The 469,525-nt window shown below is 40.5% G+C and overlaps 17 protein-coding genes and 1 long non-coding RNA gene across 68 annotated transcripts; 7 read left to right on the forward strand and 11 right to left on the reverse strand.

Moving 5' to 3' along the window:
• Positions 1 to 2,070: 2,070 nt before the first annotated feature.
• Positions 2,071 to 70,223, forward strand: nav1b (neuron navigator 1b). 5 transcript variants are annotated; one of them, XM_069532975.1, is made up of 33 exons: positions 2,071 to 2,333; positions 17,717 to 18,531; positions 18,759 to 18,847; positions 25,095 to 25,832; positions 31,210 to 31,312; positions 33,031 to 33,384; positions 49,134 to 49,278; positions 50,384 to 50,684; positions 52,233 to 52,992; positions 53,524 to 53,934; positions 54,695 to 54,736; positions 54,822 to 54,982; positions 55,475 to 55,648; positions 56,079 to 56,131; positions 56,290 to 56,313; positions 56,836 to 56,913; positions 57,655 to 57,663; positions 58,624 to 58,707; positions 59,077 to 59,188; positions 59,283 to 59,404; positions 60,627 to 60,805; positions 61,021 to 61,180; positions 61,476 to 61,671; positions 62,057 to 62,154; positions 62,241 to 62,336; positions 62,879 to 63,047; positions 64,540 to 64,775; positions 64,876 to 65,030; positions 65,132 to 65,203; positions 66,196 to 66,392; positions 66,518 to 66,636; positions 66,765 to 66,962; positions 67,067 to 70,223. In XM_069532975.1, exons 2-33 carry the CDS (start codon positions 17,744 to 17,746, stop codon positions 67,148 to 67,150), a joined length of 6,507 nt encoding a protein of 2,168 aa, XP_069389076.1. In that variant the 5' UTR covers positions 2,071 to 2,333; positions 17,717 to 17,743; the 3' UTR covers positions 67,151 to 70,223. The 5 variants fall into 5 exon arrangements, with proteins under 5 accessions (XP_069389076.1, XP_069389085.1, XP_069389081.1 ...); XM_069532984.1 differs by lacking the exon at positions 56,290 to 56,313; XM_069532980.1 differs by lacking the exon at positions 57,655 to 57,663 and having other exon boundaries at positions 2,072 to 2,333.
• A 1,240-nt stretch (positions 70,224 to 71,463) lies between these two features.
• Positions 71,464 to 82,012, forward strand: mybphb (myosin binding protein Hb). 16 transcript variants are annotated; one of them, XM_069533045.1, is made up of 20 exons: positions 71,464 to 71,757; positions 72,344 to 72,400; positions 72,598 to 72,636; positions 73,211 to 73,249; positions 73,439 to 73,477; positions 73,707 to 73,745; positions 73,954 to 74,016; positions 74,221 to 74,277; positions 74,481 to 74,549; positions 74,751 to 74,885; positions 75,490 to 75,657; positions 77,488 to 77,576; positions 77,670 to 77,865; positions 77,949 to 78,088; positions 78,236 to 78,395; positions 79,086 to 79,222; positions 80,601 to 80,787; positions 80,888 to 80,941; positions 81,567 to 81,598; positions 81,683 to 82,012. In XM_069533045.1, the coding sequence occupies exons 1-18, from the start codon at positions 71,538 to 71,540 to the stop codon at positions 80,917 to 80,919; spliced, it is 1,866 nt and encodes a 621-aa protein (XP_069389146.1). In that variant the 5' UTR covers positions 71,464 to 71,537; the 3' UTR covers positions 80,920 to 80,941; positions 81,567 to 81,598; positions 81,683 to 82,012. The 16 variants fall into 16 exon arrangements, with proteins under 16 accessions (XP_069389146.1, XP_069389159.1, XP_069389152.1 ...); XM_069533058.1 differs by lacking the exon at positions 73,211 to 73,249; XM_069533051.1 differs by lacking the exon at positions 72,598 to 72,636.
• Positions 82,013 to 86,164: 4,152 nt separating this feature from the next.
• On the forward strand, positions 86,165 to 113,231 carry LOC109635608 (synaptotagmin-2-like). Of its 4 annotated transcripts, none has more exons than XM_020096911.2 (9): positions 86,165 to 86,501; positions 103,242 to 103,473; positions 103,595 to 103,755; positions 105,821 to 105,952; positions 106,629 to 106,796; positions 107,503 to 107,670; positions 108,040 to 108,157; positions 108,906 to 109,039; positions 109,207 to 113,231. In XM_020096911.2, the coding sequence occupies exons 2-9, from the start codon at positions 103,266 to 103,268 to the stop codon at positions 109,420 to 109,422; spliced, it is 1,305 nt and encodes a 434-aa protein (XP_019952470.1). In that variant the 5' UTR covers positions 86,165 to 86,501; positions 103,242 to 103,265; the 3' UTR covers positions 109,423 to 113,231. The 4 variants fall into 4 exon arrangements, with proteins under 4 accessions (XP_019952470.1, XP_069389233.1, XP_019952469.1 ...); XM_069533132.1 differs by lacking the exon at positions 86,165 to 86,501 and adding an exon at positions 86,649 to 86,785; XM_020096910.2 differs by lacking the exon at positions 86,165 to 86,501 and adding an exon at positions 99,046 to 99,203.
• Positions 113,232 to 114,631: 1,400 nt separating this feature from the next.
• Positions 114,632 to 125,893, reverse strand: LOC109635531 (protein phosphatase 1 regulatory subunit 12B-like). The gene is made up of 7 exons (XM_020096760.2): positions 125,510 to 125,893; positions 117,697 to 117,713; positions 117,456 to 117,594; positions 116,808 to 116,909; positions 116,351 to 116,401; positions 116,182 to 116,232; positions 114,632 to 114,946 (listed from the first exon to the last, which is right to left on the reverse strand). Exons 1-7 carry the CDS (start codon positions 125,609 to 125,611, stop codon positions 114,860 to 114,862), a joined length of 549 nt encoding a protein of 182 aa, XP_019952319.1. The 5' UTR covers positions 125,612 to 125,893; the 3' UTR covers positions 114,632 to 114,859.
• LOC138411867 (calphotin-like) lies at positions 118,586 to 122,557 on the reverse strand. Of its 2 annotated transcripts, XM_069533153.1 has the most exons (3): positions 120,586 to 122,556; positions 120,490 to 120,543; positions 118,586 to 120,345 (listed from the first exon to the last, which is right to left on the reverse strand). In XM_069533153.1, exons 1-3 carry the CDS (start codon positions 122,447 to 122,449, stop codon positions 119,033 to 119,035), a joined length of 3,231 nt encoding a protein of 1,076 aa, XP_069389254.1. In that variant the 5' UTR covers positions 122,450 to 122,556; the 3' UTR covers positions 118,586 to 119,032. The 2 variants fall into 2 exon arrangements, with proteins under 2 accessions (XP_069389254.1, XP_069389250.1); XM_069533149.1 differs by having other exon boundaries at positions 120,490 to 122,557.
• Positions 125,894 to 128,669: 2,776 nt separating the features above from the next.
• Positions 128,670 to 145,156, reverse strand: LOC109635399 (immunoglobulin-like and fibronectin type III domain-containing protein 1). Of its 2 annotated transcripts, XM_069533265.1 has the most exons (24): positions 145,065 to 145,156; positions 141,057 to 141,139; positions 138,032 to 138,154; positions 137,808 to 137,947; positions 137,538 to 137,637; positions 137,420 to 137,446; positions 137,232 to 137,277; positions 136,573 to 136,768; positions 136,024 to 136,137; positions 135,771 to 135,933; positions 135,422 to 135,694; positions 134,951 to 135,262; positions 134,226 to 134,350; positions 133,926 to 134,067; positions 133,525 to 133,818; positions 133,140 to 133,439; positions 132,604 to 132,780; positions 132,200 to 132,328; positions 131,758 to 132,066; positions 130,998 to 131,083; positions 130,683 to 130,875; positions 129,827 to 130,123; positions 129,343 to 129,669; positions 128,670 to 129,263 (listed from the first exon to the last, which is right to left on the reverse strand). In XM_069533265.1, the coding sequence occupies exons 2-24, from the start codon at positions 141,088 to 141,090 to the stop codon at positions 129,259 to 129,261; spliced, it is 3,912 nt and encodes a 1,303-aa protein (XP_069389366.1). In that variant the 5' UTR covers positions 141,091 to 141,139; positions 145,065 to 145,156; the 3' UTR covers positions 128,670 to 129,258. The 2 variants fall into 2 exon arrangements, with proteins under 2 accessions (XP_069389366.1, XP_069389375.1); XM_069533274.1 differs by lacking the exons at positions 130,683 to 130,875; positions 130,998 to 131,083; positions 131,758 to 132,066 and having other exon boundaries at positions 145,065 to 145,141.
• Positions 145,157 to 146,500: 1,344 nt separating this feature from the next.
• Positions 146,501 to 158,843, reverse strand: LOC109635398 (immunoglobulin-like and fibronectin type III domain-containing protein 1). 11 transcript variants are annotated; one of them, XM_069533182.1, is made up of 27 exons: positions 158,693 to 158,791; positions 157,348 to 157,399; positions 156,423 to 156,525; positions 155,627 to 155,650; positions 155,050 to 155,172; positions 154,494 to 154,633; positions 154,069 to 154,168; positions 153,787 to 153,868; positions 153,509 to 153,701; positions 153,255 to 153,368; positions 152,946 to 153,114; positions 152,558 to 152,830; positions 152,162 to 152,413; positions 151,659 to 151,721; positions 150,924 to 150,968; positions 150,780 to 150,827; positions 150,289 to 150,404; positions 149,905 to 150,046; positions 149,522 to 149,815; positions 149,125 to 149,427; positions 148,633 to 148,812; positions 148,416 to 148,544; positions 148,218 to 148,297; positions 147,826 to 148,018; positions 147,271 to 147,567; positions 146,843 to 147,169; positions 146,501 to 146,753 (listed from the first exon to the last, which is right to left on the reverse strand). In XM_069533182.1, the coding sequence occupies exons 3-27, from the start codon at positions 156,466 to 156,468 to the stop codon at positions 146,749 to 146,751; spliced, it is 3,738 nt and encodes a 1,245-aa protein (XP_069389283.1). In that variant the 5' UTR covers positions 156,469 to 156,525; positions 157,348 to 157,399; positions 158,693 to 158,791; the 3' UTR covers positions 146,501 to 146,748. The 11 variants fall into 11 exon arrangements, with proteins under 11 accessions (XP_069389283.1, XP_069389275.1, XP_069389269.1 ...); XM_069533174.1 differs by having other exon boundaries at positions 157,324 to 157,399; positions 158,693 to 158,768; XM_069533168.1 differs by lacking the exon at positions 157,348 to 157,399 and having other exon boundaries at positions 158,693 to 158,843.
• Positions 158,844 to 161,671: 2,828 nt separating this feature from the next.
• Positions 161,672 to 171,996, reverse strand: igfn1.3 (immunoglobulin like and fibronectin type III domain containing 1, tandem duplicate 3). Its single transcript, XM_069533258.1, has 24 exons — positions 171,769 to 171,996; positions 169,611 to 169,678; positions 169,341 to 169,463; positions 169,118 to 169,251; positions 168,927 to 169,026; positions 168,788 to 168,829; positions 168,668 to 168,713; positions 168,383 to 168,563; positions 168,162 to 168,263; positions 167,862 to 168,024; positions 167,470 to 167,742; positions 166,670 to 167,371; positions 166,460 to 166,584; positions 166,224 to 166,365; positions 165,837 to 166,130; positions 165,437 to 165,733; positions 165,166 to 165,345; positions 164,890 to 165,018; positions 164,505 to 164,813; positions 164,306 to 164,391; positions 163,962 to 164,154; positions 163,185 to 163,481; positions 162,271 to 162,597; positions 161,672 to 162,183 (listed from the first exon to the last, which is right to left on the reverse strand). The coding sequence occupies exons 2-24, from the start codon at positions 169,660 to 169,662 to the stop codon at positions 162,179 to 162,181; spliced, it is 4,302 nt and encodes a 1,433-aa protein (XP_069389359.1). The 5' UTR covers positions 169,663 to 169,678; positions 171,769 to 171,996; the 3' UTR covers positions 161,672 to 162,178.
• A 35-nt stretch (positions 171,997 to 172,031) lies between these two features.
• LOC138411878 (uncharacterized) lies at positions 172,032 to 226,935 on the forward strand. Of its 2 annotated transcripts, XR_011244373.1 has the most exons (4): positions 172,032 to 172,156; positions 189,308 to 189,390; positions 224,066 to 224,164; positions 226,497 to 226,935. It is a non-coding gene; the product is annotated as an uncharacterized lncRNA (long non-coding RNA). The 2 variants fall into 2 exon arrangements; XR_011244372.1 differs by lacking the exons at positions 224,066 to 224,164; positions 226,497 to 226,935 and having other exon boundaries at positions 189,308 to 189,579.
• On the reverse strand, positions 172,746 to 194,338 carry igfn1.1 (immunoglobulin like and fibronectin type III domain containing 1, tandem duplicate 1). 5 transcript variants are annotated; one of them, XM_069533232.1, is made up of 26 exons: positions 194,180 to 194,338; positions 190,609 to 190,694; positions 189,317 to 189,352; positions 186,440 to 186,559; positions 185,630 to 185,772; positions 185,456 to 185,555; positions 185,295 to 185,339; positions 184,172 to 184,205; positions 183,840 to 184,023; positions 183,618 to 183,731; positions 183,376 to 183,544; positions 182,966 to 183,238; positions 181,645 to 182,784; positions 181,166 to 181,270; positions 178,085 to 178,209; positions 177,823 to 177,964; positions 177,345 to 177,638; positions 176,912 to 177,208; positions 176,368 to 176,547; positions 176,099 to 176,227; positions 175,690 to 175,998; positions 175,083 to 175,168; positions 174,788 to 174,980; positions 174,405 to 174,701; positions 173,326 to 173,652; positions 172,746 to 173,219 (listed from the first exon to the last, which is right to left on the reverse strand). In XM_069533232.1, the coding sequence occupies exons 2-26, from the start codon at positions 190,655 to 190,657 to the stop codon at positions 173,215 to 173,217; spliced, it is 4,896 nt and encodes a 1,631-aa protein (XP_069389333.1). In that variant the 5' UTR covers positions 190,658 to 190,694; positions 194,180 to 194,338; the 3' UTR covers positions 172,746 to 173,214. The 5 variants fall into 5 exon arrangements, with proteins under 5 accessions (XP_069389333.1, XP_069389340.1, XP_069389342.1 ...); XM_069533239.1 differs by lacking the exon at positions 189,317 to 189,352; XM_069533241.1 differs by lacking the exon at positions 181,166 to 181,270.
• grm4 (glutamate receptor, metabotropic 4) lies at positions 222,716 to 369,702 on the reverse strand. Of its 2 annotated transcripts, XM_069533282.1 has the most exons (12): positions 368,954 to 369,702; positions 353,611 to 353,664; positions 336,051 to 337,094; positions 285,911 to 286,127; positions 255,696 to 255,831; positions 255,345 to 255,499; positions 254,537 to 254,677; positions 246,763 to 246,963; positions 236,813 to 236,949; positions 234,552 to 235,487; positions 226,484 to 226,730; positions 222,716 to 224,496 (listed from the first exon to the last, which is right to left on the reverse strand). In XM_069533282.1, the coding sequence occupies exons 3-12, from the start codon at positions 336,591 to 336,593 to the stop codon at positions 224,447 to 224,449; spliced, it is 2,763 nt and encodes a 920-aa protein (XP_069389383.1). In that variant the 5' UTR covers positions 336,594 to 337,094; positions 353,611 to 353,664; positions 368,954 to 369,702; the 3' UTR covers positions 222,716 to 224,446. The 2 variants fall into 2 exon arrangements, with proteins under 2 accessions (XP_069389383.1, XP_069389382.1); XM_069533281.1 differs by lacking the exon at positions 353,611 to 353,664.
• Positions 369,703 to 379,280: 9,578 nt separating this feature from the next.
• Positions 379,281 to 388,071, forward strand: nudt3b (nudix (nucleoside diphosphate linked moiety X)-type motif 3b). Its single transcript, XM_020096693.2, has 5 exons — positions 379,281 to 379,807; positions 381,187 to 381,297; positions 383,704 to 383,748; positions 383,839 to 383,923; positions 384,171 to 388,071. Exons 1-5 carry the CDS (start codon positions 379,709 to 379,711, stop codon positions 384,365 to 384,367), a joined length of 537 nt encoding a protein of 178 aa, XP_019952252.1. The 5' UTR covers positions 379,281 to 379,708; the 3' UTR covers positions 384,368 to 388,071.
• Positions 388,072 to 389,444: 1,373 nt separating this feature from the next.
• rps10 (ribosomal protein S10) lies at positions 389,445 to 393,849 on the reverse strand. The gene is made up of 6 exons (XM_020096830.2): positions 393,752 to 393,849; positions 393,172 to 393,321; positions 391,282 to 391,456; positions 390,304 to 390,381; positions 389,756 to 389,811; positions 389,445 to 389,531 (listed from the first exon to the last, which is right to left on the reverse strand). Exons 2-6 carry the CDS (start codon positions 393,319 to 393,321, stop codon positions 389,490 to 389,492), a joined length of 501 nt encoding a protein of 166 aa, XP_019952389.1. The 5' UTR covers positions 393,752 to 393,849; the 3' UTR covers positions 389,445 to 389,489.
• Positions 393,850 to 394,740: 891 nt separating this feature from the next.
• pacsin1b (protein kinase C and casein kinase substrate in neurons 1b) lies at positions 394,741 to 416,314 on the forward strand. Of its 2 annotated transcripts, none has more exons than XM_020096828.2 (10): positions 394,741 to 394,882; positions 408,671 to 408,786; positions 411,132 to 411,288; positions 411,375 to 411,610; positions 412,220 to 412,375; positions 412,931 to 413,106; positions 413,192 to 413,312; positions 413,618 to 413,742; positions 414,134 to 414,330; positions 414,672 to 416,314. In XM_020096828.2, exons 2-10 carry the CDS (start codon positions 408,736 to 408,738, stop codon positions 414,779 to 414,781), a joined length of 1,329 nt encoding a protein of 442 aa, XP_019952387.1. In that variant the 5' UTR covers positions 394,741 to 394,882; positions 408,671 to 408,735; the 3' UTR covers positions 414,782 to 416,314. The 2 variants fall into 2 exon arrangements, with proteins under 2 accessions (XP_019952387.1, XP_069389460.1); XM_069533359.1 differs by lacking the exon at positions 394,741 to 394,882 and adding an exon at positions 406,286 to 406,428.
• A 3,457-nt stretch (positions 416,315 to 419,771) lies between these two features.
• Positions 419,772 to 430,465, reverse strand: pfkfb2b (6-phosphofructo-2-kinase/fructose-2,6-biphosphatase 2b). Of its 7 annotated transcripts, none has more exons than XM_069533322.1 (17): positions 430,312 to 430,451; positions 429,930 to 430,022; positions 429,333 to 429,458; positions 428,563 to 428,659; positions 427,254 to 427,320; positions 427,031 to 427,105; positions 426,655 to 426,711; positions 426,422 to 426,546; positions 426,051 to 426,258; positions 425,763 to 425,909; positions 425,163 to 425,267; positions 424,939 to 425,068; positions 424,793 to 424,855; positions 424,650 to 424,714; positions 422,858 to 423,025; positions 421,636 to 421,658; positions 420,781 to 420,989 (listed from the first exon to the last, which is right to left on the reverse strand). In XM_069533322.1, exons 2-17 carry the CDS (start codon positions 429,997 to 429,999, stop codon positions 420,920 to 420,922), a joined length of 1,596 nt encoding a protein of 531 aa, XP_069389423.1. In that variant the 5' UTR covers positions 430,000 to 430,022; positions 430,312 to 430,451; the 3' UTR covers positions 420,781 to 420,919. The 7 variants fall into 7 exon arrangements, with proteins under 7 accessions (XP_019952366.1, XP_019952369.1, XP_069389423.1 ...); XM_069533315.1 differs by having other exon boundaries at positions 422,858 to 423,043; XM_020096807.2 differs by lacking the exon at positions 421,636 to 421,658 and having other exon boundaries at positions 419,772 to 420,989; positions 430,312 to 430,465.
• Positions 430,466 to 431,061: 596 nt separating this feature from the next.
• phtf1 (putative homeodomain transcription factor 1) lies at positions 431,062 to 439,173 on the reverse strand. Of its 4 annotated transcripts, none has more exons than XM_069533306.1 (17): positions 438,823 to 439,173; positions 438,525 to 438,681; positions 437,934 to 437,990; positions 437,771 to 437,840; positions 437,441 to 437,599; positions 436,750 to 436,930; positions 436,446 to 436,563; positions 435,427 to 435,600; positions 435,051 to 435,296; positions 434,688 to 434,816; positions 434,286 to 434,555; positions 433,375 to 433,506; positions 433,181 to 433,267; positions 432,869 to 433,024; positions 432,591 to 432,686; positions 432,090 to 432,215; positions 431,062 to 431,760 (listed from the first exon to the last, which is right to left on the reverse strand). In XM_069533306.1, exons 2-17 carry the CDS (start codon positions 438,552 to 438,554, stop codon positions 431,740 to 431,742), a joined length of 2,052 nt encoding a protein of 683 aa, XP_069389407.1. In that variant the 5' UTR covers positions 438,555 to 438,681; positions 438,823 to 439,173; the 3' UTR covers positions 431,062 to 431,739. The 4 variants fall into 4 exon arrangements, with proteins under 4 accessions (XP_069389407.1, XP_069389397.1, XP_069389410.1 ...); XM_069533296.1 differs by having other exon boundaries at positions 435,051 to 435,299; XM_069533309.1 differs by having other exon boundaries at positions 438,525 to 438,748; positions 438,823 to 439,141.
• Positions 439,174 to 440,404: 1,231 nt separating this feature from the next.
• On the reverse strand, positions 440,405 to 441,452 carry LOC109635457 (olfactory receptor class A-like protein 1). Its single transcript, XM_020096621.2, has one exon. The coding sequence runs from the start codon at positions 441,450 to 441,452 to the stop codon at positions 440,511 to 440,513; it is 942 nt and encodes a 313-aa protein (XP_019952180.1). The 3' UTR covers positions 440,405 to 440,510.
• Positions 441,453 to 444,746: 3,294 nt separating this feature from the next.
• On the forward strand, positions 444,747 to 449,179 carry ora2 (olfactory receptor class A related 2). Its single transcript, XM_069533342.1, has one exon. The coding sequence runs from the start codon at positions 446,405 to 446,407 to the stop codon at positions 447,368 to 447,370; it is 966 nt and encodes a 321-aa protein (XP_069389443.1). The 5' UTR covers positions 444,747 to 446,404; the 3' UTR covers positions 447,371 to 449,179.
• Positions 449,180 to 469,525: the final 20,346 nt, after the last annotated feature.

The following is a 469,525-nucleotide window of genomic DNA, read 5'->3' on the forward strand; positions in this document are numbered from 1 at the left end:
AAAAAGTAGAGTCAATATTGGACTTAAAGGTTTAGTGTGTAGAATTTAGTGATATCTTGTGTTGAAATTGCATGTTGCAGCTGAACACCCCTCACCTCACCCTCCACGTCCAAACATGAAAAAGAACCTGTGGTAGCTTCAGTTGTCATAAAAACTCAAAAGGTGTTTAGTTTGTCCAGTCTGGACTAATGTAAAAAACATGGCGGCCTCCATAGAGAGGGTCCCCTCCATGTAAATATAAAGTATTTAAATATAAAGGCTTTTCTGGGGTAAAGAAAACTACAATTCATACAATTTAGATGAAACAAACTAGTGAAAACATCATGAGGATTATTCTACATTCAATTTCACCCAAATCTTACACACTGGACCTTTAAATCCATCAAGTGGCCAAAATATGTTTAATATTTGTTTGTGCTGCACCCATGTGGCCAAAAACATCACTTCAGGTTTTAATTTGCAGTCTTTGACCAACAGCTCCTCCATCAACAGGCCCCTGGTGATGTTTTTCCTACTTGCTTCTTGCTTCAGGGATTTTTTTTTCTTTTTTTTCTATCCGTCTGGTATTTAGCAAGTTAAACACATGATCTGTTGGAATTGAGGTCAGATGACTGATTTGGCAAGTCAAGAGTGCTTCGCTGTTTGGCACCACAAACCTCCTCGTCCTGCTGTGTTGTGTTAAATATTTGTGACTATGTCGGAAAAAGAACCAGAATTTGTGGTGTTCACCAAATATGGTTGTAAACGACCTCAAACAACCCTAAAGCTGAAATGTGACACCTCGTAGTCATCGAGGGCTGGAGTAAAAACTATGTTTTGTTCAGCGAGAAGCCAGTCAGCTTGATAACAGTATTTGTAAGTGATGTCTGCCTTTAACCACACACGACATTTTCTCATGATATTTCCTGCAGTTGTGTATTTTCTGTTTGTCTGTGGGGTAATACGAAGGTTACGTCCTCATGAAATCACTCTGGGATGTTGTGTGAAGATGTACAGTATGTATTCTGTCCTGATGCTCCTCCGTGTATAAATAAAGGAGAAAGTACGAGCAGCAGTGATATCTAGGATTTACCGCCTGTAAATCTGTCCGAAAGGAAAATAGATAAAAACGATCTTGGGTCGCTGCCTTACAAGGTAATTTTATGTCTTTACGCACTCGGTGAGAAACTGTGTCAAGACAGCCCATTCCAGATTGGTGTTGGGTTTCAGCGAGGTCAGGTCAAACAGAAACTGTTTACTTGACGCATATTTTACATGTTTTTGTCTGACGTAGCCGTAATGAGCTGTCGGTCTTCACCAACACTGAGGTCAACGTTTGAGTTAAACTGAAGTTTCCCTAAACCGCCCCACAATAAACCGTTACCAACACTTTTAACTGAGTATGTATCTTCATATGTTTTATTGAGGTATTTCATAAAATCTCTTTTTGGTTTTGAATTTCTGGGGTCTGGTGCGTGCGTGTAGATGTGGAATACTACAGCGACTCTCACTGAGGGCATTGTTGGCATTTTTCTGCTGATCTTTTACTCTGTGACATTCAACAATCGCACAGGTTCAGGCTCCCTGTCTTTCACACTTTCATCACGCATGTGACCTTTCTGTGATTCTAGACGGATGGGTGGTCACTGCTGCTCCAGAATAAGCCAGAGTCTCATGCGATTCGGAGCCTTTACCGGGTTTAATCATTCAGTCAAAAAAAATGCGTGGACGTTTGAACTTCCAGCTTGGTTCAGTTATCTCCCCACATTAGAGTGAAATCAGGAAAGGTGAAACTGATAGGGAGTGTGTGGTCGATAGCAGGCAGGAAGTCAACGCCATCAGAGAGTGATGCTGCTCGGTCCGCCTGCCTCCCTCTCTCGAAGCCCTCCAGGCTCTTCACCATCATAGGAAGAGACAATGATGAACTCAAGAAGCCTATTTATAGCCCAGCGTTTGGCCAACAGTAGCCCTCTGTCTCTGCTCTGTGGACATCCGCCTTGGCTAGTTGTGTAGTATATGTGCACATGTGATTATGCTCATGAGAGAGAGAGAGAGAGGGAGAGAGAGGGAGGGAGAGAGCAGTGACGGAGACTCAGTGGATTTAATCCAGAGGAGAGGATAAGAGGCAAAGCCTGATAAGAGGCAGGGGCTGGGCTGGGCTGTAGTCCATCCATCAGTGTACGCAGGAGTGCTGGAGGCTGGTGGGAGTCTCATGAAGGAATTCAGCACCGTCTCTTTTTGTATTTTGACCTGACTCGAAGCCAGGACTCCTCCCGCGGCGATGTTCTCCTCTTGGCAGTGTTTTCCACAGAAGCTTTGCCAAGTTGTCAGGTGAGGAGGAAGAGCTGGGAGAGGTGAGACGACTTCACACTGAGGATATGTTTTCAACTCAGCTGTCAGCGTGTGAGCTGGTGTTCAGTCTTAAATCCACTGTGGCTGATGTCTGTGCCTTTTGCCTTGGTTCATGCTATTCATGCACAAAAAAACCTCACGTAGCCTCATTTAGCAGTTTGAGAGCCCATGCTGTGTTTTTTAACTTTACTGTGAAGCTGGAAAAATCTGTTCATTAACTATTAATTACTCAGCAGCTATTTTGGTAACTGCTGAATCATTTAAATCATTTTTTAAGTTAAAAATTCCAACTTCTCTAAAATAAATTTGGGTTTATTTTCTCAGTCAACACTGATATTGAATCACATTGAAACAGTTACCTGGTTTTGACGACGTGCATGTTTAGGTTTTGCACTCAGACAAAACATGACATTTTAATATGTCAGCTTGAATTATGACAAACGTTGGGCAAATGTTTTATCAGTTTATTTCAGAAAATAATCTATAAATTCAGTGACAATTAAAACAATAATTGTTAGCAGCAGCCCTAAAAATGTTCACTATGTATGTATTTGTAGACTAAATGGGTTTTTACACCACAGTTTAAAGGAATTACAAAATAAAAATCAACATTTTATCAAAGAAGGGCTTGTTACCTCTAACAAGGAGATGGTGTTTTTATCTGAGTTTGTTAGTTAGGACGATTACACAATAACAGCACATTACCACAAAACCTGGAGGAAGCATGCAGTGTGGGTCAGGGAAGAACCCATCGAGTGCGTTTACAGGAATCTTTTACACTTTCCTTGACATCATGAGACATTTTTTGTGATTGATTGAATTGGTTTGTAGAAGTTTGCCATTCTAGTTCTGTATCGAGTCCTATCCAAGCCAAAAGCAAGCTTCCCTTACACAAGTGGCCAAAATGAATTGTTATATTTCATCTAATGTAATTAACTGGGTTGATGATATAAAAATAACCTTCGATAAACAGGATTTGGTCAGTTTCAGAGGGTCAATGGTATAATCGTGTTTTACGGCAGAGGGAGTTTGGCTGCATGTCCGAGCTGAATGACCCTGATTCATCAAGCAGCAGTTAGACGGAGGTTAATGTGCTTCCTGCTGACTCCTGCATGGCAGCACACACTGCACTGTGGCCACGAGAGGTGAAGACTTGCAGTTTCATGAATTAGTCAGTAGAGGTCACAGCCAGGCAAACATTACAGCAGAGCGAGGACGAGACACACCCTGGTTTCTCTGCCTTGCTGTGCTTTGGTGTGTATTACTTGCTGTGAGCCGCGCTGATGCAAAGCGGGTGAAGAGGTTTATTAGCTGAAGCAGGACGTGCAGGCGTCAGAGTGTGAAGTGCATGTTTAATCAGCTGTGAGAACAGGGCGAGGGATGAAGGTCTTTGCTATCAACTCATTTCACTCGGGCTGTTTGTACCTGTGAAGCTGATGCTTTATCTCAGCACCTTTTAATTAAGATGTGATTATGTTCAGCCTGTGCTTTGGGATCTAACTCTGCAGATAGAAATTTGTATCTGTCAAGGTCAGACAGTGTGTGTGTGTGCACGTGTGTCTCCGTGCGTATGCAGATGAATTACACATTTCGGAGTATTTCTACGTCCGGCCCTGTCCACATCTCTGACTGTAATCCTCACTTATCTCCTGTCTGCGCCTCAACTCGCAGGATGGAGGGCTCCAATTTCCAAACTGCCTCGGTCTTTAATCTCTCCTCATCAACTTCAGTCCTCCTGCAGAGAGCTTTAACTTCTACAAGAAGCAATTTGCTCAAATGTGCAAGAGGGGATAGAACATAGCCCTTCATCAAACCACCGGCCTCGTATCCTCACACCAATGCGCGTGTTGTTGCATTGCTCTTGGCACATGCTAAATTTGGTCATGATCTGCCACATGTCCTTGGCCTGCACTGATCCTGCCTTGTATGTTGATTGTCTGAGTCATTTTCATGATATTTGGCCCCACATCACCAAGCAGGGTTGTTTTAGTCACGGTTAGTTATCCCCAAACTCAAAGATTATATGAGGAAAAAGTGTGTGTGTTTGTGTGCGTGTCTGTGTCTCTGTGTGTGTGTGAGCCCATGCTGTCACCACATCCTCGCGCCTGTCACTCTTTTTCCTTGTGCTGACACCTTTTGAGTTTCGCTCGCTTTGGCCCAGATTTACAATGAGGGCCATGCTGTGCGAGCCCGCTCCCTGTGGGCAGCCAATGATAAACATGCAGTGACAATTCAAATCAGTCCAGTTCACTGGCTCTCGCTGTGACTAAGGACATTTTGAGCGCCGGGCAGAAAAGATGCAAAGCTGGAACTGTGACGAGCAAAGAGAGAGATGGGGACGAGGAGAGAGAGAGAGCGGAGTGTGATGCGGTTTATGAGCATTTCACTGGGTTTATGGTCCAGTTTTAGCTCAGCACTTTTGTTCAGACACACTCGGCCTAGCTGGAATGGTCCATTTGCAAGACAGAGGCAGCGAGCGCCTGCCGGCTAAGTAGTCTGTTCCACAGGCAGCAACTGCAGCAGAGGATCTGTCTAGAGTATTGTTATGCAAGCAGGAAGGGAGCAGTTCCTCTTTGAACCAGGCGTTGGACAGAGGCAGGGATGCTCCAGTCCTCGGTGCTGCCTGAGCTGGAGGCTGCTGCTTATTGTCCCATCTCTGCGTTTGCATATTGCACAGTAGAAACACACACGTCTTGGAGCCGCTGCAGAGTTGGGACGGACTGATGGACACTTGAAGATATTGCTCATCATTCAGCCTGGCCCTTATCACTTAAGTGTCCCAGGGTCAATTGCACTTACTAAGTTTTCCCGAGCTTCTTCTGGGTAAGTTTGAGTTTCTTACCTAATACTGTGTATAAATAATGTTCACGTTAAAGGCATTGTTTAAACATGTGCCTGCTGCAGTTTGTTTTAGAACTGTAAAAAAATGGATTTTAAATAGTTTTTTATTGATCTTAACTTTCTGCTCTCCACAAGTGACCTTGTTTTCACAAACAGCTAAACCACAACAAGTGCATCACACTGTAGTATTTGTTAAGTTTGTGAGCTGTCAGGCGACACAGTCCAAACGCTGTGTCTAGCGGTCGACTGAGTATTTCTATCATGTGAATGACTGCAGGCTGAGAGAAAAGGCCTGAGAGAAGCTGGACACAGTCGAGCTGCTGAACTAATTCCTGCAGAGACTTTTATTGTCCTGCCTGGGACGGGGAGTCATGTGCCTACTAATTGTCTTGGATATGCTGCTGACTCACACCAGAGGCTGCCGCTGCACCAGGCTCACACTCACACACTCACACATTCAGACTGAGTCGACTGTGATCATTCCTGTGTTTGATGTTCTCATCAAAGCCTGAATCAACACGAGTAGTTCACTCACTGCTGGAAGCATTTCATTCCTCTTGAAATATTAAGTTTCAGTGATGTTTGTTTTTGAAGAAATGTTTGGGTGATCATCTTTTCACAGCACATCTGTGTTTAACCCGGGTGCATAATGGGACGTGGATGGAATCATTTGAAATGTTTCAGTAGTAACATTTTTTAATCCGTCCAATATGCGTCAATGGGACAGATCAATATCTCAGGGAAGGCCAAAGGGAATCTCCTCAAATTTGACATAAATGTTCAGTTGGACTCCAGAAAAAACTTTGGAGACTTTGAAGGTCAAAGGTCAAGGTCACTGTCACCTCACAAATCACGTCTTTGGCCATATCTCCATCCAACACAATATGACACAGATCTCATTTTTATGTCCAGATATTTAAAGGTCAATTATTTAAAACTGTTACCAGAACAGACGGGGACATTAGGCTCATATTTCCTGCTGCTTGACTTGTTGGCTGATGCCTATAACTGCAAGGTGGTAATACTGGTAGTAATACTAACTTTCAACGAATTAAAACTTTTATTTTACATTATACACAATACAGAAATTATGTAAATCTATTATATTATATTTTACAGTTCTATATATTTGGCTGTATTTGTGTATTATTTGTATTTATCATTACTGATAATTGACTGGTTGACTGCTGCTGCTGCTGCATGTTCTCCCATCATGTGTGGGTTTTCTGGTTTTCTGTGCGTACTCCAACTTCCTCCCACAGTCCGAAGACGTGCAGACTGGGGTTAGGTTGGAGACTCTAAACTGACAGGAGGATTGAGTGTGAGAGTGAACGGTTGTTTTCTCTTTATGATTGGCTCCAGCTCCCCCCTGCAACCTTTAAAAGACATGGGGTATAGATAATGGATGGATGGATGGAAGGCTGCATTAATTGATTCCTTGGCCTCTTATAAACCGGAGTGCTTCATGAATTAAAGTTTTGAACTGATGGTGGCAGTCGATGAAACGTTTGTGGATTACCAAAGCTGGTGTAGTGTCATAGATATTGAGATAATCATGATATTTCACTGGATTAATGAGGAAAGATAAGTTTTCAACCAGGCGTTCGCTGTCATTTAGTCGGGGCTTTGCTACTGATGCCTTCATTTCAGTTCCACGTATCCTAAAGCTCAACCATCACATGCACTAATGCACACAACACAGACCATCAAGTAATTCAATTCTACATAGAGAGACCATGCATGGCTCTGGGAATACCACTAATGGTGGGTGATGTCACTGCCTATAAAACACATCTATCCTGCATCTGCAACTTGCTGCACTTTTGAACTGAACTCACCAACACCGAGTCACTGTCCTGTGGTGAGACAACATTTACCAAAGTGGTGAAAAATGCTGCTGAGGACATCGTGTAGTCTTTTCCCACAACACTGTCGGAGCTGCTTCAATTCTTTGTTGCTGCTTTTTTTTATCAAGCGCTGCGGTATTAAACATATTAAACATAACTGATTTCAAATTGCACCTATAATCAGAGTAATTACGATGAGTGTGTTATTGTAGTGTGTGCATGCACTGCGACTTTATAATAGGATGTTTCAAATAACTGGAGGGCATCATGTTCAAAGAGTGAGTTGTTGTTTTTTTCCACGCAAATGCCACGTCTCAGTGTGTCCTGAATTCCACTGCGTGTGTTATTTTGTGTGTGTGTGTGTGTGTGTGTGTGTGTGTGTGTGTGTGTGTGTGTGTGTGTGTGTGTGTGTGTGTGTGTGTGTGTGTGTGTGTGTGTGTGTGTGTGTGTGTGTGTGTGTGTGGTTTGGAAAGTTTAGTCCAAGTTGCAGACATGTTCCACCTTGGCTAACCCAAAATGACATGTGTGCCGTCCTTGGAAAACCTAATACATATTTAATTCATTCCATTTTAAGCTGTTTCTACATTATTGAATGTTCAGATGAAAACTTTGCCAGAGGTCAGATTTAAGATCTCTTCAAATATGCGGCGTACAATCGTATTTTCCATATTTCTAAGAGGAAAAAGTCTGAGTTGATTCTGTCAGGCACCTCTCTGTCTGGAGATGAGCTGTCAGTGACGTCAGCAGCAGGGAGAAGAAGAGCAGAAGCATTTTGACTCTGGAAACTCAGCAAACGACTTCAATAAAATGTTCCCACCCTGCAGACTGTGACAGGCCTGAGGGGTCTGACACATGCTGCTGGGAAACGGTAAAATAGGTGAAATCTTCTGACTAGAATGCAAATGTTATGATTCGTCATGAGAGCTCAACAGACTCGAGCTGCTCGTAGTAGTGACAGCAGATTGGGACCCTGTGGTTCTGTCAGTATAAGAAATAGTGAACATGTGCATGACTGTCCATATAATCACTTCACAAAGATGGACAACAAGGCAGCTGCCGAAAGTGAACCCAGATCATCTTGATCACTCCCTGGTGGCCGGCTGCAGTATAGCTCATAAACCTCAGGGAGAAACATCTCGATTCACAGCTAATACTTAAGGATTAAATGAGTGTTTCCGTTATTTTACTTTCTCCCATATGTCATTGTTCCTATTTTTTGAGTTTAGATCTAGACAACAAACACGCACACACACACACACTGCAGTCTTTTCCTGAGAGCCTGAGAGTGAAAAATCATGTTTATTTGTTTATGCATGAACTAAGTCACTTCTACTATTTTCGTTGTTGCTGCCGTTTGGAGGCTTTTCAAGAGTATTTCCATTTTCCGATGCACTTTTCTTCTCCCACTTGTTCTAATGACCCACCTCTACATACAGACTGATGGTCCATCAGACAACTGCCCACACTTTGGCCTCTTATAAACCGGAGTGCTTCATGAATTAAAGTTTTGAACTGATGGTGGCAGTCGATGAAACGTTTGTGGATTACCAAAGCTGGTGTAGTGTCATAGATATTGAGATAATCATGATATTTCACTGGATTAATGAGGAAAGATAAGTTTTCAACCAGGCGTTCGCTGTCATTTAGTCGGGGCTTTGCTACTGATGCCTTCATTTCAGTTCCACGTATCCTAAAGCTCAACCATCACATGCACTAATGCACACAACACAGACCATCAAGTAATTCAATTCTACATAGAGAGACCATGCATGGCTCTGGGAATACCACTAATGGTGGGTGATGTCACTGCCTATAAAACACATCTATCCTGCATCTGCAACTTGCTGCACTTTTGAACTGAACTCACCAACACCGAGTCACTGTCCTGTGGTGAGACAACATTTACCAAAGTGGTGAAAAATGCTGCTGAGGACATCGTGTAGTCTTTTCCCACAACACTGTCGGAGCTGCTTCAATTCTTTGTTGCTGCTTTTTTTTATCAAGCGCTGCGGTATTAAACATATTAAACATAACTGATTTCAAATTGCACCTATAATCAGAGTAATTACGATGAGTGTGTTATTGTAGTGTGTGCATGCACTGCGACTTTATAATAGGATGTTTCAAATAACTGGAGGGCATCATGTTCAAAGAGTGAGTTGTTGTTTTTTTCCACGCAAATGCCACGTCTCAGTGTGTCCTGAATTCCACTGCGTGTGTTATTTTGTGTGTGTGTGTGTGTGTGTGTGTGTGTGTGTGTGTGTGTGTGTGTGTGTGTGTGTGTGTGTGTGTGTGTGTGTGTGTGTGTGTGTGTGTGTGTGTGTGTGTGTGTGTGTGTGTGTGGTTTGGAAAGTTTAGTCCAAGTTGCAGACATGTTCCACCTTGGCTAACCCAAAATGACATGTGTGCCGTCCTTGGAAAACCTAATACATATTTAATTCATTCCATTTTAAGCTGTTTCTACATTATTGAATGTTCAGATGAAAACTTTGCCAGAGGTCAGATTTAAGATGAGACACGAAGGGAGAATCTCAGGGTTGATCTTTTTTGATTTTGTTTCTGAGCAGTTCACCGGTTTAGATACTATGACCGAGCATCAGGGTAAAGTTGTGATATTACGCAAATAACTTTGAAATAAAGTTGTAAAACTATAAGAATAAAGTCATAATATTACATGATTAAAGTCATAAGATGCGTAAAGATGAGGAAAGTGGAGCATCTTCTTTATTCTCTTAAAATGATTCTCACTTTCCTATAAATCACAGCTTAATCTCCGAATATTACAACATTATTCTTTAAATGGTATAAAATACTTTGTCATAAGATACAAATGAAGAGTTTTTGTGAGTGGCTCCTTTTAATAAATATATAAAGCTTTGTATTTGTTTTTGCTCGGAGTGCAGTCTGATTAAAAAAATATAAATCATTTAAATTGAACTCAGTCTTCGGGTTATAATTTATGTCACAGTGAACATCTTGTCAGTTTTTGAGTGACATGGTGAAGTTGCTGCTTCCCCGCCCCCGGAGAACTGACATTTCAGCTCAGCTTCTCCCCCAGTGAACAGAACCACATAACGAAAATGTATTTCAACTCCTGACAGCCACAGTGGAGGCTCTCTGCTGCTGGAATGTGCCTGAAACACTTGACTGTGTGTTGAGTTAAACAGTGTCACGGGTTTCCAGGAGATGAAGACATACTCTGACTCCCAGATGTGAACGGTATAGAGATGACAGACGACATAAAAGCAAAACAAAGAGATAATTGTAGATGTGACAAGAGCACAACTATTTCATTTTGTTGTGTGTTGTGGAATATTTGGTTGCAGATGAGAATGTACACTCTTGTTTTTGTAATTTTGGGCATGATGGCAATACTTGTGTTTTTCTCTCTATAGCATTTCACCTTGTTCCAAGTTCCTGAAGCACTTTATAGATCTGATTTGAGCTCCGCTGAATTTGATCCCACATTCTTGTGAAAACCAGATACGCTCACTCACTCAATTTAAGTCCTTAAGTCAGGGAAAATGCTGAATAATGGATTTTTTTTGGTGATTCTTATCCACAATAACAGAACAGCTGTTACCCGCAGTGTGACAGAATCTGCCAAAATGTAGATTTCCCAAAGCTGCAGTTCTTTTCTTTACCACACAAATATTATTTTCTATGTGTTCTGCTGCTGGTGTTGGGATCCCCATGGATTACTTCTTGTTTGTCTTCATGACCTCACTGACATTAATGATGGAAGAGAAAACGATGCTGGAGAAAGTGTTGATTAGTCAGATTACGTTGGTTAAAGGCAACGAAACAGTTTTGTTTTTGTTTTTTGTAGTTATCAGCATTTGATGGGTCGGACATGAAGAGGAAGAGCCCAGTAAAGTTTGAAGAGACCCTAGATACACAAGTGGATTCATTCATAGTTTTTTTTTTGTGTGTCTGTGTGTGTCTGTGTGTGAGATGACAGATGGAACATTTCAGTTGATCACTTTGGATTCTGTGGTGTTAAACTGAGCTCAGTGTGTAACTATGAACCATATGGAGCCATATGGTTCCAGATTTTCACTTTCAACTGCTAATTAGTTTCTAGCTGAAGGTGTGTGTGTGTGTGTGTGTGTGTGTGTGAATGAAAAGTTACACATGTTATAGCACGCTGCTTCAGATCTCTTCAAATATGCGGCGTACAATCGTATTTTCCATATTTCTAAGAGGAAAAAGTCTGAGTTGATTCTGTCAGGCACCTCTCTGTCTGGAGATGAGCTGTCAGTGACGTCAGCAGCAGGGAGAAGAAGAGCAGAAGCATTTTGACTCTGGAAACTCAGCAAACGACTTCAATAAAATGTTCCCACCCTGCAGACTGTGACAGGCCTGAGGGGTCTGACACATGCTGCTGGGAAACGGTAAAATAGGTGAAATCTTCTGACTAGAATGCAAATGTTATGATTCGTCATGAGAGCTCAACAGACTCGAGCTGCTCGTAGTAGTGACAGCAGATTGGGACCCTGTGGTTCTGTCAGTATAAGAAATAGTGAACATGTGCATGACTGTCCATATAATCACTTCACAAAGATGGACAACAAGGCAGCTGCCGAAAGTGAACCCAGATCATCTTGATCACTCCCTGGTGGCCGGCTGCAGTATAGCTCATAAACCTCAGGGAGAAACATCTCGATTCACAGCTAATACTTAAGGATTAAATGAGTGTTTCCGTTATTTTACTTTCTCCCATATGTCATTGTTCCTATTTTTTGAGTTTAGATCTAGACAACAAACACGCACACACACACACACTGCAGTCTTTTCCTGAGAGCCTGAGAGTGAAAAATCATGTTTATTTGTTTATGCATGAACTAAGTCACTTCTACTATTTTCGTTGTTGCTGCCGTTTGGAGGCTTTTCAAGAGTATTTCCATTTTCCGATGCACTTTTCTTCTCCCACTTGTTCTAATGACCCACCTCTACATACAGACTGATGGTCCATCAGACAACTGCCCACACTTTGACTCATCACAGCGCTGCAGCATGCTGTGCAACATGCCTGCCCATTCCCACACCAGCCTTCACGTCTGAGAACTGTGTCAGTTGCATAAGAGCAGCAGAACTGCAGCGGCAGGTTGTTTCAGTGTGCATGAGGGATTTTACAATACAACATCCTGCTAAGCTTCTCATCCTTTTTCTGATCCTTCAGGGAAAATGTCTAATTTTGTTTCAGGTTGAAAGAAATTATTTATGTCAAAGCTGCAATGTAACCTGGGATATATATATTTTTAATATGAGAAAAAGGCCTCGTTGACCCTGTTTGGCTGTAAACCAGACACTGCAAGTTTTTAAATGGTTCATTTTAATGGAACTGTGAATATTAAGAAGTAAATTGGTGATTTTACAAAAAAAAAGCAAAGCAGCACTTTGAGGCTTATGGTTCTTTTAAAGAAAATCAAGTCACTGCAGATTGAAATGTTTAAGTGTCACAGCTTAAAGCAAAGTGATGAAGCTGAATGGCTGTAAATATCCATGTGCAGTTTATGTTTATGACTAAATGTTGCAGCTCAGAAGATGTTGCATCAACACATATTGTGCCTCAATTGCGTAGTTCCCTTTTGGTGTGTTTTTATAGGCTGTGGTTGTAAAACCTGATCTCCAGGCTGCACCTGGTTTATTACACTTTTTGTTTTGTCTCTGGTGATCAGATGTAAGGAAGCATATTAATTATTAAAACCAGCATGTGTCCAGGTCCAGAGGGTAGGAAATCACTTCTAACATGGTGAATCCACAAAGAATGACGAGATATAAGTGCTGCAGTAATCTTCATCTTCTGAGGGCAGCACAGTGAGCACAGTAAGACGGTTCGAATCCCAGTCCTGCCTTTCTGTGTGGAGTTTGTTCGCCCTGTGACTTTGGGAACTGCAGCTTCCTCCTACAGTCCAAAGATGTGCAGACTGGGTTTAGGTGAATTGGAGACTTCACACTCACCCCTCATGACAGGATAAGGGCACGGTCACAGATTTGCTAATGCACATGACTGTTAATCGCTTGTCGAGGTCATACACGTATCATCAGGTTGCTGAATGCTGTGCAGTCTTTAAGTTTGTGGTGGTTGGACGAGCATTTTTTGGGTTGTGAGAAAATACAGTGAACAGAGGAGGCACAATTTTACCACTGCTATACATTTGCGACCAAACCATTGATAATGGAGAGATATTCTCTTCTGGTTCAGAATATTGAAAAGCCTGTTTAACGGAGCCACATGTTTGCACATCACTTTATTGGTCATTGTTATAATCCATTTTAAAATCAATAAAATCTATTTGCAAGCACAATCTTGATTCTCAGGTCTTCGATCATTAGTGAACTAAATTTCTAACCTGCATCAAATTATCTCGGAGAGAATGGAGAACTGACCATTGATCTTTTTTTAGTTTAGTGTTTTCATACTGGATCATTCGGTCACAGGTTCCTGAACCTGTCTCTCCTGCCACAGCATTACTGGCCACAGTTAATCACATAAAGTGACTCATAAGGTTTAAATCCCTGTAATGAGCCGACAGATTAACTCACTACACTAAATGCTCACTCTAATCTTTGGTGCCACACAAAGTACAATAGGCTTTAATTAAAACTACAATGTGTTAGTGTTTAATGGTTTAATAGTGATCTCTCAAATATTGTTGATCAGCAGAAACTAGAAATGAATGATGGGTCATGAGGGAAGGTGATAACAAGATAGATGAATATGGTTTAAGCCTGTACACACACACACACACACACACACACACACACACACACACACACACACACACACAGAGGAGTGGTGCGGCTGAGTGCTGTAATTACATCAGAATGTCTGATGGATTGAACATGTTCCGTCTGACTATTATCGACGTTGGAGAGACGTTTAACGTGATTATGAAAAATCTTTCATTCTAAACTGGAATCATCCAACATGTTTCTGTTCAAACAGCAGACGTGTTACAGCTCCAGAATATCAATCATTTAAAAAAGCAGCTTTCAGTGTTTGTGTGTCAGGGAAGGATGCAGCTCCATGATTCACTTTAGATTGGCTGTAATTTAATCTGTAGCCAGGTGGGCGGGAGAATAAAAACATTACAGTAATCAGATTACAACAAAAATAGATGTGTATTTACATTAGGGGTTCTATTAGGAGCAGAAAATGAGTTTTAAATCAGTTTGTTGAAAAGAAGTTATTTTGAAGAAAAAGTTTACAAATCACGGTCATAAAAAGAATTAATTTATTTTCAGCCCTAATGAAACCACATAATTTACTTCAATAGATCTTGATTTTAATTTGGATCTGCACATATTCATATATATATATATATATCATCACACCCCCGGAGCATGCCTCATTCGTTTTTATCAAGATCCATTAATATTCCCCTGCCACTTTAAAAGAGTTTAAAAAACGCGAGATGGTTCAGAATTGGAGAATAAAAATCCTGGATCTGCCTCCTGATGCTAAATTCCAATGGGTTGTGCCAAGTTTCATTGTTATCCTGACAGTATTTTTTGAATTGTGTTGCTTAAAAAAAACCATATAAACAAACTAATAAGCCAATAAACACGGGTGAGGACGTGTCAAAAGATGTGTTGCTTTGAGTTTCCAGCTGTTGTGTGTTGCGTGTTACCCACATAGCTGAAAACCAATGTTGCTTGAAGAATAACTGACACAAACTCCGTCACAAACAAAAAGTAACACAAAGCCTGAACTGGTGTCACCTAACAGGAAATGTGCCTTCAGCCAAATGTAAGAGGAGCCAAGCTTTACTTGTGTCCACATCATCTGTTGACATGAATGTGTCTTTTGTCCGTGTACGTGTGTGTGTGTGTGTCTTTAACACATTGTACAACGCCCTTAGTTAATATTTGTCCTCAACAGAAATCCTCTGCAGTGAAGCTGGGACACGGGAGGAAGGAGTGAAAATGAGGAATCTGGGACTTGGTGCTATATATAAAAATGAGATCAGGTCTCTTGTAAAACTAGAAAGTCTGACGCTCTTGAGAAAATCGAGTTATGTAGATGACGATGCACTTGTTCACCTCCGTTATCTAGTGGTGCTCGGCTTGGATTGCGAGAAAGTGGAGCACAGGGAGAGTCAGAATTCAGATTTGTGTCTGCAAGTGAAATTAAGTTTTTACCATTTCTTCTGTAGGTGACGCTTCACCAGACAAAACAATTACAGGGACTGAAAACCGACTTCATGATGATGATTTCCAGATTTCGAATGTCGTTTTTTTTTTTTCTTTTAAAGTGGTTTTATAGCGTTTATGAAACTGGCTCTTCTGCTGTCAAACGAGTGCATTATCAGACCATTTGTCTCGGCAGAGTGGAGACTTCTCCAGACTAAATTGATCCTGCGTTTACAGGCTGTTGGTCTGAATGAGCATCCTCAGGCTCATTATGGGTTTCGCAGGACAGGGGTCAGTCTTAGCTCCTCGTAACACTGACGGGAGGCTTTGATGATGGCGTGTTACAAAAGAGGCTCAAAGTCACTTTCACACTGTGACGGAAAAATTAGCCTCGGGGGGGCAAAGCAAGCATGATGTCACCAGAGAAACACGGACGCTCCAGTCACTGATATGTCTCTTTGTGGGTGTAAATCACTGTGAACTGCAGCACAGTGTTGTAGCTCATTTCAGTGTTAGACATTAGTCTGCAGTGTTTCTCCTCCTGACTGTGGTGAAGATGACTAATGTAGGATGATTTATTTATTGAGGTAAGACAAAATAACATCTTAAATCAGCCTGGCAGTTCAGATACACAGAAATATACTTTTGTTTTTATTTTACGTTTTTGTTTGTCGGGCTTACATGATGATCCTGTTGCTACTTTTTAAAAAAAAATCATCCAAAGTTCTGTTCTCTCTAATAATGGCTCCATCAAAAGTTTCATTAAAAACAGATTAACTGTCTTTTATTGCACTGAATATTAATTTCATTACTTCCTGTGCAATTGCACATGTTTTCCTCATAGATATGCATACAGATAAATGTGACAAATAATATAACATTTGAAATTAATTTATTAAATATGTTTATTAATGCGTGTGAATATAATGTACATCTATATATCTATATACAGTATAATATGTGTGTGTATAGGCCTTCAATATTAAATTCAGGACTATGTATAAAAAGTATGTTTAGAGTGTAGATTCATTTTACAAAATACGTTCAATGTAGAATTGGATTTAGAATAAGACTGAATACTTTCGGTCGTGATCAGCTCGTAGCTTGTTCAGGGATATGGGTTTATTAATGGATGGAGGTGTCATTGGGGTTGCGGAGCTCTGTCCCATCATCAGTCTGGACGTGTGTCTGGCGGTGAGGTGCCGTGTGCAGGGCCGTGGTGGGGACAGCCGGTGTTGGCAGAGCCTGAAAGGAGCCTTTCTCCTGCTGCCTGTGCCAAGTGGTGTCAGTCTGTCGCTAGCTTTCACAGCACGTTTCACACTGGAGGTTGTGGCTAAAGGACCAGGGACAGATTAGGCAAAGCTGTTGAAGCATATGCTGTGTTTTTAGATGCTGCTGATGCTTTCATTGATTTTCTGCAACGCCGTTTGATTTCTAATCTCACTCACAAGATACAAGATTTAGATTCATTTCTCTTGAGAAACTTTTATGTCCTTATTTAACCTTTGAAAGTTAGTTTTTTTTTTCTTATTGACTCAAATTCCCTGCTCAAGGTGACTTAAACAATGTTTGACAGGAAAGTTTCACTCACTTTTCTTACCTCAGCGATGGTGCCAGTGGAGAAACTTGAACCGATGAAAACTCTGGTTCTCAGACTTTAAGGCTACTTTGATGATGATGATGATGCATAATAGTATAATGCTCCTTCCCCTCAAACCATCTTCTCCTCTTTCCCACTCACTCATACTCACATTCAGTCAGTAGGTCGTGTGGTTAGAAACCCTCTCTGCGTGGGGCAGACACCCTGGGGTGCACAGCTGTTTCACTGTATTTTATACAATGGAAATCTGGAAATGAAAGCTTGTTATCCATAATGCAATATACAACATGAATAGATGTCTGTAGCCTTTAGTATGTGCTTTATATACAGACAGGGTTACTACATTTTCCAATTAACCGCCACAGATATTTTCATTGTTTTTTATGATTTTTGGATTTAGCAGAAAATCCACTTAGATTCAAGAAATATCTGTAAAAAACGATAAACTCATATTTTATGTCTGTGTTTGGACTTTGAGGAAAAGTAAGTTTTGTTTTTACAAATTAGCTAATTTTTTCTTTCTCGCTAAATGAGAAAATCGATGCCACTCCCATGCCTGTATTAATTAATATGAAGCTACTGCCAGTAAGCACATTGGCATCTTCAAGCCAGTGGAGATAACAAGAAGTTAATGGTCACGACCAAAAATTGTTTTGTATATCATTTCCAGATTAGCCATTAAAAGCTAAAGAAACAAACTTTGCATAATGTTTTGTATGTTACAATAAGTGCACACGTATCTGTCAGTTTTTTCTGCAACCAGTCTTTTCTATTGTTAGCATTAGATGATTATGATATGATAAGGGTTATAAGTTGTGATGGTTAAGGTTGGGTTAAGGGGAATGCATTATGCCAGTGAGTTTCCTCAGTTTAATACAAGTACATGTGTGTACATATGAGAAGTGTGTATTTTAAACCGTTGCAGCACCCTATTTGATTTTCCTGCTCTCTTTTCCAGGCCTCAGTCCAGTGACGCTCACCAACCATGAGCGGTGGAGTGAACATCAAAGTCACATCCCAGAGCCAGAGTGACGCAGATGTCAACTCCAGTCTCCGTTTACCCGGAAGCATGATACCACTCTCCAAGATGGATCCCAAACAGCACAGCAGCGGCCTCCCCAATCCTACCCTGCACTATCAGCACGCCACCAAGAGACGACCTTCCTATTCATCGTCCTCGGTATCTCCAGGTCCGGCAGAACTGCTGAGAGGTGCAGCTTTAAAGAACCATCTGCTGCAGCAAAAGAGCAGCATGTTTTCTCACAGAAGCCCAGCGTCTACAGAGCGGACTGATGGAACGTGCTCGGCATACAGCAGCCCTCAGATACCGAGGAGGGAGGTCCCACGCTCTAAAGACACACTGGACCTCCGCACTAGCACGCTTACCCAGAAGGCAATGCGGGACCTCCAGTTAAGACGAAATGCCAACAAGAATTGGACGTTTGGGAATTATCGTCTAAGGAATGTGGACAACACAGATGTGAGTGATTCCTCCTCGTACCGGCTCTCGGCGAATGTCCAGCAGGGCCAAGGAAGAGGGCGTCAACTTTTCACTAAAGGTGCAAATAGGAATGAGATATCAGGAGTCTCTCCAGGTGGGATGGGATACTGCCAGAAGGACATGAGAAACATTTCCAACCAGGTGGCGGCAGCTTCTGAGGGACACGTGTCAAGTGAGAAATCAAAGTCTTATTATCAGACATGCAACATGCAACGCAGAAGGAGTGAGCCTGGGAAGGTCAACATGGCGGCTGTTGCTCCCTTCAGGTTCAGGTGAGGGCAGTGTTTCGCCTTTTATGACTGGAGGATAAGCTCTGCCGCATAGAGGGCAGTTTTTTTTTTAGGACACACTAAATATGATGCAGCCTCGGGTCACCCATGCTTTCTCTTTTATTTCCCCATCTGTTTTATTTTCCACTTTTACTGCCACTTGATCACAACTCAGTCTGTTTTTTGTTCCTCTATACCCATGAAAGGTTTGTGTTTGTCTGTCCCTGTAGGTTTCAGGTCCATGAGGACACAGACGCCTTCCTGGACAACCTGAGTGACTGCTCCTCTGACTCCATGGAGGTCTGCTGCGAAGATCTTGGTAAGTTTGTTTGAATTTGATACTGCTGATCTTTTCATCTTGGGACAACAGACACACATGGTTCTCTTATCCAGTGGTTCCCAACCGGCTCCATGGGTTCACAAGATGTCTGACAACAAAAAAAATAGTTTCTTTGTCGTCTAGAGTCAGGTTATTGTTGTGTAGTCTTGCCCATGTCTTGCAAAATACAGAATGACTGGTCAAGTCACGGAGAGCTGTTTTCAGATATGAAGTACAGAAAAAGTCCAAACAACTGGGTCTGGACATTCTCCAGACCTTCACCTAGGTGCAGCAGGAGTTTGTCTGAGTGGGACACTTTCTCAAAGGAAAATCTCTGGAGCGTTCAGGCGAGAGATGGCGTCTGGGAAGAGCAGCTGGAGCCAGGACATGACGTGTGGATTCCACTGGTGGAATCATATGTTTTTGTTTTCACATCACATCGACACAGGCATCAGCCCTTATTGTAAAAAACTCTCAAATCGCGTTCTATTTCCAAGTTGACATTTACGTTAGCACTTAGGGGTTGTCAGGAAAATGGTGTAACTGACTTGGACATTTACGTTCTCACGTACAGCCCCTCTGGATAATTTCAGAACACTTAGGTCTGAAAGCAGCAGAGGCGTTAAAGGCCCTGAAAACATTTTTTTGTAAACAACCTCTTAGTGATGGGAACACTTTGTGAGAAAGTAAAATTATTCTATCTGATGGAAGTTAGTTCAAGAGAATAATGAATTCTTAAAGTGAAGTTTTCAGACACCAACCATAAACCGCAACGTCCTTGATCCGTGTCCAGTCTGGGATGTTTAATGTATGTCACTCCCGTACTTCCAATCGTTTCTGTCAGATATCCAATAAAGATATAAAAGTCACCCCCCCAAAATAAAGAAAGTGTTCACAGTTCAGACAGAGCAGATGAAAGGTCACTCACATGCATGACTTCATTCTTTCATTAAAGGTTCACAAACCTGACAGGTTGAGAACCACTGCTGTAAACCGAGAAGTGGGCACTAACTCTGGAACAGGGTGAAACGTAGAGGTGATCATCTAGGATCTTAAATTTAAATAGCGAGCAGTTCATAATGTTTAATCCCTCGTCGACTTACAGTTTTATTTTTTTGCTCTTAAGTCCTTTAAAAGTTCTTGTCCTCCTGCAGTGTCTTTATATCAGAACAAACTTTTTCACACAGTTCACAGAGTTCAACCAGTTGTGCAAAACGCGTTTTTTTTCTTCCAACTGTATTAAATTGCATCCTGTAACACCCGAGCTGTGATACGGCTGAATGTTGACACTGGGCTCTGTTCAGCGTGACAGTTGTTCTCACCAGAGTGGCTGCCAGTTCCCAACCAGAGCTGCGTGCTGTACCTACCACCTGTTATGTGCATCAGGATTTCCTGACGTACTTCGCTTCTTTCTTTATGTACATGTGGGAAAACACAAGATTCTTGGCACGGGGCACGTCTCTCAAATCACACATCCGTGCCGTTAACCCTGCGCTGCCTCCTCATTGTTTCTGTGTCTCGGCTGCAGCATCGTCATTGATTGTCTGAGCTTTGTAAAACATTAAAAGTCCAAAGTTTGGTTTATTTAAATGGCTGCAGCAATCCTGTGCTTCATACATCGTGGTTCTTAAAAACTAATACAAACATGACATGTACAAACCACTGTATATAACAATGGCTATCCAAAGGTGCCTCCATCACCCCCTGGTGGCTGGCTGCTGTAAAAACCTTGCCTTGTCCGTTAGTGGATCAAATTATTAGAGATTTTCTCAAAGATGGTCTAGTTCGCACAGTTCAAGTGTTGACCGTGGGTTTTAATTAGTTGAATCATGTTATAAAAATGGGTTGAAACATCATGATTGGCAGCTGAGACTGACTCATGATTAGTCGAGCTCAGGTAATAGCGAGATCTTACCACCGTGGCTCCATCTCCTCATCGCTCCTGCACAGACTCTGGCTCAAAATTATGTCATGGCTGCAAGATGGCAGTGTTCCTATCGAGGATATTTCAGCTCCATATCAAGTGGAAGAAGAATGCTACTTCTCCATCAGCAGAAGATACAACCACAGCGTCCCAATCACTTAAGTCCAATTAGGGGGCAATTACATAATTAAAGATCTATTGTAAATAAGTAGTATTGATTTAGGTAAGTAAGCACACACTGTTGTCTCAGGGGTAAAAGCTGTGACCACAAAACCAAATTAATACTTAAACATGTAAGTTCACTTCAAGAGATAAGTAGAAATTCATCCAGAGGCTTTAGCTTGATTTGATGTTTAAACTTGCTGTTGTAGGAAGAACATTTTTATTTCAGACGTCACTGGATTTGATGTGTTTGACATAAGTTCAGCAGCATTAAAACACTACATCTCAGAAATTAGGGCGTATTTATTATCCCTAATTTAAAAAAATTTGCTCATATAAATGCACTAGGCGGTTATAAAACCCTCTAACTGGCTTCTTAATAATCTTAATGACTGTGAGGGGCGAGCGCCTCCAGCCAGCCTCCTCAGGGAGAGAAGGAGACCAGAGACTGAGTGGTCCTTGGCGGAGGGATGACAGATGCAGGGGCTGAGAGACTGAGTGGTTTGATGGGAGGATCGGCTTTCACCTCCTGTCTGGGAGTTCCCCTCGTTCCTGCCGGACGGACCTCAGGGGCGCTTAAATTCAGGTTTTGACAACAGGGTGGGGAGATGTGTCTTGGTAAGCTGTCATCCTGCTTCAACAACAAGTTAGCTGGAAAATTATAGGTTGTTCAAATGACAGTTCCACTTAGTGGAAACATCTGCACAAACAGCGGTTCAGAGAAACCCTGCTTTAAAAAAGTTGTTTTTCGTAAATAAGGGAATAATTTGCCAGGATTAATGCAAGAGAGCAAATCAATCATTGAAGCAGTTATAGTCAGAGACTCAGAGAAGATGGGTTTACCTTGTGGTTTTGTGCAGCTTGATTTAAAAAAATTAATAAATCAAAAACCGACTATTGCTTTGTACATCAGAGGGATTTGAATGAAATAAAAACTCTGTCTTCATCCCTCGAGCTGCTCACATTCCAGGCAGCACATTGATCCGATTAGATCTTGATTCAGAGGCTTTTGATTACCACATGAATTGAACAGCATGCAAAAACTTTAAATGTGCTTTTAATACTTTGCACGACTCTCAGTACATGTGTTGGTTTACAGTGTTGTTCTCCCTGTGTTTCTGCTCTGAGCACACGTGGAGGTCGTTGTGATGTTTTCAAAACGATTGCATCATTTGCAGCTGAGCAGCTCCAAAATGATTACATGTGCTGTCCAGGGAAAATTCATAACACACAGCTGTGCAACACCCACAAACACACAGTCAGGTCTCCATGACTTCAGAGGACATTACATTGACTTGCTTTGATTTCCTGGAGACTTACTCTAACCTGAACATAGATACGACTTACCTAACTCTAACCTTTACCCTAACCTAAACCTTGACCTAACCTGAACCTAATCTCAATCTCACATGGCATCACTTTAAAATTGACTAATGTTACAAAAGAAAAAGCAGACCCGAAACACACACACACACACTCCAAAACCTAAGTCTTGATCCTCATGCCTCTGAGGTTTTGAGATCCGTCTAAAATCTCTTCACAACAAAGGTTTTCAATTAAACATAGGAAGACATGTCACACACGCATACACACAAAAATATATGATTACTCAGATGACCGGTTGGAGTGTGGATCAGCCCCAGATGTGAAAGTAACCAAATGAAAGATGCAGCTCCACCCTCGTCTCTCCTGAGAACTGAAAACAGTCGATTTAGATAAAACTCATTCTTTGGATTAAAATATGGAAAAATACTGAGGAGCAGATCTTTAGGTTTGTTTAGCACGTTCACTATCTTAGTTTGAGGTGTTGTCCCGCTAACATTAAATTACCAGATGAATGTGCTTGTTGAAGTCATGTCACAGAGGTTATTACATTTCATCTGGCATGAATGTCTGGAGCAAAATGAGTCGTGATTCATCCAATAGTTTGTCAACTCTTTTTACAAAAAAACAAGAAAAAACCCCACTTCATCCTGTTGTCAATGCCTGAACAAATGTTTCCTCTGTTCAGTCAAGTTTGAGGTGTTAGCATGCTAACACTTATTTCCATACTTGGAATTAATTTGGCAGATATTTGTATTTTTAAAAACTAACTTCTATAAAGAAGTGAATGGCAACCCATCTAATAGTAGTTGAGAACTTTAACAAAAAAATCAGATTGTAGAGCCCCCAAAATGTCAATGCTGTAATATCAACCTAACTAAAGAAGAGATGCTTGTTTCATTTATTTATGATCTTAACTTGATGTATAGATGTAATTATAAAAGTATTTAAAGCATGCAGGAAATTTGGCATGTCTGGATTTGTTACCATGTGACTCTTTAAGAAATTCTTACTTCCCAAAACAAGTGAGCTATTCAGTGCCTCATAGGGGTAAGGTCAGCGATCTGGAGTCAGCAGGGGAGCCTTGGACCTCGTGATGAGGAGAAACAAGACATGACATTGTTACTAGAAAACAAATTGCCATATCAAACAACTCACTGGTCCATGAGCCACCCCAGGTGCCTTTAAACCCAAATAAAAAAGGCAGCGGAGTGTGATGCACAACCCATCAGGGGAGTGTGGGAATGCTACCCTGCCGGCTTTGTTGCCAACAGGTCAATCCTATCCAGTGGATTTGAACCATCCACCGTGCCCCTATTTAATCAGGCAACTTTAGCTTCATAAAGATAATAGAGAAACATACTCAGACATTGGTGTTGGCATATTTAACAAAAGAAATTATTTTTGATGCATACATGATAACATGTGGGCTTTATCTCAATAGTTTATGGAAAAGGCTCAATGGTCTGTGGCAGCTGTGTTTTTGCAGAGCAGTGAGCTCTGCTGCAGAAGATATGCAGCCGATGAGAGAGGGTGGTTTCCATGGAGCGCCGCTGCATGCGAGCGCTGCAGAGCCTCTTCGATCGTCCTGAGAGACGACTGCATGGAACAGCTTAAAAAGATGATTACACTCATATGTCTGCAAAAGACCCTGAACAAAACAATCTGACCGGATTCTTAATTTAACACAGTCACATGTGCGTCTCTCTCTGTCTGTGTCTGTGTATGTGTCTCTCTCTGACTTGAAGATATTTCCAACGTGTGGTTTTGGGCGTGTTACACTGGCACATCTTGTCGCTCGCTCAGTCTGCTGGAGTGAAGTCACCCACTTGGCCACTACTCTTGCCAAGTTTTCTCTCTTTCCTTTTTCAAGCTACAGACAAAAGTCCTCAATTGTGTTCATTATGCATTAGTTTTCATTAATGTCACATTATACACATGAATATTTATGTCATCATTGCTGGTATTATACAAGGAGAATACGGTTATTTGTTCATAGCAGGGCAGCACACTGCTAATGTTTTAGTGTATGATTTATCCAGCTGTAAATCTGGAATTGATATGGTAAGAAAGCTCAGACAGGATCAAGAGATAATCTGGATGCTCTAGTGGCTGCAGTGACACTAACAATAGTACATGCTATGGTCTGTCATTACATGTCTGAATGTCTATCCATTCGCACATTAATAACTCCTCCACATCACAAATCATGCATCATGTTGAGCATATTGAACGGGGAGGACTGGAGGTGAGGGAGGGGGAGGGGAAGAACAAAGGAATCGGAGATGGTGGGAAAACATGGTGTGTTAGAGGAGGAATGGTGGCTGGTTTTAAAAGCCACAGATTGATCCATTTTCTGATCGCCCTAGTGCACTTCATATATTCAGCTGAGATGCAGCAAAGCATCTCTAAGAGAAGGAGGAACAAAATGAGGGAAGGAGGAGGGAGGATGGGAGGGGAAGTCAGAGGCGAGGGAGAGGCAGCAGAGAGCACAGGGAGGAGGGAGCGTTGTCGCGTCTGCCGCTGCTGTCATTCTGCTGCTGCGCGGTTCAACGGCAGGAGGGTGTGCTGAAGGGAGGAGTGTGGAAAAAACTGAGGAAAGGAGGACAGGAGAGAAGGAGAGAAAGGGAGCGCCTGGGCAGCACTGCAACAGCTGCAGCAGCAGCAGCCTGTCAGAAGGACGGAGGGAAAGGAGACAGAGGGAAGAAAGAGAAGGCTGCAGGATTGCCTTAAAGGAAACATATTGTGTGGGTTTTTTCTTTTTTGCATAGGAAGAAGGGTTTGGGTAAGGAAGCCTTATTTCTCCCCACTCATGCTTTTCTATATGGTCTCATGCAGGGGGCATGCTTGGAAATAGTGTGAAAGGCAGAGAAGGAGATTTGAAAATGGAAAGGACGGATAGCACAAAGGCATACGGCCAAGCAGATGGCAAAGGAGTTGGTATGGCAGCGAAGAGGGCAAAGTCTGGAGTGCCCCAGAGCACACAGCGGGGTGAACTGAAGGTTTACCGGGTGGGTAGCTCTGAGGGCAGGATACCGGTGCCATCCAACCTCCGCAAGCAGAGGTCTATGACAAACCTGGCTGTGCTGACCGATGCTGAGAAGAAGTTGCATCTCTATGAGCCAAAGTGGTGCGATGACATGGCCAAACCTGGAGCAGGGCAGACGAAGATGGGCAAGCCAAAGACAGCAGGAGGTGGCCCTGGTGTTGGAGGGGGTTCCCCTCTCTCTCGAAACCTATCCAAGTCGGAACATTCACTGTTCCAGGGCAAACCCAAGCCCTTCAGCCCACTGGCTGCTCCCACTGCCCTGAGCAAGCAGAGCCGCATACCTCGTGGTCCTTATGCCGAGGTGAAGCCCCTGAGCAAAGCACCTGAGGATGGAAAGTCAGATGATGAGATCCTCTCCAGCAAAGCAAAGGCCAACGCCAAGAAACAGGGAGCTGTTGCTGGAGGGGAGTCTGGTTCCAAAGGCCAGGGGGAGGAAGGGGGAGACAAACCCTTCCTAAAGGTGGACCCAGAGCTGGTGGTGACAGTGCTGGGCGACCTGGAACAGCTGCTCTTCAGTCAAATGTTAGGTGAGTACAGCACAGCAGTCTTGATACTACCACCGTTATAGTATGTATGGCCGCCATGTGCTACAAAGCAAATGCCCTGCTTGCACAATTTTCTAGTGCTTCTCAAAGTCGGCATCACGCCCCCTTTAATACAACCATCACGGCACCTGCTTGCTGCTGCAGACCCACGTTTCCCAAGGAGCGGATTTTATGCAGCTGAACGACCGTGGGGGGAAAAAAACAGGAAGACGTCCTCATTGTGCTTGCAAAGCATGCTTTTCCTCTTATTATTTGATCGAATGCTGCCTCAGCTTGGCCTTTTCTATGAATACTCAATGGTTAGCTGAATACCAAAGCTACAATAATGCTCCATTGTTCTTATTCCTGCAGGATGTCACTCAGGTGTGGTGGAATGGAATAGGTTAAATGTGCTTCCTGTCATAACTGATGTCTGATTGCATGAAAGAAATCCTGAAGGGTAGTGAATAATCACCAGCGACTGATCTTTTCAAAGCACTCGTTTGTTGCAACATGTGCCGATGCACTCAAGGGTCCATCCGCTCCTCCACGCACGCTTCTAAAAAACCAGAGATGAGGAAACACAGCATGCCATATTGAATTCATTTCTGGCACACATACACATATTTAGCCTCCTCCCAGCTCAATTCATCTGTAGAGCTTGGTCATATGGTTTACACCCTATGTACTACAATGGTGCAAATGGCGGAGAAAATGGTTTTCTCTGTGATAAACCTGAACTAGAACCCCAATAATTCGTAATGAGTATGACATTATTTTTATCAGTTTTTTGTTTTATTTATTTTTTTGCATATCAAAGCATTTTATGTGCACTATAGGATCTCTACTTTGTCTTGGAAACTTTTAAATTCAGTATTACCACAATGACAATAAACGGCCAATATTTTGATATCGCCAGTCCAATAGTCCACCTGTTCACCATACACTGTTTACAGACGTAAACACAGACACAGTTTATTTTCTTTCATCATATGAGTCGAATGTTCCTCCACACAAAACCCAAACAGTGTTTTAGGTTCAGACAACATTTTGTATTTTGATGATGTATATTAACAGCTGTCTTCTTATGAATGAAGATAAGCTGATAGCAGACGCATTTACGTAACCAAAGTCTGCTCAGGCTATTTAAATAGGAGGGCTGAAATATATAAACTTCATGCTCTGGTTTCTAAATACACTTTTGACGGGCACTTTTCAAACATAAAGAACTGGAATGTTAGAGTGCAATATAAAATCACTTTGCATTAATTCATGTTCCTAACTCTATTCACAATTATGCTTCAAACATGTCATATAACAACAAGAAGCATTTCATGAAACGTTAAAAAATGTGTCATTCCATTGCTTCAGTATCATCAGGAGTGCATGTTCCCTGTTGCATTATAATGAACACATCTGTGATCTAATCCGTTATCCATGCTTCATTAGCCTATATGGATGTCTGTCACTCATTTTAGTCACAGCCAAGCTAAACGAGCTGTTTAACCGATACAGGACACCATGGGTAGCAGCATGGAATCATTGGTCATGTTTGTGTGATTGAGTTTAGAACCACAAACCAAAATTTCCAGGAGCCCTGCAGATTTCTGTGCCACACCCACGTCTGCTTTATTCACCTATAATTGCATAAAATTTGCAGCAGATGCCTCGGGCCGTTACATCTATTCTGCTCAATGTATTGCACTGAGCTCCATGATGTTTCCCAAATCAATTGAAAGCCATTATTTCTCGAAAAGCAAGTTCATCATCCTACTGAATAATTTATCATCATTTACGATGATAATCCCACGTGGGCCTTTGACACAAGTCAAGTGCTTTGTGCCCATGAAAGGAAAAAGACTATGGAAAGAGACCATTTTTAGGGAAAGGGAATGGCAGCACTGATATTGACAGTTAATTAGCAAGGGATGGAGACCAGTTTATTTATTTTAATAATAGCTATGTTATGTATTCAGTGCAGCCTGTAGTACAGAGATGAAAGCTGTTATTATATTAGAGCAGACTTCTCTATGCATGTCCTGACTGTACTCGTACAGTGGGCATGCTTGTCACTGTAAATAGATCTTTTTATTCATGCTCTGCTGTATATTTAAGGCCAAGTTAAAGCTGAATGTCGACCTCTGCTCCTTCAGTACATCTCATTATGAGCTTACTGAAAGGATCCCTTTATATCTATAAATAGAGGCTATGTTGGTTTACCGATATGACATCAAGAATGGTCAATGTTCTTAACAGGCTCATTTATTAAACTTTGTCATGGTTTGTGCACCATGGCCGTCATACAACACCGGAACTCTGCATACCTCTTCCTCATCACAAGACTCGCCTGCAGATCCACAACAGAATGCAAAACCACTACCAATACAAAGTTGTCATGCTTTATTATGCAGCAACTTCTGTTTAACTCTTCCCCTTCAAGTGGAGCAGTTGAGTTTTCATTGGGAATAAATTAAATACATTTCCATATTTTTTGAATGTAGATGAATGTACTATAACAAAGATACTTCAGGTTATTAGGACGGCAGATTCATGTCCACTGAGACAGCAGAGGATGAAAGTAGTGCAGGCAGCCCTACTTGAGCTTTTCTTTCTAGACAATGAGGAAATGAGCAAACCTCATTTCACTGTAATTGTATGTGATCTGTCATGCAAGATGTCTACAAGCAAAGAACTGGCCCTCAGCGACTGTATATAGACTCACAGTGGAAAAACATTTTGTCACAGAGCTCTGCAGGCATGCAAGGTCACAATGTTGCGAAATGTCATTGTTAAGCATTTTGCGTTATGTATTAATTGGATAAGATGGAGAAAATGTCGTGCAGCCTCAGTTCTGAATTGTTAACTCCGCTCTCTCTCTCTGCTTCTTATTGCTTAGAACGCTTTTTATGCAAGAAAGAGAAGTTGAGGTTAGATTGAACAGGAGCATGCAGATTATAGTTTTTTTTAGGATCACCTCCAGGAATAGAAACACAAACATTTAGATAAAGAGGTTAAATGCTGGCTGAAACCAAACCAAACCTGTAGTCACTGATCATGCAGCAGTACTCTGTTTTATAATTTTATGTGATTACTATGCTCGTTTGGTAACGTCTGTGTGTGTGTGTGTGTGTGTGTGTGTGTGTGTGTGTGTGTGTGTGTGTGTGTGTCTGTGTCTGTGTTGGGTTAAGTTATATTTTAATTGTAACAAAGTATTGTGACCATTTTTAGATTAGAAAAGCCTAACTAGGGACAGGGATTGCAAATTAGCCTGGGCTAGATACCCTACATTCAGCACGTGTAATATGTCTCTCAACCTCTTTCTACCAAAATAAAAACAGATAAGTACAAAATATGAAACTATTAGATGCTATTAAGAAAACTATAACACGTCATTAAGAGCTGAAACATTCAAATTTATTATAAATACTTTTTGGAATATGGACTGTATGAGAGGTGAATTTAAAAAAGTAACCGCCCACCTTTTGCTCCTCTTTAAACCTCTGAATGCTTCTTCTCATCGCAGCCTACACACTACTTTTCACTGTCACCTGCTATTGTGAAGAACTCTTGGTACACTTTAGCTACAAACACTTCATCCTCCTGTTTCAGTTCTTCGGTGAAACAAGCTTTACAACAAACTATTGATAAAGTCTTTCGGTCTTTCCCCCGATCATCTTGTTTATTCATGTAAAATTATGCTAATGTATAGATTTAATTGGCCCAAGAACATTTAATGTGTTTTTAAGGTTAATTACTGACGACTTCTGAAAATATTCTAGAATTAATGTTGCTCGACTTTCTTCTGCCTCTGCACTGTGTTAATATGGAGCACTTCCTGTTGTGTTGCATCATTCATGGGTCTTTCCAGCTTTAGATCTGCTTCAGTATTCTCTCCAGGTTTTTTCTGTCTCTGTATTTGAAGCATCACTGCAATGCAGGGTGCCAGAGGACTGTCATTCACTGCACAGGAAGAATAGTGTATAAAGGATATATATAACTAAATATAGTCAATACAGATGTAGCTATTCTACCCTGAATGAATAAGCAGTATTACAGAATAAGAATGTTTTCTCCCAATACCTATAAACACCATAAACTAATGTCTCTGTTGTGAGGAGTAGTGAACGAGGAGAGTGAGGGATTTTGGACACAGCCACTGATAATTCGATTGTTGGATCTCTTTCATGATAATATCCAGATTTTTGAACCTGACCTGTTCTTGTTCACTTGTGAACCAATTTGCGAAGATTTCTGTCTCATAAAACAATGAAAACATGGGGAGAGAGCACAGGTTCAATAATCCCAGACTCATAGTTTAGTGTTTACTTTGCTCCAGTTTTCAATAAAAAATCTTACTCTGTCCAGCTCAGACTCATAAATCATAAATGACTGTGCTTGTCAATATTGTACATGTACAATACACACATATATATTGTTTTATACTAAGCTGCACTTGCTTCCAGAAGATTTTGTTGATAGTTTCTTCTCTATCTGACACCGTAAATTTAAAGTCTTTGGACTTTATACTATTAAAATCAATTTATATAAAGTTCTGCGATGAGAAGCTCCAGTTTCTTTGCACCCTTTGGCTGTAAATGTCTACTTCTAGTTTGCATAAGGGGCTCAGGCATGTGGTTTGAATCTGTTTATTGTGTGTGTGGCACTTACAGTTCACACCCTCTAATTATTCCAGCGGCCTCTTATGATAACAGAACATTATTTGAAATACACTCCCCTGACATCCTTGCCTCTTCTGCAGCCTTTTCAGTTTAATGCACCAAATTTAATTTCTCTGCCTAAAGGGATTTTGTCTCCACACAAAAAAAGGCTCCTCCTCTCTGATTCTCTCACTATCTGCAGCGAACGCAACAACACTAATTGTTCTGTGGTATTGAGGTGATATGGTCACGACCCACTGACTGGACACTTTACATTGCACACAACTGAGATGTTGTGAAATGGCTCTTTGCTCTGAGATCATACTCTACACATCAGAAAAACAAAGCACCTTATGGGAAATAAAAATACCTCAAAAGAAATCCTGGTGTGGCATGAATACATCCCCCTGGTGGTCGAGTAGGTCACAGTCCACCTTTCAATATTTCATTTTCAGGATGTACCATGTCAGTGCCGAGGGGGTACAGCTGGAATGAATCGGCCCATGGAGTGGGATTTGTCTGCCTAATGATGTGAATGTACTTTGGCTGCGTGTTTACAAGGAAGACACTTGTCACATTAGTCCAGACACAAATAATACGAGCATGTGCAGCCAATAAACCTGTGTTTCCGCATGACCTCTTTCAAACCAGACACACACAACCATAAAACTAAGCAACGCTGAATCTTTTATAAACGTTTTCTCTGCATGACTAACCCACAGACCCCGAGTCTCAGAGGAAACGGACGGTGCAGAATGTCCTTGACCTCCGCCAGAATTTGGAGGACACCATGTCGAGTCTGCGGGGGTCCCAGCTCAGCCACAGGTAACTGCGCTTGTATTGTTCATGTTCTGCTGATGAGATCTTAGGTTAAAACAATAAACCAAATGCTGTGTGTGACTCAACCTGAGAGGAAACAAACTCAAACGTGAGCTGGACCGTTGGATTGATACACATATCACAGTCGTGTGTAAACAGACGCTTGGAGAGAAGCCACCTGTTGCCATCTGGCTTCCATCCTTCTCAAACAGCCTCTTTTTCTTGGTCATGACCTCATTCCAAAGCATTTATCTGTTTGGCTCTCACAGGCAAAAAAGGCCCCATGTGTTGCAATGACCACAACGTAATAAGACCCTGGCAGAGAACACGTCTTTATTTCATTTGGACATTAACCTTGGAATGAAACATCCTGTGTTTAAACAAAATAAAAATAAAATAAATATTCCGTAATGTTAGATCAAATCAATATATGATATTAACACCAAATCAGTTATATCTTTAATTTGAATCAGACTATGTTCATGGTCCAAATCAGATATTCTGGTATTAGCAAATTAGCTGATCAAAAAACAAAGATTTGACTGTCACCGTTATATATCTTTCCCTTAGAGAGCACAGACTTTATCCTGCTAAATCAAATATAAGAGATTCTTAGAAATATTTTTGGATTATTGATTCAATTTATACCTTTTTTTTTAAATATTGGTAAAATCTAGCTTTAATGCATCGTAACTTCTACAATGAATAAATTGTAACAATAAATGACCAACTAGAACTTTTTATATGTATAATATCTGTAACCATAGGATTGTCTCTTGGCTGGGCAATGTTAATAAATGCTTGAGAAGACTTCTTGTCATTCTCAGAAGCACAGCGGTCTTCTAATCATTTTAGTCAACGACTCATCGACAAAAGTAAAATTCTCACCCTGTCACTTTCAGTACTGGCACCACTTTGCCTCCATATGGATGAATTATCCATCAACAATGGATAAAAATACCCACATGGTCGTAGCTCTTGCAATATTTATTTGGGTGAGTTGGTACATTATGCAATCAGCCGACACAGAAGACGCTTCCAGCCATTTGGAGGACGTTTCTAACCCTGACCCACTTAGTGGAGAGAATTGGAAAACTGTGATGCACCTTAATGACTGATAGTAATAATGATAATAGTGGTATTGGTATTGGCAGCATCTATAAGTACTGCGGACACGTAAAGTAAAGGTCCCTGGTGGGAGAAAGATGTCTGCTGTTGAGTGTGAACACATCGCTGGGAGACAAAGATGCCACGTGAAGACAGATATCAGGTCATTCTTGTCTTTGGGTTCTGAGATGCCACATTTCAGGCTTCAGGCCCTGAAGACAATATGGCAACTGCTGTGACTGACTCTGAAGAAACTCAATGCCACCAAAGGTTTCTGACAAAGAAAGAGAAATGTTTTTTCTCTGGTCTCATCCTGTTACAGTATTAATTCTGCCAAGAAGTTTTCCTCTGTGGTTTTTTGTTTGTCTGCTAGTCTGCAGAATTTACACAAAATCCACTGGGTGGATGAAACATGGTGGAAGGATGTGATGTAAGAACCCAGAAATGTTGGTGCAGACCCAGATCAGGGGGCGGATTGTGAGATGGATGATTTAGTGACATTTTCTTTAATTTCTTAGAAAATAATTCATGGACATTCATGATAGAATCAGACATGTTGTCTTAATGCCTCAAACATGCAAAGGTAACATTGATCCTCCCTCCGTGTCTCTCTCCAGCTGCCTGGAAAGCAGTAATGTGGGATATGACAGTGACGAGACCAACGCCCGCAGCATATCCAGCATGTCCAACCGCTCCTCACCTCTCTCCTGGCGCCACGGCCAGTCCAGCCCCCGTCTCCAGGCGGGTGACGCCCCGTCTGCCACAGGTGGAGGGTACCAGGGGAGTAAAGCTGCCTCCCAGTACACAGCCCACACGATGCCAGCTCGCACCTCGGGCCGCCTCAGCAGCGCGTCTCGCATCGAGCTCATCGAAGGCCTGAGTGACGCCGACCTCAAGTCCGGTTATCTGAGCGACAGTGACCTTCTGGGAAAGAGCTTGCCGGATGACGATGATGACAACCTGGCTAACGGGTAAGACTGCGTGGGGATAAGCATGGGTTTGAGCCTTTTGTTACCATGACAACACGAACCAAGCAGGGACTGCAGGGCGGCTGGATGCTGGTTGGTCCCCTCAGCCTCTACCTCAGCCTCTACTTTGAAAAGGTCAGCGGGCAGTTTCTGTCGAATTGCATTTCGCTCTCGGGAGTCGGGCTGATTGACCTCCTGCTGTTATTGCTGGATATTGTTTCATGCCACATTTCTCATTCTCATTTTCTCATTCAACTGTTGCCAAAAACTTTTGTGAAGGAATTATATTATTCTATCATGGTGGATTTGTGCTCTGTCTTTGACATCTGACTTGTTGCACTTGGCAAACTCATCAAAGAGCTTTCATCTACAGTCTGGCTCTTTAAGGATTTTCAAAGTGCTCATGACAGGGGCTGTTTTTCTCTTTCTGCTGACTCTGACTTAAGTTTTTTACTGGGAAGGAGTATTCGGACCATATGTAGAAAAAGAAAGTCTTAGATTTCAATATTGTCTTACCATTGCGACAAGAAAGTTACAAAAATTACAAAGTCATAATTGATGACAAAGTCAAAATATCATGTGAATAAAGTCATACTATTACGTGAATAAAGTTGTTATATGGAGTTTTGCTCCTTCTTACTGCTGGATCCATAATCAAAGATTATCAATTTCACTGATTGATTAATTTGAGAGAGAAACTACAAATCTCCTTTGAATAACCTCACAGTCGAACACTACCAAACATTTCTCAGACACAAAAGAGATAAATTCCTGTGTCTGTGCGTGTGGTTTTTTCTTCAGAATCAAACTTCTTGCACAATCTTTTCAAACTTCTGGTTAGAGGATGACCTGCTCTATCGCATGAGCCATGGCTACTTCCAGTTATATAGAGAAGAATGACTTCATATACAGGCTGATCCTCTGATACTCCTCCTCTAACATGACATGACTTTGTTCTAACTTTTTCTTGTAATGATACGACTTCATGCTTTTTCCTTGAAGTGGCCATAATACTCTTGGTGGCACAAAAACCGCCCTCTTGCCTCTTGACTGTGTCTGAATCTTGATAAGAATTTGTCAACAGGTACGGCAGCAACAAATAGTTTAGATCATACGTTTGACATTATTTTTCATTTTCACTGGAGTGCCACATCGTACAGCTGCTCTCTGTTGCACCTCTCCTTCCCTGCTCTTTGACTTCACTCTTTCTACCCTCCTCTTACAATCTTTTGTGCGTCTTTATCTAATTCCCTCTCTGAAGTTGGCAACTGACAGCGAACGCCAGAGAGAGAGAGAGAAAGAATCCAGGACAGTTCTCTGGTGTGGTTTAGCAGCTTTATCGCTGTTGCACATGCAGTGGGATTTAGGCTCAGCCTCTGGAGCGCTCGCTGTGCCCTGCAAGCCAGGTCACGTTCTTACTACAGAGTGAAGTAATTAGAAAAAAAAAAAGATGACACATTTCACATGAGAGGAATTTAGAGCAAAGAAGAAAAAGTGTTGAAATTAGGTTTCAGTGAAGGGCTTTGAAAACTGGGAGGTGAAGATAAATGAAGGAATTAATTAGAAACATCTACATATCTAATGATTTTCAGAAATCTCTGTATGTGTCTCACAGATCTGCATCACACTTGGTATGTGTTTTGTCAAAGATCCAAGGAAGAGTTGAATTTGGCGCAGTTTGGAAATGCAATATGTTCTATATTGATTAGCTTTGGATAAGAAGGTGAGCAGCGCTCTGCAGCAGGGGCGGCTTGGACTCATCAACACATTGACATTGTTCATGACGGGTTCTGTGTGCCGAGTCAAGCTTCACTGAACTTTGAATAAACAGGCAAACAGCTCTTTGTTCAGCAGCCGTGGCTTCAGGGTTCTGTGAACTGAGTCCTGCAGCAGGTCTTTTCTTGCCACAGCTCAGATGCTGCAGGTCACCTTCAAAGTTTCAGAAAGAAAGCTGCAACAGACATTACCACAGGTCAAACATAAACAGGCTTTACAATGGACACTGCACTGGTTTGGAAGAATAGAGAGAAGTATCAAATAAAATTGGACGATTACCTCCATGTGTACAGGTTTAGCTTTTTGGGAGGAGAGAAGTGAAAAGGATCAACCCTGGTGAGGTCGGGATTAAACAGGGATTTTGTCATTTTGGGTTCATTCCTGCACAGTAACATCCACGCACCCGAAATCCACTTAGATCTGACCTGTATTTTGTCCTGTCCCTCGCCGCTCTGCTCTGATTCAAATTCATGTGAGAGGGGAACTTTGACTCACCCCCCTGCTTTACAACACCACGGGCACCAGAGATGCTAATGATTTTTACGTAACCATTTTGACTATTTATTTGTATAAATGCCTTGTCATGCTCAGAGCTTGCCGCCAATGTCAGCAGTCCCCAGTCTCCCCGATTGTTACAGCTGATCCCTACATTAGATTACCACCATTTGCAACAAGAGGATTGGTGTCTGGATACATGTGCCATAGAAATATCTAGGCTTAAGTGAAGGCCAGCGACAGAGATATAGAAATCCAGCTATTTTCTCTTTGACCTTGTGCAGGCTGCTTGCTTTTTCTTCAAAGATAAAACAGATTTTTTGCTTTACTATTCCCTATATGAATGAGTTATAGTGGAAGGTATTCCTCATCATCTTGCAAGAATGCTGGAATCCTCTATATCAGGAGTTAATCCCACCTCATAAATCCTTTTGGTGTTGATGATGAGCTAATCTATTTTCTTTTTTCAAGCTGAACCAACATCACATGCTCCTGCAAAGTCTGGGATACATTTGCATTCCTACTGTACATCCCCTGTCACACACTCACAGTTCAGCTCATTGAGAACCATTAGTTACGAGCTCTTGAAAATAGATCAGGCTCCTCCTGCGTAACCATGGAAACTAGCCGGAAATAGGCTGTTAGGGAGAGGTGCGATATCGGGTCCTTTTTACTACAGCCCCACTTTTACATTCTCATACATTTCATTGTATTTAATTATCTCTAATTAGCCCCTAATATAATGAATATCTGTAAAGAAGAGAGGGATTGTTTTCAGTCTATTACGCTTGGATAGTGTACAACCACTGTACTGTGTGATGCCTCAAACCGTCTGGAAAGGGACTTTGAAATAATAACATGTTGTTGATTGTCTCTTTTTATATGAGACAGTCTAATGGATATTGATTAACCCACAGCAGACGGCGCTCGCTATAGCTAAGGATAAATGTACGCTCGCTGACAGTAATCACTGCTGCTGTGTGTCTGCCTCATCAATAACCTGAGGCCACATACATCCCATCTTTCCATCGGAGAACAATCGTCACATCTCCACAGCAACACAGTTTATTGATGATCTGGTTTGTCCCAGTTAAAGAAGAAATTATTTACGAGGCTGTATATACATATAGCCATGCTACAATTTATCTGTTGCAATTGTAAATATGTTGTAACATAATAAACCATATATAGCTGAGATAAATAAACCTTATTTAAGCATTGTCAGTATTCAATAATCAGATAATATGACACATGGTTGTTAGCATAGGAAACATTTTCTCCTTTACGGATATTGAACTTGAACACTATTACTGGATTTTTCACCAATAGGGGCCTGATACTCTTAGTGGCCACCATATCAGATACAACTGTAAAATCTAATGTAATCCAAAATGTTAAGTAGCCTCAAATTACTGCCTCTGTAGAGATTTCTTTTGATAAGTGCAGCTTATTCTGGTTCTTCAGTGACTCCTGGGTCTGTATTGTCTTCATTTTGAGCATTATAGTGCAAGAAAAGTTTTTTTTTAAATAATATTTTGTCCACCTCACTGATGCATCCTCCAATGTAATAAAATCCATTATATTAATCTGGAGTCCTCTCTAACTCTTTTAAATTTTTAAAAGTATTTATCGTTACAGGGCGGTCGGTTGCTATTTTTATGTCAATTAGCAGTTTATGACGTGGAGACCTCTTTACTGTCTGTAACAATTGACATTTACAGTATTTTATTACAATTATTCATTATTCTGCATTTCCCTCATTAGACTGTCTGTTTGAATTATTGACTGGCATTTAATGAACTAGAGATTTTTTTTTAATGTAACTCATTTTTATGTGACCACTACCTTTCAGCGAGTGAGTTCCACGTGTCAGGAATGTCGAGATTGGCTTCTCATTTAGCCTCGAACACGTCTGACCACGCCAAGAACCATAACCGTTTCCTCTGGCTACATTCATCATACCGTACTGGCAAAGGTCAACCATCAGTCTATGATATCATCCGACTGCGAGCCATCCTTAAAGTACTAGTTTATGAGTGGAGCAGTCATCGCATTTCATTATTGGTGTATGGTTGGCTTTTTCCATCTCTGGCGTACAAATTATGACTCCTATTCAGCATTCAGTGTCATTTCTGCGGTGCTCAGTCAATCATGGTTGATGTTTTACAGGCACTCTGCTGTAGTATAAGTAAGAAATTTGGTTCCGGCTGATTTTCTATGTCTAATACAGATGTTCCCTGGCAACATTACTTGTTTTTTTCCATAGAGTCATGTAGTTGGTGGGATGAACGCAAGCCTAATGTTTGTAACAGAACACAATAATTTCACAGGAGGACCATACAACACAATATGATTACTGCATCTGACAGATTTATGTTTTATTTTGGCAAGTGAGAAAGTGTGAAAATCTGATATGAATGAAAACAGGCAGATACCTGTTAGTGTTTGGTTTAGCTCCCAACTCCTGACTGAGGATGGAAGCAGCTAAAGGGGTTTTCCTGCACCAGAGAGCTATTGATGAGTGCAGCGCCTCTTAAAAACCTCAAGAGCTGCTTAACTTTCACAAAATGTTTGTATTTCATCAATCACTCTCAGTACCTGAAACACTAGAATACTAACACTCAGTATCCTTACAGCAGAATAATCCATAAAGGGTCAGTGCTGTTAAATCAAAACAATTCACGAAAAGGAGCTGAAACGGGGGGGGGGGTAACTTCAGCTGATTATCACTGTAGATAATATTCCTATAACATGCTTCTGTATAAAAACATGGATGACATCAGCATCCTGAATGTGAAGCCTAATTGTCTTATGCTCGTTGGCATTATAAAGGTCAATAAACCCTGACACCTCTATGTTAGTGAATGGTCGTGTGAATTAAACATTCGATGGCTCCGTCCTCTGATCGCTTCGTACCTCAGATATTTTAGCTTCATTAATGGAGAGTGGGAGGAAGTGAAGAGGCATCCTCCATCTTTACATACAGTCTCTACATTTAAACATTTAATTTCACAGTGCCTGGCCATTGTGTCTTCTCTCTAATGTATATGTTGCTATTGTAAGGATATCTTTTTTTAATAATATAAGATATGAATATAGAATATTTGGCTCCAGCCCTCAACAGATAAGGAGTATGGATGATGGATGGATGAATCAATGGATGAATATTGAATACGCTATAGATATGATGGAGGATATATATTTTTTACGAGACCCAAATTAAATGGTTTTATTGGTATTATGTTTTTCATCTGTCAAATCCTCTCGATCCCTTAACGCCACCATATGCTGCTCGTAGCCTACACATGACATCGAACAAAGCCCAGTTCCATCGTAGCTGCTGCATACAGATTAGATGCTGTGGGAATAGAAATGGTGAAGGTGAAACAAAATGGCTCGTTTACTGTCCTGTTCTCCTCTGGGTAACTGAGTTGTTTGAGGTGGAGGACTTGCACGTATCAGGGGCTGTGGACTGTACCGGCTCCTGTTTCTGTATTGCAGCACACAGGCAGCAATGCAGTGCAGAGAGAGGAGCCGCGTTCAGCAGCATCACACCTCTGATCATGCGGCAACATGGCTCGGGATGTGCTGCCATGGCAACCGTCTTCCACTGACCCAGTGATGGGCTGCCTTGTGTGTTACTGTGATAGCTTCTGAACCGGTGCATGTGGAGGATGTGTGTGTGTGTTTGTTTGTGTTTGTGTGTGTGTGTGTATATATGTATACATCGTTCGCTGAGAAAAAATAGAAAGAAAACAAATAGAAAATGAGAGGGAGAAAGAGTGACACTGATGGATTGATGCAGAGAGAGACTGGTGTGAAGACGGCATGCTAACCACCTAATTAGATCGTTGTGTAATTGTCATTGTGGGGGTGAACCGTCTGCCTGACAAGCTATTGTTTTAATTTCCATTTGTGTCTTGGTATTTCCAGGATTAACAGTCGCCCTGGTTGTGGAAAATGATTTAGATCAACCAATTTCTGAAATCTCTTATGAAATACTGTCCTCACGAGCACTGCATTGCTCTCTTTCCCTACATTACTGTATATTGTGGATAAGCCTCTGGCTTAGTTTTCTCTTCTGGCAATGTCATTTCCATGGTAACAACAACAAAGCTTTATAGTGAATGGATGTGTTAAAGTGCTCAGCGTGTACAGTGTGAACGTGTGAATGTTTTAAAAAAAATATTGGAATACTTTACAGCCTCAATAATGGAAACTGTCCTTATCGACAAACGCGTTCAACAAAGCACAGATATGGTTCGGTGCAGTCATCTGATCTTGGATCTGTGCCTCTGGCTGTCTGTGTGTAATTTCCCCTTCCTGCCTGGGTTAGACCTTTGTTCAGTCACTGAGAGCTGTCATGACTGATGAAACCCCACACGTGTTCTGACCCACTTACACTCATCTGTACAGGAACCAGGCTTCGGCCTCCCTGGTCTGGTTTACTGAGAGTTGGGCTCCGTCCTTTATGGGCTGTGGCTCAGTTAGAAGGGGATGTGGTTTTCATGCCTCTGAATTCTATGCACACTCACAGGAGGGGACACACATTATTACCTCAGACACTGTGTTTCTGTCTTCATTTGACTGTTTGTGAGGTTTACACAAAAACTACTGAGCTGATTTCTAAAAAAAACATTTTTTACCCTTGCAAGATTTTTCAACATAGTTTATCTCCCAGGGACTAATTCATAGATCTTCATGAAAAAGGTATATTTAGGAAACTGATATCTACGGTTTAATTTCATTTTTAGAATCGGTATCGGTCAGAAATGAATCCAATACATTTTGGTGCAGATCTAGGATCTTTCTTTCACTTTCTTTTTCAACATCTTCATTTATTTCTCAGAGAATAATTCATGAAAATAGCATATTTAGAGAAGTTATTTTTTATTATTGTGTACAATTGGTTGCAGATCCAAACAGAAAATCTTGTCTAGTGAATTTAAACGTGCAATCATAACAGGATTGTTGGGTCTTTGCAGAGGTATGTGCTCAATTCTATTTTTTGAAATGTTTCCTGGGAGCTGACGTTTCAACGTGGTTGAAACAATAAAAAGCTTTTGCACTTGATCCAGCTGTGAGTTACTGTTACACACGGACTCCCAGGGTCATCAGCTCCAGCACATCTGGGGTCAACATTGAGCTCTCATTCCCAAACAAAATACTGGATCCTCACGGCCCCTCACCGTTACCCAACCCCCTCCAAACCAAACCAACCCCCACCTCCACTTGCATCCTCCACCACGTGAATAACGGACCATTACAGCTGCTCCCCAGGGTTAGTGAATCATGCCTGTATCATGTCTGCGTGTGGTCATCAGGGTGTGCAGTCTGGATTCCACCAGTGTATAATACTCAGCCCCGGGTGGAAAATATGACACAGCTGCTGTTTTTTTTTCACAATGTTATGTTTTAAAATGTAAATCATATGGTACCTGCTAATCCAGAGTTACTCATATCATATCTGTGTTTGTTGGAGTTGGTACAGGAATGTCAGATTATCTTCTTAAAGTGTGACCGAACAGGTCAGTGTTTTTCAGATCAGTTGTTTCTTTGTGTTGAACTTGGCTCTGCATCAACCCTGCGTTATATGAAACTGCACGACTCAGACAGCGAACGGTTCAAATCCAATATTTAAGTCCAATATCAATCAAGTTATGAATTTGTCTGAGAGGAGCTGAGTTGAAAAAATGAAATAATACACCATTATGCAAGAACAGCACTATATTCCAGACTATCGGGCTGTAAATGTGGCACCGCGTCTGACTGTTGGTCTCAGGAGGAATTTTGCATCAGCTGTTTTGTGGGTTACATCTGTGTTGGGGGGGGAGTTTCCTGTCTGAGGTCGAAAGAGACTGCTTGTGCATTTATTTTTTCCAGTTCGATAATCAGACGACGACTCCATTTTCCGGGCCTTTGCGGAGATGGATTGGGTGGTCGGTCCCAGACACGGCCGCTGATGCATCTTAGAGCTGTTTACTGGAATGATTTAACTCTGCTCCCCGGTTCTATTCACCTGGGTATGGTTGTGCACGGTTCAGTGACATTAGGCTCAGAGAAGATCGGATTCTCTGGAAGACATAAAACACCGAACAGGGTTTTTTTCCTGGTTTTCTGGAACAGTTTCCCACCTTGTAACACTGAACTGGATGCAGCAAGTAGAGCATGTCTCCTTCTGAGTATCAATGGGTTGAGAAGGGCCATTTTCTTCCAGAGCATATAGAGGCCCAACTTTAACTCACAGAGCCTCCTGCTGGAAATCTGATGTCATGACACCACATAGGAACAACACAACAGATCAAATCCAGATTCACCACCTTATTTTAACCTCCTTTAAGATTTACACTTTTGTATTTGGATACTGAATTCATATTTTATGACTGATAATGAAACTATCATCAAAAGCTATGCAGACCCCCCCCCCTCAACTTTCTGGCCTTGGGCTGTTTTCACAGTGCAAGTTAATCCCCTGTGATCATATCAAGATAAATCCTAATGCTGCAGTGAATTTCAGAAAATACAGTAACATCCCCAAACATTTGCAGCAACAGTTTGACAAAAGCTTTTCTTTTTTTACATGACATTGCTCCCAATACATGCACATCCAAGTTTATGTTCATGTTTCATGCTTTATATACAGTCTATGGTTTCATGTTAACAGCACATAAATATCCATGATACTCGTATCGGTGGTTTTAAACATTCAAATGTAGGCCTCATTGTTCACATGGCAACATACCTAAGGCCTCAACAATTCATCCTGCTCAAATTGACTCTCGTCTCAGGCTTTATTAAGGTTCAAGCTGTGATTCACTACCAAATGCCAAATTAAAAATTTGGACCAAATAGTTCAAATACATATATTTGTAAAGGACCTTAAGAGAACTTGGGATTTCATGTCTGCTTATATTTTAAAATCAATTTTAGACTCTTGTATTGCATCATAGTTTACAGCACCAGAGGGAGACGGCAGCACTGATGGATCAAAAGCCACAACAGTAAAGGTCAGATCATGAAAATGATTTCCTGTCCTCAGTTAAAACAGTGAGGTCCTCATGGTGTTGTAACTCCTCACAGATGGGATGAAATCACTGTTTTAACACTGTGTAGATACTGAGACCTGGTGATTCGTGGTCACATAAGTCAATGACCTGAGCAAACATACTTGGGATGTTTCTGACACCAGCCATGTGTTATCAGTGCAGCACAGCTGTTATTCTACAGTACAAACATAACTTCAAGCCTTTTTAGATAAAAGTGTGTTTAGCAGCTCCGGGGCTCGGCTGAGATAAACAGGAGACAGGAAGAACGGGGTTCCTTTTTTTTCGTACTGTAAACTATTTATTTCAGTCATTTCTATTGGCAAATAAATGAGCATCCAAGTTTATGTTTTGCTTTTAGAAAATACAGATCTGAAGTGACCAGGTGGTGTTAAAGCAGAAACAAGGAGAGAGAAGCAGAGCTCCATCTCGGATTTGATCAGAAGAAAGAAATAGAGGCAGACACAACAAGCTGGTATCAAACTATCGTCTCGGTCTGTTGAAGAATGTTTGTGTGTGAATCTCGTACACACACCAACTGCAAAACAGCTGTTTGATTTTCACAAAAAGTAAAACCACAGTCATCTGAAATTCCATTTAAGCTGACTCTGCAATTTTATTACAAACTGTGGCTTGATGTGGAAAAGCAGAGAGAAAACTGTAGTCTGAAACACCACAGAGGAAAATAAGTTTGTTCTGTTCAAATGTGCTTTTGTTATTGCCTCCACCAAGGACGTTGTTTTCAGCCCTGTCCCTTTGTCCGTATGATTGTAAGCAAGCAACAAAAAAACCCTCAATGGATTTCAACTGAACTTGTGGAAGAATTCTGGATGAGTCTCGATGAGCATTTTTCAACATTTTTGTTGATTTTCCGGTGAATAATTCATGAATCTTGATGGAAAACAACATGTTGAGGCAACTGATAACTATGAATGTGCAACATTTGGTTCAACTTGATTGAATTTGAAGGGTTCTGTTGGGCCTTGGCCGAGGTATCCAGTGCCATGCTAGTTTGTTTGATTGGAAACACGATTGCGAAAGAACTACTGGACAGATTCCCACAAAACTTCTCAGAGATAAGAGAACCCTTCTAGATTTCAGTGTCTTTGATTTTTTTCGGGTTGGATCTGAATGAAACGAGGATTGGGTTACGTATGATCTTTTGATCCTACATTTTGAACCAAAATAATTCCAACTTGACTCACACTGAGCTGACTTTGATTGAGGACGTGTGCTGGGTGTGTGGGATCTCTTTTGGCCCACGGAGACTTTTACCTCCCGGAGTGGTTAGTTTACAGAGCAGAGACTCCGGTGAGGTCATCACTGTGGGTCTGTTCCACTGCTAATGAGAAGGGGAGGGAGGTTTTCCAAGGATACTCATGCCTCACTGGAGGTCCTCGTGTCACGTGTGGTTTTGTGGTTGCCCTTGCAGTGATTCAGCCTTCACCTTAAACTAAGTTTCTCCAGCCTGGCCGCAGAAGGTACTGTGGGAAGAAAGAGCACATTTTTATTTTTAGGAACATCCATTATGGTAATCGTCTCTTAAATGTAAAAGGGATTCTGATGCTATCAAGGTCTGTTTATGAGCTTTTGAATTTGTCTTCTTACAGTTTAAATCCTTGAAAATGACAGAAAAGTCCTCACTTGAGAAACGACCAAGACTATTTTAAGATTTATTTCATGGCATTTGTTCAGCTTGAGATGGAAGTAACACTGTTTACTTTGGATTCAGTGAGTTTTAGTGACTCATACTTAAAAACAACAAGCATCATTCATCAATATTTGAACACCACATGAGACACGGCAAAACAACCTGCAATAAAGTTGGTGATATCCTTTAATATCTGCCCAGGGCTTAAGGCTGAAGTGGAAAAGTTTACAACTTAATGCTGCTGCTCACAAGAGGATAATCAGTCCGATTCAGACCCGGTTTGCCCCTTCTGACAATCTAGGGGCCAGTTGGTGCCGATTAACTGCCCAAGTAATCCTGAAGTGTGAGGGGTTTACAAAATAATCTAGATGCTACCAATTGAGTCAATACCAAAATAGAGCGAGGTGAGCAAGAAGCGTCACCAACCGGATGTTGCTACGCTGTAGGTACGCACGTATCGAAACACTAGTGGCGGTCTCCCGGTTTCTGGTCCGCTTATTTACAAGTTTATATGCCGTCTCTGTTTACTTCAGAACAATGGTTAGTGCAGCTCACAGGATTGTGTTGGAGCTGGAGCTGATGGATGTTGAACAGCGAATAGTTTTTCTGAAAGAACTGCAACGAAGAAATTAAAGACGTCATCCTTATTCGTTCCTTCGACTCAATTAAAAAATGGCGGCGATTCTGCCGCAACTGCGTGATTTGGGTTTAAAAGGAAGAGGAGTGGTGTTGATTTATTTATTTGTTGGTGAATCATTTCTGCAAAGTCAACATAAACTTGATGGAGTAACTGTTGTAATCAGATTACTTGGAGATCACCATGGATGATCCTGACAGCTTTTGGGAGTATTGAGGTCACTTCAGTCCAGTCATCTTAATCTTCATCTTCTTCTATTTCTTCTTCTTCTTCATCCTCTTCATCTTCTTCTTCATCCTCTTCTTCTTCATCATCCTCTTCTTTTTCTTCATCTTCTTCTTCACCCTCTTCTTCTTCTTCCCCTTTTCTTCCCTCGCCTGTAACGGGAGGGGCGTGTTGTCTGTCCAGTGGCCGGCTGCCTCTCTCTGCTCTCCGGGTGAAAGCACTGAGGGTCTCGGTCTCTGGCAGCGGAGGATGTGAATTTAAATGTCCGCTCGCTGATGATTCAGGGGGGGTTAAAATCTCTCTAATGAGCGGTCGTGTTTTCCGGGTGAAGGCGTCGGGAACGAGAAGGACTTTGCTCTTTAAGTCAAGGTAACGATGATGTTTTACAGCTGCGGGTCGATATGATTCAGCGTCTTTTTCATAACCTATCCGACGGTAGATGGCGGCGAGTAATAGATTTATCCGCTGTCTCTCAAACAACACGTTGCTTTTAACGCTACAGTCAAATAAGATTAGCCGATTAATTAAACACGAGTAGAAGATTAATTCGGCTTTTTTTAACAAGATTTTTAGTGTTTGAATAACCACATTGCACTGTAATCCTTGGATTTTACAGTGGAGTTTTGTTGCTTTTAACGCTATTGCTAAGTAATAACTGCCGATTAGTAGCCCACGAGAAGAAGATTAATTCGGCAGGTTTGGCAACATGCGTGGTGTTTAAATAACTTCATTACAATACAATACCTTTAAAAACAATGGAGATGTGTGGCTCTTTACGTTATAGTCAAGTAACACTGGCAGATTAATTAAGCATGATTGTTAATGTGACTTTTAATTTGAGCAACATGTGAATTATGTTGTCATGAAGTTGAAGTAGATTTATATGTTGACACTGATTTGGAACTAAAGACATGGTGATATGTGTATATATGATGTATATATATATATGTGTGTGTGTGTGGGTGTGTGTGTGACACATTTTATTCTTGGATCTGTATAATAGCGGATGTCTCCACCACTCAATCAGCCATAGACATGACTTTGCAGGAGCCTTGTCATTATGGTCCTGATACCACAGAGCCAGAATCCTTCATTAATTATTTCATCTGGTTTTATAGACGATACTGAGCTGGTTTCAACTTGTCTTTATTGCTATACTGACAGATCTGTGGAGCACTTTTCATACAATAACCCCCGAACCCTTCCACATACCTCCATTGACCAAGACAATGTTAATAGGAACTATTAATAGAAACTGTCAAAATGAGAATATAGCCAGACGGTTGTTGGCTCAATCCCCAGCTCCGAAATGTCTTTGGGCTGGATACTGACCACTGTACTGGTGGTATAGGGTGTGAGTGATACATGATATAGAGAAAGTGCTCCACGTAAATGCATGAAAGGTAAAACTCTTGGATAAAGAAATACTAAAAGAGATAAGAAATGGATAAAGCTAAGATGAAATAATGAAATACTATAAGTGAGTGAAACCAGAGATAAAAAAAGGGGGATATTAAAGTGCAAATAATTCTAAGTGAGTTGATGATTCACTAAGTAAATCAAATAGAATACAAGGATAACCCTGTAAAACAACAATGCAGGGATTCTTGCCATAGTGGCAGCCAGCTTGTTTGGTTTGGTGTGAGTGTGTGTTGGTGTGAGTGTGTGTGTGTGTGTGTGCTTTCAGTGATTCTGATTGTAATGTCTCCGACCTGCTCCACCCCACCAATCATCCCCAGATTCTTCTTAAATCAAAACATTTTTACTGCAGCCCAACTCATATAACAACATGGACGCACAAATCAGAGAGACGTTGGAGTAACGCCACCGAAAACAAAAATGTTAATTTCCATCCTATACATGAAGTATGCACTTTGCTGGTGTACTCCCACCCTCTCGCTGTCTGGATTTCCCCCCTGAGAGCTGACAGTTTGGCTCGCAGCGTCGACAGCCCGCAGGCCCTCCTGCCTCCTCTCGGGCTGACATCCCTGTGGGGTTATTCATGGCCGCTCTGTAGCTCCTGACAGAGGTGGTATTGTTCAAACATACCACGAACATCTGCACTCAATGTAAATCCAAACTTGTTCTCGTTATTGATGGTATGTGAAAATATAAAAAAAAGATGTCAAATCAAACATTTATTTTAGGTTTTCTTTTTCCACTTCTCATGTTAAACTTTCCCACTGAGCTCACGTATCTGTGGCTGCAAATCTTTAGTATATATCAGTTTTCAAAGCCAGTATGAAGTGTCAGCGTCTAAGCAACTACAACTCAAATCCAGCCGTGTGATTAAATCCAGTTCTGAATGTGGACGGGCCATTTTTGTCTCCCTGTATTTTTCTGTGTAGCTCCGTGTTCCGTGCCTCTGCTAATTACAGCCTGCACAGCCACAAAGAGCATTTTCATTTCAGTGGGGAAAGTGAGGAAAAGGGAAAAGTCCTGATCCAGCTCAAGCAGCGACTTCTTGTTTAAAGGGTCTTATTAATGTACCTTTTTCCACTGTGCCGCATTTTTGTGCGCCAACACAAATTTGATTACCACCTGTGGTTGCCAGAAGAAATAATGGGGGACATAGTTACACAAAACCCAAACTGGACGTGCATTTATCTCAGGAGATATAATTTTTAAACCCAACAAGGCATTATTGCTCTTCTAAAGCACATAAAAATGTTTTACTGTTTCATTTCAAACTCCCCTTGGACTCTGAACTGTAATGTTTTGGTTGACTTAGAGGCTGCAGCTCCGAGTCTGCATTCTAATTATCTTCCAATATGAGTGCATGGAGCTATCTGATGCCCAGTGACCAGTTTTCTGTCCACTGTGCCAGGGCGATCCATCCTTGCTTTCCTTGTGTAGCAGGCCACTCATTGCAGCATCTGTTTCAAGGCGATGTCGGGCGATTCAGGATGGATTGAAGGGTCAGGGAGTGTACAAGAGCCTGTCACTCTGATTTCTCTGGGTCTTTAAAGCACAGCAGACTGCTTTCTAAACCGACTGAACTGTCAGACCACATACTTTTTCACTCTGCATGATTTATTTGCACATCCTGTAAAGATTCTCTTGAAGCTACAGTTAAAGGTTGGTGTGCATTGGACTCATTGGACTGTTTTAACGCTGCTGGATTGAGGAAGAATTCTCTCAACAATCTTTGGTGAAAATGTGAAAACACTTTGGGGGCAGATACAGATTTTTCGATACAGATATATAATAACAATTGGAGATATCCTTAATTAAAGCTTTGACAAAGACCCTTGACACTTTCCAGTAAATTGGACAAGAGGTGGGGTTATATAGAACTTGAATGAAGAAAATAAAAAGTTTTATTACATAATGCAAACAAAAATGCATCTTTTCTGCATTGTTTATTCTGTTTAATACAAGTTTTCATATCGGCAAACAAATGCAGATACCAATGTATCTGTTATAGGCTCATATCACACAATTTTACTATCCTATCGATAAATCGTTATGGCTCTAGACAATACGGAAAGAAAATGAAATCTTCTTCCTCCCATAATGCACATTGCTCATTAATGATTGAAACAGGATGTTTAGACAAATGGTCATCAATTAAAATGACTTTTTGCTCATCAGCTGTTATGATGTCGACAGTTGGATGATAAATGACAGACTTGTGGTTTATTTCAGTCAGCTGAAGTGTCCACTCCTGAGGATTGTTCACCACATGTCCTCGAACTCTGATGTATGAGTTGAATCAAATCAAAGCAGCTGCAGCCATGTTGGAATTACCTGCTTGTTGGAGCTTGTGGCCTCCTCCAGAGACAACTTATTGCAGACAGATGGATGTATCACTGCTGTAACCAGCTTTATCTTATCCCTCCAAACACATTTCCACAGCTTCACCTACTGGACATTCATCTATTTGTCAATAATTTTAACTCATTTCATCCATTTCTGGTTTCAGTTGGGATGAGAGCAGCTCCATAAGCAGCGGCCTCAGCGACGGCGATGGTTCGGATAACCTCAGCTCAGAGGAGTTCAACGCCAGCTCCTCTCTCAACTCCCTCCCGAGCACACCCCTGGGCTCCAGACGCAACTCTTCTGTCATGGTGAGCTGAAATACTGTCGCTCTAACACCGTGTGGTGGCATTTCCTTTTCCTTCGTGTTGTTTTGTTTGGAAAAGCGGTGCTAAAGAAAGTGATGTGCATTGTACTGTGTGTTAAATGTGAGTTGACACAGGGCCACAAAAAGAAGCCACAGACCTCACCTCTGTCATTACGCCGGAACGACACAATCTGTCACAGTACCAACCCTCCACTGCACAAACACTGAAAACGGAAGTAGGAGACATTTTAAGTGCAGTAGATTTACTTTAAAAGAGCAATAGTTTCTTTTTTTTATGGCTCCACGAGGGCGACACCCAGTGGCAGGAAGTATTTTGTTTTCGGGGTTGTTTGTCCGTCTGTCAAATCTGAGCAGTTGTCATTTGGACTCAAAGGTGAACTGAGAAGATTTCAGAGGTCAAAGGTCAAAGGTCACGGTGACCTCATTTGAGTTTGGGGGAAAACAATCATGTTGATTGAAACATCACCGGCTGACGCATTCATCCGCGGGGTGGAAACTCTAGTTATAGATTGTTTTTTTTAATAAGGAAGAAAAAGTAGATGTAATCAGAAATGGCTCCTACCTTTCTCCCAGGTTATAACAGGAATCTGCTGACTTGCAGATTGCACTTGGAAGAAATTACCATTAGTGGGAGTCAGTGAGCCATCTGTCGCTCTGCATCACATTCATATTGTGCCAAGAAGCAGCATGACCAGTTTTGTCCCCGATGCTACCTCTTCAATGCACCACAGGATCTTTCTCTTAGTGCAGCCGTCTTTTTTTTGGTCCTCTGCACAGAAACACATAAAAAAAAAAAAAAAACCTTGACTTTTACTCTATTTTTACATTTTCTGTTTCATCCCCCAACACATTGATTTATGATTTAAGTTTTGAATCAATAAAAAAAAAATAGTTTTCATTTTATTGCTTTCCATCCTTTGTCTTTGTTTTTCTTCAATCTGCTCTGGGTGTGTGAATCTTTCTCACCTCTTCCCGCTGGAATGCAGCTTAGATGAAACAAATATTACAGAGCACAGCCAATTCCACAGATAACACAGACCATAACTGAAGGTTGCCCACACTCTTCCCCTCCTCTCCTCTCTGTGCAGCTCCGCACTGATGCAGAGAAGCGCTCCCTGGTGGAAAGCGGACTGTCTTGGTACAGCGAGGATGGCAAAGCCAGCCACAAGCTGGATAGCTGCAGCTATGAGACAGGGAGTCTCAAGACAGAGGCCCCGAGCAAGTGGAGGAAGAAGCCTCCAGGCCTCTGTGAAGATCCAGGGAGTAAAGGTGAACTGAAGAAGCCGCAGAGTTTGGGTCAACCAGGGAGTTTCAGGAAGGGTCGTAATCCTCCTGTGGGCGTCACCTCCCCCATCACCCACACATCTCAGAGCATGCTCAAAGTTGCAGGTGAGATCTCATGAAAACATGTTCTCCTCTTTCATTTCTCTGCTTATTTCTTTGTCTCTTTGTCTGATGTTCCTCTCATATTCAAATTCCTGATGGATCACTGCCACTGTTAGCTTGTTTTAACTATAAAATCGATGTCATCCATTATGTCTTTGTGTAATGAATCCAAATGTGAAACAGAGTCTGTTTGTAGAGCAGCCAAAGCGGATGTCTGCTTGGTGTCAAGATGAAAAGAGAAGTGAACCCCTGAGCTCAAGCCAGGTTTTCATTTGTAACGCGCCGCAGTATACTGATGAAAAAATTCACCATGAAAAACCATTTTATTGAGGAAAAAAAAACAGCGTGGCCCAAAGCCACGTTTCTTCCAAGACCTGCAAAAGCCAGGGACTGTACATGTGTACTGAGACACTGTGTCTCCTGTCCACATCAACTGCATTTATTTTTATGTCCTCTAATCCTCAAGAAAACAGTCCTTGATTAAATAAAGGGTTTAAATTGAGATCCAATATCAACATTTCTTGACCTTCATGTTGATGTGCTCAGCTTAATTTCAGCTTTAAAAACAAGTGATTATAAAATTAGTTCTGATTGTATGTCTTTTGGAAGCAGCATAAAGGGAAAAACATACTCAGTGGACAGAATTTTTAGGCAAATGCTTGGTTAACAAATTCACATAAGATGTGTTTATTTTTAACTTTAACAAGTTCCCTCTTTCACTCATATTTTAATGTCTTATCCAGCTTTGACTTTAATGATCCAGCAGTTTGATTTTATCACTGTAAAATATTTTATGGTATGGGTTAAAATGTTTAATTTTGCATTAGACCCTTTAAGACAGTCTGTTGCTGAGTCAGACTTGACATCATGAGCACAAAATGAAAAGTAAATACAGATGTTTCTATTTCTCTGGGTAGAGAGAAATGATGTATGACTGCGTGGTTGTCGTTTACCTGGTTCGCACATCAAGTAAACACATCAGATCAATCCACACAATCATGTTCTTCATTGTGTGGCTAATGATGCATTCATGTGGCGTGAGAACAATCGGAAAAATTGATTTGTGACTGAGAAGATTCATGGGAACACAACGTTAAATCAAAACAACAACATAGAAAGTTGGCAGAAAAATGTGGTGTGGCTGACGTCATCACTTATAAACCAATTTCTACAATTTTACAGCTTTAAATTGTAGCTTTTAAATTAAAGTTGTCAAATGTTACAGTATTTTTACTCGCTAGCACTGAGTACCAGAGTTTTTAGCCAATACAGACGTTTTTATGATTAACTTGTATACATTTTTTATATGCGAGTCACAGCTGAAGTGAGTTCTTTTGTTTGGTCTTTGTTAATATGCAAACAATAATTTCAAAGGTGTCCTGGAGATGTTTAAATGCGCTAAACACATTAAACCAGCGTATTTTGTTTACAGTGTGTTAATCCACATTCACAAATCAAACAGCTTGTTGCAACTTATCCTTGTTTAAATTCTATTAGTTGTAAATAAAATGTTGTTACTCAACCAGTCAGCTTTGTTCTTTCTTTATGCAGCACCTAAAAGTGAGAGGCCCCTGGACAAATCCAAGATGTCCATTAAAACTGCTGGTCTGCAACGGTCTCGCTCTGACGCTGGCCGGGATCATCATGGAGAGCACCGCAAGCCTCCATCAGGTTTAGTTAAACCCACTGCTGGAGCGTCCTTTGGGTATAAGAAGCCACCAATCGCCACTGGCACCGCCACTGTTATGACAGCAGGGGGCACCACCATCTCCAGCGGCTCTGCTACTGTGGGGAAAATCCCCAAGTCATCTGGCATCCCTGTGAAGCCTGTGGGTGGAGGGATACCAACAGGTCGAAAGAACAGTTTTGATGCCAGCAACGAGCAGAGCTTCTTGGGACCAAACGCCCGAAACAGCATTCAATACCGCAGCCTGCCTCGACCGGCCAAATCCAGCACGCTCAGTGTGATCGGTCGCCCCGCAGTTCGTCCTGTCAGCGGCACCATTGATCCCGGCCTGTTGAGTTTGAAGCCTTTGCCCATGGCCTCCGCAGGCCCCAGGGTCAAAGAGCTGAGTAGCTGCGGCAGTAAGATGACGGCTCGAACCAGCACAGGCCCAGTGAACCAGACAGACCGAGAGAAGGAAAAGGAGAGAGCCAAGGCGAAGGCTGTGGGCGCCGACATGGACTGTGGCTCTCTGAAGGGAGACGACACTCGGTCCGGGACAGCAGGAGAGTCCACCTTGAAACTGCACGGCCTGAGACGGACCAGCAGCGGCAAATACCCTGAACTGTCATCACCCACCACGCCAAGGTCTCTCATTCACATACTGCTTTAAAGGGCCATTTCACCTAAATCGCATGAAAAGCACATTTTCTCACTGACCTCTCGTGGTGTCTTGCCTTGTGGGAAGTTCTTAGTTTTATTATATACATTTGATATTCTCAGTACCTCTGCAGCCAACAATGGTTTAGGAATTTCAGTTATGGCGCCCACAGGATTGAAAGATTGCACCTACAATATTCAACAGCAATATCTCTTCCAAGAGACAGTCTAAACAATCTAGAGGACTTGCTGTCTGTATATTGTTTGATTTTGCTGTTTGATTTACAGGCAGACATCTTGGATTCAGATGTCAAATACAAACACAACTAGATAATTTGATTTCTGTGATTTGAAAAGACACTATAAAAGTGAAAGACACCATGAAATGAACAATAAAAGAAATTAATAACACACGTCATACACACACATGAGTCAAGTGATGATTTTGTTTTGAACATGACCCAGGACATCCTCCTAGTTTCTGTTTTTGACCTCTTGTTTCTTCTGTCTGATTCCTAGGATGCTGAACACAAAGTCTCTGGGTCGTCCGCCCAGCCTGGCTCACCTGGACAAGGTTAACTCGAACAGTCTTGACTCCTGCGTGACCATTCATGACCTCCCACCCAAAGTCCCCCCGTACTCGAAGCTTCAGGACTTGGCTGGTTCCCACACCGCTGGCCGCCTCACCCCTAGCCCAGCGCCCATCCTCCACATCGATTCCCCCAGCTCCTACACCAGTGACAGCCTGAGCCTGAGTGGATCACCACTGCTGTATCCCAAGCTGATGCACCGCAGCATGGAGTCCCTGCCCCTGCAGATGAGCGTCCCCTCCAGTGCGAGGTTTGTCACAGCTGAGAGGCACGATAAGCAGGAGAGGGCCACAGGGACCTGGGGGGCCGGGAGCAGAACGTCCCTCAACCTCACTGATAGGCAAGTCTCAGAAGAAAGAAGATGTGATTCTGTCAATTCTTTTTCATTTTTTAAAATTTTTATTGTACTTTTTATATGAGGTGAGATCACAAATAAGCATTTTAGGCCTAATGCAAGAACACATTTGTATTCTTCACCTAAATGTACCCATTTGTTTGTATGGTCAGTTTGGTTGAAAACTCAAACTAAGAGAAAATGATGGAATGTAACACCTGCACAAAGAAAAAAAATGTTTTCCTGTGATTCAGAGTTCAATCATTTTGTTGCACAAACAAGCAACTCAAGAAGAAGAGTCCACTCTGTCCAGGAACTCTTAATCTTAATCCCCCAGAAATGAAACGTGAATAAATAAACCATGGATCTGTCGTCCTCACTTCAATGGACAACAGCCAGTGTTTCAACATCAAGCTTTAAGTTTCTTGGCAGTTCACATACATCCACCCATATTTTATGTGCCTTTTCTGGGAAAGGAAAGTCTGAGCTGTCATTTAGAGGATGAAGGTTTGGATCCACTGACAGACTGAGTTTGTCAAGATGGCCCAAATGATTTCCTGCCAAAGAAGGGTACCCACGCAGACTGTGTACAAGTGCCCAGTGTGCTACATGGACTAGATTTACAAAAAGGATTAAAAAGCCATGAGATGTCTTAGATGTAATGCAGGTCTTATGACAAATGAACATGATAGTGATTTTGTATATTTTTATTATGATTTTAACACTTTTTCTCTCTGTCAATTATGTTTTTTATTTTGTTTTACAGCTTGCAAGCGGACAGAAACACCTTGCCGAAGAAAGGCTTAGAGTACGTCCAAACTCTTCTTTCTAATATCTCACACTGTGATGTGTCTTCAAATGGTTTAAAGTTAAAGTCACCTCTCTCCTCTCAGACGTTACGGCTCAAGCCTGTCGGACAGTGATGGAAGCAAACCAGGCAGGCGCCACTCCCACACCATAGTCGGCATGACAGAGAGTGACAGCCCCCCCCAGCTGCCTTCTCCCACCCGCATGCTCCACCCCTCATCCGGCAAGGCTCCTCTCACCAACGTGGGTGAGTCTGCCTCTTCACTTTGGCTGCCAAGTTCTAAAAACACTCAAGCTCTGAAACTAATGAGACCTGAGATCTTTGATAAGCCATCCGTCTTATCGTTGATAATTACCCAGCAGAGAGGTATTGAGTTCACACTCGGAGCCGTCCAGATAAGTTTTCTGAAGTTAAGAAATGTTGACACAACTATCTGTCATATCCAAGTGGTGAAGTGGTGACCAAATACTTTAATATCAGATTTAACCTTGTGAAGATGATGATCCTGTAACTGGACTTAACCTAAAGTCTGAATTATGCAGGAGATAGAGGCAATACGGGGTGAAGTCGGTCTATATTAAGCTCTTTGACTGTTGTGGAACCAAGGTTTTGCCTTTCGTTGAGTCATCAGAATGAGGGGCCGTACCTAGGTGTAGACCTTCTTGTGTGTGTTTCTCTGCAGCGCTGCATCCTCCACTTTTATTTTTTTCTTACCGAATGTGTCTCTTTTGTTGATAGTTGCCCCAATTTCCAGCGGCACTCCGAGGATCTCGCGCTCGAACAGCATTGGCCCCCCCGGTGACTCAGCCTGTGATCTCTATGGAACCTCCCCCCTGGGCAGCAGTATGTCACTGGCTGACCGGCCAAAAAGCATGATGCGGTCGGGGTCTTTCCGTGAACCAGGGGATGATGGTGAGCCTCAAGTGGCCTCCCTGCAGGGGAGTCGCCAAACATGGCCTCACATGAAACAAAGCTGGGCACTCATAAGCCAAACATCAGAATATAATTTATTTTAAGTGGAGAGGAGTCTGTGTGTCTTCATTTTAGATTAAAAGGGAGTAACTCAATGACTCAAAAGTATAATTCACATGTAACCATAACAACAAACCACTCACCAGCAACTTAAACCAGTGAAAGAAAGTTAGAGTGACCGTATTTAAAGTATTCAAAGAAATTTAATGAAGTAAATATTAAAAGTATTTTTTACTAACACAAAGTTTAAGATAATATACCAAAGGTGTGTTCACATTGTGTAATGTCCTTAAAAAGAAACGTCTTTGTTATTTGAAACCATAATGAAATGAAATCATGATATCGATGTTTATCTTTAACTTTCTTACAGTACATGGCTCTGTACTGTCTTTGGCGTCCAATGCTTCATCGAACTATTCCTCGGTAAGACGATACTTACCAAATGTTTTTATATTACTTATATCAAGCTTGTGTTTCACTCTTCTCATATCTATGACACTTCAGTATTGTCCCTCTCACAGTGGATGAGTAGTAAAAGTACTAAAATGAGATCTCTTCATTGTTTACCATGCCTTCGTTAGAATGAGGAGAGGATACAAGGGGAGGTAAGGCCGACGAGCCGCAACTCTTTAAACCACACTACTCTTCCTCATCTGTCAGTCATTTCCTGTTGAAGCAGGTCCATCCATCAGATGATGTTTTCAGTACTGTGACCACTCATCTTTATCTCTGGAGCTCATAACTCAGTTCATTCTGTTTTATGTCTCATATTCTTTGTCCTTCAGCTCTAGCCGCTAACATTTAATTAAGTCATTTTCAGACCTCATAAAATTCTCAGCGCATGAGGAAAAACCCATTAACCTCCCATGATCATAATATTTTGATTTGGTTTGGAATGTGTTCACCTTGTTTGTGAATCATTCCACTTTTTATTGAGGAGCGAAACCTTTCATGGTTTGTTGTTTGTATATTTGTGTAGTTTTTTATTTGACCAAACAAACCAACACATTCCACTATCACGTTATCGTTGTTAAAACCCATTTTAACTTTTCCAGCACCTCAAGCTCCTGTTTAATATGATTGTAACGCTCATACTGCTCAGACTTACTTTGTAAGTTTGTCTGCAGCAAATCCGGAAGCTGAGGCGTGAGCTGGAGTCCTCCCAGGAAAAGGTTGCCAACTTGACAATGCAGCTTTCTGCCAACGTAAGTAGGACTTTTTTTTTTTTTTTAGTGACTTGGACGCATTATTTATCAGAGTGGTATGAATCCAAAATGTAAATTAAATGTTCTTAAAGTCAGCATTTACCATCAGCAGACATTTGGACCAGTCACCTCACGAAAGGCCAAGGTGTTCTTGGTAACTTCAGGAGTTGTGCAAGTGCACACAGGCAACTGGACTCGCTAGTGTTTCAGGAAACTGGTAGAACCAAAGACGCCTTTTGGATTAGACCGAAAACTTATTCAAGAAACAGACGAAGTCCAGTTGCTTATTAAGTCCTGAGGTTTCCATGACATTGCAAAAATATTTAGGATCCATCATCTCGAGTGTCACAGCAAACATGCCATGCTTCCTGTCGTCTCGCTGCCCCTCACCTCTGATAATTTGATGGATATGCATTTAACCTTAACCCTTAATGTTCACTTTGAACCTTTAATTTCTCTCAGCTTTGCCTCTTTTTTCTATTTTTCTCATCACGCAGCATATTTTACTCTCTGCCTTTGCATAACTTGCAACTAACCTGTGTGTTTTGAACACATTAGTGAAGTCTATCTTTGTGTGTGTGGGTGTGTGTATTTTTGTATGTATTTAATGAGAAGCTTTATCACACCCCTAACGCCCCTGTCCCTCTCTTTCACCCTTGTGGCTGTATTGACTACTGGACTCGCTGCTGTCCCCCGCGCTCCCTCCCGCTGACCCACACCTCTGGATGCTGGGTGAAGCAGCTTGGCCAGGTTTGTTGGACTGCTGCTTTCAGAGCGCTTTCTGTCGCTTCCCACGTGATTCTGATTGGACGCCAAGCTGACAAGTTGCTGTCACACATCTCTGTTGAGGCTGACGGTGTGCCACAGTCGACCCTCATCACCTACCTTGAAGCATGTTGACGAGGGCTAAAGTCAATGATTATTTTTTATCAACCATTAATCTGTCCTCTATTTTGTCTGTTATTTATTTGGCCTGTAAAATGTCATAACACAGTCAAAATACTTTGCACAATTTTTAGATAAATAGGATAAAAAGGAGTGAAAAAGAGAATGACAGGCAGGGTACATTTAAATGTAAAAAGAGGTGAAGACACTCAGACCAACTACACAGGTTTCCTCAAACTACCAAAACAAAAGAAGACACTATACAGATATAAAGCCAAATTAAAGGGACGCTCAGCAGAGCACGCACTTCTCCCAAGGCCCAACAGTCTCCTAACGAAAGCACATTTACATTTGGTAGATTGCGCTCATAAATATCTGTCCCCAAACACTGGGTCTAAACTTGCTCACAAACAAACCGACATACACCTGATAAGCGTGGAAAGGTAAAAAAGAAGACACAGAACCAAAAACCTAAAAACAACACCCACCATCATCATCAGCAATGGTGTGAGACATCTTAGTCCAAAGGTCAAACATGCTCCAGGAGGTTGAGGATTGTCTGACAGTGCCACGTGGTCCCTCCTTCACCACCATAACCCTAACCTCCTCTTTCATCTCTGACATCATCCACAGCTGTCCGCCACTCCATCCCCTCCCTCTCCTCCCTGCAGACGGAGAAAAGCCATTTGTGTGATGTGCTCTTGAGTGCGAGACTGCAGAGCCATTTTATTCAGCCGGTGACTCATACCTGTTTCCTCTCTCAAACCCCCCTATCTGTCTCTCTCTCTCACTGCCTGTCTCTGCTGTCGTCTCTTTCCCTTAAAGGCTAATCTGGTGGCAGCATTTGAGCAGAGCCTGGCGTTGATGACGGCACGACTAGAGACCCTGTCGGTCTCCTCGGATCAAAAGGTATCTCTGTGATATCATGATGTTAATGGACCTGTTACATCCATGACTGTTTCCTTTTACATATAAAAGAAATACATTCCAAACAGAGTCCGTAACTCTTGGAGAAATACACAACATGATAATGTGTATAATTGTTAATTGTGAAAGTGATGTCATCAGTTCACATAGTTGACCTGGAAATAAGATCAAGTGAGATCGAAGGTTTGCAATGTGTGATGTCTTCAATGTTGTCATCAGCCACTCAGCACGACCTGCCATCCTCATCTGAAAGCAGATAGTCATTCCACAGATCCTCGCATCAGAAGCATCTTGGGTCAGTTACGGTTCTACAAGCTGACATGAGGTCATATCGATGTTTCTGCTCTTCAGGACTCGGAGCTCACTGAGCTGAAGGAGACCATCGACATTCTGAAGACTAAAAACACAGAGGCCCAAGAAATCCTCCATGAGGCTCTCAGTGATCCAGAAATCACACCCAAAGGTACATGACATGCAGAGGATGAAGCTTTTGGTTGGACACTTCAAAAACTTCCCTCCCAATATTCAATTTGCTCTTCTCTCTGTTCTGTTTTCAGAGCTGCTGATCAATCGGCAGAACTCGTCAGAGAGCATCTCCAGCCTCACCAGCACCACCAGCCACTCCAGCATGGGGAGTCTGAAAGAGCAGGAGGCCAAGAAGAAGAAGAAGAAGAGCTGGGTGAGGACTCACAGGCAGACACACAAGTGGTGGTCACACTGATTACAGACACTCAAGAGTTTGGTTACGTTCGGTTTGTTATTTGCAAAATATTTGGAGCGCCGGAGGATTTGGGGATCACCACAACAAGCGTCAGCAGAATGTGTGCAGCAAAACTTCTCACAAATACGAGAACAGATACATTTAAGCAACACTTTGCAGTGGTTGATGAATCAAATGTTTTTCTCTTCAGTGTTTAAACACAGTGAGGGTTTAACATTTGATCAGATCTGTTTATCAAGTGTTTCACTCTCTGCTCATAAAACCACAACCTTCACTAGGGAGCAACATTAAGGAAATAATCATCTGACGTCTATCGTGATAATTAATGACATCAACTTAATCTTGATTAAATCTTTGACCATATTACAGAGCCCATGTTTAATTGCTGGGCCTGTGTCCAGTGCCTGTCAAGTAATCTATCCATGTAAAAATCACTTATTGCAAACTACAACGAATGCCGGTGGGAATTTGTTTTGCAAGTTGGTTGCAAAGATTCAACCTGTGGAGTTTGTTGAAGAATTTCATGGCAATCGATTCATATTTGATCAACAAATTAATGATTTATTAAGAGTCAATAAAAAGTTGTAATAGTCTGATTAAACAAGTCACATGATCAATATGTGCACTTTATGAATGCTAATGCGGAATGAAGAATAATTTAGTAATAATTAATATTAGAAAAAACAAATACAAAAGATGAAAATTTAATCTAAATCTGTTAAATGTAAGTAGTAGAATGTTAATACTGATGTAGCATGTAGGTGAGATGTTGGGCTTCTCTCTGACCAGTGTAGCTAAGTGGAGCATTGGATGTGAAACCTTCAGTCAGCTGCTGTCCTACTTTGTGCTCCTGCATGCGCACACGTGTGATTCTCCTCCTATCTTGTTCCCGATCTGTTATTAAGTATGACTCTGGTCTTTCCCTCATGCTGCCCTGCTTTTTATTTTAGGTCTTTGAGGTGAGTGATGCTGCTCCAGTAAATAAAACTGTTAGTCCCAAATCCCTCCCACCACCACCACCACCACCACCCCCATCTCCAGCCTGCACGGACTTTATGAGTCATACAACATGTGGAAACTCTCTATCATACATGTCTTTTTAAATGTGATTCACCATCTTACTTTGTACTATTTTCTGAATTTAGAAATCCTCATTGTAACTTTACTCGTCCCTGAACAGTTGCGTAGCTCTTTCAACAAGGCCTTCAGTAAGAAGGGTTCCAAGCCGTCAGGGCCGTATGCCGACATCGAGGAGATCGCCACCCCAGAATCCTCTGCACCTCCCTCCCCCAAGGTCCACAATATTAGTGATACTCCCTCGTCCACAATTAGATCCTCGACCTCTGCATCATCATCCGGGTAAATCTTTTAACGATAAGGATTTTTTAAAATACTTGATAGAACTGCAGGAGAAAGTAATCTGGTGTTAATGTCAGTAATTGATGTTAATATGTGTTATTGCTTCTTGTGTTCATTTTTTCTGAACTGATCAATGAATGAGATCTGTCAGTCTGCTGATCCTCGCTGCCTCCACAGCTCTCTAATGTGTTCTCGTGTGAACTACATGTGTGCAGACTGTGTGAAGGAGGTGATGAGGAGGCGGATGACAAGGTCGTGACAGAGCTGCGTACAGAGCTGTGGGAGAAGGAGCTAAAACTGACAGACATCCGCCTGGAGGCTCTGAGCTCTGCTCATCAGCTGGAGCAGCTGCAGGAGGCCATGAACGGCATGCAGGCATGTGTGATAGCTCCCTTTATCAATATTTGTATGTCAGTTAATTGATTTTTCACACAAAACATGGTATTGTGCTGAATGCAACAATTTGGAGAAGCAGACTTTAACTCTATTAGATGAAAAACTTTAATGTGTAATCAACCACTTTTCTGCTGCTGTAGTTACATTTCCATGTTTCCCCATGTCATCTAATTTATTTTGTTGTACATGGTTCCTGTAATTTGTTTTAAAAATTTGATTTTATGATGGATTGTATGTATGAACACTGCAGAAACAGTTGTGATTTGTTCTGTAGAAGACAGTGGAGAACCTGAAGGCTGAGAACGACCACCTGAAGACGGGTGGTCCGTCCCCCTGTCCGTCCCCCGGCCCCTCCAGCTCCGTCTCCCAGTCCTCGGGTCTCACCGCGCTGGAAAGTTCATCGCCGCGACAGTCGGTGGCAATGCAAATGCCAAAAAGCTACAGCAGAGGGCTGAGTGAAGGGAGCTCAGGTAAAGTTAAATCCGTGAAAATGTAGACTTGCATTGTTTTCACCAGTGTGGTTAACATGAAGACACTGTGGTAAATGCTATTTACACACACAGAGCAACAAGTAAATAAGTGTTATGTATGTAGATATTTAAAGTTTCTGTCTTCTGGCCTCAAAATCTTGTCCCTTGGTGTTAGATTCTATCTTCCCACCCACAATCTGTTCTAGACAATCTAGAGATAAGTAAAAACAGACATTGGGTCGCATGTTCACAATTTTTCTAATACCAGTTATTAATCTGTTCTTTTTAGGGCGTGACAATCACATAATTTATATTATTGGAAAATTAGGCTTTTATTTTTAAGGTTAGACGTCGTACAAATCCCCTTTTGTTTTCTCCTCTTCAGACGTCCACTCTGCAGAGTCTCTCAGCCTGTCCTCACAGAGGGACGATCACCGTGTCCGGGTGGTGGTTTGTGTTGCGGATTTGCACGTCTTCAAAGATGTAAGTCTTGTTCCTCATCACCCTCATCAGACTAATAATAAATGAATATTACAAACATCTTTTTATTCCCATGTTTGTATCAACAGGAGGTGAAGCAACAGGATTTCTTTGTGGGCACCGTCAGGGTGAACGGGAGGATGGACTGGACCATGCTGGACTCAGCGGTCGGTCAGGCTTTCAAGGTGAGACGTCGTCTTCTGACCACTCAGTTCAGTGACATCTGTCCACGAACTGAATGTTCAGTTTGCGTCAATCTTGTTCACACATGTAATTCAGCTGTCATGTTAATTTTAGCCTGGCCAACAACTGGGCAGTGGTGAAAGCTAAGAAGCTGAAATAGCATCTTCCCCTAACTACTCTGCAGTACCGCTCAACTTCTGGTTGCAATAAAAACAACAAAGACAGTGAAAAAAAGACAGATTTAGATTTACTGTGACCGTAAAGAATTGTATTTACAAGGCTATCCATGTCTTTCCAGTGAGCTGCTGATTCATTTCACAGTGTGTATGGGACCCAATAAACCCAGAGGGCTCAGGAGCAGGAGCTTGTAACCCTCATGTGCAGACCATGTTTCTCCTGGGAGACCGATTAAAGCTCTGAGACGTCACATTTGTTAAAATCTTGTGTTTAATTGTGCATTTATATTCATTCTCATTCTAAAAGCACAACATTCTGCTCATGCAGTTTTACTCAGTTCTCTTTTTTTCTGCCCTTTTCCCTTCAGGTGTACATAACCAAAGTTGATCCCACCTCCAGCCTGGGTCTTTCCACTGACTCCATCTACAGCTACAGTATGGGCCACATCAAGAGAGTGCTGGGAGGAGACGCCCCTGAAACGCAACCCTCTCGCTGCATGTCCCGAGGCCCCAGCAGCATCACCGTGTCTCTGAAAGGTCTGTGATGACATGTGATATGTGCAACTAGACTGGATTTAAGACTGAAGCTTTATTTCATGAAGTCATTGTTCAATAAATAATTCCTAAACATAGACAAGAAAAAATACCCAAACTCAAAACACACAGTCCATCGATACTAAATGTGGAGTGTTCAGTGGACGGGTTTGACGTGTACTTTTCTGTAATCTGGTTTTTCCTTGTCTTCACACTTTTAAGTCTGTTATGAGAGGGGAGGGAAGTGAGGGCCAGTTGAGGGGTCTCACCAGCTAACCGCCTGGTAACGTCCAGTCTCACATCTCTAATAATAGAACAACAAATATTTTCATTACAAGCAGCATCTTCACAGATTCAGTTTTCAGAGATGGTTTTGGTCATTTTAGGGTTTCTTGATTGACAGCTGAGGCTGACTTACGATTGGTTGACGCGTGTATCTCCACGACCTTGCTACCGCGGCTCCATCCACCAAACACTATTGTGCACGGTGTCGCTCCAAATGTTTAAGATGTATCTGGGATATTTTTGGCTTCATTCTTGGATAGTGGGAGGAATCAGACACAAGTCGGCCATCTTTATTTATAGTTTACAGTCAGAACGTCTACATCAGCTGTTTGTGTTAATGCAAATCCTCGTCTGTTTGTTTACCACAGCAACTGCTGCCGTCTGTACGTCATGTTCAGTATTACTTTACATCTCTTTTCTTTTTATGTCTGTATGAGTTTACTTACATTGAGCAATATAATTTAAATATGCAGCAGAAACTCAAATGACCCTCTGGCAGCTGATAAACTCATTAATTCAACAACATTAAAATAGGTTTTAATGTAAATTGTTATGTTAGGTAGGTGTTTTAATTTGGTTATATTATGCATTCTGTTGTAGCACACTACCAGTGCAGCCACAGTAACAGCAGTGTTTTGATTTGTGAGGAGCACATGTGTGGAGCCCATCAGTGATTCTAAACTAGAGCTGTGGTCGGTGAGGAGAGCCGAGGTTGTGGCTCGGCAGTCGACCCCTCTGCACCTTCGCATGAAGGAATGCGAAGGCGAAGTGCTAGGAGAGCTGGGAAAGCAGCGGCAGCCCAGACAGAGCTCTGGGTAACATGATCCCAGCGTAGCCAGGCCCAGCTGGCCGACCAACCCTCAGACACATGGGCCCCATGGATGTTAAGGCAGCGGAGGCTGCACAGACTCACGTCACAACACGCAAAGTTATTTTCAGAGCAGAAGTCTTGAGCTCCATGTTGCTTATGAAGGACATGGGAGGTGATATCAATCCGTTATCACATCATCTTCCTGCCAGAGCTCTTCCTGCTTGTAGTGTATATTCTTTTATATAGATATTAAGATAAATCTGAACAAGCAGTGAAATATCAAGTGTCAAACTGGACTTCATCACCAACTTTAATATGTCCTGGGTAATTAGCAGGTGCTCATCAGCTTCATTGCTTATTACTGCGCAGTTCATTCTCACCTCTCCTCACTATGTCCAGGTTTAAAGGAGAAGTGTGTGGACAGCCTGGTATTTGAAACACTCATCCCCAAACCCATGATGCAACACTACATCAGTCTGCTGCTCAAACACCGCCGCCTCATCCTGTCCGGACCCAGCGGGACGGGGAAGTCCTACCTCGCCTCCCGGCTGGCCGAGTACCTGGTGGACCGCAGCGCCCGCGAAGTCTCCAATGGCATCGTGGTCACTTTCAACATGCACCGTCAGTCGTGCAAGGTAATGGAAACGTATATCTCCAAAGAATCTGTTCACCAGTGGTTTACGCACTCTTATGTCGTCTCACCTCTGTTTGCCATCTCCCGCTTTCTCTCCTCAGGATCTGCAGCTTTATCTTTCCAACCTGGCCAATCAAATTGATCGAGAAACCAGCACCTCCGACATACCGCTGGTGGTCATTCTGGATGATGTTCACAATCCTGCCTCTATCAGCGAACTTGTCAACGGTGCTCTCACCTGCAAATATCACAAATGGTAACATCCACAATCGAAAACAGCTGAAAAAAATATAGATAAATATATATTTATGAGATGATTATTGAGTAATCTAATGTTCTGTGCCTCTCCCCTTTCAGTCCTTACATTATTGGAACAAGCAACCAGCCAGTGAAGATGATTGCAAACCATGGACTTCACCTCAGCTTCAGGTCGGTGAAAGAAAATATTTTCTTCTCCTGTTTTTTTTGTGTGTTATGGTCTGTGGATAAATTCCTCCTGATTAAACTGAGATTAGATTTGAAGCTGACTGTAGAATAAACCGGTCAATACAATAAAAGCATCTTTAGTCTAGACGATAACACAGTGTGCGTTAATGTGTTTATGTTTGAAGAAGTAAAGTTTGAATTCAGTTTTGTGAATATCAGTAATTATTTTACTCTGTTATGACTCAGTAAACAAATTGTATTATTCAATAAGTTAACTTTTTAATAAATCGCTATTTCTCACACTTGAGATTCATTAAAAACATTCACCTAAGTAACGCATATAAATGTGAAAGTCAAAATAATGGGACTTTGTTAGAATAGAACGTTTTTATTGTCATTGTACAAAAGAACATTAATATTAGAGGTGATCTTCTGATGAATACACAACGTATCCAAGCAGCTGCACCCCACCATCAGCACACATGATAGATTGACCTTGACCATTTCATGGAAGACGTGTTAGTAAATAAATATATTTCAGATTATTGATTGTTTAATTGGGTTTCTACTGTCAAAATACTGTTGGTAGCTTTTGTAGTTGTACCAGTCTTTAACCAGTTCCCCCCTACGACTTCAACTTAGAGACAGTGTGAAGCAAAGTCAGTCATTCGTCTCCTAACATGCTTTACATGTGAGGAAGTGATTCTTGAAAACATGTGAAAGGAAAGGGAACTAGAGCTAGAGCACCCTAACAGCAACCCGCTGTAGTTCTGCTGCGTGAAGGAAGCTGTGAGCAGACGACGCTGCACTTGATAACACATTGTTCTGTGGCCTCACAAACTCAGACAGTACATTTTTAATTGCTTCACACGGTCATTAAACTGTGAACTGTTGATGTGAGGGGTAAAAGCGTAACTAATGCTGTTCTACTCGTGTACACTCAGTATTTGTATGGTAACTATGACTGTTTGCATGTTACCTCTCATGCTCTTAAGGATGGTGACCTTCTCCAACAACGTGGAACCAGCCAACGGCTTCCTGGTGCGATATTTGCACAGGAAGATGATGGAGTCGGAGAATGAGAGGAACCTGACCAACGAGGACCTGATCAAGGTGTTAGACTGGGTCCCCAAACTCTGGTATCACCTGCACGCCTTCCTGGAGAAGCACAGCACATCAGACTTCCTCATTGGTATGAAGCTTCAGGGTCTGGACAGAGTCGCTTATTTTAAGGGATACAGAGAACTGTATATCTGTGACGGGTAAGTTTCTCTGTGTCCTCACTTCACCTTTGCCCCCCCCCCCTTGTGTCCTCAGGTCCGTGTTTTTTCCTGTCATGTCCGGTCACAGTGGATGAGTTTCGATCGTGGTTTATTGATCTTTGGAACCACTCTATTATCCCGTACCTGCAGGAGGGGGCCAAGGACGGCATCAAGGTGAGTAACTACAGGTAGCAAATCCAGAAAACTGTCCCCAGGTTGCATCAGACTCTCCTCAGGGAGAGCTGCTGGCTTCCCTTTCACAGGAAATGTTGCGCTCTAATTTTACTGTTGTGACATCCAAGGTGCACGGCCAGAAGGCGGTGTGGGAGGACCCAGTAGAGTGGGTGAGGGGCACTCTGCCTTGGCCCTCTGCCCAGCAGGACCAGGCAAAGCTGTTCCACCTTCCTCCCCCCAGCATCGGCTCCAGCAGCCCCGGTCAACCCTGCGAGGAGAGGCCTCACAAAGAGACCCCGCCCAGCTCCATGGAATCTGATCCGCTGGTAAGAATCTCAGGCGTTCGCTGATAATCTTTAAGAGTCTCGTCAAAACTCAACTGGATCCTTGAGGGTTTCTGATTTCTGCACTCTTCTCTTCTCTGTTGTAGATGGCAATGCTTTTGAAACTTCAAGAGGCTGCCAATTACATTGAATCCCCAGACAAAGAAGATCCTAGTCTGCCCAAACTTTGAACACAAAGCTCAAAATCAAACACTCAGCACTTCAGATCTCACCTATCTGTACGCTGCACGGACACAGTGCACATTCAGGAGCATACGAACCCGCAGAAATGGTTGTCGATTTAAACTCTCATTTCCACGCTAGGTTAACAGTGAAGCTGGGTTATTACGGATCCTTTTAATAAGTGCAGTATTTTCAAAACTGTTCGAGCATTGAATGAAAACTTATATATTCTATTACTTCATTATATATTTAACCCTTTATTAGCCCTCAGTCGTCTCAGATCGGTGCTAATAGATCACCATCATCATCTCAGCACTTAAACTTCAGGTGATTTCTGCAGCAGCACACACCATTCATCCAAGTGCATCATGGGATACGGTGTTCCTGTCAACAAGCGCTGTTCTTATTTAACAGTAATTCATTCAGAAGAAAAAGAGTATGACAGCAGGCCAGGAGCTCCTGTTTATTGCAAAGTGCTCTGGTACATATCTAGTGTTAAAGTCTCTGAAGGTCAAACTTTACATATATATATATGCAATCCTGAACTTCACAGTCTAAGCAGGTGAAACAGATAAAATGCCTTAAAGATAACAGACATCAGCGTCGGCTCAACTTCAGCAGAGTAAACTGGTGCTTTCATCGATATCATCCCGGCTGAGACCCTCAGAAAACAGTGATCTCCTCAACTCTACGATTTATTTATTTCAAATTATCATTTTTATTTTTACGGAAAAAAAAACATACTCAACAATGTTGGGGTTCATTTTCAGTATACAGGTATTTTAACATCTACTTTTCCGGTTTCTAAGTTTGGAAATTAAACTTGCTGTCATACTCTTTTACATACAGAATATTATTTATTTGCGATGTGGGTCCATGGGATTGTCGTACCATTTTTTTCCAAACCACCTAATTTAGTTATTATTTAATTGCTTTATGTTTAAACAAGTCGTCACCAATGTTGCCATATATATCAGGTATTAGATACTTATACACAGGGATAATACATATACATGACATAACAAACACCCGATCGAGAAAATGCAATTTGAATCCGATTCAGATTTCTTCTATACAGAAAGAGTATTGTGTGTTTGATTCAAATCTTTCCCCTCATGTTCAGAGTAGTAACTGTATATAAAATGTACATACAATCAGACATCACAGTTATTTTATCTACCATTAGTTGGCGCAAATATCTAATATACTGAACCAAATACTGTACTTTAATCATGCATATTGATTGTCGAGATAAGGGTTTAAGTTTAACTACAGAATCAGTGTTAATTCTCCAGTAGGTGCTTTTAAAGGAAGCCTTAATACAAAGCTCCGCTGCAAAACGATGGCTGAGTGACTTTTTACGCCCATTTCACGTGCAAGAGTTCACACACTCGTCACTCATGCTTCTATCATCATTTAGGTGCGCATGGTGCTCTTAAACAATGTCCCAGACTGTTTTCATGTCAGATTAAGGTTATGTAGACTTTCAGGGTAGCTTAGCAAAGAGTTTTTGTGTCTTAGATCAGTGAAACACTAGTGAAGTTGATCTGGACCTTGATTTCTGATCATTTTTCTAAGGTGACTAAGTGTTGAAGACATTACGTAGATGCCGTGAAGTCGTGTGACACATTGTGTGGTGTGTACGCCCATGTTGATGTCATGCATATTCTACAACGTTCTGGGAGCGCAGCACAGAAACATAGAAATAAAAAAGTTAAAAGAGTTTAAAAGAGGAAGATTTAAACACTTTGTAGATTTCTGGTGAATCTGGTGAATGACAGATAAAACATATTGTTGTGGCGTCGAAATGGTTCATCTGTTCATCACAAACTACACATCAACCCTGTAAATGAATGTCAGACCACTTCTATGACAGCTCGATGAGAAAGTTTTAAACTGAGCTGCAGATCGCTTTTTGTTTTTTTTAAAATGCGCAGTTAAAATAAAGCTGAAAACTTCACGCTAATCTGCAGCTCTGATTTGTTGCCAAATGAATGAAATGCATTACAGAAAAAAAAGATGCCGGTGAGTCTCTCCTCGGCCATGATGCCGTTTTAGAATCATTTCCGTTACTGTAAATATTCCAGGTCTCAGACAGCATCACCCGCCACGATCTGTTTTCCGCAGGTCAACAAAAGCCATCATCCGCCTGTGCTTCTCATCTCATTCACTGGTTGTTGTGCCTGTTGCTTTGTAGCGGTGTAGCTGTGATTTGTGTTTGCTTACTAGTGCATCGGGACTATGCAGCAACTTCTACTGGTGTTGGCGGTCTGAGCTTGACGAGCAAAAAAAAACCGCGGCGTGTTTCCATCCGGTCTGTCTTCGGGTTCTTGGTTTGGACCAAAGTGCACCATGGGATAGAAGTGGGGAGCGTAATAACGAGCCTTAAAAAAAGGGAGGAGGGTCAAAGAATCAGCTGTTTGGACGCTGTTTTAATGTGTTTCGTCTTTATGAATGGCAACAAAATTCATGCAACTGGTCAAATGACGATAAAGAAATCTAGAAAAATCAAACAATGAGCCTGACGTAGTTGCTCTGCTCTTCACAGTTTTCAAGTAGAACCTGATAATGAGATTAAACAAGTATCTTAGGCCAATACAGGTTGCTGAATAGTCATATTTTTGCAAAGCTTGTTGTGGACTAAACTATGATTCAAAAAAAGATGTTATGCGGTATCTAATGTCACTGACGTACAAATGTTAGGGGTTTCTAAGTGTTGTAAATGCATGTAAACCTGCTGTGTGATGAGGAAACATATTAGAATTGACGTATTGTTTAGGAAAATCACTCTAGATGATGTTTTCCTTTTTAATACTCAGATATTTGATATTTCTTTTTTTCTAAAGAATCCTTTGTAAAACTTAATTTCTCTATTTTGTACAGGGCATCATTGTAAAGATTGTAAATAGGCCAGCGTTCTGGATGCGGCAACAATCATTGAGGAGGAGAAAAAGAATATCACTGACAGAAAGGTTTATTTCTTCAGAGTTGGGTCCAATACATGGATAAGGCGTGTTTGTCTGAAGACTTTCATCCACCTATCACTGTTTGTTGGAATCAATAAAATTCATGTTATATTTATTCTGCGGCTTCTTGTGTGTCGGTTTGAAAATGTTGACGCTGATATTTAAAACACTCGAGTTCACAGCAGCATATAAACAAATATAAATATTTAAAATGACATAATAACAAATAAAAGCATTTTTTAAAGTCAGTAACTCACACTTGTTTAATATATTTATTTGTAGAAATACGCTTTATGTTTGTATATATACATTAGGCTATATAGATCTGTCTATACTACATATCTATATAATATTCACAATATATATTGTATAATCCATATATATATTGTAATGATGTATATTTTGCTTTTTTACATATATATATATATATATGTATTGATGAGTGAGAGTGTCTGTGTCTGTGTGTGTGTGTGTGTGTGTAATGTTTTTTGTATCACAGTTACTAGTATTGCATTATTGTGGGTAACCACAAACCAGAATCGAACCCTGGCCGCTGCAGAGGCGTAGAGCCTCATTATGAGGCTGCAGCTCTATTCCAGCTTTGTTTAATGTTCAAAGCTAATATAGCGCTTAATGCTAACTTAAAGGTACAGTGTGTAGAATTTAGTGATATCTAGTGTTGAAGTTGCATGTTGCAGCTGAACACCCCTCACCTCACCCTCTCCTTCCAAACATGAAAAAGAACCTGTGGTAGACTTTAAATGTCATAAATCTCAGAAGGTGTTTAGTTTGTTCAGTCTGGACTAATGTAAAAAACATGGCGGCCTCCGTAGAGAGGGTCCCCTCAATGTAAATATAAAGTATTTAAATATAAAGGGCCTTTTCTGGGGTAAAGAAAACTACAATTCATTCAATTTAGATGAAACGAACAAGTGAAAACATCATGAGGATTATTCTACATTCAATTTCTGACAATAGTTCCCTTTCACCTGAATCTTACACACTGGACCTTTAAATGAAAAGGATCATGGGTAAAAAAGAAAAAGGCCTGTAATAATATCAGAAAATATTTATCACATTTTTAAAAGTCCAGGAATATTTGATCACCATTAACATAAAAGCAGAAATAAAAAAAAAAGAAAATCATTGTATTACAAATAGACACATATTGTCACATCTATATTTAATGACACCATGAAGTGAGGGTACAGAAGAAGTTAATGATGCACTGAGAGTTGATGAGTGGGAGGAACACACTGAGTCCTACATGGTGTCCTGTGTTCAGAGGACTATCTATTACATGTGCTGCAGCAGAGGCGGTGCTTGAACCGGCCCAGCTCTATAAAAGCGTCCCCCCCCTGCACACACGGTGGCATTGGACTCACTTTTACGGACTTAACGTAGTGGGGAATTAGCTGCAACCTTCATCATGCCGTCAAAGCCTGCCCCCATCAAGAAGGCGGCTAAGAAAGAACCAGCCAAGAAGGAGGAGGAGAAGGCCCCAGAGCCAGCGCCAGCGCCCGCACCGGAGCCCGCGCCCGCCGAGGCAGCCCCAGCCCCCGCTGAGGGCGAGGCCGCACCTGCCGAGGAGGGCCCCGCCGCCCCTCCAGCTGAGGAGCCCAAACCCCCCACCCCTCCACCCGCTGATGGTAAATGAACCAGAGCGAACATGTCTTCCACGCGTATAAACCACATCCACCTTGAAGCTTTGGTTTAGTCTTTAATTAACGCTGGATACGTAGTTTGACGTCTGAGCCTGAGTTGTTGGTTCAGCTCACGGTAAGCACGGTGTCAGGTTATCCATTACGCACACGCGCTCGTGCGTAAAGGCGGTAAGTGCTGTAGCCACAGCCATCGTTATAAAACACAACATAATGCAAAGACAGAGCTGCATGTTCCTGCATTTTCCGCCAGCCTGGACTCTTCAGACTGCATCAAAAGTGGAAGTAACTCAGTCACTGATGCGCTTTTACGCTTCAAGGACGCACAGCCTTCCACAAGTGTGCCGTGAAGTCTGTGCGCCCTGCTCCGTCAGTGATAAAACCTCACAAGTCAAAATTAACAAGCCTGAATTCACAAACGAGCAGTGAAACACTTGTTGTGCTCATGTTCCAAACTGATGTGTGACAACAACTGTTTCACGACAAAACAACCCTCTCCGCTGTTTAACGCTGCTTCTAACATTTCAGTGCACATTGAATCTTTAATGTGTCAAACATCTAACATTTACATCAGCTGCTCCAACTGAAGAGGCTGCTGCTCCTGTGGCTGCAGATGAACCCGCCTCAGATGGTATGTCCAGACCCTCAGAGTCTCCCTCCTCACCCTGACTCGCAGATTTCTAATTCAAAAATTAAGATTTAAAATTAATTTCCAAATTTACTCTTTTTCTTTTGATTCAATTTCTCTTTTAGAGCATCTTGAAATGTCATTTGAACATTTTATACATGTTATATTTTTTACTAACATCTTCTAACCTCTTACATCAGCTGCTGCTCCTGTTGCTGCAGATGAACCCGCCTCAGATGGTATGTTAAGACCCTCAGAGGGTCTCTCCCTCTTCACCCCTCCCTGACTCACATATTTCAAATTTTGAAATATTATTTTTTTATTGAAATGTTAAAATTGCCAATTATACTTTATCTGAAAGATATTTAACCCCCTTTCATAACAACTTGAAATGTCATTTAAACCCTTTCAACATAAATGTGTGCTGACGTCTCCTAACCTCTTATATCAGCTGTTACCCCCCACAGAAGGTACAACATGACCCTCACAGGGCGTCTTAACCCCTGACTCGCATTTCTGCCAATTTTAACTTCTTCTCTCCATTTTTAACATTTAATCCCTTTTATAGCTTTTTTTGAAAATGATATCAAAACCTTTTCAACATGTTACTGTATATCTACTGACATTATCTAACTTCTAACACCAGCTGCTGCTCCTGTCGTCGATGGTATGATGTGACCCTCAGAACTCAATCATTCTGCTCATTCTGATTATTTAAACAGATTTAATTCTATTTATAACATTTTGAAGATGTAATCAAAGCCGTTTCAAAATGTTTTATATCTACTGACATCTTCTAACCTCTTATATCAGCTGCTGCTCCTGCGGCTGCAGAGGAACCTGTCGTAGATGGTATGATGTGACCCTAAGAGGGTCTATCTCTCTCTCTCTCTCTTTCTCTTCACCCCCTGACTCAACCATTCTGTTAAAATTCAATTAGTTAAACAGATTAAATTCTTCTTATAACGTTTTGAAATAACATTAAAACCCTTTTAACATTTTACTGTATATCTACTGACATTCTCTAACGTCTAACACCAGCTGCTGCTCCTGCTGCTGCAGAGGAACCTGCCGTCGATGGTACGATGTGACCCTCAGAGTCTCTCTCTCTCTCTCTCTCTCTCTCTCTCTCTCTCTCTCACTTCTCCCTGACTCACATATTTCCCATTTGAAATTTATAAAATGGCCAATTTTACCCTTTTCTGTGTAATTAAACAGATTCAATTCCCCTTTAGAACAATTTGAAATCTAAATCAAATCCTTTCAAAATGTTTTATATCTACTGACATTCTCTAACTTCTAACACCAGCTGCTGCTCCTGCTGCTGCAGAGGAACCCGCGGCCGATGGTACGATGTGACCCTCAGAGTCTCTCTCTCTCTCTCGCTCCTCACTCCTCCATAACTTACCCCAGTTTTACAATTGAAGTTTTGAAATTGCAAATTTGAACTGAACATAACTTCACATATTTAATCGCTTTTTATAACATTTTGAAATGTCTGTAAACCTTTTCAAAATGTTATATATCTACTGACATCTTCTAACCTCTTATATCAGCTTCTGCACCTGCTGCAGAGATTCCACCAGCTGCCACAGACGCCGCTGAGGCTCCCGCTGATGGTAAAAAAGAAGATCACATGAGCCACAACAGATCTTACACTTTAGAATATTACTAATGTTTGACCCTTCAAACTCTTAGTGCAAATCGAACAACATGTACGGATTCCTTTCTCACACATTGGACTCAGTCACACACTGTCACATTTTTCAACATGTCTTATCTGCTTAATGCACAAATGATTCATATCTAACATTTAATAACAGCTGCTGCCGCTCCAGCCGCAGACGAGGCTGCTCCTGCTGCTGAGGCTCCTGCTGATGGTAAACTTAACTCCGAACGGTTCCTACTCTGTGTTCTCTCAGTGACTCCGGATTCTGGTTCTGCATTTTCACATGAATTAGATTAAAATCCTCTGAGTGATAAGATAAATCCTTGAAGCTGTAAAACATAAATGCTGTTGCTTAGCTTTGCTCATCACATGTTGCCAATAATAACAATAATGCAAATGCTTGTTTAACATTAGCTGAAGCTGCTGAGGCGCCTGCACCAGAGGAGCCTAAAGCCCCCACCCCTCCTCCTCCTCCACCCAAAGGTAACGCTCCATTCAGAGGAGGAACTCCATCACCGTGTGATTTTCCCTTCATCGTTTCTCCCCCCATTTTTTTTATTCCAGTGTTAAGATAAAGAACTGCACCATCACCTCTTCTCGGTTCCTGCTCTGAATTGATTTCTGATTGTTTTAAGACATTTCTGCCACAGCGGAATAATTGTGTGTTTCCACGGTTTCCTGCAGAGCCCACCAGCGCTCCCGTTGAACTGTTCATTGAGGACAAGAATGACACGTCTGTCACCATCATCTGGAGCCAGCCGGAGAACATCGGGCTGTCTGGTCTGGATGGATACACCATTGAAATCTGCAAGGAAGGAAGTAAGTCAAACAGTTGACCAGGTGCACCGAGCACTCAAAGCTGATCCTTTGACTTTTATTTTAAAGCTTTTTTTTCAAGAGCTGATTGTAGGTTTTTACATTATATCATTATACAGTATGAATGCTTGGCACCTTGGTATTTTAAATATACTCTGGAACCTGTTAAATTGCTGGTTTAATGTGGGTCAGCTGTATCGGTTGCAGCTGTCCCTGAAGTGTCACTGGCAGAGTTATATCCTGAGCTACCAAACTTCTCCCTACAAGGAGAGAGGCGTTTCAGGAGCTGCTGTGGTCTTGCTGGAGGTCCTGCTTTTAGACCAGCCCTATGCTAATATCAGCAGCAGTTCAGTGACGGCTGGATTTAGCAGACGGGGGAATGTTTCAACAAACCCACAGAACAGCAATTTCATGCCTAGTGCAAGGAAATTGCTTTATTTCATTACTAGTACAATGTATAATCACTTACAAGTCTCTTAATTTTTTCATTCTCAAACCCTGATCTGCACGAATCAGAATCTTTGCCTGCTCATTCTGCACAATTAAATCAATAAAGAGATAAACTCCAGCTTTGCAAACTTCACTGTATCAACTTTATCCCATTCAGCCGAGGACTGGAAAGCTGTCAACGAGGACTTGCAGAAGTCCTGCCGCTACGTCATCAAGAACCAGACCACCGGTGACCGCCTGAAGATCCGCGTGGTGGCCGTGAACGCCGGGGGCCGCAGCCCCCCCGTCACCCTCCCCGAGGCCGTCCTGGTGAAGGAGATTGCTGGTAAGAAATGATTCAGGGATGCATTTCAACATGTAGAGAAAATTAGATATTCGTGCTATTTGTTATTTAACCACTTACTTTCAGAGAAGATTCTCAAAAATGTCTGTTTAGATTAATTTTGTTGGTCCCACACAATGAAAGCAGCAGCAACATTAGAGATACGAGCAGATGCATCACAAACATAATGAGCATTAACAACATAAGACACAGTAAAGACAGGAAAAAGGTCAGTGACAATATGAATGGAAAAATCTAGGGAGTATCAAGTCGACTATGTTAAATATGTGCACAACTACAACATCAACATGCCTTTCTTCATTATTTACATCATGAAGCACTGAAATACAAAAACAGTGTGTACTGAGACACATACGTGAGAGCGACCACAGGTAGAGGAGGAAAACAAAACTCATAACAAACTGAGGCTCTGAGTGTTGTAATGTGATGATGACCAGTTTAATCCAGCTGTAAAATAAAAGTAAAACAACAACACAACAAATAAGAGACACACCGTTAGACTGAGGCCTAGTTTAAACGTTACGGAGCCGTATATCGCTGGAAATCTGGTTGTAAAGTGCAGGAGTCAAACGGGAACATCTCCGCTATGCTTTCCTCTCAGCTGTCTGTGTCCTGTTGGCACATACCTGCCGTGTTAACGGCATAAAACTGTGGTCTTCTCTCTCGTTTCCACTTTGAGCTGGAGCCCCGATCCACCCGGGGGGGGGGCAGTGTAATAACTCTGCACTTGTTAAGTAGACGGTTTACTTGGGTTCGGCCTTGCAATGTTAATCGTGGACATCATCTGAAGTGATTTGTGGTAAATTGATGATTGGACCCCAAGGACTTTAAAAGGAGGGAGCTGCATTACTTTGGCAAATATCGTGGTTATGCATAACAGAGAGTCGGGGGGGGGAACTCGATCTCCTGCTGTACTGGAAACACTTCAACAGTCAGGTTCATGTTCCAGCTGCAATGTTCACCATCGTCCACATATAGACTTATGAATGGTTTCCAGCAAAATTACTACGAAGATGTGGAAAAATATGCGGGATGACCCTGCTATTAGCACCGGTTTTTCTGCTGAGGCGTTTGGCTTTGTGATCCCTGCCAGGATACATGTTGAGAGGGGGGTGGGGGAGGGCGAGGGAGGGCGGGGGTGTCAGAATCCTGTCCCACAAGTTAGATGGTGGCGAGCAGGTGGGGGGAGTGGAGGGGGTGGATGGTGAATTCCAGTGCATCCTGTCCCTGAGGGGGGGGGGGGGTGTTAGAGGGTCACGTTGGGGGTTGGTGGGTTTGGATCCAACATCTCAGGTGACACTGGATCTAATGACACTTCCAGAGGTTCCCTGTTTATTTTGAAACATGCCACAGACTTTACAGGTGCAGTTTCCTCAGAGACTGATCCACAGTCTGTGCTGGATGTACTGTCATGTAGAGTTGCACTTTACTTTCATACAATTTCTTCTTTCTTTCTTTCTTTTTTAAGGGAAAATAGCAGCAAAGTCTTTTTTATTTACGAATCAGAACCAGAATTCAAGTTTTATTTACAAATACAAGGAATTTGCTGTGGTGTGTTATTGTTAGCATAAAAATAAAAATGTTAAACAACAGAAAGCCCCTGATGACACCAGTGAAAGTTCCCTGATTCAGACAAACTTCTGATCTGAAATCCTTCAGTTTCACTCCACAGATCTTTGAACAGAAGCTAAAGATCCTCTTCAGGCTTCGTGTACAGATGAGAAGTGGAAGCAGAAGATAAAAGAACTTGGAAAAGACTCATTAAATGCTGATTAACTAACTGATTCTTTCACTCTGTGTTTCTCTCTCTAGATCGTCCCAAGGTTCGTCTGCCTCGTTTCCTCAGGCAGAGATACGTCGCCAATGTTGGAGACAAGATCAACCTGACCATCCCCTTCACAGTAAGCAGAAGACGACTGCATCTCCTTGTTCATGCTTGATTAACAAAACCACTCACCTCCTTAAAACACACATGTCCGCACCCTGCCCTCAAGGGTAAACCCAAACCTGTGGTCACCTGGACAAAGGACGGTAAGCCCCTGGACGCCAAGAGGGTGAACATCCGCAGCAGCGATAGAGACAGCATCCTGTTCATCCGTACGTCCGAGAGAGACGACTCCGGCGTGTACGAGATGTGCGTGAAGGTGGACGACTTCGAGGACAAGGCGTCGCTCATCCTTCAGATTGTCGGTGAGGAAAATGTTTCACGTATCACGAGATCATATCCATCTAAACTGCAAGGTTTGATACGAGGATCTGTGCTTTGTCCGCAGAGCTGCCGGGACCTCCTGCCACCATGAAGATTGTTGATACCTGGGGCTTCAACGTGGCTCTGGAGTGGACTCCACCAGTCGACAGTGGAAACACAGACATTAAAGGTTACACGGTGCAGAAAGCCGACAAGAAGACTGGAGTAAGACCTGTTCTGTTGTAATGTCCCGATGAATCACACACTTTAAATCCTCTGCACTTTATTCATCATGTCCTCACTGTGTGTGTGTGTGTGTGTGTGTGTGTGTGTGTGTGTGTGTGTGTGTGTGTGTGTGTGTGTGTGTCACAGGACTGGTTCACTGTGCTGGAACATTACCACAGACTGAATGCCACCATCTCTGACCTCATCATGGGCAACACCTACAAGTTCAGAGTGTTTGCAGAAAACAAGTGTGGACTGAGTGAGACCGCTGCCGTGACAAAGGGGGAGGCCAAGATCCTGAAGACAGGTACGTCTCTCCGTCACCGCTCCTCAGGTAACACATCAGGGCGTCATCCAGTCCTTCATTCAGTCAGCAATAATGTACGGAAGCCCCACCTGAAGTGTTTGTCTCATCAGTCCTTCTTTTTAACTGATTCTTATCCTAAACTAGACAGATGGAAATCCAAATTCTGAAATTCATCCTTGTCCTCCTGATGTATCGTCCTCAGCTCACTTTCAAAATACCACGAAACGCATTTTAAAGCTCCGAAAACTTAAACTGAGCACTTCAGCTCAGTTTATTCTGTCTCAGTTTGAATTTGACAAACCTTATTTGAAAATAATTAGATCATTTAGCTGTTTTCACTGACAGATATAATCCAATATATAAAGTAAAGAAAAGTAAACAATAATGATAATCAGAGTTTCTGAGAACTGATGCACACACAATGTGCACCGGGGCCCGACAGGTCCATGAATTATTACCTGAGGAAAATGGTGAAAAATCTCACAATGTTAAATAAAATGATAAAAAACTTCATTTCATGGAAATCCTTGGGTAGTTTTTGCATCATCCTGCTGTCACACAAACTGACGGGTGAAAACATGACTCTCTTGGTGAAGGAGATAAAAATGTCCTCTGACAAACTAAATACCAGGTGACCTACCGCCCGTCAGCTGAGCCTTGTAGTAGCAGTTGTATGTTTCTGTTCTGCAGGTATCGACTACAAACCTCCCAATTACCAGGAACGTGACTTCACAGAAGCCCCGAAGTTCACCACCCCCCTGAGCGACAGAGCCACCACTGTCGGCTACAGCACCAAGCTGCTCTGCTCCGTCAGGGGAGAACCAAAGGTGCAGCGACGCTTCTCTTTTCATACCTGAACAATGTGACGCTAAATTAACAGTTCACACTAAATATCTTATATTTACTTATGGTCTGACTTGCTTACAGTTACTTAAAGGTCCAGTGTGAAAGATTTAGGTGAAAGGGAACTGTTGGCAGAAATTTAATGTAGAATAATCCTCATGATGTTTTCACTAGTTCATCTCATCTAAATTGTATGAATTGTATTTTTCTTTACCCCAGAAAAGGCCCTTAATATTCAAATACTTTATATTTACATCAAGGGGACCTTCTCTGCGGAGGCCGCCATGTTTTTTACATTAATCCAGACTGGACAAACTAAACACCTTCTGAGTTTTTATGACATTTAAAGTCTACCGCAGGTTCTTTTTCATGTTTGGAAGGAGAGGGTGAGGTGAGGGGTGTTCAGCTGCAACATGCAACTCTAGATATCACACAATTCTACACACTGTACCTTTAAATTCAGTGTGTTTCAACTAACAAATCCAAACCGTGTCACAACTGACACAACAATAGTATAAATATTTGAATTAGAGAAGTTTAATATAATGATATAAATAAGTCTTTTCAAATTGATTTGCATGCGTTTTGCAAACCAATGGCTCCCTGAAAAGCTGAAATAGAGGAGAATAGAATATGTTATCAAAATGTTATCATTGTTCATCATTGTACAAGGCAAAGCATTTCAATAATATTAGAAAAAACAAGTTTAAAATCTGACAAAAGACACAAAACAATAAATACCAGACTAATAAATGCAGTTTTGAAAAGTAGTCAAATCTTAAAGGTTCTGTAACTAATGAAATCTAACAAACCAGCTTCCGTTGACGTGTTCAAACTGTTTAAGTGCTTCACTGTTGGCAGGATCAACAGTAACACCAGTGGTGCCAACAAGCCAATCCTCACTCTCACCTCTTGTCAGCAGCTTAGTGATGGTAATAAGGTTGAGCCTGGACTTATGAAGAGCTTTTAACAACTACTCTCCTCCATCACTGTCAGTGTGATCTTCATCTGACCCTGCGGTCCTCATGTCTGAGCCTCTGGCCTCCTCATCATCCTCATAATCCCACCAGGTCCTCAACAGGACAGTGGGATAGATAGATGGGTGGCTGTGATTAGAAGGCCAGAGTTGGTATTCTGGTCTTTTGAAGCAGGGATGGGAGGAGAGGAGGCCGTGAGGGTCAGCAGATAAGGAGGGTCACATGTCTGACATTCCCCTGGGGGCCCCAGGGGATCCTCACCATGTCAGGGCCATTAAATCTCCCACAGTGAGGCGTACGCTGCGTGTCCTCCTCACCAAGTCGACATAAATAGAAACAATGCTTGTTCATTTGTTAAATGCCTGAAATAAATGTTTTTCTACAGCCCAAGGTTCAATGGATGAAGAACCAGATGATTATTGGAGACGACCCCAAGTTCAGGCAGATCTGCGTCCAGGGTATCTGCTCTCTGGAGATCCGCAAGCCTGGTAACTTTGACGGTGGCGTGTACACCTGCAAAGCCATGAACAAACACGGAGAAGCAACTGTCTGCTGCAAGCTGGAGGTCAAACGTAAGTCAAGACCTTTAAAATCCATACCTACGTCTATTTATGGCTGCGAACATGAGGTTTTTCTTGGTGTCTGAAAACAAATAACTTTTCTGTTAAACAGAGGCGGCGGTTCCGGATGCAGCCAAGAAATAGGTCAACGTTCTCATCATTACAGGTCAGAAATCATTTGGATCATATTTTATCACTATATTTACAAAATAAACCAATAAAAACTGCATCGATGAATCTATAAACCAATCAACCAGTTAATGCATCCACCTTATAAACCTTAATTAACCTTAAAAACATAAAGTTCAATGCTGAGAAGGTACGTCATAAAAGTTTGCATTGCGTTGGTCGGTCTAAATGAGTCCTGAGGTGACATGTGCCGTGTGACTTACTTTCCATACATGGACGGCACTAAACTGGGAAATGTTGGCCTCTGCCTCTGAAAGGGTGCAGGAGGTAACACCCATAAATTACATCTCTGATGGCTCCTCGTGAACTTGGGTCGGAGACTTATTCACATTTCCTCGACTCAGCAGCAGCAACAACCTCCTTTAAGCATTTCATCTGCAGGTTACTCTCTGAGAGAAAACCTCAGAGGTTTAGTCTGTGAAATGTTGGCGGGTTCTGAAAAAATCGAAAAAAGATTATTTCATGTATCATGTTTGCGTTTGCCTAGTTTCAGCTATCTCCTCTCATGTGATTCTGAACTGCTGCCACTTAAGCGACTGCACCTCTGACTGTTTGTAACACCTGTTGCTGTTATTTGTGCATCTGTTGCAATCCCAAATTAGGAGCAGAAGGAATGAGGCCTTTGCAGCATAAGGTGCGTGACACTTTTAGCTTTTCTAAAACCGTCTTCCTCGACGTGATGAATAAAAGAGCCAATGATTTTCCTTATCTCTCACAGGAAGGTGCTGGATTCCTGGCAGAACATGTATATATGGCTGGTGACCACTCTACACGAGGGTTGTTGCCTGTGACCTCTGACAAGTGTCGCCCGATGTTGTGATAAACGTTTGTTGTCGCTTTGTGCCTTTTCACTACATTATCAAGTCCACATCCATGTCCACTATCAGCTTTTTCCCCAACGATTCTGTCTTTGGTCAAACCTCCCTGGTTTTTCACTCCGTCAGTGTGACCAGGGATACAGAAATATCACAGCATGAATTCACTGTTCCTCATTGGAGATCTACATGTAACATCGACGTGTTTATATCAATAAATAATTTAATTTCTGGTTTGTTTCTGTTTTTTTCAACACGGTGTCTTCAATACATTGAAAGCTTTAATCATTATTGTCAATAATTTAATCCATAAGGAAGAGACAGTTAGTCCGCTTGAGTTTATACACATTTTGTATTTAGTAGTTCTGGTTTGATTTAACATATTTTAGGAGGTATATTGAAGAAGGTGACAGAAAAAGCATTTCAGTCTTTATTTTACACGTTTGTAATTTGTGATTTATTTCCTAAAAGTTTCTAATATTTCTTGACAAAATGTAAAAAAATCAATTTTTTAATCAGAGAGCACCTTTTCAGAACCCTTTAAAGCCAAATAAAAGATTAAAAGGAGTAAAAACAAAAGTGGTCAAAGAAATAAAAAGGAGAAATCTAATAATAGATCATTTGAAGGAGTAAAATAATCCGTATAAAATAGTTGGAAATTTGTAAAATAATAAAATACAGTGATTGAATGACCTTAGATTCCGTAAAATAGTTCGGTTAAAGGAACTACAAAGAACTTTTCAGAATAGAATTACCAAGAATTAAAAAATTAAGAAACACGACTTGTTTCAGAGATTCATTTTCTACAGAAGCTTCTGTATCTGCAGATTGATGTAATTATCTTCCACCACAGTTTGACTCTGCGGCTGAATACAGAAGCCCCTCTTGGCAGCGACCCACTGAGAACCTGGTTGACAGCAGCACAATTCATTTGGCTCGAAAGGACCCAGGAGTATACAGCAGTATGCCAGCACTTCCATAATAATAATACCAGTCTATAATACTGATCTTGTAGCTATCTGGTCCCGGAGTTCATGGCATAGTGTTAAGGGGCCAGATGCCAGAGCGATCCAGGTTACACAGACACGGGTTCACATGGAGGCTGATAAAATTAGCTGCGGCGCTCCAACGTACCCGGGTTATTTTAGGAAGTGGTAAAATGTGCTTTAACTTTACCTTAAAAAACGGAATCTGGGGAAATTGAAATCATAAATGAAATGGAGAAACATTTTTATGAGAAGGGAGACAGTGTTAATATTGAAATCTAACTGAAAATCTACCTTTACGTGACCCTGAAGTGTGTTTCGTATGAGAAGAGAAGACAGCGATAGTTTTAATGTGTAGAAGTATCAAGGATTAATGTCGACTGAGTGATTCAACTCTGCAGTTAATGAGGAAGAAAAAGTCATTATCCGTCTCCTTCAGTGTGGCTCCCTCTACTGTTGCAATCAAGCAGCAACATCTGCAGGCTCTAAAGAGGGAGAGAATTAAGAGTCATGTCGCACGTCAACAACATTCAGACGCTGCTGCTTTAAAAATCCAAAACACGAGGACATTCACTTCAGAGATCAACGGCACAGCCACCTGTCCATTTGATTTACAATGTTTTAAATGGATGAACTGTTCCCCACGCTCTGTGTCGTTTGGAGCTGCACAGTGCAGCTTTAACCCTCGGGCTCGGAGCCATACTGGGTCTCAGGCCTACTTCTGCTGGGTCCCTGGATGCTGACACGCTGCATCAAGGTCACAGAGCGAGAGACTTCCTGTCTAATTTAGGTCCTGCTCCGAAAAAGGTTTCAAACCTCCAATGAAAACCACAAAATCCCCTTCACACAGAAAGTAACAGCTCTTTAGTTTATCAACGTACAGAATCAAATATTGAAATTAGGTTTGAATCCTTTAATTCAGTTTGATGTTGGTGTGGAGTCTGTGTTTATATGATTAGTTGTTCTTCTTCACACGGTTGTAATCGTCCGTCATCTTTCAGTGATTCCCCGACTTTTCTTAGAGCGCCCCCTGCAGATCAAACCTTTTACTTTGTCCTGTGAAACATCTGAACATCTGATCGGCTCCAAACTGTTCAGACGTTCATGTTTCCCAGAGGATGAAGCTGTAATGACTTTGGTGATCCCTGACTTCTCCTCTACTGCCACCGTCTGGCTGAAATATGTGGTTTTGAGTGAAAGGTCTCCGAGCTGGTGAGTCCGTTGGTTTGTATTAAATGTTTTGTGCAAATCTGGATAAAGAATTTTGGATCTGGACAAAAAGGCAGATCCAGAAAATTTGATCCCTTTCTTTAACATTTAAAGATCGGGGGTGTCTTTTTTTAAAATACGTTTTGCAGATTTCATGGATTTGTATGATTTTTATAAATCAGGCGTGTTCAGGAGTCCTTCGTTCACTGATTGGTGCTGTTGGACTGGATTTAAGGGGCCATGGTGCAGGTGCTGTTCAGGTTTTCATGTCAACACACCACACTAAGATGGCGAACACGTTCTTCCTGCTCAGAGTATTGGTTCCCCTTCACGTTCAGCGTAACAGAGCTGCAGCCTTTAGCTGTGTTCTTTTGTTTTGTCTCTTCCATCTTCATTTTGTGTTTGAGGCTCATTAAACTCCGAGCTTCACCTTTATGAAACCATACAGCTGCTTCAGGCACATACTCCGCCTCTCTTCCCCATGAATGAATCACCCCGGTGTCTCTGTCCCATCTATTATGATTTATAGCTGTGAAGTCCAGAACAGGGCGATCATCACAAAATATCCTCTGGCTGAATAATTAGATCCTACCAAAAGTTTTCTCTCACCCTCCTCCTGCAAGGGAACAGTCGCAGATAAAACAGGATGGAAAGTTCATTTATAAAAAACCTCAGCGTGCTTTGGTGATGCAGCATCTCTGACTCATATGCTGGTGTTGCTTTAATCGTTGGTAATGCACTGAGTGCGATGTGGTCGCTGCTCCGTCAAGGGTAACGCCAAAGGTAATGAAATGGTGCGTCCTTCTTGAAGGGAGAATGGCTGCTGTGTGCTGCAGAGGTTTTGGCAACGCTCCCTGAAGGTTTAATAAGTGTAATGGTGGAACTGGCACTCACACCACTGCCTTGTTGTTGCTTTTTTATTAATGCAAATGTTGCACTGCTAAATCTGCTGGATAGATTCTCTGAATGCACATTTAAATTTGCTGCAAGTTACGGTGGAGATTCAGGCGTTTTCCCCGTGTTTTGTAACCATTCAGATGCTTTTCATTTTGTTCAATCCCACATCATTTACACATTCACCTTCAAACTAGGATTTTGTGTGTCTCGTGCTGCTCACTGTAGCTGAATGTGAGTCTCACAAACCAGCCCGACCTGTGTGTGGATTTCCCTGGAGGAGCCTGCAGCAGTGTGATGCAGCTCTGCTCAGCTGTCCACTGGAGGAAGTCAGGTCGTCCATTGATTCCAGAAAGAGATGTTGTTAAGTCAATTTAATTAGAATTGAGGGACTGAATTGTTGTGATGGAGGGAAATAAAAAACACAACAGACGTGTGTTAAATCTCTGATCACGTCCTTATTCTTCTGATGCATCATCTGACATGAAGGAAACATGAAGTGTGTACTCACTGAATCTTTTCTCTGCTACATTAAACACATTGCACATTGTACTACTACACACAGTGACTCCTTGACTTTTACACTTTATGGTTAATTAGGTGACTTTATAATCTGCGTGTCCCTGATGATGCAGGAGCAGTGATCTGTGTCGCTCCTGCAGCTCCTCTTTTAAATCATTCACCGCTCACACGTTGATGCACATTAACAGGAAAGAGAGGGACGGGCAATTTTTATGTTGCTACCGTTGACTCTGAAGAAAAACACCAATAACTTCCCATCTGCTTCCTGCCTGCTCCTCTACTGCAGCAAAACCAGCTCGAGCAGACCAGAAACAACCCTCCTCTCCTCTCCTCCTTCTCTCCTCTTCCTCGCCTCCTATCTTCTCTGGTCCTTGCACCTCACTGCACTCAGGTCCCTGCACAGCTCCTGCAGCAGACGAGAGGCACAGGGACCTAAAATCTAAAAATCTGTGAGAGCTACTGCAGCCTGCTTGTTACCATCTGTACCTCTCCTCTCACCACTCATCGATTCCCTCCTTTGCACTTCTCTCCATCCTCCCTCTCTCTTTTTCCTCCCTTTCCTTTCCTCCTGCGTCTCTTTCGCAAAGCTCAGCACTCCCTGCATGTGTGCCGGTGCTGGGGGTGAAAAACTGATGGAGCAAAGAAGAGGAGAGGAGGAGCAGTGTGGTTAGTGCGCCATAGAACCCCCCCTCCCCTTCCTCCTCTGCCCAATTGATGACAAGGAGGGTTTTTATTGAGCTGCTCCTCAGCCAATAAGGAAACAGTGCCGGGAAATACAGCAGTGGAAGTGCCCTGGCTCTGATGCTTGTGCTGATTTCAGTGTCAGAACAATGTTAATCTGTGTGAGTGTGTCTTGATTTCTCGTCTGTACCTGGTGTGAATTCACCTCAGCTGCAGCCTGAGCCCAGAGAAGTCTTGTGTGTGAGTGTCAGAGGAGGGGAGGGGGCTCACGGACAGGAACAGACCCCCCATGAAGGAGTTTTCTATATCTTTTGAGAGTGGGATCAACCAAAGTGCAGCTTGTTGAGATTTTCCTTTGCTCATTCCTCCTTTCAAGAGTCTCTCCAGCCCTGTTCTCTGCTTCCAGGGAGGCAGCACATCTCTGTCTGAGGTAAGATGCATCTTTTTTTTTTTTTTTCTTCTCCTCTCTCCTGCCTCTCTTTTCTTAAACAGCTCCATCAGTAACTCAGGCGTTGCTGTGTGCCAGGTTGTCACAGAGGCACCTAGCCTCATTACACACATGCTGCTCTGCAGAAAGCTCTGCAGAGAGAGAGAGAGAGAGAGAGAGAGAGAGAGAACAATTGGCTCAGGGGTAATTAGAGCAGACGGTGTGTGAGCTTTCTGCCAGTCGCCTTCTAATTTTAATGCAGAGAGTGGAACTTTTACAGCATGCCGGTAAGTCCTCATGCTGCGTAGCATCATGTAGTGCTGCAGTATCATGTTACATAATAAAACAAACGTGTGTGTTTGTGTGTGTGTGTGTGTGAGGGTAGATCTTAAGATGGGAGTTTATTTCTCAGTAGAGCGATAAACCAACTAAAACTGTTTTCATTTGTTTATTATAGACGATAACACATTCAGATCTTACTTTTTTCTTTATTCTAACATTCTAACAACTAAATGTTTTCATGAACAAAAAAAGAGACATAGATGAAGAATAAGCTCCTGTATGTTGGCATGTTATCATTTTTCTCTCAGTCTTTCTTTACAGTTCTTTCGACAGCATGTAGAAGGAGGATGAGAGTCGGCTCACTGCTCCACAGTAAAAGCTCTGAGGGAGTGTGTTGCAAAGTAAAATGTGCTGAGCCAGCAGGAGTGAAGGGCCCACGTAAGAGCCTGCAGAGCGGGCTGCGCTCACATTCGTTGCGTTGTCTCATCAGCAGTCGCTGCATTAATACAATGATGTTGGTTCCTTCTCTCTCAATGCTTTGTTGGCAAATATTCCTTTAGTTCACTGTGATGGAAGATGTTTGCAGAAGGCTTTTATTAATGTGCATTGAAATTTGGCGCATTACGGCCTCTGATGGACACTGATTACCTGCAGCTGAAGCATCTGTACTTTTTTTTGTCATGTTTAAAAAGCACGTCCTCCTCGTGTCCTCTCACAGGCGCCTCTTCTTTTTTTCGTATTGATGAAGAAATGTTATCACAGGTACCGATGTGGGTGTTGGTACTTTATGTTACCAGGCTGATTATAATGCAGTGATGAGGAGAGATCAGGTGATGCAGTGGTTTCCTGTCCCTGGGGACGTTATGAGTACATGGCTGGGATACTCCTGAGTGTGTGCCTGTACGTGTGTGTGTGCGTGTGCATGTGTGCGTGCGCCAAAAGAGGGCTTCCTTTTGGATTCAGCAGAGGTGAAACAAGGCGTGTGTGTGTGTGTGTGTGTGTTGCTGCAATGTGTCTCACACACTCCTCTGTGCTGTAACGTGTGCACTTGCCTTGGTGCATTTTGTGCTGCAGTAGATGTTTTGCAGGTTAAATGTAAAATACCTTCAAATAGCAGATAGTACAGTAAATATAAAGTGAATGTGTGACCTAATGATGCGATACGAGTGCAGGGTTAGGTGCACTATAAATCAATATGCTCTTTAAATGTTAATTATTTAATCAATCACCTTTTTCATTAAGTGTTAAGTCTGGTACTGATGTGGCCAATCAAAAAAGACAAGGCAAGATATTAATCGCAAGAGTTCAAAGCAAAATCAAAAACTGCAAAGAGTCAGAAAATATCCTTTTGCATTTCCTGCTGAATTTGTGCACTCAGGCAAGTTTTACTGCCTGTGCCTGGAGGCACAAAAATATGTGAGCACACATCTTTTAATCCTCGCTAACGGTCTGTCTGTGGAGATGTTGGTTTATTACTAGAGGCTGATATCCCCGTTGGCCTCAGTCTCACTTAGTATTCAACAAAATGGTGGCGAGCTTGTCAGCTAAATTCAAAGTTCCTGGTAACATTACAGAACAATCTCTCTTTCTTTCAATCCCTTTTTTTTCTATTGTTGAACTGGGCGCTATTAGCCCACATGCTAACATCAGCATTTCCATTGTAGGCTACTTACCATCGACTGTAAATAAAGATGGATGACGTTTCTCCATTTCCGGTAATGGAGCAAAGTGACTGCATAAAAAATTGCACGCAGTCACTGGCATCTTGTGCCAGTGACGTCCTGCCAATACACACGCTCTACCAAACCTAGCGTCAGTCTCAGCTGTCAATCATGAAGTTTCACCCCATGTCATAAAAACCAACTAAAACCAAATTTACTAGAAAAACTTGAACATGCATCATTGTTGTAAGAACTAAGTTAAATCACAGAAATCATCCCAGAGAAATTTTGATTTGACGTCTTCTGCTTTGACATTTTAATTTGGCCTGTGTCTCAACCATTAACATAGAGGAGGCTGGGTTTATGACCTGCACTGCTGCCAGCCACCAGGGGGCAATGGAGATGATTTGTCTTCACTTTTGGGGAGCTGTCCTGAGTATTAAGACCCTTTTATACCAAAAAACATGATCTTGTGCATTTTATCCATTTACAGTTAAATCTACAACATGATAAAATGGAAAAGACTTTCTGAAGCCAGTTGGGACTCTCGTGTTGTTTTATGATATTAGTCATTCTGTCAAATGTATTCGTGTCTTGTTGTCAGCAAACAACATCTCCACAGGAAAACAAATATATGTTTACTTGGTAACATCCTAAACCCTCCAGCGGTCCTTACTGGTCCATAGACATGTCCCTGATCATCCCAGTCTGTTCACTGGATCTACATTAATAATGTTTTTCTTGTTGTAGTCGGTTGTTGCAGTCATCAGGACGCATCGCTTCAGCCCTTTGAGTTTCCACCCCCCCGAGCTTCTCTGATGCTCGATGGCTCATGAAATGGGATTCTGCTACTGCAGCCTATAATCCTGTCCTGACTAAACTGAGATCCTCATTCACAGGCTGTCAGGTGCATCAGTGTACATGAAGCATGCTGCAGATGTTTTTCATTTATACTGTACACACGGTGTCTGGATCATTACTACTACAGTCGGTATATACGCAGTAAAGCCAGAACACAAAATGGGATTTGATGTTTTTGTGTTGAGAGATATTGTTGATGGCTGTGATGTTATAGGACAGTGTGTAGACTTTTGATAGACGGTGCAAGTTGCTGAACCGGTTTTGCTAGTGCTGCAGTGCATTCTTCTACCCGTTGAACGCCATTAGCACAACACCTCTCCGCCCGAGGATACGATGGAATGGAATTGATTTGAGGCTCGACCTTCCTTGAAAAGAGAAGCGTATCAACCTCTGTCCCTCTTCATCTAAATTGCTTTCAGACTTGAGAAGAACACAATAAGCTAGTGTCTCAAAAAGCTGAGGAATGAGTGGAGAAGATGCAGCAGGCCACATCCACCAACAGAGGGAGAGAGGGGTGTAACAATGCACAAGATATACAGGTGAAAAAATAAAGTGTTGGAGCACAAGCAGATTTACTGGGACAACATCTGTTTGACTGGTTACTTTGGTTTTAATTAGTTATTTGATGCGATAGAAATGTGTTGAAACGTCATGATTGACAGCTGAGACTGACTTGTGATTCGTCGAGCATGTGTATTGATGGAACTTAGCTACCGCGGCTCCTCCCACTGATTGCTAACGATCAGACTCTGGCTCCAAAGGCTCAAGCTGGCAGCTTCTGTATCTCGAATAGTTTAGCTTCACTTCTGGATTGTGGGAGGAGGTGGAGACTCATCTTTATAAACAGTCTTTATAAAAAGCTCTGATAAATGTACAATCTAAAGTTTGCTTAAACTAGCTAGTGAAAAATTTAACTTTCGATCATATTGAGAATTAGATAAATGATTAATTAAATTTCCACAACGATAAAATCCAATATTATACGACATCTTACTTTTGTACATTGATTTGTCTTGAGCTTTATTTACTTAATGTTTCCTCGGTGGAGAAGATGCTCGTGTCTCTGGTGCCTGTTTCAGTCCAACCACTGCAGTCTCATACAGAGGATGATCAATACTCCTCAGCAGATCAATGCTGAGTGCTTCAGGGGCAGATTAATATTTTTAAGTACTATTTCCGCTAGAGAGTGAGTCTGTATGTGGAAAAAATTGTAAAGGTTGAAACTAAGGCAACAGTGTATTAAGAAAAATATCAATACTACAACAATGTCTGGAGTAATTTATAGAGCGATGTAAGTATATTGTAATTGCCAACAAATCTACTAAAATGAGTCAAAAGTAATAGTACTCATTAAAACGGTCTGTAGGTGATATATTCTTATTGTGTGTTTAGATAAATATAGCGAACCAAAATCTCTGGTATTTCCCAGTGAAGTGTAGTGGTTAGTGTATAAATAGTCAGAAAGAAAAGATAAAATAAGATAAATCAATATATAATAGATTAATTAATCCTGCTTCAAAGATACAATAACAATTTTATTGTACATGAAATTATAAAAGTAATATTGCACATCACTTTTTCTGTGATGTTATATACTGTATGTCTCTGTAAATTAAAGAGTTTATGTACAGTGCTCCCTACTGGTCATTCTGAGTCCTGCAGTCTGAGCTGGCTGAATTCAGAGGTTTGATAACCAGGAATTATAATAACATTAAAGTAAATTATCTCCATCTACTTGTGAAATAAACGCAGTGTTAAACGAAGTTTATCAAAATATACTGACACATCCAGCTCTTGTATTCATGCAAGTTAATGAGAAAATTACGATAACTACTTAATTAACAAAAGTCTTGGATTAAACCTGATGTGAAATGCGTCTAATTTCACAAGTGAAGAGGAGGAAATGTAGGAAGTCAGGACAGAAGGGTCAGATAATTACTGACTGAACTTCCGTCCCCTCTGGCTTTTCTTTACCCAGAACTACTCTGTCATGTTGCCCCAGATCTGTGTCGTTGGGCAACACATCCTCCATTAGTGGGGAGATGTATCCCCTCCCTCTTCTTTACCTCCCTCTCTGTCTCTAAATGTCGCTCTCTCTCTCTCTCCCTCCTGCTCTTCTGCCTAAGTGCACCAAATATCCAGCGCTAGTGAGTCCGGCTATTTTCAGCACCAGCAGAAAACAGAATGTGTGTGGAGACAAACATGTCTCGTGTACTTTGTTAGTTATCAAGACGTCATTGTGTTAATATGACTCATCGACTGTATTTAAAGAACGAGGCGTCTCCTCCCACCGTCCAGAAATGAAGCCAAAACATCTTGCATTTGAACACGTGCTTCACCGATCACGTCAGTCTCAGCTGTCTATCATGACGTTTCACCCTGTTTTTATAGCATATAATGCGCATAAAGCCAAATTTATAAAAACATAAATACCTGAACATAACTCAGTGTGATAAGATTTACTTTAAGTGACAGAAACCATCTTTTTTGTCTTTTTATTTTGGCTCATGTCCCCTCCACTCACATGGAGGAGGTGGGGTTTATACTGCAGCCAGCCACCAGGTGGCATGTGAGACGCTCTGGCTTTGGGAGCTGTCATGTCGTCCATCTTCATTGAAATTAAATGGCTGTGGCGGCTTACAGCTGTTTATGTTGCACAACAAGCAACAATCATTGTGAGTTTTTGTAACTGGACGAGCACAAACACAGTTTGTCGGATTGTTGTTGTTGAACTCTCCGGCCAATGAATCTAACTTCTCGTTTGTGATTGTCTCAGTTAGTTTTCGCCACCAAAGGGAAAATAGCTGTGGGCGTCATAATTTTCTTTTTAGTAAACGGATGTTGATGGACTCGCAGGGGAAATTTAGAGGAAAGACATTATGTGGTTAATTACTGTTGTTAGTTTTACTCCTGTGATCAGAAATGTTTTCCTCTTCTTTCGTCATGAAAATCAGTGGCAATAAACCGGAGAGTTTTATGGTGATGGACCCAGAGTGTTTTAACGCTTTCATCGAAGGGAGCAACATTTAAGTTGCCGGTTTTTAAAGTTGACATGAGGGTGACACATCTCCTGCTGTGCTACGCTTCGTCATCATGGTGGAGTTCAGCTCACATGTCTGACTCAGGGGACTCGTCCGCTGATGTAGCACCTGGTCAGCCTCGGCCCTGAGGATCGACCTTTAGCTCACACAGCATCTTCTCCCACACAGGTCTGGTTCTTCCAATGCTGATGCTGCTGATTCACTCTGAGTTGTTGAGCTTTGTTTAAAGATAAATGTGTGTGTTTGTGTCTCAGTCCCTCAATAACAAGTCATTATCCTGTCTGTGGCATTTTGACACAGACCAATTCACTTTCACAAAAACTGTAAATTATTTCTCGAAAATATTGATTCTTTTTTATAAAATTGTGTTGTTGTTGTTGGAGACTATTTTCAGTCACGTATTGATATATATTTTGTGTTCTAGTGTTTGTCTATGGCACCAGGATTAGTATTTTTTGTATTTTAATCCTTGTTGGAGCAACAGTGGAGCTCCACATTACAAAGGGATGAACCCTGGATAACAAATGAAAACATTCTTGTAAGTAAGAATACGGTTTGTTGTAGGTTTTTTAAATTTGATGTTTTATGAATTTCATCAGCCTCATCCTCCAACTTCAGATTGAATAAATCAACACACTGGCTTTGATAGACTTTATCCATGGCAGACACTCTGTACAGCAGGTTAATCAAGGTGCGATCGATTCCATCAATGATGGCTGCATTTCAAAAGGTCTGTGAATTTCGGGGACCTGGGAGAGTGTATGATTTTATTAGATTTAACCTCTGTTAACCAGGAAGACCCCTGAGATTAAAATCTGTTTTCCAAGTTAGACCTGGCCACCAACATCATTTCAAGGTGACACAATTCTAGAAGCAAAGAATATAAAAACAAGAATGAAAGGAAATAGAGAATGTTAAAAACAGATAAGAGACAACAGACACACGTGGCACAGTGTGGTTTAGGGGTAGCAATGACAATTTTAAGTTACACCTCTTTTTAAATATCACTTTGAATTCACCCAGAGAGATAAAATCCTTGTGAAAATTTCCAATTAACATTTTCTGAAGGTTACTCTATTATGACAAAGTTGTTCTAACAAGTTCCAAGTGAATCCTAGAGAAGACATCTGGTGGAGCAAATATGTATAAAATGTGTATAATCAAGATATGATGGAGGTTTGCTGCCCGATAAGTTTTTATTAATAAAAGTGTATGACGCCGTTTCATTAGGTTTTAATGAAGGACAGGAAACCAGATCATGAAGTAATCAGTGATATTATGGGACAATGAGATGGACGATGGTTCAGTTGATCGGTTATTGATTATATTTCCCCGTCCTTCACTGAGGAGACTGACGCTGTGGTATCATCATGGCAGTAACTTGATTACAGTGAAAAGCAGTTAGATCTGACAGCCATCTCACTCACACTCACTCACATTCACACTCACAAACACACACACACACACACACACACACACACACACACACACACACACACACACACACACACACACACACACTCATACTTCCAAAACACCCAGTCACTGCTGCAACAGAGCCAACACTGACCATATGCTCCTCTCTGTTTACCATTGTTTATGCTGCAGTAATATCTGGCCTGTGTTTGTGTGAGTGTGTGCGTGTGCTTGTGCAGATATCTTTGTGGAGCGTTTTGAGCCTACAGTATATGAGTGAGGACATTTTGGGAAAGTGAGGACATTGTGGCCGGGTCCTCACTTTCTGACCTGCCTTTAATGGCTGTTTCAGGGTTACGACTTGGTTTTAGGGTTCGAGTTAGAGTTAGGCATTTAGTTTTGATGGGAATGCATTATGCCAATGAATGTCCTCATGTATATGTGTGTGTGTGTGTGTGTGTGTGTGTGTGTGTGTGTGTGTGTGTGTGTGTGTGTGTGTGTGTGTATGGATAGAGGGACAGGATGGGAGTCCAGAGAGGGTAGAATAATAAAGAATAATAGAAGAAAAAGAAAAGATGAAAGCATGGCAGAAGAGGAAGGAGTGAGGCATGGCAGGAAACGGAGAAAGAGTGCAAGCGGCTGACTGTTGGACAAACTGCCTTCCAGCTTCGCATTTCTCTGTGACACCCCTGCATTGCAGCACTCCCTGCAGGAGCTCACAGGGTGCAGTCTTTTTCACATCCTCTGTGCTGCCTCACAGGAGACAAATCATTTGGCCGAAGTCGTCCCAGCACAACTTGGCAGCTGCGCACGTCGGACCAGCTGTCGTCTGCGTACGTGTTGTTAATCTGGAGCTTTGATAGTGGTGCTGTTGCTCTGATCGACGTCCCAGTGCAGCACCGTCCTTTGGCCTGACTTGTCCTTTCCGCGAAGAGAATGACTAGTCGAGCGGAAGGGAAAGGTTTATTTATTCAAATGCTCTGGGGGGATGAAAGTGTGAGGGGTGAGCTGAAGTATCCCACGGCGCTCTGGCTGTAACTGCGTGGTGACCTTGCACTAAACTCTTACACACCAAAGCTGCTGAGTCAGGAATCAGGTCGTGAATTCTACCATTTACTGAGCACATACAGAAGAAAGAAATACCATTACAGAAATCAAACTTATTATCCGTCTGCTATTGAATATTGTTTCCAATGATGATGAGTTTGTTTGAAAATTTAGTTTTTTCTCTATACGTTGATCTTGCAATACACTGTCTAGGGTGTATCCCCCTCTCGCCCAACACCAGCTGGGATTGGCTCCACTCCATAATGACCCTCAAAGCAGTATAGATAAAGAATGAATGGATGGATGATTGGTTTCTGACCCCATGGGTCAGAAGTCGTGATGACCACAGACGAACGTCATCACCTTATGAGCTAAATTGTGAACTCATCAGCAAATGTGAGCTTATTCACTCATTCAGTAGTTACCAGCCACATTGTTCACTATAGTTTCTGGCCACCGGGTGAATAAAACTCCTACACTGACTGTGTTTTTGCTCCTTTTTGTTCATATCAACTCCTGAGGGAAATATCTGGCTCTCTGACTGGGTCTGGTTGTGATCAGGTCATACACAGTGGCTTTTTAGAGAGAGAGAGATTTGTCAACAACAACAGCTAATTCCTTTGGATGGCAAAGCCTCTATGATAGCAATGAGTGAAGTAAAACAAGTGTGGACAGACAGTTAAATCCTGTTTGTCATTTGTCACATGTTACAGAAAAGTATCTTAACATTTTTAAGCTATGACACCATCAATTTCACCCAAGTGCGAAAAATTGCATCATTGCACCAGGTAATGACACAGATCAGTAGAATATAAAATCTAACACACTGATGTGAAGGTTATATGAAGAAAAACAACTGACGGTTATTTCATTGGAACATAAAACACAGATTAGTACTGACTGAACATACAATATTGTTGTTTTCTATTTGTTGATATATTTTATGTTGTTGGTGAAAAGTTATGGAAAAGCTCCTGCAGACCCAACTCTGATCCCTCACGAGAGGGTAAAATGTAAACTGCATTAACAACGCAGAAGATACATTTGAATTTATATGAATTAATTTTGGCCCCAAAAATAAATATTCATTGTAAACCATTAGCCTTGGTAAAATTTTATTTCACTGAGAATGACGTGGTTATTAGTCTCATATCTGATATGTATTGGATTTCTGCTGCCATTGGTGAATGGACTGCTCGGTTTGGCCGTCTGCCATTTAGACTTTATCCATTTTCCCTGTTTGCAATTTATTTCTCAATCCACCTTTGAGTGAATTAAGTTATTGCTGTTGCCAAGTAGATTTCTCTGACAATGCACATTTAAAGTGAGTGCTGCTGTGAACATCAGAATTAAATACCACTTTATGATTACTGACTGTAAGTTCCCATTGAGGCAGCACAATGAATCGTGAGCTGGGAGTGTGTCGTTTAACTCGCAGGTAAAGTTTCATCCCACTTAATAGCTCTAACCTCTGCAGGAGTTCGAACCACTTCATCTCTTCTTTTGTTTTAGTGTCTCCCTCTGTTAAATAATTTAGAACCAATTAAAGGAACAACAAGAAGGAAAATCAAAGTAAAATTCTTCAAATTCATCTGGGAAAGGGAATTTGTTTATAAAGCTGCTGTCAGACACGGAGTGCACTTGTCAACACAAAAGTCAGAGTGAGAGGCTTCAGGGTTTTTGCAGACTTTCTCTGTAACGAGAGTGACGAGAGCTGTAGAATTAATATATCGCTTCCTGCCTCTTTCTGCTTCACCTGTCGCCTAAATAACGCAGAGGATTTGTTGCTGTTGACGCATCTGTGCAGATAACGTCCCGCTGTGTTGTGCATGTGCGAAAGGCAAAGTCCGGCTAAAGTCCAGACTCAATTCTCCGAACTTGTCAATCTGAAAACGGCTTAATACAACCTGAGACAGAGCTAAATATACAGAAGAGTGTGTAAAATCCTGAAAAAATAGTTTAACATTACTGGAAATATAATACAGCTGCTTTTTTTACTTCCTTGTCGAGAGTTGGATGAGAAGATTGACACAACTCTCATGTCTGTGAGGTAATGAAAATACAACCAGTCTGTTAGCTTAGCTTAGCATAAAGACTATAGACAGCTGGTTTTGCTCTGTTCGTAGTTCCTGGTTGTTTGATTCATACAAAAAGACAGTTTTCAGCCTCATTCTCAACAAACTATAGACGGGATATGAGGATGGACGAAATAACAACTCCCAAAAGTGAAGCTAATTCATCTCGATCACCCCCTTGTGGCTGGCTGCAGTATAGGTCATAAACCCCACCCCCTCTATCTTCGCAGCCTGTTAGCTTAGCATAGCATACACTCTGTTAACCTTCTAAAGTTCAGTAGTTAGCCTGTTGGATCTTTTGTGCAAATTAAATCACGTTTGGACACAGCCAGTGAAACATTAAAGCTCCCAAAAAGCCAAATCATCTTGGCTGGCAGCAGTACAGTAAACCCCGCCCCTCCATGTTAGCAGAAGGAACATGGACCAAATTTAAAAAGTCATAGTCATGTTTAAATAACTTTTTTCGTAAATAGTTTCTGCCATTTTAGATGTTCATGTTTCTGACAATTGTCATCAAAAGGGCAATATCCAAATATTTAATTTAAATTTTTGTTCAATGGGAGGAAGAAGAGATTTTTTATATATATATATATATATATATATATATATATATATATATATATAATGTTCATTTAAAGCAACCACATGATTTGAATAGGTTTTCAATTCACCACAACAAATCCTGATTCCATCTCACTTTCGTCTTTAACTTCAGGCATCTCTCTCCTGAGGCCATAAATTCTCCTCACCTTGCCACAGTAGTTCTTCCAAACTACCTCCTTATTATTTTTATGTTGTCTCCTCACTCCTACCTCAGCCAACGAATCCCTTTCACTTGTGCTGTTTCATTTTCAAATAGATCAGGAAAGATCATTTGACTCTGTATTCGAAAAAAAATTGTTATAGAAAATGTGATAAAAGGTAAAATCACTTAAAAAGAAAAATGCAGAGAACTGAGTGAAAAGATCCAGCTCAAATAAAGCAAAAGACCTCGGTGATTATTTCTGTAAATAATGAGTCACTTTCATGCATGAGTCACTTTCACTGTTGAAACCAGATTTGTTGAATATATGGAGTATGAATATCTCTGGGCATACCTTTGCAGTACACTGGTGGAAAAGAGAGAGGGAAAGGGTGCTGCTCTGTGATGCAGCAGTTTTGTATGAGATTCCTGCCCCCCTGTGGCCGGAGCAGCTCATTGCATGGTAAAGTGCAGGGAGAGGAGCCACCTCTCACAGCAACTCCTGACAGCTGCTGGCTGAAAACGAGCACACAGAAAGGTATTTCCCCAAGGAGAGTGCAGAGGAAAAGAGGATTTCAAGAGAAAACCAGGGGAAAAGATTGAACGCTGGAATTGAAAAAGGCCTCAAATATGTACAGAACTACCTGAGGGGCATTTTAACGCATTTGCAGATTTTAGACCAGTGTGTCATGCGGAAGTAATGCAAGGCCGAGCTGCAAGGACTTCCATTCTATTACCCACAGTTTAATTTTCAAGCCTTCACAGACACACACACACTGTGTTTGCATTGATTCTTTGTCCATAGATCAGTTGTTTCCATGATGTAATGGTTTTAGGCTCCATGTTGTGGGGTTGCATTTGTTGCTTTGCAATCTGTTCAAATCCAATCATGGTTGACGAGCCTCCTGAGAGATCGGTGAAAGGCAGACAAGTTGACCTAATCATCCCCCGGGTTCAGTTGTTGGTTTTTTGAAAAGGTTTTAACAAGAGAGGATCCCTCTGGAGCATTATATCGCACTTCTGAGATCAATTGTTGAGATCCAATTAATTGCGTGAGCTTGGCGTGATGGCATTTGTGGAGCCAGCGCACCTCGAAGAGTTCTCAGCTGTCGTACAATATCTCTCCTACCTCCGTAATGCATCACACAAACCCACCCCCACCCCAAAGCTTGTGCATATTGATCTTTTACAAATGCCCTCCGATTCTCGACCAAAGAGTGGCATGCTGCAATCAGTTGTGTGAGCAGCATCATAAATGAGGTTTTGGGGGTGGGGTGGAGGTGGTGGGGTGTTTGGAGAGAAATGGGTTGAGAGGCTGCACGCATTACATTGAGGGAGAGAGAGGGGGAGTAGGGAGGTGTGTGACGGGGGAGGGTGGGGGGAGATGGTGTGCGTTGGAGGAGGAGGAGGCGGAGGAGGAGGAGGGGTGTAGTGCTGCAGTGGAGAGAAGTGAGAGGAGACTGCAGTCTCTGTTTATGGGAGAGATCAGACTATGTTGCCACAGCTCTGAGGAGCCGGAGCCCAAACAGTGACTGATATTGGATGGGCCGCCTGGTGAAGGGGAACGCCTTATCTGACTGGTGAGTTTATTGTTTTTGGGGATATTTTTGAAATTGAGGCTCAAATGTGTTTGACATGTAGGGATTCAAAAATGTCCAGCAGATGTAGAACATGGCTATGAGAGATGATCTGTTCTGCACGTTCAAAACTAAGTCGGTGATGATAAACTGTAGCATTGTGACCGCACGCTCTGTATCTGAACATCATGTGGAATCAGGATGTGTCTGGGACTGGGATGAGCTGCAGAAATCAAAGACATATAGGGACAGAGTGCTAATGGCACAGACGAAAACACTAAAACAAATGACTGTGTTTTAGTGTATTTGCATTCAGCCTCTGTCCTCGGCACAGGGAGAACATGCTGAGCTATGGAAGTTAGAGACTTGAGTTATGTCTCTCTGTGTTTCTCACAGCTGCTGACATGTTTCATCTGTGCTGATTGAAGGTGATGATTCTCTAGGTGATGACACAGACACGAAACAACGTCACATTTCTAGGAGGGACCCCTGCTGCAGCTCAAACTTTAATCATAATCATCACGAATCACATCGTGAGTGTATACCCAGCGCGCAGGCAATGACTTGACACTGGCCTTGAGCCAATTGGTTATTTGATTGGCTGGTCACCTCAGCTATAGGCAGGTTGATGCGGGCAGTTCTGTGTAGCTGATAGACACTATCAGGATTGCTTAGCAACAAAGATGTGCTGGCCCGCAGCACACGGGCCTTTACTGTACCAAGAGTGAACAGCAGGCGTCTGACCACAAAATCCAACCTGTTAGAATGAGAGAATCACTGAAATACACATGTTTGAATGAAATGTTTATTGATCGGTGGCCTGTGAGTCGATAGAGATGATGTTAAATTAAAGCTGTTTGGCCACAAAGTCTGAAGTCTGTCGTCTCCCTGTCATGTTATGATACAGACATCCTCTCACACACACACACACACACACACATACACACTGTGAGCGTAGGATACATTTTTTCTCTATAGCTAAAGATTCACCGTGTATTATTCTAATTTAAAGCATAAACCTTTGTGTTGGAATCTGGAATTATTTAGAATTATTTGTTCTCTTTGTTTGTAAATCTGTCTTCGTGAGGACAGAGTGGGAGAAGGGAGGTGATGCTCAAGCCTAACCGAAACCTTATCGTAACCCTAAAACCAAGTCGTGACTCTCAAGCATCTCTCATCAACCATTGAAAGTGGGTCAGAAACCAAAAGGACCAAAATGTCCTCACTTTTCCCAGATTTCCTCTAGTTGATGGTTCAAAATGGTCCTCACTAAGATATCTGTACAAGTAAACACACACACACACACACACACACACACACACACACACAACCTTGTACTATCTTAGTGAGGACACTCATAATGCATCCCCTTATCCTGTATCCTAATCTTAACCGTTACCACTAAATGCCTGACATTAACCTAAACTAATTCTAACCCTAACCTTACAACAAACTCTTAACCCTCAAACAAGCTTTTGTAATTGTGAGGACAAGACAAAATGTCCTCGCAATGTAAAATAACCTCACAACGTCAAAACGTCCCCCAGTGATGGTATTAAACCAAAATTGGCCCTCATAACTATAGATAGACATGCACACACACACACACACACACACACACACACACACACACACACACACACACACACACACACACACACACACTTGTATGCATGTGGGGGGGAGGCATGACAGTCAATCACAATGTTCAGTCAGACTAGAACTTCCCAGAAATGCATCACGCTGCTATAAAAATAGTCTTGTTCATAGACTTAAAACAGATTAATTGTGCTTTGAAATCCCCATGACTTTCTTTTTTCACAGTAATAGAATAACTGAGCACTAGTGGAAAATAATTCTCTCCCTGTGAACCAAAATATAATGATTCTAATTTAATCCAAAGTAAATTGATTTGCAGTTGTCAAGTGCTTCCAGTTATCAGCAGCATATGATTTTTTTATATTTTAAGAGTCAAGAAAAAAAGAAGCAGGCTTTATTTGGACCAGAGTAATGACACTCGCTGCGCTCTGCAGTAAATGCTAATAGTGTGTTGGTGTCACCAGTTGTCATGCAAAGAGCAGACAGGGAGTAAAGTGTAATGCTCACTTGAGGCTGAGAGGTAAATTGATTTTGTCGGCCGTTTGCGGTGGATTAAATTTCCAAAGGATAAAAAAAATACGGAGCGTTGTGAGGAAGCACTTGTTGTATTGGTCTCTGATTTGTGGTGAGATGGATTTACACTGCAGCTTTAATTGCTGAGTGGATTTGAGTTTATTTCACCTCTTCTGCCTCAACTAATGAGTATTTCTATTATCGATTGACCTGCCATTTGTTTTCTCCACTAATTACTTAACTGTCTGGGCTATAAAATGATCAACTATCGCGAAGGTAGAGGAGCATTCCAGTTTCCTATAAAGCGCATGCTAACAACCTCAAAATTGTTTTGTTTTGTCCAAAACATTCACTTTAAATCGAAACAAGAAATAAGACACAAACAACTTATCCTTACAACTGCTAAGATGGCAAAAACTGCATAAAAGACAAATTGATTATGTCTAGTCAGTCAACCAACCAAATTTTCAGCTTCAGGTAGTTAAATATGTTTAGTAAAATCAATGATTTGTTTTCCCAACAGCTATAAAATATGTGTTTTATATCCAAGTTAAGGGAGAATATGTTACCTGCACATTGACTGGAAAAGTTTGACAGTTGTTCCTTCTCGCTGAGAGTTTGATAAGAAAATCTTACCTCTATCATGTCAATATGTCAAATATGGAGCTATAGCTAGGCACCATTTAACTTCGCTTTAAGTCCAAAAGAAACATTTTCCCACCAGAACATCTTAAGCTCGATAATAATCAGGTTAAATCTGTTTAGTTTGATTTATCGGGGGAAAAAAACTAGGGTAAAAAATTACTGGTAACCATCACATGTGCATTTGATTATGCTTTGGAGGGGCTAATCTTTTTCCAGACTAAGCTAAGCTAACAGCTAACTGTCTGCAAGAGAGGGAGTTATGTTATGTTTCCCAAAAGTTCAAACTTTACCTTTAACAGTTGAATTGCAATCAGCCTCTTTCAAAAGGAAGATCTTTAATTCTCTCCAGGTCTCTACCAGTAAATTAACACATCATCTGCATAGTGGATGTGTTTGGTCTCTTTAGGGTTTTATGTCCTGTAAGATTTTCTCAGTTGAGTTGATCTGCGCTCATTTACTTGACTGATGACTTTGCATGTGGCTGAGTGTGTATCATTCTTATCTATTAGTGTCTAACTGAAGGAGCTATGATGTATTAAGAGTGAATGTGAAGAGCTGAGACAACAATTTCACCACAAGAACCATTTAGTTTGTGTTCTGGAGCTTTACGTGATCTTCATTGTTAGTTTGAGTTTGCCGAGTTGTTGGTATTCAGATGTCTTTTTTTCTCAGCAAGGTTTTTCATCCATGGTTTAAAAGCTGCAGGTTTACATCAAAAGCATTTATGTTGGGCTGGAACTGGAGTTTACATCGTTCCTTTCCCTTAATCAGTTGATAAACTAGTCATTTAGTTTAAATCATCTGTAAAATTGATGAAAAGTACAATGGATCTTAAAGTAATATCTTCAAACTACTGTAACTGAGGATTGTGGTAATGCTGGTACAGATGAATATGTGGACCTTGATGGGTACCTTACTTACTTGGTACTGTGGTGAGACATTTTCTCTTGCCTGTCCAGAGGAGATTCAGTTTCCCCTTAATGTTTAGTTAAGTATCTAATCTTATTGTGTCATATCAGAACGTATTGTATTGTATCGCATCTATTGTATTCTAATCTAATCTGATTGTATTGTGTCAGAATGTATAGTAATATCGTAACGTAATGTATTGCATTGTATCTTATATCTTGTATCTAATTATATTGCATTTATCGTAACCTATCGTAATTCCAGTCTTCTCTTGATTTTGGTTTTCTTCTACAAACTAAACCATAACAAACTGTTGTTGAGACTGTGTGGTGACTTTCACTCTCCTTCTCTGTCTGTCTCATCTCTGTGTCTCAGGGACGCTGCACCTAGTCTTTGACAATGAAGTTTAACTTGTTCAGACAGCCACAGGCCGTGGCGGCCGCAGAGCCCACTGGTGCCACCACCACCGTGACCATGGCCCCCAGTCCGGCTGTTATCTCCACCACCGCTCTGGACATGTCTGGCTCCAACAACACAGAGATCAACAAGAATGACATGTTTGAGGAAATCAAGAGTAAATTCTTGAATGAAATTGATAAAATCCCACGTAAGCAATCTTGCCTTAACTTCACAATTCCCTTTCAGATTCAAAGCAGTGTTTTTTGGAAGAGAAATACCATAGATACCATTCAACTGAAACTGTCCCTCTGTTGTTCTGACACCGGCAGTGCCTCCGTGGGCTCTGATTGCCATCGCTGTTGTGGCCGCATTGCTCATCCTCACCTGCTGCTTCTGCATAATCAAAAAATGCTGCTGCAAGAAGAAGAAGAACAAGAAAGGGAAGAAGGGCAAGGATGGCTTCAACATGAAGAACATGCAGGATGGCGAGGTATGACGCCTCGTGCAGAAAAGTCAGCGCAACACGATCATGATTGGATGATGCTTTGCCTCTTCTCTTCCACTGTGCTACCTTCAATTATCTACTCAAATGTTTATTATCGTTTATGACACTTATTGATGAGTTTCATATTCATTAACCAAATTTGATCTTTCACCAGCAGCTCTTTTAGGCCAGGCTGTAGAGGACACAAGGAGAGCTCTCTTCCCCTACTTGATGTTGTTGTGGTCGTTTAATTGTGTGATGTATTCCATTGTGGCCCGTGGTGAAAAATGACACGCTTTGTTATGCGGGGGCAAAGAATAATGAGAACCCTGAGGAGGAAAGTTTCATTTGACCAGTAGCCAAGCATAAAATGTTGCATTTCACAGCTGATGAATGCATGAGACCAGCAACAATGTTGAAAAGTTTTGGAAGCAAAGTGCAGAAAATGTTGGGAAATGAATAAACAATAGAAAATCCAATTATTCATTTGAGGTCTGACAACACTACAGATTGCCTCATGCTCCGGTGACAGTTAATTAAGACGATCGACAACTTGTGAAAACAAGCTGAAGATTCGGGTGTCATTTCTCATCATAGCTGTGTTGGTGGTGTTGTTGACTGCCTCTCTTTTTGTAGTGTGTTTGGTGTCTTGTGAGTTGAATCTCTTCCTTTCTCTGCTCTCCTCCTTTCTTTTTCCGCTTTGTGTCTGTCTTGTGTGTGCCTCGTGTTTCTTGACTGTGGTGGACTCCCGCTCTACGGTAGGTGGATAGCTCACGTTGACGCTCTCTGGCCCCTCCCCCGGGGCGGAGGCGGGTTTCATGGAATGAAAGTCGTAGCTTCCTGTGCTTTTTTATTTTATTTTGACTCCCTCCTGATTTTCACTTTTTTGAATTGAGACAGCTTGAGAATGTAACAATGGAAAGCTATGATGTGCTCCATAAACCCCAAAGAGGAGAGTCTAACTGTCTAACACATTGTTCCTGGGACAATGTAACTGTAACTCACGCCAATATGGAAAGTATTGGACTAAGAGATGATATGCAAGACACTTTTAACACTATTAATCTGTGCATGTGATAAAGGGCATGGTTGGTTGTTTGGGAGACATGGAAACGATGATAAAACTGCATGAAAAGCAAAAAAAATCTGTCCCTTTGACTGTAGAACTCAAGAAGGAGGCAGAACGTGGAGACACTGGATGGCCTGAAAAAAAAGAGGAAAAACACTTAATAGTCAAGGTCGCCTCGGCAGTGACGCTTTTACTGAACTGCAGGAAGAAGAGTGAAACAACAATGAGACTCGACATTATTCAAATAGCTGGCTGTGCCCTTTGATCCTGATCTGACATTTATTGTAATGATGTTGAGCTGAAAAGACATTTCTTTGGTGCCACATAAATTTAGAGGTGAAACAAGGCATGCAGATTAAAAAAGTTCAGGATTATATTCCTGAAATGTGAAAATAATGAGGGTAGGTGTAATAAAACAGCAAATTTCAATCCAGCTAAAAGTTATTCCAAAGTCATCTCCTTTGCCTGAATATTATATTTACCATTCAATATGCATTGGCATTTGCTGTTGTGAGCTGGTTCCTTAGGGGTTTTTAGACAAACATTCATCGCCTTGTTCATTTGGTGAAGTCAAAGCCCTTGAAAATGAGCCGTTTGACAAACAAGCGAGTGATGCTAATTTCAGATATCATGGAAAACCCCCTCTTAGTGGAACTAGCATGCAATGCCTCCACTGACTCTGGCTGTCACCGAACTGCACAAGCATGTCAAAGGAAATGCCCAGTGATCCAAAAAATGCTGAAGACAGAGGTGTGCACAATTATCCCTGTGTATAAACATGTCTTTATGTGTTACCAGTAGCCATTTCTCCCCTTGTAAATGTTATTATCATCAGGTGCTGTGCAGGTAAGCAGTGACCAAAACATGTATCTCCCATGTAAAAACAAAAACTCCTGGACTTCCAGTGTCTGTGGCATGCTGGCTGCTATAGGAAGCCCTGCATTGACTCCTGAGTCCCTGACCTTTAACATTGGGTCTTGTTTTTCTACGTTCAAACCACAGAAACACCAGGATGATGACGATGACGAGGGAGAGACCGGATTGACCGAGGAGGAGAAAGAGGAAGAGGAGAAAGAACAAGAGAAACTGGGGAAGCTGCAGTACTCTATAGATTATGACTTTGAGAACACAAAGGTCTGTGGTTGTCACATGTCAACTCTTTAAAAGAACTATAGACATTTAAAGAGGCGTAGTTGGCACTTTTGTGAGTTTAAAATATGAGATCACTACATATTTTATAGTGTTGCATAAATGTTATCGTAAAAATTGCTTTATCAGGATAACTATAACATCAGAAGGTGAACAGATGGTGTTTTCTTCTTCAGCTCTGTGTTTCCCCGTTTCCAGTCTGTATGCTAAGCTAAGCTAGCCGCCTGCTGGCTCTAGCGTTATATTTAACAGACAGACATTAGAGCTTTATTGATCCTCCCGTCTAACTCACAGCAAAAAAAAGCAAATCGCTGTGTTTCCCAAAATGTCACCCTATTCCTGTAAGAGCTGATCCTGGCAACAGTACAAACAGCTGCTTTGTCAAACCCCAGCAGAGCAAGACAATGATCCTTTTTCACAGAGAGACTGAATTAAACTAAGAGGATTAGCTTTGCAACAGGTACGGAAAAACAGAAAATACAACTGTAATGGTCTCAGCAGCATTTGGGCACAGAGGTAGATATGACATTAGGAAATAATTAAATTCCTAAATTCTTTAAAAACAGAGCAGAGACTAGAGATGAAAGTAAAGAAGTCTGGTCAAATTAACGCCTTTGACGCTTCCCTTTACTCCATATCCCGTTCTCTCCTCTGCATGCAGGTCACGGTCGGCATCCTCCAAGCTGCAGACCTCTTGTCCATGGACTCGGGAGGAACTTCAGATCCTTATGTCCGAGTCCTGCTCTTCCCTGACAAGAAGAAGAAGTTTGACACCAAAGTGCACAAGAAGACCCTGAACCCCGTCTTCAACGAGACGTTCGTATTCAAGGCGAGTTTCTCACGTCCTTACACATTAAATCTACACTCACTTCTTCATTTCACATGAACCAGTGCAGCTGCAAACACAAGAAGAAACATGGAAGAAACATTTATGTGAATGTGAGCACACATCTTAACCCCCTGACTTCTTGTCCCTTATGCTGTGCCAGTGTAATAGCTGTGACACTGTGCCTTGTCAGCTTCATGTGGATGTGAGTATGTTCTCAGTGGCCTGTGCAGCCGACATGCTGCTCTTTCCTGTCCTGGCTAATAAGGTCCGCAGAGACCTTACCAGTGGCTCTGAGCCACGCTGGAAGCTCTGCCTGTCTGCAGAAAAACAAATCCTGTCCCTCCTCTCAGGCACGGAGACGTTCACAGTCACAGTTATTTATTCACTGATTGAATCAGCTAATATCATGTTATTTCATTTGTATTATAAAGTCAGGCAGTTTTTGTTGTTTATGTTAATTGACTCTAAACGCAGTGGGTGTGTTTTTATTTAACCTTTAATTTTCTCTTTTTTTGTTAGTCACTCATTACCAGATTTTCTGTCGTAACTTATAAACACTGCAACTTTTTAATAATATTATGGTCAATTAAACAAGTGGTGAATATATAAAATGCATTTGAAATATTTTAAAAAACTTCAAATCATTCATTGAAAAAATAAGGCATCAAGGTCTGAAACAGTCTATAAATCTTTATTTGTTGATCAGGTGCCCTACGAGGAACTTGGTGGGAAGACACTGGTGATGTCTGTTTACGACTACGACCGATTCTCCAAACATGACGTCATTGGGGAGGTGAAGATTCCCATGAACACCATCGACCTCGGACGGCCGATCGAGGAGTGGAAGGATCTGGAGAGCGCCGACCAGGAGGAGGTGCTGTGAAGAACCACACTGACTGAAAATGAGCTTTGGGTCTCTGTCAACAAATCCTAAGAAAAGACCAACGTGACCAGAACAAATACACGTACACATTGTCGGATTAAGTCTTTTCATGGGATTTGTTGACAAGAAAAATATATGGAGCCTAGTTTATATATGGAGCATAGTTTTCGATAATTGAGTTGATTGATCGACCTTTCTGTAAGATACATGTTCTGTTTCTTACTGATATCGTCTTTCTGATCCTACAAGTATAATCTACAAGTTGAATTTAAGATACAGCAGACCATGATAAAACGAGAAGTCTGTTTTTACTGTCTGATGAACATGTGCTTGTCATTTCTGTCTCTTCTCTCCGCTCAGCCTGAGAAACTCGGAGACATCTGCATCTCCCTCCGTTATGTCCCCACCGCTGGAAAACTCACCGTCTGTATCCTGGAGGCAAAGAATCTAAAGAAGATGGACGCCTGCGGATTATCTGGTAGAGAAATGTCACATTCACTGCAGATGCCGTGAACAGAATTTACATTATGCTAGTGAGAGGAGTTTAGTCTTCAGTTTTTGTTTCTCTAAAGCAGTAGAGTTGAACAAGAGGCCCTGTTCCACTGCACAGTTACATCTCCTGAAAATGATCTTCACAGAGGAAAACTCTTTATTCATCATCAGAGGTTTGCAACGTCTTAACAAGCCTGATGGATTTTAGAAATAAGTCCAACAGAATGATTCAGCTGAAATATAAATTTTCAGCTACAATGAGCAAAGGCATGTGAGTAAAAAAAAAAAAAGGGTGTAGAATTACAATTGCTGAGGTCGATCGATCAAGCTTTGGGTTTCTGTTCCAGCCAGTGGCCATGAGAACACTTCACTGTTAGAGGGAAGAATGGATTTAGATAAATAGTAAGTACTGACCACGCAGGCTGCCTTAACTTCAGATTTTAAACATTAAATGATTGAATACTTGAAATATTAAAGAATGTGTGATCTTTAACTTTATCCCTTTTAGAAGTCAGGTCCTCTTTAACTCATGCAATAAGTAAAATATTAGATCAAATCATAAGCACGCGACTAGCAATCGATAGCAGCAGCTGGGACCTTGTTGATCACGGGTGTGTTCATAGCAACGTGCATGTTTAGAACTGGTGCTGCACTAGTAAGTAATGAAGTCAAAGAAGATTTTCAAATCTTGCCTTGATGGTCTCTGTTGTTGATCATGTTGATGCCCTTTGCAGATCCTTATGTGAAGATCCAGCTGCTTCAGGGGGGTAAGCGTCTGAAGAAGAAGAAGACCACGGTGAAGAAGAACACCTTGAACCCATATTATAATGAATCCTTCAGCTTTGAAATCCCCCTAGAACAGATGCAGGTACAGTACAAGTCAAATCTGATCTTTTGGATTTCACTGATATGTAACAAAATACAGCTGATTCTCTCTCTTCAGAAATATCTTTTCTATCAATCTGTGCTCATATTTTAATAATGTGACGACTCAAAAACAGAGAAATCACAGATTCTCTCTCTTGTCCTACTCAGAAAATCTTGGTGGCGGTCACGGTGTTTGATTATGACAAGATCGGTAAGAACGACGCCATTGGAAAGATCTTCGTGGGCAGCAAGGCGACCGGTTTAGGGCTGAAGCACTGGTCTGACATGCTGGCCAATCCCCGCCGTCCCATCGCCCAGTGGCATCCATTGCAACCTGAGGAGGATATCGATGGCCAGCTGGCATCTCTGGCCGCCAAGAAGTAACGTGCTCCACCGACCAGCTAATGCACTAACTCAGAAATCCAACCCCCGCCCCTATTTTGCATGAAACCCATGACTTAACACACGGTCAGGAAAACTGCTCAGCAAAAAAGAGACGTCGTAGAATACCCCGCTCATTTATGGTTAAGTCGGAAAAATAAAACAGTTTTTAAATGAATCATCACATCTCACACCTTAGCTGAGAAGAGTGCCGTTGAATTATGGGGGGACTGGCTCCTGAACGATCGAAGAAACTTAGAAACTGATTCTTAGGGTGCTGACACTGAATAAAAGTCTCTGTGAAGACAATACTGGAAATAAAGCTTTAGTTTAGTTGAGCATGCTTTACCCGCCCCACCCCCCACTGCTCTGCATACACCACACCCAGTATTGTATCCTGCTAATAAGTGTGCTATAACTTGCAATAGTAAGTACTGTAGTATTGGGCTATCTTCCGCACAGAGTGTGTTTAAGTAATACAAGAAGAGTTAATTGAGAATGAATGAAGTCATTGAATGCATCGATCCCTGTTGCAACATGTTTTAAAAAGAAAGCTGTGATTTATTTTACTGTGAATTCGATACACACGGTAGAGTAGCGTACAGTGTGGCCGGGACGCCGCAGTGTTTTGATCTCTGTCACTCGTTTGTGTCGCCATGGAGGCATCGTCTATGCATTTAGGTCCGACACACGTCTCTGTGTCTTCAGACAGATGTAATGTAGGACAGGAATACAAGGGTGCCTTTCCTGATATGTGACACTCTGAGAAATGCGGCGTTTAGTGGAGAAGGGCAGAACTTTTTACAGAGTGAATATTGTTCAAAGGTCGTCAGGGACACTGTGAATGTGCCATCAGAAATGTGTCTTGAGCTGCGTTGACCACTTGGATGTAAAACCGCACTTACACGCAGGGAAAGTCAGGACACTAGGAGGATTACCCATGAAGTTCAAAACAGTTGTGACTATGCTTCTGAATTCTGCTGATGCTTTTGAAAAACACCTCACGCTTTTTATTTTGACATCCGTTCAACTCTCTGTGAAGGATGTTGTAGTTGACACGAACGCTCTGTCGCTCCCACCTCAGTACGTAAATAATTTGTGATGAACCTAAGTGAGCATTTCCAGATGTTTTTATAGTGAACTGAGTGTGAAGCGTAAGCTGTGACTGCACTTTTTAAGAGAACGGGAATTCAACTGCAAAGCAAATCTCAACACGGCAAAGTGCAGCATCGAACATAATAAACAATAAACATGTGCAGGACCATTCGCTTGAACCAAATAGAGCTGCAGAATCGAGCATGTCTCCCACTTCACAGTAGTCGTTTAAATCCCATTCATCAGACACAAGCTTTATAAACCTGGAGCCAAAGTGCTACACTCACTTTATCAAAGACTTACTATGTTAGTGTGACGTGCAGATGCATGGAGGCAAAAAGTCTTTAGAGCAACTGAACACCTGGTTTCAATAAAAAAAATAAAAACAATAAAATTATTCAAAGTTATTTGGAGTTACACATTTCCAAAAAAGTTGATCTGGGGTAAATTTCAATTTATTATTAAAGAAAAAACCTCAAAACTAAACAACTATATTCAAGTTGATTAAATTGTCACTTCTGGATTAAAAAAATAATACCAAGTTCATTTAGAAACCAAAATGTATCTAAATGAATATAAGTGTATGATTTTGTTTTAAATCAAAGAACTACAATCACCACCCTGCAGTAGTATGCCTCCACTAAGCAGTCACAAGTGACAACTGATCAAATGACGTGAAGAAATTCCCTAAAGTCAAAAACATACATTTTTTCGTTGAGTCCAAGTGAAGCTGGCTTATGTTGTTCCAGTTTTTCTCCTCTGAATGTGTGCGAATGAAAATCAAAATGAGGTGTTCAGCTTCTGTCTTTGCCTCTGTGTCATCACCAGAAACAAAAGTGACAGAAAGGAAACAGCAGCACACTGACCGGTCCACCCACAGTACTTCTGCTATATTATTATCAACACCATGCATCGCTGCAGATTTGTGAATAGGCTACAGCATGAATTTACAAGATGATGTAAATAGCAGCATGTTTTAAAGAGGAACCATTATTATATTGTGTATGTGTGTTTGTGTTCTATGTCATTTTTGATAATAAAACAGAGTAAAAAAAACCTGTATGCACTGACTGCAAAGTGTATGTATTTTTGCTAAATGGGACTGAATGTACATGTCTGGATTATTCATGTTATACGGTTATCGGGCTCCTTTAAAGCCTGGAGTTATAGCAGGGTTGCTTTACGTGTCATATGTGAAGATCTATTTCGTTTTCTCATAAAACTGCACGAGTGTCTTATTTCCTGTCATTGCTTGTATGTGTCCTCTGTGCTAAACCCAGTGTATCCGTGTGCTCGGGCTACAGGTCATGTAATTGTTGTTCATTTCTGCTTGCACTTGTTATATAGTCTGTCTCGGCCGCTGACCAGCAAACTGTATAGATTTGAAAAAAAGAGGAGAATATTTGCTGGCTCCTTGATTTTCTATCTCAGTGTACCGTAAGTGTTTCCTTCATTTACTCCTGCCAGATGAGTGTCAAGTCTTAGTTCATCAAATGTAGATACAGTAACTGACTTGTGGCCCATTTTTCCTTTTATTCACACTTTATTAAATTGTACCTTTTCATTATGTTGCCATTCGAATAAACCTGCTCTCACCTGTCTGATCATACATTAGAAGTGAGTGAAATCAGTAATTTGCTTCTAAAATGAACCAAATCCTTTTTTTTAAAACTTTATTACGCAATATTTTTTATCAATTTGTGTGAAATATCATCACTGGATATTATTGATGTAGCTCTCTCAAGTAGCTCCAGTCTGGTAATTAAGCAATCAATAATCTTTTCATTACCAGTGCCACTGTATGAGTGAACACACAGTTTAGCTAATAGAGTGCAGGGGTGTGGTGTCACCCGTGCATGCTCTGTGAGATATGAATGCGGTATCTATCACGGCATCTCTAATGTGGGGATTTGTTTTCTCCGTCCATCCATGAAGATGAATAATCACAGTCTCCATGACAGTCCATCTCTTAGAGTAGAAGTTATTATGCATCCATGAAGTTTGGAGGAGGAATAAACACATTTTCATTTTGAATATCATTTTCACATTTAAGTTTATCCATAACTTTATATAGCATGTGTAAACCTTTTCTCAGAATCATTCAATATACTCACTCTCATCCAGTCTATCTACACATAATCTATAATCTCCATTTTGTGTATTTTGTGTATTTGCAATAAGACCACTTGAACTTGTATTTGTTGGTTCGGTGTAACTGTTTGGGATTTAGTGATGGAATTGTATGAGTTTATCCATTTTCTGCAATGCAGGCAACAAAATCCCAGTCTTCCCGGTCTCACATGCTCTCTTGAGCACCGAGCCGACCCATTCAGTGCAGAACCACATTCGCAATGCAATACTGCCGACCTGCTGCTTCCTCTTTAGTGAATATCCTCTGAACGTACAGTAGCCATGATGCAGAACATCCAAAGAGACGACTGTCATCACTCACTCACTTACTGAGTAACAGACTCTCAACTCTCGTTTTGTCTTGATGTAGACGTGTGTCAGTAGTTGTACCATTTTTGTGAACTGCATGATTTATTTCCATATAAAATCCATGTTTTCCAGCAAAAGGTGGAAACAAAACGACAAAAAAAAAACTGTACTCATATATCACTCTGTAGAACTGAAGGGAACCAAAACATGGGAAGGGGTCAGGGCTCATCTGTGTTGTAAAAAATGTAATCATAGGAAATAAAGGCATTTTAAGTAGCCTTGTCCTGTGTGGTGTGTAAATGGAATCAGAGGCTGCTTTTCCACTTATGGTCAGTTGGTGGCATCATACACAGCAAATGTGACCACACGAGGAGGATGACAAAGTAAAACAGCACATCTGCAGCGAGAGGAGCTCAGATGTTGAACTGAAGTTTTGTTGAGAGTTATATGTATTTAAATAGGTGTGTCTCCAAAAAATGTCATACAAACACAGTTGAGGCAAATTTTAGGGAGTTCAGGGACATTTTTCATGTTTTATATATATATATATATATATATATATATATATCTATACACACAATATTAGGCTAACTTTAAATAATCCAAATTATATATAGACATAAATCCGGCAGACATCCCATGATCATTTTCAGAGTTTCCACATAAATTTCATGAAACAAAATCAACCTGCACGTTTGTCAAAAATATTAAGTTTAGATTTAAGACTTTTATTCTTGGATCCCTGTCAGCTGATGTTTCCTCGGTTGTCATGGAAATTAGGATATTCAAATTTCCTCTAGTTACGTTTTTATTGATGCTGGTTTAACCTTAGAAGTTGAGCTTCAAACTCTTGGAAAACAGCAGAACAATCTCACCCCCTCCATCTACAGTGTTTAAGATCATGTGATGTGTTTGAAAGCTCCAGAGCAGATACGAAATTGCCCTTAAAGGGACAGATCCCAGAAAAAAGAAAATTTACTCATTATCTACTTACTTCTACTTGAAACAGCTTAATTTACATTTTTTTCTGTTGAAATTTTACGTCTGAAGAATCTTTCACCAGATACTTCAATTGTATTGGATTTGGCTGCGACACTGTTGACCTCTGAGACTCCTAAAGTGTGCTGTGGACTCAAACACTTCACCCGGCCCTCCATCGGCATAATGGTGAGTAGATAATGAGGACATTTTCATATTTCGGTGAACTATCCCTTTAAGGTGAGATTGTTTCAATCAAAAAGTCACAACAAAGATGGAGAGTTCATAACAGATGAATATTTTACATGTTAGTCAGATTTAGCCTTAGTGCTCACAGTGGGTAAAACACAAGGCGTATTTTCCTGTTCTACCATTCTTCATTTTGTTTAACTGATTGTTTTCCATTCCAAGGTAAAGCTGCTAAATCAGAAATGACGCTCCCATGTTTCTGAGAACCACAGCTCATCCATCATTCGCTGCACCTGATAGCATTGAGCTCAGTTTTTAGGTCTGCATATGGAGCGGACCGAATATTGCAGTTTCCATGGCAATACCTACATGGGCATACCTGCAGTATTTTGTCTTTTTAAGTATGCAGGGATATTCTTGATAGGACTGTACAGATTTATCTCTGGTTTTCCTGTGGGTAATTCGTTCCTGTAAACACAGAGGAGTAAAAGACAAAAACCAAAAGACGTGGTCATGCTACATTTGTCTTTATGTAGAAATATTTAAAGAATATACAGTATAAAATGTATTTTAATGTATTTTCCTTCAGGCAGTCTAACTTTTTTAAATACAGTACACTTGTGAAGAATGGACTAACATTTACAAAATGACAATCATTCTTCCTGGGGATACTCCTTATTGATAAACATTTAAATATAGCTTCTGGTGTCCTCTTCTTTTCCTCCTCCTTCTCCTTGTCTCACTTGGACAGTTTGGTGATGACACGGATTAAAGCTCCATTTTCATCCTTCAGTCTCTGGTTCTCCATCTTAAGCTCTGCTTTAACCTGCAGAGAAGAGAATGAGACAACTAAAGTGGACACAGAGTAAAATTATATTTTTGTCATAACCTGGAAGGCCAACTGTTTGGAACATGTCTTGTGTCTTGTGTATGGACGGTATGGTAAATGTGTGCATAATTCATCCATTTGTACAAAAATGAAGCCAAAATATCTCCTGTACGGGTACAGCCATCTTATGCTGGTGACATCATTTGGAGTCTGCAAAGTAGCGATCGGCTACTAATTAAAATCAGACTTAGTGGAAAAATAAACTGTTGAACACACATCAGTGTGATGAGAACTGCCATAAATGACAGAAACCATAGTTCGAAAACATTTATTTGATGTGTACTTTCACTTTCTAATTTGGCCAATGCCCCATCCGCAAACTTAGAGGAGGCAAGGTTTATGACCTGTTCTACAGCCAGCCAGCAGGTGGCGATCACAGTGTTTTGGCTTCACTTTTGGGGAGCTCTCACGTCGTCCATCTTTATGTACAGTCATCAGCAGTTACTTCAAACACTAACTTAGCAGAACACCACATTCCGAAATCTTCATGATATTCATCGTATAAAGATACACTCAAATTTCTTGACGAAAGGGGAAAGTGGAATTCTTTAAAACCTAGATTTGCAAAATGTTTATTAATTCAAAATGAAATAATTTAAACTTTTTAAGGGTTTTGAGGCCTCATCCAAATCATCATCTGCTCCAGCTTAATCTGAGCATTTTATCATAATAAATAAATCAAATAAACAACACACACATCTTGTACACTCGACTTCACAGCCACCATTGGAGCACAGTTGCTGATTTGAATACAGAGTGCAACATCACAGTGCTTCTCTGTTGTCAACGTCCAATTTCCAGACCATGTTTGTTTAAAGCTCTCATCGCAGATAACAAGAGGTTTTTGTTTGCATCGTCTTGGGCATGACACAGCAGACATTTGTGAACACTGCAGATGAATACTGATGACTCGCTCGCCACCGAGTCACAGTGCTCACACATACCACAGCCAACAGGGCATAATGTTGACAATTGAAAACAACTGTAGACCGAGCTGCTAACACCCTGGCACCAAGTCCCACAGACAATGATTTGATTGTTTGCGGTTTCTTTAATTACCAACCAGACTCACTTTCTCTCGGATGAAAAAGTCATACTTAATTCTTAATTGCTACTATTTTTGAATGAAAGTGAAACTGTAAAAATGATTAATTCTGAAAACATTGCTTTACCTTCAACTGTTCTTCCATATCTGTTATTTTCTTTTTAAGACTCCAGCTTTCCTATGAAGAACAACATTTAATAAAGACGATTCAGATGAATAAATGAAGATATGGAAAAACTGACAACATTTTGCTGAGACTACACCAGAAGAGTTTTGGTATAATGCTGAGTTCATACCTTCTTCTCTGCCTCGAGCACAGTGGAGCCACAATCTCCTGCTCTTCCCTTCTGCAGCAATTAAAAATGATTATAAGAAACATTATAGAACGACATGTTAAAGCTAATGTGTCATTTTAAATCGCACGTGTCTGATATAAAATATCCAATATATCTACAGTCACACACAGAGGACCTATTATGAGTGGGGGAATTATTCCCAAACTCAGTCCTGACAGTTATAACACTGCAGCTTCATTGTGTAACTGATTTCTTTCATTCAGTTTCCATTATTATCTGATTTCTTGTGAGAACACGTGGAAGATATTTCTTTAATCACTGATGACTTAATTTATGACTCACAGAAAATTACGTTCTCAGTAATCTCGCTTCAGCAAACTTTCCCTTAAGCTCTTCCCACACACATGAATCTAAAAGGGCCACATGAACTGTTGACAGCAGTAGATATATTCAGTACCTGAGCTCTCTGCAGCTGGTCCTGAATCATGACGAGTTCCTGTTTACTTGTTTCCAACTTGGATTTGAGCCTTTGATTTGTGGCCAGGGCCTTTTCAAACATCTACAAAAGACACACTTGTTAGGAGTTTGATTGTTTTAAGACAAGTTGAGACAAGACAGGACGAGATGAGAGGAGATGAGATAACATGAGATAAGATAAGATGAGATTTATTGATCTCACAATACCAATACATTTCACAGAACATGTATAAAATAAGTATAAGATAGAGAAGAAGATAGATATGTGTACATAAAATACACCTTTCAATGCAGGAGGAAATATTATTGTATTATAATATATGATATTTCCCTACAGCACACAGATTAACAAGCAGGCACATGAACACTGTGACTGTTTGTGTGGGGGGTTGTACTGGTTTAATGGTTATTTTCATCATTCATTAATGAAGTTAACAGTTTTGTTTGCTAATATAACATCTTAACAATAATTTAATGGATTGCCATGAAGTCAGGTACACAGCTAGATTTATATCCATGGTGCCCGTGTGTATCGTACTGGCTTCAGTCATCTTTTTCTTCGAGCACCAGTGTGAGGTTCATGTTTGTGTTTCCGAGTGTCCATCAACATTCCAGCAGCAGCACCTGCCTTTTTATAGTCATTGTTTTCTGTCTCTTCCACTGCCTTTTTCCTCGCAGACAGTCTGTTCTCTCTGCGTAAGAAGTAGGACTCTGCGTGGTTTGTTGTTGTGTCGTTGGAAACATCAGACGATCCAGATGAGCTCAATCTGAAAACACAAGACATGTATAAAGCATTCAACCGCTAACTCAAATGACTATGTTTCTTTGTTAGATGTAATAATTGCTTGAATTGGATTAGAAGATCTTACCTTGACAGTCTTTCATGCTGAAATAGAGGAGACACACATTAAAACTAGGTTTTCTCAAAAATAGAAAATGCAAAAGAGCAATGATAATGTAAGGTTTGGTAATGATATTCCTGATTATCTTAACCAAGGTTTTTTATTTCATTGCCCCATCCTGTATTTCAGCAGATGTCCATTAGTTTGACAACATCATTTGTTTGACAGGCTGTTTGGTTGTAACATGAGATTTATTAAGAACAATGTGAAATCAAATCCACAAATTAGGTTTATTTGTGTCCTGCTGAACAAATACCACAAGCATACACTCACTTGCCCACAGGATGTATTTTAATACATCTACAATATCAGTATTAGATGAGAAAAGTGTCCTCTGCAGTAGGAATTTTCTTTTGAACGGTGTATTTCAAGTTTTCCTAGAAAAGGTTTATGGAGCACACAGAGTCCAGTTATAGGGGAGAGGAAATGATTCCTTAAATAAACCGACAAGCACAGATAACCAAACACATCCAAAAAAGGTAAAAGCTCTGGCAGTGGCATTCACAATTTGTTCATTATTGCCTTTTAAAGTTAAAGGTATGTGTGCTGACAGATATTCAAACATCATTTCAGGTCTCTGAACTCAGCTGGCTGATACTTGCTCCACAGACTTTCTAAGTGCATTTAAATTCAATTAGAAAGAGTGCGGTCCACAGAAGAACAACACTGTCAGTTGTTTTGGCAGCTGCCCCAAAATGACATGTTATTTTAAAGGTATGATGTCTATAATTTCTAAACATTAACCACATACTTATTTTAATCACCATTCCAACTAAAGTCGTCTACCTCACCAAACCTGTCAGGGTTCGAATGGGGGGTGACGTGAGACGGGGAGGACCAAAACGCAGAAACTAAATAAGGTTTAACAAAAAGTGTATTTATTTAACAAGAAGTCTACAGGAAAACAAAAGTCGCACTCAAAAAGCAGAGTGGAACACAGAACAGGGCAGGATATAAACTTACGGGGTAACGTGACGAGAGCTGACGGGACACATGAACAGACAGAACCAGAATCTCGATGACGGACAAGACCAGACCAGAAATGACGATGACGAACCAACAACCACATGGGGGAAACACAAAGACTTATATACAGACTGGAACTAATGAGTAACTGGGGACAGGTGGCACAAGACAAACAGGTGAACCTGATGAGGGCAGGAAGTAAACAGGTGAAAACACACAGGGAGCAAGGACTACAAAATAAAACAGGAAGCACTGAACAAACTTATCAACGAGAACAAAATACAATAACCAAGACAGGGATGAACACAGGAGAGGGACACAGAGCAACACAGGAGAATCACCGGGTGGAACATAGCGAGGGACGAGGGGAACACAGGAGAGGGACAAAGAAAATACAAAACTGTGACAGAACCTCCCCCTTAAGGACCGGATTCCAGACGGTCCAAAACTGAATTAAAACAAGGACTAAACTTGAAACTGAGAGGGGTGGGAGGAGGGTGGGAATCTGGAACAGAGCACGGGGCTCGACCCGGAGGCCAGTCAAAGTCAGAACACGGGGCTCGGGCGGGCGACCCGGAGGCCGGTCAGAAACTGACCCCGGGGGCTCGGGCGGGCGGCCCGGCGGCCGGTCAGAAACAGAGGCCGGGGGCTCGGGCGGGCGGCCCGGAGGCCGGTCAGAAACTGAGCCCGGGGGCTCGGGCGGGCGGCCCGGAGGCCGGTCAGAAACAGAGCCCGGGGGCTCGGGCGGGCGGCCCGGAGGCCGGTCAGAAACAGAGCCCAGGGGCTCAGGGAAAATCAGCTGCTTCTGCAGTCCAGTCAAAGGAAGTTCTGGGGAAGATAGCAGCTGGGGCTGCTGCTGTGACACAGAAGGCTCTGGAGAAGATAGCAGCTGAGGCTGCTGCTGTGACACAGGAGGCACTGGAGAAGATAGCAGCTGAGGCTGCTGCTGTGACACAGGAGGCTCTGGAGAAGATAGCAGCTGAGGCTGCTGCTGTGACACAGGAGGTTCTGGAGAAGATAGCAGCTGGGGCTGCTGCTGTGACACGGGAGGCTCGGGAGAAGATAGCAGCTGAGGCTGCTGCTGTGACACAGGAGGCTCTGGAGAAGATAGCAGCTGAGGCTGCTGCTGTGACACAGGAGGCTCGGGAGAAGATAGCAGCTGAGGCTGCTGCTGTGACACAGGAGGCTCGGGAGAAGATAGCAGGTGACGCTGAGGCTGCTGTTGTGACACAGGAGGCTCTGGAGAAGATAGCAGCTGAGGCTGCTGCTGTGACACAGGAGGCTCTGGAGAAGATAGCAGCTGAGGCTGCTGCTGTGACACAGGAGGCACTGGAGAAGATAGCAGCTGAGGTTGCTGCTGTGACACAGGAGGCTCGGGAGAAGATAGCAGCTGACGCTGAGGTCGACACTCAGGAGGAGATGACCGATGACGCTGCTGTCGCTGTCCCGGAGAAGACGACAGCTGCCGTCGCTGCACCGGAGGAGACGACAGCGACCGCCGCCCCAGCTGTGCCGGCGCCAGCCTAACCCTCGACCGTGGGACAGGAACAGGAACTGAAGCGGAGCCAGGCGAGACTCGCATCCGTGGGACCGGAACCGGAACTGAAGCGGAGCCAGGCGAGACCCGCATCCGTGGGACAGGAACAGGAACTGAAGCGGAGCCAGGCGAGACCCGCGTCCGTGGGACAGGAACAGGAACAGGAACTGAAGCGGAGCCAGGCGAGACCCGCATCCGTGCGACAGGAACAGGAACTGAAACGGAGCCCGGCGAGACCCGCAACCGTGGAACAGGACCAGGAACTGAAGCGGAGCCAGGCGAGACCCGCATCCGTGGGACAGGAACAGGAACTGAAACGGAGCCCGGCGAGACCCGCAACCGTGGAACAGGACCAGGAACTGAAGCGGAGCCAGGCGAGACCCGCATCCGTGGGACAGGAACAGGAGAGCCGCTCGCCGTAACCCTCAGCCGAGGGACAGGAACTGGCGAGACGACTGCTTGAACCCCCGACCGTGGGGCAGGAACTGGAGAGCCGCTCGCCGTAACCCTCAGCCGAGGGACAGGAACAGGAACTGGAGAGCTGCTCGCCGCAACCCTCAGCCGAGGGACAGGAACTGGCGAGACGACTGCTTGAACCCCCAAACGTGGGGCAGGAACAGGAACTGGAGAGCCGCTCGCCGTAACCCTCAGCCGAGGGACAGGAACTGGCGAGACGACTGCTTGAACCCCCGACCGTGGGGCAGGAACAGGAACTGGAGAGCCGCTCGCCGTAACCCTCAGCCGAGGGGCAGGAACTGGCGAGACGACTGCTTGAACCCCCGACCGTGGGGCAGGAACAGGAACTGAAGAGCCGCTCGCCGTAACCCTCAGCCGAGGGACAGGAACTGGCGAGACGACTGCTTGAACCCCCAAACGTGGGGCAGGAACAGGAACTGGAGAGCCGCTCGCCGTAACCCTCAGCCGAGGGACAGGAACTGGCGAGACGACTGCTTGAACCCCCAAACGTGGGGCAGGAACAGGAACTGGAGAGCCGCTCGCCGTAACCCTCAGCCGAGGGACAGGAACTGGCGAGACGACTGCTTGAACCCCCAAACGTGGGGCAGGAACAGGAACTGGAGAGCCGCTCGCCGTAACCCTCAGCCGAGGGACAGGAACTGGCGAGACGACTGCTTGAACCCCCGACCGTGGGGCAGGAACAGGAACTGGAGAGCCGCTCGCCGTATCCCTCAGCCGAGGGACAGGAACTGGCGAGACGACTGCTTGAACCCCCAAACGTGGGGCAGGAACAGGAACTGGAGAGCCGCTCGCCGTAACCCTCAGCCGAGGGACAGGAACTGGCGAGACGACTGCTTGAACCCCCGACCGTGGGGCAGGAACAGGAACTGGAGAGCCGCTCGCCGTAACCCTCAGCCGAGGGGCAGGAACTGGCGAGACGACTGCTTGAACCCCCGACCGTGGGGCAGGAACAGGAACGGCGACCTCCGAAACCGGAACGTGGGTAGCATCTGCCGGGACCCCCGACGCTGGAACGTGGGTAGCATCTGCCGGGATCCCCGACGCCGGAACATGAGTGACGTCAGCCGGGACCCCCGACGCTGGAACGTGGGTAGCATCTGCCGGGATCCCCGACGCCGGAACATGAGTGACGTCAGCCGGAACCCCCGACGCTGGAACGTGGGTAGCATCTGCCAGGATCCCCGACGCCGGAACATGAGTGACGTCAGCCGGGACCCCCGACGCTGGAACGTGGGTAGCATCTGCCGGGATCCCCGACGCCGGAACATGAGTGACGTCAGCCGGGACCCCCGACGCTGGAACGTGGGTAGCATCTGCCGGGATCCCCGACGCCGGAACATGAGTGACGTCAGCCGGAACCCCCGACGCTGGAACGTGGGTAGCATCTGCCAGGATCCCCGACGCCGGAACATGAGTGACGTCAGCCGGGACCCCCGACGCTGGAACGTGGGTTGCTTCTGCCAGAATCCACGATATTCCGAATTGAGGTTGCTGCCTGTTAACTGGTGGAGATGGATGGAAACTGAGTGAGGGGGCTCCCCTCCGGCGCCCGCCTCGCGCCGTAGCGTTTCTACGCAGACTACGGGGGTCACCAAAAGCCAGGCGGGTGCCGAGGGAGGGATCTGCAGGGGGAGTTGGGGATGAGAGGATGTCCTGTAGTCTCCTCTCTACGGTCACCAGGTGCGGGACAAAGTGGCTGACCCAGGGTCTGTCCTTAAGCCAATCCCGCACCGGTGCCATTTTCTCCAGGAGCTCTTCACGCTGCCGGGTGCCTGCGGTGCTCAGCTCCTCCACCAGTGAGTCAAAATAAAAAACCTTCCTATAAAAAACATAAAGCTCTGCTTGGTCCCTTTCTGGTTGGTTCGTACTGTCAGGGTTCGAATGGGGGGTGACGTGAGACGGGGAGGACCAAAACGCAGAAACTAAATAAGGTTTAACAAAAAGTGTATTTATTTAACAAGAAGTCTACAGGAAAACAAAAGTCGCACTCAAAAAGCAGAGTGGAACACAGAACAGGGCAGGATATAAACTTACGGGGTAACGTGACGAGAGCTGACGGGACACATGAACAGACAGAACCAGAATCTCGATGACGGACAAGACCAGACCAGAAATGACGATGACGAACCAACAACCACATGGGGGAAACACAAAGACTTATATACAGACTGGAACTAATGAGTAACTGGGGACAGGTGGCACAAGACAAACAGGTGAACCTGATGAGGGCAGGAAGTAAACAGGTGAAAACACACAGGGAGCAAGGACTACAAAATAAAACAGGAAGCACTGAACAAACTTATCAACGAGAACAAAATACAATAACCAAGACAGGGATGAACACAGGAGAGGGACACAGAGCAACACAGGAGAATCACCGGGTGGAACATAGCGAGGGACGAGGGGAACACAGGAGAGGGACAAAGAAAATACAAAACTGTGACAAAACCTTAACCATAGTGTTGTCAAATTATAAAGCTGTTGTACCTCCACCAGGATGTTTCCATTCCTGTTTGTTAGTTTGTCTGTTAGTTAGCAGGACAAGACAAAAAGTACTTGAGAGATTTCCATTATAGTTTTATTTTCATGGAAAAACTTCTTTTTGCTTCTGTTTTTGAGCTGATAAGATGTTGCTGAGATCAATGTCACACTGAGAAAAAGGTTGCAAACACAGACTGAAGCAGCCTAACAACACATTGAAAGCAACATCACAAGCTTTTCAGATCTCAGCCATTCTAACATGGCTCCGGGATGAAAATGTCAGTCGGTTGGTTTGCCACTTTTTCAAGGTTAAAATGACTTAAATGAACTTAACACCAACTTAAAGCTTGTGAGGCATAAACACATTCTTCAAAGCCATCATCAGCCTGTCGTCTGTTTCAGTAGATGCTCATTACTGCACAAATGTTGACTCCACACAGCTTGGCCTCATCATTTGTTTGACAGGCCGTCTGGGCGTGATGGGAATAATTCTCTGCTACAACGCAAGTGTTTAGATTTCCAGTCATGCTAGCAAAGTGGTGCTGGACTGGATTTGTCAGTCTGTCAGTTCATGTGTCCACCACTTTGGTCCAGATATGAATATATACAAATATATCTATCTATCCATCCATCTACTGATCTTTTCTTCCCTCCTTTCTTCCTTCCCACCTGCCAGTTAGATACTAGGACAGGACAGAGAACATGCTCATTATGATCTGCTTTAACAGCTGTATGCTAGTATTGTCATGGTGATGTTACCTTTAAGCACTGAGCATAAGCACAGCCTCACAGCACCACTAGCATGACTGTGGACAGAATTAATTTCAATAAGTTACAAATAATTTTATTGAAATGTATTTTTGAACTTGCTCAGCACATCATATGTTTCCACGAATTTAATGTATATTCATTTTACCAATCATAAAAGACAAACTAATATGACAATCAACAGTAACCTATAAGAAGTATTTATCTTAACATTATCATCACCAGATTATTTATTTCTGCTGATATAACTTCCAGTTTGCATTGTACAAAGCAGACTGGTGACCACTGCTCTAGTATTTACATGCAGGAAAGAATCTCAGAGACAAGTGGATTCCTGCAAAGAAGAACTAGGGATTAAAGTTTCAGACACAGAGTGTAAACACAGTGATGTGCCTCTGCTCAGACATTTACAGATCTCTGGATCTTCACCAGACTCTGATGTCAGCTTCTTCAAGTTTCTCTCACTTTGGACACTTGGATGTGCTGGATAAACGGTCACTAATGATATACAGCACGCAGACTTTGAAGAAGCTCTGGTTTAGATTAAGGGACATCACATATAAACAGATGCTAATGGAAAAGCAGTTTCTTTTAAACGTTGTCCAATGTATGTGAATGTGTCTCTGTCGCTAAGCTGTCCTCCAGCCTGTCTATATCCCATGGGGAACTTCTAGTCCTCTGACCAGCCATTCCCGAGTGGAAAATTTGAGCTTCCCGTAGGACTAGCAGAGATAAACATCCATAAATACTGCGTCTGAGTTCCCAGCCAGTCCTGAGCACTCTATCCCTCCTCCCCTCTGTTCTATGTCATCCTGTCTTTCACCCCTGCTTTCTTTCTCTCACTCTTTCTTCTCCCACTCTTCCTGTTCTCCCCCTCTCTCACACACTGACGTCGCTGCTTCCCCATTTATCTTTCCCAAGTGGATTCTATAGTTTACATAAACAGATATGGCTAACTGCAACTCTGCCTCGATTCCATTTTCAAGTTGTTCATGCAAAACATCATGCAGTTTAATTTCAGTATGTGAGTATAAACAGGTCTTTAGCAACTTCTGTGATTGTCTCCAGGAATTTGTTTGTAAAGTTTAAAGTTGTTGAAAGCCCTGTTTCTTCTGAACAGCATGTATAGCCCATGATTTGATCAATAATCCACAGATTAAGTTGATGAACAAAATCATCTGCAATTATTATTAATATGATTGTCAATTAAAGCACCAAAGTAACTCCTGCTCTTATACGTTACCTCTAGTACTGATAATATCATAAATATTGTAAAGTGGATTATAAGAGAACATTAGTCGATTAGTCTCTAGAGGTCAGTACTCCACATCTTTTTCCATTGCACCTATAGGCCAAATAATCAGTCGACATGAAGGAAAATAAAAGTAAAATCAAGTAAGACATGACAAGTCTCCTCGGCACAGAAATACCACTGTGGCTTGTTGCGTAGACATTTGTTTGATAGTACTGAAACTTTAATGCCGCTGTTTGCATTATGTCAGCTTTGGCATTTCCTCTCAATAAACAAGATGAAAGACAATCAGGCCTTACCCTCAGGCTCCTGGTGGTGGCAGCGGAAGAAGTCGGAGAAGAGTCAGAGAGCGACTTTCTAATGTGCGGCTGATCTTTGTTGTGAGAAAGTAGAGATGACATCGCTCCGGAGCTGCTGAAGCCACATGCAGCTGTAATGTGATGTGGTCCAAAGTACTGGAACTAGAAAAAAAGTTAAACACTTCTTCTTAAACTAAAAGGAAAAAAAAACTCTAAACAGGAGGCTGATGAATTCATTTATCATCCACGGATATGAGTCAGATGTGACTGTTTCCTTATAGTTAAAGTTAGCAGCCTAAGTGTAATCTTCATGTGATGGTGAGACATTGCATATCTGATGAGAGTGAAAGAGCAGCACAAGTGTGAGAGCTCTGGAGGAAGTGGTGGGACTAGGCAGGAGGCGGGCTGTGGTGCATGTGTGTGCGTGTGTGTGTGTGTGTGTGTGTGTGTGTGTGTGTGTGTGTGAACACATGGATTTGACAGCAGCATTGTTCACATGGGCCCCAAGGGATTCGGTCATTTCACCAAAAATAGAAAAAGAAAAGCATTGTTAAACACATTAATCAAGATGTTTGGCTTTTATACAAGTAAGTATGAAAATGATTGATGTTATTAGTGTATTTACATCTCTTTGTGTGACACAAAGGGAAGTACATTAATTATTTCAATGCTAATGTTATTTCTTGTAATTTAGTTAAAAAAAAATAATCAACAAGGAACAAAGTAATCAAAAAGTTCAAACAGGTGGAACAAACTGCACCTGAAAGTAGAAGTAAAATTAAGAATACAGGCAAATGTGGGTTCATGTTATGGAGAGTGAACAAAACAATGTGCCAATTCTAAACTTTGTTCTATTATTCTATTCAATTCTAAAATAAAGTTAGCTGTATCCTGGTAACTTACCAAGATGAAAAATAAAACAGATCCAACATTTGTTGCTTGTGTTTCATTATTGTGACAGTAAACAGGCACCACCTGCTGGAGGAAGCTAGCATTTTTACCTTTTTACAAAAAAAGGTAATGACAAGAGAACAGTATGTACAAGAACTAGAAACATATATAATATAATATACATGTACTTTTTGAATTATAGCAAGCTTTAAGGATTCATTTCCTCTCACAGCTGGTAATTGATACTGGAGTCTATTATTTATTTATGTCACTTGTAAATCAACGAATAAAATAAATGTTAAATCATGTAGGCCTATAATTCAATTTTTACATAATCTAAATGCCATGGCCGATTCAGGATAATAAAGTAAGTTTGTTGAAATAGATTTCCATTAAATAAAAAAGTTTGTAGAATGAAATGATTATTTATGGGACTCAAATAAAAAAATAGGCCACAAACTGCGAGTGACTGAAAGGGTTTCAATCACTTCACTTTTTAAATGTTTTCTCATTTTTTTGCCGAATCTTATTTTGAAAAAATAAATTACAACGGTCGTGCTGTTATTCTCAAAGGAAATGACGTAACTTCCGTGATTTTACCCGCTTCTTTCCAAGAAAGACCCGCCCACTCTCGGTAAACTGCGCAGAAGTGGCGTCAAACGGAAACTTTGAAGTTTAAACTCGTGTTTTTACAAGAAAGTAAGAAACTAAGTCGAGTTATTTCAAGTTTCTTATCGTTCAGCGACGAGTCTGGTGGAAAACAGCTGATTGTTCATGAGCTAGTTCACCTGTGAGTCACCTGCTGAGGTTTAATGGAGGCTGAGCTGAACAGGACTGTCACTGAGCTGGACAAGCTCCGGAGTTTACATCCCTCTCCTGGACCGTGGGACTGAGGAACCACAACATGGAGGTGTCATGGCAGCAGCAGAGATCTGTCTTCTACTGTGGATCAACTCAGGTGTGTGTCTGCTTTCCTGAACCCTCTGACCCACAGTCACTTAGTGGATCTCTGTGATACTCGAATCAACTGCGTGTGTGGTTGGATAATTCAGGTTACCAAGAAATATGGCAGCAGTTAACTATTATTTTTCTTGAGTGTGTTAAATAGTTTAAATAACCAAAGTATTCGATTCAAATACACTTAATTGTCAGAATGTCTTCTGAAATGTGTCTTGCATCCAAAGACGTCCTTTTCGTCACACAAAGACAAACATGTAATTACAGAACTAAAACGATTTCTGCAAACATTATACACAAACTGATGACATTGCATCAAACATTTAAAAACAAATGGTCGAAGTGCATTTCCTTTAACATTCAGTAACTCGACCACACCTGGATACTGAGCCTACATAGAGCTATTGAGGTTTTGATGAATATTGAAAAACTCAAAGATATTCAGCCCAAAAACAAAAAATACTACAGTCACAAGAGTTAGCTACCTTGTATCTGCATCCTGTATATTATACTTGTTCTGGCAATTTAGCACCATATAGGTCACCTACCTCATGTATATAATGTAACCTGTACGTTAATGATCAATATTTTTTCCTCTAGTTACAATGCCACCATATCCACATAGTAATTCAATGTTTCTTTTGCCCACCTTCGCACACCTTGTCTTCCATTGCACTACTGTATAGTACAGTTTAACTCTATTTTCACATAGTAGTTATTTGTATTTTGCTAGTTTCTTGTATTTCTTGTGTAAGTACACTGAGCACAATTACACTGTTCCTAGTATGTGTACTGTGTACATATACTTGGCAAATAAAGCTGATATTATATCAAGATAAACATTTCAGTTGATTAATAATTATCATTATACATGTACAATTGTTATTATTGTTCGAAGACTAATTTTGCTCCTGAGTGAAGGTTGTGGTTTTAATCTCTTCTTCATGAGCAACAAATGACAATCACTTGATAAACAGCAAAACATTTTACAAATCTGTTTAATTGTGTCTTGTACGTCTTTGCATTTTATTGATAGTCTATTGGACTTTTGTTATATTGCTATTGAAGGCAATGACACTGTGATATTTATTGATATTGTTTTACTGCCCAGCCCTAAATGTCACAATATAGTGCTAATAAAAGCATGAAATATTAAGGCTAGGTAACCTTGAACCATCACATTCAGGACATGTTTCCATGATTTATTTTTTCCCTTGAAAGTTGACTTAAGTTTAAGTCATTGTCACGCTGCAGACATTTTTTATTCCAAGCAGGAACAGGCTCATAATTCATTCACACCACATTCCTCGTCTTTCTCATTTGTTTTCAGCAATTTATTTTAAAGTACCAGCAATTTCACACTCTCTGTATTTGTATGGACACGATGCATTCACAGGATCTCTCTCGTGTAATGCTCCAGGAAAAGTTCTGAGAAAAAGGAGTAGGTCAAACAAGGAGGTGTAGCGGGTACTGCTGCATCACAAAGCCTCCATTTAAACACAAAACCTTACCATTTATGACACAAGCTGATGTTAAGTGTTAATTTCACAGTAACAGTCTCTGTCAAGGTGTAATGTAAGGACATGCATCAAATACAAATAAAGCGGGGGCCCTCTCATGAAAACATAACTCAATAACGTTGCTAGAGGTCATTAACTCCAAATGATACCTTCAAGGATTAATCATTGTCACTTTAAGTATATCTATGCTAAAGAGTTGAGATGTTTTAAGTAGTTTTTTATATACTTTATATCCTTAAATAATGATTAAGTGGAACAGGAAACAAATAAAATAAATAACATGCGTTTTGTTGTTTTTGTTCTACGCTATTAAACATGTATGTCAAGACTATAACAGATGTAATCTAATCAGTTCAAAACACTGTTTGCAGGTTCAGGTCTTCACTCTGTAAAGAAACATATTTTTAGGTCATTTCATCGACACCCTGTTAAAATTACTTGTAATATTAGTAATGAAAATAATACCTCTGACGTTCAGGATCATTGAGCACTCCGCTGACCCCAGTTTGTTCTCAATAACTACTTTGTATTCACCATTGTCTTTGGCTCCGACCCTCAGTATGAGCAAGGAGCAGACACCGCAGACATTAGTGATGTGGTAGTTGGTGTTTGTGTTCAGGTTGATGTTGTTGCGGTACCACGTCACACGAGGAGATGGATCTCCCTTAACTGCACAACTCATGTGACACTCGTAGCCTTGTGGAGCCGTACGCATCTTCAGGGGGACGATAAATGCTGGAGGGGCCTGGAAGTCCACGTTTTTTTTCTTTGGCATGTTCACTTTGAACTTTTCTGAAAGAAATGCATAAAGGTTTACAGAATTGTGATAATTAAATAATGAGTTTAAACATGTGTCCCTGAGACATTTTCTCTAACTAGAAGGATAACTATTTAGTTCTGGCATGATTTGGCTTTGATTTGGCTCTCTGATTGAAATGGTGGCACAAACCTTTTTCCTTTCTGTTTTCAAACACAGGGGATTCAGTAGGTGTTGAAAGGCCCATGTCATTTTTAGCAAACACTCTGAAGTAGTACTCCCGTCCAGGCAAAATATTTACAACTGTGAACTTGTTGTTGAAGAGGTTGTCGGCCATTGTCCTCCAAGTGCGCTTGAAGGAGTCCCGTTGGGAAACCATGTAGTGTAGCCTGTCGTCCCTCTTCTCATCTGGAGAGGGAGACCAGGACAGAGTCACTGTTCCTGGGATGTTTTGATCCAGCTCCACTGATCCTGGAGGCCTGGGATCATCTGCAATCACATGTAGAGACACAGTCATACTGTACTTTCATTACAGTCTCAGTCCATTTCCATGTGAATTCCACCCAACTGCCAATAAGGTTATGGTGGTTACTTTTTATACTGTGGCATTATGATGGAACAAAAACACTGTTGGGTAAGATAAGTATTTTGCTGTCTCTGCTTAGTGTTGAGTGCTAAAAATAAGAGGTGGGAACTTCAAGCAGAGGATTTGAAACAGCCGGTTCAGACAAGAGTGTTGGGCATATTCAAAAATGTTATTATACACACTATGCTTTCGTCTTGGTCTTCTTTGACAAATTCGACTGGCTCGTCTTACTCTACAGACCATATTTGAACCTGGATAATTCTTTGTAATTAGTGTATTTCTATACCAAACAATGATTAACACAAAATGTATTCTGAAAGCAGATCTTGCTTGTTCCTATTCTACTGTAACTCCACATCTATGTACCTAAAATAGATCTAATGTGGATAAAATGGTTGGTTCATAGTCAAGTCACATTAGTACTCTTTATTGGAGTCTGAATTCATTCATTCATCCATTTACCTGTAACTCTTATTTCAACATTGAAGCTCTCCTGGCCGACCAGGTTCTTGACGGTAATGCTGTAGACGCCGCTGTCAGAGCGTTCAGAAGTGGGGATCAACAACTGAGAGCCTTTATCAGAGTTGGTAATTGTCACATGTTTAGCCACTGGAATTCCATCTTTTAACCAACTAATCTCTGGGAGTGGGGAGGCCTGTAGACGATAGGGATCAGATAAATACATTGATAAAGATATACATGATGTTAATTAAACATTCAAACATTAAAATATATTCTCCACTGAACCTGTTCGGTGGGAAAGCTCTTGCAAAGTACCTCAAAGTTGATGTTCAGACGGACTGTGTTTCCAGATCTCACCACCACAAAGGTTTTCATGTTTCTGTCTTTAAATTTTGGCCGTACTGCAACGATAACATTTTAAATTGATTCATATTCATACAATTTAGCAGATAGTATAAATGTAGTTTTTCATTATTTTTAAAATTTTAGGTGAGGGAAGAAGAGTGAAAAGTTATTTCACATAATATTATTACCTTTATAAATCCAGAGCTATTATAGATTATTTGCATGTTATAATGTATTGTGCTCATGAGTATAATAGCTGTTAAAAATTCCCCGTTACTCTCTGTTACTGGAACCTATGTGTATTCCACAGTGATTCTATTTATTTCCCCTCCATTATCATGGCATTTTGATGCTTTATGATGTGTTGAAATTACTACACTACTACTGTTAAAAGCTGCATTTGAATCTGATTGTTGTATTTGTGCTGAAATGTCCAAAGTCCTCTTCTTTCATGTCTTTTCACAATTCCACTGTTTAACTACATCATCCAGAGATGTTGAAGAAGTAAATATTGTATCTTGCTAAAAAATGAAGAATAGCTTTTATATAAACAGTTGTCTTGGTGCAGAGCTATATTGTATTTTTGACAGCACTAGGGCTGTTTTAAAGCAAAGGCAGCTATGTGTAGATGTATTTTGTGCTGAAAACCCATTTTTGGAGACTTCTGAGTATTTCAAACAAAAAACTAAACTCCAAGAAAGTATCGAGGTCATGATTCACATCCTCTTACCGGGAGGGGGCATGGCAATGACGTAATTGTCAAAGACCTGAGGTTCTCCATCACCTCCGTAATTGGTGGCAATTACTCTCACCCAGTATGTGGCCATTGCCTTCAAGCCAAGTACAGTGTAGGAAGTTAAAGTAATTGGGACGGCATTACAGCGGGTCCATTCAAGGCTTTCTATCAGTCTTATCTCCACATAGTATTCTTGGGCTTCATCCTCAACCCCTTTCACTTCTTTAGGTTTAGTCCAAGCCAGGGAAAATGTGGTGTAGTTGGAGGATGTTAATTTCAGGTCTGTGACTTTGCCTGGAGGTTCTGGAATGATTGTAAAGACACAGAGAGCTACAGACACTGTTGCATTGAGCAGCACATAGCTTCTCTTTCAATAATTATATTTTCACTGTTGACAACCACAGTGAAATATAAGAACTCAATATGATTGACTTACTCTTTGGATCTCTTGCAATTACTGTGTCACACGGAATACTAGGATCTCCAGCACCAGACAGGTTGATAGCAGACACTCTAAATTCATACGCTGCCCCTTCAAAGACATCTTTCACTGCATACTTTGTATCTGGAGAAAAAGGAAGATGTTGGTATCCAGTCTCTAGAAATATCAGTTAATTTATGCTGATTCAGAGCAAGCATTGATTCTCACATAGTGAAACCAGTGGGAATCTTTTTATAGAAATTTAAAACCATTAAAGAAATATTTTGAGCAGTATCCTCATGGATGCAGTATTCAGTTGAAGTCTTAGTTTGACGGGGTTGATATCCCCATAAGAGGTTGTATATATTAGTTTTCATTACCCATTAATGTAGATGGTTGCCTCCAACTGATAATCTTACCTGTAATTGGCCCTACTTGGTTTACCAGGCTCCAGTAATTAGTGCCTTTCTTATTCTTTTCCAAATTGTAACCCACTATTTTGGTTCCTCCGGTGTCACATGGAGGACTCCATGCCAGATTGATGCAGTCTTTAAAGGCACTGATTACTTTAGGTGCTGTTGGGGCTCCTGGATATCCTGTGGGGGAAACATAGAATTCTGTCAATGTTTATGAGGGTGGCCAATGCTCTACATGTGACACAATTCTGGTACAGAAGTTGGAGTCACCAGGCAAGATGGAAAAACATTAGGTGCAAGATAAAACATGTTGGCATTACTGACTCACATACTTAAACCTTTTTGTAGTTTTGTTGCATCAACAGACATTTTGCCTTTTTGTTATAGTATTACATATTCTCAAAAGAAGTAAAGATCTGTTTATTGTTTGTTCTGCCTACTTCCTCTACCTACTTCCCAAGAAGTTGCTATGTTTTCATTTGAGAGAAGCTAAAGATGCCCTTTGAATTGCTAAAATTAGGCTCTGAACTAATTCTTACGCAGAACACCAGCAGCTATCGCCTCTGTTTGCAGGTAATCACTGATTCCTTCTGATGTCTTGGCTCGAATCCGATAGCAGTATCTTCTTCCAGGGTCGACATCTGAATCTCTGTAACTTGCATCGCTGCCACTGATCTCACCGAGATTTGTCCATTTACTCCGGCCCACTTGTTGGCGCTCTATGATGTAGCTGGTGATCGGGCACCCACCACTGTCTTTTGGTGGTTTCCATTTGAACTCTACAGATGTCACAGCACTTTCAATAATCTCTGCAGGTCCCTGTGGTGGTGTGGGTTTGTCTAATAAAAAAACAATAAGAAATCATATTGTGCTAAAAGAAAATACTATAAATTATATAATTACAAAGTCTCTTTATCAACTCACCTAGTACAATAAGTCTGGAAGTTGCTTCTGTTGTACCGAATTCGTTTTTTATTTTTATTTTGACCTCTCCACTGTCTTTCCTTTGGCACTTAGTCAGACGTAGTTGGCTCTGAGTAGCTGATGTTTCAGTCTTCACATTGAGCCCCGGCAACAGCTCGTCATCATCCTTGTACCACTGTATATTCATCGGGTCTCCGCCTGAGAATTGCAGCTTCCATTCAGCGTTTTCACCCGCTTTTATAATAACTGGCTTTGTGAATTTTCCCAGAGCATCGCTGTCAATTTTGGGCGGATCTTGTTGGAGAGTAAAAAAGACAATTGTCAAAGCCCTGAACCCCTTTAAACTGAATCAAATTATATTTGATCCATGTATATATTTACAATTGTATTTTGATTCTGACCTTGAATATTAAGTGTTGCTTCTGATTTACGTCCTTCAGCTTCAAAGCGGTACACAGCTGTGTCGTCTTTTTTACAGCAATCAATTTTCAACTTGTGACAGGCTCCATCTTTGATGATTCTTACACCATCCCCATTGGTTAGCTTGTCAGATAAAAAGATTTTATATTCACAAGACAAATGTTTGATTAATTAATTTATGCAATGTAATATAAATGTATTTTTACTGAAGTGGAGCTAGAAAATCCATTGCATTGACGTGGTTCTTTATAAACATAATTCATCTGGAGCAGCTGACTCACCAGCTTCCCATTTTTATACCAGCGTCCCTCTGAGGCATCAGTGCTTAGTTTGCAAGTCAGCTCTGCCCGTTCACCAATATTAGCAACAGTATCTGACAGCCCACTGACAAATTGGACACCTCGATCTGTAACAGTAAGAGCAAAGTCAAATTTATAAATGATAGAAACTAAATTGAAGACAATACAACTATTACATTATCCAATGATATTTCCTTTTATGTGGCTTTTATGTGTCTACTTTCTTTCTTGTTTACAGTATGTCTCTATCTTGTGGTTAACACAAAGCCTGGTTTTTAACATTCAATTAATTAATAAACTAAACTAATTAGATTAAATTATAAAGATTATTGGCTTAAGTCTCATCTGAAAATCCATTGTAAGTGGTTTACAAGATTAATGCCCATGATTCTCACTTCAGATGCATTTTCTGTTCTTGATCTTTTGGTCATAGTGAACAATTAATTGAGAGAAAATCCAAAATTGTTGGTGTTATAAAAAAATAATGAATAAAGATTGGTGCCGAGTGTCTTTCTATTATATCTGAAGGAATAAAGCCAGTGCTGCAGAAATGGGTCCAGAATGGTTTAAGCCTAGCAAACCTCAACCTAGAATTTCTCTGACTCGATGATGACAGGCCATTATAGCAAAGCTGACGATTTATGCAGTAGTAGGACAATTTAAGAGCACTGGAATTAAAACTACCACAATCCAATGGAGGCTCTTACCTATAACAGTGTCAGGAACCAAAGGACCAGTTCGTGATCGCTTCTTTTTCTTATCATCTGTATCTCCCATATTATTTTCATTATCTCCATCATCTCCATCTGTCTTCATCCCAGATCCATCTTTGGATCCATCACTAGACCCGTCACCAGAACCTTCTCCTCCATCCGTCAGAGCAGCCGCAGCTTCTGAATCAGCTGTATCTTTCTTAGGCTGTGCTCGTTTGTCTTTTTCTTGTTCAAATGCTTGTTTAGTCAGATTATCCTGATCCCCAGTTTTGATGCCCTCACGACTTTTACTGCCGTCTGGATCAGCTGAAATACAGACAGACTGAATTCTTTATTTTGTTGAAACAGTTATGAAGCCCTTTAAAAGTATAAGAAGTTATTACAAAAAAGTGCTCATGCGAGTTTCCGACCATTAAGATTAGATTAATATTTGATTGATATAATGAAAAAAGAAAGATTCCCCACCTTCCACTGTGAGAGAGGCACTGTTGGAAGTTATCCCAGCGATGGCATAATATGCTCCATTATCTGCCATTTTACAGTCTCTGACTCTTAATGTGTGAGTGAGTTTGTCTTCTGAGACGGTGATTTCATATTTGTCCCCATGATCGAGTGATGAGTCCTGTTTTGACCATGTGATTCTGTTGAGCGGTGTCGACAAGACACACTGAAAGATTGCATCCTCGCTTTCAACAGCCTTTGCATCCTTGATCTTTGCTACAAAGTTCACAGCAGGCACTAAAAGAAGAGAGAAAGTTCACCACCTGCTAATACAAATATCCTGTTTTATTGAAAGTAGAACATTATGCTTTACCTTGAAAGTCAGTTGTCAGGACATTTGCTTCTTCAACATCAACCTGGTAAAATCCAGCATCTTCTGGTTGAGGGTCTTTGATGCTGAAAACATACTTTGTCCCGGTTTTCTTAAGGCTATGCTTTGAAGTTTCATCATCACCGTATTGTACTGATTTTCCATCCTTTTGAGAGAAAAGAAGTCACAAAGTTAATGTTAGCTGTTATTGATCTTAACAAAGAATACTTTGGAATATTGTGGAAGTTGAACCCACCTTGTATAAATCAATAACACTGTTGGGGTCCCAGAGAGTCATGTTGAGGCTAAATTCAGCTCTCCCATTAGGTTTCACTTCTATTTGTTTCACATTCTCCAGCTTCTCTATAACCTGCAACAAATATAAAGTATGCATCCATCATAGATATCGCTCTGAACTTGCTTAGGCCATAGAATTACAATTCAAGCAGCCTTGAGCAGAGCATTGGATATTTGTTAAGATGCACTAGGCTCTACCCTCAGGCAAAGCTAACATCCATAAAAATTAAAAACATAAAACTTTCAAATATTATATTATATATTATATAATACTCGTCACTTCATGAAAACAAAGTAAAGCTGTGAGTGCAGTGAAATGCTTCTTTACAGACTGGTCTTGAAAGACTCCAGATTTTCTATTCTCTCTTTATCAGATTCTAGGCAAACGTTATAAACCCTCACACCAAAATATGCAAAATAAGTTTTTACACATTGCTCGAAACATCACCAAGATATATGTACGAATACATGTGCAGTTGTTTTAGTTGTTATATTCTTCATGCAGTACCTTTGCCTGTTCATCTTCTCTCTCTTTTTTCATCTGGTTGAGTCTCTTCAGCATCCAACGAAAGTCAGTTACACCAAAGTCCAAACAGATTTTTTCGTAGTCCTTTCTTGGTGCACTGAGAAGCAACTCCCAGAGCTTAGGATCAATTTCTCCCTCTTTCTTTGGTGGCAGTTGTTTTTTTCTGGTGACAACAACACTGGAAGAGTAGAATGTTTTAGTGTGTTTAAAGTAGGCTTGTTTGGTATGGTACTAAATTGGTACCGGGGTACTGATGCATTTAAAATGGTACTATACAGCGCTTGGATAAGATCAGTACTTTTTTAATTTTTTTTATTTATTTATTTTTTTGTAATTTGAGCCGGGGCGAGCAGGCCAGGGCCAGCAGGCCCCAAACCAGGTGCGCGAAGTGCTATATGGAATTGGCTTGAAAACATATGAGCACGGTGAAGCCATTAATACCGATGCGCCACTGTGCAAACAGTGTTACAAAACATGTGTGGCAAAGGGTGGAAACACTTCCAACTTGGCAAAACACTTGAAGGACAAGCATCCAGACCTGCTCAAGGAGTTCAGAGAACCATCCGTATCAATACCAAAATGTTGGTATCGTGACAACACTAGTTTACAGCATTTCATGTTAAACGTTGACTTGAACTCACGTTTTCTTAAGCATTGATCTGAAATCCTGTGGTGCTTGTCCGTCACCTGAAAAATCAAAAATGCAACAGTCAGATTGTTTCCAACTTTTGTTCAGTAGAGTTTCTTTGAAACCTTAAAATGTTGGAAATGCAAACAAGTCATTTTTTTTACTTTTTTAATAATTATTTGAAACTAATAAACGTCTTACCTGCCCGACCTTTCTTCTTTAAGCCAACTAGAGGAAAACAAAACAAAATAAAAGTGAATTGTCATACCCACAGTATCGGATATTGTAATTTAATTTATTGATTAAATCTGTGTTTTACCTTCAGTAACACTGAGTGTTGTGGTGCAGACAGCATTTCCAAACTCATTGGTGGCTAAGCATCTGTAGGTGTCAGCTTGGTCTAGTTTTACATTTGGTATCTGATTAAAAAGAAAAAATAATTTTAAAGAAACGAATTTCCTCAATAATATAGTTGAGTCCTGAACTCAAACAGCATTCCTCGTATTTTGAAAGTAATTGTTACAATATATAAGTTTAAGTTTCTGTTTTATATGATGTGGAGCATTTTATTTGAATACTCTTCTCTCACCTCTAAAATGTGCTCTCGAGCTCTTTCATCATATCGGTTCTTGTACTTTTCTGGGTCATCAACTTCACCATTGTGGCGCTCCCAGGTGACAGTTGGTGCTGGCTCTCCGCTAACCATAGCTTTTAAAACGGCTTTTTTACCTAAAAGAAATAAAAATACAGTGAGCCACAATAGTAATCCAGTTGTAAATTGTGCCTGATAATGTTATTAGAATAGTTTTTTACCCTCTTGTACAGTTGTAGCCAATGGCTTCCGTGTGAAGTCAGGTGTTGACTTTCCAAGAGGCACTCGCTCAACACATTGAGTGATTACAACCCCAGGAACTCTGGACTGTTTCTTGATAGCCACTGTTAAGACCAGACATTGGTAATTTGATAACTTAACTGTCAGGATGTGAAAGTCAAACCAGCCAAGGATCATGTGATGAACAGAAAACATACATGCTTCATGTATTGAAACAGAGTATATAAATTATTTACACTATAAAAACATCCCTGAGCCGAACCATTGGTTTGATTACTTCAAAATGTCTCGAAAGTTATCCCACCAATCAAGTCCACATTTTTTAAATAATTAAAACACATTGTAAAATGTTTGATATACATTATATCAAAGATTTGCAAGAAAAAAGTTACTAAATAAGATTCCATGGTAAGTTCAGATGGGGGCTGGGTAACATCTTCATCATGCAGTTGCAGTTATATCAGTGTCTCACAAGAGGGCAATATTTCCTTTCTCTTCATCTCAACCATCAGCCACAACATCATGAGACCTTTTAATTTTGTGAACCGCTCTGATTAAGTCTTTTATATGAATTTATATGAATGTATTTGTGCAGCTGTAAACAACAATACACATCAAACTCACACTGTAAAATGTATACGCAAAATGCCAAATTTAAGTCACGTTCGACCACAGTTGCACACTCCAGTTCAGTAGATAGTGGTAATACTACTTATTTGCCAACCGCCATAAAATAAGAAAAATAAGAAGATATCACAAGCCACTACAAATTGTGTGTGTGTGGCCTGAGGTTCTAGCCAGGTCGTCCAGTGTGTGTGTTTTGAAGACTATAAGATAAAAATGCTTCTAATCTGTCATTATGTCCGTGGTCTCACATTTTTTAGATTGGTCAAAAGTTGTAAATCCTCTAGTGTGCTGCAGCCATTAGGCTTTAGCTTTTGTAGCCATTAACACTTCTTATCTGTGGTTGTGGAGATGGCAGAATAGAGAAAGGTGTCACATTTTTCAGCCTGTTTCCCCTCTAACGTTTCAACTGTAGGATGAGTCACAACTCAACACCAAGCTCATCCAACAGCTGTTGAAATCACAAAACTCCAACTGACCATCTGTTACTTTTTCTGCTCTGGCATCATACCTCATTATGACTCAGAGCTGCTGTAGTCACCTTGTGGCCTCAACATACTGCTGCAGCTCATAAATAGGTCAAACAAATAATTACCTGGCAGCTATGTGCAGAATCAAATACATCCTGTTATCATGACAGTTTACCATTTTACACCATATGCAGTATTTCATTTATAGAATTAGGATGCTTGTATTACAGCACTTGTTTCCAAAGGTATAGGTCATAATCTGGTGAATCAGTGCAGTGATCCCTTTATATACAGTCTATGGCAGTGACACAACCTCAGTAGTCAAACAACCTCATACAACTCAGCTCAACAAGTTCATCCACATCTGTGATGCCCTAATCAATAATTCATATGCAGCTAATGGGACTTAAAACTGTGAAAGGTTTCAGAGGTTCTTTCAAAAAAAGTGGATGTTCACAATCCTTTAAGGTTTTAAATGAGAACACAAAAATAAACATGGATAAAAAAAAAGAGGAAAAAACAAATGGAAATCAGATCCTCTCTGAAGTGAAAGATTTGCAGAGACAAATATTAAACTCAAGTGTTAGCTTCATATTTCACTTTCTGTGTGAGCAGAATTTAGATAACTCTCCATCACTTCTTTGCAGCAGGATTGAATATTCATCAAATCCCATGTGTCATTTCTCAAGGGGTTGGTTTTACACTCGTATATCATCTGAATTCAGGCAGGATTATCGTAACCTTGTTCCCCAAGCATTGATTCACGCATAATCCAAGTCTGGTAGGACAGAAGTCGGTTGTTTGCTTCTGCATACCAATTGCTTTTGGAAGAAGTGTGTGGATTTGGACAGCCGCAGACTGCAGCACACCTTCAGTGAGATTGTGTTGGCTGTATAAAGCCGATATCCTGTTCATAAACCACTCTGAGCCACCAACCAACACTTGGCCTCTTGAACAAGTGTGAATGATTTCCAGACACTCTGGAATAGGGTTTCTTAGAGGTAGAAAATTAAAGGTGTACACTTCTTGTCCTTCATATGTATCCTCAGGAATACATTAAATTAAGTTGAAAATGTTTTGGCGTTGGTGATTAAGCAAGCATAATTACAGTTAGAGTTAATTTTAATCTTTCTTTGTTGTCTTCATAATTGACCAACTCTTACAAGTGTCTTTACATGTATTAAAGGGTGTTTTCACCCCTGATGGTCTGGACCAAGGTTCATGTCTTTGTTGCATTATTTGATCTGATTAGTAAAGTTTTCACTCAGCAATTTAGAGAGTTTTGCAGAACCCTTCAAACGTTGTGTCGTCAGCACCTACATATGCTGCGTCTGCCTTTCTTGACATCGATTGGTTTTTAGAAGGTTGTGCATTGGACGTGTTCATGTTTTCAATCAGGCTACTGTATTCACTAATGTTTTTGAATAACATGCATAAAAGAAGTAGTCTTTCCTTTTTTTAATTGAGAATGAATGTGTTTACTCTGTTAATTTGTTGCCCCTGTGATATGAGTAAAGTATTACTCCTCATCCTTCAAACTTTGTATCATCAGAGGTGCAGACAACAAGGAATCCTGTGAGCCGCTTCTTCTTCTTCTTCTTCTATTGTTTAATGCTCTCTCAACTTCCTGCAATAGGTCCGTCTGAATAATCTAAAACAGTGTTTACTTACAGCCAACAATCCCAATAGTGTTTCCTTGATCCAGACCGACACCACTGGTTTTTGGTCAGATATAGATTTGGTTTGTTGATTCAGACTGTGGTACCTTTCACACCTGTTTTTTTTCTAATCAGACTAAACTGAAGTTTAACCTGTGTGTAATTGTATGTATATATGAGCAAAGGGCTTTGTCTGAAGTGTTTATGTATTTAAAGATAACAGTACTAACAGTAACATATAAACAGCCACTTACCTACGGCCTTTGGGTCCCGCTTTTTATCCAACATTGCAGCGTTGTCAGTTATTTGTCATATAAAAGCTGTTGTCACTCTTTGGCTAGAACACAAAGAAAAGCTGTCACCGCTCTGTGCGTTGTGGTTGATGCCTGTTTGCACTTCTCTGTGGCAGACATTTGAACAATGAAAGAGTTCCCATGAGTTAGACAAACTTTATCATCAAACCATAATGTACAACAATCTAAATGGCTTTCAAATAAATGTTACGGAGGGAAAGAATCATAAAAATGAACTGCAGCAAATATGCTTCACAGTCCTCATATTTATTTGTGGGCCCTGTTGCAGTGTTTCTCAACCTTTGGGTCAAAGCCTTCAAGGCTCTCTTAATATTAGATGTTGTTATTAATTAATATTGTCTCAGCAGATTAATTTACTTTTTTTAGTACCACTTCTCTGCAAATTGCCCTCAATAGAAAAATACACACGTCAGTAGAAAAGTAATAAGTAAGATAATAATCTTTAAGCAAATATAAAAACATGGAAATAAAAAATATAAAATGTAAACACAATATATATATATATATATATATATATATACACACATATAGAATGAACAGGATTGTACATCAGACATTAGAATTTCAAATACAGGAAAAATAAGGCAATAATAATCACACAATATTACAAAGCATTAAAACATTTAGCTAATTATAAACTTGTGACTAATTGGTGTTCATTATCTCTAAGTATTGTCCTTGGCCTTGCGAGCCATTGGTATCCAAACATTTGAATATTTAACATTTAAAATTTTCCATTGGTCGACACTGCTCTTGAACAACCTCAGTGGACACTAAGCTTGATATATTGATCTTCTGATGGTATACTTTTGTTCTGCCTGATCATGCTTTGCATACAACTGTTCCAGTTCCTGCAAAGTGTTTTTAGAGTTTTAAATCCACTGCCTCACAATCTGAGTCTGAGAAAGCCTCTCTTTGCTCTGAATAACAATTTGATTTCCGACACTTTCACTTAGTTCTGATGCTTTTTTCTTTCTCTCTATCACAACACTACTAAAAGCACATAGGTGAACGCTGGCTGTAGGTTCAGTTACTTGAACAAGCCTCTGATGAGTTAATAAAATCCACGAGTGTCATCTGGGTGCATGCTTCAATAGAGCGGATACAGCTCAAGGAAACTTGACCTTGTTTATCGACCACTGCCTGTCAGGCTCTCATCGCCCATTGAAAAACCTATAATTTGACCACTACACAAACAGTCCATGCAGAAAGTGTCCAGATCCCTTTATGTTTTTCACATTTTGCTAGCCTGCAACCCTAAGCTAGAATTATTTTTTCTTGCTGCTCAACACCCAATAACCCTTAATGGCAAAGGGAAAGTAAATGTTTGCAAATTTATTAAAAATGAAAAGCTAAAATATCTCAAATACAGTTTTATTATTTAGACCCTTTGCTCAGTACTTAGTTGAAGCTCCCTGTGCAGCGATTATAGCCTCAAGTCTTCCTTGATATGACACAACAGGCTTTGCACATCTAGATTTGGGGATTATCTTCTGTCATTCATATTCACTCAAACTCCATCAGCTTGAATAGGGACCGTCAGTGTACAGCCTTTCTCAGCTGTGCGGCCACTCAAGGACATTCACAGGTTGTCCTGTCCCCTAAGCCACTTCTACATTATTTTGTCTGTGTGAAATACTCTCATAGCCTTCCCCAGATCAATGTCTCGAGACAATTCTGCCTCAAAGCTGTGCACACAGTTCCTAAATCCTCACAGCCTCTCCAAGTCATATTGAATCAATTTGACTCCAATCAAGGTATAGAAACATCTGAAAGATAATCAATACAAGGCTCCTGAGCTAAACTTCAAGCAATGGATGTGAATACAAAGAGATATTTCAATATCTAATATATGTTCATATAGGTGACAAAGGAAAATCCAAAATAGATTAATGGGGGGAAAAATGCAAATACAGAGGCCTTTACAAAGAACAGGGATGGTTTGATGAGTATGGAAATAATGTGAATCATATGCTCTGAATTTCAGTCTGTAGATAAGATCAAACTCTTTTATCTTTTAGAAAGACCTTCCAATTGTTCTGTAGCGTCCAACGGACTTGTGGAATCAAGGTCAAGGCACATAAATACTATTCTGATGGCACGTGTTGTCCCAACATGTTACTGTCACCTTATAGTGGTTTTTCTTTAATCTTTCCTTAGTTTTTCTCACCTGTCCATGTGTGTATGCATATTTATGTAATATATATGATAGACATGACTAAATTTGATGTACTTTTGCTTAAAGGTGACACTAATGGATTTTGCACAAATTTTTATTTAACTTTTTATTTTATTTACAAATGTACAGTTTTAGTTAATAGATGAATCAGTTATCTGTTTCTGATCAGATCTTTTATTTATTTTTATATAATTCATTTAGAACATAGCCCCCCCACCACACACACACACACACACACACACACACACACACACACACACACACACACACAGTTGCAAGTATAGTCAAGGTTGCATGACTTAACTTCTGTAATGGAAACTTGACCATTCTTTTGCTGCTTGGGTCATGAGAACCTAGGACACCCAAAAAGGGGTCATGGGCCAGAGATGGGTTGGCTGGATAAGACTTGCCTTGGAGGTTCTCCTCATGTGTCATCCATGTCTCTGTATGACATCAGCCTGTCAAAGTGGAGTGCCTTGACTCCTTGTGTGACCCGCTCAGACAGTTGGAGACACTTTGGGAAACTGTAAATAGGGAATGTGAAATCCCACCTAGTGGCTGACTCTGCCTAAGTGCCTGTGGAGTCAAGTGGCTGTACCAGCAGTTTAACTGCTCATGATCCAAACATAGACAGGAGCAGAATGTCTTTGCATCAGGCAAGTTAAGGCAGTGCAAATATCTGTGTTGTTTATGCCACAAATTTCTAAAAATTGATTTTCATTTGGGTATTGACTGAAACAATTCACTTGAAACTGAACTGCTGATAGAATATGTAACTTCCTCTTGTGTTTAAAAGTGAAAAAAAAACATTGATTGTGCACTCTATTTACTAAAGTGACAAAAACATTCCAGAAAGGGAATTTTGGATACAGAATTTAATTTAACCAAAACTTCAGCTATAGGCAGTAAATTAGAAATGACTTTGACCTGCTTTTGTGTGTCAAGACTTTTAGCTCAATACATTGCAGGGTATTTTTAATCTCTGAGTTAGTTGGATAATTGTTTTAGTATCTTCAAAGCCAAGAGGCTAAGATTAGAGCAAAATGGGCTGCATATCAAGATTATAACCATAAGGATTTTTATGTGGTTATGTGGTTTCATTTTGAGCAACTCAAGAGGAACAGAGCATATGGAAAAATAATATTTGACCCTGAACATTTACAAACCAGCAAAAAAAAAAGAGAAAAAAGGTTTTGATGTGTCACACTTTTGTGAAAACTGATCTTTAGGCTCCTGCTAAATCCTTTGCTAGTCACAATAACCCAGTTGAAACATGGCACACAGTTAATGTCAGAATTGCAGGATGATGTCAAAAGCTTCATTTTACTTTTCTGTTAGTTTAAGAAACCAATTTCAGACTTCACAGCATTAATTTTTTTGTATTTGGCACAAAAAGGTTATTTGGATTGAGATGATCATTTTGACCTAGGTATACAAAAAAACACAATATCTGCTGATCATAAGAATTAAGCATTTCAAAATCTTATGGCATTTTTCTTGTTGAGCTTTTGTCAGTAGTTGAGCAGAGTTAAATACAGTATTTTAACCCTTTAACTCCATTATGCTAGTGAGATCAGTAAATCAAGATTGATTAAACTGAAAAATTAAGTTAAACTTCCCTGTACTGCTCCCTCATTGAAATAATGTTACATTTGAATATCCTGCATGAAGGTTTCAATTACATCTTTAAAATATTCTCCTTGATATGTATTTGCCTGATTTAATTAAATTTATTCATACTGGCTGCTAATTAACAAAATCTGACTTACTTTCCGTTCTTCCGCGTCTACCTTCAGCTGTCCGTCTTAAGCTTGTACTCGCTCTCTCTATCCAGTATTTCAAAGTGGACACCCCTTTTTGTCTGGTGATAAAAATGGTTTTGGGGATGTGCATAGAAAACCCATACATGGCTGAAATGTAATTAGTAAAACCCATATTATGGCAACGATATAAGGTGGAGGTTCATCTTTCTTATCCCAATGAAAGGGATCACTTTGCAGCTGCCCCTGGAAATACATTATGACTGTTCATTCAATCTGTCATTGGACACATCCAGTAGACGTTTTCTACTGTGACTGTTGACAATATAAAAACACCCGCAGCATCATATGTGACTAGTTGTGTATATCAGTATCCACACCTGTCAGAAAGGGATGAAGTCTAGCAAAGTATCATTAATGCCAATCTCATTAGTGATGGATATATCTGCACTTGACCTTCATGGTGTAGACTTCATGAATTGTGGATCCAAAACAACCACAGTAATGTCCCACATGCAAGAGGTAAAGCATCCCACCATAAGCCTTTGACTGGCAGCTTAACAAGGTTTCTAGTAATATGATCAATTCACTGTGGTCTTTATTGGACAGTTAACATTAACACGAGACATTTTATTCGGTAAAATAATCTGTGATTGATATGAATGAATTGGCTGATCCAGTTAGTCTCTGAAAGCATAAACGGAAATTCTCACAGCACCGTATGGTATTTAGTTAGTCACATTGTGGCGGCATTATAAAAAGATGGTTACTCATGATGGTGTTGTTGTTTTGTACTGAGCACTGAGTACCTAGAAATAAGGTCCCCATTGTCAGAGGTTAAACAAGCATAACTTATCTAAACACGTTGAAGAATCACCTCGACTTCATAAAAGAGACATAACTGAAAGAAAAGCCTGATGACACGAGTGGAGAATAAACACGGATGTCACCCCTGACCTGGCCGAGGACATGACGTACGCACTCTTACATAAAGCCACAACTGTGCTAAATATAATCAACATGGCTGCTGAACTCCACTTCTAATTGTGAATATAATGTCATTAGTAGGCATGTTGGCTTTATATATATGTTTAGTGAAAGGTTATTTCTGACCTGTATATATGAATATTTTAGATATATAGAAGCAGTTAAAGAGATTGGTTGGATTTTTTTTTTCTTGTGATCAAACTCTTCCTGTAAAGTTTTTTTGACTGTTAACATTGCAGTCAAGGATCCTCTTATAGATAAGTTTACTGGGCAGCTCAGGGGGATATAAATGGAAAAGCAATGAAAATGTGAACGTGTTTCATAAGTGCTCAATGCACTTACTGCTATGTGCATGGTGTCATGGGCTCAGATGTGTGCTGCTGGAAATGTGTTGCTACTGAATTTAGTAGCCATCGTTTTGAAAGATGTTTGCGAAGTAAAGCACAGGTACACCGATGCCAGTTTGTTGATTTATTATGGTTAAAAGCGTAAAAATGTCAATTTTCACTAAATAATATTTCTGATGACAAATTCTGATAAAAATTATGAAACAGTTGCATTTCAAACAAAAAATGTTTTGCCTCAAAACATTTTGTATGATTTTACTAGCTCATTATGCATCATATCATTTGCAATAAAACATTCAATATTCTTACTTTCCAGAATCTCAGTCGAAGGAAAAGTTGCATAAAACCTTTGTGCCATTTTAGTCTGTGGAGAAAAGGCAGGAATAATAATTAGAACAATAATGATAGCATGAACTTCTGAATAAAGAAATCAACTCTGAAGTTAAACCTTACCTCTAACAACAAGTTTAGTGGAACAGTCTGCCTTGCCAAAAGAGTTGACTGCTACCACCTTATATTCACCGCTGTCCTTTTGCCGCACTCGGAGAATATACATGGAGCACACTCCGAATGAGTTGGTGATGTAGTAGTTGTTGTCTGAGTTGATGCACACATCGTTCAGGTACCAGGATACTGAGGGTGTAGGACATCCCCGGACAGCACATGTCATGTAGAGCTGATAACCTTTAGGTGGAGTGTGGACTTTGAGAGGGACCAGGATGGACGGGGGCCTCTCAAAGGAAATGTCCGTAGAATTAGGTCCATTGGAACTCAGATGAACTTTAAGGGGAAAAAATACAGAACATTTGAATCAAGATCATAGGTTACACAGTAATCATATCTGATGTTTAAGACATTTTTTGAAGAGGGGAACATCCCACCTCTGTTGCTGTTGGCGCCCCATGTTGGTGACTGAGATGGATCTGAGAGGCCCATATCGTTCTTGGCGTAGATCTGGAAATGATACTCTATCCCAGGAAGAATGTTGTTGGCTGTGTATGTGTTAGTTAAGAGACGGTCTGCCACAGTCTTCCACACTCTGCTGTTGGAGTCATGTTGAGCTACCACATAATACAGGCGGTCATCGAGCTCCTGGTCAGGGGAGGGAGCCCATGATACCACCACTTTGCCATGGACAGTCTGCTCCAACTCCACTGGCCCTGGAGTCTTGGGTTCATCTAGCAACAAGTACGATAAGATGCCAGTTATATTACTGAGAGAGGAGAGAATCGTTTGCTAAACCTTTGTCTTATTTTTCCCCGTGTTTGGAGCAATTCTTTCTTCAAACTTAATACATGTCAAACACGTAATACATTTATGTGTTTTTGGCTTTTAATTGACAAAAATTTCCCACCTAATATCTGTTAATATGAGCACAAAATAACTTCCACCAGTAGTTTCAGCACATAACTGTCCCTTCTGTTACTTGTCCTCACCTGTGACTCTAACCTCAATGTCAAACGAAGCCTCGCCCACAGAGTTTTTGGCTTTAACTGTGTAGATGGCTGAATCTGACCTCTTCGATGAGGGAATAACAAGCTGAGACATTCCCTCTGTGTTAATGATATTGATCCAAGGGGATATTGGCTCATCGTCCTTCAGCCAAGTGATCTGAGGCGGAGGTTCAGCCTGGAGATATTAATGTCAGATAAATGAGATAAAGTGTGAGACATAAGCAGTCACATCACAATGTTGTAAACTCATCACTCAAGAGTGACATGGCTGGATTGGGGCATAAAATCCAACACTGGAACCGACTGATAGATTTAAGATTTATACCGAGCAGCAAGGACTCCTTATGCAAACCAGATTTTGGATTTATTAATACCTCATAGCAAATTTTGACCCGAGCAGAATTTCCGGCTCTGACGACAATGAAGTCTTCTGGATCTTTGAAACAAGGTCTCACTGAAAGGAAAACACACAAGCTCACAGATTATGAAATGCAGACAAGGCAGCAAACAATATGTGGTAGGACAACCAGCTTAAAACTTTAATATGCACTGTGAATATGCTTTCTACTTACTGTTGGGATTCTTTGCACACACCATTGCAGACGGAGGGCTTAGATCTCCAGATCCTGACTCATTGATTGCTGCAACCCTGAACTCGTACTCTGCTCCCTCCATAACATCTTTTACTGCAAACTTCACATCTAGAAATAAGATGAGTAGCACAGCAAGGACAAAAGTCATGAAAAAGGAGAATTTTTTTTTATGTCATATGTGTGCTTTCATTCTGACCTTTAATAGGTTCATTGAGTGCATTCAGGGCAATCCACTCATTTGTGTCTTTCTTTTGTTTCTCTACTTGATAACCGATGATCGGTACTCCTCTGTCGTCCTCTGGAGGGGTCCAGGTCAAATTGATACACGTCTTAGAGGCACTCACCACTTTAGGAGCACCAGGTGGACCAGAGAGTACTAGGAAATGACGTAGTCATAGTCAAATGAGAGTAGTCTTATTAATCATGTAAGCGCATGTTTAATGATTAAGAAGTAATTAAAGACATGGAATGAATTAAGGACATTTGCAATTTGTTACTGCAGGATAGCACCTCTTTGAGATAAACCTCTTAATATTTTGGGATTTCAACAACAACTGAATTGTGTGACAGACAATCTGAAGCAATCACAAAACCTATCTAAAGACATTTTTATTTATTACAACCTGAGGGGGACTATCATAGGATTTGCTGAGGAAAGCTAAATGAGACTTCTTTTTTCTGCACTCACTCATTATGCCAGCCATAATGCTGTCAGCTGTCTCCAGGGCATCACTGAGGCCCTCAGGGTTTTCTGCATAGATCCGGTAGTTGTATTTCTTTCCATGAATCACATTCCTGTCTCTGAAGGATGTCCTGTCAGCTAAAACATCCCCAAGTTTCGTCCACAGACTCTGTCCTGTCTGCTGTCGTTCTATAATATAGTTGGTGACAGCCGAGCCACCGTCATCCTTTGGAGGGTTCCATTTAATCTCAATCACAGATGAGGTCGTTTCAACAGTGTCCACTGGACCCTCTGGTGGGCCTGGATGATCTGTTAGAACAACATAGTGTAACATTTTAAATGTAGCTCGCAAAGTGGTTCCTAGTAAAGTACAATATTTTTATTAGATTCCTTGATTTTGTACCAAGCACAATAAGCTGAGATGTAGCCTCCACAACTCCAAATGGGTTTTTGAGCTGTATTTTTATTTCGCCTGCATCTGTCCGCAAACAGTCTCTGAGTAGCAGCCGGCTGTGATTGGGCTCCTTCAAGATCTTAACTCCTCCTCCATCTTTGATCTCAGTGCCATCCTTAAACCAACTGACCACCAAAGATTCCTGAGGAATGAAGGGCATCTTGAAAGCAGCATTCTGCCCCACTCTTATGATCACAGGTTTGGAAAACTTGTGAAGGTCGTCTGGGTCAAACTCAGGTACATCTATAAAGCAGAAAGTAATTAAGTTTAATGCACTCAGCAGCAGCCATTTCCTACATGTTCTGCAATTAAGGGAGGGAAGTAAATCATACCTCCTATAGTAACCTTTCCTTGTGTACTCTGCTCCCCTGACACAAAGCGATAAAGTCCAGAGTCATCATCTGTGCAGCTTTTAATTGTCAGCTTGTGAGAGGTTCCATCTTTGGTTATGTTGATCCTGGCACCTGAGTTTAACTATCAAATTAAAAGGAGAAGGGAGACCTTGAAACTTTTTTGTACTTGTTAACACCATACCAGACACCATTTGTTAATTTGCAGTTTATACTGTTGGATATTGATGATGAATTAGATCGCAGTTTAAAGATTGCCTTATGTTACACTTACTATACATTAAATAGTAAGTGTAACATAAGAGATTGCAAATTGTAAGATAAGAATGATGTAATACGATAATTACAAATATTCATGGACTTAACCTGCTCTCCATCTTTCAACCAGCCACAGTCACGGTCCATGTTCATTGTCACAGTTAATTCCGCTGACTTTCCACGAAGAGCATAGTGATCCGAGAGTCCACGGGTGATAACAGGCTCTGGACAACATAAAAGAAAGTTACTCTTTTCTTGCCGGGACTATCATTCAGAAGCTACGCAATTCAGTTATAAAAATCAAGCTTTTATAGTGATCATTTTAGCCGTGGACTAAAGTGATCACTATAAGTGGTTTCAACTGTATTGGAAAAATTCAATATCAGTCGGGGTCTAAATCTCATTGATGTTTTGCACAAAAAGAATGTTAATGATGTATGCAGTGCATGGCTGTAAAAGGCAAGTTAATGACTTAAAAATCAAGCATAATTATTACAAGCAGCAAATCTTCAGTGGCCTAAAGCAAATCTTTTAGTCTTTGATTAGTCTTTTAATATTGGCGTTCTTGTTTGTTGTTCATTGGTAAATATCGGGCATACCAATTTCTGCAGCTGCACGTGGTTGATCACTACCAATGACTTCCTCAGCTGAGTGGATAACAGCAATAACAAGAGTAAGTCATCTGAACAAGCTTTTTTAAGTAATTTCCTCAGTTTTGTTTGCACCACTGTTGTCTCTCTTACGTTCTCCCGAATCTTCAGCTGCTGTCGGTGGTTCATCTGAAGGACCTATCAGCAGTGACAGACCGTATGAAAACACATCTATTTGTCTTGGTTGTAAGTATTAATACATAATACCTTCTACAAAACATTCACACCTGACATTTTTATGACCATTTTCCAACGTATGCCATTATCTCATACACTTTTGATTTTGTTTTTCAAGGTTGAGAAAGTCCTTGAATATTTGACTTGGTGAAATCAAGGTACAAACAGCACTGCTTGTTATTTTGAAAATCTGAGTTATCTCAGTAGAGGTTTTAGCAAACTGCTAATGTTGGCCTGGCAGTGGGTCGTAACATTGCTTCCAGAATCACGTTTCAGTGCTATGTCCAATAAATATGTTTTGAATGTACAGAGTTATTTTTAGACATCTTAATGTGTCTATAGGGGGAGGGGGGTGTAGAAGTCAGCTGGCAGTGTCCTTAGAGTCTTAAGATACAGGATCCATGTTAAGGTCATTTATGTTTTACAACTGTCCCAACCAGCCTGCACTTACACCGACACTTATGTGATAATGGCATCAACAATAAGACCAGACATGATGTTGATCACACAACAGCATTTTAACCTATTATATATTTAACAATTGAATATTGTGAATTAAACTTAAATAAGAAAATCATAATTGCATGTTTAAATACTGTCATTCATCTTTAAATGCATGCAAAGGTTATTTAAACCATTCAAGATTCTTACCTGTGCTTACTTCCTTCACAACTGGTGGATCTGATGACACTACTGCCGGCTTGCTCACTATTTCTATGAAACATTAAAACTAGTGAGTGGTCACCGTAATCAACAAACCATTATAGTAAGCATTACATGCCTCTTTATTGCTTTTTCTGATTCATTTTCTGGTGATCAACCAAATGATTGTTTTGGGGGGGTTGTAATTGAGTTGCTCCTAAACCTACTTCATAAGATTATTTAGAGAAACTGAAATACAATAATCTTGATGTTCCCTATGGTTTGAAAGGTTAGGAAAAAAATGTGCTTAAAGAAAAAGGCAGGAACTAAAATACATTAAATAGGGTTAAACACAATAAGATTAAATAAACCATAACTTAGTACATGAAAAAAGTATATTCAAAAATTATTATTTTTTATCAGAATATTATCACTATCAGCTGAATTTATTATTATTATTGATGTTACTTCAGCATCCTGTTTAAAAAAAACCTTACGGCCATCATTCTTACCTGGTTCAGGACCTTTTGGTGTCTTAGGTACAGCTTGAGCTGTAGTAGGAGGTGCAGGAGCTGGAGGGGCTTCAGGTGGAGGTGCAGCTGCTGCAGCTTCTTTAGCAGCTTTAATCTGTTCCTTTCTTTCTTCTCTTTCTTTCTCTAGTTTTACTTGTTGTTCTTGGGCAACTTTCTGCAAGTCAATTCCAGATCCTCCAGCCCTCGTAGTTTTCCTTGCTGCTTTTTTCCCCTTTTTGGCTCCTTTGTCAGCTGATTTAAAGATAAAAAAACAAAAAGATTTGCCATGAGTGTACATTTTAATTAATAGTATGACAAGAAAGAAACTCTATTACAAACTGTTATGATTTTATTATTGATTATTATCAGTCAGTCTTTTAATGGAGTAAATCTTACCTTCAACAACAAGCCATGCATTACAAGATTTTATTCCTGCACAGGCAGAGTAAATTCCTTTGTCCACCACTATGCAGTCTTTGACCACCAGTCTGTGAATGAGCTTGTCCTCCGAAACCTCAATATCGTACTTGTCCCCTTGTTCCAGTGGAACATTCTTGCCAAACCACAGAATCTTGGAGAAGGGATTTGACAGGACACACTCAAATACAGCATCTTCACGCTCCTTTGCCTTCACTTCCTGAATTTTCACCAGGAAATCCACCATGGGGACTAAAAAATAACAAGTAATTAGTTTTATATCGATAAAATGTTCAACTTCTGCAACATTGTTTTCCTTTGCTTTAATTAAGGCTAATATTTCACTGTATGCAAGTATAAAACTTACTTTTAAAATCAGTAGAAAACATATTCACATCCTCTACATCCAACTGGTACAGTCCAGCATCTTCGGGCATAAGGTCCCTTATACTGAAAACATACTTTCTCCCCAATTGTTTGAGGCTGTGCTTCATCTTGTCTCCCAACTCCTTTGTATATGGAATCATTTCACCATCCTACAGGGGAAATATACAATAATGGTTTCATGGTTGAAATTGAGGGCGACTGCTACTGATTTCTTTGGGTGACTCCCCAACCTGTTATGCTGTAATATGTAGAAGGGCTGCTAGAGGTATCATTTTGTTTCCACACTAACCTTGTATAGGAAGATTCGGCTGCTTGGGTCAAGAAGATCCATGTCAATCTCAAAGGAGGCAGAACCATCTGCATTGACTTGAATAGCCTTCAGGTTTCGCAGGTCTTTGATGAACTGGCACAGAAACGGATTAAGAAATTAGTATTATGGGGAAAGAAAATTGACTTTACATTCTGTTATCACTGCATGTAAAGTCAACATGAAGTCTCATTGTCAGGAAAAAACATTCAAATCATCATACGAATGTCCCAAACCTGAGCTTGTTGTTCCTCCCTCTCCTTCTTCATTTCATTCAGTTCCTTGAGCATCCATCGAAAGTCAGTGACTCCAAACTCTGCACAGATTCTCTCATAGTCTTTCTTATCAGCACTTAGTAAGAGCTCCCAAAACTTCGGATCAATCTCACCATCTTTTTTCTCATGTTGCTCAGATTTGGGAGGGATCTTACTGGAATTTAATAGGATTAATCACTTAACAGTCTTGTAAATCTGTAGAAGACACCTTTAATATACATGTAGTAGCTCAAACTCACCTTTTCCTTTTTAGAACAGTCCTAAAATTTTCATCAGTAAATTCTGTTGTTTGTTGCTGGGCCTTGTTCATTTTGAAACCAACTAAAGGCAGAAAAGAGGACACTTAACCTTATTATACATTAAACAGCATACAAAGAGCATGCTGAGTGACGAGCATTGGAATGAGTGGACCACACCCAAGCATAGTATAGCAGAATCAAATTTGGATAAATGGGTAAATGACTTTCTATCATATTTCTTACGTTGCTTTTTCTTTTGCATTGCCAGAAAGTAGCCCTTACCTTCAATAACATTCAGAATGACCGTGACTATGGCTTGTCCATATTCATTTTTGGCAAAGCATTTGTAGGTGTCAGCTTGATCTGGCATGACACTTGGCATCTGAAAGAACAAAGACATACAAAATGTAATGGATACAATTGACTGTGTTAGTTGGATTATCACAAAATAATAGTGCTTATTGGTGAAGCTGTAGATTTAGTTTTCATTGCTGTTAGCAGTTAAATGTGTCCAGTGTGTGTTGACTTCCTTCAGAATGTAAAAAAGGCAAAGTGATGGTCTGAAGACAGGATGACCTTGATGTTATCAAATCTCTTCTTATTTTTTTTTCTATTTATCTATAATTTACTCTGTGCCATTTGCTGCTTTTACAGAACGAAATGCTGCTGTGCAGTATCAATGCGATTTGATACTCCATATCACTTGCCTCAAACGTATGCTCATTGGAAGTTGGATCGTATTTGGTCTGGTATCTTGATGTATCAGACACATCTCCATTATTCCTGTCCCATGTGACAGTTGGCTGTGGGTCTCCAGTGACAATGGCTTTAAAAAAGGCAAATTTTCCTGTAAAACAGAAAAAAAGGTCACCTCATGTTCTAAATCACCTGGAAAAACAGATGCATGATTATTTAGTTTGATCATTAATATACACATACATAATATAGCCTACATTTTAATAACATCAACGTCATAAACGTCATAACGTCATTTATGGAATGGTATCACAACATTTAAAGTAGAGACAGTGGAAGGTATTTGTTTGGCAAATCATAACAACAAATTAATTTTTTTTTTTTTGGTTTTTCAAATGGTTTTCAGTCAGGGTGAGTATGTGTTAAACTTTATCGGATTATTCTCTTTTAGGCTGTGCTATTAATGGCCCCCCACACAATTCATTGATTTAATCAATTATGCACAGTCATGTAAATTCAACCTTGGAGTATTTTTTTTAATGATGATTCTGTAACCGTCAGTAGTACCCTCTTGGATGGTCAGAGCAATTGGCTTGCGGGTGAAGTCTGGATGGCTCTTTCCCTCTGGCAGTGTCTCAATAAACTGTGTAATCATCACGCCAGGGACTCGAGATTTCTTCTTGATCCCCACTGTCAGTGGAAGATGAAGCGTTAGTGACACTTAAAACATAGAAAATAATTACCATGATTATATGCAGCCCTCAATCTGTTGTTGTTTTTGTAGTCAAATTATCACTCACATAAACAATGCGCAGACCCATTCTAATACATGACGTATTAGAATGTTCCATGTTACTCAGTTAATCATCACTAGGATCTAAATGGTACGTACATGTATGTGGCTCTGGTATAGATGAGTCTTGAGTCAGTTTACATTTACATTTCTATTTCTATTTCTATAACGTCTATCTTTTATCTTGGGAATCCATGCCTGATATTCAACCTGAGAACAGATATGTAGTGATGCAGCTACATATCTATGTGTATATATTTACTTGTACAGAATACTAATAAATCCACTGCAGATCAGCTTTTCATGCCTTCAGGAACAATATGGAGGGAAAAAAAAACTGCTGTTGATTACCATTGCAATTCTCTGCATCTGGACCTGATAAGGCACATTGGAAAGAGCATGTACAGCACATGTCAACATGGTATTAGCATTAGATTATGGATTGAACTGAATTATTCAACTGAGAGATATAGTACTAAAGAAGAATGTGGCTTAATAAAGATTAAGCAATTTAAGATATGTTAGATGAAACAAGGTAATACATTTTTAAGTCTAATTTCAATATTACTACAAATTTCAAAAGCATTTGCTTTGTGACAGAGGAGGAGCCTTGAAAATGAACCTTAATCAACAATTTGAAGCATTAAACACATATAGAATTCTTCAAATTATGATGATTCAATCTTTCTCATTTTGCTTTTGATTTTTTTCATTAAAGGTTTAGTGTGTAGAATTTAGTGACATCTAATGGTGAAGTTTCATGTTGCAGCTGAATACCCCTCACCTCACCCTCCCCTGTGGTAGCCTTCTATCAATTCTGTATCTACTGAAATATGATTCATAAATATTCAGCATGCACCTAATATGACTTCCCTAACTGCAACTGCATGTTGGAAGTTAGTTGTTGCTTTTGGTTTTGTTGTTGATATTATTATAACAAATGGTTCCTTTTAGATTTAAGGTTGTTGGATTCACTATTTATTTCAAAAGATTCTCTGTTTTCCTTCCAGGTTCAGATTACAGGCTTTATTTGGTTACCTGTCACTTTTGCGTTTACTAATGGATAAAAGAACAAAAATGAACATCTCACAAGCTTGTTGTTTATTAATGACTCCTGCATAAAATAAGATTAGCATTCAATGCTCACCTTGGCCATTTGCAGTCCCATCCGTCAGCTTAGCTTTTCTAAACATCCCTGGACCTTTGATTTCAAGATTGATTTAGAGATTTCTTCGGAGAGATTTCTCCAACTATAAAATAGGATTGATATAAAATATAAGTACAATAATTGCAGCTCAACTGATGAATTCAAATAGCAGGAAACACAACTCAAGAATTTACATTTAAATCACTGTGTAGGTTCAAATGTTATTCTGTGGTGAAGGTGAGTGTGACAACATAAGCAGGGAATCGCCCGGAGCTAGAATGTATTTGTTGGCAGTTCCTTCCCTGTACTGTGTATTCTCCTCAAAACTAAATCTTGTTGACATTGTCTGATCTCTTTGCTCTGAATAAATTCCTCCTCTTACAAGACCAGTTACAACTATAACTGATAGCCAGACTGATAGGTGATAACTGATTGCTGATAGGTGTTTGTGTATGTGGTGGTAATGAATCACTGGATTGTGCATTTTACATGAGCTGCAGAGTTATGCATCTCTGATCGAATAGGAGAGCGGGTGTAAAATCAATACATCTCCCAAACTGGAATATAAGCCGTCAAGGTCAATAAGCAAACAAACAGACACATGATCTCAGAGGCAAGCTGACTGAATGACCAACATACTAACTGGCTTTACTGTCAGTACTGGAGAGGCTGTTGCTGAAAAAGCTTTTGTAGATTGCCAACATGAATTCAAGCTAGAGAACTCTACTCTACGTCTATGTTTAACAAAATAATTATGCCAGGTTGTTGGACCCATTTCATTTTTCAACCATAAACACATTAGATTTATCAGCAAAATTAAATGTTCCACAAACTAGTTGTTACAGTGTTGACAACATTCACACGTTGAAATTCAATTTGTCAGATGTTAAACACCTCTAACCTCTCGTGTAGTGTTTGTACAAACCCTTGCTACCCAGTATAGCGGTGTGATATTCTAGCGTGTCGATGAACCACGGCTGTTGAAAGATGAGAAAAGTGGATTGTCATTTGATAGGCCACATGCCACATAAAACTGTGAGCTTCTCATCTCCAACATCTTAATAGGCTTGTAAATCACTGTTGACATGAGTAAATCATAGAGAGCTCAATCCTGCTCATTAGATCATCTATATCTGTATTCTGAAGCAGGATGAATATACGTAATTGATATTAATTACACCCCAACTCTGGATAAGTCAGTTTTAATTAGCATCTTACTTGGTTTGTCAATACAGCTGAAAGTCAGTGTTTAAATTGTTTTATAATTTCAAGCACTGCAATGTGATGAAAAACGTTTTGTCCCAATAAGGCTGCAACTACACTTAGGGTAGAAATGATGAGCACTTTCCATGACTACAAATTGCATGCCATCAAAAACTTTTTAACAGAGGTTGCACAAAGTTCAAATTCTAGTGCTCATTAAATATTTGAGTTGCACCCTCAAGGTGTAAAACTTGTTCCGTGTACTTGGCTTCTGACATGGTCCTACACAGCCTCCTCGCCGTGAGAGTAGATTTTTATGGGTTTCATGTGACCGATGCTGAATACAGCACAGAGACAGTATTACTCAGTGACTGAGAGCATCATAAAAATGATGAAAAGGAAGACACAGCTAAGGGCATGTTCAGAAAGTGTGTGGCTATGTAGGGAGTTTGCACTGATCATGTTAATTTGGGCTATGTTTAGGACCTCTTTTGCGTTTTTTGCCCTATTTGGTTGTAATATTTTCAGTAATAATACAGAATAGTACATAAACAATTATGTTGTGGTAAATATAAACTGAAAGGTAGGAGTTTGAGAAAAGATGCTTCTAAAAAAGTTAATTTTTTAAAGCTGTTAGGTGATATGAAGTTGCCAAAAGACTGTAGTCATTAAATAGCCTATGTTTGTTAAATAATATCAGTGTTTGACAGAATATGATTTTGAATATTGCAATAATATGAGTTGTCAAATTGTCAAATTAAAGTAGTATTGCTAAGGTAATGTAAATGCAGACTGTAAATGTCCTTTGTGTATTTTAAAATTTTCTACACACTATTGCAAATTACCAAGACGACCTTATCAATTTTTATATACATTAACTCACAACTGTGAATAAGAGCCATTCAATCAGGATGCGATTTCCCTTCATGTAAGGGACAAGATTGGACGAGATAGTATGAGTTAATCAGTCACAAGATTAGTTCTGTGTGAAAGACTGAAGCCAACTTTCAATACTAAAAACCTCCATCTAAGACTGGTGCTGATTGTAAGATGAATGCTGAACTTACCTCAGTTCTCCTGTGATCCTCTTGAGTGGACGGCTTCGCAGTCTGATATTCGAGTGTTGCCAACCTGCTGTGCAAGCTATTAAACCCTTACAGGAATGCCAATGACTCTGCGACAAGCACCCACATCGTCAGACATGGTGCCTGCCAAGAAAGGGGATTGCTTTTTTTTTTTTTTTTGGCACAAATCACAACCTTCAGCAAGGGGGAGGAGGGAAAGCCAAAGCCTTATTCTGGGATGACCATAATCCTTGTTGAAAAATGCAGGATGTTCTTCAGGAAATGTCAAAATAAAATTTTGCTTGAAATATTGAATTAGTCAATGATTATAAACCATAGGCCCCCTGTTATTATTCTGTTAGACTGACTGTTTTTTAATATTCTACCCTCATGATTGGTATCCTGATCCTTTAAACTAATCATTTACAACTTCTGATGATAACTTTCACAACCTAAATCTGGCAAGTCAAGCATTACTAGGATAAATGTTTATGTTGCTTTAGATTTTACTTTTACGCAAACACTTTTGGGTTTTTGTCTTTGTTCTGATTTGTCAGTGTCTGTTATGTAAGTCGGTGTCGTCATAAGACGGAGCTGAGTGTTGACAGCCAAGTATGCTCGTATTGACACTCAAATTACGAGAACAACAAAACTTCATATGACTGTTTCGATGCACTAATGACTCCTGTTGTCTAAAAATACATTGTGTTTATTGCAGCCTTGAATAGCAACAGTGGCAGAGTGAGCAATAAGTGTGATTTCAAATCATCACTTTGCTGCAGACTTGTCGTTGGAGACAAGTTCTTTTAATGTTACAGCATTTCTTAACCTGACACACACCAGATGGTTTGTCACGTAGAACCATCTGGGGAAACTGCATAGGAAACTGTTTGGAAGAAATACAGACCCTTTCAAAAAAGACTGTGATCAACAGATGGTTTCTCCAATAAACTGTCACCGTTGTGGAAGCTAATTGGGATAAGAGTTGGTCTTAACCTTAGTCTATTTAGTTGTTACAGATTGATCCAAATGTTAAAAGCAAACAGGAATAGTGAATTAGATATTACTTGACAAATGTATTTATTTCACCATTTGTGTTCACCAAATCCTCTGACTTCTGCTTCTTCTTCGGGAATGTGCGACTTGCAGTGGAGGAGTACAGGAACCTAGTTCATAGAATGGTATGATAGCAGCCACCTTCAGCTCATCATCTGGTGAACCAAGACCTATATATAAAGATGGATGACGTGTCTCCAAGTCCTCTCACTATCACAAAATGTAGCCAAGATATTGTGGATATTTGCCAATGGTGTCATTTGGAGCTAGGCTGCAGGTTGGATTCGCAGATAACACAATGGACCACATTACCACACTAACTATGACACAGATATTTTTGCACCAGGCTAATGAGAGAAATGCTGTAAAAACAAATTTTAAGAAAGGGGTTAAATAAATAATCCTCAAATTATTGTCCTATCTTTAACACTTCCTTTCACAAGGTGATTTCAGAATTTCACATGTCACAGACAAATCATTTTTCCTGAAGAATAAATTTACTACACACTTTGAGGGCGTGTGCGCGTGCGTGTGTGCGTGCGTGTGTGCGTGCGTGCGTGTGTGTGTGCGTGTGTGTATATTTTAAGTGGTGCAATAAAAGTGAATGTGAGGGACAGGAACTATGACTGTTCTCAGGCATGGGAAGCTGATATGAGGAGCTTGATGTTCTTTGAGGCATTTATTGCTAAAGGTCACTAAAGTCAGGAGCTTTGAATTCTAACATAGAAAACAATGACGTTATACAACCCAACGCTACACTGCAGTAACCTCATCTGTGTCTGTGTTGGCAGACTTACATTTTTCTATCCATATTTATATTTTATTCATCAAATGAAGTTGTATGAATGTAGGTATCATAAATGAACTACACTTAAAGCTCCAGTGTGAAAGATTTAGGTGAAAGGGAACTATTGGCAGAAATTGAATGTAGAATAATCCTCATGATGTTTTCACTAGTTTATTTCATCTAAATTGTATGAATTGTAGTTTTCTTTACCCCAGAAAAGGCCCTTTATGTTTAAATACTTTATATTTACATCAAGGGGACCCTCTCTATGGAGGCCACCATGTTTTTTAACATTAATCCAGACTGGACAAACTAAACACCTTTTGAGTTTTTATGACAACTGAAGCTGGCACAGGTTCTTTTTCATGTTTGGAAGGAGAGGGTGAGGTGAGGGGTGTTCAGCTGCAACATGCAACACTAGATATCACAAAATTCTACACACTGTTCCTTTAAATACCGTCAAGTGAAGAAAGTAATTTTACTTTGTCAAATAAATGAAACCTCTTGTATGACCAGCTACACATCACCACACAGTATTACTACATACTATTGGCATGTGGTTGGTACAGTAAATTCCCAGTGAAGGGCTGTGTCAATAATAACAAGATGCCATGTGGCTACTGTATAATGGATAATATTAGCCTGTCGCCGGACCTCACACAGGAAGATGTGGACTTGTTTGCACGGTTGTACATGCAAGTCATGCGCGGGAAATTTTTATCATTTATGACTTTCTATAATAGACTCTCAATATCCTCTGAAAGCGTGCTGACACGTGTTTACAGTAAAAGAGAAATTTGAAGCCATGTGACAGTTGGCAGAATGAAGGCAGCATTTACCTCACAGTGTCCAACAGTTATGTGCTAAACTGAATGCAACTTTATACAGTGAGCACAGATGAGACCAATGACCATTGACATCGGAATTTTATTTTCTTTAAATTCTTTTCATTTACAGCCTTGAGGCTCCATGGACGGTAACGTCTGTTGGCCCCACTATTTGATTGGCTGAAAATAAATTTGGTACATATTTTTAATTTGCCCAGGGGATTATTATTATTTTCTATACATATACATACTCTTGCTTTACATTAAGTTACAGACTCATGACTGAATTTAGGTTAAAGTAATACACTGCAGTTCACTTTGAACAGGATTGATTTTATTTACATTTTGGAAAAGTCATAAATGATGAAAACATTAAACATGAACACACAGAACCATTAAATCTGTTTGAGCATATTGCCAATTTTCCGTGAGGTGGTAACGTCAGAAGAAAAGAAAATATTTGTATTCAGAAAACACCAGATGTAACCTTGTCATAGCTCAAGAAAAAAAATGACCATAAATAAACATGTTTGGGTGTAAGATTAGCATTTCACTAATGTTGAATCCCAGATGTCACATCTCAATCTCCTCACTGCATGTGGGGAATAAATTAATTGCTTCCAAACAAAGTTATGAAGAATCATTCCTTTCTTTTTGTCTTTTAACCTTTATTCTTCTCACCACAGTTTATTTAAAGGCATTAATACAAGAAATTCACAAAGAAAACAACAAAAAAAGCTGATAACTGCAGGTTTCAGTTGGCAAATCCTTAATTTATTTAAATGGAGCACTCGTCTTCAAGATTTCAGGACCACAGCTTTATTCTGATGAGGAGGGGGAAGAGAGAGGCATTGTTACAACATATTCAGCCAGAGAATCAGAATAATACTGATGTTTTGGATTTGTTTTACCTTTAACAACAAGTTTAGCTGTACACTCCACTCTGCCCAGATTATTTTCAGCTGCGACCGTGTAATCTCCACTGTCCCTTGGCCCAACTTTGAGTATCACCATGGAGCAGACACCACAGGTATTGGTTATGTAGTAGTTAGTGTTGGTGTTGAGGCTGATGTTATTTCTGTACCAGGTGATATAGGGTCTGGGATTTCCCGTCACTGCACAACTCATGTAGCACTCGTACCTCTCTGGACTGTTGTGCATTTTTAGCGGAACGGAGAATGATGGTGGCATCTCGAAGCTGCAGTCCTTCGAGGCAGGAACATTCACAGAAAATGTTTCTGGGATTATAAAAGGGAGACAAAAGTTAAAAAGGTGCAATTCATAATGATCGATGCAGTTTTCATTGCTGTTGTCTGATTCACTTATCTCAAATCAGTGCGTTTATCTGAGGATGAAGAACATTTATATGAAATGCTGTTGGTTTTAACGGTGCTTTGCAATTTGTTGTACAGTATACTCCATGTGGAAAGCGAGCGACGGAGCGTTCTTTTTCTACGATCTAAGTTTTACGGTTAGTTCATTTACTTATTTTGTAATGTGTAGGTATGTTTTATGTTAAAACTGAGATAAAAATACCTATACAAGTAGTTATGTCTCGTTGTATTAGTTTGTCCTCCTGTTATTGACATAAAGCGCATATATTATAGATAGATATTCGAATGGTTCGAACCTGTGTTTTTTTAGAGCGAATATTCGAACGTCATTTTGGAGCAATTTTGACAGCCCTACGGTCCAATACCGAAATATTTTCAATTAATCATTTTGTAAAAAAGCTGAAAATTAAGCAGATAACCAAAATGTTTGAGATCAACCAGTTGAGTAATGTTTTACTCCACAAGTTTTGCAACACTGTCATTAAACCTGCCTTTTGCTCTCTTCACTTCCCAGATTGTTGACTCGGAGGGTGCGGAAAGCCCCATGTCATTCTTGGCATAGACCCGGAACTGATACTGTCTCCCCGGCATGATGTTGACGGCAGTGAACTTGTTATTGAAGAGATGCTCTGCCACAGTTTGCCAGGTACGCTTAACGGAATCACGCTTTGTGATCAAGTAGTGCAGCCTGTCGTCTTTCTTCTCATCTGGAGAGGGGGTCCAGGAGACTGTCACTGTTCCTGACACATTCTCATCCAGCTCCACAGGGCCTGGAGGCTTGGGGTCATCTAGAAATGTGTGGGAATCAAATGTTTAGTATCTTTATGCATTATATCTGTGCTGGCCACAGAGGGGATGCACATACACAATCTTCTTACAGAATTTCGCCAGCATGTTGCTTAAATCCAGAGCAAATTCAGACAGTAAACACCTTTTATTTTTTTATACACTGTTTATAGTCAACCTTAATTACGATAGACTTCTTTTGCATATAAATCCATAGCTTAAATAAACATAGATTTAACATTACAAATCACAATCACTTGTCATTCCTTAAAACTGCCAAATATTTTCTCAATCAGTTGATGAAATAAAGCAAAGGAGCAGAAAATTTTAACATTTGTGAAGCTGGAGGTATGATCTATTCGACTTTGATGGAAGGAAGCATTTTACCTCGTCCTAAAAATGTCAGCTCCACAAAACGTTTGCTATAGATTTCATTTTTATCTGAAGGATATAGGTTGAGGTTTTTTTTTTTTTCAGTGTACCTGTAATTCTTATCTCCACACTGGAGGTGTCTTGACCAACAAGGTTCTTCACAATTATAGTGTAGATTCCGGTGTCATGGCGTTCTGATGAGGAGATCATCAACTGGGATGATGTGTCTGTGTTGCTCACTGTCACATGCTTAGGCACAGGCAGGCCATCCTTGAGCCAATTAATTGTTGGTATTGGAGAGGCCTGTCCACAAGCGGAGATAAACAGCTTGAATCTGGGTTTACACTTTTTCACAACTGTAAAATGTCTAATCTGCATCTTTCGAGGGGACATTGACTTAAACTTCTTGGTCATTTTGTGCTGATGAGGCTTTTGAATCATTATTATACTGAACCTGAAAGTTAAAGTTGACTCGAGCAGAGTTCCCAGCTCTCATTACCATGAAGTTCTTTATTTTTTTGTCAGTGAATTGAGGTCTCACTGTAACAAAGTAAGAAGAGAGAATATTAGAGAAAAAGCGATTTAATGATGGTAAAATATGTCAACGTTTGACTGTAGATCGTTAATTGTTGACTAGGTGTCCACTGACTCACCTGGAGGTGGCATTGAAATGATGTAGTTGTCCAACTCTTGAGGCTCACCTTCTCCACCCTCATTGGTGGCTATAACTCTTACCCAGTACATGCCCATAGACTTCAGACCCATAATAGTGTAAGAGGTCATAATGATTGCACTGGAGTTACAGCTACCCCATTGTGGACTTTCTGCTGGTCTGAGCTCCACAAGGTATCCTTTGGCCTCATCTTGGACGCCTTCTTCCTCTGTGGGTTTCGTCCAGCCCAGAGATAAGGTGGTGTATGTGGAGTCTGTCACCCTCAAGTCAATGACTTTACCAGGGGGCTCTGGAAGAATAAGTTGAGGTGTTAGGAATTAAAGTATTTAGATTCAACACAAAGCAGATTTCGACCTGTTACTTACTTTTCGGATCTCGTGCAAACACAAATTCAGAGGGTGCGCTTGGTTCTCCTACTCCAGAAATGTTGATTGCTGATACACGGAACTCATACTCGATGCCTTCAACAACTTCCTTTACTGCATACTTTTTCTCTGTTGTAATGTAAAACAGTACAAATAAAATATATGTAACGTAAAAATAAAGTCCCATGTTCCCCAAGTTCAGGTCTAAAATCAAGCCTTTAACAAACATAGCACTGTAAATAGAGTCAGTGAATGTGAAAAGTGACTCAAATTTACCTTTAATGGGCTCTTCAGGTGGGTTGACAAGGCCCCACAGATTACTGCCGTTTTTGCGTTTCTCCACGTTGTATCCAAAAATGTTGGTTCCTCCGGTGTTAGCAGGTGCAGACCAAGCAAGATTGATACAGTCTTTGAAAGCACTAACAATCTTTGGCACACAAGGAGGACCAGGGTAAGCTAAAACAATGATGAAATGGAAATAATGGTCACTTTAGCTTTCAGCTTATAAAAAGTACAGACTTTATTTGAGACTTCTAGAAAGACTTACCCTTTGTCCCTGCCTGAATGTCGTCTGTTTCCATCATTTCACTGATGCCATGATCCGTTTCTGCCCTGATATGGTAGCAATACTTTCTGCCATGATCCACATCAGAGTCCCTGTATTTGGGCTCTGGGCCAATCTTGCCGAGTTTTTTCCAGCTGTTTCGGCCAATTTGCTGTCGTTCTATGATGTAGTCAGTGATGGGGCAGCCTCCGTTGTCTTTGGGAGGCCTCCATTTGAAGTCAATGCAACTTGATGAACTTTCAATTATATCCACAGGGCCCAGGGGTGGGGTTGGTTTATCTATAGTAACACAAAACAATAACTGTACTGATGTGCATGAATTACATTATGTAAAATGAATACAAATTAAGAACATGCAGTATCTAAGATGCAGTTTACAAACCTAAGACATAAAGCTGTGTAATGGCCTCAGCTGTTCCACATTCATTTTTAATCTTAATCTTAATTTCTCCTGTGGTTCTGCGTTGGCACTTGGTTAGTACCAGACGACTGTGTGAGGAAGATTTTTCAATCTTGATATGGGTGTCCTCCAACAGCTCTTCGCCTTCGTTGTACCACTGGATCTTCAAGGGCTCCCGGCCAACAAATGACACCTTAAATACTGCCTCTTTGCCAGTTTTGATCGTGACAGGTTTTATGAACACAGCGAGGTCATCTGTGTTTATTCTTGGAGGATCTGGTAGAAAAACATACATCATTTAAAAAAGAGAAGAGTATTGTACACATTTTTGCAGTGGTTGCCATTTTCTATTGCGTCTGATTACAATACCTTCAACATTTAACACGGCTTCTGTTTTACGCCCATCAGCTTCACATCGATACTTTCCAGCATCATCTTCTTTGCAGTTTTTGAAAATTAATTTGCGATAAGTCCCGTCTTTAACAATACAGATATCATCTGTTGCTGTTATCTGTAATGCACACACATGCACATACGTTAACACACCTCCATCTAAGGAAGTCGTAGGTGAAAGCTACAACTCCATCATCTCTTAAATCCCTCACCTCTTTCCCGTCTTTGTACCAGACTCCATCACATTCCTCACTGCTCAGTCTGCAGACCAATTCTGCATCAGTGCCAATGATGGCGTTTACATCAGAAAGTCCACCAGTGAAGTAAACTCCAGGGTCTAAAAGAAATGCAACCTTTTCATTTATAACAGAAAAAGTATTTAAGATTTAAGATGTCATCTACTATGTTCTGATGCCTCTTACCAATGACTGTATCAGGAACAAGTGGGCCTGCCCTCACTCTCTTTTTTTTCTCTTTAATAGGCTGCTCTTCTTCTTCAGTATCAGCAACTTCAGCAGGAGCTTCTCCCTCCCGTGCTTCTACCTTTTTCTTTGGTTTTGATGAAGTAGATAGATCCGCTTCGGACACTTCATCTTCCTCTTCGTCTTCCTCTTCGTCTTCCTCTTCGTCTTCCTCTTCGTCTTCCGCCACATCTCCCTCGTCATCTTCAACATCTTCCTTCTCTTCTTCCTCCTTTTCCTCCCCTACAACTGTTGCTGCACTTTCTCCCCCTTCTGACTTTGCCTTCGCCTTAACCTTTGCCTTAACCTTTGCCTTTGCCTTAACCTTTGCCTTTTCCTTTGCCTTTTCCTTTTCCTTTGCCTTTGCTTTTGGCTCCCCTTTCGCTTCGGAGTTGGCTTTGGCTTTGGCTTTGGCTTTGGCTTCTGCTTTAGCTTCTGCTTTGGCTTTTGCTTTAGCTTCTGCCTTCTCAGCTGCAGTTGCAGCAGCAGCTGCAGCTGCAGCTTCTGCCTCTGCTTTTGCCTTTGCAACCAGCTCATCCCTCTCTTTCTGTATCTTAGCATTTTGTTCTTGAGCAATCATCAACAGATCAGCACCACCACCACCACCTGCCCGGGTTGTTTTGCGAGCTTTCTTCTTTCCTTTCAAGTTTGGATCACTGTCCACTGATTATAAAAAGATAGACAGTACCAGAAACGTGTAAGAGGTATTGACTAGTGTTAAACAATATGTAAAGAAACAATTTGAGAAATATAATCAGTACCTTCCACTACAAGCCAGGCACTGCAGGATGCGAGTCCAGCCACTGCTGCATAAATTCCTTTATCCAGTGGCATGCAGTCCTTTACGACCAACGTGTGAATCAGCATGTCATCTGACACGAGGATGTCATATTTATCCCCTTGCTCCAATGGAGTATTTTTTCCCTTCCAAGTAATCTTTTTCATTGGTTGCGAGATGAGACACTCGAACACAGCGTCCTCTCTTTCCTCTGCTTTCACATCTTGCATTTTAACTAAGAATTCCATAGGGGGAACTGTACAAAACACAAAATTACGGGTTAACCTGAGATCTGCTATTTCCCATGGAGCATTGCTGTAAAACATTTATGTACACTTCAATCATGTACATGATTAATAAAGAGCATTATCTTACGCTTAAAATCAGTAGAGAAGATCTTGATTCCATCAACCTCCACTTGGTACAATCCTGCATCCTCCAGGTCAACACCATTCATGCTAAATACAAACTTCTTTCCCACTTGCTTCAATCCATGTTTTATCTCTGTTTCAGCATCAAAAGGAATCATAATTCCATCCTGTTCAAACATATGAGGTCATACAAATGAGTTAAATATGTAGCATGTATAATAATGTACATTGTTTTTTATATATATATATATATATATATAAATGTATAATCTATTAAAAAAATATTTAAGATGAAACATCTCACCTTATATATAAAGATTTTGCTAACAGGCTCTTCAGCTTCACACTCTGCATCACCAATAGCATTCAATTCAATGGACTTCAGGTTGCAAAGTCTTTCAACAACCTGTTCTCAAATAGAAATCAAAACATGATTTCACGAATGTTGGCGTTATTTTATTTTCTGCCACTTTATTATGAGGCAGTGTATGTTTACATGTAGATGAAATTGAAACCATACAGTACCTTTTCCTGTTCTTGCTCCCTCTCTACCTTCATCTCATTTAGTTTTTTCAGCATCCAACGGAAATCAGTGATACCGTACTGCGAACATATGCTCTCATAGTCTTTCTTGTCTGAACTCAGCAATAGTTCCCAAAACTTGTCATCGATTTCTAGTTTTCCATCTTTGGACTCAGTGTCAACCCTCCAAAAGGAAAAAAACACAAATTACTTTAAGGTAATAATTATACATAGCAAGAAAAAAACAAAGTAAAGTTTGCCCTTGCCCTGAATCACAGCACTACTTACGTTGTTTTTAAGGACTTTTTTAAATCCTCTGGTGTTTCTCGGATAGCTGCAACACAACAAGCATCACGGTTCAATTCAGTGCATGATTCACTGTTATTATAAAGTAATTATAGCGTGTACCTGTTCTTGATTGTTGCAAAGCCTTGTTCTTTTTGAAGCCAACTGAAATGGAAAGAAATGCATTCAAGTGAGACAGATGTCATTTATCATCATAATTATTTGTTTTGAATATATCCTGAAATAGAAGTGAGTTACGCACCTTCAATAACATTAAGGGTTGCTGTGACAATTGCTTTTCCAAATTCATTTACTGCATAGCACTTGTATGTGTCAGCTTGATCCACCGATACACCTGGCAGCTATCATTAAATGCAAGGATTGAACATTTAATTGCAGATTTGTTTAGTAGTTATTATTTGATATATCTTTATCACATTTCCATGACCTCACCTGTAGTTGGTGTTCACCAGAACTTTTATCAAAAATGATTTTGTACCGTTCATCAAGTTCTCCATCATTTCTCAACCACGTCACTGTTGGTGTTGGATTACCAGTAACTACTGCTCTGAAGATCCCCAGTTTTCCTACAGAAACAGCAACGTTATTATCTAAATAATCAGCACAGTCAAGAAATGAAGTTGGATATGTGATCAGAGGTGGTATTTTACTTTACCTTCTTGAATTGTCAGAGCAATTGGTTTCCGAGTGAAATCTGGCGTGCTCATGCCTTCTGGTAGTTCCTCCACATATTGGGTGATCATAACTCCAGGCACCCTTGACTTCTTTTTAATTCTCACTGTCATTAAATGAGACAAATGGCATTATTTAAAATTGAACTTAAAGAATAATTGTATTGAACTACGTTGCTTTAATATAGTTTAAAACTTATTATTAGGCAATAATTGACATGCAAAGTAAAGTTTAAAACTCTTTGGTTACTCACCCTGCCCTGGAGCAGTTGGCTCCTCATCTTTAGATTTGCGTATCTTAAACATCTTGCTAACAGTTTCTCTGTCAATGCAAATGTACAACAAAACACTGTTTAGTGTGCATATGCATCATTTAATGAGTCTTTATTCTGAAAATTGGACGTTTATGCAATAGATGAAATCGCTTCCATGTCAATATAATGGGATTTCAGGGTAATCTTGATAGGATGGAATGTCTTGGCCACTGTTAAAAGTCATATGAATTCCCATCTGTCTGTCTGAATGTCCCACAGATGGTCTGAATCTGCTCTGGCTATCGCTAACCACTGTTTAACTTGTGGTTTAAGGCAGTGTGCTTAAATTAACAACCTGATGCTAATGCATTTGTAAGTAAAGCCTATCCTTGGAGAGCCAGCATAGATGTAATGGGACATGATTTATTAATTATTCCAATAACAAAAAGTGGGTGAAATAATATTTCAGTGTGAGTTTTATTGCGAGATGTCGCTGTTTAAGAGAGTGAAACTCAAATTGCATAAGGATGCATGAGTAAGTAATTCTATCTGTACTATTAATGTAAGAATTCCTGAGATCACAAAATAGTTAACATTCCTGATTGACTGTCCTAGTTTTGCAGGCAGTAGGTCACATACCTCATAAAAGTATCTGTCAAGGCTCAATAACTAGTGTAAACAAAATGTGACATCCATCTTTGTATTAGGTTCAGTTCTCTTTATCCCTCACCTTTCTGAAGGAATTAGTTAATTAATTAGTTAATTTCATGTTGGTGGTTAAAGGTCATAGTTTATAGTTGTCTCATTAAGTCAAAGTTGTAAAGATTCTAAAACATTTTACGACCACTTTCCAAAGTATTGCCAATACGTTGCTTTATGAGCAAGCTTTAATCACTACTTGTTTATGCACTTTACATGACAAATTAAATCATCATAAATCAGAAAGCAAGTAATTATTTGCACTACAAAATATCTTTACATTTTTTAAAATATATTTCTAATAAAGATATCATTTCAGAGGTAGAATTTGACTTAGACAAACAATCACATATTTAAATATTACTACTTCATACAGAATGTTTGATGCAAACATCTTATTGTATCTTGAATATAAAGTAATGAGACCACTCTGTCCACTCATTCGTCCACTGACAGGAGCCTTTTGTTTGTGGATTGTATTCAATGGCCCTTTAAACTATTAACATACATTTTATTTTAATTAAGATAAGATCCAAGGTTCAATGGTTCATTGCCTTATCAACGTGAATATTTGGAATTTGCCTTAGTCTGCTTAATTAAACAAACAAACTAGCAGAACCACCCACTCAATAGCACATAATACATCACACAAGTGTAAAACAGATACAGTGGAAAGGGAGAGATTGAGCTGTTAACATAACTGTAAATTTATTAAACAATGAATGAAGTTAAAATGAAATGTTTAAAATATACTGAGCTCTGTCAAGTTCCGGCATAGTTAACTGACTTGTATATGGTGCACTGCTGTGAACCCATATTTATAGCTTTCCTGAGGGTTTTATGAGTGAACTGATTTATGAATAACCTGTCAGGCCCATGTATTACATTTCTGAGCTCCATTTAATAACGGCACCGTCTTGTCCTTTGCCATTTTTGCGTGGTAAAAACCTACAACTTAATTCTTAAGATTTTCAAAGTACTTTGAGTCTCTGCAGAACAAAAAGCGAAAGAGTGATTTTCAGTTATAACACATTAAAAAATGTAAGAGGTATTTTAAAGGCTCTGCTCTGTAGTTCGATCATCAGCTTCCACCTTTTCCTTACATCTGCACTGACTTATTCTTTCCTTCCCTTTAATGCATTAACTCTGGCTCTGACAGTTTTTAAAAAGCAGATAATACAAGCAACACTATTGCAGTTCAACTTCAGAAGCACTGAAAATGTATAAATTGGTGTCAGTATGCCATTTGTATTAGAATTCTGACTCACGTTAACTCATTAGATCACAATCTAAGATCTAATATAATTTAAACAAATGTGATATTACATGTCAACTGTGTGGACGTCAAATAGGTTCATAGAATATACACCCATATACACATATTAGAATACAATGTTGGGGATTTTCTCATATCTTCATATCGTAATAATATTTTTTGATTATAATGATGTGTACTTACTAGTTTTGCCAAGTAAACTGCTGCTCTGAGTTGTCTGTTGCCAGGTTCCAGCTGATTCCTGAGAGTGGGCTCAGCATCAAAGTATTTCGGAGACACACAGAGCCCCTGCTTTTTCACTGTGGCTCCTGCGTATAGGTTTACTGATATGCACTTTGGCCCTATAGTGCCATAGGTTCTTGAAAATGCAGCACCAGAGGAAATGCAGCAGTGAAGCTTTCTAATCCCTCCCTCAAAACTGGAATTGAAGCTTTAGAACTGCAGCAGGGTGCTTTTGGCTGCTCCTGTTAAAAAGGGAAGTCTCATGGGAAGTGACATAGAAGTGCCATGGGCTGAGCCGCCTCACCATTAGCTTAATTGCACATGTGGGCTGCCTGATCTTCATCTCAGAGTAAGTTAAGTGTCAATTCAATTTAGATTTAGTAGATAATTGCATTCTTGATTTTTGTTTGTTTTTTTGTGAGTTAATGAACAATTTTAAAATGTTGAAAGCCTTTTATAAAAATTTGACACTTTGCAAGAATGTTCTTACTTGTTCCCTGATGCTATTTTGGACATCAGATGAAAAAAACCCAGACATCATTATGATACTCATGAGCTTTAATTATTTTGAGTAAATAAGTTAGCATTTATTTGAGCATTTCAAAAGCACTTCTCTTTGAAACTGAGAAGTGTCATCCTACACTGGTCAGTCATGGTTTAGCCCAGGGTGCAACTGTTGACCCTCTTCTTCAGTGACACTAAACTGGGACTAATGTCTGACCCCACAAAACTGCTCAGAGAGGTAATATAAGAAGACTGAACATAAATTACTTACATAAACCTTCATGGAGGTGAACAGGTGAGATGAATTTTCATATGTAATATTTTTATGCTTAAGCTTGAACCATAGCCACAATATTTGCTAAAACCTTCCTTTTACTTTTAACTGGTTAGTTGTGTTTTTAAGTGAAATGCAGATTTAAAATTCCACATCAAGATTGCAGTACAAAATATTTATTCAGACCAAACCCACACATTATCTTACTGACATAACACTAAGTGCCGTAACAAACATAAGCATCATACAAGATTTTTTTATGTCAGGGGGAGGTTCACATATATGGAAAAATTACAATTGTGGCCAGTATCTAGAAGTGAATTCAAGGACCTAATAGTTGTATTAGCTTTAGGCAAACAGTTAAATAGCACATTTAAAATCAATAAATATATGCTGCACAGTATATACTACATAAAATGTGCAAGATTACACAAGTATTTCTTTCATTCCATTTTATTGAGATTGCATAATTGAAATCAAAACAGGCAACACATTTGTGGTTTTTACTTCAGCAACAATTGTTTGATTCAGACTTTATTCTGAGTTTAACAACCAATATATCCACGTCAGGCTTAACTCATATCATATCTGTGAAATTCCCAAAAACTTGGTTTCTTCAGTGTGTTGTTTTATTCTGAAAGAAAATACAAGAGCAGAGTTATTGGATTCAGATTCCAAAGATCGTCACTGTTAAACATGACAAATAATTTATAACACAAGAACATTTTGTGAAGATTTACCTCTGACTGTCAGTTTAGTGGAGCACTCTGCCCTCCCCAGTGAGTTTTCTGCAACAACCTTGTACTCGCCGGTGTCTTTGGATCCAACCCTCAATATGAGCAGAGAACACACTCCACAGGTGTTGGAGATGTAGTAGTTAGTGTTGGTATTCAGACTGATGTTGTCGCGGAGCCATGTAACATGAGGTGTTGGATCTCCTTTTATAGCACAGCTCATGTAGCACTCATACCCTTGAGGAGCAGTGTGCATTTTCAGTGGGACCATGAACTTCGGAGCACACAGCAGATTACAGGTCTTCGACCCCGGCACGGTCACAGTGAACTTTTCTGTTTGTCAAGAAAATAAAATGCATTGCATCAAATCAGAATTCATCAGCTGTTTCAGGCATGATGGTGGTGCTACAAAGAAATTTACTATTGGAGCACGTACAGGTCCTTTTTTATATCAGAGCATTTTTATAGAAATAGAGCTCACTCCTTGTTCCAGTGCTAACAGAAAATATGATGGTCTCAAGATTAGAATTGAAATTTTATGGATAGCCCTCATCTCACCTGTTTAGTTAAATTTGGTTTAAAATACTTAATTTGGTATCATCTCTTACTAATCAAACCCAAGTCGTTGACCAGATACATTTATTGAATATCAATAAACCCTTTTAATTAAGAATTGACACCAGTGGAAATCTGTTCTTGAATGCAATTGACTAATGAGGCCTAAATAAAACTATATTTCTCCCAGAATGTATCCCTGCATTATTTCTACTGACCTACGCCCCAGTTTTCAAAGGTGGGCTTCCATTTAGAGTCTGAAATTCGTATCGAAACCATAATGTACACTGCCACACTAAGTGGTACACTTATTGTCAGTTAAAGCTAACGCTAATAAAGCTAGACAGTTAATGTACAGCCCCATCGCATCGTTCTTTTCAAACTGAAAATAGTAATTTGGCTCGCATCATCAACCATGTCATGATAGATACATAAAGAAAAAAAAGACACTGACAGCTCAACTTCATTGGTAGCCTAGGTGATTAGACGGGGGAGTTTAAAAACTTAATTTGCGTAGTTGAGGGTCTTACCTTTTTTGGTAGTAATCAGCCACTTTGTTGATTCAGATGGTTTGGACGAGCCCATGTCATTCTTTGCATAGACTCTGTACTGGTATTCCCGACCTGGCATTATGTTGCAGGCCGTGAATTTATTGTTGAAGATGTGATCTGCAATGGTGTGCCATGCTCTTTTGTTTGAATCACGCTTCATCACCATGTAATGCAGCCTGTCATCACGTTTCTCATCTGGAGATGCGGTCCATGAGATAGTCACTGTGCCAGGCACGTTTTCATCAAGCTCCACAGGACCTGGCGGCTTAGGTTCATCTGGAGTTAAAATGCATTTTTAGTTCCTGTGTGTGGAAAAGGAATTATTTACATAGGAAGAATGTACAGCATTTTTCCAATCTCACCCGTGACTCTAATTTCAATGCTGAATGTTTCTTGGCCGACAATGTTCTTGACGAGAATAGTGTAGATTCCAGTGTCTGTGCGCTCGGAGGAGGGAATGAGAAGCTGGGATGTGCCCTCTGCATTGCTGATGGTCACTTTTTTAGACACGGGCGCTCCATCTTTCACCCAGATGACCTCAGGCCAAGGGGAGGCCTACAGAAAAATATATTTTTTCAGATTTATCAGAAGATGAAATTAGTTTATAATATATGCACACTCATGGTTATTAGTCATTTTAATCACTGTCTGGATTACCTCAAAGTTGATGTTGAATCGAGCAGAATTTCCTGCTCTCACCACCATGAAACTCTTGATTTTTGCATCTGTGAATCGTGGCCTCACTGGGTGAGCAGCAGGATGAAAGTAAGGTTATTAGCTGGAATTGTTTTTGATATTGACAAATGCTTTTTTAATGATAAACAGCAAATCAGAAAAATCACAATCTCACTACAAAGCTATTAAAAAGAAATAAAGAGTAGTTGTGTTATTTGAGCTGAAATAGATTTTATTACTAATGTAATTGTAGCCACACCATTATAATCAACCAAAGTGACAAACAAACATAATGGTAAACGTTCGTGTGAACATTTTTTTTTTGGTGTTTAGTTTTCATTTCAGCATTTTAATTAATTGGTACCTAATGATATTTAATGATCATCTAAATGCTCAAATGAAAGTGAAAGTTATGCTCCCTGCACTTGTATTTCATTACTGGTGTTATAGCCAAATAGAGTGTTAAACAATTGTTCTCCACAATCCTAGTTTGTCATTGAAGAGCATCTTAAAATGAGTTACTCTCTTTGCATCAATTTAGCTTGTATGATAAGTGCAGTAATACAATCATTTGAAAGGACTCTCTTACCAGGAGGAGGCATAGCGAGGACATAATTATCGAGTTCCTGATACGGTCCCTCTCCTCCATCGTTAGTAGCATGTACTCTTACCCAGTACATAGCCATTGACTTCATGCCTTTCACTGTATAGCATGTCATGGTTATTGCATTTGAATTGCAGCGATCCCACTCTGTGTTTTCTGCAGGTCTGATCTCCACAAAATATCCCTTGGCTTCATCCTCAACCCCCTCAATTTCCTTGGGTTTGGTCCAAGACAGGGACAGGGTTGTGTAGGTGGAATCTGTCACTTTGAAGTCAATGATTTGACCAGGAGGCTCTGCAACACATGATTCACATTGAGTGTGGGATTTATAGGTTGTAAGAAATATGAAGTATGAGGAAGACAAAATCATGGCTGTCGTAATATATCCACCTACTTTTAGGGTCTCTGGCAAACACAAACTCAGATGGTGAACTGTATTCACCCGCTCCAGAGTCATTAATTGCTGACACGCGGAATTCGTACTCCATGCCCTCAACCACGTCTTTTACACCATATACCTTGGCTGTATAGAAAATAGAAAAATAGTAACTCACACACCATAGACATACAATACTGGAATGACAGCTACAAATCATCAGACATTCATTGGTTTGTTGTAACAGACTGTCTCAACATGAGCAAACTGAAATATTATAGAGCAACCTCTGATCATTTGCTCGGGTGGGTTGACTTGGCCCCAGAGGTTGCTGCCCTTCTTGCGTTTCTCAACGTTGTATCCCAGAATATTAGTTCCTCCAGTGTCAGAAGGAGGAGTCCAGGAGAGGTTGATGCAATTCTTGAAGGCACTGACAATCTTTGGTGCCGATGGAGGTGCAGGGTATGCTGTAAACACAAAAAACTGGGATCTGTGATCATGTCTGAGTCTAAAATAAGTCACGGATTGTTTTCGAACAATGTGGGGAAATTATTTGTGAAGTTGGAGGAATATAGTAATGAATTTATACTATATATCAACTATATGTTGAGACCTTTGTGTCTAACTTACTGGATGTAGGTGATGAGAAACGTGGTGACACAAAGAACCTGTTGGTGAACAATTTGTTGTGGACTAGTGGGTTTCAATAGCTCTCAAAGCTTCTTTTGTGTTTCTTTTTCTTCTTGTGTTTAATGTTGGCTTGACTGTTCCTTTATGTTAAAATTATTATTTTAAAGATGACACAACTTAAATTAAAAAATATTAGTTTACCTTTTGTACCAGCTTGAATGTCTTCTGTTTCCATCAGCTCACTGGTGCCCATTTCAGTCTCCACTCTCATGCGATAGCAGTACCTCCTGCCATGTTCTACATCAGTGTCCTTGTAAATGGCCTCTGGACCAATTGGCCCCAGCTTCTTCCAGGTGTTGCGTCCAACTTGCTGCCTTTCAAGGATATAGTTTCCTATCTTGCAGCCACCACTGTCTTTCGGGGGTCTCCACTTGAATTCAATTGAGGAGGAGCAGGCCTCAGTGATCTCCAGAGGTCCCATTGGAGGAGTAGGTTTATCTTTAAAAAAACATGCATTGCATACACAACATTAATCTTTGCTTAATGCATTACCCAACTATGCGTCTTTTTGTGTTAGTGCATGCAAAACAATGCCTGTAGGTTATAGCTTTCACATTATCTTTCTTATACATACCCAGTACAAGGAGTTGGCTGAAGGCTTCAATAGTGCCAAACTCATTTTTGAGTTTAATCTTGATTTCTCCACTGTCTTTGCGCTGCAGCTTGGTCAGAAGCAGGCGGCTGCAGCCCTCTGTGTGCTCAATCTTGATATTTGATTCTTCTGATAGCTCTTCACCCTCAAGGTACCATTGAACTTTGATAGGATCCCGTCCAATATAAGGTAATTTGAAGGTAGCTTTTTGTCCCTTTTTCACTGTTACAGGAGTTTTAAATGCTTCCAGTTCCTCAGCATCAAATCTTGGTGGATCTAAAAAATCAGAAAGATTGATATTTTAAGCAGTGTCATGTATGCGTACAAGTAATTGATAATATAAACATTAAATTGATATGCAGCACTCTTATATGTCAATTTCCATCATGACATTGACCTGCATGCACACACTAATGATTGATTCAATTCCTGTATGCAAGTAAGGAACAAATATTTTTACCTTCAACAACAATTAAGGCCTCTGTTTTCCGTCCATCTGCTTCAAATTTATATTTTCCAGCAAATTCCTCTGTTACTTTGTGAATTTTCAGCTTGTGGAAACTTCCATCTTTTGAAATGGTTATTCCCTCTGATGATTTAATCTTAAAAAACAACAGACATAAAATCTTGATTTATGCTCTTATATGATAATCATCAATACCTCTTTTGCCATATTTATGTAATAACATGTAGATCATGAATACGTTTGACTCTGGGCTTACCTCCTCTCCATCTTTGTACCAGTTTCCCTGACAGTCCTCACTGCTCACTTTACACTCCAGCTCTGCTGCTTCTCCCATAATGGCTTTGCAGTCCGAGAGCCCAGCATGAAAGTGAACTCCTGGATCTGAGGATTGATCAACCAGGCAAGTTAGCAAATGCAAATATCCTACAGCTGCAGCTTGCATCTGTAAACAAGCTGTTGTTCCTCAGCTGTTTCAGGTTTTTGTAAATGTGTCTTTAGTTACAAGGACTATGTTATGTTGTATATTAATGCATAATCTACTGGATTTAATCCAAGTGTGTACACTTACCTCACTTTGTTTCCATGTCTTTTGATAGCATGTATTTTATACATTTTTATGTTTTAAATGTAGGTTTGATGTCAAAAAACACATTTGAAGAGATTATACCATCCAAGTTTGTAAGGGGTATATAAAGAAGAGTGCATTTTGCATGTAAGAAGATTTCTTCTTTGGTCTGTAGCTTGGTTGTCTTGTTATGGCTTATTTCATCTTGAAAGTTTGCAGAGTTGTAATCCTTGCACAGCTCATAAGAATGTCATCAGCGAGGCGTTCAAATGACTGTTACTCTTTAAAGAAACATACACCCTTTAAGTACAAAATACCTCATTCAGCACTGACAGATCCTTGGTCAGTGGAAGAGAAAAAGCATTTTGTGTATTTAATGTGAATTCAATTTTCAATGTGAAGAAACTGCTTATGAGCATGGTCATCCTCCAAAGTCGGTCAGACTGTCTTCATCTTCAAAATATGCAAGTGTATCAAGAACACGATCGGTTCTGTAAATGTTAAATTGTGAACCTCAATGCACCGACTCATCCTGAATTGAATAAGGCAAGCAAGATTGTTAACACAGAGGCAAACGGAGCACAGATGCATTTAGAGGTTAATCACACAGACTGCAAACACAGCACATAAGAGACAGAAGTGATCACAGAAAATAAACAGCTGATATCCAACCTGTAAGTCATAGAAATAGAATTATATAACCATTGCTGTACTAATCTCTGTAAAACATAAGACTGAAGCATTTTTTATTATGACCATAAACTAGTCATACAATGCGCTATAGACAAAAATTATTCGTGCATTAAATGTAATTAGCATTTGTACAAGCAGTCTCACTGTTAAATCCACTCTTGCTGAATTGTCTGATCACTCTAAGAGGCCATTTAAACAATTAGCATTAAAATGTAGCAATTCTGCTCAGTGGTCACACACTTCTTCTCAGACACCGAAAGCACCGAAAAAGTCATCAGCTCTTCAGATGACTTTGTTCAGTGAGGGTGCTTCCCATGCAGCAGTTAACACAGAGCCCGTAATCTTACCACTAACTTTCTCCTCAATCAATTGGCCTTGTCGTGCACGAACTGAACGCTTGCCAGCTGCAGATGGCTCACCACCGTCTGCACCCTCACCATTTCCAGCAGATGCATCACTGCCTGCCGCTGGCCCAGTGCCATTATCACCACTGGCACGACTCGTTTCTCAGTTTTTTTGCTTTTCAGTTTTAGGGGATATCATCGTAATTACCATCAATCCACATTTTCTCATTTGCTGTTGGATATGCCTTACAAATAACATTAATGAGAACAGTAACAGTAAGAATTTAAGTGAAACATGGAGCATGATAACAACATCAACAACAACAACAGAACAGACATTAACAGAACATTGATTTCAATGCAGAAAAGGAGGGCAGTGGAAATAGTGACATCAAACTGGCTTTTCGAAATCAGCTCTGTGATGGCATCACTTTACTTTCACTTACATGTTACTGGGTGAACTGTAGAGGTTTGTTGATTTTTTTTCTTTTTGCAGTTTTGCAGAAGTATTTTGCAATTATTACTAGTCAAATTGATAAATGGTGTCATAGTTCCTTTTTTTTTTTAAGATATTTTTTGTTCATTTTCCTTTTTAATGACTGGACAGTACTGGCGTGAAATGGGAAGTGGGTGCCACATGATACCTTTAATCATACGATTTTCTCAAAAATACCAAACCTCAGATCCATTATCAACAGACATCTGAAATATTCTCATCTTGAATTCATATGTAGGTGAATCACTTTTTCCACTTTTGTACCCTTTATACAAACTACATCTATTTGAGGTTATACATACAAGACTTTAAACATTAATAAAGCAGCCAGTGACACTTTTCTTTGTCAGATATAGTTGAGCAATGGTGTGCTCTGTGTGTGTTGTTATCTAAGCTTCTCTGTTCTTTGTTTTAGATGGTGGTCATGTTCATGTTAGTGCATGTTAGTGCACATGGGTCCCTTCCTCATTACCTAGTTAAGATTAGCATTGCTTTCAACACCTTATTGAGAACACAATCAGGGGGGGGGTGTGTTGGAGCATTTGCTTTGGTCCAAATGCTGGTGCTAGTGCGATATTTAGTGGCAGTGAATCTTGTATATATAACCTTTAAACAAGGTACGTGACCTCATCGTGTTTGCAAACGGAAGATGTTTTACACACAAATCACAAATATAGACAAATATCTATATTTATCTACTTAAAGGATTAACCAAGGACACTAAAGCTTTGCATATGTAGTGAGCATATAATACTGTGTTTCAAATGTATAAAGAAAAAGACTTAATTTAACTAACTAAATTTGGTTTTATTAATCAATGTTGACTAATTTCGTTTAATTTATGCTAAATGTAGCATATAGTTAATGAGGTAAAGATTTAAGCCCAGGGAGAGAAAAACCATTTGAGTAATTGTCTCAATAGGGAAAAAGAGAAACATAACTTTATCCAACGCTACAGACTTACATATCCTAGATAAAGCAAGTGTAGTCACTGAGGCTTGTTAAAACCTTTCTGGGATATGTTTATAAATTCACCTTGGCCACATGGAGCTTTAAGTGAATTGTATGATCGGCAAAGCGGAGAAGTGTTGAGCTTTGTAGTGTCAGTGGTTCAAATAGTTCAGTTTAAATGGGAAATGCAGCTACATTAGGAAGAGTTTAGAATTTACCACATTTACGACTTTCCCCAGTGACGTTAATGGTAAGTAAATCTAACATGCAACCTCTGACATCTCTTACCAACAACAGGTTCTTCAACTTCCACATTTTTCCTTTTAGAACGTTTTCCTTTCTTCCCAGATTTTTCATCTTCTTGATTTGTGGATTCGTCGTCATTATTATCTCCTATTAGTAATAATAAATAGCAACTTCATACAGCCTGTTATACATGATTACAAATGTAATAATTTAGTGTCGTGGTATATTCTACTCTTAATGAAGTATATTTAAGATAGAGATTTAAGATTGATAGATTAAGAGGAATCTGAAAGGTCACAGAAAAGACAAACAACAATAAATGACATAACATCAAGACAACATTGACAACATTGCAAGACATCAACAACAACAACACAATGCATACACCTTCTACTCTTCCTATTCCTATTAATCTTAATACCTTTAAAATTATAGACACATTTCTCTATGAACACATTATATAGCAATGCATCCAGGTAGACATTTCTCATTATATATCACAGTGTGTATTATTTTCTTACCTATGACTGTTTCTGGAACAAGTGGACCATCTCTCACACGTTTCCTGCGTTTGCCTTTTCCACCTCCTTCTCCTCCCTCGCCTCCTTCTCCTCCCTGTCCTCCCTCTCCTCCTTCTCCTCCTTCCCCTCCTTCTACCATGTCCTCAAATTCGTCATCAGAATCTTCGAATGAATCGTATTCGTCTTCATCCTCAAACTCTTCTTCCCCAACTCCAACTCCTCCTTCAGCCCCACCACCAGCTCCTACACCAGCTTTTCCTCCAGCCCCACCACCAGCTCCTCCTTCAGCCCCACCACCAGCTCCTACACCAGCTTTTCCTCCAGCCCCACCACCAGCTCCTCCTTCAGCCCCACCACCAGCTCCTACACCAGCTCTTCCTCCAGCCCCACCACCAGCTCCTCCTTCAGCCCCACCACCAGCTCCTACACCAGCTCTTCCTCCAGCCCCACCACCAGCTCTTCCTTCAGCCCCACCACCAGCTCCTACACCAGCTCTTCCTCCAGCCCCACCACCAGCTCCTCCTTCAGCCCCACCACCAGCTCCCACACCAGCTCCCACACCAGCTCCCACACCAGCTCCTCCTCCAGCCCCACCACCAGCCCGACCACCAGCTGGACCTCCTTCTCCTCCAGCTCCAGCTTGTCCTCCAATTCCTCCAGCTTGTCCTCCAATTCCTCCAGCCCCACCTCCGACTCCACCTCCTGCACCACCAGCATCGCCAGCACCTCCAGCACCACCAGCAACTCCAGCACCACCAGCACCAACTGTGGCAGAGCCTCCGCCACCAGAACCACTGGCACCTCCGGCACCATCTGCAGCAGAGCCAGCACCACCGACTTTCCTCTTAGTTTTCTTTCCAGCTCCATCCTTTCTGGCTGCTGCCTTCTTTGCCCTTGCAGCAGCCTTGGCCGCAGCTTTCTCCTCAGCTGCCTTTCTAGCTGCTTCCGTCTGGGCGATGACTTCTGCAGCTTCTCTCTCCTCTTGAGCTTTTTTGGCCTTTTCCAGTTTTTCTTCCATTTCTTTCTGATATCTTTCCTGCTGTTCTTTAGCTATTTTCTTCAGTTCTTCTTCGTTGTAGACTCCAGCCATAGTAGCTTTACGAGCTGCCTTCTTACCCTTGTTGGCAGGATCTTTGTCAGCTATAAAAGATAAAACATCAGATGTAGTTAGATCATCAGCTACATGTTGAATTGAGTTGTTTAGTATTAGCTATTTAGGTTCAGGAGAAGTTGTTTACAAAACATTTACAAATTTTGCATCTGCCATACTCTATAATGAGAATTTCCATAGATAGAAAAAGTTGCAAAATAATTTTCTCACCTTCAACCACAAGCCAGGCATTGCATGATTTGATTCCTGCCACAGCAGCATAGATACCAGCATCCAAAGGCAGACAGTCCCGCACAATCAGCTTGTGGATCAGCTTATCTTCTGATACAGTGATTTCATGTTTCTCACTATTTGACAGTGGGGCGCTTTTACCATACCACATGATGTCGTTCATGGGTGCAGTCAGGACACATTGAAAAAGGGCGTCCTCTCGTTCTTCTGCCTTGACCTCTTGTATTTTCACAGCAAAGTCAACTTCAGGTACTGCAGATTAAAAAATGCACAAAAAGAAGCACAGATAGATTATTTAATTTCCTCACTGTCCTATTCATCTTCCAGACAACATTAGATCAGTAATTACTTGAAAGTAACTGAATTTATCCAACCTAACCTTGACTCACCTTTAAAGTCTGTGGAAAATACATTGATGCCCCCCACGTCCACCGAGTAGAGTCCAGCATCTTCTGCACCTAACCCTTTAATTCTGAATACATATTTCTTGCCCACTTGTTTCAAACTGTGCTTCACTTCATCGTTTTCTTCGATGGAGAAAGGAACCATGATGCCATCCTGCAGAATTCAGAGACATGTCATTCTGATCATACTTGATTAAGAAAATACAAAGAAAAAAAAGATGTCTCACCTTATACAGGAACAGTTTGCTGGAAGGATCCTTGAGGTCCATGTCCAACTCAATTGTTGCACAGTCGTTGTCATTGACCTCAATATGTTTGAGTGAACTAATTTGTGTCACAAACTACAATAAATGTAACACAACAAAAAGTTATATGAAGGAGAAACGGGTCTGTCTGTCAAATTTAAGATGGTTATCAAACACTAAGAAAACAGGTGGTGTGTCACATACCGCTGCTATCTCCTCCTCCCTCTCTCGCTTCAATTCATTGAGTTTCTTCAGCATTCCTCGGAAGTCTGTGATGCCGTGGTCGATGCAGATCTGCTCATAGTCTTTCTTGTCTGCACTAAGCAGAATTTCCCAGACCTTCTCCTCTGGTTCCATTTTCTTCATTTCACGTGTTCCGTCAGTATTACTGCAGCGGGGGGGGGGGATTAATTTCTTTCATTACATTCTACTGAAACAATTTGGGGGTGAGATGATGGGTATTCTGCTGCAACATGCAACTTCACCTCTAGATGTCACTAAATTCTACACACTGAACCTTTAATTATTTGACTCACCGTTTTTTAAGGCTTTTTCTCAAGTCGGTTATGTCTGAGGAACCAGAAAAAACAAAAACAGTCCATCACCCAATGAGATCATGAGGCATTAACAACTTCAACCTAAATTTGTGATGTGCAGGGCTTTGTCTATTTCTTTTAAATACATTTGATCTCAAAGCACAAGTTACTCATAATCTACACTTACAGTATGTTAGGTCAGCAAAGCCCAGGGGAGGATCAATGCTAACTGTCTCTCAATACTTCCACAGGTTTCCATTTCTCTTAAAGATACAGTATAAAATGGGTCACAAACATATTCTCATGTTTCACAAAGGCTCAGTATTTTCATTAATGTTTCCCATGAGGCAACTTCCTGCCTCCTGTTATATACTCTTATACCTACTGTTACTGATACATATGTTTTGTAAATACTGCTTTGACAACAACTATACTTTGAATACATAGACTTTAATTTGGTCCACTCTATGTGATTTGTAGACATTTACAAAAATACAGAATATCAACAGACCAATCCTTTGATAAAGGTGTAATTGAGAAACGTGTCCAGAACTCAAACACCTTAAGTGATGGATCAAACTTCAAATTGAACTGTTTCCTTGACTTTGCTCAGAACCAAGAACGCTGGACTAAGTGACTCCCTAATATCCCTCCTATTCTGCTCAGAATAAATGTGATTGATTACCCTATGTAGTTTTTAGTGGTGTCCAAACTTTTCATTCAGTTTCTAAGAGAGACATTAATTTGTGTGACAGGTGAACATGACAGGCAGATTTTTCCAATAAATCCAATTGATGAATAAAACGTCACATTGTTGTGAGACTATATGGGTGAAGTTTTAGCACAACTTCAAGTATTGACATTTTCGTTGAAAACATCAATTTGTCTTTGTCCACAGCTTGTTGCCCTGTTCCTTAAAGTGTCATTTTTAAAAATGTGAGAAATGTCTTATCGTATTTTTATTTGTGTTGCCAGTTTGTCTGCTATTGGGTGTCTGAAGAGGGCAGGGACAGTGAAGCTGTGACCCTGCAACCAACAAATACAACCTGTAACCTTGCAAAAAAGAATACAATATATATGAAAATTTAGAACTCCACTAAAACTAATTTAATTGAAACCTCACCTTTTTCTTGTGTCATTTTAAGTTCCTTGGTCTTGGAGAATCCAACTGTGAACAAACAATAGGTTTTGTCACAATTCAAGTATGCCATATCCTCAAGAGAATGTTTAATGCAAATATTACCGAACACACTAGAGTGATCCTAAGAACAATAAGGAATGTACCTGAAATAACATTTAAGACAACAGTGCAAACAGCTCTTCCATGTTCATTAGTTGCAAAACACTTGTAGGTGTCGGCATCCTCTGCTGCGACTTTTGGAAACTATTAGACAGCAAAGACAGAATTAGTGGTATTCCTTTTTACCTTGCGCTAACAGTGCTGCATGTGAAACTTACCTCAATCGTATGTTCAAGAGATGCCTCATCATACTTTTGCTGGCACACATCAGGGTGATAAGTGATTTCTCCGTTTGCTCTGCTCCATGTCACTTTAGGTGTTGGAGTTCCCACTACTTTGGCTTTAAAGACTGCAAGTTTACCTGGAATAGGACAAAATGAGGATTTCCTTAACAGTGGCAAAGTATTCAAGGCTGTATTTTCAGAAAATAATGGCTCACTTGCAAATTACTTTTTTTCGTCTAAAATGTGGATTGATTTAAAATTTTGGTGGAAATATACATATTGGATTTCATTATTGTACAGCTGAAACCTGAGAAATGATTGTATTGAGGGAAGAGAGAAATGGTGGATCACATTCAATCCCTCTCTGGGCATTAACTGATTGTCTGTGCTTTAACCCACCAAAGGGCTGCTTTGTTCTATTCTTTAAAAGTATCTGCAAAAGCATCAATTGCTGTAACATCTAAAAAAGGAATTGTTAAGTTTTGATAAATACTTTTATCCAAAGAGACTTGTTATACCCCACTTCTACAGCCATTGGGAGCAATTGGGGATTCAGTGTCTTGCTCAAAAAAACTTCAGAGTGAAGTGTGAAGCACTTACCTTTAAAATGAATGGCCGACAGTATATGCTATAACTGAAGAATTTTTCATTACTAAGATGTGTCGTAGTTGTCATAGTTCTCAACTCTTCCTCTCTTAAGTCTACATGTTGATTGTTACCATTTGTGAATGAGGTCAAAGTGTGCTGTTGTAGGAGAGGGATAAATAAATGTTTTCCATTTCTCTCAGTGACATAAATAATTACCCTCTTGAATAGTCAGAGCGATGGGTTTGCGGGTGAAATCTGGAGTTGACATTCCCTCTGGAAGTTCCTCCTTAAACTGAGTTATCATGACGCCGGGCACTTTGGACTTCTTCTTGATGCCTAATCAAATGAAAACATATTAAAAATGAAATAATGTGTGTAAGATAAATGGTAACAAACATGATGCACCATGAGCAATGCAAGAGAACAACACACAAAAATGTAATCATACAGAATATTCACTCTAATATGAAAGTAGTAATGATTTCATAATCCATCACTTTATATCAGTTTGTTTGAAGAAGAAAAGAGGCTGTACTCAGATTTAGTTCAAAAGTGCATGATAAGTACAAATCTAAAACCCAGACAAGTGACGCAGTAAACATTTGACAGTGTCAACTTCACACATAGTCACATTCATTTGTCAAGAGTTCAGTTGGAAGACGGCGACATGTTTGTGAATAAATACAGACAATAATGGGGAGGTGACCTCAGTCCAGAGGTTAATTTGATCATATGCATGATCATTTTCTCTATAAAATAACTGACATGTAAAGAGGAAAATCAGAAGCAAGAGCAAATGTTCAGAATCACATTAACATGACTTGCTGTTGCCTCAAATCTGACCCTACCAGAGGGTGGTTGTGTGGCTGCTCTTGTATTCTGCAAAAACTCTATTGCTATCCTTGCAAAAACACAATACAAATGAGATTACATCCACGCCTACACTGCTTCCTCTGTGTTTTGTCTGTTGCTTTGACTCTGCATCCTTACAACAAAGTTAACATGGAGCTCTCCCACTGGATTAAGAGTGCTCGTAATGAGCAGCACATACTGTTAGAGCAACAGTGGGGTCAAAAGTCTAACAGCTTCCCACAGGGACTTCAACTCTTATTCGTGCTTCAATATGATTTTCCAGATGTGCAAAAACTATTTTTAAACCAGTTTGAAAAGGTCTATTTTGCCAAATGTATTGTTATGATATACTTTAGAGTCTAACGCCTCATGGGCCTTGTTATTAGTCGTGAGTTTAATCCTGATATAAACATGCACGCCAGAGTGACTTTATATATCTAAGTAGTCTGAACACTTTGATTACAAAAAAACAATGTTTTGAAGACATGGACAGAAACTGAGTTATTCATGTGAATATTTTGTCTCTGTTTTGTGAATCTTTGCAAAAAAAAGTGCTTATCTAAGTCAGTGGTTCCCAAACTAGGGGAGTGGGCCCTCCAGTGGGTTGCAAGACACTACGAAGGGGGTCGCAAGATGATTTCCAGGAATCAGACAAATTTTAAAGGTGATTAGCAATTTTAGCCTTAACTGTTACAACAGATAAAAAATAGTTGTTAAATTCAAACATAAAACATTAGCATCCTTCAGTTTTCTTTGTCCCACCATGACTCCTGAAGTGCTTTGGGAAGATGAGCAGCAGCATCAGTTGCAGCGGGGGAATTCACATATAAGCTCCTATTTTAAATGGTAAAATGCATATTCTTATACTTGCATCTTCACATAGCTGAGTCATTTTTTTGAGCGCTCGAAACAAGAAATACCTGTTCAGTGTATAGTTTTATTTCTGAGAAATATGGGTCTAATTTAATTCATACATTGAGGTATTTAAAATGTGTGTGTGGAATTGGGCATTGTTGTAGAAAGTCCCAGAACCCCGAAAGAACCAATATAAACTAACCCACAGAAATCTCGTGGAGGGCATCACCAACTGCTGATCACAGGGGTTCAGCTGGTCCAGGGATCCCTGGTCTTTAATTATTTTCACATGGCCAGAAAGACCTGTAATAGGCAGAATATTAACTATAGAATATGTACTTAATGGAATGAGGAGAATGCCCCAGCGTTTTGCAGTCTGAAGCAGATTGGGGGTAAATTGCTTGCAGCAGTTGCTGAACAGGATGTTCTGATAACATCACATGGATTCTGCCTCTGTTAACAAGCTGAAAGTTGGAATTGCCAGGATGACACAAACATCATTAAAACAATGTGTTTACGTGGAAGTATTGATCAGCCTATTAATGTAGAACAGCAATTAAGACTGCATAAGTAAGCCAGGCATTGATTTCATGGGTCAGTCAGCAGAAAGTTATTTATGGGATGTTATCAGCATAAATTTGGGATGAAAAGACTCACAGGTATCCTGTCATTCCTGAGCAGAGTTAACAGGATGTTTGCTTGATAAATGTAAAGCGGCCATCAGATGAATTATACAATGAATACAAGGTTTTCTCTACAAAACCTTGCAGCTACAATATAATATGCAGTTGGACTATTTTCAATGTCCCTGCTTTATTTTTTTGTGTTTTTGCATCATGTTTATTCAACTAATTATTTGTAGCTGGTTTTCACAACAGAGTAGGTCATTTTGCGGTTTGAGAGTAATTAAAGCAGATTATATAGAATCCTTTCTCTTAATATTCATGTTTGCATTTTTTCTGTTCCCTACGACTTATTCTGCAGTAAATCTACAAATTCTGAATCTTGAATTAACCATATGCGCTTTCTATTTGTGTCACTCGTGTTTGTGTCAAGTGAAGCCATGGAGAGCTCACGCATTAAAAAAAGGGGGTTTTTTTAGTTTTAAATCACAAGATGAAGTAGACACATGACAATCAACTGCAGAGCCCTCTAGCAACAGCCTGCAGCTCGTGTTCATATGGAGGTTGTTTGAAGTGTCACAATGAAGTGCATCTGTTGTGACACTGAAAGCTGAACCATCCATTACAGATGACACCTTTCAAGGAGTGATGAAGACCACATCATACATGCAACTCAACCAACATGGAGTCATGCACTTACAGAAGGGAAATCTTTTGTGTGATTTCATTTCTTTTCTTTTTTTTTTTTTTTTAGCTCGCATACCTTTGTCGTCTGGGTGAACTCCCTCAGAACCGTCGACTTAACGCAACGTGAGAGCAGGAGAGGGAACAGGACAGGTAAATATTAATCCTGACAAAAGCACCATGGCAGGTTGGAACTTCGACAGGATTACGGACACATAATAAACACAAAACACCACAATATACAGTGTATAACCCATGGATGGGAAGCACACACACACACACACACACACACACACACACACACACACACACACACACACACACACACACAGACAGACACAACTTAAGCAGAACAAAATCTAAAGAGACATCACACAAAAAAATGTTAGTCAGGGACAAAATGTAATGTAGCAATACGGTTACCGCAGCTTTGAATAGTGGTGCTGTGCAATCAGCCTTAACTTCAAGCTCGCTCAGGCAACTTCATATCAGGATGATTCCTGCGCAGTGCTTGAGAGAAATTATGTGGAGATACAATTTGTAGAAAGTTAATTTCAAATAAGCCTCCATTTTGTCTTCTGCTGGATAAGGACAGCATTTCATTTTCAATTTCCTCTTCAGTCGCGGCGGCTGCTGGTGATGGTCGTATTTATCCTCCATTATGATTTTTTTATGCGTCTGGTCACCATCAGCTTTGTGTCAGCGTTGTTCTTCACATCCATTCACAAGATTCTTTGTCTCTGCATTTTCTTCATCATCAAGAGTTTTCTTTTCTCCCCGCGTGGTCTCGTTCAGTAATTACAGCCTATTTGCATCTCAATGTGATTATTAATATGACAGATATCGTCACAATCACATCCGTGGTAAGCTGAAATTGATCAATGATATGGTCAGTGCTCATGGATATTCTTTTCTCAGGCAGGTAAAAAAAAAAAAAAAAAAAGTAGAATTTTCTTGACATCATGGAAGACATTATACTTTGTGGTAAATTGATTTGTCCATTATTTGGGCTGCTTCCACTTGACAAAAAGAAATTCTTGCTGCGGAAATGGTCTTCAGTCCACATAATACAGTGATATAAAAATTTCTTGGGGATTCCATATCTTCAAAAAAGATTTTCTGGTGATACATTGACCTCGTGCAATCTTTGATGTCTTTGTTCTCTGTTGTCTCCATCTTCTTTGGTCGTTTCTGACTTGCAGGTGTTTTTTTATTTTTATTTGCAGGTTTTTTTCTCATAGAAAGATCAGTCATCAAATAAATTCTGTTTATCATCATACCTCAGACAAGAGGGAATTCAGATGGAGACAGCTGCAATACCAACTCTGGACTGACCTAACAAAAGGGCGACGTCCATCATTTTGCACTTACCTGCCTGCCCAGCGGCAGTCTGATCGGTCACCTTTGACCTCTTCCACATCTTTCCGTCTTCTGGAGCTCTGTTGATTCACAAGGCTCTGCAGCAACAACAAACAAACAACAGAAGATAAAAGAGTAAATCTTTTAGCAGAGCATACATGTGCGGCTCAAAGGCATTCCACTCAGATTTTGAGGTGTCAGTCTTTTTAAGTGGGTCGTGCTTTTATTTGCTCAAATTCTTTTGAAAATTTAAGCGGATGCCAATCAAAGGGTCGACACTTTATTCAAAAACCTTTGGAGGAAATTCAACATCTCTTTAACACACTGCTCCTCTCCACCAGTGCAGTTGCTCTAACCAGTCAGTGAGCGGCAGCAGCCAGTGTCATATACAGTAACAATCTGAACAGGGGCTTAACATCGACCTTAAGAAACCTTTTCAAGACGTCAACTAAGCAAGGAACTCGTTGAAGCCTTAAATAAACAGGGCTAAGACTAAAATACCCCCCTGGCCTGCACTGATTATTATCAGCCAATTTATTTTCCAGTTTAATTTAAAACACAGGTATAAAGATGGAATAAAACTAAACTACCTATTCACAGGCTTTAGAAAACTAAAAGGTAAAAGATGGAAATGCAGATCTCCACCTCAATATCCACCACCCTCCAATTCCCCATTCTCTTGATTTTAATATTTATGAAGCACATTATCTGAAAATATATATTCTCTTTTAAATGGAGGCATATTTCAGCCCTTGAATGTGAGAGGGAAGCATTTGATCACCACAATCGTTATCTAATTTACCAGAAATTACCAGAAGAGTTTTACATAAAACCATTGAGTGTAATGTTACACTGACGTGGATCATACCTGACTCATGTTGCTCTAGTTTGTAGAGTCACCACGTGAGTCACCTCTCTGATATGAAAGGTCACATGCATCACTTTATTCAGAGAATACTGTTGACATCAAACAGGTGAGTCCTGCTTGAGTTCTATGTTAATGGTGAAGTATGAATAGCAAAATCTATTATTCTATTATTTGAATTAATCAAAAGAAAAATATATATGATAACTAAATTGACAATTGACTACATTTTTCCGCAGCAACTTGAAAATACTTGATAGGATTTTGTATATGATTCTGGGTATTTAAATGTATATTAATATCATAAGATATACCTTCGAAAACTTGATCATACAGAAAGCAACAAAGCCAAAAAAATGCTTGATTTTTTATGTGTGGAACTTGTTTCACATGGAACTTCCCCAATGACTTGAACTAATATTTGTATTTGTACATTCTGCTCACTGTCCAGCATGTGCACTCTGTCCACAAAAGACCATGAACATTTTTAGAAAATTGTATTTGTAGTAAATCTTTCGTGGGACCAGGGGAGAGGTAAATGTTAAAAATGAATCCTTAATCTTTGCTATCAGCTTCATTGTCATTTACAACAAAAACCTTTAAATATGTGGAAGATAGTCAAAAAATAACATATCCAAATTTGTTTCAGTGACATCTTCTCTTTTTAACTCTGACTAGAGTTATACTTAACACTCTTCGTTCAATACTCCACCTTTATTCTCGCCTGATGACCCACTGAAAGTAAAACCTGTCATCTTGTAAAGTAAGGGATTTATTTTTAGTCGTACACATGCTCCAGCATATGTTCAGAAAGGTTTCTGTGCTTCAGCAGCAGCGATCTTGGCTCTCACAGCGTCTTCACACTGAACCTCACAACACATATGGTAACAGCAAAACAGCCTGCAACAGGAGACAGTTTGGCAGCAGGCCCTTTGCATTAGAGGAAACCCACTCCTCTTCCCGCCCACTGGATAGTTTGCCATTTTAGCCGATTACATTTTTAGTTTAATGTTTGGCCGAGGCTCTAAAGCTAACTTGTGTGGGAGGGGACATATTGGACAAAATAACATAGATGCTAAACATCTGTCCCAGCCGTCCCTGAGATCTCAAAGATTTGTGTTGCAGGCTGCATAACAGTACTTATTCTCTGTCACTGCAGGCTGTGTCTCAAATCACTAAGCTTAGATATATAGACTGAAAACCACAGTAACCGAAAGGTTTTTCTGTAGATATGATAAATTATTATTTTTTCTTCCCAGGATGTTGGTATCTTAATGAAAATTATTATTTTTGTTCGTCTTCTATTTTGAGTTTGTCTCATAATTGCTTCCCCATTTATCCTCTGAATGATTTGGTGTGTGATTACTCCTCTCTTGGTCAAACCCTGTAGTGTTTGTGATTTCATTAATTAATGCGTGTGCAGCATCGAATCCATGGACAATATACCTCCTCTAATATTAACAACATGTAGTAAGTTAAGAAGACGCGTGTGGAGTTCGCTGAACTTTGTAAAGAAGAGGCGCCGGACACACTGTGCAGCAGACAAACAAAGTGTACCTGACGTGTCAGTGGTACGTGACATGTCTCTTGTACCACCCCCCACCCCGTGTTCCCACCAACAGATGACTGCACCGCTGACCACATACTCTAGAAACAGCATCTCCTCGCTGCGTTTCCCCACACGTCACAGACTGCAGTTTAGTGGTCGAGACAGAAAGTGGCTTCAACAGCATAAAGCAGAAAACCAGGCGTGACGTCGAGGTCCAATGCTGCTATTTGAACTTCCCAGTGGAACACCACATTTGTTGAATTGCTTTATGAGAGCTGACAGGTTGATGCATTGACTCCTGTATTTTCAGTGCATAAGAAATGCTTCATGTTTAACGTGATTTGTTTTGTTAGGTTCAGCAGTTTGTTTTCATCAAGCCATGTTTAGTCTTTTTGATCAATCATGTCATTTCTGCACAATCGCCTTGAAGATAATTGCTTTCTATGAAAATACATTTTGCATGTGTGCTATGTGAGGAAGAGTTTTAAGGAGAACAGCTACAGTACCAACCATAGTGCTGCATGTTTCTCAAAAGTTGAAAGAAAAACTTTCTTTCTGCCAAAGCACAACCCACTCCCCCCTTTGAAACACTCTGAATCTCAGGCTCCATATTGATTTGAAAGCTCTGTCTGAAGTTAGTCATCAGCCAGCAACCTCGCAGCTCTGACCTCACCGCTGCCATCCAGCTTCCCAGATTTAATACCGTGAAATTCAAACTGAGAAGCCTGCATGCATTACTTGAGTGATTTCATGCACAATACCAAATCTGTGTCCTCTATGTAACAAAATCCTGCAGTGTTTTAATGTTAATCTCAATTATTAATATGGTCACACGCTGTAATTTGAGCAACTGAAATGAGATAGCACATACAATTCTATTTACTGTAAGCCACTTTATTGCTCTCTAAGCACATTCAGCTGCAAAGGAAAATAAAAGGGTGTCTTCATTAAATTGAGCAAGTACAATTTTGTGTTTTTTCTTTGCAGCTACTTGTGCACATGCTCACAAAGTGCTGTTCTCTTTCTGATGCAAATGGCGATGTTGACATAGCGTATTTATTCTGACGTCCATTTGCAGGGGCTGACCTACAAACAATAGGCTTTCTGTAATCCATTCATCTCTGATCACTTCATCTCTTATCCAGCCTTTCGTTTTGAGGGCCACCTACCTGCTCACAGTCCTCAGTGCTCTCAGCTCTGTCCCCTGTCAGGCTGTAGTCTGGTCAAACTTTATTTGCAATGTAATAGATCCTTCCAGCAGTGTGCTAGTGCAGTGCTTGATGCTTCTCTAGTGCCTAGAGCCAGCGACTGCCAAATGCTGTTTAGGCTTTTTTTGTATTTGTGGATACTCCAAAGACATTGGAGGTTGAGTGGGCGGTGAAGCAGGAGGGTGGGGGGGGCACAGTGAAGGCCAGGTCGAAGAGCAGGTTAAATACCTCTCAAAGAATCATTTGTTTCCATAAAACATGTTAAATGTTAGTTAGATAGTTTCTTTACAAGCCTTGAATCTAGATACGAACACACAATTCTAAAACCTTATAGTGTATGATGTTAACATTTAATGTCCTGAGTTGTCCGCGATGAATTCATGAAAAACGAGACACATTTTATAAAGAACAACATACAAGACAGGAGACAAATGATCGATTGGCCACATCACAGTTAATCAACATCAAACTCATAAAAGCTCAAATATACGAAGATCCACATTTGTCAAAGTGATTTTTGACATATGGTGAAAGCAAAAGTTTACATACGCCTTTGAAATATTAATGAGAATCATGTAAACTTAACAAAAACAGGTTTTATACATGGTAAATTTTAATCTGCTTAAATTATTATTAATTAGTGAACCTATAAAGCAGTGATTGTGTTTATTGGATGAAAATTGATGGGCGTTTCCTCTTTGAGGCGGGACTATGAACAACAACAATGCACATTACGTAACGTGCACACACATGTCCAACATGTGCATTTGACATATTTAGCTATTCAGGCTTCGCATCTGCAGTCCATGGGAGGTTGATGGTAAAAAAAAAAACATACAGACAAAAAAAAGAGACGTGTAAAATAACTATAGTAAATAATATGTAAACATTGACAAAGACCTGTAGCACATGGAAGACACAATTACTAATGATTAGAAAAACAGTGAAGACTTATTTGGCGTTTCACATTGGCATCAGGCAGAAATCATAATTCACAAAACACAGACATAGCCTAACCACTACTCCAGATGTGTGATAAATAGAATTTAATTGGTTATTTTTAACAGGATATTTAACCAGAGGTCTCTTCAGAAAGGTTTATTCTTTGTTAGGCTTTGAATAAACTCTAAAGATGGACAGCCACAGAAAGATCCGAGGTCAAGGCTACAGCCACGGAACGCCTTTGTCTCTTGTCTTGTCTTTCGTTCCACTTGCGTGTCTTGTCCAGAGTTGTATTATTTTAAGACACGTTGTAAATGCTGCCAGCAGCCGTCAATAGAGGCTTAAATAAAGAGGTGAGGTGTAGTTGCGCCACATTGTCCACCACATTGTCCGCCCCGCCCCCCCCCCTCCCATCGAGGATTCGTGCCAAACACGAAACAGCTGCTCCATGTTTATGTTCCTGTGAACACACGAAACCTGATCAAGAGTATCTGTTCGAGTTTAAACAACAAAATCATCCTCCCCAGAAATACATTTACAGTAAAACATGCTATTCACAAACAGAGTGAACCGTATTTATTTATTCATTTACAGAAGTATTACAGTATATTTACAGCACTGGTTCAAAATTTTCTCAGTATTTAAAACTTCTTCTAGTGTTATCGACTTGAATTACTGGATTGACATTTACCATTAAATAATGTGATTTTGCCCTTTACATTTTACATGCTTGTTTCGGTTCCTTCATGAAAAAAGACATAATATGAAGAATGATTTGTATCCTAAAGAATGAAGTATGTAGGACCCCCCTCAAATATGTTTTTTCACCACATACCGGTCCTCTCGAGGGCCTAAACCTTTCACGCCCCGGTGCTAAAGACCAGTGAACTTTGCCTCTAGCAAACAACAATCATAAATCTGTCAGACTTGAATAAATGTCTTCAGGTATTATTTTCTAGCACATGGTTGTAAGTCTGGGACTATTTAAGTCACACAATGCATTAACCTTTTTTATTCAGCTTTACTCAGGACTCAATAATATAGTGTTTGTTATTGCAGAATCTAATAGAGATATAGTAACTACAGAGGCTTACATGTGTCTGGATGTCTAGAAGTGTTTAAAGGTTAATAAGAATACATACATGTTCACCAGCTACTAACATGTCTTACTGGTTCACTGACATGGAAAAATGACTCCACAGGCATGTACTGGTTTATTAGTGGGAGCTTTAACAGATGTCATCTTGTCAGGTTGTGTTCTCAGAGGGGTTAAAGTATGACTGCTGCTCCGGGCTATATTTGAACGACTGTGATGACAAATGCTCAAATGATGAAGTACAGAAAAATACAAAGATGTTAATGAATCATAAGATTGACATTTATTTTCTCACAAAAAAACCATGTTATAATTTTTTGATATTGTTACATTGTGAATTTGATAAATTTTATTTGTAAAGTGCCAAATCAAAACATGTATATTACCTGAAGCCATTCAATATCACAATATAATGTAGAAACTCAAGAGCAAAAACTAAATGAGCACTCTGTGTCACTGGAAAGAACCAGACTCGGTTTGTACGATCGTCTGCCTTGATTGTTTGAGTTGAGAAAAGAGGATGATTAATTGTAACTAATAATAATAATAATATTGATCGTTTCTTTTTAATATACAGACATATCGCTTCATCTTAACAGTTGTAATGATGATTGTCAAAATATTTCTTTGCAATTTTTTGAATTTTGAGTGAAGTTTGTGGTTGTAAACAATATTCTTTATGAGCAAAGTGGAAACAAAAACATTGTACAAATCGGAGGTATATCAATTATGTGTTTTACCTCTTTAACACTTTAATATACTTACATATTTTGGGATTTGTTAAGTGGCAATTGTTGAAAATATATTGTGATTATTACTGTTACTGATACATACAGTACATGGCACAATAATAGACAGCTCATTAATTCAAAATACAGAATACACTTTTTAATATTTCCATGTTTATATATCCTTATAAGGAATAAATCAAATCTAAAATAAAAAATATTGAAAAAAGGCAAAAAAAAAGTTGCTATTCAGTTTCAAATCGCTGCATAAAGTGATGTAACTGAAATAACTGTAGCGCAGACTTACCTTGTGATTTCTATCACTTCTCCTGACCTCCTTCTGGAGTCAGAGAATCGTGTGCCCGGTCTGTATCATCACCCTTGATGGAGGCTCTCATCCCACTCACACATCGATTCTGCATTGCACGAAAACATAGACAGTCACAGAAGTAATAGTTGTTGCTGTTACTTGCTATCTATGCTCCTGCCAACTGCTTTGCAGACTAAAGCTTCTAGGTATATTTGTACAGTGAAGTATTCACATGCCAATTGGCTGTTTACAACTGTCTACATCTGTTTCTAATGGTCATTCTCATAATTCACACTCCACCTCCTCTGGCTCCCCGCTGCCCATCTTTCACTTCATTGCATATCCAGCCTTTCTTTGATATTTGAGTCATTCCCCGAAGTCTTCTTCTTCAAACAATGTCTCATCTCACTCTGTCATTTTGATCCGTCTCAAGCTTTGGAGTATTTTACTGCTTTATTACTGCCAGATACTTGTGTTTGATATTTGTTATTAAAAAAATTCACTAGTTTGTAAATATTGTTTTAAACATGTTGTCAGATTAAATTGGTATGTTTTTTTACTTTTTGTAATGATGGTAAAAATTTTTATTTTTTTGTAGTGGAAGAACCTGGATCATGAAATTATTCCCAGGTTAAACATACACGACACAAACTCTCCTCCTCAGGTTTCAGTGCCTGTACCATATTTTCTTATAGTTTCAGTCGTGTGGATAATATCGTGGAGTTATCGGGCTGCACAATGCTATCGGGAAAGGTAATGCTCCCAATCCTTGTGGGAGGCGAGTGGCTGATGAGGTCACACCATGTGTCTGATTTATTGCTCTGCTGGCCTTGTGTTGCTGATGCACTGTGGTCCGAACCCGGCACACAGCTGATTATATAAATCAGGAGATATTTCTGATACTTTTAGTTGTAAAAGCAGTTGTGAAACTGCAGTTTCAATATCCTTCTATCCTGTTCTATTACTTTATATATTGCTATTTTTATATTTCTGTTTATAATTGTCTTATTTTTTTGCATTGCACATTTCCTCATTTATTACTTTTTTAACCGATGCTTCTTATTCATCTCATCTTAAAATGGAAAGTTTTCGCTCTCTTTTCACCGATCACTTCCTCAGTTCAAACTGTCTGGAAGTTTGCCATTTTCTAAACATCGCTTTCTCTATTTCTGGCGCACACACACATTTGTATTCATATTGTGTTTTCAAGTTCTACAGTCACAAAAGAATGAAAAAGGTTTGATCTCAGACTGCAGGTGTCTGTGCTCCTTGTTGAAATTTGGCCTCTGTCTGACCTCTGAACCTGGATGTTCCAGTAAATAAAACCTTTTCACACTTTCCACCTCTTTAAAGCACTCACACAGAAGCGACCAGTGAGCTGGAGGACTCAGCTAAACTTCCTACTTTACCCCCATGATAATTGAATGCTTGCTTTTCACACTTCTCTGACTCTAAAGTGGCATTCATCATGTCCCCGTCATGGACTCAACAGTGTGGAAAACTCAATTTTGGCTGAATTATACTTTCAAAAGGGAACTTTGCTGAAAAAGTGGAAGGAGACATTCACCAGGTTCGTCCTCGCAGCTCATCGCGCCCTGTGAACCTGAGGGCTGATGTGTATCAGGTGAAATCCTTCCTGCCACCTGTCTGTCAAACAGACGCACACGCTCAGCAAGTTAGTGTGGCATGTGTCTGTGGTCATTTTAATATCTTGACTTCGAGAGCAGTCGGCCTTAAATTGTGTTATCGGTCTGAGCAGTGGTGCAGTGAACAACATGCTGTTAAGAGTAAGATACATGAGGAATGACTGGACACAGATAATTCAAATATGAATATGACATAAACAACAATACTGGAGATACTGTTGTTCTATTGATGGAGAAAACAATTAAATTGGGATCACCTCAATATATAAATGCTCATCACAGGTCTTTTGTCAAAACGCTTCACTTCTATCCACAGACTTCCCATTCGGTGAATCAGTCATGTCGTCCACATTGTCATACAAATGTATTTATTGTTGGGAAGATTTAGTTCATCAATTATTCAGAAATTATTTTTGTAGTACCTAGCCACAGTCAGTGTTGTGAGAAGTGTAGTAGCAGTATAATATAAAGTTGCAGAAGTTACTTAAAACCAATTTCTTAAAACTGTAGCACAGTATCTGAGTAAATATACTTAGACTATATTTTTAATTCATTAATAATTTAAAGGAAATTGTATTTTTATTGCTGTGACTCCTTGAATCCTCCGCTGAACGATATGAATCTTCTCTTCTAATGAGGAGGCGAGTGCGAGCCATATAAACTGAATCATCCTCGGCTGTATGGCCCGTACGCGGCTCTGGTGTGGTGCCGTTAACAGATGGTTGAACAGACGTAGGCAGTACTTTGAGAGATGATACTGTCGTCATACATGTTAATTGACAGTTTAGCGGGAATGTGAAATGGTCACATCCTGGCCAGTCGCCATCACGAGACTGGGAGCGAGTGACAACCTGTCAACGTGGCACATTGAGCTAAATTGGTTTTCACATGACTCTTAAGCTCAAAGATGAAGTTTAGCATCGTCAAAACGAGGAACTAATTATGTGGGTGTAAGCAAGGTTATGGTAATTATCTAAAAAGAGCAGTTGCGGTGTTGAACAAACAGAACACAAACAAACCTCGGGATTAATTCAGAGCCAAACAAAGTGCTTTGTCTGCTTTTATGTGATGCCAGTGGGTGTTAATGTATTGTACATGACAGCATTGATTAACCTGGCGACTGTTTCGAACTCAGTGACAGTGGAAATGGATATGAGCGGTCAGGGAGGTCAGATCAGTCTGCGGGAGCAGGGGAAGTTAGATTTGACCTCTTTGGGAAATATTCACGTCAGTGTGGCCGCATCCATCTCAAAAATAGAAACTGTCAAACTGTTAGAATTCATATTGTTCATCCTTAGTATTCGGCCTCAACTCTGCTTCTTTCAATGACATTCATAGGTGCTTAATTTGAGGTATTTTCATTGCAGGCGGTAGGATTTTAGAATTGGTTCAGATTCTTTGGGGTCTGATTTTGTGTCATGATTAGAAGCTGCTTTAGCAGGAGAGAGTTGGGGGGTCGAGGCTCTTGTGGCCTCACTGGAATTCTCTCTCCATCATGTGATTCGGCTGCCGAGGGCAGGGTGTGTGATAACTGAGATGTCTCTATTTTCAGCCGGGGAGCAATCTGCCTCCGTTCTCCACACCACTATCAGAAAAGAGAAATACTGTCTTAAACTCTGGGGATATTTTTCCCTGTCATCCTGTTATGACATTTCTCAGACTTTGTTGTTGGCACTGATCCTTCGACTTTCAACTCCCCCCTTGCGTGTGTGTCTCTCTCCTTGACCGTGGTGATAACCTCATAGCTGTCGCTGTCATGTAACACTCGGGACACTCATAACGACGCCACCTGTTGCTGGTGCATGCTTAACGCTTAACTTGGAATGCTGCAAACTTGGCGCTACTCAGCGGCTTACCCCCCCAGCCCCCAAAGTATAATTTTACTGGTGACGTGTTTACAATGAATGCTGCTCAGTCTGCTGCACAGAAGGTAAAAAATAATTTAGAAAAGAAGCAGGACGGTGGCTGGCTTCTAAGGAATTTTAGGATTAGAGTGCTTGATGCGACAGTGTACAGTTAATCCTGGTGCTGTAGAGATTGTGTTCAAAGCTCAACAACATACACACACACTTTTCTCACTGTACCATCATCCACCAGCAAAATAAATTGTTAAGTATATATTCTACTGCAATTTTATCATAAACTATAGAATATATGTATTTGTTTACAACCATTACCTCAAAATTGTTGACTATTTTAGCAACAACTCACTTTTGTACGTCCAAATTAGACTGTTCTCACAAAATAATGACATTTGTTGCCTGAGATGACTAATACGACCTATGTTTGTCTTTATTCGACACGGACCCCTGGCAGCATGTGATTTGAGGCGGGGGGGAACAAAGGCATAGGCAGCGTGAAGTGGCTTTTATCTCCACAAAATTTCACAGGGTGGCTCCTGGGGGTGTATGGATTGGGCATCAAACTTGTGACTCAAACACCGGTGGTCCACTCTTTGTTTCCTGTTTCATACCAACACAGTGACTTTAACCCTCCATTACCTCAACGTCTGGGTTGACGTCTCTTTAACCCTCCAAATTTCTTTTGTATTAACTGAAACCAAATTGCAGATTTTTAATTCTTCTGTGCCGGAAAAAAAATCATGCGCACATCTGTTTAATCGGCCTGACCCACTGTATGTATCCAGCTCTGTGTACGATGCTGATGCAGTGATTTAATGGTGTAATGTTTTAAATGTTCTGCAGGCTGACATCAACACTCCAGATTAAATTCTGCTAAACTAGCTCACGAAAGAGAAACATGTTTTTCGAAAGTGACTGTGGAGTTCAGTTTTTTCCCAGCAGCTGTTACGACATAATTATAATTATCTCAAGTAATTTCCTGAGCAGAAAATACGTTTGTAAATTAAACAAATTTAAAAAAACCTCTCAGTTTGTCCCCGTGTTCTGTTTCTGTCACGATTGTCGGGTTTGCAAAGTGCAGTTGATCTTAAATACTGTACTAAAGTGTAATTGCGTGTCAAATCTTCCCATTTCCCAGTAGCTTTAATTGTTGGCTCTGTTTCGCAGCCTCTGTGATAATTGTAGTACGTTCGGTTGTAATTATATACCTGGAATCCACTGACACGTTAATCTTAGTCTCTCCAGTGATAAGTTAACATCCAACTGTGTGTTAATGCACAAGTGTTGTTTGATTGTGGCAACTGCAGCCATAACGCAAATAAAACAAGAGGCCACTTGATTTCCAAAAGAAATGATTTAGTAACTTTCAACATTGTTAGCAAATGTATGACAGTATTGAAATGATGAAGGTGCTGTCACGCCTTTATCCTTCCTTGCTTGTATTTTTCTAAAGAGAAGAGTTGAGTTGTCCCATAGACTTCACAGCTGGAAACCATCACACCTCCAGTTAGTAACAGTGCCCCACCAAGAAATAGTCTGATTCATAATCTCACATAGAACAATGTGTTGCTTTTATTTTGCCCAACTTATTCTGCTATTTTAAGCATGCTATTATTAATTACTTTGACTGTCCAAGTCCAAAGATTTTAATCTTATCAAACAATTTCAAAGCTCATGCGTCAACTTTTCCATCTTTCACCAGATCTGAGTATTGATTGGTTTTTGCCCCGCTATTTTTTAAACAATCAATTACAGGGTAATTAATCTTTTGCCATCTTGATGAATTTTTATCATCAGCTGGAAAAGCTTGAGTTTCTCCATTCCCCCAGTCCGACCCCGGCCAGCAGATGATGGATGATTCACTGGTCCAGAGCGTCTGACCCGTTTCAACCTGACTCTTCTGCAACAGTAAACTGACATTTGAGCTTCCAGCACATTCTCGCATGAACGGCCAACATTTTTCTGAAGCTCCAGTATTTCTTTTAGATGCCGTGACAGAGATTCCAGGCTGCATCTGAATTAAAGTGATAATCCTCAAAATGTTTCCGTTGAACCTGCTGCTGTGTTTTTTTCACATCAGTCATATTAGTGATTTGATACCATTTTTTTATATTTTGCCTCAATATCACACTCCCTATTTTCAATCTGTGGTTTCATTGTGCATATCACATTGTTCCTTTTTCTATTTTCTCACAGATTAAACTGACACAGACACTAATGTAAACTTCAATCTAACGTAAAAGTCAACAGATACAGAAAAACACCCAAATGCAGCTGGATTTGATATGATTGATTAATGAAGCAGTGCTGCTGGTTGGATTTTCATGTGTTTTACGAGACATTGCTCATTAACTAGCAAAGTGCTTTTGAACTTGAATCTGTCATTACCAGTGGAAGTGTTGTGGCTGTGGATGTCTGTGTCAGGGGGAACTGAAGATGACCTCTCTGTAACTTGTCAGGACTAACTTTGGGAAACATTGATCTCTGCGTGGCCTCATCCATCACACACTTCCATAAACTATGATCAAAGCTGTTGAAGTGTTAGATCCAAATTGCATTTCATAGATTGATCCCACCCATGGGCATTGCATGAAGGTAAAAAAAAATATTTCAGTCCTGTCGTTGAGAAAAGGGGATTGTTGCTTATATCATGAGCAAACCCGTTCACTCAGTCAGTCAGTTGCAATCTGTCAACACCAGAGGACGGCCAGATGCATGTTCTGGTGTGTGTGTGTGTGTGTGTGTGTGCGTGCATGTGTGCGCGCGTGTGTGCGCGTACGTGTGTGTATGTGTGTGTACGTGCTTGCCTGGGTATGACCAGCAGGGTTTAAAATAGTTCCTGGGAAACTGATCGTTGGTGCTGAGCAGCAGTAAAAAGATTTCTACTCAGTGTTAGACTGAGGACAAGAAATAAAGATCTTTGAAAACAACATTGTGGATCAGCTTCTCCAACGGATTCATTTCTCTTAAGATCTCAGTGAAGCACTATTGACTGGATTCCTCATCATGTACCTCACAGTATTAAATTGTGGTGTGTTGCTGCCACTAGATGTCGTTGTTACACTTCATTGTGTGGCACCACCCGCTGAGGCCTCCCTCATAGCAGGGGATGAGCTCAATACATCAGAAGTATGAAGTCGTGGACTTATCTGGAGCACACTGGTCAGAATTTATAGACCCTGTATTGCAGTGCGGTTTTGAGAGCGTGCTCCCATTGTGTTGATGCATTTGGTGTGACCGTGAAGTATTGATTGCAGTAAGAAATTCACTTAGATGATAAGTGGTGTCCTGGAATATGTATATTCATAAACAGAAAGACCTCCATTTCTTAATGGCAATCCATTTCTTAGCGGCCAGACAGCAGTGTGTTGAGGCCAGAGAAGTAAAATTGGATTGCATTTCCGAAGGGAAAGCATTTTTTATACTGTTCCAGATGTTCACTGAGGGAAACCGGCACATTTGCTTTGCTATTTTCTATCACCTTAACCATTTCTCATGTGCACAGCATTCTGGAGGTGGCTTTGAAAAGCAGTTTAAGAATTGGGTTTATAAAAAAATGAAAATATGGTAATTACAAGCTGTCACACAGCTATTTTCTATTCTTCACGATATAAATTAATTAATGACCACAGGGCTTCTCAGCTGTACTTGACTAGACACAAACAAAACCTTTGATTGCAGGAATAAAAAACTGTTGTTTAAGTTTTTTAATTATCTATCAACAATTCATCAGAACATGATGAAAGGAGGACTTTTATTTTATTTTATATATTTCAGTTATTTTTTATCGAGATTCTTGGGGTATTTCAATGGATAGAAAATCAACATGAGACGATTCCTCTGTTAGAATATTCCAAGAAGTAAAAGTTTTTTTTATTAATTCTAACTGTAGAGCATTCAAATATATAGCAGAAAACCAATGGAGTTTATGGGTTGTTGGGATCGAACCAGTCTTCAATGATTTGTGTGCATGGTCATCGACTAACAATAGAGCAAAATTTAGATAATGATTTTTAAAAGCACTGAACCGCATTTGCATTCACCTCACTGTGAGATCAACAGTACGAGGATTCATGATCACATCTTGAATTACCTCACTTTTAACAAGATTAGCATATTTTCAAAACTACTTCTTCTTTACGGTGAATGATGAATAGAGACTCAAGATGTTTTTCTTCTCACCAGTGGTGTAATGATTAATTTTGTATTATAAAACCAGAGGATGTTCTTCTCTGGCCATCTACGCAGTTTGTTGAATCCTGTTAAATACATTTGAGTATGCTGAAGCAATGCCAGGGGAACAAATATTGTGTGGTTACTGGCAGAAATATCACTTGCATAAAAAACAAGGACAGCAACATTCTGAGAAATGATATCGTATTCAAAACAGGCTTGAATACACATCGAGTATTTTACATGAGGGCACATGTGCATTGCCAAAAATTTGATACATTTACCGTCTCTACGATGTTTGGTCAATAATGTGTCTGTGTACACATGCTTAGTTTGATGACTAACACAAATATGGACCATGTGTTGGTTTTATTGCATCTATTGTCTTGTGATGACATCCTGTTGTGATGACCACGACTCATGAGCAGAAAAGTTTGTCTCGCACTTTTTATTCAAAGAGTTGGACACCGACCACTTCTTTGTAGTTTTCATTCATCTCAATCCCACTAATTACTTGATGAAGAGTGAAACCATCAAGTCTTTCAACCATGTAAGAAGTGAAGCTGGCTTTAGTCCAGGCTGAGCAGAGAAAAAAAAAAACAAGGGCCAACGACTGTCCCCATCAGTCAATGGCTCACATGCTTAAAACAGCTTATGTTCATGTCTTCTCAAGTAGCAGCCTCTTGTAATCATGCAAACATAAAAAGGCAGCAGTAATGTCATATTAAATTCAAGTCTGAAGGTCAAGATGGAGCAATTTGCAACCGGTCTCCCGACAATACTTAATGGTTTATTAAAACCTTGTTCAGATGTAGTGAATATTGTAAATTGTCGTCTGCAAAATTTTGTCATTTAGTTAAAACTTAATTATGCTACATTTGGACAAAGCGTGCCCAGTAGTTGGTTTATTCTGTAACATATATGAGTCAATTTAAGTCTTTACATAAGATGAAAAGCACCAATTTTTATTCTGCTTATTCTGTACAAGAAATTATATGGAAGGGAAAATCCGTTATACTGTATATTTCAGAGGGACACCTTAATAGAATGGGCTCATTGGTTGTGCATGTTCTCCATGTTGTAGTGATGGATGATGGGATAATAAAATAGAGCACACTTTGTATGTTTGAACCCAAAACTAATGTCAACATTATGTTGTTTTTCTCACCTGTATATTCCAGTTTCTCTCAGCTTGTTGGCCTGTCTGACACCCAACTACCCTGACAGACGACCTCAAGCCACCTCTGAATCATGCCACGGCTTTTTGGTATATATCACTGCCGACCCTAAGCACCAACAAATAAGCCCAGGCAAAGTAGTCATTCATCATGTGATGCTCGCCCGTTATTTATCTCTCCGTCCTGGTCACAATAACTCTTCCTTATAGTAGCCGCTTGAACACTGCAGTGTTACCAGGGACAGAAGTGATAACTCTGATGTAATATTGGCCCTGTGTGGAGTCACGGTGATAGACGAGGCCCCCTTGTTGGAATATATTCTTAATACAAGGCACTTCTTTAATAACGGGCTCTACTGTTAGACGTGTCATGTGGGGAAAACTCAGGAGACTGGAACTCCTGCACAACAGCACAAGTCTGAGCTACTCATGGTCACTATGCAGAATAATTTGTCGTCCACTATCCCTGGAGAAAACTGTAAATGTATCTCATTTACCAGGGAGAGGCATTTCTGGGCTGAACAGTGTCAGAGGTCAACTTTATGAATCTCAGCTGTTGTTTTTTTTTTTTATGATGGCAGAGTCGATCTGTCTCTCTGGTCTGTCTGTCTCCAAGAGAACGAGCCCGATGGATTGTGGTGACCCCTGACTTTAAATAGTGCCACCAGCAGGTCTCACATCCTGCATTTTATCTCAACATCCACCTGCTGCAGTGACACAACTGACTTCCTCTTTTGCCACCATGAGGGTGACATTTGCAGTTTGATTAAAATGTCTCAGCTACAGATTCATGGATTGTCATATTATTAATGGTCCCCTAAGGAAAAATGGCAACAACTCTGACTAGACTTTTAATAACATCATCAGGTTTTAACTTGTCTAAAAGTCAAGGACCACATGTAAGTAGATATCATAAAACTCCCATCAGCTTTGGTGCAAATAATAATATGATAAACTTAGATAGGAAATTAAAATGGTAGCATTAAACTCACTAAATATAAGGGTGTAATTGTGAGCTTGTAAAATACTGACGTTTGCATTTAGCTCAAATATGATGTTTAATTAGTCTTTGCAAGTATAAAAACTTCGCCCAGGCATATGTAAGACTAAATAAAAGCAATACTTAAAGCTATTTCCATCATAAGCTTACTGCCTCACTGAGCTCTTAGCATAACTGTGTACTTGTGGGGACCAATCATACAAAATGGTACAAAATGGTACCACACTTACCACACTTGTCATTTTCCTGTTCAGCACCCACGTTGTTTAAAAAGCGATGCACCTGTGCTCGTCTCATGGATGTGCCTCATACCCATTTGTGGTCATCTCTGGTGCACTGCAATCTTAAGAAATAACCTTATTCCATTGTATTTGACTCATCCAAGGACATAATTCCAAGGTAGGAATAGGCATCTGTACAATGTGGGTACACTCAGAATATACGATGATCTACTCACAAGGTTTCACTTGCAAGCACAAAGATCTGTTTCCCGCATCCAGAAGCATTTTCTTCTACTAATTTAAAAGTCTGGTGGATTTCCCAGGTTGTAAGTTATCACATACATGATTAATTAAGATGTATTTTAACCTTTTTGAACAATGAGCCTGGTGCGACAATATTTTCTTCCCTCCCATTTAATTATTACAGATATAATAGATTTTGACATCCCTGAAATGCACCTGCACCACATGCTTCAATCATTCAAATGGACACACAGTCTTTACATCTTATTCTATATAAAGGGAAGTTTGCACAAGTCCTCTTCTGGTTTTTGTATTTTCCAAAATCTTCTTCATTCATTCCTATGTTTTTATTGTTGTTGTGGCCACTATATTGCACCAGTTCTACCAAACAACATTATCCTCTGCATAGGGAAATGGCAGTCATCATTTAGGCTAATATCTTAAGGTCCCCATCTCAGGCTTTGGTTAACGCTGAATACCATTCATCTGCCCTGGGGCTGATGAGCTGTCTGATAAGCCTCATGGTAATGGCTCTGTGAGATACTTCCCCATAGCTGCCTCTTGCTATGGATCAGGTGAAGAAAAGGGCAATTGCAGTCTGAATGACAAATCAGTCTGCCCTTTGTCATTTGACCTGTGATCCCTATCCAGCATGTCAGGCACGTTATCTTTCGATAACAGTTACTAGGAGGCAGCTTGTTGTAATGCAGGAACCATGTACAACAGCTTGTTATGGTTAATTTTCTCTTGAAAATAAAGCCAAGTAGAGGAGAGGTAAGAAGTGTACCTGCCACATATTCGAAATTTAATCTCATCCATATTGGACTGCTGTAAAGGGAGCTATCTTTAAAAAAACAAAGCTAGGTAGTTTTTATACCTTAAAAATAACAGCTTCAGAATCATTTTAATGATATACAATCTATATTAGGAGGAATATGGCATATCTGACATTGCCACAGCGCCCTCTAGACACCTGTGACTGCACTATGTAACTCTGGTGTACCGTGAACATTAGGACCTGCTCTATGGCAGATATCACACAACACCAACAACCAGAACTGAAGCCAACAGCTATTAGAAACAACTAGCTTGGCATCCTCAGTGTGGACAACATGGTAGAGTCACCAAAGAATCAAAAGAGCACATTGTCAGAGGACACTAAGAAGAGGAAAAGAGAAAGTGACAGAATACGAAACAACAGTGAATATCAGAGCAGTTTTCAATACTTGGGCCAGAGCTAAAAGAGGACGAAGGATGCACAACCGATGTCCACCTGGCATGGTTGTCATTGGACAAGTAAGATAACTTGTATGTGTTTGCGGTGTCTTTTGCTACTCTGCTTGCTTTAGTCAATTCGCTAGTTTATCATCAGAAGCCGGTATTTCAGCTAAACTAAAACACTGTCATCCTGTACCTGTAGGGGGAGCACAAGTATAGCCGAGAGCTAATCTTTCATTGTGTTGCTTTAAGTGTGATGGATTCAACGCAAAAATAGTAAGAAAAAAATCATGCACAAAGTGAGTATCATGTGTGGACTGGAATTGCTCATTTAAACTTCCTGCTGTCTGAGCGGTTTCTGACCTTGGACACAACCAGTGAGGAAGAAATAAAATAACTATAATCTTTCACCTTCCATCATAGCAGCCATTCATCCTGTGGTCCGGCTTATTCGACTCCAAACCTTCTCTCAGAGTTTCCAACAATAAATTACTGCAAAAGTAACACAGGAGTTAATTAATTAATAGCAATGCGTCTGAGAATGGAAAGAAACACATTTGCAAAATTAGTCAACCAAGCCTTTCCTCATACAACCACTTTTGAAACATGCATTCACATCCACATCTATTCAGCGTGAGTCGGTGTGAGTGACAGGCGTAGCCCCAAGGTCGGAGGGTAAGACTACGATATTACATTACTGTAGACAGCACTGAAAAAGTAATCTCTCCAGGCTCCCCGTGTGTCACACTGCGCAAACAGCGGGGCTTCGCTTATTCTAAACTCCTCGAGCTGAGCAGAAAAAAAGGAATGAGAAAGTGAAACATTAATAAAGAAACTCCCTTAAATCCAGGGGTTAATTCCCCCTTTACAGAAAGTGACTTTGACTTTGGACCACCATGATATTGACTGTGCTGCTGAGAAGGCTCGTCAGTGTTAAAGCATGAGAAGCCTGATAGACTAACTACCTTCTAACCAGTCTGCGGTGCATGCACTTATCATAAGTGTTTAGTATTTCCTCTTTTATGTTCTCTCAGCCTTGATACTTAGCTCTGACACATTTATGGTGCCCAGATGTACAATGATTTTGTTCCCCCCTCCTTTCTGTGTCATCATTCTTCTCATTCATACAACCAATCAGAGATCACTTCCTGATGAGCTTCCGATGGTAGAGATGGAGGCAAAATCAGCTGATTGAGTTAGAAAAACACTCACACACTTTTTAGTGCAACATGTCCTTTAGGTGCTATTGTGCACAGCAGCTCAGAAAGGAAGCTGTGAAAGGAGAGATTTTGTCCAAAGATAACTTCGGAAAATATGAAAATATAGGGACCTTCAGAGACTCATATAGACTTCAGATAAACTTTCAAAGTCTATTTTTCACAGAAACATAACTGTGAACTTTGTCCCTCATTTTTACCCGAGAGAAATGTGCAGAAAGGATCACTTAAAATAGCCAGTGTGAACAGAATTAATCATAACAAGACAGGCTTGAAAGAATGAACTATATTTATTCATATGTATTATTGTCACGCATGTCCCATATCAAATCAAAGCTATACAACAATGTGTAATATCCAACCTCAGTATGAGACAAAGGTATCTTTCTGTTTCTGAGTCAACATTCACACAGTTCCAAACTACTGTATTGGCTTAATTATTCAACATGATGTGTACAACATGATATAAAAGCAGAATGTAAAGTCCTCATTTATTTAGATTGTCACACAATCTCCTGTCACATTCTTTATATGATTTTCTTTGACACTATTTTTCACAATGTGCCTTTGAGCCTCTCACCTTCCTTGTTTGTTTCTGACCAGGATTTATGCGCACTATGACTGTGTGCAATTACAGTAGGTGCAGATTCAAAAACAAATACAGAGCTAGCACATTTAAATGAGGTTTCACAAGGTGACTGTTGAGCCTGAGAAACATAAGAAACTTTCTATGAGTTACCACCACAGTTATACTAATCACCCATTTTCTTAAATTCATTGTACGGTATAGAATAAATAAATCAGCAGCTACTGTGTGCTCAGCTCTCTGCTAAATATCCTGGACAATTTGACAGTAATATCCAAGGAAGGGGGACGGCATTACTCATTTGCGTCACCCACCTAGTCTGCAGATTATGAGTCATGAGTCCATCTGATGAGGTTCATTCATTCTACTGTACATGCACCTTCCTCTTGTGCTGTTTGTTTCCTTGTCAGTGTCTTCAGTCATTAGAGCAGCTTGAAAGCCATTTGCCAGCTTCAAGGACTTGTGATTGTACTAAAACAAAAGCAGCAGGGAGGCTCTCCATCGAGTGCTGCAAAATACCCGAGCACCTGGAGGCTGTTAAAGTGATATACTCCAGCTAAAACCTGCAGTGACACACGCAAGCTCTGTGGACTTGATAGATGCTTGTAAAAGTTTATTCAGTTTGCTTTTTCATGGAGACTGAGGGCTGCATGTGTCCAGCTTAAAAACTACTTAGAAGACCACAACAGCACCATCTGCTTCCCCAGCCTCCATCTATTGTCTCACTATTTACGAAAAGTTAACATTCACATACCGAAAAAACATCTAAATCCTTCCACGCTGCTCATAAGCAGGCTTGACTGTTGGCTTGTGCATGGCTGCATTGACTCACTACATTGCCCAGGGACAAAAATGAGCTGTGAGAACCCACTGACCTCAAATTTGCCTCCACTCTAAGTGCACTGTGTACATAACCCAGTCACCTTCAAGTGGTCATCAAGTTAAGTGCACACGGCTGACTACACATGGTAGCCGGATAATATTTTGCCCCAGGCCTTTGCCTTGTGTCAAATTGGTTCGCAGTGATTTGGTTAAATGGAGGGAGGGAGGGAGGGATGAATAAAATATGTTAAGAGCCCAGGTAACCTTAAAAATGTTGTCCAAATTAAATGATTCTGGAGCTCATTATTTACAACCAGTGCCAACGTTTTGAACGAGTGCGGCAGACACAATAATTTACGTGAAATAAATACATTTTGTCATTTTATCACTTTAAAACGACAGGAAGGAGTTTGAGTAGTTTCCATTTCAGCTTTTTGTGATTATTGAGGTAAGAAAATGCACATGCTCATCTCCTCTATATTCAACTACGAGAAAAAAGCACAAAAGGTGAATTTAGTCAAGAACAAACACCGCTGATGAACTAATGTGTTTATAGACAGAGCAGCTTCACACGTGGATAATGACTTATTTGTCATCTATAGCCTCTAATTGGACAGCGCCGAAGCTTTCAGGCAAACCGCTGTTTTCCGCGCCTGTTTTTATCGGTTCACCTATCAGCACTAAGCATACACACCGTAGACGGAGCCTGGCACATTGTTTATCACCTGTCCTGCAATTACTGTATCAGTCGGAGGGTTGGACATGTCAGATCCCACCAGATAGAGAGTATGTTGTAGAGGCAGATGGAGACGGGGAGGAGGAGAGAAGAGCTCCAGGAAATCCGGAATGAAAAACATTTATTTTATTCGGCCTCTGAACACGTGTCTCTGCCTTCTTGACACATTCTCCTGGTACTTGCTCTTAAGCAGGTCTATAGGACTTAATATCTATTGGCAGCACAATTTTCCAACTGAGACCAGACAGATAGAGGGCCAGGGAAACACGTGTTGGTTGTCACACCAGATAAGAGTGAATGGAGTGAGCCGCAATGATTTTCTATGCTGTCTAAACGTTCAGACGTAAGCAGAGCAGTTCCCTGGACTCATTTCCTTGAGTGCTCTCCACAAGTTTGTCAGATTTGTTTGGTTTTTAGAAAGCATGATTTGAATCACTTCAGAGTCCTCGTTGGGTTCCTTTGCACTGCTCCAGAATCTGGCTCTGAATCTTTTGAAAGCTAAAGGTGGGTGTTTTTTACTAGACACCAGCCTACCAGCAAAATGCACAAATGCAGAAATGTGTATCTTATCTCAAGTTATATTTATTTGGTTGTATTTTTGTTTTCTGTATTATTTATTGCAAAGTTTACTGTTTAAACATATTAAGCCTTTAATTAAATTTATATTCGCATCTTAAGAATCATTTCCCTTTTTTTTTTTTTTTAATAAATGTATTGGCTGATATATCAGTATCAGAAAATATTTACCTCCTAATATCAGTATCCACATCAGCCCCCCAAAATCCATATTGGTCAGGCTGTATAGTTTGTACATTTCAGTTTGTTGTATATAATGAATAAAAGTCAGTGTTATTCACTGAGCTGCAGAGGTGTTGGGTTATGTGTTTGTTTTACAAGGATACGCTCTTCTCATCTAACATGAAAGAGAGCGAATAAGCAGATTTCATTTCCCAAAATGATAAACTATTCAATTGAAGCTATTTTTAGACACAGTGGCATCGTGACTTTATGGATGTCAGTGTTGGTCGGACCAGTAATGCCAACAAATGTTGTAAACATGAATTCTCCCAAGAAGAGGATTTCTCTGTTGCTAGCACCAGCAGCAGCAGGGTGTCACTTTTTGATCCTCTGGAAACGTCTGGACGACGAGGAGATGAATTTCCATGAAATTTGCTACAGATGTCTGAGATGCACACAATAAAATATATTCTTTGTTTTCTCTGTGCCACTGTTTGTGTGCAGGGGCTCATTGTTTAGGATTCCAAAACAAATCATCATAATCCCTCAGACACTATGCAGATGGTGGTTGATAATTAGGAGGCTGAAATATGTCACTTTTATGAGCATCGCATTTGGCTCTGCTGTACGAGTGTTGAGCACAGAAACCAGACTGCATCCTCTTATTCCTCACTTGTAATTGACACATCAGTGAGGACTGGTGTGGTTAAGATCTTGATGAAAGATGCAGTGTGGTTATTGTGAGTGTTCCCATTACCTCCACAGAGAACTTCTTATTTTGGCTCAGCACCTCGGCTTACAGCCTAATCAGCTGTTTGTAGTGGCTTTTGATCCGTGCAGATTTCCTGTTCCATTAGCCATTATCTGTTACCCACAATTCGTGTTCCTGCGTTCAGTTTTTCTTTTCCTGTGAAAAGAAATACAAATATCCCGTCCTCTCTCTTTTGTCTCTGATTGTGTGAGCAAAGTGTGAAGCCCTGAGGCAAGAAATGATTTGAGAGGGAGGGAGGAACTCTGTGCTCATCAAGAGTTGAAACTCCAAGAGATTAAGTTTCACACTCTTTACATTAGTGGGACTTACTGACTAATAGTATTTGTCTCAGTTGTTGAACATACTTTAAAATAGCCTCAAGGCAAAAAGCAAAAAAAAAAAAACAAAAAGCAGCAAAAGAAAAAAAAAAGGAGCAAAGTCTTGATCATGATCAAAACAAGTGTTGCTGAGTGTCGACCACATTTGCTGAGGTGTGAGTGGTCATATTCGCAGGGCCATGCAGACTAACTGCGTGGAAAGCGGAGCCGCATTAAAAATGAGGAGCAATTTCCTCTTCTGCATCTCATGCTCTCTGTGTATATATTATTGTATCAGCTCCCACCCTCTCCGTGACCAGACAGCCTTCCCTGCTCATAAAAGTACACTGCTTTTTTTTAGCCTATCACATTTACCTCCTGTGTCATCCGCAGTGTGACTGTGGGGGTGGGGGACTTAACTAGCTTGCAATAAATCATGATTTTTAACAGGGATTGCGTTCACCTCTCTCCAGACTTGACCCACTTCTTGGCAAAGTCCACACAAATGTAGTTATTGTACAGTCCCCTGTGCAAAGAGACAAATGAGGATTTCCCCGTCTTTGTCCACCACGATATTTCATTGGTCTTTACACGCAATCGCTGCTTTCATCCAGAACGACTTCTTTACACTTCTTTCAGACTGCACTCAGGATAATCTCCTGAAATTACCTGGAGTGGCTGAATGTGAGAAAGCAAATGTCTGATTCAGTTACTGCTGACGTCCAAATGTGAGAAAGCAGCAGGAGATCATGCAGAGGATTCACTGCAAAATTTAGGAAAACCAAAAGAATACAAATATTTTTTTCAGTATTTAAAAGAGATGCCATACACATAGAATATGAATATCTCAATATTAGACATTGAGATACAAGACTCTTTGGTGATAAGCACTCTGAGCTCAGGCTTGTTGGACGTTTACGGTCGACTGAGTTCTATTCAAATTTGTGTCTGACATTTTTTTAACGACAACAAAATGTTAGTCTGCTACTGTGGAAAAGGAGCTGGATATCTGCACTTATTTGATTTTATTCAAACCCACAATTTATTCTTTTTGACTCAATTCCCAAGGATTCAATTACATCAGATAAGTGACAGTGTTGCATAAAGCCTCTGACTAAATTTCATTTGAATTCAATAAGTGAGCAACAATGTTATTGTTTCTTTGAATATAAGATGTGAAAGTTCATATTTATGAATTGACTGCACTTCTATAGCTCTCCTAACAACTGCTTTACACTATGAGTCACATTCATTTAGCTCCATCACTCATTCCATTTAAATATTGACACCTTGACACATGGACTGCAGAAGCCAGGGATTGAACCCGTGACCCTCTGTTTAATGGACCACCCAGTCTTTCTCTTCAGCCACAGTCGCCCATAGAGCCATTATAGCGTCAAATGTAAACACACTTTGTGGTTATCCAATTCAATTGTATTTGTAAAGCGCTTTATCACAACATACATTATCACAAAGTGAAGTCGAGACCTGACATTTCCTGCCATGAGGAAGTACTTAGTGACAGTGGAGAGAAAAAAGCTCTTATTATTAGAGAGCCAGAAACAAAGCAAGTAGATGCAGCACTAAGTTGTGTATTTCACTATAATATATATTTAAATGTAGGCATTTAAAACCTGCCATACATTTATTTCAAGCAGAATTAATATGATTCTTGATGCCCCACGGCACATACTGGTAGGATTATGATTCAATCCCAATGCTTGAACAAATGTCTTCACCTTGTAGATTCTGATTAACAGCTGCTCTCCCACCACCAGCTGCTGCTATTTCCACTTGTCAAAACAAGAAAGGAGGTCCAACAAAAGAATGAGAGATTTCAGCCACAGAAGCAAAGATTTGACATTTTCATGACAATACAATGTTAATTCACATGTGCTTTTCTAATCACTTGTGTATTTGTGTGTCACTTGGCGTGATACAAAATAATCCGTTGTAATAATTGCAGTACTGGTCATTGCAGGATGCCAAAATCTGTTATTTGCGACCTAAGTTGAGATTCACACCCAACGAGGCTTGTCTGCGTTTTACATCATCTTTATGTAACGTTTTGTACTTTTGTGGTTTCGTATCTTGCCCTTGGTCAAACAGTGGAGTGCAGTAGAGTTGTTAAAATATCATCAGCGAGCAGGAAGATCATGTGTGGATCTGTGGATGAGTGCAATAACAAAATCAGGGAGTGTGCTGTAGCTTGAGGTGGGAGCATAAAGCTTTTAACAACAGCATCTGTCTTATCATGGCCAGTGATGTGTAGCATTGGAACAACTTAATTTGTTTCTAACCGTGTTTTTCTCTTTGGCCGGCAGGAATGGTAAGTCACAGTCTAATGACGACCCAAGGAAGTTAAAAACCACCCTTATAGTTTGGATGATGTTTGGGTAATTGCTACATGTGGCTTTAAAGAAACGTATTAAAATATGCAGGTAGGTCACCTTCTCCTGCCATGTTAGCAGCTCTGTGAGGCTGTGTTTAGGTATAATGGGACTTTTAGACTAAGGTCAGCATGCTAACACCCAGACAGGCTGTGTCCCAATTTAAGGTCCTTGACTCCTCACTGCCAAAGCAAAATCAAAATGTCTATGAAGAACTTTCCTATTTGCATCATCCGCTTGTCCCGCCCTTACTGTTCCATTGTTAGTTAATTTGAGCCGCTACATGGGCATTTACATGTACATGTGCTATTGGTTCTCAGTGTATCTTGGGATAGGTTGGTTCGAGAAGGATCCACCCGCTGGAATATTGCTCAAGAAACAATTGAAGGAGCGTTTGAAATGGCTGAAGCTGCTTAGTTCTTTGTGATGCAATCAGGCTTCAAATGCAGCCTCCAAATGATGCAGCCCCTTAATACGGAGACAAGTTAAGTTGCAAAGGTGGAATGTTCACAAGGTTTACCATCTTATTTTAATGTATTAGCATGCTAACATTTGTTAAGCCCTTAATTGAGCCAGGAACAGCTGAGAGGAATTTCGCTATTTTGGAATTTTGATCTCATAACGGAGACTGCATGAAGAGATCATCAGAGTTTTTCCACTTCGTCCTCTATGGGGACATGGATGTTTTTATCAGATTTTATTCGGAAACACCCGGTGAATGAGACTCTGGAGAGAACAGTCGTCCTCAAAACGTCATGGCACGCAGTTATGTTTCAGTGGACTGACTCATGACACTGTATATTTATCAGTGTACAGTTTCTCTAACCCACACCAGTTATTTATTTATGGAACATGAAAGAAGACAATTAATTTCACTCAGTTCATGAGTGAACATTTTGAATTGAACATGAACAAAATACAGGCTATATATAAATATTAATTATAGTAACATTTAGAAGAACAACATGCTGTTGTAGAATCAGCTTGAACATTAACATTTCTTTTTCATCATCTGATTCATCAGAATCCAGATTTGTGAAGTGAAGCAGCCTCCTGACAGAATTACCGTACAGCATCATCATGTATTAGAGGTCGGCGGAGCTTAAAGAGAAATGGTGCATAGCCAATGAAAGCAATATTGGCAAGTGAGAATGAGAGACCCTGGCTGTGGTGCACTAGGCTCTGTATTCTACTGTCACAGTCTTTTCCAGTCCTTGTTAGGATGGCCTAGTTTCATTGTAAAGACTTTACCCACCTCCTCACACTTGATTTTTCCCCCTCCCTGAGGGAAACATTCTCTCATCTGGTTCCCCTCCTTCCCTGGGGCTCAATTAGAAACATCGTCTTACAGTGGACACCACAGACGTGGCAATCACCGACTGTTACAGACACAGGACAATGTTCTCCTTGAAAACCACAGCCATGGAGAAAAGATGAGAAATGACATCTTTTTCTGCTGTGGATGACAGTTACATGGTGTTTGTGATGATGGAAACAGAAAATGACTTAGGAAAAGTTAATGAAACCAATTAAATCAGGATCTCTTTTATCAGAGGAACGAAGTTAATGATCACACAGGAACACATCATCTAAATGTGATTACTGTTTGTAGTAGACAACACAGAGGTGCAATTAACAAGCATCAAAAGTGATGAGTGTCATACTGTAATAAATGAATTATGATGATGATTAGAATAGTAAAGTAAAACTGTTTTTTTTGTCACACCAAAGAAAGTACTAAAAAATTTTTTTTTAAATTAATTAAAAAAACAAGATATTGTAGTAGTCTATTACGGAAATTCTACAACAAACCTTTTACTCCTGTTGGAGTGATGTTTGCTGAAAGCTACAGTTTCCAGATGTTTAGGGAAATTACACATACACACATTTTTTTATAAATCATCTCTGTAACTTGTTTTTAAAGATGTACATAGTCAGAAGTGCCACAGACATGTCAGGGGAAGTCAGGAAAGTATTGAGACTAATGCATGGTCCATTTTGGTCCTAGCGTAACTTGACAATAAGATAAACATAGAGGCATAATAGCCTCTGAAAGAAAACAATAAAGAAACATGTATTTTTTATGTTATTGATCAACTGAAAATTCTTTACAAAGATTGTATTGACAATAAGGAAATAAATCTTCCATTATCATCCACTATTATATTTTGTAATATTAATAATGTTTGCTGGTCAGGATATGATAGGTAAAAAAAAGTAGAATAAATAGAAGGAGGTGCAACGTTTGCATGAATTCCTTTTGATTGTGCATTTACTGCAAGATATTCATGAGGTTCTGTTTCCTAGCAACATAGTGTATGAGCAGGACGAGCTGCTGCGCCACGTCTCTGATCATTCGTCACTATCACAGACAAAAGGTGAATGAAATTTTAACTGAATATTAGAAGAAGGAAATGTGAAGCTGTGATTCAAAACACACATGAGATTCTTTACGGTTTTTACATAGTTTCCTTCACACGCAGTCCATATTCCTCCTTAGTTCTTTGCTTCATACATTTTTTCTGAGTCGCTTCTTTCCTGCCAGCATTTCTCCTCTTTCTCCGTCCAAAGTGAATTGTTGATGCCTTCGTTTTGGAAAAATCTCGCCCCTAGATCGATTCTCTTCACAGCAAAATAGCCTAGTAGTCTGTGTTGAGTCTGTTTATGATTATGTACAATTTCTGCACAGCTGAGAGAGCTCAGTCAAAGGACCTGGCAGGGAAACATCGCTGTGTTGCCTCTCACAAACCTGCTGTAGATATAGGTGCATAAATGTGCTCATTCTGTCACCTGAGGGCAGTTGTATCATCTTCAGCTTCACAGGGGAAAGGGCTGTGGATAGACATTTTATTTGCTCCGCTGTTCATACTTGAACGAAGATTGTCTCGGCATTATTGCTGCGACTATAGCCCCCGACCACTGCAATCAGATACACTTTAAATGGTTAATGAAATGAAATTGGTTTCCGATGACTAAAACTTAAGGAAATTACTTTCTGAGTGCTTTCTTCTGTTGCATTTTCACTTTTTAGGGACTCTGTGGTGGCTCAATTGTCTTTGGAAACTGCACCAAGACCATTTGGAGAACATGTGAAAGGAGTAATAATTACACTGTGATCCGCGGCTCGTGTGATAGGTTCTGTGTATGCGCTCGGTTTCTCAACTGCTGTGTGAGCAGTATTTGAATTAATTTACTCCTCTAATCTCGAGCAGCTGTCGTTGTCATTGTGATCTTGTAGCTATGAAAAGGAGTCAATGCTCATGAGGAATACTTTTTCTTTTCCTCTGGATTATGTTGTCTACGCTCACATCAAAAGACCCCTTCATCAACAAAGTGGTGGAGTTGTACATGCACAGTGCCATTAGTTCATATAAGTCATTAGCCAGCGTGGATAAACCTCTTAACCTCCATCCGAGCTTTTGTGTCTTTCTCTGTTTGCAATTACACAGCTGAGTAGATTGCACTGAACCTCTCGATGCTCTTATCATTACGATTGCCCACAGAAACTTGTCTCTGAATGTGTTTTTCCATTAGGCTCCTGAACAATATCTCAAGTTGTCTAAAATATTCCTCGAATTTATTGAAAAATGCTGCTTTCAGGCTCAGATGCATTGAAGCAAAGAGAGGACAGCTGCTGGAGAAATAACACAAACAGGGTTTTCTTCTCCACAGTGCGAACTGCAACAATTAGAGTGATTTTTAGTGCATTTTTTTTCTAGATGTCATATTGTTGATTGATAGGTATACACACTCATATTTGCATTCATAACCTCCTACTCAAAAGACATACAAAACTAATTAAAGTATAAGGGCAGATAGAGAGTGCTTTCCTCCACAAAGGCTCAACAACTCCTCTACGGGCACATTTAAATTCACACGCATAAATATCACTCTTCTAAACATGCCTGGTTTATTTCATCAAGATCCATGAATTATTCTCTGAGAGATCAAGAAAATGTGGAAAAATGGATCCGTCCCCTGGTCCGGTTCCACCCAAAAATGAAAAGGGTTCTTCCTTGACTCATATCACTTCATTCCGTCACGTTTCATAGTAATCCATCTAACAGTTTTGCTAACTCATAGGAAGATAAACAAATAAAACACAGACAAAAACTCATGAATTAGAAGCAAATGTATGTCATACACACATGAGCAGATTATAAAAAACCCACCCTTCAATCACAGAAACAAAATCCTCTGTAAATGTTGCTCTGTGGTTATTTCCTCTCTTTATGATCTTTTCTATAGTTTTTGTCTCTGGTCATTTTGCGTCTCTGTTGGGATTGTTTTGCCTCTTATTGTGCTCTCTGACTGTCAAACAAGAAATATTGACTGTCACTTCTTCAGGGGCCCCGTTACTTCCCGGGCTCTCTGCTGTTGATGAAAAATCTACTTCCCTCCTGGCAGCTGATTCACAGTAAACACTTGCCATGCAGCTTTACTGCTTTGGCGGCAAACATATCCATCCCAAATTCCCAAAGCCAGAGGTGACAACTTCAGATGTCTCGTCATGTCAAATAAATATTCCAAAACTCCCATATATGGCATTTACTGACATAAGCCAGAAAACATTTAAACTGAGACCAACACATTTTGACACATTTTCTTAAAGAATTACTCAAGTTATCAAAATATTTGTTGACTATTCTTCAAATCTTATTTTACCACATGATTAATTATGAGGTTCTTGACTGTCCACGGTTGTGACGTTTACTGAATGTCTTAGCTGGTCCGTCTGTGTTTCCTGTTGGTGATAGACTGTAAATAAAGATGCTATGCGACGCTATGTCACCACTATTCTGAAATGAAGCCAATCCTGGAGACCAACGCTGCCATCTGCTGAAGATGACGCCATTTGGAACCACAATCTGTGATCATGGAGTGGAGCCGCGAGGTCCCGCCAATACACACATGAAGAATCTTGAGTCAGTCTCAGCTGTCAATCATTATGTTTCCCTCCTTTTTCATAATGCAGAACCACATCTTTGCTTCCAGCTCACGTTAACACAAGCTACTGCATTTTCGCGCTGTGGTTCATAATGTTTTTACTGTCCACGCAGACAGTCAGAGCTTATAGTTGAAGCTACAGTTGTGGCATGGGGTTAGGTCCATGCGTTGCCACCATCGATTGATTTAATTCAGTGTGAAACACGTATACAAATCTAAATCCTATTGGCTGCTGTGTTTGTAAGAAATGTCCCGAACACGTCTTGCGGATTTTGTTTGTGGACGTCTTCCAGTGAAGGGACTCAGTGAGATCCTGGTGGAGCTGATTATGGCCGTTTGTAGGTCTCAAGAAACAACACTGAAGTCATTTGCAGCTCGTGTTGGTCGGAGGCAACTGTTATTTATCGATAATATATTGACCCACTGATTTATTTTCTTAGCAACTGGCATCACCGTGTCCTTCGGTGTACCACACATATACATTTTCTCTATCCCTTTTCTAAATGCAGTAGTTCTTCCTCTCTAAAGTCTGTTCAGTACTGCAACTGAAAATGAAGATGAAGTGAAAAGCCATGCAGTGAGGTTGTGACTTTATTTTGAATTCTAAATATTTTCAGCAAATAATTCCTGGGAGAGACATGAGCTGTGAGACTATTCAAATAAGATCATTTAAAAGCTTTAGTCTGCATCATTTCACTTAAATTGTAACATGATTTTCTAATGTGCTCTTTATTGTTGTGGCTCAATATGTTGAAACAAAAAAGGAAAAAAGAATGTTTGTGGTGAAAAATCTTGCAGTCTCAGGCCAAACACTGGAGACACCTCATTCTGTCTCCTCCATGTGAAGATGATATATACTCTGCTCTGCATGTTGCAGTAATCTAGTGCTTGTGCGTGCATTTAGCTCCTGCGCTATACAATACCTGTTATTTCTGAGCCTTTTGTGTAGCGGGCTCGATGTATCAGGGAGGCGTGGAGAAGATGACAGATCATGAGACCTTGCAGAGGGCCTTGGATTCAAGTAGCTGCTACCCATTCATTTAAAATAATTTCATGTTTCCCCTTCAACAATTCTCTGTCCTCTCTCCGCTATTGTCAGAGCAATTGTGGCAACATATTATTTAGAGGATGGCCACGGTCTGTCTTTTTCTTTAGGGCCGGCAAACTATAGATATTTTTTTTATCCATATAATTTTCTAGCAACATGAATAAAAACAACACACTTACACTCACACAGAAACGCTGCCAATCATTTCGGTGAGGAGTGTCATTGTGTTTTTCCAGTCAGGCAGCGGACTGTAGAATACATGCATGGATGATAATAACATGTTAAAAGATAATCAGCCCCTGCTCGATTCTCTGAAATCACACAAACACTGAAGTTTTAAAACATTTTTAATAGAAATAAAATTTTTGTATCAAAAAAAAAACTAAACATGCTTCAGACACTTCATTAGTTTTCATGAGGTTTTACAAATACATAGTCAGATAGCCAGGCACTGTATCTTTTTCTACATTTTCCCCAATTTTAGGATGTCAGGACATAAAGCAGACGTCATCAATCAATATTTAATAACATACATTAACTCACCATTTAATTTGGTCAGCACTCACGTTTTATTCTGCAACACAAATGGTGTTGAAAGTAATACAGAGGGAGGCATGAAAAGCAGCATTGAAGTCACAACACAAATGACCCCACAATATTTTCCCCAAGACATTAGAGGGCTTTTATACTGCACAAAGCCAACTATTAATCTTTTCAGCGAGCTGAGGGTGATGGATAGAGATATTGTATACGTTTGCAATTAGATTTTCATTTGTTGAAAAGCCTCACAACTCCCTGACACCTCCTCCCTATCATGAAAGTGCCTGGAGAGGACATGTATAGTAATGAATTTCCTCAGTGGCCGGTCCATTATGGATATCACCTTCGGGGCATATTGCTCCGTCCTCTCAGGGGCATACTTCATCTTAATTCCCCTCCTAATACCCTTACACTACGTGTGGTGGAGAGAGCTGGTGGCAGTGATGGGAGGGTCATCCAGGACGACTGCTCCCGGCTAAAACACTGTTCATTTTAACCAGGAGCCGCTTGTGTCAATGCACATACAGGTATGCTGAGTGGCAGTCTCGGGCTCGCTGGTAATACAAATCATGGCCTCACTTAAGCACAGATAAACAATCACTCACTAGACCGTCACCATTTGAGAACAGGTTTTAACGCACAATAGGCTCAGGCCCAAACAATTGTTAACAACGCTGCAACAGAGTTTAAAACGCATTCCAAAGATATAATTTTTTAATTTTCTTAGTTTTTTTTTTATTGGTACTTTTTCTCTCTTTTATTTTAAACAACACAACACAGGATGTTGAAACTGGCATGCTCAAAATCAGCAGAGATCGTCTTATATGTGTAGCCATTCTTGATAAGTCAGTGGAAACGTGGAAGAAGAAATAAAAATACAGGGTCAGGTACAGGAGATTTGCTGCACTGTTGAGATGATCCCCATCTCCAGTCGTTTGACTCATGGGACCAGAATACACTTAGAGATAAAAAAAATAAGAACAAAACACAAACCCCCTCTTGGAAATCCAAGGACCACGTTTTCATGCCTTTCTGGTGATGATTAATTCCTTGTGATGCCTTGAGAATTTTAAGATTAATTGTAGTTTGCAAAACTGGCAGACATCACTGAGAACACCTGAACATATTCTTTATTTCAGTTCGGGTTCGGTCAGCGCTGCTCAGGACGACGGGAGACGTCTTCAAAAGAGGTCATAGCTGAAACACTCAAAAGGAAAGCACCGTCCTTCAGCCTCCAGGTCTCTGCCATGCAAGTATTTTTCATTTTCATGTTTATTCTTCTGAGGCAGACAAAAGATGGAATCTAGGAAATGTAGTGTTATCAGTCCAGGTCCTGTGTTTGTCCGTCTCTGCACGTCTTTGTGGTCTCTCCTCACCATGTCGTTTCCCAGGGCAAAGCTTCTCTGATCTCCACTTGTTCAATGACACATCCTCTTTTTTTTTTTTTTTTCATTTCCCCCATCTCCTCCGTCCATCATGGTGGAAATCCTGAATTATGATAAGAACCTCTGTCCCTTCAATTAGATTCCATGGTTGCTGTAGCTGATGTAGGTTTGCTTTGTTGGGAATGCTGAAAGACAAAAAAAAAAACGAGAGGTAGGGTTGAGTGTCAAACTCAAAAATTATGATATGTGGCCATTTTTGCTTAAGATGAAAATGTCCAGTTGCTGAACAGTTCTCCTGTGGCGGCGCTGCATAAAAGCCAATAATTCGTAAAGATTATTTTGATCTCCGGCCACATTTCAGCCTAAACACATCCTGCACAAGGGGAGGTTCAGCGAGACCCCCTCCCCCTCTCACCTCCCTTTCCTTTAGCTATCAGGCCTCAACTTGCCGCTTGTCTCCCCAGACCGTGTTAGCCGATTCGCTGAGGTGGAGCAGATAAATCCTGACATATCGCCACCAGAATCTCGGCAGTCGTGGGAGCTGGCCCAGACAGGAATTTTTCAATTTCATCAAGCCATATATCCGCGCTGCCAATGACAGTGACAAATGGTGCTTATTCAAATAGCCATGCCCCTGTAAACGCTAACCCCATCAGGGTAAATTGCTGCTGGCTATCAATTCTGTGTCTTTGCCTTCTCACCACTTATTGTAACAAAAGGCCTTATTAACCCTCCACAAAAAAACTTTGAGTGAGATAGGAATTAATGCTGCACTGTGTAGCTCTGCTGCCGCTCCTCCCAGCATTGTGGCATTGTTACCTCGGAGCAGTTTTATATTGATGTCTGCTGTTTTTGTTAACAGTACAGACAATGTCAGCTCTTTTATTCTCTCGTGAAAGGAAACATTGCTCTCTCCTGTTGATGTAAGAAGTAAATACATTTTCAAAATGTTCAACAAAATGTTTGAGTCCTCGTTAGTACTGTCCACACGGAGGAAATGTATCTCTGCTGACGGACATGACCGATTTCCACCCTTTCACCGTCTGAGGTGAAGCAGAGGAACAACGTTTTGAACGTTACACGGGTAATTTCTGCTGACTCACATGTTGAAGTCATTATTTACTTCACTGGTATAAATCCAGAGTGCGTCACTGGTTCAGTTCCGTCAGGCAATGTTATTGGTAAACACAGAGTCAGCAGCTTTAGAGGAGAACCTGACGTCCTGCGGTTATTTACAATGTGTTTGAAATTTAATTATTAATGATCAATATTATTTTAATTGATTGATTAAACTATAACATGAAGTCAATGTTTTCAAATTGGTGGTTTTGTCCATCTCAAGCTACAGCCAGTGAATGTTTGGCTTCATTAAAAGAAACAGATTGAGTTGTTAAGTCATTAATGAGCACTTCCACAGTTTGGAGTTAGACTGAAATGTCAATAATGATTCAATCGAGATTAAAATTTAAGTAATTTATCCGGCTTCAAAATAAGTTTCTTTCTTTATTTTACATAAAATGTTAAATTTTAGTTTTACTTTTTGTTCTTGAATTAGAATAAAGATGCCTTTTTAATACCACAAAGTTTGTAATGTATTACATGTTGCATCATCATACTGATAGGTAGGTATAAAATATATAAACCCCATTGGGATGATAAGGCTAAAAATTACCCATCAATTATTCAGTAATTGAACAATCATTAAACACATCCTAGATAAGCAGCGGAAATTAGATGAGTTAACTAATTAAAACGTATTTGCTTCATGGAAGTTCTACATTTTATTTTAGGCCAAAGGTAAGGGAAACATTGAAGTCAGTATTTGTGAAAAAAAGCACAACTTTACTACTCGATTACACTTTAAAACTAGTCTTCCCAAGTGAAATCATTTATTTTCTTACAATTTTGAAATTATTTGAAAGTATTTTCAATAACTGCAAATACACAGAAAAATTCAATATATCCCTGTTTCAATATGTGAAAGTATTACTGATGTAGAATTGATGCATTGTTGAACCACAGAACGCTCTCCTCCCCCTCCTCCTCCTCTCCTCCTCTCCTCCTCTAACAACAGTGGCACATTTACTGGACTCATTCAAGTGTTAAATAACACGCTACACAGCTGTTTATAAGTAACACTGGGTTCCTCCTCATCAGTATTCATGTTCTTACTTTGTGTTTCCAGGCTTTCACACAGCTCGGTTTTTGCTTCTCCGTTGGGTCTGAGTCCAGCCTTGGGGTTAAATTTGTTGGACATGGTGGCGGCAGTAACCACGGCCTTGAGGCTGCGTGTGCGCTTGGGCACATTCTGCTCTGGGTGGAAGAGAACCACGTAGACTTTCGGCATGTAGAGCAACCCGAGGGACACCGAGGCGCTCAGGCTCACCGAGATGGTCAGTGTGGTTGTTTGGATGTACATCTGCAAAAGGGAAAACACCAAACAGTGCACAACACAATCAGTTTAGCCTTCTTAACACTGGATGTTACACATTTCTCTATATGAGTATAGCAGCCACAATGACATCTGCTATGTGTCATTCTAATTAGAGCGTCCAATGACCCGTTTGTTGGCCAAGCTGTTGTTGAAGTAGTTTCTACTGCGTCTAATAAAGGCTGCAAAACTATTCCATGCGAGTGACGTGATTAAATTTGTTTTAAATCAGCATCTCATCTGCTTTTACGGCTCATGTGCCGGACCAGCCCAGGCCACCTTGTTTGTTTAATTTTCTGCCATACTAGTTTTAATATGACCATCCCGTCGATGTGGACGCAGATTTGATAACGCCGGCGGATTGGATCCTATTCTGACTCATAACAAGCGAGCCCATAAAAAAGAAACAAGCTCATGAAAATTTTACACACGGTCAAATCCTCTGATTTGCGGAGGAGGGGGGGCGACGCAGGGTATCGCTCTCATCCGTTCCATTTTAATTGTTTGCAAAGCTGCTGCAAATTAATGAGTCATCTTTGGGGGAGCATTAAAGTAGAAGGAAAGCCTGTGTAATTTCTATACATCACACTATATTGTGACTGCTTGACTGGTCAGCTGAGAGAAATTAACTTGTGTTTGAGAAGTTCCTATGTAATGATACTGCAGACTGGAGTTCATCCAACCACCCTGCATCTCTGCAGCAGGAGTCCAAAGCTGCTGGAGAGTGGCAGAGCGCGTTGGTGCAAACACAACTAAAATAAAGTGTAAACATAAGGAACAGATTTCTTGTCTCCACATCAGCTCAGACGATCAAGCTCCGTCAGAGTATCCGAGTTTTCACTTTCTACTGTTTTATTCCATCACAGTCACGTCATTTCTTTCACATCAAATCTCAGATCAGGAATCTATAACAAAAAAAACCCAAACATGGACACAAATGACAATTTGTTTACACTGGCTAGGTTTGTTAACAAACCGTGCGTAAAGGCTGAGCACCACAACAATAAAAGGCTCAATTAGGTGGATTTTCTGGTGTGAATACAAGAGGCTAACCATCTGTGTTAAAGTGGGAATCACAGGAATTTTTTCCTGTTCATACATTTCTGCCGACATCGCATGAAAATCGACAAACAGATGGCTCAGCATTGTGCATGAAAGTAACAGATGAGAGCGAAGCCTTCACTTCCTGTTAAATGTTTCCATTTATGAATTCATTGTCAGTGTAGGGATGAAACATTTGTACTTCAATGTGTGCAGGAGCTGACACTTCGAATGGAGAAACTCCATATTAGGAGAGGTTGCTGTCACTTGGCTTTACAATGCAGGAGAAGGTATTTTATTCTCAGCCCATGGAGTATTGAGCTATATGTAAAAAAAAAAAAAAAAAAGAATAGTTTCTTACACTTTCCTTTCGAAATATTTAACAACTTTCTTCATCTCTATAAAAATATGGTCTGAAAACTGTTTTAATTATAATCTACCTGGTTAATTATCACATCAACTAAGGAGATAATTTTTCCATTTGTTGGTTGGTTGGTTTGTTTGTTTGTTTGTCATCACGATGAATTAAAAGGAAACTTAGTGGAAGAATGAAACATGAAAAACATTTTCATATAACAGCAAATAATCATGGACGTTAATGAAAATTGAGGGGACTGATACTGAAATCTACGAGGGTACAATTTGTTGTGGAACCAAAAAAACTGGGTGAGTCTGTATATCAGCTGCTGAATGACCCTCAGTAGAACCCTGCTGGTTATTTTATCAAAGCTGAGTAACATTTTGCTGATGTGCAGATGTGACCTCTGCTTGAATATCCTGTTTGTTTGTATAACGTGTTGCTCTGCCTCCAGACTGGATGCATCTCATCTCAGTCCGGCCTGGTGCCATGTGGGGCTGCTGGCCTGAGAGAAGAGTGAAGAATTGAGGCAGTATGATGGAGGGACAGCTGCGGTGGTCCTCTCCCAGCTGTAGGGAGCGTTAACCAGTGAACTGCTCTGGGCTCATTCCACTGCCGCCTCAGGGACTGACAGTGAACCCAAGCTGTTACCACATAAATGAAAAAACAATCTGTGTTGCCTTTCACCCAAAAATAGCTTCCTTCTTGGACAAGCTGTTACCTGTTACTTACAGATACTGTGAGTAGAAGTCATGATAATATAACGGAGATGACAAAGCTGAAATAAGTGTTAATATCATATACAAATTTTATTATAAAATCAATATTGTAATGTCCAAGTTCAACTATATTTTCCAATACAATTATGAAACTCTACACATACTTATATCGTTATCATCATCAATACTCTGCTGAATGTTTTGTCAATTTATTTGTCTATTAAATATCATGAAACTATTTTTCTAAAACCAAAAAAGGAAAAGAAAATTGCAAACGATCAAATCAGAAAATGATAATAATAATATTTTCCAATTGATTACTGCTTTTATACATTGTCATGATCATAACAAAAAATAAGAAATGTGTGAATTATGCTAAACTATCAATGCAATTAGATAAATCATCAAGGTAGTGACTTTGCACGAATAACTTTTTTTATCAGAGAAAATGTTCAACAGTAACACAACTAGTGCTTCTCTAATATTGGCTCTTTAAGGTCATTGTGAGTATTGACAATTGTAATTTACAAAAATCCTATAATGATTTATGCATTGATATTAATTATGTACATGTTGCACACACAAGTTCTGATTAGGATCCTTTGATTTAGTTTTTTGAGACAAGTATGACCTCACCTGTTAAAATATCTCCCACTCTCCTGCCTCTGAGAGTCGCACTGTGTTTACTTACAAATCGACTCCTGTTTACTGTGACACATCTACTCCAATATTCAATCCATTCATTGTTCCCTCCTGATTGCACTGCACCGGATCGTGCTCCGATCACATGAAAGAGAGTTTCTGTGTTTCACCACACACCACACAGGCCTTCAGCCGAACGTGCCTGGGGCAAAAGGTAACAAAGAGGAAGTACAGCAGCATAACACGGGAGGAAAACCATGGGGATCTATGAGTCCGTACGGTATCCGACACAAGGAGTTAAAAACATCACTGCCTATAAAGACTCTGAGCTCATCTAAGTGAGAGCGTCTGTAATAACTGATAACATAAGATTAATGTGAGGGTTAATAAATGTAAACAGATAAACTGATTCTATTTTCTACTGGGGACTCTGGAGAGCTTCTGCTTCAGGATGCAAACTATCGAATTCATTTAAACTGCGTAATTCCCTATTCTAAATGAAGCCACTGGGTTATTTCTCAGCATGCAGCACAAATGTTGAGCAGACAGACTTGCTGCATCAGAATTCACTATAATTGCACACTAATTAAGTTTATAAACAAATAGGAGCCTTAGGGGACGCAATTATATACCTTCATGGGAGAATGTCATTTATTAAGATCACAATCCTTTGGCCTTGATTAGGTTCACTGCCTGTTCAGCCATTACTGGAGCACACGGAGGTCAATAGCCAGGACCCAGAGGGCCGCTGTGCTGTAGGCCTAATAAACGCAGCGACTGCTCTCTGAAGATGTTGCTCACTTCTCTCTGTGGCATCAGTCTTCATTATGTATTATTGAGCCTGTGGGACATTAGTGTGAATAATGCTGTTAATCTTCAGACTGAGAAGAGACAAAGAAGAAAATGGAAAGGACCGGGACGAACACTGAGGACACTCCTGTCTAACATCTGGTCTCGTTGAACTCCCTTCAACTCCCGCTCTTTGTCCGACCGGTGCACTAACAGCAGTTTTTTGTCGTTCGGCCGACAGTGCCAATAGTGTGATGGAAACTTCATAGCGAAATAAACACCACCGCTCAATTCATCAGTCCATTCATGCACTGCGCTGGCAGGACCTCTTTGTGTGGGCTGATTGAATTTGAATTGAGCCTATTGTTCCAAAGCCTATTTCTATGCAGGCTATTGTGCGACGCTCCTCCTCTGGCCTCTGTCTTTGAGACAGCCCCTGATTTAGACTGTTTCTCCAGGTAAGCAGGTGTCACATCTATTCCTGAAGGCAGCGCACAGTTCAGTGATCGTGCTGCATAGATAGAGCAGATGTCCCTGTTTGAATGATGGAGAGAGCCTCCTGTGTCGTTCGTTACGTTTATCCCTGCACCAGAGGACAAATAAATGACTGTGCTTGTAATGCTGAGGCAGAGGCCTGTTGTAAACTGGTGATGAGAGCACAGGCGACGAGATAAGGTAAATCAAGACCCAGAGGAAGTGGAGCATTTAATTGCTCTGAAAGACATGTCAACGTGGGTTGTGAGGCTTTGCGTGGGCCTGTCATTTACAGTAGGATGATTACAAGGTGTGTTTGCTTTGACATGTTAATTCCTTAAATAGGAACATTGTTTACGTAACCGCTCAGAAAGTCAGTCACAGGTTTCATTTTCTTTCGTGAACAGTTAACTAAAGCCAATAAATGCTCTTCACAACATACATATGTTCACAAACAGTGCAGGTGTTCTTCTGTCGGGGGATGGTAAAATGAGAGGTTATGTTTTCACCCCTGCACGTTTGTTTGTCAAATTGTTGGTTAGTTGCTTTGTTTGATTGTCATCAGATTATGAACTAAACATATTTCACCAAATGTGGTAAAATGGTGGGACATGGGCCGAGAAAGAGGTCATTCTATTTTGGAAAATTCCAGGTTTGCATCGGCGAACATGCAAATCTATACCGATCCGATACCACATCTTAAAAGTATAGTCCAGAGAAAACTGCAATTTTTCTTTTCACAGAAATCAGGTTTTCTTCACTGCTCCAAAACAGCTATTGCCTTGTTCTGTCACTAGTAAGTACTGTGTTTAGATGAGTGACAAATAAGGGACTTCCGGTCGTGTAGCTTCAGCAGAGCTAGCTAAACTGTCAGCAATTTGACAATAATAAGTCAGTTTCAAGGGATGGCACTAGTATTGACCATAACAACACTTGCAATGTCATGAAGCGGAAAATGCTGAATGCTGAATGTTTCCACCAACTTTGCTTTGGTTTTCTTTTTGTCTGACAGTGTGGAAAGACAATAAACTAAACACACACTGTACGACTGGTCAGTAACAAATGGAGTTGGCAACAGACAACCCCACAAATGTCCAACTGTCATGTTTTCTTGTACCACAACAAACATGGACAGCGTCCAGCAGCTTGCACTGTTTATGTGCCGTGCAATGTGTGCTGAAAGGCCAGAAAAGGAGAAAACAGGGAGGATCTGTCTATTTAACGAAATGCTACATATATTTATACAGCACTTTTCACTAAAGGGCACATTCACCCATTCACACGGTGCTTATACATTTCAACATTTGTTCTATTACATGTCATTCACCTTAGTGGTTAGTGGATAACCTGCACCTTCTGTGCCACAGACTCCATCCGTCCATCCATCCATCCATCCATCCATCCATCCATACATACATAAACAGATTAGTTTGTTTGCTGGACAAAATTAGAAATCTGAAGATGTGACCTTGGACAATTGGAAACTGTGATTGATGTGTTTGAAATAAACACAATATGTTAATTGCACCATTGCACTACTTCCCCCTTTGCTCCTGATGGACCACAGTCATAAACTCCATCACCACAGAGCTTTGTCACTTGTGAAACGACTGATGCTGTATTTCTTTTCTTGGAAGGTCAGTCTGTTAAAAGCAGTTTAACAAGGAAACTTGCACGGTCTTACAACGCTCAACCTGGAGTGTAAAGCTTTTTCTGACACTCAAAGACCCTTTTCATTTTATATTACACGTGATTTTTCTTTCTTAAATGAATAAAAGTGGAACATTTCCCTGAAGCTAAATGTCCATGTTTGAGTTTCATTTTATGTCTTACCTCAACGCCTATGGCTCAGGGCAGTGGTAAACGATAAAAATTGTCTCCCAGCCATTGTGTGTACAGTTTTCGTCAGAATCTAAAAATTAATGAGTGACTCGTAAAATTTGGAGCACGACAATGAGCATCTAAGTCTGAATGAGAGACAAGCTTTTTTTTTTAGTTTGTATATTCATCATCATTTAAATTCAGCTGAGGTACACAAGAAGACGAAACAAAAAGTAGGACTCCACTTAGAGTTTAAAGATTTTTTTCCCCCACTTCTATTCTTCTATTCAGAGCCATGCTGGCTAATGGATTACCTCATCCTCCAAAAAAGCTGCTCAATATCTCTGTGATTGTTTAATTCTCTTTCATCTTCAGAGAGGAGATGGGATGATTAAACAAAGAGCTCGCTAGTATCCATGGCTGCTGTTGACATGTGACTTCGGATGTGCAACGCTCACATTAAAAAATGATGTGGGCTTTGTACTTGGGCAGCTTTTTCTTTACTGTGTATGATAATCAAGAATGTATAGCCACAATAGTTTTACTGGTGCACAGCCTAGATTTTGTGTCTACATCAGAGGATTTATTGGGTACGAGAGAAGTTGAGGCTCTGTTGTGTTAACACAACATGCAACATATGAGAAGACGTCATTAAAGTGCGAGTCCCACACTGCATTATTAATGTGATTGCAGTTGACTGCAGGAATGTGTGTGTTTTCTGTAACGCTGTCGACTGTAGAAATGATTTTAGGATGCTGAGCATGATGCAATGCACACTCTCCATCTGTGTTTCCACACAGGTAACTATCGCAGCCAGTTTTCTGGGCCAGGATTTTGATGCATTGTTTTGTGTAAAGGAGGTTAGGATTAATTTGTTGCATCTGTCAGACCCATGCTGGCACCGCTGATAGTGTCCATGCCAGCATGAGGCTTTTCCCTCTTGGCTTCTCTTGTAGCCACTGAGCCCCTTTCGTTTCACAGCCAAAGACCTCTTTCAACTGGATATACACATTTCTACTGTGTCATTGTTTTACCCTTTTGGCTTCGCTTCATCTGGATGTGTGTTCCAAGCCCCTTCGGATCCCTCTTGACCTGTACCCTCCCACAGCTCCCACTGGATGTGATCCAGGTCCACGGTTCATGAGGTCAGGAACATTGATTTGACATGGGAATATGAGTGTGTGTTTGTGTTTATGTAAACAGCTCATGGGTTTCTAATGCACTGTGGCACACAGCCATCATTATTAAGTGAGTCACAGGTTTGTGTGCTGCCCACAGAGTTATTAGAGAATGAACTCATAAAACTGTATCCACACTTGGAGAGTGTTAGTGTTTTCAAAGTCTGAGACCTCCGCATGACATCCTTCTTTTTAGCTGCTGTTTTGGCAGCTGAGTTCTATTCACTTAATTTCTAAAATTGCTGTTGTTCTAAAAAAACATAGTTGAATATTTTAATATGAAAATGAACATTGTTGTCTATCATGTGGGATGGAGTATTAAGATTGCTGAACTGTACTGTCAGTAGTGGGAAACGTTTTGAGTACTAACTGCACAATTTAAACTTGAAAAGTCAAAGTACTTATGATACAGAATAGTCCGTTATATTATTATTATTTTATATACAATTGTTATGTGATTAGATTATTATTTAACATTAATTGTAGGTTCTAATGTCGATGATCTAAGAAAGGTTTCTTAGTTTCTATATTATGTTTCTCCAAGATAAAAAAGTTTATGAATCACATGTGTTGATCAAATATTTAATCTGTTAAATTATGTGCAAAATAAGTAGCAATTAAATACAAGGACAAATATGTTATAAGATCATTATTTCACCCTGATCAGCAGAAAATATCAAAGCTTCAAGTTAAGTACCTTTAAATGACTATGATTTCAAAGTAATAGTTTCAATCACTTGTGTCTAGTAGGAGAAGTGAAGTTAAATAGAAGTAGTTATAAGCTTACCTTTTCCGTGGACTGCGAAGTGCCAAAGAAGATTGGGATGAACGCTAGCCAAATAATGCAGGTGGTGTACATGGTAAAACCGATGGGTTTTGCCTCATTGAAGGTCTCGGGCACCCCTCTGGTTTTAATGGCATAGACTGTACAGGTGACCATGAGCAGCATGCTGTAGCCCAGCAGGCAGATGAGAGACAGGTCAGAGATGTCACACTTGAGCACACCACGAGCCAGCACAGGGTTAGACGTCCGCTGGTCCTCATAGTCAATTATGGCCTTGGAAGGATCAACGCCAAACCAGATACACACCCCGAGCAGCTGCACTGATGCCAGGGTGAATGTGATAACTAGCTGGGAGGCTGGAGAAATCAACTTGGGTGCACTTACGGACATGGTACCCTGCTCAAAGATGCGGTAAATTCGATTTGTTTTGGTGAGTAGGGCAGCGTAGCTGATGCTCATCCCCAGACCCAAGAAGATCCTCCGCAGGGAGCAGATTCCTACATCAGGGGTTGAAATCATCAGGAAAGTTGTGGCATAACAGAGAAAGATGCCAGTTAGCAGCACATAGCTCAGCTCTCGGCCTGATGCTTTCACAATGGGGGTGTCGTTGTGGCGGATGAACGTGACCACCACAAACAAAGTGGCCATGATGCCAAGTACAGCAATAAGCACGGGGATGACCGCCCAGGGAGAGCTCCACTCCAGCTTAACAATGGGGATCGGAGCACAGCCCGTGTGATTTTCGTTTGGCCGCAAATCAAAGCGACACATCTTACACGTGTAGGTGTCGGCCTGATACTGATAACCATCACAGCGCTCGCAGTGCCAACAGCAAGGGATACCCTTCACGATTTTCTTGCGCTCACCAGGCTGACAGGGCTGGCTGCAGATTGAGGAAGGGATCTGACGGACACCACCCGGCCACTGCATCGAACTAACCTGCGAAGAGATAAAGATATGAAGGGACGTTAAGACAGATGAGAAGAGATTTGTACTAAGCTGCCTGTATCCTTTAAAATGGCAGCATCTAAAGGTAGTGATGCTTTACTGATCCCAGAAGATCCACAGCATCCCTGGAGGTCAAGGAAAGTTTAGACAGTTGTTACTTAATGTTTGGGTATTTGAGCAAGTGCTAAAGTATAATTTCATATGTTCACATCATAACATGCAATATACAATCACAAAACTCTAAAGTTTTTTTAAAACAAAGGGTTCAGGTCAACGAAGGGAGTTTTCTGACCCTTAATTACTGAAAGCTACAAAGTCAGAGTGTCAACGTGACAAAATGCGTTGTGGCTGTTGTGGCTCTAGTTATATAGATTCAGCAAAATTCACCAGTGAGAGGTAAAATTTTCTGAAGACCAATACACAGGAGGAAAAGGGGAAACATTGTTTGCTCTACAGGAAACTGACAGTGTTTCATTCTTCTTATTTGAGTTGTTTGTTTTCAAAAATCAATACTCAGAGAAATGAAAGATGAATTCCATTTCGGCAGACTACTCTCTTTGGTGGACCCCCCGTCCTTTTACAGGCATACTTGTAAGATAAATTAAATTCCTCATTTAAAACGGTGCCGCTCTCTTTAATGTTATCAATTTCTATTCAATTGTGGCTGTTCATCTAAAGCCAGTAAATTTGTCTCTAAATATGTATTTAATTAAGAACTCAAAGAACGCTAATTAAATATAGCCGGCTTTAGAATCAGAGCTGGCACGTTACACAGTAGGTGCCCACCACAAACCTCGCCTTCTTTTCTGCATAGCACATGTTGACGGAAGGGGTACGGCAAACAAAGCTCCTCTCAAGCTGCTTCGTGTGTTCAATTGTGCTCTCCTTCGCCCGCCCAGGGCCTCCTCTTCATTTTGCCAAAACATAATTTGTTTGGTTCCTTTATGTAATTTGCAGTTATAATACTGTTACTCCATCACAGCTCCTGCCCACAGTATTGTTTTTGGGAGTCAGTGATGGCGTCTTGAGAGATGATATTTAATATGTCTGTCCTTAAGCTTTCATAGCTTTCTTTTCATCACAGTCGTGTTAATCATTTAAGCGCCCTCTGGATATTTACACCTTTGAAGATGACACTAGGCACTATCAAATGGTTTGGGATGAGTAAGTGAGCAAACACGCAGCTGCAGAGCTGCTGAAATCAGGTTTCTACAGAGGGATTTTCACTGCGGACACTAAAACACAACACGAATATGCAGAAGAGAGAATATCTGCAGAATGTGTGTGGGCGGTGAATTGAAAAGAGAAATGCTTACGTTAATGTGGAGCTGATCTGTCCAGTGGCCGATGATTTTGTATTCAGCCATTTGGTTTTGGATCTGGTACTGGTAGATCTCATAGCGTCCAGGGGCGTCTCCGTTTTCGTTGAAGAGCACAGGGTTGCCAGCTATGCCTAAACGAGAGACCAATCATCATCATCATTATTTACTGCACAAGTGACTTTCTGTGGTGTGAGCATGAATCCGTGAAGGCAAACCAAAGCGATGCCATTATTAGTACAGTTATTACAGCGATCATGCAGCACATTAGAAACCAATCTGATGTCTCTTGATCTAAAGGATTTTTTCTTTTTCTTTCTAATTCAATGAGAACATCTTTTCAATAACTGGATGTTTCCTTATGAAAACATATAGTTTTATAAGACTCACGGTCATATCTGATTATTCTTGAACGTAAGGTATAACATTCAATGTCAACATTGAGACAGACTTTCTGTGCCACTTTTGTGTTTCAAGATAAAACATATATGAAGTGTGGAAAGTGATGTGAATAGAAATGTGGGGTGTGTCTGGCTTTCATGCTGTAGCACTGGAAACTATTCCTCTCCAACCATGACCTTGATCTTTCTAAAAAACTTAACGATAAACCGCAACACTAATCAAGTTATTAGGACCGGAACAGGGGGGCACGAAATAATCGTTCATTAAATGGAATCGAGGTAAAAGTTTGAAATGATTGTGATATTGATTTAAAGTCGTATCGAACAGGCGTAATATTTGATATGCACTTATGGTACATATGAGACCGTATAGCTGCCTGAGAGCAGTCTTACTACAGTCTGCTAATAATACTTCTCTTCTTGGTCTCTTCTCTCTCTTCAAATCAGTTGAGGGCTAATGGCCGCCCACCCTTTGTCCTGCTCTGCTAGAAATTCCAGGGATTTTTCTTCCCCACTGTCGCCAAGTGTGGCTCGTTGTAGGAACTGTTGGGTGTCTCTCTGTATTCTATTGTAAGGTCATGATGCGTCACTATGCCAGGTACTTGAGATTATTATTATTATGTTAATAATCTAGGGCTATGTAAACTAAAGGGGGACCAGGGCAGCATAAACCTCCTCATGGGCTAATAACCCACCTCGCCATGTTAGAGACAGCGAAAAAGAAATGGCTGGATCCACCCATTCATCCAAATCAGCTCAAAACTAATTTAATGGGTTCTTCCTTGAGTCGGGCCTCAACTCTTCACAAAATCGGTTCAGTAGTTTTTGAGTAGAGTGGATTTATTATTGTACAATCCTTGGTTCGCTGGATGGATCTGGGATTAAGAATGGAGACTCCATCTATATATGTAGCTAACAAGCTATAGATACAGTACATGACAAATACAGACAGAAGAACAAAAGTGACTAAAGTGGTTAAACTGAAAGTGACACTAGTGGGACAGATATGTCGCCCACTAGTCGTCAGATAGGACAAAAGGAAACCAAATAACACACTTCCTGATTTAAATGAGCATGAACACAATGTCAGGCTCGGTGATGGATTGAAAACAAAATCCAATCAGATTATCCAGATACAGTTTACTTTCACCTTCATGTAGTAGTTTATATTTGTATTTTGCTTACCTCAACAATACTATTGAAGAAAGCAACAATTTTAAATTACATTCAGAACAATCGCACTGTGTTTGGTAATGCAAACATGGAGAACATTCGCACACTCTGGAGCTGCCTTTTGCAAACCAGCAAAGTTCATAATGTCCAATAATCTGCTGGGAAAAATTAGTGGAACAAAATTAATTTGAGCAGCTGAAGGTGCAGAGTTTCACAAATGACCCTCACCTGAACCAAACTCACTTTTATCCCCATTCATGGCATCTGTCCGAGGTGTCCCCTGCTGTGATAACTATGTTTAACAATGTGTTCCCGTGTGGCGTTTTAAGTTGGGCTGTAATGATGTGTCACTAAGAAAGCACACCAAAGATTTCTTTGTGAGCTCCCCAATGGAAACTAGATGAGCCTCCATTCCAGTCCAGCAATCTGTTTAATCATGATGGAACGTGGAGTGGTTCTCCTCAGAGGGAGCACGAGGAAACTTCATGTCTAATTGCTTTTCTCATCAGCTTTCACAAACGTCTATACCTTCGAACTGATGAAAGCCGTAAGCCCTTGCATTTTCTTTTTTTTTTTCCACGGCTGGTTTATTATTAAGTCTCCCAAAACACAATGAGCACCCCGGTTAAGAACAAAAGGGTAAACGTGGCCAATTGCTGTTGATGGATTTCTGCTGATGAGTATTTTTTTTCCTCGCTCTTTGTTTCAACCCTGGAGGATGCGAGGCCCTAATCCACATCTCCATGAGTCAGGCCTGCTGGATTACAGCATTACCTTTTCACTCAGCCTCGCCTGTGTGACAATGCTGCCCACATCACAAAGCAGTCAGTGATCATGGGAGGATTACAGTGACTTTATGAAGCAGAGAAGCATTTGTTTGTATAAACATATTAAGCACATCACCAGTGTTAAACTGTAAAGTTTCATATCTTCCATCAAAGATTGTAATCAGGCCATGCTGTTTTCTTCCATTTCCTCTAATTTCCTGAGCCTTTAAAAAAGCTTTGAAACCGTTTCCCTTTTCCAGTCACAGTCGGGGTTATGTGCTTGAGCCTGTAAGTGCTTATATGGACACCGCTGTCACCGAAAGAGGAAAATGGACCCTGAATGCCACACTGTTGGTTTTCGAGAGAATAATACAGCAATGCTGCGAGCATAGCGCTGCTGATGTGATTATATTAAACTGCTTTATGGGTCTTTCAGTCATGCTTGCTTTTCAAATGAAGACCTTATACAGATTGACTCTCTTGGCTTTGAACTACTGTACATTTGTAAGTCTGTATGCACATGTTACACCTGTTAACACTGCTCGTATATACTCACACACAAAGCTAGGGTCAGTAATCCACACATAAACGTGCACATCCAGACAACTGCTGACTTTTCTGTGACTTGCTCGCCAACGTCTGGCAACTGTCTCTGCGTCAGTGGTGTATGACTCTCGAGCACGGGCAGGGTGCACGCAGGCAGGCAGCCAACAGACAGGTACGCCAGCGAGGCATTTCATTTTGTCTGCATGAAGTGGTCGGTCGTGTCTATTACATTCCTGCGAGGGTAATGAACACTGGCTTGTTTTCTTTTCTTTTCAACAACTTTATTTATTGGTGGCTGTCTGGATGTGAAGAGGATTTCAACAAATAAGATTAAGTGTTTCAGAAACGACTTATCAACCCTAACTTGCAGTCTAAAAAAGGCAGAAAACCAGATGCAATAATTTCTTATGATCAAAGTTTTTAGTTTGTAATCAACAAAATGTGTTAATGGTCTCTGTAAACTTGAGTGTAACGTGTTCCTACACTGGTAATAAAAATGATTCCCTTCTGTGTGTCGTTCCTCTTAAGCCAGTGGTGCATCCTCTTTATTAAGGTGCATTTTGGGGCAGTATGGTCGATGAGGAATTAAACCTGTCATCTGGCACAAACTACTTGTCTAAACAGTCGGCTCACTAGTCAGGTTAATAATGAGCCCCTCAGAGGCCTCTGCCACCACTGCATTGTGCCGTGCTCCACCACAGGCCACTCGTTTGCTCCCTGCTTTGTATGCTCTCTAATAAACACTGGGGTTAATGGAGTGCTTGTAATTACATGTAATATTTAATGATTGCGGTATTGCTCCACCTCCCTCCTCCGCTGCACACACACACCTTAATAATTACCCAAGTGTGATCATTAATCCAACATGTGCCTGTTCTGCATGGATTCACAACCAGGACACCTTGGTGAACGGCAGCACAGCTTGCTGCCCTCTACACGGGTCATTAACGTTAATGACCATCGTGCAGGTAAATCATGCAGAATTTATCATGGATGCACTTTCTTTTTGGGAGTGTTTGTGATACTTTCTTGACCATCCTGCCTCGGTCATGACATTTGAAAGATTACTCAGTCACAGCATATATGGTTCTGCTATATCATAATGGTGAAAACATTAAATTAGCTTAAAAAAATCAATTTGTTTATTCAAACATAACACATTTACCACAATGAGTTGAACGTAAAGTACATGCAGATAATGTGTCTCATCACTAAGCTGCATCATTTCTCCTCCTGAGCAGATACACTGCGCATGCTAATTTCTCTGTCCTTGTCCTGCCCTTGCACTTTACTGTCAGGTGACTAATAGTACAACTTAACAGTTAGTACAGATGCTAATGGATGGGAGTTTGCCCTCTGAGCCCCTGAAAGGTGTTTAATGTGAAGCAGCAGTGCAAGACAGATTGAGTGTATTGATGATGACTCAAACCGTGCTGCAAAAATCAGCCGACTGGAAGTGACTTGAACTAATAACTGAACGTTACAGGAGAGTAACTCGGAGCAGCTGTTTGGTGACTAACCTGCAGCTCTATGGGAATGAATATCACTTGAATTTGGCCTCATAACAGGAATAAATCGTTTCTTTTTATGTAATTAAATGTAACATGTGAAAACAGTGTAACAGCAGCAGCAACAGAGCTGTGTCATGAAGTCAGAAAACTGACTCAGTATCGGTGAAGGTATTTTTAGACCTGCAGGTAAAATCTGGAGAATTGATTGGTGAGTTTACCCAGAGTTTGTCTTTCACACATGCACAACACAGCGGGAGGTTCTTTGCACAGACACGTTCCCAACAGCATCAAATCCTCCACGTTATTCAGACGAGAGGTGGAGCAGCCGGGTGCAGCAGACAGAGGCAGGAAGTGACCTATCAAGTCTGTAGAAACTACGGCGCGTCTCACTCAGACATTTCCACACATGCACCTCCTCCAGAGAAAATACAGACAGAAATGCAAAGTCCAGTGCATTTCTGGAAGCAGCTTTACTTAGCATTACCTACAGTTAGCTTAAATTAACCAGAATAAGCAAGTGGTCAGACCAGAACAAATTGGGCTGAAGCGGCACTGGAGTGAGTGCATTAGCACCAGGTCAATAAATCTAACCTCAAATAAGGGCAGCAGCAGATCCAACAATTTAAAGGATCTTAACTTTTTATGTTTAAAAATCAAAGGTCATAAAATTTCATGAAATAGTCTTTACAATTTTCAGTGGTCTTTAAATTTTGAGATGATGACTCACTAGAATAGATATTGGCCCTTGTGTATTTAACTGTACCTATGCCAAGGAGGTTATGTTTTCATCAGCGTCTGTTAACAGGATAATGCAAAAACTACCAGATTACCACGACCATTGGTGAAGGTATGAACTCTGTTGAGTCACATTCTAGTTCATGATTTGATATATTTGTGTTTTCTTAAAGATTTCAAACCAAATCTTATAAAAAAACTACCAAAGTCAGCAATGTAAGGTTTGGTTTCAACCGTGTGAATCATTATTATTTTAATGTAATGCATCACACTGGATATTATTGGAATATCATATTATCCATAGAATAAAATTGTGATTGATTCAAGACATCGTCCTTAAAAAGCATTTCCTTTGGTTTGTGCAGATACCAGGATAATATAAGACACGCTCATAAACACTGGGAAATGACAAATCCTGTCTTTGATGTGAATAATCCTGTTTCAAACAAAGTCATGGTTCTTTACTGTAGCTGAGTCAAGTCAAGGCTCTATCTGAGAGTGTACAGTACATTTCTTTGGTGGGGTCCCTTCAGGTGACCAAAATATAATGTAGACTCTACCAGAATGATCAGGCTTTCATAGACTTATGATGTTAGAAATTTATGAAGAACGGGCCTGGGTTCCATGTCAGTATTGAAGTGAAGACATTTTGCATTATGCGAAAAATATGTCGGCTAGAATCATCTTTTCGAGCTGCACAACAATGAGGACGTTCACATCTTTGACAGGAGAGAGAAAGGTGTGGAAAGAGGGGTGGGTGGGGGGAAATACCCGAGAACTCGCCTTTTATTCTTCACTCGACTTTCCCTGGTGAGAATGACGCTGGAAAGGCCACTGCTTTTAGACAGCAGCGGAGCAAAAACACTTTTCCCTGATGTGATAGCGAGAGACATGAAACACTGATGGGAAGCTTCATTCAACTGAGGCCCACTGAAGTCTGAATGACTCTTAGACACACTGAATTAAGAGGTGGGAACAAGAAGGAAGGGAGCTCTAAAGAGAGTCAAACAGTGCAGAAAGATGGACTGACGCTGTTTGATTCTTCTGCTTTTATCGGCCCCAGCTCTCTGCTGCTGAGTGAACCAAAAAAAAAAAAAAAAAACCATTGAGCTATTGAAAAGGTGATTTCTTATATGAATCACAACTACTTACTTGTGGAGAATGGAGAAAACACACAAATACTCCCAGGCTACCGCAAAATATTCCCACCAAATACTTTTGTCAGGCTGTTCGTCATCTTCTCTAAAGGTTATCGGCCGTCTGCTCCTCACCGTGTCCCCATTGAGACCCTGACAGTCCACAGAGATATCGCAGAAGGATGTTTTTTTTCTCTGCGTCTTTGCTTTTTAAGAAGTCTTTCGACATTTGACCTTTATAAAGTTTCAGCACATATGCAACCTAAGACACAATCCATTTGCAGTGGATCTGGTTTAACTGGACTCCTGCAAGCTCTGCAGAGAAAGACAATACAAATTAATTTTAGCCGATGTCCAGTAAAACTGCTGACAACAGAAACGTGCAATAATAGATTTTTGCTGGCTCTGCCCCAAGAATGATTCATCACAATGAAAGAAAATTATATATTTTCACAAGCATTTCTGACTGCTCCTGTTGTTTACTGGTGCGTAACATACTAATATCACAGCACGAAGAAAATATTGTCTTTGAAAATATAATACACAGGCCTGCGAGTCCGTTCTCAGCACTTAGGTTGTTTTATGTATCTGGACAAGTTCAATATACTGCTGTGTGCTGATGCAATTAGATGGATTATAGCATAACCTCAAGGCAACTCCCTCTGGTCAGATGGTGGTGCAACTTTTATATCGTTCGCCTGGTTCAAAAATATTTAGTTAGGATCAATAGTGCTGCACTGAAGGCCACTTTATGAGGAACAGCACTTAGCACTCACTGTAAAACCAATTGTTGCCGATGCAATTACAAGGGTTAGAGTTATTTATCATTCAATAGGGTTGTGTTCCGGAATCTAACGCCAATCATGCAACAGTTCCTACGTGGCTAGTACATACAGGACCCAACCACCGTGCCGATTTTGGTACCACACGTGCCTAGTTAACATTCCACTTAGCGACGCACTGTCCAACAGCATGTAACCTCATTCTACAGTTAGATTGTAGCTACCTCAAGACCGAGTCAACACAACAACAAAATGCCAAACGCTAAACGGTCGGAATTGTTGCCGTAATTCACGTGAAAGGATTACGACACCAGGACTTGCAGCAAATGTTTGAAAACAATTCAACGTAAAAGGGAGGAACACTACAGACTTAACGAAGCCCCTGCCGGGCAGTGAGGGCGTCCCTGGTGGTGAGGAGACAGTTGACAGTGAGTTTGGAGCTGGAGTGTTTTATTTTATGAAACACTAAAACACTTGTTTAGGGTTAAATTATTGAAGTGGGTTTATATCGTCATGGTTAAAACACTGGAACCATTTTAAAAGGATCGATTTAGAACCTGTATCAGAAAGAATATATAAACGATGCCATTCATTCCACCATTTTAGATCAAATGTGTCTGACATGTATGATTTTTACAGAAAACCTCACAGAACACAAACATCGGTGCCAAAGGGAGGAAAAAAAGCTGCCTTGACTTCCAGCTGCATTTGAAACTCCTTCTCTGAACCCTGTGCCAGACTCAGTCTTGTCTCTTAGGTAAAAGATAATATGCAGAGATGGAATAAAACAGTACATTATATGCAAATAGGAGACAAGCACATTCCTTTGCAGGCAGTTGTATAAATGTCATGAATCCAGACAGACTATCACAGAAAAACATATTTTTTGTCTGAGGAGCAGTGAACACAACATGCATGATGCAAACAGTGATCTGTCAGTGCTTGTCTCCCACATGCTCTTGGATACTCAGCTTGTGCAGTTGGGGATTAAGGCTATTTAAAACATTTTTTTACAGCAAATCATGTGATTTCAAATCAACGTCTTTGTATTTGTGAATTCAAATAAGTAAAAACTGAGCTGATATTGAATATTGTGTACGTTTATCCTACTCTAACACTGACAGTTTTAAAAATACACATATCAAAACCTGGATTTACTTTTCCTCCTTGTTGCTATAACAACATTTACATGGAAACACACTAGTGGTAGGGGACTAATTCACACAGGTTTGTTAATAAACACAATAAACACAAATACATGATTAGCCAGTGACGTATCAAGGACTCCAGTGGACACAGCAGCAGCAGTAGAGTTTGCTTTGAGTAGTTGACTGAATAAATAATTCAGCTTGAGAGGATTTCTTTTCTGCAAGACAACTTGTAACAACCTGGAAAGCTGAATTGATCTCATCCACACTTATTGATTATTTGACATTTCGGCAGGGTAGCTGGTGAGATCCACTTTGAAGCAACACTATGCAACTTTTCTAAACCTTAAAATAGCAGCTTCCACATGAGTTGGAAGATTCACAAACATGATGTCGAGCGAATGGAGCCTCTTCCATTCTCATTCCTGAAAGAACGTTACATAGTGTTGCTTTAATGTCGACTACAAAGCTCCCACTGTTTCTTAAACTTGTAAAAACAGCCGTCAATAAGCAGAAGCCTGCAGTTATTTGAATCATTGAATATTGTAAAAAAGCTTATATTAAACAGTTATATACTCAGTTTCATAATAAACAGCTTCCTGGTCTAAAAGGAAAAGCTTTTCTTCTACATCTCATGTGAATTAAAGAAAAAACAATAATTGATATTCTGCCAATGCAACATTTAGAATGACAAATTAGCTTGATGAGCAGGAGTTAAATGAATAATTAATCTGTTCAAATATTGCGTACTCCAGTCTCTATTAAAGAATTTTAATTGTCTTACATTGCTTTGCATTAAAAAGGCAGTGTCTATATAATGAAACCCACTGCTGGATCACTGCCCTTTGTGTGAGAGCAGTTCATATTAATATGGCTGTGACGTGATCCTGACTAATAGCTGGGTATAATGTGGGGCTACATGGAGGAAATTAAAAACATGGACATAGAAGACAGTGAGTAAGATACAGGTTTCTGACGCACGAGATGATAAAATGTTCCCGTTGCACACAAACTACTTCAGGTTAGTGAATTCATAGACTTCATCACTTGCCAGGTTCAAAGTCATTGTCATTAAAGATTCGTATACATATTTTATCCTTTTTTTTTCATGGCATAGTTTCAGACTTGTCTCAGTTCACTTGTCGGCCATTTTGGTCGAGACTAAATTTCAACAACTCCTGTGACTTTGGTGATTCCATTCATTTTTCCTTTAGCATCACCAACCGTTAAAAGTCTTTGATGATCATGTGATGTAGATTAATTTATAATATATAGAGGATGAATCAAACTGAGGTGACCCATTTTTCTTCTCTTACATTATAGTAAAATAATAAAAACATAATTGTAGCAATCCCTGATTATTTATTGTACACTGACTGTATTAGACATGTATTATATTATATTATAGTGCTGACGACACCTCTCAGCACTCTTCATGAACATTTTGGGTACAAGGTTTGTGGCAGGTTCACATTTTTCTCTGGGCACAAAAATGTTACTGTACATCTGTAACTTGTTGTTTTCATGTAAAAGATCATGTTTCCTGCAGCCTGTGCAAAGATTGAAGGAAACAAAGAATCAGTAGTAGCCAACACTGTGACCTTTAAAGGTACCGCCTCATTTCATGAGGGGATGTGAACATGTTTTGCCTCTGACATGTTCGCAAACTGAGCGTTTTTAAAAAACCCACATTATAATAAACCTCCAAAGCTGAAACAAACTCCCCAGCATCAATAAACATTACTCACCTGCAAAGTTTAGTCGGCGGATGAGCTTCAGCAGATGAGTGCCGTTGATGGGATCCATCCTAGCGCAGAGGCCCACTTTCCCTGGGCAGAGCTCCTGGTGCATGTTGTGCAGGGCATGTGCCATCGCATAAACAGCATCTATAACAAACTGCACCTTCCCTTCCTGCTCATAATTCGAATCCTTTCCTATCCGCTCCTGATCTGTAAGACACAGACATGTATATAAATTAGACTCATTGCATTTGTAAACTGTGAAACTCAGATCGGTGGGAGGTGATGCTGATATTAAAATAAGGGAGGATAAATGTTCTGATACCAATATATTTATATATCAATGTATATTAAAAAAAAACTGTCAAAGATTCTTGTGTCAGAAAAACTTAGATTTTTCCAATTTAATTTATTTGAATTCACATAAATGAAAAGAAAACACAAATATAATTAAATATACTATGCTTGAATTGATAAATTGATATATATTTATTTAAATTCATACATGAATGTACATTCACTCCACAATGTTTATTCTGTAAAATAAAAGTTTTCGTATTACTTCATGTGGACAAATTATACTGATTTGTCTGTGAAAGGCTCACATGGTCTCATAAAAATCAGCCAACCGATAAATCACTGACGCTCTAATTTAATTATGAAAACTGCTTCCTCTGTGGTCACTCATTGGCTCATTGAGTCACAACTCGGATCTGTATAGCAATGGTGTGAATGAAAAGGTTCTTCACAAGAGGGTTCAAAATACTAAATCAGGAAAAAGATCTGCAATTCTGTCTCAACACAATCATGCAATCAAGATACATTAACTCAGTTAAACACTCGAGTGGTTTCTGTGGTTTCTCTTATTTTAAATGGGCAGTGCATTAACTGCCTGTTCCAGACAACAAATATGAATAATGGTACCAGAAAGATCCAAAGAGTAAATTGAGGAGACGGCTTCTGTTTGCCAACAAGTCACGACAGCCTTTATTTTCAACACTTCTCTGCTGTGTCACCATCACTCAGGGGAACAGCTGGGGTTGGACCCAACAGCTCAGTGCAAACCAGTTGGACTGAGCTGAACTGTCTGAATGGAGAGCGTGGCATCCGTCCAAAAGGCACAACAGAAAATGCATCGCCCCTTGGCAAGTCTTCTTCTCTCTGTGCTGAATGAGGCTTGCCTCTAGCAATTAGCTAGAAGGTAAATATCTGCATTGCTGCAGAGGAGCGAATCAATTCCAATATCTGGACTGCAAGGTTTTCTCCTGTGGGAAATCTCATCACTTGAAAACAAAAACTCTTGTCTGTCCTGCAGGAATACACAGACTTTGCCTCTGAGTGATTTTTGCAAACATTAAGTCTTGGACCTACACGTCATTAAATATTAACTACGATGTGCAATTTTCTATTAGCAACTTAAAAAAAAATCCATCAAATCCCTGAATACTTGTTTCACTGAGCATCCAAATGTGAATTCCGTCTTTAGGCCTATTGCCTGAATGTATTTAGAAGTCAATACAGGGAGACAGGCAGGAAATGGAGACATCCATTCACAGGACAGGGATAATCTGCTCATAGGCTTAATGTAATAACTTGTGATAGGAGTTTATTAATCCTGGCCCAGGTTGTTCCATGGCTTTCTGTGATTGTTAATTGCTGAGAGAATGTGGTTCAGAGGAGGAGATACCACATGCCAATCCTAACTTCTGCTTTGTCCTCACGAGCATCGTGTCTTAAAGCTGCCGCTGTGTAGCTCCGCTGTATGTGCACAGCAGGTGAGTTCAATTTGGATTAACAATGGGCTAATTACCAGGGATGAGCTAATGATAGAGCTGCATGTATTTATATAGCTGCCAAATGGAATTCAGCACGTTAATAAGCTCACAGATGAGAATCTGCAGGTGAAACTTAAATAATAATAATAATAATCAAGTTGTTTAAAATATTCATAAACTATAGAGATACTATATTGAGCAGAGATGCGAAATAACATATTGCTAAAATGACATAATGGTAAAAAAAAATGGTTTGGATGATGTAAAGATTAAGAGTTTTCTTTTTAAATGACATTGTTGTGCAAAATCTTTTGGTTATAGAGTAGAAATGTCCTGTGAACCTGAGACTCGTTTTAAAATGTGACATTTTCCTTTGTCACGTTTTGGACTTTATCATGAAACACAGATAAATAATATAATAATGCATTTCAATAAAATATTATTATTATAATAAGTAGTAGGTTAAAGAAGGTTTTTCATAATAAGACTCATAGTTGGGGAATTGAAATGATTAACATAGCTAACATATATATTACTATTGGTTTTATTGGTTTAACATGTATGTAAATATAATCCATGTTGGGATCATTAATAAACTAACACTAACTAATCCTTCTATCTACTGGCTACAGTTTGGATAACAACACAAGCAGCAGCAGAATAATTTGTCACTGATGTGCAGAATAATACAGCAACAGAAACTATTATGCAAACTGTCCTGAATTCAGTGTTGGATTTTTTTCACATCTTGCATGAATTCATCTAGAAATCATCCAGCACATACCTTTATTTTTATATAGAAATCTTGATTCATATGATAATAAAGCCATGTACTACATGACTTCAATATTTTGATGCCTCTTGTGTACTTCTGTCAACATGTCGGACATGTGGAGAGCAGTGCTTCACATTTTGTAACAGAAAAAGTCATTTATCATGCAACATCTGTCCCCTTAAGGTTCAAGCAATTTCAAATCGCCACTTCAGTCTGAAAAAAGCTCTAACCCTCGAATCGGCAGAGGTCTCCGTCTGTCAGCCATCTTTCATTTGCTACATCTCCAGCTCTTCTCTGCAGGCCAGAGGCGGTTTAATGTCCCTGATTATCTCGTGAGCTTTTGAAATGCATGAATTATTGCAGAGGTTACGGCTCGGTAATTAAGGGCCAACGGGGCCTTGATTGGCCAGAGATTGTCACAGTTGGGCCGGCATGCTTGTGCCACAGGGAATCCTGTGAGCCAGAGTGAGTGTGAGAGTGATATTTCTCTTGCATGCTTGGCAGGCCACCCACACCAACTTCGTATTGTCTCCTCTCTGTAAGACCACCCCCCAACCCCCTCCGTCCCTCTCTCTCTCTCTCTCTCTCTTCTCCTCGGCTTTTTGGCTTCCTCACACACGTTTTCCAAGCTGGCGTTTAGCTTCAGAGAAATCCATTCAAATTAAGCAAAGCAGAAGCAAAGTGTTGGTGTCTTCCGCTCTGAGGTGTCACACAAGACATTTTGTGACAGTGTGTGGGCTCGTGATCTTTGACCCTTTTTTTCGTGATTGGCCACAGGACATTTTCCTGCCAAAGCAGTTGGACAATCTGTTAAGTTAATGTGACACCACTACCATGCGTGTTTTAATTTATTTGTCTTTGTGTGTCTATATTTACAGTACATGCTTAAACTACGATCACAGCTCAAGAACCTATTGACCTTGTAAAATCCATATTTTATAACTTGTTATATATTGGTGTATTTATATTGGTTATAAGACAATAAAGGCATAAAACAGAACAGCAGCTAACTGTTACTTTTTAAAAGCTGGACTCAAATTTTGTTCACAATGGACGAATCAATTCATCACAACATTAGCTGCAATATTTAGAAAAAGAAATTAAAAAGACAAAGCTGTCAGTTCCCGTGTGAGCCACATTTAAATCCACTACATCCATTAATCACACATTATGTTTGGAATAAACTTGGTTTAGAACTATGTAGAACTCAGGTCTATGATTTCCTTTGGAGAAAATTATCACAATTCATTTTACGGTCCCATAATTCTTCAAATTTTCTTTAAAATCGTTCAGCCGTTTTTTAAAATTTATTTTGGATTTAACTCCATCAAACAAAAGAATATCCCCTGCAGCAGTGTAACCTGACTTCACCCACTGCATGCTGGGAAAGGCTCCAGCCACCAAGGACCCTGAGCAGGATAAGCAGTTAAAAGAAATAGATGCTTGGTTGAAGAAGCAGAGCAGAGGCTTGCTTTATCTGCATTGCTGCATTTTCCTGCTGCTCCCCCACATCATTAATACACAGGAGAAATAAAAAGCCTATATGTGATGGCTCCCGCTCTGCCGTACCCCTTCAACATTAATCAATATCAGTTTTACATCTCCTTCTTTCACACATGAAAGACGAGTCTCTTTTCCCCGCAGTCACTCATGCCCTCCTTATCCCATGATCACGTCAAGCAGCCAAACCCACTCAGGACACAGATAATTCTGCTGCAAGCCCCCATGTGGTTCTTTCTCTGCAGGGCTCTTCACCGGCTGAGAGGCGCGACCAGTGTCACGATTTAACCTGAGACAAACGCTGCGACCCGCGAAGCTAAGCCCGTACTGAAGTTCAGCACTTAAATGTCTGCTCCCAGATCTTGTGTGTTTTGCCATTTTAAAAATTAAATAACGTTTATTCCCGACCTGTTTTAAAGATTAACATCTTCTTTTATTGGCCTTTTTATTTCATCTGCAGTTACATTCAGTGATGCTAACACGTCTACCGAGGATTTGGCTATTTAACTTCAAATACATTTTTTCTGCGTTTCCTTCCTGACATCTTACAGTCTGATAGAGATACTTGTTAATGCTCCAGTTACCTTCCTTTGTATGACTCCAGGGGCAGATGTATAAAAGCCTTCGAGACTACAAGCATTTGTATGAACTGCAGCAGAAATATGAATCGTCTTTGTGCCAAATTTAAATGCTGTCAACCAGATTCTTCCATATTTGACATTTCACTTATATACAAATTGAAGGTTCTTGTAATTTACGTACTTCAGTCAGACATAACTTTACACTTCTGCTCCATTACATCTCAGAGGAAAGTTATTCTGTGCATTTGTCTGAAATTCTTTAGTTACTAATTCAACAGATTACAATGATTCATCCCCGTCCTGTCCAGTGAAAACCACTCGTCTACCATTTAGGTCAATTTAAATAAACTAAAGGTTTAATTGTTTCTTTATTGCTCCAGGCAAAACTTCTCCAGCTAAATAAACTATTTAAAACTCAACAGCAACTAAAGTAAAATAGGGGATATTCTCAACATTAAATATTTCAAGCTGTAAATTGAAACACATTAATAAAGCAACATGTGCAATAGAGAAACCTAAAAAAGTAATATCTTTTTCTGATAATGATTTTATAACTGAGGGTTTAAATGAAGAGCTTTAGAGTGGGGTGTTTTCACAGTGTGTTGTCAGTGAGGTAAGGTTTTTAACAAACACTGTTCTTCCTCCACTCGTGTAATTATGAACACGTGCTACAAGCGTTATCCAGGGAGTTGATCAGTCGGCACACTCCTCAACCGTCACCGCTGCTCCCCGAGGAGCTCGCTAATGTTCTCGCCTAAATCCCCGCTGGCAGGTGCTCCAGGGTCACTCCTCCCCATCTCAAGACTAACTCATGTATCAGTATTATCTTCTCCACCTGAGGGTTGTTACCCCACACATAACCCTGCGTGTCATCTCCTCAGAGTGCTTGGATTTACTGTCCGTGAACACAACACCAGCTGTTGGTTTTGCAGCCCACCTCTGGAGTAGAAGTTGTGGTCTATCTCTCATGTGTTTCGTGAGTCTGTGCGATTTCAGCAGTTCGGCTTGATTTCTTCACCGTTTGGCCTAAAAATGTTCATGTTGAATCACGAGGCTCTAAATAAAAACACCTCTGATTACTGAACATTGTCACAGCACTTGTATAAAAGTGATGATCACACGATTATCTGTAAATTGACGTCAACATGTTAATATATATCAATACGTGTATTTCAGATTTATGATGCTCTTTGTGGCAGTGGCAATATTTTTATTTGATTTGTTTGTAGGGATACGGATTAGAGAAATGTGGATTTATCAGTCGATCGATGTATCAGCTGATTTGATTTGACTTTTATTTAGCATTGGGAATACAGAATATATTTTGTGACTGATTAAGAAACGAGCAAATAAGACAATGCGCTCAGTTGTAACTTTACTAGGTTCACCTCTTTATGACTAAAACAGTCTAATGCAACAGCTGGGCTATAAATCCTGAGCTATAAGCTGTGAAGGTTATGATGCTCGGTTTTTGCTTTGACTGTTTTAGAGATGATATTCAATTAACTTTATTGTCACTCTGGAGGCTGTAGTCTGTGGTGCTGTCGATCTGTGCTTGATAGTGAAATGGGTTTCTAATATTTCATCCAGTTCATTTATGTGAATGATAAACTGTAAATTCTCATATAAAAGTCAGTAGATAAATATTGTCCAGTGCAAACAAATAAAACCTGGTCGCTCATGAAGGCACAGTAACAGAATATACAGTGGGTGAACCGACCTGTAGCCTCATCACAGCTTTTATTCAGTAACAACGCTGCAATTCACACTGAAGTCTGAATAACTATTGTCATGTAAAGTACATTTTCCTCCCACAAAGCCACTACATGTTTGTGTGTGTATACCACTGTCTGTGTGCGAAGTACTACAGGTAGATTGTGCGTACACACATGTGGCTCCAGGGCAGCGTTGTGGCTCAGTGGTTAGTGCGGCCGTCTCCCTGAAAGAGAGATCATTACTCTGATAGACTTGGATTCCCTGGAGTTTGTGTGGTTTTTGCCTCAGGACACGTAATTCAGTCTGACTTCAAGACACTTGAAATTACTCTCGAGGATGAAAGTCCAACATTACATCAGGTGAGCAGACAAAAGAAAGGTTGAATCATCCAGAACGACCGTTCTCAATCTGGAAACGTCTTGACATGAACCTTCATCATCGCATGTTGAATATTACCTGATGTAAACATAGTATAAATCAGAGATATACTTGATATCCTGCACCTGTTTGGGGCACGAGCTGTGCACGTCCTCACAGATTAATATTCTGCAAGATACAATACACGCAAGCACTAGAGGCAGACACTCAAAGTTTTCATGATGTTTATTTAAGGGCCTCACATACTCGTGCGATGGCGTGTAATGTAGTGTGGCCTCGAGTGGAATACTACAGTAATATGCAAAGTATATCGTTTTATATTATCCTCATATACATATCTGCCTGTCCACGTGAACTTTTAACTAAAATGCAAATATATCTTCGGCCAAATGAAGCAACTGATCAGCGCAGGCACGCTGTATTTTTATGTCTCCCCAAGAAAATGTGTTTAATGATGCACAATGGATGTAATTACGCCACTCATGTAATAAGCATGTCTTCGATCATGACATGCACTCATCTGCAAGATAAAGCACCCTCTAGTCTACTGATCACTATTAGTGCAGCGAACAGTGACGGATTCCTTTCAAGTAAATAAACTGGAAATTAAGATAATGAAGGTTTCTTTGAGGAAACCCCCTGATAACAAAACTAATCCTCCTCTTTTAAAGAAATGTTGAGCTGCGTAATTGGTGTTTAAATCTTAATCAAATGTGCCGTGATTTTTCTTCTCACCTCAACACACAGTAATGAGCCTGAAGCATCAACCAGACCAGTCAGGACATTCACTGGTTACAGCCACGTGTGTAAACGCACTAGATTCAGCAGAAATATAGTGCTGCACACAAATGAGCTGCGAGATGAGGTGCGATTTTGAATATTGAATGTGTAGCTGTTCCACTTTTAATAGGCTGGCGGTGCTGTCAAAACACATTCACCGTGAGCCAAATAAGTCAACCTCCCTTAAGACATCAAAAGAGAGTTTCCAGGTTGGTTAAAAGTCTGAACAAGAAGAACATTAAACAGCTTTCTTCCCCGCGAACAGGAAAATATCTTACTTGTGCACTTTTTGAGCCCGGACCCTTTCTTCACGGCGTGACGGCTGAGCTTGCAGCTGAAGTTGTTCTCCCAGAACTCAGCAAACCAGATATTCCGTCTGTTGTTCTCCAGCGTTCGGCTGATGAAGTAGCGATCAAACCCTAGACAGGGTTCATTGTCATTGATGCAGTCAGTGCGAGGGTAAACAGCAGTGTTGCTTCAGCCTGTGAGTCAGAGCTCTGTTGTTTTTATACACTGTTAATTAGTTGTGGACTGAATAGATCAGTTGACTTTGCTGCTGCGTTTGACTGATTCTTAAATATTTAGTTTTGACGTCTGATGATCAGACGATAACAGTTAAACAGGCAGAGCTCTGTCTCACATTAACATAATGTTTCACTGATGGACTGGATATAAAGATGGATGACATGACAGCTCCCCAAAGCTTCTCTACCTCTGTCCAGTGATTGGCTGCAGTATGGCTCTGAAACTCTGCCTCCTCCATGTTAGTGGATGGGAGATGGACCAAATTGAAAAGTCAAAGAACACAATTTTTGTCATTTTAGCTAGTTCTTACAACACTGATGTTAGTGTTAATTATTGTGTTGAATTTGGTTTTAATTAGTCACTACAGCTCATTTGTGATTGGTGGAGAGCAGTATCAGTCACTGTGACTCCACCCCCTGATCGCTGCAGCCCAGACTCAACTTAGCTTAATTTCTGGATAGCCGGAGGACGTGGAGATAGATCCATCTTTATAAACAGTGTTTACACACGTTCTTATGTGTGATGCTTTTTTTAATGTGTGCACAATGTCCGTCTCTGTACCTTTGATGGACTGGCGCTTGGGCAGGATGGTGACGGCTCCCTCTGCCATCTCCTCCTGGTGCACAACCGGAGAGATCTTTGAGCCCCAGCTGTCCGAGCCCACCCAGATGAAATGACCTGTCTGGTTCGCCTTTTTAGCTGCATGAAGTAGCCGCCTGCAAAGGTGAAGAAACAGATGTTGCCGGGGATAAGGTCAACAACCCCGGCCAGCTCCACTTTGATTTTTTATTTATTTATTTCCGCAATTCATTCCACAGTGGTTTAGCAGAGCTGGACTGAAGCGGCCGTGTCCTCAGCCATGTTTTTCTAATCTTCAAAGCAGTGTTGTGTAGCTATTACCAGACTTTTTACCTGATATCATCTTCGTTGGCAAAGATTATGACGACTCTTGCGTTTGGGTTTTCTCTGAGTCGCCGGATGACCTTGTCGAACTCTCCCTGCTTGGGCTCCCGGGGAATCTTGACTGACTGGGAGATGCAAACACCCCCTGAACACACAGAGGTTTACAGACATCTGTTTAGAATTTAGAAAAGCTGCACAACAACATCTTCACAGAAACAAAACAGTTTTCAACCGAACATCCAGAATAGCACTGCACATGTTTAGATGTGTGAATTGAGTTTGAATATATGACAGTGAAAACTAAGATGGTGAAATGCTGTAAAGAGTGACTGAGCAGCAGAAGGATAATTAGCAGAAAAAAAAAAACAGAAACAAGCTTTGCCGTTCACCAAGAGATCAATCTCACTTGGAGTATAGTTCAGCAGTATCAGGGAAATGATATGAAAGTATGTTGTCGATGGTACATCGTTATATAAATTCATGTACAAGCCCATAGGGATTTAACAACTTTCATTTTGAAAGGTTCATAATAACATCTCTGGTGTCCCGCTTTTCTAATAATCCCTCAAGTGATAGAAGTGTGATTTTAGGATCATGTAGAATCATATGAATGTGGATCTCAGGTAGAGTTTTGTGCAGTGGACATCCTCCACATTTGTTCTCTCTTCGTTCTTTAGAAAGATGAACATTCTCTTTCTTTCCTTTGTCTTCTTACGCCTCTGTGCTGACGACAGCCAGTTGCCAGAGGCATTATGTTTTCAGGTCGTCCCGTATGTCCCATTCTTCTGAACACAATATCTTAACACCCTGGGGGAATTTAATCAGATTCGGTCCAAAGGTTCAGTTGGACTCAAGGATGGACTAATTAGAATTTGGTCAAAGCTCAAGATCGCTGTCACCTCACAGAACAGACTTATTGTCTTGTGAACATGATTCTTTGGGAACAACTCCAGGGAATCCTTTTTTTGTCTTGTAAATGTGTTTTACTAAGAACGTCTGGACAGAATCCTTTCAAATTTGGTAAAAAAAATTAATTAGAATCATGGATGAACTGATTCGAATTTGGTGATCAAAGGTCAAAGTCACACTGGAACATTAAATCTCTTAAAGTTCTATTTGTTTTCTTGCCAACACCAGTTAGAATTGAAGTCGAGACATGTGTTGTGTCTGTTTCCTGTGAAGCTTCTGGTGCGGTTATTGCACAGGCACAGAGTATTTATGTGAATGTCCTGCTTCTACACAAATGCAGGAACGTATTATGCTGTTGTCCGGCTCCTTTGCTGTAAAGCCAAGAAAAGTCAGTTCCCCGGAAAACTGTGTCTCTTTACCCACAATACACCGCAGACACATTCACAAAATGACTATCCCTCCTGAGTCCTTGCAAACACACACTGAAATGTGTTCTGTGCAGAGTCTGCAGTGCTTCTCCAACAGGATTTCTATGGTGAGATTTAGAGTCTCAGTGTGACATGTTAGTCTGACGGATTGTTTCTGAGCTTCCTGCAGCTCTCAGGACATTCAGGACTCGGTGCCAAGAGATGTATTAGTACACACTGTACACCGTAGATCCAAAACCAACACGTACTGTACCTGTCACTGTGGTAGACAGAGACTATAGACTCAGAGAGGCTTAAACAACCTTCCTCCAGCGCAGGAGAGAGTTTATTTATAGTGTCACATAAATGTCTGACAAAGAAGTATAACTCCTGTAAACAGCAGAAGTGAGAATACTGGAAATGATTGAACAATAAACTGAAAAATTAATTAAACTTAAACATTCATCTCCATCAGGTGAGTCATTGATTTAAATGCACCACCTACACAGTCAGAGACCTGATGCATGAAGAGATGGCAAACAGTAGAAATGATTCTTCTGATTTATTATAGGATGAGTATAACGTAGATTTCTGTCCCGAGTGTGTGTGATTTAATAAAACAAACTCTGTAATGAAGACTCCTGTCATTCTGTGGTCGTCCGCCCTGGTACCCAGTGCAATGAGGGGGCAGCTGTCCCAATTTAGCTTCCTGAAAAAGTTTGGAGGTCTGAGTCGTTGTGTTTGATGAAACTGTCGTGCTCTTGCAGAGCTGTCACCAAAACCTCATTAACTTTGACAAGGTCAGAGTCAGTCCTCAGGAATGCAAAGAAATAACATTTTTGTCGGGATCAAAAATCTGCAGCAAACCTGCAGCTGTGGAGGCAGTAGCTCAGTCCATAGCGACTTGGCTTGGGAACCGGAGGGTGGCCGGTTCAAGTCAGGCATGGAAGGAAGTTGGAGAGGTGCCAGTTCACCTCCTGGGCACTGCCGAGGTGCCCTTGAGCAAGGTACCGAACCCCCCAATAGCTCCCCGGGCGCCTTCATGGCTGCCTACTGTTCCGAGTGGATTGTGTTCCCTGTGTGCTCCGTTCACACGGATGGGATAAATACAGAGGTCAAATTTCCCCATGTTTGCATGTTGCATGCTGTGTGTGGGACCATAAAGAGGAATCTTAATCTTAAAGAGTGGCTCTGAGAGTAGTGAGCCGCACAGGTTCTTACAATGAAAAATGTATACTGTAAATTAGTGGACGTGTATGTAAGAGGTCATGTGAGCTTCTGTTCTCTGCAAAGGTCAGTTTGAAAACATATCGTAACAACTACCAGAGGCCAGTGGACTATCTAGATTAGATCTTGATCAATATATCAGCCAATGATCTTTACATATCTGTATCAGCGTGTTTCTTTGCATGATTGTAGTACAACACAAAGAAAAAGAGAATAATGCTCCACTCTAACCCTTTAAATTCAATCGAGCTGCATTAAACAGTTATTAATCCTTTAAATGTGCCCGATTTTCAAGATCCATGAATTATTTCCTGGGAAGTCTCAATGTTAAAGAAAATGATAAAAAAATTTAAACATTTGTGTTCCTGGAGGTCTCCTTGTTTCCAGTTCTCTTGGTTTTTTGTCTAGAAGATAGCTTAAGGGAAACTCTACAGCCCCTGTTTATTTGTGTGTGTGTGTGTGTGTGTGTGAGTGTGTGTGTGTGTGAGTGTGTGTGTGTGTGTGCGCGCATCCAGACGGCCAGAGTTTTAGGTTTGTATGAGGTCTGGTTCAGTTTTTATAAATCGTGTTCCTGATGCTCGGGTAGAAACATCCTCTTAATATGCTGCTGGTCACAAAGTGTTTTATTGTGCGTGAACCACATCACCAACAAGAGCAGGAAGTAGTAGAAAGTAGTCTTCTTTTTACTTTTGATGCAGAGTCCAGATAAAAACACTTTACTTTCTCAGCTGAGAATTAAACTGTATATTTGCAGAACTATTAAATTGTTATTTTCTGGACACGCTAACCGGGTCCTCTTTGATTCTCACATAAACTTTGGCTCTTTATTACAGAATAGAAGAAATACTTTCAGCACTAAAAAAATCCTCAAAAACATATCTAAGGTTTTGTTTAAAAGACAGAAGATCTTTTTTTGTTTTACCTCCTTTTTTCGGGCCCGTCAATTTCTCTTTGGGAGGGAACTGCTTGTTTTTCTTTTGTTTGGCCTCATCTGAGCAGGAGCAAGTAATGAATGTGTCCTGGTCACATCACTTTCAGTAGAAACAGAACAAATTGTTACGCCATTGGTTAAAGAACACCCCCATTTTGTCTGGTGTTTATTGAAATGTAAGTCCAGTGAATAATTGTGTGTTTAATCCAAGAAGTGATGTGTGTTATTCCTAAAAATCACTTTATATTGTCCTCTGGCTCCAAATCCTCTTCTAGTTTGTGGTCGGCCGCTGCAGGGCGATCGTGTCTCGGCTGCAGTCGACCCAGCGTTCCATCACTTCAGCCATTTGTATGTGATGACCCACTTGTCCAGTTGACAGCATTTTTTTTTTTTTTTTTTTAACTTAAATGGGTTTAGAAAAGTGAGAAAAGTGAAACCAGCGACATCGCTCTGCAGCTTCTCCCATGCCACAGCGGAGGACTTTCCCCGGTGGCATCTTAACTATGTCTTAACTAAGATTAATGGAAAGACACAGTGACAAATAACTGTTGTGGTGTCGGGACGGCAGCGGTCATGAAGTCCATCTTTATAACAATGGCTGAGCTGCTCTCTCTCTCCCTCTTCTTCCTCTGCTTATTTATTAATAATTATATGAGTTAATTGAGATATAAACAGTCAACGCAATCACTTCAAATTTTAAAGTGAACACATCGACATCCAGTGTATTATTTCAATACCTGAATCTGATCACGTCAAACCGGACACGAGAGTTTAAGGTTTACAACGTGAGGAAATAGGCTCAGGTTAGATGTGGACTGCAGAGGGAAGATGTGTTTGTAGAGAAGTGGAAACTTGAAGTGTAGAAAATGGGAAATGATTCAATGACATAAATTCCTGGGTAAATAAATCCAGGTCAGTCAGTCCGTCTCTCTCTCCTCATAGCATTTGAGCCTCACTCGTCCACTGTTTGGTAAAGAAACTCCAGAGCATGTTCTACATTATTACTTTTCAAGCTTTGTGCCTTGTGTTACAGAAGCTCCTCTCAGGTTCCTCCTGTATATTTCAACATTAAAATCACACTCACAATAAAAAAACACACACTGCAGATAAAATCAAAGATATATTGAAGTCACTATTCAAAGAGTAGAAAAAATGAGGTAAATGAAAATCAGCGAGCAATGTCTCGTCTAGCGAGGATTCACCTTCTCTTTCACTTCAGTTACAGTCGCCCTGAGCTCAACACGCTGCAACTTCAGAAAACTCAAACAGACACGAAGAAATAAGCAACGTGCATCAAATTATACGTAACGCTGTTTGCCAGAACAATGAAATGTAGTCAGAGCATAACAGCAGTTTCGATATCTAGCTAAAAAACAATGAACACACTAATTATTAGGAACAGGCTAACACTGTGTAGAGCATCGACTGTAGATGAAAACAGACGTCATGACGTAAAGCCAAATCACCTGGGTCGCCCTCTGGTGGCTGGCTCCTCCATGTTAGTAGATTGGACATGGTTCAAACTAAAAATGAACACATTAAAACATTTTGTTCTCGAGTTGGTTTCTCTCATGTAGGTCATTCCTATCACGTTTATCTTTCTTCGAGTGTTACTTATAACAGTGTTTGGTTTTACTTAGTTATTTGATGCTATAAAAACATCATGATTGACAGCTGAGACAATTGGTCGAGCCTGTGCATTTATCGGACACACGGCCCCGCACCATGATTACTAATGTGCGGACTCTGGCTCCATATGACATTAAATCAATCACAAGATGGCGGCACATGTATCTGGATTACTTTGGCTTTATTTTTGTACAACCGGAGGAAGTGGAGACAACATCTATCTCTAATCACAGCCTGTGGTGTGGATAATATCTCAATCCTGCAATTAGACTTTCTGGTTTGATGCATGCATGTACTCTGAACACACAGTATGTACAAGCATGTATTTTCTATTTTTGTTTATATCTCATATATAAAATACAGTAAACTATGTGGCGTCAGCTCATTTGAGTGGTGAAGAAACATTGAGAAAAATCCTGGATTAGAATCTTAAAGCTGACAAAGGCTTTTCTTCTCTGTCTGTATTCCACTTTAACAGTTAATTTCCTGTGTCATTGCTCTCATGTAATAATCTGAGGTAGGATACAGTCATTTCAGTGCTTTTAAAAACAGCAGCGAGTTTGCTAACCTTGCAGCAGTTCTGTAAAACACCGCTTTCTAATTCCACTGCAAACTACAGTGTTCCTGCTCCGTGCTCTAATTTGAATACATTATGTAAAGACCTCTTTGTCAGCGAGTTGAGTTTTTCCCTGGAAGAGAAAAAATAAAGAAGACAAACAAGAAGACGCAGATGTCCTCATGCTGAATACTGATAGCAGTAAATCACCAGTAATGCAGGAGTAATGAGGATGTCTGTCAGTGGGTACGCTGAAGGAGGTCAGAAAAGAGTCGGATCACACTGTATGTCAATCTCACTCGAGCAGGAAATAACACTTGAACCGACACAAGTGAACTATTTGCCACTTTTCCAAATGAAATGTGAACTGCACAAAAGTCACAAAAGTTCACGGAGGAGTTGAAGTGCTGAACTGACAACATATTCAAAGAGGGAAACTGAATCCTGAGAGGCACAGTTTGATGCCAGCGAGTTACTTTGCCAGTGATGGTTCTACCTGGCTGCTGCATTTACAATACAAAGACGGATCTTCTAGGTTTTGCTGTTGGCACGCTTTCTGTCAGGAGCTTGTTTCTGTGGATATGTGAGGAAAACTGAAACGAACTCCTCTTGGAAAATGACTCTTTTCCTGCTGTGTTAACTTTGACCGCCCGTGTGGCTCTGACGTGTTACAGCCCAGTGACGGCGTTTCTTTTTCAAAATACATTTGTGAGATGTATTTCCCTCAAGCGTGGCTCGCTGTGTACTTTAATCTGTCATGTCACGTTCATGCTCAGTTCATGTTCAATTAAACCGAAGAAATACAATAGCATCAGGTCTGAAACACAATTTGTTGTTTCCCTGCCCCACTGAGTTTCCTAATTGTACATCGTTCCACTGTTATTTTTTCACCACGCATTTCTTTTTGTGTGTTTGGTCTGTGGCGCCACTCAAGTAAATAATTAACACGTGAGACGCGCCATCTTGACTCGTGTAGGTTTTTCTTTTTTCTGCTCTTGACTCTTTTAAGTGCTGTTTCCTTTTTGTGCATTCGATCTCAGACGAGTCTTAAACCCACAGAAAAGGAAGACTTTGAATGGGCGGTTGTGTTGAGAGACTCTAAATGAGATATTTCTGTCGTCGTGTGGTTTTCAGATGAGCTTGAGAGCTAAAATAAATTAATAGAAAAAAAATTAAACCGTAAGTCGCAATCATGAAACTGCCAAGATGCTATGTTTCTGATAATGTCTGCTTTTACATCAGGCAAGCTTTTCTTTATTTACAGGTCAATGTCAGAATTCTTCATTCAAATAAAACATTTCTTTTAATGGTTAAGAGGGCAACTGACTTCAGGCCTTTTTACATGTCAGTGTGAAAAGGCTGAGGGCATCATTAGTGCTTTTCAGTTTTCGTACACTTTGTCTGTTATTGTCATTTTCCTTTTACAAGAATTAACACAAAAACTCAGAAATGCACAAGTCAGTGTGATTTGAGTAGTTAAAGGTAAACATTAAAGATGTACTAATATTCTCCCTCTTATACATACTAGCTTTACTTGGAAATCATAAAAGTGGTCATACATGTGTATATACATACAGAGAATTGTAATTCCTTGATGTTTGCTTAAAAACAATATTTTCAATCACTATTGCAATTTAGAGCCTACATTGAAATGTAGAAATAAATAGATTTTGTTTAAAGGTATTTGGAAAAACTGAATTTCTTTATGTCTTTCTCAGGCAAATAAAAATGTGGCGAACAAATTTTTTTTTTTATTTTTGAGTTTTGCAACATAGACGAACATATCAAACTGAAACTTTCTCTCTGACTGAGATTTGCTGTGAACCAAATCTTCTTCTGCACCTCACATGTAGCGATGGAAGGAGTCAGAACCCGTCAGTGTTTGAAATATTAACCTTTAGTTTGGATCGCCTCCGTCAAGCTAATCGCAGTGATTTTTTTAAACACCAGAGCAAAGTGCCGCAATGAATCATTCCTCAAAGCAGCAGTGACATTGCGTGGAGGTGGGGTCTGCCACATCCAATTAAGGTGAAAGAAAAAGTGAATTTAATTACGGAGCCCTCCGTCAGGACATCTCTTCTGAGAGATCAGCAGAGATATCCCATTAACACATGGATTTGACAGAAACCCAATCTTCTTGGCTGTATCATGTATTTTATTTTTCACCTCTCTTCCAAAGCAAGGGCAGCGCTTTCAATCAAACCGATTGACTTCTGCGTGACCTCAATCCTACGACTACGGTCCAGAAATGCCATATACAGACCAGAATCCACACACTGAGCCCTGAGAACAGGACGGTGTTACACTGTGGTCTGCCTAATTGACCCTGTAATAGTGTCATAGTTCAGTGCCACCAAATTGAACTGAATTTTCAAGCGGATACAAGGAAAAAATGACAAAAAGGAATCACGGTCCAAGTTCTTCATGCACGAGAGGAGCAACAGACACTCTGTATTTACATCTTGTCACTTATCTTCACTTGTTTACTCGTCACTGTGCAGAATAAGATGAGGTTTGAATGTGCAAGACTGCGTTTACACAGTTTCTCAGGGCTCACCTTCTATCTCAGTTCACTTCGTGTGAGTAGAAGAGTGTGGCCGCCCGAGCCCACTGAGGTGAAAATGATCTTTGAGTTTGGATCAGGTTCAAGTGTCTGTAATCTGGGAAGACGAGCAATAAGCATGCGTGTCAGGGACACGGACACAAACACAGTGCAGCTACATTAATGGGCTCGAAAAACAGAGAGCCTGCCAGGCCGGGGTCAGGCTGGGACGGCTCGGACAGGAGAATGGTTTGTGTACGACCGTGACCATAACATCAACTAGTCTTTGAGCCAGACACGATCCACTGTGCAAATTAGACCTGTTCAGTTATTAGAAATTTGAGGGATCATATGAATAGAGAGAAAATGGATCCACCTTGTATGCAACAATATTTCAGTTCAATTCAAGACACTTCTCTGTCCAATTTGAAGCAGTGAGCGCACACACACGACTCACACTCACAAAACCATTATTCAAAACTACAAACTTTAGAAAGAGGCAAAATACAAAAGCATAGCAAACCATGGACAGTCTGTGCTGGCCCACAAAACCCAACATCACAAAGACTCAGAAGCAGCAGGATTTTCAGAACACGTATTGATCAGTCTATAAAAAAAATCTTGTATTGTTCAATGGCTGTTCATAACTCACAAAACTTCAGACATCTGTCGAGTTTAGCTGTTCATTCCAGAGCGGTCAGGAAACGGGCAAAAGCAGAATTGGCACCGTTTGTGGGACCGTTCTCGGAAGTTAAATAAAAGTGAAATAAATAAATAAGAAGCAAAGAGACTGTCATTGCAGTTCAAGAAACATAAAGGATATGAACAAAACAGAGGAAAAACATTAAGATACAACTGAGTTCCTTTTGTTTTTCTTTTTTTTTTTAAATAACAGAATTTCCATTTATACTTGAGAGGCAGAGAAGGAATCATTTGGAGGATTATTAATAAGACAATGATCTTTTATGTAGGAAAAATGATTTAATTAATGCTGTTTTAACAAATCATATAATTCTTCATAAAAATCAACACTTCTGTTGTTATCATAATATAATCATATATATGACCTTTTCCCCCTCAGGCTGAACACATCAGAGGACTGGGATATTCCTGCTGAACAGCCGGGGCCTCTTCCACAGAGAGCTCACCAAAAGGTGTTAATTAAAAAGAGGGGGGAAAAAGTAGCTGCCATATGGACGAGGCCAGCGAACAGCAGGCTCCCACTGTTTCAGAATTTCACTTTGCTGCTCCTCTGCTGCTCATCTCAGTGTTTCTGTGGACGTGAGGTCATCTGCAGTGACAGGCTTGACAGTGATTAGGTAATAGGTCTTCACAGGCCTCTGGTGCTCTGTCGGATCACACATGGTCCGCTCACAGATTTGGCTACAATGGTTTGTCTTTCCTGGCTTCGTCAGAATATAAAATTCAAAGCTTCCTTCCAAGCGAGAAAAGCAATAGAGAGTAACAGTGACCGCCCACTTTTAGAACGGCTCTGGATCCTCGAGGAAGTTTCAGAAAATATCTCGAAACTGTGTTTTAAGCCTGAAACAGGCCGACCGGCTTCGAGATGAATCGCAACTATGAAACATTTCATTTTGGGACAAAAACTATATCGGAAATGGAGAAAAAAATAAATCAAAACAATGATGGAATCAACAAGGAGGAAAATTCTGACCCAGACGATGTTCTGCTGAACAAGCCTCACATTGTTGAGGGAGAAGTGGGATCTCGGGGAGTTTGGGAAAATACAATGATTTACAATGAAACCAGATGTTTAAGCCATCAAATGACTTTGTCTTTGTGTCTCTATCTGCTTCAGAGGCTGAGAAAGTTGTTGAGAAAGTTGGAGTTTGTGTCAGCTCTTCAGAAAACCCTCAGGTTTCAGGGTGTTTTTTTCAAATGATTCTTAGATGCTCAGGTTTTAGAGTGCGCTTTTATCCGGCACCTTCGGTCGTATCGGGTTAAGAGAAACTACACATCCCATCAACCAATACGAACCCACACGCTGGCCCTCACTGACTCTACTCTCCAGTACATGACCTGAGGTGAAGCGACTCTCACCCATTTGAACGCAGCATGTTAGAAAGAGAAATCACGGTTGTTCTGTGGCGAATATAATCCACAAATCAGAGAATTCGGTATTACACCCAAGCATTGTGGGTAATGCAGTACTTTTTCTTGAGATTGCGAATAAAACATCAACGTGCAGTTAATATCATATAAACTTGTGGCTTCCACGGGAGAATAGCAACAGAAAAGATAAAACTTTATTGATCCACACACCGGGGACATTCAGTGTTCAATATAACATCATTTCAAAATGTCGCAGCTTGTGGGAAATCTACCGTGGATGGTTACGATGTTATGGCTGATTTGTACCACATTGTTGAGCTCTATTGGTCTTATTGAGGACTTTTTGTGGAGTGAATGCAGAGAAAATATTTGCTGTTGTATTGTGCACAGAAAAATAACAGAGCAAAATCTTTCATAAGAGAAACACCCGGCATCAAGAAGCGATCCGCAGCGGCTCAGGAGTATTTCTGCTCCATAATTGACGTGCCACAAGCATAATTTCCCATCATTAGAGAGACCTGTTGCCTGGGAGGACAGCAGCTTCCACCGAGGAAAATCCAAGCCCTTAAGCTGCCAGGCCTGAGAGATAACAGAGAATAACAACTGCAGATATATGTAAAAAATATGCGGACAACAAACAAGCCCTTTTCGTCCAATTATTATGCCGGGTTGTAGAAATCATATCAAGCGTTCTGTTATACATTATGCAGAGCTGCAGGGACGTTTTCATAAAAACTTGGCGAAGCAGTGCAGAATAAGTGCAACCTCAAGACTGATGTGTGGAGTAAAGTGCTTTAAAAATGGCTGAATTATGTACAAAAACTCCTCAATGCCCGTTTACTTTCCTGCACCGGAGACGACGCCTGCCATCGAGCCTGTCTTGAAGAAACGCCTCGGCTGCAGGGGAGGGACGACCTCTGTCCCTCCATCACCTCCTCACCAATTAAACGCCGACAAAACACCGCAGAGGGAGCCGCAGCTTTCATCTCCTAATTGACTGATTGATTTGGTGGTGTTTCCATCACCCTATAAGATGCTTTTATGATTCGATGCAGACAGCGCTGCGTTTGATTTACCGGACGCATCGATGTGGGAAGGTGATGTAAACACCATTTGTGGCGTCATACTCTAGAAATAAAAAATAAAAAAACTGACTGCTGGGGACACAAACCAAAAGCAAAAGAGTCAAGTGTTTTGTTTTGTTAATTTCTTGTTGCCACTCAGTTTGTGGAACAGAAATAAATAAAGACAGAAACAATGTAAAGCTGAGAACATTTTCAATGAGATTATAGATATCCAAAATCTGAAGCGCCAAAGGACTTGTCTGCAGTGTGGGAGTTGTAGAAACGAATTTGCTGTTATTGTTGACGTCTGGTTCGTGTATTGAAATCCGCCCTGAGGAGGAGCCATTATTCCATTCACGTAAGACACCCCCCACCAACACCACCACACACACACACACGCACACACACACACACACACACACACACACGTCACCACCACCCTTCTGGATAATTGAATTTCTCTTTGTCTTAGTTATGAAATAAAAAAAGATCTTCCTCAGTACTGGCACAAGTTTGATGACATGTGAAGCATTAAACTGTTTTATTTTCAGTTTCCCTTTGAGCAAAACAGAAAAAATGAATCACGCTACGATTTTATAACAAATTTAATCCGTTTATATTTACTGGTTATTCCTTTATTTCTGTCTGTGAGAAGCAAGCTCCAGGAAATTATTTATGTGGCTGTTTCAAAGACAAACCATCTTTAATGATCCAATAACTGATGACAAATAAACGCCACTGCAGACAAATAACAACTAAAATGAGAGAGATGAGCAGCGTGTGAATCATTTTCATTTATACTCGTCTGAGTGTGTACACATTTAGTTTTTAGTTTTTTTCTGTTGGTCTATTCCCACGAATATTACTGAAGGGGTCTGTGTTATTAAGGTCACTGTGTACCTGCATCATTAAACCACGTGAGACTGGAATGATATTGTTGGTGATGTTATCTTTGGTGCTTCCAATACACAGTCTGTAACTTTGCCAACATGAACATCACATATTATATTTGAAATTATGTAATTTGGACAGAATCACTATAAATCTATATATTCACGACTCTTCCACAGACGAAAGTAGCATTAGCTCCATGGGTATAATGACAGAAAAACCAGAAGTGTGTGTTTTGCAGTGGATGTCAAAGCGATGATGAAAAGCGAAGAGAAAATGAAATAATAAATGATAATATGATTTATGTGAAATTAGCTTAATCACTCTGGGTCAGGTCACAACTGTCAGAGAAGCTGACTTTAACTGTGGATCTTTGAAGCAGCCTGAGCGAAGAGGATCCAGGTTTCTTACAAAAGTTATTGTTGTATTTCACTGGAACAGTTAGATTTTAATTTTCTTAAATGTGAAAATGAAGAGTTATTTCTCTGAGTTGCCTCTTTGTCTTTTTTCAAACTCTGCCAAACTATTTTCTGGACACAGGTCTGTCTTGAAATACTATGGAAATATGTCCTGGTGACGAGGGGGGACCACCCTCAGTGATTGGTCCTTCTTCACATCACCAGATCTGCTGGGAAAAAAATGTTTTGGTTGTACTAAACCATTCTGACATTTATTGATGATAAAGACAGAGTTGACTTATTCACATTCTCTACATATAATCACTCAGAGTCACTTTGTCCTCAGATGATCAGTTTCAGAAGAATTCTAAATTTCCAGTAATTTAAGGACACTCAACGTTCAGAAGTCCTCTTCAGGCTAAATTTGTTTTTAGTCAAATATCCCTCAGACAAAGACGTATGTGCTGTCGCTCACAAAGGAAGCATTCACAAACAGTATTCTCGTATTCAGTGTTTTGTGAGCAGAAAGGAAAAAATATTCCTCTCACCCTGTGATGTTGTTAAGTGCTCGACTGCACCAAACCAATTTTGCATCAAAGAAGCAAGATGAAAAGAATTCAAAGCGACAGTGATATAATTTTCCCTGAAATCTCATGCAGCAATGTTTTTTTTTCGGTGCATGCAGCAGTCTTGATTTAAACACGATTTTCTATTCACCCGATGTCTCTAAACATCACAGTAAATAACACAAACAAGCCGTTTGTAAACTCTGTATTCCTTATTACTTTCCAAACTACACCTTCACAAAACACAAGTCAAGAGCTAATGACCATTTTAAGTTTAATTACCTGCTAGACCTGCTTTGCACAATTTAGAACACATTGTTGAATGCTTAAAAATTCAACACACTGCAGAAAGGGCTGAATATGAGTGTTTGCCTTTTTGTACGTGGATATTTTTGTAGTGATGATTTCCATGATAAGAGCTGGTACAGACAGAAGCCACATATATACAAATGTGTGAAAACAAGACAAATAGCTGTTAGTCCAGATTTTGGCTCTTGCAACATAGGTTTTATTTTAGAGGTGAAAAACATGTGAGTTTCCTACAAAAACACAAGTTCAGTCGAGTTAATGTCAAATTATAATGATTGTAGTACTTTCTCTTATAATGGTATAGTATGACAAAAAAACAAGAATGGCACTTAGTAGAGTTCATACCTCAACAGCCCAGGTTCTTCCTTGACCCATCCCCCATCCTCCCAACAAGTGTCGCTGAAATTAGTTCAGTTGCTTTTGTGTAATCTTGCTCACAAACACAGACAAACATACAGGGAGGCGGGGGAACATGACCTCCTGGGTGGAGGTAATTTCCTAATATGCATATTGCCACTTTGCTAATTAACTAAGAATACAATCTCATTAAGTTCCCTTTATAGATAATGTTGTGTTTGCATCTTTACCTCTTTAAAATCCAATTTTAGCTTTTAAAGAGAAGCTCTACATAAACACAGAGGACGGGAAGTTTATTCCTGCGAGCACGCTAATAATTAAAACCAAAACAGATAAGAGCATCAACGTTTTTATCACATCAGCTCTTATCTGGAAAATATCTCCATATTTTGTCCAGTCTACTTTAATAAGGCACGTTCTTATCAGCGGAGTTGGCTCCTGTAATAACATGCGGGGTCAGTGTCAGGTATACACACATTAGCACAGTCACTCATGGGAGCTGTCCACGCTGCCACGGTGCATCTCCGCTGGGTCAGCTGAAACGGCTTAGCGGTGCCACAACAGCATACATTTTCGTGCATGCCTACATTTTCGCTGTAACGGTATCACTAGCCGTGCCCTCAGGGTTCATGAATTTGGCTTCAGGGGGCTTGCTTATGCTCGTGTTGTCTGCAGATACAAACTGGATGCAGCCCCCCCCCCCCCACACACACACACACAGTCAGCCTCTCCCAGCTCAGAACGAGTCCTCAGACTTTCCGTCACGAGCCGGATTCTTCTCCCTCCGGGCTGCCGCTGCAACCCACGTTATTTATTTATCTCTTAATGCACACTGGCACATTAACTCACGCCCTGAGCAAGAAAAACGTCTCGACCTCTCCTCACAGACACAACTCCCGCTTGTTTCTTATGGTATAAAGAATATGAGTAAAGTCAGATAATAATGAGAGTTTAATTTGCCTGGCTGAGATTCTCCTGAAGACATGGCGTATCAACCACTCTGCCAGCACAGTTTATTTCCATGTGTTAATTTCTCTTTAGTGTGCCTAATGAAGTAAATATCCCAATTTTATGACTGAAGGCGAGCTGTGCATGAGCATTGTATTTAAAGATAATTTGGATTAGCTAATGTGCAAAATAGATTTGCTGCAGCTTTGTTTAAAAGAGGGATTAAATGTGTGCAGCGTCTATTCTGTCTACCTTAAGAAGTCATCATTACTGTCCACACATAATAATAATGTTGTTAAAACCCGTTGTACTTTTAGAAAAAAGTTTTTTGTTGCACTCAACACAATCTTTATTTTACTTTTTGTGCCATTTTATTAATGATTCCTGCAGATGGAGATTTATGGGCCCAACTCCAACTTTACAGTCAGAGACAAATAAGTGACAGTACTTTTAAGGAAAAGCTAATAAACTGCAGGGACAGATATTCTGTTTCAATGAAACACATGAGACATTCATTTAACAATCTTAAGTGCGTTGCACATAAAGCACACAGCACAAGTGCATTTAGGACGTGTTCACTTCCACTTTCCTTGTTTAACGGTGGGAAAAAAAAGGTCCCTGCATCAGGGACATAGTTCAGAAGAGGATGTTCTTAGCCTCTTAATTATTCATGGGAGTGTTTTGGTCGTAACATCCTATAAACCAATCAGAGTGCCGTCTCCCATTAGCTTTAAAAGTGCTTTCACCTCGGTGGATTGCTATGATAATGGCAGATGTGCCAGGTAGTAAGAAAAAAACCCTTCTGGAAACAGATCTGTGTGCACGAGCAGATCTGTGTGTGTAATTGTGTTTGTGCTGTCGGTGTATTTCACTATCTCGATAATGTGCCCTTATAAAAACAGTCGCGAACAGTGACACTGACTTCAGGTCAGGTTTCTGTTGGTCAGAGGCACAATCGCTTTCTGCTGCTTCAAGATAATAACAGTGTCAACAGTGCGACTGACTGCTCCTCCTTTCCAGACCAACACTTCCAGGTGCTTTTGCTGTTTCAAACGTGGGCGCTGGATGAGGAAACTGTATCAGGATGAAACTAGCAAAGACACTTGGGTCGAGCACTTATAAGTATAAGACAGGACCCATGGAGATGCTTTATCTCTGAAGCCGTGTAAGTAATTAGATTAACACATTGTTCATCTACCGGCTCCACAATAAAAGACGACTTAAAGAAGGAATACAAGCCAAACACTCAACAGATGAGTCAATGACGTGGAAAATTACTTTAAAGAAAGGAGGGTTTTTTTTATTGCATTTTCCATTTTACTTTGTAGTGACACTGTAGTGACAGTGTTTGTAAAATTACCACAACACAAGTATGTAAAAATATGAGTATACCTTCAAACGCTGTTTTCAAACTGCATACTACAACATAATTACACTTCTGCAGGTACAAAAGATTTGCTTAAGTCTTATTAGGGGATGAGGGCTTAACGTTTTCTATCACGACAACAGCAAATTCACAACAACTGGATCTCTAGCTCAGGGTTCTGTGTACTGACTTATCCTTAACTGAACTTTGAATAAGCAGGCTCCTTGTGCAGCAGCGGTGGAGCAGCTTCAGGGTTCTGTGGACTGAGTCCTGCAGACCAGCATCACCAGAGGCCAAACTAACAGCCCATACCACCCAGGCAGGTTCACAATGAGACACCGCACTAGTTCCTTTCAAGGTTCATGTTGATACCTGGTGGATTGAACTACACTCAGTCAAATGCATTTTTAATCATATCTCTCTCCCTCACTGAATTAATTATAAATCCTCTACATTTTCTTTCTAGGAGCTTGAAAACATCTTAATGTCTCTTTTTGTTCATCTATCACCTGTTGTTCGACGGCTTAATTTGACAGAAGGAAAACTGTCTTTGCACATCTGCTTTACACTGAACAGAACCCCCCGTTCCTCAGTCAGAGCTGCCACATCCTGAAGAAACAACTCAACTGCCGTAAGAAAAAGAACGGCGTCTTCTTCCTCTGCCTTGTGATGTAGCAGATGACACATTTTGTAAAGTCTCTAAGCAGAGAAACTCTTTTACCAACGGGACATTTCCTGACTAGCACTAGGACAGACTGCACCTGTTGGTGGGAACCCTCGCCTGCGTATGGCTGTGTGACTGATGCTGTTGTCAGCTGTGAACAGGTGGATACACCTTTTAAAATTCATGAAAACTCTGTCGAGCTGCAGCAAAGAACCGAGTGAAGGAAAGTGAATTAAACAGAGCTTTCTTTCTTTGCCTGCCTTTAGACTTTGACCCACTCTGAATCATTTGTATATGTTGGCAGCCCGGCCCCATAATTGATGTCATTCATTACAGGATTGGGGAGGGGGGTGTTTTTCTGAGGTAGCCACACCATCGCTGAGAGCAACTTAGACTGAGATGATTGATAGGAGGCGAGCTGCATAAACGCTGAAGTGCTGGTCGCCTAAATGCAAGTGAGTGTTACTCTCTCTGCCGGCTCGGGGCGAAGCCATTAATAAACCCTGCAGATGATGATAGCTGTTGCATTGATTGTAGTTTGCAGCCTCGATTCCACCGGCCTCTCTTGCTCCAATACTTTGCCTCAGTAAGCACAGGCATTGAAGTTGTTGACCCAGCCTGTCTCCGCCATTGATCACCACGTTGATGTTGGGGACACCACATTCGCTTTTGTTTGTGCAGTTGCTTAATTCATTCACAAAGCTTGCTGATGGTACCGAACGGATCGATGCGGGAGGAAAAATGGAAGCATGAGATTAAAAATATAGATTTATCCATGAAAAATGTGGCAATATCCCACCCTGCTCCCCTCGCAACCGACTGACCGAGACACCAGGAAATGTCTGTGATGTTTCAGAACTAAATCCTGCAGGGAAACTCTGCTCTCGTTAGTGTGATCATGAACGTTGTCGAATATGTGAACAATTTTGTTTTGATCTCTTCTTCATCAGTCTGAAAAAGAATGGATTTAGAGTCGCTCTGATGAAGCAGATGTTTCTCAGCGTTCTGCGAACATCTCCTTTTCTTCCAGCCTTCAAATCCGATCTTGTTTTGTCTCACCCACACGTCGCTCCCTCCTTCTCCCCCTCTCTTTTTCAACTGTCTGTAAGGCGCCTTGTCATTTGTAAAGAAAACGACATGCCCTGAGTCAAAGTGACATTATGTCAAGATTTTATCCAGTGATTCCTGCCAGCCTAAATCACTCTCTCGCTATACCTCATTCAGAATTCATTTAGAAACGCTCTTTCCAAGCCCCCATAACTTCCAAACTATACTCCAGTGTGATGTCTTCAATAACAATTGAAATCCTGAACGCGAGCCAATGTCTTTCGCTTAAGTTTTACAAAGAGAGTTGCAAACTTCCACAGCTCTTTAGTGACTTTGAAATCTCCCGGAAAAAATTGGGGGATTACGTTCAACTTTTAAATGGCAACAAACAAATGAAAGGCTGTTTGTTTTCCTCCTTCCCACTGAAATGGCTGTCTCTTCTTATACTTGCACAAAGGATCGACTTTCATGGCATTTCCTCAGACTCCTGCTGTTTGTCTCGGAGATTGATGGGCGGTGTTACATTTTTATGAAGCTGTGAAAGGAAAAAAAACCCTCTTGGTTATTTTAGGTCTAAGAGGTGAAAAATGTATAAAATGAGGAAAGCAAAATGGGCAACATTTAATATGCCTGGATGCCCAGTTGGTCAGAAATGCAAACCATAAATACACATTAATCAGCATTTTTGTATAAATCCCAATAGAGTGAGCTTATCTTTTTTTTTTTCCCACCACCCGCTTTGAGGAAAATACCTCCTTGCAATTTATTAATGCATGGCAGGAGCACTTCTCCTCAGCTGCAGTCAGAAAAGCTAAGGCTTGGTCAGGAATAATTCTTCTGACATTCCACACAATCAATTTTTGATCTTTAGCCTAGACTAGACATTCTCCTGATTTCATCTGGGCTAATGGGACAATTGGAATCCTATTTGTGTCTCACTGTGCAGCCCATTACCATATGGAAATCTTGTTGAAAATACAGCATCACTAAATATAATTTGGTTGCTGCCATCAAGGTTATTTCAGCCCACTGCGTGCAGATATTGCCTGGTTTTAGTGGTGTGTTCGTGCCAATGTTTTCCCATCACACAATGCACCAGAGCCCCCGTTGTTCAAACCCCCCCACCTCACTAGCACCTATCCCATCACTTCCAAATACCATCGTTCATGGTCCCTGTGCAGCAATGAAAGTGCATTTATCCCCAGATATCCGCATTTATCAGAAGAAGAACACAATTTTAAATTTTAATTATTGCAACTCTGTGATGGTGGCGAAAACTGTGGAGCGATAAAATATTATGGAAACAAGGCAAAAGGTTGGTTTTCATTGTTATGGGACACCAAATGCCGAACCCAAGCAGATGTGTGGATAATCTGCTTGGGACATTATTCCTCATCACTGCTATTAAACTTTAAACACACATACAGGGATGAATTAGACACAGTTGAACCGTAAATCACTGAATTATTGAGTTTGGCTTCATCATAAGGTGCAATGATCCACATTTCAAAGGGTATATGAAAAGTCTGGGCCTTCAGGTGTATAATCAAAGTGAATAACTTATGATGTGACTGGGATTGGTTAAGATAATCATTATTTTTTCAATGATTAGCTGACTGCTGCTTTTTTAAACACAAACTCCAACTCAAAGGAAAAGAGAAGTACCCACTTGTTTCTTGTAACGAAGACAAAAACGAATGTTTACACTTTTCATCACAGATTGTTTTTGATGAATCAACATATTCCATATTTATTTTGAAATTGAAGAAGTTTATCAAGACACCAACTCACAGCGTTTGGACACTCTTGTCAATCTTTAGTGAGTGAACTACTGCAGCTTTAAGTGAAATAACAAGCACCTCAGTAATGACAAGCCAAACCACTAACAACTAACCAGCTCATAGGCTAAAGCAGCTTCATCTCATGTAATATTAGTTCACGAAGCCTTGTCCTGAATGCATCTCAGACAAAACCTCCAAACTCATAACAAAAAAAAAAGTCCAACCTGTTCCAGACTTACTGCTGCTTTCTTTCTGTGAAGTTTTGGTGTTGGCTCGTTTTCAGCAGCTCAAGTAAGGCTAGCTAAAAGCAAAGCACATTAACTTTACAGGCTAATTGGCTCACTTGCTTCTACACATTTTCTGAATTAGTATGGGTGGACATTTGCTCTGTGGACTGCAGTGAGAACTAAGGCTGGGTTCTGTCCTAACCATTGACTGACGTCGTCATATTTCAGAAAACAAGACTAATGCAAACTTCGTGGAAATATTAAACCCCCCAACGTGTGCACTCAACTGTTTTCAAATTTCAATTTTCATCCACAAAACAGAGGAGTGCAATCATACCATTCTGCACACAGAGTAAATCAAACCACCTCTCGCTCCGTGATGAATAACCCACTGGTTTATGCTAAAGATTAAACTCCTGCTGTTCAATAGGAAACACAGAAGTTTATGGGTTTTAGTCAAAGCCACTGTCTTTGAGAGGAAGATGATATAAAAGTAAAATGAGAAGCGGATTAAACAATATTATTCAACCAAACTCTGATGCTCTATGACTTCCCTTTGATTACTTTAGATTTGTGTGAATATATCCTTATCTTTTCCTTTGTTAAATCCTATTATTGTCGCTGCTGGAATGACCTAATTTCCCCAAAGGGATCAATAACTCTAACTCAATAATCCAATCTCAAGACTGATGTTGCTCTACTTTGCCTATGGGTGCATGGATTTTGTAATCCAGAACCGGCAAATCAGAAACTGTGTGAAAACAGCTGCAGACATCACTTTGGAAGTCTGGGCAGATAAAACCCCAGAAACATATTATTCCTGGAGGCAGTCCAGATAATAATTAACAATGTCCAGACCTCCCTCTGTAAATTTCAGGAACCCAAACCAGAATTCCTGGAAAACATTATCAGCATGGGACAAATAATTGAGTTTGTGGTCTGTTCCCAGAAGACAGGTTTGTCTGTCGCAGCGCTGGGTTGGTCGTCTGGTCGACAGAAAGCGATGCACTTTATTTCAAAATGTTACAAGATTATTATCCGATTCAGTGGCATTGATTTGTGTGGATTAATCCAATTAAGAAACTATATTAGTCTGAGCAGTGGCAGCCAACCCAGCCAGGGAGGGAAAGACTTTCTGTTGATGTAAAGCAACAAACTTGTGAATAAACACAAGTCTCGCTTCTATTCTCACTGATTAATTGCCAAGTGACCTCTGGGAAGCCCAGTGAAAAAATTGCACAGCAAAAGATATACAAATACTATTTTGTCACACATAAATCGTATGCAATTTTTGTTACTTGCAGAAAAACAGGAAGCATCTTTCGTAAATTGGCAAAGAATTAGATTTGGTGTCTTCCCCTCTGAGAGAAACCTGCAGTTTTGCCAATAATCTGTTCAAACCACAGAGAAAAGTGACTCATATGATGGAGCAGCACATTTTCATCAGGGAGGACACGTAAAGTTGAAATTAGGTTATTGTGTTTCAGAGAAGTTTTGTTGATGTGTTCCTTGGAAATCTTATGTCCACAGGTCTTTGCTATAAATACAAATAAATATGTTATGTCTTTTTGTGAAAGGCAATGGCCGCCAGCACATTAGTGGGGGGGAAGAGGGAAAACAAACCGTAAACATGTTATTGTCACTGATAATTCTTGTTTTCATAGTAGAAACAGTAAGAACCAAGAACAATAACAACATAAATAATGAAAGAATGCCAAAATATATGTGTCACCTTGTGGCCCCTGTTTTTAGGTCTTTACATCTATTCATCCATTTATTCATCTGTTCTCTGTTCCGCTCATCCTTTAAGAGTCGTGGTGAGGCCGGGGCTTCTCTCAGGGGTGTGGTACACAGTGGACAGGCAGAAAGACATGAAGACAAATCCATGCCCACATTCCCACCGTGATTTAGACTCAGCACTTGACCTTTGTAGTGTGGGAGGAAGCTGGGGTACCTCGACCAAACCTCCACAGTGGACCTGGTTGTTTTAACCACGGCACCACAGTGCCACCCCGACATCTCTACAATCAAAAGCCATTAGCACAACCGCTCTGCCTTGATTTATTAACACCAGTGTTTCTTAAAACTTTCCAAAGGGTTTTATGTCATCAATATGTAAAAATCAGTCCAGCTCAACAACCCTGCAAAGAAATAATACCTAAATAACCAAATCTCTAAAATGTCAGAATTCAAAGCTGAGCTTGCTGTACCTAATAAAGTGGACACTGAGAGTGTGTACTGTGTGTGTAATATGTCAAAGGGTCTTTTGGATCCTGAGTTTAACAGATGCAGTAAATATTTCCTTGATGAGATTCGGTGTCTTCATTAAACTTAACTTCGCAAGTTTAGTCTTTACTTTGTTATTTTGAACGTTCTCTCTTCTTCAGTTCAAAAATCAATCAAGAGATTCTCTTTGAATTCAATTTTGTATTATTTTGCAGCAATGACTGATACTGAGTGTTGAACACAGTTAATTCCTGTATTTATCCAATTAATTTTAAAATGATCATTTGTAGCTTCAATACCGCTGTAATGCCTTTTAGATCAAGACATCATGTTCTCTCGTTTCTATCAAATCTCTGAATAAAACAATACGTAAGCCAAATACAAAGATGATTCAATTCAGTTTTAGTTCATTTGTACAGCAGCAAACCACAACATACATTATCATATTGTGGAGTCGTTCAGAAAGAGCTTAACAGAAGCTGAGGACATCTTCTGACAAAAGTGACTCTGATATGTTGTAATGGAGAGCAACTGAATGAGAATATGAATTAGTTGGAGAATTGTAATCCAGATTAGCTGCATGAGCTGAGTAATTTACATTACTGCTTTATGTTGTCAAATCGGTTCTTGCCTTAATAGTTGGATTAGATGAAGACAGAATTGAGCAAATTTCAAAATCCTATCCCTCGGTCTTGAACCTCTGTCCGTACTTTTACAATTTTCTTTTTCCATTTTGTTTCAAATCATTACACAGCTCAGTTGAACCAGTTTTCAATTTGAAGCTTTTTAAAGGACTTGAAGTCTATATTTCTGTACTTTGATAAGATATGAAGCCCAATAAATTTCATTTTAGCTCCTTTTTTTCACACATATGACAAGGAAGCATGTTTGATGCCATTTTGTCAGGATCCTTTATCTTTTTTCTTTTTTTTTTTCATTTAACTATTTATGTACCATATTAGCTTATTTGCCACTAACCTTATCTGTACCGGTTCACATTGCTTTTTGTGGCCAATTTGTGCAGCCTCCTCCAGATAAATTAAACTGCAGCATCCCCCCATAACCTCCCCCACACCCTAATCCACTGCTTTGCAACTCTGTCTTTCTAATTTTCTTATTCATTGGAATATTTATTAATATGAACATTGACATCAGAGTAAATTAAAGCAAAGTAAATGATCCTATATCAGAAAAAGTGTGCTTAAGTCCCAATGCCCCTATGATATCACCTGATATACAATATATAGGCCGCCTAACATTCCCACCGGGTATCTGCTCTTATAGATCAAGGTTGAAGTACCAGTGCTTGCTTAAGAAAATTGCCATTTACACTTTCTGTGCATTAACGGAGATACATAACCGTTTTGTCACTGACAGGAAGCCCCTTAGAGAGAGAGAGAGAATGAGTGATGATTATTCAGCCATTCGCTTTGCCCAATTAAGCAATGACAAGTAATTGTTTAAACAAATTGCAACAAGACATATCTGAGGCTCTCAGGGGTCATTTGCGTGATGTCAAATAATAAATAAAGACATAACTGGCTGACACGCTACCCAGGGGTGTGAACCGGAGATTAAGAGGCCATATGGATGGAAGCAGGAACATCACCGAGTGTGCTGTGATCTCTTCCCTGGGTGACTGCGGCCATTTAGAATACAGATGTTCTCAGATGTGGTCCTGTTGCTCTGATTGGAGTCGTGCTTTTCTCTAATCCAATCACCAGAGACGGCTACGTTACGTCATTGATTTACCTCACAGCCAAATGTGGCTAAAAGAGGTGTGTGGCAAAGCTTGACCCCCCTTCACCAAATTACATTCCTGTTAAAAAATGTGAAAAGTTAATACAACCCTTACAGCATAAAGGAATAGCAATTAAAAAATGTACTCTCGGTTTTTTTAATTAAGAAAGTGAAAGTGAAAAAAGTAGAAAAATAAAAACAGCAATAGTGAATCGTGTAAAAGTCAGAGGTCCGGATGTGCCTGAAATCTTGCATATGACTAATTAATACACGGCTGAAAATAGACACACAAATATCTCAATGTTATAATATAATTTATGTAAAACAACAGTTTTCTGCTCTTAAGGAAATAATTTGCCTTTTTAATTTTGTTCTTTCCCTCCTGGTTGATTTTGGTGACACCTGTGGTTACTGGTGGTATGACAGTGGATGTGGTTTAGTACTACATAGTACATACATAGAGCACGTTTTGGTGTTTTCATTATTGGATTTGTTGACTTTAAGTAAATACATTTTTGTTAACTTAATTTCTTAAAGGATTAAAAGAAAGAAACTTCTGATATACCAGCACTTATAGACTTACACTTAGACAAGAGGAAGTGAATAAAGAATGAGTATCATAGCTCATAATTTACTTTCTGTACCAGTTGTGTTCTCTGCATCTACAAATAAATCACCCAGGAGCTTTGTGTTGAGTTTCTGTTCCCTTCTTCTTCTTCTTCTTCATTTTACATTCCTCCCATGTGCTCATTCATCCCCGCTCTGTGGCTAATGCTTGTAATCCTCCTCATCAAACAGGGACGGCAGCTACTCCATTAGCAGGGATTCTCATGTTGATGTCAGCCAGACCATTGGTTTGCAAGGGAATCTTGTTAGGGTTCTTATTGACATTGTGTTTCATTAACTTGATTAATGACATCTATTGGGGCTCTGCTCCACAGTAATCAACATCTCTGCAGAGAGGGGCTGTCTGCAGCCACAGATGAGACTCTCCGGGCCTCTGCTGCCCAGTGGTCCACACTTAACTGGTCCGTCCGTCTCCTGTTTGTTTCCTAAAGGCTGCACACACAAAGAATCTTACATTCATAAATACCAAAGTAGTGTGAAGTGCGCGAGGTGGACCCCGGCTGACCATTAAAACTTTCCATTTCCTGAGTGTGTTTCAGAGAACAGGTGTGTCCATATCAAGAAAATAATCAGTTAAGAGGCTCCATATAGTAGCAGATTTCTACAGCTCATCCCTTAATGTCAGGAAACACTTGTTGTGGCTTCGGCTAAAACAATTGTTTGGAAGTACTACCTGATGATTTGTTGTCATGGTGACCATTGTCGGCTCTCAGATTCACACAGGAAACAAACAGCTCTCTCCTGTGTTTTGTTGATAACACAGACCTTTTGGCTCATTATACTACATCACCTCACACTTCCTGTACTCGCTGTCATAACTTATACAGCCACTAGAGGGTGCCTGACAATTAAACGTAAATTTATTCGGAAATTAAGTTAAAATTAAGTAAAACTAAACTAACTCCTCCCCATATCATTTTTATAATGTGATATTTATTTAATGAAACTATCCAGAAGAAAAACCTTCTCTCTGTTACAATGCTTACAAAAGGTTTTGGATAAATAGTCATTTTTAAACTCCTTTACAGGAGATTCAAGGTTCTGGACAAATATCTGAAGCACAAAATACACATTCTGTCTGATCTGATGTTTCCTGAGCTGGTTCTTACAAAGCAAAGTGATTTCTTTATCCATCTCTGTGTTTCCTTCATCTGCTCTTACACGCGCTCCCTTGTGGGGAGGTGAGGTCACATCCTGGGGTCGGTGAATGTGAGATGAGAAGCTGCTCACCTCAAATACCCCACGCAGAGGAACAGTGAGGGTCACTGACTCCCAGCTCTAAGCACTGTTTGCCAGTGAGGTGAGATACAAAAGGAGAGATCATAAAAACCCACCTGGAATTCATATTTACCTTTCATCGTCTACTTCTCACTCACATTGTATGTGTGAGCTCTCTTAAGGGACGGGGGGGGGGGGGGTCGGGGAACGCAGAGCTGAGCTGGTGCAGCTCCGAGCAGGTGGCTGCTGGGCCGACTCACATAATTCAGTTTTATTTTTTGGACTATTTTCTTTGTGAATTCAGCACAAAACAATCCTCTCAGGCAAAACGATAGCAAAAGTGCAGCAGTGAATTTACAGTGTATTATATATACAGTGTATACATATATATATATATATATCACATATATGAAACATTAACTCAAAGGACACTAATGGTTTATCGCAGTAATGAGAGTGTTTCGATTGAGACATTAAACTAAATGCTAATCACTTGGCAGGAAATACATCTACGACTTATATCTGTTGAACTTTTCAGAGCCAAATATTTCTTATTTGATTTGGAAGTGTTGATTGGGGAGATATAAATATATCCACTGTGAGATGGAACAAACCTGGAATTGACTTCATCTTCAAAGGCTGATTCATCTTTTCACGCAGACAAAAACAAATTACCAAATAATGTAGAACTCACGCTGTAGAAGGTTACTGAGGAAACAGGCGACATTAAAACACATGTTGAGTGATAAATAAAGTATAATAGTTGAAAATCAACCAGTAATAAACAGCAGGGTGCAGCACATTAGGGCTGCGATAAACAATCATGTCCTGTTCATTTATTATATCTTCTGTTTTGAGAACTCAATTCATTTGTTTGTTTAAAAAGCAAAGATACTCAAATGTTTCCCTCCTCATTTCAAAGCTGATGATATTCACTGTTTTATCACATGAGACACAAACACAATAAATCCTCTCAGGTCAGAGGCTGCCAGAGACATTCAGCTGAATAACAAAAGTCATGGTTGACGTCTTTACCATAATTTTTACTAATGTGTATATAAAAGGAAAGTTCAGAATATTATATAAATTCTACAAATTATGGGCCCAAAATGACGTCGCTGTATTTCTTTGCTCTTCTACGGCTGCAGGTTAAGTGAGTTTTGGTCGAAGATAAGAAAGAAACTATTGGAATCTGCAGAGTCGAGGCTTTCATACAGTATATGTGTTGTTAGCATGATGTAGAAGGATCATCAGTACCAGCCTTGTGCATGACGTGTTGTTGAAAATCCGAATTGAACTGTTTGGTGTTTGAATTGTGTGTTTTGGTAAAAAATGGTTTATATTTACTTGATGATTTCTACTCAACTTGACTAAATATGTAAATCTGTCAAGTGTTCTTTAGAAAATGAAAACAAAAGCCAAGTGGGTCGGACTGTTTTCAAGCATTATGCTTTCGTCAGTGACGTAACTCTTTTTTCCAAACGGCAAAGGAGTTCCATGGTTTTGAAACGACATATTTTAAGCGGCACAACTGATGATGATCTCTAATAGTATGTAAGGTCCGTTTTTATTGTTTTCCTATGTGAAATACTTGCACCTTAACCCTCTTCTGTGATACGACCACATCAGTCTTCATCCAGACTCATTCCAAACTTGGAAACAATTTGCAGAGACATGCATTTCCCGATTTTTCAACTCTGATAAAATCCCTGGCATGTTTTACCCAGAAAGACTTGCTCTCCTTCCCTCAGCTGTCCCTGACTCGTGCCCAGGCGATTAAGTGTTCAGACAGCGACAGACATAATTGATGAACAACCACAGACAAGTTGGTTTTATTCTGTCCCGGCTCACTGCAAACTGGAGACATTACCAGGGCACCTTTAAGACTCATCCTGTTACACTTGTACATAGTCGACCAAAACACAGTTAAACTGCTCAGGGGCTCCTTCAGTAGAGTCAACTTTGGGAATAAATGTAAAAAGAAAAGAGGATTCAAAGATAAAAACATATTTAAGGTTTTTCTCTATCCGAACATTTTGACTGAACACGTTTATTTAACCTCAATCTGACTTTCAAAACAGATGGTTGATATTTAAGGCAACAGGGACAGAAGTTTTCACACTGACAAGAAAATAACTTTTATTTGTCTGTTATTTAGCAGGACTAAAAACAAATGGGTGGATTACCACCAAACTTTTACTTGAAGGATGTTTTGGGTCAGGGAATAACTCAATACATTTTGGTGTGGATCCAGATCTGGGGGTGGATCAAGGAATTAGTTTTTTTCTCTTTGTCTTTAACATTCTGAGAAAAGATGCTTTTTTTAAATGTTCCTGGATTTCTGAGAGAAAATCACTCTTGGATCTTGACGACAAAATAAAGTCAGACATGTTTAGTTTGGTGCAGATCCAAATGAAAGATAAGATCTAGTGAATTTAAATGTGGTTTGAATGATCCTGGTCCCGATATACTGAGTTCATGACAACACCAGAGAGAAACAGGGAATAGACCAAGAATGAATCTGGGTACAGGACTGCGAGTGCCTTCGCTGTCCAGTACAGACGATCAGAACAAGGTGTATGTATAACCCTCTTTATATACAGTCTATGGTATAACCACAGTTCTCTGAATCGTGTATGACCATCACACGTTATATTCAAGACGTGAATCCGACTGAAAACAGCTGAAATGCTCTCAGACAGTGAGAGAGACAGAGGAGCAGTGCAGTAATGGTGTGACGGAGGTGTGAGGGGGCTGGAGTATCAAAGGTCGCAGGGTACCATGGGGGAGGGGTGTTGGGTTTGAATCAATCATTTTCCGCAGCGATGAAAGGGCACGTTCCAAACAGAGTGTTGGGTCTGCACTTCAAAGTTACTCCTCAGAGGGTCCTGCAGCATTGGCAGACCCTTCACATTGCACATGAGTGTGTTAATTATGTGGCATGGTTTTTTTTACGTAACTGAACGCAGCTTCAAAGCCCTTCACATCATTCATAGCCGTTAGCTCCACTGAGGTCACCCAAGGTTTAGGACCTCTGTATCGTTAGGGAGGGGTTAGATAATTATCTTAAAAACAACGCTTCTTCTCCCGATGCTGTTTAATGCCAAGAGTTCACCAGAGTCACTCCTTGTGTGTGTGTGTGTGGGGGGGGGGGGATCGTCGCTTGGACACTCAACATGGTGGATCTGTGAATATGTCAACAAACTGGACAAGCAGAAGAGTCTATAGCAGAGTGAGCTGCAGGTAAACGGACAGTTTGCAGCTCTAAACCTCTCATCTGGCGTCGGACCCATTTATTAGTTGACTGTCACTGTCTGGAGATCGCTGTGTCCGCTCAGCTGAGTGTACAAATGAATAAATCATAGAGAGGGAGAGAGAGAGAGAGAGAGAGTGGTCCGATGTAACAGAGTTAAGTCTTTTTTTTATTTTCATTATAAATGTAACTGAGTTGGAGTAAAAAGTATTCTGCAAAACAAGAAGTACAATTTACTGACAAAACTGCTCAGGTACATGTAACGGAGAAAATGTAAGGCTTTACTACCCACCCCCGGTACGTGTTTGTGTTAGCTGATATGCAAACAATGCAGAAAATATGTGTATTTTCTTAATTCAAGTTCTATATATGTGGTTGTATTTGTGTTTCATTTTATTCATAGCTATTTATAATAAATATGTATCATTATGTAATATTTGTTTTATTCCCTAATATCGGCATTGGCCCTAAAAATAATTTCGGTTGGGCTCGACATCACAAACTACACTACACAGAGGCTGTTATTCTATCCAACCAATGGCAGACTGACAAAAGTTGAAATGTTTATTTTTGTATTCACTTGTGTAAAGGGTTCAACTTGCATATTAAAATCGGGATCCCACTTTGCATCGTTACCTTCACTGCAAGATTATCCTGCAAATAACGATCATTTGACTCTGTGTTTACTTCTCTGAAGACAGAGAATTAAAAAGCTGCATCGATCAAAGCTCGGCTTTGGCAAGAGAAGGGACAAGATGCGAGAAAAAGAAAGAGACAAGGTGATGAAGATGAGAGAGGAAGAGCAGGTCCCGCTCACTCTGCTGAGGATTAACATTATGTTCTCGTGCTTGATGATAAACTGACCTCATCATATTCAGTTTTTGTAATTGCTATGAAACTGACTCAATAACAACCAAAACTTAGCATAATTATAGCATCATAGAATAGCATCAATGTGTAAATAAATTATTGTATATAAACATTTTGCTCACGTTTACGTGCTGTACCTAATGTCTTATAATGCGCATATATAAATGCATGTAAATGAGGGGAATAACAAATTTGTTCCGCTATGTTGAATATTAACATTTTTCATTCATTCATCGCTGTTTCTATGTTCTGGGATCACAACTAACATTTGACCTCGCTAATTGATTTTGGCTTGCATGTCTCCGAGCTTAACCGATTTTCCATTGTACAGTACGTTCGCATGGATCACATCTTCCCACGCTGCGGTAGAAATGATATACGAGGCTGAGGGTACTCACCGTCCTCCCGAGACTTCTGAATAAAAGCATCGACGCCGCTCTCTCCGTAGTTTCCCTCAGAGGCCACGGTGGAGACGTAGTTCCAGCGCATGGCCTTGACGATGTCCACCATGGCCTGGGCCTGGTAGGTGTCTGGAGGCACCACTCGGGAGAAGAAGTCGTAGCGGGTGTTGTCGCTGAGCTCCGGAGCTGTGGAGGCGTAGCTCACCTGGGGTATCTGCAGAGGAAAGAGAATTTAAATATTATGAGGTCTGAGTAGCCTCTAGTGAAAATAGTTGTGGAGAGAGAGAGTAAAGAATAGAGAGGAGGAGAGGTATTTGTGTAAAACCCTTCAACAACAAGGCGATTCAGAGTGTTTTACATAACACATAAAAACCATTGAGATTTAAACATTGAAAAGACACAAATAGGATTTAAAATGAAAATAGAGGATAAGCATGTGAGATTAAATGGAAAAATACAAATTACAGTGAAGTTACAGTGCAGTGCAAGATAAGAATAAATAGTCTCAAATTAAATTTAATAAAAGGTTTGTGGCGAACGGAAGCATCTTAAGCGTTGATTTAAACAAACTGGAGCGGGAGCGAGCCTCAGGGTTTTCAGATATGTGGAGCATTAAAAAATAAAAACGCTAAACGCTGCTGTTAGGTTTTGACTCTGGGAAGATCTGTCCCTGACAATCTGAGGTTTAAACTAATGTGCAAACCATTCGCTGCTCTGTGGACCGACAGTGGTATTTTAATTCAAAGAAGAAGTTGATATAGAGATGCTGAGATGGGACGTGGAGTAATGGGATCTAATATGCAGGTTTTAGTGAGGACGTTTTTCAATAAGCTGCTGCACAGACCGCTAAAGAAACAGTTTGATGGTGTTATAGACATTGACTAGTTTTTTTAAATCTGCTGGGATCAAATTTATTTGAGTCATAATATAGTGTTGAGATGAACGTTGGCAGATTTCTGATCTTATCAGTTTATAGCTAGATAGCTCATTTGCGTCTGAGGTCAATCGGTGGAAATAAATAAAAAACACAATACAGCAACATCAAGCAGTGACCCGAGAACGGAGCGGCGGTACCGAGGTCCCGTCGATAGACCGAGATCAGGAGTCAGATTCAGTCGTCAATCATGATGTTTCACTTTTTTCTCTCCACATTCGCCAAAGTGCTTCTCATTGTGGGAACAGCTCTCTATCATATTTAAGGTCTTGACCTTCTATGTAAAGTGCCTTAAGATAATGCACATTATGATTCCTGCTATACAAATAAAACTGAACTTGAACATACATCAGTGTGATACATCTAGAATGACAGAAACAATCTCTGAGAAATATGCATGTGTAGTGTGATCCATCCACTAACATGGAGGAGGCGAGGTTTAGGACCTACGCTGCGGCCAGCCACTCGGAGGAGACCACTGCCATGTCGTCCATCTTTCTGTACAGATTATCATAAAACATGAGAGAAGTAGAAATTATAACCAGACTTTCTAAAAAAACAGCCTGCCTCCTTTTTCACGCTCACAACAGAGCCGCTGATCCCGACACCCCACCGAGTCTTTTAGCGCCCGGCCTCAACGCTCTGCGATGCTGTGGCTCGCTGCCCACTTCACAAGCTGGGACGATGAACATGTCAGACTCATGAGCAGACGTCGCTCGCCAACACAAACATGCTTCTTAGCATCTTGGCATCGCCGGGCTGCTGCCTCTCACCTTCAGATAAACAAATTGTTTGTATTGGTCTTTATGTTTCCCAGCGCTGAAGGGCACACAGCAGCGTTTGTATTAGCAAAGCTTTCTGAATGTGCAGAAGTTGCATCACGGCCGGCGTCTGCTGCTCCCACAGCTCCAGAGATTTTACTGATGCGTGTGTTGAAGAAAGAAAAATATTACATAAGAAACTTAAATAGAAAAATAAATAGGTCAGCTGCAGCATGAAGCTCTTCTTGGTTGACCATAATTTTATGGGAGATTTTCCACTGCTTCTTCTTGTTGTTGTTGTGTTTCTCAGTGCAGGAAACCATTCTCACTGACTGCACTGTCATTTTTTGAAATGGGTAAACGGTGTTTGTGTAAATGGAATCGTTAAAATCCCAACGGCACACAGTGATTCACCAAACAGACGGCAGGGTGTTTCCAGGTAATAACACACACTGTGCCTTTTTGATGAGGACCTGCCGTCGTGTTTTGTGTGTCTCTCAACAAAATGAGGCGAAGGTGCGCTCAGTGAAACATGATCCTAATGAAAACACTAGCCAGTTTTCCATCTAAATGCCTCTTTGCCACATGCAGCATTTCATTATCACAGACAGCAGACCTGTAGGCTGGGACACACACACACACACACACACACACACACACACACACAACCCTTGATATTAAATATCTGACTTCAAGGCAACCTCCTCCCAACAGAAAGAACAACGCTGTAGCTCTGCTAAGTTATTTTGGTAAAAGTAAAATCTGGACTGAGTTTAATCTTGAATAGCTCTTGGCGACAGAATTCAGGTGGGAAAAAAAACACATTTTGAAAGATATTGAAATAGAAGGAAGCTAAAGAATACTCCTGAAAACACCGATTAACAAAACTGTGTCAGTTTGTTAATTGTGACAATGCGAAGGCTCCACTGAAACGGTTGAATGTGTATAAATATCTAAATGTAGGTGCCAGACTACTTAAAGGTGTGAATGTCAATTATAAATAGGTGCAGCCCACAGAGGTGATAATGACAAGATGAACGCAAGTCATACATTTAAATTGCAAATGACGTTCAAGTGTGAGAGCAAAACTAAGAAACTACTTGTTTATTATATTCAAAAACTATATGTAATAAAAGTCCCTTTTTAAGATTACAAATTAAATATAGATTCAAACACTTAAAATAATGAATTCTATTGTCTTTCTTATAATCGTGATGCTTTATTATATGTAGTTATATATGTAGCTTTGTTCTATAAACGTTGTTTGTGGTCTTTTTATTCTTCGGCCTTATCCTTGCGTGTCCAGGTTCAGTTTGAAATATATTAACAAAGACAGGTCCGAGGCCAGAGTCACCGAGGTACTGTGCTTTAGAACCATGGTCCTTGAGAGATTCCGCTGAGTGAGCCTCAGCTCAGGAAAACATGAAATAATGATATGAAATAATAGAAATAATGGAACAGAGTGTATTCATGGAGGGGACTTTGAAAAGAAAGTATAACATTCTTGTGATTGAGGTCATTTAGAGGAGAAAGACAGAACTAGAATCACAGCCTCACAGTTATCCAGGTCTGACCAGACTCAAATAATATATGTTATGAGGATTTTGAAGGATTTTATCTAATAATTCCAAAAAGCTCCGTCTGTCTGTGGTTTGCATATCTGCTGCATATCGGCTTTGTTAAGGGCTCAAGGAAGTGATGTTAAATTTGATTTGGACAAGCGATATGTTCAATATTAATAATTTTTAAATAAACAGGCGACCAGCAGCTTCCAGCAGCAGGTCACTTTCACAGTTTCAGAAAGAAAAGACGCAACGAAGAGAGATGTAGACTGAGACGACACTGGTTGATTTTGTCTCACGTTTCTATGCCTGATATCATTTTATCTTCTCTACTAAATTGTACGTCTTTTACTGCATCTTTCTCTTGTTTTTCTTTTCTTTCCATCCAAACTCCGAGTGTGTTTATTTTGAACATCACAGTCTCATCAGTAGTGAACCTTTGGACCAAATTTGAAGGAAATCCCTCGCGGCGTTTCTGAGACGTCTTGTGGAGTGGAACCGAGGGACAGATGGAGCAGCTAAAAGGTACAGCAGCACCGTATTCAAGACATTTCTAATAAGGTCATGAGCGACCCTGTAATGGTTTGTTCTGTGGAATTAACACCACAGTAACGGCTTCGCTGTCCCCCCCCCCCCGGTGTTGGGGATCAGACGGAGACAGACGAGTCCTGCACTGCACCAAATAATCAAGTGTTTCTTTACATCATATTGGCAGAACGCAGCTAAGGCGTCCTGCAGGAACTCTAATAACTCATGAGTATGCACAGCATGGCGGTCGGATTAAAGTGTCGAGCATCCCTGTTGTGTATCTTGCATCTAAAATGAGCAAAAGTGCAGGAGCGAGGGAAGAAAAATGAATCATCGCTAAAAGTAAAGAAAAGTGCCTGGCATGTGACATTCTCAGCTGTGCCAAGGAACTCAGGCGAGTGAAGAGCTGTTTCATTGTTGTGACGATTAGCAGGTACAGACTGGGACTGAAAATAGCAGATCGCTGTTAACACTGTCAGTCTGACAGTCTTTCTGTGACAATGACAAGCGGCTGTTTACCGAAAGAGACGTGTACATTTTTGCGTCATGAGCGACATATTTCGAGATCTCGCTCACCGACCTGAGCCTGCGTGCTCTCGGCATACAGCACCTACCTGAGTTTGTGAATGCGGAGGGAAAACGCTTATTATACTAATTTTAGAAGAAGTGTTTTGCATGTGATTGAATGAAACGAGGCATTGGAGTGTGAATCATGCCCCGGTGCCAGATTCCATTATGTCCATTTGACTGTTATGAAAAGCTGTTGGAGCAGCACCTGTCTCTGCTCGTTATTTAGTCGACTGCAAGGATTTCAGCACTCAGCTTGAACTCACACATACTGAAAATAAATCATGTTACAAGAACTCCTCCCTGAATCCATTTCATCTCCGGTTTGATTTCATCCCAGATAACCTATATATTAGATTTAATCTCTTCACATCTCATTTAGCGTCTTATTATTATACTTTTCTTATTTCTGCTTCATGTTTTTCTCATTTCTTTCTTTTTTATTGTTTTGTCTTTGTTTATCTGCATTTGGTGTTTTCACATTTCAAATTTATGAGATTCCTGATTGTGTTTGCTCAGTTCCTGTTAATAGTGTTTTGCTCTGTGCATGGTTTTGGGTTGAACTAGTTGTATTACTTTTATCCTGCAAAGAAGTTTGTGTGACATTACTTGTATGTGCTATACAAATACAATCTGATTGATTGGTTGATTGATGTCGACATGCATTGATATTTACAGAAAGCATGCATTAATCATTTTCACCCACCTGAAAAACCTGGTTTGATATCAAGACATTTATTATTGACATTTTCAAATGTCTTAACATGGCCTTAGGTCATAATGTCTGACTCAGAATTATATTTTTACAGAAATATTGTGTTTCATCCCTTCATATGTTTCACAGCATCATTTAAGACTATTAGTGACTCTCAGCTGTTTGTTTTTTGAGCATCTGCTGAGACAAACACCAACTTGATGATTGTGTTTGGACCCGAGGTGTAGGTGCAGGATGTTTCTTCTCTCGTGCAAATTACTGTACGCTGACATGCAAAATAGCTGACTACATTTGCATCTGTAATTCAGACACCTGACAGATCCTTGCAACCTGCAGTGCACTCCAACTGCAGAGCATCTGCTCCGGTATATGGAAAACACGGAGGGTTAAACTTAGTTTATCCTTAAACACTTGGCAACCTCATTTCATCACAGAAGAGTTCTGACTTTCAACATCGCACAAGCAAAGCCAAGCTGTTACTTCAAGACGCAGCTATATGATAAAAGAAACAACGAAACCTCTGAAACTAATTCTTTATTTATCTAATTAATAATCATGAACATGTTGATATAAAAGAAATGAGACATTGTGTTTGAAGCTAAAGCTATAAATGGATTAAACTTTTTGTCAGTCAACAGAAGGTACCCGGCAGAGTTCTTACTACTGGAGACTCGTTCTTTGTGCCAACATTTGAGGTAAAATGTGCATGCAAACATTATAATGAACCATCATCGCAGAGATGCATCAACAGAGGCAGTGAAGAAGACTATGAGCGAGTAACCAGGGATCCAAACAATGCAGATTTTAATTGTTAAAGATAAATAATTTGTTATGTATGGAAGAAAATGGATTTGTTTAGTCTGTATTGGTGCAGATCACAGAAGTGGACAAAATGGAGGAGCACCACTGGAGACCAAGTAGGGGGGGGGGGGGGGGGGGGGGGGTGTAGCCTTTAGTTTAAGTGAGACGACAATAACGAGGAAGAGACTTTGCAAACTGGTGAGAACTACAGGCGTCAACATAATGTCAGTCTGCACAGTCTGGACAGGTTGTGATCATATCGCCAACATCCAGAGACAAACAACCGTTCACAGTCATGTTCAGTCCTACACTTGATGATGAAGATAATTGTTGGCCGCAGCCCCAATTCTGTCTGATACCTCGTTAAGTTTAATGTCGTAGTAGTAAAACTGTTGATAATATAACTTATAATATTGAGCTGTTTTTCATTCAGACGATTCACTATCTATGGGCTAAGAAGTAATTTTGATTAAGTTCAAACTGTCCTGGGGATCCCATTGTTCACGTTCCTCGCTCATGTCAGACGTCTCTTTTTAACAAAACTGTCCAGTAATGAAAACTCACCTTAAATTGCTCTGAGTCAAAATTGCCCCTCAGCGTCCTCATTAGATGAAGATATATTTTTAACACTCCAACATAAAAGCATTTGGGACAAATGTTAACCTACTCAAGTCTAATGCCCTGAGGCAACTTTACCAACATCATCAGCATTTAGCAGCTCTGCCCGCTCTCTTTGGACGTGTAGAAAACAAACAGTTATGATAATCATACACTGCTCATCGTCTGCTTTGTGCCGGTCTCACAGAGCCACAGAGCAGCAAAGCTCGCAGTGCAAAAAAAAAAAAAGCTCCTCCCTTTCTCAGGGCAGGAGCTTTGTGTTCTGGCTGCAGCACAGCAAAGGCTGCATTATACCTCAGTGTCAGTGCAAACCAGCAGTGCACTCTCTTTATATATAACACCTGCAGTTTTCCTCTCCAGCTTCATGCATTTTAAAAAGAGGCAACGTCTAAGAACTGACCGACTGTCGAATTCATACTCCAAACAAATAGGTGCGCAGCATATTACCATAGAGTCGAGACGACCACCCGTGTTGAAGGAAACAAAGGAATGCCTCTTTGGTGCCACCTCCCCCTGCACTTCTCCTGTGGTATAATCAGACTGGCCATCGGGCAAACGGGCACAAATCCTGGTGGGCCACAACAACGGGCCATCAAGAGAAGTCCATAAACTCTCCTCTGCTCTCCGTCTGTTTGTCTTTCACTGTCAACACCAGAGGCTCAGAATGCAAGTTTCAACCCTCATCCTCACGGCGAGCTAACGTTAGCTTGCATTTATCTTACTTCAGCCTGGGGCAGTTGTTGACATGTTGTCAAACATGGGTTGTGTGTGCTGCTTTTCACACAAGATTAACTTGTGATCTGATGAAGGCTGGAGATATATTAATATTAGAGGGATAGTTCACCCAAAAAGGAAAATTCACGTTGCCCCTAAATCTGCGTCAAAGAACAAGAATCCAGATCCAGAGATTTGGGGTCTGGACAGTGGGACAGTGAGGTCTGTGGGACAGTGAGGTCTGTGGGACAGTGAGGTCTGTGGGACAGTGGGACAGTGAGGTCTGTGGGACAGTGAGGTCTGTGGGACAGTGGGACAGTGAGGTCTGTGGTTGAACTCTTTCAGTCAAACTTTCTACTTCAGTATCCAGGTTTTCTCCTTAATTACTATCAGCTGCTGTCGACACCGAGGGCAGATTAAAGTTTCACTTTGTTTCTGTCAGGGGGAGTGAAGCAGCAAATAGCCGAGCCTCCTGAATAGAAAAGCAATTCCTGCATAATGATATAACAAAACAGATTCTCACGGCTGAAGGAAGAAGCAACAACACGGCACCAAACACAATGGGGACTTCTGGCGAGGAGTCAAACTTATGCATTATTGTATAAAAGGCCTGTATCGAGGTGGAGATTAAGTCATTATCTTAGTTATTTTCTTGGACTTTCACGTCGACGGAGCCTCCTCTCTTCTCCCCTCTGTTTATTTTGATGAACAATAGTTATAATGAGTTTATGTCGACGGTTAATTGAGCTTTAATGGTAAACGGGGAGATCAGAAAATGGTACATAATTTCAGCAGCTGCCTGATTCAGCCTGTGGTTGAACTATCCACTTTCAATGTTCAGCCCCAAGAGACTGTGAATATCCCTGAGCATGCTTTAGACCTTTTCATAATATTTCCATCTCTCAGGTTTGACCTTTAATATTTTGACATTCGATTGAATTGAGAGGAGAAGGCTGAGTCTATAACACAGAGCTCCTCCTGCTTTGTCTTCCACAGACACTGACCCTGCTTCAATCATGCAGATCACTCCAGAGAACCAGGGACTCTCCTCTGCCTACTCCAAGTAATAGTAACTCTTCAAAAGAGGATGTGAACTGAGCTGAACCTGCTGGTGAAGAAACCATTGAATGTGAGGAAAGGTGAGGTGGCTGCTTTGAGATGTTTGTCCTCAAACCTGGAAAATCTTCATTTAACTCAAACTCTCTGACACAATGTGCAGCTGGGCTTCATTTATAAAATGTTCTCCTGCAGAAATGTTCACTCAACCAAAACCATTTCCTGCTCTGCTATAAACAAACAGAGACCATTTGAGTTTGAGTTGCAACACAAAGCTGATTAATTGAGTCGAGTATTGGTGGAGCCCGACCGATATGGATTTTTGGGTGCTGATGCCGAGACCGAAACCAGTTTGTCTGCCGATAAAATAAAAAAAACTGGCTCTGATTCCTGATTGAAGAGTTTGTTGCAGAGCTTGTTACAAAGAAATGTGATTTATAAACTTAATTATGAAAAACTCTGAATAAAAAAATGAATTAAAATGAAATAAAAACACACTTCTTCTCTGCATTGTTTCCTGCAGTAAATCAGTGCAAACCGCTGCCAATTTTTGGGCCACAGATTTCATTATTGTTTGGTCAAATAAAACCATGACTATTGATATTAAAACTCAGTGCAGTGTTATCAAATGCAAAAAGCTCAAATAAAAAAACCACAGGCCGAACGACACATAACAGAGCTATACCTTGCACACTGTGAGTGTGTGGGGGGGGTTCTGTGTGCACGTTTGTGAATGCATGTCAAGATTTTCCAGATATTGATTTTTTTGTGCTGCTCCTCTGCTCTGCATGCTCAGATTAGCTCCACGAGTTGTGATCCCTTTGATTTTGTCTGGAATTGATGAGACAAACGACCTTACAGTTACTGAGCAGAGCTTTTCATTTGACCTGAGAGTCTATGAAACATTCTACAGACAGAATAAACAGGAGCTGATCACATCAGCCTGCAAACATCCTGCATGTCCCTTCATATTTCAGTGTTTTATAAAGGTATTAGATATTTTAGTTCGCTAAAGATTTAAAGAGATTTTGGGTTCTAATCACACACCATGACAGAGGAGGATGCAGTTATGTCTTTAGAGTAAATAATCACAGCAGGTGACTTCACTCAAGTTTACTTTAAGCCTGTTTTCCCCTTTATGTCAATCTGGGAGAAACGTTTAGTGATGAAAATATGGTAAACACATGGGAGAGCTTTGAAACAGTGGCTCCTTTCATTGTGACCATATGTTAATGAACTGTTTTTAGAAGAGTTCTGCTTACGTTGAAATTTACTTTAAGTTAAAGTGGCCTTTCTCCAACACAACAGCTTTATACATTATAATTGAATACAGCTTCATTATGATTAATTAGTTGGCTGGTTTACAAACTTTAATAATGTGGATACTGGCAGGACACTGGAAAATAAAAAAATATTAATGTATGACATCATCCAAACTGTCCCAAAGAGGAGAGATCAAATTACGGAATCAAAAAGACGGAAGTGGCACAGAGTCAAAGTCAAAGTCACTGAGATTATCTCCCAGATGGAGCAGCACACGAGAGGACACGTCCTCACCGCTCGATGTGTTGAGATAACCCTGAGACACAGAGCACCTCTCGCTGTGCAGCTTCTAGCAGCAGACGTGGGCTCTGAAGCCAGAGGAACAGTTAGAGTGTGGAGGTCAGACTGTAACACGTCTATCTAATAATATAATATATAATAATAATAGCTTGAATTTATACATAGAGACCCAAGGACACTTTATCTCTCTTTATCTAGAAGAACAGAGGCTGCTTCCCATGTTAAAAGGTCAGAAATAATTTTTGCATTTTTAAAAATCTGTATAACTGATCTTTCCTTTTGCTTCCAGGTTTTTTTATTTCTCTAAACATTAACAGTTTATAGATGTTTAATTCCACAGTACTTCAAAAGCAAAATCTGCCAAATCCGACTTTCCGGCTGCTCGGTAAGAAAGGCTGTGACCACAATCGTGACATAAAATCACCTTCCAGGTTAACGAGCTGAACCTAGTAAACAGTTGGATATTTACACATCCTGTAGTTACCAAGCAACACCACACGAAGTCATGTGTCTGTAAACACAATGTTTACTCTCTTGATGCCTCAGTGTCTTCAGCTGCAAACTCTCAGTTTCTCTTCAGAGCACAGCCGCCTGCTGCAGCGGAGCGGTGACAGTAAAAGCTCTTCACAGAAAGCAGGAGCTGCATTCTATCTGTAGGTTCATCGCGGTGAACGATCTCTTATCTCGTATTATCTAACTGACACAGATTATTACCTCCACACAGGAGCTCATCTCTTCATAACATTTCAGTTGGTTTGTTTGTTGTGTGAGTTACACAAAAACTGATTTCCACCAAACTTGGTGCTGAGAAAGAACTCCTGACATTTTTACATGGATCCTGACAAAATCATCAAAAAAGGAACTTTCATGTGAAGATATATTACTGTGCAACCGAGTGCAGCTTGAACGACGGATGGTTGAAGTTTGAGCTCTGCTGAATGTTGATGTTAATGTCTATAGTTATGTAAAATACACAGGTTTTCCAAAATCATTCAATACTGATATTGCTGATAATGTTGCTGAGTTGTTAATAATATGATAACTAACTAAAAAAGCAACTGTTTCATTATTTTGAAGCAGATATTTTTCAGCGGAAAACCTGGTAACGATTCATTTTTTAATGATGCAATAATCAAGACACGTGGCAGAAACCCTTTATGTGGAGATACTGAGTTCAAAAATACCTTCAGTCGCATCACTCGCACCTGACTTCCTCTCACAGACGGAGAACTATACACGTCTGGAGAAATAAAAGTAGCACAAGGATGCAAAGTGAGGCTGTTCCATCCTGAGAGAGCAAACTCTGTCACACAAAGGTTTTTTAAGATTCTCCAAGGAAGCACTTCTCTAAACTTAGATCCCCCCATCTGTTAAAGACCTTATGATGAGCGTGTGAAGAATCGACTCCCTGCTATCTGGGTCTGCATCTCCCTGCTCTCCCTCTCTGCGTGCACAGAAGACGGCACCTCCACAACCCCTCTACTCCACGTGCCAAAGTTTGTAGAAAACACGAAACCAGAGTTTTATCTGTGACACAAAGACAAAAAGTCTGATTGCTGTTTTACTGAGTCGGAAACTACCCAACAACCGCTGATGGAAACAAGGACTGATCACGTCCACAAGCAGAATCTACAGCTCCATCTCTGACCGTGATTGAGTCGTTCAAATATCTCAAGGCTACAGGATGAGTGTGTCTCCGAGTCTGATCACAGAGGACGTTACACCAGCACTAGTTTTGGCAGCTCGGTGTGTCTCAGTCAGTCCTGGTCCGGTCCTTCAGATCTATCACTGAAATCATCCACACACCATCCATCACAGTCTCATATGGCTTCTGTCGCTGCAAGGGAAGTGTGTCATTCAAACCTCTGAGGGTTATTGAGTGCCGGCTGCACTGCATCATACACACACACACACACACACACACACACACACCTGCAGAATAACAGGAAAAAAACTGTTAAGAAGATTTCTGCTGACCCTGCCAACTGGGACAGCCACTCTTCTACTCAAACATTACTGACATGTTGGACTTTAAATATTTATTTCACAGCTCCTACATGGTGGTTCAGATTGTTTCGAGATATTATTTATTTATGGCTATTTAAAGACTTGTTATTACGATGTGTTCCCAATAAACTGGCAAAAAGATACCTATGGTTAATTTATGGAAGTAAAGAAGTGCCACAAAAAAAGTCCAATTGTTAATCGGCAGTAAATGAATCAAACAGTGTAAAAGATGTTGAAGAACAATCCTTTGAGTAAATTCTCAACAAACATGCTGATATATTATTTTTCTTGTTTCTCCAGTTTGAAGATTTCACAGATGCTAACGTGCAAAGCATAGCATATGTCTTTTTTGACATTTTCTGTCATGACTGCCAAATTCATTCAGATTTAATTTGTAATTGGAGTTTCAGGCGTAAAACGGAGCACATAAAGGTAAAATGTAACTACAACCGAATAGTTAGTGTAACAATAAAAAATACCGCACAAGTTGAAGACCATTTATATTTGAATTTAAAATCTGACAAGATATTTTTCAAATGATGCAACTTCACGAAATGTCAAATAGTTTTAAAGATTGAGTTTGAGCCTCTAATTGAATTTTAACATTTGACATTGACCAAGGATTCAGACCACATAAGTTGAGACACATGTTTTGCTCTAATAAATCTTTAGAATGTATTAATTTATTCAGAAGTATTCAACATCAGTAGTTAAATTTTTAATGGCAACTGACTGACTTGTCACAACAGTGAAAGTGGCGGTGAACATTAATGATGCACAGGTCCATTTAAATGTCCTCGCTGGTCGTCCCAGTGAGTCAGCACGGACATCAATATGTCGTAAATTACACCTGTGCTCTTCCTGCTGTAACGTGTCGGAGATAAAGGCGGACATCACGCTGATTTACCACCGAGATGAATGAGGCCTATGATTAAAAGCTGATGTGAACACTTGTGCAACAACAAATCAACCTCCCCTGGTCATTTCGCTTGTGTCATTTTTTTTTGTTATTGTCAGAGTTAAAAAGCAGAAACAGCCTCCAGACGAGTTTGAATCGTTTCCAGCATTTCTGCCACAATCAAAACAAATCCGAGCAGTCAGGGAACAACAATCCGGCCACATCCCGGCGTCCTGCTCCGCAACGTACAGAACACGAGGGGGGAACCCGGCGCGGTGCATGGCTGCTCATCCGTTACTAACACTGATGCAACCGGTAAGACATCAATGAGGTTCTCACATGATGAAAAACAGCCCCAAGCTCAAAGTACAGCCCCCGCCCACCCTACGCAGGCACAGCAGAGGATCACAGCTACAGTGAGACATGAGTGAGTCTTCTAAAGACCGACCTGCCTCCAACAGACTGGGAAATCATGTAGTGCCATGACACTCCGGACGTATATATATATAAAAGTGACTGATGCATCACAACAATTGGCAGATTATTATTAATCATGGCAATGAAATAAATGGAAGAGGGTAGAAAAAGGCGATCCTCTCTGCCAGGTCTCGTTTCTCTGCAGTGTTGCTTAAAAGGACCCAAGATAAAACTTTGCTTTCCAACAAAATGACACTTAATGATACGAATACAGAGCGTCCTCATAAAGGCCCCGAGCCGTCATCAATACCAAGCCATCAGAGTTATCGCACCGCCGGCGGAGGGCTGACGGGAAGAGACAGGGTGTTTGTATTTTTCTCAAGCTGGAGGAGACCACAGAGCAGAGGGTCACGTTCACTGACCCTTAAAAATAGGACATTGCTCAAATGTCACTCTTTAATCCGGCCGAGTTCAAACACACGATACTGAGTGAACGGTGATCTAGTCAGTAGTCATAGTAACCATCTTTATTTACAGGCTTCGCTTCAGACATGCAACAGACACAAAGTCCTCGTATATAACTTTAAAGCGATTGCACCGACATATCTATACACAGCGTGGACATAAATAGATTCCATTGTGATCCAATTAAACTTCAGAGCTTCAATGTTTTTCACATTAATGTTCTGAAACTGAAAATAAAATAGTGATTCATGGTGAAGTTGACAAGGAGAGTTTACAATTACAAATGCCCTCATTGAAACATCTGTCTCACTTCACTCAGGGTCAATAACCCATTACAGTCCTCTCATAAAACCAATGGATATGCACAATTGCTCATGAGTCATTACTCCTGTTTTCCCTGCTTCCTGTTTTGTGTGTGACTTCTAAACACTTTTGACTCGTGTCTCTATTCTGATGTTTACTGATGAAAAGTTGCCAGATGATAAATAAAATCAGCAGGGACGATTTTAATTTGATTTAAATCCAGATATGAGGGAATTGGCGACATTGTTTACATTGAGCCACAGTACTATTTACATCAGTCATGTAACAATATATAAAGTATTACTCAACATATTGTCCAATTACCTGCACCCAACTTTTAAAAGTGGAACAGGTTTTATAGCTGGAAAACCACAGAAGTACTTTGACATGGACAAACACAAAAACACAGACCAAGCACTCACTTAGTCCTTTTGACTCAAATTAGCTGAAATGATCAACTAATTAATTCACAAGTCAAAGACAATGAATCCACAACTACATTTTCCTTCAAATCAAAAATACCAAACATAATCTTGTCCTGAGGTTTTTTTCTATTTTGAATATCATCAAGAACAATAATTGTTAATCATAATCAATTATCACTTTATCATTTGTCTTAGGTTCAACGACGGATTTCTGCTCCTGAGTGAAGGTTGTGGTTTGAAACTCTTCTTTATTACAAACACTTTACTTCACAATTTGGAAATAGATCGATGTGCTACACCTCCTCACTGTGCTAACACAATGCTTTAGCTTTACATCAATATATATTGGACTTTTGTGTTATTGCCATTGAGAAAAACTATACTGCAGTAACGTTTTACAGTTAATGTCTTATTGAATATCTTTGGGTTTTACCATTCGAACACGTCTACTTTGATTTCAGCAAATGTTCAATGTTTCACCAAACACATTGTGAGCATGAACAACAAATCAATAATCAATATTAATCAATAATTAAAATAGCTGTGAGCTGAACCTTCATGTAGTGTCCACAACAAAGACGGTGAATAGGATTTTATAAAGAATTAAACATTCAAACCCACAATGCTCGGCTCTCACAGAGGAGGGCCGCAGAGACGCTCTTAAATAAATCGTTTAAATTGAATCTCATACAGTCAGTGAGTGTGTAATGATTTATGGTGTGTGACTGAAATCCCCAGTCATACTTGTGACTGTGATAAATAATAATCACAGTGTTCTCCTAAGAAGCTCTGCTAGCTTTTACTTTTACTGTAGGTGACACGACAGAAAATGACCACAGGTAACATTTGCAACAGCTTAAGTAAATTCATTTTTTAAGAATTCAATCAAAATGCATTTTTAATCAGAACCATGGAGGGAAGACTGCTGACACCTCTACACCCCCATCTCTGAGTCTTTAGAAAAACTGTCTATTCATCACTGCATGCATCGCAAATTAATTAAATCAGCGAGACAGCGTTGACCAGCGTCCTCCTCAAACCTACGAATCACTTTGTGCCGGCAGGTGCACGAGAAGCTTCAAGTAGAAAAACTCTATTTATTATGTTTTGTCTTTTTTCCCTTTTAATGAAGTGGGGAGCTGCTCGCTGTTAATGGGGAATAAATTTGAAATGCAATTATAGGAATTATTCCTATGATTTTCCCATTAGCATGCAAGGTGCAGATGGCAGCGGCTCTGTACTTGTTAACAATATCCACTAAGTTTGCGAAGCGAATGGAAAGTGAAGTAAGAAGACTTGACTAATGGAGGGCGAGTTACAAGCATCTATCTCCTTTCTTCTGGAGTTTAGCTGTAAAATTGAGGCTCAGGCTGCTTCTCTCTGGATTGCGAGCAGCTAGGTGGGTGGAGGTGAGAGGAATGTAGCTGGTCTGAAATGAAACATACAGAAAAAGAACCTTTACTTTGGACTATGTGGATTTATTGGTCAGCAAGAGAAAAAGATGATATATCAGGGATGACATTTTAATTCTTGTTGTAAGATCTGATATGAAATGTATGTAGAGGGAGGAGGACAGAGGATAGCCCTGAACTGAGCTGTCAAACTAAACGCTGATTATCTTCATTAAGTGCCCACATGACAGTTATCAGCGGCCCAATTATTCCTACCGCATATCTGTCATCCTCCAGCAGAACCTGTCTGCGAACCACAAGAGACTCAACTCCCACGCTGCCATTCGCAAACTTGTTTAGTCCAATCACCTAAAAGATCAGGCCTCCCTGTCGGTGGTCTTCACTGACTCTGCCCCTGTTGCTTTCCTTTTGTTGTTTAATGGATATATGACTCAATTATTGATGATCGCAGAGTTCTTTAATTATTAAAATTGTGCCTGTACTTGAAAGCAGTGCTGGGGTTAAAGAGAGGGAAAGAAATCTTGAATTGCGATGATTAGTGCCGACTGCCCACTGATTGTGTTCATGGTAGAAAACTGAAGGAAAATAAAAATAGAAAACAAAGGTCCACGTTGAGTATAATTGAGATTTATATACAATACAATATGTAACGTGGGCAGCTAGGGCTCTCTAAATCAAAACAACAGCAAAACACCTAGTTTAATGACACAATAACGCAGTGTGGGATTATGGAAAATCTACTTGACGTGACTTAGACGCCAATTACGTTCATGGATGAGGTAATGGAATGGAATGGATGAGGTAAAGTTTGCTATACAACAGTTTTAATTTGATTTCATGTGTCGCAGCCTCCTGTATTTGAAGTAATGCGTCTGTCAACCTGACAAATTTCTGTCTGTAACACTGTTTACTGTTTATTAGATGTAAACAGGAATTTAATAAATGTTTAACTCTATTGTAAGCAGACGTAAGAACATTTAAATCGTTTTATTATCTACAAATGTGCCAGAAATCATATTTTCTCCAGAGAGGACTTGTGTTATTTATTTTATATTAATAAAAACTGTGCTTCACTGTATCATCAACCATCAAACAGAGGTTTTCCACTGGTGCATATGATGTCCAGCTGCGTTGTGCTGCTGTTCCACATCATCTCTGCAAACACATGAGGTCGGGAGGTGCTACAGGCAGTCAGCTGATCTGCTGCTAACGTCAGCTCAGTTTGCTTTAAGGTTCGGATTCCTTCAGTGTTCTGGATCGTTCAGGAGTTTTTTTTTTTTTTTTACAAGGAACTGAATTATGCAGAGTTCTCTTTCTCTTCAAATAAATCTGAGTAAAGCAGTTTTGCATTTGTCTCAGGATGTCAGGAGCGGCGGCTGTGAGAGGTTCAGTTTGCTAAGTTGGTTTCCAACCTAAAGGTTTGGGTGAAAGGGATCTACTGGCAGAAATGTAATATGAAATAATCCTGTGTTTCTAACCAACGTGTCCCAGTGTTTCCAGCCAGTGTTACTTGTTCCTGTGAAGCAGGCAGGTGCTGGGTACTTCTACTAATTGGCATTTTGGCAGCGTTCTGAGCCAAAAGGCAGCTTCTCAATTACTGAGTAGTTTATCCAGCAAATCTGCCAGAGTGGCAACTGAGTGCATCTGACAAATACTACTAAGTATGATAAATATTATAACACAAATATTTGCAACTAAATAAACTGTCTCAGCACCGATGCACGGTCACATTCTTAAGGGACCGTTACACATGAAGAGACGATATATTTCAGAGCAGAACACCAGCGAGCAGCATCGACAATAGAAAACAGTTGCCTTTGAATGGCGGATCAGGATCTTGGATTTATCGAGCTCTCAACACGACCTCTTTGGACTCGAAATACACAAGTCCTTTGATTGCCTCAGCCTCCCTGACAGGAGCTTTCAATCAGACCTTTTGAGAGCAATTCCCCGGTCGGGCTTTGTCATCTATATTTCAACAATTGTTTGGAGCCCTGATGTTGAGGAGCACTCAGCGACCAATCAGTTTTACCTCCCCTCACCTCCTCTCTTCTCTCCAGAGATAGAAAGATATTCAGTCACCGTCAGTGCTGCATAGGCACTCAGTTCTCCATACACACTTGTTTTATTCACTCTTATGATTAAATGAGGCTTCAACTTTTGATTAATAAAGTGTTGTTTAAATTTGGTCTGTTTTAAAAACCTCAGCCCGAGATTACATTTCATTAATTTACTAATTTCCGTGTGCAGAGGGAGGATGAGGCAAGAAATAGAGCAAAACAATGAAAAGCAGCGGTGAAAAAGAAACGGAAAGAAGCATGAAGTCAGCAGAGGCATGTTTAAGGTAGATAAGGTGAAACCAATTGACGGCTCCTGCTCTGTTCCCAGTGGCAAAAGACATTTTATTGGCAAGTCGGTAAGATAGTCTCCCTGGCCCCGAGAATAAACCAGAGAATTGCAACAGCTGGAGAAAATGCTATTGGTCACAGCGAGTCATAGAAAATGGAAGTCCCCCCAGCTGTGAGTGTCACCCATGAAATTCTGCTTCTCCTCTTTAGAAAAAGGTGTGGCACATTTCTAATGAGATCCCTGCATCGCACTGTGAGACACATTTCACAGAGTAACAGTGTCTTCTGTTCAGCAGCACCGACTTGTCGACGTGTCTGAGATCAGGATCCCTCCTGGTCTTGTTTGAGTGTGAGAAGACTGTCGATTTGAAAGTGGGCGCATTCTCTCGTTTAGGGCTAAAAACCTGAATACTGCTCACTAGTATGTAGCTCGACAGTATGTTCAAAAAATTATGTGCTTGTACTTTCAATTTCAATGCACTTCTGTGAGACGTCTGCTGAGGACAGGAGACAGAGAGCGCTGTCCTCGTGTTCTTTTCAATGCCATGCTGTCCACTATTTAATCTGCAGGCGATTTCCATTTTTTTAATATTTAGTTAGCAGCACTGAAGATAAGTTGTTCAGCTGCACACGAAAATTCTCCATCTGAACACGCAGCTCTCACATAGCGGCTCGGGGATGACAGGTTGAAAAGAGAGAGATGGATTTTGGGTAATTTGGGTTTAAACAGTGTGGCATCTCCCCCTCATCCCCTACTAATCACCTATCGTTGAAATATCAAGCCTCAATTATCAATTTCTTCATAATAAGGTTCGATAAGGACATATTTTTAATATACTATATATTTGCCAACATATTGGACATTTTTTACTCACTATAATAAAAAGAATCGTCATGGGATGCTTTCCCTGAACACAACAGTTTCTGGCATGTGCTGGTCGATCAGTGGGACTCGGGCAGCCTGACACATGAGAGGGATTGGCAGCTCACAGCTTGCTCTCTGGACTGGTTGGATGGATGATTAAAACAGCATGATGGGCAGCTTTACAACATAGACCGGGTCACAGTCAAGTCACAGCCTGTCAAGTCACTGCCTGACAGGAAGAGGAAGGACGTGGAAAAAAAAAAGAGGAAAACACTCACAGAGCCAGCCATGGCTAATTACATCTGACGGGCTGTAGAAAGTGAGTTAAAATGTAATTTATTCATTATGACGTTAGGATGAATATTGAATTTGACATGTTGCAATTTATTCAAGCATGTCCATGAGGTAAGTCACGCAAGGTTGCGTTAGATACCTGAACGATATTGTAGCCACGGCTTCAGCTAACATTTAAACTTGCTATTATCAACAGTTTTATATTGACTGTGGTGTTTTCTTTATGGACGTCTGAGACTCTGCAGCTCATCACCTCTGTGGAGCTTTATTGGGTCTTTCAGCTCTTTGTTGAGGTTTTATGAATCATAACAATGTTGTGTTGGTTTATCGTCAAATTCTACGCAGCTGTTAGCGACACAAAAGGTTCCGAATGCTTAGAATCTACCCAAACAACGGATAGATAAAGTTAGCAGCTATCAGGTGATCAGAAATCATTTGCCTTGGTTTTGTGGTTCAAACAAACAACAAATACTGAGTAAAAAAAAAAAAAGAATATAGACACATTTAAAAAGTAAGAAATGTAAGCTCAAGGAGATAGATACAGACAACAAGGTGCAAGATCAGTATGTGAAAACAAATTGTACAGAAAAAATTAAATATATAGAAATGAAAATATGTGCAATGTGTACAAACAGTGCAGAAGAAAATGTGCAACGTATGCTAATGTTTAAATCATAATTTAAAAAAACTTCTTAATGATGATGTCAAACCTGGATCGCCATTAACGTGCCGTAATTTCGACAAACACGTTCATTATGTTAACTTAAAAGGTCACATCCTCCGCAGCAGAACTTTGTCACTTTTGATTAATCACATTAAGCGAGTTGTCAATTAGTGTTCTGTAAATCCACTAATCACTAATCGTCATTTCAAATCATTAATAAAATCCGTTATGGTCGTCCAACGGTTCAACTTCACCCTCCATAATTCAGGAGATGCTTCCAAGACTCGATTACCATGTTGTGTGACTGATTGGTACAACCTAATTACTGCAGCTAATTATGCAGGCTGCCTCTCAATCTTTCTGCAGTTGACCACCCCACCCCCCACACCGTCTTGCCGCCTTCTCTCCGGTCGGACCGACCCCGCCCTCGTTCTCTCTTATTGTCTCTCCTCTCTCTCTCATACGTTAGTTGTCAGCCCAAACAAAAGGAGCCGGATCGACACCTCTAGATAGAGGACAAGTTTATCCTCATATTTAATTTCATATCCTAAATCAGCTCGGGATTTGTTCATTAATACCGAGCGCTGTTCCTGCCAGGAACTTGTGATTTTCATAAGCTCATTAGCGATGGCACCACAGATCATCGGGGTCAGGTTGAGAGATTATTATGCTACAAGTTGAGCAGCCAGCTTATGAAAAATATGTTAATCAATAATGGCTTTAAGTTCGAGCTCTAACAGCATAATAACGTGTCAGACTTTGCTATGTTTTACCAGATTAGTTAAATCAGGGGAGAGACTATAGATTCTCTGAGCCCACCCTCCACTTCCCATCGTTTAGCGTTGGCAAAGGAAACCATCATCGACACGAGCGTTGCAGCATAGAGTCGCCACCAAGTCCAAATTACAGCCTGCGAGTGCCTGTTCCTGGTTCATCCATTTAGATAACCTGACCTGGGGAAGGCTTTAAATGAGGCACAGCAGCAACAGGGAGGACCATGGGAGGATTTCTCCTGGTCAGCCTGTCTGGATGATTTGTGGAGGTGGTCAGGGAAACGCTAAAGGTCCTTGTGCAACTTCAACCTGATTAGAGAGTAAACAATATCATTTGTGAGACGTAAGCTTCCTCCACAGTGTCAGTAATGACCAGAAAATGAATCCATGACAGTTTTCTGCAGCCTCCCGTGTCTCCCGGGTTAAGCTGTTGTTTTGAATAGTGTTTGTTATTTTGGGAAATCGTTCCTAATCCAATGAGTGTGTATTTACAATTGGGTTTTAATAAGATAAAAATGAGAAGATTGAGCTGTGTTATTTTTGCTTCTGTTTTCGCTTGTTTCAAAATGCAGACGCTCACTGGGGAGAACATGTTGCCTGTTTTCTCTCCGTCCGCCGCTCATCTTTCCTTCGCTTATATATGAGACCGTGTTAAGTTTTCATGAGGACAAATTCAAGGGTAAAAAGCATGTAGTGTGTGAAGTATAGTTTTTTTTTTTTATCATCAAACCCAAATGGAGGATCAAAATTTCATCAGTGAGGAGAGAGGGGTGAGGTAAGGATGAGAACTGGGGAGTTAGCAACATGTGTGTTTCTTTTTCTCGCACAGTGATGCAACCTCGACTTCACACCTTCTTGGATTTTTAAGTGTTTTTTATATGTATGGCTTTTCAAAAATGATAAAGTAAAAAGGGCCATGGAGAACAATAGATTATAGAAATAAGAAAAGCGTAATTAAAGAATTGTTGTATTAAATGAAAGAAATATAATAATGAATAAAGAGGAAAGTAGTTGAAGAGGGCTAATAATAATAATAATAAAAATTTTATTAAAAATGCAAGAAAATGAATAAAAAGTGAATCTAACACAGTACTTTCTAAAACTCATACACTTAATAAACATCTGAAGAGAATCTAATTGTTGATATAATCACAATTTTGTTTCACTGTGTTAACCGTCACGTTTCGCTGTTTACTATGAATAAATAATAAAGAGGGGAACTTCAAGCTAAGTGTTGTTATTTCATGTACTTGTTATTATTGTTGAGATTTGGTGACTTTCATCCAGCATCATCTCCACAACATGCACCCGTGTGGGAAATTCAAATTCTCACAACAGTGAGTCACGAAGCCCCTTAACGTTGTTTATGTATTATCTCTGGTGTCACAAAGGGTTTATACAAAGAACACACCTCTGTTTATCACTTTCAGATGAACAGGGAAAATCCCCTCACACATCAGCGGAGGGATTAAATCATCAGTTCAGCTTTCTGATTCCAAATATTCAAACTTCTGCCGTTGATCTATTTTGTGCTACTTGGACGTAAACCAAGATTTTCCTCTTCAGACAGAAAGGAGAGTCTTCTCAGCAAACTCAGGGATTTTACTCAAGCAGGTAAGAGATGAATTCAAAGGAAAGACTAACTAACTGCACCTGACTAAACTTTTAAATAGAGTTCGGTACGAGGTGACTTACATATGTGATACGTGGTACATCAAAACTGTATTATTAAATCTAACGTATCAGTACATGTGACTTTGTTGAAGATATATAGGCCGATACACATTAAAACCTTTGAGGAAGACATTCTCAAGGTATATTCCAGTGAGAAACATCCACGTGAACTTAAGAATCGGTTGCGTTTGCTGGTAATGGAAACTAAAGATAATGGTGTTAACTGAAATACATGTTCTGCAACTACAATCAGTTCACAATGTGGTGAAATCAGCAGCTGTATTAAGTATTCAACTAAAGCGACAAAGCAAATTTAAATTCTTCTCCTCCGCAGCAGTGGCACCTGAAGTGAATGAGTGTTGGAGTATTCAGACCCTTAGACCATTTCAAAATTACACACAGGACATGATTTTTTTGTCAAACTAAACTGAAATAATTAAAGATGATTATAAGCTCTGAGGATAAACGCCGGGTCAGACATACTGAAATCCATGTACCGATCAAATATCACATTTTTAAAGTGCAATAGTTTCACCCAGATAAAACTGCAATCACTTCCTTTGTTGCTCAATGAAGAAAGCGGCGCTGTGCTGCCACTGGCAAGAGCTCGCACTACTTAGCAGGTCTTTCATTTTATATAATCTGTGGCTGCACTTTCACAGCTACTTGAGGGAAGTAATTGTTGTGTATTCCGAAGGTTTTTCTAGGGTTTACCCTGAGAGCTGCCATACAGCAACAACAACAACAACAATCACCGCTTCCATACAGGCTAACACGTTATACAAGATATTTCTTTAAATGCACTGATACCAGATCAGTACTCAGTGAGATGGAAGCTTCCTGGAAGCTGTTGAAATGAGAGCTCAGGCAGCAGCTGACGTCCTTCACAACAGAGTTTGATGTAGACTTGATGCGTCAAGGAGACCAGAAGGTGGAACAATAAATCAACGTTAACTCCTTCCCTACCCCCCCCCCCCTTTTATTGGATAGTATAACCTAAGGTATGTATACTCCGCACTTTATCTATGACCTGACCTTGGGTATCGCTAGTGAAGTGAAATATTCTGATGGTAAACAAACAGCAGATGTAACGTGTGAGCATCGTCAAAGATTCCTTCACACTCAGTATCTGCTGTTAGGTGACGTCTAAGTACTGGAGGCGACAAATCGAACCAGAACGTCTCTATTATGGGATCAAACATTATAAAAGGAGAGTCCAGTGTTCCTAAGAACCAGGATATTGTTTATCAAAATTTGAAATGTTAATACAAAATGATGAAACACTGCGGAAACCAGCGTTTCTTACTTAACATAACTTTTGTATTGCAGTATATAAGCTGTGTGTTGCAGGATTGCCCGAACATCCAAATAACAAATTGTGACTTAACCAAAAATTCCACAGACACCTAAGCTTTTAATCAAAAAGGTTAGAAACACACGCATACGTAGCTTCTTCTTTAAGGATTATATTTTCATACACTGTGCAAACACTGAGCTCAGCAGCAGGAGAAGCTGAAGGAGGATATATAACACCGGCCATGCAGCCCCGCAAAATGCTTGTTCCTGTGCACTGTAGTTACTAATCTCATTACAGTTCATTCAGCCCCTTGGTTCATACAGCTACACCCACCAGTTCCAGTAGCTCTCTCAAGAGATTGTGCAGAGAGAATTAGAGAGGGGCACTTAGCCCTGCTTACTCACTCTACCCTCCACTCTTAAATCCCAGCTCTTCAGAAACACACTGTGGAGAAACACGAGCGAGAACCTCGTTTCCATTCACATCTGACCGACTAGAAAAGTGTCACGATTTCATAATTATTTTTCTACTGACCACGAAGATGAAAGAGTTACACAGGAGCAGCTTTCGTGTGGTGTCACGTTGATAATTTGTAAAAGGGCGACCGGGCAGGCGGCGTTTCTCGCGTCACAACAACACACAATTTGAAGGTGGGTGCCGAAGAATGAGCGCGCGCCGGCTCTTTCAGGCTCGCTCCTGCTTTGACAGTTGTAGCCGCAGGGTACAACCATTGATCCAGGGCCTCAGTGTTTGAAATGGAAAAGATCAATCAAAAGCAAAAGGGTTATCAGATTGTATGAAATCTAATAATATGACTCTCACAAGGAGAGCTCGGTGCATCAGTGTAACCATCGATCCCTTTTCTCAACTTGCTGTTTCAATTAGACAGCCCTTATCAATGGCCCGTCCGTATGGAATAATACCAGCCTAAATAGATCAGTATCTTTTATGTGCTGTCCAATATTACAAATACATCCAATAGCGCGAACAGGGCCACCTGGGACATAAACCTTTGTACGATATTGTAGTCTGTGTGTCAAAAACTGTCCACTTGACGCGGTGGAGCAAAAATGAATATTGGCAAGTGAGAACTTTTTCCGATTTTGTTGTTTCGTCCCCTGCTGCAGCGTTAAAGATTTTCTTCTGTTATCCTCAGAGTGATGGCGAGCGTTACACATCCCAACAGGTACAATGAAGGGCTCCGGTCGCAGGAAGATTTCTCTGTTGATATTTGTCTTTTTTGTTTTACTTGGGTCTTTTTAGCAAAAGCGTCCACTTGTCACTGAGGAGACATGTTGAAAGAACTGGCCCCTTAAGACAGAGTCATGACATCATCTCTTCTCCCGCATGAGAAGATGGCACTGAACAGACGAGTTGGGGGAAAGCCTTGTCACAGATGCTTCAGTCATTTTGTCTTCCGTGAATTTTTTGAGGTCGTTCCAAAAGCATTTATACGCCTTTTGAAATCAGCCACAATAGCGTGGGAATCCATAGTTGAGCAGAGACCCTTATATAAATCCCCTTTTAATGTGAACTTCTTTTCTTTTCACAGAACAGGGATGAGTCATAAAAAAGGGCGGCTCAAATTCCATTACCAAGGACGCTTTGGGCATGAGCTAAAAGTGAAAACATGGCAACTCCCAGCCAGAATGAGTCCCAAAATAATTAGGTTGACTCGGATTATACAAATGTGAGAATGAGGTATTTCTGTGAAAAAAAAGGGAATTCATTATATTCATGAGACTCTTTTTGCCAATATGATTAAAGAAACGTGCCCAACAGCTGCTCTTTTTTCTTCCTTTGGTAAAATATGCATTTGCTGACACCTGGCAGAAATTTAATGTTGCATCTGACTTCACTAAGAATAATAACTCTGCAGGTTAATTTTATTCTTCTCACCTCCTGAACGTGTCGTTGTTCCCCTCGATTCTCAGAAACACGGCGGAGAATTTCTTGTCTTGTTTCATTTATTTCACTTTCATGGATAACGTCTGGCACGACAACTTCTCTGCGCCTCCCAGTCGGCTTTCCTCACCTCCCATCGTTACCGCATGTGTCATTTCAGGACCAAACATGCGAGAGCGAAGTTATCAGCTCAGCACGGTCTGGTTGAAATAGACCATGACTATCAGCGTCAGAGGGGGGGAAGCAGACTTAACGTCGGCCTGTTAGCGGCTTTCATGTGAGCATGACTCAGGCTTATCAGACCCCCCACACACACACACACTGTGTCAGCCCCGTGCAAAAACTTTGACCGAAAGACAGTTTTACAGGAAGATGGTACGAGAATTTACTTTTTGCCTTGTGTCATATTTCAATCACTGAATTTGATTCAGGACGCGCTTGTTTTAGAGTATCGAGGCAAATCAAGTGTTGAAGTCACTTGCTGCAGACATTCTCTGGAGTTTTTCCGGATAATGTCTCAGGATGAAAGTGAGGCGGCTAACATGTAAAAAAAAAAACACAGATGAAGATGTCAACTTGGAAAGACGAAGACATTTGAGAGCTTTTGATGACGCCGGTGTTGATGTGAAGGACAATCTCCTGCTGTGTTCTTCACATCTAAAATTTGGAAAATGTCTGGACTCATTGTCTGGAGTTAATGTCTAAAAACAGCTTCCAAGAGGCTAAATAGGTCTTTTATCTGAATTCACAATGTTTCAAAGACATGCGGGAAGATGCTGCCTCAACAATCCCTGAGTTATCATGTAACTGGAACAAGAGACAGTCTGAGTGTTTCTTCTTATATGTTTTCGGGGGTTTACTGTACTTTGGATTTGGAGTCGTATAGCAGAGAAAATACCTCTGAGGTTTTAGCATACAACATATAACAGTCTGGGCCTGAGGGACTGTGACCCGCCCCACTGAGTCTATAATATATGTATAAGCACACAACACACCCACACATTCATTCACATACTCCTCCTCGATGTAGTAGCGATGACATATCAGACCATTGTTTGTCACTGTCATATTTTCCAAGCCTCAGCTTAAAGGAGCATCCATGTGCAGTTGGCACTCATGCATTTTTCATGAATACCCACTGGAGTTCTTTTATACGACTGAGTTCTATAGTCGCCATCAGTTTGTTTTCTGAGCCTGTGATATGTGGTGGATGGAAGAAAATTGCATTGCCCCCTGATAAAGGCCACAGAAGACGAATACGTCTGACGGATGTGGACCTTTCACAGCGGAGCAGATTAATTAGAATAACTATGACCAAGTCTCCCAACTTCTCACAAATAGAGGCAAAAATCATTATATTATTATGTCACAGCAGAAGTGATGGTTAAACAAACGCCATCAATCTCTGTGATACCGGGGGTCTGCGTGAGACACCCGCCTGACTGAACGGGACCAACAGTCAGCAGGAGAAGAGTGAGGATTACAGAGCGGGAGTGAACTCACTCACCAAGAAACCCGATCAACTGCATGATAGAGAAGTGTGCAACAACACACACCTGCAGATAAAGAAAACAGAGGGGTGCACGTTAAAGCCTCAGAAAATAGGGAAGACTAAGGCTCTCAAACCTCCGCCAGTCCCCTTGAATTCAATCCATTTGCAGCTAATTTCAAATACTCATATACGTATTCTACAGAAAGTTTTTTTTGTTTTACTTTGGTAAACCTGCTAAAACAAAAGGCAATTGACCTCTTTCCCATTGCCAGCAGAGGAGTTTGCTTCTCTGTTTCTTTTGCCCCCAGTGCATCATGTTTGATTTCACCAATGCACCGAAACCTGAGAGTCTTTCACCTCACATGTTCACGTGTTTCCATCACTTGGAGCCGGAGCCGATATAAAAACCTAATGTCTACTTCAGACTCATTTCACCCGGGAGTGAATGCTGATTGTTCCCATTCCCATCGTAGACTAAAGAGCAGTGAAAATAGTAAATGGTCTGTATTTATATAGAGCCCCTCTAGTCTTGATGATCACTTAAAGTGCTTTAAAGTACAGTTTATTGCCATTCATCCACACACACAATCATACAGTGCTTCTATGGGCAGCACCTTTTCTATAAGGGGCAAAAGGACGACCACTCTCTCAGTCACACAAAGAGGTTGAAGGTATTGGTCCCCTAAATATCCCTGATTTTCTTTTTCAATATCTATGAATTATTTCTTAGGAAAACTGAAAATGTTCTACAATCAGCCTGTGATCTAGATCTGCAACAAATCTGAATACTTTCTTCCATAACTCATACCGCATGATTTCATTAAGTTTCATAGAAATATACTGAGCTGAAGGTGAAAACTGGAGAATTTAAAAAAAGTGGTAGATGAAGGAAAAGGAAGTCAAACCCCTCATCTATTCACTCCCACAGGTTCAGAAACATGTTGTAAGGAGAAGAAACTTAATTAGCTGCATCTTGTTCACCTCTGAGCTCAGTTTCTTAAAAATAAAGCCCTCCCTGCAAAAACGTCAAAAATACAATTATCTGCTACATTTATTACTGACAATTCAATTATCATCAAACACAAAACATGGTAATTCCTGCTCACAGAACATTCTCAGAAGCTCCATCGGTTAAATGCTGCATGGTGTATTAAAAACTGCCAAATTAGGATCATAAGAGTCGAACCCGTCAGCAAAACATTTGAAATAAAGTTTTGCTGTGACTGACTCGCAGCATATATGCTTTGAGGCCTGTGGGCGACAGATAGCGTTCCCACCTCAGATCGTTTTCACTGAATGTCAGAGGTAGCCAGTGTTCGGAGCGACTGAAGGAAAATCTCCTGCCTCGGCATCACATCACACCAAGATTTGATTTACTGTTGCATGTTTCTGCATGAAAGTGATAAAAATGTCTCATTCCAGTTATTTAAGGGGTTTCCCTCCTCTTGTCCTTGTGCTGGGATATTGCAGAGGAACCTGGAGAATTAGAAAACAGCTGACAACTGTGGTACATATGTCGCAGGGACTGGGCTCATTGTGGATTAAAACAGTCGTTACAGCATTATTACATATTTATTTATATTAGATGAATACACAGTAGGTTTGAAATATATTTCATGCCATGCAAGTGAAACTACAGCTGATTAAAATTACATTAGCTCAGGGAGGAAAATAAAACAATTTAATATTTTATAGCGCAAAAATTAAAGTTTTATGTTTCACCTCATCAGTGGAAAACACTATTCATTCTTCGAAAAAATATGTGATACAATGTTAGTACGCTATATTATAAATTATAAAAAAAATGACATTACAGTGACATTAAAATTACGTGTATGTAAAAACAAGTCATTGGGATTCGTCCAACAGTCGTACATGAATGCGGATGAATGTGTTTGAACAAACTCCATAAATTGTGTTTGTGTTTCAGGCACAAATCATGTGAAAGCTCCACGACTGAACAGACTGTGACAAATACACGAACCAAACGGAGACCGTGGCCAACATATGTCATGCAAAGTATTTACAGATTAATGATAAAAATACCAATTAATTCACAATATTTCGTATTGTTAACAAATCCCATGAAAAGCAAAAACCAACAGAGAGAATCTCTCACTTCTTTCCAGTGTCCCCAGACCATCTGTTCCAACAATGGCTGTTATGAATCAAGATGCAAATAGCCAAAGGACGGCATGATGTCCTGAAAACTGTAGTTTATACAAAACATGGGACTCAAACAGAAACACATTTGTTGAGGACTGATTTCACCTGTGGATGAATACAAATTTGGTGCGCTGGTAAATATTTAAAAAGGGACAAGCAAGGTGTGTGTGGGACTGACTCTAAATAAACTACAGTCCCATGTTCATTACAACGAACAAACAGAGTGAGGACCGTCAACTCGGAGCAAGAAGGTTCTCGGTTCGAGTCCCGGTTCGGTCGAGGTCCATCTGTGTGGAGTTTGCATGTTCTCCCTGAGTCTGTGTAGGTTTTCTCTGGGTTTTACGTCAGGAGACATGCAGATTGGGTGTCAGGAAGTTCACAGCATTTATGATGTTTATAATTTTCATAATTGGTTAATCAGAGACTCAATGTTATTAAAGTCAGTTGGACTCATCTGATCCCATGATCCCATGCTTCAGTTTAGACATAATGTGGTTATTCCTCCAAATTTCACTGCTAATGAATCCCATCGTACAGAATATCTTTAAATTAAAGCATAATTTAAATATATTGCAAGTGGGGAGCTCATAACGATGTTATTCTCATGGAGATAAAAGATGAGATCTGGAAACTTTAATGAAAATACGTCAGGGGGAGAAACATGAGCTGATCAAACAGTCCTGCAGATTTTAAATGAAAATACAGGTCAGACAAACTCTCTGTGGAGGACAAGACAAATACAAACTGTCTGATGTTAATTCCAATCATAACTTCCTGGTTCAACTTTGACCTACACCATATTTAACCAAAGCTGTGCAGACAAAGGCGGGATGTAACGTATTAGCTCCGCTGTGGAGATCATGTGATTTTGTTTACAGCACATCAACACCGGAGTCGGTTGTTATCACCACAAACTCTCTGGACATCTTCGTCTGTGACCTTAATTCTTGCATCTGTTAGAAGCATCATCGAGTGATAGAAAACAAGGTCTTCATTGTTTTAAAGTCTTTTTATACAATTGTTGTCTTTTTGTGAATTTGAAGGTGAATACTGAAACTTCATCAGGAGGATTTAGGTACTGAATATATCAACAAAATGTAAGAACTGTCAAGATAATGCTGGAGAGTTACTTTACGTTTTACTCTCTTAGCTGTAACCGTATTTCTTAGGATGTCACATCATTCAAACATTAACGTCACATTATCAGACAGAAATATCATCAGTTTCAGGTGATGGACAGAAAATGATTCACAGAGTTGAAAAGCAAATCGTTTTTTTCCATTGTTGTCAAAACTGAACGTTTACTCATCTCACCATCTGTCAGAGAGAGAACATTGTGTTGACGCTAAAGTCAAACACAGAGTTTAGCGAAGCAGAGGGTTTTTATAAATACCTTGATAAGAGATTTATTAATCAAACTAATATTTAACAAGTCTTAAAGGTGATGTTACGGGACAGAGAGTTAAAAGGACAGATTTAGAGATTTTACTGCTCCACTTCTAGATCAGAAATGAATTTTAATCCAGTGATAAACAACTGTAACACACGCAGACATCCCAGCATCTGTTTCTAAACCTTGTGTTTCCACAACCATACACACAATTTTTCAAAGACACACTAACACCTGTTCCTATGTTGTGCCTCTGTTGTGTGATCCTTTCATTCCTCACGTCGGTGAAGCATTATCCAAGCGGCTCGCAGACAAACAGACGCAGCATGAATACAGGCGTACATGTACTCCATCATCTCCTATATTTAGCTCTCTCACATTGTTTCTTTCTTGTGTCGGGGATGTGAACAGTTTGCGCACCTTGTTGCATCATCCCGAAGCTCTGCCAGAAGATCTTTCTTCTCAACGTGCGGTGCCTGTGTGTGTTCCACTGCGTGCTGAAACTGCAAAACTCAAACACGTTTGATGCACAAGTGTTTGGCAGGATGGAGGCAAATGTCACTCGGTAGACAGTTTCCTCATAACACCTACATTCTCTACAGCGCTCCTTCCAGCACGATTTCTGCTTCATATTTGTTGTCATGCCAGCTGCAACTCTCAGGTTACAGAACATTATAGGAAGCGAGTCATTTACATCCTTGAGTTTGTCCTTCGGGCAGCGCTCGTCCCCCAGGCTTGGTTGCAGATTTAACAGGATAGTTATGTTACCTGTGGCGTGGCGCTGCCCTAAAGGCTGAAATAAGGGACCAAAGATTTCCAGTTCGCAGTAAATATCAGGGATTATTGTACCTCAGAGATTTATTCATACAAGATGTGCACTGGAAGACATGCACTGGTGTGTATGAAGCTATCTCTAGGCAGGTGTAAAGTAAATCCCTCAGCACAGAGGTGGTTCACCCGCTTACATGCACCACCACACCTCTGGAGCTGTGGGTTCTTAAAACAACTTAATCGCCTCCATGATCTGCGTTTCCGACGTTGAGCTGCAGCTCCAGCAGTTGACTGGTGTGTTGACGAGTCGGGGATGTCAACATGTCAAACTACAGGAGCCGTCTCACCATCGTCTTAAAAATGCCACCAGAGACGCTACTTTCAAGCTGTTTCCTCTATCGCCACATCGGTCAGTAGGATTAAGTTGATTGTTCACTGCACATTGAAAGAACTATAGAACAAATAAACACCAAGTTTATATCTTAAATTTGCAAAACCTTTAAGATGCAGCCTCATCGGTCGCCTTTCAACGACCAGTCAGAAAAAATCCAAAGGATGTTAAACACAACGAACAATGTGAGACAATCTGAGAAGTTATGTTTACAGATGCTGGACACAACCTACAGTTCAATCAAAGTCTGGATCCTCTCGAAAATTACCTTGAAACAAGCTTGATGAATAAAATCAAAAAAGATTCCGTTCTCCCCACAGCATTTAACTTGTTTTGTTCTTTGAGATTTTTAAATACTTTACATGATGTATAAATCGTTCACTGTAGCTTACGCTCATACAGATGCTGGAAACATCTGCTCAACTGGGACCAATGTCCCACAGTCCAGACATTTCTTCCTTGGGTGGCGATAAAGTACGTCCAGTTTATAATTTGTGTGGTAAGCAAAGTCTCAAAAGGAGGCACCATCCAGTGGTGCAACCAAGTACTACAGCAAACTACGGTTACACCCCACAATCGTATTCAGCGATGTTGGTTAATTCTTATCAGTTATACTATTAGCTGCAGTTAATCAATGATACATTTATCAAAGCAGCATGAACCTTACACCTGATTTCTCTTCCTGTGTCTCAACAAACCAGGATCCATTAAGAACATTGTTTCGATGAAGAGCATCAATTCTGTCCAGTGTGATGTTGGAAAAATGTTATCTTTCTTTCCTCTGTTTAATCACATGCAGAGGGCAGTGAATTGCTCAGAGCATGATAGTATTTGGAGCATTTTAATTTCTCTCTACGGCCTGACCACAGCTTTTGTCCCTGCTGAAGAGGAGCCCACAGCGTGATGCTCTCCTCTCATCATCCTGCTCACCAGTCACCACTATATTCTGTGGGTCTGAAGGGTGTGAAGTTTTGTATTCTTTTGTGGAGAATTTGTGGGGAGTTATTAGTGCTGCTGCACCATGCTGGCTGCATGTGAGATGAAGCCTTCGGAGAGGACAGCTCATGGTTTCTGGAGACTGACAGCATCTGCTTGTGCAATTAAGACTGGACCAGCCTCCGTTTTCCATCTTATACAACTCAGTCCAGACCAGACAAAGCACTCACAAAGGGGTTTTAATACCGCAGGGCTGCTGGACAATACCACACAGCACTGCTCTTATCCTAAGGGGGCTGTGGCTTCTAAATGATATCTGCTGAAATATGTTGCTTCCTTTTCACTTTGGAATATGATTAGGTAAATATTTATAGAAGAGGTGTATATGGAGATAAACCATATCTCATAATAATTCTGACCTGGACCTTGTTGTATTATGTTCCTCCATGTTACAGATACATTTGGAGTGAATTCCTGTTTTCCATTTCCCCTCTAAAGAGTCTTTTTCATGTGGATGTGTAGCCTTTCACTTGAAAATGGACAAAAAAACCATCAATGATACAATAGTTTGCTGTGTAAGAATACAAGTCTGTAAAAGCATCAGCGATGTGGATGATACCATGACAGTCACTCTTTTTTCATCTCTGTTTGTAGTGAGAGTTGTGTGATCATTGTACAAAGGAGAATAAATATCGAAGGCACATCTGGGTTTTTGGGACGTCCCTCTGGTCTACAGGCCGCTGGAAAGCTGTGCTGCCACACTTTAGATGCATCTGCATTTTTCATCATGAAGGTTCAGCGTCCACACATAAACTCAGAAACTATAGACTGTATAAAAGCTTTCTGCTTCATATCCAGATATGAAGCAGAAAGCTGCCATCTTGTGTCGATGATTTGGAGTCTGCACAGTATCTGGGTATGGATGTGTCTGGAGTTAAATGATATTTTAACTCTTAACTTTTCACACTGCTCCTTTAAATGCTAGTTAAGTAGTTATTTTACAGCTGGAGCAAACCTGGCCGTGGATGAGCTCTCCTCCCTGACAGTTTGCTGCTCCTCTAGTGTCTCACACTCTGGTAAGTTGATGTGTGAGTTTCATTAAAAGCACAGTCGAGAGCGAGTCTGCAGCTGTTTCATCAGCACGAAAAACCGAGCTGTCAACAGCAGGCCGGCCTGTAGTCGATCTGCTGCTCCGTCTTATCCAATCACGCACACGTATATACATGATGTAGCGCAACACACCGACTCTCAGAGTGACAGTTGAGCGGCGACAGTTGCTGTGGGTGAGACAGCGAGAGAAGCAGCGAGTGATGATGAGGAGGCAGCTCGTTGAAAAATAAGTGAATTCCGTTCAGAGAGGACAGCTGCACCGGCTTTGTTTATTCAAGGCTCACAATGTTGTCAGGACTAAAATACTGCTTTCTCACTGAATGCCGTCTCATGCTCCGTTCAGAAATTGCAGTTTTAACATGTAGAAAATTACATCAAATAATCTCTTTGAGTTCTGCCAACTAACAAAGTATTAGCTGTTGTTTCCTTATGTTCTGCCCTTTACTGTGTCCAGGTCAGTCTTGTTTAGGTAAATATATACAGTACATGTAAAAAGACATGTACAATTGATATTTGACGCAAATCAAATATATTAGTACTTCTATTATCATTCTAATTGTCGTCATGCTGCAAGAGGAAACAGAACTCAAATCAGACAGTGATGTCATGATCTGAGGAGAATAGGAATTACCCTGAGTATCAAAGCGCCCGTGAATCAAACTCAAATCGTGAGAAACTTCGAGATTCCCACCCTCAGCACTCGCAGCCACACAGGAAAGACGCCGCCTCCAGTGAAGCAGCTGACAAGAGATTGGACAGAATTGATCAGACAGACATGCTATGTGACTACTTAACATTCCCTGCCCGTCAGAATTCCTCTAATTGCTTCGCTGATGCTGTTCTCTCACACAGAACATGAGCCTGACATTTACTGCTACCACAAGTGGAACCCAGGAGATTGTTATAATAATAGCCCTTCTCTTCTCAACACTTTCAACGTGAACATCATATATCCACACCTACATATGTCTTATCAAAAGATATATAGGTTTGTCATTCTCAAATAGAAGTAACTGATGAATGAAAGATACACGAGCAAAGTGCGTACAATATGTTCTATACACATTTAAAATCTTATACCAAAGCTTGTCTTTTATATAACTGTCAAATTTCAGGTGTAATCTCATTTGGACTGCAATACTTCAATTGTCTTCCATTTTATATATTTAGTTTACATTATTTACATCATTGCTTTATTTTACTCATGTTTACTAAAGGGCTGGACGGCCCGAAATATCAAAATACAAAATGTGATATCAGTCGATAGATAAATAAATATCCCGATAAATGTTAAATTGTTATTTATGTTTAAAGATTTATGGGAAGAAAAACATTTTATAAATCCTTCTATCTGTATCTGCTTCAGACACATATCAATATATGTGTTGACCTTGTTAATGATGAAAATTACATTGCGATAATTAACCCCATGTTTCCATCACAACTTACTTTTATCCCCTTTGCTGCTGTTTCCCTGTCGAGTGAATAACAAATGACAATCTTATTTTAAATCTTTTCTTTAAAGCATATATTCAAACGCTTTACAAAAAATAACCATTGTATTCCCATATTTCTCCAATGGCGGGAACACAGTTTTCATGTCATTACATTACTGACACTTGATCCGACACGGTGCCGTCTCCAGGAGCCTTCCGCCGTGTGTATGTTATGTCCCCAGACCCTGACAAGCCTGGCTGGGGCCTGTATCCACTGCACGCAGCAGCGTCTCAGCCAGAGGCAGGTTCCATGGGGGGATGCGTTCCCAGATCTCTTCATCATCTGTGGCGTGCTAGACACGTGTGTAATGGTCTTTCTCATGCCTCAGTGCAGATTCTATTCAGTCTGCAAAACTACATGCAGAATTTGATGGCGGGGGGGGGAGCGGGTTTGACAAACGGGCTTCCAGAATTCCCAATAGGTGTACTGGCCTTTTCACGAATAGACGTCCAGGCGACAGACACACATACACACATACACACAAAAGCCGGAGGCACAGCACAAGCACCGGTATGCCCGTGTTGCCAACGTGCACACGCACGCTCACACCAGTGCCTGTGTACAGAGGAGAAACACACCAGCAGAGTTTGTTTGCAGTTCCTCTGAGCTGTTTGGCATTTGTCCACTTCCGTGTAAAACTGACAATCACTATAGGTCAAACCAAATTGCCTGTTGTCCAGGGTGTCGTGAAAACAAGTTGGCCTGAATAATTACTCACTCGACCGCACTCTGGCAGCCTGCGGACCTCTTATGTTTACAGGGGGCTATGATGTCAGATATTTTTTAATCAGATGTCACTGCAAGGAGGAAGGAAAAAAAAAAAAGCTCCATAACAGGATTTAATCTGACGTTATAGCATCTTGACAATTGATCTCTGCTGCTCGGCCGAGCTGCTTGATAAGAAGTGCTCAGGCTTCCCGCAGACAGCTGATTATGTTTCGTGGCCACAACCTGTCCTTTTCCCTGTCTGACACCAGTCTATTACAGCAGTGATCAGTAAGCTGCTGTAATCACCAGTGTAGGACTTGTGGGAATGATAAGGATGAAAAGAGCAAAGCTAAGCCTCCAAAGACCGGCCCTCACCTTCACAGCTCAATACATCATCTTGTTCAATAATAAACCGCATCAACCTTTTTGCCTGTCAACAGATTTATTAGGTCACAGTGTGATACAGACGTTTCCTGATGAAGTGAGGATCAGTGCCTACATCAGCACACGTCCAAAGATTTCGGTATAACATGATTCACACTGCGATTGTATGTTTTTTAGGCCTTGTTTTTTAGCTGTGTGACGCAATCTCATATGTTCGCTGATCAGTAAATCCACCCAGGAAAATATTTAATCAATCTCGTGTAGCTCAATATCAAATCAATTTATGTTTTCTTTCCACAGCCAGATTAGCACATGTCAAAGATCACCTTAGCTACAGGCAGAGCATTAACGCACTCTGAATGCTCCCATTTGTATTCAAACCACCGCCCTTCATTGTCTAGAAAGTGTGGACACATCTGTGCTTTTCTTCGCTTCACTCCTCCGAGCCTGATTGGTTATTAAAGACTCAATGCATGCCTGCAATGAGTGAAATAGCATTTTCATCTGTAGCTGCAACTAATGATTCCTGACCATTACTTTCTGAATCAATCATGTAATTGTTTTGTCCATATGTTAGAAAATTCTGATCACAGTGCAAAACCCAAAAAGGTAAAAACAACTTAAATTTAGTTAACTGAATATCATTTTTGAATAAACTGAATAAAATTTGATGAAGCTAACTTTGCTTCAACTAACTTTATTAAGTTCCTTAAGTCTTTTAAAGTGGCAAAACACAACAGCAGAAGTTTACAGAGACTGCCACATCAATTGTAATGAATTATTGTCTAAGTAATTCTAACATGGTGGCTCACAAAGTGGAGCATGTCGTCCACTAACCAGAGGGTTGTGGGTTCGATCCCCGGCTCCTCCGGTCCACGAGCTGTGACAATGGTGTCTTAGGATCACTATAATTAAGTTTAGTGGCAAATTGGGGAAGACATGATAAATGAATCTTTACCTTTGAGCTTGTCTCAAATTAAAATAAATTATAAAACCAGATGCAGATTTATTTTCTGCTTATCTGTTTACAGTCTCAGATCTACAGTGTCTAAGAGTTTTATTTGTCAGCCTGCTCAGTATTTCAAACCACGATTGACTGACAGCAAACAAACTCATGATTTTGTAGAGTAATGAATGGACTGCAAAATTAAATGTTAAAACCTTATTTTATCTCAACTGCTTAATTCTTTGATATGAATAATGGAGGACGTCCAGTGCTTAATGTCATTGAGTGCTGAAATGTTTAATCTTTGGAGAACTAATTTTCCCACAACCTACTTATCTACTTTCATGTGAATCCCCAGAACAACACTTACTGTGATTGTGGCTGTATTCACAGGAAACATGGATGGATCCAAGGCTGCAACTACAAATAACTTCATCATCCTTTAATTATAATCACTTCTATGATGACTTCTTGATGAATTTATTAAGAATTTGCTCTACAAAGTGTGAGTAATGTGTCCTTCAAAATGTGAAATTATTGTCGAACAAATAATACAAACCCAACATTTTAAAATGTGGAAAGACAAAGAAATGATTTCTTCATAAGATCTAAAACAAGTAGATTTTTGATAACTTTAAAACTCGGATGGATAATTTTCAGCCATAACTTAATTAATAATCATTCAATTTTGTTGACTTAATATTTTCCCCAAAATCAACATACAATCAACATACTACAAATATATGAAAAATCACATAAAATAACCAAAAGCATTAAAATAAACATGAAAAAACTCAATAACTGTCTCACTGCCTACGCCCCCGTGAGTACAGTGGCTGACTATGTGCATCCATTTACAGCCACAGGCTACTTCCAGCATGTTAACGTAACGTGTCACAGAGGAAAAGTCGCCTCAAACTGAATTCATGAGCGTGACAGTGAGTTCAGTGAACTCCTGTGACCTCCACAGTCACCAGATCTGAATCCAACACTGCACCTTCGGGACGTGGCAGAGCGGAAGATTGGCAGAATGAATGGGCAGCTGAAAAATGTGCAGAAATAATGTGATGCTACCGTATCAGGAAGGAGCAGAATCTCAGAGGAGTGTTGAGGAATCAATGCCAAAAAAAGAGCTAAATGTTTTTTGTTTTTTTTAGAGGAAACGGAAAAATAACTACCCACCATTAGTTTGTTGGTCCTCATAAAGTGCTTATTTCATACGCCACCACAGGCAAATCAGCAGGCATGTCACTGAGTGTAATTTTTCCATGCTCACTTGTTTCTATTAAGCAGGCAGAGAAACTAGTCCAACACATAAAACAGACACTCACACATCTAATTTACAGTCTCCAAACTGACCTGACCTACATGTGATTGGACAGTGGGAGGAAACTGGAGCATCTGGAGGAAACTAACAACCAGCGTGAGCTGAACACGCAGAGAAAAACACAGGAGGAGATGAGAAAGATAAATCAGATCTGTTTCCCTTACAATAAAAACAGTCTGTTTTTTAAAGATAATGTTTTCCCCTAGGTAACGTAGCAGAGTGTGTCTGTCATACTGCCAGCTGATTGTGCTGCTCCAATGTCCGATTAAAAGTCTGATTTAGACGCTGCAGATGGAAAAAATCATGGATAAACATGAGGTTGTTTTTTCCTGTGCAAATACATTGCCGGCTGGAACAGCAGGAAGGTTCTGGGTTCAAGCCTAGTGGGAGTTTGCATCTTTTTCTTGAGTCTGTGTGAAATATCCTGGATATTAAGATCAAGGACATCATTTAACGCCGGAGTCTGTGCAGGACAGCGCCACGGTAACAAGGTCCCTCCGATACACGGGCTAAACCAAATGTGTAAGTAATTAAAACCAAACTTAAGGGAAGATACATGAGTGTGATAAAAAAACTATTTAAAATGACATTAACCATCTCTGAGATAAAGTTATTTGACATGTATCTTGACTTTTTTTGGTCCATGTCTCATTGAATAACATGGAGGAGACAGGGTTTATACATATTTATATATCTGTCTATGGCAGAAACATGGCAGTAAAACATGACAGGCTCCATGTAAAAGGACCAGCTGCCTATGTAATGGGCTGTGATGGAATGGCGTTCTGTCCAGGATGTAACCTGCCTCTCACCAAATGTCCTCTGGGATTGTCTCCACCTCCCGCCATGAAACTCAAGGGATAAGCAATATTGATAATGGATGGATGAGCTTTTTAGCAGAACAAATTCCTCAAATGTAAAAGCTGTTGTTGTCACATTAAACTAAAAAAAGGGTTTTTGATCCAGAGGTGTGAAACCAGGAAAAGTTGTTAGCATGCCACTCAAAAGAGGCGCTGAGGAAGATTCTTTGATACAGTTACAGATCAGCCCACATGGGTTACATAAAGGCAGCAGAAGGTGTTAGTTTGTACTTGTTTTTGCTGCCATATTCAATGTAACACAAACACACAAAGGAACCAACCAATTCAATGAATTCTGTGCAGTAAAACACTGATATCTATTGAAAGTGTATTGGGTCGTGTGGGAATTCAGAGGCAGATCTCACACTCTCTTTGTTTTCATGTTTTAAGGAAAATGAGTCAGTTGTAGACAGAATGGATTTTCATGTAACTGACCATACACACACAATTAAATATGTAAACAAGCAGCCTGTAAGACACACATGCACATATGTGTTAAAGCCAGACACACACACACACACACTTAGACGCACAAACACAAGAGTGTGTCTGGCGTGTGAAGAATACGACAGATGGTAGAGGGTCTGGATCTGAATTCAGGAAGCACGTTTGTCAACCCTTGAAGATACAGAAATGTTGTTATGGCTGATTTGCACGGACACACAGTCACTTTTATTTGTCGGGATGAGTTCACAACTAAGGCAAAATATAATTAGGGAGCAAAACAATATAATTATACAGGAAAACACGCCACACAGAGATCTGACTGAAGAGGCCAACACTTGCCTCCAGTAATTTGTCTCTTCCAAGCAAGCACAACAGAGTGAGAAAGAAAGAAAACATGTATCATGAAGGATCCCAAGCAATGGAATCAGGAATGACTCCTGATTTAAAAATGTATTTAAGTCACTTCCGATCTTTCAGCTAAGTGAAACCTCGGAGATGCAGCTCCTATGTTGTTACAGCGGCTGTTGTTTAGTTTCTGTCTTGTGGCCTTTTCGTCAGTACTTTCAGACAAATGAGTCACCATCAACATTTATTCATTCAGCAGCAGAACAACACAAGTGGAGAAACAATAATAAGGATAGTGTGCAGTGATAGTGCAAGAGAGTGTGTGTGTGTGTGTGTGTGTGTGTGTGTGTGTGTGTGTGTGTGTGTGCCCTGAGCACAAAGCCATGGATTGTATTTTATCACTTCATCCATTACATCAAAGCACGAGGAGTAAATTTAAAAGAATCGAAAATGATCTCACAACTTTCTTTTTGCATGAGAGGACTGCAAAGACAAACTAAAAAGTCAAAGAACATGTTGACTAAATTTTTCTCAAAGATGGTTTCTGTCATTTTAATTAGTTCTCATCAAACTGATGATGATTGTTCGTGTTCCTACTATACAAGTTATTCAAATAACTGAAAAATAAAACAAAATCACTCTGTTTTAAACTGGTCATGTAACTGCAGGAAATTACTAGTAGTGACAAGTTAAACTGTTTATGAACCGCTAAACAGCCAATAGTGGTATCAAGCTAACGTGTGCCTTCACTTCATACAGCTCACCAGACTCGTGGGGCGTTCAGATTTAGGATTTGGCCAAATCACCAAAATATCTGTACAGACAGACGAGCAGCGTGTGCATGAGCAGAATGAAATAACGTGGATAAAGCTAAAGCTCCTCTTGTGGTCCGAGGAACATCGGGTTACCAAGTGTAATAATGTCTGACAGATAGAAATCAAAAAACCGAGGCTAATGCATATTGTTACTGTATATTAAATATCAACAAAGGAAGAAAGAAGGTGTGTTGGCTTAATAGCTGCACAAACAGTCAGCATTTTGTTAATGGAGCAGTTGGAGGGCAGAGCAGGGGGGAGGGGAAAAAACATGTTACAGGAAAATACAGAAAATGGAAAAATATCACCTCCCTGAACTGAGCGGGATGATTATCTGCAGCTCCCACAATGACTTACAGTACTACGGCCAAAATGGCTCTCATTTTAGAATTACAGACCAACAATGCCCTATACCATCTTTTCATTTGTGCCTCATTTTCCCTTTTGGACACAACAATGACACTGTCCAGTCTTCTGTCATACAAAGAATGTGATATAGTCTCAATGGAAATGTGCTTATCCTGAAACCTTTAAGTAACAGTAATGACACAGTACGACTTATTGTGCCTGTAAACAAAAGCGCTTTGAGACAGTGTAATGTGTAACTGCATGAAACATCATATAACACATTGATGTCACATGTTGCATGAAGTTAATCGACAGCGAAGAGGAAAACATAGTTAAAAGACTTCGGCGTGAATGGCTTGAGTGTGAACATCATATCATTACTGACTGAGTGGGTTTGGTTGGAGCAAGATGCCGCGATGGGCTGATTCCAGTTTATCTTGATTTAGCTGTCATTCCCCCAAATGAGCTGCTAAATCAATTTTGACACAGGGCCGTCATTCTGCTGTGTTACTCGAAGGTTTATGGCGAATAAAAACCATCAGAACAAGATGAGATGAAGCATGAAATTTCATGACATCAACCATTTCTTTTCCTGTTTCAAGAAGGTGCCATAAGAGGGCCATAACGGGGTTAAGAGAAATATGTCAGAAACTGGAGGATTGACGACCATGAAAGAAGTCAGATTATCGCCTGAACTATTTATCAGGCTCCTCCAGAGTCTTTAAACCTGTAGGCAACCCAAAGGCTGTAAATAAAGATGGAGAATGTGTCTCCACATCCTCCCAATATCCAGGAATTAAGCCAAAATATCCAGGAAACGACTGTTGCAATCTTCTATATGTCTATACACATGCTCAACCACTCGGGAGTCAGTCTCAGCTGTCAATCATGACATTTCACCACGTCTTCATAGCATCAACTAAGAGATTAAAACAGGATGTACGGGAATAAATCATTTGAACAAACGTTAGTGTGATAAGAACAACCTGAAAGGACAGAAAGACCTTTTTTTGATATGTACTTTTTAGTCAGTTCCATGTCCCTTCCACTAATATGGAGGAGTTGGAGTTTAAAACCTACATTGCAGCCTGCCAGCTTTGGCTTCACTTTTCAGGAGCAGGTATGTCATCCATCTACGAATACAGTCTATGGTGTGACCTCAATGATGAAAAGCAATTAACTGTGTTAAAAAGCAGTGTTAAATCTATAAGAAGAACTAAATAAGGCGTTGTATTAAATGGAGCCATGTGTGTTATAGATTGAGACTGTCAAATAAATAACAAAAACTATCTATCCTCTAACATATGGACAGAAATGAGAAACAATTAGAAGCAAAGTTTTTACATCTGAGACAAAATTCTGAATTAACACAAAAATCCTGGATTTCACTTTGTAGATTTCATAAAATTTCTGTTTCCACAGAAAGCAGACATGATATCATAGCACATGGCAAACGTACAGTAAGATACATACATACCTAAAACGACATAAACAAAGTTATTTGACGTGCACTTTTCCTTTTTTGGTTCATGTCTCATTGAATTACATGGAGGAGGCAGGGTTAATAACCTATATTGCAGCTAGCACCTGATGTGCTTTGGCTTCACTCTGTCTTTATATACAGTCTATGGCAGTAAAACATAATGGGCTCCATGTAAAAGTACCAGCTGCCATGATATCATGGCACGTCCTGTTTATCTTGATGTCACAACATTCAGTCAACAGCAGTTGGTGCAGTAAACAAGGGAGGTGAGGTCGGAAACATTGACTACAAAGATAACCTAATGTCATATCACTGAAATGTCTTATATGCTGTCAAAACCTACGGTAAATGGAATCCCTTTGAGCGTGTAATGTCACTGCTCATTTAGGTTGACAGGTGTTGATTATTTTACATGGAAATGTGTTTTTCTGCTTCATTCTGTGAACAAAGAAATGTTAAAAGTGATGGATTGTACCAGTCAAATGTTAACTGCCAACAATTTTGTCAACGCTGTGGAAGAGCAGTAACTGCACAGTTTTCTGGATCGCACCAATCAAGCAGGAATTGATTTTACCAAACTGGTCTGATGCCAAAATGTCTGCAGGAGTCGAAGATCAACTGGGGGGAAATAACCGTTAACTTGCTGAAAAGAGGTTGCAACAAAGCAGATGGTGAGCACCTCTGGGAGGGAGGGACGTGATGCGATGGAGCTGTGACCACAAAACAGCTGCAGAATGGATCAGCTCGCTCATTCAAGGAATCATGAAAGAGGCTGTCAGCTGCTAATGATATCTGCCATCCTCCTCTCAGGGCGCCGCGTGGCTGAGTTTCCGCTAGATACATATATTTTGAATGAGATCGACAATGATAGCTTTTACCTTGCAAGCTCTTGTGTAATGGTGGCTTTACTAAGTGTTTTTTTAAAGTGTGTACACACTCAGACATGAGTCACGGCAGTAGCAAATACACCAGTGAAGGAAAATGTTAGCAACTTTACAATGTGAATTTTAAAAAGGTGTTGAAATGCGGCCCTTAAAAAAATGACAAAGAAAAAATATAATGCACGAGCCAAACTAGAAAGTACTTGTCAAATAAGTTATTCTAAAAAATAGTTTCTGCCATTTGAGGTCGTCGATGTATATTCAATTGATAATTTTTCTAGCAAATTTGGTTTTATTTATTTAATTGATGAGTGAAAAGTTGAAACTTGTGATCAAGCAAAAGTATCAGCGGGACCTCCATACCGCAAGAAAATTATGTAATTATGTTCGTGAAGAAATTACAGAAGGAATCACGATCCTCGATCAATATATTGGGCTGCAGTACCAACATGATTACCGTTATAACAGAGGGTAAACACGTAATTTCTAATATATTAAAAAATAACTATAAATAAAAACCTGTAATTAAACTTACGATAATAAATTCACATCTTTTCTGCATTATTTGTGCTGTAAATAAAAGTTTTATATCAGCAAACAACGTATTAGATTACAGTAATAACAATAAATCAGCCTTAAAAACGTATTGCTCAACACATTCGTATTTAGGAGTTTTAACCAGAAAAGCTATCGTCTAAAAAAAACCCCACAAGATTTCATTGGAAAATAATGCTCGGCAGCTCGGGGCTCTCTCACAATCAACAATTCATATTGTGTGGAGTTTATCCAGCATTAAATATTATTGGCTGTGCTGTGAGAGTTCAGACCACGTAAACTGCTTAACCATAATTTCAGCGATGCCGTGCGAGAGCAGTAACAGCACAGGTAATCGGATGTGAAAACCTTTATGAAAATCACTGGCAGAGGATATTTGCTGCTGCAAGATGTTTGGTAAGATTCTGACACGATGTGCAGGCGCATATCCAATAAACTCAATGTGTGTGTGTGTGTCTCCAGTGTGAAACTCATAAACAAGATCATTAACTCAGGGTAAGAGAAAATGTCAGAATGAGTGGGATGCTGAAGGCCTGTGTGCTTTTGCATGAAAAAATTCAGCCTCTTCTATTTTTCCTCCTCTAAAGTCGTTGTTGTTTTGTTTTTTTGATTGTTGTCCCTCGTCTGTGGTCCCCGCTCTGCTGAAACTAACCACACCAGTGGACATGAGATGGTTTGTCCAGCCAGCAGTAAGCTGTAATGTCAGAACAAGGAGCCGGCAAAATGCTTTCCAGTGAGCATTAAAGGCCAGAGCGCTCTGAGCCTCTTATTGCGGGTCACTGCCTCTCCATTGTGCTACTCATGTGCACCACAGAGTGAAACTAATGAAATTTGCTAAAAACACTTTTTCTTCTTTCGCTGAACTAGAGCCAAACTTTTGTTAAAGCCGAGGTGAGAAGGAACTCCCAATTAGGATTATAGGCTTTTTACAAAGATGGAAGAAAAAGTGAAGCCAAAACAGAGCTAGTGTTTGACTGCAGTATAGGACCCTCCTCCATGTTAACGACAGGACATGAACCAGACTATAAAGTACATGTTAAATAGATTTTTCTCAAAGACGATTTTGGTAAGTTTAGTCAATTGTATAATCACACTAATGAATGTTCATGTTCATTTATACACTCACAGTGATGCGAGTTGCTCAGTAAATAAATCGGTCGGTCAATTTATCATTAATAGATAACACAAGCTTCTCTAAAAGATTGTCCTCAAACAAATGCAGCAAGATGATTTTAGAATAGGTCGAAATGTCTTAAATGCACTGTAGCTAATAAAGCTTTTTTGCAGCTTTAGAAGTATATAAAGGTAAAATGATATATACTCTCAGCATGTCTAATAATAGAATACAGACTCTTTATTGAAGTCTTCTACGATTTCAACCATAGACGGACATAAAGATGGACAACGTGACTGCACCCCATAAGTCAACCTCTTGATTGCCTCCTAGTGGCTGGCAGCAGTATAGGTCAAGAGCCGCGCCTTTTCCATGTTACTGGATGGGACATGGGCAAAACAATAAATTATATATCCAATACATTTTTCACAGAAGTTGGTCTGTCCTTTTAGGTAGTCATCAGCAGGACTTTGTTCCTGTAGTTCCATCCTTTGATTGCCACTGTGCAGACTCTGGCTCTGAATTGTGTCATCGGCCCGAGACGGCAGAATTCTTATTATTCTTTTAGCTTCTGGAGAGCAAGAGGAAGTGGAGCTGCGTCGTCCATCTTGTTAGCCAGTCTGGAGCTCCAGCAGAAATGAACAGGTAATGGAGAGGGGCAGACCTGTGTAGTCGGTGTCTGTCAACTCTGGGATCTGAATGTTGTCATCTGACACATTGTTCCAATGAAATGTTCTCGAGCTGCAGCTCCTGGTCCGTGTGCTACAGTTACATAAGGTTGAAGTAAAATATTCATCAAGCTGCTCTGGACCACATCTGTATGCAGCTGAGTGCTGAGGAAACACTTTTCTGTAAACCTGATAACTACACCAGGGCGGGCTCTGCTGCCGTCGCTGCTGGCTTTAAAGTGGTTTGTGTGTAAATGTGCTTGATTGCTTTTGTGTACGCTTGTATCAAGTGTTTATATACATGTTGTTGCGTTTGAGAGGTGCAGTCGTGCAAGTGGTGTGTGTGTCCGCCTGCTTGTGTGTTTGTGTGTGGGTGAACCAGCATATGGCAGTGCACATGTCTAAATGCCTAACAGTCTGCCTGTCTTCATCAGTATGCTGAGCTGGAATTCGTGTGTGCATGCATTGCCTCAATTTAAAGTAAACAGTTATGTCGAGCTGCAGCATGAGGAGACCTGCTGGTTCCTCTTTTCACCCGATGCTAGATCGTGCATGTAAATGTGTCGCAGGTTGCAGGGCGTGTGTCGAGGCGCCGTAAAGTTAAAACCTTCAGGGGTCATCAGCGGGCCCATCAGGACCAGGAGGAGCAGCTGGCTGAGTGGTGGATCCCTGGGAAGCTATAACTCAGGAGCCCACCTAGATGACCACACACCACTCTACATTAAAGGTTTACAGTTTAATCTATATAACTGACCAGACTGCTTTACATCATGTCAGGAGCTTACTCTCTTTTTTGATTGTTGTACTGACTGTTATTCAATTAAAGTGGATGTTGATTGATTGGCGACCGCCTTGGAAAGTGTTTCATTTTCAATCGTGCGACTCGCAGGCCCGATAGTGATAGTAACTGAAGATGAACTGGTGAGATCTCGCTGTGTTGATCTTCTCAACCTGCCGTCTGACTTGAGCAGCCTTCTAAACCTCCAGCTGTCTGAATACGAGGAGGCAGGAGAGGGGAACGCTTACACACTGTACACATTGAGTATGAAGATAAAGGAGATCAGAAGAGTCCAAATTAAATATGCAAGGACACCGCTTACGTGCTTTAATGAAGAGAGGGTGAGCGCTGTGCTAATGACCAAAGATTTGAGGCTTCCATGCAAAGTGGGATCAAGAGCACACTGCTGGAGCTGCTCATTACTGTGTCCCACACAGACTCTCACCTGTGTGAGCGCACATATTCGCATATATAATGTGTGGGAGAAATGTCGAGATCATGCACAGTGCTTTTCACGCTCGACTATGTATTTGTCAACGAGTATTCACACCCATGAATAGATGCATACATAAGACTCAACTGTTAGAACAGTAAAATGATGCACCAAACCTAGGCATCATCCCAGTTTAATGTTTAATGCAGCACAACTCTGATATGGTTTGTAAAACAGTGGAATCTGGGAGATTATCAACTCGTACTGTGTGAACTATAGAAAAGGCTTTTGCTGTGGAGTCTGTGGGGTATCATATTAACTAATACACAAAGAAAGCATTAAATATTTAAATAAAATCAGTCAAAGGCCAAATCAATGATTTTCAAATTAACTGACAAATTTACGATGATTTACTGAGACTTTTGTTACCTAATCAACAGTTAATACTGATTTTTCTGTTAGCCAATAAAAATCAGCAAATATCAGCCTCTCGCAGAGAAATCAGTATCGGTGGTTATGCTTCATGATGAAAACTTTTATTTTACAAAATAAAAACAGAAACGTTGTGTTCTCGTGTTTAAAGTACAAGTATTTGTAAAATATTAAACAAAAGTATATGTCCTTGTCCTAAGGTTTGATAACAACATCTTAGGAGACATTGCAAATACATGAATAAATATATATATTGGCTGATAAGTATCAGGTTTTTTTCCACAACTGTCCATACTGGTCAGACACTATAGAGGCCATTGCCTAAAAGTATGAATATTGCCATGGTATTCATGCAGCAGACCTACAGACCCGTCACCCCACACTAAAGTCCACATGAAGTCTCACGCTTGACCTCCAGACTCACATTTCATTGGCTTCACTCATACCTTGTCATCATCTGTGAAGCACAAACACCAGATTTACGCGATGAAATAAAAAGTGCTTCCTGATCCTGGCTCAGTAATAACATCCGATCACACTGCAGAGCGCCACCCCTGCAGAGCTCTGGCATGAAGGTGTTGATCACACTAGAGAGCGGGAGAGAAAGCAGTCTAACACTAGAGAGGACGAGCAGAAGCAAAAACATAATTACAATTTCCACCACCTGTGACTGTAACTACCACCTACTTTCATTAATATTCAATCAGGCAAGCATTTTTATTTATTTATTTATTGATCTATAAAATAGTGTCTATCTCAATGTCTCTGTCTTAAAATTGTATGTTCTTGTCTTTGGACAAAACCGAACAATATCAAAAATTCATTCAGGACATGAGAGAAGATGAAATTAGGATATGTGTGCTTGAGAAAACTGCTTTTTAAAGTAACAATCTTTTCTTTTTATTGATAAATGAATCAACTAGAATATAAGTAGAGTGAGTACCTCTGCCTAGGGCCAGCAGTCCCCTCATGAAACCACATTCAAATTCACTAGATCCATAAAATATCCACGGAGAAAAATGTCACCAAAAAAATGCAGAATGTTAACGAAATATAAATCCTGGATCCACGTGGAAATGTAATGGGTTCTTTCTCGGCTCGTGTCAAACCCGTGTTAATCCTACTGACAAACAAACCAGCATTTCCATTAACAGATTTTTTAAGGTTACATGCTGCACTCTGATCCGTTTCACTCTGGGTACAATGACACCATGAAAAAAAACAATAAGGCAGATGCTTTGAAAAGACGAGGTTCAGACGTGCAGCTCCTCCACTGAGGAATCGAATCATCAACATATGTGGAGCAGCCCCATCAAAATCCAGTCAGTATGTGAAGTTAAAACCTGATCTGATGAAGGGAACCACAGAGCTGCAGAGGACAGACAGTGAATCAGCCGCACCTCAAGGTGTTTATAAGCAAGAGGAGGGAATATTGTTTAAATTAGACTTGAATTTTAATGCAATATCAAGGTGAAGGAGATCTCTCAGGATTATTATCAGTGTTTCAACACAGAGGATCTGAAATGCGTTTTTGAAGTCTGTTTTGAAGTCTTAGCATTATCTGAGGAAGAATCCCTCGCTCTAATTACACAGAATTTCAATAAGCCACTAACTCGCCGGTCCCACTGAAAGTAATTTGAGTTATATCTATGCTAAAATGTTTAACTGTCCGTGAAACTATTTCAAACACACGACGGTACTCTGTGAAACGTAATTCCCTCTAAAGGAGAGAAAGGTGTGTTATTTTGCTGTGAGCCGAGCCGTAAATAGCAATCAAACCTTCAGTAATGTAGAAATAGCTCACCGTGGCTATAGATGGGCAGAAAAAAAAATGTGTTAAATAATTCATTAAATGTGCAATATGCATTTTTTTTCCGTAGCGTATGAGCAGATGTAAACAGCAAGCCAATTTGAAGAAGGCTATAGGGTGAAAATGAAATCAAGTAGTATCCTATTAATCACGTCTGTGACAGGCAATACCTCTCACTGCTTAGCAACCAACACCTCCAGGGCAACAGTCAGAGTGCTGAGATTTACCAAGGGATCTCCTATCTAAAGTTATGAAAGTGCCCATTGTGTGGCAGCAGATATCTAACACATATTGTTCTGCTCCACGGCTCATGACGTATCAGCCAGCGCAATTAATTATTCAAACAAATATATATGAGGAATCGATAAAGCAAAAATATTCATAGCTTTCAGTGTCCAAGAGCAAACACAGCTCCTGCTGTTTGTTCTGTGCATGTTGTGAATATGTTCCTGGAGGAAGTGGACAATCTGTGCCTGCGTCTTACCTTAAACAGGCGAAGTATGTTGGCCACCATGATGGAGACAGAGCTGGAGGACGCTCCAATGACGCCCACCACCCTCTCAGGTTTGGTGATGATGGGCGCTCCGCCGCCCAGACACTTGACGTCGGTGCCGTCCTTCTCGATTAGAGCCTGCACGAAGGTGAGAGACTGCTCCAAGGCGTGAGTGTCCCGGGAGCAGGTGTCCAGAATACGAGCTCCCAGTGTGATGTTGGGCAGCAGATTATTGTCATTATTGATGCGGTCAAGGGCGAAGAGCATGGCCTCCAGCCTGTGTATGCCCTTCTCCTTCTTCAGCTCCCCGCACGGCTTTCCGTCGTGCCCTCGGGCGTGCACCGGGAAAAGCCCACCCAGGGAGATGTCTCCATCTATGCGGATGGAGTTCAAATGTGTGTGTCCCGGCCCTTTGGGCTTGGCAGCCTGGGCGGCCTTCAGAGAGCTGAGGAGAAGCAGCAGCAGCAGCGACAGAAACAGGCCATTTCTCTGACAGCCGGTCCGATCCGGTCGACACGCTGAGGGTTGAGACATGATCACGGCCTGAGCGCACGTCCACCCCGTGTGACCGAGCACAGCAATCAGAAAAGAGCAGAAGCCAGGTATTACTTTATGATGGCCAGAGGGTTAATTGCAATACCTCTGGAAGCAGTTGGCGCAGAAAGGCTTCCTCTCATGTCTCTCCTCTCTCGCAGGCATTCAATTAACAGAGAATACGGACTTGACTCTTTCACTGCATGTAATCCAGTTCTCTTCTCCTCTTTCAAACCCTCACTCCATCCTCTGACCACGGCGGTGGGCAGCTGCTGCTGTTATTCACACACACTTCCTGTGGAGATCCTTCACTTGGGGCATCAGGAAGAACAAAGGTGAGCGATACGCGTTTTCTCTGTGTCCCTATCTCCCCCTCTCCCGCTTCTCTTTCCTCTCCACCTCAATCAGAAGTTTTTAATCTCCCCTGTTCCCGTGGGCAGGGATTTGGTATATGTCAGAGCCCTCAGGCCTGCTTAGGTCCACGGGCTTCACAGCAAATTCCTGGAAGATGAAAAGGAGAAGAGTGGTGAGACAGTGGAGAGAGGTAACAGAAAAAAAGGCAAATGGATTTATATTGGTATGAGCATTTATATCCTCTTTTTTTCTTTTCTTTAACCTTTTTACTTCAGCATTATGTGGAATGAAGCAACTGTTCTGCCTCCAAACTCATTTCTCTCCCATATACAGTCTTCTTACATCTACAGCTTTGAATTCAAAAGGTTACCATGGCCTCTCAAGGTTGACATGTCTGAGAGAGTCACATCCCATGTGCTTCATTCTCACCTATCAACACGTCAGCGGGTGAACTCAACCTCCATCACAATAATTTGATGAAAAATCCATTACATATATTTTAATGTCTCAGAGTAAAACGTACAACAAAGAAGTAAGAACAAAGGGAAAAAAATCCACCTTAACAAATCACTGCATTAAGGTGGAACCTGATTGTAGCAGCAGCCTTTGACACAGCAGAGGATAAAATCATCTGAATATTATCCAGATCATATACTTTTATAAAGACAGAAATATTCAGAATATCGACCTTATTCTAAATAAAACCTTTTTTAGATTATGATGTTTGCAAGAGTCTGCAGAGTAGCGGTCATCTTCTACCCAGAGGCGGTTTGATCCCAGTCTTAGGCAGTTCAGAATGACAATAACTGTACTGTGAAGCACTCCATTTAAAATGTCAGAAACCATCTTTGAGAAGAAATGTCATGTTCTTTGACTTTAAGTTTGGTCTATGGCCCATCCAATAACATGGAGGAAAGTGAGACCTGTACTGCTGCCAGCCACCAGGTGGCAATTGATTTGGCTCAATTTTGGGGGCCTGCTGTCAATCTTTATAAACGTCTTCAGAGTCCATGATTATGAGTAAGACTTTATTCAGGTTGAGATAATTAGAAAATGGCAGTGTCTTATTCACACTATTGTCTTACTCAGGTTAATATAAGATCACTGCTGCCTGTTGTGCTGAAACAGCATCGATGACCTGAAGTTAAAACCTTTCTCTCTATGATAGAAGCTGCACCAAGCTGAATCTGTTCGGATGTGGTTCTGTCTGTTGTTTTGCAGCAGCGGGGGTCATTAAATGCAGATTCTGTACAGATTCAAGTGTCATAAACAAGCTCACCAGGTGAATAATACAGATTTAAAGCTGGATGTTGAGATTCCTATCTCCATACTGTCATGCATCTACACACTCCGACAGTATCACGCCCACCTTTCTCGGTTTTTTTTCCACACATGCTCTACACATGCCTGCTGGATAGACACACAAAATATGCAATGATACAAGCTATCTTGCATGTACATATCTACACCCTGTTCGTTCCTCAAGCGGTAATAGGCTCTGAAGGAACAATCTAGTTGCACACAGTCACAGAGCAGGGCTGTAGACATTGGTTTTCCAGCAGAGTGGGTTGAAGCCTTGAAACTGCAACAGCTGAGATTCATTGAGAGCATATTGGAAGTGACAAGGTCCTTTGAATACACCCAACTATCTCCTACTGAGTGAGAAGTAATTTTTCAGAGTTGATTCACTGCAGGTTCACTTAAACTGCTGCAGAGCAGACGACAACTGGAAAGTCTGCCAGCTCACCTGAGCCCCTGCAACCAAACAAGCACCATGCCCCAGCATGTCTGACTATAGAGCAAACACCGTGAAAAGAAAATGTTCTACAAGGCTGTTGTTTTCGAGACACACATCATCAGACTTCATGTTCGCACAGAAAAGAGCTGGTGCATGTCTCCTCTAAAAAACCCGCTGACAGAGTGTCACACGTGCATTTGAAAGAAAAAGATCTTCCACATCACAAGATTACATGAAGCATTATCCTGTTATTCGCTGCGTTTTGTCTCGTTCCAGATGAATATCTCACAGTGTTTCCTCTCTGACCAGGATGTAGATAGTTCATAATCTGAAACATCTCGTTCAGGGTGGGCTGCTTATATCCTTTGAATTAATCACTTCATTTCATCACTCGGTGGAAATCTATGAATCCCATTTTAATCAAGCATGGGTTGGGCCGGACCACCCCTCCGAGTTTTATTCAACATGACACGTGGTGATGTAGTAACCGAATCGAAAAGTGCAGTATTAGCATACTCAATTATCGATGCATTCAGTGTATAGCTTGGTTCCAGAGCCCTGCTGTAATACACTCTGTGTAACCTAATTTATTCTTTTTAAAGCTCAAGGACTCAGTTCTAGTACGTTTCTGAATCACTGTGCTCAGAAAGAGAACCAGTCTCCAGATGAGAAGACAAATTGATCACCTCAATAAACATGTACGACAGAGACGTGAGGAAAAATGCTTTTCAACGACAAAATGTCAAAGACAGCTGCAGGAATTACTGGAGATTCTGTCAGCAGAGAACAACCTTTCCTCAGGTGCGGGAGCGTATTTCAGGATATAGACTCATGCATTCATTTCAAAAAGGCTGTATAATAACCTTCGGGCAAATAGGTCTGTTGATACGTGGCCTCACAAGAAGCAGCAGCGGCTGATTCAACAGCAACGTCTTAATTCTGACAACATCAGATTTTTATAATCATGTATTTTTAAAGGACTTTTAAAAAGATGTTTAGGGAAATAATGGAAGAAATTTCCAATGCCTGTCAATTTCAACAGATATGAAGGAATACTGCAGTCTCAGAATGACTTAGCCCTCCCCATAAGAGAAGATAAGATGAAGTAGCACATATATAGAAAAACCTTGAATTTCCAGATCATCTTCCAAATAGAGGCAGAGACAGTGTCCACAGTCTTTCCCACAGTTCAGCTGAGTATTCTGCAATAACAGGGTGTTAGTATACGTTTATTATCGTTATCTGTTCCCTGTTGGACATGTTTATTATTTTGTTACGTGTTCTAATATCTGTAGCATTAAGAAAGAACCCTAACACGCAGAGGCATTACAAACTATACATGCTTCCAAAACATTTCCAACTATTTAAAACATTTTTAAATAACTATTTTGAAAGAGCGTCCAAAGTGTGTTAACATAATGGAGACCAACATAAATGTCATTAAGCCCTAATAGGATTTTTTAAAGACTTTTTGAGGCCTAAAGGTTTTTACCTTTTTACCGTACTTTTTAACTTCTTTTACTTTTGAAGAACCCTGTGCACAGTCACTTAAGATCATACAGTACTAATTTCACACAGTAATACTCTTTCTTCCTTTAAGTAGTTGGTTTAAAGTGTATAAATCAATTTCTCTTTCTTTAAGTTACCTGCATGTGTTCTACTTCCTGGTTCAAAAACTTGAGCTGTGGGCGGAGCCTGGTTTTTTTCAGAGGCCCAAGCACCGGACCAAACCAAGAGCTCTGACATCATGGGGGGGATTAGAGTATTTTTGCATTTGGATTCAGTTACTGTTTATGTAGTTTTCCCCTGTATGTGTTTATTGGTTTGGTCAGTTAGTACATATGTTGCCCTCTGGTCTGTTAATTGAGGCGACACCTTGTTTTGTTGCCTTATATTCACTCGAGTTATGTTTTGTTGACCTCTTTTAAGGGCGTTATGACTCTGTTAATTGTTTCTTCGGTATGGTGTTGTTAAAACTTTTAATGGGGAAACAACCCAACTTTTTGAACTCTAAATGTATGTTTTGTGCCTTGACTGCTTGGTCCAGGACAAAGAGTCAGGAGCTAAAGCCAAGTGTTTCAGACGGAGGCTGAAAACAGGAGCTGCAGGACAGGATGAGGACAGTGATGTGTTTTCTCAACATTACATCATGAAAACCTTTTCAAGTAATAATAAAATAAAATGATTGGAGCATAATAACATCTTTAAACAATTTAAAGACTTCCTGGGTTCACCTCCTGCACATTCAAAAGTGTCTGTGAGGATTCAACTTAGTAAGAAATGCAATAAATAAATAAAACTATGATTCCGAAGTTGCACGAAATGACAGTGTGGGAGTTGCTTTACATCGTACCCAGGCGATGAGAAACATTCCTCCCTTTCGCTTCCCTCAATGTGCCTGTCCTTAAAAATACACTTCATCTGAATGTGACCAGCCACTTCACCTTTAGACTCCCTCATATTTTTTTATTGCTTCAAATTGAAAATTTCATGGCGCATGCCCGAGCGTTTTATAGTCCAATCAGTGCTGCAGAAAGAACATTAGAAATACATCTGATATATGTGTACATTCATTTTCAGCTGGTTATTCCCCTGTCCATTGTCTGAGATTCGGTTGCTGGGAAATGAGGATACAAAATGTGTTTGACAGTATCTACAAATTAAAAATCTAAATTAATAATGTGTACAACCATCTAAGGAACAATTTTACACAGACAAATGTGTTCCAGTCCACACTATTAGCAAGCAATGTAAATACATGAGTATTTTGGGAAGAGAGATCTTCCTGTCTTTACAAATGTCTAAATATCTTCATAGATTTACTAACAGATTGGTAAATGTTTGTGTGGATTCTTCTACATATGCTGACATTGCTTGTGGGTCGATATTATGTGAATTACACAAACATAATTGAACCTTGTTTATACACGTTGTTTTTCAATTATAGATCACGTCATGCACATTTTTCAACATCCTGGGTCTAATCCCTCTCCGTAGATGGCAAAGCCGGCCAGGGAAACTTTTTGAGGCTGTACCTCTCCTCTCACAGATGGGAAGGTGGGGCTCTCTAATTGACACTCCAGCATGGTGGAGCCGCACAGACGATCAATAGGAAGGTAGAGGAGGGCTGCTCAGAGGAAAATGAATGGAGAGAGGAAGAGGGTTGAGATGCATACAAGGACTGGAGAGCTTAGAAGATGCTGCCTAGTGTTGTCCACTGAAAAATGCCTGAAAGGATGCATCAGTAATGTGGATAAGAGCTGCAACATGGCTCTGTGCTCATATTAATAGGACTGAGTAATAAGGGCCATGAGGAGAAGACCTTTGTAAAGAGGTAGACTCATGAGAGAATAGAATAAAATCAAAATATTGTAAGAATAAATTTGGAATATTGAGGCAATAAAGTTTTAATATCACAGAATATATGGTCATAATTTAATTTTATAAAATAACAGCAAAAAGAACCCATGTTAGCCAGAGTTCCTAGTCCTACTCTTGATCATCGATCTCTTGAGAAACCCCTCGACCACGACCAAACATTTCCTCCTCCACAAGAGGCAAGTGAGGTTCTGTCTTCAGAACAGTCTCAGTTACTTGCATTCTTTTCAAAGTCCTGATATTTATGATAGTGTGGAGCTGATGAGCCAAAATATAAATATATATAATATAATAAGACAGACTGATACTCTGATACCCCCCCCCTCTAAAATCACATGCAGCCTTAATCGTGACTTTATTCTCATTGAGTTACCACTATACTCTCAAATCCTTTTCCCTCCTTTAAGAGGCCCTAACACTTATTGTACATTAATAGCTTAGTGTTAGTAATTATAATTATTAACGTAACTTTTGAGCAGGAAACTGAAAAACTGCAACACACAAATCTACTCTCATCGGTTCTCTTCTTCTGTTCCCTCTAAAACAGCTGCTCCGATCCTGAACAGTTCTGTCACATGTTAGTTCCATGTTATTGTTGCTGCTTTGCCATTTTTAGTATCATATTGTGCAGCAGTATAATGCTCCCCTGCTCCAATCTGTCATCTACATCAAGACCGAACAGTTAATTATCTCAGGCTGCAATGAACGTTTACTTTAACTTTAGATTAATTGGCTGAAAGACTACTCTCATTAATGCTCTTGTGTATAAAGATAGATACAAGGTGATGTTGTGTTTGCCACAGATATTCAGTTATAATAAAAACAGAGAAAAGCAGCAGATGGACAAGAGGGTGATTGATGTTTTTCTTGTAAAATGGCTGAAATAAATGATGGATTATCTGTTACAGCTGATTCATTTCACATCGAGATGATACTGTATATCATCATACACAGATCATTATGGTCATATTATACCTAAACGTTATAGAAATCTATACATTATCTTAAGTGGCAGCAATTTATCACGAAGCATCAACATTCTCTACCACAGCACAGTTACTGCTAAAGTATGTGCACAGTGAATCTTTGGGTCTTCATACGCCTCCATGCATCACTACAGAGAATGTCTTCATGTACACTGATGTTTTTTGCAAGCTGTCACGCTATGCATTTGAGACAAAGAGCAATCTTGGTACCAACCAGTGTTATACTTCACAATAGAGAGAAGCCTCCTCCGCTCAGATCTGTGCAGTCGATGCAGAAACGTGGGGTTTCTTCTCTATTATGCTTCGACACTCTTTTTTTAAAGTGCAGCTCCTCAGCCAAGCCTTGCAGCAGGTGAGCAGGGTTTTAAATTCTCACAGCAATAAGTGACCAGAGTTGTAAACAGTTGGCAAAAAGGAAAATACCTCTGTGAGCACACGGGCTGAAGTGCACACTGTGAGTAAACTGAAGCAAATTAGGGAAAATAACAATTATCATATTTGTTCATCACATATTTAATTTTATTCCAATTGCGACACTTGCGGTTTACTGTGCTCAGACACACACACACATATATATATATATATATATATATATATATATGTATTTCTTATCCATCTTTTACTCAGTATGATCATCTTTAGAATCCTGAGGGAAATTGATCAGTACATTAGTATGAACTTTAGCAGATTTCTAAGCCACACCCTGCACCAATTTTATGATCATTTTAAGAGCTATTACATCAATATAATAATTTCTAACTGCTTATTGTGTTGATATATCCAGGATGTGCAATCTGTGACTAAATTGTTTCTTAGCCCATCATCACAGATTGTTCTCTAAAACTGAAAGGTCTTTAATGACCTCCACCAAAGACATTATGTTTTCATCAGTGTTTGTCTGTTTGCTATTAATCAGGAAAACCTACAGAACCAATTTCTATGAACTTCTCCAGGAGCCAAGGAAGAAACCATTTCATTTGCACACTGAATTTTTTTGGGACTGTCTATAATATGGAAAGATAGAGTGTTGGCAGGGTTATGGGCTCTCCAAGTGTCCATCAAGTTTGCAATGGTAAAAATATGATATATTTTCATGAGAAATCACTATGACAACAGCATTGTAACGTTTGCAGATGACATCCTAGTGTTTGGATCAATCAACAACAGTGACAAGATGTTCCAGGAGGGAGGTTAACTACTGTGAGATGAAATAGAAATTAATCTCCCTTTAAATGTCAATAAGATAAAATAAAACATTATTTCCAACTTTGGGTTATTTCTTGAAATTGTTGTGCACATTTCAGAAAACCTAACACAGTCTCTTAGCACCAACTGCCTTCTCAAGAATCCACAGCACCAACTGCACTCTCTGAGTCTCTGAATCGTCTCATGATGTTTTGGCATTAGCACCAAAGCTCTTGTGAACTTTTATCGCTGCACCATCGAGATCGTTCTCGCAGGCTGCATCACAGTGTGGTTTTTGGCATCCTCGCTGCTCTCTACAGCAAACCACTCCAAAGGACCGTAAAAAACACAACAGCACAAGCCACTGGCACAGAACTACCACTGCTTTAAAACATCTAGCACCACTTGCTGCAAGAGGAAAGCCACAGAATATTGTTAATGATGCCAACCGCCGTGCTCATGTTCTGTGCTCATCGCTTTCATCTGAAAAACGTTACCAAAGCATCAAATCACACACTCAGTGACAATTTATATCCTCATGCAGTCCGGTTGCTGAACAGCTGACGCAAAATCGTTGTATATGTAATGTTACCATGTATATTATATGTGAGTGTATATTGTACTCAATCTATGCAGGTCTGTTGTGTCCCTGTGATGGTGTCTTCTTTATGTCGAGGCAGAGAGAATAAGAGCACAAGCAGGGGCATTGCAACACGGGTAGGAAAAGCAGGCTATTGCATGGGGCACCAATTCTTCTTCGTCGCTACAAAACAGCATTTGTGCACGTAAAGAGTTTAGAGCAGCACCGAAGAAGTGATTTCCGACAGTGTAGCATTAGCCAGAGCTAGCCAAATTCCTCGCAGGAAGTGCCTCTCAACAGCAATTTAAAGAAAGTAATTGGTGTGTATTCCTAAATGTATTTATTAGTGTCAATAATGTAAATCTAGATAATAAAAGATGTTATGTGGAATTCATTCTCTGTATGCCATACGATGAGACTTTAGAGTCAAGTCATGCAACAATTACAGCGATCATCACTTCCATACAGAGTGAGTAGCATAAAGCTGTTAAAAAAACATTATATGAGTTGTTTTTTTTTAAATGCACTGGTATCGGATAATCCAGATATCTGAATCTGAATCTGAATCTGTGTCGGAAATGGAAAAAAAGGATCAGAACATCTCAAGTGAATTGAAATGTGTACCAGGTTAATAACCATGTTGATTCACACTGATGTTCTCATGTCCAGCATGATAAATGTATTTGTCACCACCAAAGGAGACTGATGGGAAATCTCACAAACGATCCCATTCTCTTTCCCTTGACATCTGATGCGTTTTGTCACCATTAGATATAAACACAGACGGGGGAGCCAGTAGCTTGAATATTTTAACGGTGGGGAGCATTAATTACAGAAACCTTAAAATGCAGTTGACAGTTGTGATTTATTCGGAACCCTGAGATATGTGGTAAATCTTGCTAAGACACGATATTATGCAATAGCTGACTGTGGCTGTTTGATTTCCCTTCCCTGAGAACCCTGAGAAATCACGGGTGCAATTTATCTCTTGAAATATCAACCCTTTGACAACAGCACCACAGAGCTGCTCCATTACTGTGCCAGTTGCAGTAATTTTAGGACATGCAAACTAGGCTTATTAACATGAGGCCAGAGCTGTGCTTTTCCAACACGGTGAGCATAATGTGTTGTTTTGACGCTACCATAAGTCATTTGGAAGACAAGGTTGAGAAAAGAGGGGAGGAAGAAATTGGCCATCCCTTAAATTTTTTGTTTACTTGCTCTGGATGCTTTTCTGTGCAGGCTAATGGAGGGCTAAGATCACTGAGCTGCATCTAGCCAGAGATAAATGGACTGAAATGTGAGAACAAGCCCTGGATCTCCTGCGCTGGAGGAGCTGAGGGAGAAAATCTCACGCAGCTTAAAAAGGATGAAGACGCTATGAGGGGAAACCATCGGGGAACCAGAAGAGCATATTAAAAATTGTTGACTTCCCGTTCGCTGACTGACTGAGTCGATGACGATCATCTCTCTGCAACGATGAAACACACCCACACATTCCTCAGCTCCATTCTTTGTCTTTAGACATTCACTCCGCATCCTGTACGCTTGTTAAGCTGCTGCTTCTGGTAAAAGAGCAGCAACTTCATATTCATCAACCACCACCAAAAGGTTTCCCTCCTTTTAAGCTTTAAATTCCTACCTATCATCACATGTGCCCCTCGGGGCCTGGATTGAATAGGATTCAAAGCACAGACTTGAATCTTGAACCTACAGGTTAAAATACAACTAGACGTCCTGGTCTCTCAAAGCCTCTGGCACAGAAGGCTGCTCTCACTCACTCTGTGAGCCTGGTTAATGGTCCAGGAAAAAGATGGCATGAGCTGAACCATCTCCAGCCTCCTGTTGACTCTAAGCGCTGCTCGGTAATGATGCCTAACGTACTTCATCTTGTGGCTCAAATGCAATTTTAAAACAATTTAAAAAAGAAGTAATGCACAAAGCTGTACATTGACTTCATATTGCGCACAAAAGCATTGATGCTACAGAACACAAGAAAAAAATCTGTTACCATGTCTGAAAACAATCACAGGTATAGTGCACATGAACATGTATGTGTTGAGAAATAGCAAAGTTATTTTTCTTGGGATAACCATTGTCCGACAATAGAACTGTATGAAACATCAACATATTCAAACTAGTAGTTTTAAACATCCATAGGGATGAAACGGTTTTGCGATTAAACACGGTAAAATCCCTGATGGTTAGTATTACTGCCTGAAATTTAAATTATCATTATAACTGTGGTTGATTACCACAGTGTAAAGCTCATGGTAAAAACCGTCCAGCATCAAATGTGATCAACGGTGTCCCACTCACAAACGCTTTGTTGTGTGCATCTGTGACGTTTGTTGTGTTTGTTTGATTCACTTGAGTTTATGAGACACATATTGAAAAAAAAAACAAAAAAAACACCAACAACCTTACAGTTTTATAGGGGTTTGACTCACAACATGAACACACTGCTTCATTTTCCTTCCTTTATGTTCATTAACCAGTGCACTGCCTCTGATTGAGGTAGCTAGCTGAACGCACCAAGTGAAAAAAAGGATAGTCATGCAGGAATTGTGGGATTTAGTGTTTCATGTACAGACTTTACTTATATGACAGACTACAACCACAAATAGGATAACAACTCATCATCATTTCACGTCACAGAAGCAATTACACAAACCCTCATATGTGTCGCACTGTACGGCCCTGATATTAAAACAGCCTAACATGTACAGAGCTGTAACATGAAGAGAGAATGCGTCACAAGCCTTCTCTGCTCAGTTTGTCCTAGAAAGTGTCTGTGTGTAAAGAAGGAGGTCACAGTCGATACAGACGGCTGCTACTCCTCGGACAGATTGATTGATTTACTGTATCTGTTGAGCTCGACCTGCCTGCCTGTCAGGATTAAGGAATTTATGTCTCATCAAACCTGCGCTCCTGAGACGACCGTTTCTAAAAGAATCACTTGAAGCTGCAGCATATGGGAAACTAGGGCGTATCAGCAAGAACAAGTGGTTTGGAAGTATAGTCTGTGTTTGTTAGATTTCTCTCAGATAAAAGGAACAGCACAATGTACAGCTGCACAAACATCAAGCGTCTGAGTGAAAGTCTCAATCTGGCCTCAGATCTGCTCATTGAATCCCATCAGCTCTCTTATCAAACACATTTTTGAACATTTGCAGGGGAAAGAGAACGATCTTCTAAGATTAGAACCATCACCTTCAACTGCACGAAAACAAAAATACACAAGGAGCCGCAAACTCTGGGGAGGAAATCCAGCCCCAGAACACCTCGGCTTTTGTGTATGGTGTCAAAATCTTCATCCAGACGAGGAACCTTTTTATTCTTGTGTTTCTGGGGAAGATACAGAGTGGCCTTATTAGGTGAAAACTCGAGAGTCTGCACCTAAAACTTTGTGAGAGAACAGGAGACAACAGCTCCTCATGTTCCTGCATTCTTCTTCTTGAACAAAAGTAAATAAAGGAAAAGCCGAGACACAAGACATCAGACGTTCACTCGTCTATCTTCTCTGTGCCACAGCAAAAAAGTGGTATGTTGGGAAAAGATAAAAGAAAACTAAAATATGCTGAAATCCTGTTTTATTCCAACTTCCAAAGCTTCAGACCGTTCATTTTAATACTGTCACCTGCTGAGGATATCCCACAGCGGTCCACTACATCAAGAGACGGGAACAAATCCTCTCTTTCACTTTAAACCGACTGTGAAAAATACTCAACTCTACTGTAACTTAACCCCGAACACACAAAAAATCTATTTCTATTTCAACCCATAATGACATTTTAATTTAGATTATGTTGCCCAGTCATATTTTCATCATCTTCTATTATATTATTATTAAAATGTAAACATCTCTTGATATTTCCGAATTTTCCATGACATATAACGGGATATCTGAGTTTTGGACAAACAGCAGTTTGAATGTGTCAACTGTATAAAATTATACATAAATATAATAATAGCTTATCCACTGGAACAATTAGTCAGCAGAAGATTTAATTGATCAACTGAACTGCATTTTAGGGCTGCATGGCAATAAACAATATCTTTAATTAATGTAATATAACAGTCATAAATAGCAATATGACAAAAGCCCAATATATATATCTATAATTTTTTTATGCATTGAGTGAGGAGGTATAACACATAACAGAGAAATTTGGACAAACTTCAAAAAAAGTGTATATCATTACACGTTCAGATTAGAACTCATCATCACAATCAAAGTGAAAGCAGCAGCATCATCTGTATCAGACCATCTCTTGACCAGTGCCTCATTCCTCTGCTTCGCTGTCATGATGTTTTTCAGGCAACACCAGGTGCTGGATCTATAGTTTGTTCAACAGAGAGTCTTCATTTTATCATGCATGCGGAGAATCTTATTATTATGCATAATTGATTCAATTACACTGCCAGCTCAGGAGTGCAAACACCTGTTCCATGAATTACGTTTCACACACGTTCAGGGTGAATCCTTGCTGCTGTAAACTTGATATTGATAATATAAGAATTTATTTCATTTTTGTGTATTTAAAGAGCATATTTGTTATCATCCGTCAAACACTCATGTGGACCAAAAGGTAAACTTGTATATATCCAAGCTGGTGGTCTTTAGCCCACGGCTCCTTTGAGACCTGCAGCAGATGTTGGCAGCACAGGGACATTTTTTTCTTTAAGCTGAAGGTGGGCATGGGCACTCACCATGTAAAGCATGTTCAGTGTGGAGGCTGCATATCCTTCTGTTCACCTCATTTATTTATCCACATACGTAAACAAAATGGCAACAGCCACTGATGTCTTGGTTACAGAGGATCAGTGATGGGAATCTTAGACAGGGATTCTAAGAGGAGCCCTGAAATCTTCTGGGGAAATGTGACGAGAACTCACGAGGATCTGAACTTCATTCCAGACGAGTAAAGATGGAGACGAAGGTGGCCATGTTGTTGGACTAAAATGGCAGAAGCATTAACTGTTCAATTCATGTAACTGTACTCAAACTGCATATGATGAAGTTTCTCTTGACTAAACATGTTACTGTGTTTGTGTTCAAGACGTGAATGGTTTATATCTTTGTTTGTAGCACTTTTAAATTTTAAAGCTGTTTTAATATTTGTCATAAAAGTTATCTTTGTTGCCCCCTGGTGGTGGGCTGCAGTATAGGTCATAAACCCCACCTCCTCCATGTTAGCAGACTGGACATGGACCAAACTAAAAAGTCAAACTAGTTGTTAGATAAGATAATTTCTGTCATTTTAGGTCGTTCTTATCACACTGATGCTTGCTCAAGTGTTTCTGATAAACTTGGTTTTAATTTGTTTTTTGATGATATAAAAATGGGGAGATGAGACGTCATGATTGGCTCCTGAGACTCGGGATTGGTGAAGTGCGTGTATCTTCGGGACTTTGATACAGCAGCTGCTCTCCACAATCACTACTGTGTGGACTCTGACTCCAAATAAAGTGAAAACAGCAAGATGGTAGCACCTGTGTATAGTGGGCATGTTGGCTTCATTTGTTGTACAGCAGGAGGAAATGTCTTCTTCTGGAGTCTCTGGTTATTAAAGCTCAGCCCTATAGTGAAATATGCAGTTATAGATTCAGAGGGAGTAAAACTGTTGTGACTGTAGATTGAGATTATCCTGAGTGACGTACATGTCTGCAGGAGACCAACATAACCTAAGCATTGCAACCTGTGGCAGAGAGAAAAACCTAAATAACAGAGATTCCCAGCACATCAGCATCTTACTGAGAATTATTCACATGTCTTAACTCCACAGCCTCGCTAAACTCCAAGGTCTTAACAACTGCGTAATTGCCATGTGACACTTTTGAAAACAGCAAGACTATGCAGTGTCAAACAAGGGTATTGCGAATGAAAAGAAAGGGACATTGTTGGAGGAGAAAGACGTCTCCTCCGGAAAATAAAGCTGCCTCTCAGTTTGCATTCATGCCGCACTTCTAACATCGGTTTACAGAGCCATGCCTTCACAAGTCGCCCTGAACACAGTAGCAAGTCTTCAGGGGCGAGAGGAGAGGATGTCATCGACAAGTTTCTAGAGAGCAAACCTTGAATGCAGATGAGATTTTTTTTCCCCCTCACAGCACTAAAAGTAATAAGTCATTTCCTGTAAAAAGAAAAAAAAAAAGCCAAACAATATTTCTGATTAAGACTTTCCTTGTGCTCTTATTGTGTACAACTAAATGGACTGTTAATTCTCTACTGAGTAATTTATATATTTTTGTTTGCCACACTTTTGTAAAACTTGTTTTACAGTGTGCAGCCTTCACACTGCCTGCCTGAAACATTTCTAATATTTTATCTTTTTCACTTCAGGTCTGGTTAATGGACACAATTCTTCTGATGGTTCTTCGCCGCCTCATCCCACAACAGCGCGCAGACATCTCCGCTGACCGCTTAATCAGGTACTAATTAACTGACACAACCTTGGAAACTAATTCGTGATTACTTTTCTGTCCACAGTCATAACCCATTATGTCTGTCTAACAAAGATATTTCAGAAATCCATTTGGAAGATAACGCCGCTCTCTCGCTGGGTGCTGACAGAAAGAGACTGCGTCCAGGAATCAATTTAATTTTAAAAAGTTAGCACCTCTTATTAAGCTGCCGTCCAATCTGCTGTGATGAGTGCGAGCGTTTACCTACATGCACAACAACTCCCACCTCACGTCCACATGCAACGACACAGCAACACAACTAATGCTGTGAATATTAAAGATGGTTCTAATGCAACAAGGTGTGACTGAGATATGAGATATGAATAAATTCATGAACAGGTGTAACCGCTTCCACAAATACTTGAAATGACCTTTGGGCACAAAGTAACAGTGACTGCAAATTATTGATGTGCATTTTTAAATACATGCAAACACTGTGTCCCTCAGAGTAACACCTGTAGATAACATAATGTATAATAAAATTCCTAATGAGGGCGGTGCAGTGGTTGGCACTGACGCCTCACAGCTTGGCCCGGTTCTATCTGTGTGGAGTTGGCATGTTCTTCCCCGTGTCTGCGTGGGTTTTCTCCGGGGTACTCCCCCGGCTTCCTCCCACAGTCCAGAGACATGCAGGACTGTACTGTATACTTATCTGGGACACTTCAGGCTATAATGCAGCATTTCTGGTCTTCTTGTGGCTCGGACAAAATGGATGTGAGTCTAAATTCAGCCAAATGGGTGAGAGACTCTAAATTGACAATGAATATGAGGGCGAATAGTTGTTTGTCTCTATATCTGTTAGGGTCTCTCACCCTATGTCAACTGGGATTGACTCCAGCTCCCCCATGACCCATAAATGATAAACAGTATAGATCATGGATTCATGGATATATAATGTGCAACAGTTTTAGCTTTTGAAACCAGTGTTGTTTTCTTTTAATAACCAACTAAAGCTTAATTGTGATTGACTTCACAAAGACAGATAGGACTTTGAGTGACTGTTTGGGGAAACAGGCTGATTAGAGTTACTGGTAGTTAAACTTCAGCCAAACTAGCACAAATGTCACAGCTCTATGGTTGTAGATCATTGGTTATAGATCATTGGTTATAGATCATTATAGCATCATAATAGGAGGTTCTGCTTCCCTCGAGCCTCCAGCTCCCGAAACGACTGTGCAGCCGATGCATGCTGTAGAATCATGAACACTATATAGTATAAATTATCCTATGTGATGTAATGTAAATCAAAAAGCACTAAGAGTCTCCAGCCAGGCTTATGGCTCTGTGAGGTGATGCTACACTTCAGTATGACATGCTTATAAAGACCAAGCTGAGGTGCTGACGTTTAACTGGTAGCACTATGTGTTGTAGAGTACTTTAGTACATTTCCTTATGTGCACTAAACATTAAGGGGTGAGGCTGATGGAAATAGTTTGGGTCAATATTCTGATTTCTTTTTTCATCAAGATCCTTCCCTTGTTAAGTAAAACAATGTTAGATTCAGCTGTTAATCATTTTGATTCTACATGTATATTTTATATATATATATATATATCAACAAGGCTTTCTTCACAGCTGTAAGAGTCTCATCACACCTCACTCACAATACTGTCCACATCACATTATAGACTGCACTTTCCGTATGCATGAAAACATGATCTATGGCCGTGGAACTGCTGTGCCATCATAACAGCCAAATGGAAAAACTGTGCAGCGAATAATAAATGTAGTGAGTTGTATGAAAAACCTTACAAAACATTTCTACAGAATTTTACCTTTTTTCATGTCGGTTTAAATTTAGCCACAGTCTCCAGGTGGAAGTTAGAATTAACCCAATAAAAACTTGTTCCTAGCATGAGGGGGTTATGTCATAGCAACACTACCAAAGTGCCTGTATCACCTTTTTTTAATTACTTGAGAACAATGTACAGATAAAAAACATTTTTTGACAAGGTCATATTTTCTGAAAACAAATTAATGAATCTTTCTTTTTTCATTTTCCAGAAATTAATGACTGAAAATAAAAACAATAAGATGACATCACCCATCGAGTATTAAGCCTCAAATTAAGATTGTATTATACTTTTATGATTTTTTTCTTACTTTTTACATGGCAGTGTGATATATGTATATATATATATATATATATATATATATATATGTGTGTGTGTGTGTGTGTGTGTGTGTGTGTGTGTTATTTTATGCATGCCTGTATAAATATGTTGAAAACATTGGATTTCACTACTATCACACTATTTTGATAATTTGGTCATTCAAAATTTCTTCCACTGTGTTTCATTATATTCTGAAATGATAATAAAATCGTACCCAGCTTGTTTTCTTCCACTTGGTTCTTGTTACACACTGCATCTTCCAAATACCCTGCACGACAACAAAGAAATGAGAAAAAGAAAATCAATACAATTGAACACTGTGTGGTCACTGCGATAGAGAGCGTAGGTGCAGTGATCTGAAGTTAAAATGCTGCTTCACTCATCACCTCACTCAGAGATGCTGCTGCAGCTGAAACTGAACAAATCTCAAGGTCTGGAGAGAATTTGATGATATAGAGCCCCGGCGAATAAAACCTGTGGCGAGCGAAGACAAAAAGAAGTTCCAGTGACAGATCGTTATTTTCTCCTGCAATCACAGTTGTCATGGAGATTGTAGTAACTTGTCCTAATGTCAGGGGTTTGATGTCACTCATTTGGCCGGTAATGATTTGTGGATGGATTGTAGGTGTGGGAGCTGTGTCTCATTTGAAGCCGTGCGCCGGCAGCACTTCAGACACTCGTGTTTGCTGAGAGATTCCAGCTATTTTATTGCTCCTAATGTGATAATTTACATTCTGCTAGCGGACCCTAATGGATCCAGTGCTCCACATTTTCCCTTTTTGCTAGGCTGAATAATCAATGGGAATGGGTTAGGGTTATCTTTTCTGATCCTATAGAAACTGTAAATGTGTTTATGATGGATTTAATCACAGTATGAATTACAGTATTAGTATTAGTGTCATTATTACTGTTAGTTTTACATGTTTTTCAGACTCTTTGCAGCAGGTGACTCTTCTTTTCTTGCCTGTGATGAGCCATTGTGCAAAATTCAGACAGGGGATTTACTTTTATGCAACGCAGGCTGACAGTGTGACTCCTTAAGTCACTATTGAGCATCTGTCAAAAATGTATTTGAGTTTAATTTGAGTGTGGCACAGTCAGGAGACCAAAGAAATTACCATTCATCCAGAAGGGGACACAAATGTACCAGATTTCATGGCAATCCAATCAATAATTTTTTAGATATTTCAATCAAAAGTAAAAGGCGCTCAGATCTAATGCCCGATTTAATCATGTGAAAGAAAGAGAAAAAAAAATCCCTGAATCTGCTTGTTCATCCACATCTGCTCCAAATTTAGTGGGTTCTGCATTGGGTCACGTCGTTTTTGTGTAATGGACCCAATGCCCCATATTTTCCTCTTTAGCTCAGCTGAATGATCAATAGAAATGTGCGTTGCAATCTTTTCTGACCCTACAGCACTCTGTTAATCTGCTCATGATGGATTCAAAGTACAGAATTATCATCATCATCACTGTTAGTTTTACATGTTTTTCGGACTCTTTGCAGCAGGTGACTCATCTTTTCTTGCCTGTGATGAGCCATTGTGCAAAATTCAGACAGCGGATTTACTTTTATGCAACGCAGGCTGACAGTGTGACTCCCTAAGTCACTAACAGTTACTGAACATCTGTCAAAACAAGCACGTGTGTGACAGTGTGATGGTAAAATTAAAAAACAAAATCAAATGGAGGCTCTATATTACATTTAGAAGACACAAGGTACAAACAAATGATACAAAAACACATTCAGGCTTTGGTAAATGCAACTTAGACTGCAGTGATTACAGTGTTTACCCAAATAAAATATGGTGTTGCTTTCCCTTAGAAGTGACAAATCAAACTTTGCAATAAACTAGAGAGCAGCAGCTGCAACACCCATTAACATGTTGACATTCCACCACATCACTACTCGCTGCACAGGAGTCAGACCATACCCAACTTGGAATTGGCAGTCATTCAACTTCCCACCTGCTGCCTGACCGTATCTCACATGGTGGCGATGCTAAAGCGTTGACAGCATCTGTCAGACAGACACCTGCCAGAGTCGTCAAAACTGCCTCTGCGGTTGTTCCTGCTCCTGAAAGTGTCTCCGGTACTACATTTTGTTCATGATTACGCACAAACACAAGGTGAAAACAACACCCGCCACACTGTCACAGCTGGTCAAAATGCCTCCTAGTCAGCAGCAAATGAGCGCTCCCACTATAGAAAACCAAACTCAGCAATGTTTCTTTTGCCAGCTATGAGCTTTTTGCCTCTCCTGTCTCTTTAAAGCAGTCACACAGTGGCCAGTATTGCCCTGTGCAGTTTAATGACTTCTCGAGCTGGGATTTCTCAGGTGCTGAATTTTAAATTGTCAAAATACTTACCTGTCACTGCCATTTGGAGCCGTCAACGCTGGCAGATATGAGCAACGTGAATCCACATTGGTTTATTGCAGCATCGGCGATGTTGACAGCTTGTGACAAGACTCAAACAATTTCCATGAGGGGTCCGATCCAGGCAGGAGTGCACCTCCCGCTGCGCCTCTGATTGTGGGTACTATGAATTTTTTGAGAGTGCATCATGGTGACATATAAAATCCTGTTCCAGCCCCAGTCCATTCCCTTTGACATTAAAACCAGAGCATGCTTCCTCAGAGGAACAACCCAGCTTCTGCCTTTTAATGAAAGGTGTTCGTCATCACCTTGTCAGTAACAGTGTGCGACTATGACAGGTTGATGCCACTTAGTCTCCCTAAGGGGAGCTTCCGCTGTCAAGCAGAATTTGCAGTCTTGTCAATTCACCATGACAGACGAACCGACCTGGACAGGACAAGAGAGCGGAGCCACGTAATGGGCCCTCCAGTTGTCCTCCCCTTATAAAAGTACATTGGGTGACATTTGTGTCTTATTTGAGTCTTATAGCTGCATCTTGTTCTACGGTGCCTGTCATCCTTTGTTTACACCAACAGATGAATCAAAGCATTAATTTCACCATCAGCCATCGCCCACGCCGTCACATCACAGTCCTCAAAGGCCCTGAAAGGTCAGTGTGGCAGAGATGACCGGTCTTTTCCTTGGCTGCTACGAGCGAGTGACTTCGTTTTTCCCCCCAGTTTCCCTGCATGGCTGAGCCCTGATCACAGGCGCTAAGGGGGTGGGGGGGCATAATGCTGGCTGACATCCTGAGAAGCTGTGATAGCTTGGAGGGCTTTGTGGGAGAGCTGGGTGGAGTGTGTGGGTGGGATACAGGCCGTGTCTCGCGAGGACCTTTAACAACCTTTTAAAAGCTCGGAGAGGGCCGGCCTGACGCCAGCCACTCAGAGGAGAGAAATCGCTGACAGAGCTAAGAGGAGGAAGAGGCGAGTGCACGGAGCAGTTTCCTGGAATGCCTTTGGGTTCGCCACGTAGTCCTGTGATTCCTGCAATGATCCAGACATGCCACAACCTAATCGCCTTCTGTAGTCGCTGTGTAATTACAACCATTTGCACTAAATAATTCACCGGAGGCAACCGCTGAAATAACATCCAGCACTCATGGAATGCTCTTCTCTGAGCTTTTCCATCGGAGCTTATAACACCACTCTAGCCTCTGTCGGGTCGGCCTGGCTGCTGAGATAGAAACATCCTGCATTATAATCATATGACCTGGTCGCACTCACAGCCCGCTCACAGGGAGCTGTGTTTCACCTGTAAACGTTAGAGTGAATTGGCTGATACCATGTTCTGTGCCGCTCATTCCTGTTTCTGTGAACTTTCATCCATCACCACACAGAGGAGAGAAAAACAGACATTACCCAAAAAGAACACTAAAGTCCCGGGAAGCTTTATTACTCTAATTTCTTCAATAAATCCCTCAGACTTCCAGTTGCGCTCCATTTTTCATCTCTGCACTGAAGAATGAGTTTTCTGACAGCAAACATGAGAAATGCAAGAGACTCAATGGGCACTGCTGGAGGGGGGCAGCCTACCCACAGAAGATCACAGCAGTGGCAATGAATGCATCAGAAAACACTGCTGTAGGCGAGCATAAGTCAACGGTGCCTAATGTGAGCCTTTGGTATGCATGATGTTAAATAGATTGTGAAAATGCTCTTTTCATGACTAAGATGGAGCTTTTCATTAATCCTTGAGCTGAACCTGCCTCCGCAAAAGCAACGAGCATCCCTCGCGGGAAAGACTAAACACCCACGATGGGCTCGAGGGATCTCAGAAGAGCTCTCATACAGCTCATGGACTCACTCCTGTTGCAGCCGCCCCCTTAGCTGTGCTGACTTTTTCTGATTCGCATGTTTGCATGATATACGTCATGTGTAGCGTGCTGTAAAACATGGCTCTCTGAGCATGCATCATTTTCCATGATTGTGGCTTTCAACACCATGCATGTATGCTCTTGTGCTCCATGCAGAGCAAAATGTGGGCGGATGTGGTTGAGGCAGATTTGACGCACAACTTATTACATTTTCTGCCTTTCATGTATGCATGTGCCTCATTTGGTCAGAGGAGATATAGGTTTTGATTTTATTTTAATGATGCCCACATGTAGGGGATTAAATCAATAGCACGGGGATTCAACAAATGTTTGAATGCTGATAAGTCGACACAAGCTACTTCCTTATTTGCTGTGATCCGAAAAATACAAACAGGAATAACTCACACCTTAATTTAGCACAAATCCCTCTCAGCTTGTTCCTCCACCTTCTCCACCTTCCTTCCTTCCTTCCCAGGTTGTGCTTTCCATGAATTAGAAATAATGTTATTGCACACACACACACACACACACACACACACACACACACACACACACACACACACATATATATTTATTTGTTGCAGCAATTTGAAACCGTGTTGCAGCTGCAATTAAGACAGGTTATTAAATAAATTGAGTTAACACCCGCATGTGCATCTACACCAGTGATTGCAATTTTTTGATTACATTTTTAATATGTCAACACCACTAGTAGCAGTAAATGGTGCACAACTGATTCATTATGAACCAGGTTTCACTGTCAAGCTTGTTTGCTTCGTTAAAATGGCGACAGAGGTTTTTGACGTTCTGAGTACTGAATAGTCATCACTACATTATTGCATGAGTACTCAGTAGTCTAGGTAGAAACACGCCCTTCTTCCAAACTCGACCTTCATTTCCATCTCGGCTACACACTTGTAAAGTTTCATTACTGCGTCTCGCACGGTCGTGACGCTGTCAAGGTGACAAAATGTGTCCAGAGATACACAAACACCTGCCAACGTGATCAAAACCACCTCCGTGAAGTTCCTGAAACCGTCGGTGTCTCCACGACTACACTCTGCCTCACACGTGTGACACGCACATAAACTCACAAGGTGAAAACAACACGGGCATCACTGTTGTGGCTGATAATGAATCACCACAGGACATGAGAGGTCTCTGACTTCACCTTAGTGCCCGTGCATGTTAATTCTGGGGCAAGTCGACCGTGTAGCAGTCACAACGCTTTATTCATGTTCTGACAATTCTCCAGAACCTGCACCACGCTGATCTTATCACATTAAGAACAGTGATCTATTTCTGAGCAAAGCCTTTTTTGGGGGGGGGATCAAACACCCTCATGCCAGCCGACAGAGTGTGACTGCAGAACCAGAGCAGTCCCCAGATGAAACCCCAGCAACTCTGATGTCTGAGCTCGTGTTTTAGGAGAACCTTCATCTACATGTGACGTAAAATCATCATCTACTCTGCTGAAAGTAGTGAATCTGCAGAACTTGTTCTTTACTGTAACCACCTGACCCTCCACTCAACAAACCTGTCACATTAAGTGTGTTTATGGACAGGATCGAGTAGAGTTCAGACAGTGGAATGTATAATTCAGGCTTGGCCCATTATACCGGAAAACATTTAGGGGGATACAATATTTTATTGCATCCTGACATCTGTGTGTGCACTGGAGCCCTTTGCCACAAACCTTTGGGGAGTTATTCTCACTAGAACAGAACCTATTGTGCCTGTAACTGCAATAACCAGAACTAATGAAGAATTTTAGAGTAAAATAATTATTTAAACCATATGGGATTGTAAAAAAAAAAAAAGCTAATATGCTGGCATAGTTTGATAAACACTCGGGTGACAAATTAATGGACAAGTGTGAAGACTTGAGTCTGAAAGTCTACACGAAGAATATTCACACATGGTGTTTCAATTATGAAAACAGCGTCTTACCTCTGAAATCTTTCACATCCCTGTGTGGTAGACATGCACGTACTGTAATTTGCACATATTTTTTATTTATAGAGATAATGTTCTGTCAACATAATGAGGAAGCGTTGATAATTAACAGATCTACCAAATTACAAAAGGTTCATACTGAACTTTACAGCAAAACATAATTCATTTGTTTCCTCAACTGTATCAGCGAGCAAAGCATTAAACTGTCATGGTGGCTGATAACGGCACAGACAGCGAGCACCCACATGCAGGACTTAAAAGAGCGACTGATGAAGTAAACGGTGGGGAACACACTCACAGGCAGATGGGATGACAAGCAGGGAGGCAGGTACACACAGGTACACACACAAAGACACAGAAAGGCCAGTGTATAGACAGGTACACACACACACACACACACACACACACACACACACACAAGATCTGGTGACTAATGCAGGTTTAAATATTGACTGGGGTGGTGAGAAGTAGCCTATTAGGATTATGAATTTGAATTAGCAGGACATATCCAGAAATCACTCTTATCTTAATCCTCAGATATTTACCATTAACTAACAATTACAAACTCCAGTGTTTATGCAGGGTCCTGTATTTCCCCACGTTTCCTGGCTCATCATCTTGACTAGAATCAGAGCACAGGGCAGATTTGTGATATGCTCCAAGGCCAAGGAGCAGGAACTTGGCCTGGGTGTCGAGGAGTTGCTGAACGTATTTACTGACAAACTGCCTAAACTGCACATTTGCTGCATTCACAGCTTAACTGCAAACTTCTCACTCTCCGCTCCAGTCTCCAGCCTGGCACACCTGCTCTCTCGTTCTCCCACTTGCTGCGAACACAACCCACACTGACTGAACTATCCCTGAAAAGAGGCTGCACTTCTTGTGTAACAACATGAAGTCTCAAACAACTTCTCAAACTTACTGCAGATTCGTGCAAACAGAAGATCACAGTGTAATTTGTTTACTACCTGATAGTGCTTAGGAAGAAAAACTGTTTGTAATATTCCAATGCATCTGTGCATGTGTATGTCAATGAGAGTGATGTCATAACTGATCGTGAAGGCTTGACTGGCGCCCTTGTTGCTGATACTCAGTGAGTCGATCTACGAAGATGGATGATGTGTCCGAAACAACCTCTCGCTGTACAAAAATAAAGCCAAAAATATCCCAAACATGGGTGCCACCATCTTGTGCATGTGATGTCATATGGAGCTAATGTCTTTGCAGTGTGGTGATCAGGGAGCGGAGTCACTGCTTTAACGTCCCGTTGATAGCTTGATGGGAGGCAGTATTTATAGCCTATACTAAAGCCAGCCACCACGGGGAAATGAGAATATTTTAGCTATGAAATCATCCATCTTTATATAAAGTCATCACCAGTCATCCATCAAAGATCTGAAGAGTATCCGCAATGTGCAAGACAAAACGTCTTGACACAATTGTCTGCTACCACCACCAGAGGGCAGTAATTTGTAGCAAAGATTCAAAACGGCCATTGCGGACGCTTGTTGGAGAGAGAATGCTATTCTGAGATATGAGAACATAAATCACTATTTTTAGCTTTAATTGGTTAAGTACTGCTTGCCTTGCTTGTCCTGACTGCATCAGCCATATTCCAGTAGATAGGAGCCATGCGTTCCCTTTATAGGCTGCGGTGACTGATCACAACAGGGGAACAACTCATTTGCAGTTTTCACTTTTGTGTGTCGCACATCGTGGGTGAAGCCTTGATTCCCTGCCAATTTCCAGGTAAGTGTATAGAAACTTTCACATCATATACAAAGAAGACCAGGATTGAGTCTGCAGTCGATGTTATTGCCTTCTGCTGAGGTTATCCTTGATCTCACCATTGTACGTGTTGTGCTTCATGTGTCAAGGTCTTGAGTCTTTAGTCACAGCGTCAGAGTTGAAGCCTTTTGCATTTCTTAAGCCTTTTATATATTCCTCCTGAGTCTTATTCATGTTTTTTCTTTGATTTGTCCTTCAAACTGCAGTGTTCAGTATTTTCATGTTGACAATGGATCAAAGTTTCTGAAACCTGAAATGGGTCATTCAGAGTGACAAAACCAGAGAGAATTAGCACCCAACTCTGCACAGAGTGTTTTAGCATCTTTCAGCGCTGCAAAAAACAGCAGACAGACAGCAATTAATATTTGGTAACCTTCCTCAGGAATTTGGAAAGTGCACAAAATCCTGTCGACACACATGCTGACCAATCATGAGTTAGTCTCAGGTGTCAATCATGAGTAAGCTGTTTTTATAGCTTCAAGTTACTAATCAAAACCAAACATACTGGGACATTTAGCACTTCTAGTACACTAGCATTCATCAGTGTCATGAGAGCAACCTCAAACCATTTCAAGAATCTCATCTGACATTTACTTTGACTTTTTAGTTTGGCCCATGTCCCATCCACTAACATGGAGGATGCAAGATTTACGATCTATACTGCAGCTAGGCCCCAGGTTGTCACTTTTGGGAGCAGTCATCTTTATAAACATTCTATGGTCTCCCCTAACTAAAGGAAATATCAGGTCCTTCAGCTGCTAAATGTTTCACTATGAGTCCGTCTGCTGTTTGGTGCTGAAGACCTCTGATCACAGGTAAAGCTGCAAACAGGTAATAATTCTCTGTCGGGTTCATAACGACGAGCGACCCCTTTCATGTCGTGTCCATATCATCAGCTGAGTAGAGCCGTTCAAGGGAAAGTGAGCAGGGACAGCGGACTCTTGCCTCTGTCCGGCTACGCCCACACTCAGAGGTGGAAAGCACATCCAGGCAGGAGCATCTCTGCTCTGTTAAATTTTACTCAGGCCACACTCGAGCTCAAATAAACAAGGAGAGGTGGTGGTAGAGCTTGAAGGAAGCTGAGGTCTATGGGATGTGGGAAAGAAACAGTGATTTCACCTTGTTTGTTGTATACTGACGAGCTCACTCCAGACATTTGTTTTCTAATTAACTCTTAACTCAATCTCTTGCACAGGAACAAACAGCAGACGGACATAATAAGTAATGAGCTGATTAATAGAGGCGCTAAAAAGGTCCCTCAGGAGGTGGTAGAGACCAAAGACAGAGCTACTAGAGGATGAATAATGAACTTGTGTTCACCAGGTGGCCGGAAAACATGACTCCAGATCAATGCTATTGATGCTCAGTATCTAAAACACAGAAAACCTCTTATCTGAAATAACTGAAACTGTTAACGCTCATTGTCAGAAGCTGACTGAGAAAATGTTTACCGAATCTTTAAGGATTGATTTCATTAACAACGGTTGCTATTTACTTTAGAGCACACACACTCTCTGACCACCTGCCTCCTCCTCCTCCACTGCAGCTAATGTTTGTTTGTGGTTTCGCAGAATGCCTTTTTGACAAGAGGAAGTGTGTCTGTTACAGTCATTTCCTGCAATTACGGACCTGCGGGCACATGAATACATCTCACTATCCAAATACTCTTTGTGTCTGTGATCTTGGTCGTCCCTTTTCACTCAGAGTGCAGTATTTTTCCTCCCACTGCATCTTGGTCTGTTGAGGCCACTTATGGTGAAGACAGTAAAAGTGAACGGGAAAGAGTGATACATCTTTTGTTCTATGATGTACGCCCAGCGCTCCCTGGACAGTTGTTGAACAGTGTTACACTAAAAGAACTGCTCATCATTTATAAACCGAAGCGAGATACAGAAACATGGGATTTCTCTACACTTGCATGTCACAACTATATTAAATGTATTTTCTTCCTTTAACTAGTATATGATAAATTTACTTATTTGAAATAAATACATATAATTGATTTTTCTTCTCACAAAAAAATGTCATCATCAAGTAGGAGTACATGGTGCAGAAGGTTTGGGAAATTTGAGCCAAACAGTGTTAGCTCACATTTAAATAATGTAAATAATACAAAATATATATAGTATACTTTCAAAAGTATAAATTACAATAACTTGAGGGTACTTCAGGGTAATTTAAGATGGTTGTCATGACGATCTTAGAGAGGTAGCTGCTCTCATACATATTTTTATGCAAAACAACAATACAACCAACCAGGCAAAATATTATATGTAAAATAATGTATGTAAATAATTCAGTGATTATATTGTTGTGTAGCAGTGAAACAGTGACTCCTGGGTCAGATTGGCACAGAACAATTTGTGTCAACATTAATACTGACATTCAATCATAACTGAAGCAGGCTGCAAATAAGAGTATCAACATGACTGCTGGATCTCAGTTTCTAGATATTAATGGAAATTATGACATCCGTCCATAAAAATAAAATCCAGAGACACGTTTATAAATCAGTTAATTAAAATAGTCTTCTGTAAAAGCTGCCCCACCTCTGAATAAGGCTGAAAAACAACTGGCCCATGGCTGAGGCTAATTACTGGTCCCTGTTGTACAGTTAAGTGTTTTGTTGCGGTAAGATGATGATAAAACATCCAAGTAATGAAATCATGATCAATTGGTGTTGTGCTGCAAAAGTTGTGATTGTCAACATGTCTCCTGATCAGTTTTACAAATTAATTCGAAAAACACAAATAACAAAAGTGACACAAAAAATAAAACAATACATTGGCAACAGCTTCTTTCATAAGTGCTTTCATGTGTGCTATGTATATCAAAGCATCGTTTCTCTTCCATGGATATGACCAACATACTATATATTACAATTTAACTCTGCAACGGCTCAATGGTCCATTTATGAAACCACATTAAAATTCACTGCATCTGTATTTTATTTGGATCTGCACCAAATTGAACACATTGTATTTTTGAATGAATTAGCATGAGTTGTTGTCTGAGAAATCAATAAAAAAGGTGAAATAAAAACACTGAACCTGCACCCTGATCTGGATCCACATCAAAATTCAATCCCCTCTTCCTTGGGTCATGCCCCACCCCCCACAAAATTTCATGGATCAGATTGTTTGTAGTTTTTGTGTAATCCTGCTAATTTACAAACGAACACAGATGAAAACCGAACCTCAATGGTGGAGCGTGAAGCAAGTGGAGAATGTGAAAGTGAGCGCCGCTACTTGGTGGTGGATAATTTATCAGACACTAATGATGCAAACTCCGTGTGGTGCTCCACGTCAGTCGAGGTAAACCTTACGAGTTGCCTGATGATATTGTTTGATGCAGATCTGGAACAACAAGCGTGGGACTGTTTGGAGAGATGGTCTTGGGCCTGTGGGGAACATTAAATGGACTGGAGTAAAGGTGAATGTAACTTGATGACAGATTCTCAGGCGAGAGGCAAGATGCTCTCGAACCCTGGTGTAAGATAATGTGTATAATCTACTGCAGGGATGTTAAGTGCACTCATTTCACACTCCATTTCACACAACGCTGCCCCAGGAAGAATCTGTGTGTATGATGACTCAGGAAATGCACAGCATCCCTCTTCTGGATCTTTCTGTTGTTTTCCTGCATTGTTAATAATTTGAAATCCTGTTGTTTTCCACATTATTTCACAGTTATAAATTTACAAGATAATGTGCAAAATTTGAATAGTATAACCTCAAAGCAGCGCACCATCTGTTTAATGGGATATCCTGGTACAAGGACAAACATTTCATTTCCATCTATAATAGAAAATCCCAGTGAGTGTTGATGGTCTATTACAGCGTGTTTCAGGATATCATGAAATATCTATGAAACTCCTTATGATGTAATTAACACAACACGTGTCCATCAGCTTAAATATCGTCTATTGAAAAACCATTATACAACATAAACACCACAACAAGAGTGACTCCTCAGAGGGAGACAAAAGCCTAATTATGGGATGTTTTCTTGATTATTAATGTAAGAGAGTAATGGATGGTTGTGAATGCATTTCTGCATGAAAGGGACAATTTGCCTCAATATGGATTTTTTTCTTTCTATCTTTATTCAAGGTCTTGGTCTTTCAGTTTGAGACCAGGAATTATTGATTTCATGAATACCAGATTTCAGATTTTGTCATTCAAACAGCCCCAGCTTGTGCTTAATTTTATATCAAACTGTACGCTTGCACTCAGATATTTTGTTGCTTGGGCAGATTTCCTAGCGTTTGTAACTATAAAAATAAAATATGAGCAACCCTGTTTGTTTCTGCTCTCCTGTTCCTTATGGGAACAGTACAAACAGCGTAAGTTACCACAACAAGGGCGGGACAAGTTCAAAAATTGTATATATTTAAAAGCAGAGGAGAACGGACATAGGCAGTGTGAGAGCAAGAAAAAAGAGCTGAAGCTGGAGCGCAGATAATCTGAGCACAAGCTGTAGTGTAATTTTTGGTCACTATACGATGTCACAATATGAATGTCACTATATACCTTTAATCTGCACAATCTGCACTATAATCGAATGTATGTTGAAGTTAAAGAGAAACATCATTTACTGATGATCATAACAAGTTTAACACAACAATGACGAACCAAACAATATACTCAGTGGTACAAGCAGTATGATGTGTATGTATAACTGAAATATGAAATAATAATCTTTTTAAAAAAGACAATCTGACAAAAAGGAAACATAATGGTGTCAATTCAGAGACAAATATCTTTAAAAAAAATAGTAAACGATTTGGACAGAATATAATGATGTCAAGAGTAAGAAAAGCTTTTTAAAGGAAAAAGAGACATGTCATGGCGAGGCAGGGGCTTTCAAGACGGAAAGTCCCAGTTCTAAGGCCATCCAAAGCAACCCAGGTGTTTGGAGACTTTCCAGGGAGAAGTTCACGATAATAACCAATAAGCTTAGGTCACGATGTCAGACCATAAATGATAGACGTAATGATAGACCAGTCAGATAAGTAACAGGCGTGGCCCTTAAGGATAGATAAAGCGGAACAACACCACTGTTAGTCAGAGTTTTTCTCTGGTGCGGCTCAGGCTCACTACTGAATGGTCTTGGGTTTTCTTGTCGACAATAAAACTCTGCTGCTTTTAAGTTGACTTCTCCTGCTTTTTATTCGACTGAATTTTTGGACTTTTGACCACGAGTGGAATTTAGTTTTCACAACAATAAAGCAACTAAAATATCAGAGTGCAAGCGCAGAGTTTGAACACAAGCAGAGCAAATTGAAGCACAAGCAGGGGCTGTTTGAGTGTGAGCGCAGGGTTTTGAGTGAATGCATTACAAAATATGAGTGCCAGATCTAGAAATCTTGCTCTCAAACTGAAAGACGCATATATATATATATGAATACATAAATGCAACATTTGATTTAATTTGTGTATATTTAGGCTTTTAAGTGACCTGTTTTTTTTAAATTTTATACAGAAGAAAAAACCTCAGGATGCTTTGTTTGTAGTTTGGCCATGTGTCTCATGTCCGCAGCCTTTAATATGGAATTGTTTGGAAAACCTCCCCAGTGAGCAGATGGCGTCTGCCAGGAAGAGAATGAAGCTGAAACCTGGGCTCTGTACACCACCGTGCACACGCTTCCCCGTTTCCAGCACGAGGCTTTGTGAAAGGGGAACAACGGAGGTCTGTCGGGAATTTAACCACAGGTCTGTTCTGGGAAGCAGAGCACAACACGTGTGTTTATTGCAGTCTTGTTCTTGGATCCATGCAGCAGCTACAGTAAAAGACGTGGATGGTGGGGGGGGGGGGGTCTCTCTGCAGACTGGAGAAGAGGATCAAGCCCCCCACCCTGAAATGATTTCAATGGCTTTGATCATCCATCAAAAGAATGTGATGTTTTTATTAAATGACCGTTTGCCAGCGGCCTGAAATGTAAAGAAGCATTTGTATCCTCTGGCCAAGCTACAACATGCTGCTGTGTCCTCGTGTATTATTAAGCAAGAGAATGAGGCAGTGCTCTAGTATCTCCTCATAGCTGTTTATACACTCTGGCCCATGACATATGAGAACTTAACATCTTACGCTGAGTCTGCACTTACTAAACTAACTTGCAGTACAAGATAAGCCAGGCAGAGCTCGGAGAAGTAAATCTAAGGCTTTCTGAATAAGCCCTGCACCTCTCGCCCGGCTACAATCTACACATATGGAGTATTCCTCTGAATCTCTCTCTGGGGGAGATTTCTTAAGCACGCTTTGTAGCTAGATCCAGGTAAGGCTATCAGTCAGTGCAGTTGTGGGGAACATGCCAACAAGAATAACCCGACGTAAGACATAAAATGTATCCCATGGGAGCTCGGAGGCTGGAACTGAATTAAAAAATCTCTCTTCTGCTGAGTCAGACTCTTTAGATTATTACCCTCTGATATGAGGAACATTTCCCCTCTTGGCTGTAAGTTCAGAGGGAATGCAGACAATGGCATATTTGGCTGTAATCACACCCCCCCCTCCAACTTTGAATTGAAGCTATGAGAGTAAGATAGCACAAAGCTAATCTCTTGCCCCACAAAAAAGGCCTGAGGGAGAGAGAGCCTGAAATGGAAGTGATATTAATAATTATAGTCTTCACGAGTCCGGTGTCATTGTTTTGTCTAAGGAGCCTTGACGACTAACAGACAAACTGCGTACATGCAGATTAAAGCACAATGTACATCCCTGTCAACAGAAATAATGGCCTTGGAGTAACAGCCGTCCATGCTGAAGTAACCTATTAAAGTTTGCACAGCAGGAGCCTCACATCAGCACTTTCATACGCCCATCTCCAATCACGCCTCCAGTGCCAGGAGTGTGCACATCTGCACAGCACAGTGACAATCGATGGTTCGCACAGCGTTTACCCCCCAAATATCAACCAGCCATCCCCCCAGGCCAACCCCTGCCCCAACAAAGCACCACCCAGCCAGGGTGCACCCCCCATACGTGATTCAACTTGTTCCAGGGCTAAGGGGGAGACACCAGAGAAGAAGGGAGGTGGGGATGAGATGAATGTGGGGGAGCTGCGACTGTTTGCATCCTGATGTTGCACAAACTGGCTGGTATTACTGCACAGACACCCCCTCCACGTCTATCCGATGTGTGCTTTTAGAGATGCAACCTAAATTGCATTTAAAACCTTGAAGCTGCAGCAGTTGTGATATTGAGTCATGTTTTTTTTTTTATAATCTTATTTTGTGAGACTTGTCTGTGTGCGGCGCAGCAACGTAAGAAAGAAAAGAAGCTCCACGGAAACGCGTAAAAACAATCAATGCATGCACAGTTCTGGGCGTTGCACTCCTGACAGGCAACGCACACATACACGTATCTACTTTTCAAAAGGTGCCACGAATCAATCATCAATTTTAAGCATTGAAACTGTTTCTTTTTTGCATGCACCCCCCCTTGTAGATTTGCATAATTTCCCTGTTGACACTACTCCGTCTTGAGGATGAAGTAAATGTATGTCACGACGTTTTTTATTCCAAACATTTGATCGAGATAGATGGCCCATTTTTTTCAGGTTGGGTGGCTGCACTTACCCCTCCATCCTGTCCGTGCACGAAACAAGGAATCCCTTTTCTTTTATTATAACAAGTGACCCATATCCAAAAGCAAAAACGGTATCTTGTCGGCTGCTGGGATGAGGAGGGGGATTTCCTCGGCAATTGAAAAAAAAAAAAAGAAACTGGGGGTTTGTTCTTCCTCTTCTCTCCTCAGATCAACATGTGAACAATGTTTCTCAACAGTAAATCCAGAGGGAATCCACGCGCAATTTCGAGGCTGCGTCGATGCGCCGGAATCATTGCGAGCGCTGTCCACGGACAAAGTGGTGCTGAAAGTCTCAAGTCCCCCCCACCCACCCCCCAACTTCTTTCAGTGTGTGAATGGGAGAGAATAAACAAACGGCTCGTCCAGGTTCCAGAGTGTAGAGCCCCTCATATGATACCGCCCCGCCGAGGAGAGGATCGGATTCCTACGGGATAATGGAGCGTAGAGACGCGTATCCCGTACCCGAGGCGAGAGCACTTCCCCCGACTGATGGACTGGAGAGTGCACGCGCGCTGGAAGTGATTGATGTTGAATGCATCGCAGCACACCGCCTTTATCAGGGGGAGAATGCACCATCAATGGGTGTGTGTGTGTGTGGAGGGGGGAGTGAATGCCAGATTACAGCATGTACTACCAGCAGCTCTACGGCAGTGGCTGCACACGCACACACACACGCACACAGCCTTTTTTTTTTTTTTTTTGCATTAGTGAAATCTCAAGTCTCAGTTAATCACACACATTCAAACTCCAGCGCCACCAACACTTAAGGAAGTTGAAAGACTCACATTTGATCTCTTCAACATCATTTATACACGCAGCAATTTCTCTTTTAGCCCCCGTGTTTAAAATGGTGATGTCTTAATGTGATGATATTCTGTGACTGTTACATTTTCGGCAGTGTGACGGCAGGCAATCGCTCCGATTTCCACGGTGACGACGACAGGCGGATCCGGTGTCATTATTTCAAATGTGAAGCTTCTGGGTGGACGTGCACGTTACAGGTGCTGCAGTGTGAAGAGTCTCCGTGACGAATACATCAAGTCCAATCACATGAGTGCGAAAACTCAATCTGGGATGCTGGGATATGTGTGTGTGTGTGTGTGTGTGTGTGTGTGTGTGTGTGTGTGTGGTATCACTCATGTTGTGGGGACCTACCCCCAGTCACATTATGAGGACTTGTCTACCTTATGGGGACAAAAAGCAATAATCCTCCATTTTTAAGGTGAAGACATGTTGAGGCTAGGTTTAGTTTAGGTATATTTGAGTATTAACTATATGGTTAGGGTCTCCAGGAAGTCAATGAAAGCCAATGCAATGTCCTGGGACGACTGTGATTGTGTGTGTGGTCCAGGCATTACTCATGTTGTGGGGACCTAGATCAGTTTATCAGTCACATTATTGGGACTTGTCTTTCTTATGGGGACAAAAAGCTAGTCCCCATAAAGTGAATCATGTTTTAAGGTTTGGGTTGGGGTAAGGCAAATAGTAACAATGAAAAGGTTAAGGCTAAGTCTCCAGTTTATCAGTGTGAGTCATTAAAATGTTTTGAATTCATGGAGAGTGTGTGTGTGGTCCAGGTATGTTTCATGTTGTCAAGAGCTAAATCTGTTTTCACAGTAACACTAGGGGAACAAATATCAAGTCTCCTTAACGCAAATCAATGAGCGTCCTAATAAGGATAGCTGCACAAACCTCTGTGTGTGTTTCCATTCTTACTGACAGCAACCACATTCTGCAGCAGAGTATTGTGTCCAAGGGCATGTCTCAGTATGTCCAACATTATCCAGCAAAAAAGCGAGAAATTAGTTTTAAACCGAGCATGGAATGTTATTATTTGAGACTTTAATGTGAAAAACGGAGGCTTATTTCGGCCATTAACTTTCAGAAGTTTGAAAAGTGTGTTCCAGGGAGACAAAGAACTTCCTCATATGTCATTTTAAGTGCGGCGTGCAGCACACCCTGCAGAAGGTGCAGATTAATGTTCCATGATGTCCAATGGAAGTCTCATGGTGATAATTTGGCCTTTTGCTTCCCTGTCGGCGCAGCTGCTCTTTCTGCCTTCCTGCTCTCTCGGGTTGAGGACGCCTTCACAGGTCTGAGTGGGTCACACCTGTGGAGTGTTGGACGGGCTCCACCACATCAAGAGAGATGTGAGAAGAGGAAGGGGTTGGGAGGGTCCTTTGAGGGGCGTGTGTCAGATCTCCGTTGGGGCCTCTGAAGCAGCTGAGCCCCTGAATATTCATCCCTAACCTCTGCTGGAGCAAATTCCAGCTAAATGACTCCACTGACTGATGGTCCTGTGAGCTGCCAGGGGACCATATAAGTCAAGGAAGAAAGAAAAAAAAATCACATGGCTAACTTGTGCACATTATTGAACAGAATGTTTTACAACTTTTTCATTACCCCACATAGCATCAGTGCTCCATCTGTCAGGTCCTCAAACCGCCGCTCTATTTCTGTTTAGTGTAGTTAGCATAATAAGTAAATAATTTAGCTGTGGAGGATGGGAAACAAAAGTTATTTCCACCAGGAGACCTATTCCTGCTCTGCTTTCTGTTGCAGTGCGCCAGTACTCAGCCTTGTGTCTTCTGGGTGGATAACATGCTACGCTACTGAGTCCTCCCTGGGCCCACTGTGCAAGGCAAACTCTGGAGATTACTTGTTTCAATTAGCCATGAGCCGGAGAGAATTTAAGCCATGTTAATTCCAGTCACTTGTGAAAATCCCAGTGAGAAAGAAGAACCACTGAGGCATAATCACCTGCCCCCAGACGTCTCTCATTTCATGGATACATTATAGGAATTACTCGACATGTAAATTCCGAGGTTTTGAGATTTTCTGTTTAGTGACGGGATATTCTTTTCAAACTTCTTAGTTTAGAATGACCTCTGTCTATGACAATTGGTTTCTGTTTGACCCTCTCACTTATTATGAGGATTGTTTTTGCCTCTTTTGACTTTAAAGAGAATTCAGAGCTGCTTCACTAAATGTTGAATTAATCTGACGAAGGAGGAGCTGCTGTAAAAGTTTTCGCTAAAAGAATGACGTTGATGAAAAGAAGAAAGAGGAGGAGGAGGAGGAGTGGAAGTCTCTCTGCGTCACATAAATAACAATCTAATGTGATGTTTGTGTCATCAACATCTGTGACGTCTTATATTGAACTCTGCGTGCACGCAGACTGTATCTGTTGACATTTGATTATATAAAATTGAGTTTCAGACTCTAACACACCCACGAGTTGGGAGACAAGTCGCCTGTTTGATGCGATATTCTACAAAGATGAAAGAGGTCGGCCAGGGCAGAAAGATCGGCCATATGTGTGAGTGATAAATATTTAACTTTGATTGGCTGACAGGTTTCACATTTAACTTTTGAACCTTTAAAGACTTTTTTATAAAAGAGACTGGTGACTGTGTAAATTCTGTCTATGGTGCAGAGTGTGCTCAAGGAAAAACTGTCGGTTATAATTCATGTGAAGAATACCGAGATGTTCAGACAGATGGAATCATGTCACTAACCACTAGAATCATGTGACCAACCGAGGTTCAGGGTAAGTATTAATAAATAAAAACCATGATGAACTGCTTACAGAGGTTTTCTGATGTTATTCCCTTCTTTGTGTGAAAATGGTTTCTTGTTCATTGTTTTAATCAAACCTGCTGATTATAAGTTTGTATTTAGCAAAGTTCTTTGACTGCAACAGACGACAACTAGTGTTTTTACAAAACACAAACAGATAAATAACAAAAGTAAAACACAGATAAGAAACAAACTGCCAGTTCTTACAAAATAATGCCCCTTTGCATGTCGGTCGATATGTCTAACATGTCCAGAGCTGGGTTGATGGTCAGAAATACAGAAACAACACCAAGTGAGGTCGAGGAAGAACCAAAATGAGGTTTACTAACAATTCAATTCAGAGAAAAGCAGTAAACATTAAAGTATAAGCAATAATGCAAAAGATCTTATATTTTCACTCCTCCAATGTTGAAATGTGCTGCTTGTCTTGATCTTAAATGACTGTAATCTGCCTAGTTTTTGTTTTTTGAGCGCTTACAGACAAAGTAGGACATTAATGAAGACAACGTGGACTACATTGTCTTCTTATAGCAATATGCATATTTTGCTGCTTTACCCAACATGGGAATTAAATGTGCTTCTGAAATTATTTATGGCAGACATCACCCCCACATGTCTTTGTAAATAACTGTGTGCAGATGATAGTGTTATATTGCAGCTGGCAGTCAGATGTATGTTTCCACCCCAATGCCAAAAATCACAAAAATGAACCGTGATGTACAGTATGTAGATGTTTCATGTAGCTCTGATCTAAAAATATAATTTTTCTGTGGGTGTGTAGAGTGGAAGCAGACTCATTGCACTTTTCCTCACTGAAACATCTGAGCCTTTTGAGTTTCTGCTCATTGCTGGAGCATATTTCTGCCATAATAGTTAATAATTAATTTTAATTAAACTAATTTAAATGCGGGACAAAATGTACTTTCCATGGTGCAGTAATTTACTTTACATATGTGCATTTATAAGCCTGATGCCAGCGTCACCATATGAGCATGAGACTTAAGGTCCTTGTTACTTTTTTAATCACCCTATTTCTCTAATTATGACATATTTTGTTGTGATATTTCACTGATTTCATAATCCATGAACATACTGTGCACATAGTTTCTGATTCATAAATAAGTTCTAGTTAAACATCAGTAGAAATGAGTTTGGACTGGTTGTAACTGGCATGAGAGCAGCCCCCGGTGGTAAGGTTAAGACATTAATTCATTTATTATTCTATCTATTTGAAAACTGTATCTTATTTAAATAGTATTTTGGATCTATTTTCAGGCCAGTTAACAAATAACTAGCAGATAAATGTGGTGAGTGATACATTTGTTGATAAATTAATGACATGAGGAGTTAAAGTACAATCAGAGCGATGTGCGTTTGATTATTTATAGATTTAAAGTAGATTTTTTTGATGGAGAAAGGTGGATATGCTTATTCAGTCTTTTAATCCTTTCTTTTCCAAAAACATCCAATGTAATTGTATTGAGCAATATCTCTGAAACTAATGATTTTAGATTAAGCCAGTTTGCTGATGCCTTTTAGCAGAGGACACCATACAGAGAGAGGCCAATGTCACTTTAAACCCAGAAAATCACAACACAGTAAATTGCTTCTCGTATGTGTGAAGCTGAGCACAATCTATTCTGGCCTCGGGCAGAACAACACAATCTCCTGCTTATTTAGTCATTAACGTGCATATTTACTTGGAGAGAGAAAAGGTGCTTGAAAGGATAACATTGCCAATATCTTTGCAGTCTTCGATTAAACAGAGCTCAGCCGCCGCATTGCCTTTAGTTGTGTGTCATACATCTTGACAGGGATAGAAGAGATAAAACTCTCCAGCTGAAATCCTCTGGTCTTAACTTGTTCCACAATCAAACTCTGGGTGTGACTGCTCTGTCTATGTGCCGACATACGCTGAAGAGGTGACTGCTAACAAAACAGTGTGCTACAATCATGCTGTTGAGTTTAACTACAAAACAAATGGGTTTATCAGACTTTTACAGTAAACTGTATATATACATACAAGTCTGAAGGTTTTAGAGACATCTAGTTATTTTCAAACTTGTGACTTAGCCTAAAACTTCAAGAAAGTGCCAATCGAGACTTAAGCGGTGCAAACATTGGTTGCAAGAAAATATCAGTTGTGCAATCAACACAAAAGTAATAAACTAGCTTTGCTATGCAAGATAAAATCCCAATAGCATCAATAGTTGTAATTACCAAAGTTTCCAGTGTAAGATAGGCCAACTATACATTAAGGTCTTATCTCTGAGGCTTAAGTTTGGTCAGAAATGGAGAAATGTGTGTTTAGAGTGACTTTGTGTTACCTTTATCTGCCAACCTACCAAATGTTAGAATACTTGAATGTTAATTAAATGCCCAGAATTCTTCTTTAGGTGAATATTAGTTGTTGCTGCACATCTACACTTGGTAACCAGCAGGTGTAATTGATAACTGGAAAAACTAACCTTAGCTAAAATAGCTCATCTGTTGCAGTAAATAATGTACCGAATATATCGAGATAACTAAAACACAACTTTAATACAACATTTCTCTTGTTTAGACCCTTGTGGTTTTTCTGTTTCAGGTCTATAAAGCAGATGTTGTGTCAGATAAAAAAAGCTTAAAAATCAACAGTCTATGATCAACAGGGGACAGTTTTCTGCAGCTTCCTCTTCTTTAACTGAAAACACCTGTTCTTTTACTTGAGTTTGAAGGAGCACTTAAAAGTAAATGAGTATTTTTATTGATACTTTATATGAATTAATGGATCTGAGTTTGTCGTCCATCTCTGCCACTAACTGGCAACATATTTGATATCAGAAACTTTTCCATGCATGTATAACATCCTTTGACTTGTCAATAATTAAGTGTCAGTATGAAGCTGAGTGCAGATAAATCTTACCCACACCCACACCATTTGCCTGAAACAATTAAATACTGCTAGCAGGTGAGACATATTGGTCAACATCACTGTAGACAATAATCAGGTTTCATTTGGACATTACAAAATTTAAAAATAACTTCTATTTTTCCCTTTATTAGTATTTACCTGACAAACCTGTACAATTTACAACTGTATAGCCTCAGGCCATTGACTTAGATAAGGGAAACCATCAGATTTTAATAGACAAAAAGGACAATCTCAGTAAAACAACTCCTGCCCAGATGGAGAGACATCCAATTTAAACAGAGAATTCCTGGTGAACAAATAATTATTTAATAAATGTATTTTTGTAATGTAATTCACAACTGTAAAATGGAGTGGCACTCTTTATTAAAAATATGTGTTTATTGAAAGGAGTGAGCGCCCTCTTTTGGAAATGACAGGGACTTTATTTCTGCTCAGTGTGTGAATGGTTCACCAGAGACTGGCAAAGAGAAAGGGTTGCCATAGCAACTGCAGAGAGTAAAAGTGCAACCTCTTGAGTCTGACCCTATACACTGTACACATATGTTTGATTGTATGAAGACTGCTCTCCTCCCCTGAAATTAGACACAGGCATGAAGCTCGGAATGAGAAAGAATATAAGATTTGTTTTTCTTGCTGTTCATATCCATCAGTATCAATATTGATATTGATGGATATTTTGATTTGTTGTTTAATCATATTTAATTATATGTTACTGTTGCATGTTTACTGTGCGGGCGGCCTGAGGCAATACATCCAATTGATCATATTTAGCTTTTCTGCATTTTGTGAAATTTTTAATGAATAATCAATTGACTAAGCAGCAAACATGAGGTGGTGGACGCCAGTATCATGAGCAACTGGTGATAATATTACTGTCCAGCACAACAACTGTGCTTTTAGTTCTATCATGCAAAAATTTAAAAATCCAAACCACAACTGCCCTTTAGAGTAAGTTTGTTGTATACACGTTTGTTTATATAAGAATATATAACTAAGATTTGTTTTGTTGAAGGAAGATTTATTGCAGAATTACTGTATTAGATTATCATTATATTGCAGGTGCTGGTAATATTGTGCACACTGCACACTTGCCCAAGTTAATACCTTTAAAGTGCATTTTTTCTAAATGTTATAGATATAAAAATAATTAAAATAAAAGAGGACTCTGTTTAATTATGTGTATATAAATATATAAATGTACTTTTGCTTTTGTGGTATGAAACTGGTGTTTTTTGTGTTTTTGGATAGAAAAAGCAGAGATTGGTTTTAATATAAACTTGTGTCAGTTGGAGAGGGAGGTAAGGATTTCTGTATCTATGGGGAGAAACTGGAGTGGGATCATGAGGGAAGAAATTCTATTGATGTCTGGTGGGAGATAGAAATGTTGCAGCAGAGAGAGCAATCAGACTCCAGCAGAAAAACTACAAGATAAAAAATAGGGTATGAAAAAAGTTGACAGAAAAGGATTATTTAAAAAATTAATTCAGAACAGAACAAACAGTTCATGTAAGAAACGATGTTGACAACAAATGTTAAATAACATGTAGGCTTGTGAAATAAGTGAATAGCCAACTGTAAAAATAATTGCCAGTTTGTGGCTGTAGTTATCCAGTTCAACTTAGCTGAACTACATTTTGATATGAAATATTATTGCTGGTCTGAGATATATATATATATATGTATATTTTATATCCTAAAATCCCTCTGCTGTTACTTCTTTTACTAAAGCTAAATGTCATTAGTTCCAACAACTCTGCAGTTTTATGATGTTCCCTCTCTCTGGAGAACAAGACAAAGAATGAGACATGTCCCCTAAAGCAAGAAGACGACTGAAGTGAGTCGAGAGGATAACGTCCTGAGCACATGAACACTCTGCACTATTTGCTTCCCTGCAGCTTTCGCATTCACACATGCATGCATATATAGAACCTCATTACTTCAGTGAATTCATGCCATAAACATTTGTTAGTTCCCAATAAAAAATGTAGATTGCTTTAAGATGCAAATGAGAAATTAATGACAGAGAATTGTACAAAGACATAACTAGTTAGAATGAATGATGCTTTCACGTGGCTCAAACAAACCTTAAACAATAAAAGGTATCAATAGGAGTGTCAACTGGCAGTAGAGCACACACCTCCACCAAGGCCCAACCATCCTCTGATCCAGATCCACACCAAAATATACGTTTTTCCTTGGATCATGCCCCACCCCTCCACCCAAATTGAATGGGGAATAAATAGATTTTGTGTAATCCTGCTGACTATCAAAAAAACAAACATAAAAGATGAAAACATAAAATCCTTCATGGTGGAGCTAATAAGGGTGATATTGTTCTATTACAATACTGAAGATAGTTACTAACATCTACTAACATGGTGGTAGGCATTCATTCCTGCTGTATACAAGAGATATTCTCCATCTTATCCTTTGTTTTAAAATGGGACAGTGTTAGGTTAAAATGGCACAGAGATAATGATGTCAGAGCTACTGAGCAGGCTACATGGCTTTCATAGTGCTGCCATTACAAGCCAGTAGCCAGTCAGATTCACCTTTAGCCTGTATAGTTCAGCCTGTATCGTTGATCACGAGGCCAAAACACTAGAAGACACTAAGGTGCACAACTAAGGTTATGTCCCTGACATCCACTGGCGGCCGCTAACACATGCTAGCATCTTCTGTTGGTAATGTAAAGTATACAGAAGACCTTCAAACAAACATGGGACGTTCACCATCTTGTCTTATATTCTATTGGAGATATGAAAGTATTAAATAAATTATGAACATATGATAGTAGTACTCTCGGTAAATTACGCTTATTTGGAAATGATGATTTGATAATCAAATAGTGAATTGATGACCATTGTTAAAATCAATCTCATAGATATTTTTAAAAATAATCAGATACAATTTTTTGTCACCATAATGCCAGAAAAAAGTGAAAATGGCCAAATATTCAAATGGCTGTGGAGTCAAATCCCATTAACTTGAATGGGGAGATACTATGAGGTCGTTGAACCATATGTCATATAACTCTCATAAAATTGACCCTTTCAGAAAATGAAACAGCAAATTATTCAAATTGATACATGCATAAAAAAATTAATGAAACAGTGAAAATAGTTTACTGATTATTCAATATTTGCCAATTTAGGTTCAGCTCATTGCTCTAATTAACGAATCAACCAGTAATATTAGTTTAGCACCTGCTGTCTTTTTAAACTAACAGCTGTTCCACTGATTTTCAGTATATTTCCCTCAGAATGATTCTTTCAGTAGCTCCTTAAAAGCTCAAATATCATACTGTTATTTTCTGTCTATATTTATACCAGCAACAACTTGTTTTTTGGCCACAAATCCAACATCATTAATTCGTAGACAGTTTGTGTCCACCTGTTAAATGTTAAATTCTCCACTGTGTTAATCAGTGTCTGCTGTGTAATTGTAGCAAACACTATGATAATTGAAGAGACTATTAACTGTCAATATCGGGCTATAGAATCAATACATGATCGATAGTTCTTTTTGCATTCATCAGTGCAAAACAACCGAAACAAGTAGTGTATGAAAATTCTCACTTTTCAGAAAATGAAACAGCAAATGACTGATATCCATTCATGCATAAAAAAGAATGAAACAGTGACAATGGTTTACTGATAATCGAACCTTTGCTCTAATCGATTGATCAGTTTATTCAGTTTGAACCTGTTGGAAACTTTAAATGTATTACATCAGTTTTGAGGATGACTCTGTCGCTGTCCATTACCTGCGGTGCTGAAAATCATAATCCAACCCCCTGCGCACAATTCTGCTATTTCTGACCGCACACTACGTGGATAACGTAACATTTCAATCCTCCATCGTCAGCCGGAGCACGCTCGTATTAGCAAAAGTCTCTAACAAGTGGTCGCAGCGGGCGAGTTGGAGCACTAAAGTGCGGGTTTCCCTCCAGACACAGCGTGGTGTTGCGTGGTTTCACCCCCAGATCCGCGCTCCGAATTCACCAACGCCCGATGAGTGATTTTCTTACGCTCCACGAGCCGTTAGAGGTTAAAATACGTCGTGGGCGTAGCGGCTCCTTGTAATGGCGACCGTGCCGTAGCTGTGCCCAGGTTTGTGAAAATGAAGCGAAGAAGAAGTTATTTCTTTTAAGTGAAACGCCGAGGTTCCCCGGAGGAGGACTGCGCGTCTGCGGCCGTCGTCTCTTAACGTGGTTAACTCTGCCGTACTTCTGAACTCCGCTGCCCTCGAGATGATGAAGCTCAAGTCGAACCAAACCCGGACGTACGACGGGGACGGCTACAAGAAGCGGGCCGCCTGTCTGTGCTTCAGGAGCGAGAGCGAGGAGGAGGTGAGGCCGGGGATGCTTCCGTTCGGGCGGGCCGCGCTAACGCTAGCTGCCTGGGTGTCTGCCTCCTGTCTGTATGTTACATCAATCGTCCCCGCGGCTGGTGCGTGTGTTTCGGCTTGGAAACACAACACGCCGCCTCAGCCTCTGGTGTTGTGGATTAAATGTGTAGTTTTCACCTCGTACTCACGGTTATGTAAGACCCGTTAGCCTTGCAGGTAGCAGCCGCCTCTTCTCATGCCGAGCCAGCCCGCTAGCTGCATGCTATCGCTAGCATTAGCTTGCTAACTAGCCGCCGTGGGCAGCCGGCTCTCGGCCAGCGACCGCAGCCCCTGGTCCGGGCTGTGCTGGGCGCTTATCGTAGTACCTGGAGCGGTTAGATTAATGGTAATAAATACCCAGACTTATAAAGTGTCAGTTAAAGACATTTATCTGCCGGTGCTCAGAGGTTATTTGGCGCGTTGAGTGACTTGATGCTAACTGTGATGGTGTTAATGCAACTGGTCCTGCTAGCCAAACACTGACATGTAGCTATTAGCCATTTTAGCTTTAGCCAACTAACCCTGGTAGTGATACCCGGCTACTTCGCAACACCGTCACGGATCCTTTATAACTTTATATTCACAACACTAATATTTGTGAGCTTTGTCATATTTGCTCAGTGTCAACATCTAAACGTTTTGTTCACATTTCATTAGCTAACATCTGTGCTAATGAGCTACAGCGGCTACCTCCGTGCTCTCCTCCCTCAAAGCCGCTGCATCTACCCCTGCAAAGGGTTATTTGAGATCAGGAGCGTTTTGGGAAGCTGATGTCCAGTCAACAACAACAAGCACAAAGATGGCTTTGTAGTGGAAACATTTTTTTTCCTTTGACTCGGGGTGGAGACGAAATGAGACAAACTAATTCCACATTCTGGTGAAAGGCTTGTGAACCACATGGGTTGATCTCAGGAAACATCAGTACGACCAGCACGTAGCTCCAAACTTCTTTTTTTTTTCTTTTTTCACCAGACACTGTAATCCAGCAGATTGACAGTCAGCCAAGCTTCAGATTTACCACAGCAGACTGACACCGTGAACTGGAAGGGAACAAATTCAGTGATTCATACCGGAGCCACTGAAAACAAGCATGACACAGCGACTTAACTGCGTTCACACAGTATCCAGCTGATAGTCAGAGACAGTCTCCAGTGTAGCATTTCAAGCGTTTGGGTAGTTGACAGGTAGCTGTTGTGTCATAAGTTGGGCTGTTTCTTACATTTATTACCAACACAGATTGCTAAATATATCTCGCTCGTGCAACAGCACTTGTGTAATATGAACACACATCAACAAACATTGAGTTGGTCTCTGAACTGTCTTGCATTGGATGCTTTGCAGGTGCTGCTGGTGAGCAGTAGTCGACATCCCGACAAGTGGATAGTTCCTGGAGGGGGGATGGAGCCAGAGGAAGAGCCCAATGTTGCTGCAGCCAGAGAAGTGTGTGAAGAGGTCAGTTCTTTGTCTTTTTTCATTATTATATCTTATTTGAGTTTTTATTGTGGGCCATATTGTCTGTTTTACCAAGCCCGCCTTAATAAACTTTACTTGACCCTTGTATTTTGTGAAACATACCTTTCTGGACTGAGTTAATTGTTCTGAGAAAGGATTTCCATTCACAGTGTGGCAAATTGGTTTGAGCATAGGCTCATGGAATGTTTTGTATTTCATTTCTATTAAATCATATCCGTATTTAACGCTGGGCCCTAATACCTTGCTCTCAAAGCCCATTTTGTCAGTGCAGTCATCCTGTTTGTGCGGACAGAACGAGAGAGAGCCTAGCAACATGTAAGCTGTATCATAGCATCATGTTTCAAAGCAGTGTTTAGGTGTCAAATAAGGTTACACTGAGATTGAACACTGGCTGCCCAGCGGTGCCACTGCAGCGCTATCCAGTCGTGCAGATGAATCAAATGAAGCAAAACAATCAACTTTCATTGTTAATACCTTTCAGATATTTCTATTTTTACAAGAGCAGCCTTGTTGCGTCATCGTGAAGGACAAACTGGACATTTTTATCTGTGTAGGAGAAGTGTAGCAATTAGTCAACAGCTCTGAAGCTCATTGGAAATCAATATCCTGCTGATGCTGCCTATGTTTTTTTCCTTAAATCAGGAGGCCCTTTAGTGGCCATGCTGTTTATCACCCTGGCATTTTGATCAAAATGGCGAGAGGGCACTGAAGACACTAAATTGCGCCCAGCTGTCAGCCCTTGGCGGGTCACTGACCATATAAAGCCTCTTCTCTTGTGTGCGATCCATCACAATGATGGACGCTGATATCATCTCTTATCCTGGCTCTTGTAGTGTGGTTTCTTTGGCGGTCCCAGGATGCTGTGTCTTGCCAACACATTTTCACAGGGTCAAAAGCAATGTCACATCACTACTGAAGTTTGTGGAAAGTGCTGAAAGACCACAATCAGAAACTTTGTGGCGACTTTGAGTGGTCCTCGATGCATCACCGTGTCCTGAGGCTTTCTAAGCCTCTTATTGGACGGTGGTGTAACAGGACATATCCTAATCCTCGCAAGCTCATTCTAATGACCATACGAGTGGTGACTGATTGCTGATGCTTATTGGTTTGGAGTCTTGCCAAGGATGACAGTGAAAACACAGATATCTGGAGGAGGCCCAAAGTTACAGAGCTTCTTTGTTAGTCACAACCTCTGCTTATCCTTGGTAGTCATACACCCCCGGCCTTGCACCGTGAAGACACAGGACAGCGTTGCATAACTTGTAATTCAGCCTCACTGCTCTACATCTTTTTCCAAGTCGATGACCATTGGTTTTCAGTTACACGAATGCTTGAGCTGGGAGACATTTTCCATCTCATAAAAACATGCAGGTTGACGTTTGCCCTATTACTTAATCCTTGGCACATCTTTGGGGTTTCTAGAAGTGAGCCTGTTCTTTTTAACATGATCTTAGCTGGAGGCCATAAGAGTACAACACTAAGTCTGTGGTACAGTGCATGGAGTCAACATTTATTAATAGACTGAAACTGGAACCTGAAGAAGAAGCTGCAAAGATATCAGCAAGTGTCGTGGCTCTGTTTCTAAATCTAACCTACTATTCTCCTCTGGGAGTGAAGATCTTGTTATTAGTTTGTTTAAAGGTAACGGGAACAGAAGTGTTCATGGTGTCCGCTTTGAAGAAAAGGTGTGACAGTTTTATGTTCGTGGAAATTGTATCGGCCACTGACCACTGACCGGTCTCTCTTGGTACAGGAAGCATCTCTTAGAAGAGTGGTTGATGTGTGACAATAAGCAAGAGCGGAACAATTGTGTTGACAAATGTTTTACAGCTGCATAATAAAGAACTACAAAGATTATTTGACTTAAATTTCTCCTGCAAGTGTGTTTGGATTCACAACATTTTTGTTTTTGTCTTCAGTGTTGACCAAATGTCTAAAAAGTAGACATTTGAAGATATTTCCATGCAAACCAATTTCATCTTGCCTTTGGCTAAATTAAATGTCACTGCACTGAAATGTGAAATGAATAAAGTGAATGAAGAATCAATAAATGCAGCACACAGCCTCCATTTTTCGGTCGAGTAAAAGAGTTTGTGTTTTTTGTTTTTTTACTTGTGCATTATTATGAGGATTCAGCAGCTTCCCAGAAACTGGATGGGGTGAATTTGCTGGGGATAAAAACGGTCTTATGATGTAATGTAATCCACTGCAACACAAACAAGTGCCAGTAATACCTTGAATAAAGTTAAATCAACAACTCTGGCTCTGTCGCTACAGGGCTTTTATTGTATCAGCCACATTGGGCTAAATCCCATAACTTTGTATTTAGAAAAATCTAGTGTTTCATCTTTTTTAACATTTCCTTTTCTTTTTGTGTCTGTACAGGCCGGTGTGAAGGGGACTTTAGGTCGCTTAGTTGGAGTATTTGAGGTGAGCTGTTAACAAATTTTTGGTCTTTTCATGTAAACACTCACAGTTTCTGCGAATTAGAAGTAAAAATATGAGAATTTTCCCCCACAGAACCAAGAGAGGAAACACAGAACCTACGTCTACGTTCTTGTTGTAACAGAGGTGCTGGAGGACTGGGAGGACTCTGTCAACATTGGTAAATCTCCTTATTTGCTTTATTAATATAAGTTCTCAGGCTGTCTCGTGATGGCTTTATTTTTCTCGCCTCAGTGATATCCCAGTTCAGGCATTTTATTGTATGTTTGTTGGATCTGATCATAACACCAGCTTTGTTTGTGCCGTTGTGATTCTCACTTCTCTGCTGCGTTAAGTGCAGATAATTATGATGCTTTTTCTCCTCATGTCCTAACTTGCTCCACAATGGTTTGTTGTTTTGTCAACAGGGAGAAAAAGGGAATGGTTTAAAATAGACGAAGCCATACGAGTGTTGCGGTGTCACAAGCCCGTGCAGGCCACCTACTTTGAGGCTCTCCAGGAGAGTTGCCTCACCAGTAACGGAACACCTTTGGTGACCACGATAGGTGGGGACCTCTCCCCTACCTACAGCATCAATCAGAGCTCCGTCTCTGGTATCAGATAACTAAAACCATAACTCTGACACCCCCTGGAGCTTTTGAGCTTTCGCCACCACTTGCGCTCTTATTTGTGTCTCTTCTTCTTCTTGCTCTTCTTCTTCTTTTCTTCTTTTTCTTGCTCTTCTTCTTCTTCTTCTTCTTGTTGTTCTTCTTGTCTCAATAACATGGTTTGCCTTGCCAACTCCTTTGTGCCAGAACTGTGGCACAGACTTGATGACAAGTGTTGGGTGAAAAGTCTGAAACACTTTGTAAATGTAATTTTTGACCCCCCCTCTTTTGTTTTTCTTTTTACTGACAACTGCATGAAATGTCCTCTTGCTCCCTTCATTCTCTTTCCTTAAAGCACCCTTAGCGTGGTGTTTATTGAATGCAAGAACTACTTTTTACTGTTGTAATGTAAAAGTGTATACTTAGTGCTTGAGCTGAAGGCTTTTGGTGGTCTTTTTAATGTCTCCTCCATTTTTCTTTGGTTATTTCTCTGTGAATGAATGTGCCCATTAGTGTAGTCCCTCCCCTGTTGTAAGGATAAGAAGTGCTCTCTGTGTCTGAATGAACAGAACTGTGGGAAGTGACTTGTCTTGCATGAGCACCGTTATGTTGTGTCACGCTCAGTCGAGTGACCTGATGCTGACTGTGCAACAGATTTGTGGTAAAGTCTTTTGGATTATTTGGATGAGGTCTCTTCATTTTGCTACTTATCGTGGTTGTTGATGTCTCTCTTATCAGAAGGATACGGCCCCTCAGTAGTGTTTCAACTTCAAGTTTGCTCGCTCTTATTTGGGGAAACAACCCAAGCACTATAGGTGTCGTTCTCAAACAGAGCTTATAGACTGTGGAGAGAGTGAAAGAATGTCAACATACAATGTAAATGAACCACCGTTTTCCTCAGTGTCTTTACCTCCTTTTAATCCCATTTTGGTTTCTTTCTTCTTCTTTTTTTTAAGCTTTCTTGTGACTTACTACAAAGTCTTCCTCCACATACTTAGAAGGTAGAAGCAGTAGATTTCAAAATTATGGACTTGTAACTTCAAAATGCAGCACATATCACTTAAGTTATTAAAACCCATTTCCGTATTTTACTCCTCACATTCAGTTTGGTTAAAAGCATTTGTTTACATTGTGTTCGTAGCACAGGTGACTTTAGTGGGCACATTTCATTATGGTCTTTTTTTTTTTTTTTTTTTACCCTTCTGTCCTTAGTATTTAATCTGCATCCCCAAAAACACTCAAAACACCTGCTTGACATTGAAAGTAATGGAATCTAAAATGCTGTCTTTGGCAAGATGCAGAACAACAAGCCTTGTACAGTTTGAGACCTCGTTTTTAACATGTAAAATGCTTTTGGATACTTTTTTTTTCTCCTCTCTAACGTCTGGCAAAAGTCTCTTTAACTGAGCTGCGTCACTTGGCCTCTGTGGCACGAGGCAGCTGGCTCAATACTGTGAAACTGGAGGCGCTGTAGATAGCATGTAAGAGGTTTTTATTGTAAATTGTTTATTTCTGTATAGATCAAAGGTGAGAGTACAAATGACTAAACACATCTTACACATCAGTGAGTGCTACGTGTCACCCAGGCTGGAAGATTTGATTGAGCTCTAGCTGTCGGTTCTGGAGCCGTTTGGACTTTTCTCTTGAGATAGCGAAGAGAACATCTGAGGATAGAAGAGCGAGGAATGTGGCTGAGATCGTAGGTGCGAGAAAAGAGCCTTTAATCAAAAACTCTCAAAAATTCTTCAGACCAAATCAAATTAACGGCAAGATGTTAGGTTTTCTTTTCCTTAACTTTGGACAAGCTTGGAAAAAGCAAAGTTTCTAAACCTCTATTCAGTTTAGCACCTGCTGTCTTTTTATACAAACAGCTGTTCCACTGATTTTCAGTATATTTCCCTCAGAGTGATTCTTTCAGTAGTTTCTTTCCTAAAAGCTCAAATATGATGCTGTTATTTTATGTAGATATTTAAACCTGCAACAACTTATTTTTTGGCCACTTAGGGATATTGAAACAAGCTTTAAACCCAACATTTACAGGGAAACTTAATTTGGAGACGTGTTTGTGTCCACCTATTAAACGTAAGTTCAATATTCAGTCCCCTTTTACGGCCATATTGGTCTCCACCACCCCCTTAAGGTAATATCTTGATTTCTAAGCTGCCCAGTTCTCCACTGCGGTAATCTGTTTAATTGTAGGCAAAATGAGAATTGAAATGATCCAAAACAACCCATACAAGTAGTGTATGTATGTGAGTCACTGTTCATGTAAAAGATACAACTCGGCTTTGCAGGTTGGGGGGAAAAAATAAATAAATAAAAAATTCCTCCGTTTTATGGCTAAAATTCATGGGAATTGTAGTTTTGGTCCCATTTAACTCTGAATATGACATAAAACCCTGCAGCATGATTCAGGAACTGATGAAAAAAGACTTTGTGGGGAAATAACATGGAGAACTGAAAGTGAGTGGACTAATGCTAAACTAGATAAGAGACTGATAAGACATTACGAGAGCAGTGGTGACTTCATCATCGTAGGAGACCTCCCCGCCCCAGCGAATTGAGCTTCACACTAACTCCTCATATCGGCTTGTGATAATCCAGGAATGAAACAGTTATTTCCCCTAAATGACAGTGAAGGTGAAAGACGTCTAAAGTCTCCTTCACAACAGTGGGAGACTTTGAGCTGGTTTTACTGCTGTGTGTCAGAAAGGTGTGGCGGCCAAAGTCCTGCTTTACGATGCCCCACTCTGCACTTCCTTTGAGATTTTTGTGTTGATAAGCGCTTTTAGTCTTCATCTCAATGTGCAATTAGACTTTAAGGGGACAAACCAGTTTGTGGCATGAGAAACAAAACTTAACCCTCAGTAATTGGCTTAATGATTGAATTCACTCTCGGTGGTTTGATGTGGGCGATAGATTCTTGGCAAAATGAATGTGAGGAGGATTTCCACAAGTAACAGCCAGTGACTTGATTATTAATGACCACTTGTTCTTTATCCATATTTTTGTTCTGCTTTTTCTTTAATCTGTTGTGTTGTTGACAAGCTAATGTCTTGTATATAGCTAACACAGCATCCTTAAAGCCGGAGGACGCACTCTGGCTCTTGGTCAATAAGGATTAAGTAATAATTTAATTTCTTTACTTTTTAAACAAGTCCCCTTCAACTCAAAACTCATGCTCCGTCTCAAATGGAGTAATTCAGGCAGTTCAGGAGGGCGTTCGTAAAAGTTAATGTCTCCATATAGTTAAAGTTAAGATGGAGCAAACAATTCTACCCTTTTCTATGATGTTGAAGCTTGCGAGCTTGGTTAAAACAGAGGATTTATTAGTTAAAGAACAATGGGATCCACTGATGAAGTATATGTATCATCATGTCCATTAACTGGCCCCATCTTGTGGCCAAAGCAAAAACATATAAAAAAGCACATCACTAAACAGCTGAGGATTGTAAAAATCAGCTAAATGACTTATAGAAATTGATTTCCAAAAAAAATTGCCCCCAAGAAACTTTGCAATTGAAAAAGAAAATGAACACGTGCACTTGTAGCTGTCAACCTCAGCCTCGAAGTTACTCGTGATTGTTTTCTCTGAAGTATGTGTCACTGGAATATTCTTTTCCTCTCTTGTCATTTGGGACTGTGGAATTAAACCAGTGCGAGAAGACTGAAGATTGTAATATAAATGTGCCAACAAATAAACACCAGTATTTCACATTCAGGCCCGTGTCTGTGAGAATTTGTACTGTTTGTCACACAAATACATGATCTGCTCTGTGGAGAGGAAGATTTGAAGATTACACAGTGGCCTCCTATGGAGTCACAACTATTGATTCATCTGCAAATTGTTTTGAAAAAATGGTTAATGGTGCCCTCTGCAATTTACATAAGCCAGAGTTGATGTGTTCAAATTCCTTCTTAAACAGTCAAAAACAAAGGTATTCACTTTACAGTCATGATCAAGAAGAGCACTTTTCACATCTGACGCATGAACCAGCAAATTCTGCATAAATATAATTAAAACTGATCACAGATTAATTTCCTGTTAGCTGATCTACTCTTAGATTATTGCAGTATTCTGGTTTTGTACTTTATTAACCAGGAATGAACATGAAATTATCTAATGTGCATGTGTGTATCAGACAAATTAGGCTGCAATGTAAATTTTTGCTGCAAATAAACATCACTTTTAAAAAATGAATTTGATAAATTCTCTCTGCCCAGTCAGCAAACACTATACTTTAAAAAGTTTGATATGAGCAAACGAGGGAGATGGCATTATACAATCAATGCAACCACACATCAAGGGACTACAGGACTGTCAAGCACGTCCACTACCTGATCCAACATCGACCACAGCCTGGAGCCAGATTCATGAAGCCCCAGGCCATTTCTGCTATTGGCTTTCTGACAAATCACAGCATAAAATAAGTTGTGAATCATAATTTATAACTTAAACACAATTAACAGTTACATCCTAGCAAATCAAAGCAGGTGCTTTTCACAAGTCAAAATACCTGTGGTGATCACGGCCGAGTTTTCTGTTTAATTACACAACACAGGCAAGTTTCTAATGATTCACTAGGTCCTGAATGCTGTACAGAATACATACGATCATACAAGCCAAAATATTCAAGATGAAAAATCAGAGACTAAAATTATTCATCAACATTTCTTCCTGCAGTGAAACAACAACGTCCCCTGGGTCCAGTTTGAGTCTTGTGTATTGGAGGCATTGTACAATTGAACATTGATAAAAGAAACTGTTAAAGTGGAACTTGCTACTGTGCGAGCAGCATCGGGTGTTTGCTACAGGTCAAATGGTGCCGAGTAAAGTTGAGTTAAAATCCTCACTAGACATCTTCTGATCTGTATCTTCTTACAGCAGAGACACATTTTATAATTAAATGTTTATTTTAAGTCAAACTCACTTAATCATGTTATATTTTAGTTTAAACCTGGTCACATATTGACCTGAGCTCATTCTTTTTAATCTGAGATCTTCTGAACGCTGTTCAGCATCAAAACAAGATCATAGTAAAACAATGCAACAGTAACCGAGAGCAGCAATAATTAAATACAGGGACGCAGAAGTTGTATTTTGATTTTTCTTTATTGTACACAAAGGAACAGTGAAATTTACTGAGGCTGCTGTCCTCTGCCGCGTCCAAAGCCACCCCTCTGCAACAGAGAGCTTTTGTCAGTACATCACTCAGACCAGGTTTATTACCAGAGTTAAGTTTGATAACTGCAATAAAACAAAATGAAGCACCCCGACATCCTTTATTGAAAAGAGTTTACAACTACAACTGTAAAATACATTAGTATAACTTCTGTAAAAATCAAACTTATTCCCCCTCAAAGAACAAAAACACCCCCTACACAAGATCAAGAGAAGTACTTACAAACTGGAACTCTGTTGCAGCTCCAGCACCGGCCTCTGCTTTCTTGTCAGAACCAGCTGATGGAGCAATAATGAACAAGTCAGCCACGACATTCATCAATTTAAACTTCTAGCACATTCAACACCCGATTTCAACTTCTCGTATTAAAAGCCAGGGCTGCAGCTGAAGTTTTCATTATTCATCTACAGGTTTGTTTTCCATTCATCTGCTGGTTGATAAAATTCAATATATCTGACAAATCAACAAAGGCAGGAATTTTGAGAAGCAGGAATTTTCCATTTACTTTGATGAAAATTGAGAAAAGCATTTTTTAAAAAGCCAGTATCCATAGACTGACTTATGAATTGACTTATTTAGTCTCTTTAACTTCGATGTACATTGTTGAAGATAAATATTTGAATTCCTAATATGCCAACTAGACAGTGGGGGGGATTTATTGTTGCTAATTCATTACAAAACCCAAATGAAAATCAGTTTGAGAGTTCTGTTCAACATTTACACTCAAAGCACAGAAGCTGAAGATGGTGAGTATTATGAAGTGTACGTACGTGGGGCAGCAGATCTCCTGTATGTGTCTCTGTCAGCCTCCCCACGGTTGAGGCGGGCGGGCCTCTCTCCCTCCATTCCTGAAGAAAAAAAAAATTAAATTTACACTTTGATTACAGTTTGTTTCACTTCACATAATAGTGTTTGTGAGTGAAAGTATATTTCAATTATTTGGATACCAAGGGTCCTAGCTAAATACATGTTCAACAGAAAAATTACCAAAAAAGCTGACCTTCAACCCTATGATTTCTTTTATCAGTACACATGTCTCATGTGAACTGAACACTCGGCTTCAGCAGACGTCCTCAGAAAATTTGACTGAGATTAATATCCACATATTAAATGACTCAAATAAGGAAGCTCAAACATTTTCATTAGTAACCAGATTCAGTAACTAAAGAGGGAAGATCATTAAATAACCGACTGCAGCGTAAACAATCTGCTTCCTGTTCACACCAGCGTGCACATGACCGGTGTACGTGAAAGGTCACATGCGTTTTCAGGCATGTTGATATGAACAGACATTAATATCTGATAGTTAAAATATGTTCTCATGCAGTGGTCATTTCATTTCAAGAGTTTTTAATTAAAAATGTAATTGTGGATGTATCCAGAGATTTTACTGGTGGGTGAACCATCTACATGAAACAATCAGAGTTGCTGAAGTCAACACTGAGCCACGGCCGCAGCCTTTTTTCTCTGTGCAGTTAAGCTCTTTGGTATGTTTCCACTCAGCAGCTTTACATCAGCAGCTAATGACCTGTGGTCTAGTTTATTCAGACATTTACCACCAGTCTACAATTAATTAAATGTCTTCTGAACAGAGAAGCATTAATATAACAGTATACTTCTGACTGATACTACTGACATAGCAACATCAGTCAAGTTATCACTGCCTGTGATCTGTAGATTGTGATATTGGCTTTTCAGAAACGACACAACTGACCAAAGCCACACCAAGTGCACACAGGAGCACTCACCCTTGGGCCTGGGCCTTGCGGTCTCAGGGCGGGTCTGGCGGCGCAGAGTGGCGGGCACGATCTCGGGGGGAAGGTGAAGGAAGTCTCTCAGGTACTGGATTCCCTCATTGGTGAGGTACCAGTAGAAGTGACGCCAGGCAAATTGCTCCTTGACGTACCCACAGGACTTCAAGGACTGAGGGGAAAAACAGACATCACGGTATTAACACGCTGGAGATGCTACCACAACAAATCACAATCAAACGCCATACAACAGAGGATCTTTATAAGTCTTGTATTTTTTCCCTGATGCGTAAATGAAATCTTTATCTACATGTACCAATGTTGGTGAAATCAAACTAAATAAATTCAAGCTGCAGTTTTTAAAACAGACCTATCATTCTGTTCCACTGTCTCAAAGCTACACATTGACTTGTGTATCTGTTGAAGCAACAACTCATGTACACACAGTCAAAATTCTCTTTGTCAAGTGTTTCACTTCCACAAAAGTCCTGAAAACCTGCATCGTGACTGTGTAATGAAAAAGACCTGGGATGCACATTCATAACCCATTGGGTGGATGTAGAGATGAGGAAGTGTCACATTTACATCTTTAAATAACTAAAATTTACCATATGATTGCACACTTGTGAAATAATATAAAAAACATTAAAACATCGTATCCATCACAGTTGGGTTAGATTTGCTCCATAGGACAGACTCCAGCTGACTTATTATAATGATTACAAGTTCACTATATAAGAGTATGCTGACATCTCATCTCAATGCATCAAATTCACAATTGTCTGTATTTCTGCACATGGCTGCTACTTTCATCAGTTAATAAAATTAGTCTGACAAAGATGAACTCTGATTTTATGTAGAAAGTGCTTCAGTATTATGGACTGTTATATTACTGTTAGAACAAGTGTGGTGTAATACAAAATAAGGCTTTCAATTCATAAATCAGAGTCTATGACTGTGTTCAGTTTTCTCCACATTGACATATCATGGTGGCCATACATGGCCCCCCCTTAGCAGCACCACTGAAGTGACTCTGCTGCTCTGCTCTTTTCTAATCATCACACTAAGAACTCATCTTGAGAAAAAACCTGCTGAATTCATATTTATGTTCCTGGATAAACGTGGTGTCACTTCTTCTGCACCAAAGATTTTAAAACACTGTGTTGTGTCGTAATCTGCTTTAGAACTTCTCTTTTGTCTGCAGGAGTGAGTGTGTGTGTGTGTGTGTCTGCTCGTCTCTGTTACTCTTCACACACCAACTGATAATTAGTGTTAAATAATTGTATTAAATCATCGATGAAGTCTGATCATGACTCTGGATCCTGATGTCCTGACTGTGTGCATCATGTTACATCTTGTGTAGCAGGTTTAAATGAGTCTCATAAACTAAAGTTAATCAAACAAACACAAGCATCAGTCCTGTGCGTGTCAGTGATGGTGTTAAGTGTTAAGTGTAAAGTGAGCACAGGTCAGAGGACGGTGGAGGAAGCAGACTAAGACAGAGACTCTGACACAGGACGACCGGACCTTTACTGAGGGTCCGTCCTGATCCTGGAGCAGCGATGGTTATAATCATTCAGCTGCAGAACTTATCCATCTGAGAATTGAGATCTAGTTTTGACATTGCTGCAATCCATTTTCCATTTCATGTTCTGTTCGCTTGAACACACAAATGTGAGGAGCAGTTTTCCTACCGTTACAATTGATGCACCAGGTGCATGAAAAGTGAGTTCATATTAAAATGAATAGTTTTACCCGCCAGAGAACACCCCACCGTGAAATATAACACATTCACGTCACAGTTTAACACAGCATCGTTCTGTCAAAGCTACATACAGAGTCAGTGTTGAACCTTCATCCTCCTCCTCCTCATCATCAGTCTCTCACCTGCATCGCTTTCATCACATGAAGGTTGGGCACGTTCTTGTCCGCGAGCTCGGGGTGGTTGGGCAGGTGGACGTCTTTCTTGGCCACCATGACGCCCTCCTTGAAGAGCAGCTCATAGATAGCAATGCGATTCTTCTTGGGCATCAGCATCTGCACAGAGACACAAGTTCAGCGACATGAGTCCACACGCAGGCATGCTAGCAGGCTAGCTCGCCTTAGCTTGATCAAAGCTTTAGCGTTTGAAACGATCGGAGCAGAGAAGCTACGAGCTAACGCTTCGTTAAATAAAAAGCAAATGAAGGTTTACAGAGACACGTCACTGACAGGACACTTTAATAAACGCTAACGTTGCTGGAGGAGGCCTGTGCTTAAAAAAAATGGCAGCCAGTTCGTGAACATCAGTCAGGGCGACTGCTCCACTTCTAAGTTCAATATCCGACATTTTAAAACATTTAGAGATGAAATACTTGAACGGTTTCACGTGCGACACAAAGATTAATCGAACATTTAACGTTTTAGTTTCATGGGGAACCAGATGAAGGAGATTTATTCAGATTGAAATCGCCGGGTCTTTCTTTACCTTTCCACTTGATAGGGGACCGGAGCCGGAAGGAACGACTGTCGTCGGAGGGAAAAGTTTATTTCCTCCGCTCGGGCCCAGCGGCGAGTCGCTGCCCCCTGTCGGTGTGGAGGAACACACGCGGTCTGAATGATAAAATGTCCTCCAGAGAAGTTGAGATGTTTTCATCCATTTGTGAACATTAAACAAAGATATATGTTTTATCCTACATGTGGAAAATACACAGTCTCAATATAATTTTCATATAATCAGCACAATTTATCAACAGTATCAAAACACAGCCTACAGGAACTTCTTTAGCAGAGATCTTTGGATTTTGAAATGTTACTTTCACTTTGAGGGGTATAAGGAATGTTAGGTACATCATTGCTATTTTACTAATTGATTTATTTTTAAATTTGTTTAGGAGTCTGTCTTTGTTTTATCCGTCAGGGGAAAAACCTTTGCAGTATCATGTCCAGGCTTGAAATCCCTTGAATTGCAAATAGAACCAGTTGCAGCTCTGTAGGTCAGTATACCATTATATATTCAGTCAGAAAAACAAAATGTTGAGGTGGTGCATGTCTTATTTTGAGGAGTTGAAATTATGTTCAGTGCAAAATTGTTCATAGTCTAATAAATTAGCATCTACAACCACTCTTTTCAAAATAAAAATAGCTTATTCCTGTGTAGTGTGTCTCTAAGAAATCAGTTTCTTTATATCCATGATTATGGCATACACAAATTACATGTAGTATATCATGTCACCTTTTTCCTTTACTCTGCCTATCTGAGGTATTCTTGCAAGATACATTATTACCTTGATTTTGAATTATTCAACGTCATTTTATAGTAAATAGAAAAAAAATACTTTTAAATTATACTGTTTGTTTCAACTTAGTGCCGTGTGTCATTTCATTTATAATGAAATGAAATTGGTCCATACCCTGCAGCGTTTGTTTTGAAAGAGCTTCCGGGAAGTCATTCATTTCATCATGGTTGCCTTGACGCGAACACCCCGGACCATCCCCCATCTGGCGGCTCCTTTCTGAGCCATTCACCGGCGGAGAGGACGGAGGCTGGAGCTGTAGATGAAGACAATGATAACATTTTAAACAACACACACAGGAGCTGGATTACATCTTCATCCCGGTACGTTACTCTTTCTCTTCCATGTCCACTGCTGATTTGCTGTTGGTCCAATAGGTTTATTCAAAGCTCATTATATTGCTGAACGGTTACAAACCCTATCGATGAGAGGAGGCATCTGTTATAACCACTGGTGCTGCAGAGGAGACACAATTAAAGTCCACGATATTAACAAATGAATCGATCTGAGAAGAAAAGTCTGATAATGAAGTTTGATCTTGGCTTCATGTTTGCACAATAACAACCAGCGGTTTAAGGTGAGGTGCAGAAGATGTAACTCAAACCCCCAAAACCAGTCTATAAACTCCTGCTTTGTGACACCTCTAATAAAAATAATGCAATGTCAGTTTGACTTGTGAAAATTGCATTCAGCAGCATTTACAGTGTGGAAAAAAGCTGTGATGCAGAGAGGAGCTGGCTCAGGCTGCAGCAAAGCACAGGGAGGGATGATGTCCATAAAGTCAAACAGCTCGTCTGTGCAGGGGAAATCCTGTGTTTCCTCCACACCAGCACATTTCTCTGATTTATGGCTGGAGTAGAGCAGCTGGTGGTGGATCAGGTCAGAGCTGCTGTGAAGTGCCGACCTTCATCTCTCACTGCGAGCAAGCTCTGAACTCTGATGGACTAATGCATCTTAAGACCTCAAAGACACACAAGGAGCACACACTGACTACATAGAAACACCAAACGACTTCAAAATATATTAAATAGCCACAAAGAGACAAACAGTTGACCACAAAACACACAAACAATTACAAAGAGAAAATGATCACAGGAAGAAATAAAACAACAAAAAGACAAAACAGTAACAAAATGACATAAATACACATAAATAACAACACAAAGACACAAAATAACATCTAAGGACACAAAAAGAACACAAGGACATAAAAAGGGCCACAAACGGACTCAATACTTTGACAAAATTTACAAAACAGCTATGAAGAGAAACCAAATGACCACAGGACGACACAAAACAACAAATAAAGACACACGCAAACCCCCTACAAAGACAGAAAGACTGATTTCAAAGAGACGCCAAACAACAATAAAGTAACTTCATACAGCTACAAAATGACACACAATAACCACAACACACAAAACTTTGAAGAGATACAGAAGAGCTACAAAGAGACACAAATGATGACAGGAAGACACAGAATAACAACAAGTTAACACAGAAGGAACAAAAATTGGCGTCATATTTTGACACAAAATGATCAGAAAACGATTACAAAATATGCAAAACAGCTACAAAGAGACACAAAATGACCACAGCCACACAAATCCTCTCAGTCAGTGTGTTTGCAGGGTGAATACAAATCCCCGGCCTCCTGTAACTGTTTGTTTAGATGAAATCATCTCATCTCGTTTCTGATCATCAAACTCATCAACCTGCAATAACGGAACTAAAACAAACACTCTGCTGCTTTCACAGAGGATCGTTTAGAAACACTGAACAGGAGAGAAACATCGTGAGTCACTGAAGTGTTCTCAGCATGAAACACAAACGCAGTCATCACAGTGTCGGACAAACTTCTGCTTTATTTCATGGAAATCTCATCGCAGAGTGGATTCGTGTGCGTCTCTGCTTTTATTTGAGCGAGTGTCTAATTGGTTTAATTCATGTGACAAATTAGGAACACTCATTTCATTTGCAGCTCTCCTGTCTGTTTATGTAGGAGCAGTGACAGATGAGGTGTCATTGTTAATGTAATTAATTAGACTAAACCCTAAATCCTGTTTCTTCTTTCTTTGTAGAAATAGATTTGACCATGTTATTCCCAGCGGGCTAAGACACAACAGTTTGCTTTCAATTTCCATTTGTTCCTACAAGGCCAGCACGTCACATCTGCTGCTCACAATCCCCCCCTGACATTAGATAATTGAAAGAAAGCAATTATTCTTCTCCACACGTCCCTTTAGCCTTTGTATGGCTTCAGACATCCACAGCTTCTTCAACCACGTCTGGGTTTGCGTTAATGCAAATGAAAAATTCTTTTTTTTAATCTCAGCTCCTCTTAGAATTACTACAGAGCGAAATAGAATTTATCAAAGTTACGTGTTGCTCTCCAAGGTCTGTTAGCTCGAGGGGTGGACTTCTACAATATTTTACAAAATTAAATTGTAAAATCCAACCTAAAATATCTCTCAAAATGTAGAAAATGTTAGCTTTCTATATAACTAATACTGTATTAACTAAACTTTTTATTATCTAAATCAATGATGCATGTCACTTGGCTTAAGTGCTGCACTTAAGTCATGTGGTTCGTGAAACCCTGATGAACACAACATGTGATTCTGCTCACAGTGACTTTAGGCTCTGACTCCAATGAGCTTGGTCATGGTTCACACTGTCGTCATTATTATGGACAGAAACAGTTCTATCTTCAGGCGTCATCAATGTCTCCATCATGTCTGCGTTCCACTAGTCATGCTTCTTACAAAACTTTATTTAACTTTCACAAGTTCATCTATTTAAATGCATCATTTCAAATAAAAAGTTATAACACCATATAGTTAAAGGTACTAAAGGGACCTTCAGTGGAATTAAATGAGCCAAAGTTTTATAAGTAATGAGATAAAACGTAATTCCACCATGTCTCTGTGTGATGCTCGTATTGTATGTAATATCAAACACTGAAGCTGATGACTTACACGGACCCTACATACATGATCAGAGGCTCGTACATACCAGCTGAGTGTTGAGACAATGGGGCTTTTGGCTTTGGCTTGAACTGGAAGGTAACTGGAGCCTGAGATAGGATCCTCTCAAGGCATCATGGGAAAAAGGCAGTGCTGCATTTCCTGAAAGGCCTCAGGGGTTTACATCCCATGGTTGTGCCGGTCAGGGTGATACCACACATGAATAGACTCGAGCTTTTTCAGTGTGTGATGGTGCGATTCTGTAGGAAAACTGGCAGAGGTGTCGTTATGTGGCGGTGCAGGATCAGATAAAACTTAAGAAAGCTATTTTTTTTGCAAATAGACATAATACAAAATGATGATCATATTTGGTTCTGTATAGTTTTCTCCTAATATAGTAATTTTGACTCGTCATTATCATATCCATGATATCATTTCCATTTTTGAAATGAAAACATACATCAGTGTGGACGTAACCGTAGAAACATCTTCCCAGACACTGATTTAAAATCCCTGCTCGTGTGTCTGACTCTGGCCCGAGCCGACAGATCCTGAATCAGCAGAATTTAACCAGCAGGTTTACGGAGCAGATCGTCAGCTTCATGCCAACACACTCTTTGTGTTCAGCTCTTATATCCTGAGCTTTAGCTGCATCCAGGTCTCTAGAGAAGCCTCTCTAGATTTCATTCTAAGGGAAGAAAAACACAACACTTCTTAGTTTCAGATGATTATACACTAATACAAATGTAATTATGAATATTATATTCATTTTTCTGCCAAAAGATCCCCTTAAATACTACATAATGAATCTGTAAGGCCTCTTCTAGTATTTATACACTGTGTTTATTTTTAACTACCTGGTTGCTGCCAATATTTCAAAAGCACAGATGGTTCTGCTGCCAAACTTTAGCTAAGTCTCACCTTCACCTGCTCTGGTCATTAAACGTCAAAAACTCCTTTTTATTATTGTCTTTACTACTAAGTTTAAATGTCCGTCAGCCTTGTGTGACTGCTGGTGAGAGTTCCAGTCAACAAAGTGATTTCCTCTAAGTTGTTGTGGGTCCGCGTCACGTGACTTGCATGTTTCCACTTTGTGGAGCGTAATAAATCAGTGTGTATCTCCAGGGCATCTCTGCAGTATAGATGGTGCATCACAGAAGCCATCTCACAGGAACAAGGGAGGCTATTACAAGTTGTTGGCTGCAGGTTTGCTTTGGTCCTCCGAGGCTCCGGCGTGTCAGATTTATGATGTCGGTGAAGTGCTTCCCAAACAAATGAGAGGAAGGAAGAGAGCCTGATGTTGCCGTGGCGACTCAGTATGTTAAAGGTGCTGTGTGCAGGACTTTGAGTGACTGTTAATGTGATTTTGATGTTGATTATTATTTTCATTCCTGGTTAATATGCCGATTATTTGTCAGATAAAATGTCAGATAATAGTGTAAACACAGTCTCTTGAAGTTGATGGGGTAGAATATGTTCTTTTTTATAAGCTTGTGTTCTTCAATGAGTCTAAAACCCTAAAATAATTAGTTAATTATCACACAAACGACAAAGGAAAGCAGCAAATCCAACAGAGAAGCTGAAACTGGGGAAAATGTTTTCTTTTGTTTGCAAAAATGGCTTAAAACGACACATTTTCTATCAATTGACTGATTGATTGACCTTTGGGTTGAACACGCATTTGTGTATTGATTACAGCTGCACCCATTCCATTATTTATGAACTGTCGTTGGTTTTAGGATTTAAAGTTAATGAAAGAGTTAGAGTGCAAAACACAAATTAGACAAATCAAGTTTTGTAAAAGTTAAAAATGTCAGAAAAAGGTGAAAGATTTCTTCTGACTATAACTTTAAAATCCAAATAGATTTCAAATTACTATCAAATATGACAAACCACAGTATAAAATTTAAAACAAATGAGAAGCTTGGACCAGAGAATATTTGGCATCTTTGCCTTAAAAATTGCTAAACTGGTTGTCTAATTTATATATCTGTATTTAAATGTTTTGCCGCTCAATAAATTGATTAATTGATCAATTGTTTCGGTTCAGATTTTGTCAGTATTGATGCATTTTTGTGTGTTTGTCAATGCAACAAAAATACAATATTTAATCTGTACCTCGTACCTGCATCCTGTTTCCTGTGAGTGGATCTCATTTCTAACAGCAAGAGAAGACTTCATTTATCACAACAACAACTGAGGCCTTTTGTGTGTGTGTGTGTTTGTGTGTGTGTGTGTGTGTGTGTTTGTGCACTTCTCATAGCTTTCAGCAGCTGCATTTGCTGTGAATGAGTTGCTACATCTCATCCTTAGAGATTCCTGCCTAGTATCAGCTTCCCTCGGTCCGGGGCTCAGAGTGTGTGTCTGTGTGTGTGTGTGTGTGTGTTGGCGGTGTGTGCACACTGTGTCTCCAGCAGCTGAAGCCAAGGGCTTCAATAAATGCCCTGTCTAGTCTGCTACTCTGCACTGGGCATCAGAGGATAAAAAGGTTAGCGATTACAAAACAAAATGGGATGGAGCGCAGTGAGCACAGAGGTCCCTCCACACTTGTCCTGGAATATTGATTTATTCTTTTAACCCTGGAGAAAGAGAAATTGGTTCTTTGTCTCACAATCGTTCACATGAATACAAATTCCACAGCCAAGTGTTCTAGATGTGAGTGACAAGAGGAAGTGATCACAGAAAGCCAATAAATGGTTGATTGGCTCGTAGTGTACAATGAAGTAGTCTATCCATTTGAATGGAGAAAATAAATGAACCTGTTGACTGTGTTGACTTTGTTGCCACTGCAATATCACTTTGGTTTTACCACCAGTCAAACAGCGAAGCCTACAGGTAATACTGCGAGGCACTTCCGCTTCTTTCTCTTCTATTCCTTCAAAAGTCCAAACGAATGTGTTCATATAACAGTTGATCTGAACCATGGACAGGAACCACCTCTTTAGGTCAGACTAGACTTTGGTTCTTTGGTTTTGGTTCAGACTAAACTGAAAAATCTGAAGGTCCAGATGAGAAAGCGATAGACATTAGTTATGAGTTAAACAGTAAGTTAGTAAATGAAGTATATGAAGAATATTTTCTATAAATCTTTCTGATGAATATAAAAGGTAAGAAGATCATTAGGAAAAAGGATCTTTGTAATTCTTCAGTTCTTTTGTTTATCTGTTGAGCAGCAGTCCATTTGAAAGATGTTCCTCACTCTCTTTACTTTGCTTAAAAATTTGTAAAAATAACTCTATCAAAATAGAGACTCATTAGTTATCTGTTAATTGAATAATAAGTTAATCAACTTAGTGATGCAGCTTCAGTCGTCTAATATTTGTGTCTAGGGTCGATTTCCACCTTGTTCAAATGGGCAGTAAAACAAAAACAATATTAATAAGTGAATATAAGTAAAAAAAAAAAAAAAGTCACTGACCTTTATAATATATTTGATTTCATTTCCATGGAAACTCCATATTTCCATCAAGCCGAAGGCATGATCATCTCCTATAGGACGAGGAGTCACACCAGACCTGCAGCGTGCGTAGTTATCGTAAATTACTTCCTGTGATAATAGGACGAAACACCAGGGTCAAATGAAGTTAGGCCTGTAGGGAGGAACATGATTAGATGACACACAGATGGCACATGCTGAAGAGACGAGCATCTGTCTGCGCAGAGAGACGACCGGCTTCATTTCTTTCGTGACTTTTAAGGATTTCAGGCGACAGGAATTAGAAATGGCAGCATGTTGTATACTTCTGTGTTTGCGGCTCGTGTCCTATGATAAATGCTTCAGCTCGAAGCTTATGGCTAATGTCAGAGGAAACACACACACACTTGTCTGCTCTGACTCCTTTTATTAGGCACTGCACCTAATTACATAAAAGAGCTTTGTGGATTTGTGTGTTGTTGGGATTCATTTTCATTTCTGGGAAAAATAACATCCTCTTCACCGAACTGTGGTTTTCTCTTGTAATTGATTTCACAGGGTGCGTTTTAAATCTGCATTGATCGAGTGAATCAGTCCGTCATCGTCTTTTTACCTCCGCCAAGGAGGTTGTGGTTTTATTTGTTAGTTACTTAGAAAGTAGGATTTTGCAAAAGCCACAAGGCAGATTACCAGGAAACTTGATGGAAAGATGCTGAATGGGTCAGGGAGGAACACAATGAATTGTGGTGCAGATCTGGATGAGGGTTCAGATCCATTCCATGTTTTGGTTTGAAAACATGTCACGTGACCAATCAATGCACTCTGGGCCTCTGTAAACAGGAGGGCGTCCACATCTCGCTGGATGTCTCCTTCACACGTAAACAGCTGTTTCATTGTAAAATGCAGAATTTATCAACACAGCAGCTGTTGGCAAAGACAGGAAGGTCAGGGAAGCTTGTAATATATTATCTATGCTGCGTTCTACACTGGTAGCTGTGGCTAATTCTGTTTGTTTTCTTGGGGAGGAGGCAGAACAAGCTTCCTGCTGGCTGTGGAAGCAGGAAAGGGGACGGAAGCTGGAGGCCATGAGTTGATGGGAAGTGATTTGACCACTGAAGGGACACAGTGTTGTGGTTAAGCATCGCAACAGCTCAGTAAAGGTTGAGTCCCACCTGATGACACCAGCTCTTGGCCGGTCACACGGTTACCTCATCAGGTAATCAGAGACTGCAGGTGTATGATGCTAGCACGGATGTTAGTGAAACAACCGGGCATGTTTAGGGGAAGGATATCTGTGAATTTGTTGCTGATCCAAATAAATATCTAGTGAATTTAAATGTGGCCTCTGAAGGAGACTGTTGGCGGAGGTATTCTACGTGGTCGCAAGGAATGTGTGTGACAAGGGAGAGCCCTCAGTCTCCACCCTTCCTTGCAGCGAGCTAATTATTGATGGCCTAATGTGCCTTCTCAGGGATCTGTCAAAGTTCAGTCTCACAGTGTGTATGCGTGTAGAAGAGGCGTGTCGGTGCACAGGACCTGTCATGGTTGCAGGTGAGCAGAGACGCTCTTTAACTCTCGGGCTCAGGTGTCGATTCTCCTTGAGGCTGTCAGACAATTACTGGGAGTGACGCTGTCGAGGGCCGAGCGACCGAGCACCAGGTTCCGTAAAACTGTTCCTCTGATCTGTAATGACATGTCTGGATGTTTGCTTCTTACACCGCTACAGTTAAATTAGCAGCCGCAAGCTTCTTTCAACTGTTGTTTTTCAAGCTCGCTGACATTTAACAGATGATGCAGCTCTGAGTTGAACGTTATTACACTGGAGAAAAAATCATCTCAGATTACGTTCACGCAGACTGAGATCTTTGTCTTATCTGACTGAGGGTACGGATTTATTCTCTGGGTCTTTTCTGTGGCGTAACCTTGAACATTGACACAAATAAGAAGCATCCAGCTCCTGTTTTACTCCTCCCTTCTTTTATTTATCTTCTCGCTCTGTCGATGCTCATCTGAGTTTCTGTTTCCTGTTTGGATGATCGGCCTCTGAGTTAGCAATCATCTTTTCTCCTCACTGATCAATTAGCCACTGATTGCACTGTAAATGACTCTAGCTGATAAAAAACAGGATAGTTGTGCACATGGGTTACTCAGCGTGTGCTCAGCAGTTTGATTGATGCTACATGAATATTGTAGAGAAAAAGGTGCGAGTTTCAGCTTCCCCACTATCGGGCTGCCTGGGATTTGACAAATTGTTTATCAGCTGCTTGATTTATATTTTTTTACGGTGCTGTCTCTCGTTGGACTCTTGCGTATTTGCACTGGTGCAGTTTGATCCTCTTCTTCATTTATACAGTTACACACGCTTGTATCAGGTAAATGCACAACAGCAGGACTTCTTCCACTGGTGTGGAGTCTGACTTCTTCCTTAACATTTTTATTTTCCTGCATCATTTGTTTGTTTGCAGCCGAGATGACAGCTGAGGATGCAGGATATATTTTTCAGAGCTGGAATTGTTTATCCTTTGTTTATCGCAGCAGTATCAGTGATGATATAATTCTCTGTGAAAACTGGAGATAAGCGTATAGGTTCATAAAATAAATACACAATATCATCACATCTCACACTGAAGGTTAGATTGCTGTGTAGATTAGAGCCCAACCAATTTATCAGTGGGCTGATAAAAGTCAGCCGATACGAACCTTTCACAGACACATGCTTTTATGACATTTTATGAAAACCGTTTTTCACAGTGAGAAAAATGCAGAAAAGATGTGCATTTATGTTTATGTAAAAACTTCTTTCAATAATAATTCAAGTTTTATATCCAGTATTTGGTTGTATTTGTGTTTTCCTTTAATTTGATAGTTATTTATAATAACTAACTAACTTTCGGTTAAACTGTTAAATAGTTTGACGTATAGTTACATGGTAACCTTGGTTCTCTGAGTGAGTAGACCATCTCTCGACTCCGATAATTTTTGTATGGAATATGTAACCTAGTGGAGAGATGGTCTGAATACGATACATAACATTACATTTCATTGACATTATGGCCAATTTTTATATCTGCTGATATATATTGTTATTGGAATTACTCCGTCATATCGTTATCAACTTTGTCTCCTGAAGATTCATATCAGCACGTCCAATAAAAAACTTTCAATGCACGTTGGATTAACAAAATATCACAGGACTTTTGAAAATCTCAAGTCTCCCGTTTAATTATTTTATTTTCTATAGTGACGTCTTAAGCACAAAACTCTTGGGAAAATTCAATGTTCGAAGATAAGATAAGATCATCCTTTATCAGTCCCATGTTACAGCAGCAAAGAAGACAGAAATAGAAATTTGTCAAGTAATTTGAACATTAGCAATACTAAAAATAAATAAGAAGAACTATAGATATGACGAAAGCTAATGTATACAGTGTAAACAGGACCTACCACATGTGGTCACATGCATGAAATTGTGCAGCCCCCTTACATCACCCTCTTTGTTTTATAATCTCATTGTGTTGAGAATGACATGAGATTACATCAAACCTTAAAGAGTTTCTCCATGTGAGTCGGCTCGGTCGTCTCACCTATCTGTTTACACAGCAGCGTGAATTATTGATGAATGTGCCTCTATATATAGGAGTTGAATCTGATGAGGGCAGCAGCAGCAACACAGTTAGTCCTGAGGGAAAGAAAGTGCTGCATTTGGATAATGTGGCCAAGATGTCCGTTTGTGCTCAGAGGGTAAATCCACAGACACTTGGAGAGGATGTAAGTCTCGGTTGATATTTGAGGATAAAAAAGTTCTATGTCACTGTCAGGACCATAGAAATAAAGATGGATGACATGAAAGCTGCCCAAAAGCTAAAGCATCACAAACGCTCCCTGGTGACTGGCGGCAGTATAGCTCATAAACCCTGTCTCCTCCAGGTTAGTGGATGGGGCAAAACCAAATAATGCATGATAAATAAATGTTTCTTAAAGACAGTTTCTATTACTTTAGGTAGTTCTCATGATACTGATGTTTGTTCAAGTGTTCATGTTTCTGATAAGTTTGGTTTTAATTTGTTATTTGATGCAATAGAAATGTCATGATTGACAGCTGGGACTGACTGATGATTGGTTGAGGTCATGTATTGGTGGTACCTCACTACCTTGACTCCATCCCCCTATCGGTGCTGAGTAGTAGTCGAAGAAGCCAAGAAATCCTGACTTTTTACTAGTGTCTAAAGCGTCAAGCTCCAAAAGCACTGGATCCTACATTTCCCATAATGCGACCAAATGGTCTCTCAGATAACAAACTTTATGGCGGTGTTTTCTACCACACCATCTTCATCCTCCTCATCCTCACATCTGTCCTCCTTCTCACCCGCTGCAAACTGCACGGAGAAGCGATGGGTTAAAAGAGACAATCGGTAGTCCCCTCCTCCCTCCGAACTCTCATGTTGACAGTCTTGTTGTCAGGGAGATCACAGTGACTGACGTCTCCCTCTGTTGTTCTGTTGCAGTGTTAGAAAGCACAGGATGTATCAGATAATGGCCGAGATTTAAATGAGGAGGATAAGACTGGGGAAATGTCTCAGTAACTTCCTTCTTTATTTTAACAATGGTTTTGTTCATGAATCCATTGATTCTTATATTTCTTTGTTTTGGAATGTTACTTCTACGTGCCATCAGGTTGGGTAGCTTTACTTTATGGTGAGTTGTGTAATTATTAATCACTTTATGGCTGCTGTGTCAACAGCACAGACCTGCTCTCTGACCTCTCATTCTGAACAGTTCATCTGTCCCAGAGTCTCCACCGCCCTTCAGATGCTCCACTTGATGTGTCGTAACCTTCCTCTCCTTTAGTCTCCACCCGGCCCGCCTGAACTGTGGTGCATTGACATGGAGGAAGTTTTAAAGTCTTTAATTTTTCCAATAGCATCCTGGTATTTTTGACTCCTGAAAGCTGATCACAGCCACCCACTAATAAATAGTGTAATGTATAGCAGTAGTCACCAGTCTTCAGAGTCTGAACTTTTAGTGGAGTTGCAACTCTGTCGCTCTGCTCATTGAATGCCTCACACGTCCACACTACAGCATCTCACCCAGCGGCTCCACACCCCCCTTTAGTTTCCTCCCCCTGGCCTGCTGCTCCGTCTGAGCCTGTCAGCCAAAGCACCACAGGATTATCCTTCACTCATTCAGAAAAACACACACACACACACACACACACACACACACACACACACACACACACACACAGTCTTTTCCGGCCGGAAGATCTCGGATCACAGATTGGGGGACCGGCTCCTCTACTCTCTGCTCGCTGATGCTCCAGCCAGTCAGAGTGGACGGCGGTGAGCAAAACCAAAACGTATACAGGAGAGGAGGCAAGGAGGAGGAGGAAGAAGAAGAGGAGGAGGAGGAGAGGGGCTGTCTGCCAGAGGAGCCCACGTGTCTCTTTCTCCTAGCTGTAGCCTTAGCCGCTGTTCATGGAGGACCAGGGGTAAGCTTTTGTTGCTTTTTGCAGGGGGGGCTGCATTCTCCCTTCCTCTCTCCCTCCCTCTCTCTCTCTCTCTACCTGGGTGTGTTGACGGCCTTTTGTCGCCGGGGTTGTGACTCTCTTGACGGGTCGATGCTGCGAGGTTGTGGTGATGTTTTTTTTGTTGTTTTCTTTATGCCTGTGCACTTGTTTCAGAGGGATGGGGGATTCCTGTTCCTCTGTTTGTGAGGATGATGAGGCTGCAGAGGAGGAGACAGAGTCAAGAAAGGAGATGGTGCTAAACCTTGGATGGTGCTGCCAATGTTTAGAGGTTTTTGTATACGTGTGTAGATGTGGGCGTTGTTTGTCCACATTGGATAACTCTCTGGAGAGTCTCTAAATCAGAAATAGTCGGATTCTTCTTTCTGTCTCACTTGGTGATGAAAAGTCAGTCAGTGGTCGTGTTACTGCCTTTATCTGAAGGGCTGCCCTGAACAAAAGCCCCCTCTCTGCGTGTTGCTAATGGATTAACCAAGCATGATAAACACCCACTTCTCCACGCCACGCTCCGGTTGGTTTTGCCCAAAGCTCGCAGGAAAGATTTTCCCCCAATAAACTGGATTTTTTAATATTTTCTCATCACTTCATTGTGAAAAGTGTTGATCCATCCATCGGTTCACGTTTGACCCAAATACCCACATAGCTCCCGCCCCTCCCCCTGACCTCCTATCACAACACAGCCCTGCTCCTTCTCTCTCTATTGTTTTGTTAATGTGTGTCTCTTCTGGATCAAACTCTTCTTCCTCCGCAGCTTTGTCTTTGTCGATGATGAGATAATAATTAAACAGTCTTTTACTAATCAAATAGTGGTTTGATTAATAACCACCAGCTCCACAAAACCTCACTAATTCACATGGTACTCATATTTTTAATAAGGACGAAAATCCCTTTCAAGTTTTTCTTTTAGATCAAACTAAATTATCTTACAAGGATAATTTCCCGGCAAACTATGGACGTTAAATAAAGCACTGAAATTAATGAGTAACAACCACTTAACACATCCTGATTAAATTCTCCCACCGTCACATCATGTGTTTATCGATATTTCACGTTCCATATTCCAGCTCAGTTTCATCTTTCACTTTAACAGCACTGACGTCAGTAGTGTTGAATTAACCATGTTGTTACCTCGGCCAAGGAGGTTAATGTTCACATCAGAGTTTGGTAATTCGTCCATTTGTTTTTTAAGCAGGATTACACAAAAACTACTTAACAGATTTCCATGAAACTTGGTCTAAGGATGAAACAGGGGCCAAGAAAGAACCCATTGCATTTTGGCACTTTCTTTAACAGTGTAAGATAGGGCGTTTTTACATTCTCACTGATTTCCGGGGGATAATTCAGGGCTCTTCAGATTTCAGTCAAAATTTAATTTCATATCGTATTGGAGAACGATTGAAAGAGTTTATGATGTCAACACAATCTGTGCCAGTTTAATGGTTTACTACCTTGTGAAATTGCAATCAGTCTTTTTTGACGTTTGTGTCTCTTTGAGGTCCCTCTGTGGTTGTTCAGCATCTATTTGTGGCCGTAATAAGTAAGTAAAGTATTAACCTTCCCCAGAGCAAAGTGACAAAGCCTTATAAACTATAAATATATGCAAATAAAACGTCAAACAAAACCACTTGACCTCCTGGGCCGTGCACAGCAGCCTGTTCAGTAAAACATAAATGGACAGGTAGGTAGGTGACGCAGGCAGGTGGACAGATAGATCTGATCTGTTTTTTTCTCAGTCATATCACACTTATTGATTTCTGCAGCATGAGGGGTCCCTGTGACAGAGGGATACAGTTAGTTGAAGATTATTCTGCAAAGGCAGTTGTATTGACAGAGTGATCTCAGGGGAGCGGAGAGAGAGAAAGAGGCTGAAGAGACCTGTGGCAGCCAAAGTTACAAATATGTTTAATCACAAAGAATCTGGGCCATGAACAGAGTGAAATTATCGAATAATCTTTACTTACATTTAGCCTGCATGGTTAATTGTTTCTAAGCATTTTGCGTTTAATATTTCAACTTCCCCTCCTCTAATTAAGATTAAAACTGTGACGGTGTGATCACATGAGCTGCAGGAATATTTACTCAGTCTGGAAGTGATGGAACAAAAAACCAAAAGATGTTCAAGCTTGTTTGAGTTCAGGTGTTGATGCATCTCACGTCTCCCTCTGTGTTTACGCTCCTCCGTGCTCATCTTCTCCTCTCTTCACAGTGCATGAGGAGTGTTACTCTGCTGCAGACACCACAGCCTGAAGCCTTCCTGCCAAATCTGGGACCATGTCTGGAGTGTTCGAAGAGTCCGAGGAGACCACAGACAGCTTCTGGGAGGTGAGAGCACGGGGGGGGGGACACTGGTTTGACAGATTAGACCTGACTGGGAGCTGAAGCTGCCAAGTGATGAACTCTCTCTGAACCTGCTGTATCGGGGGGGGGGGCAGAGATGACATTTATCAGCTGCGTGTCGGTACAGATATAAATGTAGCAACGGCTTCATGGTTAGTGTGTAATCACTGACTTCAGAGTCTGATCTATTAACAACACTCACCTGACTGTGTCTGCAAGTCTCAATGAGTCTGAACTAAGGTCCCTCAGGTCTTATAAGTCACGTCTCGTGAAGACTCGTGAACTTTTGAGGTTCTTTGTTGAACTTTTTGATTCGTCGTTGTGGATCTTTTGTTGCTGTTTTCATGGACTTTGCCTTGTTGCTTTCTTCACATTAGGTTTGTGTCTCAGTTGTTTAAGTTTGTTATTTCCTTCATATATATTTTATAATATCCAGCATTTCCCCCTGTGTTTTCTCCTCATGTCATAGGGCCACGTTTTTTTTTTTACATTGCCTTTGCTTCTGTGGGTTTGAATACCTCTGCACGATTTGACTGTACCTGTGTACTGAACACATAAGTCTAAATAAATACTGTGTATTTGAACTGTCCCCATGTGCAGTCTGAATTTGGGTTATCTGTCTTGACATTAGCAGGAATAGTCACAAGTGAGACTGTGGCTGTCACATCAGGCAAAGAAAAGCAGAAAAGATTTGTGAATGCGAAGCTGAACGAAGGATGAACTTGCTTGAATAAATGATTCAATCATCCAAAGCAGAGGCAGAGTTTCGTCGATTGAATAATTGATTATTTGTTTGAGCTTTAGATGATAGCGTGTTGTACGGGGTTTCTCCCACAAGATTACATAACCAACAACCTTTTTCAAACACAAATAATGTTGCTGTAATTTGAGCAACACGTTCCCAGAAGTCTTTTCATTATTTAGAGAGTTGGAGACTGTAGAGACACAGTCCTGCAGCTGCGTGTGTTTGGACACACTACACACGATGGCTTTACTCTGCAGTTATTTCCCTTCTCTTCACACACGTTTTCTCCTCAGACTGGACTGTGTGTGTTTTATCCTCATCGTGTCCCTTTAGTCGAGGTGTCTGCTCTCAACACGAGCTCACTACATCACAGCCGAGCTGCTGCAGTGCTGCCTCGGCCGAACGCTGCCTCGGCTCTGCTGGAGCCCAGAGCTGCTGTGGAACACGTTTAGTCCACGTTTGTTGAGGGGTTTGTTCAGTGAGGAGCAGGTAAACATGGAGTTCTCTTCGGGTGAAGACGCAGCTAAGATTTTTCCCCTGTCATTGAGGTGTGAGATGGATGCAGTGAGCTGTGGTTCGCTCTGTATCCGGGCAGAGCCAACAGCTCCCTGTGAGGCTGCCGCTCCTGCGTCCAGAGTTATAAATTATATGAAATTAAAGGGGTAGTCCTCTCACCACTATGCCGATGGAGGAGTCAGTGAAGTGTTTGAGTCCACATAACACTTTAGGAGTGTCAGGGGTAAACAGTGTTGCAGCCAAATCCAATACAATCCCTTTAACCCACACGCCCGCTGACATTTACGGCATTTAATAACAAATTAGACCTTTTCTCAAATCGACCCCCACAGATTATCTTTATCGTTGAGCACAGTAGATACATTTATCAATATAAAATTGGCAATTATTGTATAATTTATGTTATTATAGGAAAGTAATTGTGAATGGGGCGAGAGAGTGGTGAAGGGTCTGAACCAAACCTGCAGCTGCTGTTCTAAGCCTCCATATGTCGGACTGTTGAATGTATATGTTACATACTAATCTAAGTTGAAGTGAAAATAGTTCTACATTTTGGAAAGTACTTTAATTCACCGACACAACGCTCATGCTGCTCCAGTAAATATGAAGCTATAGATGCAGCCGCCTGTTGATTTATCTCAGACATGAAGATAAGTCGATGGAATCAGCTGCTCTTCAACTTTCCTAAGTTTAAAAACCCACATTCTCTCACGCTCTTTAATTAACAAGCAGGTTTTGTGAATGTTGGTCACAGCCAAGATAGACTTTATGCTAAGCTACATAACACACAGGTATGGAAGCTGATATTGATCGTCTCATCTGACTTTCAGACAGACGTCGATCTTTTCCTTCATCAAATCTGAGTAGCATCAAACAGGAAATCAATACCTGACCTCAGATTAAATACCAGGGCAGAGCCAGAGGCTGAAACACTGCAGCGACCAAAGAGAAAAATTAATGAAACATGGGAAACTAAAAAACAACAACACCTAACCGCCAAATAAAATTACAGAAAGTAACAGATATAGATAGATATTGTTTTGATAGATATTGGGGTTTTTTCTGTCAGGTTGGAAACTACAAACGTTCAGTGAAGCGGATCGACGATGGTCATCGTCTCTGCAACGATGTGATGAACTGCATCCAGGAGCGTGCCAAAATCGAGAAATCCTACGCACAGCAGCTGACCGAATGGTCCAAGAGATGGAGACAGCTGGTGGACAAAGGTGAGACGTTTGTGACGTCTGGAGTTTGTTCGCTTTGACTTAAAGCGTCTGTGTTTTGCTCATCCATTTGTCCCTCTGCCGTGCAGGACCTCAGTACGGCACGGTCGAGCGAGCCTGGATGGCGGTGATGACGGAGGCAGAGAAGGTGAGCGAGCTCCACCAGGACGTGAAAAACAATCTGATCAACGAGGACTTCGAGAAGGTGAAGAACTGGCAGAAGGACGCGTACCACAAACAGATGATGGGAGGATTCAAGGAAACCAAAGAGGCAGACGAGGGCTTCAAGAAGGCTCAGAAACCCTGGGCCAAGAAGCTAAAAGAGGTGAGCGAGGTTTCACTGATCCGTCCATTTTTAATCCAAATGAAAAACAGGTTCCTGAGTTTGTTTTGAATGTTTGAGGTTTTCTATCGCAGAGTCTGACACGAGTGATGAATGAGATTTGTCGGTGTTGTTGACAGTTTTGAGAAATTACCACAACATTGTTTCTAAGATGATGTGTTGCTGTTGAGTTTCCCAGATATAATGTTTTGAGTGACAAATTACATTTCTTTACAGTTGCAGAGTCACATTTCTCAAAATGAGTTTTCAAAACTCGTTTACACATGTTCAGCCCAGCAGCCGTCCATGTGACTGAACCCACTTTTTATAGACTTTGACTACAAAAACTGTTTTATCGACAAAGTCTCACACCATTTAGCATTTTTACATGCAATACAAAATTACTATAAATTGAATTGAATTTTTTTTGTCTTTTGTGTTAGTAAATTGAATATCTTTGAGTTTTGACAGACAAATGTAATCAAGACATTTGATTACATTTTTAACACTTTTAAAACCAAATGATTAATCGGTTACTCTTGAAAATAATATTTAGTTGCAGCCTCATTTGATTGATGCTTAGTTTCATTTATGTTGTGTCTCCCCCTGCAGCTGGAGGCTGCCAAGAAGTCGTACCACATGGCCTGTAAAGAGGAGAAGCTGGCGTCCACCAGAGAGGCCAACAGTAAGGGCGAGGCCTCGGTCGCGGCCGACCAGCAGAAGAAACTCCACGAGAAAGTGGACAAATGCAAACAGGATTCACAGAAGGTGAGAACTTCAGCAGCTGCAACATGTCTGTGGGATCCACTTCATGCAACAGTCATAGCTCAGTGGCTTTTAAAAAAAACGTAGAGCTGGTTTTTAGTTATGAAGGCAGCAGGGGTTGAATCAGCGTAGCATTGTTATCTCCCCCCACTGCTTCAACACGAGCTGCTCTGTGGTGAAGTGGACTCTGAACCTCAGTGACGGCCTTCACCTTCACACTCATGACTTTATCTGATACTTTTGACCCCAGAGATGAAAACAGGAACACGAGGTAAACTACGGCGTCAGAGACGTCTCACACAACCACAGAAAACATGAAGGCAACAAGTCACAAAACAACTAGAAAAGACACACAACGGAAACATGACTATAACGTCAGTAACATCACATGTTGACAATGAAAGGAAGTGCTTGTGTGAGACCTCTCAGCCACTGTATGAAAAGTCCTCACAGTCGTTAAAGGTTTCGACATTAGTACAAATAAATTACTATCAACACGTTGTCAAACATTCACAGTCAGGCTGTTGAGCGTTTGTTTTTGTGTCTGTCGTAAACAAGGCGAAGGAGAAGTATGAGAAGTCTCTGGACGAGCTGAGTAACTGCACCCCTCAGTACATGGAGAACATGGAGCAGGTGTTCAACCAGTGTCAGCAGTTTGAAGAGAAGAGGCTGAGCTTCCTCCGAGAGGTGCTGCTGGACGTCAAACGCCACCTCAACCTCACAGAGAACCAAAGGTCAGAGACGTTCGAAACCACTAAATCGACGAGATCCGCCCACCAGCTGATTATCAACTCACTCTGAATTCTTGTCCCCCCACAGTTATGCTACAGTTTACAGAGATCTTGAACGCACCATCACGTCAGCCAGCCCGCAGGAGGATCTGAAGCTGTTCAGCAACATCCACGGCCCCGGCATGCACATGAACTGGCCACAGTTTGAGGTACATACGCCCATAACCAGTTACTGGGGCTATTGAATTATACATCATTTCAAATGTTTGTTATTTTGCCAACCGCATTTATATGAGTGAGATTAAATAAACAACACAACAAACTACTTTCTTTTTACTTTCAGGTTATTTACTTTTCCTAATGAATGGTCCTGTTCACACCCAGTGTCCTGAATGTGTGATCAGATCTTACCTCCCTGCAAATAATCACATATTTCATTTCTGCTTGCAGAGACCAAAGTAGTAGTAGTAGTAGTGGCAGGAAAAACTAATCTTAATCCAATCGTGTTTGGCAGGAGTACAACCCAGAGCTTTCCCACAGCATCACGAAGAAAGAGAAGTCAAAGAAAGGCAGCGAAGGCATCACGTTGACCAACGTCAACACAGCAGTAGACCAAGTTCAGGCCGGAGACCGCGGAAGGTAAGACATATTATAATTTATAATGTATGTGTTGTAATATTTCTGATTCTCCAAACGTGAGCTTTACTGTCTGACACAGATTTGTATGCTTCAACAAAAATTGATTTTATTTAAAAGTATTTCAAAAATAATCTTTTAGAAATAGAAAATACTTTGTCTACTCTTTTCAAGGTCTTTGCTCACATGTGCAAAAAGTGAAGAATTAAAAGTTTACAAAAGTAACTTTCATAAAACTCTATTACTCTTAATAATGAAAGCAAAAGTTGTGTAAATCATTTAAAAAGTAAAAAAAACACTGAAAAGATGCAATAAAACCTATATTAAAACCAATATACTGCCAGTTATGAAATATAATAATGGTTCATTCTCTGCTGAACTGTGTTGTGTTCAGTGTCAGCAGCTACGAGAAGAACCAGGCGTTCACGGCCTCCACAGAGTGGTCGGACGAGGACCAGACGGCACCGAACTCGGGCAACGACACCAACGGAGGGATGAACCCCTTCGATGAGGACGCGGGGACGGGCGTGAAAGTGAGAGCGCTGTACGACTACGACGGACAAGAGCAGGACGAGCTCAGCTTCAGAGCAGGTGAGAGTCGGGCCTGGTGACTCCTGACGTACGGTATCAGTCGCAGGGTTGATCCCATCATACATCTTGTATCGGTGCCATCACAGTTTCCACTCAAGCCATCGTTCAGTTTCCAAGCACAGTTCAGTACATTAAGCAAAGTAGCATCATCTATTCTGAAACAAAAATCTTCTATTGCTAATACATTTACTCTACTTTATACCATACTATATATATAACTCCCTTGCTTTAGGGCAGTCACATGTGTATTATTCATGTATGTGTGACTGGGCCCTTACAAATAAACTCGCATCATGTGATTTCACCCTGCTGCACATCTCTGTCTCCTCTCATCGATGAAGGCGACGAGCTGCTGAAGCTGGAGGAGGAGGACGAGCAGGGCTGGTGTAAAGGTCGTCTAGAGAACGGCCAGCTGGGCCTCTACCCGGCCAATTACGTGGAGCCGATCTAACTGCTCCAGCTGAGGACGCTTGTCTCGTCCGAGGGGGACAAACCCAGACTGAACCGTCCGGTCATGACCGCACATTGCCAGAGACTTTTTAAAGCAAAGCTTCCTCGTGCTCAGTCGTCATCGCAGCGCTCATCACAGACGAGACTGAATCATCCACAGACTCTGCAACCCAAAACATCCAAGTTTCTTTTGCGTGTCGCTGTGTTTGATTTCAGCTGTGATGCTAACATGCCATACAGTATATCCTCTCATCTTATTGATATGGTGTCGTCAGTGGTGCCTGGACAGCGGGAATGAGCCATGCATTGTGCATTTCATGTATATATTCTAATCTCTTTTTTTGTTTTTTTACAGTCTGGATACTTGTACAGTTTTGTTTCTCACTGAACTCAGTGTTTTCTTCCTTTGTGAAATATTTACATGTTTAGCTTCATGGGAATAGCTTGATTATTTGGGGGAAATGTGTTTATTTGCATTTTTAGATGAGAAGATTGACACCACTCTTGCGTCTGTACGATAAATATACAAACAAAATCAGTTTTCATTGAACCTCACATCTGCTTTTTATGGTCCATAATTTATTTTTGCCATTGATCTGTACTATTGTCTAATATTTGATGTGTTATATGTCCCTGCTTTTATTTATACATGAAATATATATGAATTTCATTTGCTGCCCATCTTGCCCAGATGCTCAAATAGTGATTCTGGATCTTTGTTAAGGTCACATGTTACTTAGCATAAAGATTGGGAACAGGGGAAAACAAGCGATCAATCTTCTCGTTGAGTTCAACTGTCAGCAAATGAGCGAATAAGCATAAATGTTGCAATATTCATTTAGTAGTTTTCCTGCTTCATTCCTCAACATATCTTATGTGTTTTATCTTATTAAAAATAAGATAAAACACAGTTCTCAAACAATCCTCCAGTTTCTCTTTCTCAGCAGAACGTCTCTTTGAAATTCTCCACCACACTCCACACAGGATTGTTTACATTAACCTCCGCTCTCACTCGTCTACGACAATGTGCCTGTTCAAATTTTTCTTTCATTGACTTTCTCTCCCTGTTTTGTTTTTCCGTGTGTTAATAATTTAGACGACCTCAAAACCTGCCTGGAAATTCCCACTCGCTCACAGCTGTATTTGTCGAAGATTAGCCTCGTCTCACAGCGAAAGTTTGAATTTGTCTTTTCTTTTTAAGTCCTGCTGTTAATGAGACTTGTTTACTATGACTGAATGCTACTGACTGTGTATTATCGGCTTCCAGCTCTCATCTCTGTGATTATGTGCATGCTGATAATCCCGAACACTGTTAACCGCTCTGATCTAAACTGATCCAGTGCATGGCCTCGATTTGTTTCCACTAGATTATTCACAGATTATGGTTTTAATTGAAAGTCTCATTGGGGTAAAAATGAGAATGATAATAATAATGCCACTGATTTGAAATGTAATCAGTTTCACTGTGTTCAAAATTACTGGCTGTATTACACTGGAAAAAGAAAATTGTTGAACCAATAAAAAAAAAAGAAAATCACTTTCAGTTGATACAGCACAAATTAATTAAATATGTTTATTAACTTTTAAAAAACATAATTATTTTAATTGTATCTATTTTTAACAAGTTCCTCTTTTTCAAGGTACATCTTCACATTTGAATATTTGTTTTTAATCAGAAAACTACATTAAACCTCAGTTTTTTGTAAAGTTGGTAAACAACTTTAGTTTTTCTAGTGTACGTCTTTACATTTACATATTTTAGTTTTGGTGAGCAAATCGAAATCAAACCTTAAAGGTTCAGTGTGTAGGATTTAGTGACATCTAGTGGTGAAGTGTCATGTTGCAGCTAAATACCCCTCACCTCACCTCACCCTCCCCTTCCAAACATGACAGAGAACCTGTGGCAACCTTCAGTCGTCATAAAACTGAAAAGGTGTTTAGTTTGGACGACTGAAAAAAAAACATGGCGGCCTCCGTAGAGAGGACCTGCTCCCAATGTAAATATGAAGGGCCCATTCTAGAGAAAAGAAAAAACAATTTGTACAATTTCGATGATTAAACACGAGTGAAAACATCACAAGGATTATTCTATATTCAATTTTCTGTCAATAGATCCCTTTCACCTGAATCTTACACACTGGACCTTTAAATGAACAAAGATTAGGAATGGATGTGTCAGTGCTCTACATGTCATATGAGACCGGTCCGTTACTCTTGGTAACCACAAGTGTCGGCGAATATGACACCAACGGTGGTTCTCTACTGATGCCGTCGGAGAAAGCTGCAGACAGAAGATCCGTCTCTGAAATATTGATGAGACAGTTTGTGCAGGGATGTGGGTCTGGTTGAGGTGTTTATGCTTCTGTGTGCTTTTTAAAAAGAGCTGCTTCCTTGTGAACACTGGCTTCGGAGTCTGGTGAAATGAAAACTGCCTCACACCAAATTCTTCCACCCGGCCTCTCCAAAGACTCTCCAACCATCACGTTAAACCAAGTGAGGAGAGCTCGCCACAGAATCCGACGCCAGGCCGTCCAGCTCAGTTTACACCGACGCTGCACCCAGGCCCTTTTCACTGGTTCTGAAAAGACCTCAGCATCGTAACTGTCTTAGTGTTCATTGTCTTTAACTGTATTTGAAACAGAATGAGACTGTTTACCTGAGTTCTGTTAAAGTAAAGCTACAGCTGCAGTTGAGTTCGATTTTTCAGAAAATGCTCTGTTTTTCTTTTCTGCTCACCCTGAACATCAACCTGCAAAGTGGAAGGAAAACGTTTTAGGGCTTTACTCTTTCTTCAGCCTCGTGCTGTCACATCCAAACTGTAGTGCCTGTTTATCTGCATAAGCAACAATAAAAGATGTCATCAGAAAACTCTCGGGCACAAACGAGCATTTGTGATGAAAACGTGGAGAATTGAAATATGTGTCGAGTCAAACAGCAAAACTCATCAACACACAGTTCATTATGTCACATGTGTTGCAGTGTCCATGTCTGTGACAGTAACAGTGTTTGACCACAAGGTGTCAGATAAGAGCATGAGTACCTGGCTGCAGACAAGATGGTCGTCAGTCCTCCGTGGGCACATGCGCAGTAAAAGCCTGTAAGCTCCTGTACCCTTATTTATACAACTTTTTTTAAATGGGTCGATATGAAGTTGATTCATCAAGACTTTAAAAAGTCTCCAATTATTTTATGTACAATTGAAATCACATTTAGTTACAGACAATATCTTATAAACAATGTGAATATAGACAGATTGATAAATAGACAGATAGATGTACGGTCCTGTCAGTACTGGGGGAGGCCTGCCAGGCTTCTTTTTTTTTTTTTTTGCAGGGGAGGCCTTGAGGTGAGGCCTTTGCAGTTTCCCTCCAAAAGCGACTTCCTGATCGACTTCCTGATTTACTTCCTGATCTACTTCCTGATCTACTTCCTGATCTACTTCCTGATCTACTTCCTCATTTCATAAAAATGAATCCTTATTGTCTAAATCCAGAGAAGTTGAAAGCATCACAGTAAAATAAAAGCTTCATGTAAAATACAAGAGTCCCCTTCTTCAACAACGGTTGTTCAACTCTCACACAGTTAAAAATCCTCAGTACTGACAGCAGGCTGTCGGCCTAGTCACACAATATTTATTAGATGTGACTTCAGTGAGAAAACTTGACCCTTAGTGATTCAGTGACTCTTTTTCAACATGTAGGAACTTTTCTTTAAAGTTGAATCAGCCACAAAGAAACTTCTCAGGTTGAATCAACAAACATTTTGTCTGTAAACACACAGAACTATAGTATAAAGATAATAATATGTATAAAGTAAGAAAAGAAAAAGTCTGAATGATGCAACAAAGAGTCCAGAGATCAACTAACAACACACCAACACTTTCAGGGATAAACAGCAAACAAACGAATCAGTTCAATTCTTTGTATTCTCACTTTGAGCAGAGGGAACTCTCTTTAAGACACAAAGCAACAGAAACAAAACACGAGCTTCAGCTTCATGAGTGAAACATCTTCTCAAACAAATGTCTCGAAGAACTAGAAGTGAAGAGACTGTTGGACTCACCGGATGTTCTCAGGAGAGAAGAGCTGCTGCTGCACCAGATGCTGTGCAGCCATCTGTCCACAGGGAGGCGCCATCATGACTTCTACTCGAGGCGGAAAGACGGGATCAGTGATTCACATCAATTAAAAAGTGTTGAAAGGAAAGATTGGAGACTTTCTGTCTTTGATATCATCTTTACTATATTTATTATCCATTTAATACTCACTCCTGTCTGTGGAAGTCACTGGCTAATGTGCAATGCATTCCACTGTATATGTTCTGTTTCTACTGTATATATCATTTCTATTATATTTCTATTTTATACCTCCTTGCATGTTTTCTTATTTATCTCTTATACCAAGGTCTTTTTTTGACTGTCCCTATTAGTACTGCACCAAAGCAAATCTCCCCATCGTGGGATGAAGACAGGATCATTTGATCTTTTCTTAGTAGCAGTAATTGATTATCAGGATCACGGCTGACAATGACCAGAGTTCAGAGAACAGGGCGATTGAGTTTTACTACAAACACTACTTGCTATTGTTGTTGTATTTTAGTTTGTACTCATACAACATGTTATTGTCTGTGCATGCTACTGACATTGATAATAACACACTACACTGTTGATCTTCATTGTACCACTACCACTCCAATCATCCCACTACATCTCACTGTCTACTTTATTACACAGCAATTAGATACCGAGATAAAAAGTAGTGCAAATGCAATAGACAACATGTTATATACAGAATATAATAAAGTGCAGTACAGCATTGACTTGGATACGATGTAGAAACGATATTGTTGTAGTTTAAAACTTACCTGCATGGCTAAATCTGACATATTTACATGTTGGTCGGAAGTTCACGTGATAAATAATTTGCATTGTCCCTTTTAAATAAATAAGCAAACATTAACATAGAATACAAGTATTTGAAGTGCAGTGCTTAGTTACTTCAGGGTCATCTTCTTTATTTCATTTAGTTCTTTAATAATAATATTGACAAAGTTTTTCATATAACAACGGACAATACAATGAAAGTCAAAACAATCAATAACAGATTTGAATTTGAACTCGTCGAGACTCACTTTTATTGTCCGCTAACAAGGCACGAGGAGGCTGCTTCGAGCAGGGCAATAATTCATCAATGATCAAACCTTACACAGTCACCAAATGAAACTTGTACCACTTTCCATCAGTCACTAAAAAGGTGATGTTGAGGAAACTTAAAAAATAAAGCAAATTCTTTGTTTGATAACTTGAACAAAGGATCTCAACAAAACAGCAATCATACCTTCAATGTGTTAAACTTCTGTTGCACAAATCCCCTCAAAGAAAACATAAGCATGAAAAACTATGATCGACAGATGAATATTTATCATCTAGAGCTGATTGAGACATAAAAACATTGCAAACAGCAGCTGGTGATAGAAAGTTAAATCTGTTACCTGCTGCTGGGACAATATGTCAAGAAATTATTCTATTACAGGGGGATGAATCTTTATACAGCATTTTAATCTTCCTTCAGAATCCTGTTCAGTTCAGTCTGTCAGATCTATAAGATGAGGCAACACAGGATGGCTTCACAAGTGAAGATGTTTATATATAAGATAAGCAGATTTATATTATAAAACGTTTTTTACAGCGTCTACCTTATAACATGATCTGTTTGCAAAGGTAAAAATAGATTTTCATCATAATAATGTGCTTGTATTGAGAAGCTACCAGAGGAGCTGATCCTCAGTATATGTAATGATCAGTAAGGCTTTATATTATTTACACTCCAATGAGGATTAGTTGCCAGTTGTGTAAAACACTTTGTTGTGTTGTTTGGCTGATTGATTTTTTGCACATGCAGAAGAGTTTATGATACTAATGATGAGGCCTCCAGGTCAAAGCCTCAGCATGCAGAGACAAACAGACACTGCAGATATAAAGAAACAAAAAAGACCTTGTGTCCAGATGGTTTTTAAACACAAACTCTTTGACTTCATTCATATCTGATCTTGATTTCTAAAATCGTAGCTTAAAAATAATTCTATCCGTCTTCTGAATCCAAAACTTCATTTGTGCCGTGAGGAAGAAAACTCTTCCTCCTCACTCAGAAGCGGACACAGCCACTAGTTTCCTCTGGGCTGTCAAAGTCGATTCCTTCGCACAGGGACTCCTACAAGAGAGAGGACACGTCACTGACACCCGCAAATTAATGTCTCACAGCAGAAAATGCTATTAGAGGAAACTAATAGCTTCCCAGGCGGCCCAGGAGTCTTAAGTTCCTATCTGAAAAATTGGGTCATTTGTGTGAAATGTGGAAAAACGGGGCCGCAATACTTGAGACTGTTCATTAGCATATTGTCTAAGAAGAAGTTATTAATTATGAATCACTTTCTGACCCAACGTGTGATTGCTTCACTTTAATCAATACTGAGACACATTTAAACAACCATAATATTACATGTGCACGGCAAATTATTATTTTCGCTTTTTAAAACATATCTAGGCGTCTAACAAATGTGATAATCAAAAACTTTTATTGAAGCTGCTTTTACTGTTGAAGCCATTTGTTAAACTTCCAAAGAATCAGTGCCCGATAGTCACTCTGCAAAACGTCGCTGAGAGGAAACAACAATCGACAGCAGCTTCCTGAGAGTAAAGATGATGGAAAGTTAGAGAAACCCAAGTGTTGGAAAACCATAAAAAACACTGTGATAACCTACATTGATGAGATAACATGACTCGAACAACAGGTTGAATTATGGGAAAGAAAATGATTCGTTGGCTACATGTTACCAAGTCTCACAAGAAATACTCACAGACATCTGCCTCCTATTCGGAGCTGAAAGACGGGGTCGGAGAGAGAGAGAGAGAGAGAGACAGAGACAGATAGAGAGGTGGAGATGGGCTGAAGCACTGTACTCACAAGGCAAGGCCAACAAATACACAACAAATATACTTATGAATATGCATTTGTAAATAGAAATCACTTTTTTATGGGTTTAAAATCTCAGATTTACATTTAGTATTCATTTTCAAATTGCAGTTAAATGTTCTCAAATGGATTTCAGAATTAAAAAAACTGAATTGTCGCTTTAGAAGAGAGTGTAAAGGTAGAATGTAGAGCCCGACTGATATGGATTTGTGGCGCCTAACATTATTAGAGAGTATCGATGCCGATATTTATAAAATAAGAAATTTGTCAATGATTCCAAAGATTGTCCTCTACCTTAAAGTACATAAATGATTGTTATAGAATAGGCTTATAAAGTCATTACTACTCTTAAACTACCTCTACTCCATCTAACTTTTTAATTTCATTCAATTTCAGATGATTTTCCGAGGCTGAAATTAGGGATACCTATACCAATATATATATATACCAATACAGTATATAATTAATTTATACGTCATTATCAAACCCTGGTGACAATTTTTTTTAATTCAGGCTTGATATTTTACAGTTTTAGCATAAACCTTTTGATAAATAACTGCAAATAGAAAGAAATCACAAATACAACCAAATATATAGAACTTGAGTTAAGAACATAAAAGTTTAAATGTAAAATAGAAACATAAATCTTTTCTAAATTGTTTATTCTGTAAAATAATGGTTTTCTTATCGGTGGATAAACATAAATTCAGATGTGGATATTTCTGTGAAAGGCTCATATCGGCCGGGCTCTACTAATACGAGTCACATATGTTGTGTTTATGTCTAAATGTCTTCGATGATTTTCTTGTCTATAATTTTAAGGCGAACCAAGAGACATGCTCTTCTGCATATTCAAGCTGGAAGCAGAGCAGTGGTGAAGCAAAGGTCATGCGAGACAAACATCAGACGGCCAAGACATCAAAGAAAGAGAATCATCTCTTCGTACCCAACACGTGACAGAGACACAGAGTTCCACGTACGTCAGTTTCAACACAGACACTAACTCATCGAGCGGATCCAAGACTGAGGCGAGAGGGATGTCAAACACACAACTGTGGTGGGAGGTGACATATTTGAAGGGGGGGGGCTGTAACTCTTTCACTAACTTGGCTTTGCCGTCCCTCTGGCATCAGAGCTGATGGCGTGGGGGCAAGCGGTAGCCAGGGCGGGTTGCCTGCACTGTAGAGCCTGGGACGCTTGACCTGGTCGTGACTGGACAAGGGAGTGTAACTATTCCGCCGAGGTATGAGAGCAGAGTCCCTCGGGATTTTATCCTGGTAGGAGATGAAATACTGCAAGGTGTTAAAGACAAAGATCTGGGGACACCTGACCAGACACAGCCGAGCAGAGCAACCGTCCTCTCCACACTGACTCATGTTAACAGGTTAAACAACCGAAGCCAATTCAAAGGAGACATATCATGACGTTCATTTTTTCTTTCCTCTGTGTGTGTTATATACGTTTTTACCTCTGCCAAGGAAGTTATGTTCTCACCCCTGTCCGTTTGTTTGCAGAGCAAGATTATACAAAAACTACAAAAACGGATTTACGAGAAAACTTGGTGGAAGGATGTATCCTGGGTCAGAGAACAAATAACTTTTGGTGCAGATCCAAATCAATTCATATTAATAATTCATGGATCTTGATGAGAAGATCAGGCATGTTTATGGACTGATTTCTTTCTGAGTTTGTGCAATTTGAAACTTTGAAACTTTGTTGAATTTAAGGGGACTGTTAATAAGTGCCACTCTAGTTAGAGTTAAAATGCCCAAAGTCCTCAGTGAAGGGAGCTCCTCTCGCTCACAGCAAACAACTCCTGAAGCCTCTGAAGCTCCTGTGGCTCCTGAAGCTCCTGAAGCACCTGAAGCTCCTGAAGCACCTGAAGCACCTGAAGCACCTGGAGCACCTGAAGCACCTGAAGCTCCTCAAGCTCCTGAAGCACCTGAAGCTCCTGAAGCACCTGAAGCACCTGAAGCACCTGGAGCACCTGAAGCACCTGAAGCACCTGAAGCTCCTCAAGCTCCTGAAGCACCTGAAGCACCTGAAGCACCTGGAGCACCTGAAGCACCTGAAGCACCTGGAGCACCTGAAGCACCTGAAGCTCCTCAAGCTCCTGAAGCACCTAAATCTCCTGAAGCACCTGAAGCTCCTGAAGCACCCGTCAGACTGGCTGATACCTCCCCACCATCGTGATGCCCTGTGACATCACTATGCCCTACATTTGCATAATGCAAGTCCAGCACAGGTGACTGGCGAAGCGAGAGCGGAGGCACTGATGACCAATCACAACAGAGTGGGTTAGCTGGCTAATCAGGGAGGGGGGCCTTAAAGAGACAGGAGCTAAAACGAGGGGTTTCAGACAGAGGTTGAGGAGAGGAGCTGCAGCGAAGGACAGTTTGAGGAGAGTGATGTGTTTTCTGAAGGTTAGAGCATGTAAACCTTTTCAAGTCACAACACCAATTCAAATTATGACACTAAATCTGAGCGTAATATGTCTCCTTTTAACGATAGAATGAGTCAAGCACAACCCTGACACACCTTCTTCTTTTAAGGGTGAAATACAGCTTTTCATTCAAACATAACCAGAGCGATGGTAATAATGATTATTTCAGCCGAGCAGGGCAGCGTGATCAGCCCCGGGTTCAGTCGACAAAATATAAATGAACATTTCATTTCTTTAGCTGAGCTGCAGCCAGGTTAAAGATTTAGAGGACAGGGATTAAAAAGAGGGAGTTAAAGAAGCAAGGCTCCACATAGTGGATACAACAAACACAAGCCCGTTAGATTTTGGATTAGATGTTGTGGTTTGTTGATTAATTGTGAATTTATTTTTGGCTTTAATTCAACAATGGTGAAATGTAGAAGTGTGATTATTCAGCTTGAATCAGAGGAACTTACGAGAGGCCGGTCTCGATGTGTGTTTACGGCCTCCACGTTAAGATAGAACAGTTCCACTTTGCAACCTAGAAGATATGAAACAGAATATTTCAGTAAAACATGATCAGTCATAAAGTCATGCGTCCTGGAGGTGAAGGACCTACCGTACGCCACAGGTGTGAGTTTGAGTACAGTGTGGAGCGGACACTTCATGTACGGCAGATCTTCTGTTGAAAGATGAAAAGAGCACAAACCACGAGTCAGTATCCGTGTGTTGTGTATTGTGTGTGTGTCTTGTGATTTTTTTTACCTGCACTTTTGTCCAGGAAGTACGCCAACAAACATCGCATCACGGCCTGGTGGCAGATGACCAACACATTGGCCTGTCTCTCCAACTCCATGATAACCGGCTCCAGTCGCTGAACGAGGTCCTGGTAGGACTACAGCGCCAGGAAAGACGAGTTCAGTTTTTAAAAAAGTTTTAGACCCCTGATCTGTAAAACACTATGGGATGGAAGGAGTGCGCCACGTTACCTCTCCTCCTGGGTAGCGATAGTGATACTTGTCCTGGTCTCTCAAAGCAAACTCCTCTGGGAAAGTGTTCTCGATGATCTCATAGGTCATCTCCTCACACACACCCTGAGGAAGGATGTTCAAAAAAAGGAGATATTCATTCTAATATTAAACACCAAAGTAAACACAAGCACAAGACAGTATAAAGACAGCCGCAGAATATTTGAATACATTATGATGCTCGTTAAGATAAAGAAAAATCCACCAGTCCGAGAAAAGAAAATGGAAAATGAAAAATCTGAGCAATGAGAGACGTTATATATATCGTTATATCTTACACAGGCTCGTCTTTATCGAGGCAAAAAAAAGTAAAAACAGATGACAACCATCTTTTTTGTCTGATGCTTGAAAGGAAAGAAAAGGGATGAAATGATTTAGAAACTTCTGTTGGTGCTTTCACAGAGCCCTGGTTTAGATTGACAGAAATAGTATTTTTCTGGGGATGAATAGTATCACACCTGGTTGTACAGGAGCCCCAGAAAATATGATTTTCCTCTAAACCAGCGCTCTGTGCACTGATTCCTATCATTTCAAAATGAGGTTGGATGTCGGGGTACTGACAGCGTCTATCTCGTTCAGTATCTTCCACTGTTCATAAGGAACCCCGAGCTCCTCCGCTGTCTGGATCGTTCTTCTCAGCTGACTCGTCCAAACCTTCAAATCTGACAGTTTGTGCTCCTCGATGAACTCTCGCAGTGCACGGGCGAACTGGGATACGAGAGAAACACAAATCAACAATCATCGTCTAACTTTATAGGAAAAAGCCAATGGAGAGAATTAAAGTAAATCTCATCCCAGTGATCCACCTCCCTGAGAGTCCTGTGGTTGGGTTTTTCTGTGATATCGTACCTGTTTCCCTCGGGGAGAAAGCTCGGAGTCTCCCCCGATGCGGCCCTCAACGTTGTGGTGGCTCTCTCCGTGGCGGCACAGGTAGATGGAGTGAGAGTGCACGTGGATGTTCATGAGGTAGTAGACGATCTTGCTCTGGATGTAGTCCTGCACCCGGTTCACCAGGAAACGCCGGCCCACGTTTATCACCTTGATAAACGACAGGTCCCTGCAGGCAGTGATGAATCATGGGAGCTGAATTAAACTTTTGTTTTCTGTCGCCATCTACTGTTGATTTTCTGCCAACTGCTATAACACCTTTTAAATTCACAGGAGTGATCCTGATATTAAATGTAATGACCTATTGCAATAGATGTGTGATCGGTTCTTACTTGTCGTAGTTGTCAGGATCTAACGGTTGATATGTGACCTTGTAGCACTCGATGCGTTTGAGAAAGTCGTCCATTACTCTCTCTCTGTGTCTCTCAGGGTAGTCTGGACTGGACACCTTCACTTCCTGTTACAGGAATGCAACACATTCAGACCATGTGATCAGGCAGCGTGGTTCTGACACAACCCAGCAGACAGTGGGAACATTTATAGATTATGGGTTGAACTGACATACCAGAATATTAGCAGCTATCACCTCAGGGTCGTCACACACTGACTCCACGAAGAACACCTGTTGGACAGGGAGCAGGTCTGAGGTCAGCATACGCTAACATGAACACACACACTCACAACAAACACTGAATCAACACAAAATCATCCAGTTTCTAAATCAGACACTGAAGGGGCCCTGTGGAGAAGTCTGATCACGTTCATTATTTCTCACAGAAAAGCATTGTGTGCATTTTTAACACATCATCTTGTGTTCACCACTTGTGGTCACACTGGACACTGGGAATGTTGAAATGTCAATTTCAATTATGTCCAATTTCCAATGAAGAGCACAAAGAAAAACTAACAGCAAAATATAATAAAAACACTTCCAGTCTTACCTTGAATGCATATTCCTTCACAAAGGCTTGAATGAGGTCTCTACGTTCTCTTGTTGTGTTTGTTGCATCAAAAACCTGAAACACAAAAACATTTCTTCATGTATAACTTGGACGTCAGGATTAAATCTGTCCTAATGCCAGATGTGCTGCTGTTCTAGACATTTCAGAGCTTTTGGAAATGAGCCGACAGAGACAGATGGACGGAGCGGCACAGATTCCTCACCGCGATCTGACCTCCCTCCTCCGTCAGGTAAGCCCTCACATCCCGCAGAGCTACCAGAGCACACTGTCTGCAAGAGAGAGAGAGAGAGAGAGGGAGGGAGGGGGGGGGGGATTCAGTATCATCTCATTCACCAAAACTGACAATGCACTGCTAGTATTATACTTCAGGCATCATGTATTCTTGGTGCGATTTCTGTATTTCTTTATTCGATAATCGATGCATGTGTTCCTTGTGGTTTTGCTGTGTGAAGGATATGTGTATGTCATCACTGTTCATGTGCCAGTGATGATACATTCTTTCACAAACATGGAGAGCATATGGATGTCACTACATTGTCCTAAATCGAGTTCAACCCTATGTGTGAATGTACTTTCTTCCTGAGAGTTAGACGAGGACAGCTCAATTAAACAGCAGGGTTATTAGCTTAAGATGTAAAAGGCATCATGACAAATTGTTAAAGTAAGATAAGACAATAAAAAAGACAAAATGAGCACATGAACATAAATCAGTGTGACCCATACTGCAGCCAGCCACCAGGTGGCGACCAAGATAATTTGGCTTCACTTCTGGGAAGCCGTCATGTCATATTTAGATCTATGGTAAAAACCAGGGTGACATCTTCCACCTCTTTCTACACTTATTCCCGGGCTAAAGTAACCAGCTGCTGTCTGAGGCTTCATATTCTGCAGACGCTAGTTTATAAATCTATTTAATCTCACTTTCAGCCAGTAAACATATGCCTGAGACCCCGAAGATCAAAAAACAAGGACAAACTCTGAGAATGATTTACAGCAGCAGTTTGATTCAGGTTTAATGTCGGTGCGACAGCCAGCAGGGACGGTGTCAGCTTCAGAGTGACAGCAGCAGCCTGTTTGATATGTAGGTCAGAATTCAGCAGTGGGATGCTGTCAGGAGTCTGTCACGTTTCTTCATGACCGCTGTGCAACACAAACCCCGTTTCAACCAGATACGACCATGAGGGGAGAGAGGCAGCTATATTTTGTGTTCCAGTCTTTGGGTAAATGAGCAGTGACTCTTAATTTATCTGCATACAGTCAAATAATATGAAGAATATTTATGTATGTGCAGCATAAGAACACCTAGCTGATGCCGGCTCAGTATCGACTACCTGCCTTTTAAGAAAAGAGCTTAGTCATTGATGCAGCAGGGGAGGCTGCAGAACACCAAACAGACTCGTGTTTCAGACAGTAGAGATGCTCCAGCTTCTCTAACTGTAAGACACATAATGCTAATGTGCCATTCAACCACTGGACGTGAACACGGGATGAACACACTGGTAGAAACTTACTTCCTTATTTTCATGGCTTCCTGGTTGTCGTGTCGGAAGAAGTCGTAGGACTTGTACGCTCTGACGGCCTCCCTGCGGTACACGCCCAAGTTAAACACTGCCAATGAACAAACGACATGAACACTAAAGTCACTGGTGAGTTCATTTCTCTTTGGAAATTCCAACACAATTAAAATGTTCCCTTGTAAAATGCCTTGTATAAAATGTCCTATTTTGAAAAGTTAAAGAAAACAGAAAAACAAATCCTGAATCTTCCCTTGAGCTCTTTCTTGGGCCGTGTCCCATCATTCCACCAAGTGGGAATCAGTTTAGCAGTTTTTGCATAAACCTGCTGACAAACAAACCAATGGAATGTTCCCTCCTTGGCGGAGGCAACAACAAATTACCGTCAGGTTGTTTGAATGATCTTCAAGAGGAACTATTGCTCCTTGTGTTTCCACCGCAGGGATCAGGGTCTAAATAAAGTTCTGGGTAAATCTTTTCACCTTGATTGGTTGATTACTCCGGTACTTTATTTCAGCCACCTCTTTTTTAAAAACCTGTAGCAGCGTATACAGTTCACTCAGACTTGAACTATCCATTTAAAAAATAAAAAAGGAAGTATAGTGATTTAACTGCAATGTTCCAAAAAGCTGAACATGGAATCCATGCTCCTGAAAACAGGAAGGTCAAATCCTCTCTGACTTGAACTAGAGCACTGAACTTAAAAAAAAATGTAATGTTGGGACACTGAGAATAAAAACAGGCTATTGTCTTGAGTGGTGTTTGACCTTTGGTTGGGACTCCGATCCAGTTGAGGTACCGTGTGAGTTTCTTTGACATGTACGTCTTCCCTCTCGCAGGCAGGCCGATCATGACGATCATGGTCGGGGAGTTCGTCATATAGGAGGCCCAAGCTGCACAGGAGACATATAGATTATAGTGTATTATATAATTGTCATGCACATTTATTACAATACTCCAAAGTAAAACAAAACAAAGCTTTATAATGAGGAGAAATTTAGTAAAAAAGATGCAAATTTACTGCATTGCTGGAAATGAGGTTCCCTCATCGGGAAGTAAAGTTAGTAAATCCTTCTATTCACCCGTCCACTTAGGCTGGACAAAAATAATTGTGTGTCTCTCTGGACAGAAAAAGCCATTTCCTTAAGGGCGACAGAAGGAGGAGTATTTTTATATCACTTGTTATAATCTAGACTCGTTTCTCTCCCACTGAGATTCACTCTGCTGCAGATTCTAACCGGAGGAGCTTGAGAGACAATGAGTGAACTGAGTTCGAAGGGAACAACACAGGGTCTTAAATTACGTGTGCACCTGTGTGAAGCAGTCACGCAGAAGAAGTGGATCTAAAGGAGGAGTTCACTCACAGCACTTCTTCTCTCTCAGGTCTGATTTCTTGGCCTCTGCAGAGCCGTTGTCCCTCTGAGAGCTGGACATGATGTTGTCTCAGTGAGCTGCTCCTGCAGAAACACCAGGGAATCGAACATGTGAGGTGAGAACATGAGGATCTCAGTGACACACGTGTGCTGTGTCTGACTTCGTGTTTCCCTGGCAACCCTCACTGACCCACTGAAGAGACGCTGCCACATCATCTGATGCAGGAAAGAAAAAAAAATCTACTTGGCTGAAAGCTTCGGATTCACAAAGACACATACGAAGAATGTGCGTCAGAAATGCAGCTGCCACACAATCCGCTCAGACACGTTTCTATTCGCATCACATTCAGGAGTTGTCGTGATTTATTTCTACCTGGTCGCTGGGTGAATATGACGAGCACAGCTGGACGGAAGCACATCTGGAGACGAGGGGGATCTGTGGATCTGCCGCACCGGGAGTGTGCGCGCACCGCAGCGGGCGGAGGAGCCTCTCCGGTCGGTCTGTCCTTGTCCTCCACCTCGGCTCCGTCAGCTGGAGCTGGAGGTGTGTCTCCGTACGTCACTTGTTTCTGCTCCGCCGTAATGTTCGTAATAGACGCACAGCAGGATGCGTTAATGGCGTCGATTATACCATATTTTACAGCCTTTTCAAACTCAATTCATATTTTATTTGAACAGCTTTATACTTAAGGTACTTTAAATAATAATAATAATTTGAATCCCCATCATTTTATTAATTCATTTTTATCTCCATTTTACTGCATTTGTCCCAAATAGTTTTTAATAGCTTTTTTTCTGTCTGTCTTATCATCCTTTTGTTAATCAATCACAATAAATAGTTTGATTTATTTATACTCACATTCAGACGTTCTAGTCTTCAACCAGATCTCTAGAATTCAGAAGCTTTTGGCACAGAGCCGGTGACAGAGTCCTTTTTTACTTTGTTTGTTGACCATGGAGAAACTGTGTTCTTCTGTACATAGCCGGACATATAATTAAGGCGGTTCTCACATAATCAGCATTGTGGACTAACATTATCAGCCATTCCTGGGGGCCCCCCCTCTCAGCTCAGGGCCCCAAGTATAATTGCCTGGAGCACAAACAATGAAAACCTGACGCCAGCTTCCATGGATGAAAAACATTTTATTCAATTCTAGAAAAGAATTCCTTAACCCTCTTTGCATAGTTATTTTGTTCAACAATGGTCCTCAATACAAAAGGCAGATAGTGGTCACAGAGTCTGACTTACAGGTACCAGTACAAGTGTACGCGCTAAAACAGAAACCCCAAATAAATAAACTCTACTTACAGTCACAATATTTTCTCAAGTACAAAAGGTTAAAATCAAAGCTGATTCCAATGAAAGTTTAGAAAGCACACAGCTTGTTTTAAAGTTAATTATATTATTATACTGATGAATAAACTATCCACATTAATATCTGTAATTAATTATTTACATCCCACACATCTGTACAAAACATACTTGGAAATTTAGATGCAACAGAAGCCTGAAGTGACGCCAGAGCTCGACTGAGGAACATTCAAGGGTCAAAGGTCAGGCAGCCGGTTAGTGGACTGGCCGGGTGAAACACCAGGTTAGGAGCCAGTGACTGTGTGAGCGATTGTCAGAGCGTCTCAGGCTTGTGAACTGATGAAACTCACACACATCGGAGTTGGAAGGCACAGACGATGAATATATTGTCAGTAGGTTTGCACGCTTTTCGTAGCTGAGACTGTCTGAGCAGCAGACAAAGAGCTCTGGTCTCCAGTGTCCCACTTTTAGTGGTTTGCCGTTTTCACATTAAGGCTTAATTTTCCACAGCTGTAAATGAGACAAACACTTTTGTTAGAGAAAGAAATTTACGGTCACTTCAGAGACATTATACAGAACAAGTCACTCCAACAGCAAATCACCCCACAAATGTGCATTAACAAGACAAGTGTCATGAAAAATGTATAGATTGAAGCAACTGAGGCCAAGATATCATAAGTCTGAGCCTCCAATCAATACTCATGTTCTTAGTCTGAGGTAACCGTTTTCTTCATAGTGTGAAAAGTGAACATTCATCCTGTTTGTTGTGTCATTTCGAACCGTTATCACAGAAACCAAGGAGCTGCTGTTTTAACATTTAAAGGAAAGAGCCCACTCACTCTGATGTTGAAGCCGAGCAGGTCGCTGACCACAGCAGACACAGCGGACAGGATGACCACTCTAGTGATGTTATAGATCAGAGGGTTCACTGTCAGACCCAGAAGTCTGAACGGAGTATCCAGCTCCTGATGAAGAGAAACAGGGATAACATTAATCTGAGGTCACAAACAGAACAGGAAAAGAAAAAAGAACCAAAGGTCCCTAGTGGGGCTCAAACTGAGAACAAACCATTTTCTATCAGGCATCAACATGATTCTTACTTTTTGAGAAATCGTTCATATTTGTCATATTGTATCGTCATTTTCTCGCTTTTCAAAATTAACTACTTAGTTGTCAAGGATAACTAGAAACGCAACTTTTTGAAAAGTTTTGCTAACTTTACTGCGCTTGTTGTAAGTTCATCTGTGGTGTTCAGTCAAGTATAAAGATCAGACATTTTGTTGAATGGGACAATTAAATATTCAACTGTATATTCAGGCTGCTAAACTGAACAAACTCACCTTCATCAGCTTTGTAGCTAGTTTCAAAACATTGTTCACGATATTGAGCTCTTCTTTCTTGTTGGGCTTTTTCTCCATCTTGAGATACAAGTTGATCTGAAACCAAGAAGAGTTTTATATTCAATCTGTAAACTGTTTGAGATAGATCTGGTATTTTATTTAACCCGGCAGTGACCCACACTTTGATATTAATAATGAATCAGCTGACTCATCAGAGTGTCACTCATAAAGCCGATATAACCTGTAACTCCATATGTTCTGCAGCCTCGGCTCTTTACCTGCTCGGTGAGCAGCACTGAGGAGTTGCTGTATTTGCAATTGGTCTCTGAGCCCAGCGTGGCCAGCCGCAGCAGAAAGAGGATGAGGGAGGAGCCCCACACCATCAGCTCCCAGTTTGTTTGAGACTCCAGGAAAGTTTTGTGGCTGTGCAGGAGCTGAACAAGAGCAAAAGCACAGTTTTTATTTGTAGTCCCCAGAACGTTGTAATAGGTTTGCAGAGCATATCAAATATTTTGTATCAGAACTTTGTCCCAATGTGACTCACACTAGTTGCACAGTATTATTAAATGTGTGCATACATATCCACTGACCTGGGCACAAATGATGAATGAAATTGAAAGCGCTAAGAGGAAGATGGTGGAGACGATGACATCAACAGAGCGCTGCGGCCCTCGTCTCTGCAAAGAACAAGTAACTCAGTGATGCACCATTAGAAACAAAGGCCAGTCAGTGCACTCTAGTGGTAAAACAATTAAGAGTCACAAAAGAATAGGAGCAAACAAACCCTGAGAAAAGAGCGAAGAGACAACCACATCTTTATGTTCTGGACTTTCTTCAGCCTGAAATGAGGAATCTCAGATTTCTTGGCCTTGCGAGCTGACGTGAGGTGGCTGAAGTACTTGGCAAATACAAGTCTCTGTTGGGAAAAATGTGGAAAAACAAGTGAGCACAAGACATAATTTCACAGTCCTGCAAAAGAGGAAAGTAGGCAATCGTGTCGTCTGGAGACACTACCTACTAAATGCCACTAGAGGGAAGCATGAGCACATAAAAAGACGGATCAACGTCAACGTGTTTGACACAATCTGGACTAAATGCAATAATTTAAAAAGGTACACTCAGCCACAACAAAACAAATGATCAGGGATTAACCTTTAGAATCCTGAGGCTTTTAGCAGATTCATATACTCTTATATTGATATTTTTAAAGTAAGCAGTTAGTTTGTTTAATCACAGAAACATATCTGTCTATGAATTGACAGTATTAAAGGATGTTGTCGCTCCTTCTTGTGTCTGATTATTTGGAACTGCAGCTCTCATGATACTTTAGGATAATGTAAGTAGAAAGTATAACGACACCATGGAGTCTGTATTTCTTAACAGGGGAGTGACAGAATAGATATCACAATGTCCTGTTTGCGCTATTGAATGTAACCATGGAGACAGACTATAAAGACTATGACACTATTGAAAACCTCCAAGTGTGAGGACTTATATGACTCTTGAGGTGAAGAGCTTGTCGTCAGGTTGAATGAGTTCAAATTGAAGTTGTTTAAATGAAGAGCAGTATAATGATAAGGTGGTAAAACCTCAGATTACTATTGTTACAGCTTTATTACAAAAGCCCCAGAGGATGGACAGAACTGGAAATACAGCACAGTGGATTTCTTCAGACAAAACAAAGTGACCACTCACCTGTTTGTACGTTCTCTCCGCCACACACATCATGAAGAAGAACAGTCCGGTGAGGCAGACTCTTTGCACTGTCGTGATGAAGAAAAAGGCGTAGGCCTGGACATCAGGCTGCCCGACCACCGTTTGTGCCAGTTCTGTCAGAGACAGGGAGCCAAGCCTTGACATGTCCAGATGCTGAGCCAAGTGGAAGGCGACTGGAAGCAGTGCCAGTGTGGCAGTCATGAGGCCACCGAAGACAAGGTAACCCATACCCTGCTCCACCAACTTCACCTGTTTACAGGAGACAGAAACAGGAGACATGTTGTTATGCAACAGTTCTTTTCTGATAAAAATCTGCAGCAGCTAAGTTTTTCTTGACCTTCCACTGTTGTTTTAAATCGAAAAAAAGAGGAAAATGTTTACCCGTGTGAGGATGATCCCACTGATCTCCAACACAGACATGTCTGCTTTCTTACACTCGCCCTGCTCCCATATTATGGCACTGACACGGTCCTTGGATGGATGACAGGCCTGAAGCCAGGACATCTGGCTCTAAAACAAGAACACAACAGATAACATCCTGTTAACAGACGGTTCCTAACGAGCAAAACTATTAATGTATGTACAATATGTAGTGTATGTATGCACGCATGTATGTACTTTATGTACAGGGTGAGTTTTTTTACTTGAGCTAAATTGAGTTGCAAAAAATGTTTGTATGTATGTATCTTGGATTTGGCAGGAAAAATTATTACTTGATTAATCAATTGAAAGATATTGACTTACTCCGGTGATTCCCTGCTGCAGGCTGTCATCGTCACTGCTCAGAGTGGTGGTTTGTGGGAGTGCCAGGCCGGCGTTGTACCTCCCGTTCCCCTCACTGTCACTGCTACCTGTGGTGACAGAGTCAGGGTCTTGGAGAAGCTCCTCCCACAAAGTGTCGTCGGTGTCAGAGGCAGGACGAAGGCCCACGCTCGGCCTGAGACGCTCAACCTCTCGAGGCTTCGCCTTAATGGAGGCTCCAGTCCCTTCCTGCTACATAATGCTTTTTTCAATTGTTTTATATAATAAAAAAATGAATTTAAGTCTTGTTGTACATCGAACATAAAACTTGCACCTGTACCTCGACTTTCATTGACATACAGTGAAATGATAAGTTTACCTGAGGTCTGGGGTTGGACTTCAGCTTTCTCTTTCTAACAGAAGACACAAGTGCAGTAGCAGGGTGTCGCTCTTGATGAGCTGGAGCATGAATCTTTTCTGCAGGTTGTATCCCCTCCTCCTCCTCCTCACTGGAGAACTCATCAGACGCCCCAAATCCAGACTTTCTATTGTTCTGCAAGAGAACATGAAGACACAAACAAATGTACTCCAAGACACAAATGCATAAAATACAAATTACATTTTCTTGTTTTATTTTTGATGCATTGGTTTATAATTTAAAAGAATAAATTAAGCATCATGCCTGTGGTAGAAACACATTTTATAATGATGATAACAACAAATCGTGCTTCACAACTTCTTTTAAATCTTTAAAATTGTTCTTACAGTAAATGCTCCTCTTGGCTACTCTTCACAGCGACTAATTCTTCTTATTTATTTATATAATATCAGATATTTTATCGCTCTCGTTTCGTTGTGTTATTCTCATTTCATCTGTTGGTGTTTATTTTTCTTTGAATGCATCAGAAGGTACGATATTATTTTTTTAGTTTTAAAAACTGCAGTAACTCTGAAATCCATCCTGTACGTAGATAAACAACATAACAACCCCATCCAACAATCAAATACATTTGAATGCAATTACCCAGGAGTAAATTCTACACTAACGAGGGTTCTACTATTGATTAGAATCTCTAGTCGTGGTTGAGGAGAGTCATGAATTGCAGTGATCACGCAGGCGTTCATTTACATCATTAATGTTTTGTTTGCTTAATCTGACAATGTTGAGATGGGAAGAATAAACCTGCCTTTCACCAAATAATACATAGGAGGAAATTAAACGTGTTCAGCATCTACTGCTTACATTTTAGCTGGGACTACTTTTCCAATACAGACAACCGGTAGTTATTGATTGCTGTTTTTTAATTCTGAAGATTGTGTGCACAGATGAGAATGAGAATCCTCTATCCTTCTCCAGTTTGTTGACTAAAGATTGAATAGAGAGAATATTGACAGTACCCTTCTCTCCTCATTTCCGTATAAACGTTGGCTTTCTTCACACGACCAGGGCCCCTGCTGTGTGTCCGCTCTGTTGTTCTTTTCTTCTGATTTTTTCAGCCCTCTGCTTTTCTTCGGCCTAATGGAGACAGAACAAAAAAAACATTCTAAGACAAGAGGTGGTCAATAGAGCAGATGCAGTAATAAACCACAGGAGTGAGAGCATGCCTCAGCCAGGTAGAGTCTTTGGGTCTATCTGTCTGCATAATGTGTAGGTTTATGCCGAGAGGTGAGAGTGTGCAGTGCCTAACAATGAGGAAATCACCTCCTTCTGCGCACAGGGCTGGTGGTGCTGCTGGCAGCTGGACTGCCCGAGGGCCACCGGCTGGACTCAGTCGACACAATCTGGCAGTGCACAGTGCCCAGCAGCAGCATCAGACAAATGGGTCCAAACACCTCGCTGGCACTCGCCCCGGGGACCTCCAAGTACAGCACCACCGCTGCCACTGAGGGGAGCAAAGCATTTGGAAACAATAAACAAAATGGTCTCCTAGGGGAGACATTACAACAGAATGCTCACTAATGAGATCTTTCTGCTGCTAAGGTTTAACTGGGCAACAAATGCAGACACTGAATTTCGGCTGTGGCAATAGATTTAAATAACAGTGGATTTCTAGAGGTTCAAGTTTAATATTTTATAAATGTCAGAGTTGGACTTTGTCTTTTAAAAAAGTCACTTTTGTGTATAAAGTCTGTAAATTAGATGTTTTCATATCAGAAAACATAAAGACAGACACCATAAGTCAATGAAAAGGCTCATATTGGCAGATTTGTTTTTATCAGCCAATAAATCAGTCGGTTCTGGAGCTGAGATGACATTATTGATTTTTACAAGACAGAAAAACACAGTACAATGAGTAGTATATTACTTTAACTCTTTAATAATCAGATTAACAGCATTTTTTCAATAAAATCACAGCCCAAATATGAATGTGACTGATCAGAGTGATTCTAACCTTGCATGAAGTAGAGGACAAGGATACATGAGGAGATGGACCTGGAGGTCACCTGGATCCACCACTGGAAGAAGAAGGGGAACAGCAGCACTCTGACCAGTCCTTTTCGAGTCAACGCCGTCCACGGACTCTCTGGTTTGGCTTTGCTGAATGTGGATCCTGAGGATAATTACATATATTTCTCACCAAACACTAGACAATCACATTTTTGTATATTCACAGCCTACTGCAAGGGAATTAAGAGTTCAAGCTAGAGGAACACACGACTACGTAGGTGAGCAGAGCGGTGCAGGTTCAGTAAGTAACAACAACATAAAAATCTTTTCTCACCTCGTACTAAATCAACATCAATGAGGTCTGGTTTGATGAAACAGGTCTTCTTTGGTTTGCGGTCTAAACCCTATATGATGGTAAGGGACACTTCAATTTAGTGATAATTCATATATAAATAAATCCAATCACTAATTATTCATTTAATTTGTAGGCTTCTCACATTTAGATCTGCTTTCTCGAGAGATTTCTCCCAGACTTGTTGATCGTAGGCACCGATCTGTAACAACAACAAAAATAAATCAGTCAAATTAGGTTATTCCATGCTCACTGAAGGACCATACAAAGGTTTAAATGTAAAGTCTGTCAGCAAAGGGTTTGAATGATTTTGTAAATGCTTCATTTCACGCTGACTGACCAGCTTCACAAGTTCTTCCAGTTTAAATCGTGAATTAAAAGTTAATGTAAAACGCGTATAAAATTCATGGGGCCTTGAAACATCCAACATCTCTTCACCAAATACTTTTTATTGTTATAAATATTTCGCTCTCACAGTAAAATAAATGATGCAATTTTGTGATTTTACATAAATTCCAAATATACAAACTCACATTAAATAAACACTATACAAGAACATGTACAAAATACTAAACAATATGTATCCAATGTTTTTTGCATATATTCATGTGTTTATTATATATTTTATTATATAGTTGAACGTGTTTATTAAGAAAAATGAGATTCTTTATGTTTAATATTGGATTGCTTGGTTTGCTGGTTAGATTTAAACGTGCTGTGCTCGTGTCGCTGTTACCTTCTCTTGGTACCAGGCGATTCTGGCCATTCTGGTCTGGAGCAGTGAACCCAGAGTCAGGTCATGTCACACGGGTCCTCGGGCAGAGGCGGCAGAGGAACCGGGCTTCACTCCTGGATCGTTCATCAAACTCGGCAGCGGCTCCGACACATCGACCCTGACACAGAGAGCAACGATCACCAGAGGACACCGAGCACGAAGCTCGAAACTCAGGTTCGGAGCATCTGTAAACAACGTTCAAGTAAACAACGAAGTTAGCTAACAGTAGCCTCCCGTTAGCAACCAAACAAACACTCACCTGAGACACAACGACTCTCGTGGATTCAGCAGAAACTAGAGGAAACTAGAATCATCACAAACGTGTCTGTAAACACTTCAGACTGAGGAGAGCTCCAGCTGTTAGCACACTGAGCTAACCGCTAACTGAGAGCTTTACCTCAACCACCGCGTCCCGACCTCACTAGAGACGAGCAGCCTCAACATTACATTAGAAAGCTTTCTCCTCCCTGTGTCTGTTGTTGTTCACAGACACGTTTACTCCTCATTTACTTCACTTCTCCAACTTCACTGTTGTGAAACTCGTTTTTCCGCTTTTCATTTCCGGGGTTTGTTGTGCTGAAGAAGGGTCGTCGTCGTCCCTGAGTTTGGTCTCTCAGGCGGGACTTCATCATTTAGTGCCGGCTAGATTATCACAAGATAAATGTTTAAGATCTTGATTGAGTCAAAAGTTCACATTTTAACTCGACCACTGATTTATGTGATGTAAATGTGTTACAGCAGATGGAAGGTGCCGCCTGACAGGCTGATCCCGGAGCAAAAAAATACCCACAAGCCTTATTCAACCAATCAGAGCGCAGCAATAGAAAGACATTAAAATAATAGAAAGTTATTTAACTTATTATTTTGTCTTTATTAGTAAATTTAATATAACATTTTAATCGTTTTAATTAATTTCATCCATCCCGTATAAATGTTTTGCTTTATAAATGTAGATTCTCTTTCTTATAATTTATGTTATATTATTTTTTATGTAATTTTTTATATAGCATATTATATATTCACTCAATGTGAGATTTTCTTTTATTATTTCATTGCACTGGCTAAACCCTTTATTTGAATTTCACCTGTGCATCCAATTATCAGTGTGTGGACTCAGTGCTGTCATGTTCCAACATTTGTGTTCTACTACAAGGTTTCATGGATGAATTTGATCCCTTCTTCAAGATGAAAACGTGCTTTATAAATAGTATAAATAAATACATGTATATATATATATGTACATATAATAAAATGTATCATCAAGAAAAAAGTTTTGCCTTCACGTGGTCATTGTTGCATTGAATTTCTTTTGCTCCCCACTTAACTGCCTGAATTACCTTGAAAAATGTCCTTCTTCTCAGGAATGTATTGCAGATGGACAAATTCCAAATCCTGATATTTTAATTTATGTTTAACAGTCAAATTTTAAGATTTCAAAATAACTGTACCAGACTTTCAAAGTTACGGACATTGTACAACATAAAAAAGATTCTTGAGACATTTAAACCCACATAATTGAAACAATCACAGGGACAGGTCAGTACTTTTATATCTTTTCCCATATAGCATTTTGCAATTTCAAACACAATCATACTGTCACAAATAAAGACAAAGAAAAGCAACAGTTCCTCACAACTAAGAAGCTGGAACAAGATGATGTTGGCTTCGTCGCTTGATGTTTAGAATTATGTGTTTCTTTGCTGCCTTCCAAATAGACCACAAACTACAGAGACTTCAGACACCTGTGAATTTACGATTCAGATGAAAATATACACTCAAGAGATGACAGCACTGCAGACACTTCTCTCTGTTACTTTCTAAAAGGTCCAGCGCTCAGCTAAATGACAGTCATCTGTGCACCAGTGTTCAAAATGATAACGTCTGAGAGAACAACTCAGCTGCTGTCCTGCAGGTGCGTCAACAGCCTGTCAGGACAGAGAAGTGGAGTCATTTGTCATTGGACTCCTGAGTGTCCGCTGATGGCTGCTCCTGCTCAGACGCACACATGATCTTGGCCTTGACCTTCTTGTTGGAAGACATGATGAAGTAGGGGCTGAGAGAGGCGTAGCAGGAGGAGAAGAACACCCTCATGTCAGCCACCACCGGCGACACCTTGGCCACCGTCAGCATGTAGATCCAGATCACGTTATCAATCCCGAAGAAGACCACGTACAGAACCACCAGGGTGATCACTGTCTTGGCCGCTCTGGTCTCTGCTCCACCGCCCTGAGAACGACGGATCCCTCTCACCTGGTGGCTGTGGCGATGGAGAAGCACCAGGATGTAGCCGCTGGAGCCCAACATCAGGGCGACAAACGCAAAATCCCTCAAAGAGACAGCCACCCCGTTGATCACGTAGGACAGGTTGTCTCTAAAGTCCACATGACAGAAGCCCAGGTTGAGGGTAAAGGCGGGGACAGTGCCGTTACGTGGCGCCATAGAGAAGAACGGGGCTGCGATGCATATGGCCATGTTGAGGAGCCACAGCCCTGCAAAGGTTGGGAGGACCAGGGAGGGGAGTGCAGGCTTTAACCTGGACAAACGGGGCCCAGCGGGGGCAATGGTGACTGCCTGGAACACACTGAGCATGCAGGTGATGCAGACCGACAGAGCCCGTCCGATGCGGTAGGCGTAGATCACCACCTTACAGCTGCCGTCATTCAGCAGATCCCTCAGCCCGAACACGGTCATGGTCTGAGGGACGCAGCGGGTCAGCAGCAGCATCAGGTTGGCAAAGGCCAGGTGGCACAGGATCATGTCCACGGGAAGGAGCTTGGGTTCCGTGTAAATGATGTGGCTGTAAGCCAGCAGCACCACGGCGTTCCCCAAGATGCCCATACCTGTTTGCAAGAGGAAGGAGACCCCTTTGATGGTCACACACAGATCCATGACATCACAGGCCTGCAGCGGTCGTGATCGATAAAGAAGACAGAGAATCAAATCTGTTACAAACAGGCTGCAAGAAGATCCTCAAGTTGGTCACATGAAAATCTTAATGGAACAAGATGTTCAAACAGTGAAAATGATGCTCACCTGAAGTTGCAGAAGAAAAGTAAAGCCTGTTCTGCGTTACCTGTTTGATACCCTGAGTAATTACGATTTATAGTCTGCGCTGCCCCTTGAGATCATTGGCCAACATTGCAGAGTTCAGCCCAGTTTGGCAAATTAAAATAACACATTAAATCTGAGATGGTCTCAGAGGGCAAGAGCTGCCAGGGAATTATACCAGTGCAGGATACACCCAAAATAATTTCAAGTCTGACTTAAACCAATAAAACAATAATCAGGTGCACACATATTCAATAGAAACCTTTGTGCATGCTGCAATCATCCCTCCTGCTTACCGATCAATAGATGATGGGGGATAAAATCTGCAGCCCTTGTTCTGTTCATATTCTCCAAAGTTCATTCGATGGCAAATAAATATAAACAGCCTCATATTATATTTTAGTGGGATGTGAGGCTCCAGCCGTCTGCGTTAAATAAATCACTTCAGGTCTTCTAGAGTTACAGCCGTTAAATTATGAAATTCCCTCTTTGTGTTTCCTTGACAATGATTCTGTGCTGAGCTGCAACAGATGGTTTGGAACACAAATACTGAGAATGACTTGATTTGATGAACTCAGGATGCTGAACCTAAGAAAACCTTAGGAACATTAGTTTTTGCACGGGACAAAGAGTGTGGAGGTTTTCCTCCATCACCTCCTCTGGAAACATTCTGTGATTAACACTTTATATGGTTTTAAACCCTTAAGCAACAGAATAATAAAACATGATAAATATATATATATATATATATATATATATATATATATATACACACATACTGTTACAACTTTAAGATGAGAGAACCGTACATGTGCAGGAGGTGAATCAACAGATTTCATCCCTTAATCTGGAATAATCTTCAAACCAAACACTGGAAACGTGATGAGACATTTTAAGGACCAGTGTGAGCAGGAGAAATTATTACAGAAAGCAACAGTTTCTTAAAAAGTGAACCAACCTTTAAGTTTTAATGTGACATCCTAATTAACTTGAAAATATTCCGTTTTATTTCAAGGGAGAAACTATGTTACACTCGAGGGACCAGCTTAATAGATATAGTAAATTAGAAAGTTTTTCTGGTTTAGAGTCAGTGTGACGTGAAACTTTCAAACAAATGTGGCGTGAGTTTGCAGATCGCCCTCTTTTTTGAATATGATCGATGACGCTCATGACATCATCGCAGCATTTCACATTAGTTTTCAATGTTTAAAAAAAAAAACAAAACGGCATAGTCGTAAAAAGTTACTGAGATGATACAAAAAACTAAGTGAACTCTAAACTTCATCCAGTTGTTAAATTTCTTCGGACACAGAAACAACACATCAATCTTCTGAAATTTTATTATAGTATTCCATCGAGGAGTTACATAAAAAAAATAAATAAAAAAAAGAGTTAAACAACCCCTACGGAGACGACAGTGTGAAGTTAATATTGATGCACAATGAGCCTGATGATGCCTTGAATGAGTCATCAAGAGGCTTTTACATGCACAGCTGGTGTTTCGGTGCACGCTCCCTGCCTCCCCCATGTCCTGGGAGCGTGTTAACAGACACAGAGGAGCGAGACAATTAGCAATATAACAAAACGTGTCTGCACTAATTGGGGGCACAGGGACGAGCAGCTATTATTCATTAATGTTCTTCTCTCTCTGCTGACGTGTGCTCTAACTGATTTTTGTAACATGTACATGAAAAATCGAACTATTGGTCAGTTATCATCAATTTTTTGGCAAAACTCAGCTTGTGAGCGGGTGCGTTAGTGTTTGAGAAGTGTGTTTTCTCCTAATAATAATCCTTTGAAGCAAGCATCATGAGACATGTTATTTCCCTGTGTGTTTTTAACATGTTTACATGTTAAGAGAGCTCATTAAAATGGCAAGTTCAAGCATGTCCAGCTCAGGGGAAGTCATCATGTACAATGTGCTGCAAGATTCTTAAATGAGACTTCCCCCTCGGGATTCTATTCATTTTGTTTGTTTGTGGTTTATTACTTATGGAGGATGTACATAGTTTTCCACCACATTACACTAATTTAATTTATATATTTTCAATAACTTATTAAATCAAAATAACCATTAACTATAATTATAATGATAATTATCTTACATTAGGACACTACAACCACTTTATTCAATTTTATATGCAACTTAAATGAGCTCAGAGAAACTTTACTTTTTAACCTTTTGCGACTTTAAATATGCTGAACAGGGCAACGTCTCCGGCTGGTGAGGAGAGAATATTCAGTTCGCTTCTCACTGTGCCAGTTAAGCTGTCCCACAGCAAAATATGTGATTTAAGAAGCTTTTGGCTCAGCAGACGCTCGCTCTCGCTCGCTCTGACGCTGACAGGTCTCACTCTCTTTATCTGTATTTGAGTGGAGGAGGAGGGCAAAACGTGTCTGTGCTATGTTCACTTTAAACTCTGAGTCAACTTATCCATCCAGTATCTAAACAACTTATTCTTTTTTCCAGGAGGCAGAGTGCACTCAGGACAGGTCGCCAGCACATCGCAGGGCCAACATAGAGACACCCATCACGCAGTTAGAGTCAGTTTAGAGTCTCCAGTTAACCTAACACCAATCTGCATGTTTTTGGACTGTGGGAGGAAGACAAAATAACAGCTTCATTCACGAAGCTCAATGGAAACAAAACATGCACCTTCATTCCTTTGGTCTTTGACATCAAGTCTACAGAGACAAGGAACCTGTCTGCACATCCTGCTTTCTCTGTTCTTTAAAGAAAATATGATAAACGTACAGTGAAGTCATCGAGACAAGTCAGGTCGGTTTCACTTATACAGCAGAAAAATGTCAAATCACAATCTTTATGTAGCCCATGTCCTTAAACCATTGATTTGTACAAGGGAAAAAAAAACAACCTAAGAAGAGCAGCAGAGTGATCCCTCTTCTGAACTAAAGGTCATATATCCACTTAATAAATCAGAATCGCACTCAGTAGAGCGCATACCTCCGTCAAGGCCCAACCATCCCCTCACATTCACTCAAGCTGCATCAAACTGCACACACACATAGACGTCAGTCTCCTCAATGTACCTGATATGTTTTATAAAGATCCATGAAATATTCCCTGTGTGGGTTTTGAAAACAACAGCGTTAAAAATGGATCCACTTTTATTCAGATCAGCACCAAAGTTAATGGGTTCTTTCTTAAGCACTTTCCAATCCTTCCACCAAGTTTTGCAGGAACAGGTTCAGTAGTTTTTGGGTAATCCTGCTGAAACACAAAGAAACAAAGGAACTGAGGTTGTGAAAACATAACCTCTGAGGAGGTCGTCACAACAAGTAAAACCAAATCACACTAAACGCAACAGAAATATAAAACCGATGCATCTTTATGTAAAACAAACATTTTAATTACAAATGTGAAAATACAAGATAAGTGGTAACCAAACCAGCGTCACTATCAGTACCAACGGTGCTCAGTCTGATCAGCCTATTGTACATGCAGCTAATCTCATTATGGTCATATTGTGGAATTATCAAAGAGGTTGTTGTTAATTTCAGTGGAGGACATGTCTCGCCGTGCTCCTGTGAGACATGGTCTTAATATTCATTACAGAGTCCCAGCTGTGGGCCCACCCACACTGATTCGCCCTTACAACATCCTCATGGTTTAGCTTTATTTCCATTTTAAGGACTTTCATTGCTTCGGATGAATTACGTAATCATAAATTGGATGCTCTGTCAGGCTCTACCGATGAAACTGCAGGTGATCGATCACAGAGGCTGAGCAGAACGTCCTCTGTGTTTTACTGTGTGTCAGATTTCTCCACTGGAGGACACTGTGGTGTTGGTATCTGACGAGTCGCTCTCTTTAATGGGTGGTGTAGCTTTGAAAATTGATTTCAGAAATAAAAAAAAACTTTAGTACTTAATTAGACAAAAAAAAACTATTTAATAGTCTCCACTTGGTAAAACAGTGACACTGAAAAATGGCTTTAATCTCTTTTTGGGAAATAAACATGAAGCTAATTGATATCATCCTTTAATTAACACCTTTTTCTCCGTCCTCCGGTTAGATCTATGTGTCTCCCTGTCAGTAAATCCAAACACAGCTTTCTCTGTGTTGTTTCTCTGTGTGAAACCAAGCAAGGGGACAGAGGCAGTCATCTGAATTGATCTCCAGTAATTGGAGGCTGAGGGAAGAGAAGTCAATGGACCGTACAAAGCAGATCCAACAGCCGTTACCTGTTTGCAGGTATAAGAACACAAACAAGTCGACAGCTTCAGGAGAGAGGGATCGGGGACAAGGTCCAGAACAGACCTCTCGACAGTAGGTGAGTTTGTGATGTTTCTTATTGAATGTGATGTATTATTGAATATTCAAAGAACATAACAAATGATAGCTTGACTGCACTATACCAGAGGTGGTAGTAAAGGCCTAGATTTGTATGTTGCATCATAGTTTCACACATTTGCCTCTGTACATTTTTTTATTAACTCTCTGTATATTTACTATTATTACAATATATATATATATATATATATATATATATATATATGTATATATATATACTGTATATATACAACTATACCCATAGTAATTTTTGCATTTATTATTGATGTTTTTTCAACATTTTCACCAAGAATAATTCTTGAATCTTGATTAAAAAAATGTAGGCACATTTAGGGAACTTGTATTTATAAATGTGTGAGATTTCAGCTTGGTTGAATTTAAGGGGATTGTTGGCCCTTGTGTCTGTGGTGCTCCACTGTGTGAAATTATATTTATTGATTTAATCTTTTTTTTTTTCCTTCTTTCTGTCCCTGCAGGAATGTCATCAGAAGTCTTTGTTCGTGGGATGCTCTATCTATCCCTCACTGTCATTGGAGTCCCGGGTAACACTGCAGTCATCCTGGCATTCCTCCTCCTGCTGCACCAGGAGAACAGGCTCCTCCCAGCGGACGCCATCGTCCTACATCTGGCCTGCATGAACCTGCTGGTGGTGGGCGTCCGCTGTCTGCTGGAGACCCTGGTCTCCTTCGAGCTGGCCGACGTCTTCAGCGATGTAGGCTGTAAGGCTGTGATTTTTATCTACAGGACCTCACGCTCCCTCTCCATCTGGCTCACCTTTGTCCTGAGTGCCTACCAGTGCCTGAGCATCGCCCCTCCCGGGTCACGCTGGGCCGCCGCCCGTGCCTTGGTCGCTCGCTATCTGGGCTGTGTGTTCTTCTTCCTCTGGCTCCTCAACACCAGCATGAGCTCGGCAGCCATACTCTTCTCCTTTGGCAAAAAGAGTAACTCTACCATGATAAACCACAGCATTAATGTACAATTCTGTTACGTGCAATTTGCCTCAAAACTGTCCAAAGAGGCCAACGGGGCAGTCCAGGTGGGCAGAGACGTGGTGCCCATGGCCCTCATGACTCTTGCCAGTCTGATCATCCTGGTGTTTCTTTACAAGCACAGCCAGCAGGTGAAAGGACTGCGCAGCAGCAGAGGAGGAGGTGGAGGGAGCGGTGGGGCCGAGCGGCGGGCCACCAAAGCTGTGGTGACGCTGGTGACCTTATATGTGGTCCTCTATGGGGTAGATAATGGGCTTTGGGTGTACACTCTCACTGTGAGACAGACCATGAAGTCCTCACTGATCTCTGACCTGCGAATATTCTTCTCCTCACTCTATGCAGCGCTAAGCCCGGTGGTCATAATTGCATCCAACAGGAAGGTGAATGGCCAGCTGAGGTGTGTAGCGCAGGAGAAGCCTATTCAAGAGAAAGCCACGAGTCTGTCTACCATGTGAGGGTCTGCTGACAGCTGATCACACACGGAGCTGCAGGGGAGATGATGAAGACTGAAATCTGAGTCCAGCCTTCTGTCTTTGTATTATACAGGTTAAATTATGTTTTCATTCTGTAATGTAGCTCATAACAACGATGCTCATTCTTCTTAGGTATTAAAACATTTCCCTTATGAGACTCTCCCGACAGATTGTAAAATAACTTGTAATCACCTGTAGCTTTGTATGACGTGTTGTGCCTGTGTGCAGGAGGGAACCTATTGTCTCACTGACTATAATTAATGGGAAAAACTGTCATAACAACCCTGTTACTTAACACTACTCTGTGTGAATCTCTGCTTATCTGGCACCATCTTGCTTCATTTGTTTATTCGTTATGTTTCCTTCCACCTTAATTGGGTGGATGAATTATAGCCGGGTCACTCAGGGCTCAGTGTTGCTGTCAAATGATCTTCAGCGACCCATTCAAGATAATTAAGGCTTTGAAAAGAATCCGGGAAATGTCCTGTGCTAATGTCACGGGTTAATTTTCCCTCAGAGAGTTGGTTAAAAACTGCTTTTATTTTAGAAAGGAAAAGATGTAAAACAAATTCATTATTCAAAATTACTCATTACAGCTCTGACAAAATAAATGTTCGGCTGCAGTCGTAAAACGACTTAAGGGACAAAAAGAAGCCTTTTGGCAGAGTTTGCAGTGGGTTTGGAAACGTGGGGATTTAGGAGTGATTAGTTATTGCTGCGTCTCGGAGAGGCAAGGGCAGAAAGACGGAGTGAGGACACAAGAACGTCTGTGAGTGACAGTCTAAAAGACATAAAGTGGGGCTGGCAGCACTCTGTGATCCTGCAGTAACTCTTAAGTGCAATCAGTGCAGTGGTATTCAACTGCTGTCGCAATGCAGGTAAGGACAAGTCCTCCGTCTGTGCTTGTGTAGAACTGTTGCATTCAACAACACCGGGTTGACATGAAAAGATAGTTTACTACTTTAGTCCATACGTTTTGTCACAGAGCAACATTCATCTTTATTTTAAAAGTAAAGCTTAAAGGTAACGTGATTATATCTTTTTTTTCCTCCAGATGACAAATTCCATGTGTCTTACTCTTCACACCACTGAAATCTGATTGGCACTTTACACAGACTCCGGTGGAATGAAGGATAGAATACATGGATGGTCTGATTAGAGCAGCGAGCGCGCTGGTTGCCGCTGGTGAGGAATCGCTGGGACGCAGGATAATTCCCTTTGACACGCTCTCCCTCAGCTTCTGTCGGGAAGAGATGTGGCAGATTAGTTAAAAGACACAAATACATGAAAGACGGGTTCCAGCGGTGCATATGCTCAGGTCTCTTTCAATGCATGAGTGAAGGGTGTGAAGGGTGTGCCAGGCAGGCCTCTCCCTGCACAAGACAGGACCTGTTCTCTCTGTTTTCCATCATCTGGAGTCTTTTGAGCCCGGTGACTACAGGGTGCCGTCGAACATGTAGAGACCAAACCCATAGAAACATAACTCACTATTACTGCCTCACCCTCACATAACCACCAGCCTTCAGCTCACACATTTCCCCCCTCCAAGACTTAATTCTGCACATGAGACAGAACTCGTAATACAATATCAGTTCAACCTCAACTCACCTGCATCAAAAAGCGAGACTTACGAAATACACGATCTGGAAATCTGGAAACACAAGAATCGAACCAGCGACTGAAACGAATCAACTAAATAAACCCCCAAACTCTTCTGTTTCCTTGGAGTTTGCAGATGATTTACATAAAAGCACGCAACACAAACCTGCAGAAACACAAAAAAGCTGTTGAGCCATCCGGAGTAGTCCATCCCTGCAGTGCCTGATGCCAGTCTGTTTACCTGCAGCAGATACAGGTGTTTTTGTCCCTGGTTCCACCAATGGAAACGAAGCAACAGGGTTAAACCTCACCCCCTTTTCTGCCTCGGAGCCAGTTCACACCCTAATATAGCCTGTCTTTAAAATCTCAGTAAACGAATGTTAAGCCACAACCTTCTCCTCCCCCGCAGAAAACGTTTCAAATTACACAAACATCTAAATCACACCAGCCACCGTGTGTAGGAATTTGTTCTGTTTATACTGATGAAAAGGGAGAGTTGAAACTAGTGTAAAGAAAAGCACGAGCGATTATTCTGAATGATTCCATAATGATTCACTTTAAAATTATCTATTAATCTGGATTAATGCACTGAATCTTATTTTGACCAAACTACAAAAAAGTTATAAATCCCACAAAAAATCTTCTCTGTCTTGTTATTTCCAGTAAAAAAGAATTTTGAGTGACTGTGACTACTGGAAAATGTATCAGTAATAAGCACATCCTGAGGTACTTTCAAACCCCAAATTTTATGGAAATGACAGACATAATAAGTCCTTTTTAAGTTTGCTGATAGCGTCTTTGCTTTTCCTTCAAAGGGATGTTTCTTCAGGCGTGTTGTTTAGAGGATTTATTCCCTGTTTGAGTGAAGCTACTGATGGAGAACGCCACAGAAATTAGCTGTACTTTTATGGAAATCTACTTATTCAATTTTTTAAAAGTGCAAGAAAGAAAGAAAATTCCATCGCAGAAGCATTTTTAATTCAGTGCAGTGTCAGTTTAGTGCTCTCCTGAGAAATAATGCAAAAAAACTAAATCGTGCTCTAAACTCTGCCTCGGAGTAGCTGCCGGGAGGTTACCTGAGTCTCACATGATTTTTATTTGGTTTTCTGCAACTCTTAAGTCCCAGAGTTGTATGTGGGTCACTCACTTCCCTGCATCCACCCAGTTTAACTGATTCCCTCGGACAAGGAGCGTGCACAGACGTGTTTCGACTCGCCTGGAATGCTGCACTGCACGTCAGCGAGGAGCAAGATGGTGGGAAGCAAATGTTCTTAACTGAGGCAAAAGTTAGACCTGTTCTGTCTTGAGAGAACTGATTATAAGCCTCTGTCTTGAAAAAGCAGCTTGATTTAAAACAGCAGATTTTGGAGTTTTGTTCTGAAAACTTGATTTTGATATAGTGGCATAATGTAAAAAAGTTGCCAGACACTGCTGGAAATAAGCTTATTTCCTTTCTTGCAGAGAGTTAAATGAGAAGATTGATCACTCCTATTACTGCACACTGATTATGTAGTTGGAGCCAGCAGCTGGTTAGCACAATGAGTAATGGGTGGACGCTATTCTCCCGTCGTCCCCTGACAACAAAATTCCTGTAACAGGATCGCATGAGCATCCTCATAAACATGTCATATGTTTTTCATAATAATGATGTAGTGTAAAAAGAAAATGTAGTTTTACAAGTTGTTATTTTCCGGTTTCCAGGGTCTGTGCTGTGAAATAAGCGAACCTGCTGCAGCTTCATGTTGACGGTACAAAATAAAAGAGTGGAATCAATCGTCTAATCAAACCTGCCACAAGAAAGAAAATAAATTCATTTCCCAAAATGTCAACAATCAATGTTGCTTATTGAAAAGTTACAGGTTGAAGCCTTTTTTCAATCAGTATCAAGACGAAATCAACTCAAGAGAAAGAAAATGAGGAAACAGAGAAACTACTCTACCAGAGTGATGTCTCTGTAATCTACAGGAGGGAGGCCACTGAAAGCAGGTGGGGGTGTGGGGTGTGGTCCAGCCTCAGAGGCCCCAGGGGCTGCAGCCTCCTGCAATTTCAGGCAAGATATGCAAAGCTGTGCTGAGACTTGAACGACATGGATGACGTTGCTGTGTATCCTGCAGAGAGCCACACTGTAAGTTACAGAGGGAGAAGGGAATAAGGAGTGGAAGAGAGAGAAAACGGTACAGACAGGCATGGAAGTGCTGTCACATGAGCTTCTGAGAAATAATGAAATATTAATAATAATTTCACAGAAAGGATGATGCTTACAGTTTGAATTGGCTGAGACCTGCCCTGACGTGAACCAAGTGTCAGCATGTCAGAGCTCTCTCAATGTACGGCTCATAATTTATTACTCAGGGGTGAATCAGGTTTTGTTTTATCCTTATTAAGGTATTCTCACTGAGATTTTTTTTTTTTTTTTAAGGGGAAAGAAACATTCCAAGAGAGAAATGAATGTATCAGGGAGGAAAGGGCTTCGCTGACATGTCAGTTTGCAGAGATTTATCCTTTGATGAGCCAATCCAGAACCCCCCCGGGAAACTGATTCAGGCTGAATACTGTGTGAATGCATCCGCTCAGGGCGCAGATTTTAATCTCTTTAAATGGTTGCAGTTAAAAGGCAGCTAACATGGCGAGACTCAAACTGGGGGTTTGAAAGATGAATTCAACTCCAGGAATACCAGTGATGCTGCATCTGCAAGTTAAATACTATTATTTCTTTATTTTGAATAAAAAGCCTTAATACTGAAACAGATTGCAGAGTCTAGGGTTTGTTCTTCACTCGAAAACATTCCTGATCTTATATGTAAGACTCGATCTGATATGAAGCAGAGACAAAGATTCTCAGACAGAAATGCCCCAGGTAAATGATACTGAAATCCTATATATGCAAAACAAAAGCTTAGCATTGACTTTTAAGATTCATGGGATGTTTTATATTTAGCTTGGCGTAGTGCAAAGATCCTAAACTAATAAGCATGGCATAACTTATTTGCATTCAAGCTGTACAAAGCTGTACAAACAGCGTGGCATTTGGCGAGGTATCAAGGATTTGTGTGATTTCCCAAATGTGATTATTCACACGAACCTTCTCTGATATAACATTTACCAGCAGATCCAACAAAGACATTTAAGTAAAAGGCAACACAACCAATCTTCATGTCAACTTTTCACTGCAGCCGTTATACTGTGTTCCATTACATCTCGGATCTCGGCCCTCGCAATGATGTCACACCGAATAACCCGAGTTGATAGTGTTCCAGTAGCTCCGGAGAAATGTTTACATTTGCCAGCCAGCCATTGTTAGCAAAAACCGTTCATAAAAACGCATTACGCAACATTTCATGCATACTTACACTGTGGTAACATGTCCACAGATGGATATTGGACAGTACTATGTGTTCGACACATTTAATAACAGAAGTGCTAACAAACAGTAAAAACTACAGCCAATCCAGCAACCAGCAGCCGCTTAGCTTAGCAGTTTATCTTCACTTACCTTAGTGTAAAGTTTGAACAATAATTTGCATGTTAAATTTTGTTCTTCTTCAATCTGTACAACAAAAACATTTTGTGACTTGAGGTTGACAGGCTACCACCACGGCTTTTCTTTTATTGTCTGCTAACAGCTAATATTTAGCTGACGCTTTTTATTCAAAGCGATTTCCAATTAGTGCGCTCTACATCTATGAGGGGTTATATGGGGGTAGGAGGACGACCGCTCTACCCCCTAGCCACTAAACCACACAGATATATGTGTGGCATCAAGGGGAAGTGTTGATTTTGAAAATCTGTACATTTTGTTCCTACAAGCACAGCCGGAACAGACCCTTTCAGTAAAAAGCACCAAACCTCATGTCAACTTTTCATCAGGACAGTCAGCTTCCTGCAAACAGCAGCTGCTTAGCAGAGCTGTTTAGCTTCGCTTAGCATAAAGATTTGAAACTAATTAGCATTACATATCTTGTTCTTGGTTAATCTGTACAAAAACTTTATTGTCACTTTGAGGCTGACAGACTACCAACAGAGGGTCCAGGCTAGCTGTTTCCCATTGTTTTCAGTCTTTGTGCTATGCTAAGCTAAGCTCCTGCATAGCTTACCTCATAGACATTAGAGTCAAGGGAAACTATTAGAAAATTGTTTATAAATTAACCTGATCCAACAAAATCTGTTGATTAAAAAGCAACACAATCTGCAACTTGTCACTGCAACATGATCCTGCACCAGTAGCTGCTTAGCCTAGCTGTTCAGCCTAGTGTAGCATGAAGCTATAAAACTAATTGGCATGTTATATCTTGTTCTCATTAAATCTTAAATCAGACGGCCAACATAGTTTGCACGCTTTACTCACTGTTTTCAGTCTTTGTGCTACGCTAAGCTGAATGTCTCATGGCAGTAATTTCCAAAATGTGTTTGTTCACAATTACTTCCACCATTCACTGATACAACATTGGTTATAAATTCACCAACAGATCCAACAAAGACCTTTAATTAAAAAGCAACTCAAGCTTCTTCATGTCTACACTTCACCGCAGCAGTAACCAGGTTCCTGCCCTTTATCGTTCCATCTTCCCTTTTAAATGCCACAAAGGTGGAATTTTCCACTTCCAGTGTGTTTGCTTTGGAATGCAGACAAGATGCAGCATGCCTGCAGAGTCACGGCATCTCAGCAGTAACAGCATGTCGAGGTGCTTAGCTCCTGCACATCATGTCCACCTCTTTAATTCTCCCTTCAGGGAGTTTGTTACAGCTCTGTGTGGCCCTGCCCTGATCCGTCCTGTGGGTGGTTGCCACTGTTGCTGTTGAATTTCATGCGGATCTTGCAGAGGCCCAGTCCAAATCCTGTACTCACTGCACACTGCATTCTCTGATCGTGACATCATTTAGTAGTGTGATGCACCATCCAATACGTTTGTATGTCAGAGTAACTCTTGCAAAAAGTCCTGAAAGCTGCAGGATGTTTCAACACAATTCAAAGCTGCTGGAGACGTTTACGACTGCTCTATTAAACAGTCGTAGATTGCCATCTGTGCCTCAGAGCAACAGACCTTGTTAAGTTATACAACAGGGGCATGTGCTGACAACAGCCACACATATCTCATCTTGCTATTACCGCCCCTCACACAGGTGAAGGAAGTGCAGAATAATATGTGGAGAAAAATGATGGAAACATCGTGCCCCGTCGGAGACCAAATTACCATCTGTAGTGGCGTGTGACAGGAAGAACTCAAAATCAATTTCTCCACATACTGCATATATAGTACATGTACACACCACTTAATGTACAGCTCCGCTTTACACTATTAATGGGAAGTACATTAGATGACAAATTGCCTTCAGTGGGGAGTTGTTGCCGTGTGATGATAAGGAGCGTCTCTCCACAGGACACTGAAAAATTTAGTCTCCTTGTGCTTTTTCAGAACGAGCGGTGTCACTCCCACCGATTCAATCTGAATAATATATTAGATATGAAGGATCCTCTGTGCATCATACAGCTGCTGTAAGAGTAATTATAAAAGACATCTACACAGCCTTTTAGAGCCTCATATGTATCCCGTGTGTCTCACTGCATCCAAGGCTGAAAGGAATTTGTTTTCCACGGTCAGCCGAGGTAGACCACTTTCCAAATTAAAGACACACTCGCTGGTTTTGATGTAGCTGCCTCACTGTGCTCGTAAATCTTAAAATGTCCGACCAGCTCGCTTTTGTCTTGACTTTCAAAACTCTAACCATGAGCTCTGAGGACATTTTTAAGAGTTGCCTTTGGGTGCTTTGACAAAATGTGACAGTGCACCTTCAAGTATGCGGGGATGGGGGAGGAGAGAGCACCACCTGTTGGTTCTTCAAGGTATTAAAATAAAGGGGCAACTTGAAAAATGCAAGTAAAATGATGAGAGGGTGGATGGTTCTGGGCAACAATAAAAAAGACATTCGGGAACCCGCTATATAAATCACCCTTTTATTGTTTTTTTTTCTGGGCTGTGTTTTTATTTGGCTACTTGTCTATATGAGTTCCACTTGATTAGATTCTGACTTTAAGGTGCAAGTGATTGACAATGTGCTGAATCCTTGAAATGTTTACATCTGTCGAAAATACTTTTTGACCCATTTTCAACTGCACCCACCTCACCTCACTTCCAGGACATGAATAAATTAAAAAAAAGATCAGAATCATCATCATTATCTAATGTTGTGATGACAAGAAGACTGTTTGAACATGTGAGAAAGATGCTGCTGTGCATATTGATTGTTACTGTGGTGCTTCTGCAGACATGGGTCACTACATTATTCAGCTGAGACATCGGCAAAACCTGTGTCCACTACCTACTTAAAAAAATGCCTTGCTTATAATGGCTGGAAATACACATCTTACTTGTCCTCTAATACTTGGTTTGATTTCTCTATCTTATGGTTTTGGCTGGGGCATGCAGTGGTTAATGGTTCAAGGTTCTGGGCTCAAACCTGATGGCCTTTCTATGTGGAGTTTGCCGATTGTCTTCAAGGGTTGTCTTCCTCCCACAGTCCAAAGATTTGGCAGCTTTAATTTGCCCTTCGTTGTAAATATGGATATTTGTTTGTCTCTGTATTTCAGCTGGAGACAGGTTGTCCCTCTTTATATACAGTACAAGAAGCTCAGACATGTGACAGAGGAGAAAAGAAGACATAATTACAAAAAAAACCTATCCATCACCCTCGGTGAAAATCAATGAGCGTAGAAATAATTGCTGGCAGGTTTGCCCTCATGGATAATTACACAGCAGTGATCTTTTCCTCAAATTTTAATTTAAACTGTTCTGATTCTTGCAGCTGTGCAACGATGAGAGAAGAAGATGAGACAAAAAACTCATTTTCTGTACGTCCTCTTCCATCACCAGCACACACATCGGGCCAATTTCAGCGGATTGTGTAAGACCCTTTTACCTTTGAGCTCTTCGCCTTACCTCATTAACAGTGGAGGGCATTGGACACATCACCTCCCTGCAGGACCGAGGCCCTCCACATCACCTTGGAAAACGTCCAAGCCGTCAGCGCATCAGGCCTCAGGAGGGGAGTAAGGTTAAGGTTATGGGATGAAGGTCAGCGTGCTGCAGCCTCATGCATGCTGAGGAGCTCTGCTGCTTTCTAAACGGGGAGTTTTCTATGATTTCTCCCTTTCTATGTTTGATGGAAAAGACAGCGCCTGGGCACAAATCCCTCTGACGCTCTGACAAGACTTTTTGCATTCACATCTTTATCTGTGGGTTTCAGCCCGGGTTCACAATTGATTCCATGTTTATTTAATATTATCTGACATTTGATGTAAACTCAAGAGCTGTTATTTTGAAAACTCATGGTATTTGGTTGAGACTGGATCCAACAGCTGAAGCAGACCTATGAGCAGCAGTTCGATTATAAAGGCTGACCACCATTCAAATGATACTTTCTCAGTGAGTGGGTGGAGGCAGAAGGAGAAAAGTTCATCAATAAGGAAGCTGGAGTCTAATGTGGAATCGACCAGAGGGTATTTTACTGATTGCTGCCTGTTCATTGATCAAGTACTCTGAGACAAAGGAAGATTTGAGGGGGACGAATCCTCGCCTCCTGCCTCTACTTCAAAAATCTGGGATAAAACCTAAAGTACTCGGACGTCTCTTTACGGTTCAAAGTCTCACATATGAATCTCAATATGATTTGTACTAATAATTCCATTCATCGTGTGATTTATTCCATTTCAAATGTCTTTAGTGTGCTAGCAGGGGAGCTGGGGAATTTAGTTTTCTGGGAAATTTAGTATCATCATATTACTGTCAGTCATGGTTCCTAAGACTACTGGCAATAATGTATGTTAATCAAATGATTTTAGTTCATGACCCAATACGACCCAAATTGAACTGTACTTAGAGTTCATACTTGTTATCATGCTAACATGCTGAACTAAGACAGTATCCACTGAACATTAGCATGTTAGCATTGTGAATATGCCGAACTCACCGAACTGCTTACTTTTTAATATTTTGTTAACTTTTAATGCATTCTACCTGTTGAGGGTTGTTTTCTGGTCTTCAAATTATGTGAGTGTTTCTTTTAAAGTTCCAATAATCAACAAATTTAACTTGACAATAAATAAACTGTGTGTGTACTGCAGATACTTTACTCAGGGGGTGGTGGAGACCAAAAAGAGAGATAAAGGGAGATGAAATATTCACAATATAGTGTCCAAAAACACATTGACGTTATCATTATATATGTGTTGTAGCTCATCACACGTGAAGATGAGACAGAGTATTGCTAAAAATCTAATTTCTGAGCTCACTGCACTGGCACGAGTCACAAAATGAAGGAGAAAGAATTTTTCGCCAGGTTGCCATAACAAAGTATTTAATAAAAATGTATTCATGCAGCTGCAGCAGAGGAATGATATTGGTTTGAAAATGTAACTTTTGTAGTTGTGTGTCATTGTATTTGACCTCAGGACTTTTTTTTTTCTCCAAATAGTAATGCAAGCCTAGCCTAGAGTGAGTTCAAGGTAAACCCTCACTGGAGAGGTAGTGGATACAGACAACATTGTATAATACTTATATACTTGATTATTGTAGTGTGAAGAACTTTAAAGATGTGTTTACTTTTGATAACTAATCTCACAATGCTGCTGTTTATCAACATTCCACATTCTGAAAACACAACAAAAGCATAATGGATTGCAAAGCAGCACAAAAGTGGCACCTACCAAATTTGAATGTACATTCTCTCATCTGTCTGCAATATGTCACATTTGCAATACATGACATTGCTCAGCGCCGGCCCTCCCTGAGAAAAACGTGTTGTTCCCTGCTACAGTGCATTATGAAAGGTTGCAAATGGGCTAATTTGCAGCTTTGACAGCACCAGCCTCAGCAAAGGCGAGTAGTAATAGGTTTTGAGGTGCCGCTTCAGCGACTGCTGTGATGGAAATGCTGTGGCTGAATGTAGGCATAGGTCAGGCTTCTCTGGAAACTCTGACAAATTAAAAACAGAAAACCTTTGACATTTATCATGCTAGGAGTCTGCAAAGGTCATTGCCTGTAATTTCTGCTTTCGTTTTCCTTCTCCTTCCCCCCTGGACATGTTTTGCTGTTATTGCTCATAGCATGCTGGAGCTGCAGCACATTTCACAGAAACACCCACACGATAACAAGGAGGAGAAGAATTGTGAACTCATGGAGTCTCTGCTGCTGTTGCACCACACCCGTTGTTAATACGCCTATCATGATGTTTAGTTATCACATCAGTTTCATAAGGAGGCTATTTAGACACAAACTGCTGTTGTGTAAAGAACAACCACAGGCATGTTATAACAAACCAAAATTAATTTCTGATTTCCTCGTGATACATCATTCCGCCCCATAAACACTGAAAACTTGTTCTCCCGCTGGACCATGACTGTCTCATTTAAATGTTAATATAATTCCCATCATTCATAATTTAATGTGCACCCTGGCATTTTGCGTTCATCTCGCTAATGCTATCTTTTGTGACAAGCCAATTTACTGTGGGAGTTGACCAAATTGCTTTAGCATTGTAATACTAACGCCACAATAAATCCTTGATATACTGTTCCTCCTGAGGTAATAAAAAAAATAATAGAAAGTTATATTCGTTCACCACGGAATCAATTTTCATTGATTTCGCTGGTGTTACTCGCGCCACCACAGAGGGAAAAACGTTACATCTGAGGAATGTGACACAGATCAGCCTTTTTGCCCTCTTGTTGTCGGAGGTGGTTTCAGTGGGGGTGACAGCAGCGTGACAGATGACACAAGCAGTGCTAGAAAAACGAAGCAGCTCTCAAGATCGAGCTGGGCCAGGCTTAATGCTGGTTGCTGCCATTTGTTTGACCTTTGTGGGAATTACCACTCTGTGTGACCCAAAACCTTTCTGCTTGTCACTGAGACAGCGTTGGGCTTCTGCTGCTTCTGTTTCCCCCTCCGCAGACATCACCGCCCGACTCTGGCTCAAGATGCTTGACTTTACCGTCAAATTGACCCGATCACGACCAAATAATCCCTCAGCTCTCATTAGCAGTCTCACGCCTCAACTTTGAATTGAAATTTGAATTCTACGTGCTCCACCTGTTTCTGCGAGCTAGCTCTACCTTTGATAAAATGTCTTCAGAGAGAAAACCTGGGATTAGTCGACTCGTGGAAGTTATTGTTGTAGAAGAGCAGCATCTTAAATTGCTCATTGTTTAGTTGGAGGAATATGAATGTGGATTAATTCAAGCTGCAGGAAGTTGAAGCTTGAAATCCTGTGATTAAGACATGTAATCCTTTATAAATTGTAGAAGAGCAGAATATGTTTAAATGGAGATGACTCACTGGGACAAATGTGACAGAATACATTTGCATCAAATTATGTGTCTTTACTTTCTTTTTCATCAACAAATCTCACGTAAAGACCAAAACCATTAATGTACCATCTTATTTTCCAACTTCTCTTCCTCCAACCGCTGAGCTCAAAACGTATTAGTTCTTATTAAATCATTATTTTCAAACATACATTTTTCAAAAAGGCTAAACACTTTCCTGAAACAACTGGACACTAGTTTTCTAGCAAACATTACTCAAACTGGAATAAATGTTATGAAGTAAACCGAAGTTCTGAAGTCAAACTCTAACTACGTTTTCACAGGAAGCCACTGTGACAAATTAAATCAGCCTGCTCGCAAGGAACAAGATGTAATTACTTCAAGGTGCTAATAAAAATAAATCACATGATGAGTGAGACAGGGAGATAGAAGTCAGAGTGAAGAGTGTTACTACAGTAATATTTTAATTTTACTTGAAATAGTGTTTGTGGGCTCATATCAATCACAACAAAAGACAACCTACATAAATTAATTTTTCTTTGCCTCAACCTGATCCTCCCTGAAGACTATTTTCATACATTCATGACAGGACCACATCTATGCCCTTACTCCACATCCCCATCTGGATTTGATGTCCTCCGCAATCCAGCCTTTGGACACGTTGTGTTTTCAGAGACAGATGGGAGGAAATGATTCATTCATCAGACGAAGCTCTGGATACAAATCCCAGCTGACCTGCTGATCAGCCGGTTGATATTGCAGGTCTTGGGTGCCGGGCTGCGCTTATTAGGACTGTCAGCGGAGCACAGTGCACGGGTCATCATCTCTCTCGCCGTGACAGCAAACACAAGCTCACCTATCCTCTGAAAATGAACACATCTCATCACCAAACCAGATAAGGAACCGCAGGGATGATGGTGTGATATGAGGCCCGGAGAGGACTGTCAGAGAGGTGATTATTTATTTATTAGAGGAAATATGGATTTGGCCTCAGGTGTGTGAGTTTCGTTGTTTCTCCGTGCGTCACACCAGAACTTTGTGGAGGCAGATATATATACACTCATCAAAACTTTTCTGATTGCTTTGGTTTGGCAATTTCAAAATGCAGCGTGGAGGAAGATGAGTGAGTGCAGCTGTCCCTGGTGCAGAAATTGACATCCAAAAAATACTGCAACACGTGTGTTAGCGTGTCCCGATCCACAGGTCTCACACTGACAGACACTGCATTAAATCAAATGAAATAAGTACTCTGGTGTGTTTTGATTAATAGAAACAGTTTTATCTGTGTAAGTGCATTCAGGGCAAAGTGCCCAATAAGCAGATTAGAGGGCTGCAATGTTAAAAGCATCTACACAACAGCAGCCTGATGAAAAGCCACCGGGAACCTGCATGGTTTTGATGCATTTTTATTACTTTCATTATTTTTATTCTGACTTTCGTTTGAGTTTTTGAGATTTATCAACACCCAGAGATACAAGTGCGTTTTCCAACTTTATCTTTTTCTCCAACGTTGTTTCCTTTCATTCCTGCTGCACCTCAAATCGACTGGAGAGGAATCGTGCTCAGGAGAGAGGACTATCTGAGGGAATGTTCTCATATCTTATCAGTGTATCATCTCTCTATTATTTTAAGTAACTTTGGTTATCATGATTTTAAAGTGAGTAAAAAGAAGAGTGAAAAATGTTTTCAAATAATGACTGAATATGTACAGCAGTTATAGTTATCGGACCTGATGGAGGAAGTTCAAAGATCGATAATACTGCTACACTGTAAAATTACAAGTCAAATTTACCCAAGTATGTATATGAGTATAAGTATTTTCAGTAAACTGTAGAGTAATCAATCCATGATGTTGTTGGTCGATGGGAGTTTTTTTTAAATGTGATATCTTTCTATTTTCTGCACAGTAACCACAGCTGTGAAGTAAATGTAGTAATATTTCTCTGAGATAAGTAGTGGGGTGTTAGCATAGAATAAAATGTATTCAAGTGTAAAGGTTCCGCAAAATCACACTTACTTACACAGTACTCAAGTTAATATATGTGGTTGTATTCCAGCTCTGGTTGGTGTCATATTTAAACCTCATTGAAAGGACAATCGAGGTCCCACCAACACACACGCTTGACCAGTTACGAGTTTAAGCTGTCTACCTTGACCTTTAATTAAGGTTTTTATTAAGTTTGATCCATGTCCCATCCACCAACATTGAAGAGATGGGGTTTATAACCTATACCACAACCAGCCACCAGGGGAGGATCAAGACGATTTGGCTCCACCTTTGGGGACCTATGCAGTCTATTATATGTACGGACGACAAAGCCAGTCAGTTGGTCTGTCTACCATTGTCAGGTCATAATTTGATTCATCCAATTCTTTGCTTTATTACAACATATCTGCACTGCTAAGAAATCTCCATCAGACTGTAGTTGAATAGCCAAGGTTAGCACGCTAAGCCTAAACTGATGGTGTCCGTGGAAACATTATACATGGCAGTGGCACACATCAGCATGTTGATGATTGTGAGCATGTTAATTTGCTGATGTAAGCAGCTAGTTCAAGCACCACAGTGCCACAGAGAAATGAATAGTGATGAATACCCCCTTGCCATCACTGTTTGGAAGAACAGGCACAGAGAAATGTTAATGCAACGATAAATATGGGCACATTTGAAATTCAGAGCACATGGACTATTAAAAACAATATTAACATCTACACTGCAGCTCTGTAATAAAAAACAAAAAAACAAGCCAATCTAAAAAGTTTATAGACTGAAAATTTAACATAGCACCTGATACGTTTGCTCGGCTTTACTTTATATAATAAATCTATTGGTGAAACGCACAAATCCTCTCCAAGAAACCAGGGCTGGGTGCTGCTGCACATTCACTCGCTCTGCCTCGCTTCCTTCTATTTGCTCAACCACTGTGCAATGATTTCCTGTGCCAAGGTGGAGGCTCCACACATTAAAGTTGATTCTGTGCACACGCAGGCTTTCATCCTCCCTGTGTATTGTGAATTCAGTATTAAGGCTGGAAGTGAGAGAAACCCTGCAGAGATCTAATCAGCGCAACATATTACACCGAGTGTCCATGTGTGCCTGAACTGGGCTCATCAGCAGCCATTTTCACAGCCAATGTAAGAATTATCATCACTCCAGGTCTGTGGTTGAGTTCTTACAACACAAATTAAACCGGAATCACCTCTGACATTTGTGCTTAGGTTTCAATAGGCGACCCCCAGAAATTTTGCACGCGGGCAATTCAGAAATCTCGCTGAGCTGGCGGTTAAATGGCAATGATAGACAATTTTCTTCATTTCCTCTCTACACTCTGGCAAAACGCACCTCAACCCCATTTTTTTAACAAACTAACTCCATCTTACACTCAAGAACCCATTTTTTATACTTAGCCACATTAATTTGCAGCCCTGAGAAGGTTTCTGTTTGCTCCTGCTGAATAATTACACATGCAGTATCTTCCTCCGACAAGAAAACGCCAATTTATGTGGCAGATAAAACTACTTTCATTCAATAAACCAAATGCAAATGAATTCCAGTAAAGAAGGTCAAACATATTCACGAATTTTCAAGCCCTGTTTAATAAACAGGGTCTGATGATGGTCTAAATATGGAAGTGCTCTTAAAATATGATGCATGCTGCAGTGAGTGCTGGCTTGCAACACATTCTTAATAGCCTTTGACAAAATATGGTTTCTCTTATATTTAATATAAATTAATAAAAATCTAATTCATGCACTTCAGGAAAAAAAGGGGGTGACATTTTTATGAGGAGCTCATGTGTATACACAGGGCTCAGACATTTGCACTGGGAAGGATACCAGAGCGATTTGGCTTGAAAAGTGCATCCTGCTCCACAGGAAGTACAGGGAGAAAATGCTGAGTGAGATGATCAAGTTCTGTCCACCTGTTCGCAGAGGAAATGACCTCCAGGAACAGGTAGTCGTCGCAGCAGGAAACGTTCACGCTCAAGCCGAGCGCATAGGTAAAGCACAGTTTAGCGATGAAGCCGTGAAACTCTAAGAGAACGAGAGTCAAACCCAAAATTTAAACGAGAGGCAGAGGTGTCAGAAAAAGAGAATTTTCCCACTCCACCTCTCTTCTGGCCAGACAGATCGTCTTGTACAATTAGAAATGTATTTTCTTGTCCATCTACAATCATTGTGTCAGAGAATTATTGGTTTGCTTGAGCTGAAGAAATTCAGCTCCTATGGAAAATCTGTTCTGGGCCTTCGTCTCTCTTTCTCCATTTCTCTCCCGTCTTCCTCTCTCCCATATTTCTCTTACCCTGTATCTTCAGTGCACTCGTGAAACTGACGTAAATCTCTCTGGATGCAATGTGAAATTTAGTCTCAATTTTGGCGATATTACATTTTATATACTTTAGTTTTGTTAACAATCTAAAATAAATGTGTGTATTTATTTGTTTTGGTTTATTGCTGTGTTTGCATGTTGGTTGTTGTCCTGGTGAATTACAGTGAAATGGATAAAAATGTGACCCAGTAACTTAAAGGGGGATGTTTACATTCAAAGCTTTGAGTATTGAAACAAAAATACAGCTCTGTCAGAATTTAGATAAACCACTATGAGAAAATCTGAATTGAGTTTGTTTTAAATATTTGTTATGATGCTGTTTTTAGTCCATAGTTACAGCAGTTTTTCCCCCTAATGCCTCATAAATTGTAATGAAAATTATTATGTTGATGTCAACTGATTGTGAATGAAAGATGTATTCACACAGCACTGCTGCAGAAAGTGAACTGAACCCAAGAGTCACTGTGACATTGATGTTTCATGTGGTAAACTGGACAAAACCTTTTTATTTTTCACATCATTTGTTTCTGAACAAAAACCAGAAAACATGATGAAAATAAACTGAATGTTTCACAGAACATTTTGTCTTTACTTTGTTGCCTTGCAACCAATTCTCTAATAATAAAAATCAGTTCCTGAAAAAGCAGCTTTTTACTTTCTCTGTTCACACACACCATCAAAAGGATGAAAATGATATATATCACGTTAACATGAATCTGCTTTGCTGCACAGAGCGAGGAAGCAAAAAACATCGTAAAAGATTATTGTTTCAAAATGGTAGTTTAAAGGTTCCAAAACTAATATTTAGCAAATGTCAATTGTGTTGAAAATTGTCTGGTCTGTGCTCAACAATTGAGCTAGCAACTATGTTGACAATGCTAACAGGCTAATCTGCTATTAGCTTCAGGTAGTTCACTAGGTTGGAAATTTGAGTTCAACTAAACTAAGCATTCGACTTTAGTACAATTACTTTTAACTTAAGATAATATTAGAATGGCTCTTGGTACAGTGCATACCTCCACCAAGGCCCAACATTACCCTTAAAATTAACCAAGGTGAGGCAAAAAATGCCCAATCTCACAAGCTATTAAAGTAAAATTCCTGGATCCATACATCTAAGAGATTCTGTCTTACTTTATGTCCGAGCTTTCTACAAAGTTTTATGGAAATCTATTCAGTAGTTTTTTGCATAACCCTGCTGACAAACCAACTAACCAAGCTACTGACTGACCTACGTACTGACCATATGACAAACCGACCGACTGACCAGCTGATCAGCTATTCAACCAACCAACAAAACAACCAACCACCCAAAAAGTGGACAATAATATTCTCCTCGGTGGAGGTAATAATGATTCAATCTATTGATTTCAACTATATTCTGATCACCACGTAACTAAATACAGTAACTAATACATGACTCTGTCACATGTACTCTGTTACCCCCCAACACTGCCATCAGCTGCCCCACTTGTACAGAGTGTATAGATAGATAGATGACTTTATTAATCCCCCATGGAGGAAATTAAGTTGTCATAGCAGCAGGTACACTAATGACATAATAAAAAGACCTATGTTTACCTACAGGTTCAAGGGTAACAATGTTGTGGCGTTCACTGGCAACACAACTGTAATCAATCTCTTCAGGGACTGTGATTATCCAGTGTATAGGGGACAGGTTGTTGACCTGACCACATGGTGCCAGGTCAACAACATTTCTGACAACACTGATAAAAGAATGGAAATTATCATCGACCTTTGGTGAAACAGAAACAATCAACTCCCACTGCACGTTTCCAGTTCATCCGTCTAGTCAGTGAGCAGCGTCGGGTTCCAGAGTGACCAACTCACTGACTCCATCTCACCAGCAAAGTTCTCTCTGAGGAGGCTGAAGGGCTTCTACAATTTAATTGACTACTGCACTATAGAGAGCACGCTGACTGGAGGCATCACAGTGCAGTTGGGTAATAACCTGAATACTAAGGATTATCCACTAAAATCAGTGGTGCAGATCTCCACTCTCCTTCAGGACATTGTCCAATCATCAGATACATTAAACACTCAGCTCATTCCCTCTTCTCACCACTGCTCCTGGGTAAACCAAACACTACAGAAGCATCTTAACTGCAATTCTTCAGGATAATGAAAAACAAGAACTGAACAATCAAAGCTGATGGACTTGCTGACTCCACTGAACTTTAGCACAATGAGCTCATTTGCACAACTTGTTATTTTGAACACTGAAATTGTTCTTTGTTAAACTACCTGCACATGAATTATACTTATTTATTGTTGTATCAGAATTATTTGTGTTTTTTGACTGATTCTTGTGTATCAATGTAAACTATTGTTCTGTTTGTATTCAGCTCACTCAATTCACAAATTTAGTTAACCATCCAAATTATAAACTATGACAAGGTCCACATTCATAGATTCTTGACAGATGAGAAATATATCAAAAGATTTCCAGCTTAATTTAAATTTTGTAAACAATCCACCTCTGTCTGACTGAATTGAATCAATCTAAATTGATGCTTTCCTCAGAAACAGCCATGTGTAAATGAACTCCTCTGATCTGCTTGTATGTGAGCACAGAGTTTATCATCAGATTATTACCCTCAGTGAGTCTGAAGGTATTTTGCAGGGTGCTGCAGGAGAGAGGGGGAGGCAGACGGTGAAAGTCAACTTTGTGTGAATGTGATATGAAAACACAGTTCACCCATCACTCATGCATTTTCATCAGCTGACATTTGCTGGCATTTTATGGCTTCCCATTTATTCCAGTACTTATAATGCGACAAGTCAATACTTTAAATATTAAGAAAACGCAGCAGAGGTGGACGACCAGAATAGTTAAGCAATGATGTTGAGTTGGTAGTTTAATATACTCTTAAGCTTTAGGTCATTATTGTGGAATAAAGTGCACCCAGCTCCATCTAGAGTTGATTTGAGTTGTGTTTGTACAACATACGTTATTCTGCGTTGAGTGAACAAGAGCTTCATCATCTGGGAACATGATTGTGTGGTGCATCTTGGCCTTTTGTTTGTATGGTTTTTGTCAAAAAGAATTTCGGATGATTTTATTTTGCATCACTGTTGCAACAGCTTTCCATTCTCACACTGCATAGGAAATAGTAAAACGTGGGCAGGTTTACTATACACAGACTGATTATACATTTCTTTTAAAAATGGCCTCTTTATTGGGGAAGTAGAACAGACGAATCAAACAGTGGCACGACAGAGGACCCTCCACAGTTTTAATTGGCCTGAGTGACGCAGTAGATTCTTCTACTTGCAGAAAAGAAAGGATGAGGGGAGGGGCATACAGTTGGCTGCAATTTGCAACCTCACTGCTAGATGTCACTAAATCCTACAGACTGACAACCATCCAACCAACCAAACAATTAACCACCTAACCAACCAACCAACCTTCCAACCAAACAACTAACCAACCAACCAACCAACCAACCAACCAACCAACCAACCAACCAACTAACCAACCAACCAATGAAACAACTAACCAACTAACTAACCAACCAGCAGACTAACCAACAAACAAATGGGCAGGAGCACAAACTTAAACTCACTGGTGGAGGTAAAAAGACCAAAACCAACATTGTGTTCTGTCTTCTATCTAAACCACAGTTGGTTATGAAGGCAGGTGAAAGTGTCACATTTTCATTGGCATGTTCCAAGATCCAGTGGAGATTTGAAACAGTTACAAAACCACATTATCACCCCCCCCCCCTTTACAAAAACAACCAGTCAAACCTGAAAAAGCACCTGGCTCTAGTTTTTCCTTTGGATGGAAAACATGTCTGAAAATGTTTATATGGACAAAAGAAAGGAGGCATTTCAATGAGAAGTCTAAACAGGAACAAGTGACAAGGGGAAAGATAATTGTTTTTGCAGCACACGACTCCTTTTGATGAATGTCTCATTATATTCTGGTGATGATGGATGTGAGTGGAATAAAGCCTGGTGTTTATATTTGACTGTTGAAGAGATACGAGGGTCTCTCAATCCTATTCTTTACACGGTGAGGTGTAACGGTTCGGAGTGAAAGGTTTTAATGGCTTTCACTTGTTATTATTCTGTGTGTTATGACAGCTTGATTGGGCCTGCGGTCTTCTTTCATTGCTGTTCCATTTGCATGCACCTCCCTCTGCCTCCTTCCACAGCTTTGTGTTGTTATGGTAATTTTCATGAAGTAGATTGCATCTAGCTGGCTGCTCCACTTGGGTCTTGTCTGAGAGAGGAGCCCGAAGCAACAGCAGAATAATCATAATGAACCCATCAGTACAATGCCAGAGCAAAATATCATGCACGCCAGCACATCCCACACTAGAGCCATTTCAGTGACCACTGTGGTTACCTACGTAACTAATTAAAAAAAACTGATGAAGCCCTGTTCGCCCTAAGGTGCTGGTTTCTATCAGTCTGAAGTTTGTACTTGATTCACTCACACCCACTAGTGTGCCGAGATTCTGTATCTGTGTAAGGTCAGGGTTCTTCTCAAAGAGGCGGCTGAGCTAATGATCGAAATATTCCAACAGAACAGATGCCCTCTGGCCCCTGGTGTGACATTGAGGCAAAAAGAAAGTGTGGAAATTTGAATGCAATTAGTTTGTGTTTTTAAAATTTCATTAAAGTCCATCCATCCTCTAGATAACTTATCATTTGCTCGAGAAAACCCAATCAGACCCGGAGAGAACAAACAAACTCCACACAATGCAAAATATTATGCACACACAAAAGCCACTTCAGTGAGTGTATTTACTGTCCACATTTCTGTCTGCTCCGTCCACAATGTCCTGGAAGAGGAATCGCTCTTCTGTTGCTTCTCCTAAAGTTTCCACTTATTTGATTTTTTTAGATTTATCTTATCCAAACTGAAGATCAAGGGACAGACGTTAACATACTATGCATCAGACATATCTGGGATTTCGGTACTATAATAAAGTGTACAGGGCTTCAAACAAAGGATGGAAGTGTATTAGAGAATGTGCCAATAGTGCAAACATGATCAATCAAGAAAAGTGTCAAAAAATGCTCTATGCCACAATGTCAGACAAAGAAAAACTAAATCCTACATCCGGTCCCTGGTCCACATCCTCACCAAAATGTCATGAGTTCTTCACTGAACCATATCGCATCATTTCACCAAGTTTTTTGGGAATCCGTCAGGTACTTTTGTGTAATTTTGCTTACAAGCAACCACACAAACAGACAGACAGGGTGGTACCGTAATCTCCTCAGTAAAGGTAATAACATAAATACTTCAGAAAGCCAAGTGTCAGGTAATTACTGTGATTACCTCAACTTGAAGGAAACCTACTTTTCTAAGTTCAAGAATAAAGGAAACATCGTTATTGATACTAATACCAAGATGGGAAAATTAAATAAACACACATGACAAGATCCCATGCAACTTTTAATAACCATTTATTTTCTGTGTCTGCTGCCGGCAGATGTTTTGAGTTTGAGCAGAAAACCTGCGACGTCTCCTGAAAACTAAATGGACTTGCCCTTGAATCAGACCAGATACATGCATGAAAATCTCTTACAACTCTCAGTCTACATCACAGCCTTGACCAACATTGAATAAAACAGCACAGCCACTGTGTGCCATTCACACAAGCATGAATGATCATGTTTAGCATCCGGTAACTCATACATCAAGTCCTCTCGAGCACAATGGACAGCTCCTCTACCGATGCATCTGATAAACAGACGACAATTTGGCATTTCAGACACCCAGGGAGTATTCTAACAAATATAAATGAATCATTGGAAGCAATGCCACATCCTCACACCTCTGAAAGCCTCTTTAACACACACACAGTTTGTCTGGAATAGTCTTTATTCTGAGGTTCTCTGAATCTGCACG

The sequence above is a fragment of the Paralichthys olivaceus genome, chromosome 2 (genome assembly GCF_024713975.1).
Source record: "Paralichthys olivaceus isolate ysfri-2021 chromosome 2, ASM2471397v2, whole genome shotgun sequence".
NCBI classification, from domain to species: Eukaryota; Metazoa; Chordata; class Actinopteri; order Pleuronectiformes; family Paralichthyidae; genus Paralichthys; species Paralichthys olivaceus.

Bases quoted from the DNA above. Each gene is read 5' to 3' on its own strand.
- pacsin1b (XM_020096828.2), top strand. From the start codon at position 408,736: ATGTCTGGAGTGTTCGAAGAGTCCGAGGAGACCACAGACAGCTTCTGG. The intron at 412,376-412,930 runs GTGAGAACTTCA...GTCGTAAACAAG, and splicing joins GCAAACAGGATTCACAGAAG to GCGAAGGAGAAGTATGAGAA. The intron at 413,743-414,133 runs GTAAGACATATT...TGTTGTGTTCAG, and splicing joins CAGGCCGGAGACCGCGGAAG to TGTCAGCAGCTACGAGAAGA.
- LOC109635399 (XM_069533265.1), bottom strand. From the start codon at position 141,090: ATGTTGGATAAAAAGCGGGACCCAAAGGCCGTAG. The intron at 137,638-137,807 runs GTGAGAGAAGAG...CTTTTTAATCAG, and splicing joins CTCGAGAGCACATTTTAGAG to ATACCAAATGTAAAACTAGA. The intron at 132,329-132,603 runs GTAAGATTATCA...CTTTTTCTCCAG, and splicing joins CCAAGTAGGGCCAATTACAG to ATACAAAGTATGCAGTGAAA.
- LOC138411867 (XM_069533149.1), bottom strand. From the start codon at position 122,449: ATGGCACCGGTGCGGGATTGGCTTAAGGACAGACCCTGGGTCAGCCAC. The intron at 120,346-120,489 runs GTCCTGTTCCAC...GCTCCGCTTCAG, and splicing joins TGGCTCCGCTTCAGTTCCTG to TTCCTGTTCCTGTCCCACGG.
- LOC109635398 (XM_069533168.1), bottom strand. From the start codon at position 156,468: ATGTTTAGAAAAGCTAAGCTGACGGATGGGACTGCAAATGGCCAAG. The intron at 153,115-153,254 runs GTTAGTGTGGAA...TTTCCCCTGTAG, and splicing joins GCCGAATCTTCCTATACAAG to GATGGTGAAATGATTCCATA. The intron at 148,545-148,632 runs GTCAGAATGAAA...TCTTATTTCTAG, and splicing joins ACTCAATGAACCTATTAAAG to ATGTGAAGTTTGCAGTAAAA.
- pfkfb2b (XM_069533315.1), bottom strand. From the start codon at position 429,999: ATGTCCAGCTCTCAGAGGGACAACGGCTCTGCAGAGGCCAAGAAATCA. The intron at 429,459-429,929 runs GTGAGTGAACTC...TCTCCTGTGCAG, and splicing joins CCTGAGAGAGAAGAAGTGCT to CTTGGGCCTCCTATATGACG. The intron at 420,990-421,635 runs GTGAGTATTTCT...TCTCTCTTGTAG, and splicing joins CGAATAGGAGGCAGATGTCT to GAGTCCCTGTGCGAAGGAAT.
- rps10 (XM_020096830.2), bottom strand. From the start codon at position 393,321: ATGCTGATGCCCAAGAAGAATCGCATTGCTATCTATGAGCTGCTCTTC. The intron at 390,382-391,281 runs GTGAGTGCTCCT...TTTTTTCTTCAG, and splicing joins CGCAAGGCCCAGGCCCAAGG to GAATGGAGGGAGAGAGGCCC. The intron at 389,812-390,303 runs GTACGTACACTT...TTGCTCCATCAG, and splicing joins CAGGAGATCTGCTGCCCCAC to CTGGTTCTGACAAGAAAGCA.
- nav1b (XM_069532975.1), top strand. From the start codon at position 17,744: ATGAGCGGTGGAGTGAACATCAAAGTCACATCCCAGAGCCAGAGTGAC. The intron at 49,279-50,383 runs GTGAGCTGAAAT...CTCTCTGTGCAG, and splicing joins GACGCAACTCTTCTGTCATG to CTCCGCACTGATGCAGAGAA. The intron at 66,637-66,764 runs GTGAGTAACTAC...GTGACATCCAAG, and splicing joins GGGCCAAGGACGGCATCAAG to GTGCACGGCCAGAAGGCGGT.
- LOC109635457 (XM_020096621.2), bottom strand. From the start codon at position 441,452: ATGGATCTGTGTGTGACCATCAAAGGGGTCTCCTTCCTCTTGCAAACA.
- LOC109635531 (XM_020096760.2), bottom strand. From the start codon at position 125,611: ATGTCATCTCTACTTTCTCACAACAAAGATCAGCCGCACATTAGAAAG. The intron at 116,910-117,455 runs GCAGGTGCTGCT...TGTCTTTTGTAG, and splicing joins AAAACAATGACTATAAAAAG to ATGTTTGAAAAGGCCCTGGC. The intron at 116,402-116,807 runs GTACTGAATATA...TAATTGCTGCAG, and splicing joins ACCAGCTGCAGAGAGCTCAG to AAGGGAAGAGCAGGAGATTG.
- nudt3b (XM_020096693.2), top strand. From the start codon at position 379,709: ATGATGAAGCTCAAGTCGAACCAAACCCGGACGTACGACGGGGACGGC. The intron at 381,298-383,703 runs GTCAGTTCTTTG...GTGTCTGTACAG, and splicing joins CCAGAGAAGTGTGTGAAGAG to GCCGGTGTGAAGGGGACTTT. The intron at 383,749-383,838 runs GTGAGCTGTTAA...TTTCCCCCACAG, and splicing joins GCTTAGTTGGAGTATTTGAG to AACCAAGAGAGGAAACACAG.
- igfn1.1 (XM_069533232.1), bottom strand. From the start codon at position 190,657: ATGTGGAAGAGGTCAAAGGTGACCGATCAGACTGCCGCTGGGCAGGCA. The intron at 182,785-182,965 runs GTGAGAAAATTA...TATCTTTTATAG, and splicing joins TGCCTGGCTTGTGGTTGAAG to CTGACAAAGATCCTGCCAAC. The intron at 175,169-175,689 runs GTAAGAGAGTCC...CTGCTCACCCAG, and splicing joins CCTCGCTATGCCTCCTCCTG to TGAGGCCACGATTCACAGAT.
- ora2 (XM_069533342.1), top strand. From the start codon at position 446,405: ATGTCATCAGAAGTCTTTGTTCGTGGGATGCTCTATCTATCCCTCACT.
- igfn1.3 (XM_069533258.1), bottom strand. From the start codon at position 169,662: ATGTTTAAGATACGCAAATCTAAAGATGAGGAGCCAACTGCTCCAGGG. The intron at 168,714-168,787 runs GTACACGCTATA...GTTGTGTTGCAG, and splicing joins TTTGCAACAATCAAGAACAG to CTATCCGAGAAACACCAGAG. The intron at 168,564-168,667 runs GTAAGTAGTGCT...TTCCTTTTGGAG, and splicing joins AAAAAGTCCTTAAAAACAAC to GGTTGACACTGAGTCCAAAG.
- grm4 (XM_069533281.1), bottom strand. From the start codon at position 336,593: ATGTCTCAACCCTCAGCGTGTCGACCGGATCGGACCGGCTGTCAGAGA. The intron at 236,950-246,762 runs GTGAGTAATGTT...TCTCTCGTTTAG, and splicing joins CCGCCGACTAAACTTTGCAG to GCATAGCTGGCAACCCTGTG. The intron at 235,488-236,812 runs GTAAGCATTTCT...ATCTCTTCGCAG, and splicing joins CAGATCAGCTCCACATTAAC to GTTAGTTCGATGCAGTGGCC.
- LOC109635608 (XM_020096911.2), top strand. From the start codon at position 103,266: ATGAAGTTTAACTTGTTCAGACAGCCACAGGCCGTGGCGGCCGCAGAG. The intron at 107,671-108,039 runs GTGCTGTGAAGA...CTCTCCGCTCAG, and splicing joins AGAGCGCCGACCAGGAGGAG to CCTGAGAAACTCGGAGACAT. The intron at 109,040-109,206 runs GTACAGTACAAG...TGTCCTACTCAG, and splicing joins TCCCCCTAGAACAGATGCAG to AAAATCTTGGTGGCGGTCAC.
- phtf1 (XM_069533296.1), bottom strand. From the start codon at position 438,554: ATGGCCAGAATCGCCTGGTACCAAGAGAAG. The intron at 436,931-437,440 runs GTTAGAATCACT...TGCTCCCCTCAG, and splicing joins TGTCCTCTACTTCATGCAAG to TGGCAGCGGTGGTGCTGTAC. The intron at 434,556-434,687 runs GTAAACATTTTC...TCCTGTAAACAG, and splicing joins GTGGGATCATCCTCACACGG to GTGAAGTTGGTGGAGCAGGG.
- mybphb (XM_069533045.1), top strand. From the start codon at position 71,538: ATGCCGTCAAAGCCTGCCCCCATCAAGAAGGCGGCTAAGAAAGAACCA. The intron at 73,250-73,438 runs GTATGATGTGAC...GTCTAACACCAG, and splicing joins AGAGGAACCTGTCGTAGATG to CTGCTGCTCCTGCTGCTGCA. The intron at 73,478-73,706 runs GTACGATGTGAC...TTCTAACACCAG, and splicing joins AGAGGAACCTGCCGTCGATG to CTGCTGCTCCTGCTGCTGCA.